The sequence below is a fragment of the Papio anubis genome, chromosome 19 (assembly GCF_008728515.1).
Source record: "Papio anubis isolate 15944 chromosome 19, Panubis1.0, whole genome shotgun sequence".
NCBI classification, from domain to species: Eukaryota; Metazoa; Chordata; class Mammalia; order Primates; family Cercopithecidae; genus Papio; species Papio anubis.
This window is the reverse complement of record NC_044994.1, coordinates 54,549,878-55,126,593: the sequence shown is the minus strand read 5'-3', so window position 1 is coordinate 55,126,593 and position 576,716 is coordinate 54,549,878. Positions and strand designations below refer to the sequence as shown.

Below are 576,716 nucleotides of genomic sequence, written 5' to 3'. Positions count from 1 at the left end.
CAGCACACTTCTAGGGCCTGCGAGGACCTTCTTCTTGTGTCCAACTCCCGAGTGGGTCTTGCTGCACTGCCGGTGTGTGCACCTCTGGAACCAAGAAGGCCAGCAGGTAGCTGTTTGTCGGGATCATGAACAGAACTTGATCTGGTTACCTAGAATGTCGGTAACCCTGCATGGCAGTGATCCCATTGGGGAAGGAGGAGAGGAACACTGCTTCTATTTCTTTTAGCCATAGGGTTCTGGAAAAGAGAGCCAGAGGAAGGCAGAGCCACCCCCTGGTACAGTCCCTGAACTCTAGCGATTGGGGCATGGCTCATGAAATACATTAGAGGCAAAGATCAATCGCTCTGCTCCAATTAACTGCATGCAATTGTGACATCAAACAAAACGTCAGATGCCATTCCAAAGATTAAATTGTATAAATCTGAAATAAAGCAAGATATGCTTCATTATTTCACTCTTTAAACCATGAGCTGTTTGTCCCTCTCTGCAAAGAAAGGCCATTGATTTTGGCAGCCACCACCCAACAGTTCAAAGTACAGGATATCTGACCAGGAAGCCACAGGGGAGAGAAACGGTGTCTTGTTTCAAGTGCCGTCAGGTATAGGGGTGTCCTGGTGTGAGCAACAACCCCATTCTCTGAGGATAAAGTGAATCGAGACCTGAGCTGTTATGGGACGGGAGGAAATAGGATATAGCAGGTAGCTGGCCTTAGGGTGCCATTTAGAAGACATTTCTGGATGTTTAATATTAGTAATGGAATTACTTATCAATCACCAAGTGTTGAATATTTTCAAGTTTTGAGCATTTCTTTTTCTATTCCAGTCTAATTTCTATGTCAAAGCAAACTTTTGGAATTACCATCTTAGGTATTTCCTTAGGCGCTGCCTAGTTACGCTTCCAGAAGGATTTGAAGCAGCTTCTCTCTCTCTAAGGTTAATGTCTTTGGTCCCTAAAACTCTTCCAAATGCATTTGGTTTTCTACTAGTTAGCCAAAATTTCTCTTGGGAAATTGTCGGAGAAATAACTGAGCAGAGCGAGGCATAGCCACACTAGGGCTCTTGTGTTTGTGTGCCCTGAAAACATATTTCTGCCGGTAGCTGTGCTGGGGGAAAGGGCAAACACTTTAAATATATATATTTATATTTTATTATATATTATTATATATAATTATATATATTATATATTGCATAATATAGTATTATATTATAAATATATACTTTTTTTTTTTTTTTTTTTTAATTTGAGACAGGGTCTCACTCTGTCACCCAGGCTGGAGTACAGTGGTGTGATCTCAGCTCACTTCAGCCTTGACCTCCCAGGCTCAAGCAATCCTACCTCCACCTCCCAAGTAGCTGGGACTACAAGAGGTGTGCACCACTACGCCGGCTAATTTTCGAAACATTTAAAAAGTCATTTATAAGGGATCGTTTTGGAGAACGGGGCCTGCCACACAGAGATTCTTGAGAAGTAGAGCCGAATCTCCTGAGCAGTGTGCCTCAGGCCTGTGACAGGCTAGGAGTGGCTGCTGTCCTCTGGCAGGGTGCTGGCTTCTGAGACAAATATTATTTGCTGTGCAAGCTGTGTTGGAAATCACCACGTGCATCTCCAGCCCCATCTCCAGTTCTCACTCTGGACCTTCCCATGAGCTCCTTGAGGGCAGGACAGACAGCCCATTTGTATTTATGTCCTTAGACCAACTCATCATGCCTCACATCTGGTAGGTGCTGAATAAACGTTGAGCATAATTTACAAGCATGCTTTTTATAGCTTCCTCCAAGTCATCTGTTAGAATGTTGAGCAATAAAAGATCAAGGACGGAACTATTGATCCTCCAGGTGCCAGGCTGACAATAATTTATTAATTCATATTGGAGGTATGTTAAGTCTAAAAAGGAAGAAGTCTTTGGAGGGACATGACAGTGTTTTCAAACACTTGGAAGCTTGTCCCAGGGGCAAGCTAAGAACCAATGGGTGAAAAATACAGAAAAGATACAGTTCTCCCAAGAACAATATCATGGGTGAGGGCTTGGGGTAAGGGGCATTCTCATTATCGAAAATGCAATATATCGCCAAATTTGGTTCCACAAAAATAAAAATTCTGTTCTATTTTTCTGGAATGGAATTTGGCAATATGTACAAAAAACCTTAAATATATGCAGAAATTTTGACCCAGGAATTCCACTTCTAGATTTTGGTTATAGAAGTTTGATCAGCTGCACAAAGATATATGTACAAGGATGTTCAACACAGTACTGGTTATGATAGTGTAACCAGTAGAGCCATGTAAACTGACAAGAATGGCTTAAATAAATCATGATATATTCATTGAATGGAATGCCATACACTATTAAAATGGTGATTTGGAACTATGTTTATTTGAATGACAATATATTTGTACTCTGGGGAAATAGAAACAAGTAGGATATAAATGGTTCCATTTTATACACACACACGGAGATAGAGGGAGAGAGACGGAGAGACAGACATAGAGAAAGTCTTGAAGCTTATATATCAAAATGCTATTGTTATTGGTGATTATCTTTCTGGGTGTTGGGAATACAACAGATTTCACATTTTTAATTTGTATCCATTATTTCTAAATTTTCAACTATAGATATGTGATATTATTATGTAATAATCATCATCATCCTCATAAAGAATTAGGACTGATGAATATGTACCCCACTGAAATGGTGAGCTTTCTTCTACCCAATGTGCTCAGCCAGGGGCCAGATGGTTACTTGGTTGGATGTTGTAGAGGAAAGTTTGAAGAGAGGAATTTAAAGCCACTTCCAACTATAGATGCTATGATCCATGAAGGAAGAAGGTGACACTGGAAAATGTGCCGCAGATCCTCACACAGTTTGTCTGGCAGATAAGGTAATTATTTGCAAGGCTTTTTTGTTGTTGATGAAGATGTCTTTTGTATTATAATTTTTTGAGACAGGGTCTCGCTCTGAATCCCAGGCTGGAGTGCAGCGACATGTTCTTAGTTCACTGTAGCCTTGAGCCTCCTCCTGGGCTCAAGTGATCCTTCCACCTCAGCCTTCCGAGTAGATGGAACAACAGCTGCCACGATGCCTGGCTAACTTTTTTATTTTTTATAGAGATGAGGGTCTTGCTGTGTTGCCCAGGCTGGTCTTGAACTCCTGGTCTTATACAATCCTCCCACCTCGGCCTCTCAAAGTGCTGGGATCACACGTGTGCCTGGCCTGAGAACGTCTTTAAAAATTGGAAATTAGGTTCTTAATATTGGCCTCTTTCTATGACTTCTTAGTGAGGAATAACGTAGGAATTGGAATATCCTCATGCTGTTCCCTGGCCTTACAAACTGAAATATTTGCCTCTCACCCCACTGGGCACAACGTGAGCTCCCCACAGCCAGGCATTTTTGCTTCTTTTGTTCTAGATCCCAGAAGAGTGGTTGGCACACAGCAGGCACTCAATAAATATTTTTTGAATGAATAAATTAATGTTGGCAGAGTAAAATAAGCAACTTGGAAGACAGCTGCTATGCAAATAAATGCTTTTGCTGTGTTCATGCTAATTACTTCAAAAACATGAGTTTGGAAACAGAATTCCAAAACTAAAACTCATTTTGTCATGTAATTAATTTTTTCAAATTATTAACATTCTTTAAAAATCAAGTATGATGTTTGTATGGCCATACAGTTTAAAAATGAGAACTCCGCATTGTGTTCTAGATAACCACCGGTCAACAGCGCTTTCTCTAACAATAGAAATATTCTACATCTGCACTGTCTGATACGATAGCCATTAGCCACATGAGGCTACTGAGCAGCTGAAATGTGGCTGGTGAGAATGAGGAGCTGGTTTCTACATTTTATTTAATTTTAATTAATTTAAATTTAAACTTGAATATGCAGCTAGTGGCTACTGTATCCGTGCAGTTTTAGATCAAACTTCTCTTGGTTTATATGAAAAGGTAGATAGCATATGCTTACCAAGATACTGTATGTAAGCATGAAACCATGGGTACAATCTAGACTGAATCTTGTACTGAGAGAAAGAGATGGAAATAAGTCCAAGACTTTTATATGCTTCGGATGCATGGCAGCAGAGTGATGTCATAGATTAAAACAATTTCTTTACCACACAGCCTTCCTAATCTCCAGTAGTCCTGCTAAACTCTCGACATTCCACAGACTTATTTGTATCCAAAAATAAGGTTTATAAAAGTTGCAAATCCAAAGCAATTATCTGTAGTGCATGCTGTCAGCATCAGAATGAAAAGTGCAATTTGCATGAAAAGTATTATTGTTATTCTAGGGTGCCCTTTTTATTAGTTGACTATTGTACAATACTGCCCTTATAATGTTAGTTATAAATAAAAGTTTTTGTTTGTTTTTGCTTAAACATCACCTTGATGTTGTTATCTCTAAAGCAGATAACAGCATTGAGGAATTAAGTGAATGCAAAACTAAGCCAACCATTCAGAAGAGCCACCCTGCTACCTTCTTCAAAAACCTTCAGAGGCCGGGCATGGTGGCTCATGCCTATCAGCAATTTAAGAGGCCAAGGCAGGAGGATCACTTGAGCCAGGAGTTTGAGACCAGCACGGGCAACAAAGTGAGACCCCATCTCTACAAAAACTCCAAAACTTAACTGAGCATGGTGGCACGCACCTGTGATCCCAACCACATGGGGGACTGAGGTAGGAGGATTTCTTGACCGTGGGGGTCAAGGCTGCAGTGAGCTGCATTTATGCCACTGCACTCCAGTCTGGACAACAGAATGAGACCTTGTCTCAAAAATAAATAAGTAAAAATAAAATAAAATATAAATAACTGTATAAACATGTAATGTGTTCTCCTTGAAATTAACTGAGGATTTATCTTAATTCTTCATCTTATTGATGTACAGTAATCCCCCCCTTACCCTTGGGTGATACGTTCCAAAACCCCCAGTGGATGCCTGAAACCATAGCTAGTATCAAATCCTAGATATGTTTTTTCCTATGCCTACATACCTATGATAAAATTTAATTTACAAATTAGGCACAGTGAGAGATTAACAATAACCAATAATAGAACGAGTATAACAACACACTGTAATAAAGGTTACGTGAATGTGGTTTCTCTCTCTAAGTATTTTACTGTACCAGTCCTCATGCTTCTTTTTGGAATGATGGGAGATGAGAAAATGCCTATGTAATGAGATGAACTGAGGTGAATGGCACAGGCATTGTGACCTAGGGTGAGACTACCATTGACCTGCGGACGACACTTCAGGAGGATCATCTGCATTGGGTGATCCTGGATCATGCAGCCATGACAATATGGGTGGTGTTCAGTCACGACATCCAGGCAGGAGCAGACAGTAGTGCTGATGACTAGCCAGCGAACCGGCAGGTAGCAAAGATAGTGCAGATACACCAGCAGGAGCAATTCATGTCCTGGGCGGGACGGAGTAGGATGAGATTTCATCCTGCTACTCAGAACGGTGTACAATTTAAAACTCATGAAGTGTTTCTCTGAAAATGGAATATTTTCAGATTGCGGCTGACTGGGGATAAGGACGACCTCAGAAAGTGAGACCACAGGTAAGCGTGGAATACCGTATAACTGTCCTATGCCATTTGTAGTGACTTAGATGCTGCCACAGGTGAAAGAACACACTGCAATTAAGGAGAAAGGCAAAAATGGAGGCAAATGCAGTTAAAATGAATATATTTTTGTTTTTAAATGTATTAAGCATTATAACGATGAGGTGGGGGCGGGGAGACCAAAATCACTTCCAAGAACAGCAGGCCGGCCAAAGAAGGAACTCCCGGTGCTGGTGGGGACAGGGCACAGCCGTGCACCCAGTGGGTGGGCACCTACAGACGTGCTGTCTCCAGGGCGTGCTGCATGGAGGCACCCATGGGGGCTGATGTAGGAGGAGGCTCTTCCGCTGTTCCCGGAAGGGCCAGGATCTCTGAGTCTCTGGCCCACTGTCACCACAGTTCATAAATGTCTCGAACGCCCCACCTTGGGTGACGGGGATGTGCCCTAAGGTCGCAATGCCCTACTCCCTGCTCTGGACGCCGGGAACACAGTGATACACACAGACAAGTGCCCAGTCAACACGGAGAGTGTGTGAATGGTGCTTGACTTTTCACACACATGAACAGGAAGCTGGGGCACAGACGACACAAAACACTGTCCATCAAATATCACCACCACCTGCTTCTCCATCCCCTTGTGTGATCTCTGACGCTATTCGCCTTCATCCGTTTACCTTCTTGTTTCTCACATGTTTTCCCTGTATTCTGTTGAAAGAGTGTGATCCAGGTGCTGGGGCATGGGGTGGGGGTCATGTTGCCAACTTGAGATTAAACAGATCATCAGCTCAATAAATAAATAAATAAATAAATAAATAAATAAATAAATAAATAAATAAAAAGAACTATAACCTGTTGTTAGAAAGGTGCAATCACAGCCGGGGGTGGTGGCACGGGCCTGCAGTCCTATCTACTTGGGAGGCTGAGGCGGACCCGATCGGCCGCAGTGGAGCCATGATCAGGCCATCAAAAAATCTGCTTAAGAAAAAAAAAAGAGAGTGAATCCTGTCCAAAGAAAGAAAGAGAAAGAGAAAGAAAAGAAAAGAAGAAAGAAAGAAAAAGAGAGAGAGAAAGAGAAAGAAAGAAAGAAAGAAAGAAAGAAAGAAAGAAAAGAAAGAAAGAAAGAAAGAAAGAAAGAAAGAAAGAAAGAAAGAAAGAGAAAGAAAGGGAAAGAAAAGAAAAGAAAAGAAAAGAAAAGAAAAAAAGAAAAGTGAGATCAGGAAATGGTTTGGCTATTTTCCCATCACTACCTTCAAACATGTGTTGTCAGATCTCCCTTCTGGGAATCTGAATGCCTCGGAGGTCACCTCTGAGCATTTTGGATGTTTTATTTCAGTTTGCAAACTGTCACTAATTCCTGTATTTCGGGTTTAATTCTTCATCTCCAATCTCACTGCTACCTCCAGAATTGAGGACTTTGATTTTGGATTATAGATATTCTGTCTTGGAAGCTCAAACATCTGCCAGCATTTCTGCTACAGGGGAATGTTCCTGAAACAACGCTTTGCTCATTTGCTCCACAATAAGCAGATGTGGAGTGCATGTCACCCTTCTGGCCCAGGGACCATCATGGCTTCCATTGCTCATTGCAACAGGCCCCAGTTTGATCTGCACACTGTGAGGTCAGAACAAATGGAAGGTTGTCTTTCTTGTGAATCAAGGGTGTACTGCAAACTGACCTGTTCACTGAGGCAAGTCACCTGCTTCCCAGGCCTCAGTTTGCTCATCTCTAAAATATGAGATGAGACTGAATTGTTTTTTAAGTTCTCTTCCAGCTTTGATTTTAAAATTATTTTCAGGGCAATGACCTAATTTTTAAGGTCTTTGTTTCATCCTGTTCTCTCTAATCAGAAGTATCTCCCATTTCTCCTCAGTATATAGATTTTCAGACCTGTCTTTGCTTCCTTTTCTCATCCTAGCTGAAATCACAGCTCCTTTGCCACTCCTGCTCATGGTGATTCTCCCTGTGTAATTGTCTCTGTTCCCAACTTACAGTAAACACCTTGATAACAGATATCGTATTTTATTATTTGGCCATATGGTTTTACAGTTTCTAGCCCAATTTTTATTACTGGGAAGAGCTGCCCAGTGAATACTTGATGGCTGATTGTTAATTACAGTGTATACTAGTCAGGGTTCTCCAGAGGGAGTTTATTAGGGAGAATTGGCTCACATGATTACAAGGCAAAGTCCCACAACAGGCCATCTGCAAGCTGGGGAAAGAGAGAAGCTGGTAGTGGCTCAATCCAAGTTTGAAAGTTTAAGAACCAGGGAAGTCAACAGTGCAGCCTTCAGTCTGTGGCTGAAGGCCCGAGAGCCCCTGGGATGCCACTAGTGCAAGTACCAGAATCCAAAGGCGGAAGAACCTTGAGTCTAATGTCCAAGGGCAGGAGGAGTGGAAGCAAGGGTCTGGTACAGAAAGAAAGAGAGCCAGAAGATGCAGCAAGCAAATGTATCCCCCGCTTCCTCCCCCTGCTTTGTTCTAGCTGTGCTGGCAGCTAATTGGATGGCATCCACCCTCTTTGAGGGTGGGCCCTCCTCTCCTAGTCCATCCACCGTAATGTCAATCTCCTCTGGCAACACTCTCACAGACATACCCAGAAACAATACTAGCCATCTAGGCATCCCTCAATCCACTCAAATTGACACCTAATATTAACCATCACATAATGTATAAAAGCTAGCATGACATTCATTTTTTTACACAATAAAAGTCTATTGAAAACCAATTATGAGCCAGGCATTGTCATAGGCATAAGGGGACATTTGTGAACAAGACACACCATCTCTCCTGCCCATCTGAAGCCCACATTCAGGGTCACTTTTTCCTGTCCTTTTGAGGCCAGAAATGTATATTGTAATGTATAATGTAAATGTATATTGTTTATATTGTTCCCAGGTTATGCAATGTCTTTAGAATCTACATGCCGTGCTGCTATTGTAAAGCTGTGTGGATGCCTCTGAACAGGCCCATGCACAAGGTCCCCAGTGATGGAGGTCCACTGCAGTGGGCAGCCGTGTCCTGCTGGCAGCCTGGCAGATGCCTTTAGTGAATTAAAATTTTTTTGTAATTTCAGTTAATCATTTGCTGTTATTTCTCCACATGCTATAGTGTGCCTTATCAGTGGAAATTGTATCTTTACAACAGTAGTTCTCATACTTTTTGGCCTCAGGACCTCTCTGTAATACTCTTAAAAATTATTATTGGAAATCCAAAGAGGTTTGGTTTGTGTGAATTATAGCTGTAGAGTTACCTTATCCAAAACTTTTGAAAGTGTTGATTAAATCATTTCAAAGCAATGCTAAATCATGCGTGAACATGAGTAAAAGACCCATCCATTTATGTATGTTAACGTAAATTACATATTTTTATGAAAAATGGCTTTTTCATTTCTTGTTCTGCTTTCCAAAACAAAACACATTTGGTGAGAAAACTGGCATTATTTTACATTTTTATAGGTCTCTTTAATATGAGGCTTAGCATCTATTTGACAGCTGGATTCTCACATATTCTGTGTTGGATTTGTTATCATGTGTTGTTTTAATTTTTTTTTTTTTAAATGGAGACAGAGTCTCACTCTGTCACTCAGGCTGGAGTGCAGTGGTGTGATCTTGGCTCAGTCGTAACCTCTGCCTCCCAGGTTCAAGCAATTCTCCTACCTCAGCCTCCCAAGTAGCTGGGTTTTAGTTTAATTATGTGAAAAACAAATCTGACCTTGTAAAGACATGAGTTTGGAAAAGAGGGGAGAATTGTCATAGCCTTTCTTATAGTTGTAGATATTCTTTGAAACCTCACCAAAAGTAGACTAGTAGTAGTTTCTTAAGTTTAGTTGCAATGTGGAATCTAAAACTGTATGAGTGAAATTTCCCCAATTAGTTACGTTAATCCATGTATTTTGCAATTTGAAAGGTTCTTTTATTCATGTTCATGCATTATTTTATAACATCATGCATGGACTGTTTGGAAAATATTCATTCACTGAGTTGTGGAGATCTTCTAAATATCGATTCATTTTATTATACAATATCAAACCACATTCATTCATATCACCACTGATCTCATCTGCAAAATCTTCAAGTATTGGGAAGCTCTCAAACTCATGATACCTGATACAAAACTTTCAAAAATCTAATTTTTGCTTAAAATCTTAAAAGAAGCAAATCCTATCAGTTGTTTTTCCTTAGAGTGACAAACTTACTTGGCTCATTTCCAGAAAATGTCTACCAAACAGCCAAGTCTGAATAACCCTAGTTGCCAGTCATTCTTTCAAGTAAAAAGCATGTTCCCTATAGAAAGCAGTAGTTCACCTTGCAAGTCAAACTACGAGTGCTCTTCCTTGAGATTAACCATGGTAGTTGGATACCCAGCTGAAGTACTGTATGTGTGCTTCCTGTTTAATCACACAGAACACTCAAGGACATGTGCTGAAAGGTCAAGACTTAATAAAATTAATAGCTTGGCCAGGCGCAGTGGCTCATACCTGTAATCCCAGCACTTTGGGAGGCTGAGGAGGGCGGATCACCTGAGGTCAGGAGTTTGAGACCAGCCTGACGAACATGGCAAAACCCTGTCTCTATTAAAAATACAAAAATTAGCTGGTTGTGGTGGTGCATGCCTGTAATCCTAGGTACCTGGGAAACTGAGACAGGAAAATTGCTTGAACCCAGGAGGCAGAGGCTGTAGTGAGCTGAGATCGCTCCACTGCACTCCAGTCTGGGCAGCAGAGCAAGACTCCATCTCAAAAAAAAAAAAAAAAGGCTGGGCGCAGTGGCTCATGCTTGTAATCCCAGCACTTTGGGATGCTGAGGCCGGTGGATCACAAGGTCAGGAGATCAAGACCATCCTGGCTAACACAGTGAAACCCCATCTCTACTAAAAATACAAAAAATTAGCCTGGTGTGGTGGTGGGCGCCTGTAGTCCCAGCTACTCGGGAGGCTGAGGCAGAAGAATGGCGTGAACCCGGGAGGCAGAGCTTTCAGTGAGCCCAGATCGTGCCACTGCACTCCAGCCTGGGCAACAGAGCGAGACTCCCTCTCCAAAAAAAAAAAGCTTATATTTCTTTACCGAGGACATTTTAATGTAAAACTTGCTTAGGACAAAACCCATCATGGATGGCAGCGAAGAATACCATGACTACTGGTAACCATCGGACACTGCTGTCCCGATTCAAGCTAAGGCAGCTGCAGTTGTATCCCCCATTGCTATGGAAACATCAGTACAAATGGCAACAGCGAAAAAGGCAAATAACATCTTAGTATTTTTGTGATCATAATCTTGACTTTGCAGACCCTCTGAAAGGGCCTTGGAGACCCCCAGGGGTCCACAGCATCACACTTTGAGAACTACTGCTTTAGAATCTGTTAGGGGCTGAATTATGTCCCCCCTAAATTTATATCTTGAAGCTCTAGCCTTCAATAATACCCAGAACATGACTGTGGTTGGAGGTAGGTCCTTTAAAGAGCTGATTAAATTAAAATGAGGCCATTAGGGCAGGCACCAGTCCAATTTGACTGGTGTCCTTATAAGGAAAAGAGATTAGGACACCAAGAGAGGCACTAGGGATGCCTGTGCACAGAGGAAGGACCATGGGCAGAGGCTGCAAGAGGGAGGCCAGCTGGGACCCAAGGAGAGAGGCTTAAGGGAAACTACGCTGCCAGCACCGTGATCATGGACTTCCAGCCTCCAGCATTGTGAGAAAACAAGTGTGCTGTTTAAGCTGACCTGTGCTATTTTGTTATGGCAGCCCTGGTAAATGAATATAGAGTCTTTCTCATACCTACCCCCCATGCCAGATGGCCTCTGCACCTATTGTCTTGAATAGACATTTCCTCTCCTCTACCTGGCAGATCAGCTCCAACACTGGTGTACCTGCGTCCCACCCTCCCTCAGACAGAGCCAGCCAGCCCTGTGTGGTGCTGATTTTGCCTTTGTTCCACCTTTTCATTATGGCTCTAGCCCAGGCATTTATCTACACACCAACCTGCTTCTTTGCTTAGCTGTGAAATTTTTGAATTTGAGGACCAATTCATTTGCCTCTTCATGTCCTCAGTGCCCAATGCAAGGCTCAGTGCATGGATAAATGCGTGGATGTTAAATGTGTGGATAAATTTGTGTGGCATAGCGGTTGCCATCTATCTTTTCCTTGTGTTCGGCAGCTCTGAGGCAAAGCACACTCTGCTCTGATAGATTTGTGTCCAGGACCTCCTGGCCCGTGGCCACAGCTTGCTATGTAATATTAGTTTGGATGCTGTTTTAACAACTTAAAACATTATCACATTATAAAAGTACATTAACCCTCCTAAAGTATATATCAAATATTGAGTCACAGTTACACTTGCCTTGGGTGTCGTTTGAAAGAAAACTAAAAACTTCATTTCCCATTAAGACTTCAGTTTTATTCTTTCTTAAAAAAAATTATGGGCAGGTGTGGTGGCTCACACCTGTAATCCCAGTACTTTGGGAGCCTGAGGTGGGAGGATTGCTTGAGGCCAGGAATTCAACACCAGCCTGGGCAACATAGTGAGCCTTAGTCTCTATAAAAATTACAAAAATTAGCCAGGTGTGGTGCTGCATGCTTGCAGTCCCAGCCACTCAGGAAGCTGAAGCAGGAGGATTACTTGAGCCCAAGAGGTCAGGAACCATGACAGTGCCACTGCATTCCAGCCTGGGCAGCAAAGCAAGACCCTGTCTCAAAAAAAAAATTAAAAATTACCTGGGCATAAAAGTAAGTCCTTGGCATCTACTTAACATTGTACCAAAATGTTATCTTTGCCAATAACAAGCTTACTGCTAAAGATTCAAGAAGAGAATTTCAGAACACATAATCAAGAGACAAAAGATATACCCTTGAATTTTATACCAAAGTAGTTTGAGAAGTCACAATTCATTCACTAGACAGTAAGTTCCATGATGACACCATTTTGGTTAGTTCATTGCTATATCCCTAGCAACTAAAATTGTTTTTAACACAGAGAATATCTATAACATTAATAAATGAATTTATAAAAGACAAAAAGTGAAAATATTACCGTTGATTCACAAAATCACAAATTTCCCTGGGGAACAAAGAGTATCTTTGGGAGGAAAAGTGGGAGGAACACAGCAGAATCTTTTTTTGTTTTGTTTTTTTAAGATAGGGTTTCGCTCTGTCATCCAGGATGGAATGCAGTGGTGCCATTATGGCTCACTGCAGCCTCCTGAGCTTAAGGGATCCTTAAGGGACTACAGGCATGCACTACCGTGTCCAGCTAATTTTTGAATTTTTACTTATTTTAGAGACAAGCTCTCGCTATGTTGCCCAGGCTGATCTCAAACTCCTGACCTCAAGCAATCCTCTTGCCTTGGCCTCCCAAAGTGGTGGAATTATAGGCTGGGGTTTCACTTCAGTTACTACAATAGCATTATGTACGTTGGCCCCAAGGGACAGAGCGCTTGCTGTGTTGACTCACCTTTGCCTCTGACACTACCTTTAAAAAAGCAGTTAAGCTTCTTGGCTCTTTTCCCAGAGGTGAGTTGCTAGTCCGCCTGAAATACCCAGTCAGTGCAAGGAATCCTTCTCAAGACGCACCCCCCTCAGGTGTGGTGGGTGGGTCATCTTGTTAGTTCAGTCAAGGGGTGACCCCCAAGGGTGGGTCATTTTGTTAGTTCAGCCAAGGCCTTAAATGTTTTCCAGAACATTCTTTCTAATACTGTTTTCATTCAGTTCATTAATAAGCAGTTAATTACTCCTCTTATAAAACACATGCTTCCTTTTTCAAGATAAAAAGAGATTTTATGTTCTCTGATCTTTCTCAGGTAATATACTTCTCTATTTCCTCGCTCCTCTCCATCCCCCAGCCCTCAGCAAACCTCTTCAAAATGTTTGCTTTTTGTTCTAAGACATTTGTGTTAGCCCCCTGATGGTCTTAGGGTCCTAATAGGAGGGGACGATGTTTAGAGTGGATCCGACTTGTTTCCAAAAGCATGTTTTCTTAAACACGCTTCACCTTGACAGTGAGGCTGACATTGAACAACGTCAGAGCGTGCCTCTGCTATTCTCTTGAAAGACGTGTTAATAAAACTTGTCTAGTCTTCCAGGCTTTCTCTTTCTGGCTGGAGGGGGAGGTTTTCCTCTCATTCATTCTGACTCATTTTGTTGTCTCTTCCTGCTAAGAGCCTGCGGCATATCTGCCTGGACCATGGTGTGTGACTCAACTGCATATTTTATCCCAGCACTTGGCGGCACCTGCAAGGTTTTGTAAGCCAGCAAGAGGCTGCGTTTCTACTCACTGCAAATCTTTCTTTTTACCCGATTTCTATATCCCACACAGATCCAACAGACAGAATAAAGGTTATATTTACCTGTGAGACCCCCAAATATAGATAGAGTGTTATAAAAAATGAAAAACACACACCTTAAAAACATAGAGAATTTAAAGGAATATGAAATAGTAAAATAAGAAAAAATTCACCATCAAATACTAGAAAATCATATGTGAGAGAAGAAAAAATAAAGATGCTATAGTTTGTGAATCATTCCTCCTCCACACCACCGAACTCTTCACTTGTGAACTCTTGTTTCATTGTATTTTAGGTATTTCTTTACGTGATTTGTTCTCCTTTGGGTTTTGGTTGCTGTAGGGTAAAAACCGGGTTTTGTTTGCCTCCAAATCTCCAGTATCCAGCACAGTGCTTTGAAAACCATGTTGCTGGTTTGGGGCTCAACTGTGTTGCTGTGTTGGTGCTCAATAAAGGTTTTTAATGGTAAGAAAAGAAAAATAAACTGTTTCCTAGAGAAGAGAGAAAGCCTATTGAGAGAGAAGATTGGAGTCTAACACGTTAACCAAAAACAGCACAAAGCTTCCCTGGACCACAAGAAAAGGCGATTTTATGTGGCCCTAATGTCATGTCTTGCCTCGAGCTTATTGGAAAGATACCGAGGATTACATACAGAATTGAGAGGGGAGAAGTGACGGAGTGGGGAATAGGGTAAGACTCATTGCAGATGGTGAATTCTAGAGTGGTGTTTTTCACACCCATGCTGTCCTATAGGCTGTAAGACTGCAAGCAAATTAAATTAATCACCAAGTGTGAAATGCCTATGAATTCACCAGGAATGATTTGGGGATATTTTAAGAATTAAAGATGAGCAAAAGAATAATGGTCTAATGAGAGTTGGAAGAAAAGAGCTTTTACCATCATTGCCATCCTCTTCCCCCTCAACACCATCATCAAATAAGCAGAAATCATAGTGTCAGTGTCAACACATCTACACAGGGAAACATTCGCTTGATGAGATGCCTTCTAGAGAGAGATGACCCTTTTATCAGCAGGTGCAGGAGGTCAATGAGGTAGGCAGGGCAGGCAATGAACTGCAGCTTGGTGCTTGTTTTTCCCTGTGATTTTACTATAGTCATTGAGTGCCTCCACTGATATAAGGTTCTGTTATATCAGAACCTTACACAGGGTTAGTATTCTGTTAACGTGGAATAAGATGGAATCAGGATTTTTATATCTTCTGAAACAGATGGTTATAATTTAAACTTTATGAAATACAGGAAAGAAGAAACGCAATCAAAAACCTGAAAGTCCTAGTTTCTTGTTTTCCAGGCCAAAGCCTGCAGGATAATTGTATAAATAGTTCTGAGACTCCCTTCTATTTTTCTTCCTTCCTGAAGATAATCCACAAAGTGTCTGTCTGGACATATCTAATGGTTAGCCAGATGGCATTCCAAGAATCGCTTTTCTGAAAGTCTGAGATCTCATCAGATACACTGGAATGATCTTGAGCTGGTAGATGGGAAACAGCGCCAAGGAGAGAAGCTGTGGAATGGAAGGAAGGGAAGAATAGAAAAGGGGAAAATATTTAATTTAAAACATGGAAGGAACAGTTGAGAGTGAGAAGAGAACAGCCTTATAGGTATTGCATTTCTCACCATCCTTATGTTGCAGTGTTGCCCTGAGCTAGTCCCAACACTACCACCATGAGTAAATGCCATATTCGGGCTTATAAATGTCACAATCAGGATTGTTAACTGCAACACTTTCCTAGCTGAATTCAAACAGGTTTGAAAGCAAATTAGAATGGCTTTAAGCAAAGCCCACGAACCTTCCCTTCAGGAGCAACCAGAGCTATTCCAGGAGACCCCAGTCTCACATCAGATCCATGGGCTGATGCTAGAAATTTACCCAGAACTTCAGTACCCTAAGTCTACTTCTTGTGAGAAGGCACCTTCCCTATATACCATTTTTTTTCATTAGCACTCCCCCAGAGATAATAGTCAAAGAAAGCTGTATATTGGTCATTCAGGGGTTAATGAATGAGCTTCAATTTTGGTCCTGAGTATAAGGTTTTTAGGCATACAAATGTTTCTATTACATTCATAGAGTTGTGCAACCATAACTCTTTTAATGGCTGAATAATATTCCATTGTATGGATGTCACATTTTGTTGATTATTTCATGTGTTCATGGACACTTGTGTTTTTTCTACCTTTTGGCTACAGTGAATAGTGCTATAATGAACAATGGCACACACATTTCTGTTTGAGTCCTTGTTTTCAATTATTTTAAGTCTATAACCAGAAGTCAGATTGTAATTCTATGTTTAGCTCTTGAGGAACCTCCAATTGTTTCCAACTACTATAAATAGTACTGCAATGAATATTTGTGTATAAATATTTGTTTGAATACCTGTTTTCAATTGTTTTATGTATATACCTAGGAGTGGACTGGCTGGATGATATGGTAATTCTAAGTTTATCTTTTTGATGAACTGCCAAACTGTTTTCCACAGGGCTGCACTAGTTTTCGTTCCTTTCCACCAGCATTGTACAAGGGTTCCAATTTCTCCACATCCTCACCAATACTTGTTATTTTCCATTTTTAAAAATAGCCATTCTAGTGGGCATGAAGTGTTATCTCATTATGGTTTTGATTTGCATTTCCATAATGACTAATGATGTTGAACATCTTTTCATGTGCTTGTTGACAATTTGTGTATTTTCTTTGGAGAAATGTCTATTCAAGTCTTTTGCCCATTTTAAAATTGAGTTGTCTTTTAGTTGCTAAGTTGTGAGAGTTCTTTATATATTCTGAATGCTAGACCCTTTCAAACATATAATTTACAAATACTGTCTCTTATTCTATGGATTGTATTTTCACTTTCTTGATAGTATTATTTAGAGCACAGAAGTTTTAAATTTTGATGAAGCCTAATTGTTGTTTGTGGCTTGGGTGCCATTTCTAAGAATTCATGGACAAATGTAAGGTCATGAAGATTTACCTATATGTTTTCTTCTAAGAGTGTTATAGTTTTAGCTCTTAATTTAGACTTCTGATCAATGTTAAGTAATTTTTGTCTATGATGTGAGGTAGAATCCAATTTTATTAATATTATTTTGTGTGTGAATATCTAGTTGTCCCCGCACCATTTGTTGAAGACTATTCTTTTCCTACCAAGTGGTCTTGGCATCCTAGTAAAAAATCAGTTGACCACAGATGTATGGGTTTGTATTATTCATTCTGTTTTATTAGTCTGTGTGTCTACCCTTAAACAAAAATAATGAAGTATAACAAATCAAAAATACATTCATACACTAAAATAATACCTACATAGTTATCTTTACCATTGTTCTTTCTTTTTATTATTATTGCTCTTTATTTTTTCATATAGCTTTGAGGTACTGTCTAGGTACTGAAATGACTTTCGTTATAGTTTGAAGGACTCTTGAGCTTTTCTTGTAGGGCAGGTCTATAGGCAGAAAACTCCCTCAACTTTTTTGTTTATCTAGGAATGTCTCTTCTCTGTTCCTACTTTTAAGATTTTTTTTTTCTTCCTGCTTTCAAGATTTTCTTCATCTTTGTCTTTTGACAGTTTGATTATGTGTCTGGAGTTCTTAGAGCTTCTTTAAAATCAAATTTGGGGAGTTTGAGGCTACTCTTTCTTCAAATATTATTTCCATCCCTTTCTTTCTCTGGGACTTTCATAATGCATATGTTAGTATACCCCAAATTATCCCACAGTTCTTTATGCTCTGTTCACATGTCTTCATTTTTTTTTCTTTCTGTTCCTCAAACTGGATAATTTCAATGAGCTCATCAAGTTTACTGATTCTTTCTTCTGCCTGCATAAATCTGCTGTTGAAGCTCTAGTAAAATTTTCATTTCAGTTATTGTATTTTTCAGCTCCAGAATTCCTATTTGCTTCCTTCATATAATTCAATTTCCTTATTGATATTTTTGTGGCATTATTTGTCTGGTTTCTTTTAATTCTTTGTCCATGATTGCCTTTATCTATTTGAGCATATTTAAGGCAGTTGATTTAAAGCTTTGCCTAGTAAGACAATGTCTGTGCTTCCTCAGGGATAATTTGTGTTCATTTGGCTTTTTTTTTTTCCTGCAAATGGACCATACTTTCTTGTATCTTTGTGTACCACATGATTTTTTGGTTAAAAACTGGGCATTTTATATTTTTAAATGTGGTAACTCTGGATATAAGATTCTTCACCTTCCTCAAGGTTTGTTGTTGTTGTTTGCTGTGGGTGGTCTCTGAATTTTGTTGTTTCTTTAGCTTTTGGTCAGCTAGTGGTTTCACAGATATTTTCTTAAAAGAAAAAAAAATAATAGTCTCCTGGTCTTTGCAGATTGGCTCTGTGTTAGAGATACTCCTTCCACACTTAGCCAGGCCATCTACAGCTCTGCCTTAGCCTTCACTTCCTGCTCACACTGAGCCTAAAAGTCAGCCAGAAGTGAGAGCTAAGGGTCTTTTCAGGTCTTTTCTGGGTATGCACCCTGCCCTGGGCATGCACTTGACTTCTAGATTTCCTGTTATGTGCAGGAGATTACCAAATCCCTATTCCCCAGAGTAACTTTTTCTCTGGCTTTTTCTCCAAGGTTGTAGCATGTTTATTGTTTGACCCAACTGTAATCCTTTACCCAAGGCAGCAACAGCTCTTTCATTTGCCTATCAGTGTTTTCAAGGAACCCCTCTGCTTAGCAACTTTTCTGCACTGAGTTTTAAGTTAGATAAAACCAAAGCAAGCACCCTGTGTCAGTCCTTCAAGGAATCCCCAGACAAACACAATTCCTTAGGAATTAGGTCTGCTCTGCTCCCTCTGGAACTAGGCACCCGCATCAGGAATACGGGTGGCATCTTAAAACTGCTAGCATGCTAGGACAGGGAGAGGAGTAGGACAAAGCTAAGTTAAAACACCACAAAGCTATTCTACCATGTTTAAGTCATCTTTTTCTTCATTCAACGTTCACTTGGTTTTTGGAGACCAGCACTGTAGACTAATGCTGTTGACTATTTTCCAGACTTCTGACAAAGTTGATTGTGACAGTTTTTGCTTGTTTATTTGATGTTTCTTTGGAGGGATGGGCCCTTGGAATTCCTTACCCTCCCATTTTTGCTGACATCACTCTGTCATACATTCTTTTATATTTGAAACATTTTATAATCTAAAAGAGGAAATGAGAAGTGTTATCTAGCTTTGCATTATGTCTTCTGCAATATTTCTAGCCAGACACCAAGGTGAAGGCATCTAATGTAAGAATGTGTGAGGGGTGGCCAAGGAGCCCATAGATACTAAAAAGAAAGTGTCATAAAGATGCAACTTACAAACCTGAGACTGGAGTTTCATTAGGTGTGCCTCTAGAGAACCTCAGTGACTAAATGTCACAGACTTATAGATCTCAGACATTTTCTTCTTCATATGATGCAATAAGAAATACACAGTGCACAATCCTACTTGTGAAGCATTCTTATCAAGTATTTAAATCAAATCTATTTAAGCGCCTATTTAAATTTTTGACTAGAATGCTTCACAAGTGGGATTGTGCATTGTGCATTTCCTATTGCATTATATAAAGGAACACAGGAGCATATTAAGTGATACCACAAGGATACAATCAGCAAATTCTGGAGTATGAGAAATGCTACAGGACAAACAGTTCAGTTCCTCCAGCAAATAAATGACAAGGAAAGGAAAATGGGTGGGCATGGGGAGGAATAGGGGAACTCATAGACTAAAAGCAATTTAAGAGATACAACAACCAAATGCAATATAGACATCTTAGTTTTTATCTCAATTTAAATCATTATGGGGCAGGTGAGGACATTTTAACAATGACTGGATATTTGATTATCTTAAAAATTAACTTTTTAGCTGTGATAATGGTATTTTGGTTAACTTTAAAAAATAAGTCCTTATATTTTAGAGTTACATAGCAAAGTGTTTATGGATGAAATAATATGATATTTGGGATTTGATACCAAATACTCCATTGGAGACAGTAGGACAGTAGAGATTAAACAAGACTGGACATGTGCTCAAAATTGTTGGAGCTGAGTGATGAATGTGGAGGGATTTTATATTATGTTGTTTAATATGTTTGATATTTTCCATAAAAATACTTTTGAAAAATAGTAACTGAGATACTTATTTCTACAGCACCTAGTAGATCTTTGATATACTATATTGATGAACTTCAAGTATTAATGTGCTATATTGATTAACTAAAATCCTTGATATGCTGTGTTGATTAACTTCAATAACTTGGGTACTAAAGTTATTTCACTAAGCATCAAACTTAATAAATTCTTCCAAAAAAGCAAAGGCTTGAAAAACTTTAAAAGGCAAAAACTTTTTGTAACAATAAACTTTTTCTAAAATTAAATGCTGAATTTAGTATGTCCAAATTACCTATATTACTTTTGTCTGTCTATTTAGCATTTGAAAAATAATCATCTTGTATAGAGCAATGTGTTTTAAGATATAAAGACAACCTTACTTATCTTTGTATTATCTCTGGGAAAATATCCTTTTTCTACTTCTTAAGCAAAGCTTTCTGAGATTAAATAATTTATTGTCAAAGCAATTAATTTTAGTTTGATTTATTTTAACTAAAATGTTTACTCTGTTTTTAGTCAGGAAAAATTCAAAGCTAAGATTTACATAGAGAACAAATTATAAGCTGGGCTAATAAGTTTAATCAGCTAATAGTATCCTCAAAGAGAATATTTAGCAGAAAAACTTACTTTGGTTCAAGTTAACCCATTTATGCCTGAGGATACAATTTTTTGAATTTTTGCAATCAGACCTTGGTGATAACTGAGCAGTAGGATATAAATAACTCCCACATATTTGTGTTCCAATAATAGAACACTAGGCATAAATGGATTTTGATAGAGAATGAGACCAGAGCATTTGCCATGAAATATGTTTACTCCAGATTTCCATATTCCCACTATTGCAGCTTAAAAAATTATCAACTTATGGTCAAGCCTACTTTACCTACACCGCTAGCAATTTATTATCCAGTACAGATAAAATTTTTGAGAATTATAGAAGGAAAAAGGAATCTTAATGGAAGATGTCTTAGTTTGTTTGTGCTGCTATAACAAAATACCATAGACTGGGTTATTTATAAACACTTGAAATTCATTTCTCACAGTTCTGGAGGCTGGGAAGTCCAAGATGAAGGTGCCAATAGGTTGCATATCTGGAGAGGCTGCCCTCTGCTTCCAAGATAGTGCCTTGTTGCTTCAGCCTCTGGAAGGAAGGAATGCTCTGTCCTCACATGACTGAAGAGCAGAAGGGAATGAACTCACCTTTCCAAGCCCTTCTGTAAGGGTCCGACCCCATTCCTTATGGCTCCTCCTCATGATTTAATCACATCTTCAAGGCCTCACCTCTTAATACTATCACTTTGGTGATTGTTTCAACATATGATTGGGGGGACATATTCAGACCACAGCAGAAGCAAAACAAACAAACCAACAAACAAAAACATTGAATTGAGAGAAAACAAAAACATGGCAACTCAAAACTTATGAGATGTAGTTAAAGATGTGCTTAGAAAATAATTGTAGCCCTAAATATATTGGAGAGGAAGAAGACGATGAAAATTTGCTAACCTAACTAACTATCTTCAGAAGTTCAAAAAGAAGAGCAAATTAAATCCTAAGACAGAAGGAAAAAAAAAAAGATCATTTATGAATTAATTAATAAAGCACAAAAATATAAAACAGAGAGAGACAATAAAGCCAAAAGTTTGTTCTTTGGTAAGACTAATAATCAAATAAATCCTTAGCAAGACTGAAAAAGAAAAAAAGAGGCACAAGCTGCTAATATCAGGACTATAAAGGGACATTGCTAAAGATCTAAGACTTGAAAAAGGTAATAACAAGGGTGTCATCAGTACCTCTGCACCAATAAATTTGAACATTTAGATTAAATGTACAAATTTCTATATAAACACAACTTATGAAAACTGATGCAAGATGAAATAGGACCCTTATAAAAGGGTCCTTGAGAGGGTGGTTCGTTACCTTCTGCTCTCCAGCCATGTGAGGACACAGCATTCCTCCCCTCCAGAGGCTGCAGTAACAAGGCACTACCTTGGAAGCAGAGAGCAGCCCTCTCCAGACACGCAACCTATTGACAACTTGAGCTTGGACTTCCCAGTCTCCAGAACTGTGAGAAATGAATTTCATCTAAATTGAATATCTATTAAGGAAACTGAATTTATGACTTTCATTCAAAAAAAACTAGGATTCCACTACTAGAAATCCTAGTGGGGACGGCCCTACTGATGAAGTCTTCCATATCTCTAAGAAAAAATAATACCAATCTTACACAAATTATTCCCAAAAATGGAAAAAAGAGGAAGCATTTCCCAACTTATTTTATGAAGACAGCATAATCTTGATACCAACAAAGGGAGCATAAGAAAGGAATATTACAGATTAATCTTTTTCAAAAACATAAATGCAAAAATCCTTTAAAAATAGGGAATTAAATCCCACATAGAAAGTATAATACATCATAACCAAGTTGGGCTTATTCTAGGAATGCAATATTGACTTGACATTTGAAAACCAATTAATATAATTCAGCACATCAACAGAATAAAGAAGAGAAAATCATATGATGGATGACTGATAAATGGAGAGAAAAAAATTGATAAGATGCAGCTCCCATTTATTTAAACTTCTTAGCAAACTAGGAATGGAAGGCAGTTTTCTTAAAGATAATATAGTGGATTGAATTGTGGCTCCCCAAAGGATATGTCCAAATCATAACTCCCAGAACTGTGAATGTGATGGCATTTTGAAAAAAAAAGAGTTGATGGAGCAACATGGCTGAATAAAAGCCTCCACCGATCATCCCCCTTGCAAGAACACCAAATTTTAACAACTACACACACAAGAAAACACCATTATAAGAACCAAAAATCAGGTGAGAAATCACAGTACCTGGTTTTGCCATTTTATTGCTGAAAGAGGCACTGAAGAGGGTAGGAAAAACAGGCTTGAATCATCTACATCACCCTCCCTCTTGTCCTAGCATCTCTTGCCTAGATCTCTAAGAGAGAATCTGTGCATCTGAGGGAGGGAGAGCACCGTGACTAGAAGACTTGGCATTGAACTCCATGCTTTCCTGTCACAGCAGACAGCAAAGCCATGCTGGTTCAGCCAGCACCTACCCATGGACAGAGCATTGACACCTTAGCCAGAGGGGAATTGCCCATCCCAGCAGTTGGAACTTGAATTTCTTGGCAAGACTCACCACTGCAGACTAACGTGCTCTGAGGTAAACTTGAAAGGCAGTCTAGGACACAAGGACTGCAATTCCTAGGAGAGTCCTAGTGCTGGGTGGGGGTTAAAGCCAGTGAACTAGGGTGGCATGTGACCTAGTGAGACACCAGCTGGAATGGCTAAAGGATTTCTCGTGCCACCCCTTCCCCAACGCCAGGCAGCACAGCTTGCAGCAAAGAAAGTGACTCTTTCCTTCTGCTTGAGGAGAGAAAGCAAAGAGTAAAAAGGACTTTGTCTTGCATCTTGGATACCAGCTTAGCCACAATAGAATAGGGCACTGGGGCTGGGCGTGGTGGCTCATACCTGTAATCCCAGCACTTTGGGAGGCCAAGGCACATGAATCAGTTGAATTCAGGAGTTTGAGACCAGCCTGGCCAACACAGTGAAACCCCATCTCTACTAAAAATTTTTTAAAAAAATTAGCTGGGTGTGGTGGCTGTGCCTGTAGTCCCAGCTACTCAGGAAGCTGAAGCAGGAGAATCGCTTGAACCTGGGAAGCAGAGGTTGCAGTGAGCTGAGATCATGCCACTGCACTCCAGCCTGGGTGACAGAGTGAGACTGTCTCAAAAAAAAATAGGGCAGTGAGCAGAGTTGTGAAGCCCCCTTCCCAGGCCTTAGCTCCCAAATGACATTTCTAGACATGCCCTGGGCCAGAAGGGAACCTGTTGCCTTGAAGGAAAGAACCCAGGAATGGAAGGATTACCTGCTAACTAAAGAGCCCTTGGGCCCTGAATAACCAGTAGCAATACCCAGATTGTACACTGTGGGCCTTGGGCTCTGAGCTGTGCTGACTTCAGGTGAGACCCAGGACATTACAAGCTGTGATGCTATGGTGAAAGACTCCTTCTGCTTGAGAAAAGCAGAGGGAAAAGTAAAGGGGATTTTGTCTTGCACCCTAGGTACCAACCAGCTTGGCCACAGTGGGGCAGAGCACCAGGTAGACTCTTGAGGTTACTGAATCCAGGTATAGGCTCTTGGACAGCACTTCTGGACCTGCCCTGGGCCAGAGGGGAGCCCATTATCCTGAAAGGTGAGTGTCAAGCTGGGCAGCATTCACCACAAGCTGACTGAAGAGACCTTGGGCTTTAAGTGAACATTGGTGGTGACCTGGCAGAACTCCCTGTGGGCTAGTGGTGGTGGTGGCCACTGGGAGAGGCTCATCTGCCTGTGTAAAGAGGAGGGAAGAGCTGGAAGGACTTTGTCTTGTGATCTGAGGACCAGCTTAGCTGCAGTACAATAGAATACCAGGTAGACTTTTAATATTTTTTGACTATAATTCCTGGCTCCCAGATAACATCTTTGAACCTGCCTAGAGCCTGGTGGATCTCGCCACCCTGAAGGGAAGGACACAAACCTGGCTGGCTTCTCCACCTGCTGGTTGCAGAACCCTAGGACCTTGAGTGAATATAGGTGATAGCCAGGTAGTGGTTATGGTGGGCCCTGGGCAAGACCTAGTGCTGTGCTGGCTTCAAGTCTAATGTAGCACAGTCCTAGTGGTGGTGGCCACAGGAGTGCTTGCACCATCCCACTCCCAGCTTCAGGCAGCTCATCACAGAGAGAAAGAGACTCCATTTGTGTGGGAGAAAGTAAGGAAAGAGAACAAGCATCTCTGCCTCATAATCAAGGGATCTTTTTCCTGATCTTATTCAAGACCACCAAAGTGGTACCTCTACAAGTTAGCAAGAACCACAATTATTGCACTTGGGGCCCAATCGCTTTGAATGCTTAAAGTCTTCCCAAGAAAGAGGGGCACAAACAAGCCCAGACTTCAAAGACTACAAAAAAACACCTAACCCAGACACTGAAGAACATTCACAAGCATCAAGACCATCCAGAAAAACATGACCTTACCAAATGAACTAAATTGGGCACCAGGGACCAATTGTGGAGAAATAGAGATATGTGACCCTTCAGACAGAGAATTCAAAATAGCTGTTCTGAGGAAACTCAAAGAAATTTAAGATAACACAGAGAAGAAATTCAGAGTTCTATCAGATAAATTTAACAAATAGATTGAAATAATTAAAAAGAATCAAGCAGAATTTCCAGAGCTGAAAAATGCAACTGACATCATAAAGAATGCATGAGTCTCTTAACAGAATTGATCACGTAGAAGAAAGAATTAGTGAACTTGAAGATAGGCTATTTGAAAATACACAGTCGGAGGAGACAAAAGAAGAGAATAAAAAAGAATGGCGCATGCCCACAAGACCTAGAAAATATCCTCAAAAGGTCAAATCACAGAGTTATTGGCCTTATAGGGGAGGTAGAGAAAAAGATAATGGTAAAAACTTTATTCAAAGGGATAATAGAGAAATTCCCAAACCTAAAGAAAGATATCAACATTCAAGTACAAGAAGGTTATAGAACACCAAACGGATTTAACCCAAAGATGACTACATTAAGGCATTTAATAATCAAACTCCCAAAGGTCAAGAGTAAAGAAAGGATCCTAAAAGCACCAAGAGAAAAGAAACAAATAACATACAATGGAGCTTCAATACATCTGTCAGCAGACTTTTCAGTGGAAACTTTACAGGCCAGGAGAGAGTGGCATGACATTATTTAAAGTGCTGAAGGAAAAAAACAAAAACAAAACTTTACCCTAGAATAGTATATCTAACCAAAATGTCCTTCAAACATAAAGGATATGTATGGATTAACAAGCAAGACCCAGAGATCTATTGCAAATGATTTTTCTTCTTTATTCTTTTGATATGCTAACTTGTATTAATTGTTTTTCAATGTCAAGGATATAGTGAATGCAATGGGATAAACTCTTCAATCAAAAGACATAGAATAGCTGAATGGATTAAAAAGCAAGACCCAATGATCTGTTGCCTAGAAGAAACACATTTCACCTATAAAGATATATAGACTGAATATAAGAGATGGAAAAAGATATTCCATGCAAATAGAAACCAAAAAAGAGCAGGAGTAGCTATACCTATATCATACAAAATAGATTTCAAGATAAAATCTGTAAGAAGAGATGAAAGTCATTATGTAGTAATAAAGGGGTCAATTTAGCAAGAGGATATTAACAATTGTAAATATATATGAACCCAATGCTGGAGCACCCAGATACATAATGCAAATATTATTAGAGCTAAAGAGAGAGACAGATAGGCCCCAATACAATAATAGCTGGAGACTTTAACACCCCACTTCCAGCATTGGACAGATCGTCCAGACAGAAAATCAACAGAGAAACATTGGACTTAATCTGCACTGTAGAACAAATGGACCTAACAGATATTTACAAAACATTTCATCCAATGGCTGCAAAATACACATTCTTTCCCTCAGCACATTATTTTTAAGGATAGACCACATATTAGGTGACAAAACAATCTTAAAACATAAAAAAAAAACCCCGAAATAATATCATCCATGTTCTCTGACCACAGTGGAATAAAACTAGAAATTAATAACAAGAGGTATTTTGTAAACCATACAAACACATGGAAGTTAAACAATATGCTCCTGAATGACCAGTGGGTCAACATGAAGAAATTAAGAAGGAAACTGAAAAATGTCTTGAAACAAATTATAATGGAAACACAACATACCCAAACCTATGGGATATAGCAAAAGCAGTACTAAGAGGGAAATTTATAGCCAGGCATGGTGATGGGCACCTGTAATCCTAGCTACTCAGGAGGCTGAAGTGGGAGAATCACTTGAACCCAGGAGGCGGAGGTTGCAGTGAACTGAGATGGCGCCACTGCACTCCAGCCTGGGGGTGACAAAGCATGACTGTCTTTCCAAATAAAATAAAATAATAAAATAAAATGTGGATGATGATAGCAGGTTATGAGAGTTACATGAGTAAACACACACACAGGACTTCCAAGTTTCTTCCCTCACATGACCAAGGCTATGCACTGTTGGAGTAGATGTTCGAATGACAAAATTTCTAAAAATTCAGTCAATAATGGAGTTGCAAGGTGTTTTAAGGGCAACCATTGTCTCATTGAAAGACCTATCCTACAATCAACAATAAAGAATTTAGCAATTGGCATAAGGCTTTGGCCTTCCCACTAGGACTCACATTGCTTATAATCAGAGTTTCATTTGGGATTCACTCTAAACATGCCATTGTTAGATAGTTGCACTGAGGATTGTGAGGCTTTGTTTCTGCCCCCTGACAAGAGATCACACCATTGCACTCCAGCCTGGATGATAAGGAGAGACTCTGTCTCAAAAAAGGAAAATTAAATTGTGATAAAATTGTTTTCAGGTAATGTGATTCTGTACATTTATAAAATCTGAAAGAATGTATAGACAGGCTGGCTGCAGTGGCTCGCACCTGTAATCCTAACACTTTGGGAGGCTGAGGCAGGAGGATTGCTTGAGCCCAGGAGTTCAAGACCAGCCTGGTCAACAAGTGAAACCCCATAGCTATAAAATTTAAAAGATAAAAATAAATAATGTCCAGGTAAATTCTTAGATCTGTCTCTCGGTCATGTGAGGACACAGTAAGAAGGGCGTCATCTAAAGGTGGGAAAAAGACCTCACCAGATTCTAAATCTACTGGCACCATGTTCATGAACTTTCCAGCCTCCAGAACTATGAGAAACACATTTCTGGTGTTTAAGCCACCAAGTCTTGGTATTTTGTTATAGCAGCCTGAGCTTATTCTTTTAGGTTTTAAACATTTTCAGTTTTAAAAATTAAACTTTTTAGAAAAAATAACAATTTTAACCTGTTTTATTTTTCCTTTCTGGTGTAATGGAACGTAATAAAATAATGAGGTTCTTTTTACTTTTTCCTCAATTGTTGATTAAAGTTGCCAGTTAAGTGTGAAGTTTAGATAAACAACAAATTTAGGAGACACAATAAAAAGTTCATTGTTTATCTGAAATTATTATTATCATTTTTTTGAGATGGAGTCTCACTCTGTTGCCTAGACTGGAGTGTAATGGCGTGATCTCAGCTCACTGCAACCTCTGCTTCCCAGGTTCAAGCGATTTTCCTATCTCAGTCTCCTGAGTAGCTGGAATTACAGGTGCACGTCACCACACCCTGCTAATTTTTGTATTTTTAGTAGAGACGGTGCTTCACCATGTTGGCCAGGCTGGTCTCAGACTCCTGACCTCAAATGATCTGCCCTCCTTTACCTACCAAAGTGCTGGGATTACAGGCATGAGCCACTGCGCCTGGCCTGAAATTCAGTTTAATCGAGCATCTTGTATTTTTATTTGCTAAACTTTGATGGATCTTTTTTCTGTGGGTCACCATTTTCACAAAAAAGAGATTGATTAACTCTTGCTAAATAGGAAATTGGCAGGCAGGAAATGTGAAGAAGGTCCAGCTTTAGACAGAATTATTCTGTAGGTGTATCTAACGAGTCTTTCTTGTTTTTTTTAACAACCATAACTTACTATAAGTAATAAGCAATGACAGAAACTTCCATAGAGAAGAGCACAGGCTTTAGAGTTAGTTATACCTAAGCTCAAATCCTAGCATCATCTTTTATTAGCTTTGTGACCTTGGGCAAGTAACTCAATCTTCATCTGTGAAATAGTAATACTATTATTAAAAGCCTTCCACATTGCCATAAACCTTAAATAAAACAATATATGTAATAACTTAGCACGACAGCTGCCATAAATTAAAGTTCTCAACAAATAGCAGTTCACTTTTTTTCTTTATTTGAGACAAGGTCTCACTCTGTTGCTGAGGCTGGAGTGCAGTGGCACGATCTCAGCTCATTGAAGTCTTGACCTCCCCAGGCTCAAGTGATCCTCCCACCTCAGCCTCCTGAGTAGCTGGGACTACAGGTGCATACCATTATGCCCAGCTAATTGTTTTGTAGAGATGGGGCTTTGCCATGTTGGCCAAGCTGGTCTCAAACTCCCGGGCTCAAGTGATCCTCCCACCTTGGCCTCCGAAAGTGCTGGGATTACAGGTGTGAGCCACCGCACTTGGCCCAAATGGCAGTTCTTCTTATTGTTACTATCAATACATGGTCCCTTTCTTTTATACCATTAAGGAAAGGACATAAAATAAATGCACAATGACTATAATACGAGGCATACAATGATGTTGGTGGAAATAGGGAAGGTATTATATTATAGAACTTCAGAGGAGAAGTCATCTACCCTTTGATTCTTGCAATCAGGTGTTCACTCAACACATAGTAATCGAACTAGAACCATGCACAGACACACTATGGGCTACATTTGATGTGCAATTTAGAGTAATGCCATAGACTGCTTATGTCCCTCCAAAATTCATATGTTGAAACCAAATCCCAAAGGTGTTGGAATTTAGAGGTGAGAACTTTGGGAGGTGATTAGGTCCTGAGGATGAAGTCCTCTTGAATGGAGTTAGTGCCCTTACGAAAGAGGCTCCAGAGAACTCTCATGCCTCTTCTGCCATATTAAGTCACAGTAAGAAGATGGCCATCTGTGAGCCAGGAAGTGGACCCTCACCAGACACCAAATCTGCCAGTGCCTTGATCTTGGACTTCCTCTCCTCCAGAACTATGAGAAATTTCTGTTGTTCACAAACCACCCAAACTATGGTATTTTTGTTATAGCAGCCCAAGTGGACTAAGACAACTAAGGGCATTCTAAGTGGCAAAAACAGCTTGAAGACTTTTCTCCATGATGGGAAAAATAGGGAATACATATAGGGAATAGCACATGACCTTGTTTGAAGGTGAGAAAGAGGCAGGAGGAGAGTCAGGAGATGGCGTGACTCTAAGTGCTGGGTCTAAGGATCTGGGCTTGATTTCACATCCATGGGGGTGCTATTAAAGGTATTTTAGCAGGGCCATGAAAGATGAGGATGTACAAAAGAGTATTCTGCAGCAATGCCCAGAAAGGAATGAGATGGAGATTTCCTAGTGGCTTGGGGAGGGAGGACACTGAGTTCAGGATCTGTTGCCATAATGCTGATTTCATTACTCTCCTGCTTAAGACTCTTTAATGGCTTCCAGCTACCCAGAGGATCAGGTCCAGAGTGCTTTAGCTGGTCTAAAAGACCTGCATGTTTTGGCTCCCGCCTACTCCTCCCACTTGATGTTTCTGGGCTCTGGTCACAAGGCCTTTCTTCAGCCCCTTGGGCTGTTGGGACTCTCCCATATCTTGGCCTTCATGTTCGCTCTTCCCTCTCCCTGGCATGTTCTCCTCCTACCATGTGGCCCTGGTAAACCCTACTCATCATTCAGATGTTAGCTTAACTGACCCTCTAAGGGAAGTTTTCCTGGAGTCTCTAATTGGATGAGGTTTTCCCGTTACTCCCAGAGCATCCTAGGGTTCTCCTATGCGCACTTGTTACTATTTGCATATTTGTAATCATTTTCTTACTGCCTATAACTCTAGGAGGGCAGGAACTCAGCATACACCACTTTTTTTTTTTTTTCTTTTTGAGACAGAATCTGGCTGTGCGCCCAGGCTGGAGTGCAATGGCGGGATCTTGGTTCACTGCAACCTCCATGTCCTGCATTCAAGCGATTTTCCTGCCTCAGCCTCCTGAGTAGCTGGGACTACAGGCGCGCGCCACCACCACACCCAGCTAATTTTTAGTAGAGATGGGGTTTCACCATTTTGGCCAGGATAGTTTCGATCTCTTGACCTCATGATCTGCCCACCTCGGCCTCCCAAAGTGCTGGGATTACAGGCATGAGCCACCACACCCGGCCAGCATACACCACTCTTTGGGTACTAAGTAGTTGGCTGTCAATAAATACTTATTGACTGATGGACATGGTGGACAGTGACGGGATCCTTCGATTAGGATGATGGCAATGGAAATAACAAGGAGGGGATGGAGGAATAAGAATCTGAAAGTCCATGCTTGCCTCTCTCCAAATGGAATGGTCTAGAATAGGGGTCAGCAAACTGTGAGTGGGTCCAAATCTGGCCAGCTGCCTGTTTTTGTAAATGCAGTTTTATTGGAACAGAGCCACATTCATTCATTTATGTGTTGTTTATGGCTGCCCTCACTCTGCAATGACAGAGTTGAGGAGTTGCAATGGTGAGAGAGAGGGGGGCCTGCAAAACCTGAAATATTTACTATCTGGCCCTATACAGACAAGGTTTGCAAAGCCCTGCCCTAAAAGAAAGACTGCATGGAGGTTCACCGTAATAATTACAGTGGTTATCTTTGTGTGGCAGGATAAGAGATGGGCTCTATATTCTTCTTAATTTTCTGCATTATTCATATTTTCTATGAAGAACATTATTTTTATAATCAGTAAAACAATAAAGGTTATTTAAAAACAGATTGAGTGCCCCACTAATTCTTTTTAGTTTTGAACTTCTAAGTGTTTTACACTTTTTAAAGGGAAAATCCTGTGAATCAGAGCTCTTTGCTTTGCTGGCTTTGGAGGGCATAGCGAGACAACTCTAAGAGCAACAGAGGAAATTCCCCCATTTCCTGCCCCAGTGGGACTGTGCTTTTCTGCTAGTTGGAGTCTGGCTTCCAATTCTAGGTTCACAGAATCAAGCTGAGTGTTTCTATAAAACTTGGATTGCATTATATGTGCAGCTGTCACATAATATACATGTCCATAATCAGCAGCTTTATGGAACACTTAACATCTAGCAGTATTCTGACTGGAACCTATTTTCTAGAGTTTATTAACAATTATTAACTAAAGCTGCAAAGTGTAGACACACAACTTTCACAGTGATTGCAGATTTTTTTAAAGAGTGGTAGCAAATGACTTTAATTAAAACAGAAAATGAATTTGCCAGATTTTCATTCATGGCTGTGTCCCCAGCATAAGGAGTACAGAATGCGTGCTTAACAAATATTGGTTAAATTAATAAATGAATTACTATAAAAGAAACAGGAGGCCAGGCGTGGCAGCTCCAGCCTGTAATCCCAACACTTTGGGAGGCTGAGGTGGGCGGATCTCCTGAGGTCAGAAGTTCAAGACCAGCCTGGCCAACATGGTGAAACCCCGTCTCTCATAAAAATACAAAAATTAGATGGGCGTGGTGGTGCACGCCTATAATCCCAACTGCTTGGGAGGCTGAGGCAGGAGAATCACTTGAACCCAGGAGACGGAGGTTGCAGTGAGCTGAGATCGTGCCACTGCACTCCACCCTAGCAACAGAGCAAGACTCCATCTCAGAAAAAAATAAAAAAATTTAAAAAAGGAAAAAAGCAATACTCAGGGAAACTTATCTTTTACAAAATATTCTATTAAGAACAATGTGTACTCTTAGAAACACTGAAAATTAGGAAAAAGAGAAAAAAATCAAATCCATTATCTCAAATTTAAACCTATGAGTCTGGACACACTCTGGGAGACTGAGGTAGGAGGATCCCTTGAGCCCAGAAAGTTCAAGACCAGTCTGGGCAACATAGGGAGACCCCCATCTCTACCAAAAAAAAAAAAAAGAAAAAATTTCGCTGGGTATAGTGGCAGGTACTTGTAGTCCCAGCTACTCGGGAGACTGAGGTGGGAGGACTGCTTGAGCTTGGGAAGTCAAAACTGCAGTGAGCTACAGTCCAGCCTCAATGACAGAGCAAGACCCTGTCTAAAATGAAAGTAAAAATAAAGCTATCATCATCATTATTCTGTTGCACTGCTTTCATTCTTTTTCCATATGCCTAGCTTTTGAAATGTAATGTTAACTATGTACATTTACAATTTTGTCTTCCTCTTAAAATTAATCTTATAGTATAAAAATTTTCCATGTAATTTCAAGGTCGTTGTAGACATTAATTTTAATGATTATATAATAAACTAAGTGGAATTCCATTATTTACCTAATTTCCACAGTAGTTTCTTTTTTTTTTTTTCCTTTTTGCCCAATCTGGTAGACAAAAGTATAGTTTCTTTTCTTTTGTAATTATAAATAATACTACAAATGCCTTTGTGCATTTAGCCATTTTTCAAATAGAGCACTTGACAGGTGGCATATCGGCCCAGAGCGTCTAGGTAATGCTACAGTAACAAACCCTCAAATCTCCGTGCTATGACAACAATGGTTTATTTCTTGTTCATGCTATATGTCCACTGCAAAAACAGAATAATGGAATAAAGTCCTATAAAAATTCAGTTCCCTGCAATTCGATTCAACAAATATGTGTCAAGGGCCTGTTATTAACAAGGCCCACTGCTAGCTCTGAATGCAGTTGAAAAGATTTTCTGATGAGTCACAGATAAAATGAAAACTGGGAACTTCATTTTTATAACATGCTGTATGACAGCAGAACAAAAATCAATAAGGCAAAAGATCATTTTTCTAGTGTAGTCATTTGTATGCCATGTCTGTATCATTTCAGATATGACTCTCTTTTTCTGTCTGCCTCTAAAAAGCACTCCTTTATGCTTCAAGGCCAGCCTGGTGTGTCTCTAGACCAGTGACAAAGCTTGATAAACTCAATGCCAGGCCCTGGGATCCCCAGCCTTGGTTTTGCAACTCACAAGTGTTCCGTGTGATCGCAAATGCTGTTGTGAAACTTTCCAAACAAAACACATTTCAATTCATGAAAAACAAATACAAGAAAAAATATCCATTAGACCAATAATCTTCATCCTATGAATTTTTCTAAGGAAATATTCCAACAAAGGAAAAAAACATATACACATGAAAATCCTTGTTGTAGATATTTGTAATAGCAAAGGATTGTAGGTAAATTGTAGTATGTTTACTAGATGGAATACAATGAATCAGTAAACATTGATAAAAGTATGAAATGTATGTAGAAACACAAATGTTTGTGATTTAAATAAAATGGAAAATAAAATTTCATCTATGTTGTGCAATTATATAACACGAATACCTTTTTTAAAAACTAGTAGGAAACATAAAATGGTTGATTTGTTACAGGACAGAACTTCTGCATTGTTTTTAAAGATTTGTATTTCTTCTATTTTTAACATTCAAAGCAATAAAACCTTTTTAAAAAATACAATAAAATGCATTCCTGGGAGGAACTCTATGCTCAACCAATGTTTTTAAAAGTTGGAAGTAAAGACTTAGGTAGATTGCTAACACTGTGTTGGGATGTTGGTTTGGTAGCTCTTCTGGAAACATCTGATCAGCTCCCCCTTTGTCTGGTAGGCCCTTCTTCCTCATCACCCGTGGACTGAATCATTGAGATAAAATGTTTTGAAATAGAGCTGTTTGGAGAAAAGAATATCCGTTGCTATCTCTTGATATCAGTTTCCAAAACTCAGAAAATGAACAGTTTTGAATGCCAAGGCATGCTTCTGTATGAAATCTGAGGATCTAGGTGACAGAAGACATTTTTCAGAACTGACTCTAATCAAGTCTTTCATTTTGCATTGAGTGGGCACACAGCAGACACCCAATAAATTGTTGATGGAATGAAAAGGAGGTGAGGCTGTCTGTGCCCTCCAGATCAGCAGACATTCAACATGGGAGGCAGGAAGGACCACGGGACGCGGCCCAGCAGCCCCTGCAGGGAGCACTCTCTCCACCGCCCCAGCCCCACAGAGATCCTGGAGGAGGTATGAGCAAGAGCAGCCCCAACGTTGGTGGGTTGATGGTTCTGGGGCATTCTAACCAATTTTCACACCCTGTCAACTAAAGTGGAAAAAGGGACGGCTGAAAACTACCAAGGAGCTGCTGGGTTCCTGAACCTCGTGTCAGCCAATTGCATTCTTTACTGGAAGCTCTCTTGGACTCTGATGCTGTAAGAACAGACTCTTGGAACCAACATTTATCCTTGAATCAAAAACTCGTTGGAAACATTACTGTGCTCTGCCATTTGAATCCGTAATACGCCACCAAGGCCAGAGACTTTTCTTTTTCCTTAGTAGCTTTAACAACTCTTTTTGTTGATGACATTAGTTTTGGTGTTTTGGTTTTGCCTGGAGCAGATCCCAATTTCTCCTTCATAAGCTTGGTGACTGGCACAGCACTGCAGGAACCTTCTAAATAGCTCGAATGACATCAATCTCAGCAGCCAGTGGCCATGTGCCACCTCGTCACCTTGGCTGGGGTCCTACAGACAGCACGGTGGCTGGTGACAGTGGCATCTGTTTTGGCTGCTTTTCTGGGCTGTGCCCGAGCAGTGAAGAGACCAGTGTGGGTTTACCAGTGACCAGGAAGTCCTTGTTGAAGGAAAGATGGGAACAAGTCTTAAAGAGATAATTAGCATATTCCCGGGGAAATGATGCTTGACTGTTAGACATGGGCACTTGCAGTGAGCAGCTGCAGTGTCACTGTTCAGGCCACCCTGCTAAGGGATCCCACAGGATCAGGGGCCCAGCCAGTCTGGGGAGCCCCCGGGGCTTTGTCTCTGTGTCTTCTTTTGCCCTACTTTGTTGCATATTTAGCTAAAATATGTTTATCCCTTGGGTCATTGTGCAGTTTCAATTCCCTTTGCAAAATATTTCTCTAGGAGAAACTGGAGAGTAATTGTTAAAATATGAGTAATGAATTAGACTCCAGCCACTCCCTACTCCCTAGAAGTAAGGAATAGGCAGGTGATTTTTTCTCTTTTCACACCGCAAAGAGATCCTAGAACGCTGACATCTGCAGGATGCCAGCCTCACCTGCATGCCTGATTGTTGGTTTGCTTCTTTAATGAAGAAGCTTAGCGGGGGGAAAAAGCTTATTTAAATGATCTGATGTTTCCTTTACCAAAGATTTAAAAGATGCACAGAGTTCAGAATACTATGGGAAACGAACCTTCCACTGCCAAGTTTCAGGATGAAGAGAACGCTCTTTCTGAGTGGTTTTCAATTGTCTGCTATAATAAATGATTAATTTTCCCATTATATTACATTAGAGGGATTAAAAATGATTCTGCCTTCCTTTTATACCCGGTTTTATGAGTCACTTGTATGAGGGTGTGTCAGTAGTAATAAAGATAGACCAGACAGTTTGAATAAACTGTGCTCCAGCAGAAGGCTCCTGGGCGATGTGAGATTCTCTTAACCCTTTCTCTCGAATGGGGGTTTACATGGAATCAGAGTCTGGGGTGGTGGGGCTGCAGGCAGCTGGGAGCCAGTTCCAAAGGCTGGCTCAAACTGGGTGGGATTTGATGAACCACCCCTCACCAGCGTCTCCTGCAGGCTCACTGTGTTAGTTTCCTACAGCTACTGTAACGGAATGACAAACTGGGTGGCTTAGAGCAACAGAAATGAATGATCACGCAGCTCTGGAAGCCATAGTCTAAGATGAAGATGCTGGCAGGGCCCTGCTGTCTCCGAAGGCACCAGGGAAAGATGGGTTGGAGGCTCTCAGCTAGGTTCTGGAGTTCCTGGGCTTGTGGCAGCGAAATTCCAGTCTTCACATGGTGCTCTCCCTGTGTGTGTATGTCTCCAAATTTCCAGTTTTGATAACAACATCAATCATATTGGATGCGGGGCCCATAATACTCCAGTATAACCTCGTCTTAACTAGTTGTATCTGCAACAACGCTGTCTCCAAATAAAGTCACATTCTAAGGTACTGGAGATTAGGATGTCAACACAGGAATGATGGGGAGACAAACTTCAACCCAGACTGCTCACCCTGGTGAATCTTGAAGCTTCACCCTCCATTCAGAAGCTGCAGGTAAGTGGCTATATCTGCCTCGCTTTCCAACTGAAACCTTGAGACTGCTTCTCATCCCTGCTGCTTACTCCTGGAAGAGGAGAAAAGCCAGCCTGCAGGGAGGCCCATGCTTAGGTGAGGCACCCACACTTAGATTGCATTTTCCTTACAGTTCTATTGTTTCTGTTCCTCCTTCCTCACATTACAGATGCTCCAATTCACTCTCTATCTAAATCATTATTCCTTTTTTTTTTTTTTTTTGAGACGGACTCTCACTCTGTCGCCCAGGCTGGAGTGCAGTGGCATAATCTCGGCTCACCGCAACCTCCGTCTCCCAGGTTCCAGTAATTCTCCTGCCTCAGCCTCTTGAGTAGCTGGGATTACAGGCATGTGCAAATGTGCGACCACACCTGGTTAATTGTTGTATTTTTAGTAGAGACAAGGTTTTGCCATGTTGGCCAGGCTGGTCTTGAACTCCTGACATCAATTGATCCGCCCGCCTCAGCCTCCCAAAGTGCTGGGACTACAGGTGTGAGTCACTGTGCCCATCCCAAATCAGTTTTCAAGAAATGATTTGGAATTTATTCACATTAAAAGAAAGAAGCATACCATAGAATCTTAACAAGCATTCTCAGAGGTCACCTAGTCTAAATCCTTTCCACAATGTCCTAGATTATTCCCAGGTACCAAAGCTTCAATGAATGAGTGTCCCCGGTGGAATTCTGGGCCCTGGTGATTAAGTAGGATGGTTTTCTGGGAAAGTGATGGGAAGGAAGGGTTGATTAGCAGAGTTCTAAAGTCACAACCATGAAGCCACCTGTTTCTACCCTGAAAAGTGTGCCTGGGTTTTCATACCTTGGATCCAAATAGCATCTTCCTTGGAGGCCAAGGTTCTGAAGAAGAGTGGGAGGGTGGGTGGGTGAGGGCACCCCCTTTTTGAGGGGGTGAGGCTCCACAATCACCTGAGAGCTGACATGGGGTGACCCCTGTCACATACACACACAGGTTCAACACATTCTGCCCCTGAGGTTATCACAGCATCCGCTGAGTAAGTTTCATCCCTCAGGTATGTCGGAAGGGTAAGTACACTGAGATCCTGCTCTGGGAAGCTCAGAGTCCTTTTCTTTTAATAACTTCCCCCTGTTTTCTTAAAAAGGAATATATATTCAATATATGACACTTTGGAAAAATCATTAGAGTGTGTATTTTTTAATTGCTGTAATCCCTTTACCCAGAAATCCCTACTGCTAATGTTTCTGTATATGTCATTCCTGTTTTCCTTCTATATATCTGTGTAGATTGATAGATGGTAGAGAAATGTACAGAATAGGGCTGATATTGTAGATTACACTTTCATATCCTGTTTCTTCCAAGTGCTACTAGGAATATTTCTACATGTCATTTAAAATGCTTATACATGTCATATTCAATGGCTACATAATGGTATGTTGTTTGGCTATTTTATACTTTTATTAGCTATCCCATTGTTTGAGAACTTTAGGTTTGTTTTGCAGTTTGGGAGATATAAATATTTGATAATATTTGATTATTACCTTTGGTTAGTGCCTTAAAAGTGGAAGTGCTGGGTTAAAAGGCGTGAGCATTTGGAGGGATCTTGATAAATACTGCTAATTTATTACTGTCTCCCTTCCACATCCTAGTGAAGTCTTTCTCTTGTATTACAGCTGCCCAACCTCTGGGCAGACAGTTCTTCATGGAGTGAGAGGTCAACAACCAATGTCCTGGTATGAAGACGATATAGAACTAACTTTCCCAATATTTCTATGTCACTGAGCTGACAATAGCTGCATGCCCTTTTATTCAAATGTCTTGGGGGGGAGGGTTTCTTTTCCTACTTCTACTAGAGAAGGTTAGTGAGTACGTGGTCAAGAACCCAGAGAGAAGAAAGCATTGCCAGAAATCAGTTACCTATTTTTTTCCCTAAATAAACCCATAACAGGAAGGAGATGAGAAAGGAAGAGATGAAATGAACCAAGCTGATTGTTAACTGCTCACATTTCCTTGCAACAAATCATGCCATATAAGCTGCAGGAGGCAGATATTTAGTATCAACAATATCATTATTTCATGAACAAGGAAATTTCCACCAGCAATGCTGGTGGAAATGTTGGCCAAATCAGCGCCGCAATTGATCTCAAGGCCACTTTTGGAAAAAAAAAAAAAAACAGTGCATGAAAGACCGACAGGCGCCCCTAAGTGACCTGGGAAACCTCTCTGGCTGACCCCTCTTTCCTAATCCCTTTGTTTCATTAATTTTTTACTACAAAATATTTAAATATGTGAAAAGGTGTACCCACAACCCAGCTTGTTAAATAAAACCTTACAAATAAAGTGAGGCTTTGTGCCCGTTTCTTATTACATTTCACCTTCACACCCCTGTTCCCAGAAATACTAATTATTCATAGTTTAGTGCTCACCATTGACATGTATTTCTTTATACTTTGGAACAGATGCATGCATTCCTGGGTACAATGTAGCATTGCTTCCCCTGATTTTTAACTTTTGTAAGGATATAGTATACATCCTTCTGCAGACTACTTTTTTGTCCCACATGATATCTATGAAACTTATGTTGAACATGTAGCTCAGGTTCACTCATTCTTGCTGCTGCATAATATTCCTTTGTATGTACACTTTATTTATTGAGACAGAGTCTCACTTTGTCTCACAGCTAGAGTGCAGAGGCATGACTGAGGCTCACTGCAGCCTCGACTTCCCAGGCTTCAGCAATCTTCCCTCCTCAACCTCCTGAGTAGCTGGGAACTGCAGGCACAAGCCACCACACCTGGCTGATTTTTATATTTTTTAATTGAGATGGGGTCTCACTATGCTGCCCAGGCTGGTCTTGAACTCCTAGGCTCAAGGGTTCAGCCTCCCAAAGTGCTGGGATTATAGGTGTGAGCCACCGCACCCACTCGGCTTCTTAAGTTTTTGAATGAACACATCCGGACAGAATGAACATGATAGTCAACCCTAAAAGGGAGAAAGCTGTCACTAAGGGCAGCATCAGGAGGAGAAGCTGATTGGTCTGGATGGTGGTGATAGACCATTCTTCAACCATTGACAAATGGAACCACAGCACTTCCCCGACTCCTGGTGGTGAAGGGCCCAGGGAAATCTCCCAAATTGTCTAGTTTAGAAATGACTCCATGTACAGAACCAAGTCAGTTGGTTTCCCCAATTTATTAGTTCAGCACTCTTTACTACAAGCCTCAGAAAGCAACTCTAGTTCATTTACACCAAAATAGAACTTATTGAAAGGGTGCCAGTGACACAGAAGCTTGAAGAACCAGGTTTGGACAAGAGTTCTTGAGACAGGAAAAATGACCCAAGGCATTTTGCAGAACTGACCTGGTGGAGACACCACTGGCCACAGATGCTGCGGCCTTCCTCAACCCAGACACTGGACATCACCATCAACATCAACATTGGCACTGGTGGTTTCACTGTTGTGCGAACAAAACCCTGTTTGAGAGGGTTTCAGAGAGAACGGGAGGAAAGGAGGTGGCAACAGAGAAGTCCCTGTAAAGGGAAGCTGAGAAATGGGTCTGTACCTAGAGGAAGGCCTGAGGTCAAGAGTTTTGGGTTTTGTTTTGTGACAGAGTCTCGCTCTGTCACCCAGGCTGGAGTGCAGTGGTGCGATCTCAGCTCATTGCAACCTCTGCATCCCAGGTTCAAGCAATTCTCCTGGCTCAGCCTCCCAAGTAGCTGCGATTACAGGAACCCGCCACCATGCTTGGCTAATTTTTGTACTTTTAGTGGAGACAGGGTTTCGCCATATTGGCCAGGCTGGTCTCGAACTTCTGACCTCAAGTGATCCACCTGCCTCAGCCTCCCGAAGTGTGCTAGGATTACAGGTGTGAGCTACTGTGCCTGGCCTAGAGGGTTTTTTAAGATGAGAACACTGACAGCACGTTTGTGTACCCATGGGAATAATCTAGTGCAGAAAAAAGAGCAGATTAGATTTTCACAGGAGCAACATTTTTGATAAGTGGGAAGGGATGCGCCATTTGTACATGGAGGAGGAACAGTTCACTAGAGTAATGGAGTAAACACAGTATTTTGGGACAGACACAGGAGGATAGTAAATGGGGAGGTGGGACAGGCAAGTTCTTTTAGGATGCCATCTATTTTCTTGGTGAAAGAAGAAGCAAGGTCAACTGCAGATTATTAAGAAGGCAGTCAGGCGAGGTAGGTAACACCTATAATCCTAGCACTTTGGGAGGCAGATGGATCACTTGAGCTCAAGAGTTAGAGATCAGCGTGGGCAACATGGTGAAACCTCAGGTCTACAAAAAATTAAAATATTAGCTGGGCATGGGGACATGTGCCTGTAGGTCCAGCTACTTAAGGGGCTGAGGCAGGAGGATCACTTGAACCTGGGAGGTCAAGGCTGTAGTGAGCCAAGATCATCATACCACTGTACTCCAGCCTGGGTGATGAAGTGAGGCCCTGTATCTCTCTCTGTATATATATATATGTTTTATATATATATATATATGTTATATATATGATAATTAAGAAGGTCAAAAGGGCATCAAAACACTTGAGAACAAGAAAGAAACAGAAATAACAATCAAATTTCAAAGGTTTTAATTTTTTATTTCTGATTTTGTAATATCCTATGATAAAAATCAAATGAAAAAGAAATCTCTTAAAATGTCCAAAACAAATAAAAGTGGGATATAAACGATGTGTATTGTTTTATCTTGGGGCATCAACTGTTCGGCTACAAAACCAGTTTTTCTACTAAAGAGCTCAGCCAGTCCTGGAGATTCTACGAACCCCTATCTGTTTCCCTTTCTCCAGAAACGAAAGTGACAGAACAGTTAGCATCTACTTGTCCTGAGTTAAAAGTCCAACTTGTGATATTGATTCTGACTAAACTTCAGAGAGTGAGAAAGGAATCTGTGAAAGCAGGGGGAAAACTTTAACCAGTGAGAATATACTGTGGCAAGTGCTGCATTTGAGAGACAAAGAGACAAAGTCCAAGCAGCCAGTTTTTGCTCTTACAGAGCATGCGATGCTCTTCTGATAGCCGGAGAAGATCCACCCTCCACGGATGTGTAAACAGCACTGGTTATCCTGCCAGCCACGGGATCTGTGATCTAGGCACCGTGGGCGTTTCAAAATAAATGTTTTGAAATTTACCGCCCACACCTGCCACCTCCTTGCACCCACTGAATTTCAACACTGGTCTGGTGGTGCAATATTGATATTCCCCTGGCAAAAACTCCTTACTGGAGGCTATGGGATGGGGTAGGCTTCTTGTTAGCAGTTTCCCTCAACTGCATAATCACCTCCCTGCACTGATTAGATAGTGTATGGCCAACCTGTCAATACATTTGATTAAAAAATTTATTCTCTGGCTGAGCACAGTGGCTCATGTCTGTAATCCCAGCACTTTGGGAGGCCGAGGTGGAAGGATTGCTTGAGACCAGGAATTCAAGACTGGCCTGGGTAATATAACAAGACCCCATCTCTACACAAAATTTAAAAATTAAGAAAAAAGTTAGCCAGGCATGGTGGTATGTATCTGTGGTCCCAGCTCCTCGGGAGACTGAGGCAGAAGGATTGGTTGAACCCAGGAGGTTGAGGTAACAGTGAACTCTGTCTGATTGTGCCACTGCACTCCAGCCTGGGTAAGAGAGTGAGACACTGTCTCGAAAAAGGAAAAAAAAAAAGAAAAGAAAACAAAAGAAAAAAGAGAAAAAAAAGAAAAAGAAAATTTCCAAAAATAGAAAAAAAAATGAAATTTAAAAAATATTTTCTCCACAAAAAATTTTGCAAGGCCATATATTTTTCTCTTTGGCTCTTTTCCCGAAGCCATCCCTCTGATACGACTTGCTGGAAGCCTCAACAGGAGCACAAATTTGTCAACAATTTGCTCAGTTTCATTTAAAATGATGATTGACCTTCCCACCCCTAGCCCGATTTCTTTCGGAGCGATCTAATTTCTTTAGAGACCTGTGCCTGTGGACTCATGTTAATTTGTTGATTGAGTTAGACTGCTGCCAGAACATCACAAGCCTTCACTGGAGCTCTATCCTGTGTCAAACAGTGAAACGCTGGATGTAATGAACCTATATTGGTTGAAAAAATGGGAGAGCTGATGAATTATCGCCCAAATGTGACACTGATGACAGTAAATCCTTTGGAGGCGGATGGCATGTCGGCCTCAGAAGTGCAGAGCTCACGGACCAGGCTGGCAGTGGGAAGGCTGGTGACTTCTAAGCAGTGTCACCTTCTGGAAGCTCTGACACTCAGCAAGTCAATGCCAGGCTGAGAGACATGACTCAGCGCCCTGGCTCACCCCTCATAGACATTCTCCATGCCCCAGGTTTGCAGTTTCAGTGCTATTCCCTGTGACTCAGCTGTCACGACCTCTTTGGGCAAGTTCCATCGCATATTTTGTGGGCCAGGGCTCTTAATCTGAGTGCAAAGGCCTTATCAGCCAAGCAGATGGACCAGCAGCTGCCGCTTCCCAGGGAAGCCAGGAGTTCCCCCTGGGTCAGCGGGAAAGGGTTTCCTGCGAGGATACCACGTGTAAAGTCCTTTAGGATGAAAGGCATTCTAAGGATGTGAGTTATCACAGCGGAGCTCACCAAGGCTTCTCCAATTTGATATAAATAACTCTGCACTGGCAGCAGATGGGAGGAGAGCCAAATAGTAATGAATACTAGGACAAACAAACAGGCCTCCGGGATGCCGGCCCAGCCTCTCCAAACCACAGTTGGCAACAGGCTTGGAGGTGGTGGTGGGCGAAGCTGTATCGGCAACATTGCATTAATCACTTGTGAGTGAAGGGAAGAAGCGCTCCAGAATAATGGAAGCGCAAATAATTAGTAAAGGCCACACCACATAGGACTAGAAAGGGCATAACTGGGAAGCATGTTAATTTGCCTGACTTGATGTTTAGCTATTAACCAGCAAATCAGTAGTTACATAAAGGACCCTTCCTACTTACTAAGCTCTGCGTTTCAGAGATAACAGAGAGGGATGACACAGTGGTAGCACCACCCCACCCCCAACACAGAGCAACAACTCGATGGAAACAGAGGGAAAGCAAGTCTAGCGGTGCTGCATACAATAGCTAACTCCTGGGTAAAACAGACTCCTTGTTGCATTGTTGGGGTGATATTAAGTATGGGAGGAAAAAGTGAGATGATTCCAAAATGGGAACACTGGGGATGTGAAAGTTGTCAGTAGCAAAATGGAGTCACTAAGGCTAAGAAAACTCTGAAAAACAGATCCAAGGAAGGCCATGAAGAGAGGATTCTCACACTTGTATGCCTGACCATGAAAGACTGCAGAAACCACAACTTTGTACCAAGACGGTCACAGCCTTATACAACAAATGCTTCTGTAAGGACATCTGCCCAGCAACTGCCTCTCCAACCTTGGACGGGTGTCACCTTGTTATGGATCTTTTAGCCAGGGATAAGTATTTCAAAACAATTATGTAATCCTTTTCATTTTTTCCTTTAAAAATCTTTCTCTTCCTTTACCTCCCTGAATATGCACATGGTTTACGTGTGGCACATGTATTCGCATTTCAATGCTCTGTTCCCAAATAAACATCTTTTCTTTTAGAGAGGCTCTCTTTGTTTGTTATTTAGATTGGTGGGGAACAAGCAAATATAAAAGACAGAGTTGCCTAGAGCTGGGATGCCAGGATTAGCTGTGCATTGATTAGGCTAAGCCATAGGCTGCAGTGAAATGGAGTGGGGAAAAGAAAGGGAAACTCTCGTTCTGCTGGGACAGTGCCCCCGGCTCTCAGGAGAAGCAAACCCAAGTCCTCCTTGGATAAAAACATCCCCACCTTGGTCTTCAGGGCTCCCATACATTAAGATCAACAAAATGAGTTCAGAATCAAATAACATGAAAAACACAAGCAAACAGGTTACCATGAGTGAGAATCAGCAAAAACAATGAACAACAGAATTAAACCCCCTTCCTTTGGGTAATGAAATTATCAAACTCAAAATACAAAATAACAATGGATAGAATGTTTAAAAGCTGAAAAAAAAAAAATCTCAAAAATAATCAAGCAATATGAGATAACAATAATTACCTAGATTTTGAAAAAGACAAAATTGAAATTTGAAAATAGAATTGGCTGAGCGTCATGGCTCACGCCTGTAATCCCAGCACTTTGGGAGGCTGAGGTGGGTGGATCATCTGAGGTCAGGCGTTCAAGACCAGCCTGGCCAACATGACAAAACCCCATCTCTACTAAAAATACAAAAATTAGCTGGGCGTGGTGTTGGGTGCCTGTAATCCCCGTTACTTGGGAGGCTGAGGCAGGGAGAATCATTTAACCAGGGCGGTGGAGGTTGTAGTGAGCTGAGATCATGTCACTGCACTCCTGCCTGGGTGACAGAGTGAGACTCTGTCCCAAAAAAAAAAAAAAAAAAAAAAAAATAGAATTGCAAAAATTAAAAAACAAAACAAGTCAATGGGTGGGTAAACAGCAAATTAGGTGAGGTGGGGGTGGTCTTAGAGGTGATGGAGGGCAGGTCCTAGGGTCTTTGCAGGGCCATAGAGGATGGTGCTAGGAAGCAAGCACACTTTGAGTACACTCGAGAGTTCCATAAAAGCCCATTAAATTATGCAGAAAAGGGCTACATGATGACGGTTTGCAATAAGATTCTTTTGGTGCTGTTACGAGATTTGGTTTGTCTTTCATTTAGCCACACTGCTGAATGTGCGATCAATATTTAGTAATTATGTACAAATAGTCCCCGTTATAAATCAGAGTTGTTATTGCTGCCTTAAGCTTTGGCTTTGGTAACAAGCCTCTTCTTGGATACCGTGCTGTTTTCCTGGTGTCAGCTGCCTCAGTCAGAGCTCGGCACCATTCTCATACAAATCTGCATGTTGCAGTTAGTCGGAAACATCTTGTTAAGAAGGGCAGACACTACCTCCCAACATGGCTAAGGTCGAGCTTCAGCACCTTTCTTCCCAGTGGGAAAATAAGGCCTCCGTCCCTAAATGCAGAATTCTAGCCAGAGGCTGTGAGATTTTGTCCAGGCCCTCATGACTTATTGCACAAAACTCTCCTAGGAACTTTGGGGGCTACAGTCACTCAACTCAAAGAAAATTCTGCTTCCTTCAAGATCAAGGTGCATTAGTCCGGGTTCTCTTCAGGTACAGAGGATAGATGCATATTTGAAAGGGAGTTTACCAAGGAGAATTGACTCGCACTATCAAAAGGTAAAATCCCGTGCTAGGCTGTCTGCAAGCTGAGGAGCCAGGAAGCCAGCGGTGGATCAGTCCAAGTCCCAAAACCTCCAAAGTAGGGAAGCTGACAGTGCAGCCTCCAGTCTGCGGCCAAAGGCCCGAGAGCCCCTGGCAAATCACTGGTGTAAGACCAAGAGTCCAAAAGCCGAAGAACTTGGAGTCTGATGTTTGAGGGGAGGAAGCATCCAGCACTGGAGAAAGATGAAGCCCGGAAGACTCCGCAAGTCTGCTCTTCTATCTTCTCCTGCCTGCACTGGAGGCTGATTAGATGGTGCCCACCCAGATTGAGGGTGCATCTGCCTCTCCCAGTCCACTAACTCAAATGTTAATCTGTTTTGGTGACACCCTCACAGACACACCTAGGAACAATACTTTGCATCCTTCCATCCAATCAAGCTGACATTCAATATTAACCATCACAAAGGGCATCACAAGTAAACCCAGAGCTGAAGTCAGAGTGCCTGCCCCAAGTAATAATACCTGCAGCCCCTCCTGCGGGCTGGCACAGACTCTAACCCTCAGTAGTCTAATCCCTGACTCACATCATCAGGTGTGGCCCTTCTGCTTCCCCAGGTGTGGGCCTGGGGTCATGTTCATCAGAATCACCTGTGTGCTTAATAAAACTGCAGCCTCCAAAGCCTCGCTCAGTCCCACTCGTTCCTCTTGTGGGTGGAGTCAAGGAATCTTGCCTTCTGCCAAGCACCCTGTTTCTATTAGTCTGTTTTCACACGCTATAAAGAACTTCCCTGAGACTGGGTAATTTATAAAGGAAAGTTTTAATTTACTCACAGTTCTGTATGACTGAAGAGGCCTCAGGAAATTTACAATCATGGCAGAAGGGGAAGCAGGTGTGCCTTCCATGGCGGCAGGTGAGAGCGAACAGCTCAGGGAACTGCCATTTATAAAACCATCAGATCTCGTGAGAACTCACTCACTATCATGAGAACAGTACGGGGGAAACTGTCTCCATGATCCAATCACCTCCCACCAGGTCCCTCCCTCAACACATGGGGATTATAATTCGCGATGAGATTTGGATGGGGACACAGAGTCAAACTGTATCACCGTCCTAGGTCAGTTTCCTGGAACCAGAGCTCAGATGGGAATTCTTGCGAACCTTATTGATTGGGGGAGCGTTGCCCTGTGAAGGACAGTGAGAGAACAGGATAGCGCAAGGGAAGCAAGTTAAGCAAGGGTGTGGTCCGCAATGGAGACTGGCTCCAGCCTAGTCCCATGGGGCGTTCCAGAACACAGACTGCACCTCATAGTTGTCCCATCTTGACACAAGGGGAGTGGCCTTTTGTGCCCTGTCATTGTACCCAAACAAAAGTTATCCTCTGCTCACAAATTGCTACCTGCAGGAGCAGGCTGTTAATGTGTGTCAGGAGTAGCCCCCCAGGCAAGATAATCCCCCTATGCCAGGACAGTTCAGTGGAGCGGCTCTAAGCCCCTAGCAGCCAACATTCACAGCAGACCCTCAGCAATCAATTCACACCCCCAGGAGATTCAAGCTAGAGCAAGATGGCTTGGCCAATAAAGCTGAAGGAAGTTCCAAATCGACATACTTTTCCTTCTTCTCCCATGAGGAGCTAGACTAACTTAGCAGCCAACCAAGACAAAAGGGTTCTTTATGGAGTGATGTCCTCATAATCACCTTTGTTTCTTGCCAAGGCAATCTCAGCTGCCTAAACCTGTACAACACAGGCAAGAGAATCCAGATGTTGTCATGAGCCAAGAGAGACCCATGATAGGAAAGCCTATACAAGGGGCGAGCGCCCTGGAAATACCCCATCCCTTATGTTATCTAGTTAGAGAGAACTATTGCCTGGCACAGTGGTTCATGCCTATAATCCCAACATTTTGGGAGGATGAGGTGGGAGGATCTCTTGAATCCAGGGGTTTGAGACCAGCCTTGGCAACATAGCAAGACCCCCTCTCTACAAAAAATAACAAATTAGTTAGGCATGGTGGTGCACACCTGTGGTCCCAGCTAGCTGGGAGGCTGAGGTGGGAGGATCATCTGGGCCTGGGGGACGAGGCTGCAGTGAGTCATGATCGTGCCACTGCACTCAGCATGGGCAACAGAGCAAGACCCTGTCCACCCCCGAAAAAAGATAAATATCTTCTAAAAAGAAAGTTAAAAAAAAGAGAGAGAGAGAGAAAACTGTCATCATTGGGCAAGCAGACCATGAAATTGATACCAGCCACACACATGAGGCTTCGATTTGACTTCTTAGAATCAATAGGGAAAATATCGCTCACCTCTCAATTTTATCTCAGGATTTTATCTCCTAATACTGTCCTCAAAGCCTTTGCTTCTGACCCAGCACACATTAGAAGAGGGCTTACTAGCTGCTGCTTTTAAGGATAAATCAGTGTGTCCAAAGCCCTATTGCCTGCCTCCCTACTTCTTCCAAGTAACACTAATGTACCTCTGTTTCCTCCTGCACAAACCCCACTGGACACATGCCAAATTCTTGCATAGATCATGATGAGAAACCCACATACCCCACTTCATTCTTGCCTTTGGTTCAAAATAAATTAAAAACTGAAGACAAAGAATCTAAAGGGAAATGAAAACAAAAACCTAATTTACCAAAAGAGCTAGTCATTTACCCCCTGGAGGGATGAATGGCTCACGCTTGCCCTGAATCAGGGCACTGAATAAGAAAGGCATGTGGTAAATATATATTTCACCTTTACCTCAGACAGATGACTAAATGGTGTTGTGCTGTGTTTTGTTTTGTTTTTTGTTAAACCCACAGAGATAATTATTTACTCAATAAAATTTAAACTGTTATCATAGCATAATTGGAAGTCGAGGGTAGTCATTTTCTCTCCCCGCCCCCTCCCAGCTGTAGGTGACATGGTCGTATATTAGACAACATGATTGTTAGTTTGCTTCTATAGTTTTGTGAAAAATTAAGAGGGGAACTCCACAGGGCCTCATCTTCAGCAGCCTCCCTGTAGGTGCTTCTAAGCCCTCTCCCAACCTGAATGTCTATCCCTTATTTCTAACTGATCCATGTTCACTATCCCCAGGAAAAGGGGCTGGTTTACAGGCTTGCTACTTAGGCGAGAAGAAGCTGAGCATCTGTAAGTTATCTTCTTTTTAATTTACCAGCTTTTAAGGGCTAGGAACAGTCTGAACCATCCAAGTGAACCACTGGGCATCTGCCCAATAGTCAGAGGGTAACAGGATCAGGGAACATTAGGAATAGATGAGACCTGGGTGATCACAGAACACAGCCCGCCCATCACGGGGGTGAGCTAATCAGCTGAGAGCTGGTCCACAGGAGGGCTGGATCTGTTAGTGGTGACAGAGTTACCCCGTTACTGGCAGTGTATCCATACGGGTCTGTAGCTACTTCAGTCCTTGCCTCCTCAGAAGAAGTAATTAAATGGAGGGCCATAAAGCAGAAAGAGAGACAGAGGCAAGTTTCAGAGCAGGAGTGGAAGTTTATTAAAAAGGCTTTAGAACAGAAAAGAAAGGAAAGAACCCTTGGAAGAGACCCAAGTGAGCGCCTGAAGGTCAAAGGGAGAAAAAGAGCCCCTTTAACCTTGATCCTGGGACTTCACAGACTTGCCTCTTTCCCATGATTCTTTCCCTAGGGCGCGCTTTCCACATGCGCAGTGCTTTCCTTACCCTTTGGAATTGAGCACGTGCAGTGTGTTCAGGGAGTTACATGCCTGCCCATCTGAGGCTTTTTCCTTTTTCTGGTGGCGTGTGTCCCCCAACATCATAGCCATTTTGTCACTTAACGTGCATGCAGAAGAAGCTGCTTCCGCCTGAGGTCTGCATTCAATTAACACTTTTTTTTTTGAGACGGAGTCTCGCTCTGTCGCCAGGCTGGAGTGCATCGGTGCGATCTCAGCTCACTGCAACCTCCATCTCCCGGTTCAAGCGATTCTCCTGCCTCAGCCTCCTGAGTAGCTGGGATTACAGGCACATGCCACCATGCCCATCTAATTTTTGTATTTTTAGCAGACACGGGGTTTCATCATGTTGGCCACGATGGTCTTGATCTCTTGGCCTTGTGATGTGCCCACCTCAGGAGAGCGTTAGACTGAAGATCTAAAGGTTCCTGGTTCCATCCTGGGTTTTGGCAATTAACACTTTAAATGTTAACAGGTGTGGACCATCCAGAGCCCGTCTCTCCCTGGCTGCCCAGTTGTCATTGTTAGAGCAGCAGCGTGGCAACTGCTGAGCCATCACTTGACATTCCTAGTGGGTTGGGGGAGAGCCCTGTCCTGCCTGGCTCATCCTGTCTAACTACCTAGAACAGGCCGAGACCCAGACCGTGTAATGGGCACCTCCCCGGGGGCTCCTGCACAGTGTCCTACCCTGCATATGGCCCTTTCCCAGGCAGCTTCATGGGTCTCTTCTGATTTAGGAATGGACCATCCTTCTGGGGCGACTGAATTTCCACAGAGCATCCTGGGAAATGTGGCACCCAGGGAACAAGTTAACCTCTATTTCGAATATATTCCATAAATCACTGTAGTTGATCAAAATATGGTTCTGGAATCATGAAAATAAAGTATAAGTGTGGTGCATGTCATGGGAATACAAAATGGTACTTCTTAGAACCCGTTTTATTTTATTATTTTATTTTAATTTATTGTTTTAAGGTGTGCACTTTTATTCAGCTGGTCTCAAGTCAGTGTACAGGTAAACCCTGGCTGCCTCCACCCACTCCCAGGGAGACTAAAAACCTTCATACATATCAAGTTGGGGGATAAAAAAGGGGCACCATGAAGGCTGATCATTCAAAATAAAACAAAATTAAAAAGTATGAAGGCGAATACTAAAAAATTTTTGCATTACATAATTTACATGAAGCAATGCTATCACCTCCCACGTAGACTTGGGAGAGGACTGGGCCATTCTCCTTAAAAAGAAGCAGGGTGGCTTTTAGGAGGGCAAGGGACTTCCTGTAACAATGCATCTCACGATATTTGGAATGATTATTTAAAAAAAAAAAAAAAAAAAGAACAATGTACAATCAAAGGCTTGGCCACATTGTAGAACTTTGGGAGATGCTCACTCCAACCGACTGCTGTCACCTTCACCGTTCCAGTTTTTAAATCCTGAGTCAAGCCAAAAAAAAAAAAAAGAAAAACCACACACACACACACACACACACACACACACACACAGATTCAACACACAAAATGAAACAAATAAAGCCATGCCAATTTCATCTTGTTTTCTGGTCAAGTTAGGTTTTGTCAAGAGGGTGTAATGCAACTAAGTAACAGTCTGCCTAGAAGCATTTGCAGTAGACAATGGAGGGGCTAGACTTGTCATACTCCTGCTTGCGGATCCACATCTGCTGGGAGGTGACAGCGAGGCCAGGGTGGAGCTGCCAAACCACATGGGGTAAATGCGCTGGGAAGGAGCAATGATCTTGATCTTCATCGTGCTTGGAGCCAGGCCAGTGATCTCCTTCTGCATCCTGTCGGTGATGCCAGGGTACATGGTGGTGCCACCAGACAGCACTGTGTTGATGTACTGGTCTTTGCAGACGCCCATGTCATACTTCCTGATGGAGTTGAAGGTAGTTTTGTGGATGCCACAGGATTCCATGCCCAGGAAGGAAAGCTGGAAGAGCCCCTCAGGGCAGTGGAACTGCTCGTTGCAGATGATCTGGCCACCGGCCAGCTCCTAGCTCTTCTCCAGGGAGAAGTTGGAGGCCCCCATGGCCATCTCTTGCTCAAAATCCAGGGCGATATAGCACAGCTTCTTCTTGATGTCACACATGATTTCTCACTTGGCCATGGTGGTGAAGCTGTAGCTGCTCTCGGTGAGGATCTTCATGAGGTGGTCAGTCAGGTCTGGGCCAGCCAGGTCCAGAGGCAGGATGGTGTGGGGGAGGGCATACCCCTCGTAGATGGACACAGTGTAGGTGACCCCATCACCAGAGTCCATCATGATGCCAGTGGTACGGCCAGAGGCGTACAGGGACAGCAAGGCCTGGATGGCCATGTACATGGCTGGGGTGTTGAGGGTCTCAAACATGATCTGGTTCACCTTCTTGTGGTTGGCCTTGGGGTTCAGGGAGGCCTCGGTCAGCAGCAGGGGGTGCTCCTCAGGAGCCACATGCAGCTCATTGTACAAGGGGTGGTGCCAAATCTTCTCCATGTCCTCCCAGTTGGTGACGATGCCATGCTCGATGGGGTACTTCAGGGTCAGAATGCCTCTCTTGCTCTGGGCCCTCGTTGCCCACGTAGGAGTCCTTCTGACCCATGCCCACCATCACGCCCTGGTGGCTGGGGCACCCCATGATGGAGAGGAAGACGGCCTGGAGAGCATCGTCGCCTGTGAAGCCAGCCTTGCACATGCCAGAGCCATTATCGATGATGAGGGCAATGGTATCATCATCCATGGTGAGCTGGCAGCAGGTGTGGATGGGCAGCGGAGTGGCAAGGGGCAAGGCTCTGTGCTCGCCGGGCAGACGCGGTCTCGGCGATATAGAACCCATTTTAGCTGGTAGCAACAATTCAGCCAGGTTCTGTGCCTCTGTTTAGCACCTTCTGTTTATGAGATAGGTAGTAGAGCCTACCAGGCAGTCACAAGACTTCAATCTACCCGGGTCAGCAGACCCTTTTTGTGACATGGTATGAAGTATTAATATACTGCCTTTCTTCAAAACCTGCATCTGGAGGACTCAGTGCCCTCTCTTCCAACTCAGAGACCACCTTCCTCTATGTGCGTTTTATCCTCTGCAAGTTGAATGACTCCCATGGCATCCTGTGCAGAGATTCCTCAGCTCAGCAGTGCCTCTGAGTGGTTCTTAGAGAGGACTAGGAACCAAGAGGCAAATGCACAAGGCACAAGTGGGCTTTGTCCCAGAGAAGGTGGAGAGAACGGGCCGCTGGTGTCAGACGCTGGGATCAGATGCTCTGCCTGGCCACCTTCTCAGCCTGCTCCTGTGGATCACACCATTCCCCATCTTCCCAAATGCCAGCCCTGCCAGCTGGGAAGCCCAGGGGACCAGGTGATTGCTGTGCCTCGAATCTATCAGTCCTCTGAAAATGGCTTCTTCCCTGGCCACCAAAGGGGAGTGAACAATGCCATGGAGATTGAAATCATCATCAACAAGGACACCGGTTAATTGGGAAAGGTATTTTCCTTTTTTTTTCCTTTTTCACTTTTTAGAGATGGAGTTTCACTCTTGTTGCTCAGGCTGGAGTGCACTGGCGTGATCTCCACTCACTGCAACCTCTGCCTCCTAGGTTCAAGTGATTCTCCTGCCTCAGCCTCCCAAGTAGCTGGGATTATAGGCATCTGCCACCATGCCCGGCTAATTTTGTATTTTTAGTAGAGATGGGGTTTCACCATGTTGGCCAGGCTGCTTTCGAACTCCTGACCTCAGGTGATCCACCCGCCTTGGCCTCCCAAAGTGCTGGGATTATAGGCGTGAGCCACTGCGCCCAGCTGGGAAAGGTATTTTTCTTTACCAAGAGGGTAAAGAACTATTGATTAGTAATTTAAGTCTGTGTAAACATACAACATGGGTTGCTAATGCTTTATTTATTTATTTATTTATTTATTTGAGACAGATTCTTGCTCTGTCTCCAGGCTAGAGTGCAGTGGCACAATCTTGGCTCACTGCAACCTCCGCCTTCTATGTTTAAGCAATTCTCCTGCCTCAGCCTCCCAAGTAGCTGAGATTATAGGCACGCACCACCATGCCTAGCTAATTTTTGTATTTTTAGTAGAGATGGTGTTTCACCATGTTGGCCAGGATGTTCTCGATCTCTCGACCTTGTGATCCGCCCGCCTTGGCCTCCCAAAGTGCTAGGATTATAGGCATGAGCCACCTCACCCGGCTGGGTTGCTGATGCTTTTCTGTTATTTTCAGTAATAATTATAAACTAAGGAAAAGGCAAGAAGATTTGAGGACATTTATTCCTGAAGATGAAATATGGGTTGTATTCAGAAGCTCTCAAAAAATAGTAAGAAATATTATGTTGAAAAATATGTCAAACGATGGGAAAAAGTCCCTTCCTGCTTTTTTTCCTACCTATTAATTGTTAAAGCAAGTTTCTCAGGCAAAAGGCCCTGATTACCTGAATCTTCCCAACCAATGACCACGCATGTAACAAAGTACCTGGTGACTAAGCCTGTTGAAGGTCTGCTTCCCCAAGGTGTAAAGAAAGAGATGAGTTCCCCACCCCCTACTGCCTCATGAGCTTTCTCATGGCAACCATTGCTTACAAAAAGGGTCCGATAATTTTATGTTTTACTGACTCCATTTCCAGCACCAAGTAGCCCGTGGTTGCCCCCATTTTTCTCGGGTCATTTGCTTGGCTGCTGAGCTGACAAAGCTGCTGTGGGCCTTCAGTTTACATTCAGAATCACTGATGTGCCACAGCAGACCGCATAGAGAATAGGCTCAACCTCATTTGAGCCACAACGTAGCTGCTGGGTGCTTGGGTCCCACAGCTGCTTTGTGAGTGAAGCCGTGACTCAGTTTCCTCATCTGTAATAGGAGGGTATTTATACCTACTGTCTTAGTTTGGGTTTCCTCTCTCCCAGGAGCAGAACCTGAGTGAAGACTTGGGAGCAGGCATATTATTTGGAAAATGTGTCCGTTTGCTAACGCTGCCGGAACCGATGACCACAAACTGGGCGGCTTGAAATAACAGAAATGTGTGTCTCAGAGTCCTGGAGGTCAGACGTCCAACATCAAAGTGTTGGCAGAGCCACACTCTTTCTGAAGGTCCCGGGGGAGAATCGTCCCCTGCCTCTTCCTTGGCGCGCCTGGGCTTGGAGTGGCATCCCTCCGGTCTCTGCCTCCATCGCCACATGGCCTTCTCCATGTCTCCGTGCGTCCCTTTCCGTCTCTTAGGAGGACACTCTCATTGGATTGAGGGCCTACCCTAATCCAGCGTGATCTCATCGCCACTGTTAATTACATCTGCAGAGACCCTGTTTCCAAATGAGGCTGTATTCTGAGGTTCTGGGTGGACGTGGAGTTTTGGGAGAATGCAATTCCGCCCAGCACAGGGCTCGTGGCTCCTTTCAGGTCCTAATCCTGGACTTACCCCATGTTGACCTTTAAGACAGACTCACTTAATGGGTGTGGGATGTGAACGTCCTAGGAGGGATCAAGTGTGTGGCTGGCGCTCAGGGTTCCTCCCTCACCACTTACCCTGGCCGAAATGTCCCCGTGAATCATTTCCAAGCGACTTGACTCCACCTTCAAACTCGGTCCTCCCAGAAATAGGAAAGATCTTCAAGACAGCTGCAGTTCTCAAGGCGATGAGGCACACGAGGATCTCTGGCTGGGGGAGGGGGCTTTACAAAGAACACCTGCCCAGGAATCCTGGGAAGGATCCAGGAAGGAGTGCTTTAGCAGTGAAATAATTACCACTGTCAACTGCGGTCACTTCTGCCGAGGTTTTACAGACCTCAGGTGCATAACTTCTGTTTCAAGCCGTGCTTAGCACTTCCTAGCAGCTTGTTGCCCCTAGCCCTTGTTTGTGGGGTGGGGTGGGGGCGTGAATGGAAAGAAGAGTAAAGTTACCAGGCTGCAGCTCCCTGAAAGGGCAGACAACCTGAATTTCCCATTTCCTGGAATAAGCAGCCTGAAATGTATGGCAGGGACAGCAAATCGAATTTGGCTCACTAGCTGAAATCCCCTGTCAGATACGTGTCTGGGCAGAGTGCTAGATTAGGGAAGATTCCGAGGCTCATCTGGGCTAAGTGGGCAGAGCTGTGAGAGAGTCGCAACGTGCCACAGACATCCCCAGGGACTCCTCAGGGCATGTGCCACAAATGTGTCATCCCTGGTGAATAGCTTTTTTTTTTTTTTTTTTAGGACAGCTTCCTAAATGTGTTGTTGCCAGACATAGGTGACAAATTAAAAACACACAAATAAACAAAGTCATAGAAACGAGCTGTTTCTATGCTATTACTCCTCTGCCATATTTCTAAAGACATCTGGTTACTCAGTGTAAAACCTTGTGATTTTTGAATCATAAATTCTCAGCAGCAAGGCACTGGGTCTATTTATACTCGCTAGCTGAGTACATGCCCGATAACAGTTGTGTAACCAGGATTACTGGACCTGGGCCCAGCCTGAGCTAAGCTAGCTGGAGCTGGGGTGGGTGAGTGAGTAAGAAGTGGGGGTGAGGGTGTTCTAGTACCAGTTCTGCCCCAAAGGGCTGCTGTGTCACCTTGGGTTGTTCATTCCAAGCTTTGGCATCTCCGCTTCCCCATCTCTAAAATGGGAATAATGATTCTGCCCCATCCTGCGCCACAGGTTGGAGTGAGATTGTGTGAGGGGGCGTATGGAACGGAAGCATGGCCCCGGGCCGAGCCAGGGTTGTCCTTTAGAACTCATTCCCGCACATTCTGAAGGCAGTGCCATAACAAATAAGAATGTTTGCATGAGGCGGGCACTGCCCAGGAAATCCGGCTCTGATTGTTAAAAAAGACATCTGGAAGTCTCCGGGGCCTAATGGTTCTGAGGATGCCAAACAAGGAAACATGACCAGCTAAAAAGTCAGCAGTGGCCCCGGGATGGAGACAAGGAACAGCCTGTGGCCACGCCTCAGCCAGGGAGCAGCGGTTTCAGGATCTGAACTTTCACTTCCTTGACACCATCTTCAGCAGCCCAGATGGCCCAGCCAAGGCCATCTGACCTCCCAGCCAAGCCCTGAAGGGGCATGAGAAATCACTCAGTTAAATGTTTGCCCATTTGCTTGTTTACTTGTTTTCGTTTGTTTGTTTTTGAGATGGAGTGCAGTGGCTCAATTTTGGCTCACTGCAACCTCCGCCTCCTGGGTTCAAGTGATTCTCCTGCCTTAGCCTCCCAAGTAGCTGGGATTACAGGCCCCTGCCACCACGCCCGGCTAATTTTTTGTATTTTTAGTAGAGATGGGGTTTCACCATGTTGGCCAGGCTAGTCTCGAACTCCTGACCTCAGGTGATCCACCCACCTCAGCCTCCCGAAGTGCTGAAAATTACAGGCGTGAGCCACCACGCCCAGCCTTGTTTCGTTTTTAATGAGGAAGCAGAAGGAAAAGTCATATTTGCCAGGATCCCAAAGCTAATTAGTAGCTGAAAGGGGACAAGGACTCCGCTTCCCAGACACCAGGGATAAAAGAGTACACAGGGAGCCAGAGGGAGGCCCCAGAAAGAACCATCTTCTTCCCCAGCAAGAGCGGGCTTGAGAGATGACAGGGATGTGTTATTGGTGGGTTCCTTCCCAGCTAAAGGGGCTGTCGCTTGAGCAGGAGAAAAAAAAACCTGTGAGATTTCTGTTTTTAAATCTATTTAATCCAGTCAATAATGAAATAAGTAAGAATTCTAATGATAGTCAGAAGGGTTGGATGTTCCTGAGATCTAAGCTGTGCACAGCAGGCCAGTGAATTATCTGGTTAAAAGCTGCAGTAGATTAAGATCTATGGTATAGCAAGGGAAGGCAGTGGGCAGTCTGCCCTGGTGCAGGCCATGACGGAGGACATTGTCTGCAGAGAATTTAACAACACTAATAAAACCATTTAAGCACTGCTCCGCGTGTTGGCAATTCTACATCGTGTTAGGGACACAGTACTCCTCCTCCAATCATCTTTTGTTGGTCTAAGTTCTAAACAATTGTGGTTACTGTTGAGTTTAATAGTATACGCTTCAGCTTAAATTAGCACATTTTTACTGTTTATCCTTCAGTAAACATTGTAGTCCGCACGGAAGCTAATTTGGCTGTCAATTCACAAGGACTCGGCTACACGTGTCTGTTCCAAACAGTGGATGAGAAGTAGACAATGGGAGTGATTGTAGACAGAGACAAGGAACTTGAGTGACTTCAATTCTGTCATTCTCTGCAACCTCTGCAACCAGGCAAAAATATTTTCAGATGGTCAGAATGCACCTTGAACAGGTACACCAAGCTTTTTAAAATTGTTCCTTGCAGATCAGCACAAAGAAATGTGGAGAGGGGGCTGTTACCTCCACCAGAAGAAAAGGTGATTGTCGGGAGAAAATGGACAGTTACATAGAAAAGAGAATCAATAGTCAAAGAAGCAGCGTTGGGAGAAATGACCCAAGGTGCCAGTCTTAAATTGCCAGAAGTTTCAGAGGCAGTGTTTGGACAGTTCAGTCAATTTTGCCAGGAGCTGGACAGAATGCAATGGTTTAAGTAAGTCCCTGCTTGCTGTCATTCAGCTGCTTTCTCTGATTTTTGCAGAAAACTTGAAAACCAAATATAAGAGAAACTTATAATACATTTCCCAGTGATGGTTTTCTTAGTGAAAAATGTTCAACTGTGGAGACATTTGAAAGCTGCTGGAAGAATCCATCCCAAAGAAACAAAGACATGAAGTGTATTGCCATTTCTGGAATTTGTTGTGCAATGGAATCTGCAAATTTATCCTTACGTTTACGACTTTTCTGAACTTCTTGTATGCTTTTGGCGATGGGGGAAAGAAAACTTTAGAAGTTAAAAGGAGTGAAAAGTATCCTCTGCCAATAATGAGTGAAGATAGACTAATAAACCTGGCTACATTGCATATTAAATATGGCTCTGCAAGGAAAATCAACTTCGATGAAATCATTGACAAATTTGCAGAAGTCTCAGAACCAAAAACTATAATGTCCCATGCATTAGCAATATGTAGGTAAAAGTTCTTCCCCTCTTCTCAGAAAAAGACCAGAATTTAAAAGTATTTACTTTTTGTCCTTTGTTGGCAATGTAGTATTTGTTTATCTCCCATGATTATATATGTGAAGTTTAATAAAAGAAAAACTGGGGCCGGGCGTAGTGGCTCACACCTGTAATCTCAGCACTGGAACGCCAAGGCAGGAGGATTGCTTGAGGCCAGGATTTTGATACCAGCCTGAGCAACATAGTGAGACCCCATCTCCATCAAAAATGGAAAAAAAAAAAAAAAGGCAGGCATGGTGGCAAAAAATTTTTTTTGAGACAGGGTCTTGCTCTGTTGCCCAGGCTGGAGCGCAGTGGCACGACCTTGGCTCACTGCAACCTCTGCTTCCCAGGCTTAAGCGATTCTCCTGACTCCTGAGTAGCTGGGACTACAGGCACATGCCACCATGCCTGGTTAATATTTTTTTGTATTTTTAGTAGAGATGGGGTTTCACCACGTAGGCCAGGCTGTTCTCGAACTCCTGACCTCAAATGATCCATATGCCTCGGCCTCCCAAAGTGCTGTAATTACAAGCGTGGACCACTGTGCCTGGCCAAAAAAAAATATGTATTTAATTTAAAAAAGAAAAGAAAAACATTTCATTGTCTGCATGTCTTTCCCTGCCATTATCATTATTTGTTTAATTTTGTGATTATCATTAAAACTAATTTTGTCATATGGGAGAGGCATTGTTAAAGACCATCTACCGCAGGTGTCAAATATGCCGGGTCCACTGCTAGAGCAGGGCCAGCGTTCCAGGGGGATCTGCCAGTTAAAGACGACACTCACGTCTACCAAGAGAGGAAGAAGATATAATTTTGTATTAAAACCAGCACCAACATCGGTACCTACATTCCTACGGTTACCTTTATCACGTGGCAGATATTTGCCGCCTGCTTCTCTTCTTGGCTGACAAAAGGGAGTTTGCTGAATCCCATCGGACACAAGTACCTTGATTCTTGTGGAAAGGTCAGCTTCTACTTTGATGTTCTTTTGTTTTCACCCAAGTCCAGCCCTAGGCAGGACTGTGGAATCTGGGCAATTTATCTTTGCAGGCTCCCTACGGGCCTCTTCTCTCTGAGAAGAAGGAACTTAGAATTCCTGCTGCCTCCCAGACTGTCTTCCCCTGGCTCCATATCAAATCTTCACCCTTAGCGGTGTGTGATACAGTGGAGAAAACAAGGCTCTTGGGGGTGCAATGCACCTAGTTTTGTTCATCCTGGCTCTGTCACTTACTGGCTGTATGATCTAAGGCAATTCATTCTGAACTTCAATGTTTCCATCTGTAAAATGTGGTTTATAGGCCAGGTGTAGTGGCTGATGCCTGTAATCCCTGCACTCTAGGAGGTTGAGGTGGTCAGATGACTTGAGGTCAGGAGTTTGAGACCAGCCTAGCCAACATGGTGAAACCCTGTCTCTGCTAAAAATACAAAAAAAATTAGCCAGGTATGGTGATGGGCACCTGTAATCCTAGCTACTCAGGAGGTTGAAGTGGGAGAATCACTTGAACCCGGGAGGCGGAGGTTGCAGTGAACTGAGATGGCGCCACTGCACTCCAGCTTGGGTGACAGAGCAAGACTGTCTTTCCAAATAAAATAAAATAAAATAAAATAAAATAATAAAATGTGGATGATAGCAGGTTATGAGAGTTACATGAGTAAACACATGTACAGGACTTCCAAGTTTCTTCCCTACAAGGACCAAGGCTATGCACTGTTGGAGTAGATGTTCTGATGACAAAATTTCTGGTGCCAGTCAGTAATGGAGTTGCAAGGTATTTTAAGGGCAACCAGTTGTCTCATTGGAAAGACCTATCCTACACCGTCAAAGAATTTAGCAATTGGCATAAGGCTTCCCACTAGGGACTCACATTAAGCTATAATCAGAGTTTCATTTTGGTGCCCACTCTAAACATGCCATTGTTAGATAGTTGCACTGAGGATTGTGAGGCTTTGTTTCTGCCCCCTGAGAAGAAGGGCTTAGATCGATTGGCAAAGCTTGTTATGAAGAGGGGATCAGGGAAGGCTGTCAGTGGAGCTCTGGGTTTGCTCTCCCTGTTTTGGCCTCTCAGCTGTCAAAGTCAAACCTGTGTCCTATAGCCTAAGGCCACCCTTTCCTTGCGTGCTCGACACAGGTGGAGAATAAAATCTGGTTATTTAAGCAAACATATACAGTTGGCTAGTTTGGATCCAGACAATGTTTTCCTTGAGCCAGGGTCATAATTTGAGAGGTAGGGCATAGGCCAAACCTTAGAGAGCTGTTTGGCAACTCGAACAATTGGCAAGGGGGAAAGAAACTGGTAAACAATGTTTTAAAAAAATATGTGAAATGCCAAGCATTCTGTATTTAATTCCTAACATTTATTTGCGGGTATTTGCTGCCATTTTTCAGGAATTCCAATAGCAAGTACCCAGTTGTTCCAAACCTCCACCCTGGTGCTCTGGAAACAAGATTCAGGCTTCCAGCAGCCTCCAGGAGAATGGGGTAAACCAGGGCAGGACTTGCCCAGGAAGCCTCATACATAAGGACTGAGAGTTGATGACCAGACCCCTGCTGCAGCTGACCCCAGAGGGGAGCACCTTCTGTCCGGGCCCAGAGCCCTGCATCCATGGCACTTCCCTCAGCTGCCCCAACCCCCACGATCTCTTACATCTTTTAATGACCAGCTAAGGACCTGTTACTTTTAATTGCAGTTTAACATTTCTTGAGCTTCTTTATCTGTTTGAATTCCTACCACATCCTAGAATTTTTAAAAAATAGTAATCAATGGACTCATTTTAATGCAAGAGGACTCACTCTTATTTGCCCCAAACTATATTCTTTGTACTCTCAGAGATTACTCTCTGCATCTGATAGCCTGAAATTTGGTAAAAACAAACAAACAGTCCTTGATTTTCAAAATTCATCATAATTTCACGGATTTGCAAACTTCAAGTATAAGCCTTTCAAGTCTTCACCTCTGAAAGCGCTCCTACGAAATTCCTCTATCTCTGATCATTTCAGTGCCCCGCTCCTGCTTTTCCTTGCTTTGCTCTAACTTTCTAGAGGTGTAGAGGACAGAAGTGAAAACTCCCTGAGCTGCGGATACCTGTATGCCATGGGATGAAGCTTCTTCTCGGAGTAAGTAAAAGTACCAAGGACACAGAAGGTTAAACACCGTTGTTAGTTCTCTTCCTCTTCCACCATTCTTGCAAGAAAGTAAGTCCAGCTTCCCTTGGTCTGGAGAAACATCTAAATCCGGCCTCTTTTACCCACAATGGAGAGACTGTTCTGTCCTCTGGGTTAGAGAAAATGGAGGGACTCATATTGGAAGATTGTGACAAAATCAATTGTTTCTATAGATTGGGATTCCTTTTGAATTTTCCTGAAAGCACTCAGGAAGCTCTAAGAGTATAGTCCTAACTCCTGGGGCTTTGCTAGGGCAACCGTAGAAAGTGTTTGTACCCTGGATTAGAAGCATCAATCTTGGGTGGATTTTAGGACATGGCAGACTAGACTTCAAGCCTCAAGGCCAGAGGAAGAACAAAATCACGATTAGGTTGAGGTAAATCTAGGTTTGCAAATGGGATTATTCAGGAATGGTGTCTTTCTTATGGGGAAGGCGTGTCCCCTAAAAGCTGGTCAGAGCTAAGCTGTGAATTTTCTGCAGTTATTCGATACTGGGCAATGGTCACCAAAGAGGATATAGACCAGAAACTTAAAAAAACCATAAGACCTGGCTCTTATAAAAGAAGTCAACAATATATGCTGTGTGTGACTCAACTTGGACATGAATATCATTAGAATCTTTAGTGCTTATATTTCTCTAGCTTGAGTTTTCTTCATTCCATATCCTTCCTTTATTCTTTTTATTTTATTTTATTTTATTTTTTATTCTTGTTTTTGAGACAGAGTTTTGCTCTTTACTCCAGGCTGGAGTGCAGTGGTGCGATTTCGGCTTAGCGCAAACTCCACCTTACGATTTCAAGCGATTCTCCTGCCTCAGCCTCCCAAATGGCTGGGATTATAGGCACCCGCCACTGCGCTCGGCTAATTTTTGTATTTTTGGTAGAGACAGGGTTTCACCATGTTGGCCAGGCTGGTCTCAAACTCCTGGCCTCGTGACCTGCCCGCCTCGGCCTCCCAAAGTGTTGAGATTACAGGTGTGAGTCACCGTGCCTGGCCCCTTCCTTTGTTCTTTTAGCAACTGTCCTAGGGTTTCACAGTCCAATACGTAGCTACTAGCTATATATGACTATTTCAATCTAAATTAATTTAAATAAAATACAATTAAAAACTCATTTCCTTAGTTGTACCAGCCACCTTTAAAGTGCTCAAGGTATGGGTTTCTTTGAATTTATCCTACTTGGAGCTTTTAGAGATTTTCAAATCTGTAGCTTAATGTTTCTTCATTTTTGAAAAATTTCAGGCCGGGCGCGGTGGCTCAAACCTGTAATCCCAGCACTTTGGGAGGCCGAGACGGGCGGATCACGAGGTCAGGAGTTCGAGACCATCCTGGCTAACACGGTGAAACCCCGTCTCTACTAAAAAATACGAAAAACTAGCCGGGCGAAGTGGCAGGCGCCTGTAGTCCCGGCTACTCGGGAGGCTGAGGCAGGAGAATGGCGTAAAAACCCGGGAGGCGGAGCTTGCAGTGAGCTGAGATCCGGCCACTGCACTCCAGCCTGGGCGCCAGAGCGAGACTCCGTCTCAAAAAAAAAAAAAAAAAAAAAAAAAGAAAAATTTCAGACAGTAACTCATCAAATATTTCATGTGCTCCCTTTTCTCTTTTCTGTCTCTCTGGGACTTCCATGATATGTATTAAACCTTTTCACCATGTCCCATGTGTCAAGTATACTCTTTTCTGTGTTTTTTAAATCCTTTTAATCCTGTGCTTCAGAATTGATACTTTTCTCCTGACCTATTTTCCACTACACTAACTATCTTCTGCCGTTTCTGTTGTTTTATAAACTTCTTGCATTAAATTTTTAATTTCAGTTGTTTCAGTTTTTAGTTCTGAGATTTCACTTCATGCTTTTTAAAAACATAGATTCCAGTTTTCTGATGAACGTTTCCATTTGAAAATCTATTTTCTTGAATATATAGAAAATCTATATCAAGAAAATAGATTTTCAAATGGAAACTTTAAAGTCCATGTATGATAACTTCAGTAACTCCTGTAGGTCTGTTTCTTTTGTCTGCTTTTTTCTCTTGGCTTTTGGTTATTTGGTTTTGTGATCTGACAGACCTGATAAATTTGGATTAAAAACTATCTACACATGGTACGTAAATTGAAGAGGTTTAGGGTGTTTTTATTATCTCCCAGAAAGCATTGAATTTTCTTCTGGCAGGAAGCTAAAGTATAGGCAGATCACATCAATCCCATCAGGGACTGAGAAGGATTATTGACAGACTGGCTTGGTTAATTGGGTTACATAAGTCTCAACCCATCCTGAAAAAGTACTGTTTATCTTTTATACCAATATAAAATTCTGACTCTGCTCAGCAGGAATAGTTATCTTAGGCTGAGTTTCCATAAACTGAGCCTGAGCCTGAATATGGTTTTTGAGGAGCGTCTTAGTTCATTCGGTCTGCAATAACAAAGTACCATAAACTGGGTAGCTTATAAGCAACAAAAATTTATTTCTCATCATTCTAGAGGCTGAGAGTCCAAGATCAAGGTGCTGGCAGATTTGGCGTCTGGTGGGGGCCCACTTTCTTGTTCATAGATGGCATCTTTGAGCTGTGTTCTCACATGATAGAAGAGATGAACACGTTCCCCTGGGCCTATTTTATAAGGACGTTAATCCCATGAGTGCAGAGCCCTCATGAGCTCTGCACCTCCCAAGAGGCCTCACCTCATAATACCATGGCTTTTGGGGCTAGGATTTCAACATATCGATTTTGACAAGGACACAAACATTCAGACTATAGCAAGGTGTACAGAAAAAGCCAAGAAAACATGAGAAAAAGGGAGTAAGTAAGAAAAGGAGTGAGTAAAGATTCAAGAGAGTGTGTTACTAAGATGGGCACCACTTTGTACCAAGGGCATTGATTGCTTAAGGTTAGTGTGATGTCTTCCAAAAGGCTACATGAGTGACAGTGTCTTAGGATCATCCATTTGGGGGGAATGAAGAGCGGAGAAGTATTTAGCTGCTGATTTTGTTGTCAATTGGTCAAAAGTTTGCCTCACGGGTCTTAACTCCCTGACACTATGCTTTGCATATATACAGGTGCCAAGCACATTCCATGCCATCCCAGCAGTAACAAGGAAGCCCCAGGACTTAAAAGAAAAGGCATGGGAATGAGGCAAAACAGAGTCATTGTGTATATGTGAGGTGACAGTCTCTGCAACAGAAGCCAAACTCATAGCCTCAGATACATGGGTCTCGGATACATGGGTAACCAAGAGAATATGAGCTGGTACCTGAGAGGTGACAAATCAAGGGTATTATTTTAGGACTCTTCAACTACATGTCTCTGCTTCTTGAGACTGTATATATGAACTTGCATCTCAACTAACACGGATGGTCATTATAACTCCATAATTCTGGAGAGTCACTCTTTGGAATGAACTTCATAATCACGATGTTGAAAGACCAATCAGAATGTCTTTGTCCTAAGACTCTGGGATGTACAAGGTACAAGTCAGTTAACAGTGGTCCTCAACGCTTCCTACCCACATATCTCTCCTGGAGGCAGAATCTTGGAAGCCTCGTTGATTATAGACACTCCTCAGCTTATAATGGGGTTATGTCCTGATAGCTCCCTGGTAATTCAGTCAAAAATATTGTAAGTAAAAAATATCATAAATTGAAAATGCATTTAACACTCCAATAAATCTATGGTAAAGTCGAAAAATTATGTCGGACCATCATAATGGGGGACCGTCTGTACTTTGTCTCCACCACAGTGGTATTTTTGAATTCACTGAATCACTTTTAAGGCCTTCTCAGACGACAGTGCTCCAGGGTAGGGGGACTTCCTGAGTGGGATCCATGGTTCCGAGAAAATCAATCATCTCAGCTGTTAGGGTAGATAAAGTGAAGGGCAGAGTTGTCCTCTGGGGTGATTTCAGGGGCAAAGAAGATCACTGCCTTTCTAAACACTTCTGCCATCTTCTTGGTAATGAATAATTGAGGAAGAATCATGTATATATCGAGAGAAAGGTACACCAACATCCCGTACCTTAAAGTTACTGATAATCAATTTTTATTTTCCTGAGATCAAGTTTTAATAGGAAAAAAGGAAAAAAAATGGTGGCCTGCAACTTAGATGAGAGAAGAAAGAAGGAGACACAGATAAGGAGATTGAAAACACTCAATATCAGACTCATCTATTTCACAATTCCATTTGGATGGCTCAGAAATTGCTCCCCCGCTTTGAGGCTAAAGGGCCCAGGTTATTTTGGGGAAGTTAGCACACTTGGCTTGTTTTTTTGTGTCCTTTCCCAAAGCCACTCAATAGGCAAATCAGAGGGCAACAGGAGGTCCCATGTTCCCTTTCCCACTGTTCCTGAGTCAATCATCAACTTTTTCTTCTAAGAGACAGGGTCTCGCTGTGTCACCCACGCTGGAGTGCAGTGACGCAATCATAACTCATTGTAGACTCAAACTCCTGGGCTCAAGCGATCCTCCCACCTCAGCCTTTTGAGTAGCTGGGACCATCAGTATGTGCCACCACTCCCAGCTAACTTTTTTTTATGTTTGTAGAGATGGGATCTCACTATGTTGCCCAGGCTGGTCTCAAACTCGGCCTTAAGCACTCCTCCTGCTTTGGCCTCCCAAAGCGTTGGGATTACAGGCATGAGCCACTATGTCTTGCCTGTAATCAACTTTGAAGATGGTGAAATGGTGATGACAGCACTTGCTGTAGTTGTGCCTATGGCATAAATCTAACCAAAGTATTTGGCAAGTGTGCTTTGGTGATTTGTGTGTAATAATTACAGCAATATCTTAGAGGAAGTCCTCCAAACTTCCTAGAATAGCAGCAAGAAGTGGAGACAGAGTCCTTTACTGAGAATCTACTATGTGCCACGCCTTTTGCTAGGAAGTTTCACATTTTATTTTCAAGCCTCACCATAGCACCACAAGGAAAGAACTATATTTTTCCAATTTACAGTTGACGAAAATGAGAATCAGGAGGATGGCATGAAGCTGGTGTTTAACAGAAACTTCGTCACTTACAAGAAGTAAAGTCTTCTATAGACAATACAAACTGGAAGTCTCTTTTAAGGCATAAAGCAAGGGCAGCCTGAGAGCACCTCTCAGAGTTTTATTACCATTGAGGCCCCTATGGTTTTGCCCCCATGTTTAAACATAGTGATTTTGATGGGAAAAGTTGGTTGAGGTTTTCTCTTCTTTCTTCTGTCCTGAGTATTTCAACTGGAAATGCACTGGATCCCGTCATGGTGTCAAAACCATCCTGTCCTTCTCAGCTGGACACTCTCTGAGGCTGTTAACTGGCACAGACTGCCCAGCCAGTGCCAGGCGGCATCCATGGATGAGGGGCTGCAATGCCTTCTCTGCCCACCCCATCACTGGCTGTGTCAAGGACCAGACTAGCTTCGATTGACAGTTACCTCCTATATTCAGCCTCAAAGTCCTGAGAGCCTCCAAATAAGCATTTTCTCACCTGTTGCCATCCACTTTTACAATTTGGTCATGTGTTTTTTGCCAGCTCTTTTTGTACCTTGAGGGAGGGAGGTAGAAGGAATTTGATCGTGGATGATCTTATTAATGAGGGAAGCAGTAGGAAGTTCTGTCTAATCTGAAAATTAAGTCAAATGTGAAGGGTAAGTATCATTGTCTGTCTTCTAAATCTGCCTTCTTGAGCTTCTTGCTCATTCTGGGATTTTGTTTCTGTAATACCTGGATACTAAGAGGAAAGTGGAAGAACCTTTGGCCAGTTCTTAAGTGGAGCTCCATCTAGTGGGATCATTCTTAACTACAAGCAGTATGCTGCCAAGGGAGTCCCTTTTGCGTAAGTGGCCTGGCATCTGCCTCTTATTTTAGGCGCTGAGTCAACAGGATGATGGAGCATTTCCTAAATCCGAATAAGCCGAGGTAACACACCACGGATTTAAACAGGACGCACGTGAATTGAGCTAGGATATTTCAAAGCCCAATAACTTGAATTTCGTTTACTCTTGACTGGAGACAAGAGAGTGGACACCGAGGTGGAGTTCCTGGCAGCTGGGAAAATAGCAGGGAAGGAGGGGAGAGAGGAAGGCACGTGTCCTGGAAGTTTCTGTAAAAAGAAAAAAACAGACATTGGCAGATTACATGAATGTCCTCTCCCTGAAGACAGAAGCAGGCTTCAGAAACTGGCTCTCAGCCCTGGAGAGAGGAAAATCCTGTTTCTTCCCACCCAAGTGGGACCAGCATTGCAGAGATCCTAAATGTTTTCATTTTTTCCTCTTCACCTGTTACTCAGTGTGGCCTGAACACAGATGATGTCAGTTCCCTCATCCCTCTAGTGTAGAGGCAGCCTGATATAATTTTATACGGTGAGAATTTCAGGAAATTAAACACTGCTGAGATCAACATTCACCCTGCCAGGCACGCTGTAACTTCTCTCTGCTGGGAAGAGTGGATTCTTTTCCTAGACTGACATAGCAAAGCACCACAAACTGGGTGGCTTGAAACAATAGAAATGTATTCTCTCATAGCTCCGGAGGGACCAGAAGTCTGAAATCAAGGTGTCAGCAGAGCTATGTTCTTTAGGGAGAATCAATCAATCTTTCTTTCTTTCTTTCTCTCTCTCTTTCTCTTTCTCTCTTTCTCTCTTTCTTTTTTTCTTTCTTTCCTTCCTTCCTTCCTTCCTTCCTTCCTTCCTTCCTTCTTTTTTAATGTTTTAGAGATGGAATCTTGCTCTGTCGCCTAGGCTGGAGTGCAGTGGTGCGATCTCAGCTCACTGCAAACTTCGCCTCCCGGGTTCAAGTGATTCTCCTGCCTCAGCCTCCCGAGTAGCTGGGATTACAGGCATGCACCACCAAGCCTGGCTAATTTTTCTATTTTTGGTAGAGACGGGGTTTCACCATGTTGGCCAGGCTAGTCTTGAACTCCTGACCTCAGGTGATCCGCCTGCCTCAGCTTCCCAAAGTGCTGGGATTACAGGCGTGAGCCACTGTGCCCAACCTAGAAATTTATTCTCTCATACTTCCGAGGGGCTAGAAGTCTGAAATCAAGGTGTCAGTAGGGCCATGTTCTTTGGGGAGAATCTGTTCCTGGACTTTCTCCTAGTTTCTGTGTTGTGGGCTGTCCTTGGCTTGTAGATGCCTCCGTCATCACGCGGTGTTCTCTGTCTTCATATCATCTTCCCTCTGTGCATGTCTGTCTTCACATGGCACTCTTGTCTCTACTCTTATTACAGAACACCAGTCATATTGGGTCGGGGCCCAGCCTACTTCAGATGATCTCATCTTAATTTACATCTTGATTCCACCTGCAAAGATCCTACTTCCAAAGAAGGTCACATTCATAGGCGCTAGGACAGGTACTAGGGATTCAGACTGCAACATACCTTTTGGAGGGATGCATTCAACCCACAAGAAATAGGAATGGACAACAGCAGGCAAGAAAAAAAAATCAACTACAATCTCACCCCAGTTACATGGTGTGGGAGAGGAGATTGCAGCAGGGAATCCGCAGTCCTGCAGTTTGCCATTTCCCTGAATTCCTGCCTCCCATTGACCCGAATCTCCATTATATGAAGCTACGTGGGCAACACCACACGAGACCATGATTATCTTGTACTGAATATTATCTGAATGGGATTACAAAAATATATTAAAGATGTGACTTTTCCTTAGAAAGGCAGTAAAGGTCCATTATTTATTTGGAACACCTTCCAGTTTATATTTGTCATGATCTCACTGCCTTTTATTTGTAGTGGACATAGAGGAAATAACGATGACCTGCTTGCCACTATCTATGCATTTCCATTGAAATGGAAGGTCAATATGAAATATATAGGGACTTTCCTCTGAGTTGTTTTATCCAGGGCATCTCCTTGTTTACAACACATTATTTATTCAACAGGTAATAAAATAAATGCTATTGCACTAAAGCATATACTAAATACTCTAATTCCATATGCTTTTGAATGCATGTTGCCCCTGTGCTGATAACACATGCATGTATGCATCAAGTAAGTTCCAACCTTAGAGAAAATACTCTGTACCTTTTTTTCAAACAGACGTAATAATACCTATCACGTATTGCCTGCCCCCATGCGCCAGACACTGTGCTAGCTTATATGCGTTATTTTATTTAATCCCTAAAATAAACTTATGCTGTATTATTGTTATTCCTATTACAGGTGAAGAAGCTAAGACTTCAATATCTAAGCATCTTGTTCCAAATCACATAGCTTTTTAGTGGTAGAGCTGGAATTTAAATCCAAGTTTATGATTCCAAAGCTCACATTAGACCACTTTCATAGAATGTTTTCCACCGGCGGATTTTCTCTGACCAATCTAGTCCTTTTTTCTCTTGCCAAGCTTTGACTCACAAGAAAAGCAGTCCAGATTTAGGTGCATAAACCAGCAATTAAGGGTCCAAGCCCATTTCCATGGCCCCACATTTTGCTATTGACCACTAGGTGGAGATATGCCTACTTTCTCTCCAAACGATCTTGAACTCTTTACCGAATGTATTAGTGAACTAATCTGCCCTCTTTGGGTCCCCCAAAGTCCAAATGGATATAGAAGCAGAACCAGATTAATAATGGGTCAAAACACACAGAACTGGGTATATGGACTAACCTGTTTATCTTAGTGTTTCTCTAGGCTTTATCAAAAAAATTTTTTAAATCCAGTGATTCTAGATGATAGTTGAATGAACAATCCACTTATATACAATAGCACTATAGGCTTGGAAACTACATGAATGTGTTTTTTGAACCATAAAGAGCTACCCCAATGTAATGATCACCATAATAAAAATTCTATGCCTAATAAAGGTGAAGATGCGATGGGCATCTTTCAAATGGACGTAGTGGCTATTATAAGATTATCTAATTGTACAGACTATGTTCCTGGACTAAATGGTAGACAGCATATACTCTGTGTGTGTGCATGTGTGTGTGCGTGCGTGTGTGTGTGTGTAATTGACTTTATTGGACCTTCAGTCCTTCACTGACTTATCTAACAAGTATTTATTAAGGGCCTCCAATGTCAGGCCTTTTGGTAGGTATGGTATGTACACTGGTGAACCAAATGCCACAGGCCCCAGTTCATATCCTGGCTTGTGCAGTAATGGGTGCATTGCAAACAAAATATAACTTTCCTGGGTAGATACATCTGTGTGTGTGTGTACAGTCAATCCTCATCATTTGCAGATTTTGAATTTGTGAATTTGCCTACTCACCAAAATCTATTTGTAACCCCAAAATTAATACTTGTGGTACTTTTGTGGTCATCTGCAACACACAGAGTGGCCCAGAAAATTGAGTCACCCAAAATGCACGTTCCCAGCGGAGGTCACACAAGGCAAGACCCTCTGCCTTCTTGTCTCAGCTCTCGTACTATAAACAAGTGTCTCTCTCCTGGCCTAGGAAGTACCACATTTTTCACATTTTTATGCTTTTTGTTGGTGATTTTTCTGTTTAAAATGGCCCGCACACATACTGCTGAAGTGCTATCTAGAGTTTCTAAGTGTAAGAAAGCTGTGATATGCTTATGGAGAAAATACACGTGTTAGCAAAGCTTCATTCAGGCATGAGTTATGGTGCTGTTGGCTGTGAGTTCAATGTTAATCAACAATATATATTAAATAAGCATTCTTTAAACAGAAAACACATAAAACAAGGTTATGTATTGACCAGTTGATGAAAGAAATGTGACCGAAAGCTCACAGGAACCTAAGCCTGTATTTTCCCTAGGAGCAATGGTTCAGTATTGGCCAATTAAGTCTTCAGGGTGACTTTGTGGACCATAGCCACTGTGAACAGCAAAAATTGACTCGTGTGTGTGTGTGCATGTGTGTGTGTGTGCATGTGTTGGAGTGTTAATAGGATTCCAAATGATCCTGGTGAGAGCTGGCATTGGTAAATATCAGCATGGCTGCTCAGTGACCTCTCAAACGAGTCAAAGGCATGCAAGATGGGAGGAGGGACCTAGTGAGTAAAGTAACTACAGTAGGTGAAGAAAGAAGGTATGGGATCTGGAGGGGATTTCTGATTTGTAGGCCAAGTACTCTACTATTTAAATTTTTCATCTAAGCCAGAAAGGCATAGGTAAGAAGAAGGAGAGGGGAGATAGGAAAACTCATGAATGACCCTACAAACAAACATGGAGCTACCCAGATTGAAAGAACTGACTTTGCAATTCATCTTATAGATGTGAAAGCTTTCTTGTCATTTTCCATTATTTGTAATCCCCTGTTTGTTTGTTTTCTTGCCCTGACCAGCACAAAATTGCCTTGATGACCTCCAAAGTATTTCCAGCCTTATTAAGGGTTGGAGTGGAGGAAGAGAGATGGACAGCTGGGTCCCTTCCTGCAGTGCCCATGCAGGCGAGGAAAGTCTGGGGGAAAGTGGGTGGTGGTGGCTCAGAAGGAGAGCAGCTAGCCAATCCCTGGAAACCCTGAAGAAAGAATCCTTCGCCACCCAGAAATTATTCCAAGACAGTTCCTACAGGTAAATGGTCCTGTAGCCAGCCATCCAAAGACATCCCCAAAGAAGGGCCTGGACCTTTAAGAACCACGGGAGGAAGTTCCAAACACTATAGAGATCAGGGCTTGGGACAAATGCTGGGGCCAACCCAGAGGGCTTTATTAATCTATCAGAGCCAGGGAACAAGGAAGATAACTCGTAGACCTGGGGGAGACTGTAGTGTAAATATCTGCCAAGAAGAATGCAGAACTACTCAGAACTGCTCAATAACGCTTTTGTTTCTGTATCACGGAAAATGATCTTTCTACCAGGAAGCGTAAAATAAAAATAAGCTTAGAGAGCTATGAAACCCAGAGAGGGAGGAGCCTACAGCTTTAACATCCTGAGTGCGTGAGATAGAGCAGACAGACCTTCGAGCTCAGATGAGTCATATTCCAGGGGGCTGGGAGCTGTTGTAGGGTGATGGCTGAAGAATTAGGGCAATGAGAGAGAAATGACAAACACCCAAAGGATCTGATGTAAAGTTTTTTTTTTAAAAAAAGAGGGAAACGTAGAGTCTAAGAATTATGAACAAGTTAGTGTTACTTCCTGGTTAAATATTAGTACCTGTCATTCAGCAGTCAGTTTTTCAGCTTTAGTCATGAATAGCATTTAGAATAGGTGATGCCAAACTAACCACGTTTTTTCTTTTTCTGGATTACCGCTAGATTAGCAGATCAGGGTATTCATGGAGTTCATGTGTGTGGATGTTAGCAAAGGCTCTCTCATGGTGCCACATAAATAAGATGGAGAAATGTGAATTGGATATCACACCACAACCACAGGCTGGATGATCAACTGACCGAGAACATGGGCCAGCCAACAGCAGAGGCCCCTCCCAGTTCCAAAGTGCAGGAAAACTGATTGGTTGCCACTTTTGAGCAAGAAGCTGATGACTCAGTAAATTTCTACTATTGTGCTTGTTAGAGGAATACAATGATGCATTCCTTCCCTGAGTTAGCCTGTTCAACCCAGCAGTTCCACTAAGCATCCGCTCAAATGATTCTACATGGATGTTCACGGCAGCATTATTCCTAATAGCCAAAAAGTAAAAATACTCCAGTGGTTCATCAAGAGATGAATGGATAACAAAATGTGGCATAGCCATGCTTCACTGTGTGCATTTCACTGTATATAAGTGTCATCTAATAACAGAACAGTGTATTCGTCTGTTTTCACATTGCTATAAACAACTACCTGAGACTGGGTAATTTCTGAAGAAAAGAGGTTTCATTGACTCACAGTTCCGCAGGCTTAATAGGAAGCAAGACTGGGAGGCCTCAGGAAATTTATATTCATGATGGAAAGCAAAGGGGAAGCAAGGGCATCTTACTATGGTGGAGCAGGGAAGAGAAAGAGAGCAAAGGTGGAAGTGTCACACGCATTTATTTATTTATTTGTTTATTTGTATTATACTTTAAGTTCTAGGGTACATGTGCACAACATGCAGGTTTGTTACATAGGTATACATGTGCCATGTTGGTTTGCTGTGCCCATTAACTCGTCATTTATGTTAGGTATTTCTCCTAATGCTATCCCTCTCTGCCCCCCACCCCATGACAGGCCCTGTTGTATGATGTTCCCCACTCTGTGTCCAGGCGATCTTATTGTTCAATTCTCACCTATGAGTGAGAACATGAAGTGTTTGGTTTTCTGTCCTTGTGACAGTTTGCTCAGAATGATGGTTTCCAGCTGCATCCATGTCCCTGCAAAGGACATGAACTCATCCTTTTTTATGGCTGCATAGTATTCCATGGTGTATATGTGCCACATTTTCTTAATCCAGTCTATCACTGATGGACATTTGGGTTGTTTCCAAGTCTTTGCTATTGTGAATAGTGCCGCAATATGTCACACACTTTTAAACCATCAGATCTTGTGGCAACTCACTCACTGTCATGAGAACGGCACGGGGGAACTCTGCCCCCATGATCCAGTCACCTCCCACCAGGCCTGTCCTCCAATTCAACATGAGATTTGTGTGGGTACAAAAATCCAAACCATACCAAACAGTAAACAACATAAAACATAGTATATCCACAATGGACTATGATTTGTCAAGGAAAAGGAATTAAATAGTGATATATATTACAACATTGACGAACCTCAAAAACATTATGAAAGAGGATAGTCACCAAGACTATATATTGTATGATTTCATTTTCATTTCATTGTATGAAATATCCCAGATAGGTAAATCTAGGGAGAATGCAAAGATTAGTGGTTGCCCAGGGCTGGGGGTCGGGGGGGTGGGTGTGGGGGGAGGGCACATTGGAAGAAATAGTGAGTGACTGTTAGTGGATGCAAGGTTTCTTTTGGGGGGTGATGAAATGTTCTAAAATTGAATGTGGTGGTGGTTGCACAACTCTGAATATACACACAAAAAACCCATTGAATTGTGCACTTTAAAGAGATGAATTATGTGGCATGTGAATTTTATTCTTTGTATTTCTTTATACATACCAGTCATCTTCTGTTTGGGTGTTAGTTCTCAATTAGCATATAAAAGAATTCAGCGGTGATGGAGTTTCCCACAAAGGGGTGATGGGCCAAGGAGGTCATGGTCAGAAGGGCAGAGTGCATCCTTCGCTGGCCTCTCTTGGGTGTTACTTGCAGAGTTGCTCACAGTTGCACTCTTTGTAAGAAAGAACATAGAGGAAAAGCTGTAAGCTGCCAGTCATAGAAACCCCTGCAATGCTCCCTTCCTTCATGTGAGGTACTTGTTCTAATGCGGTTAGTAACTTCTTTGAATGCTCCAACCCAACCACGCATTTCAGGGCAAAACCCCACATCAATAGCCAGCTTGGCAGCTCCCCAAGTTAGGCATCCATGACTTTCCTCTCTTTCACTGGTGTGACTGACACCATCTTGGAGTCCTGGTTGTCCACCACTGGTCATGTGAATTACCGGTGGTAACAGTTCAATAAAGCTGTCATTTAAAAAGAAGAGTGAACTTTTCTAGTAGAGATACATGTCAATAATCACAACACACCTTGGTTGGTCCCATGTCATAGGTTCTACTAATTTACATGTTTACTTTGCAGCTCCTCTACCAAGGAACCACAAAGTAGACATCTTTGCATCCCCAGGACCCATGAAAGTTCATCCCTAAATGTTGAATGGTCCATAGATTGGTAGGCTGCTACCTGGCAACTTGGGAAAATTAAACGCAAGAGAATTGAAACTTCAGTGAGTGCTCCTTTGTAAACATGGGATATTGAAATTTGTGTAAGGCAAGTCCGCACATAAAAAACTCACTTTATAGTGTGAAAATGCCAACGTTGATTTAAAAATAAAATAGAAGAAAGGACAAATATATGCTTTTGCAAGCATTTATGCAGTGTTGAAATTCAAACAGCTCACATAAATGCTATGCTACAAGCATTTCTTTGGGGGGTACTTGGGCATGGGTAGGGTGAAATGAAGTTTTTTAAAGTGAAAGTTCCATAAAGTTTTGACTGAAGGTGTCATGTTTTTCCCCAGTTAATCTTGCGGGGTTAAGCATTGCTTTTCTTTGTTGTACCAAGAACCTCCAACTTCTAAGTTAGGTTTAATCTTCTCAAAAATTATACTCTGAGTATTTGGTGGGTATGAATGTCTCCAAAGGTATCCAATGGAATATGCTGTTACAAAGAGCCCTTTGAGGCTTCTAGTTCTATGAATTTCAACTATTCCATTTTCATAACTCCCCATGCTTGAGCAACTCCAGCCCCTCTGCAAGAAAAACTTCTTTATTCAACACATAATGTAGCCAGGGAAGATTTTTCTTTTTTGACAATTCCAATGGCGTTACTGTCCAAAAGGAGTCTTGCTCTCTTAGAATGATGTTGTTAAAATATAGGTTACAGAAAAAAAAGAAAATTGAAACCTCACTGAGATACTATTTCTCATTTCTCGGACGGCCAAAAAATCCTAAAGAAGGACAGCATACTCATTTCTGCTGGCGATACTAAGTGGTACAATCTTTATAGAAGAGGGTTTGACAATAGCTAGCAACATTATATGCATTTGCCTTTTGACTCATCAATCCCACTTCTAGGAATCTATTCCGAAGATGCTCTCAAAATAGGAAATTCATATACACAAGGCTTTTCGTGATAACACTGCTAGTAAGAGCAAAAAACTGGGACTAGCCCAAATGTCCATCAACAGAGAAATGGTTGAATAAAGTACTTTCACATGTTAGAGTACTATGCAGCTGAAAAAAAGAACAAAGTTTTCTGTGTATTGGTAACAAGTGAGAATAATTTTTAAGTGCAATCCAGATGCAGAAAATGTGTATAATGGGTTACCTCTTCTCTGTGAGGGAAAAAAACAACAAATATTTACTATATTTATTTGCTTACATAAAAAACAATTGAAGGACAAATCAAAACTAAAAAATATTACTGTGGGAGAGGGAGGCAACAGAGGAGGGTACAGGTATGACAGCAAGACTTTCTGTTTATTTGATGGTATCTAGGAATTATTATTAACATTTTTAGATGTGATAATGATACTGCAGTATGTTTAAAAATTGCTTTAACTGGCCAGGTGCGGTGGCTCCCAGCACTCTGGGAGGCCGAAGCGGGCGGATCACGAGGTCAGAAGATCGAGACCATCCTGGCTAACACGGTGAAACCCCGTCTCTACTAAAAAATACAAAAAACTAGCCGCGCCAGGTGGCGGGCGCCTGTAGTCCCAGCTACTCGGGAGGTTGAGGCAGGAGAATGGCGGGAACCCGGGAGGCGGAGCTTGCAGTGAGCCGAGATCGCGCCACTGCACTCCAGCCTGGGCGACAGAGCCAGACTCCGTCTCAAAAAAAAAAAATTGCCTTATTTTTAGTGATATAAACTGAAGGCTTTTTAAAAGATAAAATTATGTGATATCTGGTACTTTTTAAAACTTTTAATTGCATTTATTTATTTATTTATTTTGAGACGGAGTCTCGCTCTGTCTCCCAGGCTGGAGTGCAGTGGCGCGATCTCGGCTCACTGCAAGCTCCGCCTCCCGGGTTTACGCCATTCTCCTGCCTCAGCCTCCCGAGTAGCTGGGATTACAGGTGCCCGCCACCACACCCGGCTAATTTTTTGTATTTTTAGTAGAGACGGGGTTTCACTGTGGTCTTGATCTCCTGACCTCGTGATCCGCCCGCCTCGGCCTCCCAAAGTGCTGGGATTACAAGCATGAGCCACCGCGCCTGGCCAATTGCGTTTATTTATTTACTGTCTTGAGACAGAATCTTGCTCTGTCACTCCGGCTGGAGTGCAGTGGTGCGATCTCGGCTCGCTGCAACCTCCGCCTCCCAGGTTCAAGCGATTCTCCTGCCTCAGCTTCCTGAGTAGCTGAGATGACAGGCACGCACCACCACATCCGACTAATTTTTGTATTTTTAACAGAGAAGGGGTTTCACCATGTTGGCCAGGCTGGTCTCAAACTCCTGAATTCAGGTGATCCGCCCACCTCGGCCTCCCAAAGTGTTGGGATTACAGGCATGAAACACCGCGCCCGGCCTTAACTGCATTTATTTTAATGCTGAATTTATTCCCATGCCATAAGGTTTTGTTTCTTCAGTTTCTTCTGGGATATCTTTTTCTTCTGGGCAAACTCTTCTTTTGGTTTAGGAACAATTTGTTTCTTTTCAGTCAGGATCATCTCGATGTGGCAGGGACAGCTCAAGTATGGCTCAACCTAACCATGAGCTCTGTAGGTCGGGCAGCACATCTTAGATGCTTTGTTCCACTTGGATTTGCTCAATGACCAGAGAATCTACATCTAAACCCTTAAGTTCAGCATCGCTCTCTGCATTTTTAAACACGTGCAGCAAAAATCCAGCAGTCTTGTTGGGTCACCGACCTTGTGTCCAGCCCCACTGCTTGGCCTGGGCACCCCTACCATCTCCACCATGGTAAGGTTGGAATGGTACACACCGTTTCTGCAAAGTGATCTCTTTCAGATACTTCGTGACTTTTTGTATATGCATACCCCTGATGGCATGGGCAGTCTCACGAGTGTACTTAAAGAGAACACGAAAATTTGAACCTCTTGATTTGTATGATTTTGTGGGGTTCTAAGGGTCAAGTGAATAGCAAACCATTTTCACAGGTTACCTCAGGTTGTACCACTTAGTATCGCCAGCTGAAACACTTAGGGGAAGAGCTGGGACTTTCTTTAAAATAATTCACTGGGGATGGAAGGGAAAGTAGGTTGAAGTACAGAAGAAACAAGAATGGCCAGGTGTGGATAATTGTTGAACTTGTTAGCTACATAAGCATTCACCTTATTATTTTTACTTCTTTTTAATGTTTGAAGATTCCCTAAGTAAATTAATATGTGTCATGAACTCTAGCTTTCCTCGTTCTTGATTTCTGATAATTTACCTAGAATATTATTTAATGCTTCTGAATCTATGCTTGTCCCATGAGGCTGTAATATGTAATGAGCTAATGATCATGCCATCTTTCTTTGCTAGTTCTACTAAACTGTTTTCCATGCGCTGAAAGGAAATATTTTCATTACAACAATGACCAACCAGGAGGCAAAATAATTGGTTGATTGTGACTGACTTCCGTCAGCTATTTTCTTTGTGACTGAAAAATTACGTTCGCAGCTTAATAGAACCACTGGAACTGGAGGTTCCTTCATGTCCATCCATGCCTGACTTTCGTTGCCAGGTGCAAAATAAGCCCTTTTGCTGTCTGAGGAGCTTGTCAGTCTAACTCCTAGAGATGTCAGGGTGGACCTTGCTCCAGTCCCTCAGCATGGAGTTCGGAAATGTTCTTTGGACCACATTGTGCTAGCCTGGAGTCTAGGATGCAGAGGCAGCATTTCATTCATGTCTGGGTGTACTGGTAGTATACCCCATATCCCTGCAGGTCCCATATACAGTGTCCTGTATAACTCTAAGATGGAAAATGTGAACCTGGTATAGGTAAGATGATCTCTGACATATATAGAGATTAGGCTATGTACAAGCCCGCCTCAGCAATAGATAGTTAGGTTTCCAGGAGGGGTAATGGGACCCTTATATTCTCAGACTTTGTACCCAATGTGTACACCTCTCTCCCGTGAGGATTTTATGACCTAGATCTGGGCTTTTCTTTAAAAGAATGCATTGGGGATAGAAGGGGAAAAGTGGACTGAGGTATAGAAAAAAGAAGATAATTTAAAATTAATTAAAGTTGAAAAGGTATTTGCTCAGTGGCACTAGCCACATTTCAAGCACTCAGCAGCCATGTGGCCAGTGGTTACCATCTGGTCAACACGGAAACTTCTGTAGGGCAGCTGTGATCTGGAAGCTTGCACTGATCATCTTGCTGATTTTTCCCTTGTACTCTAGCTGAATTGACTTCCTTCTTTAACCTTTCGAAATTAAATCCTGTTGATGTCATACAAGCCATCTCTGTATCTGGTCTTGTCAGGGGTTTGAGCCTATTGTTAACATTGGCCAACACAGTGTGGAATATAGCGCTTCATTTCTTAAATGGTTGCTCTTCTGACTTACTGTGGAGATTTTATATTTTATGCATTATATTTCCTTTTCTCAGTCATAGTGATGAATGAAAAATTGTCAAAGTGTGAAGAAAAATGTACAAAAATGAGAGAGCTGTAAATGAGGTGCATTTGCTTGAAGTGTGGGTGCTGACTGAGCTGCCTTCTGCTGGCTGGTCATTAGGCACACATGGATTTGAGTTTCGTTGTTAATGAGGGTGCCATTTATGATAAGAGTGTTGTAGGATAACAAACTGTCATTATATACCACAGTTGACTTGACACACCCTAATTGCTACAGCCAAAGTAATTAATTTCAATGTCTTTATAGCTTGATATTCAAATACATTGGTAGTTAATGAAGTCTTGCCCATTTAAGGGTTTAGTCTAGAGTCAAAAATCCTAATTCCTAGTAGGTGATCATGGTAGGGTTTTTTTTTTTTCCCTCCATTTCTACCTGAGCTGGCAGTTCCTTAACAAAGCATCTCAGACTATAGATAGTACCTTCTTGATGTGGTTTCCAGAGGGGGTGACATTGCTCTCCTAAAGCACTACTTTTTAACTATTTTATTAAATCCTCCTTAAAAATATGTTTTGGTTACACAAATAGAGGCATAGTTACTAACTAGGCAACTCCCTAAGGAGCCCCACTAAGGCTATTTCTGGGAATTTTTTCCTTCAAGAAGGAATTGTTTCAAAAGTTTTGCTCAGGGACCTAGAATTTCCCTGAAAGATCACAGATTATTCCTGGCATAGGTTTGACATTACAGCACATGCTAGCCTAGCTAACTAATAGTTATTACACATATCTTACACAGGAAGGTGCTAGCATGTTTTATGAATTCCAATGAATATTTGGAAATCTGACTGGTGTGGTAATGAAAAGATTTTGGCAGAAGCAATTGTGGAGCCCTTGACAATTACAGTTGAGAAATTATCCTGAGATGGCTGGAACATCAATTATGAAATAACCTTCCAGCTTGACATTTTAGTTATTTCATATTTTCCAGCATTCTAAAAGAGAAGACAGATGGCTAGTAGTTAAGCTTATTTCTCAGTATATTGAAAATCCAAAATCAGGGCAAAAATGTGGTATGAACTAGACACAGGAGAGGGGCTACAGATGGGATTGCTGGTTGAGCTCTGCAGTAAAGGCAGTCTTCATTGCCAAAGTCTCCTGTCTTTTACAAGGTATGAGATGATAGGAAGGCAAAGACATTGGATGCATTTCATGCATGCATTTATTCATCCAATTATTATATATTCAGTTGATTACGGTTTGTGGGAGGATAGGATTTTCTATCCTTCTTACAGCCTTCTTGTCTTTTCCTCCTATCCCAGTGAGGAGAGGGTCTTAGAAAGACAGCCAAGGGGCCAGGTGCAGTGGCTCACACCTATAATCCCAATACTTTGGGAGGCCGAGGTGGGCAGATCACGAGGTCAAGAGATCGAGACCATCCTGGCTAACACGGTGAAACCCCGTCTCTATTAAAAATACAAAAATTAGCCAGGCGTGGTGGCGGGTGCCTGTATTACTAGCTACTCAGGAGGCTGAAGCAGGAGAATGGCATGAATCTGGGAGGTGGAGCTTGCAGTGAGCCGAGATCGCGCCACTGCACTCCAGCCTAGGCGAAAGAGCAAGACTCTGTCTCAAAAAGCGAAAACAAAAACAAACAAAAAACAAAATAAAAAAGACAGCCAAGCTAGGAAGATCACTTAAATGGTAATACATGTTAATGGCCAATGGTCAATATTAGCAAGAAGGACTTGTCTTGTTCGCGTCCTGCTTAGGAGCCTGAAAATCTTACGACTCGTGCTAAGCAGGGGAACAGAGAGGAACCTTGCTCCAGCTTCCTGGATAGTGTAGGAGGAATGCTCCCCATGACTCTCTGGGCTGCCACCAGGATCCTGAGGAAGGGCTGGGGATGAGAGGAGAAAAGGGAGAGGGCAGAGAAAGCAGAGACCCTCGCCAGGAGGAGGACTCTGTATGAGGGAATGCAAGTAAGGACGTGTCTGGCCCCATCTTCTGGAAGCCATGTGTGTTTCTGATTGCCTAGGAATGACTGTTTTCTTTCTGGCAATAGACTAGTCAGCCAACCGTCAGACCCTAGAAGAGGGAGGTGGAGGCTGGTCAAGGGCTTATTCATCCACAGGCCCCACAGGCCCTTTGTAGGGAGCCTTAGAAACTTCACAATGGGGTCATCTCCAGAAGCTGCTTCTAAGGACTGGGAAGGGAAGGCTCATGAGTGAGCAAATGTACAAGGACAGCTGGAACTTAAGGGAAACCAATGAGAGAAAGAAGCAAGCATTTACTCAGGGTTGTGCCAGGCACCTGCAGATAGCACGAGACTCCCTTGAGAAGTTTCCATGAACAGATGTTTATAGCTGGGTTTTAAAACATCATAGTAAATTTGCTTGCTGTGGTGGGCAGAATAATGACCCCACAAAACTGTCCATGTCCTAATCCCTGGCACCTGTGAATATGTCAGTTCACCTGGAAAAAAGAACTTTGCAGATGTGATTAAGAATCTAGAGATGGGAGGCCAGGCGTGGTGGCTCACGCCTCTAATCCCAGCACTTTGGGAGGCCAAGGTGGGTGGATTACTTGGGGTCAGGAGTTCAAGACCAGCCTGGCCAACATGGTGAAACCCCGTCTCTACTAAAAACACAAAAAAGTTAGCCGGGTGTCATGGCAGGAGCCTATAATCCCAGCTACTCTGTAGGCTGAGGCAGGAGAATTGCTTGAACCCATGAGGCGGAGGTTGCAGTGAGCAGAGATGGCGCCATTGCACTCCAGCCTGGGTGACAAGAGTGAGATTCCATCTAAAAAAAAAGAATCTAGAGATGGGAGACTATCCTGGATTATCTGAGCTCTGCAAGTAAGAGAGAAGCAGGAGAGGCAGACTCAGAGCATGAGGCAGTAGAAGCAGATGTTGGAGTGATGAGATTGCTGGTTTTAAAGATAGAGGAAGGGGTTTGGAGTCAAGGAACCTGGGCAGCCTCTAGAAGCTGCAAATGGGAAAGACAGATTCTCCCTGAGCCTCCAGAAGGAATGTGGCCCTCCTGACTTCTTGATCTTTGCCCAGTGTATTAGTCCATTCTCACGCTGCTAATAAAGACATACCTGAGACTGGGTAATTTATAAAGGAAAGAGGTTTAATTGACTCACAGTTCAGCATGGCTGGGGAGGCCTCACAATCATGTCAGAAGGCAAAGGAAGAACAAAGGCACGTCTTACATGGTGGCAGGCAAGAGAGCTTGTGCAGGGGAACTCCCATTTATAAAACCATCAGAACTTGTGAGACTTATTCACTATCCCAAGAATAGCCTGGGAAAGAACTGCCCCCATGATTCAATTACCCCCCACTTGGTCCCTCCCATGACATCTGGGAATTATGGGAGCTACAATTCAAGATGAGATTTGGGTAGGGACACAGCCAAACCATATCACCCTGTGAGTTTCAGACTTTCGACCTCCAGAGCTACAAGATCATAAATTTGTGTTATTTTAAGCCATGAGGCCTTTGTGGTCATTTGTTATGACAGCAGTAGGAAATTGATATACAGCAGTCTGTCTATATCTGTGGGTTCTGGGCTCTGCATCTGTGGATTCAACCAACCAGGAATCAAAAATATTTGGAAAAAAACCAAATGGATGGTGTGTCTGCGTTGAACATGTATAGACTTTATTTCTTGTTATTATTCCCTAAATGATACAGTATGACAACTACGTATGTAGCATTTGGATTGTACTGGGCATGCTAAGTAATCTAGAGATTATTTAAAGCATACGGGAGGATGTGTGTAGGTTATATGCAAATACCATATTATTTTCTGCAAGGGACTTGAGCATCCGTGGAGTCTGGTGTCCTGGAACCAATCCCTCATGGATACCAAGGGACAATTGTTCTTGTCTAACTGGATGATTGCTTAGTGTTTTTATGAGAAAACTAAAGAACATAGACTCTTTCCATACCCCTTAGGAATACAAAATATCTTGGGAAGGCAAAATAAAGCATGATTAACATAGAGGTTATGGAATATAGATTTTCCCCCAAATAAGTGGAATTCTTACCTACCAATGTCCTACTTTTTGCAGCCTGACAGTATGGAAGGAGAGCCCTGTCCTGCCCATGCACAGCCCGAAGGCACACCCCGTGTGGATAGAACACCATGCTGCACGTCCTCCCTGCAGAACGCCTCAGGACCACACTGCTCCTACCCATGCTCAGTCCCACTTTGCCCAGCCACAGTGTTGGGCTCATTTTCCTCTGCTGGGTGAGTCTCGATGAGCCCTGCCTCCACTCAGACAAGTGTTTGTAGAAGGTCAGCAGATCTCCTCTTCATGAAAAATGGGTCCGCAGGCTTTCTACTAGTGAAGGTGACTGAGGGGCCCTGGTCAAGGATGGGGTTTTCAAGCATTGGTGACAGACCTGTGTGACCCCAAGCTTTATAGGCCAGTGCTGCATCTCTCTAGTCTCAGTAGGTTTCCAGGAGTCCCTGATGACTAAGACTTCAAATGTTCCTGAGGGGCAGGATATCGTGATTGAGAAATCAACCATGTCTTACCTCCTGCCATGAGCTCATCGTGAAAGAAATAAAGGTATTTTCCCTTCTCCACTCTAAGACGGCAGCCCAGTCTTTGGGTCCTAGAGGGCTGAATTTTCTCACCTTATCAACACTTTGATTTGCTAAAAAATAAAAAAAAAAAAAAAAAAGATCTAGGCCCAAGAGCTCAGTTGTCCAGGGAGTAAAGGAGCCGTGTTAATTTCTTGGTGCCATTATATCTAATCACCACAAACATGGTGCTTGACACGACACAACTCTATCATCTTCCAGTTCTGGAGGCTGGAAGTTTGAAGGGGCAGGGCTGGTTCCTGCTGGAAGCTCTAGGGTAGAATCTGTTTCCTCACCTTTTCTAACTTCTAGAAGCCTCCTGCCTTCCTTTGCCTGTGGCTCCTTCCTCTGTCCTCAAAGTGCATCCTCCAGTCTCTGCTTCCTTCATCACACGGCCTTCTCCTCTTCCAAAGTCAGATCTCTCTCTGCCTCCCTCTTCTGAGGATACGTATGATTATATTTAGGACACACCTGGATAATCCAGTATAATCTCCCCATTTTAAGATTATTAATTTAATTGCATCTGCAAAGTCCCTTTTGCCATAGAAGGTATACTTCCAGGTTTCAGGGCCAAGGACATGGGCATTTCAGGAGACCATGACTGAGCAGGGGCCTGGGGCTTTAGGAAGTGAGCAGTGGTGTGACTTCAAAGAGAGCAGTTAGATTTCCCAAGCCCAAGTGGGGTGGATTTCTCTTCCCATCATGTTCCATTGCAGCACCCTGTCAATAACAGGATTCTCATGGGATACCCAGAGGCCAAGCCCTAAGCAATGAGGCTAATGGTCTTTGCATCCAAGCTTTGCTCAGAAAGGACATGGCAGTCCACCTTCAAAGGAACCCCATGACCTGAGACAATGTGTGAGGATTCATATATCATCCAGGATGGACTGAATGTCAAAAAGACCTTTCCCTAAAATTTCTGGACAGACTCTTACAGTACTTGAGGGAAGCAGAGTGGCACCCCAAAACCAGACGAAGTGAATTCACACTACCTTTGTCAAGTGGAGTCTCAGAACTTTGTTTGATTTGCTTTAGAAAAAGTATAGTAATAGAACATATTTCTTAAATACTGACAGGTAAATTCATACATGTCTGGAGATAGGGCACGGTTGGCTTCTTAAGCAAATATAGTCACATGCCACGTAACAATGTTCAGGTCAACAATGGACTGCAGATACAACCGTGGTCTCATGAGGTTATAACGAAGCTGGAAAAGTCCTATCACCTAGTGACGTCATCATTGTCATAATACCGTCTCAGTGCAAGGCATTCCTCATGTGTTTGTGGTGATACTGCTCTGCCAGTGGTTTAAAAAGTAAAAATAAAAAAATAAGAAATTTTAAGGCTGGGCGTGGTGGTACACGCCTGTAATCCAGCATTTTGGGAGGCCAAGGTGGGTGGATCACCTGAAGTCCGGAGTTTGAGACCAGCCTGACCAACATGGAGAAACTCCGTCTCTACTAAAAATACAAAATTAGCCAGGCGTGATGGCACCTGCCTGTAATCCCAGCTACTCAGGAGGCTGAGGCAGGAAAATCATTTGAACCTGGGAGGCAGAGGTTGAGGTGAGCTGAGATTGCGCCATTGTACTCCAGCCTGGGCAACAAGAGAGAAACTCTGTCTCAAAAATAAATAAATAAATAAAAGAGTTTTTTAAAAAAGGAAAAAAGCGTATAGAACAATAATATGAAGAAATCTTTTTTTTACAGTTGTACAATGTGTTTGTGTTTTAAGCTAAGTGTTATTACAAGAGTCAAAATGTTAAAAAATTACAAAGCTTACTAAGTAAAAAAATTACAGTAAACAAAGATGAATTGATCATTGAAGAAAGGAAACTATTGTGGAAGAGTTAGTGCAGTGCAAGTATAGTGCATTTCTAAAGTCCACAGCAGTGTACAGTGACGTCCCAGGCCTCCAATTCACTCCTCACTCACTGGCCCATCCAGAGCAACTTCCAGTCCTGCAAGCTCCAAGACCAGTGTGTCATTTTCCATCTTTCATACTGTAATTTGACTGTGTCTATTCTATTCTTAGACACAAAAATGCTTCCCATCATGTCACAGTGGCCTACAGTATTCAGCAGAGCAGCATGTTGTACAGTTAGTAGCTTAGCAGCAATGCGGTGTGCCATCTAACCTAGGTGTGTGGTAGGCTGCACCATCTAGGTTTGTGTGAGAACACTCTATGATGTTCTCACAATGATAAAGTCGCCTAACGCGGCATCTCTCAGAAGTAGCCCTGTGGTTAAGCCACGCAGGACTGTGTCTAGGTGTCAGCATTTGCATCACATCCTGATTATCTGCTCCAAGAGGCCTGCTTTAGAGAAAATGAAGTTTCTTATCACCAAGGCTTCAGGTCCCTTTCTTTTCTGGTTAATGGGGGGAAAATCCAGGCAGACAAGCCTCAGGTGATGCGGCCACTTTCATCTCAGTCAATATCAATTGGGTCCTATCAGAGCTCCCAGGCTCCTGGAATGGAATCGCTCTGTCCTTCCCCCAGTTTTAATTTCCTTCCTCAGAAAAAGGGACACGGTCTGCATTCGTGTGCAGGATGTGAGGATTTCACACCTGGCCAGTTCTGAGCTCTACAGGCTGCATTCACCAGGCAAGGATGAGGAGAGAGCTGGAAGTGCAGTGGCAGTGTGGGCAAGGGCGGTGCCAGTGTCCTGCCAGGGAGGACCTTGGGACAGTGGGTGCTGATCACACGGGGGAGCAGGCTGGCATTGCTCATAGGTGAAAGTGGAAATTCTCCTATTTTATTTTATTATTTATTTATTTTTGGAGACAGTCTCACTCGGTCGCCCAGGCTGGAGTGCAGTGGTGCGATCTCGGCTGACTGCAACCTACGCCTCCTGGGTTCAAGTAATTCTCCTGCCTTAGCCTTCCAAGTCGCTGGGACTACAGGCGCACGCCGCCATGCCTGGCTAATTTTTTGTATTTTAGTAGAGACAGGGTTTCACCATGTTGCCTAGGCTGGTCTCGAACTCCTGAGCTCAGGCAATCTGCCCGCCTCGGCCTCCCAAAGTGCTGGGATTACAGGCGTGAGCCACTGCGCCCAGCCAATTCTCTTATTTTAAAAACCTGAAGTGACTATCGCAGCTTCTCTGCTTGAAGGGCAGTGCATCATTCATTTCTCTGGGAAAATAAATTCCAACTGCTCAGGTCCAACTAGAAAGAAGGGGGAGGGAGAGAGGATAGAAGTGTCGCAGCCCCGCCTGCTTGGTCACCTGGGGTGGATAGCCAGTGCGCAGGGAGCACTCAGCACTCTGGTGCCTTTGGCCAGGAGCTGAGCAGGGGCTGGTGGGAGCTGCACGGCTGCGACTGGTGAAATCACAGAACTGAGTCACACGGAAAGGGTGAAGGAGGCCAGAAAACCGAAGAGTGTGGCCTCAGGATGAAGTGACTGGGGGATGGGAGAGGACATGGCCGTGACAAAATATCAGAGGCCATGGAGAAATCCACCCTGTGAGAAATCCCAGCACTGGAGGCCCAGATAATATTAATGTATGTCATTTGTATTTCTGCAGGGCCGTAATGCAAATATTCGCCAGGCATGATGGCACATGCCTGTAAGTTTCTCTCTTGTTGCCCAGGCTGGAGTACAATGGCGCAATCTCAGCTCACCTCAACCTCTGCCTCCCAGGTTCAAATGATTTTCCTGCCTCAGCCTCCTGAGTAGCTGGGATTACAGGCATTTATCTCATTTATTCCTCACAATGGCCATTTTGAAAGGGGTTCTATTCATGTTCCACCCCCAACTCTGGCCACCCATGGGGATTCTGCTACCACCATGGAAAACACCTGAGCCGTCCTGCTGGAGAGGCCCCGTGGAAGTGCACTGAGGCTCCCTGGCCTAGAGCCGAGCAAGGGAAGCACGGAAGAGGTAAGCAACTTGCCCAAGATGGCAAAGCCTTTAAGCTATGGGGCCTGAACCCAGGGTCTGCCATCTTGAGGACCAAACCACTACTGTCACGAGCCCGTGGTAAGAGCTGCCATGCACACATCTGCCTTTGGGGAGGTTTCACGGGGGCTGAAGGGTAATGGAAGCCCACTGGGCTCCATGCCTGGGGTGGCACAGCAGGGAGATGAAAACAGCACTGAGAGGCAGCCAGGGAGGCAGGAAGAGGGCCTTAAAGATCTCAAAGGCCTGCAAGATTTCTTGGCGCTGGGGATTAATGGGCCTCCTGGATGGGTCCCCAGGACCTCGCTTGCAGCTTGAGCTGCAGTGTTTCCTCGAACCCCGAGCTGCTCGATGGAACACACACATTCACCTTTGCATCCCTCCTGCCCATCACTCAGTGCAGTACACGGTAAGAGCCCAGTAAGGTACAGCTTCAGTGAACGAGGGAGGCAAGTCCAGACCAAGGGCCATGTCTCGGTCGTTGCTCAATAACAAACCACCCCAAAACTAGTGGCACAGAGTGGCCTCTGTTATTTACTTACAAGTCTGGGCTCAGCTGGGAAGTCTTAGGTAGGGTTACTCATGAGGCTGCAGTCTCACCTGGAGGCTCACATAGGGCTGCATGGTCTAAGGTAGGGTCTGCAATCCCTGGGTCATGGACTGGTACCAGTGGCCTGTTAGGAACCAGGCCGCACAGCAGCAGGTGAGCAGCGGGTGAGCATGTATTACCACCTGAGCTCCACCTCTTGTCAGATCAGCAGATCAGGGCCATAGGAGCGTGAACCCTACGGTGAACTGTGTCTGCGAGGGATTGAGGTTGTGGCTTCTTATGAGAATGGAATGTCTGATGATCTGAGGTGGAAAGGTTTCTTCCCAAAACCTTTCCCCAGCCCATCTGTGAAAAAATTGTCTCCCATGAAACCGATCTGTGGTACCAAAAATGTTGGGGACCACAGGTCTAAGGTCTCATTCACAGTCTGGGGCTATAGGCCAAGGAGCCTCAGTGCTGTTCCATGGGGCCTCACCAGCAGGATGGCTCAGGTGTTTTCCATGGTGGCAGCAGAATCCACAAAGATCAGGCCCCCATGCACAAGTACTTATCAGGCCTCTCCTTGGGTCACCTGTGCTGGTACCCACTGGCCAAAGCAAGTCACATGGCCAAGCCCAGCATCAATCCGGGAAGGGACTCCTGTAGGCCATAAATACTGGAAGGTGTGATTCATGAGAGGGCATGAAAGGTGTGACACCCACCTCAGGCATATTAACCCAGGGGTAGCCCTTAGGCCTGAATTCTGGAAGAATTCTTTTTCCTTCTTGCTCTACTAATAAACTTGGAATAGAGGTGAATTCACATTTGTATCAGTTACAAAATCAAGAACAAGTCATCTGGGCATGATGGCTCACATCTGTAATCCTGTGGCACTTTGGTAGGCCAAGGCAGGTGGATCACCTGAGCTCAGGAGTTTGAGACCAGCCTAGGCAACACTGCAAAACCCCATCTCTGCTAAAAGTACAAAAATTAGCCATGCGTGGTGGCACACACCTGTAGTCACAGCTACTTGGGAGGCTGAGGCAGGAGGATCGCTTAAACCTGGGAGATCAAGGCTCCAAGTGAGCCAAGATGGTGCCACTGTACTCCAGCCTGGGTGACAACGTGAGGCCCTGTCTCAAAAAAAAAAAAAAAAAAGAAAAAAAGAAAAGAAAAAGGATAAGTCAAGGTCAGGACAGAACAACCAGAGGGTTAATTATGTAACAAGTTCAGTTAATTCCTCCACAGGCTTCTAGGTCCTTTGGAGCAGTAGAGCCCACAGGAGAAAGACAAGAGACAGGAGCCCCCTGGACCCCGCCCTCCCCACCTTCCTGTGAGTGGCGTTAGGCTGGACGTTGCCTCAATTCTTCACATCCTCAGAGACATCATGAAATTGGTTGGCATAGAGCAAAGGAGCTTTTGGCCAGGGATTTTCTGCTGGCTGTTTCTATTTACTGGGGGCAAACTAATAGGAAATTATGTTCTTATCCTGGCAACTATAAAGTATTTTCCTTCTGATTCCCTAATCCCTGTAGATGGTGCTTAGGTTCACCTGCTGCTACCAAATGCTGACATTCGCTCGGACTGAAACATTATCCCAGAGGTGTGTTGTGGTAAAGTGGTTCTCAAACATCTTGGGAGGTGTAAACCTCTTCACACGGGCTCAAGACATCTCCAGACCAATGTCCTTCACCCTCCAAAATCATAAATAGAGGCCATTACAAATCTCATCCCCTGAATGGATGGGGAGAACAGCACAGATGGGTGAGCCACAGTGAGAGACGCTATAAGGAAGTTACTAACCAAAACCCATTCGGACAGTGTCCTGTTGACTTCTGAATGTGTCCGGGTCCAGGCAGGAAACAGACGACCCACACAAATTGGGTCATTTGAGAATTTAATAAAAGAACTTGCATCTCCTGCCCTTGTTTCTGACTCTGATCCTCTGTGCTCCACCTTTGACTCCAGCCGTAGGTGGAGTGAAGTTTGGGGCCCCACCTGCTTGGTGCTCACATCCCTCACCCCAGGCTGACTTTGCCTTCATCTTTACCCTGGGACTTCCCTGACACTGCAGAGACTTGGAGGCCACGGGAGCTCACACTAAACAGATGACACAGGCACAGCCAGAAACCTGCAGGGAGTTGGCCGGGCGCGGTGGCTCATGCCTATAATTCCAGCACTTTGGGAGGCCGAGGTGGGCAGATCACGAGGTCAGGAGATCGAGACCATCCTGGCTAACACGGCGAGATCCCGTCTCTACTAAAAATACAAAAAATTAGCCGGGTGTGGTGGTGGGCACCTGTAGTCCCACCTACTCGGGAGGCTGAGGCAGGAGAATGGCAGGAACCTGGGAGGCGGAGCTTGCAGTGAGCTGAGATTGCGCCACTGCACTCCAGCCTGGGTGACAGAGCGAGACTCTATCTCACAAATTAAAAAAAAAAAAAAGAAACCTGCAGGGAGTTAATTCCCTACTGGGCAGCCTCTACCGATGGGACACGGAAATCCACCTATCTTGTGGGTGGACAGTTCTGATGCAGAATCTTCGTGCTTCTGCGGAAGGTCCTGGGGGATCAAATGCTCGATGCTCTGCTGTCGCACTGGCGTTCCCTCTGCCCTGATTTCACACTCCCTGGTCCTCCACTCCACTTGCCAAGAAAACTCCTGCCCATAAGACCTTGTCTCCGTCTTAACTGAGGTGTGAGCAGAGTGTCATAGAATGAATTGTGTCCTCCCAAAATTCATATGTTGAACTCCTACCCTCCATTGTCATTGAATTTGAAGATAGGGCTTTAGGGAGGTAATTTACTTTAAATGAGGCCATATGGGTGGGGTCTTAGTCCAATAGGTCTGGTGTCTTCATAAGCAGAGGAGGAGACACAGGAGGAGTGTATGCACACAGAGACAAGGCCATGTGAGGACACGGCGAGAAGGTGGCCGCCTGCAGGCCAGGAAGATGGCCCGCACCAGAAATGGATCCTGACAGCATCTTGATCTTGGTATTTTGTTATGGTAGCCCGAGAAGACTAATACACAAGGTTTAGGCAAATCATGAAGAATAGTGTGGTACACTAGGGGACCCTGGGGTCAGTGGGGACATTACCATCCTTCATGCTAGAAGCCAGGATGGGAGAGGCAAGTGGAACCTGGACACAGAGAGGGTGGGAGAAGCGAGATGAGAGCTGTGATCTTTAGCCACAGCTGACCTGCGGGAGGGAGCTGGCAGAATCTAGGCCCTGGCCTCCCTCTCTCCCTCTTGTCTCCTGCTACGGCCTCCTAGTGGCACAACCAGAAACCAGAGTGCAGAGGGTCCTGTTGGTGTGGTCCATTGTACGTCAGCTTCGGCCCAGAACAGGGCAGACAGAGAAGGACGCAGTGTGGATTTAGAGGGCAAACCTGAGACTTGCAGAACAAACACAGGACCACAGCAGAAACCCCACTGTCCTAGTGGTATCCTCTTTTGTCTGAATCTTTTTAAATTCTGGAGGGAGTAGCAGATCTTTGCAGTCAGAGCTGGGTACCCAAATGTATTAGTTTTTTAGGGCTGCTGTAACAAGCTAAAAAAAACTGGGTTTCTCACAGTTTAGGAGGCTCAAAGTCCAAAATCAAGGTGTTGGCATGGCCATGCTCTCTTTGAAGGCTCTAGGGAGCATCCTCCCATGCCTGTTCCAAGCTGCTGGTGGATGCCGGCCACCCTTGGCCCTACTTGGTATGTGACTACATCAATCTCGTTTCTGCCTCTGTGTTCACATAGCTGTCGTCCCTCTGTGTGTCTTCCTCTCCTTATGAGGGCATCATTCAATTTAGGGCCCATACTAATCCAGTATGACCTCATCTTAACTTGACTATACCTACAAACATTCTATTTCAAAATAAGGTCACGTTCACAGGTGCCAGGGCTAGGACTTCAACCTATTTTTTTGGGAGGGGACACAATTTAACCACAATACCCTTGGCCTGGTGCGGTGGCTCACACCTGTATTCCCAGCACTTTGGAAAGTCCAGGTGGGCAGATTACTTGAGGCCAGAAGTTCGAGAGCAGCCTGGCCAACATGGCAAAACCCCGCCTCTCCTAAAAATATAAAAATTAGCTGGGCATGGTGGCGGGTGCCTGTAATCCCAGCTACTTGGGAGGCTGAAGCAGGAGAATCGCTAGAACCCGGTAGGAGGTTGCAGTGAGCTGGGATCATGCCACTGCACTCCAATCTGGGCAACAGAGGGAGACCCTTTCTCCAAAACAAACAAACAAACCAACAAACAAAAAAAACCAACACGACCCCCAGACACCCATGGTAGGCTATATGTCTGGGAAAAGCTTTTCTTCAGCAGGGATTGAGGAGAGGGACTTGGAGTCCTATCTAAGACTGGATCCTGAAATCCTTGAAATCCTGGGAATTGGGGAAAAGTCACCCCAAATTCCAAAGCTTCAGTGGTTCTCTGCTGTGCTGATTTTCAGCTAGAAACTAGAATTCACCTTTGGGAGCAGACCATTCTTTTGCTTTGAGAAAAATATATGATTGCCCTTTTGTTTATGCAAAGTGAAGCAACTATTCTGTTCTGAATGATGGTGGCTCAAAGGGACCTGTGTGATAATCTCAAAGTTGATCTTCATGAGTGGCAGGTTTGCATCTTGCAGACTGTTTCAGGGGAAGGAGTTGGGCCTCGTTTCCAAGTAGGGTAAACATGGTTTCAAGTACATTCCCATTGCTTGTGGTGGAGATGGGAGAAGTGGGCGATGGACGGAAGTTACAGGCCCTGAAATTTGGAGCCGAGCTGAAGGCTAAGGAGAGATCTACCCTGAAACTCACAGTAGTATGCTGAAACGAGCTGTGTGGACTTGTAAGAGCCGATTGTAAAATTTTCAGGAATTTTCAAGCTGGTTGATAAACATGGCCATCATTTAAAACTAAATTATAGGCTGGGTGTGGCGACTCACGCCTATAATCCCAGAACTTTGGGAGGCCGAGGCAGGAGGATTGCTTGAGGCCAGGAGTTCAAGACCAGCCTGGGTGAGAGAGCAAGTCCCTGTTTCTACAAAAAATTCAAAAAGAATGACTGATGGTGGGCTCAGGGCCATGATTGCCTCACTGCACCCCAACTTGGGTGACAGAGTGAGACCTTGTCTCTAAAAAAAAAAAATTAAAATTAAATTATATAAGTTTACAATTAAATACATTATATTAAAAACAGAGGTCATACATACTCAGAGCTCATTGCTTGATAATTATTTTACTACATTTTCTCTCATCAGTGCTCTTGAAGTCTATTGCACCAGTGGGAGGAAAATACAATATAAACATGTGCTATTGTGCATCTCTTCCCAACTCCATTCAATAACATCACAGCCTGGAGCTTGAAATCTACCCTGGTGGGAGCGTTTACATCACAGGAATTGCAAACGCTAGGGCTCAGCCCCTCCAGCAGGTGGCTAAATGTTTACCGGCACCCCACGGCCAGACAGAGATGCTGCTGACTCTAGAGTTGTGGGCTGTCCAGTGCTGTTTGCCTTTTTTGTGCTGGGGAAGGGTAAACAGGAAGTGGGGTGTGAATCAGCATGGAAGAGCACAGTAGCCTGGAGAAGCAGGTGACAAGGTGGCAAGGGTGAAGTAGGGAAGGTGGAGCGCAGCCCAGCCTGGGATTTACAGGATTAACACTGCTGATGATTTACAGACCACAGAGGCTCTGTGATGGCAACTGAGCACTTTTGACTCAACTCTGTACCAAGGGCCCCAGAATAAAAAAAGAACCTGTAAACACGGCTTGAAGAGTCTAAGAAACAGCCTGAGAATGGGACCCAAGTCGGCACTGGGTTTTTCGTCCTCCCACAGGAAGGGGGCTCCACCTGTTGTCTCCAGGGAGATTGATAAGGTCTAAGGTCTGGAGAATCAACAGTCTCTTCTCTAGGCTTTCTCTAATACCAGAGTATGCCCAGGGGATATTCTCCAAGGGGAGTGCCATTCATAGCCTCTCGTAGTTACGTGTCCACAAAATAAATAGCTCATGAACTGGGGCTCCACAAAACACACTTTGGAAAGTTCTGCATTAGACACCTGGGCATCACGCAAATCTACCCAGCCAGCCCAGCACTTTCCAGCCCTATTCCAGTGCAGTGATCCATAAAGAAGGAAGTGCCTGTTATTTTCTCACACATGGCTATGCTCAAATGGACCCCTCCCTTCGAACACTTCCTCATCACTCCACCATCCCCCAAAATGGGAAGAACTCTTTTTTGAATGATTTAATAATGAAGAGCAAACTTCAGAACATTGACATCACCATCATGTGGCCAGAAAGCATCAATGAGGGCTAGGCTGCTAGATTTAGCATATAAAACTACAGGATGCCCAGTGAAGTTCAAATTTAGGATAAGCGAAGGATAACTGTTAGCATATATGTAGGTCCTGTGCAATATTTGAGACATATAAATACAGAGAAAGTACTTGCTCTTTATCTGAGAATTTAACTGAGCATCTTGGATTTTCTTGGCAACGCTGGTGAGGGTAGGATTTTTAAGGAATGCTGTCAGGTCTTTGGGGAGGCTATTCTGGGGTAGTGGGAAGAGAACAAGCTTTGGAGTCAGGGCTGGAGGGACTTTGAGTTTGGCCACTACAATAGCAACATGAACAAGTTGCTTAACCTCTCTGACCTCCAGTTTCCGCAGCTATAAGTAATTGTGGGAGATCATATCTCCTCCATAAGATGGCTGATAGGATTAAATTTGAAAACACATGAAACAGACTCTAGTGCAATGATCAGCACGTAGTAGTTAAGTTTAACTATTGTTAGTCCCATTCTCTCCTCACACTGTTCTCTTTTATTTGGGGTCAGTCATTGAGGACACAAATAATTTCGCTGGAATCCTAAAGGCTATAGTGAATAGTACTGCCTCCTGCAAAGTTTTCATCCTTTACCTTTCTGTTTCCATGGGGCTTCAGTAGCTCCCAATCAAGGACCTAAATTACAGCTTCTCATTCTTCCCTGCACAGCCCTCAGGCTTGAGGACCTCAAGAGAGACATCTAGAAGTCATTCTAGGGAAACTAAGCCCACAGCCCCTGGTCTACCTGATAATTCAAACATTCAACAATGCTACTAAGGACAGTTAGCAAAAGCCTGCACAGAAGGCTCTGTGTTTTGTTTGTAAAGTGCTGAGTTTACAAATCGTGTTGACTTGGCTTGTGAACCGCTGCTGGACAACAGGCCAAAGAGGGCAGAGGAGTCCTGCCCCAAGTGGCTGTCCTCCTCTGTGTCTTCCGTTGTCACACTGTTGCTGAACACATTTTATTTTCAGTTTCCTAGGCTAATGAAAAACTGTAAAACTGAAGCTCCGAACACGAACACGGTGAACTCCTCAAGCTGTGAGTATTAGTCTTTATATTGGCTTACGTAATTATTTTTGTAACAGTGTTACTTCTCTGATTGTGTTCCATTTGGACCAAAGCTAATTGTTTAAAATTAGTTTGTAGCATGTTTGGACTAAGTAGAAAACAAAATCATTTGGCTTGGGCAGTGAAGGGAGTTATAGGGAAATTTGGGGCAACTCAGTATTCTAAATCGGTTGTGCGTCATTCTGAAAGTTGATAATCCATATGCATCATGTAGACCAATAACTTTTAAACAACCATTTCCTGGAAAAGAAATGAGAACAGTGCAAGGCTGCCATTGTTCCAATTACGGCTTTGCTTTTTCCCAGAGTACAGGAATCTTTACATTCATTTCAAAACAGCATTAAGGAAGTGGAAAGCTTTCTTTTAATGACAATGCAACCTCATTTGAATGTTTAAAAACACTTCTTGAACACAGAACCAATTGCTATCCTACCTACTGCTTTGGTATCAAGGATGTTGACTGTAAAATCTTAATTAAATAATAAGACAGAAAAAGTCATCATGTAAGAGTGCAATTACCCAGAAGAATAGAAGAATACTTTATCTCATTATTACCTTCTTTGGATGGATCTAAAACCTATAGAAGCTGTGCTTTTAGGAAAACAAACAAATAAAACAAACTTCTTATCATTAGCAACTATTTTAAACTGCTTTGAGAGTCAGTCTGTGGCCAGCATCAAAAGCCGGGGGGGATGCGGAGCCATTGGTTCTTCCATGCATTGCTGTGTTATAAACACATATGCTGTGGTCTGAATGTCCGTGTCTTCCCAAATTCATATGTTGAAACCTAATCACCAAGAAGATGGTATTAGGAGGTGGGGCCGTGAGGTGGGAGGAGCCCTCATGAATGGAATTAGTGTCCTCATAAAAAAGGCCCAGAGAGCCATCGTGCCCTTCTGCCATGTGAGGGTACAGCAGGACTTTGCCAGTCTGCAACCCAGGAGAGGGCTCTCACCACAACTTGGCTAGGCTGGCACCCTGATTTTGAACTTAGCCTCCAGAATTGTGGGAAATACATTTCTACTGTTTATAAGCCACCTAGCCTATGGTATTTTGTTATAGCAGCTGGAACAGACTAAGACACACAGTCCAGCAGTCCCACTCCTATGTACTCACCCAAGAGAAATGAAAACTCATGTCCACAAAGCTCTGTCACTACAGAAACCCACAGTGAGTATTGACAGCAGTTTTATTCATAATTTCTCAAAACCAGAAATAATCTAACTGTCACTCAATTGGTGAATGGATAAACAAATTCTAATACAACAAGGCAAAAAAACCAAAAAACAACCCAAAACAAAACAAAAACACAAACACTATTCAACAATAAAAAGGAACAAGCAAGTGACACATGCAAAAACATGCCATTATGCTAAGTGAAAGAAGCCAGACCCAGACAACCACATACTGTGTGATTTCATTTATGTGACATTCTGGGAAAGGCAAAGCTGTAGGGATAGAGAACAGATGAGTTGTTGCCAGGGGGCTCAGGTGGGGAAGACAATTGACTACAAAGGAGCGGGAAGGAACATTTTACAGTGATGGAGATGGTCTATGTCATGATTGTCTTGGTGGTTGCATGACTATGTGCATTTGTCAGAATTCACAGAACTGTAGATGTAAAAAGGTGAACCTTCCTGCATGTAAATGATACTGACTCAATAAAGTGATGCATTTTAAAATGAGTCATTTTGTGACTCTCTGAGTATGCTGCTGTTGAATAACCTTTCATTAAAACTCTTAATGGAAATGAGCATGGGGAAGGTGGCCAAGTGGAGCAAAGGTGGAGTGACTCCTTTGCTCTTTAATAACTAGCCCAGGTGCTACGCTGTAGCTGCTTTTCTCTGTCTGAGCAGGAAACAGAAGTGGCTTGGGTGACAGGGCCTATGACTGACTGTAGTGTTCTTGAAGAACAGTGGCCACCATCTGTCCCTCTTGGTGAATGTCCTCTAGTCCATGGTCGCCTGCTCATTGTCCACACCATCCATGGATGCTCAGACATGGTGTGTCTGAGTTTGTATTTGTATTCGTTTGCTCAGCTTTAAAGATCTCTCAGCCATATCATGATGGTGATTTCATTATTTATGATGAACATATGGTCATGAACACAGATCCACAGGGCCCTGCAGCGTACACCCAATAGGATGCAATAATGGACAAACGCCCATCAGCTATTTTGGGCTGCCCATCCTTCTGACATTGCACACGTATCTGCACTTGCTCTAGGTGCTAAAAAAGGATAACCAGTGTCATCTTATCACAGAAAAAAATCTTTTTGGGGGCATAGTGCCAACAAATTACAATCTAAGGATGTAATGTTAGAGTTCTGCAGAGAAACAGAACCATAGAGAGAAAGACAGAGAGAGAGAGAGGTAGATATATAGATAGATGTGTGTATATATACACACACACATATATAAATATATGTATATATAGAAATATACATATATAGATATATTTTATATGTATTATATATGTATCTATATGTATATGTGTAATATATAATATATTGTATTAGTCAGGTTTCTATAGAGGGACAGAACTAATAGGATAGACATATATAAAAAAGGAGTTTATTAAGTATTAACTCACCAGATCACAAGGTCCTATAACAGGCCATCTGCAAGCTGAGGAGCAAGGAGAGCCAGTCCGAGTCCCAAAACTGAAGAACTTGGAGTCCGATGTTCAAGGGCAGGAAGCATCCAGCACGGGAGAAAGATGTAGGCTGGGAGGCTAGGCCAGTCTAGTCTTTTCATGTTTTTCTGCCTGCTTTATATTCTAGCTGTGCTGGCAGCTGATTAGATGGTGCCCACCCAGATAAAGGCTGGGTCTGCCTTTCCCAGCCCACTGACTCAAATGTTAATCTCCTTTGGCAACACCCTCACAGACACACCCAGGACCAATACTTTGTCTCCTTCAACCCAATCAAGTTGACACTCAGTATTAACCATCACATATACAGAGAGATTGATTGAGTTATTAATTATAAGGAATTGGTTCATGCAATTATGGAGGCCAAGAAGTCCTATGATCTATTGTAAGTTGGAGATCTGTTGTCTGGAAAGCTGTTGGTGTAGTTCAAAGGCTTCAGAACCAGAGGGCTGATGGTATAAACTTCAGTCCAAGTCTGAAGTCCTGAGAACAAGGTGCACTGAGGGTAAGACAGGATCCATGGATGCCCCAGCTCAAGCTGTTGGGCAGAGAGGAAAATTCAACCTTCCTCTGTCTTTTTATTTTATTTGGCCCTCAACCAACTGGATGATGCCTGCACACTGGTGAGGGTGGGTCTTCTTTACTCTGTCTACTGATTCAAATGTGTGTCTCTTCATAGAGGCAGAAATAATGTTTAACCAGATATCTGGACATCCTGTGGCTTAGTCATATTTATACATAAAGTTAACCTTCATAGATATAAAGTTTTCAATGCAAAGTTCTAGGATTTACTATTTAATTGGGGACTAAATTTGATTTTAATGAAAATATTTGTGGTATGTAGAGAGTATTTCCATCATTGACTCTGCTTATCCAAATCAGTTTAACTCTAGTGTATAGCATTTTGTTACAGCTGAAAGCAGAATGCCTTGGAGGAAGCAAAAATTACTAGATATAAACATGACCACCTATCCACAAAGTCATCCTAACCATGGGCAGGTCTTGAACTCCTGACCTCAAGCCATCTGCCCACCTCTGCCTCCCAAAGTGTTGGAATTACAGGTATAAGCCACCGCACCCAGCCAGTTTCATTTTCCTTGACTGCCTAAGGCATTGTCAGAGGTTCTTATTTTTCCTGCTCCCTTTGGGAACCCAGATATGAGCACGAGTTCTTGATCTTGTAGCTCATGATTTTGCTTTTCTTGAAGGAATTTCTAAAAAAACTCATATTTCAATCTACCATGGGCTGTTGCTTCTTCACAGGGTATTGCCTTGGGCTCACCTGTATGAAATCGCTTCTTCAGTGTTGTTTCCCTTAGCTTGCCTTATCAATTCTGCTCTGAAATCTCTCCTTTAGACATAGTGGCCTTGTCTGGACTTTGGTCAGTGTGTGAAAATGCAGTAAGGAAGTTGGGATGATAAAAAGGCAATGAGGTTTAAGGGTGTTCCTGAGGCTTCAGGGCCTATCACTCGCATTCATTCATTCAGCACATGTTTCTTGAGCATCCACATATGCCAGGCATCATGCTACCTGCTGGATACTGTGGTGTGTGTGTGTGTGTGTGTGGTGGTGGTGGTGAGACAGCTACTATTCAAATTCTAAAATAAATTTATCATTACAAGCTGGAATAATGCCACAAAGGATAAGTTCCAGCATCTCTAAGCACCCCTAACAAGGGGACCAGTCTGGTCTCAGGAAGAAAGGGCAGTTGGGAAATGCTGCCTTGAGGAAGTGCTGCTTGAACTGAGATGTGAATTGGATTTAACCCAGGGAAAAACCAGGAAGAATGCTGCAGTCAGAGAAAACCACATGTGCAAAGCACCCAGGGCAGGCAGTGTGTGCACTGGAGAGACCAGTGCAGTTGGAGGTGGGGAGAGTAGCCTGAGATGAGGCTGGAGGGTGGGGAGCCATGAGGACCATCTGAAAGCCTTTGGTTTCTATTCCACGAACAATGGAGAGCCGTGAAGTTTTAAGTGAAGTCTGATGAAATTCGATTGGAGTTTTATATTTTCAAGAGTACCTGCTCTTGGGAGGGCTGGTGGGGGTAAGGTTCATAATGCCCTGATTCCTTTTTTCTCAACATTTGCCCGTCTCTGGCATAGTTGGCTTCACTAGCTGCAAGTATAAACACAGTCACAGTTCATCATTTTTCCAATTAATATTAATAGCTGCTTCCATATTAATATTAATATTAATAGGAGCTCCCATATGTCTAACTGCTCACATTTGAAGCCTCCTCCACTGGTCATCCATGAACCCCAAGGTCTTACTTGGTCCAAAGCAGACACATTCTTTTTTCAAATGCCCCAGAGAGGGTGAGGAAGGCTAGTGACTTCAGTAGGTAGGTTCCTGTCTCCCGCCTCAGTCATGGCCTCTGCTCACGATTGGGCACTGGTCCCACGCATACAAATACTCCCCTTGGTGGTAGACAAGTATTTGTCTATCCCCACTGACGGGAGGCTTGGGCTTCAGGGTTAAAATCAGACTTCCCTCACTCACATACTCTGCCTTTGTCTTCAGAGCTGAGTCAGAGGCAGCTGGATGTGCAGGAGCATCCGCCTGTCCAGCCCCAAATCTCCCCCACAAAACTTCCACGTCAGGCCATCAGCCCAGGTGCACCTTTAGCACCCTGGGTGTCCTTCCCTGCTGGGGAATCCAATCCTTCAGAGAAGTTCCCAGTTGTTGACCCTCTTGGGGCCTTTCTTGTCATCCAGCACAGGCTCTGTGGACTAAGGGACAACTGCAGAGGCATGTTCATTGTGCTCTGGTCACAACAGATATTTACCATATGATATTTACCAGACCAACACAAACCAACTGGACTTACATTGATGTGATTAAACAACCTTCCCCATGCCAACAAAATCTGTCCCGGGGATGCTTGCTCTCTCCCCCTTGTCAGACATAGAGGATGATGGCATTTGCCCTCTGTTTTTATTTTGTCCCTCACCCAGCACTCATTATAATATTCTCCTTAATATATAAAATAATCAGAAAATACCAACAGAGACATTTCACGGGCTGGGTGCGGTGGCTCACGCTTGTAATCCCAGCACTTTGGGAGGCCGAGGTGGTGAATCACAAGGTCAGGAGATCGAGACCATCCTGGCCAACAGGGTGAAACCCCGTCTCTACTAAAAATACAAAACTTAGCTGGGTGTGGTGGCACGTGCCTGTAGTCCCAGCTACTCGGGAGACTGAGGCAGGAGAATCGCTTGAACATGGGAGGCAGAGGTTGCAGTGAGTTGAGATCGCACCACTGTACTCTAGCCTGGTGACAGGGCAAGACTCTGTCTCAAAAGAAAAAGAAAGAAAGAAAGCTATTTTACAGTTTCCCAACCAATAAAACACATTTATATCAGCATGTGTGTTAAGAAAACTCAGTTTCCATGGGAGAATGGGCCCCTAGGAGGGTGACTGCTGCATTCCATAAGGATACAGGACAATTTTAGGATATGCCAGCTCAGAACTGGGCCCTGACATTGGGAGTCCCACTGTGTAAATGTGGAACCATTTAATCTGAATAAACACTACTGGTGTACATCTCCTGAAACATAATTTTTTTAAAAAATGAAAAATTATGTCTTCATTTTTTGCTAATCATAACAAATACTTACAGAAATGCTCTAAAAGCTTTAAACACGCATATTCCAGTTTCCAGAATAAATAAAGAACTTTCAAAACTCACTAAGAAAACAATTGAAAACAAACAATCCCAGTGCTTTGGAGGCCAGAGTGGGAGGATTGCTTGAGGTCAGGAGTTTGAAACCAGCCTGGATAACATAGCAAGACCCTCTCACTACAGAAAAATTAAAAAGTTAGCTGGGTATGGTGGCACATGTCTAGGCCAAGCTATCCAGGAGTCTGAGGTAGGAGAATCATTCGAGCCTGGGAAATCGAGGCTGCAGTGAGTTGTGATCACACCACTGCACTCCAGCCGTGGTGACAGAGTGAGACCCTGTCTCACAAAAAGAAAGAAAAACATGAGCAAAAGATTTGAACATACTTTACCAAATAAGATATAAAGATAGCCAAATAAGCACATAAGAAGGTAGTCACAGATTTCAAATGAAAGCCACAGTGAGATGCTATACACCTATAAGAATGGCAAACATTAAAGCAAACCAGCAAATAACTGATGATACAAAATGCTGGTGAGGATGTGGAGCAACTAGAACTCTCATGCATTGCTGATGGGAATGCAAAATGGTACAGACACTTTAGAAAACAGTTTTGCAGTTTCTTACAAACTGGTATTTACCATACAATCCCATAATCCCACTCCTAGATATTCACCCAAGAGAAGTGAAAGCACACGTCCACACGAGTTTTTATAGCAGCTTTATTTGTAATCTCCCCAAACAGGAAAGAACCCACATGTTGGTGAATAAACTGCAGTACATCCAGACAGTGGACTACTATTCAGAAATAAAAAGGAACTACTGGTGTACCCACCGATGGATCTCAAGGACGTTATGTGGAAAGAAGCCAGACTCAAATGGCTGTGTGCTGTGTAACTCTGTTTACATGACAAATTGGAAAAGGTGAAACTATGGGAAGCAAGAACAGATAATGGTTGCCAGGGGTTAGGGGTGGTGGGGAAGGGATTAACTAAAAAGGGAAATGGGAACTTTGGCATGTTGAAATATTCTATATCTTGACTGTGATGGTGGTGGTTACACAACTATGTATTTTTGTTAAAACTCATAAAACTATATATCTAAAAAGGGTGAATTTTACTGTATACAACAAACTCAATAGACCTGATGTAAAACATGTTTATTTTTCCACTGACAGAGTAAATATTTAGAGAAAGCTCTTCTAAGAACTTTAAACATTTATTTTAATGGTTTCTTTGCCATTGAAGGAGAGAGGCTATAAAAGCCAGTAAAAATGAATTTGCTTCTTCATTTTAGTGTAAGATGTTTTACTGCCGCTGCTTAAATGGAGATCGTCTGTAAGAGCCTCATCATAAGAATGTCATTTTTCTCACGACTTAAAGTCTGTGCAGCCTTTGTTTCCTGGGCTACCCCTGCCCATGAGAGCCTGGGCAAGAGTGAAAGCTTTCACTGGACTCCAGTGCCCTCCTGAAGGCGCCTGGACCTATAATGCCATCTCCTCTGAGCTGGTGGTCGATTTGTTATTCTTCCTAAACGGGGAGAGGCACCAGGAACACCAAGAGAAATCAGCCCACATAGCCCTTCAGCCTTCACATCTGGCTATTCTTCATGCCCTACATATTGGGCTACAAGGGAAAGGCCCACTGATGCCCATTTTAATCACAGTCATTTAAGACAGTATAACGTGAAGTTATATTGGGTAAGTCTACTTCCCTCAGTGTGTCATGTCAGAAGATGACAACTTTTGGGTCAACCATCGCAGTCCTGCCAACTGTCTATGGAGAAGGTGCGTCCCTCCGACCTAGTTGCAAAGAGTGGGAAGGTGTTCCAGGTGGGCAGCAGAGCTTGGTTACAGTTATGTGGTCCGACGTGATGACTGAGATGGCTCCTGTGCCCAGGAATGAACAAGTGTCAGAGACAGGGAGGGAAAGTGGTGTAGGACGGTCAGATCCCTACTCCTGGAATCTTCTAGGAACTGCCAGTGAGTCCTTGGTTGTCTCTCATCCCACGTCATCCTCACACCAGCACAAAAGACTAATATTAGTACCTTCTGTTTACACATGTTGAAAACAAGGCTAAGAAGTGATGTAGCTGCACAAGGTAAGTCCGCAAGTCGCAGCGCTGAGTCATGAACCAGGTCTGTCTGCAAAACGTCTGCATTTTCTATCACACAGGGAAGAGGGTAGTGTCACCAGCTCCTTGGTTAGTACGAAGATCTGGTCACAGGCCTGTAATTTTGTCATTTTAACTTTTATACTATTGGTAATCTTAAAGATTTTTTTTAAAGCATTCCTGTATGCCAGTTTTACGAATGGGATCAAGGAAAGAGATGTTAGCCTAGCACGAGTTTCAATCCCACCCTGGGGTCAGGATAACTGGGGTAAGAGGGAGGTAGGAAGAGAGAAAACTGGACTCACAGCTGTGCAGAGCCATGCGGGTGTGTGAGGAGGAGCAGCAAGTCTTGTGGGGGTGCCTGCCCACTGGGACATTTATTCAATCCTCCTCTTTGTTGAAACCTTGGGGGACATAGGGTTGTTTTGCTGCAGTAGGCAGTTCTGCAGTGGGGCAGCCATGGGGGTGTCGGTCCAGGGTGGCTCCCCCTGCACCACTCAGCTTGGCTTCAGTGATGCCACCTAGACCCCACCTGTGCTCACAGCTGGCACCGCCACTCCCCAATGTCAGGTCCCGCCTCTTCTCTGGCAAAGCTTTAGTGGTTGTAAGACTTCACCGGCAGGGAGAAGGGGTGAGGAATTCCACAGACGGCCCCTTTCCAGAAGCCTCCTCTGGTGCTTGGAGCAGAGCATTGTCTCCTCTTCTCTGCTCCGAACCCTCCAGCACTCCTCATCTCCTTTCCCAGGTGCTCAGAGCCCTGCCACTAAAAGCACACTCAATAAACATGATGACTTATCAACAGAGTGTTTAGGGCTTTGAATGCTTTGTCTCCTCTTCCAAAGCGGGTTATGCAACTTGTGCCCAGCACGCCCCAAAGCAGATGCACAAGACTCACATGCCATCAGACACTGTCAAAGAGCAAACAACTCAAAACTACGTTTCTTCCACCAAAGACAGCACCTTTGCTCAAGCTCACCCTTGTATAATCATAACAAGATTCTGTTTGTTGAGCTGGGGTCAAGGGTGAACACTAGATCTTTTATCTGTTTATATGCAGGTTCCTCTACCCCAAGGTATCTCACCAGTTTTCTTGATTTTAGAAGTTGTCACTTTTCAATTTTCTGTGCCAAAGGAATGCGGAAGTAGTACAGTGGGCTGAGTTCCCAAATCACCTATATTTGGCTCTGGAAGGAATTTTGACACAGCACTGAAATATGGATGTGGGTGTCCCTCCAATTGTGGGAATCTACAGTGCTGTGCATTAAGGGAATTCAATCACCAGAGAAGGAACTACTCACTGGTTAGGGGCTGGGCCATGTTCCTCTTTTGTTCCCAGATGCACTCTTCTCTGCAGCACTTTACTCCACGCAGTGCCCTGTGGTGGACAGACGGCAATGGCGCCATCTTCCCCTCCGCGTGTCCACCCCCTACCCTGTCATTCTGCAACGCTTCCCGTGGGGGGATGGGCTGTTCCCCCATCCCTTGGATCTGGGCTGCCTTTGTGACCTGCTTTGGCCCACAGAATGTGGCAGAAGTGACAGTGTCCCAGTACAAGCCCAGGCCTCAAGAAGACTGACAGGTTTCTGCTTGTTCTCAGGCTCAACACCACCATGAGAGCATGCCCAGCTGGGCGGCTGGAAGCATGGGGGACAGGTAGAGAGCACACAGCCTGGCCCAGCCAACCAGCTGGGTCCTTGTAAACGGGTAAGCAAACCAGGCCGGGTGGGACCAGGCCTGAAGAACCACCCAAGCTGATCCAACCCATAGAATTGGGAGCTAAATAAGTGGTGGTTTTTGTTTTTGTTTTGTTTTTCCACTGGAGTGCACTGGCCCAATCAAAGCTCACAGTAGCCTTGAACCCCTGGGTCCAAGCATCCTCCTGCCTCAGCCTCCTGAGTAGCCGGGACTGCGGGTGCACACCACCATGCCCAGATAAGTTTTGTATTTTTTGTAGAGATGAGGTCTCACTCTGTTGCCCAGTTTGATCTCTAACTACTGTCCTTCAAGGGATCCTCCTGCCTTGGCCTCCCAAAGTACTGGGAGGCATGAACCACTGTGCCTGGCCAATGGTGACTACTTTAAGCCACTAAGTCTTGGGGTGGTTACACTGAAAGAATCCCATTTTCCCCACCACATGAAGGTTCTGATCTATCACATTCAAACTGATCTTGAGAAATTCATTCTTCTGGCAGCTGGGTAAAATATGAGTAGGAAACACGATACTCCATTTCTGTTTCAGCTCTTTCACTGGGTATCCAGGCTGTATTTTAAGAAATTTTTGTGAAATCAACAGCATATATATTATCAAAACAAGTATTTTCTATCCCTTGTCTATGGTCCAGGGAACCTGCAATAAGATACAAATGAACGGTTGACACCATACCATAAAGATTAGGAATAAGCATATCATAAAGATTAGCAATAAGCTGGATCATGATTTTACAGTGAGTCCGGTTTGAGCAAGCCATAAAAAGGATTTTATGGTCAAATATAAGTTTAATATAATCTCTTTATCATGTTTCCCCAATAACTGTTCATTATTGCTTCATTTTGTTTATACTTGTCACATATATCTCTATAGTACACAGACACAGACTTATATTTTCTATACATTTCTTAGCATATAGTTGCCTTTGGATCAATACAGAATTAGCAGGGATCAGTGCAGGAAAGAATATTACCTTTTTCTGAAAGTTGAGTCTTACATATTTATATAGCACCTTTGATTTAAGGAACTCAAGGTACTTTAACATTCACTGTAGCATCCTTCTGATATCTCTGGGTAGGGGAACTATTATAAATTATCATTATTGCCTTTTTATAGAAGGAACAAATAAAAGCAAAGAAAGGCGAAGTGCTCAGTGAGATGACAGTCACAGCAGAAACTCGGGTTTTCACCTCAGAGGTCTACTTTGTGAACTGTAACTCTGTACTATATTCCATATCAAAAGGTATAATGGTTTCCTCCATTTGTATAACATCTCCCTGTGGATGATGTTAAGTAAAAGGGCAGGAATGACAGTAAATTCCCACCAACAGGTCCTCCTGGCTGTGCAGTTATTTCCTGCAGTTCTTTATGTTGGCTAAGGAGTCCCATAAATTACAGAACTGTCCTGTGCTTCTCCATTGAAAATCCTAACTGACCGCTACCACCCCAGTATTTCCAGCAGGAGGGAAAAACCAGTGATCCACAGTCATGCTCTTCAGCTGGGCATTTGTGGCCAATAAAGTCTGGGCAGTGCTTTCTTTTATAACCTACCAGATGTACAAAATTAATTTTAACTTGCTTGCGTATTTTTGCTTTTCTCCAGTATTTGCAGGGAACCAGTGCTCACTGAGTAACAAAAGATAAAACCACCCAGGGAATTTCCTTCCATCTGGACCATCCTCTAGGTTTCTTACAAGGGGGATGATGCCAAGAGAAATACACCTTTAGGATAAGAAGTTTTCTTAAATTCACAACATGCGGTTTGGCTTTAAATTTAAATGCATTGGAAAATGGAATGTTTTCCACTTCTACAAGGCCAACCTACAGATGCACGATTATGTACGAATAAAAGAGGATCCATTTATGCTATTCTTATCTAGACAAAGAAAATGCAAATTAAAATTTCAACTTTATTCTTCCTTGAACTTCCCTGGCCCTTTCTTTCCAGGAGCCCCATGTCGTGTTCGTTTTCTCCATCTTTTCCAGAGAGACCTCTAGAATAAGAATGCCAAGCCGCAGTAACTTGGAGTTTTAGAAATTTGGTTACCAAGTACCTGAGTGCCTCTGCCAGCGTGGAAAAATTAACCACCTAGGGGGTAAGGTCACATACTGAGCTTAGTTCTGCTTAAGGACCGACACAAACTTAAAAACATTCAGGAGAAAAAAATAGGGTTTCCTTTTTTCTTTCTTTTAGAAAAATGAGAATACAGAACATTTTTCAGAATATGGAAGTCCCACCACATGTTCCCAGCAACTATATCCGGGCCTCACATGTTTAGCCTTTTCCCTAAAGTGCTTACAATGAACACATACAGGGAAAGTCATCTCCAAAACACTGTGAGAAGGGGCACAAAAGAAAATATGTAAAGCAGGCCAGCGTGCGGGCTCACGCCTGTAATCCCAGTACTTTGGGAGGCCGAGGCTGGAGGACTGCTTTCGCTGGGGAGTTTGAGACCAGCCTGGGTAACGTGGTGGGACCCTGTCTCGGTGCGGGGGAGGGGGAGAATCTGGGCATGGCATGCAGCTGTGATCCCAGCTACTCCGGAAGTTGAGGTGGGAGGATCACTTGGATTGCTTGAGCCCAGGAGTTAGAGGCTGCACTGGGCTATGATCGCACCACTGCACTCCAACCTGGGCCAGAGCCAGGTTGCCAAAACAAAAACAAAAACACAAAACACAAAAAAAAACGCAAAAGAAAAGAAAGAGACCCTCACCTTTAGCATAATTTCTTTGTGGAGAAAAACCTTTTAAATTAAAAAAGAGGGGGAAAAGATATCAAGTTATGAAAAGGAATACAAATATGGGGGGAAAACACAGACCCCACAGAACAGGATAGTCATAAAAATAGCTGTCATAGTGCCACAAATTACTGCTGCGAGTTTGAGGGGCGGCAGGGGAGGCATCTGCCCCAGTGCAGGGGAGCTGCTGAGCATCCGTGGGCCTGGGGAGAGTCCTCATCAATTCACTTGCTGAAAAGCCCATTTCCTGGAGGGCAAGGTGGGCGGAGAATGCCCGGTGGTCTTCTTCGACTGTACCGATCGATCCCTGGGTGGTCGGCGCTGGTCGGCGCTGGGGCCACGGGGGGCGCTCAAGCCTTGGCCCCGCCCTCCTCCTGCACCGGCCGCGAGGCCTTCTCCGGCTCCCGCAGCCCCTCGGGGCCGCCGCAAGGGTCCGGGAAGCGCGGGCTGTTCCCCGCGAAGGAGTCGCGGCGCGCCAGGGTCTCCTCCTGCACCGGGCGGCCCACGGGCTCCGCCGCCGCCGCAGCGCCCTCCTGCGAGGTCTGGCTGACGTAGACCACAATGATGTCGCCCTTGAAGTTCATCACCTGCCCGCTGGAGATGAACGTGGAGTTACTGTTTCCAGTCACATTTCCTGCCGGGAGAGGAAGGGAGAACACGGGGAGGGTGAGTCAGCGCCCGGAGGACGGGTCTCCCGAGAGGAGTGGAGGGCGGCTTCCCGGCTTCCCACAGCCCCGGGCCACAGGGAACCACGCTGTCACCCTCCAGGCCCACTGAGGTGGAGGAGGGCGGGGCAGAGAAGAGAGGAGGAGAAGAGAAAAGAGAAAAAAGACAAAAGAAGTAAAGAGAAGAGGCGGGAGAGGAAAAGAGGAGGAAAAGGAGTGGAAGAGGTAGGGGGGAAGGGGGAAGAGAGGGCGAGGAAGAGGAGAGGGCGAGGAAGAAGAGGAGGAGAGGAAGAAAGGGTAGAGGAAGAGGAAGGAGAGAGGAAGGGGGAGGAGAAGGAGGGGAGAAAGAGGAGGAGGAGAGGAAGAGGAGGAGGAGAAGAGGAACAGGAAAGGAGGGGAGAAGAAGAGATGAGAAATGAGCAAGCCTAGGGGCAGCCTCATGCTTTACCATTTGCCTGTGATGTGGGACTCTGGGATACTGGCAAGAGAGCACACCAGGATTACAGAATCACAGACGAGATTCAAATGTTACAAAAGAGAGAGAGAGAGAGAGAGTGTGTGTGTGTGTGTGTGTGTGTGTGTGTTTTCAACACAGAACAAGCACAGCTAAGGGAGGAGACCTCAGTCTGCTCTCCTCTCTGGACTCACATCTGAAGCCCTGTCACCCTGCGTGCCTTGGTTCCTCCTGGTCCCTAACGGCTCAGCCCTGGAGGATCATGGGGCCATGTGGGCTCAACTTTCAGTAGTGATTAATCAATTTCCTTAACATTCAAAAAAATTACTTCCGGAAACAAAGGAGATTCACAAAACTAAAATGGAAAAAAAAAAAAGTCCTATAAATCACTTTTCCCCTCTGAACTCTGAAGGGTGTTTTGTCCCTAGGGGGTTCTATCATCATTTCTTTGTGGGTGACTAGATGTGGCCAGTCTTTAAGCAGCGGACGTTTTGAAAAACAAACAGAAAGCCCAACAAATGTTAGGAAATCTCCTAGCTCTTATGATTCTTCCATTTTAAAGACAGAAATTTCCTAGTCGTTGGTCTAGGAAAGTACCACAAACCAAGCAGATCTAGAAACGCCCCAACACTCAGCATCACAAACAGAATCCTTCCATTTGATCAGGGGCCAGGAATGTCAGAATGGCTCCTCATGATTCACTACCTTTTTCTTCTCCATTGTGACTCAGCTTAGTAATAATTCATACGAATAAAATGAAGTTTTTGTTACCACTCCATATGAGATTTTCCTCAAATTTGGAAGGCATGTTTTGGATGGCCTAAAATACCGATAGGCAGGTAGGAAATTCCTTTGCGGAGCCTTCCCCTGACCCACTGGGTACCTCTAGAGAAGCCAAGACCAAAACACAAGGAAAAGCCCATGAAAACACAAGGATTTCAAGTATGAGCAACAAATCCAAAGTCCTGGAAGGAGGTCTGTGCCTTATGCTGTTTCTCCCATAGGCAGTTGTGTGGGATGTCCTCCAAGACGGGCAGTGGCAGGACTTGTCTAAGAACCCCCAATGGGGGAGGCCCGCTGCCATTCCTGTTTACCACCTACCCAGCACATTCTCCACCCCCTCTCCACACACTGCCAGACACACAGCGAACTCCAGTGAGGGTCTACTCACCACTGTATCTATGCCCTTCTGCTCCCACCACTTACCAAGTTCCTTCTCAAGTCTGTTGTCACCAGATAAACTCGTCAGGAAATTTAATTAAATATTGGGCAAAGCAGTGAAATATTAGTGAGAAAAAATGGGAAATGTTTCTATAAAAACTACAGTGAATGCTTTGCAAGGACCCAAATAAAAGTGAATTACTGAAAAACACACGCGCGCGCACACACACACACATACACAAACAAAATGAAACCACCACCACAAACTGTTCAACTGGTGTGGTGGTGTAGGCAAGGAAACTATGAAAAAAGAAAAAGGAAGGACTTCTGGTTTCAAAATGGCGGCGCAGAAGCAAGCTGGTTCCACTCACCCCACAGAAAACCAAAACAAAATATACAGCACCGACATTATCACTCAAAATATTCGAGAACACAAATATGACAATGAGACGGTTCCCAGGGCTACAGAGAAGTGAGAAAGGAAGAAAAAGAACAGGAAAAAGAAATAGTAAAAGTCCGGAAGGATTTTGCTCTCAAATACTTGTAACTTCTCATTTCACACTGAAGAAATAGAAACTGGAAATTAGGTGGTATGGTTAATGTAAAAAGGGCTCAGGAGGCCGGGCATGGTGGCTCACCCCTGTAATCCTAGCAGTTTGGGAGACCGAGGCAGGTAGATCACCTGAGGTCAGGAGTTCAAGACCAGCCTGGCCAACACAGCGAAACCCCATGGCTACTAAAAATACAACCCCAGCTACTCAAGAGGCTGAGGTAGGAGAATTGCTTGAATCCGAGAGGCAGAGGTTGCAGTGAGCCAAGATCATGCCACTGCACTCCAGCCTGGGCGACAAGAGCAAGATTCCGTCTCAAAAAAAAAAAAAAAAAAAAAAAAAAAAAAAAAAAAAAAAAACAGGTGGGGGGCTCAGGAAACTATAATCAGCCAGTACATACAGGCTTATACTAAAACATAATTGGTGTGTAAATATAAGGTATATGTTTTAGGTAAAAAAGAAGTTTAAGATATGAACTTATAAGATGACATTTTTAAGTAACACAGCAACTGCTGACCAAGTGCTAATAAAAAGGCTGCTACCGTAGCAGCAACAGACAAGTAGACATAGCAACACAGTTAAGTCTTCCTATTTGAGAAATCACTACTTCATTAATAGAAAAAGTGAAAGTGAAAAATAAAAAGTACATGGAATGGGACATTCCATTTTAAAAAATGTACATACAATGAAAATTCTATTCTGATTAAAAACATACCATGTTTATTTAATAACATAAGCAATTTAAAGTTGCTTAGACGTACGATTACTCTTGACCTAGTTCCTCTAGTTTTAATATACACCATGACACAAACAGATACATCTATGAAGAGGATAAAGAAGAGATGAGATTAAATGCAAAACCATCCATCATGAGGTGTTCTCACTACATCATCATTGCCTGCTGGTTCCGTTGTTCTTCAGTATCATGTGAAACTACACAGAGGACGTCTCCAGCCACTGCATGATTGATTTATGGTTTTGAATTTGCTCTCATCTCTTCTTTATCTTCCTCACTGATCTATCTGCTTATGTCATGGTATATATTATTTCTCTACCATTTTAAATTTTATTTTTCAACAAATCAACATGAATCCATTGTTGTTTACTTTTTTCTTGTGAGAACCTTTGATGAGTCTGAACCCAGGTAAAACCTATGGTTTGTGTAAAGTCTTTCATCTTGAGAATTTCATTCCATGCCATTGCTCCATGGCAAACAGTATCTTTGATACTGATAACCTAAATATTCTGTAGCACCTATATTCATTTTTGTTTTCTTTTTTCAGATGGACCTCAAACCCTTTTGCGTAAGTAAAATATCTAAACATTTCAGAATCCTTTGTTTCATGGACTGAACCAAGAATATTATTGTTGGGGGACTGAGTGCAGTGGCTCACACCTGTAAACCTGGCACTTTGGGAGGCCAAAGTGGGCGAATGCTTAAGCCCAGCAGTTGGAGACCAGATGGGCAACATGGTAAAACCCTGTCTCTATGAAAAATGCAAAAACATTAGTTAGGTGTGGTGGCACACGCCTGTAGTCACAGCTACTTGGGAGGCAGAGGCAAGAGAATGGCATGAATCCAGGAGGCGGGGCTTGCAGTGAGCCGAGATCAGGCCGCTGCACTCCGGCCTGGGCGACAGAGCGAGACTCTGTCTTGAAAAAAAAAAAGAAAGAAAAAATTCCTGACCATTAAGATGTAAAGGACAGTTACCTAGAAAGATTAAGGAGATTCTCAAACAAGTTTATTCTTCAAGTGTTTCTTTAATGAAGCTACAATTAATGACAAAAACAACCTTCGGTCAAGTCCATGCATGGTGACTCTTGAGAGATATGCTAAACTTTTTTACAAAAGTTATACTGATCTGCCAATCACAATACGCGGCAATTCTTAAGTGGCAGCAGAGTGGTCTCCATGGGCCTGTGCAGCTGCACAAGGCCTTATGCTCTGCAGAGCTCCACGCTGGGTTAAATGCTTTATTGTCATCATGAAATTCTTATTAATTTTTGCAAAAGGGGGAAATTTTTCATTTTCACTGGGCTATGCCAGTTATGTCACCAGTCCTGAAGACATGGGCAGCTCTTAGGAGCCCTACTCTGGGAACTTTCCCCATTGAGGCTATAATCTAGCACTACCATTTTCGGAAGTAACATCTTATGAGTTGGACATTTTTCAATATTCCAGAAGTGTTTGCTAATCAGATTTTCTCTACTAATTTTCTCTATTACAACTCAGTAGAACTGAGCTGTAGAAGTCATCCACTTATGCTTCTGAAATCCCAATCCTGTGACATGTTTTCCTATATTCAAGCCACCCACCACTCGCTGCGAAACACCGACTTTCTGATGGAAAACTGGGGCCTGTCCTTTGCGGATGGGTCTACTGATTGTACCAACTGGATCTTGAATGCTTTACCTACAATTTCGAGTTTCGGGTTCTTTAACATGGAATGAGAACCAAAAGTCACTTGCCAAAAAGCAGTCTCTTCTAGAGTTTTCTTCCTTCCACCTTTCACAGTTGTCTCATTCACCTCAACTTCAATACCACAAAGGTTTTAGCAATTCATTCCCCGAATCATCCCAATATTCAATAGTTTTCACAGAAATAATCATGATTATCAAACCCATTTTTTTTCTTGACAGTTAACATAATAGTTAACGTTTTAAATGACAAGATCAGCTCACACTCACAGAATTGGGAGCACCCATGGACTTTAGATAACATGGCCATTCAGCAGGTAGGAGCAGAAGGGTCTGGGTATTCTAGAGTGACTCACGAGTTGTGAATAACCAGTGTGCTATGGGCTTCAGTCAGCTTCCTGGGTGGGTGTGGGTTAATCTGTGGGTTGAGTGGAGACAGTTTGAGTACCTACTGCAATAATAACAGTAACAGAAGCAACACTCTCCATGCAGAATTGACTAAGCACTCTCTCCAGGCCAGGTTGGCTGCATCACAAACACCAGCTTGCAGGTGCTCTGCATGTGAGCACGCCAGGTTTCTCTGGTTGGGATTTTCCCCCTCTACTGACTGACACTGTTTCAAGAATGAAAACTGCTGAACAGCTTTCTTTTCCCATGGTGTGTCATAATCCAGATTCACCGGAAAGCAAACTAATGACATCAATGTCATCGTGGTGTTTCAGTCTCTGAAGAGCAGAGGTGAATAAGTGGTGACTAGAGGGATGGAGGTCTTAATGGCTGCCTGAATTCAGGAGGGGCAGAAATGTGGGGCAGAGGAGAGAACAGGGGTCTAGAAGCTCTTGGGTCTTGTCCTGAGACTTGGCCCTCACTAGTGGTGAGAGTTTGGGACAAACCACCTAGCTCTCCCGATCTGAATCAAGCTGTGCTGGCCTGGCGGTGTGCAACTGCGTGGAGCAAGCACATGTTAATAATATGCATTTGTTAAATAAATGAACAAATGAGCACATGAATATCCAGTAGGACAGCATAAGGGTCAAACAAGACGATAGATTTGAAACTGCTAGGAAAGAAGCAGTCACAGGTGCAAAGGTGGCATTCCTCCTCCCAGAAAGTAATATCAGTGCTCACGGAACTCCCAAGGACACAGAGATTCATGAAATACACTGAATAGTACTATTATCTTTCCATCCCTGTCTTGCTAGAGGATCTCAATGTGTCTTGAAGACTGAAAGGGCACTTTCTCTGGAAATCTAACCAACTTCTGTTTGCTCTGCTGAAGTCCTCAATCATGATGCTTGTCTTCGGTTAGAACACTCATCTGTATAATTCTACGCTAAACCCCACAGTCTCATTTCTCATCACGCAAGTCTGCTGTGAGTTGAATGTAGCACCAGAGTAGATCAAGGCTTAGAATTAGTTGGTAATATCCTTATCTAATAAGATACCTCAGTCCTGAACTGTCCTTGCTAAAAGTAAGAATTCCTTACCATTTGCTTTCTGTATTGCAGAACAGATTAGTTGTTCACATCAGAGAGTTCACATCTGATCTGCGATGGTGACATCCATAGGTCACCGTGTTGGCAGCTGTATAATCAGGTGGGTGCTGTGGGTCTCCTTTTCAACGTGGTTGCTATGGTTTCTGCAGTTGATGTGTATCCCAGGAGGGGAACTCTTCCCACTGAATGCCGAGAAACTCAACGGGGACCTCTGCAGTTAGCAGGGAACTCTCCCTTGCTGGTGGCTAGTAAGGGAGTATGAAAAGGGGAGGGATGGTTCAGATGAGGATTACCCAAGATGGCCTAAAAAGATCTGAGGCTTAAGAGAATGAAGAAACAAGCCACAGACTGGAAGAAAATGTTTGCAAAAGCCATATCTGATACAGGACTATTTCCCAAAATAAATAAGGAACTCTTAAAATTCAACAATAAGAAAACAAACAACCCGATAAAAATGGACCCAAGGCCTTAACAGACACCTCACCGAAGATATCCAGATGGCAAACAGGCATATGAAAAGATGCTCCACGTCATATGTCATCAAGGAAGTGAGAATTAAAGCAACAGTGAGACACCACTACACACCTATTAGAACGGCTCGGATCCAGAACCCTGACACCACCAAATGCTGGTGAGCATGGGGGCGGGTGGCAGGAACTCGTTTCCTTGGCTGCTGGGAATGCAAAAGAGTACAGTTGCTTTGGAAGACAGTTTGGTGACTTCTTACAAAACTAAACATACGCTTCACATATGATCCAGCAATCATACTCTTTGGGATTTACCCAAAGGAATTGAAAACTTATGTCCACACAAAAATCTGCACACACATGTTTACAGCAGCTGTAGTCATAATTGCCAAAACTTGGAAGCAGCCAAGAGTCCTTCAGTAAATGAATGGATAAACAAATCCCCCATGTCTGTCCACACAATGGAATATTATTCAGTGTTAAAAAGAAAAGAGCTATCAAGCCATGAAAAGATATGGAGGAAACTTAGATTCATAATGCTGAGTAAACAAAGCCAATCTGAAAAGGCTATAGAATGTGTGATTCCAACTCTATGGCATTCTGGACGAGGCAAAACTATGGAGGCAGGAGAAAGATCAGGAGTTGCCAGGAGTTCGGAGAAAGGGAGGGGTGAGTAAGTCGAGCACGGAGGATTTGCAGGGCAGTGAGACTACTCTGTATGAGACTATCACGGTGGATGCATGCCAGGATACATTAGTCCAAACCCACAGAACATACAACACAAAGAGTGGACCCCAACGTGTCAATGTGGACTCATCGACTGCAGCAAATGTACCATTCTAGTGGGGGAGGCTGTGCATGTGTGGGAGGCAGGAGGAATACAGGAAATCTCTGTGCCTGCCCCTCAATTTTCCTATGAAGTTAAAACTGCTGTAAAAAATAGTTTACATTAAAATCATGAAGACCAGAGGTTTTTTGGTAGGCATTGTTAGTCCATTAAGCCAAATCAGGCCCTGTTACTCCCCTCTTGCCTCCTCTCCTCGGGATCCCTTTCTGACAGTGTTCCCCTTCGAGGCTGCCTCTGACCTTTATCTGACATTTATTTTGCTTGCCAAAAAAAAAAAAAGATAAAGTTTGAAGCACGTGGAAGAAAAGGCTTTCCCCACAAAGGAAAGTGATAGCAAAAATGGTAACATCCTGAGACAACTGGCAGAAGAGAGGGGTCTCACCATAACCAGGGGACCATCACACACTGTGCATCCTGCTGTCCCTCCTGTGGAACCCTCTGGGCCAGGCCAGGCCTAGCTACTGCCTCTCCCTCAGCCAGAGCAGCCAATGATGCCAAGACTGTGCCTGTCCCTATTCTGTGACACACTGAGGATTCTCCAAGGCACAGTAAATAAATGAAATCACTTGCACTGACTTAAGAGAAGACAGTGCGGTGGTTTAAGGTTGCACTGCAGCCCTGATCTCCTGGGCTCAGGTGATCATCCTACCTCAGCCTCCCCGAGTGACTGGGACTGCAGGTACACGCTACCATATCTAATTTTTAAAAATTTTTGTAGAGAAGAGGTCCCACTGTTGCCAAGACTGGTCCTGAACTCCTGGGTTTGAGAGATCCTCCCACCTTGGTCTCCCGAAGTACTGGGGTTGCAGGTGGGAGCCACGGTGCCCTGGCCTGCAATCAGATACCTGAAGCATGGCTTTGTTGCTTACTAGCTGCATGATCCTGGGCCAGGAACTTGTCCCATAGAATTTCGGTGAGGAATAAGAAGATGATACGCACAAAACACTTAGCACCTGGTGACTAACGTCTATAATACCACTGATAAAACTGTAACCTTCAGGCTATCGCACCAATCTTACAGGTCTCTGAACACCATATGACTGACGGAATTTGAAGGCTACCCTAAAGTATGGTTTGAAAGCCAGAATGACGTGGGAAGTTTTAGTAAATATGGGAATTTGGAAGTGTTTCTAACAGTTAAGATGGATTAGTTGGCAGGGTGTGGAGGATCACCCCTGTAATCCCAGACAGTGCAGTGGGTTAGGGTACAAGCTTCACAATCAGACATTTGTTTTGTTTTTTTTGAGAAAGGGTCTTGCTTAATCACCCAGGCTGGAGTGCAGTGGCGTGAACACAGTTCACTGCAGTCCTGACCTCCTAGGCTTGGTTGTCCTCCCACCTCAGCCTCCTGAGTGGCTGGGACTACACACCTTGGGAGGCCTAGGTGTATGGATCCGTTTGAGCTCAGGAGTTCGAGACCAGCCTGGGCATCATGACGAAACCCAGTCTCTAAAAAATAAAAATAAAAAAAAACCCACAAAAATTATCAGGCTGTGGTGGTACAGGCCTGTTGTCCCAGCTACAAGGGAGGCTGAGATGGGAGGATGGCTTGAGCCTGGGGGTGGAGGCTGCAGTGAGCCAAGATCATGCCACTGCTCTCCAGCCTGGGTAATAGAGCCAAACCCTGTCTAAAAGAAAGCGTAAAAAAAAAATGGATTAGTTGACTTAACATTAATATTTAATGTGACTTAACCAGAAAAATGTTTAGGTAACTTGAGAGTGTTAAAAATAGCAAGTAAGTCAACAGAAACAATGAATCAATAATGTCTCCCATCATAATCAGAACGATGCTTCTACTTGGTCCATGCTTGACAGAGCAGGCTCCGTGGAATTTGTATTTCTCAGGCAGAAAGAACAAACTTAGTTCTAAGAACACAATCCCTGACAGAATTTACATTTTTAAGCAAGATAATGCACACTTTTCTTCTCAAAAGCTTATTATGCTGTTTAAAATGCCTAACATATGAATATTAAATCACAAGAACTATGCCAAATAATACCACCAAATTGTCATGTAGATTTTCTTCCAAGGAAGAGAACTAAAAATATACACAAATACACTCAAACTACCCAGGCTACATTGGGTTCTTTTGGAATTTTTTAAAAAACTTATTTTATATTTAACCCATATGCTTCTCATGTGATTTTCCTTTTTATGGAAATGTAAGTTCTGTTTCAGGCATTTAGAAGAAACTGGGTATGTGATGATAAGGGAAGGGAAACAGTATTTAATACTTCCATTCTGAATCATGCTTGACAATTACTTAGAAAGTCTTACAGACCAAAGCCTTCCAAAATGAGCCCTATCAGTGCAGAAAGAAGGAAGGCAGGACGAAATGAAGCAGAGTATATACAGTGACCACATTTTTCGTATCTTTTGAAATAGTGCATTGACGTTTTACAGCAATGAAAGCTGAATATTATCACCAAATAACCTAATTATGAAATATCTATTTTAACTTCAAGATTCAGGGCCAATGAACCATATCTGCCTTTATGAGATTTAGCTGAAAGTGATATGCAAGGTGGTAAATGGCATTCTAACAAGAGTGTGAAGAAAGCGAGAAGGCTGTCCTCTGCTGGAGGGGAAGAAAGGAGAGGAGGTAAGTTTGGATAGGAAAATCTTTTTCTATACTCTCAGAATGGAAATGGATGGTCAACAACAGTCATTTCAGGAGATAGTGGGACCAGGGATGGAGATGGAGGACAGGGGAGGATGAGGGGTCAGGTAGGTCTTCACTGTCCCGTGTTCCTGGCTCCCAGGTGATGGCCTTGGAGAGTCTATGCTGCTAGGATGAACCAGGTCACCTGTGCTCTGTCATTTCTGCCTCTTCTGCCCAGGACACTGGGTGAGCCCAGGGCAGTCAGTGCCAGCCCTTCCATGCCCCTCCTTCTTCAGCTCCCTAGAGCAGACCAAAGAACTGGGAGGCTGAGAGTGACTTCGGGGAACAAACAAGATACAGTGGTCTCATGTTCATCTATTTATTCCTCAATGGATGAATGAATGAATGTATAAGCATCCATTCACTTAACATTTTGAGATACTAGAAAGATTAGGCTATGAGAATTCACCGCCCCCCCACTTTTTTTTTTTTTTTTTTTTGATACAGAGTCTTGCTCTGTTGCCCAGGCTGGAGTGCATTGGCAAGATCTCAGATCACCTCCGCCTCCCAGGCTCAAGCAATTCTCCTGCCTCAGCTTCCCAAGTAGCTGGGATTACAGGCGCGTGCCACCAGGCCCAGCTAATTTTTTTTGTATTTTTAGTAGAGATGGGGCTTCCCCATGTTGGTCAGGATGGTCTTGAACTCCTGACCTCAAGTGATCCACCCACCTCAGCCTCCCAAAGTGCTGGGATTACAGGCGTGAGCCACTGCACCCAGCCAGAATTCCTACTAACTGGTTGTGGCTGCCTAGAGCTGGGGTGTTGATAGGGTGTGAGAGTATCCAGGCAGGGGAAAAAGTCCCCAAGATTCATTACAAACAACAGGCTGCAGGTCAGAGAGAGGGGGCAGGCTGTGGAAGGCCTGGATTTCTCAAATGATTGATTCCTTTTCACATGGTCCACACCCTGGCATTAATCCCTACTTGTTTTTCAGGCTTTTTCAAGTCTCTGTGGTTCCGTGGACCTTCAATAAAGGTTTAATTGAAAAACAAATAGGTATTCAGTGTTCATCAAGAATTGTTTGCAGCCATAGAAAAAGAAGGAAATCATGTCCTCTGCAGCAACATGGATGCAGTTGGAGGCCATTATCCTATGCAAATTAATACAGAAACAGAAAACCAAACACTGCATGTTCTCACTTATAAGTGGAAGCTAAAAGTGGGTATTCATGGACATAAAGATGGCAACAATAGACACTAGGGACTCCTAACTAGGCAGGGGAGAGAGGGAGAGAAACAAGGACTGAAGATACCGTGCTCACTGCCTGGGTGACGGGATCAATCAAACCCCAAACCTCAGCATCATACAATATACCGGGTACAAACCTGCACGTGTAACCTGAATCTATGATAAAAGTTGAAATAATTAAAAAGCAAAATCATTTTTAAAGGATAAAAAAAAAAAAAAAAAAAAAGACCACCCTAACTTTCTCCAGCTCAGAAGTGACTGAAACTAACCAGTGGCTTCGGGAGCCAAAACCAAGCCACCAGCCACCAACAGACATATTAATCACAAGCAGTTATGGTTTCTTTCACATGAAATAACTCTCTAGGGGCACAGTGAGAATGAGCCAGTCTCCAGGTGAGAGGGCTTGTAACCAAGGCAACCGTGACGTCATCAGGATTAGGCGTAACTTCAGACCTAAATTAAGGCACGGTTATTTGAGACATAACCAGAAGTATGCTTCCCTCTTCACTGATCTTTGCTAATCATTCTCCTTGCTTCTTAGGACTTATCATATGGCTAAAATAGCCTTAACAGCACTGGGTATTATATTTTTTAAAGTTGTCTGCACTTGTGGAGCTGTCTGAAAAGTCATCATTCTCCTCACAAAGATGCTGGGACAGCAGATACCCTTCCCTAAAGAAAAAGTCCCCAGTCACTGTCATTTCTACAGAAACAGTTTGATGTGATTGTAAGCAAAAACAAACAAAAAATACGCTCATATAAAAATCCAAAAAACCCTTAAAAAATGCCACATCAGCAAGAGTCCTGAGAGCACAGGGGCGCTGAGGGGACCCCAGGATAAGGCCTCTGTGGGATGGCTCACCTAAGCTCCATCCTCTTTCACGCATTTTATAGAATGTGAATTGTGACTTTTTTAAAAACTACAAAAACAAGAATGAGAAAGTACTATTCTGACCAGAAGCCATAAGGCCTGTTCATGGAGAAGTAATTGTGGAGAGAATAGCACAGCCTCCAAAATCAATCTGGCTGCTGCCTCTCCTCAGGCGAAAATGAATTTGGACCGCTTGCTGGCGTCGGCCACGGGCAGACTCTCTACGGATGTTTTGCATGGCTAAGCACCAGACGAAGACAGAAAAAGCAGTGTAAACTTTTTGCAAATTAACACCACTTAGTTGATGACACACTTTTTATTCCTTTTCTCCATCCCTAGATGGTTTAGTGCTAGAGAAAGAAAAGATGATGAAAAACAGACTAGGCTACTGTTTTGACTCTTACAGGAGAGCAAAGATCGGGCTTTTTGTTTTATGGCATTAAAAGATCCATGTATCTCTCTCTCTCTTTAAATCTGGCCAACGCTGTTCTTCCAAGAACTGCTGCTGATTTTCACACAGTGGCAACGTCATCTTCCTGGTGTCACCCACTGAAAAACCGGTCTGCCCTGACAGTGCGGTCAGGACCTGGCTGCCGCCAGAGACAGAACGTCAGCTTTCTCGCTCCCCACAGCCCAGGGAACTGTCTGTCTCCACAACCAGGGGGAAGACAATAAACGGAGAGAAAAGAAATAGACCGGGCCAGGCGCAGTGGCTCACGCCTGCAATCCCAGCACTTTGGGAGGCTAAGGCAAGTGGATCACCTGAGGTCAGGAGTTTGAGACCAGCCTGGCCAACATGGAAAAAACCCATCTTTACTGAAAATATAGAAATTAGCTGGGTGTGGTGGCATGCGCTTATAGTCCCAGCTACTCTGGAGGCTGAGGCAGGAGAACTGCTTGAACCCAGGAGGTGGAGGTTGCAATGAGCCGAGATCGTGCCATTGTACTCCAGCCTGGGCGACAGAGTGAGATTTGGTCTCTAAATCAATCAACTAATCAATCAATCAATCAATCAATGCAAACGAACAGCAAAGCCCAGTCATGGAGATTCCTTACAATCTTAAAATAATAATAATAATTCTGAGATCTTCTGAGAAGAAAACATACCAGTTCTTTGAAAAATATCCCCAAACATATCTCCTCCTTTCTGTTTGACTGAGAATTACTATTACTGAATTTATACATCGGTAAATCTATGTAGCTGCAGCAAAACCACAAGCTTGAGGAACAGATTAAAGCCAGGAACTATCATTACCACGAGGCAAAACACTATCTGTGTTTAAGGCACAGATCTAGCTACCTCAGGGTTATAAAACAATTCAAAGACCGGCTGCTAGCACCACTTGCAGTCTAAATAAAGAAGCAGAGAAGAAAAAACATCTCTGGAGAAGGGCGGCCTATGAATGGGCCTTTTGAAAATCATGAGTTGGAGGATTCTGTGAAGCCCCTTAAATAGTATATATCCATATATTCGTTTTTCTGGAGGGAGTGTCTATAGCTTTCGAAAGATTCTCAGAGAGAGCACTGACCCTTCAAATGACAGATAATTCTCAGAGCCAGAGCCCTCACTATCAGCTGCAAAGTCCTTTGTAACTACACAATAAAACAGATGGTGTTCTACCCTCATGGAAAAAAGTTACAATATTATAATTGGTAGGTTGTTCATGCTCAGGCAGTGTTGCAGTGATACATCTTTATAATGATGTTAAATTGTTAAAATTATCTGCCTGGTTCCATAAATATATGATACATTGTGGTTATAAAAGGGGCCTTTCTCATGAAACTTTTAAAAAGAGTTTTACTGTATCATTAATTTGGTATAGAATCAACACATTATTCACAATAAATATTAATTAATTAAGGATTAACTAAACAATTTTGTGTGTCCCCGTAAAATTTATAAGAGCTTTCTTGGGGGAGATTTAAGAGGCCTAAGGTGCTTTGAAAACAAAAACCAAAAAGCAGAAATCTGAGGGAATGCCTTGGCTCAGCCAGTCCTGAGGCCGATGTTGAGTTTGTCTTTTGGGGGTCAGTGCTGGGGCTTGAGGTCTTATCCTATCATGAAAAGCCTGAATGCAAAAGGGTATGGGACATGCATGGATGCAGAAACTGCCCCAGTGGTAGACGATGAAGCCACACAGTGCTGCGTGCAATGTATAACCAAACGCGTGAACTGAATCCAAAGCCATCCTGTAAAAATGCCTATTAAAAGAAAAAGCGCAAGCTGAGGTTTTCCCATTAGCTTCCTCCTTCCTAAATGGTCTGTAATACCTGCCCCCAAACCCTGTACCAAGAACTGGCCCTTCTGCTCAGAAGGGAGAGGCCGGGAAGTCACTTACCAGATGCAGGGGCCTGGCCACCAGGGGAGCTTCCAGACCCGGCGCCTGCCCTTGCCGAGCTTGGGAGCCTCCCATCAGTCCCGTTCTCGGGCTGGTCTCTGGCCTCTGTCCTGCCGGCTGCTTCTTCATGGGGAAGGCCCATGCCATAGGCACACTGGGGCAAGGGTCCACGTTTCGGGGAACCCACGAGGGGTTCACAGTCCTCCCCAGGGGGGTTCCGGCAGCCTGTGCAGACATCTGCCCAGTTAGGGCTGGGACTGGCTGCCCAGTGCGGGCAATGGCCACCGTCCACCTCTTTTTGTAAGTAGTTTTCAGAGGACGTGGGAATCCAATCAGTCCCGCACAGGGGCTCAGCGCAGCTGCAGCTTTCTGAACCCACTGTGCTCTGTGTCCCTGTGAAGCACTGGCTTAAACTGTCATTCTCCCCTACCTCCAGGGGTTCAGAGAAAGGAGGTGTGGATTTGCTTCCAGGCTCAGTGAGGAACAGTAAACGGTCTGCGGGCTGGGAGGGCCTGTCCGTGTATTCATCTTCCATGGGCATCTGTCTGAAGCGGTCTTCCTCCGTCTCGGTCTCGCTGACCAATGAGAGTATCCTGGCATCTTCGCCTTGTGCATAGGGACCACCTCCTACACACGTGCCCTGACAGACACCACCTTGATCTGGGTAGCACGTATCTTCTGGAAATGTCTTCTCCTCCAGAGTCAGCAGTAAGACACCTTCACACACTCCCTGCTGACCAAAGGCTGCCGTGTGTGGACTGACACAACTGTCGCCTGAGGACTCCTGCCGATTTACATTCAGAAGGCAGAGGCATTAACACCCAGAGTTATTAGGATGAGTTTAGCTACACATTGCTGAAAACGGTGTTTACACTGATTACTTCCACCATAACAAGTACAGATGGTATACTGACCATGGCACTTCGTGTTATGAAAAATTACTGAGTGCAGGAGAACTCTAGAATGGAATACAACTAGAAACAAACGAATCTAGCTGCATCTCAGATGAAAAGCATGTTCACACCTGAGCAAGGAGAGGAGCTAACCCAAATGACTTTTGAGCACAGTATTCTGATGACATATTCTCAATCTAAATACAAAACCCAAAAACAACTGTAAACAAATATTGAACTCGAGTTAGCAACTCTGTGTATCACTGTGGTATGCTCTAGTAATTCTGAAACTACTTTCTGTGTATTCTAGAATTGAGCAAATGAGAAAATATATTGAGAATAATAGGAGCCAGGTTTCATACAGCTGGGGAAAGAAAGATTCAAATATGGGAAAGGGAAAGACCAGAATGAATACTGTTGCGTTGGCCTGGAATTGAAGAAATCAGTTTGAGCTTATGCTTTCAAATGTATACATTTTATATCAAAGAAAGTAGATCTAACCGGGCACAATGGCTCATGCCTGTAATCCCAACATTTTGGGAGGCCAAGGTGGGTGGATCACCTGAGTTCAGGAGTTCAAGACCAGCCTGGGCAACACAGTGAAACACCATCTCTACTAAAAATACAAAAATTAGTTGGGCATGGTGGCGCGCGCCTGTAATCCCAGCTACTCAGGAGGCTGAGGTAGAAGAATCGCTTGAACCTGGGAGGTGGAGGTTGCAGTGAGCCGAGATTGCGCCATTGCACTCAAGCCTAGATGAGAGAGTAAGACTCGGTCTCAGAAAAAAAAAAAAGAAAGAAAGATCTAAAGGACATAATGAAATGATTAATGAAAATGTAATATCAAATGTGGGTTGAATAATAGTAGTATACTACTGTTAAATGTCCTGATACATATACTGTGGTTATATATGAGAATGTCCTTGTTCTCTCTCTTTTTTTTTTTTATTATACTTTAAGTTCTAGGGTACATGTGCACAACGTGCAGGTTTGTTACATATGTATACATGTGCCATGTTGGTGTGCTGCACCCATTAACTCGTCATTTACATTAGGTATATCTCCTAATGCTATCCCTCCCCCCTACCCCCTCCCCACAATAGGCCCCGGTGTGTGATGCTCCCCTTCCTGTGTCCAAGTGTTCTCATTGTTCAATTCCCACCTATGAGTGAGAACATGCGGTATTTGGTTTTCTGTTCTTGTGATAGTTTGCTGAGAATGATGGTTTCCAGCTGCATCCATGTCCCTACAAAGGACACAAACTCATCCTTTTTTATGGCTGTATACACACTGAAATATTTAAGGATATGGGACACACGGTCTGCCATTCACTCTAAAATGGTTGGAGAAGAAAACATAACTGTGTTCATATACACACATACAGAGAGTAAGCAAATCACAAAGCAATGAGAGAAAATAGAAACAACTGGTGGGCCTATGTGTAGGGTATATGGAAGGTCTTTGTCCTTTTCTACTACTTTCCTACAATTTTGAATTGTGTCAACATAAAATGTTACCAGAATAACTAGAGAGTCAAGGAAAGTTGCAATTCATCCTTCTCAGGAATCTGTACCAGACAATCAAGATTAGTACTAAAAAAAAATAACATGAACACAGAGATGAGAGAAGTGGAAACAAAGACAAAGAAAACAGGCATCTAGAATGAGCCTGGACTTGGGCTTTGGGCTGCTCTGCAGAGATCTATCCTGGAATTTGAGGTTTGATCACTGCACCTGAAAATGCCCCTTAAGCAAAGAGGCTCAGGCCAGGTGCGGTGGCTCACACTTATAATCCTAGCACTTTGGGAGGCCGAGGCAGGTAGATCACTTGAGGCCAGGAGTTTGAGACCAGCGTGGCCAACACGGTGAAACCCTGTCTCTATTAAAAAACACAAAAAAATTAGCCAGGCGTGGTAGTGGGCACCTGTAATCCCAGCTGCTCGGGAGGCTGAGGCAGGAGAATCACTTGAACCTGGGAGGCGGAGGTTGCAGTGAGCTGAGATTGCACTCCTACACTCCAGCCTGGGGCACAGAGTAAGACTCTGTCTCAAAAAAAAGGGGGATGGGCAGCTCAGTATTTGACTAAGATGGCTCTACCAGCCTGTTGAATGTACTTAACAGAGGCACCAACAACTGTTCACTCTACCTTATCTCCACTTAGGCGGCCACAAGCCTCATTGATCCAGTGCCACAAATTAGCTAGAAAACACAAAGCAAGGATAAGGACTTCAAGTTATTATTTCCCACTTTTCTTTTAAATAAAGGTTATTATGTATATTTAAGGTATACAACATGTTACAGGACAAATATAGATAGTAAAATGGTTACTATAGTGAAGCAAATTAACATACCCATCATCTCACTTAGCTACCCATTTTTATGTGTGTGTGGCAAGATCCGCTAAAATCTACAAATTTAGCAAAAATCTTGAATATGATACAACATGATTAACTACAGTCCCCATCGGTACATTAGATTCCTGGACAACTTTCTTCATCCTGCATATCTGCTACTTTGTTTCCTTTGACCCACATCTCCCCATTTTCTTTCCCCCTGCCCCTGGTAACCATTGTTTTATTCTATATCTCTTCATATTTGACTTTTGGGGAATACTGCACATGTAAGTGCAATCATTCTAGATTTTTCTTTCTGTATCAGGCTCAGTATTATGACCACTAGGTCAGTTCAATATTATCTTTCAACAGAGTCCACTGCAAGTCTTTCAGTGAGCGCTCCTGGAAGTGAAAGCATTTAAAAGTAAATCAACTGATTTAAAGGCTATGAAGGGCCAGGCGCAGTGGCTCACACCTGTAATGCCAGCACTTTGGGAGGCCAAGGCGGGTGGATCACTTGAGGTCAGGAGTTCATGACTAGCCTGGCCAACATGGTGAAACCACATCTCTACTAAAAATACAAAAATTAGCCGGTCATGGTGGCACTCGCCTGTAATCCCAGCTACTCAGGAGGCTGAAGCAGGAGAATTGCTTGAACCTGGGAGGCGGAGGCTGCAGTGAGCTGAGATTGTGCCACTGCACTCCAACCTTGGCGACAGAGCGAAACTCGGTCTCAAAAAAAACAAAAAATAAAAAAATAAAGGCTATGAAGCCATCTTACTCCTGTCAAAAACAGAACTTCCTGTTCTATGCAAAGCAAAACATGATCCACTAATGTTTCAGTGACTACCTCTGGGCACATTTGGGGGCTGTCAGAGCTGCTGCTATGACTATAGACATTCTCATTCCCTTAACAAGTTTTCTTTGGCTATGAGGGACTAAGTTAGACATCATAGAAGAACCAAAGAAAACATGTCTAGGAGACTGATTTTTCCAGTAAACTAGCTTGAATGTACTATAAAAGTGAGGCAAGCACAGCAAGCTAGGTGCCAGACCCACTGAGACCAGCAGGCCCCAAGACCTTTTCCACTATATCTGGCTGCTTCTCAGAAGAAAGAAGAATATGTTCAAAAACTACATCTCCACTCACTCTTACAGAAGTGATGAAACCTAAAAGGTTAAATTTTATGAATTTTAAGAAATCTATGAATTTATATTATGCAAAGATACAATTTTATCCTACTTCTAATGAACATTTAATGTTGGGCTCACTATAAAGACTAAAGTTAGGACTGGACCCGGTGGCTCACACCTGTAATCCCAGCACTTTGGGAGGCTGAGGTGGGCGGACTGCTTCAGCTCAGAAGTTTGAGACCAGCTTGGGCAACATGGTGAAACCCCATCTCTATAAAAAATACAAAAATTAGCTGGGCGTGGTGGTGCGTGCCTGTGGTCCCAGCTAATTGAGGGGCTGAGGTGGGAGGATTGTTTGAGCCCAGGAGGGAGCTGGAGGCTGCAGAGAGCTGCACTCGTGCCACTGCAGTCCTGCCTGGGTGACAAAGTGAGACCCTGTCTCAAAAAGCAACAACAACAACAACAACAAAAAACTGACTAAAGTTAGGAGTTGTCAAATTCTCCATGGGAAGATCATCACAGTTCAGTATAATAGCTAATGAGCACTTAAGCATGCCAGGGATGGTGCCAAGCAGTCTCATCATAAAATAGGGGAAATAATAGTGCCCACCTCATGGTGCTGTTGTGAAGATGTACTTAGTACATGCAAAATATATGTAGTCATGTTGGCACATATTATTTAATATATGTCAGCTATTGCTATCATCATCATTATTCTTGCTTCTTGTCTATCACTTTGAAATTATATATCAAGGTAAACTTACCTGCCCTCCCCCGACACCCCGCCAAAAAAAAAAAAAAAAAGAGACAATTGCAGCTGTTTCCTTGGAGAAATCAGTCTAGACAATCACAAATGGCACTAAAAATAAATACCTGTCCATGGAGCTGGTAAACATGCAGACCTGCCATGATCACCTCTGCTCTGGACAACTGCAAACAGCTTCCTAACTGGTGTGCCTGCATCTATGCACACTGTACCACACATTTGTTTGGTACTCTAAAGCCAGAGGGCCGCCCTCGGTCCCTTTTGCTAAGGACAAGGAGCAAACTCCTTCAGCAGCCCTGCAGGGCTACATGGTCTGGCCGTGCCCTCCTCTCCAGCCTCATCTTCCACTTGGTCCCTGACTTTGTGCTACAGTGCCACTAGCTCCCTCCAGCCCGCTAATGCACCATGCTCCCCTCATCATGCAGCTCTCAGGATAGAATGCCTGTGTTTCTCCTGATGTCCCTTGGCTAGCGAATTCTGACTTGTCTTTCAGATCTTAACTCACACATTTCCTCCTCTGGGAGGCCCTGGCTGGCCTCAGGGATGGGCTGACCTTCTGTCGTCTGCTACCTGGTGCTCAGCACCTTCCCTTGCACACTCGGCTTCCCTCCGTGGGCTTAACGCCTACCCTGCCCACTAAGATGCTTCCTCCAGGAGGGCACTGGCTGTGTCTGCGTTGCTTGATATTGAGACCCCAGTGCCAGTCCAGTCCCTGATGATCAGTAAACACGTAAGGATGAATGGATGAAGAGAGAGCTAACAGTCATGACATCCAATCCAGTAAACGGTAGGCCCATATGGCAGTAAAATAGTATCAAAAAGAAAAACCTAAAGAACCAAACATCAGGAAGTCTGTTTATCTCACATAAACATGACTACAAGTGATCTTCATCATCTGAACATGTGTTATCCAAATCCCCAGTAATGATGTTGTTAAGGAGGTGAAGTTGCACTAAATAAAAGCATTCAACAATGAACAGACTCTTTAAAAAATGGTCACCACTCGGCTGGGTGTGGTGGCTCATGCCTGTAATCCCAGCACTTTGGGAGGCCGAGGCGGATGGATCACGAGGTCAGGAGTTTGAGACTAGCCTGACCAACATGGTGGAACCCCATCTCTACTAAAAATACAAAAATTAGCCAGGCGTGGTTGCAAATGCCTGTAATCCCAGGTACTCAGGAGGCTGAGGCACGAGAATCGCTTCATCCCGGGAGGCGGAGGTTGCAGTGAGCCGAGATCACACCACTGCACTCTAGCCTGGGTGACAGAGGAAGACTCTGTCTCAAAAAAAAAAAAAAAAAAAAAGTTCACCACTCAAACATTGCTCACTGCTTACCACTGGCATCAGAAATCTCCAACTTTCCTCTTTAATTAGTCTTCTGATTGTCTAGTGTTTCATTTGGCAATGTAATGGTTAGAGAAGCAGCTAGATAGGCAGGGTCTCATGAAGTCCAAGGGTGTGATGTGGGAGAACTGATCAAATCACAGCAAGGCAAAGTGGGCCATATAAATAAGCAATCAACTGGGCCAGGCATTGTGGCTCATGCCTGTAATCCCAGCACTTTGGGAGGCTGAGGCGAGTGGACCACCTGAGGTTGGCAGTTCTAGACCAGCCTGGCCAACATGGTCAAACCCCATCTCTACCAAAACTACAAAAATTAGCTGGGCATGGTGGCAAATGCCTGTAATCCCAGCTCAGGAGGCTGAGGCACGAGAATCACTTGAACCTAGGAGGCGGAGGCTGCAGTGAGTCAAGATCGTGCCATCATACTCCAGCCTAGGCAACACAGCAAGACTCTGTCTAAACAATAAACAAGTAAATAAATAAATAAATAAATAAATAAATGAATAAGAGAGCAACTGAAAATGGAAAAGGATCGTGAAACATCATGTTTTTAATATTCAAGTCAAAAGAGAATGACTTGAATATTACAGGATTAAGAGATATTCTTAGGAAATCTAATGAAGTCTTGAATCCTTTCATAAAAATTACACATTTTTAGCTTTGTAGTCTAAAAGTTAAACATGACATGATGTTTAAAGACACTAACAAATTTGTATGGGAAAATTATTCCCAAGAAACAGGATAAGACTTGGCTGTCTATTCTAAGAATAAGCACCTAAATTTTATTCAATATAACTTATTTTCATAATCTGAGGTTCTTTTATTTATTTATTTATTTTTTGAGATGAAGTTCCACTCTTGTCCAGGCTGGAGTGCAATGGCATGATCTTGGCTCATTGCAACCTCTGCCTCCTGGGTTCAAGCGATCTTCCTACCTCAGCCTCTCAAGTAGCTAGGATTACAGGCATGTGCCACCATGTCTGGTTAATTTTGCATTTTTAGTAGAGATGGGGTTTCACCATGTTGGCCAGGCTGGTCTCGAACTCCTGACTTCAGGTAATCCACCTGCCTTGGCCTCTCAAAGTGCTGGGATTACAGGTGTGAGCCACCGCACCTGGTGGAGGTTCTTATTTCAAAGTAACACTCCAGTCAGGAATTCCCCCTACTGATCATCTAAATATTTTATGTATATCTTAAATGTACGCATTAAAAATTGATGTATTCTAGGATAAATGCAAGCTGCTGTATATGTGATGCTGTACAGTCTATACAACTTAAACATGGAGCTTACAAGTCATCAGTTTCCTGAACACCAGAGTATTCTTGTTCCCTTATATATAACTAGGAAGAATATTGGCTTTTTCACGTTTTTGGAGTTCTATTTCTTTTTGTCAGAGAATGATAAAACATGATCTAGAAATCTATCTCTTTTAAGATTAATTTGCAAAAAGCGCCATAGACACAATACCTGTGAGTGCTTTCCCTTTTTTCCTATAGCAAACGCCAAAGATGATGGCAGCCACTAGGGCCACAGACGTGAAAAGAAGCAGAATTATTAAACCGGGCAAGTAAACCTGGGGTTCTGTATTGAAAGAAAATGAGAAATATGGTATTAAAGATTCTTTAATTTTACGCAGTTGAAAAACAAATCCTGGTAAATCAAACCTCAGAATGAAAAATGTTGGTTTGGGATAGCAGAAGTGAGAGTCCCCACCCCTGGCTGCCCTTTGTCCACGAGTGCTCACATTCTGAAGGGTGAGATCCACAATCTTAGCCAGCCTGGCTCAGTCCGGTTTCACTCCACGGGAGAGCAGCCCAGGGCCACTGCGGTGTTTCTACCTTAGAACATCTCTAATCATGCTCACCACACCACCCAGTCTCATTCTGGCTAACCTCCAGAACCCTTCAGTATCCCCAGATGAATGGCCTCCGCAGACAAAAGGAGTTTCTTCTATCTCTTTCCTAAGAGCAACAGGGCACCAGGGCTTTGCCGGTCATGAGAACAGAACCACAGCTATCCTGTGAAATATTTCTGGAATTTTCATCGCCAACATCATGTGGACCCAACCGTCTTCTTCATCCCTCCCTGATCAATTCATTGCTAGAATCCTTGTTAAAAACTCTTGATTTACTTGACCTGGTTTCCCGGACTCCTACTTTTCCTCTCCTTCTCTTTTTTAAAATAACTTTTTATTCCTTCAGTTATACTTAATGTTATCTGCAAAATGGTCTTTAAAAAGTTTGTTCTGATTGTGTAACTCCACATCCAGAATGCTTTAATGTCTTCCTGTTTCCCAAAATGTCAAGGCCACACCCCTGATTTCTTGGTCAAAGCCTGTTAACCTGGTTATTCTGTGGCCTATTGTTCTCTTTCCTCATCCGAAAGGTCTCCTTGCCACTTAAGCCATCTCTTCCGATATCTGGACCCGCATCTCCACACTGTCCTGTTCACCAAGTAACCAGCCTCCACCATCAACTTTCTGCCAATCTGAAACTCTACTTAAGACTAATTTAATGTGGCCATGTGCAGCAGCTCACTCCTGTAATCCTAGCACTTTGGGAGGCCAAGGCGGGCGGATTACCTGAGGCCAGGAGTTTGAGACCAGCCTGGCCAACATTGTGAAACCCCGTCTCTACTAAAAATACAAAAATTAGCTGGGCATGGTGGTGTGTGTCTGTAATCCCAGCTACTCAGGAGGCTGAGGCAGGAGAATCGCTTGAACTCATGAGTTGGAGGTTGCAGTGAGCCGTTATCATGCCACTGCACTCCAGCCTGGGCGACAGAGCAAGACTCCGTCTCAAAATAATAATAATAATAATAATTTAATCTGCAACATGTTCCATAGATGATGGCAAGATCCTAACAATTTTAGGAGATGACCAAAATCTCCTCATAGACACTTGTGACCACCATCATCCCACCATGTCTGAGCATTTTATGTTTGCAGCTCTATTTTCTTTTTATGCATATTAAAACATGATTAGTTACCCCCAATCCAGTGTAGAAAATTGTCAAGGAAACAACATACCTGGAGTTAAACTACTGATTAAAATGAAACATTGAGCTGACCGTGCACAGGATGAAACAACAGGGGAGAGGATGCCTGCAGATCCATGTGCCATCTGGGAAGATCTAAACGATCTAACTACCCCGGGGCACATCTATCAACCGACAGGCTCGTTTTAAACATACCATTTGGTGGTTTTCTAGATGGCAGAGAAGAACTGCAAACCACATCGGATTTCTCCGTCCCATGATGTTCTACCGTCTTTCCAAGGGAGGTACAGCTGTGGCGGGGCGGGGTGGGGGGATGGAAGGCAGTTCAGTGCTTTGGTTTTATATGCTTGTTTTTTGAAAAATGAACAAATGCAAGGCTCTCCCAGATGGCCAGCTCCTTCAGGAGAGGAACCCATGCCTTCCTGGACATTTGATCCTCCGTGCCTTCTACAGGGAGGAGAACATCACAAGGTGGGACAAAGAAATAAGCAAAAGCAAACGCTGCCTGTGTTCTCTGACAGCTACTCTGAGAGTGTGGTCAGCAAAGCAGCAGAGCATAGTCTTCAGGAAAGAATATTCTGGCCGTGCCCGGTGGCTCAGGCCTATCATCCTAGCACTTTGGAAGGCTGAAGCAAGAAGATTGCTTGAGCCCAGGAATAAGAGACTAGCCTGGGCAACACAGTGAAACCCTGTCTGTACAAAAAATTTAAAAATTAGCTGGGTGTGATGTACGTGCCTGGGGTCTCAGCTACTGGGGAGGCAAAGGCAGGAGGACTGCTTGAGCCCAGGAGGTTGAAGCTGCAGGAAGCCATGTTTGTACCACTGCACTTCAGCCTGGGCAACAGAGCAAGATCATGTCTCAAGAAAAAAAAAAGTATATTCCAATAGCTTCAATTACATGGTTAAGTGATACACTTTTGCTGATTGTTTTTTTTGAAAAACACAGAAAATCCTCTTGAACATAAAATTGGGATAAGTGAATCAGAAAATAAACATTTATTTATGTATTTTAATTTAATTTTCGTTGTTTAAAAATGTGAGATAGGGTCTTGGTATGTTGCCCAGGCTGTTCTCAAATTCCTGGGCTCAAGCAATCCTCCTGCCTCAGCCTCCTGAGTAGCTGGGATTACAGGCATGCGCCACCACGCCTGGCAGAAAATAAATATTTCATAAGGAATATACAGGGAACTGAAAGAATCATTACATTGATTATTAGTATTCAACAACAAGCATGAGATGAAAGCACCCATGAATTCCACTATAGATACACTCACATACGTGAGAAATCATACATAGATGAGATTCTTCATCACAAAATTATGTATTACTGTAAAAGACTGGGAACAACCTAAGTGACTATCAATAAAGAACTTATTACATAACTTACACTTCATCTCTACAATGAAATACTATGCAGCTGTGAAAAGCCACGAAAATCATGAACTGGTGAACTAATATAGAAAAAGCTTCAGGATATAATATGTGAAAAAAAAAAAAACCCAAGATGTTTACAGCGTGCAAACATTTATATAAACAGGAGGCTTCTATATGTGTGTACACACACACACATACACACACACAAATATCTGGATGAATAAATCAGTGATGTTGGGAAGTTGGGAGAAGTAGGCATGACCACTGAATAAATGTTATAAATCATTTTCAACCAAACAAGGTTAGAAAAAGCTGCAACCATAAGTCACAGATTACCAAATCTAAAAAGTCACACGAAGTTCCTGTCACACACAGGGCTGAAGAATTAGTTTGACTGGTTTATTTCCCCCATGTTGAACTGACAGACTTTTTCCATTTTGAATGTGGCTTCAAGAGGAAGCCTAACCCAATAGAATCCGTCCGTTTTCAACCCAGACGAGACAGTGGAGGTTGAGTTGTTTAAAAACCAACCATCTCTTCTGACTCCTTTGTTGTTACTTACTTGGTCCAGGGTCTGCATTTGTCCGTGGAGGAGAAGGCGTCTGAGAAGTAGCCTGCAAGGCAAGGTTTGCACACCGTGTCCTTGTTGAGCTGCACTGTGAAAAAAAAAACAAAAAAGAAAAACCCAGACAGAACAAACACAGAACAAACGAGGTCACTTAGAGATCATCCAGGCTGAGACCCCAGAGGACTGGAGGTGAGGCGCTGCCCCTGTCTGCTCTCACCTCCCACCCCTGTGCCTACCCCGTGTCTGATTCCTTCAGCTCCCACAGGCTTGGGCCCACAAAGCAGTTCTGACCCCAGCAGTGAGTTACAGAACCACGCTTGGAAAGGTAACTGGCTCGATGTCGGACCACTAACACTCATCTGTGATGTCCAGGTCAGGCTAGCTCTGGTCCGGACCACTAACACTCTTCTGTGATGTCCAGGTCAGGCCAGCTCTGGTCCTGACCTTTTGTGGTTCAGAGTCACTTCCCTGGTCACCAACACTTTGTTTCCTAGTCTGGGAGCCGGTGTTGACTGCTCCTGCTATCTGCCTCTTGTTTTTCCCTACGCACCTATGTACCTACGTACCTGTTCAAATCAAACATTAATTTGAACAGCTTTTTTTTCCTTCTTTTCTTTTGAGACAGAGTCTCGCTCTGTCGCCCAGGCTGGAGTGCAGTGGCGCGATCTCAGCTCACTGCAAGCTCCGCCTCCCGGGTTCACCCCATTCTCCTGCCTCAGCCTCCTGAGTAGCTGGGACCACAGGTGCTAGCCCAGCCTTTGTCTGCAAGGAATGGCAGACCCATTACTACTTTGAAGGGAAACTCACTGTCCCGACCTCTTCTGATGAGCTTAATCTCCTCAGTCCAAGTATCAGAGTCTCAGTTAAAAAAAGAAGACAAGGAAGAACCCTACAGGTCTCTTTCCCTGCCACCAAGGGTTGGTATCAAACATTTTCTATAAAGGGTCATACAGTAACTATCTTAGGCTTTGTAGGCCTGTGGTCTCTGCTGCAGCTACTCATAGCATGAAAGCAGTCCAACAATACACTAAAAACAATGGATAAGGGTGTGTTCCAATAAAACTTTACTGATAAACACAGTGGCACAATGGATGTTAGACTCCTTCCTTAATGGACAGCATTGAAAGCAGGAGTTGATCCTGGTTAGTAAACTGACTTGACTCTCATATTCCTCATGAACTACACTGTCAAAATAAATGTCTCAGGTTTCCTATGCCTATTCCCTTTACTGCAATCCACGCATGATGATTCTTCGGTAAGTCCCAGGAAGAACACTGGCTGCGATGTGATATCATAATCAGGCAACTGGCTGGTGCCCAAGCCACAAATGACTCCTGAAATTAGTAGCACTTCTGTGATTTTCTTTCACGAATAAAACACTAAAAAAAGGAATTAAATTTTCTTTGTCCAAAGTCAAGTACAAAGTATATTCTTGATTTCTGCAATTTGGCTGGCTAAGTAGGGTACCTGCTCCTGCATCTAGCAATTTGATTTGCCTAGCAATTTGATTTGTGAGAAATCTAATAACTCACATGAATTTGAACAGGTTTTTTTTTTTTTTTTGAAGACATAGTCTCGCTCTGTCACCCAGGCTGGAGTGCAGTGGCGCAATCTCCGCTCACTGTCAGTTCTGCCTCCCAGGTTCACACCATTCTCCTGCCTCAGCCTCCTGAGTAGCTGGGACTACAGGCGCCCGCCACCGCGCCCGGCTAATGTTTTGTATTTTTTTAGTAGAGACGGGGTTTCACCATGTTAGCCAGGATGGTCTTGATCTCCTGACCTCGTGATCCGCCCGCCTCGGCCTCCCAAAGTGCTGGGATTACAGACATAAGCCACCGCGCCCGGCCAATTTGAACAGCTTTTTAAAAGAGAAGCACAATCTAGAGTTGTGAGAAGCTCTCAAAATCTAAGACGTGGGGGCTAACAGGCATGCAAAGGGTTAAGGGTGCTACTTTCCATAGCTTGACTTCCATATGACTCTTAGTAACACTGACCTGCCAGAAGCATCCTGCAGGCTCCTTTCCTTGCTCCCTTTCCTAATCACACTTTTCCCACTTTACAAAAGGCACACTTCTTACCCACCCCAGAGTTTGCTGCTATGCTGCCAAACCTCTGAGATGTCGAACTAAGTGACAAGTGGAAACACTGGTGATGGCAGAGCTCCCGCGCCCCCCGGCACACCTCCCACCTTTCCCGCTCTATCAAGGGCAAAAGCAGGATGACAGAAATGGGGCAGCTGCGATCAGGCTGAGTTGTTCTGAACTGAAATTAAGCAGGGTGGGGCAGGAGTGAAATTTCCATTCATCTACCCCTTCCCCTCTATCCTCCACCTATTTTGTCCCAAAATGAACCCATTTCCAAAGGTACAAGGCACAGAGAACGTCTAATAGAACCCCTGATGTGACATGCTGGCGAAAACCTGGAGGAAAGGCTCTGGGCTGCTTCTATTTTAGAATCAGAATTCAGAGGGAGTTGGCTGTGATAGGGAGATCTATTTTAACAATTAAAAAATCAAGTTAGACTTTTTGTAACAGAAAGCACATCTGGTTTAGTCAATGCATTTGATAATAAAGACCGAGTGTGTCAGTTAGACTCTGTGATGGACATTATCCTTGATATGAATTGAAATGGATAGTATTTGAATTCTCCCAACCCTGTCCAAGTATTTTGGGTTAAAACCAGGTGCCTCTAAGGGAATGGTTAATAGGCATAAATAATCATTTTTTAAGTCTTGGAAAAAACTGCTTTTGTTATACTTCCTAGAACTCAGGAAAGCAAATGACTCTAAGAAATACTTTTTCAACTCAAAAGAATTTCTATTTCTTTACTTTCAACAAAATTGGAGGACACAATTGAATTATCAACTGATAGATCATTAAAAATAACTTCTGATATCACATCAGTAGGTGAGCTTGGACACATAAATCAGAAGGTACTGAAAAAAATTGAGGGACACGCCTATAACCAAAGTGTTTCCTTTGCCATTCAGTTATTTATGTGAACAAATTTCTCAGCACTTACATACATAAAAAAAAGTAGAAACAAAATTGATGTTGAATGCTGTTGCATTTTAGCAATAAGTAATATTCAGCCATAAATATATGAATTGGAAAAAAAAATCCCACTCATTATGGAGGTCGGAGGTTTTTACTTTTACGATTATAATACAGCAAAATAGGATATATTCATTTTTGACCAATTGTGTAATAATAAAGGTAGTGACAACTTGGTCCAGAAGAAATGCTTTTAGTCCCAGGTCAAAGTAAGTATTTAAAAATTAAGATTTCAGCCGAGTGTGGTGGCTCACGCCTATAATCCCAGCACTTTCGAAGGCTGAGGCAGGCAGATCACCTGAGGTCGGGAGTTTGAGTCCAGCCTTACCAACATGGAGAAATCTCGCCTCTACTAAAAATACAAAATTAGCCAGACATGGTGGAGCATGACTGTAATCCCAGTTATTCAGGAGGCTGAGGCAGGAGAATTGCTTGAACCTGGGAGGCAGAGGTTGCAGTGAGCTGAGATCGCGCCATTGCACTCCAGCCTGGGCAACAAGAGTGAAACTCCATTTCAAAAAAAAAGATAGGTGCATATTTTTCAATAGGTGCATATTTCAATATGAAAACGTGATTAGTAAAACCCCTCCAAGGATAAAAAATATATCAGGATACAATTCTGTGGAGATGGCGGAATGGATAGGAAACAAAAGGAGAGAAAGGAATCATGTAAACTGTCAAATAGTTAAATATGATTAGTGCATTTAAAAATGAATCATAGTGGGCATCAAATGGCCATGGTGTTTACATTCCACTGGATTCGTTTCTTCAGTGTTATCGCAGTTACAATTCCCTGGTACCTAAGTCCTTATCAGTTCTTTAAACTTGTAACAAAAATTTTTAGATGTCAACTTAAAAACGTGCTGGGGTGGGGGATGCATGGTTTTGCCAAAATTCTAATGGGCGCACACTTTAAAAATGTCCAACCGCCCCTGCACTATCCTGCTGTCTCCTAAGTAGGGATCCTAGGTTTCCACAGATGGAGGAGCCCCAGCGCCCCCTGGCCACGGCCAGAGCATGTGGGCAAATTGCCCGCAGTCCCTTTGAAGAACCTAAGCGGAGGATTCATTCTCAGGTCTTGCCTGGGCCTGCATCTCGTGGAAAATCAGCCCCCACCTTTCCCCACCCCTCGGGTTCCTCCAATGCTGCCTAGCACCCTGGAGCTTTCTTGCTGCTATTATCAAGACTGTCTCAAAGCTGGCTTTGCATGGCTCAGCAAGAGCCGACAGACGCACACATCCAACCCGTACACGGGTGCTGGGCGCCCAGGCCCGGCGCGCACTCGGTGTTGCGGCGGCAGCACTCGCAGTCCTGGCTCCAGTGGTACCCAGCCGTGCAGGCGCAGCGCCGGGGGGCCGTGCTGTTGCCGGCGTCCACGGCCACCAGGGCCTTGCCTGTGGGAGACAAGAGACAGGTCATTAGACAGGGAGGGGCAGCCAGCCCAGACACACCGCCCACGACTGCACTATCCAACATCCAGCCCAGAATAGGCCAGACCAGCAGCCCGCCTGGCGGGCCTGCAGAGTGAATCACCAGGGCACTGCTCGAGAAGTCCCAAGTTCCTGCTCGCACTTCCTGCACTGGCACGAAAACGTCACGGGGGGTTCTTCTCGCTCTCATAATTAAGAGTTTTGTGGGCTTTTTTTAAAAGTCAATTTTCATGTTAGTAGGAAGATAAGGACTTGGGAATTGATGATCATTGAATGTTCTGGCAAATGCAGAAGGGTCACAGAGCTGAGCTTCCTCATTTTTCTAAGTTCAAATACCACATACATAAGACTAACGCGAGTTTGGACCTTAGAGAATAAGGCTTCTGGAGGTTTAGGATTCATCTTAGGATCCTGAGGCATCCCAGGATGAAAACGGGCTGTTGTGGAGTTACATGAGTGGAGAGGGCACAGAGGCAGGCCCAGTGACGTGCTTAGAGGCAACCTCTCCTCAAGCACTCAGGATAACATGTTTGTCTCTGTTTTCACAACACATGGCCTTCTGGTTCCAAATCTCCTGGCCCCTTCCAGTTTTTCTGGAATGCAGGTATGTATGGTTTTTCCAAAACCATGGGAATTGATCTGTTGTAAACACTACACATACACACACACACACACACACGTATCTGTTATAAACTACATACACACACACGTATCTGTTATAAACTACATACACACACAAATAGGAATCAAAGTATGGATCAATCAACAGTCAGTCCTCATTATCTGCAGATTCATATTTGTGAATTCACCTACTCAATGAAATTTACTTGCAACCCAAAATCAATCCTCTTGGTAATCCTGCAGTCCTTCAGGGACAGAACCGTGTACATTTCGAGTTGCTCCACACTCAGGTTTCTGGCTGAGGTTGGGCCAGGCGATGCTCTGCCTTCTTGTTTCAGCTCAGAGAAGGTAAACAAGCGTTTTGTTGGTGATTTCCCTGCTTATAACAGCCCCCAACTGTCGTGCTGAAGAGCTGTCTAGTGTTCTAAGTGCAAGAAGGCTGTGGTGTGCCTTACGGAGAAAATAACTGTGTTAGAGAAGCTTCGCTCAGGCATGAATGACAGTGCTGTTGGTCATGAGTGCAATGTTAATGAATCAACAACATGTATCAAATAAGGTGTCTTTAAACAGAAACACACATGAAACAAGGTTATGTGGTGATCAGTCCGTGACGGTGTGACTGGAGGCTTGCAGGAACCTCACCCCGTAATCCACTAGGACTAATGGCTCAGGATTTGCTAATTCAGCGTTCCTGGTGACTTTATAGAACACAGCTACTGTGCATAACCAGAGTCAACTGCACATATGTGCATGACCCCACCCCCCAACATGATACAAACCGATAACATGATTTAAAACAGACCTTGTACCCTTCTAGGGCTCCTTCTCACCTGGATTGTCCAAACAGCCCCTGCACCTTATATTCCTGAATACTTACAGGAATTCCAAGGGAAAAACAAGCAAACAAACCAGAAACGCTCTGTCTCTTATTGTCTCAAGTTATAGCCCGTAGGGAGGGGACATTTCCTATTTCCAATCTTTATAGACCCAAGCTTAGTGACCCTGGAGAAGTCCCCCCATCTCCTGCAGTGCCCACTCTTCCAAGGCCCCAGTCAGCTCTGCAACATCAAGGTCAATACTCAGAAACACGTCCACAATGCATGGGAACGTCCACAGACACATGCCACTTCTCTGGAAAATTCCAGCTACTCCTAGGATCCCATCTGAATGTAAGCCTGGGTTGTGATGAATAATTTTGACATAATTTAAAGTATTGTATGTAATGTACCAGATTTTTGGCTTTAATCAACTTTGGCAGTAGACAGAATGAATCTTTATTTCCAAGAGACAGCAATGAGTCAAGGTCATTACTAAGCAGTAGGAAATTAAAAAGGCTTGATCAGATGCTTCTGCTCAGTGGAGTTTCCATGTTACCTTCCCCAGCCAAAATCTGCCAGCTGTCTCCAGCATATTAGAAAAATTGTGGTGTTCAAAGAAACACTTATTCTCTAATTCTGTCCACTGGGGAAAAAACTTCTATACACAAGGATCAATCCAGTAGTGAGTCTTCTCTAGAATCCAGACTGAGGTCACTAAATACAATGTTCCTCTAAAAACAATCAGGAATCCTTAGAGAAACATCTGATTATAGTTTAAGACAAGAATTATGCAAGCTAAGCATGGAAGCAATAGATGCCTGGGCTGTATCAAAACACTTGGGGCCACCTCATCGAAGTGTGACAATCTAAGCACCATTACAACCAGTTACTGCAGGCAGGGGACCGTGGCTCACACCTGTAATCCCAGCACTTTGGGAGGTCTAAGCAGAGGGATCACTTGAGGTCAGGAGTTCAGGAAGAGCCTGGCCACATGGTGAAATGCCCTCTCTACTAAAAAATACAAATGTTATCAGGGCATGGTGCCACATGCCTGTCATCCCAGCTACTTGGGAGGCCAAGGCAGGAGAATCGTTTGAACCTGGGAGGCCAAGGTTGCCGTGGGCCAAAATTGTGCCACTGCACTCCAGCCTGGGCGACAGAGCAAGACTCAAAAACAAACAAACAAACAATAACTGCAATAGACTGAAACTGAAACACCTCAAATACCTCCATAATATAAGTCCTTGGGAGAATGCTGGATGATTAAGATACTGTTTTGCAAAGTGATAAATAAGGTTAAAAGCATTTATTCTATCTTTTCTGTATGTGCTGCACTGCAGGATAAATGCTTGTAACTTTATCAATAAATAGTTGATGAGGGAAGTTTATCTTCATAAAGTATGCCAGCTAATAAATGAAAAAGAAATGAGAGAATCAGAACATCACCTTTCTGCAGCCCCTAATGGAAACAAATCTAAACCATGACCATCAGCAGCTGCTAATGTTAGAAAGAGGAAGGCTCAGCTATTACATGGTTCCAGTATTCTATGTATGAACTATATTATATATGAAGTTTGCCACAAACAAAACAAAAAACAAAGCAGAATCTGACCGGCCTTCTAGATCTAACAACCAACTTATAAGACATTGATCTAACAACCAATTTATAAGAAGGGGTCAGGCCTGTAATCCCAGCACTTTGGGAAGCCGAGGTGGATGCATCACTTGAGGTCAGGAGTTTGAGACCAGCCTGGCCAACACAGCAAAACCTCATCTCTACTAAAAATACAAAAATTAGCCAGGCATGGTGGCACATGCCTGTAATCCCAGCTACTGGGGAGGCTGAGGCGGGAGAATAGCTTAAATCCGGGAGAGGATGGTTGTAGTGAGCCGAGATTGTGCCACTGCACTCCAGCCTGGGTGACAGGGAAAGACTCTATCTCAAAAAAAAAAAAAAAAAAAAAAAAAGAAAAGAAGAGAAGTATAAGGGACAGAAGAATACATTAAATGATACCAAGGGAATGCAACCAACAAAATCTGGCCCGTGGAATCTCCACAGGATTAACATCATGGCTTCTTCAACAAATGAGCTCAATGGAAAAAGGAAAGAAGAGAGAGAAAGGAACCTGTGTCTCTTAAGAGAATTAAGAGACATGTTTTGCTCCTGATTCCTTCAAATAAACTATACTTTAAAAAACATTCCAGGCAAAAAACTTAAGGCAGTCTGGTAAGGAGATGAAACTGTGTTAATAAAATATTTATAGTTTAGGAAAAAGGTCAAGAGTAGACCTGGTTTTGAGTCCTGCCTCACATGTGTTAACCTTGGAGAAGTTATTCAACCTCTCTGAATCTGTTTCTCAATCTTTAAAGGGGATAGGCCGGGCGCGGTGGCTCACGCCTGTAATCCCAGCACTTTGGGAGGCCGAGGCGGGCTCATCATGAGGTCAGGATATTGAGACCATCCTGGCTAACACAGTGAGGCTCCCGTCTCTACTAAGCACAAAAAATTAGCGGGCATGGTGGGAGGCCTATGAACCCAGCTTCTCAGGAGGCTGGGGCAGGAGAATAGCGTGGTCTGGGAGGTGGAGCTTGCAGTGAGCTGAGATTAGCCACTGCATTCCAGCCTGGGCAACAGAGCAAGATTCTGTCTAGGCAAATAAATAAATAAATAAAATAAAATAAAATAAAGGATAAGTATGGCTACCTACAGGGTTTGGAGGAGGATTAAACCACACAAAATAGGTGGGAACATTATGGAAACATTATGTCAAGTCTATGATGTGTCCCATGATTAAATGGCAACATAAATATATTCCAGAACAAATGTTCTAAAAGAAGAATTTTAACACCGGCCTTGGGGATTTAAAATGCATCTTTCTTGGGATCTGTAGTCACAACTTCCTTCCATGTTCCTGAAATGAAACATTATCAGTTGCCTCTAAAAATGTTTCTAAAGAAAAAGAGGTCTGAGGTTTCTACACTTCACACTGACACGACAGGCTCACCTGTATCACAAACTTTATGCAGCAAGCATTTATCTTCCTCATTCCAGGTATCCAAGTATTCATCCGGGTCACAGGGCAGACATACACTGTCAGAGGTAGTAGTGCATTTAGAAGACATGTACTTTCCTTTAAAAAATAAAGGGGAAAAATACAACCATCAAAAACCCAAACCATAACAGCAACAGAAAGCAAAACAGCAACAAAAATCGCACCCATCTATGGGACCAGTAACCATTGGTGCCCATGATCCCAGGACACCCCCCAAAGACGACATGACACAGGAGAAGAGGCCACAGTGCGCAGTGACTGCAGCACCCTGGGCTCCTTGGGCCACACAGCTGGCTGAAATAACCCCACCTGGGTCTGCTGAGCCTGTAGTCACAGCAGTTTCTTAATTCTTCTTAAGTAAAAAGTCAACCACCCTCTGCACCCAGAAAGTCTGCTAAGGAACAGAATGATGGGCCAGGCACGGTGGCTCACACCTGTAATCCCAGCACTTCGGGAGGCGGATCACCTGAGGCCAGAAATTTGAGACTAGCCTGGCCAACATGGTGAAATCTCGTCTCTACTGAAAATACAAAAATCAGCTGGGCGTGGTGGCAGGTGACTGTAGTCCCAGCTACTTGGGAGGCTGAGGCAGGAGAACTGCTGCTGCCTCAACCTCTGGGAGACGGAGGTTGCAGTGAGCTGAAATCACGCCACTGCACTCCAGCCTGGGCAACAGAGCAAGACACCGTCTCAAAAAGAAAAAGGGGGGGAAAAAAAAAAGAATAGAATGATGATTTTAAACTGGGCCGCAGAACTTGAAAGATTCCCCGGAGCCCACTCAGGGAATAAGGGGGGTAGGCAAGAGAAACTGCATCACCCATCCCCTCTACCCTCTGCCTTCCATCTGGATAGGCAACTTTTTATTAACTTCTTTTTGTTAACTTCTTCTACACTTACTACCGGCTCATGGTTAGCTTCGTTTGACCAAGTGTCACGCTGCGCCCCACCCACCTACCCAACACACACTTGACAATCACTGGATCTTGGTTCTGCACATCCAAGAAATAACTGTAGCTGGAATATCCAAAATATCTTGTTATAAGGTAACCCACCTTCCCCTCCCCGCATGACGAGAGCGCGGGCCCCGTGGACTGTGGCTTTCACTGGGGCTGCAGACACTCAGCCACACCTTCTGGCAGAGCGACTTGGGGTAGGTGGTAGCCAGTCCACCTTCTGCTCCTCAACAGGTGTACGGAAGAAGGTACGACAAGGGTTTAGGCAATTTTTAGCAGCCACAATTCCAGTATAGTTATTCCAAAATAAAATTTCCGTGAAAACAATTTTAAGTAAGAGCTGCATTTCACATTTTGAGAGTTTGACTCATAAAGTGCTAAAATATTAGTTTTAAAAAACTTCTTGCCATCTCAAGAAATAGGGTTTTAGAAAATTGTGTTTCAGCCCAAATTAAGCAACAGCTTTTAAAGTTGTTTGTTTTTTTTTCAAAAGGGATTTTAAAATCCCTTCAAATCTCTATTGAGAGAAAGATTTTTGTCTTCAGAGTGACAGACATTACCACCTGCCACTACCATAATGCGTCTATCCAATTTCTTGTTTCATCTGGCAGTAAGAAAAAATAACAACGAAAGCCTCACCCACTTTTGAGGGGCAATGCAAGGTGGCTCAGAAGCAGCTGTACCTGGTTCACATTTGTTACAGCACCGTCCCAGATGCTCATAATGCCGCTCACTGGTACATGGAGGAGCGATCTGCAGAGCCACCTGAAAAGAACACTGAGGTCAGGCAGAGAGTCCACACAGCCCTTTCTGGATAAAACTAGGTAAAACAAAAAGTGAATCACCAAATTACTTTTTTTGTTATTGTAGAGATGGAGTTTTGCTCTTGTTGCCCAGGCTGGAGTGCAATGGCGTGATCTCAGTTCACCACAACCTCTACCTCCCGGGTTCAAGTCATTCTCCTACTTTTGCCTCCTAAGTAGCTGAGAGTTGAGATTACAGGGGTTTTTTTTGTTTGTTTTTTGTTTTGTTTTGTTGTGTTTTTTGTTTTAGACAGAGTCTTGCTCTATTGCCCAGGCTGGAGTGCAATGGCACAACCTCACCGCACTGCAACCTCTGCTTCCCAGGTTCAGGCAATTCTCCTGCCTCAGCCTCCCAAGTAGCTGGGACCATAGCCATGCACCAGCTAATCTTTGTATTTTTAGTAGAGATGGGGTTTCACCATGTCGGCCCCTTGAACTCCTGACCTCAGGTGATACACCTACCTCAGCCTCCCAAAGTGCTGGGATTACACTTACCTTTTAACATGTTAAACACTCAGATAATTTTTAAAAGCCGAGAAAGTAAGGTGTTGTAGGGGCTTCCTAGGCTCTGCCCTCACTACCTGTTGCCTGAAGCACTGCGGGAGCTGTTTAAGCTTCCTCAGCCTCTGGTTCCCTTCTGGTTCAAAAGGGTATGATTCTAAGACAAATACCAATTTCTGAATCCGCCCATCTGAGTAAAACAAAAGAAAACAAAGCAGCCCAGGCGCCTGTAATCACCCAGATTCTTATCAGTTTGCCACAGAAAAGCTCTTTTCCTGATCAGCATTCTTGGTGTGAGCAAAAAACAAACACTCCTGTTGAGAAGCAGTCATGTCAGAAACCGAAGAGTTGGGCTTAGCTGAACAGACATCTACGTATGCACGCCACACTTGAAATTCATGCAAGTTCCCTGCTTCATCCTCGAATACAGGGTCACAGACCTTCCCCTCAAGGGTCTTAGAATGGAATGAAACACATACCAGATGGGCCCTACCTCAGCAGTGGTGGGAAGGAAGCAGAAGCGGCCAGGAAGGCTTCCTAAGGGAGGTGGTAAGTAATCAGTCTTCCAAGATAAATAGAAATCAGCCAGACCAGGAAACAGAAACTGGCAGGTGGAGGTAGCGGGAGGAAGTAGGAAGACTTTGGACAATATGAACAGTTCGAACAGGGGCAATGAGGCCTGAAACAGCTCTTGGTTGGCAATAGGAGACCTTCAGTCCAGCTGGAGCCCAGTGTCACAAAGGCAGTCAGGGGAGGGCTTCATCTGCATATTAAAGTGCTCGGATGGAGGGCACAGAGATAGCATGGCTTGGAAGAAGCCATGCGTCCTCAAAATAGCTCCATTACAGAAGGCAGCTTTATGAAGAAAGCACCAAACCCAGGAAAGCCCAGTGAGTGTGAGGCACACAGCTATCATGGACCTTTCTGACCTCACCCTTGCCAGCAAAGGGCTTATGAGGAGTCTGAGGTCGATGAGAAGGTCCCAGTGTGTTATTGGGGTGATGTATGCCAGGAAGGCTGTACTTGGACTTGCTTCCTGGGCCCTGCTAACACTCCCCATGGACACCGGATAACACAATCGGATGCTCCCCATGTATTCACTGGGTGACAGAGTCTTAGGGAAGCTGCATTGAGCCCAGCGGACCGAGGAAGAATTGCTTAAAAGAAACCACCATACCTCTCCCTTCTGAGGTGTTTTTCGAGGTGTTTTTCTCTGTTTTAGATGCCACCCTTCTCTGTCTCCCTCTGTGTGCAATGTATGTGCAAAGAAAGAGGCAAAGTGGTAAAACTGATGCGGCCACGCAAACTGGGTCAAAAAGGAGGATTCATCCGAGCCTAAGGATTCGTGAACATTGTTGCAATGCTGATGACAAGGGCAAACAGGATAAATACGAAGTTGGACTATATTTCAGATGACAAAGGGTATTAATTGCTTCTGATCCCTTAAGGGGGCAGCCACAGACTCAGTAAAATGAGCACATACTTTGTGTTATAGACACAGAAAGGTACTTTTTAGGGGAATTTGGTAAATGGGATATCCCTGAAGTAGCTGCTTAGGGGCACTGTCAAGATGTCACAGGCTGTGTCCCGGGCTCCAAGCCCTGGTGCCTGTTGAGTATATCTGACCTGAACATGTAGACAATTCACTCCATGTTTAGGAGTATGGCTGTGATTCATTCAACCCACCGATCCTCCAACCCAGGAGCTTTGCACCTCTTCAAAGAAACAAGGAAGTCACTGCTTCCACAAATGACCAGCTGTCCTAACTTTTAATTGATTTTCAAAGATATAAAATCCATTTCTCTCTCCTAAGCTTCTACCTCACTATGACTTTTCACCTGAATGTGACTCTCCCCCCCACCCGCCAAAAAAAAATTGAGGTATAATTCACGGACCATAAAATTAAACCTTTTAAAGTATACTTACTGTTTAGTGGTTTTTAGCACTTTGGCAAGGTTGGACAACCATCACAGCTATCTAATTCTTGAAGATTTTCATCACCTCAAAACTGACATGTCTACTTGACAGAGCTATAGGATTACAGATCTTTGAAGCAGCAGCAGAAATTTTGCTGCTGGGAAAATTGCTATGGTAAGGCAGAAAGATATGCTTTTAATTTCATTTAGGGTCCAGCTTAAGCAGAAACCTACTTTGTTCTCTAGTTACATGATATACTTCGAAGTATACCTTCAAACCTTCAATATGGCAATATACATACACCTTAAAAGGCAGCATAAGTACACATATTTAAGGGAATGTGGTTTGCAGGTAAAGAAATCTGGAAAACTAGATTGTTGGTTCATGCCGAAGACAAAGCATGCCTTTATTGTCCCTTTTCCTCTTCCTTTCTGGCTCTCTGCTTCCAACGTTCTTTCCCTCCACTTGCGGACCCTTTTCCTCCCCATACAGCCTGTAAAGCGTGCCCTGTGCTGGTCTCATTCTAATCTCATGCCCCAGTTCCAGCAACAAACCGCCTGGTGAGCACTGTGCACTGCAGCCCCGTGCTTGTAACTCTTAGGAAATCCAGTGCTTCTTTCACTCCAGCCTGTCTTGCGCTGCCAGGCACCTGAGGACTGACTGACTTGTCCCTCGATGCTGCAGGCCAGACTCCTGACACCCAGACTCTATCTTGAGTCCCACATGCTTGGGCTCAGTTTCCCATGAGACTGCCCTGGATCTGTTTCCTTATAGCAGTCTCCCTCTTCCTGGATGGCCTGTCAGGTTCATCCTCTGGGTGTCATTTGTGTGTGTGTGTGAATGAACAGGTGTCCCTGCCCCTCCCAGTCTGACCTCTCATTTTGCCTACAGTATTCTGGTTCTGATGTCTACCATTTCACCACTAACTGCCCTGCCAGCCAGCAGCTGGCAAGAGCCTGAAGATGGCTCCAGATCCTCTTGGCGGTGGCCCCTCTGGGCTTCTGCCTCTCCCTTCCATCTGCCCAGAACTTCAGCCAGACTTTATCCTCCAAGACCAAGCTCCCCACGGTTGCAAAGTGGTAGCTATTATTATTGGTAGCAGCCCTAGTAAAGCAATCATTTGATAAAAACATGTTCCTGCTTAAGTGTTCTTAAGGAGTCTCCTAGGGAATGGCGGAATTTGGGCATAAGGCCTCAGATCTTCAGTTAATAGAGTGATTTTGTCAGCCACTTACAGTTGCCTCTTTTTCCCCAAGATGCAGCAAGGAAAAGCCTTTGATGACTGAGTTGAGATGTACAGGCTTTTATTTACTGAGATTTTTCTAGTTCACCTTTAAGACTGATAAAGTCAAAGCTTCGGAATCGCAGTTGTCTTCATGAAGCAAATAAAGCATAAATACTTCAACATTTTTATTTATTGCATAGGGAATATAGTCCCATGATACAAAATTTAAAACGAGCAACAGCTTGTTTAGGAAATTCTGTCCCACTCTCTCCCAGTCACTCTTCTCCATAGGTAACCCATGTTACCAGCCATTTTTTTGGGTGCATCCTTCTGGAGGTGAAAGGAGAATGAACTTGTGATCTAATCCAGGGCCTATTCTACATCACAGCAGCCTTGGGGGCTGGCTGGGATCAGGTTGCTCTCGTGTTTTGCAGAATATAATTTGACTTCTTAGAAGTCTTGTTTAGAAAAGCAGCCATGTATTGATACAGTATAGTGCTTAATCAATAAGCTACAAATATTCTCTTTGGTCCACAGAATCTATATCAACTAACCTATATTCTGACAGAACTCACCAGAATTAATAAGGAACATTAGAGTTTGTTTATAGCAAATATTCTCTGCACATACAAATTCCCCCTACAAATTCTTTGCTAAATCTAAAAGAAGGAGTTAAAACAGCAAGATGATTTGACTTCTCTTGCTTCGCTCTCTTGTGTCTTTTTGTGTCTTCTACGCATTTGTTTCAGGACATACAGGCTGGTGTTTATCTTAACGGCTGATGGACTCTTCTAGAATAACCATGTCCACAGTCTGTGCAAGGCTTTGGGAGGGCGGAGGGAGATAATAAATTTGAAATTAAAAAATCCCTTTATAAAGCAATGTGGATTTATTTCCCAATGCAAAGCCATGTTGAGTCTAATTCTGAAAAACCATAAGCTGAAGAAACATAACATTTCTGCCAGTGGAGCCACAGAGACGAGCGGATCTGTATTTAGAATCCTGCAGGGAAGGTTGACTTAAATATTTATTTTCCATGCTGTTAACCCAATTGTCGTGCAAGTCATTATGGATACTAAAATTACTTTCTTGCTCCACTGAAAATTCATGCTGACATCGAACAATGCAGAAAGAGGCTTGGCCCCTCTTGTCAAATCGAGATGAAAAGAACGTAACCTAGAAGAACAAATGAGGGATTTTCCATAGATTTTGTTTTATAAAATATCATCCATGACTATATTTCAGAATTTGGCTATAATTTCAGTAAGGATGGTATCAAATTTCTGAACGTTACAGTAGAGTCGAAAGATGTGGTTTTTCTTAAGAGAGAAACGATTAAATGTAAAAATAACACTTCACTTAACAGCCCTGCTGTCCCGGAAAAAAATATCCTTAAAGAAAGTCACTATTGAAACTGATCCTACCCAGAATAGAATAGAATACAAATAAATTACTAGCGACCTGTGTGCCCAAAACACTAAAAGAGCTTCTTTAAATAAGACAGTCTTACCCTAAGGAATTATTTCTCTTTGAAGAACTTTGTTTTAGAAGTAAATAAACAACAAACATACAAAAGGTAATATTAATACATCAGAGTAACCTACAAACAGATGCTGTTGGTTCTTGTCCATTTCTTTGAATGTCTTTTTTTCTCAGCCAGCTGGGCTAACGGGCGAGCGAGAAGGTCTCAGTTTTTCTCCCGGTCACAAGTGTTTCCATTAATGAGTCAAAATATAGACCCTTTGAATTCAGATGTTCTGGGCGATCCCTCCTGGTCTGCCCCTTCTTTAGCTGCTTTCTCCAGCTAACTTTATCTCTATTTTATCCAGCTCTCTATTCTGGATCATGGCACAGTCCTGTGCCTGTGAATATAAGGAAAACGTCCCATCATGGAGATTCTCAGCAAAACATTCATAACCAGGAGTGGAAATGATGCAGGAATCACCTGAGGCCCAGAGACCAGATGGGGCGGATTCCTATTTAAAGAGTTAAATGACAAAGAAAAGAAAGTCTGATATGACAGAATATAGGATTTTTTTTTTTTTTTTAGACAGTCTTGCTCTGTCACCCAGGCTAGAGAGCAGTGGCATGATCATAGCTCACTGCAGCCTTGACCTCCCAGGCTCAAGAGATTCTACCGCCTCAGCCGCCCGAGTAGCTGGGACCACAGGTGCCCACCACCACGCTGGGCTAATTTTTGTATTTTTTGGTAGACACGGGGTTTCATCATGTTGCCCAGGCTGGTCTTGAACCCCTTAGCTCAAGAGATTTGCCCACCTCAACCTCTCAAAGTGCTGGGATTACAGGCGTGAGACAGCACACCCAATCTGCATATGGGAATTTTCGCAAAGCAGAGGTAAGGGCCGGGAGAACTCAGGTTGGAGGAGGAGACAAGGTACCTCGAGCACTGGTGACAAGAGTAAGAAGTAGCCTGGCCAGGCAGCCCCCAAGAGCTGAGTGGGCTTCAGGGCAGGAGTTTTCTACCCAAGGCAGCCCTCGAAACTGGGCTTCCAGTTTGACCCGGAGAGAAGAATGCCTGATATTTCTTTAGTAAAACTGACTACGTTTCTAAAATCTCAGGACAAAAAAAAAAAAGCCATTCTCAGCCGGAGTCTCCTCACCTGTACAATAGCACTAGTAACTGTGCCCATCCTGCAACACTGAGAGGCAGATGCGAGAATTTCTAAACATGATGTGGCACTGGCAAGTGGCCATATTGCACAAACACAAAGCTTCTGCCTCCTCAATTCAAAGCTGAAGACTTTTATAGTAGGCTGCTGGGAGAAGGGAGATGTAATCGCATCACACCCCAGTGCAGTGGTCTGCATCCAGTAGAGGAGGGGTATTCATGGGCACAGCTGAATGGAATTAGTAGAAGTATACATAACTTGCATCCAGTCATTCCCCGAGGGGAGAGAAGGAAAAGGGTGTCACTAGAAAGGGGGGAAATGATGGAAAAGATAAACTGGGTACCCAGAGACAAATTCTCAAGGCCTGACAATCTTCCCGCAGAAACCATCCTTGTGCACTTTGAACCTCATTATGACAAACCAAAGCTGCACAGCAGAGTATTTTAGCAGGACAACTAGGGAAAAATGCATGCTTTAAAAAAGCATGTTTGATTTCACAAAAAGAAGTCCTTTATCATGGGATTGGAAACTTGAGGCATCAATGCGAAATTGGCGATGAGTGGTCCGAGTCATTTCAGTGCCTTGCTGTCTGGGGGTTCAGTCAGCTTTTCGAGCCACACTTGGGTGAAGGCAGACACAGTTTACTCAGTCCGTCTGCTGATAAAGCTTCTGCCAGATTATATCTGTGATTTCTGTTAACTAGGACATAAATGAATTATGATTGAATGCCCTTCTAGACATTCTCATTTTAAATAAGCTCGGCAGATAGAATTTCAATCTTACAGATTCACAGAGAAAATACCAGGCATGTTTCTTTTGTACAAACCGGAACTTCACATTTCAAGCTTCAGAACAACATTGCATAGGCACCTACCAAGATGGTATGTTATAAAGAGACCACGAGGATAAAGGGGCAGTGTTTTAGGATCCCCTGCTCACCCTGCTGGATCACCTGGCACAGCCCATGGGTGTGTTCACCCTACCTGGGAGACCTGTCAATCACGGAACACATTAAAAACTTGGAGGTCCTAAGTTACATCAGTCAGGTACATGGCCTAAGTCATAACAGAGGTAGATACAGAGAATCACAGGGTTTAACAGAAAATGCCCTGAGTGTTTAAAATATAATTCATGTCTAAGAAATATATTTTACACGTAGCTCTTGAAATAAAAATTCTGCTGCCAAAAGTTAGGCTCATATATTTTATGATTTGTACAATATGAAAATATGTGTCTAGTTCATTGGAGAAGATCACGAAGAAATTATGACTGTCACAAACAATATTATAATTGATTTAAAAAAAAAAGTTTGGCACAGTGGCTCATGGCTGTAATCCCAGCATTTTGGGAGGCAGAAGTGGGAGGACTGCTTGAGCTCAGGAGTTTGAGACCCTGTCTCTATAAAACTTTAAAAATTATCCAGGTGTGGTGGCGTGTGCCTGTGGTCCCAGCTATTCAGGAGGCTGAGGCAGGAGGATTGCTTGAGCCTAGGAGGTTGAGGCTGCAGTGAGCAGTGATTGCAACACTGCACTCCAGCCTGGGTGACAGAGCGAGACCCTGTTTCCAAAAACCCAAAACAATTGATAAAGGATTTGGGGACTTTTTTTCTGAGACAGATTCTCATTCTATCACCTAGGTTAGAGTGCAGTGGTGTGATCACCGCTCACTGTAGCCTTGACCTCCTGGGTTCAAGCAATCTTCCCATACTCAAGTGATCCTCCTGGGCTCATGCCATCTTCCCATACCAGCCCCCTGAGTAGCTGGGACTACAGGGCCTAGGGATTTGGGACATTCTAAAGTGCATTTTATGAATGTATATCTAGTGATAAAAAGTATTCAAAACTCCAACTGAAAGGGACTAATCACAGCTGGTCAGCTCCTACTGGTCTCACTGAAAATTACAAATAGGAATCAGTCCTCTCCCCACACACATACTGTTCCCCACAAAAGGGGCTGAGTTCATATAATCACCGGGTAAGAGCGAGGCCAGTCATTCCTTTGCCTGAGTCATTCACCTTTATCTCAAAAAACAATTATTCTCCACAAGATATAGTTTGATGTAGTCAGAGTTTAACAGGCGGAAGTATCATTCTCTTTACGAAGTTCTGCTGTCATCACATCGTCAAAGGCATCTTCGCTGAGCTCTCTCCCATACCTGCATGAGGTCCTGGCTTGCCGCAGGACTGAAGGCAGGACCTGTCTCTGCCCTCTCACTGCTTTTAGTAACGGGGGACACAGCCACATATAGAGAGGAAGGAAAACTGACCAGTCAGAGCCCCACACAGCAGTACCAGAACTGAAGCACTGGAAAGATCCTCCCTGATTGTGGACGAGGAAGGAGAAACGCAACCCTGGACTCCGACTGGTGTCCACGTCTTCCTTGGCTTTGGATGGGCAGGGAAACAGGAGGAGATAGGGAAGGACTTCCAAGAGGAAGTGTACAAGCTGGGGAGGGTGAGGTTATGGGGCAGAGACAGAAGGATTTGAGAGGAGGGAGAGGACAGAGCAAATAGGAGACTCGGGCAGGTGCAGGCGGAGAGCCTGGGGGACTGGGCAGGTATGTTCTGACAGTAGAAGGAAAAGGTGGGGGCTGCTTCAGGGCTTCCAGGAAAGGGCAGCTAGTCAGTGAGTTGCAGAAGGAAGGGAGGGTCTTTTTTTAGCAGCACCATGAAACATATTGTAAAGACTGTTGGGATGAGAAAGCGCAAGAAGGTGCAAACTCGTTTTAGACAAGAACAGAGCCTGGGCTAGGATCTCATGGAGGAAACAGAGATGGAGACGAAAAGCACAGGCAGGAGCAGACAGCAAAGTGGCAACTCTGGATGGCAAAATCTGCAGGAGGCCAGGAATGCAGCTCATTTCGGGAGGCAAGAAAGGGCTGTCTCCCACTGCCAAACACTGAATTTGGCTCTTTTTATGCCTGTCCTTTGAATGCCTTTTTAAAAAACTTTGGGGCAATTTAACATTTTTTATTGTGGAAAATAGATATAAAATTTGCCATTTTAATCATTTTAAAGTATGATTCAGTGGCATTAAGTAGCAACAATTGCCACTATTTCCAGAACATTCTCATCACCCCAAATAGAATCTCTGTAACCGTTAACTAGTAACTCTCCATTCCCCCTCCCTCAAGCCCCTGGAAATCACCTTTCTACTGTCTGTCTCTGGGTCTGACCACTCTCTTTACCTCATATAAGTGGAACCACACAGTATTTTTCTCTTTGTGTCTGGTTAATTTCGCTTAGCATAATGTCTTAGCAAAACGCCATTCCTTTTTATGGCTGGATAATATTTCACCACATGTATAGACCACATCTTGTTTATCCATTCATCCATTGATGGACACTTAGATTGTTTCTACCTTTTGGCTACAGTGAATTATCCTGCAGTGAACACTGGCACACAAGTATCTGAGTCCCTGTTTTCAGTTCTTTTTGGTCTATACCTGGGAATCCTATGGTAATTCTACGTTTAGCTTTTCGAGGCACCCACCTCTCAACTGTTTCCTGCAGAGGCAGCAGCATTGTACATTCCCACCAGCACTGCATGAGGGTTCCAGCTTCTCCACTTCTTCAACAACACATGTTATTTTCTGGTTTTGTTTGGTTTTTGGTTTTTAAAATAATAGCCATCCTGGTGTGTGTGAAGCAGTATCTCTTCGTGGTTCTAGTTTGCATTTTCCTGTTGACTAACGATGTGGAGCATCTTTTCTTGTGCTTCTCGGCCACCTGTGTATCTTCCCTGGAGAAATGTCTATTCAAGTCCTTTGCCCGTTTTTATAGAGTAATTTTGCCTAGTTCTGTTCACAGAATTTGATTTAGCTGCTGACAACACTGATTGAGTTCACAACCTAAAAGTCAACCAATTAGATATACATTCATTTATTCCTCAATTATGTGAACACATACTATGCGCCAGGGACAATTTCAGATCCTCTGGATACAGGGGATAGATACTCAACCGAGAGAGTCCTGGCTTATAGTCCAGGGGAGAACAACAACTATAAGTAAACAGATAAGGAAATCTGGTTGCAACAATTGTCATGAAAAAAATGAAACAATCTATGTAAGGTGATGGTATGATTATAGGAAGCCTCTTTGAGAAGATGACATTTGAGTGGAGTCCTGCTTAAAGCCAGGGGACAAGCCAAATTTACAGCACATGCCAGGAGGAGGATTACAGGTGGACATATTTGCCAAGGCCCTTGGAGGGAGTGTGCATGGCTTGATGGAGAAACAGCAAGATAGCCCATGTGATTAAGCGCAGTGCAAGGTGGGTAGGGTATAAGGTCACATAACTGATTACTAATTTATACACATTGTGAGTTTATATATAGCCATACTGGCAGGATTGTGTGGTATTGATCATATTGGACATTGCCATTACTCCATAAAGGTTTAAATACTAGGCACTTCATGCTATTTTCATTAGCAGTCAGGAATTACCACATTTGCCACTAGATTTTTAAAACATATTATTAACTGTGATAAAATACACATAACATAAAAATTTGCCATCTTAACCATTTTGTCACAAGTTCTTTTTTTTGGAATATATAGTATGCACAGAAAAAAAAATCTAACTTAGGTCAGGTTTGATTAAAAAACAAAAAAACCTTAAAAATATAGGGTAACTGTGATTAGAAGTCCTGATATATTCACCATTCTGATTTAGCAAACTTTGCACAATTGACTTTATATACCATCTTGAAAGTTGCTTGTTATTGGACCCATCAGCATTTCCCCCCCAACCACCTTGATTCCAGATGTGCTTCTTAAAGGAAACAAAGCGCACAGCACTGACTCAGGCGCCCATCAAAGGTCTGTTGATTTTTACTCAGCCCTCTGCCTTACTCCCCTCACAATGCATTTATTATCTCTGCTCCTTGAAAAGAAAACATACGGCCCAAGGGAAAATGAAGAAACAAGCTTGCATTTCAAAACTTTAATTGCAAGTTTCTTTGTCTTCCAGAGAGATAAGAGTGAAGAGTCTGCAGCCCTGGGCTACCTGGAATCCGAGGGCTAGGCCGGTTCTTTCCTCAATACAGTAATTAGGATGGCTTTGACTTGTCCTTATGTTCCCATGCACCCCTATTTCCACAGGCTCCAGTGAATGCCCCTTTATTCTCCCAGTGTGAAAGCCTTTTTAAATTGTCATTCTTGTTTTTAACTTTGTATTCATTTCAGATAAGAACTGCTTTCTCTTCTTTACTGTAGTAGAAGCCAGCAAGCCCTGTGTCACTTCCGAGAGTGCAGCCGGCTAGAAACCATGTCCCTCTAGGCTCTGCCTCCATGCTGGGGGTGCACGAACTGCTCAGGCCAGGAGTCCCCAAAGTGACTGAAGGAGGAAGTATTCCCCTTACCTGCTGCCCTCCCTTCCTTCACTGCCCAGCCTTCCGGGTGAAATCCAGTGCTTCTCCAATGTGCACAGAATAACCTGAAAATTTTATTAAAATGCAGGTTCTGATTCACTGGGTCTGGAACAGAGCCTGAGACTGTATTCCTAACAAGCTCCCAGGCAATGTCAGTGCTGGTCTCTGAGGACCAAGGCTAGAGATTTTATTGAAAACCAAAAGCCAGGACTTTCTCCTATTCCCAAACACTGCACAGTCATATTTGACTATACAATAGACATTGAGAACCACCTCTTCCATCCCTGGATACCTTTTATCTATTTATCTATTGATGAATGGGGGCAGAGGAAGAACTGGCCCTAGTGAAATACCTACTATGTGCCAGGCACTGTGCTTGGAAACCTGACTTCCCTTCTCTTCCTGCATCCTCCCAAGAGAGATTAATCAACTTGCTGAGATGGCTGGTGATAAGGAGATTGGAACAGTGCTAGGCATGTAGCAAATATTTAAATACTTGATAAATTAATGAATAAATTTTCCCAAAAGACCACTGTAACCTCAAAACTTCCCTTTACAGAAGACTGTAACAATTTCCTTCTAGCACTGAATCAAATTCACACTCTCAAGCACGCACTCGGAAAGACTCCACTAATTTGGGACAAAATCCGAGACACCCTGGGGGAAGGGGGTCGCAAAATCAAGATTAGCAATCTTTCTGGGCTGGAACTCTCCTTTCTAATAAGGACTGAACACGGGGCTGCCTAACAGGAGACACAGCTGCTTCAGCCTCTTTGTGCCCGTCACTTATGCCAGGAAATGGAGAGCCTCCCACGAGGCCTCTTCTGTGTGACCTCACCCCTTGGGTGCAGAGGAGTGGGTACCCACCGCCTTGAGTCCCCTTACCTATAAGGACTGCCCCACACAGTTAAGATGATTGGTTATGCATTCTGATGCTTTGGTTATTTGCAATTTTACATAGAAATCGGACCCCAGACCAGGCGCGGTGGCTCACGCCTGTAATCCTAGCACTTTGGGAGGCCAAGGCAGGTGGATCACCTGAGGTTAGGAGTTTGAGACCTGACTGGCCAATATGGTAAAACCCTGTCTGTACTAAAAATACAAAAAAAAATTTAGCCAAATGTGGTGGTAGGCGCCTCTAATCCCAGCTACTTCGGAGGCTGAGGCAGGAGAATTGCTTGAACCCGAGAAGCGAGGCTGCAGTGAGCTGAGATCGCGCCACTGTGCTCCAGCCTGGGTGACAAAAAAAAAAAAAAGAAAGAAGAAAAAAAAAATCCGACCCCAGTGGCCTGGTCACAGGGACCCCCAACTGGACACAACTGGAGCACAGAAACTGCAGCCTATTAGAAAGGGGCGATTTTTCACTTTTAAACCTTGCGACCCACAGAAATTAATAGGTTAAGGCTTAAGACAGAGGTTCCAGCTGTGTTTTCACTGAATTTAACTGCCCCCTCGATCTCACAGTCCATCGTCACAGGTTTTGGGGTCTGCTGTTAGATTTCTGGCCATCGTGCATTAGTAACACCATGTTGTCATTCTCCCCCTAAACCCTGCTAGTGTCTCCTGATCTCACTCCAAGTAAAAGCTTGAGACTGACCGTGACCCAGAGGCCATGTGTGTTCTGACCCTCTTTCTTATTTGAGCTTTTCTCTTACTACTTAGAAAGTGGCTTTTAAGGGATCAAAAAATGTTAGTAATAGAAAATGATTTTGATTGGTTCCACAGTAGAGATATGTCAAAAGAGGAGCCCAGGTTATTCTCACCAAGGGAAGAGTCCCCAGATTAGCTATAATTATAGTAAGACAAAGACATAAAGGACCTTTAAAAGTATCTACCTACTTCCAAAAGCTTATGAGGGTAAAGGTTTCACCTACCACTGTCTGCTGCCCTGAGGCTCCGAGGCCATCCTTCTCCCTCCTCCCACCCTACACGGGCCTGGCAGGTGGCAGGAGTGGGATGAACACGCATGGAGAGATGCGGCCCTCTGAGCCGGTGCACCCAGGGCTACAGCACAGTGGTACAGTACAGTCTCCCTCTGGGGTGTGGGGCACAGACGAGCCAGTGCTGCCTTGGCTTCAGGAAGTGGTGGTGATTCAAGACATACACTTCTTTTCCTCCTGAGTCAGGGATCAACTGGCACATGAACCCTGTGCCAAGGGTGCCCGGAGTGCCTGTCTTTTATCTGGATTAGCCTTAAAGACACAGCATTGCCATTTCTGCTTAAGAATAGTTCTAGAGGCCAGGCGCGGTGGCTCACGCCTGTAATCCCAGCACTGTGGGAGGCCGAGATGGGTGGATCACCTGAGGTCAGGAGTTCGAGACTAGCCTGACCAACATGTCAAAAACTCATCTCTACTAAAAATACAAAAATCAGCCTGGCATGGTGATGGGCACCTGTAATCCCAGCTACTCAGGAGGCTGAGGCAGGGAGAATTGCTTGAGCGTGGGAGGTGGAGGTTGCAGTGAGCCAAGATGGCACCACTGCATTCCAGCCTGGGCAACAGAGCAAGACTCCTTCTAAAAAAAAAAAAAAAAAGAAAGAAATAGTTCTAGAAAGCCCTCAGTGAGTACCTACTTGAGCAGACAAGACAGACCTCCACAAATGCAGACTGGGCACGCATTTGCAAAGGTCTCCCCAAATACCAAAAAGCTTTCTGTCCCAGCATTCTGGAAGGTCCCTTTCTCTACTCCCTACCCCATCATAGAGTTGACTATACAAGCAGTTCACCTGAGGAGTTAAGACCAGTCACTGGAGCACTGCCTGATAGGAGCTCCAGCTGTGCCATTCACTAGCTGTGCAAACTCAGGCAAGTTAATCAGCCTCTCTGTGCCTCAGTTTTCTCAACTTACTAGCAAGGTGGAATAAGCATTAGACATAATCCATGTGAAGCACATGCCTGGCACACAGGAGGGGTTCAACAAATGGCTGGTACTTGTAATACATTAATCTTCTAATATTGTCAGAGCTGAGTGCAAACCTTTTCATGGAATCCCGGGGTCTCTAGCAGCTGTTCTCAAACTTGAGCATGTGTCAGAATCAGCTAAGAGGTTGTGAAGCCACACACTGCTGGCCCTCCACCCCCAGAGTTTCTGATTCAGTAGGTGGGGGGCGTAAGAATGTGCATTTCTAACAAGTTCCCAGGTGAGACTGATGCTGGGCCCAGACACTACAGTTGGAGAACTCCTGACTTCAGGGCAGAGTCCCAGTTCTGGAGGCTTATTCGCAAGTCCTTTGTGACCCAGACCCCCATGACTTTCCCAGCTGGCTTTATCCTTCCCTGGTCCCTGTCATCGGCCCTGGGCTCCATACATTGGGGCGGGATATGATTTTCTCATGCCTGTCACCACCTCTGCCCTTCTCCCTCCAGCTCTGTTTTCCTCTCAGAATCACACCCATCCTTCCAGGACCAGATCGAACACCCCCTGCCTGATTCTCCACTCGGAACTCATCCTTCCCATGCCTGCGTGCTAGAGGCATCTCACATGCTCCTCCTGTGGGGCTACGTGGGAACGAACAATGGGACATGGGACATCCGACCTTCCCCTTCAGATCTCAGGCTCTCTGAGGTCAGAGGCAGCAACGTCCTAAGTCTGATGTTCCCAAAATACCTGCTGGGTTTTTGTTTGGTTTGGGGTTCTTGGCTTTGCCAGTAAATCCAAAACAGTATCGTTGAATTGAAAAGAAAAAAAAAAAAGCTTACAAAGAGGTTAAAGGAACTGTAATGAAAACCCTGGGGAAGGGGAAGTTGTGGGCTAACAATCTTCAACAATAGAAATATTAAAATAAAGAAGACATTGACCAACCGGTCTTTACCCCATTAAAGAACAAATTTGAGGAAATGGGGTCAAATTGTGACATGTTAGATTTAGGTCTGTTAGAGGGAAGTTCCTGACATTAGGAATTATTCAGCAAGGAAACGGGTTAGCAAGGGGGGAAGTGAATAATCTCTACTAAGCTTTAAAAATGGAATCGATTCTCAGTTACTATGAAAGTGTTAGATGTGATCCTGCTTGTATATCTGACTATGAAGTTGAGAGAAGATAGGGGCCTTTAAAAGTCTCTTTTACTGGCTATGAATTTGCCAGCTGTTTGTGCTGGCAAATACGTGATACACTATTAAGTTAGGTGCTAACTACATTAGGTAAGGAGTACATATTTTTAAAAAGTCAATACTTTAGGGAGGTGGTTCATTTCCCATCTGTGGGATGTGATGCGAACCCCAAACCAGCCAACACAGTGGTGCCAGTAAGATTTTCGGCAATGCTGCACCACCTTTCCCCATTGCCCAGCTTAGCCGTCACATTCACCAAGAGCTAAACAGAGTTTTTCTTCCTCATTTTTCATGGAAAGTCTTCAAATTTCTGATAGCTTGAGGAAGTGGCTCTTGTACTCTCAACACTCTTAGCAGGAAATGCAGTAAGTTATTATTACTTTGATGAACTAAAAGGGTGGTTTTTGCAGTCAGGTCTTCCTGACACTTGGAAATCTGGCAGCTCTGTCCCTCTGCTGGTGCCAGACGGGGCCTCTGTGTCACCTGCTGGGTTAGGATTTTTTTGGGGGTGTGGGGAAGTCTAAGAGGCACTGGACACAGAGGAAGGGAAACACTCATCTTAGGCAGCGGCAGTGTGCCAGGAAAATGTGTATCATGCAAGCAGTTTTTGCACAGCTATGGGTCCAACATAAACACTGCTTCTTTTGGGGTTAGGTGACATATTTGAGGCCAGTGTGGGAAGACCACAGGTCAGGTCGCACCTGCCTTTGCTCTGATGTGACTCTCTGGGGATCACTGGCTGTTTATCTCTCTTCAGTGTGTGTTAAGAGCTCTGTCTCTACGCTGAACTTCTCATTCTAAGACATCTCTAGGTCTGGAAATGGCTCTCTAGATTCCAGAGCCTGCAAGTTTCCTGGAGCGCACAATGCCATGGGGCTTTTAGCATGTTTGCCTCTACAGGGTCTAAGGAACTTTGTCTCTGCCTCCCAATAAGAGAACCCAAAAAAGGTGGGATTCAAGAGCCTAAACATAATCCTTCTTTTTGGTTTGGGAAAAACACCACCACTTCTTCACTTGAACCAGAACAACATTTTGATTTGGACTAAGACAGTAATTTCCTTAAAAAAGTGAAAAATATAATCCAAACAGCCAGCTATTTTGTCCTGACATCTGCCATGTCTTTTTTATTGTTTATTTATTTATTTTGAGATGGAGTCTCGCTCTGTCACCCAGGCTGGCGTGCAGTGGCACCATCTCGGCTCACTGTAACCTCCACCTCCTGGGTACAAGTGATTCTCCTGCCTCAGCCTCCTGAGCAGCTGGGATTACAGGCGCGCCGGGCTACTATTTTTGTTTTTAGTAGAGATAGGGTTTCACCATGTTGGTCGGGCTGGTCTCAAACTCCTGACCTCATGATCCGCCACCTTGGCCTCCCAAAGTGCTGGGATTGCAGGCATGAGCCACCATACCTGGCCTTATTTTATTTTTTTACTAGTTAAGTGAAGCAGTGGGAGTGGAGGAGGAGCAAAGAAATCTGTTAACTGGTTGTGATCAATTAGTTGTAAACACCGCTGCACTCAGACCAGCCTGTCATGTCTTTTTTTTCTAATAACCAGCCACATCCGTCCTTTGCCCCTGCGCCTTCGGCCCCTGCACAGCCCCATTGGCTCTGAAATCGCCCCTGGATCAGCTTCTTCTTCTCTCGCCACTGCCCTGACCTGATTCAGGCCCTTTCCCAAACCAAAGCAGTGAGCTCCTTACTGGCCCCCCGGCCCACCCAGACACTCTTCCCCTAACACACAAAACTGGTCATGGTCCTCTCCAGCTCACAGCTCAAGATTAAATCTGAAGTATTTACTTGTACCTCAAGGCTTTGAGTGCTGGCTTTTGCCTTCCTCTCTCCTCACACCCCTGAGTCCAGAAGTCCTGTCTTTCCTTCAGTTCCCTGCAAACACTCCACTCTGATACGAATCCCTGCCGTTCTCCCCGCCAGACAAAGCACTGTCATTCTGGAACCCCCAGCCTAAGTGCTGCTCTCTCATGCTGTCTGCAGTGCTTTAGACACATGTGACCACGCAGGAAGGATGGGAAGTCCTCTGATGCTTGCAGGTGAAGGCCCTCTGTCCTGTGTGCCCACAAGTTGAAAACCCTCCCCAGAACACCGGATCCTGCTGTCTGTTAGTGGTCCGCACACGCCTGGACTGCAAATCTCCTGAAGACAGGGGCTGCGGACTTTGGTCTCTTGTTTGCTTAGCCCATTGCAGAGTGTGCTACGGTTGTGGGCACTCCATTTGTTGCAGTCACTGAACGCGTTGAACACAAATTCAGGTCTATTTTCTCATTATTGAATGCTGTGGCCTGCATGCGGTGACCCAAAGCACTCAAAGGCTGAAAGTCGAGGGTGGCTCACAAAACGAATACACATATAAAGTTATCATCACACGGCCCTAAAGAATGTACTTCCCACTGCTGCCTGGGGCTGCTCTGGGCTTCTTGGTGTGAGAGCGCACTGTGACTGGAACGCGACGCAGTAAGAACAGCAGCACCAGTCAGCCCTCTGACAAGGAGCTTCTGGTGACCGAGGCAGACAGGCAGCCTGCCCGGGGAGCGCTGCCAGGTCAGTCTCACTGGCAGGAAATAGAGCGTCTCTCAGAATCAGGACAGAGATATGGGGCTGTGCGTAATCTTGCTCCACGCCCACTCAGTTTTAAACCTCAAAAGTTCACTAAGAACTTCAGAGGGATCAAGGCCATTTTGCCAAAACCCACGGCTCCTTCTTGGTTCTTTCATGCTACGTGTTTTGGGGCAGAAAGGGTGAGCTGAACTTAAACTGTGTTTCCAGCAGTGGACACCATAGGAAGCCCACACACTGCAACTAGAGGGAAATACACAGAAAGGCCTTCCCACAATCTGGGTAGAGAATGAAAGGGTGCTCAGAGGAAAAATCACCTGCTGGGCAGACTCCTACCCACGCCAGTTCTGGGGTGCACTTAGCTGGAGTCAGCAGCCCGCGTGCTCAGAGGCAGGTGTGCTTCCCTGCGGACTAAGGCCAGGACACTGTGAGGAGACAGCAGACAGGCCACGGGCCACCTGGCCAGGGAGCAGATGCCCCGGGGAGTGAACCACCCGGACAGCTGCGCACCATCAGGATGGGCTGCAGACTCACATCAGCCAAAAAACCAAAAAACAAACCAAAAAATGGCCTAGACAACATTCCTAGAGACCACTGGATGCAGTGTGTGGGAAAAACACTTTTTTTTTTTTTTCCATGAACTTCAAAAATAGGAAAATACAATGGGGGAAATTTTAATACTGACATGGCAGATGGAGTCCATACTACCCCTTCTTAAAACAACACTCTTTGCAGAGGAGGCCCTAGTTTGGAACTCCCCTTTTCATGTCCTCATAAAACACTGATTTATTGACTTCCAAAGGCACATTTTTATTGTTTCAGTTTTCCTGGTGTAAGAAGTTCTGGTAGATAACTGAAAAAGCAAGCTATTTCCTTATCAACACACAGAGTATGTTCTTATTACAGGTTTGCCATTTTAGGGGGAAGTGGTAGAAAGGAAATAACAGGGGAGGCATTTGAAATATTTATCAGCAAAATGAACTGCAAGCCCACAGATCTGTGTCTGTGCTCTCCAAACAAGGCATTACTGCTCATATCCATGTCTCCCCTCTCAGATGGGATGGGGGGCAGGAGGAACGGTGGCACAGAGCACCCACCCACCCTACGACCCAGAGCCGCACCCTGGGGGATTTCTTCGGAGGGGTCTCCCCATGGACGCTCTAGGGCCCTGTGGCCTGTATCTGATTAGTCGACTTTACCACCTCAGTAAGGGCCATCCAAGAGTTATCTCAAAACTATAAAAGTTCAATGCCCAATTTGTTTGGTGGGGGTTTCCTGAAGTAGGTGATTTGTGCTATCTGTAAGGTCGTAAAAATATATGGTTTTTTTTTTTTTCCTCCTGTAAAGATTCTTTTAGGTCTAAACCACTCACACCATCCTCCCAACATAGGGAGCTTTCTTCCCACCTCCTAGAATCATTTCTTCGCTGACCTCTGGTTTCCCACACATCTTTCCAAGACCACTTGGGAAACCTCTTCATCCCGAACTCCTTAGGGATTCCTCCAGCGGTCCTCCCTCTCTCCCTCCCTCTCTCCTTCCCTCTGCCACCCTCTGTACTTTTCTTATATGCTGCCCTCTTATCATCACAGCTTTTCCCATCTGGCGCTTTCCACTAGACTGTGACCCATGCGCCTTCCCCTTGTTCCTCATTAGCACAGTGTTTTACACCACCAATGTCTGTTGCCCTGCATATGCACACACCTGCTCTTGCATCTTATAACCCCAGATAAACATGACCGTGTACAATCCATTACCTTAATGAAAACAATGTGCATCTATATTTTGTTGCTTGGAATAAACAGCAGGAGTAGCTACACAAAAATTCAAAATGTTTTTATCTGTAGGCAAATAGTTTTATTCTATCTGAAAACAAATTCCCTCACAAATACAAGCAAGCAGAGATATAATCATATAAATGTTTTAAAGAGCAAAACTTGTAGCCTTTCAGGTAAGTCTGAACCTATTTAATATAATATAAATGAAACTAAATACAATCCCTACAGATAAGGCATTTTCTGGAAGCCATTTCTGCCAACTATTTTGCAAAACCAATTTCCCCACTAAGCAGTTCCTGCAGCTTTGCCTGGTGTTTGATCATTAACATCCTCAATGAACTGTCAATGTCATTCTTAAATTTTGAGCTAATAGAATAGGCTGGTCAACGAAGCAGTCATTGAATACAGAGAGTGCTTTTTCCTAGATAACCACAGTATCTCTAGGAAATATTATTTTAAGGCTGCATCTAGTCTCATCTTTGAAAGAAAATGCATTTCTACTGGGAAGGTTGAGCACCAAGTAAAATAAGCAGAAAAGCATTCCAATGTCACTTGATTGTGAAGGAGTTCAGGAAATGCCACCCCAAAATATGCCACTATGGTGTGCTGATTATTTTGAACTGAGGGCAGATGGTAGTGCCCACAGGCAGAGGTTTCTCTGAACTCTGGTCAAACAAAGATCCTCCAAAACGAACTCAAATGTCTCGAAACTCCGCCGTGGGAATCTTCTCACCCAAAGAAGATTCTCACCCAGAGAAAATTAACTCAGATTACAGGAGAGGAGAGCGAAGGCTGAAACCAGCCCACACAGACTCTCACCTATTCTCCCAAGGGACTGGTCAGAGACCATTTTTATTGCCTGAGAATCTTCTATGTGCCTGACAAGATGTCCTTTACTCACCGTATACTTCCTCCCCAAACCCTCCCAAAACCTGTTTTGCAGCACCCTGCAGAAGCCCCTATGGATGCTATAATGAGCTTCAATCATCTGACCATTCCTCAAACCTCTTATTTTGTAGGAGTCCTGAGCCTATGTATGTAATTAAGCACAGTTTTTCTCCTGTTAATCTGTCTTATGTCAATTGAATTCGTAGCCCAGCCAAGGAATTCATAAGGTTCCTAGAAGGTTCGCTCCCCTAGAATTGGAACTGACCAATGCAAAAGTTTAGATACATTTCTAAACATGCATAATGAAAAGGGTTTTAAAGGGAAAAAGAGAGGAAACAGCACTTGTTGAAAGGTCTCCCTGAAAAATAAACTTATTTTGATAGCATTTGTTGTTCATATTAGAACGGAACGCCTTTTATGCGCATATGAATGTATGTCATTTTGCAACAGCAGTGAGAGATAACTTTGCAACTGCGTGGTCAGGCAGGTTTTTCTTACGTGGCTAGCTGTTCGCTGAAACCCTGGTCCTTTGGTTCAAATAAGGTAGCACCCCGTTTAACCTGTTGAACACTTAATTAAGCAACACCTGAAGTACTTAAAATGAAAAAATCCTTTAGATTTTTCCGCCTCCGTTTCCCTCAACCATACTGAGAGACCCATACAATCGAGACTGAATCTTCCTTAGAATCTTTTGCTTCAGCCTTCACTGCGCCCCCATTATTTCTGTCAAGGCTTTCCCCCTCTCTTCTCACCCAAACACGGTTCTCCACGCGCCCGTCCCCACTCCTCTCCGGGTTCCGCGCACGGCTGCGGAGGGACGGCAGCAGCCTAAGCTAGTGTTAACAGAGGGGAAATCTGACCCTGCCGAAACCAAGAAAACCACCACTCGCCCTTCCCTGTGAGAGCTTTCAAGTTCGTATCAACGATTTTTAAAGTGTTTGTTGTGCTGGGTGTGCTTCCCTCTGCGGCCCTCCTCTGGGAGGCAGAAAGTCCGTGCCTGGCTGCATTCGCTTACTAACTTGTACTGAGAAATCTGTTCCCAGAGCACCGGGAAGCTACTCGGGTCTGCGAGGGGCAAGTCCAGCATCCCCCGAGCGCGCGCGCAGCCTCTCCCCGCCGTGTGGAGACTCCAGGCGAGCGGACAGGGGTGTCACCAAAGGGGCTCAGGGGAGGCCAAGGCAAGCCCGCAGTTCAGGGACGGAGGGAATCAGGTCTCTTTCCAGGTGGAAATATGGGACGGCGGCCACCTAGGAGGAATCGTGTCGGGAACGGTTATCTCCCGCGGGTGCGGTCCCCACGCCGCTGTCTTCCGCAGCACCGCCCGGCGCAGGCGCTTAGTAGGTGCTCAAGAAGTGTTTGGAGAAAACGACAGCATCAAAGGCTGCGACTAAAAGGGGCTTTTGGAAGAGCCCGTTTCAGGTGTTGGGGTCCCGCCAACCTGCTCCTTCTGCGCCCCAGTTTCCCTCCACTTGCCCTTTCCCGCCCTCCGCCGTCCAACTCTGGAAGCGCCTCCCCAGCATCCCATGGCCTCCGCTCCCCAAAACTCCGGCTCCTCTCGGAATGCGGAGGAGCCAGGATGCCGCCGGTCCCGGCCCTTCCCGGGTCCCGAGGAGGCGTCGGGTCGCGGGGCCCGGCAGGCGCCGGCGCTCCTTACCTGCAGCCGGGCGAGCAGCGCGCAGAGCAGCAGCAGCGCGGACAGCGGGCGGCGCCGCTGGGCGCGCAGGGCCATGGCGCGGGGCAGGCTGGCGGGCGCCGCGGCCTCAGCGGCCTCTGTGGCCCAGCGGGCGCGGCTGCTGTAGGCCTGGGTGGTCCCGCCCCCGTGCCCCGCCCCGCACCTGTCCCCGCGCCGCCCTCCTGCGCCCCCCTCCGGCCGGGCCGGGCCGTGCCAGCCAGGTGGTGCCGGAGCTGCCTTGGCACGCCGTGGGACGCGGGGCCCAGGTGGGAGAGGGTCCCCGGATGTGTTCGCCGCACCCGGTGCCTCCTTGGTCCGGTCCCCGTCCCGGCCCCGGGTGCTCCGGCTGCCCACAGGTTGGCGGGAGACCGGCTCTGCGTTGCCCTTCACGGCACTGGCTCCTGCCTTGCCGCACCCCAGGCCTATGGGCCCCGCCTGCCGGGAAGGAATGGGGGCATCGGGGTGGCCCTGCTCCGACCCCGTGCGCCCACACTTCCAGGCCCGGCCTTCCAAAAGTGGATGCGCCACCATCGAGAATGAACGGGAGGAGGATCCTTCCTGGAGATTTCATCGACTGCAGTTAAGGCATCAGCACAATACACCATCCGCCAAGCTTCGTAAAATACTGCTGTTCTTTGCTTCAAAATTTTGGGGCCAGCATCCACTATCTCTTATTCTCCTCCAGATCCTCTGCCTCCGCCCCTCACCCGCCCTGCACCCACCAAATTCCAGAATGGCACCAGGCTCCACCAGCCTTGAGGCGTCCCCCAGCCCCCATCACCACAGGGGCCCTTTCGGATATAGACTGGCCAGATGTCTGGCGCACAGTGTTACCTAAAGACTGAGGTCCGTTGTTCTGGTGCAGTAAGGCCACGCCATCCGCACCAAGGTTTGCAGTGAGAGAAAAGAGGGCGCTTATCGGCAGAGCGCCAAGCAAGGAGAACGGGGCAGCTCATGCTTAAATCCTGACCTTCGGTTGTCTTTCAAGTAAGGATTTTTAAACGCAGGGTTAATTTCAAGAAAGCGGAAGTTACAGGGAAAATCATAATACATGGAGGTTGCACATTGGTTTGGTCTAACAAGCTGGGATATCTTGAAAATCTTTAAAGTGAGGGTGCTTATAGGTTATACATTCAAAGATTTTCTGACTTGCCATCAGTGAAGGAAGAGAAGCTTTGTTAAATATTTGGGGTCAGCAAAAAAGAATGTTAGCTCTGGCTCCTGGGTGTGACTTCCTCCTGGCCCTTCAGGAAAAAATTTAGGAGAAAGAATGGTGGTCGGTTCAGTCCTCATTTCCCCCTTGTCTGAGGTCTGCATGCGGGTGGATCTGTTTTGGTGGGGGTCTGGGTTTCTCAGAAACAACTCAGGGACATATGTTAACATGTTATCTTTAGTTTCTATAGGGAATCTAACTTCCTTGGTTATTGTTTTAAGCTACAATTACCTTCTTGCTTATCAAGTTTCTTATTTACTTCTTAGAGCTAGCTAGGTACCTGGAATTTCCCTTGAAGGAACTCAAGATTTTCCTTTATTTCCATGCTTAGGGGTGCTCCACAGGCCCCTAAGATGGGTTCCTGCTCCATCTCCATAGCATCCTATTGCTTTTGTCATTACTTGCTTAGGATTGTGTTTTTGCTCACATTCTGGGTTGATGTTGGATCCATACGTATAATTCCTCCTTTGTATCGTGTATTAGTCTGTTTTCATGCTGCTGATAAAGACATACCCAAGACTGGGCAATTTACAAAAGAAAGAGGTTTAATGGACTTACAGTTCCACGTGGCTGGGGAGGCCTCACAATCATGGTGAAAGGCAAGGAGGAGCAAGTCACATCTTACATGGATAGCAGCAGGCAAAGAGAGAGCTTGTGCAAGGAAACTCCGGTTTTTAAAACCGTCAGATCTCATGATACTTACTCACTTCACAAGAACAGCACGGGAAAGACCTGCAACCATGATTCAATTACCTCCCACCAGGTCCCTCCCACAACGCATGGGAATTCAAGATGAGATTTGGGGTGGGGACAGAGCCAAACCATATCATAAGGTAACTGTTTATATGAAGATACTTGTCCCATGCCAATAGAATATAACCTGTTTTGAATTCCTGGATTGCCAGAACTATTCACTTGCCTTACTTTTAGCCCAGCACATGGTATATCTTGGTCAAAATTCCATGTGCACTTGAAAAAGCTGTGTATTTTGCTGTTGTCAGTAAAGAATTTTATGAGTGTCAATTAGGTCAAATAGATTGAAATACCTATACTGATTTTCTGTTACTTGTTCTGAGAAAAAGTGTGGAAATTTCCAACAATAACTGGATTTGTCTATTTTTCCTTTTATTTCTGTCAGTTTTTTCATATTCTTGAAGCTCTACTTAGAGGTATAAACATTTAGAATTATTATGTCTTCCTGATGAATTGAGACTTTTATCGTTGTTATGTGTCTTCCTTGATTGGTGGTAAAATCAAATTCTCATGTCCATTTTTATATTAATTATATAGCCATTTCACCTTTCTTATGAATAGCATTTATATGATATATCTCTTTCTATCTTTTTACTTTTAATTTATCTATATCATTTAAAGTGACAGCATACAATTGGCTTTTTTCACCTTTTACCCATTTTGACAATCTCTGCCTTTTGATTGGAGTGTTTAGATTGTTCACATTTAATGCGATTATAGATATGGTGACGTTTAAGTCTACCATTGTGCTATTTTTCTATTTTTTTCATCCATTTTTCTATTTGTTCCTTTTTCCCCCTCTTTTCCTACTTTCTTTCAGTTTGAGCATTTTTAGGATTCTGTTTTCTCTTCATGTTAGTTTATTTTATATGCATCCTTGTTTTATTATTTTGGTGGCAGCTCTGGGTTTACAATGCACATCCATAATTTATCACAGTCTACCTTCAGATAAAATTCTGCCACTTTCTCCCTCCCTCCCTTTGTGCTATTGTAGTCATACTACTTGGCTGACTTTTAAATTCCCTACTGTACAGCGTAATTGGTGCACTGCTCAGTTGCTTTTGTGCTTTTCAGAAAGTGATCTGGCAGTGTTGATTTTAAAAATTAAAAATTGCAAATATCATTTGATGAAGCAATTCTGTATCTGGGAATCAAACATATCAATACATAAAGAAAGAGACAAAAGAATGTTTAGTATAGCATTTTTGAAAAACCACAAAAAGAAAAAGAAAAAAATGTGAATATCTGTTAATATACAAATGGTGGAAAGTATTATTGCCCATCACAGTTTTGAATATAATGCAGCTACTTAAGAACATTATGTAGTTTTGGAAAGATGTTCATGATTATTAAGTAAAAGAAGTAAGTTACAGAGCAATATCATCCCATGTATATAAAGAACCGTAAACATGATTTTACCTATATAAGCAAAGAAAGTTTCTAGAAAGGATAATAGGAAACACTAAGAGCATATTCACACTTAAAAATCTACTTAATCCTCACAACAGACATGTGAAGTATACTATTATTACTCCCATTTTACAAATGAGCATACTGAAGCACAGTGAAAATAAAAACTTACCTGGAGTCACTTGCCAATAAGTGGCAGAGCTGTGATTCCAGTCCTGGTTCTCTGACTCGGGAGTGGGAGTCTTGCCTCACTAAGCACCACATTTTTAACATCAGGTGAGTGGCAGAAGGAAAAGGAGAAACTCACACTTTTATTTTGGATGTGTCTAAACTATTTACATTGAGGAAAATGCACTTTTGCATTTTTAACTGGCAGTTGTGTAAACTTGGTAAATAGATGTTAAAACTCTAAATTAGGTAAGTACAGGAAAGGTCCCAAGCACAGACAAAATAATACTGAATAATCTAGCATGTCGCCATCTTCAATGAGGAGACAGGTTTTCTGGAAGAAGCATGGTTAGGAAAGCTAGATGAGATTATGATTTTGCTAAAAGGAACTGACTTGTGGGAGAAGGTACTTTCACTGTGGCACTTCATGAAAAATACCAAGCCTTACTCCTGGCGCGCTTCCAACATGACCCCCTTCTATTTTCTAAGAAGAGTAGGGGATTGAAAACTTCTGCTTGGAAAGCCCCAGAGGTGAGTGTGCTGATTTTGGAAGAGCTTTTGAACAGCAGAATGCCCTATGCTAACACATGAAATCTACTAAGAATGTAAAACCTTTTGAAATTAAATTACTCTTAAAGATATCTCGACAGAACTATCACTCAAAGAATTCCAATATTTTATAAATATTAATGTCTAATACAATCTGATAATAAAATCCAATAAAATAGGCTTGAGGATGTTATCTTTCCTATACATAGAGCATTATTATGAGAAACACGGAAGTAATTGATCTCAAATACTGTTTTTCTATATTCACTGAAGAATAAACACATTATAGCTAAGGTGATTGTTCTCATTTGCAAAAACTAGTTTCAATGTTGTTTGTGATTTTAAAAAACAACATTTGGCCAGGTGTGGTGGCCCACGCCTGTGACCCCAGGACTTGGGAGGCCAAGGTGGGTGGATCACTTGAGGTCAGGAGTTGGAGACCAGCCTGGCCAACATGGTGCAACCCCGTCTCTACTAAAAATACAAAGATTAGCCAGACGTGGTAGTGCATGCCTGTAATCCCAGCTACTCGGAAGACTGAGGCACAAAAATTGCCTGCACCCAGCAGGCGGAGGTTGCAGTGAGCTGAGATTGTGCCACTGCACTCCAGCCTGGGCAACAGAACGAGACTGTGTCTCAACACACACACACACACACACACACACACACAGTTATAAGCACATATACAATTAAATTTTGGTTATGTGTAACAAATATAAAAATATGTTTTAAACAATAGATGCTTTAATATTTATTAAAGCTAAATGTTTTCCATTTCCATTCAGCTGACAATGAACTTTCTGATTTGTCTCTGGGGAAAAAAGAGCACATTATACCTATTCAGGAATCATAGATTGATATGAAAACTCTTCTACATGGATAGTGTGCACCTCATGCTGGAAATCCCCACTTCTCAATTCTGCACGAACTCTTTGGTTTTCAGAATTAAAAAAGTAAAATAAAAATGTAGCCATAATTTGTGTGTCTAGTGGATGGCTTGCAAGGATTATCTTACATTTTAACAGGTCTTCATTTAAGCACCAGAAAACATAGGCACAATCTTGTTAATGAAATGCTTATCAATCTCAGCCAGAATAAGAATTAATCAGTTTACGTACCTTTTTTCATGTGATGCTATATAAATAGTTGCTGTTACTGTATGTAGAGCTAGAGAGAATGCATAAAAGACGTAATTACGCAAATGTAAGACTTTACGAATCTTTCATATAGTGAAAACTTATTAATGAATAAACATGTTTTTATTACCTACCTGTAATTTTTTTTCTTTTTTTTTTGGATGGAGTCTCGCTTTTGTCTCCAAGGCTGGAGTGCAGTGGCGTGATATTGGCACACTGCAACTTCCACCTCCTGCGTTCAAGCGATTCTCCTGCCTCAGCCTCCCATGTAGCTGGGACTACAGGCACAAACCACCATACCCAGCTAATGTTTTGTATTTTTAGTAGAGACGGGGTTTCACGATGTTGGCCAGGATGGTCTTGATCTCTTAACCTAGTGACCTGCCTGCCTCCACCTCCCAAAGTGATGGGATTACAGGCGTGAGCCACTGCACCCGGCCTTTTTTTTTTTTTTTTTTTGAGATGCAGTCTCGCTCTTATCTCCCAGGCTGGAGTGCAATGGTGCGATCTCAGCTCACTGCAACCTCACCTCCTGGATTCAAGTGATTATCCTGCCTCAGCCTCTGAGTAGCTGGGATTACAGGTGTGCGCCACCATGCCCAGCTAATTTTTATATTTTTAGTAGAGATGGGGTTTTACCATGTTGGCCAGGCTGGTCTCAAATTCCTGACCTCCGGTGATCTGCCTGCCTTGGCCTCCCAAAGTGCTGGGATTACAAGCTTGATTACTACACCCAGCAACCACCCTGTAATGTTTTGTTCTTCCTCTCATATCTCCTGGTAGTAAGAAATATATATATATATATTTTTTTACAAAGGTAAACCAATGATAAATTAGTGTTGACTCAGAGATTAGTCAAGGTGCAATACTATCCCCTAATAATACCCAAACATAACATGAAAACTTTTAAACTGTACACATGACACCTGTCTTGCCTCACTTTGGTAGACAATAATTTCTTTAGTTGTGCAGATTTGGTATTCAAAATACATGAATTTCTAAACTGTATGACTAATATTAGTAGTTATCACATACTTTTTGGGTTTTTTGTTACAGATAAAGTAGTATCGAGAGGAAACAGGGACATAATTTGCATCTCCTTTGTTTCCTTTTTTTTTTTTTTTTTAACTCTATCTTATGCCACATTTGGAGGACATGGCTGTACACACCTTATCCATGAACAGAAGCACAGGCGTTATCCTATAGGCTGACGGCAAAGTTCTACCTTCAGACTGGTCAGGTTCAGACTGTCCTTAATAGGCAACTGATGCTGCTATCTAGGTTGAGATAGAATTGTTTTTTAAAATAATTTTTTTTTTATTGGAAGTATAACACACAAAGTGTAAAGCTTGCTGAATCATCAGAAAATGAAAACATACATATAGCCAGCCAAAGTAGAACATGACCAGCACCCTCAAAACCCATTTATGCTCACTTGAGTCAGTATCCTTCATCCTTGTAGATTAAGTTATAATATCATGAATTAGTTTTGTCTGCTTTTGAACTTCATAAAGTCTATACTGTAGTATGTAGTATTGTGCATATGGCTTTTATTTAATATTTTATGAGATTCATTCCTGTTACTACTGGATAGTGTTGCACTGGATGAATGTATCACAATGTATTCTTCATTTTGCTGATGAAGGATATTAAGATTATTTACAGTTTTGGGCTCTCATGAATAATGCTATGAGCATTTATGGGTGTTTTTTGGTGAATGTATGTAGGCATTTCTGTGGAAATGCATGTTTTGCTAGGTCATATGGAGGCTTAGTTCAATTTTAGTAGGTACTGCCAATTTTCCAATGTGGTTGTACAAATTCCACTCCCACTAGAAATGTCTGAAGAGTTGTACCTGCTCCACATTCTGGTCAACATCTGATATTATCAGACTTTTAAAGTTTGGCTTCTCTAAGTAGGTGTAGAATATTATTATTTCATTTTAATGATACATCATTATAAATGATGCATCATTGTAATAATGTAACATTACATCTAATGATGTATCATTAGTATCATTTTATTTCCTGTGTCTTTTCATATATTTATTGGCCATTGGGTTATCCTCTTCTGTGAAGTGTTGATTCAAGTCTTTTGCCCATTTTTTGTTCGGTTCTTGTCCTCCTTATGAATTTGTGGGAATTCTTTGTATAATAAGGATATGATTTCTTTGTTGGTTGTATGTATTACAAATATATTCTCCTGCTCTGTGGATTTTCTTTTTAATCTTTTTTTTTTTTTTCTTTTTAGAGACAGGGTCTCATTCAATTGCCCAGGCTGGAGTGCAGTGGTGCGATCATGGCTCACTGCGACCTCAAACATCTGAGGATCAAATGATCCTTCCACACCAGCCTCCTAACTGGGACCATAGGTGTGTGCTACCACACCTGACTAATTTTAAAATTTTTTGGAGACAGAAGTCTTACAATGTTGCCCAGGCTGGTCTCAAACTCCTGGGCCCAAGCAATCCTCCCACCTTGGCCTCCCGAAGTGCTGGCATTATAGGCGTGAGCCACCATGCCTAGCATTTTTCTGTAGATTCTAAAAAGATACTTTTGTGTACACAATTGTGTTGTGTGTAAATAACAACAGTCTTATTTCTCCTTTTCCAGTTCCTGTAGCTTTTATTTCTTTTGCTTGCCTTGTTGCACTGAACAAGGTCTCTAGGACAAAGTTGAATAAAAGTGGTGACAGCAAGTATCCTTGACTCATTCCTAATTCTGTATTTTACTCTGAAGTATGATGTTTGCTACAGGTAGTTTTTTGTAGCTAATAATCCTTATATCAAAGTAAGGAAGTTTCTATTGTTAGTTTGCTGAGGTTTTTTTTTATAAATAGATTTTGAATTTTATCAAGTGTTTTTACTGCATTTATTGAGATGATCATATTTGTTCAGTTAATATGGTGATTTTTGAATGTTAAATCAACCTTGAATATCTTGAATAAATTCAACATAGTAAAGTTGTTTTATTCTTTTCGGACATTGTTGGATTCAGATTGCTAATATTTAGTTTAGGAGTTTTTATATCTGTGTTCATGAGATTGGCCTGTTACTTTCCTTCTGAATTGGATCTTGTCGGGTTTTGAAGTGAGGGATTTGCTAGCCAGGACTGTGGAATATATGGAATGCTTTGAAAGTGTGTACAAGAATGGTACTATTTTTTTCCTTAAATACTTGGTAGAATTCACTAATGAAGCTATCTGAGCATTATTTCTTCTTTGTGGCATGGTTTAAAATTACAAATTCAATTTCTTTACTAGATATAGAACTACTCAGATTTTACATTTTTCGTTGTGTTAGTTCTGGTAAGCAGTTTTCCTTTTTTGTAAAAGTAGGAATATTTTCAAAATATAATATCCATTCCATCTAAACTTTCAAATGTATAAAGTTATTCATAATATCTTTGTATTGTATTTTGAATATATTGGGGTTTGTAGATTTTTTTTTCATCTGTCATATTGGTAATTTATGCCTTTTCTTTTTCTTGCTAAGTCTTGGTAGGCTTAATTAATTTTATTAGTTTAGCTAGAATAGAATTCTTAGCTTTGTTGATCTGTACTGTGTGTTTGAGTTTTTTATTTCACTAATATCTAATCTGTACTGCTTCTTTATTTCAGCTTACTTTGCTGTTTTCAAATTTCTTGAAATGAACGTTAGATAATTGATCTTTTTGTATTTTTTTATTTTTTGAGACGGAGTCTAGCTCTCTCGCCAAGCTGGAGTTCAGTGGTGCGGTCTTGGCTCACTGCAACCTCCACCTCCCGGGTTCAAGCGATTCTCCTGGCTCAGCCTCCCGAGTAGTTGGGATTACAGGCATGTGCCACCACATCTGGCTATTTTTTGGTATTTTTAGTAGAGATGGGGTTTCACAATGTTGGTCAGGCTTTGAACTCCTGATCTCAGGTGATCCAACCACCTCAGCCTCCCAAAATGCGGGATTATAATTGATCTTAAGCCTTTCTTCTTTTTGCATCTATATATTTAAAGCTGTATGTACATTTCTCTCTAAGCATGGCTTTAGCTCAGTATCGTCTCACAAGTTTGATATTTTTATTATTTAATAAATAAGTTTTCTAGTTTCCATTGTCATTTCTTCCTTAACCTGTGGTTTATTTTAGAAGTACATTGCTTATATTTCCAACATTTGGTATTTTCTAGTAGCTTTTTTGTTATTGATTTGTAACTTAATTCCACTGTGGTCACAGAACATATTCAGTAGGCTTATGAGATGACTGGAAGCTCCACACAGATTTTCATCCTCCCCTCAAATCAGCAACCGACCCCAGGGGAAATATTGAGTTCATGTCTCTGGCCTCCCTTTAACTACAGGGTCTTAGACCTACAAGTCCTTCCTTCCTGGAGAGCTCTTCAGCACCTTTTAACCTATTTTTCATATTTTGTCCAGATTTTCTCGTTGTGCTCAGCAGGAAGGTTAACTTGAAAGAAACAGATTTGCCACAGTTGAAAGTGAAATTTGGATATAAAATAATATCAAATAATCTATAAAGGAAAATTATCAGGCCAGGCCTGGGGGCTCATGCCTATAATCCCAGAACTTTGAGAGGCTGAAGCTGGAGGATCACTTGAGGCCAGGAGTTTGAGACCAGCCTGGGCAATATAGTGAGATCGTCTCTACAAAAAATTAGCTGAGCATGGCAGTGCATGCCTGTAGTCCCAGCTACTCAGGAGGCTGACTTGGGAAGATCACTTGAGCCTAGGAGTTTCAGACTGCAGTGAGCTATGATTGCACTACTGCACTCCAGCCTGGGCAACAGAGTGAGATGCTGTCTCTTAAAGAAAAAAAAAAAGAGAGTAGAGAAAGAAAAGGAAGATCATATTTTTTGGTTCAGAGGGCTTCCTATTGAGCTGTTGCTTTTTGAAAAAAATGATTGTGATAGGTGACCAGTAACACTTACTTTCAAACCTTTCAGGCTAAAATTAGTGCCTTAATGTACTGGAGCAGTACTGGAGCGGGGGTGAGCAAACTATAGCCCGTGGGCTAAATCTGGCCCATTGCCTGTTTCTGTAAATCAAGTTTTATTGGAACATAGCTATGCCCATTATGGTTTACTTACCATATCTGGTTGTTTCTGCACTACAGTGACAGAGCTGAATCATTTTATAGCCAACAAAGCTCAAAATATTTACCATCTGGCACTTTATGGAAATAGTTTTTCTACCCAACCGTTCTATAGCATGCATACAATTTTGAAGCTGAAATGGTCATTTGTCATTATGGTGGAACAAACACACAGTTTGTCTGGCGGCAAATATGGTTCTACCCATTGTTTTGGCCTCCTTCTTCATGCAGTGATTGGGGGTGCAAGTAAAAATATTGATTTGGAATAAGGATTCTATCCTATTTCTCTTGGGAAAGCATCTCAGCTCTATTTACATCCTAAGGCAGGCTACCTAACATTAGTTTCCTCACTGAAAAATAATACTTATCTAGTAGAGTTAGTACAAGGATTAAAGATAATGTATAAATATGTCAAGTACCCAACAACCATACGCTCAGTAACGCTACATGTTACTAATGCAATAAATAGTAAATATTGCTCCCTTAGGTTCTCTTTAAGTGTACTTCTATACAGTGGGTGGTGGCATTCTTTTCAAATTAGATTGAATATCATGACTAGGTTCCTAAAGGTTCAAAAGAAAATGTCAACCTCCTCAAAAAATAGAGAAGTGCCTTTAGATTTCAATACACACAGAACATCTGTATTCTTCGTTTCTTGACAAATAATATATTCTTAAACTGTATCATCCAACTCCTTTTAAGAATTTGGTTGTAGGAAATAACATTCATTAAAAAAAGTCCCATCTGATCAGTGTCTCCCAGTGTACACCTAGAAAACTTCTTTGTTGAAATATGAGTGAAGGAGACATTAAAAAAGAAGTTCTTTGGTAAAATACAGAAAGGCTATATTAAAGTTAAATACTTTTTTTTTTTTTTTTTTTTTTTTTTGCTGAGAAGAAATTCTCACAATCTTGAATGTGCTGATGTGCATTTTAGAAAAGAAAGGGCTAGGCCAGGAATGGTGGCTTTTGCCTGTAATCTCAGTAGTTTGGGGGGCTGAAGCAGGTGATCACTTGAGGCCAGGAGTTCAAGACTAGCCTGATCTACATGGCAAAACCCCATCTTTACTAAAAATACAAAAAATTAGCCAGGCATTGTGGCACTTGCCTGTAGTCCCAGCTACTAGGAAGGCTGAGGCACGAGAAAGCTTCCACCTGGGAGACGGAGGTTGCAGTGAACCAAGATCGCCCCGCTGAACTCCAGCCTGGGCAACAGAGCAAGACTCTATCTCAAAAAAAAAAAAAAAAAAAAAAAAACAACAAGAAAGAAAGAGATAGAAAAGAAAGAAAGAAGGAAAGAGAGAGAAAGAAAGAAAGAAAGAAAGAAAGAAAGAAAGAAAGAAAGAAAGAAAGAAAGAAAGAAAAAGAAAAGAAAAGAAAAGAAAGAGCAAGTGGGCCAGAGCATGAAGCATTCCCCAAACTTATTTGACTATGAGATACACATCTACATTTTGGCTTCAATCAAATGATCAGAGAGCAATGTCCTTGGGCTATTGGTCTTGATCACTTCTGAATTTCCTTTCCTGAATTCAGCTTTGGTATTCTTCATTTATAATGAGGGACACTGTAGGAAATGATCGTTTAAAGCTCACTATAGAAATTATACAGCTATTGTTGAGGAAGAAGCCCATTACATTTCATGAGGACTCATGGGAGAGATTTCTCTTGGGCTTCAGTACCAGGGAAGCTTGCCAGAAGATAAGCCCTACTCACTGTCAAGAACTGTGAACGGTCTGAGATTTTACCCTAACTTGCAAGCTAACAAGTTGGCCTGTTTCATGGATGTTGGCAGACAACACAAGTCTCCTGGGTCAGAGACAAAAGACAGTTTGTTACTTATAGCAATCATAGTAACCAGACTAGTTAGCATTTTCTTCAGCTTCCTGAACTCTAGTCCTACAGGGCAATGCAAAGAGGGGCATGTGATGCCTGAACATGCATTATAGGAGAGGAACTATGAGCTTAGGGAACCTGAGTCTTTAATAATAGGCAGTAAGCTTGCCTGACCTTTGCCCCAGGAGACATTATTAAACTGTATAGAAAACAAATTTGTTCTTGGCTCTGGAGTAAGATGCGATCTCTGTCTTCTAAGGCTGTTTGCTATACAAGCATCCTTAAAGAGATAGTCTACACTAAGATAGTTAATGCTTCTGCATGTAAGACCTGCAAAAACTAGACATCTATGGAGAATATTCTCCCAATATCTCATACAGAAAGATCCCAATTAGCTTATTTCACTTTTTTTTTTTTGTTTTTTGGAGACACGTTCTCACTCTGTTGCTGCAGTAGTGTGATCATGGCTCAATGCAGCCTTGACCTTTGGGGCTCATGCAATCCTCCTGCTTCAGCTTCCCGACTACCTGGGACTACAGGCACGTGCCACCATGCCTGGCTAATTTTTGTATTTTTTGTAGAGATGGGGTTTTGTCATTTTGCCCAGGCTGGTCTTAAACTCCTGAGCGCAAGTAATCTGCCAGTCTTGGCCTCCCAAAGTGTTAGGATTACAGGCATAAGCTACTGTGCTCAGCCTTATTTCACCTTTAAACATGAATGAATAACCAAAAGTGACCAGATGTTTGAGGAAATGTCCATTACAAAAGAGAAAGTGATGAATAAATAGAACAATAACACTGAAGGAAACAGATAAGTAATAAGCTAGAAAATAAAAAATAATCTTAATTAATATCCTCAAGGAGATTAAAGCAGTTTTTGCATCCTTGAAACAAAAACAGATTACTAAGAGAGTATCAGAGAACACAGTAGAGCTCTTGGAATAAACATAAATGCCAAAAGAAAGAAAAAAGGAAACAACACAATACAAGAGTTGAAAGATAAAGCCTAGGAAGTATTCCAGAAAGTAGAACAACTGAGAGAAGTAGAAAATATGGAAGAAAAGGCCAGGTGTGGTGGCTCACGCCTATAATCCCAGCACTTTGGGAGGCCAAGAAGGGAGGATCACCTGAGGTCAGGAGTTCCAGACCAGCCTGGCCAACATGGTGAAACCCCCATCTCTATTAAATACAAAAAATTAGCAGGGCGTGGTGGTGCGTGCCTGTAATCCCAGCTACTTGGGAGGCTGAGGCAGGAGAATTGCTTGAGCCCAGGAGGCAGAGGTTGCAGTGAGCAGAGATTACACTGCAATCCAGCCTGGGCAACAAGAGTGAAACTCCGTCTCAAAAAAAAGAAAGTATGGAAGAAAAAAGAGTTCTCAAAAATGTCTTTATCTTAGGGCCTATAGGTAGAATAGCTTTATTTGCTTTTCATTTTTACTTCCAAAAGAAGTATCCTTCCAGTTCACTTTACTTGCATATTCTCACTAGAACATGTTTTTTGGCTTTATTGAGACCCACTCATCATAATTTTTCCCTTAACATTTACCCCAATATCTCATTTTCCCCATACTGGTTTAGATTCTATGGCCAATCACTATAATCTTTCCTTCGCAAACACCTTTAATGCCTGTGTCCTTGCTCTTCATCTTACACACCTGGAAAACCCCAGCCCTGATTATACTTTATTCTCTGCATCTGCTCCAGAATGGCTGATCCTGGCTCAAGAAAAGTAAAAACAATTGTACCAACTGGCTTCTCATTAAATTCGTAATTACTGTTTTCAAATGGGCTCTCAAAATTCCTCAGCAATCCTATAGTTCCTTCTATAATCTACTTGGTCATTCTTGAAGACAACCATTACTACCTTCCTTCTTCTCAAACCTCCAATACTTCCCATATACAGCCACGCTAATGTCTTTGCTTCATACGTCACTGAGAAAATGGAAGGAATCAGATGGAAACCCCCTAATCTTCCCACCACTAAATCTACCAATCACCTGCAAGTCTATCTATTCTCCGCTTTCTCTCATTACATTGGAAGCCAGTCCTCCACTTGTGCTCCGAAGCTCACCCCACTTGCCTTCTCAAGGATTCCACTGTTATTGCCCATTGCTGCTGCCGCATCACCATGCTCTCCTACTTTACCAGCTTATTCTCATCAGTGCACGAACAACATTTAATTGCCCCCATTACAGAACAAAACTAAGCAAACCCTCTCTTGACCCTTCTAGCTACCAGTACTTCTGCTCCTCTTCAAGGCAAAGAATTTTTTTTTTTTTTTTTTGAGATGGAGTCTTGCTCTGTCACCAAGGCTGGAGTGCAGTGGCACGATCTTGGCTCACTGCAACCTCTGCCTCCCGGGTTCAAGCGATTCTCATGCCTCAGCCTCCCAAGTAGCTGGGACTACAGGCACCCTCCACGAAGCCTGGCCAATTTTTGTATAGTTAGTAGAGACGGGGTTTCACCCTGAGACAGGCTGGTCTCAAACTCCTGACCTCAGGTGATCCTCCCACCTTGGCCTCCCAAAGTGCTGGGATTACAGGTGTGAGCCACCATGCCTGGCCCAATGCAAAATTTCTTGAAAGAGCTGTTATCTCTACTCTTTTTCCTTAACTCATTCCAATCAGACTATTTCCACCAATCCACTGAAACGAGTACTGAAGTCATCAGTGACTTTCATCTTCCAATGGGTCTCAGATCCTTCCCATCTTGACTGATAGTGGCAACTGATAGAGCTAATTGGCCCCTTTGCTGTAATGCTCCCCTCTTTGCTTCCATGATGCCACTCTCTCCTGGTTTCCCTCCTACCTGATTGTTTACTCCTTCCGACTCCTTCAGTAGTTCCCCTTGCTCTGCTTAATCCCCGAGTATGTGAGTGTCTCAGAGTTGATTTGAATCCTCTTCTCCACTGTTACTCTCTCCCCAGGCCATCTCACCTAGTTCCATGGGTTTATCAAAATACTGATGACTCCATAATCTTCAGTCCTGACCTCTCTTGAGATCTAGATTTGGCTAACTTCTTACTTGACATTTCCACAGGCAACTCCCAGACATCTTAAAGTTAATACATCTAAGACAAAATTGTTCTTTACTTCACTTTGTAACTACTGTCATCACCTATTATGTATTGTTATTCATGCCAAAAATCTAGGTGACATCCTTGGTTTTTCCTTTTCCTTCACTCTTCATATCCAATCTATCATGCCAATTCTACTTTCACAGTATATCTCAAATCTGCCCTATTCCTTCCACTTTCGTGTAAGCCATCATCTCTTGCCTGGACTACTGTATTCGCTTCTGCCTTCAGCCTCTACTCTTGACCTTCTGCAACACATTCTTATATAGCATAAGTATATCTAGCCATGATATGAACTGGATCAATCATTTCACTACTTGAACTATTCAAAGGCTTCCCTTTCTAACTTCTAACCATAGTGTACAAGGTGCTATATGATCCAGCTACATGCCTCTCTCCAATCTCATGTTCTGACACTGTCTCACTCTAGCCATATTGTTTTTTTCCTCCAATTCCTTGAACATAGCACATTTTTTCACCTTGTAGTCTATGCACACACTGCTTTCCCCCCCCTTCTTAATTTCACATGGTTAAAGCTTATTCTTCCTAGTTATCAAGTAAAATGTCACCTCAGCAAAGCCTTCCAACGTAAACCATAATCACCTTAGAGTGAATCCTCCTTAGTCCTTCTCTCTCAACCTATTTGTTTTCTTGACTGCTTGCAAGCTCTGTAAGTAGGCTCTGTGTTGGTCTTATTCCCTCTATCCCTATGCCTCGCATAAAATAGGTACTCCATAAATATATGGTGAATGATGAATTACTTGACCATCTTTTGAAAAAAAAAATGGCTTCTCTGCATTTACAAATCCCTTGGTAAACTTGGTGAGGCTTGTTGATCAGGGGTACTGCCAGAGAGCCAGATATGAATATAAGCTCAGCCTAGCTTTTCAGGCCACACATAGATGGTACACTCTTTATCTGCGCTCTTATTTAGCCCACATTTTCTACCTCAGATATAAACAAGGACATTATGAGAAAGTCAAATACTTGCCGAGGTCAAGATGCACAATACTACACCAGCCTCCTGACCAATAATAGCTCTGTCGAAAGAACATTGGATTAGTTTGACATGTGGTCTTAGCAAACTCAAGTATGAGTTTGGGGGACTTTGGAGGATGTCTAATTATGCTCACAAACCATCCTTTTAACCTAGTTGACAATTTTGCATGGAATTGGTATCAAGTTCAATAATTCATTAATTCAAAGTTTGTTGAGCACCTAGCATATAAAAGGCATTCTTTAAGTACTGAAAAGACACTGGTTGAAATGAATAGACATCATTTCCTCTCACAGAGATGAGACTAGTGAGAAAAAGAGACCAAAACAAAACAAGAAAATGAGTACTGGTAAGAGTAATCATAAAAAAGAAAATCCAAGGTGATATGAGGGAATTACAGGGGGTTACTTTAGATTGAGTGGTCAGAAGAGGCCCACCTGAAGAACTTATTTAGGTTGAAAATCAAATGGTAATCCATATTTCGTAAAATCTATTGGCTTCTCATTTTTGAAAATCACATTTGCCCACCTCTAGTCTTCAGTCACCTCTCCATGATTTCTTGAGGATAATAATAAAAATGCCGTAAGGGTTTGAGTAGTATAGCAAAGAAAACAAAATGGTCTCCACATTTGATATGTAGCATTTATCCCCTAAGATCTGAACACATTTATAGCTTTAGCAAGAAACCTAGATTATAACTTTTTTCATTATTGGTCAATGGTTAACTGTAGAGGTTCTTTTTAAAGATAACACTAGGAGCTATTTATTTTCAAGAAATGTCAATTCTGATTTTCCTCACTAGTATGAAAAGTTTAGTTGCAAGATTAAAGGAACGAGCCAACAAACTCAAATTACATATCAAAGGAAGCCAGTTTCTGTGAGAATCAAATGTATATGAACAGACATGAGTGAAGTTATAAAGGGTAAAATATTTTTCAGAAACCTAAATAAATTATGTAATGGAAAATTTTAAGTTGACTACTCATTTTTATCACAAGTTTTGGTAAATAAAAAAAAATAACCTTGCTAGTCTTTACTAGGTTAGAAACTCTAAAAGAGAGGTTAAAGTAGGCAAAAGAAACAAAGTGATTTCTGCCTTCTACTGCAATTTTTCATCAATTATGCCTGGCGTGGTAACCTATTTACTTACTGGAACATGAGATCTAACAAAAATATGGAGAAGAGGGTTATCAATGTTTATTCATGCTTTAGTTATTCAGTGACTTAAACATTTTAACTCCACCCTGAATTTTTCATAATACTTTTGTCAAGTGAAGAATCATGAGGTTCATAAACTTGGAAACAAGAACTTCCTTTCTCATAAAGGGCGGCAGCCTCCAGGCTGGTCATCCCGCAGGTTGGGAAGCATAGCCTCTGGCAGAAGCCAGGAGCAAGCACTTTGAGGGAGGGGTAAAGGGAACAGGAATTGATGTTGACTGGCTTGGCCATATACAACTTCAACAAGCTGTAGGAGGAGTCATGAATATTAATGAAAGGAGAAACATGCACATATAAGCTTCATGTCTCTTCATGGACAGCATGTTAAAAAAAAATGGCAACATTAACATGACCTGAGGGTGGCATTTTTGGCCCTCTGACATCAAAAGGTGAAGCAGAGGACACAAAACCCTCACTGCACATCGTCCTCAAGTGGGCCAAAACTTGTCTGGAGATGGTGGTCAGTTTCCAGAAAGGGATGCATTGTGAAATTAGTGAGCGGTCACATTGAAACTGCAAAGAGGTGGCTGCAAAGAGGAAGGGGGCGTCCAGTAGCAGCCTCAGACTATTCGCTAAAGGCAATAAAGGAATAAGTTGTTGGTTTCTTGTTTTCCAGAGCTGGTTTCTGCATCCTCCTTAGGAAAGAATTCTGGTTAAAGGTTAATAAGGAAGAGGCATACTGAGGTGTGTCTGACCTCCCATCCTGTCATGCTGGTACCTTAGTTTTGAAGGTTTCTCTGGGGTCCCCTTGGCCAAGAGGAGTCTGTTCAGTCAGCTGTGGGGCTTAGGATTTTACTTTTATTTCCTACTTTCCTACTCCTTCAAGTGCTAAAGCACTTCCAGGTTTATTATTCTGTAATTTCCATAAATAAAGTCCTGTGAGGAATAGAGAACACATTTTCATGCTCTTTGGGGGTAAGAAAATAATTTGACAGAAAGGTGACCATATTTAGAAAATCCATATGAAAAATAAATCAGAAAATGATTTACATTATGAAAATATTCACCTTTAAGGTTCATTATTTAATACATGATGGGAAGGCTTATGAACAGAGAAAGCTAAGAATTTAAAGAATTGTCAAGTAATGATCAGAAATGAAGACAAACCATGTATGAAATCATAAAGTCAATGAGAAATTATTAGATTTATATTACTCAGCAATGTATATTTTATAAAGAGATGATCTGTAACATTTCCAGCTTTGTTGAAGATGCATATCCTGAAAATATCTAAGGTTTAAAATGCCAACAATTCAAGAAAGGGTTACTTTCCAGGAGGGAAGCAGTTTGTTAAAATTATAAAAAGCATATTACTATCAACAAATGACACCCTAAAAACATCACTGACAAAGAATTTAATATACATAACACACAACACAAAATGCCAGCTTATAAACTACATATATTTTACTGCATTAAAGTCCCTCCAGAAATCTATTCATGCAATGGTCTAACTGAAATAAATATGATGGATTAGTCTGTAATGGAATAAAAAGAATTAGAATAGTAATATAGTTCTCTGTGTAGATACACGGGGGACAGAATTTCCCAGATAATTGAAGCCTCTGGAGAAAAGCAAATAGTTCATATTCCTCATGACACTGAACTGAAGATATTATTTATATACTATCAAAATAAAATATATTTGTTTTTGATGCAGTGTTAAGTTTATATTAACTGTTATGTACTTTACGATTGGTGTGGTCTTACAGAGAACAGGATGTTTTAAGATTTTTTTCTTAAACATGCTAAGTAAACCACAAAAGACAATCAAAACAGTTTCCTGTTCTTGGTCCCAAAGAAAAAATATGAGTGATGAGATGTGCCACTTAGAGACTGTGATTATAGTGTAGGCTCACACACAAAATGCCTACAGAACACATTCTTACGTAGTATGAAGAACGTCTAAAATCCAATTATTTTACCAATATGCAGAAACTTACCTGATACATTATTTTTGATTAGTACTTTGTATTTTTTTTTTCTTTTTTTTAGAGATGGAGTCTCACTCTGTTGCTCGGGCTACAGTGCAGTGGCACGATCTCAGCTCGCTGCAACCTCCACTTCCTGGGTTCAACCGATTCTCCTGCCTCAGACTCCAGAGTAGCTGGGATTACAGGTGCATGCCACCATACCCAGCTAATTTTGTACTTTTAGTAGAGACAGGGTTTCACCATGTTGGTCAGGCTGGTCTCGAACTCCTGGCCTCAAGTGATCTTCCCGCCTCAGCCTCCCCAACAAAACAGGATTACAGGCGTGAGCCACCACGCCCGGACAGTCTCTATTTCTTTTTAACGTACTGAAAAAAATAGTATCAAAACCAAGCACACTGTAAAGTTACAGTAGAACTTTGAAATAGATGTCTACTCACACAAAAGGCTAAATTTATTTCGTAGTTTTCTTACAAGAGAATTAACATCCAACCTTGAAGTTTGAATTTTGTTACCTGGCTAATCAGGAGTATTTCATGAATTAGAATTGCTAATTACAAAGCTTTTCTTTTTTTTTTCTTTTGAGATGGAGTCTTGCTCTGTGGACCAGGCTAGAGTGCAGTGGCACCATATCGGCTCACTGCAATCTCCACTTCCCAGGTTCAAATGATTCTCCTGTCTCAGCCTCCCCAGGAGCTGGGATTACAGGCCTGTGTCACCATGCTTCGCTAATTTTTGTATTTTTAGAGGCAGGGTTTCACCACGTCGGCCAAGCTGGTCTTGAACTCCTGACCTCAGGTGATTCGCCACCTTGGCCTCCGAAAGTGCTGGGATTACAGACGTGAGCCACGGTGTACAGCCCAAAGCTCTTTAAGTGTAACATTGAAGAGCTAAAGTGTAACTTTCTTTAATGTACTGAAAAAATTAGTACATTCTTTACATAGAGAATAGTTAAGAAAGTATAACCAGCACAGAATGTTAGCTGTAGTTAGCTACTGCAGTTCAAAGATCAGCAGGGTAGTAACTAGAGAAAGTTATATCCTTGGAGTTCAAATAATGGTCCAAAATAGGTTGTCTTGAAAAATGGGATGATGAAAAGACAGTTCAACACATACTGATCTCACCTCCCTAAACTTTAACAGAGACTATTTGAACCAACTTTTTAAAAATAAGAATGTGATGGCACCTTGACTTGAGACCCCCATTAGTATTATAGTGTATAGTAGTTGACATATCCTAAAAGCCATGGATAATGAGGACGGCATGACTTAAATTACTCACAATTTCATTCAGGTTGAAAATCAATTTGATGTTTAACAAAATAATCTCTCTAAAGGGGTGAATAATGCAAACCAATGAAGGTCATAGACACCTATGTATAGAGATAGATACTGCCATCATTCAAGCACTGTTCCTGGAAGAATTCAGCTAAATTAGTAATTATGGCACTTCTGGATTTCTGAAAAAATTTAATCTCTGGATTAATCTGGAAACATAGATATAATTTTAAATTAGCTTTTCATTACTTTGCAAACTTAGTTTTTCATTAAGTTGAACACTTACAAACTTGTACCATAAGTTTACTTCTGTTTAAAAGGAATGAGTATGGGAGTTTTATGCCCTATTTTGGACTCAGTCCAAATCTCAGTCTCAGGGATTACTGTCTGTCTTGTCTGTAAAGACAATACGTATTTTACTAAAAACAAACAAACAAAAAACAAAAACCACAACGTGAAATCTTAATGATATTAAAATATTTAAGAAAAGAGACTCTCACTTGAAATACACTGTGAATCTTGCCTACTGTTGCCTTTTAAAAAAACATTAGAACTTAAATAAATATATTCACTAATTAATAAAAACGTTCACAATAAAAATACATTCTATCCATTCACCTGATAACAAACATACACATATTCTACTATGGTTGGAAGCAAATCAGAGTTTAAACATTATTCTTCCAGTTACTTCTGAAATGTATTACTTTTATAGCAACATCGTCCCTTTTTAGTAAAAGTAAACCAAAATAGGTAATTTATATAAATTATAAAATATTGGTATATTTTCATGAATATAGGCTTTTCTCATTTTTTTGCTTAATAGAAAGTATAGTGTTTCAAAACGAAAGTAAAACACATAGCCCAAACCAAAACAAAAACATATGCAAAACCATTTTATTTATAACAGATCAACATTTTTGACATGAAAGGTAGCCACTTTCAATTTCTCAGGAATGCCTAGAACCCAACAGTTTTCAGAAAGACTACTTGGTTCACAATTATTTCACTGTAGGTAAATGAAATAATTTCAGAATGAACTTTTTAAATGGCTTTGCCTATGGCAAATTGTTTTATAAACTTGAATGTATGGTAAGCTAGCTTTCCCAGGAAATGAATGTAATCCAACTATGTTCCAAATGTATTAAACCAGTTTATACAACAAATATGAGAATCACCTATATGCATCAACTGTGCTAAAACAAGAATTCTTTTTATCAAAATATTCATTTTTCAAAAAGGCCTCACATTAACCCCTCAAACCAATCAACCCCTTCCTATGTCCAGCACTCTTTTCTACTTCAAGTTGCGTGACTGTATAGACAACTGTCGAATTCCAGTGGAACTGTACACCGACTTAAGACTCTATGTAATATACATCAAACACAGGAAGTCACTGACTTTAAGGGACAAGGTGATAACTAACTAGTTATAATTTAGCCAATGTCTTTTTTTATTTTAGAGGGAAAAAAAGTAGCCCCCAAGTGTCCTTAACTTTTCAGTACTTCTCTGTAACACACAGAATGAAAAGGTACTCTCTAAAATTAAAATCATTAGAAAATATCTTAAATAAAATGTTTTACATAAATAAGTGTTAAATTTCAGATTCAAACTATATTTTCTTCTGTATCTCAATTTGGGAAAAATCTCACAATTATTAACTCTTCTCAATTACATTTATTTTTGAGCATTTAAATCTATTACACACCAGTTTGTAAAATTCACCTTGGTTACCTCTCCCCATGCCTATGTGCTGTCTTTCCTCAGGTAAGTCCATTATATGCATCTAAGTGCTGGGGAGGTTTAAATAGCACTTAAAAAATATTCATGAGAGTTCTGAAATGAAGGTTTCATCTTTAGCTATTTACTGTAGGATTTGTAATTCAAATCATCACAGCATCCTAAAGAAATACTGTGTGAATGGAATGCACACAATTCCTACAGAACACACAAACTGATGTCCAAAAGGCACAGAGTAATGCTGGTGGCTCTTTCTAGTCAGTTAAGAAACAATAAAAAGTCTGCATTATTCTTTCATAATTTAAATACTTAAGTAATCTCCACTTTATTATTTTATAACAATGACTTCAAATTTACATTATTTTAAGTACCATTGTAATAGCTTAGTGTATAATACAGATATTTGCGAATATCCCATCCAAAAATTAAAAAAAACTTCTTCACTATATATATATTTATATAAAAATTATTCTGAAAGACAAGAACATAGACAAGGGACTTGGTACAGACCATCAACTCAATTTTGTATCACCACAGTTGTAACTCCAAAATCAACAAATATACAGCAGTAATTAAAAGCAGTGCAAATATCTTTGGAGGTTAGGATAAAATTATAATGCAAGAACATAAAACTGAGGAAATAAAAAAGGCAAGTACTTCAAGTACAAGGAACCAGTCGGCTTGAGGTCCATCTTAGTGTTTACTGGGGGCTTCCTTCCTGCTTCTACTTCTTTCTCTGAAACACATTGGCCAACATGGCACCTGATGTTGTCAACTGGCCCATTTTGTTCAAAAACTTGGTCTTTGTATCTTCACTCACTAAGCTTGCAGCAATTGACATTGAGCTAGGAAAGAAAATTTAAAATTCATGTAAAGCAACATAAAAAAATAACAATTTTTCATTTCTTTAGCAGCATATCATTAACGAACACACTCTGAATTGGCGTCACAAAAGGGAAACTAATATTTATGGAGGGTAGTTTGTATACGCCATCCTAGGTTAGCAGCTTTCACGTTTGTTATCTATAGTAGAGGAAGCAGTACGTGTAGTGGTTAGGAACAAGTCTGGGACTGGACTGAATCTTGGCTCTGTTCACCAGCTTGGGTAAATTATTTAATCTTATCTGTAAAACGAGGAGGATTCTAGTATCTGCCTCCTAGGGTTATTATGATTATATTAATACAACTGTAAAGTGCTCAGTATAGTGCTAGGCACATAATAGCATGATGTAATTGTTAGTAGTTATTCTTTATCACTTCATTTAATTCTTACAGCAATCCTGGAAGATAAATATTATCAGTATTTTCACAAATGAGTAAATTAAATTGCAATGAGGTTTTGTGCTGTGCTGATGATAATCCAGTGTTATATTCCTTTTTGGGGAGATATTCCTTTTTTGGGGGAGTGTCCTGAATTGCCAGTTGCATTGATTTCAATCAACAGTTTCAAATCCATTTCTTCTTTTTCACCAACCTACTGTGTAGGGAATAAACACAATCTTTTTTTTTTTTTTTTTTTGAGACAGAGTCTGCTCTGTCGCCCAGGCTGGAGTGCAGTGGCCGGATCTCAACTCACTGCAAGCTCTGCCTCCCGGGTTTACGCCATTCTCCTGCCTCAGCCTCCCGAGTAGCTGGGACTACAGGCGCCCACCACCTCGCCCGGCTACTTTTTTGTATTTTTTTAGTAGAGACGGGGTTTCACCGTGTTTGCCAGGATGGTCTCGATCTCCTGACCTCGTGATCCACCCGTCTCGGCCTCCCAAAGTGCTGGGATTACAGGCTTGAGCCACCGCGCCCGGCGGATATAAACACAATCTAAATGACCACTAAAGATTGCTAATTTATCATAGTACTGAACAGAAACAGAATAATGATAAAGCACAATTTTTCAATGATCTGACAACTGTCCTGTAATAGACTTGGAATCCAGTTTATTGCCTTGTGGCTTTGGCCAAGATGGTTTAGATCTCTCTGACTCAGTTTCCTCATCTGTAAAACACAGCTTGTGATTTCTGTTGTAAAGAATTCTGAGGATTAAGTAAGATAATGTGTTTGAACATGTCAAAGACAACATGTGGCAAGCTGAAGGTGCTCAACATGTCTGTTGAATCTACTGCATGAGGTGTGTCCTGCCACGGAGGGCACCTGGGTCTATGTAGTCTATAAGGGTGTACACTGTGAATTACTCAAGTTAAAAACCAAACCACAACTCCCACCTTGAAAATATTCTTCACATTGCTCTTCTGACAGTACACCAATGGGTTCTCTTTCCTGCTGCTTCTCTTCCCACAAAGTAATCTTCCCTAAGGTTTGGTATTTGGCTCTTGATTCTTCAATTAAAAAACTTACTCTCAAAGTTTCAAATTGAATTGCATCCCTTTTCCTGACGGTCAGTCCCACATTACTATTATTGGCTAGATAAAGCCAACATCTCAAGCTTTTGTTCACACCCTAACTTTAGAAATAACTCCCCATCTTAATTCCCCCCCACTTTTGCCAGTGGTTCTACTATTTTCCTCTGTTCTAACAGTGAATTTAATAGCTCCTTCTACTTCTATTTCAAACCAAACACAAGTCCTGTGACCTTATTCTTTGAAGCATCTCCTCTACTGTTTCTTTTTACTTCCATGGCTAATACTTCACAACTCAGTGAATTCCAACAGTCTTCTATCTTTAATAATCAGATTAACTTCTATAAGTCACTTCTTGATATCACATCTTAGCTCAAAAATCTTTAATGCTTACATACCACCTACAAGATGGAATGTGCTTCGCATTCAAGAAATGTAGCAATCTATTTCTTGTTTTTCCATACCCCTGTCACTGACTATCTCTTTGACCCCCTGCAGTCAGGTTTGTCCAGCCTATTGTTCAATCACTCTCAAATCTTTCTATCCATTGCCTACCCATCTTTCAAAGCCCAGCTGAAGTCCTATGGTGCCTTTCCTTAACATTCTAGCTTTTCAGTGCTCTTCCTTTCTTTAGAAAACTCAGTGTAAGTCAAAAGATAAGTATGATTTAAATTTACATCTAGAAAAAGGGGATGTATGGTCAGACCATAGTTGAGATATCAAGTTTTAATGATATTCTAAGAGGAGGCCAACCATGATGTTAAGGAGTCTGGAAACTTTAAGAGGTAAAAATGAAAGGAATGAAGAATATTTGGTCTGGAGAAGATTTAGGTGACTTAACTGATATCTGCGTATATCATACGTGAAAAATTGGATATAAATGTATATCTGCAGGGGTGTATATATCTACATAGGTCTACTGATACACATCACAGTCACCTGGAAAACTTTTGAAAATGCAGATGCCTAGGCCTAATCCAGTACTTCTGATTCTTTCCATCTGAGGTAGGAGGCCCAGGTCTATATTACAAAGCTTTTCAGTTAAAAAAAAAAAATCATTGCATTACAGCAATTCCGCCCCCACCCCAAGACAGAGTGTAAATTTTTATCAGTTTTATAAAGGGGTTTGTAACACTCTCCCACCCTCCTACCAGATGATAAAGACTTGTTTTAGAGGGCATAGGAATTTTGGAAAGGGAGATTTTAATCCAGGAAGAAACATTTTAAAAAAGAGTTATTAAAATGAAATGGGATGCCTTGTAATGTGTATCTTCACTGCAAGTTTTCAAGCAAATCTCAGATCTTTTCTTTGCAACTAATATCCCTATCTTCTTTAAAACTATTTATGGCCTATATTATTTCTCTCTTTTCTTCTCTTTAAAATCTCCACTTGGGCCAGGCTCGGCGGCTCACACCTGTAATTCCAGCACTTTGGGAGGTCAAGACGGGTAGATCACCTGAGGTCAGGAGTTTGAGACCAGACTGGCCAACATGGTGAAACCCCCTCTCTAGTAAAATACAATAATTAGCCGGGCATGATGGTGCATGCCTGTAATCCCAGCTACTCGGAAGGCTGAGGCAAGAGAACTGCTTGAACCTGGGAGGCGGAGGTTGCAGTGAGCTGAGATGGTGACACTGCACTCCAGCCTGGGAGACACAGTGAGACTCTATCTTGAAAAAAACAAAAAAACAAAACAACCCCCCCCACAAAACAAAAACAAAAATAAAATCTCCACTTGATTTCTAACACCATTCTGGTTTGCCTTCTATTTTTCAGTTAAGTTCTTCCATATGCATCTGAAATGTTGGCCTCTAATTCCATGACTGTTCACCTTCTCCCTATCAGAGCCCCCTTTTCAAATGATATCATTTATCTACCACTGCTCCAACCGTAAGCCTTTAATAACCACCCATGTGCTGCTAATGGTTCTTAGATCTCAGTGAACTGCCTGTAAAACATTCTACCTGTGCCTCAGATTTTAAATATTCCTCTTCAGAATAGTTCTTCCTATAGTTCCATTTTGTTATATTTTATCATCATCCGTTTAAATGTTCAGATCAGAAATGTAGGAATATTTTGATTCTGTTCTCCTTCACTCTTAATCAGCTGCCAAGTTAAACTGAGTTCCCATCTGAAATATGGGTCTCAAATCCATCTTCTCATATTCACTGCCATACACTGGCATTATAACATGGTGGTTAAAATTGCAGTCTCAAGGACAGCAATGCCTGGGTTCTGGTTCCTCCACTTAGTAGCTAGGTGGCCTCTGAGCAACTTATCTACCTCTCTGCCATCTGTAAAATGAGAATAGTAAAAGTATCTACTTTGTAGGATTAGTATGACTATTATTAGCAAATATATGAAAAATGCTTAGAATGGTATCTGGTTCATAAGCATTACTTATTGTTACCTTCCCATCCAAGGCCACACTTCATCTCATCATGGGTTCCTATAACAGCTTTCTAATCTGTTCCACCCACTTCTCTATTCCCTAGAGTCTGGTTCCTAAAGCAGTGATTCTCAAGGTGTGGTTCCAAGACCTGCAGCATTAGCACCACCTGGGAACTTGTTATCAATATAAATTCTCAGACTCCACTCAGATCTTCTGAATCAAAAACTCTGGGGATGGTACCCAGCAATTTCCAGTTGATTCTGATGGACACTGACTTGATAACCAAAGGTCCTAAGTGTTGGCTACAGGTAGCAGGCCAAATCCAGCCTGCTGTTTTTATAAATAAAGTTTTACTGAAACCCAGCCATGCACATTTATTTACATATTGCCAAAGGCTGCTTTCCTGCTACAATAGCAGAGTCCAGCTCAGTAGCTGTGAGAGAGATTGTATGGTCTCCAAAGTTTAAAATAGTATTTACTATCTCTACAAAAAATTTGCCACCACCTGACCTATAACACAAAGTCCAAATCTCCCAGTGTGGAACACAGAATTCTTTACTGTTTGGTGCCTCCTACCTTTATATACTTATCTCTACCATTCTCCCACATATACTCAGCGCTCTAGCTTTTTTTTTTTTTTTTTTTTTTTTTGAGACGGAATCTCGCGCTGTTGCCCCGGCTGGAGTGCAGTGGCCGGATCTCAGCTCACTGCAAGCTCCGCCTCCCGGGTTTACGCCATTCTCCTGCCTCAGCCTCCCGAGTAGCTGGGATTACAGGCGCCCGCCAACTCACCCGGCTAGTTTTTTGTATTTTTTTAGCAGAGACGGGGTTTCACCGTGTTTGCCAGGATGGTCTCGATCTCCTGACCTCGTGATCCACCCGTCTCGGCCTCCCAAAGTGCTGGGATTACAGGCTTGAGCCACCGCGCCCGGCCGCGCTCTAGCTTTACTTACAGTTCCCAAACAGGCTTTTCTGTAACTTTGGTCATTTTGCACAGCGCTGATTTTTCCTCATGTAATCCTCTTTTGCTCTTTCTTTTTTCCTCCCTAGTCAGTCATTCATATCTGAAGACTCCTGTATTCCTTTTTCCGTGGAACCATTTGCAGGCATTGTTCTAGTGCTTATCTTTATTTTTAACTGCTTCTTTTTCCCACTGTCAGCTGTGAATACCCCGAGGGAAGAGATTGTGACTTTCTGAAGCTCATCTTTGTGAACAGCCCATGGTAAGCGCTCTGGATTTACTTACTGCTGAATGAATATGAGAAGGGTACCAAAATAGTTATGCATACATTTTCTGCCTGCAGATCAGTGCTTTTCAAACTTTTCTGACACAGATCCGTAGTAAGTGCCACATTTTATGTGATGACTTGTAGTACTTACACAGGTAACTGATGTTTCATAAGAAAGACTCACCCTTACCACTTGGGATGTACTCTCTATTTGATTCTATTTCTTGGGATGAAATATCTATCACAACCAATTGAATTAATTAAGCAATGTACTAACGTCATGATCTGCAGGTTGAAAAATACTGCTTTTAACCACAGGCTCTTTGGAGGTGAAATCCATGTATGCATCATCTTTGTATTCCCCACAGCAAAAGGCAGCGCTCTTCACGGATACAGATATCTTTATCTGCACTCACTCTCGCTTTTCCTTCCATCTGAGAAGCAATTCCTTTTAGTGCTTCAAGTAAAAGGCTTTCCCCTTGTGCTTTTGATCTATGATAGACTTCAGAGGAAGGGTGGGGCCAAGGAAGGCTTCCCTGAAGAGGCAACATCTAAGCTCTTTCCTGAAGGATGAATAGGAACTAGCCAGGCAGAGTAAGAATACTCCTGGCAGACGGAATCATATGTGTAAAAACCTGAGGAGAACAGAAGCTTGCCCTGAATCCGATTAAGTCTCTAGATCTAGACCCAGCTATCAAATATACAAGAAATAGAGAAGAACATGTTAAAAGACAGAAGAGAAATGCAATCAGCAAAATTCAGAGTGTGGGAAACTTTATAGGACAAATGACTCAGTGTCTTCAATAAGTAAATTGTATGGAGAAAAAAGGAATAGAAAGGTAACATTCTGTCTATGGATTGAAGGAGACTTAACATAGCAACCAACTGCAATGTACAGAACTCATTTGGATCCTGACTCAAAGAAACAAACTGTAAGGAAAGACAAACAACAAATCACTGACATTTATAAAACAAGGAGAAATTTGAACAAAGGCGGATAGTTGATGATATTAAGTTGTTATTGTTATGTTGGTGTGATAATGATATTGTGTTTATGTTTTTTAAAATAATACTTATGTTTAAAAGACACATATCAGAGAATGGGAGGGAGAAGTAGGTGGGGTATGGAAGAAACTGAAGCTGGGTTACAGTTATAATATGTATAGAAATTCATTATATTTTCAGTTTATTTTTGTGTTTGTTAGAAAAACTTGTAAAAAACCTCTATAAAAACCCGCCAATAATATAGAAGATGTGAATGTGTCTATTGTTTTAATCCTCCGTAGCTAAAATGGTTATATATGGAGAAGACTGCTTCCATTCTAAGAGTCTTTATAAAGTAAGGGTTCTAACACATCAAAGACGTATGTGTGTTGCGCATGGGGAATAGGGAGGAGCGCATGCGCGAGTGTGTGTGTGTGTTTCTAGACCCATAGGATGAAACACTTATTCCCGGTAGTTAGCCTTAAAGAAAATACTTTTCAGCTTTTTATGTCTAACAGAGTCTACTTAAGATGCTCAAGGTTACCTCAGTAAGAGTACATACAGTCCATTTGTAAATAACTCCCACTCCTGAAACTCCAGTGTTATACTCTTTCACACCTATGCTTATATTTTAATTTTACTGAATCCTTGGATTCCAATTAGTTTGATTAGAAGCATGTGACTAGAACATTCCCAAGCTTATAATCCTTTTGCAGTATGTTGTTTATCTTACAACTCCTGTCACAAGTTTCTAGACATTATTTTGACCAGTGAGTGAACAACCCAGCTACATATCAGAATTTTGTTGGAAGCTTTTAAATGTCCCTAGGCTGACTGAGAATATTGAGAGAAGGCACAGGGCATGGGATGGAGACCTGAATTTTAAATTCCCCAGATAATTCTGATGAGATTGTTTATGGACCAGGATTTGAGAACCAGTGACTTAAATCATTTTCTTGTCTTCCAAACGAATGACTATAACATAACACAAAATGACACATTATACTGATTGATAGCAAATTTAGATAGAAAAATTAAGGTTAACATGTAGCCTTAAAAAAAGAATTAATGTCTTACCCTTGAGGCTCTTGGACGGTCTTGTTTTCAACTTTTTGTTCACATTCTTTTATCATGGAACTTAAAATAACCTGATTAAAAAAATTTACTTTAGTGAAATACAGTTTACATAGTAAAATACTATGGTTTAATCTAATGCTTTAATTTTTAATATTCCCATAAGCTAATATGTTAATTAAAAATTTAGTTTTGGCAGTCACTTTGCATATTAGATTGCTAGACTAGGTACAGAAGTAGCTTTAAAAAATCTCAATCATATAACAATAATTTATTTTGATTTTCACTAGTCTTCTTTCTAAATGTTTTCTATTCTCCCTTAGCTTACCCACCATCTTCTAATGTTAAAAGTAAAATTTATATACATCTATATATTTAACATACACACACACTACGGTCACACACATATTTTCCCAGTAAAAGCTGTCCTGTTCTACGCCCCTTTGCTTTCTCCAGGTTGCAAAAAGCAAGATCCCTTATTTTAATGTCTAGAGCTGAGACTAGGTACAGCTCCATGGCTACTAAAATATAATGAGGGATATGCTGGGTGTGTAAAAGTTAACACCATTCCTGCAGGGAAACTGAGTGAGTGATAGAAAGGTTAGAGAGATCTAAACTGCTGCTCTGATATCTGGCAACCACACCAGAAAATGAATGGCTCTTCTGAATATTCTTGGCCCATGTTTGGGCACGGAGGTCACTACAAAAATATTTATTGTCTGTCTACTACGGGCTAGGCACCTTTTTAGACAGGGGGGATAGAGCAAATAAAACAGACAATATTCCCTACTCGTGGAGCTTATGTTCTAGTAAGAGAAATAGATATACAAAAAGCAGGTAAATTATGTAGTATATTAGAAAGTGATATGGGTTTTAAAAAAAATATTGAGTAAGATAAGGGGTATTAGGAAGGCCAAAGCAGAGAATGGTACAATTCTCATGGAAGTGTTCAGGGTAGGCTTCAAGGAGATGTTAATGTTTAAGTAAAAATATGAAGGAGATGGAGGAATAAGTGCTGCAGACACTAGGAAGAGGCTGCTCAAAGGCTGTGAGGTGGGAGAAGACCTGCCATATCCTAAGGAAAGAGGCCAGAGTTGGTGCAGGGTGAGCAAGGGAGAGAGGATAGAAGATGAAGTCTTAGATGTACTAGAAGAGAGGGCTGGATCCTATAGTGCCTTGAGATTATGATAAGGACTTTGGGGATTATTCTGAGAGAATGAAACTTTTATCATGCATCATGTGGGAAATTCTAGATTACCCTTTTTTGAATGTATTCTCTGCTTCCCCACTCTCTTGTCTCACAGGTTATAGCATTTGTTTGCTTGGCTAGTTTTTTGCTTTTTGGTTTTTAAGGGGAAATTTTTGTATTTTTCTTTATCCTCCTCGCATTGTCTGTTTCCTCCAGTACCCTCCTTCTTTCTTCTATATTTTCATCTCTATCTTTGGTATTCTAGGCTTTTCTAAATGATTGGTAATCTTGGGATGTCTACTAATGACTGGCGCACCAAAATGTGGATTAGTATCTCTTTATGCATGGGTAAACTTCACTTTAAGTTAAATTGGGCACCAACCTAACTTTCTGTTGATTTGTTTTCCCCTGTAGGCATAAACCTGACAGCCAGAATTTGAAGGGTAATGAGGTGTCCCATCATTAACTAGCTGTCACTTATTTTCCCTCTTTTCAGTATGGTTTTCAGCTATGCCCGATATCTCAAGTCTACAGAGCAAAGCTCCAGTCTCCTTTCAAGATTGGCAAGGGAATCTGGGAATCTGATCCTTTTAAAGTCTTTAAATTATTCCTCTTATTCAGTCCCACCATACCCTAATGGAGGTAGGGCAATTTGTGGTGAAACAGGCTTGCTTCTTATTTGTTCTGTCCTATAGACTTAGATTTAGCATTTATCTTGGAAGCAAGGATCCTCAACAAAATACTAGCAAACTTAATCCAGCTAATATAAAAGGAATTATACAACATAACCAAGTGGGATTTATCCCAGGAATGCAAGGTTGGTTTAGTACTGAGATAAATTAATGTAACACACTGTATCAATAGAAGAAAAAACAACCTCATGATCATCTCAATTGATGCAGAAAAAAATACTTGATAATATCTAACATCCCTTCATTATAAAAACATTCAAAAACTAGGAATAGAAGGAAACTTCCCCAACCTGATAAAGGGCATCTAAGAAACACACAAAGCAAAACTGAAAAGAACTAAAAGGGGAAGTAGACAAGTAGACAATTCCCAATTATAACTTTTTTTTTTTTTTGAGATGGAGTTCGCTCTTGTTGCCCAGGCTGGAGTGCAATGGCGCGATCATGGCTCACTGCAACTTCTGCCTCCTGGGTTCAAACGATTCTTCTGCCTCAGCCTCCCAAGTAGCTGGAATTACAGGCATGCACCACCATGCTAATTTTGTATTTTTAGTAGAGATGGGGTTTCTCTATGTTGGTCAGACTGGTCGTGAACTCCTGACCTCAGGTGATCTGCCTGCCTCGGCCTCCCAAAGTGCTGGAATTACAGGCATGGGCCACCACGCCTGGCTGCCAGTCTTAACTTTTAACATGTCTTTCAACAGCTGATGAAACAAGCAGGTCACAAAAAAACTGATACGAAGATAGAATTGAACCATAAAATTAACTAACCTTATTTTATTGAAATATATAAAACAGTATACCTAATAAAGACAGAATGTATATTCTTTTCAAATGCCACACTGATCATATTCTGGGTCATTAGGATAACTTTAACAAATTTCAAAGGACTGAAATCACACTGTTTTCTTACTGTAGTTAAGTTAGAAATCAGTAACAAAAATATCACTAGATAATTCCCATTGCCCCCCAATTAAACAAACCCCATGGGTCAGTAATGAAATACTGGAAATAAAACTGTAATTTGAACTAAATGATAATAAAGATAAAATATAGCAAATGCAAGGGATACAGCTAAAACAATACTTAAAACCTTAAATTCATAGCCGAGCATGGTGGTTCAAGCCTGTAATCCCAGCACTGTGGGAGGCCAAGGTGGGTGGATTGCTTGAACCCAGGAGTTTGAGACCAGCCTGGACAGCATGGCAAAACCCTATCTCTACTAAAAATACAAAAAATTAGCTGGGCATGGTGGTGCATTCCTGTAGTCCCAGCTACTCGGGAGGCTGAGGCGGGGGGATCACTGGGAGGTAGAGGTTGCAGTGAGCCAAGACAGCACCCTGCACTCCAGCAAGGGTGACAGTGAGACCTTGTCTCAAAAAAACAAACAAAAACCCAAAATCCTTAAATTAATATATCAGAAAAGAAGAAAAGTTTAAAAATAACCTAAACTTCCTCCTCAAGAAGTTAGAAAAATAGAAAAACAAACCTAAACAAAATAAAAGGAAATAAAGATGAAAACAGATATAAGTAAAATAGAAAAAAAGCAGTAGGAAAAATCAACACAGCTAAAAGTGCAATATTTGAGATTAATGAAACTGATAAATCCCTATTCAAAACTAACGTTAAAATAAATAAAGAAAAACAAAACAAAACAAAAAAACCAGGCTGGGGATGGTGGCTCATGCCTGTAGTCCCAGCGTGTTGAAAGGAGATCTAAATAAATATAAGATATAGCATGTTCTATATAGCAAGACTCAATCATAGAGAAGACTCCCCAAATTAATTTACAGAGTCAATTCAATTTCAATCAGAATCTACATAAGATCCTTCTTGGAACCTGTCAATATAATACTAAACTTTACACGAGGAAGGTAAGGGTCATGAACAGTCAAAACATTTCTAAAAAAGGACAAGATGCTGGACTTGTCCTACTGGAATTCTGGACTTTTAAACAAGACAAATGTAATGAAGACAGCATATCGCTTTTATAATAATTGACAAAGAAACCAGTGAGAAAGAATGTTCCCCAATAACAGGCACGTACATACATTGGAACTTCATATATGACAGAGGCAGCATTGCCAATCAGTGCAAAAAGGATGAACTGTTCAATAAATAATACTGAAATAACAGATTGTCCATATAGGGAAAAAAATATAATTGGAAGGCTAGCTCACATCATACATAAAAACCAATTCTAGTAAAATTAATGATTTCATTATATAAAGTCAATTAAAAAAATTTCAGAAGTATAGGAAATAATGTCTTTTAGAAATGATCAATAGGCCGGGCGCAGTGGCTCAAGCCTGTAATCCCAGCACTTTGGGAGGCCGAGGCGGGTGGATCACAAGGTCAGGAGATCGAGACTATCCTGGCTAACATGGTGAAACCCCGTCTCTACTAAAAATACAAAAAACTAGCCGGGCGCGGTAGCGGGCGCCTGTAGTCCCAGCTACTTGGGAGGCTGAGGCGGGAGAATGGCGTGAACCCGGGGGGCGGAGCTTGCAGTGAGCCCAGATCGCGCCACTGCACTCCAGCCTGGGAGATACAGTGAGACTCCATCTCAAAAAAAAAAAAAAAAAAAAAAAGAAATGATCAATAAATCTGACTATTAAAAAATTAAGAATCAGTGTTCGAAGATGCCAAAGATATGAAAAGACATATAAATTGGAAACAGATATTCATAAAACATAAAATTGACCAAGTATTGGTATATTCCAGATACATAATGAACTTCTAAAAAATAATGGTTAAAAAGACAGCCTAAATGAAAAATAGGCAAAAAACCTAAATAGACTTTAATAGAAGAACACAACTCATCAATAAGCATACCAAAGAATGCCCAAACTTGACAGTAATTAGAGAAATGCAAATCAGAAACATAATGGTAATTTTATATCCACCAAATTAGAAAGTTTAACAATCCCAAGTGTTGGCAAACATGAGAACTAAGAGGGTACTCCCATACACTGCCTATAGGGGTATAAATTGTTAGCATTTCGGAAAACAATTTAGCATTAGCAGGCAAAACTGAAAATGTGTACACTGTACAACTTGTTGATTCTATTCCTAGTTTGTATCTCACAGACAAACTTTTGCACATGTGCATCATAAGATGCTTGTAATTCTGTTTATAATAACAAAATACTGAAAATATCACCTATTTTCCTAGAGAGAAGAATGGATAAACTATGGCATAATCATACAAAGGAATACTATTCAGTAAGGACAATAAGATAACTACTTTTGCAAATATCAATAAGAATGAAACTTATAAACAAAATGAGTGAAAAAAGCAAATCATATAAGAATACATACAGGAGATTCCATATATACAGGATAGGAGAAATATGCAAAATTAAATACTATGTTGTTTAGGGATAAATAAATATGTGGTAAAACAATAAGAAAAAGTATGATAAATATAAAATTCTGGGCAAGTGCTAAACTTGGAGGAGCACAGGAGAGGGACATGATTACAGAGGGGCATATATGGAACTTTTAAGATACTGGTAATTTTCTATTAAGCTAGGTAGTAATTACATGGGTGTTAGTTTAATTATTATTATTTAAAAAATTTTTCCTTTTTTTTCCCTCATCAACTTTGTGACAGTATAATTGTTTTTTAAACAAGACTGATAGTTAGTCATAGTCTTCTGTGTCAACTTGGCTAGGATATAATACCCAGTTATTTAATCAAACAGTGACCCAGGCATTGCTATGAAAGTATTTTGTAGATGTGCTGAACATCTACAATAAATTAATTTTAAGTAAAGGAGATTATTCCCCTAAAAAATATGGGTAGGTCTCATCCAAGCAGTTGAAGGCTTTATGAGCAAAAAGTGAGGTTTCCTGAAGAAGGCATCTGCCTCAAATACTGCTTATCAGCCTGCCCTCCATATTTTGGACTGAAGCCTGTAACATCAATTCCTGCCTGAGTGTTCTGCCTTATGGTCTCTCCTACATATTTTGGACTTGCCAGCCCCCTCAACTGCATAAGCCAATTCCTTAAAATACATCTCTTAATATATCATTTTGGTTTTGCTTCTCTGGAGAACCTTGACTAATACAAACACATATGTAATATAGCCTTTGAATGTACATCCTACACTTTACATTATGCGATGGTATTCTTCTGACAGAAGGAAGAGAACAGGCAAAGGCATGGAAGCAAAAGACAATGTATGTGGTGGAGATGAATTAGTTTGGCATGGCTGGGGCAGAGTGTGTGATGGAGGAGAAAGGGAGAGGGATGAAACTATCAAGATGAACAGGTGTCAGATGATAAAAGGCCTTGTATGTAAGAAACTTGTAAAAGGTTTTTAACAGGAGAATAAGATGAAGAGATTTATACTTTAGAAAAAGTACTTTGGCTGTAGTGAGAAACAATAGTAGAGAGCTAAGATTGGAGAAAAATTAGGATATTCTACAATGGTTTCAATGAGGTAACAATAAAGGATTCAACTAACAGGGTGGCACAGGTATAAAGAAAGGGAAGAGATTAGAAAGACATTATGAAATTAAAGAACTAATTGGACATATTCCATGTTAACTATCAGGTATATGATTTGGGGAGAAAGCCGTGTGGCATCAGCCAAAGTGGGAGACGGAGAGTAATTCTGGTTGAGGGGATTGGCCATGCTGAATTTTACAAGATGCCTGTAGGACATGCAGGTGAAATAGACAGGTAGCAGTGAGCCAGGAAGTTCTATGGCTCCAGCATGGGGTTAGAGCAGAAGATGAAATTTGTCTGATAGTAACATATAGTAGAGGCAAGTTAGATGATGAGTATGGATGAACTTGTTCATGAAGAGTAATTCTAATGAATGAAAAGGTGAGGTAAGAAAGGAGAGGAGATTGGGAAGAACTGACTAGAGAAGTAAAAAAAAAAACAGGAATAGAATGGAGTCCCAGGAGCCACAGGAGTTTTGAATCAGAAAATGCTGCAGAGAGACCTGAAGTTATAACAACAAAAAGAAAGTCCTGTCAGGGTGGCAGCTTGGTCACGAGTGATCTTAAAGATGGCAGTTTCAATGGATTAGTGTGATGCAGGGAATATGATGTACCAATAGACACTGTAAAAGTTGAGAGAGTAAATGTGGATGATCAGGAAGAATACGAGACTTGGAGAGGGATGAAAGGAAGTTTTTGCTATTTAGGAGTTCAGAGTCAAACATCGTAAAAGGAAAAGCTGATGGAAAAATAGGTTGAAGATACAGAATAGAAAATAAATGATAAACAGGGATTTGGAGGAAACGAGGGGAAACAGGAGACAAATAGAATGAAATAAAATAGTTATGAGGAAATGAAGACAGAAAATAGAAACTGCATCTAAGAAAGTTGATGGTCAGAGATAACCAACATTTTATAGTTAAAAATTTTCACATACATTATCTTATTAAAGTCTCATATTAAGTGAAGGAGAGTGTATTATCCCTACCTTAGACAATTAAAGAGAGGCTCAAAGATGTGAAAGGAGTTGTTGAAGATATCACAGCTAGTAAATAAGTTGATAAAATGACATTGAGCTAGATTAAAAAAAATTAAGTATAGCATATGATAAGCCTCACATCGAGAAGAATGCAAGTCTGTATATGAGGTATTAAAATATGAATATGGTACTGCTAATCACAGTGGCTCACCTCATGCTCTGGAGAGAGATGTTCCATGTCAGTCCGTAAACATCTGAGACCAGGTAAAAAGTGATTAACCATTAAATCCTCTGAAATGACTTGGGACAAGGGAGTTAAGGGAATTAAACGAAACCAAACTGGTATGTCCAACAGAACAACCAAGTTAGTACCATATAAAAGAGAAGCCTTCTTAGATGATGCCTATTGCATGGTGATCACTGAGGGTAAACAGGCTCCCCTCAAGCATGAATCCTCACGTGCAGAGTAAGTTATTTATCAGGAGTCAATTGTGTTTATTCACACAAATCTATTTATGTCAGTGGTATTCATCATTTAAATTACAGAATGTCATGGAAATGTATAAAATGAGCATAACAATTAAATCATGTAACCCAATCAGATGTTTCAATGAATATGAAAAAAGTATAAAAAGTAAGTTTTCCGGCCGGGCGTGGTGGCTCATGCCTGTAATCCCAGCACTTTGGGAGGCTGAGGCGGGTGGATCACGAGGTCAGGAGATCAAGACCATCCTGGCTAACACGGTGAAACTCCATCTCTACCGAAAATACAAAAATTGCCATGTGTGGTGGTGGCCTGTAGTCCCAGCCACTGGAATGAGGCAGGAGAATGGTGTGAACCCGGGAGTTTGCAGTGAGCCGAGACCGTGCTGCCTGCCACTGCACTCCAGCCTGGGCTGCACAGAGCCAGACTCTGTCTCAAAAACAAACAAGGCCGGGCGGTGGCTCACGCCTGTAATCCCAGCATCTTGGGAGGCCGAGAAGGGCGGATCACAGCAGTCAGGAGATCGAGACCACGGTGAAACCCCGCCTCAAAAATACAAAAAATTAGCCAAGGCTAGGCCTGTGTCCCAGCTACTCAAAGGAGGCTGAGGCAGGAGAATGGCGTGAACCCGGAGGCTGGAGCTTGCAGTGAGCCGAGATCGCCACTGCACTCCAGCCCACAGAGCTGCAGACTCTAATCCCAAAACAAAACAAAACAAAACAAAAACAAAACAAAACAAACCAAAAAAACAAAAAGTAAGTTTTCCATGACAACTAAGTTGAAAGTTTTGGGAAAAACTGATAAATGCAAATTGCTTAAAACATTGCTGTTTAACTATTAGGTATAAGACAATTGTAAAAGATTGAGAAAAATATAAAAATCTAGAAAAACTCTATAGTGCATAACAGGATATTATATTTCTGGATCCTCTTTAAAGAACTTTAACCTGAAAATCATAGACAATTGCATTACAGATATGATTTACCTCAGAAAGAAGATGTTTAACTATAATTCACAAAAAAGAGATGACTACATCAAAAGACTGGTAAAAGAAAATAACATATATACATTTTAAGTTAAAGTAAGTTAAGGTAGATACCATTTTTCTGATTTCTTGCTTTAGCCATCCTGTTAAACTGACCTACTATGGGTCCTGATTGAGTTGGGTAACAGAGCTTTTGTGGTAATAAGAGCATTTGTTAAGTTTAGGATTACTTGTAGTTCTTAGTCATCTTTGAGTTGTAGTTGATTATCTTGACATTAAAAGGTATCAGGAAAGCAGATGCATTTCTCCAGAAAACAATTCATCTTGTTCATTCACGTCAATTCTGATACATTCTCCCTTTATTCTAGTTGTTAGCCTGTAAAACTAGCTCCTATTTAATATCACACCACAAAAATGCCAGTAAATGAGTTCTCTTATAAAGATAATTTATTATTATTATTTTTTGAGACAGAGTTTTTTGCTCTTGTCACCCAGGCTGGAGTGTAGCGGCATGATCTAGGCTCACTGCAACCTCTGCCTCCTGGATTCAAGCGATTCTCCTGCCTCAGCCTCCCGAGTAGCTGGGATTACAGGTGCGCGGCACCACACCCGGCTAATTTTTTGTAGTTTTAGTAGAGACCGGGTTTCACCATGATGGGCAGGCTGGTCTTGAACTCCTGACCTCAGATGATCTGCCCACCTTGGCCTCCCAAAGTGCTGGGATTACAGGCGCGAGCCACCAGGCCCGGCCATAAAGATGATTAAAATAGATGATTTAATTGAAAAAGTTATAAAGATGACTTAGTTGAAAAAATGAATTTCACTGAGAAAAAAATCAGTGTAACTACTCCTTTGAAAATACAGTTATAAATAAAAATTGTTCACAAACAAGGCTCCTATAATGAGTGATTTATAAATTTAATAGGTATGAAAAATATAAACATCATCTGGTAAACCAAATCCCTATAGACATATAGAGGGCTGCAACCTAATTATTATGTAGTCTTGCTTTCAAGATATGGGGAAAGTGGCACCAAAATATAACTGTGAATGACCTTTGAATGAGTAGTTTAAGAGTCTGATCTGGAGAAACATGGGCATGGATTGAGAAGCTGAAGATGGCCCTACTTAGAGAGAAGAGGGAAGTCACTTCTCTTTTCCTCTTTCTACTCACTATTGGGGCCTACCTTTTCCCTATGGACCAATCTTTCTCAAGGATTCGAAACTTAAAGGTAATTAGTTCCATCAGATATTAGGAGTCACCTTTACCTCATTGGCGAATGATGGTTAGCCTCTGACTGCTAACAATGAAAGAAGATTCTTAGTTTATTAAGGGAGATCACTGCATTTTAGATAGCTCAATTAGGAAGTTGTTCTTAGAAACGAAATCAGCCTCTGTTATCTCTGCTTGTTAGTGTTAGCTCTGTACCTTAGTTGCACAGTGTGCCTAATCATCCTTCTACCTAAACACCTTTAAAATATCTTTTCATCCCCAAGCCATCTCTTCTCCAGGTTAAACATTCCTAAATTCCTTCAAACTTTCCTTAAACATGACTTCTTGACTTATTATCATGCCAAAATGTTACACACTATAGTTTTTCTAATGTCTGTATTAAAACATGATGGTAGGCTAAAAGGAACACTCTTCTGATCAGCTTAGAATATAATGGAGCAGAACAGATTAGAACAATGTGATTTTATTAGGGGCCACAACACTGTTGACTCAAGTACAAGTTCTGACTCATGTAGAACTAACACTTTTAGTACTTGAACAGGGCCTATTGTTAAGATGGTTCTTCCCCTTACCGTATTGGTATGTAGACTTTTTACTGTATTTACTCTAGTGATATCCTATGCATATCTAAACACACAATAATTCCTTCTGTATAGATTTCTATGCTCTTTGGAAACCACTGCCTTCCTTATTTGGAAACTTTGGTTTTACAGAGCCAAACATTTGAATCTTTTGACTTTCCCATTTTCCTTGAGGCATATTCCTTTAGAAACTCTCTGCTACATAATGTTTTGTGTAAGTTTTAAATATTACTTTCACAAAGTCCAATTAAACATACCAATGTTTTCTTTCTTTGAGATACAAACTCTGCGATGCGCCACTGTTGCTTTCTTGCAAGGGTCCTATCACTTCTCCAATACTAAAGAATTCTTACTTGCTAATTCAGAATATCAGTTCCTCTTTTTGCTTCCTCTATTTTCCCTAAGTTGAAAATGCCAACAAGAAATCAAGAATGATAAGTTCTGCTTTTAGTGGAACTAAACTTATAGAAGATGTGAATAGTTGAGGTTACAAAATTATTATTAAAACATGGTGCCATCTGTATTATAAAAAACATGGCTCATATCTTCCTCATGATTAGGTCATTTGTAACAGATTTCCAACATAAACTGCTCTCAACCATGCATCCAACTTTCAGTTTTAGTATTTCCAAAGACATATAGCTACTTAACAGATAGCTCTACTTTTCTACTTTCTCTATTTGATTTATTCTGAACAAAAATAACCTCTTCTTGGTACATTCTAGTCAAGAATCCAGTGTCAATGACTGTCAGTAATATTTTATGGCATATTTATCTCATTTAAAATTACCTGTTCATGTTGCTTATTACATCAAACTGGTATATAACAATGTGAACCATATATAAAAATCCTGAAGCTCTTCCTTCGTTCTCTGGTTTTTGTTGAGCATGTACTTTAGTATTTAGCCTTTCACTCTTTTTTCAATCTCTCATTTCCCCTTTCTTCAACCCTTCTGCCTTTTAAATAAAAGAGCCTAAAAGTTGGGAGTTCACTTTGCCCATCGTTATCTTTACTTCCTTCTTAGTTTTATTTTATAGGCATATGATAGTAAAGAGAATATTTAACAGAATGGCTAAAGTTCTTTGTTCCAGTCACAGTTTTGCTTTTAACTATAAAAAACAGAAGCCACTCATGTCTTTAAGCCTTAGTTTAATCATTTACAGTCGCTGACATGGACCTACATGATCTCTAAGTTTTCTCCCAGTTCTGTAATCACTGGAGATCATTAGCTTTGTTGGCCCTGTACTTTTCCAATGTGTGATATCTCTCTAAGAGATATTCATAATATTCCACTGGATACTGAGAGTTAAACATTCACTGAAAAACCTAAATGCCAAGTCATATATACAAGGCTTCCTTTTGATTAACAGAAGTCTCAGCTGCAATTCTTTCTGCTCTTCATTTCTTGCTTGGCTATGTAGCTAATATAAATAAAAACTTCAGGTTAAGAACTTAATCAAAATTCTCAAAACTATAGAGCATAACAGCACAGAGGACTTAAAATTATCTTTTAAAATTATGAGATGGCTAGAAGATGGAGTGGAGTGAGACAAATCAAATCTTCAATTTTCTACAATTCTTATGTAAGTTGAAGAAAAGAAGTTCTACTTTTCAATCTTTAACAACCAAGTTCCACTCTAAGATGGTTATATAAATGTAGATACACTGTAATAAAGCAAGGATACAACAACAGGAAAGTGCACTGTAGGCTTCAAAAAGATGCGTAGCAATATCCAGTCTTTTAGAATCCACAATCTGTAAGTTGTTCACCAAGGCTAACTTATGCAAATGTGGTATAACAACTAAAACAGAAAAAAGAAAGGGTTAAATTTTTATCCAAAACGTGCATACAAAACCCTGACACACTTTAACAATAATTTATCACTTTAATTTATGAAATTTCATTTTAATTCTGAATGACTTCAAAAGGTTACTCACATCTTATACTTGCTTTTTTTTAACTAGGGAAGAAAGTAGTTTTTCAAAACAAAAAGTGATCTGGCATTTGGGAGAAACAAATTGTAGCACTGTCACTATTACCTAATTATGAAGATGTATATAGATTATTTGGCCTCACTGTAATTCAGTTTCCCAGTTTGAAAAATGAAGCCCAAATAATTATAAGCAACCTACCTCTTGTATTATTTATACTTGCAGATAAGTTTCTTCGTAAAAATATTACCATTGCTATTAAATAAATATAGAGTATATTCTTTTTCAACAACCTATTATTTCACCACTTCAGAATAATATTATTAGCTTTAGTCTCTCAAATTCTTAGCAAAGACCAATGTCAAATAGCACCTGACATTGGTGGCTGAGTTTTCAAGTTATTCAATGAGTTTAATACCCTCAAAGAGTAACATAAAATTTCAACCTACTGCTAAATAAAAGCAATGGTCCAAGAAACAAAAACCAAATCAGTAGCAATGAGCACCTCTAGAGCCTAAGATTGTATTTTCTGGATACCATTTCCCACTAAAACCAGGGCTCTTTGAAGAAATGGCTTCAGGGTCAGTGATTGTTAAATTGTTAATCAAAAGACCAATCACACAACCCCTTTCTAGTCTTGCTTGGTTGAGGATCACAAAACATCACTCATAAGCATCAACTGCTGACCAACTGTAGTGACCCCTTTCTTGTTTGCACTGAGTTTGCGTATATAAAAGTCATAATCTTCTCCTGGAAAAACTCCTGCTTCCTAAATAAGCTGGGGCAATAATCACAACTTTCATGCTTAGCTTAGTAAAACCCCACAAAAACTTAGAAAAACAATGATCATTTTTAGGGAACCTTTTGACTCGTCAAAATTAATAACAGTATATTTATGAGGAGCTCTAGAACAAATTAGGAGACAAAAACTCCAAACATTGAGTTGAAAGCTTCATTAATTGGCATGCTGAGACCTCAACAAAATAGTGACTCTAAGTCTCCCTCGAAGACTCACTAGTTCATTTCTGCCCAAACCTTCAGAAACTTATCATCTTGCACTTGATCTATTCATACATGGTTCCTTTATTCCATCTTCTCCCGAGTCTCTGACCTTTTTACAGTGTTTTTCTCAGAAATACAACAATCACACTGCATAATATCCCCTTAAAATTGCTTGACTAGAAGACAAATCTATAGAAGTTCATTTAAACTCTAGTCTCAAGGAAGTTAAAGGCTCTAATTAAGGATCTTCCTAATTCTCGGGAAGACAGACAGAACTTTACTATAGAATTCAGATTTCACTACACACATATTGTCCTGGGCTACCACATATGTATTAATTAATTCACTTAATTGTTAACCCCTCAGATATAGACAGACAGTTAAAAGCAGTAGGAGATGAAGGACCAGGAGATGATTTAATAATAACCCAGATGGATATCATTCTTTCTTTTTTATTAAGAGATGGGGTCTTGCTTTGTTGCCTGGGCTGGAATGCAAGGACTATTCACAGGTGCAATCATAGTACACCACATTCGAACACTTGGACTCAAATGATCTTCCTGCCTTGGCCTCTTGAGTAGATTGACTACAGATGTGTGCCATCATGCCTAGCTAATTTTTAAAAATCTTTTGTAGGGACTTGGTCTTGCTATGTTGCTCAGGCTGGTGTTGAACTCCTGGCCTCAAGTGATCCTCCCACCTCAGCTTCCTGAGTAGCTGGGACTATAGACACGTGGTACCATGCCTGACTTAGACGGGCTAATTCTAAAACTGACCTTCAGTGGGAAAGAAAAAGAGGAAATACATAACATAAGGTCACTGCAGAAGCCTTTTTCTTTAGGGCAGATTGAACAAAGATTTAAAATTATAAATGAAAAAAGGATAATAGGAGATTTTATAAAACTGTATTTCACAAAAAATTAGCCGGATGTGGTGGTGCGTGCTTGTAATCCCAGCTACTTGGGAGGCTGACGTAGGAGAATCACTTGAACCAGGGAGGTGCAGGTTGCAGCGAGCCGAGATGGCGCCACTGCACTCCAGCCTGGGTGATAGAGCGAGACTCTGCCTCAAAGACAACAAACAAACAAAAACTGTATTTCAGAAAACGTTCGAAAAATATTCTGGGGTAGATCCAATAGTCATAAAGGGAATCTTGTCCTGTTTTTGTTTGTTTGAATAAATGGGCCCAGACCTCAAACAATAAACTTAGGGGAAAAAATCAGAAATGGAAAATTGCCACTTTAGAAAATCTCCAATGTACGACTGAACATTTTCAGAGAGCCTTACTAAGTAAAATAGCTGAAAACAAAAAACAACTCTATGGTGTTGCAGATAAAACAACTGGTTCTTAAAAATGAAAACAAGACCAAAGGTCCTGTGATAACTAATAATTGGGAAAGAACAATGGCCACTGAAAGAACTAATGTCTGCTATTAACCAAGAAATAGAGGGGCAAATACCTAAATACCCAAAATGCCACTCCAAGGGAGACATTACTACCCAGAAATTCTCTGTCCATCCTCCAAACTCCCAAAGCCAATCATCTAGAAATACATATGAATAACACTACAGCATTCTTCATACAGGTTCTACTTCAATATTTACCTTATTAATATAGAGTACTAAATTCCTCAGAGTAAGTTCTAAAGCAAAAGAGTAGCCACTTGACTGAGAAGTAAGTACAAAAGTGGGAAAAAGGCTACTTTTTATCTTTAAAAAAAAATCTGGTTGTACCAAAATGTGAAAGAAGACTGTATAAGACAAACTTGTGGGTACACAGTAAGTTGCAGGAGGCTTCAAGGATAATGGTTTACTAGAACTATTCAAGCAGTGGGAATTTCTCACCTCAATCTGCTCCTAAAACAACCTTTAATTGTTATTTTGGGGCCATTACGAGAAGAAAATTCATTTTTTTCCTCTTGTACAACTCCTACAAATTTGATAGGTGGGTATCTACTCTACAATTAAAACTGTCAAATAAAATGGAAGGGTTATTTTTAGATGTTCTTGAAAATTCTAGAAAGAGACATTAAGATATTGACACTATGTTTAATTTGAGAAATAACTCTAGTCCCAGAATTACTGAAAAAAGATTCCAAAGAATCAACAAAATAACTGGAGCAGATCCTATAAGAATCCAGATGGATTCTTCCCAGATTATCATGAGTCTTTCTTTTGAATGTACATAGAAAGGTCAGATCACGCTCTAGAAAAGTTTTAGCAATACGACACGGCACACAGCAAGGACCCATTTAATGCAACAACATTGCACATACCGAAGACCCGTTTAACATGACAACATACCAAATACCCATTTAACTTGACAACATGGCACACACCAAAGACCCATTGTGTGTTGAGCCTATCCCTTAATCCAGGAGCCAAGAGTTATTCTCCTTGCCTCAGAGCAACTACAGCCTCAAAAAGTCAAAGCACCTTCAGAGTTCCTACCTAGAATCACCTGTAAATTTGACGCTGCAACATGTGGAACTATCCCTAGTGCTAACTAAAATATCAACTTTCTTCTGTTAGTTGGCTAATTATGAAGACACTTACCCAGTGAAAAAAATGTCATGACTGTGTTTCTATAGCATGATCAGTGTGCATGGCCTCAACCGAGTTTTTTGACACTGCAGTCCAAATCCTGACTTAGTATTTTTTGTTGATGACTCTTATTTTACAGAGTCATATGCTAGCCTGGATATATAACAGTCCGCCAGAGAATAAAATAATGTACTAGAAACCAAACTGATTTAAATGACCCAACTTGTGGCCCTCTCTAGAGCATGTCAAATTGCTAAAAATAAAAGCACTATGATAACTGATATACTTCTGCAGTCATAATTTCTTGATGCTTTGATGCTATCCAAAGAAATTGTGGCCATAAATGTTGAGGCCCACAATAAAAGAGACTCTGTAAAATTTAGAGAAAAAAGGCCGATAACTGTGGAAGATCATGTAGCAGATCAACAAGCTATGAATTAAAACAAAGTTATGTATCATGCTGAATGGCATGCTAAGTGGGAGAAATGTCTATTTTTCATAAGAACATGTCCAGAAACACACAAAAATTTCCTTAAAAGTAAAAAAATAAACTCTAAGGCAGCACAGTATTTAGCAATTAGCAGTTATTAAGAAATATTTCTAAAATAACTTGAAATTAAGTTTGAGTTAATGTCTTACAGCAATCAGTATACAGTATAAGACCATCCATTAGGCTGGGCGCGGTGGCTCACGCCTGTAATCCCAACGCTTTGGGAGGCCGAGGCAGGCAGATCACCTGAGGTCGGGAGTTCGAGACCAGCCTGACCAACATGGCAAAACCTTGTCTCTACTAAAAATACAAAAATTAGCTGGGCGTGGTGGTGGGCACCTGTAATCCCAACTACTCGGGAGGCTGAGGCAGAAGAATCACTTGTACCCAGGTGGCAGAGGATGCAGTGAGCTGAGATCATGCCATTGCGCTCTAGCCTGGGTGACAGAGCGAGACTCTGTCTCAAAACAAAACAAAACAAAACCATCCACTAATATCAATACTGATTAATTCACAATAACTAACTTGTTTCATGTTCAGCTTTCAGTACACAGAAGTATACAAGGCTTTAACACATGACAAATGCACCAAGATTTTAATACATGACAAGGCCTCAGAGGAGTGTCTAGCTTTGATCTTACATTACAATTCAGGAAAAAGGTAGAAAAATGCAAACTTACACTCATCTCGGAACCTGGGTTCTGCGTTAGGGCCAACTCTACCAAATGTTTTTATGATCTCTGTATGCAAAGAATGTTGGTCTTGATACTGAGGATCTTCCAGGAAAGAAGCCAACTGCATTTTCACCCTTTCCAGCAACTTAAAATTGGATATCGTACAGTCATTTTATAGAGTATTGAAAACTGAGTAGTGTTGTTAAAGTGAAAGACACATGTTAAACATGACTTACAGCAGTGGATTAAAGCAACCTATATTCCAAAGACAGTAGAAATTTGGAATTAAATAAGTAGTTATTTAATCTTTTGGCTCAGAGAAGGTTTCCTCCTTTGCTTATGCTTATAAATTCTTAATTAAAAAATACAAATATTCCTAACAAATCATAACAAAAGAAAAAAAATCCCACTGTATTTAGGGAAAAGTAGGTAAATTTATGATTATTTTGTATCTAAATTATAATTCTTAAAACAAATCACACTGTAAGTTACCCAATTATTCACCTTCTGAAAGCAATGAGTCATTAATGACTTATATCTTACTCACATTTCCCTAAAAGACATTTTTATTTTAGGATTTGAGAACATGTTGAAATTCTGCTAAGACTGCAAGCTTTGCAGAATGATGTGCTTTTCCTCTGTGGCTTCACCAGTGAAATATATAAGTGAAAAAATGGAAAACATTCTTTCTGTAACTAACAAAACTTCAGTTTTTGTTATAAAAAATCTATATGATGAAGGAGTTTTATTAAAACTTTTCTCTTTTGGGTAATATGTCCACAAATAATTTATGTCCTAATCTACAAGGTTTTTTTTTCATTTGTATAAGGACATATCCAATATAATAACAAAGAATAAAAATCTGATACCAGTTTTGAGAAGTGTCTTACAGTTAGTGTTGCAAATAGAATCTAAAAAACTTGAAATCAGTTTCAGAATCAAAATACACCTTAAGAAGGAAGACCTTGGTGGTCTCCTGAAACAGGCATGACAGAGGGTCTGCCCAGACGATGATCTACTCTGCAACAAGAGGATACTAGTCTACTAAATGACTTTTACGGCTTCATATCAATGACACAGTTATCAGAATACAAGTGCCCTCTTGCCTTCATTGATAACTGAGATACATTTGTGTTCCTGATGTTATCTGGGAAAACAGTCCTGCAATCTCTGCAACACTGGCAATCAAGAATTTATGTAGATTGGCCAGAAGCCTACTGGATAACAGAAGGCTTTGGAACTAGACCTGATTTGAAGGATTATTCAAAACTGCAATATCCAGCTCGGCTTACAACAGAACATCTAGCAAGCTTGTCCAACACACCTTACTTTGTTGTTGATCTGTTTTGTTTTGTTTAAGGCTTTTAGCAGCCTGAAGCTGTGGTTTTTAGTTTCTGTCTCTAGTGATAAGTAGAAAAGAGGGATGAGGAAGGGGCTTTACTGGCCCAATCAGAAAGAGAAACTAAGAACTCATGACTATATTCTCTCCCTTGGACATCCCTGAAAGATTGGCCTATACTTAATGTTCTGATTGAGAGGAAAGACTAGAGATTTCCTTAGGATATGGAAATATACCTTGGTTAGGCTACCATGTTTTCACATAGAGAGATCCTCCTCTGGCCTATAACTAACTAGGGCACAAAATAAAAGGTAAGATGCTCCCTGCTGTCTACCACCAGATACATGTATCGTGATCACCTCAATATTACACAGACATCAATAAATTTCAATTATTTCCTACCTCTCTTTGAATTACTGTTTCCATAATAGTGCCAAAGGCTGGAATTGTGGCAATCCTGACAGAGCTGTTAGAATTAAAAAAGAAAGAAACTGAAGCTTTGAGATGAACAATGAGTATTACTAAAATGTATATTAAAGTAAGTACAAGGTAAATATACTGTATTAGTCTCTAGCAATGACAAATTAAATAAATTTAAAAAAAGCAGACCAAGAAGAATGCTCAAAAAGACAGACAGGATAACTTAAGGTCGCAGTCTGTGAAACTCACAATTCAGGATCACTGGACAAGGTAACAAGGGCCGGAGCAACCCGCTTGTCAACTAACGCTTCACTCATGCCTCGAAGAGTCAGCTGTAAACCAGTCAACATGCAATAAAAAATGGTTTGGTAAACTGGAATAAGAACTGGGTTAGCTGTGACTGAGGATGGGCAGGCAGACTCATTGGCCTTTCTTGGTTTAGTCATCCACACGAGACATTAAAATGTTAGGCCTTTGGTTCATGCTACTACACTTACTGGTAACAACCTGTTAGTGACATTAGGAGAGCATCCCTTCTTGGCTTGAAAGAAACAGTCCATCAGCATACTTATGGAAGTATTTATTGAGCACTAATATACTAATATATTTTTTCAATACATGGCCTCCAAATTACATTTACAGTGAGGGTTGATTTAAAAAGAACCATGATATATAAATAATAATATGATAAAGTTGAAAATCAAATAAGTATAATCCAATATTATTAATTTAAAGAGATTCTTCAATAAATTTAAGAGCTGATGGTTATTTCTTGGCAGGCACATTTTGAAAGGGATGCTGAATATAAAAGGCAGGGATGACACTTACATTTCAGGGTCACTGGAGAGAGTAATGAGAGCAGGAACAACCCTCTGAGCTACCAGAGTTTCATTCACCCCCTTCACCAACAGCTGATTGGTCAGCACAGGGGGTATTCACAGGTGATGCACGGAAAGAGCAAACACAGTGCGCCACGGGAAGAAGGAAGGAACAACCAAGAGAAAGAGAGAAAACACAAAAGCAAAACCAAAATTAGAAGCTAAGCAAATACTGCTTCTAGAGTGCTTTACAAAGGCAGAGAATGCTTAGGAGGAAAATAAAGCTTAAGTAGCCTAGCGTCCACGAAAACAGATTTTGTCACCAGTTCAACAGCAGTTTGTACTTTTGGTCAAAGAGTCTAAGCAATTTCAATGTCCATCAAAATGCAACTTAAAAGAATACTTTTTTAGCTTCTTTGACATATACTGTGTTCTACGGTTAAAATTCTAGAAGTAAGGGTGGTATGCTTTTATTATGACCAACAGGGTACAAACTGGGCTATTTTTAAACCAAACTCACATAAGTAGCAGCCACCACTAAACCACTTATTATTGTGCTATAGCAAGTGTATTTTAAAACCACATAGGAAAATTCCTAACCTTTTAAATAATATAGCTTTTTCTTTTGAGGTACAGAGATACAATGCTGTCTATTGGAAAGTATTACACTTGGGAATCAGATCTGGGTTCAGACGCCAGTTCTCCACTTATGAGCCATGTGGTCTTAGATATATAGTATTTTCCATCATCTCTTGAAACGCAAGTTTTCTCATCTGAAAATGGTGATATTATTATCTACCTCAAAGGGCTGTTGTGCTATGAATTTGCAAATAACATACCTAAATACTGTGCCTGACAAACAGGCATTCAAGAAAGAGTTTAATTATTTCTATTACTGCAAGAATATATGATCTGTAATATGTTTGGAAGAAATGATCTAATTTAAACAACTTTTTGATAGTTAATATCTAAATATGACTTTGTTTTAGATTTCTTATAAATCAAACAAAATTAAAAATAAAAAAGATGAGTAGAACTAGATCTCTATAGTCTAATCACAAAACAATTCATTTAGCAACCAATGCTAAATTGTAATACAAGAGAACGATACTGAGCCATATACATTTTGTTTGATAAATATTACTGAAGTTTATGAGTTCAACCGAGAAGCGCAATCCCCTTCTCAATTTCAGAATGTAAGCACATATTAATCCTAAATGCTTACCAATCTGTTTACCTAGTAACTAGTACTTAGTCCTCACAGAAGATCAAAGATGTCACAGAATTTTTAGTAACAAAAATCTACCATTGTGTGCATATGTGAAGGTATTCCTCCTATATAACACATCAGAGAAAGTAACTCACTTTATGTGAAGATTCTTAATTTTGCAATGATTTTTCACCATTTACCAATTGATTCATTTTAGAATCTACTTCAATATTCTGAAATAATTTTTATCAAAAAACACAGATAATTAACCAGGAATAAAATGACAAAGAACTTTTAATATCTTAAACATTACAGATATTGGATAGAAAGAAATAGGACAAGGAAGTTCAAATATTGTTAAATACAACCTTCTTCTCTGTATCATTTTGTAAGTAAGATTGCTTAGATTTGAATCAGTATCTTGAAATTTCTGTTATTTTGAGTCTGTCAAAAGCATTAAAAAAGAGGATAATGTAGGGGACAAATTAATTTTTCATTGGTGTAGGGTTTTTAAGTTCAATTTCTTTATTAAGCTAGAAAATCACAAAGTACATTTAAGAGCTATCAATTGTTATACACTTTAACACAATATATCATTTGATCTTTTCACTTGATGAAGTAAGTACAAATATCATCAATATTTTAACAGATGAAGAAACTGAGGCTTAGGTAAGTAACTTGTCCAGGGTTTTAGAGTCTAAGTCATAGGGTCTGCAAAGGAACTCTGTCCCATCTGACTTAAAATCCATGACTTCTTTGAGTTGTGTTCTAATGTGACATGCTCAATTTCCTTATTATTAAAATATATATGAAGTTCTTTCCTGCATCTTTTGGGAAATTTATTATAACACATGATAAATTCCTCTTATAAAATAATTTTATTAATTCGCTACTTCAAAAAGTAATTTATATTCTCTTATTTAAAACAATGGGAATAATATGATTGATTGGGTTCCCTGTTTTTGTCCTGCTGTCTAAAAACTAACCTAAATTTATTAGTGAATTTCAGTGACCATATCCTATTAGGTTCTTGGTATAAGCATTTCTCATTTTCTTCTCAACAGTTTCTGGTCTCACCTTTTAAAAAAAGAATTTTTTTAATGTTTTTATTTTGAATTAAATACATTTTAGGATAAGCAGGCATAATTCTAAATTATAAAGCATTGGTATCAAAATAAATCTTATGACCCTTTATTCTTTTAATACAATTTAATACAATTTTGTTCAAATAAGAATCACTGACAAAAAAGGAACTTTAATTTCTCTTACTGATAACTTTTTCTGACATGCTCATTGAAATGTATCATTAATGAATTTGAAAAACATTGAAACAGTCTCTCAAACAAGATCCAGAAGTTCATCAACGACCTGAGAGGACACTGAAAACTGCTTAAGCATAGATAGATATAGTTTCCAGACCAGCACTGACAGCAAACAGAGAAACCAAAACCAGACATAAGCCACATACAAGAAGGCAGAAAACCAAACAAAACAAGCAAAAAACCTCAAAGCAAATGAACAGGGAGGATTCATTTTATTTACTTATTTTCATTTATATGGTATGATTCACCAGTGCACACTCACATTTCAGAGAGGAAAGATATAAGAAAAAGAAATGGCTTTTATGAGCTTAGAATAAAATCATAGGAAGAGAGTGTATGAAAGAAATAGCTCTTCATTCAAAAAGATACTTTTTTCTTTTTGGGGAGAGGAGATTCTGATGAATGACTTTTCTTTCATGGTCATGCCCCCTTTTCAGCATATTGAATAATCAAAACACTTTACATCCAGAAGGAACTTGTACTACACATAAAACCAAATAGTGACTTTGGCATTCATCTTCACAAAAAACCTCTGATTATGGCTTTTTAAAAATTGCTTCTGTATGATAACTGAGGGAATAACATGGATGGAGAATTTTCAGCTTCCTAACAATGGAGTCTTCTTGAATTCACAAATCTAACTTACATATTTCAAAATTTTAGAAAGCATATATTTTAAACATATCACTACCCCATCTCCAATTGCAATTTATTTTCAATTGTGGAGAAATTCTGATATTCAGCAAGATTTGAATTATCCAATTCTTTTTATAGAAATAAATGTTTAGATATTTTAAGAATCACATGAATATTGGGGCAATTTTAGTTTGGATAAGTATATGTTCCCTATTACCATCATATATTTTGTGAAGTAATAGCATGGATGAAAAAATAATGATAATGACAGTAAACATATAAACATTTATTATGGGCTTATATAAAACATATAAGCACTTATTATGTTCCAGAGACTGTTTTAAGGGCTTTAAAAGCATTAATTAGTTTAATATTAACAAAAATCCTTTCAGACTGATACTTTGAGACAGATACTTTTTGTTATCAACTTTCTTTTGTGGATGAGGAAGCTAAGGTACAGAGAGGTGCAACCTTGTCCAAGTAATCTACAAAGTCGCTAGGTATCAGAGATGGAAACTGAACCCAGGCAGCCTAGGTTTATTGCAAGACTGAAGATCAACAAGAAACAGTAGACCAATTTTAGTGCTCAAATAAAGTTCTAAACCTCAACCTTACTGCTCCCTGCCTACACACATACTAGGGCTATGACATAATTTGCTATATGATGGGTACAAAAGATAGTTCTTTCAATTTCATACTTCACTTGGGTAGGTAGTAATTTAATACAATTTAGGTAAATTATCTGCTCTCCTCTCTTTTATAACTCTATGGGCAGTTAATGTATTGGGATGCTATTCTACATATGAAATGTTAGGGAATAGTGAAGTAGGAGTAATCAATAAAATAAACATTTCCGTAATTGCAATAATTCATTTTCTAATGCTACTGATAAATTCAACTGTATTTTACAATTTGAAAGATATCCTATGCTTTTTCAGTTTATTTTAGTAGTCATTTACCTCAGTAAATAGAAAAGTATAGTCAGAGTTATGTAAGTTAGAAATTAAAATAAGATTTAAAAGATAGTTGGAGAAATAAAAGTGATAACTGAATAACATTCAAGGAACCAGTAAGGTGAAAAACCATTTTTAAATATGTTAAAGCTAAATTTCTGCCCCATCACACAGTACACAACTAGACACTGTTAAAAGCCATAAAATATATATTAACATAACATGATATGCGAAGCTTTTTTTTTTTTTTTTTTTTAAAAAAAAAATCCCCTTTTTTTTCCAAAAAAAAAAAAAAAAAATCATTACAATTGAAACCAACAGAGGCATCTGTTGACATACCTCAAACATTCTAGCAGCAGTACACCTGACGAGTGCTGAAGTATGGACAACACCATACCACAAAACAGTTAATAGTAACTCATGGTAGGCTGGATTTGCACTAGAAGGAAAAAAAGAACAGTGTTAAAATTGAGAGCCACAGTCCCTTACTGGTATACTGAAAAACACAATATTTATAAGGAATATTAATGATAACAATATTTGCAGAACATATGGAATTACTTTGTTTGGTTATATAGGTTGCAACTAAGATTCTCGGCCAGGCGCGGTGGCTCACACCTATCATCCCAGCACTTTGAGAGGATGAGGTGGGCAGATCACGAGGTCAAGAGATCGAGACCATCCTGGCCAACATGGTGAAACCCCGTCTCTACTAAAAATACAAAAATTAGCTGGGAGTGGTGGTGCACACCTGTAGTCCCCGCTACTCAGGAGGCTGAGGCAGGAGAATTGCTTGAACGCAGGAGGCAGATGTTGCAGTGAGCCGAGATCGCACCACTGCACTCTAGCCTGGTGACAAAGCAAGACTCCGTCTCAAAAAACATACATACAAACAGACAAACAAACAAGATTCTCTAAAAAAGGATGTCACCTTCCTTATACAACCACAATCTTTTAGCATATTCAGAAATCACACTTTTAACTTCTCTAAGAATTTGCAATTGTGACAGATAATTCCACTCTTTTTAATAGCACACAAGTTAAAATTATGAAGAAACAAATTTCTCCATGAGGAAAAAGGAAAGACCACTGGACTGAGTCAGGTGGGTAAGTTACAACTTCTGTGGGTCTTGGTTTCTGCATCTATAAAAATTGGGGAAGCAGTACATGTCCTATGTATGTCACATGGATGTTGTAGAATCAAATAAAATCAACTCAAAACATCTATATGGAAGGGTATGTTGGCTGTGAAGCCTATGCAAATGAAAGGTGGTATTATTAACAAATGCATGAGTCTGTTTTCAGTAAAGACAGATAAAATTATTTTAGCAGCCAGATGATGTGATGACGAGCAGGACTAAGCAAATCAAACAGAGTGAAAATAGGAGCCAAAGAAGCTGGCTTTCACTTGGGGCTCCTTTTTCAGTTCTGGGAAACTAAATTTTCTTCAAATCTGTACTTGATTTCATTTCTCCAACTGCTTCAAAGAAAACATATGTCTGCACCCTTCTCCCTACTTTTTAAATTACGATGTATTGATTACAAAATACTAAGAATGAACAAATAAGCAAAGCCAAAAAACAAACTAAAATACACAAAAAAAACCCCCTTAAGTTTCAAAACCAAGAGAATTGGTGTGCATGTCAACTCTTTGAGACTTAAAATATGTACTCTATACATCCAATCTAAAAACTTTATGTGCCTTTTAGCAAACTATAAGCTGTTATTTCTTACCCCAATTCCACAAAAGAAGCCTTCAGGCTATCAAGAGGAGCATGAGATAATGAAAGCAGCGTCATTACATCTTCTAAGAATCCAACTAACAGTTTTCGGTCTTCTTCCTACAGAGGAAAAATACTGATAATGAATATCCAAACAATCAAGTAGAACTAAATACCATATTTACCTATCTATAATAAGAAAATGTTACCAAATAAGGGGAAAATATCCAAATTTTGAAGCTATTTTAATTAAAAGATATTTATTAAGCATATCTATCATCAGAATGGTATGAAGACAAAGACTATCCTGATACTTTAATTTAGACCTGTGGTCTAATATAGTAGTAGCCACTAGCCACATGTGGCTACTTATATTTAAATTTAAATGAGAAATTATGTAAAGTGAAAGATTCAGTTCCTTGGTCGAACTGGGTACAGTGCAAAGGCTTAATGACACATGTGGCAAGTGCCTATCTGATTGGACAACTCAGCTACAGATTATTTCCATCACTGTAAAAAGTTTGGATGGTTGGTCCTGATTTACAACATTAAAAGGTATAATCTTTTATTAAAATTTACCTTACCAATTTCAGTTCCCATGAATTTTGGCTCTACATAATACAAACTACTAGAACAGTTACCCCCTTGTAGCAAAAATAGTAGAAAATTGATTTCTAAGAAATTATCTTTGCAATATCCTAGTGATGAAAACTGCATGCTTGGTAAAATATAGACTACTGTGTTCTTTTAAGAAACAGATGCACACCTTGATTAAAAAATACCTTGTATTTTTCAAACTTTCTTCAACGAACTATTATTACTTTCATAATCAGAAAATATGTTAGAAAAAGAAAACCTGCTAAATTAAGAGAGTAAAAAAAAAAATAACTTTGTATGTTAAATTAACCTGAATGTACATGGGAAGGGAATCTGATAGTCTTTCAGAAAATAAATACATAATAAAGTCAAGTTGACATTAGGGACATAGGATGTCAACAGTAAAGAGCTTCTGAATGTATCAATAGATCCATGAGGAAGACTGGATCACCACCTACCCTTTTTTTTTTTCCTACATAATCAGGTTAGTTTAGAATGAAGTAGAGATAAGGACTGACAAAAGTAATGGTTAACATGAAAAAAGGATGAATACAACAGTTTCAGGACACGCAGTTTAACTGACAAATCAGCATCAGGGCATCTCTGGAATGGGGATTTCACCCATTTTTAGTTACCTACTATTTCAAATATAAAATAGACATAACTTTGGAAAACAAGCTGGAAATCTGAGAAAAACCTAAATGTGAAATAAGAGCTATAAAATAAGACTTCTAAATAAGTATGAATTCTTTTGATTTTTAAAAATTTACTAAAATCTTATTTATCATTTTTGGAATCTCAAAACAAGTAATACTGCTTATATATTTGTTCAAGATAATTTTTGTTTACTATAATTTACCCTAACAAAAAGTTTTGTTTAGTAAGATAAACATTAACTGCTGGTATGTGCTTCCTAAAATAAGAAACACTGGCAATCTGTGATTGCTACCTCAATATACTATTTATTTTGTAATAAGCTGAAAAGTTCTTATCTTTTTACAGATATGAATAACATATTTAGACTTCATAATGTCTCAAAAGAAATGCCCCTTATTCATTTATTCAACAGATCCATTCTGAGGGCCTACTATGAGCCAAACCTTGTTTTTGGCATTTAATTACTATGATTTAAAATGTTATTTATGGTTAAAATAAAAATATTAACAAAACTTCAAGAGGATGAAAAAGAGAGAGAATAAAATACTGACATCACACAAGGACACTTTCCAAAGTTAAAGAGGAGAATGATAGGCATACTGTTGTGTCTGGCACTGTTAGGACTTAGTATCTTTGATCTCCAAAAATTTACCGAACAATAGAGACAATTTATTAACATACATGACTTAAAATATTTAACAAACAGAAAAGTATCCATATCAGGGTAGTATCAGAAACTAGTGTAGAAAAGAAAAATTTAAAAGAATACTGTGCCACTTTAACAGAGCTGTAACTTCTATTGCAAGGTAATATGTGATACTGTAACTGTATTTTAATACTATAGGATGATTTAAATTTGTCTTGAAAGAAGAGTACAATAACTGGTACCAAAACAGATATATAGACCAATGGAACAGAACAGAGGCCTCAGAAAAAACACCACACATCTACAACCATCTGATCTTTGACAAACCTGACAAAAACAAGAAATGGGGAAAGGATTCCCTATTTAATAAATGGTGCTGGAAAAACTGGCTAGCCATATGTAGAAAGCAGACACTGGATCCCTTCCTTATACCTTATACAAAAATTAAGTCAAGATGCATTAAACACTTAACTGTTAGACCTAAAACCATAAAAACCCTAGAAGAAAATCTACACCATACCATTCAGGATATAGGCATGGGCAAGGACTTCGTGACGAAAACACCAAAAGCAGTGATAACAAAGGCCAAAATAGACAAATGGGATCTAATTAAACTAAAGAGCTTCTGCACAGCAAAAGAAACTACCATCAGAGTGAATAGAATGGGAGAAAATTTTTCTAATTTACCCATCTGACAAAGGGCTAAAATCCAGAATCTACAACAACTTAAACAAATTTACAAGAAAAAAACGGCCCCATCAAATTGGGCAAAGGATATGAACAGAACTTCTCAAAAGAAGACATTTATGCAGCCAACAGACACATGAAAAAATGCTCATCATCACTGGTCATCAGAGAAATGCAAATCAAAACCACAATGAGATACCATCTCACGCCATTAAAAAGTCAGGAAACAACAGATGCTGGAGAGGATGTAGAGAAATAGGAATGCTTTTACACTGTTGGTGGGAGTGTAAACTAGTCTAACCATTGTGGAAGACAGTGTGGTGATTCCTCAAGGATCTAGAACTAGAAATATCATTAGCAAAGACTTGGAACCAACCCATATGTCCATCAGTGACAGACTGGATTAAGAAAATGTGGCACATATACACCATGGGATACTATGCAGCCATAAAAAACGATGAGTTCGTGTCCTTTGCAGGGATATGGATGCAGCTAGAAACCATCATTCTCAGCAAACTATCACAAGGACAGAAAACCAAACACCCATGTTCTCACTCATAGGTGGGAATCGAACAATGAGATCACTTGCACACAGGGTGGGGAACATCACACCCTGGGGCCTGTCATGGGGTGGGGGGCAGGGGGAGGAATAGCGTTAGGAGAAATACCTAACGTAAATGACGAGTTAATACGTACAGCAAACCAACATGGCACATGTATACTGATGTAACAAACTTGCACACTGTGCACATGTACCCTAGAACTTAAAATGCAATAATAAAAATTAAAAAGAAAGAAGAGTACAATAAATATGAATTGCTGTACTTTGAATTTAAAGAGCAAAATTAGTAAGTTAGTAGTGGGTAAAAGTTCAGGAAACCATTGGAAAAGGTATTCTTTCTTCATTCTTACATTCTAACTTCTAAAAGTGCTTTATCCCGAGTCAGTATTTCCACCTTACTGGTGGGACTGCCTCATACTTAAAAATTACTACTATGCTTTGAGACACATCATATGTTATTTACTGAAAACAATGTTAAGTAGAGTATGGCAGCCTGTTACATGGTGGCCACCACTGAACCACACCTCCTGGTTCACACCCTGGCTTACTTCCCTTCTTTTGCTTGAATCTGGGCTGGGCCTGTGACTTATTTAGCAAGGGACTGCAGTAGAAACCATGTTGTGCTAATTCCAGGCCTAAGCCTTAGCCTAGCAGATTCTGCCTTTTCATTCTTGGGAGGCATTAGCTACCATGTGGTAAGTCTGGCTCTGCTGCTTCAGAAGCCATGTGGAGAGAGAGAGGTCCTGAGACTTACGTAGAGACCCCATCAGCTAACACACTTACTGCAGCAACAGAAGTGACTGCCGGCAAGAACAGCAGAAGAGGACAAAGCTGAGTGAGGCCCAGATTACAGAATCATGAGCAAATGAAACAGTTATAATAGACCATTATGTTTTGGGGTAATTTCTTATGTAGTAACAATTAAGAAAAATAAAGTACAGCTTAAGCATCCCTAATCTGAAAATCCAGAATGCTCTAAAATTTGAAACTTTGTGAGTACCAAACTGATACTGTGTGTGAAAGCCGGTCATCATTTGCTGTGGCTGTTTTTTAGCAGCTGATACAGGTATTCTGTGCTTTGCTACCCTGAGCACATTATTTTTTTTTTGCTGTATTGATGATATGTCATATTTTCTTATTGTTAAGTACATATGTGTGAAAAAGTATAAGAAAATGATTGCTTATTGGTAGCATATAAATGCAAAGTCAGGAATGATGGTGATGCCAACCAACCAGATTGTCCACATGGTGGCTGAGACAGCAATTCCTTTGCTTTCTCATGGTTCAATGTACACAAACTGTTTCATGCACAAAATTATTTAAAATATTGTATAAAATTACCTTCAGGCTATGTGTATAATGTATATATGAAACACATTTTGTGTTTAGACTTGGGTCCCATCCCCAAGATATCTCATTATGTATATGCAAATACTCCTTTATCTGAAAAAAAAAAAAATCCAAAATCTGAAAACACTTTCATCCTAAGCATTTGAGATAAGGGATACACTCAACCCGCATTATTAAAAAGTACTTAGCTAAAAATGATGATAAGGTATAGTGTTCTACAGTGCTCTGTAGCTTAGTTCACCTAACGTATGTGCTCTGCTTGTCATTTATTTATGAAAAACTTATGGAACACAGAGAAACTCTGCTAAGTCAGTATAATCTAACACTTCTAACAAAATATCAAAAAGCTCATAATCTCTAAATTTATTTGTTCAAGTGAGGTTTTACTCAGGCCCTTATTATTCAAATATGCTATCCATTATAAATTATTTATTGAATAAAATAAGTAAATTGTTTTCCTTTGTTGGTAGCAATGTCACTTACATTAAGAAGGCACAATACTAGATATTTTTCTAAATGTAAAGACTTTTACTAGAGAGTAAGAATTTTTCCCTTACCTGAATATAACACGTAAGGACTCCTGTTGCATAAATAGGGACTGTAGCTTTAGTGAGGACCCCATTTCCTGCTGAGGAATCTAAAATTATTAAAATAATTTTAAAAAAGTAAGTATATTTTAAGTGTAAAGAAAAAAATTGTAATGTGATTATATTTAAAATTACAACTGTTTACTAGGTTACAAGGAAATATTATCATTACTTTGAAAAACATGTTTTTTGGTGGTTGTAAAATACAACTTAGTGTTTCTTGAAGAGCCATTAGCATAAACATTTCTGATAAATGGGAAAGAACTTTAATAACCCAAACGAGATGTTATACTCTTGATTTCCATAATTGGAAATCAGAACTTTCTTCTTGAAAGTCTTCTAAGTGTCCATATAGGCAGGTTGTCCAAAATTTTTATGCTTTCAATTTGCAGTTTAGTAAAATGTAAACGCACTCACCTAAAAGCACATAGATATATGTTATTTGATCTATTTCTATATATGAGGTAGTTTTCAGTACTAGCCTGATTTCCTGAGCCCCTCCTGCATCCTCAATACAGTTTTCAGCCAGACAAAGCCCTGATTATTTTCATGGAGGGGGAAGGAATCATGCTAAGTAAAGCAGAGAAAAAGGGGAAAGCATGCAACCATAGTTATGTGCCCTGTAACTACTTTACAAGAGATTTTCTTATACAGCCTCTATGGACAATTTCAAAAGAAAAGTTGTGAGAGGACAATTATTATTCACAGCACCAAGAGCTCTTATTTACTGATCATGAGGCACTGTTTCAAGTGCTTTATGTTTGCTGTTATATTCCCAAGAATAGTTTTTTAACTATACTTATTTTGTATATGGCTTCAAATTATTTTCTGAGGGTACTACATAAAGAAATTGAGTTGAAAAGATTTATTTAACTAACTGCCCTGAAGAAATTTTGCAAAAAAGACAGTTCCATTTTCACATTAATTAGTTTTTGAGATTTGTTTATTCTCTTGGTAAGAGTACCTTTTTTGGGGAGGGAGTGTTGATGTTAATGTTAGAACATAAGCTTAAAGTATATTCATAGATATGGACTATATATACAGGGGCTAATAATCACTTCCTATTTCAACAGCTAAACATTCGTGGCTAATAATTCCAAAAGTTGTCAGTTTTTAAAATATTTACCTTTTCTCTTCACTAATTTATCACAAGAATAATAAACATATAATACCAACAATTTAGGCATTACAAATATCAATCCTTTAAAAAGACATTCAAAATAAACTTTGGGAGTTATTTGTCCCCCTCCCCTGCCCCAAATGTCTTCAATGTCTTCAGGCTTGAAAGAATTAATGTATTCATTCTCTGACTACCTCTGAGGACTGCCAAAAATGGTGTTTTCTAAACCATTCAACTCAAACCACTAAGGTATACACACACACACACACACACACACACACACACACACACCCCTCGGATAGATATATATATATTCTCTCTATATAGATATATATATTCAAAATCAACCAAGTTAGAAATGGGGGTGGGGGGTGCTACACATGTTCCACAGTTTATTCCTAGAAGCTAGAAAAATACATAGGGACACAAGATCCATACATAAACAAGTCCTTAGGCCAATGGTGCCATAAGTAGACTTCTTAAAGTAGATGAGTGAAAACTATCAACGAAATAGCTGGAGCTACCCATTCAAGCCTGTAGTTTCTCTCATGTTTCATTTGGAAAACATATATGCTCATATACCATTCTTTTCTGCTATGTCTAATTTTTAAAAGTATACAGAACCAATTAAGAATTAGATGCAGCTTATTTTATAACTGTCAGTCTCTTGAATATACTACTTCAGACCTCTAAAGGTTGAGTACCCAGGCTGTAAAGTTCAGCCTTATATTAAAATGGTTACAATGAAGGTATCTATTTACAATCAGACTGACAGCGATTAATCTCACTGTCACCTCATGGGAAGGATATTAGATGTGACATAGTTACAAAACCAAGAACTCCATAATATAAATTTTCCTTTTCAATTGTAGTTGCTAGTTCATTTATACAATCTACATATATGGAGAATACAGCATTTTTCCTGCATAAAGAAATGCAATTGTTTTTAAAAGTAATAATGAACAAACTCACCAATGTTTTCTTCAGATAGTCTCAAAATCTCCTGGAACTGAGGTTTTACCTAAGCAACCCAAAGAAAAGATTCAACAAGTCTCAGGTTCAATGGGCAAATTGATTAAATGAAATGTTTACTACTGTTGCTACTACTATTTATTTATTTATTTATTTATTTAGCTTTATAGATGACTAAGTCAAGTGGTCAGAAATGTAATTAATTCTTAATCATGAGGCTTAGGATAAAAGAGTCAAATTAATGAAAATGAAAACTTTAAGGATAAATTTTTGAAAAAATCAACTCAAGTCAATGGCCTCTGGTTTCTTTTATTAAATTAAAATAATTTCCAATATGATTTTAAGTGGTTGAAATTACTGCTTTCTAAAACTGAACTTGGTTATAGAAGGACTATTTAGGTAGATATTATACGGTTAGAATTATCGAAAAAAGCATTGGCTGTATTTTTAAAAAATGAAAAGGAATTCCAGTCACTTCAGGTGTTCACAAAGTAACATATTCATCATGTGATATTAATTATTACAACTTTTCAAAATGAAATGTGAAATACACAATTTAACTTTAATATGTTAAGTTAGAACAAAGGCTTGCTTAAATTTTTTATTATTAAAGTTATCAAAGATTTCAGGCCACTGAAGACAACCACTTACTGTTAAGTACATAAGTAGATTCCTACTTGCTTTTCGAAAAAAAAAATAGCTACTTGTTTTGGAGATATCAAACAATTTTTGCCAATATTGATAACAGGAAAATCAAATTATATCTGTTTAACAACTGAATGCTAGTGAAAAATATAAAATAATTTTGTTTTTCCTACAATAACATTAAGGTCTGGTTTTTGCCTTCCTCTCTGTAGGTGAGGCACATTAATTCGTATCTTTAGCTTAAACTGAGAGACAGACCAGTGTTAAAAGGTTCGTGTACTGAATCATACTTACAGAATTAAAAGACATGGAAGCAAATTCTTCATTTTACACATGAAAAGACTAAGCCCAGATAATTTAACTTAAATATTAAAGATCATAAACATTAGTCAACAGATAATAGGACCATAACCCAAGTCTTCTGAATTTTGTCCAGTTCCTTATACCATACTATTTACTTCAAATGTTTCAACTACAGATTTAATAGTAAAGAGCTATACTAAATTAAATTCAATAATTAAAATGCTTACCTTCTAAATGTGTTGATTAACATTTGATTATAGAAACTACACCTTTTTACGTCTCTTATTAGCTCTCTAAAGAACTGGTTTAACAAAATGTTATGAAGACAAATGGATTATAGGATTAATGAATAAATTAGGATCTAATGACATTCCAATGTTAATATTTGAAACTACAAAATAACCTGGATAGGCAAATGTGACAAATGATACTTTTGGTAATGACTGAAATATGCAGAATTTATCTCCAGTGTCCATGCTATTCTAAGAGGTGGTATCTTCGCAGCAAGTTTTATATATAAGTTGCTGTGGTTCCACAATCGCTTGAGGTTTTTACCAAAGTGTGCTGAGCAAACAGCTGCTTCCTGAACCTGTGATAGACAGTAAGTACCAGCAGCACATTCAAAGGATTGTGGCTGAGTTCCCTAGCTGACACTTCCTATAATACTGAAAATATTTGAGGCTATCCACAATGAGTAAAGCTTATATCCAAGTCTGGATATGAACGAAGCGTAGGCTAAATCATCTTCTGAAAATCAGTAAAGATAAGAATATTACCAACTAGAACATTTTTTACTATCATAGTATTCTAAGATATTAAAGAAGCAAATTAGATAAAAGAATGGTTCATGCTTTTATTTACTCTGTTACAGTGTTTACACATTACATTTCTATGTCTTTTTCATATAAGAAAACATGGAATACAAGTTTTTACCTTAGTGTTTGTAAAAATTTTGCCAAATGTCCGGCAAAGGCGCCAGAAAAATCTGGAGAATTCATGGACACAGGCAGTTGAAGTAACATTAATTTTGCCAACTATTTCTATAAGTTGTGGCAACCTGAATGTGAAAGGAAAGAAAAATAGGCAGGGGATACATATAAATTACTGTTTCCTTGCCAATTTCTGAAACAATGCAAATCTAATAACCTCTTCTATTTCATTCTTTGAAAGGAATGGCATTGTTTGGGACCCTCTGAAAAGGTCGTAAGATTACATTATACTGTATACACTTTAAAAAGTAAATTTTAACTGTTTGCCAGAAAATATATGAAATCCTTAATGGTAGAATTCTGAGTACATAGTTAATGTGACTCAAATCTATGGATATGATGCTTCACACAAGAGCGTGGCTTTAGATGGCATCATTTTAGCCTGAAAAATGAGAAGTCTAGATGTAGTTTAAAATCCATCGCCACGATTGGACAAATGAGATGGTAGATAGATCATTTGGATAAAATACAGCAACACCTTCTTCTCAGATAAATTACATATCCAGTGGTGTGAATCCTCTGTGCCCTAAAGGTGTTTACCATAAATGATGCCAAGTTACATTCTAAAAGTTTTGTTATATTTTGTCCTCAGGGCCAAGGCTAAATATAAGAGTTATCATCCATTCAAATTAATATGGAGGTGGTAACTTACAATTGATTGACAACCCACAGTAAACTCTCCCAGCCTGTTGTACCCTCCTGTTCCAGCTGGTAGTCATAAAGTTGTAGTAGCACTGCCAATTGCTCACGACTTCCGATAATAGTGGACACATCTTGAAGAGGCGACATAGGCCGAGGAAACCTAGTCACTACACATAACAGAAGCAAAATAAATCATATGGAAATTGGCATTTTGGGAACTTAGATATTCTGTTGAAAGGAAAATAAGGTCCTTCCTCCTCATATTTAATTACTTTCTTATTGTATAGTATAAAATTGAAATATACTAATGAAGTCATTTTTTAGGAAAATCAAGAAATTCTTGTGATATGAGAACAAATCCAACAAATCTCAAACGATTTTATTCCCACAGCAGAATGTAAGCACTATGAGCAGAAATTTTTATCTATTTTATTCATGATTGTGTCCTAAGTGTCTAAAACAATGCCTGACATAAATATTTGTTCATGTTGTGTAGTAAATTGGTGATAAAAATATTTGTGTGGGTTACCATTTTTATGAGAAAACAAATCTTCATTCATAACAAATTACAACCCAAATTATATGTGTGTGTATATATAAATGGACATATAGACATATGGATATATCCTAAATGAGGATATAATAAATCCTCATTTATAATAAATACATTATAACCTAAATGAAGGTATAGTAACATTAACATTTATAGCTACTGTTAAAAGTCAGAAAGTTAAAGTAAGTCAACAAGAACCAAAAATAAAGGACAATCACAAGAAAAGGTCACATAAATGTTAGAAGGAATCCCATGAGTATTAGAAGGAATATGTTCAGGATGGTACTGTTCTATCTAATCTGTAGCATATGGTTGGCAATAGATGACATTTGAGAATCATTTGTGAAATAAATGAGAGAATAACAAGTATTATGAGTAGAACTGCCCCCTGCCCAAATTTTTATGTTTAAGTCCTAATCTCCAGTATCTCAGAATGGGATCTTATTTGGAAACAGGGTTGCTGTAGATGTAGTGAGACAAGATGAAATCATACTGAAGTAGTCCCTTAACCAACACGATTGATGTCCTTATAAAAAGGGGAAATCTGGACACAGAAACAAGCACACAGAGAGTGTGCCACGTGAAGATAAAGGCAAAGTTTGGGGTGATGCATCTAAAAGCCAAGAAACACTAAAGATTGCCAGCAAACCACCAGAAGCCAGGGGAGAGCCCAGAACAGCCTTTACCTCGCAGTTTTCCTAAGGAGCCTACCCTGCCATCACCTTGATCTCAGACTTCTAACATTCAGAAGTGTGAGATAATAAATTTCTGTTGTTTAAGCCACTCAGTTGGTGGTACTTTGTTAAGGCAGCCATAATAAACGACTACAGAAAATTAAAAAGAAAAAGGGAATCAGAAAGACAGGAAAATCCCTAGGCAGATGAAATGCCTAAATGAGTAAGAGTAAAGGGGCAGAACCTGAAGTGGCCAGCTGGGAGAGCTTTATGAAGTCTTATCTAAAGTCTGAATTTTCATTCTCCTCAATAATATCATTTAAAAATGTTAAATTAACTCCACACCATTCATTCTCAATTTTCCAAATAAAACTGACATTCAAATAGTATACACTATTTTTATCATGTGGCTTCGTGTATCTTTGGACACACTGCATCATACTCCAAATACATACTCCATGTAGCCTACAGTTTACATGAAAAATGAAATTGAAAAAGATTAAGTGTCTGTTGATGTTCTCAATGTTGTAATTCTTTGTCCATTAGAAACCAGTAAGAGACATGGATAATTTCACAACTTTGAAAAGGCTGCAAAGGTGCCTGACACATAGCAATAGCTTGTCTATAGCCATTTGTCCTGGACGTTAAGATGCAACAAGGTTATCAATTGCCTGCCAACTTGCAAAGGTCATTTACTAGCTACCTGGAGAGTAAGATAAGAAAATACTGGCCTCTGCTGTCAATTTTACATACTTCTGAAAGTAAGTCACATTTCTTCTTTGGAAAAACACAAATTCTGCCACAGATGCTTGTATTTCTTTCTAACAAGGACATAGTAGAAAAAAGTAATTATATTTACCTTCCCCTATTAAAAATAAGATTATAAAGTTGGGGAAGAAAATATAAAGAAAACAGAAATGACAAGCTTCATATACTGGCACTAGTAACTATTAAACGAATCTTTTGTTGACTCAGATCTGTTAACTGAAGGAAATACTTATTTCAGCCTCCCCAGAAAGGCTATAAAAAGGCTATAGATTAAGAGCAAAAAGAAAGTATAAATATTATAAAAAAAGACAACAGGGCTTATTCATAAAAGATGAAGCCGTATTGTTTACCATAGGTATAATCTGATGACCACAAGATTCTACACACATAATACATTTTAATAATTATGCTGTCATATAAAGTGATTTTTAGACTTTTAATGAAAAACAATTCTTTGGGAAGCTAAGCTCATATTCTACATTTTTCTTCCAGAATTCAAGTTCAGTACCTTCTATCTGTGGCACTTCACCATGAAGCTTGGCTTTGCTGGAGAAAGGTGCATTCTGTAGCACTAATGCAAAGAGAGATGGGATCAACGACTGCAAGGCAGAAAGATACATGTGGAGCTTGTGTTCATCCAGCCCATGTTCTCCTTCCTGAAACATAAGGAGGTGGAAGCTAATTTTAGTCTTTTGAAGCTACATTGCTAATTGGATTTATGTATGATGTTCTTCCTTTTTGTGGCAAATCAAAGATTTAAGGATCTGTACGTTGGACTCAAGCGGTAAGGCACTATAGAGTGGTAGAATCTTTTACATGGAAAACTATAGGGTAAACATCAGTCATTTCCATTTGTAGGGAATAGTTTTTATAACTTTACTTTTTCATTAGAGAAGCTCTTATTTTCTGAAATTTTATAAGACATGGTAAAGAAATTAAAGTAAGGGACAGGAATCACTTTATCTTTTTTCTTGTTAGAATTGATACATAAATAATTGTACATATTATGGGGTACCATGTGATATTTTGATACAGGCATACAATGTGTAATGATCGAATCAAGGTATTGAGATATGCATCACCTCGAACATTTATCATTTCTTTGTATTATGAACATTCCAAATCTTCTAGCGATTTTTGAAATATATAATCTATTATTGTATAGTATATATTATATACATAATATATTGTATATTATCAAATATATATATTTGATAGCACACCCTACTGTGCTATCAAACACTAGAATGTATTTCTTCTATCTAACTGTATTTTTCTATTCATTACTCCCCCAGCCCCCAGTTTCTGGTCCATTCCACTCTTTACCTCCTTGAGAACAACTGTTTTAGCTCCCACATATGAGTGAGAACATTCAATATTTGTCTCTTTGTGCCTGGTTTATTTCACTTAACATAACGTCCTCTAGGCTATCTGCTGCAGCAAATGACAGGATAGCATTTTTTTTTAAATGGCTGAATAATATTCCATGGTGTATATATACCATATTTTCTTTATCCATTCATCTGTTGATGGACACTTAGATTGAATCTATATCCTGACCATTATGAATAGTACTGTAAGAAACATGTGAGTGCTTGAAACTCAACATGTGAGTCCTTGAAAGTATGTGTCTTTTCAATATACTGACTTCCTTTCTTTCAGATATATACCCAGTGGTGGGATTGGTGGATCAGAGATATTTCTGTTTTTAGCTTTGTGAGAAACCTCCACACTGTTTTCCATAGTGGCTATACTAATTTACATTCCTACCAACAGTGTACAAACGTTCCCCTTTCTCCACACCCTCACCAGCATTTTTTTTTTTTTGTCTTTTTAATAATAGTCATTTTAACTGGGGTGACAGATATTTAACTGGGGTGACAGTCATTTTGGTTTAGATTTGCATTTACCTTATGATTAGAGATGTTAAACACTTCTTCATATACCTTTTGGCCATGTCTTCTTTTGAGAAGTGTTTATTCAGATCATTTGCCCATTCCTTAATTGGATTTTTTATTTTATTTATTTATTTATTTTTTTGCTGTTGAGTTGTTTGAGTCCTTGCATATTTTGGTTATTAATCTCTTGTTGGATGGAGAGTTTGCAAATATTTTCTCCCATTCTGTAGGCTGTTTGTTCACTCAGATGATTCCTTCGCTGTGGGGAACCTTTTTACTTTAATATCCCATTTGTCTATTTTTGCTTTTGTTGCCTATGCTTTCGAGATTTTTCTTCAAAAATCTTTGCTCAGACCAATGTTCTGAAACAATGTTTTCTTCTAGTAGTTTCATGTCTTACATTTAAGTCCTTAATCCATTTTCAGTTGACTTACTGAAGAAACTGTCCTTTCCTCAATGTATGTTCTTGGTGCCTTTGTCAAAAATGAGCTGGCTGTAAATGTGTGAATTTATTTCTGGGTTCTCTACTCTATTACACTGGTCAATATGTCTATTTTATGCCAATACCAAGATGTTTGGTTATTAGAGCTTTGAAGTATGTTTTGAAGTCAGGTAGTGCACTTTTTCCAGATTTGTTCTTTTTGCTCAGGCTTGCTTTGGTTAGCCATAGTGGTTCCACATGAATTTTCAGATTGCTTTTACTATATCTTGAAGAATGTCCTCGGTATTTTGATAGGGATTGCAATGAATCTGTAGATCACTTTGGGTAGTATACACATTTTTAACAATTTTTCTATGAACAATTGAATATCGATATCTTTATTTTTTTTAACATTTCCTCTTCAATTTCTTTCATCAATGTTTTATAGTTTTCATGGCAGAGATTCTTCATCTCTTTGGTTATATATATTTCTAGGCATTTTTTTTTAAGCTACTGTAAATGGGATTGCTTTCTTGATTTTTTTCAGCTTATTCACTGTTGGCATATAGAAATGCTCAAATGCTAACCCAGCAGCAGTTCATGCTATAATACTTCCCCTCTCCTACTTCCTATCTCTTTTTATAGATTTGGCACATAGTATGCACTACACAAATAATAGTTTCTCTTCTAGTCTCTAAAAGAAACTTTTAGTACAAAAACTGGATCAAGAAGTTTATATCGTTTCATCAACGTTTCTTTAATTCTTGTATGTGGGAAAAATTAAAAGTTCATTTTAAAAATGAGAAATGAACTACTGGAGTGGAACAACCGCAGTTAAAGCAATTTTGACACTATGTAAGAAAGCTTTAGAGACTCATTTTCTCTGCATTCTGGAACTAGAGTTAATGCTTTGTGTAAAATACTTAACTACTCAGAAGGGTCAAGAAAGAGCTAGCTTTCTGAATAACACAGGAGTTACTTCCATGAAGGTGCATTTCAGCTAACCAGTGCACATCATGCCCTTTCTCCTCCTCCAGCTTCAGCAAAGCAAAACTTCCTCAAATCTCTTTCTTGGCCCCAGTCCAACAGTATCTTTAACTGGTAATGTATTAGCATGTTAAGCTAAGGGGCACTTTCTGTCTCTGTTCCCTAACATTCTTCCAAGATGGCTTAGGATAGACCTTTTAAATTTCTATAAACTATATAAACAAAGGAAGAACTCACCCTGAGAAGTTTTTCAATCTTGTTCAGTAGTGTAAGTATAAGATGAGACTGTAAATTTCCAAGTTCTGTAGTCCACGCAGCGTAAGCTGGTAAAAATACTTGATGTGTAGCACTAACTACTCTTTCTGAGGGATCACCTAAAGCTGACAGCAACAATTCAAAACCCTGCCAATGAGAAAAAGGAAAATGTAGATTTTTAAAGGGATAAACTTAAAATAAAACACTTATTAAAAGGTAATAAAAATTTCAATAAATTAAGAAAATATTTTTAAGCAAGAAAGAAGGCCATCCATAATCCTAGCCTTGCCATGTATCCACTGACGAGCAAACCAAAGAGAGGGAGTGGTAAACAGAATACATCCTGCCAATTTCCTGCCAGAAAGCTGTGGCAGATACTTTAACTGAACTGTAGCATTCTTTCCTCTGAGCTGCAAAATTGAAACCAGGCAGCCATCCTCAAATCACACCTGCCATCCTTATGATATATTATGAAGTATCCAAATCAGAGATTTGGAATATTATAATACTTGGAATTTTGTAATTGAGTAAAAGGAGGTCATTCTGAAAAACATACCTGATGATATTTGTCTGGATCATCAATGTATCCCATTATGATACCAAGGCTTTTGATAACAGCTTCTCTTACCAAATCTGCCTTATCTTCCATTAACATTTGTTGCAACATTGAAAGAACCAAGGAGCTACGGATTTCTTTCTGAAAATAAACACGTTTTTACTATTTATTTACATCTAAGCACAGAAGTATAGAAAATAATATGACAAACATCAGTGTAGTCAAAATCCAGATTAAACAGGTATTAACATTTTTATTAAAAATGCTAACTGCTACTGTACGGGGATTTTGCTTCAGACCTTTGTTTTTTGAAGACATAAAACATTACAGATATAGCAAAAATATGACTCAGCCCCAAATCCCTTCTGCTGTAGAGGCAATAACATCTACTCTGAATTTGGCATTTATTAATCATCTCTCAGCCTGTTTTTTTATATCTTTACTAAATATTTAAAAATCTCTCAAATCCTTGCAGTTCACACTAGAAGGCACTTTTGACAAATCAACAAAGTCTACTACAAACTCTACTACAAATGGACAATGACTCTCCTGTCACTGTTCGTTCCACTCAGAGAAGCGCACTGAGAGTTGTAACAGGAGGAATTATAAAAATCTCTCTGGCAATTAGAAAATTTGTCTGGGATATGGTGAGGAAACATTATAAAATCCTGGCATTCCTATTTCTTTGAAGAAGTGGGAAAAAAAATTCAAACAGGATAATAAAATATGAGAGTGAACTTTAAAAGTACTTAAAAATCGCATTGCTCTTTTTTATGCTAATATTTAATATAATGCACACCTACTGCTGTGGCTTGATTTCACACAGAATATTTTCCAGTTATGATAAAGAATGTTTTAGTTTAATGGCTGAGGTTAGGATTAAGAGCTACCAATATACAAATTCATGCTCCTCTTATCCTACTTGTACTAATATTGCAATTTAATCAATTTATAAAATTCTTAAAACATAAACTTGTTTAAGTGCTTTTCCCATATAATAACTAGGATAAAATAAAAATAAAGGCGGAGGACATGGCTATTTTCATAAATTTACAACATGATTTGGTATATAGAGCAAGGCTTGAAAGATATTTTTAAAAAGTCTGGTTTTCACTTTTTAGAAACAAAAATACATGCAATTTTAGCATATCTTAAAACACATTTAGGTTGGTGAATATATGCCATCTTTTGGTACAGCCCGATTTATTTACTGTTTAGGCTAAAAATTGCCCTGAAACACTTTAAACTATCTAAAAGGACTTGTTGGTTGGTATCCGCACAAGGCAATATGACAGAGGTAAATAAACTTTAAGTAGGCATTTGTTTTATACTGATTTGGGCAAGGGTCAACTATGGCAATTAGTTTTAGTATGCCACAGGGACCGCACCAGAGCATCGGTCAGGAGGCATTACTCTATTTGAGTCATAAACACACTGAGGAACTGCCGCTGTACAGAGATTTCACCGCTATCAGTGACAGTGGAGTACACAGAAGGCAAGTATAGATCCACTGAGGAAACATTGTATCTACTATTAATACTGCTTAGTATTCTAGGAGTAGAGTAGAACAGTCTATTTATCCTTTGAGAGCAAGGGATGTTCATCTGTCTTGGAATAATAAATAAGAGGCTCAAACCCATTTGCATCAATCTATCTATATGATTTATCACAACAGTAAGGCATTTTCTTCCATTAGAAAAACACTTAAAAAATTTCACCATGCCTAGCTCCTGGTGAAGGTATGGGAAAATAAAAACTCCAAGGTACTGTTAGTAGGAGTATAAATACATGCTACTCCAATTTTATCACTGGCAATGAATGCTGTCTACTTGGTTTCCTTGAAGTGACATTCTCACTCCATCCAGTTTCATGAAAATGTCTGCCACATACCCAAGTCTGAATAATCAGTTTGGCTGTAAGTGTTTCTGTGAAGTAAAATTGGTGTCCCCTAAAAAAAAGCAGCTAGTTGAGCTCATAACTCAAACAACTGCCTAAGTGCTTTTCCTGCAAATGGCTATGATTTTTCAGTATGCAGCAAAGATTTTTTATATGAGTACTTTCTATTTTGTCTCACAGAATATTAAGAAGATGCATGCTTCACGGGTCAAAATTTAGTAAAATTAACAATTTTACTGATTCAGCAAACTCCTTTTTAGGTGAAATTGGCTTTTTCTGCAAAAGCATGGCAGTAAAGAATACAATCATTACTATAATAGGACATTTGGGTGCCACTGCCCTGATTAGTGCTAATGCAGCAGCATTTTTGCCCATCCCTGCTTTTGTACCAACAATACAAATTTCAACACAGTGAAAAAGACAAAAAGTGTCTTATTATTATGAAAACAGTTTTCTCCTCATGGACCTTTTTGGAAGGATCTCAAGGAAACCCCCAGGGTCCTCAGACCACACTATAAGAACTGCTCATATAGTTTAATATATTTATACTCATTCAAAATCAGTGGTAATGTACCTATGTGTTTGCAATGCCATACTGTACTAATGTGAATCTCTTCTTTTTTGGATCATCTCTTTTCTTTATTAAGACAGCATGTCTAGGAGATATTTGGATTAAAATCTATGAGACACTCAAAAAAAGGTTTTTCAATTATTAGAAAAATAGTTTTAAGAAAAAAAAAAGACAATTCTTACCGGAAGGTAAGGTGCCAATGCGCCACAGGATTCTGCCACAAGCAGTCGTCTTTCTGGGTATTTGTGATTAATCTAGAGCAAAATAAATACATAAATCAAGTATAACAGCATACCCTCCCTTCTTCTAAAAAAGAATTACATTTCGCCACAAATTCTGTTAAGAATGCAATAAAGCTTCTTCCTTTTCCACTTCTGGGAATCCCTGTGTGACTATACCTGGATCAGGAATGAGGGAGTGAGGGAGAACCTAAACATGAGGTTACAGGGGTCATCTGTTAAAGAAAAAAGGGAAAATCAAAGATGAAAATGTGGTAAGGTATCTAGAGATCATGGGCTTGCCTAAAACTAGGCTTTCCTTAGAGTATCAGGAGAAACCAGGACCTTTCCCTAGCAACAGTAGAATATTTTTAAATTTGGAAAACTCAGCTTCTGGATCTTATAGACACGGTCTATAATATGTGCCAGTCTTCTTTCTTCAACCTAAGGGATGAGGAAGTAAGTTAATCAATGATATGACCAGAGCCCTTACTAGAAATATGCTTTTATTTTTCAGGTAAGCAGGACTTCAATCCATTCCTCTGTTTGCAAATGCAAAATGATGGGGTTTTGCTATTGTGATGACTACACTGAACCATAACCAAAAATAACAAAAAAAAATGACACATACTGGGTTTTGTTCCCATATGTCTTCTTCATAGAATATAAATCTTTCTTTGACTGGAAAAGAAGTATATCTGTTCTCATATTCCCATATGAAAAGGTGACATAATTCATTAATGTATTGGATGCCTAAAATTAAGAAAAAAAATTATACAGTAATCTACTGGGAAACAAACTGGAGGTAGGCGGCTAGATAGATCCCCGATACCAAGTTTACTCAGGTTACAGAAGAGGTGGCAGCAGAGATGTTTATAACTGACATCTTTGAATTAAATTTAATCCAGATGTAGTTACCTCAAAAGTAGAATGGTTTGAATGTCAAAGTATGGCTGTGCATAAACTTTCGTTTGCTTTTCTTTAGCTCAGTAAGTCTCAAAATTGAATGTAAATGCAAAAATCAATTGTATGTCTATATATTAGCAATGAACAAACTAAAAATAAAATTAAGAAAACAGTCTATTTACAATAGCATCCAAAAGAATGAAATACTTACAAATAAATAAAACAAAAAGGCAAAACGTGTACCACTCGGAAAACTACAAATCACTGTTGAAAGCAATTTTAAAAGACCTAATGCATGGAAAGATATCCTAAATTCATAGAATGAAAGACAATATATAAAATTAGGATGGCAATACTCTCTAGATAAATCTATAGATTCAATGCATTGTTTATGAAAATCCCAGCTGGCTTCTTTGCAAAAATTGAAAAATGATCCTAAAATTCATAAGAAAATTCAAGGGACCTGGAATAGTCAAAATAATCTCGAAAGAGGAGAACCAAATTCAAGCAGTTAGGGTTTGTCTTTGAGGTGGCAAAAATGTTTAAAAATTGATTGTAGTGAAGCTTGCACAACACTGAATCATTAAATTGTACACTTGAAAGGAAAAAGACAAAAGAAAATGAAAAAACTATAAAAAATTAAATGTGCACAATTAACTGTATAGAATTGTAAACTGAAAGTTGTATGGATATATTGTAGCCAAGTTATTTTGACATCAAGTGATTAGAACCTCACCCTAAATTAGTATGCACTGTAATTTATAGATGGTATAAGGGATTGTGAGAGGTGGTTATTACTACATGTAATGTTTACTTTGTCTACTGAATCTGGGGATTCTACATTATTTTGGTGGAAAAAATGAATGCCCAAAGAACTTGGGAATAGGACTATAAATGACTATATACTTCAGTGATATTCTGGAGACTAATATTTTTCTTAAGAATAAGTGACCGTGCTATTGTAAATAAAGCCATGTAATTTGTCTCCATAAGCAGGAAACCCATCTTTTTAAGGTGGAAAAATGAGGTGCTGAATGATCTAAACATTAAGTCTAGAAAGTCAATGATTCTGAGTTCTACAGAGGACTGGAAATTTTAAATTCAATATAAAAGCAAAAGCATTGTTAGTAAAATAAGTTCAAGTATAAATACAAAAACCTCCCACATCAAAGATTTACACTTTGTATATGTGTAATATATACAAGTATACAAGATATATTTCTATTTACACACACACACACACACACACACACACACACACACACACGTCTTCTTGCTGTTTCTTGAACGCATCAAGTATACTCCCACCTCAGGGCCTTTGTTCTTGTTCCATCTTATTTCATGCAGATTCTTTCTTAAACATCATTGCCTCAGAGATTCTTTCTCTAACCACCCTTCCTAGGAGAGCATTCCCCATCACTCTCTCGCCCTTATCCTGCTTTATTTTTCTTCATATTATAAATTACTGCAAAATAGCAGACCATTTCTTTGTTTCCTCTTATTTCACCATTAGGATGTCTTTGTCTTTTGTTCACCACTGTATCCCTAGTGACTACATCAGTACCTGGCACTGAAATTAGTGTTTCATAAGTATTTGTTGACTGAATGAATAAAGGAAAGCACCCCAGAGCATTCGTAAGTACTAATAAACCACTGTGCTGAGCTACAGAAACATCAGCATAATTTATATCCCACATATTTCTTAAACGCCTTTAAAAAGGAAACTATGTATCTTTTTAAGAAATCAGGCTATAATAGCTAGGTGAAAACTCAATACAGTTATTTACCTGTTCCCAACACTGTGGTAAAAGTTCAGCTTCTACACGTGTTGGTCCAACATGACGTGCAAATGCCACACAACCTGTCAGTATCATTTGCCTGAAAAATAATACAAAAAAAAAAACAAAACAAAACACAAAACAGCTTATATTTGCATTAGAAAGCATAACTAGGACTAAGGGTTAAAAAGTCTCATCTCTATAAATTCACATAGAGAACAAGATTTTTGTATAATCAAATTAGACTTTTTTTTTTTTTTTTTGAGATAGAGTCTGGCTGTCACCCAGACTGGGGTACAGTGGCACGATCTTGGTTTACTGCAACCTCCACCTCCCAGGCTCAAGCCATCCTCCCACCTCAGCCTCTCGAGTAGCTGGGACTATAAGTGCTCACCACCATGCCCAGATAGTTTCTGTACTTTTTGTAGAGATGGTGTTTCACCATGTTGCACAATCTGGTTTTGAAAAATTAGACCTTTTGGCCGGGCACAGTAGTTCACGCCTATAATCCCAGCACTTTGGGAGGCTGAGGCGGGCGGATCACGAGGTCAGGAGATTGAGACCACCCTGGCCAACATGGTGAAACCCCATCTCTACTAAAATTAAAAAAAAAAAAAAAAAAATTAGCCGGGCATGGTGGCACCTGTCCATAGTCCCAGCTACTCGGGAGGCTGAGGCAGGGAAATCACTTGAACCCGGGAGGTGGAGGTTGCACTGCGCCGAGATCGCATCACTGTGCTCCAGTCTGGCAACAGAGTGACACTCCGTCTCAAGAAAAAAAAGAAAAATTATACCTTTCTAACAATGGCCTAAGCCGCCACCAAGAGCCTAAGTTCCTTAAGATTAGCCACTCGAGCAGGGACAACACCACCTGTGACAGACGTTGTGAAGGGATTTCTGTATAGGTATGAGGCTGAATCTCATAACTTTCCAAATTACCTTCCCACACATACATTCTGAGATTATATATGCCCAATCCTTCAGTTTCTACACAACTTCACTTTCTAGACACTAAAACAACCAGTGATTCTTCTCCCAATGTTTCTATAATTAAAAACTACACCTATCATATCAGTAAAGGGGTATTTTAAGAATCAGATATTTGGTATTACACCTAAGATAACTGTGGTAGGTAGTTTCTGACATGACTCTCAATGATCCTATCTCTTTGAGTGCACACTGGACCTAGTGACTTGTCTCTAATGAACAGAATATGACCAAAGTGGTAAGAGGTCAATTTTGAGATTAGGTGCCAAAAGTCTGTGATGTCCATCTTTCTGGACTCTACTGCCTTCTCTGCAGGCATGCTTAGATAAACCAAGCTGCCATGTTGAAAAGACTCATATGGGAAGGAATTAAAGGTGGTTCCTGGCCACCAGTTAGTGAGGAGATGAAGCCCTCAGTCTAACAATCCTTGAGGAACTGATTCTTGACAATGACCAACTGTGTGATTAAGATTAAAAGCAAACCCTTCTCCAGCTAAACCCTGAGATGACTATAGCCCCAGCCGACCTTTGACTACAGCCTTGTAAGAGACCCTGAAGCAGAGGACCCAGATTCCTGACCCACAGAAACTGTAAGATAAAAGATGTTTTAAATCACTTTCTTTTGAGGTACTTTGTTACAAAACAACAGTTAACCAATAACTAATACATTATCTTCATTTGAATTGATAGATTTATAACTAAAAAAACTATAAAATTCTAAGTAAGATTTTGCATTCTGTAAGGTGAAAGTAGATTTAAGTGTGGACTTGAGTGTTGATCCCTGATGCACCTTGACCTAAAGTAAAGCTAATAAGTACTTTTGGCCACCAGGTGGCAGCTGTTAGCTTTACATGCAAGGTTTATGAAAATAGACTCTAAGATCAGGTTTTTGCATTGAAAATCTAAAAATGAAAATGTAATAATAACTGTATTTAATTATTAACTAAATTACCAAGATAGGAAATGGTATTTTTAAAGGAAAAAATAAAATACTAATTTTCCTATAGTACCACCAAGTTGTCCTTGGGAAATTTTTACTTTGCAATGAATGGTACTAATACAGTGATTTAATTTCCCTTATTCCTAGTTGACTTGCATGTTAGGGCTGCCGGTATAAATTAACCTTAGCTGGATACTGAAAAGAGCAAGGTTCTCTACTTGGTCAGGTATATTTTGATAATCGCAGAAAATAAGTTTCAGTAATAGCATTTCAAAGTCTATAGAAGTGTTTGTATTCTCCTAGTTGAGGGGTTCTCTGTATTTTAAAATATAAGCTTGATATATTTTATAGTTCATTCTTATTTATGATTTTTCAGTATTCTCAGAAGAGGCAAAATTATATCAGTCAGAAAAACAAGTACTGAAATTACATAAAGCTATAAAATCATAAAGTACAATTCTATTATTTTGCAAAGTATAAGCAAAAATCATTTTTTCATTAAGATAAAAATTATAACATAGAAAACCATTCAACTGCTTTATTTTATCCAACTGGTGCTTAATCCATCTATCCACCCATCCAGGATGCTTTGTTCAAGTCCATACTTGTACAGCTTCACTTAATACTTAAATGTTTTATGATTGGAGGTAGATAGCGATCATCGTTGCTTGATCAAAACCCATTCTGCTTTCTTCTCATGTGTCACCCTGATCTGTGGCCCTCCTCATCACTCTGAGTAGATGCTCAACTCAGGCATCTTTATTTGTGGGTATCAGACTCAGGACTAGCCAAAATAACATGCTGTATCCCTTTAGCCACACAGCAATGGTTTACTGATAACCCAGTGATGCACACATTCATATATTAAGTACTTTATTTTTCTATAAAGCATAACCATTAACAGGTCATAATGTATCTAGTTCATCTGTGGGAAAATGGGGAATGTTTAGGACAAATCAAGCATGACATATAAAGGCAGAGCAATATGTGAATTAGAAATCCAAAGGTAGGGCCGGGCGCGGTGGTTCAAGCCTGTAATCCCAGCACTTTGGGAGGCCGAGACGGGCGGATCACGAGGTCAGGAGATCGAGACCATCCTGGCTAACACGGTGAAACCCCGTCTCTACTAAAAAATACAAAAAACTAGCCGGGCGAGGTGGCAGGCGCCTGTAGTGCCAGCTACTCGGGAGGCTGAGGCAGGAAAATGGCGTGAACCCGGGAGGCGGAGCTTGCAGTGAGCTGAGATCCGGCCACTGCACTCCAGCCTGGGTGACAGAGCGAGATTCCGTCTCAAAAAAAAAAAAAAAAAAAAAAAAAGTCCAAAGGTAACTAAAACCAATGAGTAATTGGAATAATAAGAATGAAAATATTGCAGAACATTGGAGTGGGGCCAGTATTCCCTCTGCTTATTATAAAAATTTGGGTAACGTTTCCTCTATTAATTATATATAACTTCAAACTTCAAAGACTTTCATAATTAAAGAGAAACTGGGATTTAACTGTTGAGGGAGTTTACTGGAGCCAACTTTCTGAGGATTATTAACAAACTTGGTCATTTTAAAACAAAATGACTGGAATAAAATGTGTTGCTAAGTTCATCACAATGCCTTCATAAGGAAAAAGTTTAAAGGGTTGCAGCAAAGTTTATGGAGGAAACTTTATACATGCATTTTTATAAGCATGTATATAGAGCTTTATACATGCATTTTTGTGAACTTACATTGAGTGAAGCAGTAATTAATGCCAAAATGCTATTAAGGCTGTCAATCTGTTGAGTAACACTATTCATACCATGCACAAAGGTACTGGCAGTTTTCCAAAACATTTTACAGAAAAGTCAAGACCTGATATTGTAGGAACATATACATTTACATTTTGTCCATCAGGATACATTATGAGCTATGGTTGAAGAGTTTCTGGAAATTATTGAGACCACGAAAGTTTGGGCAAACAATCCTTCAATTCTGCAAATGGCCAGTGAATACCGTGCTTTATTGAGATTTGAAATTTATCAGCTGGGCACATGGCTCATGCTTGTAATCCCAGCACCTTGCAAAGTCGAGGCAGGCAGATCACTTGAGTCCAGGAGTTCAAGGCCAGCCTGGGCAACATGGCAAAACCCTGTCTCTACAAAAAACGCAACCATTAGTTGGGCATGGTGATGCATGCCTGTGGTCCCAGCTACTTGGCTACCTGGGAGGTGGGAGAATCACCTGAGCCTGGGAAGGACGAGGTTGCAGTGAGCCATGATTGTGCCTCTGCACTCCAGCCTGGGAGACAGACTGAGACCCAGTCTCAGAAAAAAAAAAAAAATCACTTATAACAAACATGGATTCAATTTTCAATAGTCTCAAATCTATTACTTTGTATTCAACATAAATTTGAAAACAGTGCATTTTTTTTTTTTTTCATTCTGCTAGCTCTCCTTATTCCAGACAATCTTTTTCCTCTAAGCCTACATTTCTTTTGGCTCCCTTCTCTTGTTTATAATAGCCAGGAATTCTTGCCTGTTTTTTAGGCCATTAAATAATGTTTCAAAATGTTTCTCTGGTTCTTGTAATACATCATTTTCTAAGACATGCCTTTATTCTGAATTTAGCGTAATTGCTGTTTTCACTGTTAAGTGCAATTTTTATGGGGTTCATGTGGATTTTGCTTTCTATAGGCTAATCTTTAATAAGGAGAAGTTGATCCAGCTCCAGTTCATTTTGAGAGAAAGGGAGGAGCCACAGTTAACAGCTTCACTCCCAGAGACATTTCAGATATATTAAAGAGATAATAATTTAATGTTGTTCTGCTGAATCCAGGTGTGCTTTTCTCCTTTTCTCAATGCACAGTTCTCTTGAGAATGATGATAATTTATACTATACAGGATTTGAAGTAGGCTGGAGTTTAATTCAGCCAAATATCATATATAAAAAAACTAACTCTCACTGTGTACTTCTAGGGCTATTTCTGGTCTTCATCTGGCTTTGTTTGTGGTAAAACCACATACTCAAGGATAAAAGATACCATTTGCCCATCTCCCTCTATTTCTTATTTACTGGGAATAACAATCTCTGAATGGATGAAGAAAGAGAAACACTGACAGCAGACTGAATGAGGACAGAAATAACTGACAGCCTTAGATAAAAATAATGTCTGTCTGACTTAGTGCATTCTACTTACTTGTTAGCCAACTGAAACATACTTTTCTCAAAGTGAAAACTACAAGGGTCTTCCTCATCCAGCTTCATTAAATGAAATTAGAGTAACAGAAAATTTTCTCAGGCCCTTCAAATGGCTGACTGTTAACTTGTTTTTCACAAATGTTAGTTTTTTTTACTTGTTAAATGTCTTTATAGCAAATTCCAATTTGGGAAGGAAATAAGAAGAAATGTCAACCTATCACTACCTTAAACTAGAACTTCTCTCTCTCAACAACCAAGATTGAAAAAAAATAAATTCCACTTACTTTCAGTTGGGAGAATCTCATTGTAAGGTAAACATTAAGAAGTAGCTCAGAATCTAACAAAATAGAATATATATACACATATTTCTAAGACGAGACACTTATTGAGATTACATGAATATCAAAACTCATTATTAGGCAATAAGCCATACGAACAGAATTCTTAAGAAGATAGAAAGTTTTGTGTATAAAAACTGCACCTCAATGTTTTAAGATAAATGGTTTCATGCAAAATCTGCATTTTGAGCTTTTATAGGTCTCAGGATTCATAAAAAATATCACTGAGAACATATGTAGACAGATGAAGTTGGGCTTTTCTAAAAAATCTGCTTTACTGAAGGTTAGTTAGGTTTCTATTTGAGAACATTAGAATGCCTGAGGAGGTCATCAGGTATGTACAATTTTCTGCTATGCTACCTACCTGGAACTTGTTGCGCTTGGAGAACAGAGGAGAAGAGTTGTTTTCTAGCCAACATATGATTTGGTTAGAATATGTTCACTCCCTCCCCCTTCCACTAGAGGGTTGGGGCATAATCTAATCAATTAGTAGTAGATGCTTCTCTACTAGAAAGCAGAAAAGTGTATTAATGGCAGATTATTTTTTCAGACAAAAGTAACTATCTTGCAATTTTCAGAGAACATTTACATTTTTGCAAGAAATTGAATTAGTCCTTCAAAAATACAAGATAATTTAGATAATGGCCTTCAGTACCTATATCTGTCTAGTCACCTTGAGAAACTTAACTTTTTTTTTTTTTTGAGACAGAGGTTCACTCTTGTCTCCCAGGCTGGAGTGCAATGGTGCATTCTCGGCTCATTTGCAACCTCTACCTCTTGGGTTCAAGCGATTCTCCTGCCTCAGCCTCCTGAGTAGCTGGGATTACAGGCACCCACCACCATGCCCAGCTAATTTTTTTGTATTTTCAGAAGAGATGAGGTTTCACCATGTAGGCCAGGCTGGTCATGAATTCCCGACCTCAGGTGATCCGCCTGCCTTGGCCTCCCAAAGTGTTGGGATTACAGGCATGAGCCACGGTGCCTGGCTGAAACTTAACATTTTGAGAAGGTATAGAATTCCTTTTCAAAGATTTAAACAATGAGACTTGTCAGTAATTATAGCAGGTGATCTATAGTAGTCTGATCTTAGTAGGATTTATACATATTTTAGAAAGCTATTTTTGTTTTAGGTTTTATTTATTATGCATGTGCTAAATTTCTTAAGAGTGGTTTCCCTATTATCTATTTCTTTGTTGCAGTAAATTCCAGGTCTCTTTAAAAAGAGAAGGTGAGGAGGAAAGGGAACCTGATGATGACATTATAGTCTGAAAAGCATTTTCATAGGTTTTGAAACCATGAAGGAGTGAATCCATGATGGTGGAATGCTCCAGCGCTGCTAAAATAGATACTGGAAGGAAAGAAAGCATTTTACATTAAAATGCTAATCTTGATGCCTAATTAGTGAAATCAGTAAGTCATATTGTAATTCTTTTTCAAATATGTAATCATACCCACCTTTGCTCATCATCTGGCCTCTTGATCAAATTGAAAAGTATGTGGAGAAGCTGATCTCGCTCTTTAGGTTCAGGATGTAGACATGCTGTACACAATATGAGGGGGATCAACTCCTAAAGAAATATGAGGGTGGAAAATTTCAAATAAAAACACATTGCAGAATATTCTTTTTTTTTCTCCAGAATATTCTTAAATGGACATTTAAAGTGAAATAAACGTCAACATACAAAAGGGTAAATTTTAATTTTGTAAGGTTGGTAATTCAAGAGATGTTTACACTAAAACGTTTATGTGTTGGTTGTGGAGGAAATGTAAATAACAACATAACAAAAATTGCTTAAGATTCAACTAGCCTTGGTTTTTAATCTAGCACTTCCCAAGGGCCCACTAGCTTTTACACTAAATAACATTCCATTATGTGACATACTGACACTGTAATTTTAATTCTGAAAGTGTTTTTAAACAAAAGTTGCAGAAGTCCACTATAATTTAAAACTTAAAAAGATAATAAAAAGACCACTCTTCCCACTTCTATAAGGACAATATAATGTCCTTATGATTAGATCTAATAATTTTGTACCCTTAGCACTTGACTCAGTGCCTAATTAAAAAGACCACTTTCATAGATGTTGAATCACCTCAGTACCATTACAAAGTATCAGTAGAAATATTTGATGTTGAAATATAAATTTTTAACAATATTTTGTTTTCTTCACATTCAATATGCAGAGGTAAATTCAGCATTTTGTAGGAAAGTAAGAACTAAAAGTTTATTTCTAAGAAATACTTGAAATTGGTTACGTTGTTTTACATTTTAATTAAGATGAAATTCTTTATACTAAAGTACATTCAAAATATATTAATGTTTTTCATTTGAGTGGATTTTCAAATCTAAGAAGAACAATGGTCCAAAAGTAATACAATATTTTTGTGAGAAATCCTCTAAGTTGTAAAAACAATATTTTGTAAATATAGTAAAGAAATCACTATGATGTAATTAAGAAGGGAAGAATGACTACACCCATTTCTTTCCCACCTGCCTTGATACTCACCGAAAACTGTTAAGAGATTTAAAATAGAAATTGATCACTATGTAATAATGTACAATTATTATTGTCTGTAATAATATAACCTAAAAAAAAAATAATGTAACCTGAAGAAAAGCATGATAAAAAGTCTACACTGTTGAAGTGTTTTCACACTTTGAAGATGCTTCCTAAGAAAGAGATGATTTTTCGAAGAGTTGAAACTGAAGCTTAAATGTATGACTAGAAGTCTCTCTCTATTATTTCTAAAGTCTTTATATATTATAAATCTTAAATTTGAAGTTACAAAGGTATAGGTAAGACGAGCTAAAATGTATCTGAGAAAAAAAGAATGTGAAACATTTATTCTGCCATTTTCAGTCTTCCTGTTTGGGCACCTCTCTAGGTTTTACCTTAGTGAATAATTCAAAAGGAATAAAAAATTAGGAAAAAAAATTTTGCACTGGGAATGAGAGACAGAGCATATGTATAGATCCTATATGTTTTCCTTAGAGGTTTAATGTAATGCTTGATGGATTAGTCCTGATTCTGTAGAAGAAAATGAACAACCTTTTACAAAATAGTAAATATTCTGTCTGGCTGGAAATTTAACAATATTAGGGTAGGAGATCATTAATAGCAAGGAGTGCCCTAATCCTTAGTTGATTCCATATGGGCTGCTGAGAGGCAATGATACTAATGAGAGGACTAAGACATTGCATCATCAGGGTATACTACTGAGAGTAGAACCATAAGGATGAAAAGTAGTTATTCTGGAAGCATTAAAAAAGTGAGAAGCTATTCTAATGCCTGAAAACCAAGAAAGGCCCTAAAAATTTTATTTGTACTTTGTCTTCATGTCAGATCTTGTTTCCTCCTAATCCCCCTTCCTGCTTTCCCATCATCTCTACATGTATACTTCTCATACTGTTTAAAGTTATGAAATGAAGGTAAGATAGCAGCTATAACTGCTAACACACACACACACACACTTAAAATGTAGAGTATAATCTTTTACTTCATCTCAAAAACAAGCATACAAAAACAACTGTGTTGCTCTTCATCCTTTATGTCTTATATTTTATTTTCTTTTTCTTTTTTATCATGAGGCTTAGTGATCCTTAATCAAGGAGGAAGTTTAAGTCATACATTAATATGGACAATATTTTAACTGAAATATGGCTACAGATGTGCCAAACTGAGAACTCTGGCCCAGGAGCTGAAAGAGTTCTTACCTTGGTTTACTCCTTAGTACCAAAGAAACTAAAGAAAAGCACAAATTCCTCTTTCAGTTTCTTAAAGTGAAACATGTAGGAATTCAGATTAATGCACAAATGGAAAACACTTCACAGACATTCTGCAATTTATCTATTGCTGATAATTTTTCCTTCTGAAAGCAAAGATGGCCTAAAAAAGCCTGTTCAACACAGCAGTCGCTACGAATCAATTCAAACTGACATATTAGAAGGAAAGTATTTGTGAGTCCTTGAACCTTAAATTTCTGTGGATTTAGGACTTTGAAAAAAATACTTTTCACTTTTCTTAATCACAGTAATAATTGATATTGCCATCAGCTTTTATTTCTTGCCGGCAAATTAACAACATATGGGAAGTCACTGCCAATAATTTTTGGTTGCTATTCCATGCCAACAAGAGTAGTCCACCTTGGCATATTACGGCTATGGCAGTTACAACTCAGAGTGTAAAGGATGCCGGATGGCTTCTTCCTCTTACAGCAACACAGAGCTGAGAAGAGGTCCAGTAAGTGAGGAAGAAACATGCAGAAAGAGTGGTCTGTTTCTGACAGAGCCAGCAAGGACACGATGAGGATAATTGCTAGATTGAGACTGGCCCCAAATCTGCTAATTTCTCCATTATCCATTTATTTATAACTTTTATTTGTATTGCTATTAAAATAAAATAATAGATTCCATAAGTATATGTCTGTTATGTCACTTATTCCCATTTATTGTAAATTCATCTTTCAAGCCTTTGAAACACTAATAAATCCACACCAGAATTTACTAAGTTTGTATTTACCATTTTCAGACTATTCATAAGTTAATAGACTTGAATCAATAGTCTCCCTTTGGCATCACCTCTCACACTGAAAAAGTACAGTCTTAAAACTTTCTTTATAATTCTGAATACAGCATTTAAAAAATGGTGATTAAATTTCCATCAGAAGACAAGGTGTTCTAAAAATATCTTTGAAAGACTAAATGTAAATGAGAATAATAGAGCAGTAAAAAATCCTTAGGCATATTAGATTTAATATCTCATATAATATTAAAATAATAACCATGGTAAGAAAATACCTATGACTTGGGTAATATCAGATCCAAGAGGTAATTTTTCTGCTTCACATAATAAACTTATGTGTCCGCATTTCCTTCTTTTTATTAAGAGACTGGGTCTTGTTATATTGCCCAGGCTTGAAGGCAGTTGGCTATTCACAGGCGTGATCGTAGCACACTACTGCCCCAAACTCCTGGGCTCAGGAGATCTGTTGAGGGCAGTGACTATCGGGGGCTGATGTTGCTCTGAGCAGTAAAAATAATTTGCCAAGACAGTTGTGGGTAAAGAAAGGCAGATTTATTAGACAAAGTAGGAAAATACATTGCAAGAAAGGAAAGGGCAGACAGGAGCTAACTGCAAGGAGACAAAAAGTTGCTGGTGCTCATGCTGTGTGCTGAAGAGGGCTTTGTGCAGTACTGATAAAGCCAAGGTGGCAGTGAGCTAACTTGCATTTTTCTATTGGCTGAGGTGTCTGGTGATAGCTTTGTGCAGGAAAACCGTGAGTTATTTGTATAGGAGGGCTACGTGTCCTGGACCATAGGAAGAAAGAAACAGAGACCCCAGGCAGCTTATCCACTTTCTTTTGAGGCGGAGTCTTGCTCTGTCGCCCAGAGCTGGAGTGCAGTGGCGGATCTCAGCTCACTGCCAGCTCCGCCTTCAGGTCATGCTTCTCTCCTGCCTCAGCCTCCCGAGTAGCTGGGACTACGAGCCATACACCTACATCCCGGCTAGTTTTTTTTTTTGTATTTTTTAGTAGGAGCGGGGTTTCACCGTGTTAGCCAAGATGGTCTGGATCTCCTGACCTGTGATCCACCAAATCTCGGCCTCCTAAAGTTCACAAGTTACAGGCTTGAGCCACCGTGCCCGGCCAGCTTATCCACTTTCTTTTTTTGCTTTCCCTCAGTCTCGCCAGGCCAACTCCCACTCCTTATTTAGAACTCCACAAGATCCTCCTGCCTCAGCCTCCTGAGTAGCTGGAACTATGTGTCACTGTGCCCAGCTAATATATCCATACTTTCAGCAATAGGAATCTTTAATATTTTAAAACATGATTTGGCAACATAGAGAGTACTCAGTAATGTGTATTGAAGTGAAATATTTAAGAGTGTCTATGATCATTAAAGAGAAAATCAGTATAGTAATCCTACTGCAGAATTTCTAGGATTTTTAGATTTCATTAATAGAAGAGGACTGGAATTCGAAACTAGCCTGGGCAAGATGGCAAAACCCCACCTCTACCAAAAATACAAAAATTAGCTGGGTGTGGTGCTGTGCACCTGTAGTCACAGTTACTTGGGAGGCTGAGGTAGGAGGATCTATTGAGGCCAGAAGGTCAAGGCTGCAGTGAGCTGTGATCGCGCCACTGCACTCCAGCCTGGGTGACAGAGTGAGACCCTGTGATCCAAAAAAATAAAAAAGAAAATGGTTTTCTTTGAGTCAATGGTAATCTTTTGAAATTTAAATTTCAATATTTAATATCTATATTTAAACAAATCGAGATAATTCTTTTGCACAATCCAAAGGAAAGAATCTATGCTGAAAACAATTGGGGGTGGAGTAGAAATGACTGAAGAAGGAAGGAAAGACAATAAGTAATATAGAAATATCTGTTTCAAAGCAGCTAAGATATCCTTGGCTTATCAGTACTCTAATTGTCAAGATTATATACAAATATAATGTGATATCATATTTACTTATTATTTTATTTGGATTTTTATTTTGATTATATCCAAATATAATGAGACATTATTTTACTTTTAGTGTCAAGATACAAGTGTATAAAATTTAATACATAGCACAGAAGGCATGGAGGAATCCAAACAAAAGGTTTATCAGTACCAGACAAGGAGGGTCAAGAAGGTAATGTAAACATGTAAAATAAAGGGTATAAGGAAAACAATAATGCAAACATGATGATAAACAGTACTAACATGGGGTTTTAGTGACTAGGGGCTAAAAAGTAGGGCAGCAACTGTGGCTAACTAGAGATCCCATGTCCCACCTACCGGGGACAGGAACTGTGCTCCAATTGAAAAAATCGTTTGGAAATGTAAGTCTAGTGCTCTTAGACTGGAGGAAAACTTCAGACTAGGAGTTTTCAAAAAAAGCCCAAATTTTGTATTTTTAGGTAAAATATCAGTTTTTAAAAGTCTGATAACTAGCACATCACTTTTAACATTACTGAGTAGGCCAAACAAAACCTATCTGTGAGCCTTTGTTGGTCTGTAGATAGCGTACAACCTCTGATTTAAGTTTTCAGTTGAAACTTTTCAGTATGTTCCTGTTCATATAAAAAGGAAACCCAATAAAGACAGACATTACAAAGACTCACATAAGAAAAAAAAAAAAAAGATTACTCACCTCTGTAAAAGTTTTACAATTCAAGGGCTGCTAAAAATACCTATTCTTAGAATTATTAATATTAAATATCTATAATTTCAGGGGCTCAATCTTTAGGAAACCTAAGTACTTAAATAACCTTACCTCAAGTCTCACTATTGCTAAAGAAATGTGATTTACTCACAAAATTAAGTATGCACACATGCCAACATCACATAGGTATAAAGAAGATAGTCAAAACTTCCTATCTACTTTATTACACTTATCCACTATACTACTGTATAAATCTCATAGAGTTATGATCCTCTGAGGTGATCATTACTCGTAAGTTTTCCATGAAGGAAACATGAATGACAATGCAAAAGATCAAAGTCTAGTTTCTCATAAGACGGGAGGACTGTAGAGGTACCAACTACTTTAAAAACTTTTAGGGAATTGGTTCTTTCCCTTGACTTTTTTGTTACAGTTTTACTGAGATAAGTGGTTTTCTCTTTTGCCTTTTCAATGACAGTTTTATTGAGATATGCTTCATCTTTCATAAAGTTCATCCATTTCAAGTGTATATTCAGTGGTTTTTAGCATATTCAGAGTTGTACAGTCATCATCACAATATAATTTTGGAAGACTTCCAATATCTCAAAAGCTGGTCTCTATTAAATCTCTCCTCTTTTCCACTCCCATCTCAGCCCCAGATTTCTCCTTTGATTTTCCAGCTTAGCTAGCTGATAGAATATATTTCCTTGGCACAGAATGAAACTGAAAGTTAAATTTTGATATATGATTACCAAAAATGCTACTTGAAGTAATCTTTCATAAAATTTTATTTTTTAATTATAGAATTTCCTCTTCAAATGTGGTTAAAGCAGAAATTGTGAAAAACCAACAATTTTAGCTTATTTACTATATACATTTATCAAATGATAAATATATTTATTCTATAATTTGGCTCAAAAGATTCAAGTTTCCTCAACCAATCCATTAAAATGAACTGCTGTGTAAGCCACATATAAAAAATCAGTCCATCTTTTATTTTTGTCTCCCAAAATCAACAGGCAAGGAACTACAGAAAGATCAACTAAACCCATGGCCAGCAGAAGGAAATAATAAAGATTACAGTAGAGATAAATATTTGACTTTAAAATATAAGTTAGTAAAAAGAGACTACCATTATTTCAAAGAACCTAAGAGGTATATATTTTTGTTAAACTTTAGTATCTTTGAAATATGGGTATATCTTACGATAGACAGCATGCCATAATTCAATTGGGATTCTTTTTCTTTCTTAAAGAAACATAACTGTTACAACCAATTGCATCTTAGATTTAAAATAAGATACACTGAATTAAAAAATATTATAATTGTAACCTGACGATTGAGTAAAGTTGTTACTTTTTTCTTTTTCCTGTTTTAAAGAAAAACAAATAATGCTAATACCTATATTCATCGTGCTTTCTATTTAAAAAAGTTTAATTTATTGGACAGCTTTGATTAAATCTTTATCCTATACTACCTTTAAAACAGTGGGTCACAAAATCAGTTGAATGGGTCATGAACAGCATGTTTTTCTTTTTAAATTGCTTATTTAAGGATTTTCTTCTTTACTTTTCCAAAATATTTATAAAATTGTGTTTGCTATTGCTTGTCTTTACTATGTTTTATAAAACTTTTAGTTTTATATATGTAAGTACGTACTGATACATGACATAAAACATCTTTTTTACTGAAGGTGTAGTCAAAGTTTGAAAACACTAATAGTAAGTTCTTTATATCATGATATAAAAAGTAAAATCTAATGTTAAGTATAAAAACAGCAAAGTAGAGAATAGTACATAGAATATGGTATCATTTGTTTAAATCATGGGGAAAAGATCACATATTTGAATTTATACATGCACAAAGTATCTCTGAAAGAATATAAGACAGTTCTACAATAATAGTTGGAGTCTTCAATACTCTACTTTCATACTGCACAGAAATTCTAGACAGAAGGTCAATAAGGAAATAGAGAACCCAAACTTTATAAAACAACTAAATCTAATAAAATTATACAGAACACTTCACTCAACATCAGCAGAATATATATTCTTCTCAAATGCACACAGAACATTCTCCAGGACAGACCATAAGTTAGGCAAAGGTAATTCTTAGTAAGTTTAAAAGATCAAAAACATATAAAGTATTTCTCTGACTATAATTGAATGAAATTAAGAATCAGTAACATAAGAAAAATGGAACATCCACGAATATGTGGCTATTAAACAACATGCTCTTAAATAAGCAATAGGTCAAGGAAGAAATCATGAAGTAAACGAGAAAACATTGAGATGAATGAAAATGAAAACAATATACCAAAACTAATGGGATATAGCAAAAGCAGTACTCAGAGGGAAATTTATAGCTATAAATACCTGTATTTAAAAAGATCTCAAGTCAGTAATTCAATGTCTTATGGAACTACAGAAAGATCAAACTAAACCCAAGGCCAGCAGAAGGAAAGAAATAATAAAGATTAGAGCAGAGATAAATGAAACATCGACTAGAAAAACAATAAAGAGAATTAACAAAATCAAAAGTTGGTTCTCGAAAAGAGAAATAAAATTGACAAACGTTTAGCTAGACTGACTGAAAAAAAGAGAAGATGCAAATAACTAGGATCAGAAATGAAAGCAGGGATGTTAGTACCGACGTTACAGAAATTAAAAGAAATAAGTTAATACTATGAACAACTGCTCATCAACAAATCAGATAATCAAGATGAAATGAACTAATTCCTAGAATCACAGAAATCACCAAACTGATTCCAGTAAGTAGAATATCCCAGTAAATTATATCCCAACAGGCATATAACAAGGAAACAGACTGAAGAGTTCCTATACCCATCAAGCCAGCTTTAGCCCAATACCAAAACCAATACCAAATACCAAAACACAAGATAAGAAAACAACCACAGAACAGTATCCCTTATTAATATAGAGACAAAAATACTCAACAAAATACTAACAACAGATCCAAAAGCACATTAGAAGGTTTATAAACCAACACCAAATGGGATGTATCTCATGAATGCGAGGGGTGGATTAACATAAAATTAGGCAATGTATTAATAACGCAGGCATATCACAGTAGAACGAAGGGGGAAAAATCACATTATCATCTTAACAGGTGCAGAAAAAGCATGGGGCAAATTCAATGCCATTTTATGATAAGAACATTTAGCAAACTAGGGATAAAAGGAAACTTCCTTAATACGACAAAAGGCATTTATAAAAATTCTATAGCAAACATCATAGTCAATGGTGAAAGATTGAAGCTTTCCTGTAAGATCAGAAACAAGGCAAGGGTATCTGCTTTCTCAAAACATTACCATCCAAATTGTACTGGAAGTCCTAGCTAGAGCAACTAAGCAACAGGAAAAAATAAAAGCCATCTAAATGGTAAAGAAGAAGCAAAACTATCTCTCTACGTGCAGATGACACGATTCTATATATGTAGAAAATATCATAGAACCATAAAAAATGATTAGAGTTAATAAGCAAATGCAGCAAAGTTGCAAGATTTAAGATCAACACACAATGACCAGTGTTGTTTTGATAAATCAGGATAAATCTTTCCTTTTTTGAAAAGAAAATTAAAAGAACAATTCCATTTACAATGTCATCCAAGAGAACAAAATACCTAGGAATAAATTTAGCCAAAGAAGTGAAAGAACTGTACACTGAAAACTACAAAATATTACTGAAAGAAATTAAAGATCTAAAATCAAAAAGACATTCCACGCCCGTGAACTGGACAACTTAATGTTGTTAGGATGACAATACTCCCAAAGAGATCTATAAATTTAATGTAATCTCTATAAAGATTTCAGTGACCTGTTCTGCAGAAGTGAAAAGCTGAGCATCAAATTCATATGGAACTGCAAGGGACCCTGAGCAGACAATAGTGAAGTGCAGTTAGAGGACTCATATGTCCCAATTTCAAAACTGACTACAAACAACAGTTATCAAAACAGTGTGGTAGTGGCATATGGCTAGACATACAGACCAATGGAACAGAACTGAAAGTCCAGAAATAAACCCGAAGAATCTAGGCCCAACTGATTTTTGACAAAAGTAGCAAGACTGTTCAAAAGAGGAAATTTTTTATCTTGAACAAATGTTTCTGGATAACTGGATAGCCATATGAAAAGAATAAAGTTAGACCCTGTTTCACTCCATATATAAAAATTAACTCAAAATGAATCATTGACCTAAATATATATACAAAATGTTTTCTTGTAATTGTTTTATAGCTTTAGCTCTTATATATATTCATATACATATATATATCTTCTATAACACTGATTGATTTGGCAATAGTTTCTTAAAATTGATACTTAAGGCACAAACAACACGAGAAAAAAATGGATAAATCAGATTTCATAAAAATGGAAAACATTTGCCCATCAAAGGATATGGTCAAGAGTGTAAAAAGAAAACCTACAGGATGAAAGAAAATATTTGCGAATCATATATATGATAAGGGTTTACTACCCAGAATATATAAAAAACCCCGAACTCAAAAACATGAAGAAAAACAATCAAATTCAAAAATGGTCAAACGACTTGACCATTTGCTAGAAGCTAGCAAAATTGACTGCATATGGGACAGAAGCTCAAGGACAGGAAAAAAGGAATTTTCATTGTACATTTTTTTACATTAAAAAAAGTTAAACCATGTAAACATATTAATCAAAACATTAAACCCTGTTTCTAATGCTTTATTTAATCAGCCAAGATATTACTATGTTCAGTTTACTAAAGAACATTTAAATTTTATTTAAATACCAACAAAAAGGCTTTTGCTGACAGGAGTATACCAAATATGAGAAATAAGAAGTCAAAATATTAATCCTTCAATCACAGGAGTTTTATAAAAATGTAGATTTAATGTTTAAGACCCGGAGTTTGAGGCTATAGTGAACCATGACTGTGCCACTGTACTCCAGCCTGAGTGACAGCGCGAGAGCCTGCCTCAAATAAAAAAACCCCAAAAAACAAAAAAAAAAAAAAGAAAAAACAACAACTCTGTCTCCCCATAGAGAGAGATATTTAGATTTATAAAAAGAAATGGGGTGAAATATTAAAAAGTAATTCAATATCAAGAGATGTAACGAAAAAATGTTTTGTTCTTTTATGCCTAGGGATTGATTTTAAATACTCTAAGACATATTTCATTATTTATCAATTTAATTTTGAGGAAATACAATTTCATTTTATTATAAATGGCAACTTTTCTGATAAAACATACAAATAATTAAATGAACAAAGATAGATGATCAGTTTTTCATGAAATTATATATTTTTAATTATAAAAAATTTAAAATCAGCCAGAAAAGTAAACATCATACCACAAATTAGTTCTATGTGTGCATATATGTATATAATCTGTATGTATAACATATCTGATTACTGATGATGCAAATTTATAAATATTTCATGCAGTACAATCAGATTTTAGTGGTAGTCTTTTATGATAATATGACAAATTAAAATAAAAAAGCTAAAACTGAATTTCATAATAATTAGATTTCTGTAATACACTAAAGATGATATTAAGGAAATACAGTAAAAGGGATGCAAACGTTAACACATTACATGGATTATGTTACAAGCTAAAAAAGGAAAAGAAGCTCAAACACCATTCTGCCAGGCAGAACTGCAAAACAATCTGAAATTGGACACTGATCCTTCAAGACATATAAGACTTTCCATACTTATAAATATCTTATGACTATTTTAAAATAATTAGGTAAAAATAAAGCCATCAGTAGGAAAATAATCTTTTTAATTGTTTTTATTAAAAATACCTATGGGGATAAAAAATTTTAAAGCTCTACATGTTTTCTTGAGGATCAGTACTAATTTCTTGTGCTAAATGGATAATTGAAAATAAGCTTTAAATGGGTTTTGCCAATGCATTATGTACCTATATGTACTGTAGGTCCCAGAAACTATGAGTAAAATCAGTGGTAAATATTAAGAAAATGACAATAGAAAGTTACATGATACACTCTAAAATATTCTTCATCTATTCTTTATAAAATTTTTTTGATCAAAAATTTTATCTCAAAAACAGAATTCAATAAAATAATTTAAATTATCTGCAAATAAATCATCCACTGTCATTTAAATGAGATTATAGATAACTTCCCATTAATCTTTTATTGACTAAATATAACTATATTTAATAATAATTTATAAATACAACCATAAAGATAACTTCCTATAGTGTTTATGGATCATAACATAGGCTATGTGGACTCAAATATATTTGCAAATGTATTTTGGATACTTAAAGCATCTGTCAATAACTGGTTAACTGTAAGAAAAATAAAAAAGGAACTTTAAAAAGTTGTTGTAGTCAATATGACAACTATCCTATCATAAGAGAAATGTGATTTATTGCCAAATGAGCATAATAACACATTTATAATCAGCAACTGTAAGTACATTTATGACTAGTGTTATATTATTCATCCCTGTTAATTTTCAATACAAAGAGTGTCCATTTCTGTAGACAAATAAAGCATATCATACCAAGAGCACAGATAATTAGTTAACTGGTAATGTAAAAACCAGACAGTGTTCATGGCACATAAATGGACCTACAGTAATAGTTAGTGCTGCAGAAGCTAACAATGCTTTAAGCAAAATTGGAAAACATGAATACCATGCAGTTTTACTGAACTCACCTGACAGAGGTGTAAAACCATTCTCTAGGAGCAGAGATGCATGCACAAAAGTAAGAATATGATTGCAAGTAATAGACTTTAAGAAAATAAAAATATAACACTCAACTTCAAAATGACAAAAAATGGACAACATGATGGGATTACTGGGACGAAAATACTTTTATGTGTCTTACCTCCCTCTTTGCCAATAGCACATTGGGAACAATGTGTGGCAGGCAGCGTCCCAGCATTAACATAACGCTTTTTTCACTATCTGCAATACGAGACACCTAGAAAACCAAATAATAAACAATGATAGTGGAGAACTTCTGTGCACAATAATATAGCAAAGTTCATTTGTTAGGTCCTGACACCTCTGCTCTAAACACACATTCCAATATTTTAACTTATAATAACAACAACAACAGCAACAGTGCTCCAATCAACATCAATATTTCTTTGGGCTAGAAACAGATTTAAAATACCATTAAAATCAAGGGTGAAGCCAAGAAGACCTAATGGGCTTCATTTCTGGGAAGAAGTAGGGGGGATAGCACAGGAGTAGGGCAGCCTCAATGTTTCTTTTTGTCCATGAAGAGATGCTCACAAAGCTACAACCAGTAGCGATAGTGATAATCTGTACAAAGAACTTGGAAATACAAGGCGTAGGCTACGGAAGGTGATCCAGTCTTACAATGAGGATTGCCAGAGTGCATCCAAACCATCCTCTAACTAGCTCTGTGATATTCTCAATAGCATTGTGGAACACAAGCCCATGGGAAATCAAGTGAAATGAAACACAAAACAGCTAGAAAAGGAGGAGTGAGTACAGAGGTAAGAAAAAACAATAATAATAAAATACCCCCTCAAGACCAATCTGCAAAAATAAATACAAAATAGTTGAGAAAAACTAATATGCAAGCTAATAAACTCAACTATTGGACATAACCACTCCTAATGAAATGAAAATAATGGAGTAATTTAAATAGACAATTAATATATAAACAGTGTACACTTAAGTTGGTTTTCTGAATTATATCTAAGAGATGCTGTCATTAGACATACTACTAAAAACAGAGTTTATAAAAGGTCCCTTCAATGTTAATACAAAAAACAGAAATAATCAACTACTTTACTTAAAAGTTAAAAATGTTAGGAACTATATCTTACAGCATTCTTTTAAATAATGGATTTGCATTTGAAATATAGCCTTATCACAGATGCTTCTGTAGAAGAGAAACTAAAAAGAAGAAAAACAGTAGAATGTTTTTAAAAAGTTGTGGAAATAGGTGGTATAATTTACCTCGTATCCTAAACGACTATCTGCTGACATTCGACAAAAAGAGAGTAGTGCTTGATGGAATGCAGGAGACAATTTCCTAGAAGAAAATGTTGTATGAAAAAGAGACAATATCAAATAATTACCATTGACATTTAAGGAGAAATTTAAGTTACATATTATAACTTCCATTCCAGCATTAATCCTACCCCACAAATGCTAATCAGATTTCTGAGCCATCAGTGACTTGAAGAACACTTCACTGGAGAAACTTACTTATATAGGTCACTTAGAAGAAAAAAAATCAATAGTAACTGGTGTTCTTGCAGTAATTTGATGTTATGTGAAAAAATGGCAGTTACAGTTAGTGGATCAAACCTAAAGTGGTATAGTAGATCAATGACTATAGAACTGATTTGAAAATCTGAAATAAGGACTTTCTCCAACCCCAATTCTCTATGGTCCCAAAAAGATAAACAGAAAGGTAAAGTGGATACAAAGGTTGACCTGGTATATTGCTGAGAGGAATTAAAATTTTGCAGATATATATAGCTAATGATAAATCTGAGTATTAGAAAACCACATACAATAAGTCTAAAGATAAATGGAGGCGCAGCTCATTCAATATTCATGATACATTTTAAAGAAAGTTTCTGTTTGCAGTTGAAAATATTAGCCTATTTATGTTTAATAAAGGAGGTTAAAACATTATATTTCTAAAACACTACCAGTCTCTATGTAGTATTATTCATGAAATTATGACTATGAGTTGTACTTTATGTGTTAAATCTGCAAAGAAAAGGCTAACATCAACAATTAGATAATAAAGCTTATTTAGTATACACCACAAAGTGGCGCTCAGTAATTTCTATGATTATAGAGTACTGTACCAAAGCTTGAGCCTTTTGCTGTTTTATGCTCCTCTCATATTCCCTCAGAGGGGGACCATAATCCTTCCACTTGCCCAAGTCAGAAACCTCAAATCAGGCTTGATCCTTTTTTTTGAGACGGGGTCTTGCTGTATTGCCCATGCTGTCTAGAACTCCTGGGCTCAAGCGATTCTTCCATCTCAGCCTCCTAAGTAGCTGGGATTAGAGGCAAATGCCATCGTCCCTGGCTTCCTTCCCTTTATTTTTACCCCAAATCCATTCAGTCTTTCAACTTCTAATAATCTTGCAGATTCTAATAATCTTGCAGATCCATATACTTCTTTCCCTTCCCATTACCAATGTTTCAATATAGAACAGGCCTCCATCATTTCTTACTTGGGTTCTTCCAACATACACCCGTATAGTTTCCTTGCTCCCAGTCTTGCTACCTTCCAATTACCTCTAGCTCAGAGGACCCTTTCTAAAGCTTAGATACCATCATGTCCCAACCTCTACAATGAATTAATGCAAGCTTACATGACTTCTTAGACTTTGCTTATTTCTCCAACTTTGTCTTCTATCCTTCCTTTCACTAGCATTATTTGCTTAAGCCTTACTAAGTCCTTCTTTGTTCCCCTAAAGCACTGTTTTGTTTGTGCACATGGGAACCCTCTTTCTTTTACCTCTTTGCTTGTTAACTCTTACATAGTTTTCAAATCTTGGATGACACTTCTATGAAACCTTCCTGCTCTGAAGACTAGGTTAGTGCCTTGATTACATGTTCCCAAAGCAAGCTGAACTTATTTTGTTATACTGCTTTTCATACCTTACTGTTATCGCTTGTCTGTCTCTCTCATACTATAAGGTTTGAGGTTTGGGCCATGTCTGTTTCAATTCTGTGACCAACACAGACAGACAGACAGACACACATGCACACACACACACCCCTACTATACACAGAAAAAGTTGTGGTTCATGAGTGAAAAGCTTTACTTAAATAAAAATCCAATACTGCTTAGTAATAATGAGGACCTATAAGTTTGAAGCAAATTAGTTGTGCTTTTCTATTACACGCTCATAGTAGGCATAACATCTCTCTATTTAATAGGAAATGAAGTATGACCTTGTGGCTGAAAATGCACCATAAGACTTAAATGAGTTAATATACATAAAGCATTGAGAATTCTGTGTGACATATAAAAAGAGCTCAGTAATATTCCTTTCTTAAAAATATTTTTTAATTATAATCTAAGAGTTTTAAAATTATATTTTGTCCCCTCCACTAAGAAACATAATCACAAAGTACAGGGACCATGGTTTTTGTCATCTGTGAATTCTGTAACCCAATATAAATTAAACATATGAATTAAAAGAATACTAATGATGTAATATTTGTAATGGAGGCAGACACAGACAAAAAAAAAAAAAACAACAAAAAAAAAACTAGGAGCAAAAATTATTCCTTCTTTAACATAGGCAACTATGCAGCACCAAAATATTCCTCTGAGTCTGAAAATGACTAAAGGATACAGAAAAAAGCACTGGGTGTTTGTAGCACACAGTAATAACATATTAGTTACGGGTTTAAGTACTTAGCTAAGATAGAACCTAGCCCATTGATGGGTAATTCCTTTTTGATTTAATTTAATTTAGTAACTAATAATTTTGTGACTTTTTTTGTGACAACTACTCTGCTATGTGTTAAGTTCATGTTAAATAGAAAAATTCATATATTTGATCTACAAAAAGCAGTTTAAATAAAAACAGTAGCTCTTCCCATTTGACACACACTAAATAGCTGAAAGATGCATTTCAAAATATAGGAGGCATACTAACCTATTGGGTTTATCAAAATGAACTGTGTTTTTACTTGATGGAGAAGAAGGTGGCATTCCTTCTCTTTCTCTCCTGGGGAATGAATTTGGGGAATTCTGTTTAGGAATAGTGGAATCAGTTTCATCTGATATTGAAAGATGGATGTCTGTGTTTTTCTCCTTGTCTGAACTATTTACATCTGGATGCTGTCCACTGTCCTCAGAGTCTTTGTGGGGCAACTGATCCAAAGAAGGCTGAACAGAGTCACAAACTGCTGGGATGGCAAAGTGTTCATTTTTGAGGAAGTCCATTTCACTGTAGAAAGAGAAATTAAGAGAAATCACCAGAGGACAACTGTATTTTTGAAAACTAGCATAAATCTCATAATGGGTTTAATGTTTTAAAAGTATATTTAAAAGTATTAGTAGCAAATGGTTGGCAAATGATAAATCTTTTTTATGCAATATTCACTGATGCTTCATATACCTAAAAATGTAGCTATAAACTTAAGAATGAAGCATAAAAATGGCCTTAAAAACCCTGATTTTGATTGGCACTTAAATTTCTTTTATTCATTTGCAAACTGGGAATAACTCCCTCAAACCCACAGAATTATTATAAGAACTAAACGGAATAATGAATGGGAAATACGTACAACTAATGGAGGAGAAATCAAAATATCTTATTTCTTAGTGTCAAGACACAATTGATTGTAAGATCACCATATTGATTTAGTAACTTGTTTTGGGAAAAAATACCTATTACTATTTTAAATATATTAAACAATTATAAAACTTTCTTTCAGAAGTATTAAAATGTGAAGCCATTATGCCTTACAACTGGAATATTGTTTCCTATATTTGCATAACTTGCCAATACCTTTAAACACCTTAAGAGGATTTTTAGGAATGATGATCAAGTACTCACCTTTTAAGTCTTCTGATTTGCTCCATCAATGACCACTTCTCACTATTTAACAAACTAATTTTATCTTCTAATTTCTGTACTAACATGGAGTTCTAAAATCAAAACAGGAGAAAAACAGAAACTCAAGATCTCACTGTATGCTTTTACATAGTTTAAATACTTTTTGTGGACTTGACTAATTAGTTGCTATCTCTCACCTCTGCAGGCTGGGGAGTTTCAAGAGTTGGAGGAAGGTTGCTTATAATTGGTGTAAGGGCCTCTAATTCATCTTCTTCTACTCCACTGGCCACATCTACAAGATCTTTTCCAGTCACTTGATGATTTCCAAAATCTCGGTAGAGTTGCAATAAGTCTGGAGGTTTTGGAATGTTTAATCCTACATCATCCCATAATTCAAAATCCTAAAAGATAAAAAATGATAACATAAAAAAATCTTCGAGGAAATTTTATCTTGCATTTTTGAAATTCATATTATTATTGCTAATACCTTGTTTTTGTTTTTGTTTTGTTTTTAGACAGGGTCCTGCTGTGTTATGCAGGCTGGAGTACAGTGGCACAATCATAGACAGCTCACTGTAGCCTCAAACTCCTGGGCTCAAGTGAGCCTCCCACCTCAGCCTTCCAAGTAGCTGAAACTACAAACACCCGCCACCATGCCGAACCAATTAAGAAACATTTTTTTTTGTAGAGATGGGGTCTTGCTTTGTTGCCCAGGATGGTCTCAAACACCTTGCTTTAAGCAATCCTCCCACCTTGGCCTCCCAAAGTGTTGAGATTACAGGTGTGAGCCACCACAGTCAGCCTCTGTGAATATACTGAAAACCCAATATAATCATAATTTTGTTATAATATCAAAGTGTATGTTCCAAGTTAGTAAATGACATTCTTAAATTTATTTTATACTTTCCACTATCCAATATTATTCTTGTAAGTTTCCTCAGCTTCTAGATAAATAGGTTTAATTGTCTTAGGTATCAAAATGTTACACAATTTTTTATTATATCTCTTAAAAATATAAACTCCTTTTACTTTGTTTTATATTAACTTTAAGGTTATAAAACATGCTCAAATATTTGCATGACATCATAAAACATGTCTAGATTAAGGAAGTCTCAGTACATAAATTGTACCTATTATTTATAGGTTATAAGTAAACTCAAAGAAATCAATTTTGTTCTTCCTTTATTACTCCAACTTAATACATTAGTGTAATCTCTAGTGGGCAAGGAAACAATTTAATCTGCATGTCTTCTTGCTATAAATGTTTGAATATAATTCATATTATTAAAAATGCTTCTGGCAATTTTCAGAATCCAAATAGCTACTCTTCAATTTGTTGTGTATTAAAACATGTTCAACAGTTTTATTGACTCTAACACAGTTTTATTAAAAGTAGAAAAAAGCATAGCAACTTAAGCATTCTATAGGCAAAGATCTTCAGAAGAGCTTTATAAAGTTGCTGAGTAATCAACTGCATGTAAATACATTCTCTCACCATTCTGTCTTCCTCCACTATCTCAGAATTTAGTACTAATTTGATATATTATAACCTATGAGAACCTCCATGAGAAATTGACATACTAATTTGAACATTCTAAATGTGATATTCTTATTCCTTTGATGGTTTATTTGAATAATGAGATAGCTATTATTGAGGACTAAACCTGAGGCAGATATGAGTATTACAAGTGGGGGGCTTTAGAGAAAACCACATGAAGTATGGAATTTGTATCTTTCTCCACTATCACTGTTACAAATTAATTTGAAGGAGGCTTAAACTGGTCATCTGTAAAATGGGTAAAATATTTATTACCTCTTAGCATTTTTGTAAGGATAAATTAAATGTATATAAAAGCCTTAACACAGTGCTTGGCCCACAACAAGAACTAAACAACTTTTAGCTTAAAAAAAAGAAAAAACTTATTAAATGAACATCACACATAATTCAAATGCCCATTTATCTATCATTCATCCAAAATTTAAGACGTATCTACCTTGAGCTTAGAACTAGAAATAATTTCTAGTGGCTCCATTATCCTTGCCAAAACTTCATACAGTCTTAGCTAAACATTCCAATTAATGTGTTGTGGTATCTCAGTGTGATTGAATTTGCATTTCTCTAATGAATACAAATGTTGAGAATCTTTTTCACGTGCTTATTTTCCACCTATATAACTTCCTTGGTGAAGCACCTGTTTAAATTTTTTGTCCATTCTTTTAAAAAATGGATTAATTTTCTATTATTAAGTTTAGAGAGTACTTTATAAATTTTGGATATAACTCCTTTATCAGATATGTTACTTGCAATATTTTCACCCTCTTGGTCTTCTCATTCACTTAAAAGTGGCTTCCAAAGAGCAGAAGTTATTAATTTTGATGAGAGCAAATCTGACAGAGAACATCATGCTTTTTGTGTCATATCTAATAAATCTTTTACCTATCTTCCAAGCCTGCAGTGATTTTTTCCCCTGTTTTCCTCTAGAAGCCTTACAGCTTTTTAGGATCTATATTTAAGTATATGCTCCATTTTGAGTTAATTTTTATATATGGTATGGTTTGATGTTTATTTTTTTTGGGCAGATGGTTCCATTACCATTTGTTAAAAAAAAGACTACCCTTTCCGCATGGAAGGTATTTTGCATTTTGTCAGAATTCAAGAGATCATCTATGTGTAAGTCCATCTCTGGACTCTATTCTGTTTCATCAATTTATTTGTCTACATACCAGTATGACACTGTCTTTACTATAATATCTTTTAAGACTTGAAGCCAGGTAGTTTAGGTCTTCCAAATTTGTTTTTCTTTATTAAAGTTGTTTCGCTGTTTCCTTTTCATATGAATTTTAGAAAAAATTCATTACTTTCCACAAAAATGCCAGTGAAAAGTGAGATTCAGATTTCACTGAAAATACAAATCAAAATCGTTACCTTGACAATGTTGGGTTTTCTGGTCCATGAGCACAATATCTCTTCATTTAAGTCTCTTTAATTTATCTTAGCATGTTAAGTAGTTTTCAGTGTAGAAGCTGTCTGTCAGATTTATTCCTAAGTTATTTCCTATTTTTTAATACTATTGAACATGATATTTTAAAAAATTTGATTTCCAATTGGTTGTTGCTAACATAACATCCGATAGGTTTTTGTATACTTACCTTGTTTCCTACAACCTTGCTAAAATCACTTAGTTTTTGTACCTTTTTTGGAGAGTCTATAGGATTTTCTATACACACGATTATGTCATTGGTGAATAAGGACTGTTATTTCTTCCTTTCCAAAATGTGTGCTTGAATTACTTTTTCTTGCCTTATTGCACTAGCTAGAATCTTCAGTATGACGCTGAATAGAAGTAGTGAGAATAAATGTTCTTGTTTTGTCTTCATCTTTCATCATTAAGAATGATGTTAGTGTGGGATACTATGCAGTCAAAAAAAGGATGAGTTCATGTCCTTTGCAGGGACATGGATAAAGCTGGAAATCATCATTCTCAGCAAACTATCACAAGCACAGAAAATCAAGCACCACATGTTTTCATTCATAGGTGGGAACTGAACAATGAGATCACTTGGACACGTGGCAGGGAATATCACACACTAGGGCCTGTCGGGGCATGAGGAGCTGAGGGAGGGATAGCGTTGGGAGAAATGCCTAATGTAAATGACGAGGTGATGGGTGCAGCAAACCAATATGGCACATGTTTACCTATGTATCAAACCTGCACGTTGTGCACATCTACCCTAGAACTTTAAGTATAATAATTCAAGAAAAAAGAAAAAAAAAGAATGATGTTAGTGATAGGCTTTCTATAAACGTCCTCTATCAGTTGGGGAAATGTCCCTCTATTTCTAATTTCTTTAAAGTTTTAAAAGAGAATGGATATTGGATTGAGTCAAACGCCTTTTCTGCATCTTCTCAGATGATTATATTATTTTCTTTTTAATATGATGAATTATGATGACTGATTTTTGGATATTAACTCAACCTTATATTCCTGGGATAAACCTCATTTGGTCATAATGAATTGTCCTTTTAACATTTTGTTTAATTTGATTTGCTAAAATGTTATGTATAATTTCTATATCTATATTCATAAAGGAAATGAGTCTGTAATTTTATTTGTTTGCAGGGTCTTTCTCTGGTTTTGATATCAGAAGTATGCTGGTCTCATTGAATGAGTCAGGAGATATTCCCTTACCTTTAATTTCTAGAAGAGTTTGTATTACTTCTTCCTTCAATGTTTGGTCAAATTCGCAAGTGAAGCCATCCAGACCTGGAGTTTTCTTTGTAGGATTATTTTTAACTACAGATTTTATTTCTTTAATAAATATAAAGCCCTTCAAATAATCTATTTCTTCTTGAGTGTGTTTTGGCAGTTGTCTTCTTACAAGAAAAGTTGTTCATAACATTCTTTTATTATTCTTTTAATATAAGTGAAATCTGTAGTGATGTAACCTTGCTCATTGTTGATTTTGGTAATTTGTATCTTCTCTTTTTTTCTTAATCAGTTAGGCAAGAGGTTTATCAATTTTATTGATCTTCTCAAAGGACTACTTGTTTGTTATTTAATTTTTCTCTATTGTTTTCTGCTGCCTGTATCGACTTGTGCTATCATCTTTATTATTTCCTTTCTTCTACTTACTTTGGGTTTCACTTGGTTTTCTTTTTTTAGTTTCTTAAGGCAGAACTTGATTTCACTGATTTGAAATGTTTTCTTTTCTTGTATAGACATTTAGTGCTATGAATTTCCCTCTAAGTGCTATTTTAGTTATATCCCACAAATTTTGATATGTTTTGTTTTCATCTTCACTCAGTTCAAAATACTTTATGATTTCCCTTTAAATTTCTTTTTTAACTCACGCATTATTTGGAAATAACTTTGTTACTAATTGCTAGTTTAATTTCACCATCTTAAGACTTGTTTTATAACCCATAATATGGTCTACCTTTGTAAGTGAACCATTTGAATTTAAAAAGAGTATGTATTCACTGTTGAAGGATGAAGTATTTTATAAATTGTAATTATGCCCAATTGGTTGATAATGTAGCACAAGTCTTCTACATCCTAAATGATTTTCTGTTGACTCGTTCTATTAATTATTGAGAGAGCATTGTTGACATCTCTAATTTCTGATTTTTATTCGAGAAGGACTAATCATTTACATTTACAGTGAATACTGATAGAGCTAGGTTTTAATCTAACCATTTTATTATCTATTTTCTATGTATTCCATCTATTTTTTGCTCCTCTTTTCCTCCTTTTCTGTGTTCTTTTTGACCTCTCAATGTTTCTCACATATTCAAAATCTTTCCTATTCGCTGTTTAGTCGATCATTTAAAAAACACGATTATCCCAAACTATAACCATAGTATAGCATTGCATAATACTCATGTTAGTTAAATATTAGTTTAATGTCTCTTACATAGCACATGTTCAGTGATGCTACCGTTGAATAAAAAATAACTAGATACTTATTGCATTTAATTTTGCCAAATATATTCTAATAACTGAGGAGAGAACTGAACTATCTTACTAAGAAAATTTCTATTTTTGCTAAAGGATCTATAGGAGATTTTACGAACCAACAGAATAATCTTGATTTAAAATCATGGCCTTCAGATTCCTACATAATAAATTTGCTGGCATTTACTTTTTTAAAGTACAAGATTCAAACCGATCCATTAGCACTAAGAAGTCAAAATATTCCATTTGAGAGATGACACTAAAATAAGACATCTTTTTTGCTTAAAACATTTTATCAGGAAAATAATAATAATAATAATAAAGTTCTAAAATTGGCCCCTATTCAGAGAGACACAGCTGATTTTCTCACTCTCATTTACCATACACTCTCTTAAATACTGTCATATATTTATCTAATATCTTAATTGTTACAGTGCAATTGAGGAGGTTTATAGTTAAACTGGATTTATAAGTATACAATAACCTATACTATCAAGTATATGTCTTTAAAAAGCATACTTTATGAATATATGCAAAAATGAGTGGACCATATAGTCCCTGAGGAGTGGTAAAAAGGAATCTAGAAAGAATGAAAAGTCTTTATGTAGAAAGCAACAGGGAAAGAATAAAATCTGTAAGCTAATAGAATTAATAGACTAGGTAGGCAAGAGACTGCTGTTTCTGGTAACTAGCCTTGTAGAATTTTACTATATAATAACTTACAAGAAAAAAAAAAAAAAAAAAGAAACTATGTACAAGAGAAAGTGAATTATAAGTGTAAAAAAAAATTATTGTAAAAATAAAAAGTAACTTTACCTGATCATCGTTTTCATCTGAAAAGGTTATTGATGTAAGCTTGTAGTTATTCTTCAATAAAAATTCATTGACTAAGAAGTTTAGAGCTCTCTTTTCAAGAGGTTTGATTGGCTCCTGGAAGCAAAATAAGAGGCAAACAGGAAATCATAAGTTTTCCTCCTTCAATATTTATGTTACCATTTTATGTGGAAGATAATTTTACATTTGTCTTCCATCACTCACCTGAATTTCAGGACTTGATTTGTAATTTTTGCGTTCCTGTAAAGGAACTTCATGTTCTGGTGGAAAAAAACATAAATACGATTTTACTATTTTACATTGTAAAATATCTCTGCTACTTCTACATTGTCAAAGTTGAAAAGTCTCAAAAAAGTTTTATGTACACCACCTGCGGCCTTTGTCAGGTTGGCTCGGAGGGCCTGAATGGTCTCCTTGGCTTTCCGTAGTTCAAACTCCAGGACTGGACAGGGATTTGGAATAAACACACAAAGGCATCCAACCAAGAAAAGGGAAACAAAAATTAAAAAATAAAAAGCAAGGATGGGTGTGAAAAAAAAATACAATTTGTATTGAAAACAGAAAGCATGCAATCTTTGTGAAACTTGTGAACGCATGCAGCAGAGTTGATTTGCAAGCAAACTGGTGAATGTTTTCCATAGTTTTAGTAGAATTCAGGGGGTTATTATCCAATGTTCTAGCTGTCTGACAAGGAATAGTTCTATTTAAAAATAAAATCTATGGCATACTCTCGTTTAAATAAATAAAAATATTAATAATCTGGGTACTTCTGCTTTATTCAGTCTAGGTAAGAAATGTAATGGATGTGTTCAGGTGACATAATTTTAGGAGATAAGGTAAAAATTAGATGAAGCCCAAGCAAATATTCTTAAAAAGAGAAAACTTAGGATTTTTTTTTTTTTTTTTACAAAACTTAATTTAAAATGCATTGTCTAGAATAATGTTATAAATCAACATACAGAAACGTTAGTGAATAGATTCCTTTGTTAGGATGTTGAAGGAATATGGTTTAAATATTTAACAAATGTCATGATGCCTATATATTTTTCTACAAACAAGAGTATGTTTTCTAAAAACAAACATAGATATGTCAAACACATATCAAAAAAGTAATAAAAACCCAAAACCCAAAGGGTTTTATTTTTCATTTAGAGCCACAGGAAAGAAATAGTTTCACTTTTAATTTCTAATTAAGATAATTCTATAGCAAATGAATGTGTACATTTCTAAAAGTATAGTTTTCTAAGGATACTGAGTAGGACTAAGTAGAATATCAAAGTTTCTGATAACTCTTCTAATAAATTTGTTCATGTTAAGAGGTACTAGTGAAACTCATAATTTCTCCTATTATCACATAGTGACTATGTCATAAATATGAATATTGAGAAACATTTTAATAAGCTCTTTAAAATGTTTCATCACGAGTGAGATTTAACTATGTGTGTCTCAACTGGGGATTTTTCTTAAAATGTGTAATTACTGTGCTGAAGAAAAAGCCAAGGTTAGACGAGAAAAAAATATATTTCCAAGAAGTAAAGCTCTGGGAAAATTAAGTGATCTTTGCCACAAATGAATATTAAGAAATTATAGTAGTTAAATCATTCTGCATAAAAACTGGAACTTAAGGTTTCATCTTAAAGATGCAATTTTTTCCTAACTGACTAATACACAGAAAAAAGATGCCAAATGAGATGTTATCAGAACCACGGCTATAAAAATATATGGAAAAATTAGGATTCACTCAGTTTGCACATTTTCAATAAAAACAAGATGTAATTGAATCACATCTAGTACACAAAGGCCAATTATTTTGATGCACAGAATTTAACTGCAGCAACATGGAAGCACCACTAAAAATCAGATGACGTTGTATGTTACTATATGTTTTTTGGTAGTCAGCAATGCTGATCTGCAAATACTTCTGTGCAACAAAGTTAAACATTTTTCTTAACATTTACACTTCCGGAAACTCTTAGAGTTGCATTGAAGTAAGACTGGACACATTCAGTGTGTAAGGTAAGTACAGAATAGGTTTACACACAGCATGTTGGTTTACTTTTTTTTTTAACATTTTAAAACTCTAGGCAATTGATTTTGATTTAAAAATACCTAACTGTATCTTAAATAAAATAAATACATATATCATGCTTTTGATATCACTTAAAATTTTCTAAGACATTACAGAACAATTGCAGATCAGAAGTGCCCTACGCCAGAATGATAGAAATATGGAAAAAAAAGAAAAAGAAAAAGAAAAAAAAACTGGTTAAAACACAACTGGGAAAAAACTCAAAATGCAACTGGTGAAAGTTTAGGTGACCAAGAGTAAAACACTGAATGATTAAGGCACAGAAAGCCAGAAAAACCCATGTCAGACGGCAAGAATTTATATTTTTATGCACATCTACATATATATTGCCAAATGTCATTAGAAGTTACCAATGCTTTGAAAAGATAGTACTTATCAATATGAATTCACTCTGCTGCATGTTTCTTAATATACAATATAGACTTTAAAAGACAAAGGCATATGTTTGAATCTATAGCATATTTCTATAAAGGCATAATATGATCAAGTAATTGCAGTTACATGAGAAAGTTTCAAAAGAAAGGTTAATAGCAGTGTTATATATACAGATACATGAATGTATCTTCTTTATTAACATTAAAGCTAAAAATTAATTATCCTGTAAAGAGAGACATTGTGCCAAACAACCTTGCAAATACTTTTAAAATATTGTAATTCTTCCTAAAAATGTTTGAGGATATGTATGTTTATTAAAAATGCTGCAGGAATGAACAACCAAGAGGCTCATTCTACTAGTCCAACTCTGCTGAATATGATTTTACTAGAACTAAAGTAATAACTGCAAAGATGTAGATGTATATTAACATCACATATCATAATCTTACCAAAACAGTTAACACTTAAAAGTCAGTATAAGCAACTCTAGATTAGTTGAAACAGTTATTTCTCAAGCTGCAATGGATAATACTGTAGTATATTAGAGGCACTTGAGTGCTTAAAGGTTACGCTTTCATGACTTATGAGATGTACAACTATGTGGAGACACCAAAGGTGAAATGTGAAATTTCAAAGTAGAAATGAAATATCAATACTTTGTTGTCCAACTCAATTCATCACTAATATTATCTTGAAATGCTTGCTAGACTTAGTTCTTTTTGGCTCACATTCAAAATATTGCTGTATTTTAAAAGATCTTTTCCATAACACTGGTCTGAAGAAGTAGTTTCTCATTCCCATTCTAGTTCATTATTGATGAGTTCCAATCAATAGGTCTGAGTCATCCACTTTGCTATGTAAAGTTGTCTTCTTTCAAGTCAGAATGTTCTGGAATTTTTTCCTGACTATAAGGTGATTTGAAATAACACTTCCCCAGTTTTAATACTTATTTTAGTATCCAAGAACAGTTGTAGGAAAAGAAAAAATTCTCTTTTCAGTTTTTGTAAGAATGTGAGTTAGAATAAAATCCCATCCCTAAAATAATACAGAAGTCCTAAGGCAGTACTATCATCACCTCTACTAGGTTTAGAAAATTCTTCCTGCCAATTATAGACTTGAGAAACTTAGTACTGTTAGGCATGACTTAGCAATAAATAAGTGAAAGCAAGATGCAATCCCCATAGTTTGTAGATATTTGTTTTTCTATATTCAACTTGGTGGGAACAAAGCATCCTCTTTCCCACAGCATTAAAATAAAATTCTTCCCATTATTGTTCTTTCTGCTTGAGTTCCTCTATCACTCATCTCAAAGTTGGTGTTTATCAATGTATCATCCTTAGCCATTTTCTTAATTTACACACTCCACTGGAATGACTTTCACTCTTGTGGTTTTAAGTTTCACAAGTACTCTGAAGACTCCAAAATTTAAAAAATATTTTCACAAGACAAAGACCTACCCGGTTATCTCCTGGGCATGCCCACTTGAATGTCTCATAAATTACTAGTTCAATCTTATCTAAATGGATCTCATCATCTTCCTTTCAAACCTGGTTCTCCTGCAGTCTCTCCAATAATGGCACCATTATTTACCCAGTTGGCCAAATGGGAAACCTGCAGATGACTATTCACTTATTCCTTGCCCTTACTCTCACACCAATTAAATGTCTAAGCCACACTGATTCCAACCTTTAATAACTCCCTAAATAACCATTCATCTAAACTCTCTGCAATTGTCATAGTTCAGACCTTTATGACTTAATATATAAATTACTACAATAACCTAAAACCCTAAAGACCCTGACAAATTATGCAGAAAACCATGATTTTCTAAACTTATATGACCACAAAATTCTGTTTCTTTTTTCCCACTTTTGTTTTTCCCCTATGAAACGAACATTCTCGTGAAATACACTTTCGGAAATGTTAATCTAAAGTAAAGATAAAACCCTCCTTCTCCAGCCCACAAAAATTTAATGAACATATAATCACTAGTATTTTTAGATTAAATATAACCACCCACCACAATGATGTATTCTTTTTTTCTCTCTGAGCCTATTTTAATTTCATGGTGACGAATAACAAGAAATCTATTTTCAAAACGCTATTTATCTTCTTTACAGCCTTGTTGGAGCACCTATCCTATTTTAAATCCAACAAAATTATGAAGTAAGATTTAGGTATGGTTTAAATCAAGAAAATAAAAATGTACTGCTAATAGGAAGGAAAAGATTTATCTGTACCTAGGGAGAAACATCAAATTAGAAGCCAAATAGGCTTATTTAATCCTGATAAGGCTGGATATGGATGCTGCCAGGCCATTACCTAAGAAATGAGAAGGCTACTTCTAATCCAGGAGACAGGGACAGATGATCTCAGAGCAAAAATCTAAAGACCATTTTAGAATGTCTACTAGATTATGTAAGCTTCCTAAAGGCTTCATGTCTGTACTGTTGACTGATGTTCCTAGAGCAGCATAATGCTTGAACTATAGAGAAGGCACTCAGCAAATACTTGCTGAGTACAAATGGACATTCCAATACTTGTCTGAAACATTAACTGATCTTACCAGCATTCAGGAGTGTCGTTGCCTACAAATCAGAAAGCATAGTTCTAGTTCTCCAGATCTCAAAACAGAGTTAAGGTGTTAACTAGGGAAGTAATTCAGTAATAGAGATGTGAGAACAAATAAAGTCAGGGACTCTGATGCTAAAAGATAGATCTTGTGAACCTGAAACAGGAATATAGGGGGGGTTCTAAAATCAACAAGGTCTCTATTACCATTTCCAATGTACTGAACTTATATCTGTATGACAGATATAGACATATTTCAGACAAATTTCTGAAGAGCAGAAACGTTATCTATCTTGTATGTCTACATAGAAACCTAACACATAGTACCTAAGACATAGCAGATGCTCGAAATGCCTAAAATAAGTTAAATAATGGCTATCTCGATATTTAGAACACAGATGTCTCTTGTTACCTTTAAGAAAACTAGAAAATTGAAGAGGTACATTGTATATGTGCTAAGTACAGTAGTTTTGTTTAATAACATAGAGAAAGGCTTTTACCTAAAATGAAAAATCACCTATATTAAACTCATTTTGGTTCAATGTCTGCTACTACTTAAATCATTTTATATAAAAATGTATACTTCACACAGAAAATAAATTGAGAAATGGAAAATAGCTAAAATAAAAAGTTTTTAAAATTTTACTTCTTTTCTAAGAAAATAGCTCTGTGAAATAGTTTCATATAAGAAAGACAAGAATATTCTATCCACATGAATATACAGATGGGTCAGAGCTACAGACTGGTACTAAAAGATCTATTGTGGGCTCTGGAATAAAACCTCTATATGATACATCCTGATCATGCCCCTTACTATATGTAAGCTACTGGGTAAATTTCTCAACCTTGGTATAAGCATTAGTTTTCTAGGCTTATAGAAACTATAAACCTAAAAATGACCTATTTTGCAGCATTCCTAACAAGATTAAATAAAATATTTTATATAAAGCACCTAGCATAGTACCTGACATGCAGTAGGTACTTAATAAACATTTGTTCCTTTAGAGATCCCTTCCTCTTTGAAGGAATATGTGTGCAGATGTCAAAAAATAACCAGACTTTTTAATCTACAAGAAAGGTGGTAAGAATGATGCTGAAAACAAATCTAGTATCTGTCTCATAAATTAACACCTGATTAAGGGTTAGAGGAGACCCTTCATTTGCCAGGTGGGTAAACAGACTCATTAGTGTGTTATCCACAAGCTCCTTCTACCCAGCATTGGTATAGGAAAAGAATACAGATGTTTGTTCTTAGATGTCTCTTCATTCTTCTTCTTTCCCCCTCATATCATAGTAACAGACACAGTTTATTCTGTTATCCTACAGAAGCTTATTTCAGAGCTTCTGCCAACTTGGGTAGATTTGAAATGAGATATTCTAACACTTTAAGTCATAGAAGCTTCAAAATTAAATCATTGGGAGATGGATTTACAATTAAAATAGTGGAAAGATTTGAAAAATTTGCAGCCTGTCCATGTAAAGATTGAAAAGGTATGTTCAGAGAACAAACTAAGGGTGTGGTAAGTGGCCATTTTCTAAGGATATGAGTAGAAGGAAGCCAGGTAAGACATCAAGACAATGGGAGAAAGACCTTGAAGGCATCGCAGAGCTCTTTCAGGCTGTCCCTCCTATGACAGTCCCAGAGTTCTAGGCGGGTAGAGTAGTTCTGGGAGGCAGGACCAGGGTGCCCTCTGTGGTTTTACTGCTCAAAGCCACCTCAAAACTCTGCTCCCTGCATTCTGGTGCAGTACTCCTTGGCCACTCCATCTATGACTCCAGCAGGTCCAAGTGAGGCTTGTGGTGCAGCTCCAGAGGGTACAAGCAGTAAGCTTTGGCAACTTCCTTGTGGTGTTGACTCTGTAGACATGTAGACTGTATGAGCTGTGGGGCCATGGCAGCCTCCATCTAGAATTCAAAAAACATATTGCGAAGCCTGGGGGCCCAGGCACAAACCTACTGCAGGGTCACAGTTGCCACAGAATCTCCATCAGAGCAATGCCAAGAAGAGCTGTGGGAGTAGGGCCACTTCTGAGACCCAGAACTGTAGAGCTACCAGCTTGCAGGAGTAGCCTGGGAGAGCTACAGGCACAAGACTCCAACCCATGAGGAGTTAGTGAGGTTTACATGCGATTCAGTGGCAGATGAGAGGACAATTATCTTTTCCCGATTACTGGCCTTTTGACAGGCTTTTCAAGTAAAAGCAAAGAGTCACAATCTTTTTGTGAATAGGAATTATGATTAATTGAAACTTTTAAAAAAAGTTTCATCCACACACTCACACATTTGGTTCAGTAACAAGCCATGGTACATGAGCACTAAAAGACTGAAAGATATTTTCTTGGGATTATATACGCTCTTCTTCCTCCTTTTCCTACTGAACATGAATCACAGCATTTATTTATATATGAGCACAGTATAGTAATAAAAAGTTATTTTATTTCTTCAAACAAGATAAATAGTATATTCTATAGGTTAAAAATGTAAGGTCTGCTGTCTTAAGATAGTCTCAAATTAAAAAAAAAAGGCCAAAATTATCACATATTTAATACATTTCAATCCTAGTTGTGCAAATCTGGGGTTATCAGGTTAAGCTGCCCTTGCTCACTACCTGTCTCTCAAAAGCATTTTAGGTCAGAGAGAGTATCAACCTTTTATTCTGCCTTCTAATAAAAAGTTACACAGTGAAAGAAAATGTTATGTACACAGTGAAATTTGGTCAGAGGAACTTCTACTTTCTTCTTCTCTTCTACCTATATTGACATAGAGATTATACCAAACAATTAATGATCATATATATATATATATATATATATATATATATATATATCTAACACTTTTGGGAGGCGGAGTCTCACTCTGTCCTGCCCAGGCTGGAGTGCAGTGGTGTAATCTTGGCTCACTGCAACCTCTGCCTCCTGAATTCAAGCAATTCTCCTGTCTCAGCCTCCTGAGTAGCTGGGACTACTGGCACATGCTACCACGCCTGGCTAATTTTTGTATTTTTAGTAGAGCGGGTTTCACCATGTTGGTCAGGCTGGTCTCGAGCTCCTGATCTCAGCTGATCCACCCGCCTCCGCCTCCCAAAGTGCTGGGATTACAGGTGTGAGCCACAGTGCCCAGCCTAATGATCATAAATTTAAGCTAAACATTTTGCATTTATGTCAGCTTCCCCCTACTTAGAAGTACTAAAATATCTAAATCAGGAAAATAATAATAAACCTCTTTAATTTTATCCAATCTAAAATATAAGTTTTAATAAGGAAATTAAAGGAAAAAACATAATTATATAGATAACTTCTGGGTAGGAATTATTTTTTAATATGTAACAATTTGTACAATAAAACTATACAAAACTACATATGGTCTCTAAATAAACTAAAATACCATATATTTTATAATATAAATAGCTAATACATATAACAAGTGCTATTTAATGAGTGATATAATTACGATAAATTCATCCTAAAATTTGAACTGTTAATTTTTAGATATTACCAATGTGATTTGCCATTTTGATACAGTTGTTAATAAATGATGCTCATAACTCAACCATGATTTGACATGGAGAGCCACATTAAACTATTCTAGTGACTTCCCCATTACATGGATATTCTGCTATTATTTATATTGCTGAATCCTCTCTCAGAAAAACAATTACATTTTTTTTCTAACTCATATAACACTGTCTGATATTTTAAAATATTCAATATCTCTAGTCTGGAGCAAGGAATGAAAATCATTTATTGGAATGACATTTTTAATTAGACCAAACCTAATCTTTTATGCCAAGAGGTAGCAAATAATAGTCAATCGTAGACTGTTCCTGGGCTATGTAGATTTGAATCCTAGCTCTGCTACTGAGTCTTATATAATTTCTCTCAGAGCCTCAATATCCTGGGGACAGGAACAAGATAACAATTCTATAACTCAGTGAGTTAATATAAATTTAGAACAGTGTTTAGAATGGAACAAATGCTATATAAGAATCAGCACTCATTTTTATTCATAATGACCACAAGGGTTAAGCATTTGGTATATTTTAAAAAACTCATCCCAGTAAATGGAAGAAATATTCAACAGAGTTGGTCAAGAGAGAAATCACGTTATAGATATTCCCCAACCCCATATTTCTTTCACAGGCCCTGTGTGTCCCATGCGGCATCCCTTTTGTTCCAGAAGTACCTACCATTTTGATGGAGCTCAAAATACCCAACTGATGTCTGTCTGCTTTCCCCATCTCTCTCAAAGCCTAAGTCTTATGAAAACTACAATTCCTGCAAGGCACTCAAGAATGACTTCAATGGCAGACAGACACAGACTTGAGGCACCAGAAAGGTAGCAGATATTTACACCCAAGGAGCCAAGGCTGCTACAGGGTGAATTCCAAAGTGGACCCCTAGCAAATTCCAATAGGGCTTATCTGGTGTAGGCAGAACACAGGGTACAAACTGATCCGCTGAAGTTCCTACAGATTCAGTGGTGGTGCCTGGAAGGCAAGACTGGTATGGGAGAGAGGATGGGGGGATGGGCAGGGAGGAAGATTGAAATGAGCAACCAAGCAATTAAAAAGGATGTTGTCCTTCTTACTGGGATGGGCAGCGTCCTGGAAGCCCTCACTGTATCAGTCATTAACCCTCTTTTACTGGATCATAGCAAAGTCAGAAGTTTCTGAAGACATGCTGTGACAGCTGGGGAGCACTCAGGGAACTCAAGGCAAAGTTTTAGCAACAAGCACAGAAGTATTTCAACCTTTTTTTTTTTTAAATTTAAGAGATTAGGTGTCATTATGTTGCCCAAGCTGGTCTCAAATTCCTGGCCTAAAGCAATCCTCCTACCTCAGCTTCCCAAATAACAAATAGCTGGGATTATAGGTGCAAACCACCATGCCTGGCTCAAAACCAATTTTTAATAATCAATAGAGTTGTGTTGGTACACATATGTGACTATCAGCCCTGGTGTGGAGGATCAAAGGAATGAGGCTAAGGTCCAGCTTTGTCTTGGACCTGTCATACATGAGTTTTACAACTGTGTGGTTGTAAACTGCAGGCTCCAAGTATAACTTATCAAATTACAGGGATACATAACCAGAAACTCAGTACCAGAAGAAGAAAAAGTTGGAGAACCCCCAAACTTGCAGTAAATTAGTAATTAGTAACATAACTTTGTATAATAACTGTATATGTTATAGTCACGTACCAAATTGTAGAAGGAAAAAAAATTCCTCAAGCCATTTCATTATTTCTGGAATGTCAAAGAATCCAAATCTGTCCTTACAATTTTACTCACCTGCCACTTTTTCATCTGTTTCCCTGTTACCATCATCTGAATATCTTGCAAAGTCTAAAGAATCAAGGGTACTAATGCTCCCAGCTCGATCTATAATAAAGAGAAATATAAAAAAATTAAATGTGCATTTTAATTTAATTGTTAAAATAAGGAACAGGAATTCAAATACTTATAATTATTTCTAGTTAATAAACCAGTAATTCTAAGATCTAGGAGTTCTTTTTTTTTTTTTTTTTGAAAGGGGGTCCCCCTCTGTCCCCCGGGCGGGGGGGCAGGGCCGGGATCTAACCCCACTGAAGCCCCCCTCCCGGGTTCACGGCATTCTCCCGCCTCAGCCTCCCGAGTAGCTGGGACTACAGGCGCAGCCACCTCGCCCGGCTAGTTTTTTGTATTTTTTAGTAGAGACGGGGTTTCACCGTGTTAGCCAGGATGGTCTCGATCTCCTGACCTCGTGATCCACCCGTCTCGGCCTCCCAAAGTGCTGGGATTACAGGCTTGAGCCACCACGCCCGGCCTAGGAGTTCTTTTAAAACAACAACAACAAAACAAAGTAAAAATGCCAACAGCAATCAACTTTAAAAAAACCAAGTTTCCCTGCCCAAATCTCTGGCCAACTCCCAAACAATGCACACACAGGCAATATTGCAAGCAGCCCAGCTAAGGACAAAACAAACAAACAAAACAGAAATTTGAGCTGCCACCTAAGAGTTTACGATTGAACAAGTGCCTACTGAAAGAACAGAATCCAGTCTTCATAGCCTAACACATACATCATCCATCGCACAGTCAAAAATTACTTGATACACAAAAACCAGTAAAATGTGATCCACTCCAAGAAATAAAACAATCAACAGGGACCAACTCCTAGATGATACCAGGAGATAATGGTAAAATCAGTAGACTAACATTTTATAATAGCTAGTATGCCATGTGAAGTAAAGGAATATATGTATACAATAAATGAAAGGAGTTAATATCTTAGCAAAAACTATGGAATGTAAAAAAATGCTAATAGAAATTCTAGAACTGAAATACAAGCATCTGAAATAAAACATGCCTTGTATAGCCTAATCACAGAATGGAGATGAGAGAGGAAAGGGTCAGAAATCTCAAAGATAGATTAATGGAAAGTATTCAATCTGCAGAATACAGACAAAAAAGACTGAAAAGAAAATTGACAGGGACAAGTGGAACAATAACAAAGGTCTAACATATGCAGAATTGGAGTCCACAACCAATGAGGCAAGAGATGGGACAGGTACAGGTCCAAGGTCAGAGAACATCAAGGAGGATAAATAAAGAGAAGAGAAACTTAGGCACCTATTAATCAAATTGCAAAAAACCAAAAATTTAGAAAAATATTAAAAGCGGACAGAGAAAAACAATGTTCTCATAGAGGGAAACAATGATTTGAATGACTGCTTATTCCTCATAAAAAACCATGAAACCAAAAACATCCAGTATGGAAAAGAACAAGCAAAACTATTACTATTCACAGATGACATGATGTTATATCTAAGAAACTCTCAGGAATCCACTAAAAAACAATTAGACCTAACAAATGAGTTTTTCAAGGTTTCAGAACATGGGACCAATGCACAAAAATCAGTCAGATTTTTATACATTAGCAATGACAATCCAAAATTAAAACGAAGACAAGTTTCATTTCCAAACACATCAAAAAAAACTTAAGAATACATTTAACAAAAACATGCAAAACTTACACAGTAAAAACTACAAAACACTATCCAAAGAAATTAAAGATGATCTAAATCAACAGAAAGACAGACCAGGCTTACAGATCAGAAGATCCATATCAGGATAGCAATATTCCACAATTAATCTTCGGATTCAATGCAATTCCTATCAAAATTCCAGCTGGCTTTCTTTTTTTTCTTTCTTTCTTTTTTTTTTTGCAGAAATTGAGAACTTGATGCTAAAACTCACATGGAAACAAAAAAGTCTCAGAATAGCCGAACAATCTTGAAAAGGAATAAAGATGGAGGACGGATGCTTCCTGATTTCAAACTTAAGAGTAATCAAGGCAGCACAGTTCTGGCAAACAGATATAGAACAATGCAATAGAATTGAGAGTCCAGAAATAAGCCCTTACATTTATGGTCAAGTGGTTTTTGATAATAGTACCAAGACACTTCACTGGAGAAAAGAAGTTTTTTCAACAAATTGTGTTGGGACAACCGTATATCTACATGTAAAAACAAGGAAACTGGACCACTACTTCACATTACAAGCGAAAATGGATCATAGATCCAATGTAACAGTGAAAACTGCAAAACTTTTATTAGGAAATGCAGAAGCAAATCATCATGGCCTTGGGTTAGGCAATAATTTCTTAGACATAACACAAAGCATAAGCAATGTGGTAAGCAGAAAAATGGCTCCTCCCAGATGTCCACATCCTAATCCTTAGAATGTGTGAATATGTTACTTTACATGGCAAAGTTGAAGTGAGGTTGCAGATGTTATTAAGATTGCTTATCAGCTGACCTTAAACTAGAGACATTATCCTGGGTTATTCAGATGGACCTAATGTAATCACAAAGATCTTTAAAAGTGGAGGAGGGCCATGAGCCAAGGAATTCTGGCATCCTCCAGGACCTGGAAAAGGCTTTCCCTAGAGCCTAAAATTTCCAGAACTGCCAATACCTTGATTTTAGACCATTCTGCTCAACGTAAGACCCACTGTGAGATTTATACTATGCTGCCATAAAAAAGAACAAGATCATGTCTTCTGTGGGAACAGCTGGAGGCCATTATCCTTAGCAAACTAACGTAGGAACAGAAAACCAAATACCACATGTTCTCATTTATAAGTGGGAGCTAAATGAAGAGAACACATGGACACAAAGAAGGGAACAACAGACGCTGGGGCCAACTTGAAGGTAGAGGTGGAAGGAGGGAGAGGAGCAGAAAAAAAAATTACTGGATATTAGGCTTAGTACCTGAGTGACAAATTAATCTGTACAACAAATCCCCGTGACACGACTTTACCTGTATAACAAACCTGCGCATGTACCCTCAAAAGTAAAATAAAAATTAGAAAAAAAAAAAAAAGAACCATCAGGTAATAAATTTGTGTTCTTTTGAGCTACAACGTTTTTGTCAACTTTTTAAAGTAGCCATAGGAAACTAATTAAAGGAATGAATTGATAAACTAGATTTCATCAGAATTAATTGTTTTTTTTTTTTTTTTTGCTTTAAAAGTCACCATGAAGAAAGTGAAAACACAATCTACACAATGGAAGAAATATGTGCAAATCAAGTACCTGTTAAGGGCCATATCTACACGATATAAAGAATTCTTATAACTCAATTAAAAAGACAGCACAATTTAAAAATGGACAAAGGGTTCTCCAAAGAAGATGTAGAAATGGCCAATGAATGAAGGAGAGATGCTCAAAAGGGAAATGATATTCATTAGGGAAATGAAAATTAAACCACAATGAGGTACATTTCAAATCAACTAGGTGGTTATAATAAAAGAGACGGTAAGTTGCAGAAGATGTGGAGAAATTGAAACCCTCATACATCACTCGTCTTACTGTAAAGTGGTACAGCTGCTTTGGAAGTTTGGCAGTTCCTCCTTGAAAACATTATACTAAATAAAATAAGCCAGATACATAAGGCTACATGGCTATATACTGTATGATCATTCATATAAAATGTCCAAAGTTGGCAAATCCATAGAAACACAAAGTTGATTTTAGCTGGCATCATAGGAGAATGGGTAGTGACTGCTAATAGGTATAGGGTTTTTTTTTGGGGTGATAAAAATGTTCTGGAATTAGAGTAGTGATAGTTGTACAGTTTTGTAAATGCACAGAGAACCACCAAATTGTACACTTTAAAACAGAGAATTGATGGTATATGAATTATTTTTCACTTTAATAAAAAGACAAGACAATAGTGTTGGTGACAATGTGGAGAAATTGGAATCCTTATATCTACCTGGTGGGAATGGTATGGACATTTTGGAAAACAGTTCAGCAGTTTCTTAAAAGGCTACAGAGTTATCTATCATAGTACAGTAATTCTACTTCCACCTAAAGAGAAAGGACAATATATGTACACACAAAATCTTGTACATAATTATTCATAGCAGCATTATTCACAATGGCAAACAAAGTGGAAACAACTAAATATCTGTCCATTGATAAATGAAGAAATAAAATGTGTTATATATCCGTACAATAGAATGTTATTCAGCAATAAAAAGGATGGAACTTTTGAAACATGCTACAACAATGGATGAACTCTGAAAACATTACGCTGACAGAAGACAGTTACAAAAGAACCACATATTGTATGATTTCTATCTATATAAATTGCACAGAATAGGTAAATATATAGTGATAGAAAGTCTGTCTCTATAGACACAGAGATTAGTGATTGGAGTTTGAGGGGAAAAATGGAGTGTATGCCAATGGATAAGAGATTTGTTTCGGGGATTATGAACAGGCTGCAAAAGCAAATTAGGTAATGGTTGTACAATTCTGTAAATATACTAAAAATGAATGGAAATATACTAAAAACCAATGAATTGTACACTTTAAATGAGGCTGAGGTGGGAGGATCACTTGAACCCACGAGTTCAAGACCAGCCTGGTAGGCAACATAGCAAGACCCTGTCTCTACAAAAAAGTAAAGGCAGAAGGAAAGAACAAACAAGTGTATTGAGTTTTCAAAGTGTGGACAAGTTGTGTATGAATAGCACTTACAATGTACAGAAGCTGCAGAGCTGGGGAGTGGTTGGGGGGAGGTGGCAGGCAAGTCATGACAGCTGAGGCTAGGTAGGTTGTAAAGTAGTAGGAAAGACATTTTAACAGCTTCTCTATTAAATTTTACACACAGGGAACTTTTTTTTTTTTTTTTAATCCAGCTAATGTTTAAAAAGGGACAAATAAGAGGCTATTGTCAACCCTTTGTGAAATCATGTTACTTGCACAGTACTTAAAGTATACATATTGATCTAAAGGAATGGATTATTTGTGTTTAGAAAGCACAATCTCGACAAATGAATGGAAGTTATAGGAATACAGATTTAGACGCTCCCTTGGGCTCTCCCGTCACCTTTTAAAACAGTACATCACAATAATCAAGATGGTTGAATCTTCAAATAGGGCTATGTCATTATCATTATCAATGTACCACTTCCCTTTAAATCCCTATTAAGAGAACTAAATGAAATTCTACATATGTCATTCTTCTTAAACACTGTTTCTGTCTGGAGAAACATTTAATTTCCCTGCAGTTTAATTATACATGATAAGTAATAGCTTGCAGGCTGTCCTTTACCAGTCTGGCCAACATGGTGAAACCCCATTTCTACTAAAAACACAAAAACTAGCCGGATATGGTAGCAGGTACCTACAATCCCAGTTACTCTGGAGGCAGAGGTTGCAGTGACCTGAGATTGTGTCACTGCCCTCCAGCCTGGGTGACAGAATGAGTCTCTGTCTCAAAAAACAAACAAACAAACAAACAAAAAGCTTGCTATCTATCAACTTAAGTTTTTGTTTGTTTGTTTTGGATATAGGGTCTTGCTCTGTTGCCCAGGCTGGAATGCAGTGATACAATCATGGCTTACTGCAGCCTCGATTTTCTGGGCTCACATGATCCTCCCACCTCAGCCTCCTAGTTAGCTAGGACAATGAGCCACCAGGCCTGACTAATTTAAAAAAATTTATAGGGACAGGGTCTCGCCATGTTGCCCTGGCTCGTCTCAAACTCCTAGGTTTGAGCAATCCTCCTGCCTTGGCCTCCTAAAGTGCTGGGATTATAGGCGAGAACCACCACACCCAGTCCAATTTAAGTTTTAAGACAACATAAACAAAAATAATAATGATAGAAAGCCAAATATTACAGTACTCCTCATTATAACATAGTTTCTTTCAGCACAAGCTAAGAAATACCAAATGCAGTAACCACAGGCATCTCAAAAAGTTAGTATTAAAAATGTGCTGAACTCAGGACTACTATTGAGCAATTTAAAAATAAAGTAAAAAACTGACATATGCAATAATATGAGTGAATCTCAAATGCTTTATGCTGAAAGAAGCCTTATAGGAGTACCTACAATATTTCATTTATATAAAGTTTTTAGAACAGGCAATAGTAATTTATGGTAGGAAAAAATTAATAGTGGTTCTTGTGGTAAAGGGCTAGAAGGGGTAGGAACTGACTGGAAAGGGCCTTGAGGGAACTTTCCAGGGTAATGGTAATATTGTATATATAATAGGAGTTTGGGTTACTACAGGTGCATCCTTTGTTCAAACTTATCAAATGGTACACTTAATATTTATATATTTTACTGTCTTAAAATATTACCTCAAAACCTCCACAATTTTAAAATATTGAGCTCTAATTAATGATATGCACGCTAAAGCATTAAGTGTACTGATATGTGCAACTTAATTTGAAATTCATGAAAAATAAGATGGACTGTTGATGGAGAAATGGCTGAAAAGATGTATTGATAAGAGATAAACCAAGTATGGTTAAATGGGATTAGGTGGTGGATGTACGGGTATAAAATTCTTTCAACTTGTCTGTACGCTTTGAACTTTTCATAATAAAAAGTTAAAGAAATAAAACATGGATGTATGGGGGTAAAATGAGCTAACACTGATCAGGATCCATTAATCATCAAGGTTCAATCCTGGAAAACAGCTATTCTTATTGTCTTAAATAAACAAACAAAAAATTTGTGTTTTTCTCTCTCTGTTTGAAATTGAACCAAAGCTAGACCATGAATCACTAAAAGAAAGGAAACAAATTTCAAAATATTGTGGATAAACTTTATAAGGCTTTTTACTAATAGACCTTTCAAATAACCGAAAATATACAATGCAAACTGGAATAAACCATTGAGTTATAAGTATATCTGCCTTGGTAAATAACTAATATGACATACTATAAAATGGAGGGCTGAGTGTGGTGGCTCATACCTATAATCTGAGCACTTTGGGAGGCTGAGGTAGGGGACTGTTTGAGGGGTTTGAGACCAGCCTGGGAAACGTAGTGAGACATTGTCTCTACAAAAAATCGAAAAATTAGTTGGGCATGGTGGCACATTCCTGTAGACCCCACTAGGAGGCTGAGGTGGGAGGACTGCTTGAGCTGAGAAGGGTGAGGCTGTAATGAGTCATGAGTGAGACACGGCACTCCAGCCTGGGTGACAGAGGGAGACTGTGTCTCAAAAAATAAATGCATAAATAAATAAAATAAAATGAAGTTCCTGGATTACTATGCAATACCTAAAATTTCCAGTTCTTTAAAACAAAATTAACCTAACTACTTTTCTCCAATATTTTTATTACACTATAAATGATTATTCCTTCCAATTATTAAAAAAAGTATTATAAATAATTATAAAATAAAAGTACATAGAAGACTAGATAAATCATCCTAACACCACTAATACTGGGGATAAGGGCAGTAGATCATCATTTTTTTTCCCTGAATTTCTAAATATTCTTTTTTGAACTTTCCCCCATATATAAGTATGTAAAGATATTTGTGTAAAAAATAGAATAAATTTATATATACAATTTTATATCTTGTTTTTTTGTTTTTTTTTTGAGACAGGCTCTTACTCTGTCACTGAGGCTGGAGTGCAGTGGCATGATCATAGCTCACTGTGACCCAAAACTCCTGGGCTCATGTGATCCTCCCACCTCAGCCTTCCAAGTAGCTAGGACTAGAGATGTGCCACCACTGCTGACTGACTTTTTAAATTTTTTTGTAGAGATGGGTCTCATTATGTTGCCCAGGCTGGTGTCAAATTCCTGGCCTCAAGCAGTCCTCCTGCCTTGGCTTCCCGAAGTGCTGGGATCACATATGTATCACTTTTTACAAATGAAGCTTATATAATGAGAAAGTACAATATTATTAAGGCTATTGATACATACTGCTTTCCAAAATAAGTGTACATAGCAATTTGAATTCCACCAATAGTATGTAATAGCATTTGTCAAAGTTCAGTATTATTATTTTTAATCTTCACCAATTTAACATACTATAAAATTATATTTTGTTTAATTATGTATCTCTTTGATTTCTAGTGAACTTGGACATTCTTTTTTTTTGTTTTGTTTTAATGAGACAGAGTTTCACTCTGTCACCAGGCTGGAGTGCAGTGGCGCAATCTCGGCTCACTGCAACCTCCGCCTCCCAGGTTCAAGCAATTCTCCTGCCTCAGCCTCCCGAATAGCTGGGGCTATAGGCGCCCGCCACCACGCCCAGCTAATTTTTTGTATTTTTAGTAGAGATGGGGTTTCACCATGTTGGCCAGGATGGCCTCGATCTCTTGACCTCGTGATCTGCCCGCCTCGGCCTCCCAAAGTGCTGATATTACAGGTGTGAGTCTCCACGTCCCGCCACTTTCTTTCAAAAATATATTGACCATCTATTTTTGGGGTTCATGTGTGAATTATCTATTCATGTCTTTTGATCTTGCATTTAATACCTAGATATTCCTGATATATTAATTGATTTGGCCATTGCTGCCCTAAGCAGAAACTCCACTTGAGTACTATCTTCTCTTTTCTTAGGCCCATGTCGCGGCGCCTTATTACCTACTCTGAAGTCTCTAACCTGCGTAGGAAAACATGTACACCCAATGGTGAACTTTTATCAACCAATATTCTGGTGCTATGATACCAGGCTTCACTGTTTTATTCCTCACTTTAATAGAATGTTAGGTATGGTGTTGGCTGTTAATTTCAGATAAATATTTCTTATTAAATATCCATCTATTATTAGTTTACTAAGTCTTTTTCATCTTCCTTCTAATATTTTAAATCATATATACAAGCTTAGATTAGAGCTACTTTGGTCATGAGACATTGTTCTTCAATAATACTATTATTATTTCTCTAAAGGTTTTAAAAAACTCATTTATTCAACAGGGAGACTCTTTGGGGAAAGCAAACATACACTTTAATCTTCAACTTGGCATTATTATGGCCATTGAAAAATATATTTTCTAATTTTTTATAGTTCCAAGCCAACAACTTCATATTCTCCAAGAAAAAAAAGCTCTGATGTCTTTTAATATAATAAATATGATGTCACAAAAGAAAAACAATCTCTCAATTCATTAAAATCTACTCCATCTTGTCAGAAAGAAAAATTATTTATGGAAGAAAGTAATTCTAACCCTATATGGACTTTGGATTTTAAGACTAATAACAGGTTATATTAAAGCTTCAAGGTAAATGTGCTTCTTTAGATTAAGCCACAATTCTTTTCCAGGAGAAGCAAATGCCTTTTGTGTTCCAAATGTCCTAATGTACAAGAAGAGTTTGGAAAAATTAGCCTCTTTTATTAAGAATCTACCATATTTCAATATGAAGTATTTTAACTACAGAGCATTTCTTCAAATACCAGGATGCCTATTGTGTAACTTCTTAACAATCCACTTTATAACTCAGAAACAAATAATCAGGTACTTTCATCACAGTTGGTAAACTGGTAAAACCTGTTCATAAGTTTTATCAAGTATGAGAACTAAACCTATTATACACAGTCGTGCAGATGGATTTTTTAAATCACATACAAAAGTAGTTTTATTTATATTTACATTTACTATTTTAGTACTGCTGAAAAAATAGGTTTTTACTATAATTTAAAAACTTAGTCTCAGATCCTTGAAAATTACATGGCACTTTAAGAACCAAATGCATCAGAAAATGGACCAGCTGTCGACTAATAAGAGTATTAGGTAATTTAAATATTTATTGAACAACTACTGTGTACTAGGTCACTGACAGGAATAGCAAAATATTAAAGTATAATTTTTTTAAAGGACATGGATATATAAGTTTAAGTATTTATGTTTATATATGCTTACATCTGCATTGTTTTTATAAACATGCACAATCCATTATTAATAATAACTGACTCTGAGGAGCAGAATGTACATTTTTCACTACATATTTCTCTTTGTATTATCTGAACTTTTTGTTTTTATTTTTGGTATTTTCCCCCATAGTCACACTTAATATGTACTTCAATAGGGGGACTTTATAATTTAAAAATCATGAAAGTATCCAATTCACAATTAAATGGAAAAAAATCAAGCAATTCGCTTTATATTACAATTCTTTCAGTAAAGATGATTTATTGAACCATGCTTAAAAAAATCTGTCATGAGAAAGAAATACATAATTATAAATTAAATAAATATAAAGATACTGCTAATGAAAGACTTACTTTAAAAGTAATTCTATTTAAACCTGAGGTTGTGTGTAAACATTTTAAAATGTTATTCATAGGCCGGGCGCGGTAGCTCACGCCTGTAATCCCAGCACTTTGGGAGGCTGAGATGGGCGGATCACGAGTTCAGGAGATCGAGATCATCCTGGCTGAAATGGTGAAACTCTGTCTCTACTAAAAATACAAAAAATTAGCTGGGCATGGTGGCACGCGCCTGTAGTCCCAGCTACTTGGGAGGCTGAGGCAGGAGAATCACTGGAACCCGGGAGGCAGAGGTTGCAGTAAGCTGAGATCTGCACTCCAGCCTGGGCAACAGAGCATGTCTCTGCCTCAAGAAAAGAAAGAAAAAAAGAAAAAAAAAGTTATTCACTTAAGGAGGGATCTCAGAGATGTATGTCAAAGAAAGAGCCTATAAGCCTACTTCTAAAATATGAAAGTTAAAAAAATATAAGACTATAAATTTTCTACTTTGGAAATAATGTAAAATTCATTCAATACTAATGAAAACTTTCTTTTATGTGGGCATTGTATTTATAAACACCAGAGTAAAACCACAAAGGTACTCTGCCTCCTCCCACTCAAGGTCACTTCTGAAATTATCTGGAAGGCCTAGGTATACTAGTAACCTTGGTGATAAAGAAAAGAAAGATGTGAAACACTTTACAATACACGTGATACACCAGAAGAGAAAGGCTAATTTCTGGATAGACCAGGATCTTGGTCTATCTTTTCTTTAAAAAAAAAAAAGTTGGGGACAGCCTTTTACTTTTAGCAACTGCAGCACTCACATTTATATTTTCCTGATCCTCAATTCTTCTCCAATGATGGGGTTAATTTTTCACTGACCCCTATGTCCAAAATATTTGAGAGTTAAAAGGAATTTTTAAGATAGTACAATCCCCTCACTTTAACAGATGAGAGAACTGAAGTTATGTACTTACGCAGTATTTACTAAGCTATAGTGAGGAGTACAAAGATAAAACTTCGGTAAAACTTTGTCCTTGTCTTAAGGAAGCTTATAAATCATTGGAATTAAGTCATATACATGGATAACAATAATACAATTGGCTTACTTTATCCTAAAGGTTAAAAAATTAATCTGTGAGCAAGCCAGAAGAAGAATTCAAGCCTCCCAGTTTGCAGCCCATTGTCTTTTTCTCTCTGTCACAAGGTTTCAGAAAGAGGGGAACTTCAAAGTCAAGATTTAAACTTGGGAAGAAACTTACATGCTAAAACTTTACTGACAAGCTATTCACTTAAAATTTCTATAATACAGGATGACTTTATCATATGAAAAGCTATTAGTAAAGAGAATGATTACTGTTAATGCTGACAACAATAGTAATTATTATTAACATTCTTTTTGACCACTTATTCTGTGCCAGATACTTTACACAGATAACTTTTCATAACAACCCCATGCTAAAGGAGTCATTACCATCTGCATTTTACAGTAAAGGAAACAAAGACTATCCAGAGTCATGCAATGAGGGAGTGGCAGAATACAAATATGAACTCAAGCTCTCCAACAGCAAAGCCTGAGCTCTAAACCATCGGTTCTCTTGAACAATATGTAAGAGTATCCAGGTTCTGATCGCCTAGATTCCAGGTAAGTTGGGTTTGATACTGTGAATGGCCTCAGAAACACAGCCTTGATGGAATCTTGCTCAGACAGAGTTGAGGAAATCGGATATAAAGTAAAAGGTTAATTTTCACAAGAAAATATTCCCTACTTATAAATGTATAGGAAACTACTACCTAAAGATCAATTCTTTAACATAACTTCAATATTTACTGAAAGCTTGTATCCCAGGCACAATATTAAGTACTGGTGATACATAGATAAATTTTCTATAAACTGTCTACCTTAGGCATTTGTGCTAGGCATGAAAGAGGACAATATAAGACCTACAAGCTAACATCTTAAAAAAAATCTAGTCAGCTAAAACATCTACACACAAACATTTCAATAATATTATTAAGAGTTAATTAGGAACACATGTTCACAGGTCTGTATATAATTAATTTCCATAAGTGGAACAGACAAAAAAAACCCTCCAGTTCAGAAGATTTAGAGATCACTATGGGCTGGAGAAGCTTTTGGGAAAGGAAGGAATATAAACAGGACCTTCCTTTAAGGATGCACAGAATTTAGAAAAAATATGGAACAGAGGACAAGTATTCCACGAGAAGAAAAAATAATGTGGACAAGGGCGCCAGGCAAGAAAACATAATATTAATATAAATATAATAAATACAAATATTCAAGAAAATATAAGGCATGTTTCAAGGGAAAAATGAAGAAACAATGTGAGTAGAATAAAGGTTTTGCATATGGACAACATGGTTGAAAGGGCAGGAAGAAGCAAAACTAAAGGGATCACTTTATTATACATAGCCACAATAAAATATTTTAAAGCCACTTTTATACTTTAACAAATACACCATACAAAAATAGAAGAAATTTAAAAATTCCTAGTGAGGTTTATACATTTTTTTTCTGTCATATATATTTTTTATTACTAAAAAAGGTTTGAAAAAGTTGTTTTGGACAGGAGGAAGCAATTTTATTTAAAAGACTTTAGCTAGAATGACAAGAATGAATAACTCTTTAAAATCAAGTCAGAGTAAGAATGGAGGAAGAGATTAAAGCTATAGGATAAGGCTAAAACTGATGGTATAAATGTGAGCTAAAGTCTGAACTAAGGGAGCACACAAGCACACACTCATAGGTGGTTAGAAGGAACAGAAACGTCAACGATACTATCTTGAGCAATCTTACCCACCCACAACAGGACTAGCTGGTTTCAAAAACAAATGAACATTATTTCTGACGGCTGAGGATTTTTGACTTCATAGGTGAGAAAATCTGGAAGGCTACACCCATGATTGCAACTGTGTTCTACTCCTCCTTAAGGTTTTGTCATGCTCCGTGACTACATCAGAAACTTACAAGTAGCCATGCAGCAAACCCTGAAGATTAAAAAAAAAGAGAGCACAAGCTAATTTGGCCTTGTTAGTTTATTTCACGCAGAGGGACAGTTGATGACTATATCTGGCTGCCAGCTGAGGTTTAGTTGATCCTGGGCTTTGCCCAGATATCCTACAATCACATGTAGGATGTGAATATCCTAAATTTGATTAAGTTTAATGCTACACAGTGTGGGTGCCTTGATGAAATGAAGTGATGCTTCAGGCGGATTATTCATCTGTGACTTAGTGTGGTGCTATGGTTTGTCACTCTAATTATTTTTAAATGATCAATTTTGTACTACCTGGCTTGCCTTCTGCATTAAGAAGTGATTTACCCCAGGTGAAAGAGCTAGTAAGTGGCAGAGACAGAATTGAAGATCAGACATTGGTACAAGTCCAGTGGTCTTCAAACAATAGGCTGAATTCAAAATTATAGTTGGTGGCCGGGCGCGGTGGCTCAAGCCTGTAATCCCAGCACTTTGGGAGGCCGAGACGGGTGGATCACGAGGTCAGGAGATAGAGACCATCCTGGCTAAAGTGGTGAAACCCCGTCTCTACTAAAAAAATACAAGAAGTGTAGCCGGGCGAGGTGGCGGGCGCCTGTAGTCCCAGCTACTCGGGAGGCTGAGGCAGGAGAATGGCGTGAACCCGGGAGGCGGAGCTTGCAGTGAGCCGAGATCGCGACAGTGCACTCCAGCCTGGGTGACAGAGCGAGACTCTGTCTAAAATTAGACACATAAAAAAAAAAAAAAATATATATATATATATATATATATATATATATAGTTGGTATAGTCTGGCACAGACCTACTGTTGTTTTATCAGTCACAAATGTTTCCACAGCTACTCTGATGAAGCCCTTATTTCTCTATTTGTTCACACCAATATGAGATGTCTGTCCTGTATCCTACTATAATCTAAACATATTACCTCTAGGGCATTCTTCTTGATCCCGCTATCTTTCGCTGAATCTTGGTAAATACCATTGCTATATCCAATTGTAACGAGTATTCAATTCTCAGAAATCTATGAGGAATCTATTCTTAAAGAAAATTAATCAGTTTACAGTCAACTTGTTCAGGTTTTCCTATATAGATTTCCTTAGTTTGTAGAAACTAAGTATACCGTAGATGTGAAGTTTTTCAACTGATATTTGTAATTCAGATATAAGTACTGTGTATTTTTAGACAAGGCTGGGAGGCTGGGAGCTGCAGGACAGGGTGGAACAGCACAGTTAAAAGCTAAATTAAAAACAAATACACAAAATTTAATTTTTGACTGAAAAATGCCAAACCACCAATCTAGGTTTTTAATAAACATTTTGAAGTTCCAGCTCTAACTTGCTTGTTTGAAAAGTAGGAAGTAAAATTTTAATTTTTCACAGAAATAAGGTTGGTTTTCCCAGATTAGTACCCTTATCTTGCTTCCTTTTAGAGTACCACAAGAGGCTAAAATGTCATATTATATTTTTGCAACTACTCCAGTGGAATCACCCTATTATATGGTAAGCAGATGATGGTAAGCAGGGAGTTCCCAGATGATGTTTTAAACATTAAAAATACAAGACCTATTATCTTTCCTTCACCTGTACTTCCTTTTCCTTTTCTTACTCAGGATAGAGTCTAAATATAGTCAAATAATAAAGTTACTATTTATTCAAAATTTTAACCATCCTTGAGGGTCACACTTAACTTTTACTTTCTCCACAGGCCCATTTCATTTCCACAATCAACAAGGTTTTTCTACATCAGAATGTTTACATTCTGTAAACATTTTCTTTGCCATAGGAGACTATTCTCAAATTATTTCAGGTGTTAGTCTTACCTCTCCATCAAGAACATAAGCTCAAAGATATGCATTAAACTTTTAGATCACTGCAATCCTTAACTTATCACAATGTTTAATAAATATATCGATGTAAAAATACCGAATACCAACTATATTCAGGCCACCATGCCAAGCAGGGATGATATCTAACTAAATTTCCACAGAAATAAATTTGAAACAATTGGAAAGACATAGGAAAGAAAAATGACAGTTACACAGTAGATATATTTAGGAATGTCTATGGCCCAGAGAATAGTGGAAAGTCTAATTCAGGTAAAAGCAGTGAAGTTAATAAATTTTAGAAATGTTGTGATGGGGCCGTGCGCAGTGGCTCACGCCTGTAATCCCAGCACTTTGGGAGGCCGAGGCAGGTGGATCACTTGAGGCCAGGAATTCAAGACATGCCTGGCCAACATGGCAAAATCTAATCTCTACCAAAAACACAAAAATTAGCCAGGCATGGTGGTAGGGGCTTGTAATCCCAGCTACTGAGGAGGCTGAGGCACCAGAGTCACTTGTACCCAGGAGGCAGAGGTTGCAGCCAGCCGAGATTGCGCCACTGCACTCCAGTCTGGCCGACAGAGGGAGACTACGTCTCAAAAAAAAAAAAAAAAAAAGAAAAGAAAAAAAAAAGGAAAAAAAAAATATTGCGCTGGTGTTTTCTCTCTCAGAAAGCAGAGAAAACACTAAATCCAATCCCAACTTAACAGAGGGGAACTACTTTATAAAGTAGAAGGGATGAAAACTTTGTAAGAAAGCAATCGTGACATCTTACATCTTAGTGTTGGCGATACTAGGAAAGGAACACTGGGCATAGTTGGATATATGCTCTCAGAGTTCTGAGAAACGATAGGTCAGATCATGAAAGGAAGATTTTAGGTCGGGCACGGTGGCTCACGCTTGTAATCCCAGCACTTTGGGAGGCCGAGGTTGGCGGATCACATGAGGTCAGAAGTTTGAGACCAGCCTGGCCAACGTGGTGAAACCCGGTCTCTACTGAAAATACAAAAATTAGCTGAGTGAGGTGGCGCACGCCTGTAGTCCTAGGTATTCGGGAGGCTGAGGTAGGAGAACTGCTTGAAACGGGGAGGTGGAGGTTGCAGTGAGCCAAGATTGCACCACTGCACTCCAGCCTGGCCACAGAAGGAGACTCCGTCTTTAAAAAAAAAAAAAAATAGGAAGATGATTTTGGAAGGCTGCAAGCTCACAAGTGAAATGATTACATTCAAACATAAATGCCTACCTCCTGATTAGCTGCCTTATAAAAATTTGAAGGCATAGTAAAAGAAATCTATCACCAAAAGGCATGTTAGTTGCCCTCTCCACTTGATCGCATTACATCTCTATTGTGCAAAGAACTGGGTTAATCTTAAGAAATTACAGTCTAATTTTGATTAGAGCCCTAATGCTTCAAACAGAAAATGCGTTACTCTTGCTAAGTTACTATAACCTGCTCAGTGTTAATCAATGTCATTACCACAATTTTTATCTTGCATTGTAACTAGAAAACGAAGTAATTACTGAATAGAAGCTATCTTGGCTCACCTGGCAGAAATACAGGGTACACACATGCACACACACAGAGTGTGTGTATATTCCAGCAAATAATATTACATATAAAAGATCTAATTGGTTCATCGTGTAAATTTAGTAGGAACATTACAATGATGCTACAAGAATTTATCCAAAACTGAGGTTTCCTTAGAATATCTGTTAAAAGTAATTTTATTCAGTTAATAGAAATTCTATTGAAAACATCAAACTTATAAAGCTATATATCCTGTTCATATTTGAATGTTTTATAAATATGGATTATTCTTATAATCAAGAAAAAAAATTAAACAGTATGAAGACTTCTTAAAGTATGTTTAAAAGCACAACTGTATTACAGTATTAACTTAAGTCAACAGTTTTAGGGAAATAATTCACTAAATCTAAAATTATAAAGGTTAATAATAAGATTATATTGTTCTTAAACATCATTAAATAAAGAAAATCACTTTTTATTATACATTTATTGTTCTGAAGTATTCTGAATTTTCAGATCAGACACATATCAAAAACACATATACAAAAACAAATCAAAATAATGTTTTAGATAATCTATACTACCAATCTTTAAACCGTTTACAATCAGCCAACAAGTGCTTATTATTATAAAATCACACCCAAGTAGTATCAATCGACATGCTAAAATTGAATATATAGAGGACCTCTAAAAATAGGCAGTAGCCCTGTCCTAGACAATATAATTTGTATGATCAGGAGCTTTGTTGAAATCTTCCGAATACAGTACTGAGCACAGTTTTATACAAGTATTTTAAAACTGTACTAAAGTTTGTACTATAAATGTCTGCATGTTTATAGGAGGAATATTTAAGAAATATTTCTTTTCTCCTTTATGATACCTTCATTAAAATACAGTTCCTGCCATCATAGACCTAATTGTAAAAGTCGAAACTATAAAACTTGTAAGAGAAAATCTTTGCAACTCTGGGGTAGGCAAATATTTCTTAAAAGGAGATACAGAACATAAATTATTAAAGAAAAAAACAGTCAATTGGATTTGACGAAATCAAAAGCTTTTGTTCACAAGACACACTGGTTTTTGGGTTTTTTTTTTTTTTTGATACAGGATCTCGTTCTTTCACCCAGGCAGTGCAGTGGTATCATCATGGCTCACTGCAGCCTCGGCCACCTGGGCTCAAGCGATCCTCCTATCTGAGCCTCTCAAGTAGCTGGGATCACAGGCATAGGCCACCACGCACGGCTAATTTTTGTATTTTTTTTTTTGTAGTGATGGAGTTTTGTCATGTTGCCCAGGCTGGTCTCAAACTCCTGGGCTCAAACCATCTGCTCACTTCATCCTCCCAAAGTGCTGGGATTACAGGTGTGAGCCACTGCGCCTGGTCTGAGACACATCATTAAGAAAATACAAAAGCAAATCAGACTGGAAGAAAATATTTGCAAAATTCACATTTGATAATGGACATATAGAGAACTCTTACAACTCAATAATGAAACAAAACCAACATGTAAACAACCTAATTTAAAAAAGGGCAAAATAATATCCCTGATGAACATCAATGCAAAAATCCTCAATAAAATACTGGCAAATCGAATGCAGCAGCACGTCAAAAAGTTTATTCACTACAATCAAGTTGGTTTCATCCCTGAGTTGCAAGATTGGTTCAACATACACAAATCAGTAATGTAATTCATCACATAAACAGAACTAAAGACAAAAACTACATGATTATCTTAACAGATGCAGAAAAGGCCTTTGATAAAATTCAACATTCCTTTATGTTAAAAACTCTCAATACACGAGGTATTGAAAGAACACACCTCAAAATAATAAGAGCCATATATGACAAACCCACAGCCAATATCATACTGAATGGGCAAAAGCTGGAAGCAATCCCCTTGAAAACCAGCACAAGACAAGGATACCCTCTCACTACTCCTATTCAACATGGTATTGGAAGTTCTGGCCAGGGATCAGGCAAGAGAAAGAAATGAAGGGTATTCAAATAGGAGGCGAGGAAGTTAAATTGTCTTTGTTTGCAGATGACATAATCCTGTATCTAGAAAACCCCATTGTCTCAGCCCCAAAACTTCTTAAGCTGATAGGCAACTACAGCAAAGTCTCAGGAAACAAAATCAACGTGCAAATATCACAGGGATTCCTACACACCAACAACAGACAACCAGAGAGCCAAATCATGAATGAACTCCCATTCATAATTGCTACAAAGAGAATAAAAGACCTAGGAATGCAGCTAACGAAGTGAAGGACCTCTAACTACAAACTACTGCTAAAGGAAATCAGAGACAACACAATAAATGGATGCTCATGGATAGGAAGAATCAATATCATGAAAATGGCTACACTGCCCAAAGTAATTTATAGATTCAATGCTATTCCCATTTAACTACGATCGACATTCTTCATAGAATTAGAAAAAACTTTTAAAATTCCTATGGAACCAAAAAAGAACCCATATAGCCAAGACAATCCTCAGCAAAAAGAACAAAGCTGGAAGCATCACGCTACCTGACTTCAGACTATATTACAAGGTTACAGTAATCAAAACAGCATGGTACTGGTACAAAAACAGACCCAGACCAACGGAACAGAAGAGAGCACTCAGAAATAAGACTGGATACTTTGACATCTGATCTTTGACATCTGATCTTTAACCATCTGATCTTTGACAAACTTGACATAAACAAGCAAAGGGAAAAGAATTCTCTATTTAATAGAATGCTGGGAGAACTGGCTAGCTATATGCAGAAAATTGACACTGGACTCCTTCCTTACAACTTACACAGAAATTAACTCAAGATGGATTAAAGACTTAAATGTAAAACCCAAAATTATGAAAACCCTTGAAGAAAATCTAGGCAATACCATTCAGGACATAGGCATGGGCAAAGATTTCATGCCAAAAATGCCAAAAGCAATTGCAACAAAAGTAGAAATTGGCAAATGGGATCTAATTAAACCTAAGAGCTTCTGCACAGCAAAATAAACTATCAGAGAGAACAGACAACCTACAGAATGGGAGAAAATGTTTGCAATCTATCCATCTGATAAAGATCTAACATCCATAGTCTACAAGGAATTTAAACAAATTTACAAGAAAAAACAAATAATCCCATTAAAAAGTGGGCAAAGGACATGAACGAACATTTCTCAAAAGAAGACATTCACGCGGCCAACAAGCATATGAAAAAAAGCTCAACACCACTGATCATTAGAGAAATGCAAATCAAAACCACAATGAAATGCCATCTTAGGCCAGTCAGAATGGTGATTATTACAGTCAAGAAACAACAGACACTGGAGAGGTTGCAGAGAAATAGGAACGCTTTTACACTGTTGGTGGGACTGTAAATTAGTTAAACCATTGTGGAAGACAGTGTGGCAATTCCTCTAAGACCTAGAACCAGAAATACCATTTGACCCAGCAATCTCATTACTACTGGGTATATGCCCAAAGGAATGTAAATCATTCTATTATACAGATACACACACGTGTATCTTCATTGCAGCACTATTCACAATAGGAAAGACATGGGAATCAACCCAAATGCCCATCAATGATAGACTGGATAAAGAAAATGTGATACATGTACACCATGGAATACTATGCGGCCAGCCATAAAAAGCAACAGGATCATGTTCTTTGTAGGCACATAGATGGAGCTGGGAGCCATTAGCCTCAGCAAACTAACACAGGAACAGAAAACCAAACACCGCATGTTCTCATTTATAAGTAGGAGCTGAACGATGAGAACACATGGACATGGGGGATGATGGGGAGAGCATCAGGAAAAATAGCTAATGTGTGCTGGGCGTAATATCTAGGTGATGGGTTAATCTGTGCAGCAAACCACTATGACGCATGTCTACCTATGTAACCAACCTGTACACCCTGCACATGTACCCTGGAAGTTGAAGGGGAAAAAAAGAGAGCAAAAGATTGAATAGGCATTTCATAAAAAATAGGCATTTCATAAAAAACTAAAGGCATAGGAAAAGGACCTAAAAATCATTAGTCATCAGGGAAATAGGAATTAAAGCCACGATAAGATACTGCTAAAATTCTTACTAAAATGACAGATTAAAAAGCCTGAAAATACCAAGTGTTTAGGAGATGTACAGAAACTGGAACTCTTATACATTGGTGGTGGAAATTTTAAATGGTCCATTTTGGAAAACAATTTGGCAGTTTCTTATAAAGACGTAAATGGGAGCTTTCTTTATAATAACACAAAACTGGAAAAAACACAAATGTCTGAAAAAACACAAATGTTTTTATCCCCCCCTTTCAGGGATAAAACCAAAAAGGAATGATCTAGAAATACACACAAAGACACAGATGACTTTTAAAAACATTCTGAGCAAAAGAAGGCAGACACACAAAAAAATACGTTCTATGATTCTATTTACATGGAATTTTAGAACTGGCAAAACTTATCTACAGAAGTAGTTCTCAACTGGGGAAATTATGCCCTCCCCTTCCCTGGCCAATGCTGGAGACATTTTTGGTTGTCATAACTGGGGTGGCATAGGTATGGGGGTGGTTGCTACAGGGATCTGGTGGGTAGAGGTCAGGGATGCTGTTAAACATTCTATAATACACAGGCCAGCAGCCACGGCAAAGCATTACCAGGCCCAAAATGTTGAGAGTGCCCAGGCCCAGGTTGAGAAATTCTGTTCTAAGTGATCAGTGGTGGTTTAGATGGAAGTAAGGATATTGAATGAAGGAATTCTGGGGATAATAAAAATGCCCTACATTTTATTTTATTTTTATTTATTTATTTATTTATTTTTGAGATGGAGTCTCGCTCTGTTGCCCAGGCTGGAGTGCAGTGGCACGATCTCGGCTTACTGCAACCTCCGCTGCCTAGGTTCAAGCAATTCTCCTGCCTCAGCCTCCCATGTAGCTGGGATTACAGGTGCCCACCACCACGCCTGGCTAATTTTAGTAATTTTAGTAGAGAAGGTATTTCACCATGTTGGCCAGGCTGGCCTCGAACTCCTGACCTTGTGATCTGCCTGCCTAGGCCTCCCAAAGGGTTGGGATTACAGGCGTGAGCCACCACACCCTGCCGATGTTCTGTATTTTAATTGTGGTAGTGACTGACTTGTCAAAACTCACCAAATTGCATACACTTAAAAAGTGTAAATTTTACTGTATGCAAATTTTACATCCAAGTTGATGCTAAAAACTATAATGCCTGTATAAAACTATGTTAAACAGTTTAATCCATTTTTTGTTTTTTAAAATACATGCACAGAAAAGACTGGTAAGGCAACTACCATTAAAGACAGGAAAAACCAATACCATTTGTGGGATTATGGATAATTTTGAATTTTTTGCCCTGTTGTTCATTTGCTTAGTATTAACTAAAAATTTAATAACCTTTATGTGTACACACACACAGAGAGACAGACACACACACATATATATCCAGTACCTAAAACAGGTACAGATAAATAAGGATCTTAGAAAAGCACAGGTGCACATGAATATTTAATTGTGATATTTGATCATAAGACTCTAGTTATTTCAAGAAACCATAAAAATGTGTAATGCAAAGGCACTTAGAAGTAAAGTTTTACTCTAAAACACTGCTAAACTATTTACTGAGCTCAATTATAATTCTTTCAATACAAAAGTCAGCAAGGATGAATTTTCACTAGAAACAATGCTATGATAACCCTAATAAGACAGGGTGAAAAGGTCAAGAAATTCTTTAAAATTAAATGAATAAAGTTATCAAGTAAGGAATAATCCATTTCACCGTATTAATACGGTTGAAAACATAGCAGATACAATTCAGTTATGTTCATCAACAGGCCAGGGACTGAGCAAAGCGTGAGGAATTTACTATAAAAATGTCCGTGAAGAACTGACCAATGGAGAAAAATGGCATTGCCAACAAATCACACACAAACGGGCTAAAGGCTATGATGGAGGTTTGAAGGTGGTACAATGAAAGAAGTCAAGCAACCACCTGGAGGAAGCATTTACAAAGGTGACATCTTAGCTAGACCTTGTCTGGTGAAAAATCATGAGATAATTTAGAAATCTTAGAAATAACACAAAAACCAATAAATAAATAAATAAATAAAAATAAATAAAAACAAACACCACCACCACACATAACAATTTTGTTACACTGCTGTCTGATTTTTAGTCTTAAAGGTCAGCAATGAGAAAATCTTTTCCCGAAAAAGAAGATTATCCTACATATTGAGTAAGGAAATTATATCCCATATCCAAGGGGGAAATATATTTAAGATTCACCTTGATAGAAAATGCACTCCCTAAGCTTCCACCACGTCTACGTTTGGCAATTTAAGTCTCTGGCACTATTCAAAAGCATAGTGATTAAAAAAAAAACCAATTAGGCTGCAGTTTAAAAATACTATATGAACACTTGTTAATATAGAATTAATATACGGCCTCATACTAAAACATCACAATACATTAGTAAGTGAATATTTTAAGATACCTCCCAAAAGGGAGACACTGGGAATCCTACATACAGTACAGTACATCTTTGACAATAAGTTTTCAAGCCATAAGAGATGCTTACAAATATGTGGGGTAAACGATTACTCTATGTTGCTAAAAATGATTCCAACCAGGTAAAAAGGTCAACTCCTATCTAATGCAGAGAGAAAAGCCTGCAAGGTGGTGGGATGGTGAGAAAGACTCCTGGTAGAACCTGTCTGCCTTGCTCCTTGGATTTCCTGTAATTTTGAACATTACTGAAATTAAAGCATTGAAACTGAATTACATCAACTTTATTTCAGCAGAACAAATTTTGTGCAGCAGAAAACCCAGTTTTGGCGGTGAAAAAGTCGTCCCAAAGACAAAGGGTCTTAAGTACATCTGACTTTTCAGAGACAGCAGCAATGTGTCCTATTCTTTCTCTCCTGGCTCAGACTCAAAGAACTACTGCAGGCAATTCAGGTAACACTATTTCCTGGTAGTGTGATTCAGGTAACTGGAGAAAAGGAAAAAATGCTTAAAGCAATAAACTAGTATAAAAGGGAACCTTCTGGAGTCCCGTAATAGCCAGTGAACTAGAAACTCTTGATATTTTATAGATATTGACACCAATAGGGGAGCCAGGAGCCAAGTGCAACACCAGCCAAGGGTTGGAGGCAGGAAGAGAGAACAGTCACTGCCTGATCCTTTGGCTTCCACCGCAAAAGAGCGCCCCCACCCCAATACTCTCGTTCCTTAAAATGCCCCTATCCTCGGGACCCACGCAGAAATACCCCACTCCCCTACAGTAACTCCTTACAATCCCAACAACCCTGCCGGAGTGTGACAGGCTGCGTCCACTTACTGAGCTGTCCCCCGCCCGACGTTGTACTCGGTTCCCGACCTCCAGCGCCCCCAACGCCGGCTGCTCCTGGGACCCCTGGCGCCCCCATCCCCGGCGGGGTTCCACTTTGCCTCTCGAAGTTGCCTGGATTGGAGAAGTAGTCGCGCAGCCGAGGCAACTCCCGGCCGCTCTCTAACAGCTCGGTATGCAGCTCCAGGGCGGTCAGCAAGTACTGATCGCGCAACAGCTGAGCAGCGATCGCATCAATTGACAATCGGGCCGGGGTCTCCCCGGTGCCCCCCAGGGCCACTGCAGCCGCCGATGCCTCCCCAGGGAGCCCTGGCCGCGCACTGCTTCCTAAGGCCACGGGATCCTGTGGCGACAGCGAGCCCGCAGAGCCAGGATCTAGGCCACTTCCGGCACCCAGCCGAAGTACTGCCCGCCGTTCCTCTGTTGCCGCTACCTCGTCATCGTCCTCATCCGAATCGCTGAGAAATGGATTCACGCCGCCACCACTGCCACTACCTCCAGGCGCCATCGCCGCCATCTTATCCTGTCAGGAGTGTGGGCGCCTCCCTGACTGGCTCCGACAGGCCGCAGCCCGAATCTTCTAGGCCTCAGGGGACACAGCGCACCTCCACAGCCCTGGCCTGACCACCTCCTGCCTCCCGACTTGAAGACAAGGAGTAGGCTCCAAGGCAGGAGATCCGGATGCAGCTGCACCTGATGCCTCAGCCTCTGCTGCACCAGCAGCCCGGCTCTGCAGGCGTCTTCCTGGTCTCCAGTATCGCGAGAACTGGAGCGTGCCCTGCCCCTCTCCCCAATCTAGCCCCGCCCCAGCCCCGCCCCAGCCCACTTCAGCTCCGCCCATCCCAGGCGCCAAATAGCAAAGATTGAAGGCCCCGCTCTCCGCTCAAAAGCAAAACTCCACCCACCATTCCTCCATGATTGGTCAGAGAAGGAAGGCGTGGATAGGACTGACGGGTTACTGGCCCGAGAATTATCGTGAGAGCAGCAGCGGCCGGGCAGGTGTTTGGGGCGTTCCGGGATTGAGGGGTGGTTGTGGTGGTGGTTTAGGGATACCCTACTGGCTATCGCTTCAGTGGGTAGAGGGGACCCCTGCCCGAGAGCTTTAATGGAGCTGGGTCCTGCTTTCGCGCTGAGGAGCCCTCGTTTTCGAGATCAGGCCTGACCGGGATAAGCTCCAGGTAAAGTTCAGGGACCAGGGCGCGGAGGGTGTCGGCGCCCAAACTGCGGTGTCGCGCCGGCGGACGCCCTGTTTCCCTAGTGCGCTGCACTTTTTCTCGCTATTTGCTGCCACTGGTGACATTTTGTCGCCACGGATAGCAAGTGCCCAGGCCTGTAGTCAGAATGTGACTTCCCTTCTTTTCCCTTCTCTGCCACATGCTTACACACTTGGGAGGCCTAGCGACAGCACGACTTCTCCGCCCCGGAATTGGTCCTGCCTGTGGGTGGGGACGGGGGCTGGAGAGAATAAACGGAAAAGGGGACGCTGAGATTGGCCTTTGCCTGGATCTGGGAACGTCCTCGAGTTGGAAAACAAATTTTTAGGTGCTCAATAAACCCTTAGGATTTAATACACGATTTACACGACAGGGACCCTTCAGAATATCAGATGCTTTCTCACCAGTAGACAGATAAGTAAACTTAAGCCAAGAGTAGTGGATATAAAATCAACTCCACGCCGGGCGCGGTGGCTCACGCCTGTAATCCCAGCACTTTGGGAGGCTCGAGCCGGGCGGATCACGAGGTCAGGAGTTCGAGACCAGCCTGACCAACATGGTGAAACCCCGGTCTCTACTAATAATACAAAAATTAGCTGGGCGTGGTGCGCACGCCTGTAATCCCAGCTACTCAGGAGGCTGAGGCAGGAGAATCGCTTGAACCCGGGAGGCGGAGATTGCGGTGAGCCGATGTCGCGCCACTGTACTCCAGCCTGGGCGACAGAGCGAGACTCCGTCTCAAAAAAAAAAAAAAAAATCAATTCCACTAATAAGGAGTCAAAGGAATTAACATCATTTTTCTTATATCCCAAACGATTCGTTATCCACTGTCTCCTGCAACATTTGTGACTTGTTCATTCAGCTGGAATCAAGGTTTTGGAACTTAGAATAAAAGTTGAATGCTTCAGAGAGTTTTGATTTTTTTAATGAAACGTTAGCATATAAAGTACATATCTTAAGTTGAGAAGATCAACTTTTATCTTTTATGTTATTCCTTGATTATGATCTGAAAAGGTAAAGGATTTTCCAGTCAATACAATTAGACTGCTATTTCTTATGGCTCCTATTTTTTTCGCACACAAACGACCACTTTCGCAGGTTTTAGATTTCCTTTCTTAGTGTACAGCTTCCAGTAAATGCCGAAATGCATAGGCAGTAGTAATTAGTGCTATCAGGTAAGTGACATACTACATTCAGTGTGCAGTAAACATTCCACAGTAAAGTATCTCCCGTTACCTCCATGGAAAAATTAAAATAGAGGATTCTTACATAACCTTAGGTCAGGTTATTGGTTTACATGTAAAAGTATGCCAACAGTTAAGAGTAGGCTTTAATTTCAATTTACCCAGTCTCAGTAAACTGAAATTTTCATTTGAATGGGAATTTGCGTTTTTTAAGTTTTATTTTTGCTAGAAGTTTTTTGAAAAATAGTACCAAGAATTTAAAGTATTTTTATAAGACATTAGTTCCCAATGTTTTAATGATAAGTAGCTTTTTGTGCCATGTATTAAAAGTAAAACATGGGGAAAAAAATCCCCCCAAATGGAATCGAAATGGCAAATACTGTATCCTGTTAGAGATTTCTTAGCAAAAGGGATTGCTGATCCGTATTTTAGTTGGGTTTTCCAGAGAGATTAAAATGGAACCAATTTCTGGAATGCAGGAATGGAGGATTAGTGAATGGCATGCGAAGGGCATGATTAGAAATGGATTGTTTATGTACAATATTTCCATCTCCCTGATTGGGAAATTGAGACATCTCCTGCATTTAAGATTCCTGAAGAGGATTATGCTTGTAAGATAGAAAAGCTTAAGTTCAGGTCCCAATTCTACTCATTATTTATTGTGAGACCTTGAAAAAGTTACCTAACTTCTCAGCCTCACTTGCATTCATCTATCAAAGGGGATAAGGAAAGTACACAGAATTGAGAATGTTCTTGTCCCAGTGCCTGGTACGTGCTACACAATAACTGTTACTGTGGTCACTTATTAATTAATGAAATATTAGTATATGTTGAGAACATTTGACAAGTTTTTAAAAATAAAACTAATACCAATTGTTTTGGCAGTGCATTGAAAAAGCAATTAAGTCAGTAGGGCTGAAGGGAGTATCTTTAATTTGGAGTCTAAGTTCTAAAACACAAGTTGAAAATAGATTTAAAATGTTTCCTTAGAGACTTGTAAGAACTTGCATGTACAGAAGTTCTTCCTATACAAATCTGTAGTTTTCTGCTTTTGTTTCTGCTTCCTGTCCTATAACCTTGAACTTGTGATCTTGTAAGCCCATAACAAATCAACTGCCCAGTCTTCCCAGTAGGTACTTTTCTTTTCCACAATACGCAGAGGTTTGGTTATTCATGAATAATGTATAAGTAACACACACTGGAATATTAATAATTACTGATTACTACTTATAATAATTTATTATTAATAGTGTTGGGAAATTTCCTTTCTACTTAGTAAGATTTTCATTAATATAGGCCCTTACAACTAGTGTTTCATCTGACTAATGATAGTTATTAAAGCTTGTGCCTTAGCAATGAAGATGTAAAAGATGGCTTTTTTCAAAGCACGTCAATCATTTTAGTATTTAAAAAATATTTTAGGCTTTAATAGTCTTAAAAGAACCACAAGTAATGTTCTGAATAGAAGTTTTGGTTGACTTGAGGTTTTAGTAATAACTCATGTTTTATTGTTTCTCAGAGTGTGGTAAACATCCACAGATATAAACTAGATAACTTGTATTGGTACATGAATATATCTTTTTAAAATTTTAATAGTTATGTGTTTGTTTTGGAGGTATTTCTTTTGCAATAAATCTGAATAAATTGTGATTTTCTTTAAAGAGAACTATTAAGTAATATTGTTTAGTATTAAGCAATTAAACTAATTAAGATAAGTAGTTTGTGAATGCTGATGTTTTGCAATCACTGCAATTTTATTTACATTAATAGTAAATAATTTATCATAAAAGGTTTAGTTTTTTTTTTTTTTAAGTATTGTCAATCTTCACATCTTGTTCCGGAGGAACAAAAACAGAAGCAGGGCATCCTCTAGTGGCTACAGTGCATATTGCATTTACCCTTGAAATGGTCATTCTAAGTAATTAATTCAGCAAACATTTGAGTCCTTACTAAGTGCATAGGACTCTGATGGGTGTTGGAGATGCCCCATCCTGCTGTTATGGAATTGTGGTGAAGTGACAGAGCAGACATTAATTCAAATAGTAATAGACAGAGCTATGTAATTACAAACTGAAGTAAAAGTTTTCGTTTCTGACTTAACCTGTGTAGTCCCTGAGAAAGTGATGCTTGAAATGGAATGTTAGGAGAGAGTGGAAGATAGGTTGCAAGTGCATTCTGCAGAGAGGAATTGAGCCTATGAAAGTCTTATAGCAGTGGGCTACTTGAATAAAAGAAGGGGCCAGGAACGTGAGATGTTACAAAGTAAAGGGGAGTGCTATGAGACAGGGTTAGGAAAGAAGGCAGAGGCTAGTCTATGAAAGACCTTATTAGTCACATTAAGGATTTTAGTCTTGATTAGTATGTGAAAAGGCACTGGAGAGTTTTATGCAAGGGGTAAGATGTTCAGATTTTCTTTTGAAAAAAGAAAAGCAAGTAATACTCTGGCTACATGGCAAGAAGCGGATCAGAGAAGGGTCAGAGTGTATAGGGGTGACCTATTCCTGCATTGCAGTAGTTCGCATAAGATATGGTGTACATCTTAAATTACAGAGGTGTCAGTGGCGATGAAGACAAATGAACAGATTCAAGAAACACAAAGTGGACAATTGTTGGATTAAATAAAGGGGAAGAATAGGGTGTAAAGAATGATGCCTATTTCTCAGACTTACATACTTGGTGGGAAGGTGGTGCCACCTCCTGAGATTGTGAACACTAAGGATTTAGTAGGTAGTAGACAAGGCTCATGGGAAATATTATGAATTTGGTTTTAAACCTACTCAGTTTGATTGTCTTTGAAATGTCCATGTAGATTTATAAAGGTTGGAGTTACGTATGTGGATTTGGAGCTATAATTTGTTGAGACTTTTGCATAAGTGATAACTGAAGCCACGGATATGATGAAACATGCCAGGATAAAAAGTATAGAGTGAGAAGAAAAGATAGCTGAGGATGAAGTTTTGAGTAACTCCAAAATTCAATGACCGGATAGAGACTGTTCAACATTGGCCAGAGGTGTAGGTGAAAAATGGAAGCAGTAATGTTCTCAGAAGCCAAGTGATAAGAGCCTATTAAAAAGGAGAAGGCAGCCAGGCATAGTGGCTCACGCCTGTAATCCCACCACTTTGGGAGGATGAGGCAGGTGGATCACCTGAGGTCAGGAGTTTGAGACCAGCCTGGCCAACATGGTGAAACCCCATCTCTACTAAAAATACAAAATTAACTGGGCATGGTGGTACGTGCCTGTAATCCCAGCTACTTGGGAGGCTGAGGCAGGAGAATTGCTTGAACCCGGGAGGTGGAGGTTGTAGTGAGCCGAGATCGTGCCACTGCACTCCATCTTGGGCGATAGATAGGGCGAGACTCCATCTAAAAAGAAATAAAAATAAAAAGGAGACGGCTACTGGGCCTGGCGACTCATACCTGTAATCCCAGCACTTTAGGAGGCTGAGGTGAGTAGATGACTTGAGCCCAGGAGTTCAAGACCAGCCTGGGCAACATGGCAAGACCCCCCTCTCTACAAAAAATGCAAAAATTAGCTGAATGTGGTGAACATGCAGCTGTGGTCCCAGCTACTTGGGAAGCTGAGGTGGGAGGATCACTTGAGCCCAGGAAGCTTAGGTTGCTTAGAAAATGAAGACTAAAAAATAGCTATTAGATTTTGTACTGTTAACTGTCTTTACTTTCTTATGAAGTAATGAAAATAAGGTTTAAGTTGTTTGAAATTTAGGTGGTCAGGAAATAAAAGAGGTCACATTCAGTCTTTTCAAGAAGTTTGACTGTGTGGGGGAGAAAAGGGCAATAGATGTTTAACCTTTTTTTTTTTTAATTAATACTGATATTTGTGAGATGTATCCTTTTCAGAAATATAGTATTTTATTATGAATAAACAATTTATCTGTTCCCTATGGTTAGATATTGTTTCCAATTTTTTATTATTACAAATAGCAAAAGCCAAGATTTGAATGTAAAGGTTTTTAAAACCTGTTTCTTTCTGATGTGTAATTTTATCTTAGTAAATTCTACACTAGTAGCAGTACTAACACTTGTGAGGTGGTTAAAAACATAAGCTGATGTCTACCTCACACCATATACAAATAATTATTTTCGTCTCAGAGGACACAAACCGACACAAATAAATTTTAAATAATGAAAGGTAAAAAGCAAAAATCTAAAACTATTAAAAGAATATATGTGACATAAGAACCAGGGAAGTTTTCTTCTATAGTACAAGACACAAAAGACTTACACCAGATAGGATAAATATTTGATGAATTTTACTGTATTAAAGTTGAAAATTTCATTTTAACAAAAGGCCCTATGAACAGAATTTATATATAAATGTGTGTATCTAGCTATGTATAAACATACATATACTATATAAACATACACACACATATAATTTTAAAGTACAAGTCAAAGAAAAGGTCAATAACCCTAACCCTATCTGATCAAAGGATGTGAATAGGCAATTGAAAGGAAGAGAGACCCAATTGGCCAATAAAAACATGAAAAAAAGTTCATACTCACTAGTAATCAGGCAAATACATAGTCAAATAACAAGATGCCAATTTGGCCTGTTCAAATTGTCTTAAGGTAAATATGACAGTATCAAACTATTGTGGGGATTTAGAGATATAGAAGCTTTCGTACATTGCTGGAGGGTATCTAAATTAGTATGGACACTTTGCCAGTCACTTGTAATGTTGAAAATTTTGTTTATTAGAGCAATTCCCCTTATAGAGGTGGCTTTCAATCTTATTTGTCTGTAGAATAATTTGGAATAAAACTTTCAGTACAGGTTATATACATTTAAGAATATAGATGTTTGGATACACAGGAAAAAAACACACTTTTTCAAAATCATGTACCACTTCTGAAGTACTTCATGATGTACTTTATTCTCTATTTTATCCTATTCTATTGTACTGTATTCTATTTCATTTTTTTTAAAAAAAGGAAAGAAGGCTAAGTGCAGTCCATTAAATTATTTTGTTATGGGTTACTACTCTACAGTTTGTAAACATTCTAAAAATCTCCAACTTTACCATAAGAGAGCAGCTTAATTGCCATATTATTTGTAATTATGACAATTGCGAGCAATGTTGATCAGCAGGATAATGTTCAAATAAATTGTAATAGAGTCATATAATAGAATATATGTCTTGAATGTTTGAGATCATTTATAAGGCTTTTTTGTTAGTACCAATTAGAATAAGCTTATAAAAGAAATAATGGCTTTGCATCTATACTGGTAAAAATTAATTTTGAGTAAGATGGGGAAAGCAGGAGTGGAAATGGTGATGATTATAATATTAATGTAATCTTGTAGAATGACAGATGGCTTTTATTTATGTATTTATTTATTTTGAGACAAGGTCTCACTTTGTCACTCAGGCTGGAGTGCAGTGGCGCGATCTCGGCTCACCAGCAACCTTGATCTTTGGAGTTCAAGCAATCCTCCTGCCTCAGCCCCACAAGTAGCTGGGACTATAGGCATGTGCTACCATGCCCAACTAATTTTTGTGCATTTTTTGTAGAGATGGAGTTTCACCACGTTGCCCAGGCTGTTCTCAAATTCCTGAGATCAAGTGATCCACCTGCCTCGGCCTCATAAAATGCTAGGATTGCAGGTGTGAGCCATCAGGCCTGGCTGATGGCTTTTAATTACACAATTGACTAGGTTTAACATATATACTTTTCATATAGAAAAAACATCAATTTATGTAGATGCCTCGTGTTCTCAGGAGGTGGAGTGTAACTCCTCACTCTTTAAGTGTTGGCTGCATGTAGTGACTTCCTACCAAAAAGTGTAGTTTGAAATGGGGGAACATTTACATGGAGAAACTTTACAGTGGAGAAACTGGACAAACTGCCTCAGCCAAGTGGTCAAGTTTTATATTAACAGTTTAGTAAGTCATGTTGACAGTACCCTTAATATGATGTGAAGAAATGGTACTTTATGTATGTACGTTTGCTCTCCCGAACCCATAACCCCAGACTTACCATGAGAAAAACATCAGATAAATCCCAAGAGCAAGACATTATACAAAATCTCTGACCAGTACTCCTCACAACTCACAAGGTCATCAAAACAAGCAAAGTCTGAGAAATTATCACAGCCAAGAGAAGCCTAAGGAGACATGGTGACTGGCTGCCCTGTGGTATCCTGGTAGTTTCTGGAATAGAAAAAGGATATGAGATATAGATAAAAGATTTTGAACTCAAGTGGGCATGAATTATCTAAAGAACTAATAATTTCTATTCTACTTGCCATGAGAAAATTTGAAAATTAGTTCTTACATGGGATTTTGTAAAGTCACATAGAATTTACAATTTAAAATGACATAAATCATGATGGAAAAATATATACCCCAGAATAATAAGCAAATGAACTAGTGCTAATTATATGGCTTAATAGTTTATCTGATAATCTTGTGTGCAGGCTCCAAGTACTATCTTTCTTCTTCTTCTTCTTCTTCTTCTTCTTCTTCTTCTTCTTCTTCTTCCTCTTCCTCTTCCTCTTCCTCTTCCTCTTCCTCTTCTTCTTTTTTCTTCTTTTTTTTGTGGGTCTTGCTATGTTCCCAGGCTAGCCTTGAATTCCTAGGCTCGAGCAATCCTCCCGCCTCACCCTCCTAAGAAGCTGGGACTACCAGCTCTGTCTTACAGTTTTGGCTGGTTTTACTTCACATCGCAGGTTTGTGTATTTTTAGTAAATGTTGAAGTGGTGAAGAACACAATCTCTAGGTGACATTACAGAAAATGGCAGAGTATGGTGGTTTATTTTAAGGGTTAGTTCCTCCACTGAAACAAGCATAAGAGAGCGGAGTGACAGGATCAGGTCTTTTGGCATTCTAAAATCTGGTCTGACATTTACAGCAACTAGGAGACTGAATAATGAAGAAGAGGGCAGCTGAATTTCAGAGTGCTGTGGCATGTAATCCACTGGATCACCATCCTCTTTCACCACTGTGGCAATGGCAGCAGCTCTGGAGACTATGGCCCACATTCCTGGTGTGACTTGCTTGTATTTAGTATGGACTTTGTTCTTAAAATACTGTGGTTGTGCATTTTGACCTGAATAGTGGTTTCCTGAGTGACCGATGTAGAGGCTGAATTTTGTCCCATCCTTATCGCCCGCAAAAATTACATGTAATGCATGCCCAGAAAGATCCTGAGAGGTCCCTAGGCTTCTACCTTTGGGAGATCTGTGAGCGCTAGACAAGCAGAAGGTGAAGGCTAAGGCAGAAGTGTAGGTGGCCAAGCTTAGTGTGAGAGTAGTTCAGCTGAGAGCTAGACTATAAAAACTTGGGAGAGTACTATTGGTTTTTGTTTTAGGCATTTAAGGAAATCTAAATCTGCCATTGACTGATCAGTAAGATAACAAAACAGAGACTTTAATGACCATAAACAAAAGGAATAAAGTATTTGCAAAAATAGTTTGGAAAAGTTACTAAATGAAAGGCTGAACCCCTCAAAAATCAAAAGAAAATGCCAGAATTCTGGAATCTGATTTCTAGAATTACTACATTATAATATTCAAAATATAAATTTCAATGGAAAGTTACAAAAAAGCATACAAAGTCTCAGGAAAGGATGGCATATTCACAGAAAAAAAATAAATAAATTGATGGAAGCCACCCTTGAGGAAGTCCTGACATTGGACTTAGACAAAGACATTAATCATCTGTCTTAAATATGTCAAAATGCTGTGGGAAACCACAGACAAAGAACTAAAGGAAGTCAGGAAAGTGATGTATGAACAAGGTAAGAGCATCAAAAGAGATAGAAATTATTAAAATGAACCAAATAGAAATACTGGAGCTTAACAGTACAATAATTGAAACAAACCATTCACAAGAGGGATTCAGCAGCAAATTTGAACAGGTGGAAGAAAGAATCAGTGAACTTGAAGATGGGGCAATTGCAATTATAGAAGCAGAAAGAAAAAGGAATGAAGAAAAGTGAACAAAGCCATAAGGACCTATGGGACACCATCTTTAATTCATAAGCTTTTTAGTATGGTTTATGCCAATGTGAACATTAAATCACTGATAGTCTATAAGTTTAGCAAGTAATGTTTGACAAGAACAAAGATTACCTGAAATCAGAGCTATCCATAAAACTTTTGGTGGTTTATAATTATAACAGTGTATCTTTTGAGTAAGATTCAAGCTCCGATTTTTTTTTTTTTTACTTTTTATTTAAAAATAATTTTTAGATCTGTTGAAAAGTTTCAAAAACAGTACAGAGTTCCAGTACACTCTTTACTCAACTTCACCTAATGTGAACATCTTACATAAACATCGTATAATTATCAAGACCAGTATACTAGTATTTGTATAATACTGTTTACTACAGATCTTACTTGAACTTAACTAGTTTTTCCACTATTGTCTATTTTCTCATCCAGTTTCCCTTGCTGTGTTTAGGTAAGTCTCTTGAACCTCCTTAATTCTTTTACAGAGTACTTGTGCGTTATTTTGTAGACTGTCTCAATTTGGGTCTGTCTGATGTATTACCATTATTAGATTGAGATTATGCATTTTTAACAAGAATACCATATGTTCTTTTGCCGAGACTACCATGTTTTGCCTTTCTCAGTGCATCTGGTCAGGGTTACATGATGTTAGTATGTTTTACTATTGGTTATGTTAACCATGACCACTTGGTTAAATGGTGTCTGACTATTTTCTGCATTGTTAGTATTTTTCCCTGTACAAGGAGTAAATATTTGGAGAAGTTTCTTTAACACTGCAAATATTGGCTGGGCGTGGTGGCTTATGCCTGTAATCCCAGCACTCTGGGAGGCGGAGGCGGGCGGATCACCAGGTCAGGAGATCAAGACCATCCTGGCTAACACAGTGAAACCCCGTCTCTACTAAAAAATACAAAAAATTAGCCGGACGTAGTGGCGGGCGCCTGTAGTCCCAGCTACTCCGGAGGCTGAGGCAGGAGAATGGTGTGAACCTGGGAGGCAGAGCTTGCAGTGAGCCGAGATCGCGCCACTGCACTCCAGCCTGCGCAACAAAGCGAGACTCTGTCTCAAAAAAAAAAAAAAAAAAAAAAGACTTCAAATATCCTGTTTCCCTGACACTTTGATCTGTTGATTTTAGCATTTATCATGGATCTTGGTGGCAGTAATTACTGTGGTGTTTGCCTAGTTGTAATTTTATATCTCCCTCATTCCTGCTACCTGAATTAATTGAAATTATTCTGTAAAAAAGAGATACCGGATTCTAAACTCATTAATATTTCATCGTATTCTGGTAGGGATAAGGATAATAAGTCATTACTTGATAAAGCAATTCTCTCTAACATAATGTGAAAGAAAAATATCAATTATATTCTCACTTGATTTTCCTTTCTGGAATTTTAGATACTCTTTTATAGCCTAGTTATGTATCTCTTTAAATAAGTTATTTAAAAATAAAAATTGCCTGAAACTTCTTGTTGACTTCTTACCTTTTCTTTATCTGAAATTTGAGACAGTAGAGCCTGTACTTCCTAATTGGAAAGATTAATTAGCTAATAATAGTTCCTAAGATACCTAGGGGGAATTTTTTTTTTTTTTTTTGAGACGGTGTCTGGCTCTATAGTCCAGGCTGGAGTGCGGTGGTGCGATCTCGGCTCACTGCAAGCTCCACCTCCCAGGTTCACGCCATTCTCCTGCCTCAGCCTCCCGAGTAGATGAGACTACAGGCACCCGCCACTGCACCCAGCTAATATTATTTTTTTTTTTTTGAGACGGAGTCTGGCTCTGTTGCCCAGGCTGGAGTGCAGTGGCCAGATCTCAGCTCACTGCAAGCTCCGCCTCCCGGGTTTACGCCATTCTCCTGCCTCAGCCTCCGGAGTAGCTGGGACTACAGGCGCCCGCCACCTCGCCCGGCCAGTTTTTTGTATTTTTTTAGTAGAGACAGGGTTTCACCGTGTTAGCCAGCATGGTCTCGATCTCCTGACCTCGTGATCCGCCCGCCTCAGCCTCCCAAAGTGCTGGGATTACAGGCTGTGAGCCACCGCGCCCGGCCCCTAGGGGGAATTTTACAAGCTTTCAAGGACTTTTTATTAGCTCTCTCTTCCTGCCGTCTTCCCCAAAGTAGGTAAAATTTCTCTTTGACTTGATGCTGCATTAACTATACTTTTAGTGAACTGGGGGAAAATAAATAAATAAAGTTCAAATATACACTCGTTCCACCAATGAATCATAAAGTGACTGCACTGTGCCATTAGGTGGTGAGCATGAGTGAACAGAAACACAGTAATTGCCTTCATTCTAGCTTATATTCTAGTCTGAGGATACATATTAGAAACATACATTTGGCCAGGTGTGGTGGCTTACACATGTAATCCCAGCACTTTGGGAGCCCAAGGTGGGAGGTGATAGGATGCCATAATGAGGTGAGAGGTATGCAGGGCCATGGAGATAGTGGAAGAACATAGGATATTACTCTTGGAACAATGGAAAGCCACTCACAGATTTTAAGAAGGGAAAAGATATAATCTAATTTACATTGAAAGGGAAGAAAGTGGAAATTTTATGGGGAATGGGTAAAAGAGTTTTAACCTTTAATCTGAGTTTTGGGGTCAGTACCTGTGTATAAAATTCCTGAAGGACAATTAGAATGAAGTATAGTGAACAAATGAAATGTACTAAAATTTGTAAAGTAAAATATGTAATTACTTATGTGTAGTTTTCTGCAGTTTGGTAGGGAAACCATTTGTAAGTTGTTGAAGAGGTCCAGATGAAAAATAGTGGACTTACCTGATGGCAGTGAATGTGGAAAAGTGAAAACACGAGTTCTTTTGAAAACAAAACTCAACTGGACACTGAGAAATATTAAATATATAATGTTTATGTCATTCGTGTTTAGTAGTGAACACTGCGAGTCTGTCATCAAGAAAATATATTAATTTGATTAGGGAAGTTGTCTTCAGATCCTCTTAAAAGTTTTTTTGAGGGGGAGGGGATTGAATTGCATGACAGTTTAAAAATGGTCTCATTGTCTCATAGCCATGATTTTTATAGGAACTAAGTAATTATATAGGACATTCGTTTTTCTGTTCAGCTAGTTGCTATATATGTTTTTTAAAATATTGTGAATACTTACCTAAAACACTTTTAAAAATAATGCATTAGCATTAATTTAACTGATTTAATTAATAATATTGGGAATTTAATAGGATCAGAGAAAATATGAATAATATAAGCTTCTATTGCATAATGCAATCATTACAAGTAAATGTGTCTATGATGGTAGTTAAGTCTTTATAATTGTTTATTCGTTCATCTCCCCTAATTAGATTTTTACTGCTGCATATTAAATAACAGTATGAGCTGAGACCTCACTTCATGTCTCTGGCCTTGAGCTTGTTCTTTTGTGAAATCAAAGTTTGACTCAATTGCCTTTGTTTTCTAATATGCCATTTCTTCATATAGGCAGTAAACATTTACTAAGGAGCTATTAATGAGTCAGTCACAGGTGGAAGAATGTTGTGAATATAGAAGCAACTGGGAGTGTATCTAAAAGATCATATAATTTAGTATGTAAACTTGAAGAAGTAAATAATTACAGCAGTGAACTAGGAGCTGCTGTGGAAGTGTTTCTAAAGTAGATGATGAGATGAGAAATGATCAGGGTTTTTTTTTTTTTTTGAGATAGAGTCTTGCTCTGTTGCCTAGGCTGGAGTGCAGTGGCATGATCTCGGTTCACTGTAAACTCCGCCTCCCAGATTCAAGCGATTTTCCTGCCGCAACCTCCTGAGTAGCTGGGATTACAGGTGCCCGCCACCACGCCCAGCTAATTTTTGTATTTTTAGTAAAGATGGGGTTTCACCACACTGGTCTTGAACTCCTGACCTCGTGATCTGCCCGCCTCGGCCTCCCAAAGTGCTGGGATTACAGGCATGAGCCACTGTGCCCGGCCGAGAAATGATCAGTTTTAATAGTGAAAGTATGGAAGGCTTTTTAGCTTTTGCCCCCTATTTGTTGCTCTTCCTTGTGTTCCAGTTGGAAAGGATGAAGGGAGAGAATTTATTAGGTGGTTGAATTGGCAGAATTTAGTGACCATATGACTATTCTTGTTTCATAATATTTAGTTTATCTTTGTGAAGCAGAACTGAAGTGTTATCATTTACTGAGTGCCAAGTGTTGGGCTAGGTACTTGACATACATTTATTTTAATCCTCACTACCATTTTTATAGTTCATTGGTATTATCTGCATTTTACAAGGTGAGAAATACAAAGTTTGGGTAATTTTAGTAATGTACGTAATGGCTTACACATGTAATACCAGCACTTTTTGGGAGGCTGAGGTGAGAGGATTGCTTCAGCCCAGGAGTTCAAGACCAGCCTGGGTGACACTGTGAGACCCAGTCCCTACAAAAAGTAAAATAAAATTAGCCAGGTGTAGTGGCACACCCTGTGGTCCCAGCTACTTGGGAGGCTGAGGTGGAAGGATTGTCTGAGCCTCGGAAGTTGTACTGCTGCGCTCCAGCCTGGGTGGCAGAGTGAGACCACTATCTCAAAAATAAATAAACAAAATAGACACCAAGTTGCCTTTTAAAATTTTGTAGACCATAACCTAATAAATGGCTGAATGGGGTTATTGTCAAAATCCTTGTTATTTACAGAGTTGATTTGCATGATTTGGATCACCAATAAGAAGTTCCAATGTTAATTACCAGTTTGGCAGGAAAATATATCTTTGTCTCTTCTATTGTTTCTTCAGCATAATGTAAATCAACTATTTACAGTTTGATTTTAAAAATGTGAGTTGGGTTGCTTCACAATCTAGTTATTTTTAGTATTGCTAATATTTTATGTTTGTATGGTGTCATTGTGGAGTCTGCTTATTTCCCACAATACTTCTGTAATGGAGTAGGGCTGATGGTGTCTTTTTTATGGATAAGGAAACAGTAACAGTGACTTTACTAGAATCCACTCTTATTACATAACAGAGCTAGATTTTTATGTTGACTATTATAACTTTAAGATGGTCAAAGTTCTCAAATAAAATGTTTTGTTACTTCAGTAAACCTTGGAAAATTTATATTATCTTTTAACACATAAACTTTGATACTTACCTTAGCAAAGCAGTGCAGTGGCAAATGGGATAAGAAAGAACATGAGCCCAGGGAGTTATTTGTAAATGCAAATATATATTTGTCATTGATAAATTAGCATTTATCAATGGATCTTGGTGGCAATAATTACTGTGGTGTTTGCCTAAATGCAAATATACATTTGCATTTACAAATACATCATAATGTACTTAACTTGTAAGTACATTAAGAAGAGTACTAAGGCTTATTTCCATGATAAAGAGGAGATGTTTAAATCAAAGTGAACATCTGTAAATCTAAATATGCCATATATACTTTGACTCTGGATAGAATTTAAGATCTAACTGAAAGGAATTAAGTACTTGAAAAATGACTTATTTTGAGTAAATAAATGGGATACTTGGCCTTAGACTGGATCCTGTACTGCAGGACATGAAAAAGGGATAATAGGTAAATATTATGGACAATTTTAGTCAATAAATTTGACAATGTAGATGAAATGGACAAATGGATAAATTCCTTGAAAACTACAAAAGCTTACTTAAGAAGTAATATATAATCTGAATATCTATGTGTGTTTATATCTATATATATGAAGACATTGGATTTATGGTTAAAAACCTTGTCACAAAGAAAACCCCAAGCCAGTGGTTTCGTTGGTGAATTTTGTTACTCAATAAAGGAAGAAATAATACAAATTTTACACAAACTCTTCCAAAAAGTACAAGAAGGAACAGCATTTCCCAACTCATTGTCTGATACCAAAACCACAGAAAGATATAAGAAAAGAAAATTACAGTCTCATATCTTTCATAAACTTTGCTGCAAAAAATGATAAAATTTTAACTAAAACCAACAATATATAGAAAGGATAATACTTAATGACTAAGTGGGATTTATTCTGGGAATGTAAGATGCGTTTAACATTTGAAATTTGATCAATATTAATTCACCACATTAACAGGCCAAAGTAGAAAAATCAGATGATCGTAATTATCTCAGTAGATGCAACAAAAAGCATTTGACAAAATCCAACATCCATTCATGATTTGAAGCTGTCAGCATATTAGGAGTAAAAGGAAACTTCCTCAGCCTAATAGAGGGAATCTACAAAAACTTGGAAAACTGACAGCATTCATCCTAATACTGGAAACAAGGCAAGGATTTCTGCTGTAACCACTTCTATTCCACATCATACTGGAGGTTCTAGATAATACAAAAAGCATAAGATATAAATACATAAAAATTGACAAAGAAGAAGTACAATTGTCTTTATTCATAGATAACCTGATTATCTCCAGAAAGTTAAAAAGCATATACACAAAAGCCACCATAACAGTTGATCAGTGTTGCAAGGTACAGGGTCATTATATAAAAATCAATGTTGATTTAAGAATTAACAAGGAGAAATTGAAATAAAAAATAACAGTACAATAGTACCAAAAATATGAAAATTGTAAAGATGGGATTTAAAAATGATGTACATGACCTATACATTTGAAACTACAGAACATTGCTGAGGGAAATTGAAGAAGACCTGAATAAATGGAGAGTTATACTGTATTCCTGGACAGAGAGACTAAATATTGTTATCAATTCTTCCTCAGTTGGTCTATGGATTTAACTCCATTCCAAACAGAATGTCATCATGCTTTTTATAGATACTGACTTTGCTTCTGCAGCTTCCTTACCTCTCTCAGCCTTCATAGATTGAAGAGAGTTAGGGTCTTACTCTGAATTAGGCTTTGGCTTGAGGAAATGTTGTGACTGGTTTGATCTTCTATCCAGACCACTCAAATTTTCCTCATATCAGCAATAAGACTGTTTCACTTTATTATCATTCATGTATTCACTGGAGTAACACTTTTAATTTTCTTCAAGAGCTTTTCCTTTGCATCTATAAACTGGGTAACTGTTTAAAACCAGAGGCCTAACTTTCAGCCTATCGTGGCTTTCAAAATGCCTTCTTCACCAAGCTTAATCATCTCTAACTTCTGAGTTAAAATGGGAGACACATGAGTATTCCTTTCACTTGAACACTTAGGAGGCCATTGTAGGGTTATTAATTGCCCTAATTTCAATTTAGTTGTGTTTTGGAATAGCAAGGCCCAAGGAGAGGGAGAGAGATGGAGGATGGCCAGTTGGTGGAACAGTCAGAACACACACAACATTTATTAAGTTTGCTGTCTTATATGTAATTGTCTCAAAACAGTTACAATCATAACATCAAAGATCACTGATCACAGATCAACATAACTGACAATAGTAATGAAAATGTTTGAAATAATTGCAAGAATTACAAAATATGACACAGAGACATGAAGTGAGCACATATTGTTGGAAAAATAGCACCAATATACTTGCTCAATGCTGGGTCGCCTCAAACTGTCAATTTGCAAAAATAAATCTGCAAAGAGCAATCAAGTAAAGCACAATAAGATGTAATATGCCTGCATCTAGAATACATTAAGAACCATTATGATTCTGTAACAAGAAGACAATCTAATTAAAAAATTAAATCCATACAAATGGTAGATCAGTAAGCCTATGGAAAGATACTCAATAACATTAGTCATTAGGGAAATTATATTAAAATCACAACAAGCTACCAGTACACACCCACTTCAGATGAAGTTTAAAAGATTGACAATGCCAGGTGTTGCTGAGGATTAGCGCCACTGAAACTCTCATATATTGCTGGTGGGAATGTAAAGTTGTACAACAATTTTGGAAAACAACTAGTTTGTCAGTTTCTGAAAAAGTTAAACATGGCTTTTTAACTTGCAGCCTGGGCAACAGAGCAAGACTTTGTCTCAAGGAAAAAAAAAAGTTAAACATGTATTTACAATTTGACCTAGCCATTTTATTCCCAAGTGTTCACTGAAGAGAAGTGAAAGCAGTGACTCATGCCTGTCTCCTCAGCACTTTGGGAGGCCAAGGCAGGAGGATTGCTTGAGCCCAGGAGTTTCGGAAAAAAAAAAAAAAAAAAAAAAAAAAGAAGAAATGAAAGCACATGCCCACACATAAGCTGTTACATGATTCTTCATAGCAGCTTTATTTGAAATAGCCAAAAGCTTTTAGAAACAACACAAGTGTCTGTTAACATGAGCGTGAGTAAACAAATTGTGCTGTATCCATGCGATGGAATAATGCTCAATAATAAAAAGGAACAAATATGTATGATTCTAAAAGTATTTATGCTCAGTGGAAGAATTCAGATGAAAGAGAGTACATGATGCAGAAACAGATTTTTATAAAGTTCAAAAATGTAAACAAATCTATAGTGGTAGAAAATACATTAGTGGGCTGGGCACGGTACACCTATAATTCCAGCACTTTGGGAGGCCAAGGTGGGCAGATCACTTGAAGTCAGGAGTTCCAAGACCAGCCTGGCCAACATGGCAAAATCCTATCTGTACTAAAAATACAAAAATTAGCTGAGCCTGGTGGTACATGCCTGTAGTCCCAGCTACTCAGGTGGCTAAGGCATGAGAATTGCTTGAACCTGGGAGGTGGAGGTTGCAGTGAGCTGAGATCATGCCACTGCACTCCAGCCTGGGTAGCAAAGTGAGACCCTGTCTCAAAAACAAGCAAAAAAAAATTTAGTGGTTGTCTAGGAAATGGGGTGATGTTGGATTACAAAGACTCATAAGAAAACTTTTAGGGTTGATGAGTTTGTTCCTTATGATAGTGATTATTACACTTTATGTACAGTTTTTTGGTCAATTATGCCTCAGTAAAGCTATAAAAATGCCATAAAGAACATTATTGGATCACTTCACACAATTGGAATATGGATGGTAGATTAAATATTACATTGATGCTGAATTTACTGAATTGATACCTATAACGTAGGTATATAAGAGAGTATCATTATTCCTACAGAGTAATTTCTAGGTATTTGACGTATTTAGGAATAAAGAGTCCTGGTGTATATAACTTATCCTAAAATGGTTCAGAAACAATGTTATGTGATCAGATATATACAGAGAAAAAGGATAAAGCACAGAGGCAAGGCTGGAATAGAGCAAAGCAGAGAAGGAGTGGGAAAAAAAGAACGACTCGGGAAAATGTTAACATTAGGTGAATATGCTAAGGGGTATGCAGGTGTTTGTACCATTCTTGTAACTTTAAGTTTGAAATTATTTTCAAATAATATTTATTAAAGATATTAAAAATGTGTAATAAAGAAAGCGTGGTTACTTACAATGATTCCATAGTTGGGACATAAAATGTAATAACCAGAAAGAAAAGTTGGTATATTGAACTTAATCAGATTTTTTTCTTTTTTTTTTGAGACGGAGTTTCGCTCTTGTTGTCCAGACTGGAGTGCAATGGTGCAATCTTGGCTCACCACAACCTCTGCCTCCCGGGTTCAAGCAATTCTCCTGCCTCAGACTCCCAAGTGGTTGGGATTACAGGCATGTGCTACCACGCCCTAATTTTGTATTTTTAGTAGAGTTGGGGTTTCTCCATTTTTGGTCAGGCTGGTCTTAAACTCCTGACCTCAGGTGATCCACCCACCTTGGCCTCCCAGAGTGCTGGGATTACAAGTGTGAGCCACTGCACCTGGCTGAACTTAATCAGAATTTAAAAGTACTGTTTTTTTATAGACACCGTTAAAAAAATGAGAAGGGATAAAAAGATGAGATTAAAAAATGTCCATTAAACATGTGAAAAGTTGCTCATCATCATTGATCAGGGAAGTGTAAATTTCACAATATATTATCTACAATAAGTTATCACTACACTTCTATTGTGTGTGTGTATATATATATGTATATATATATATAGAGAGAGAGAGAGTGTGTGTGTGTTACGGAGACTTTGTTTTTTTTTTTTTTTTGAGACAGATTTTTACTCTGCTGACCAGGCTGGAGTGCAGTGGTGCGATCTTGGCTCACTGCAGCCTCTGCCTCCCAGGTTCAAGCGATTCTCCTGCCTCAGCCTCCCGAGTAGCTGAGACCACAGGTGTGTACCACCATACCTGGCTAATATTTGTATTTTTAGTAGAGGTGGGGTTTCACCACATTGGCTAGGCTGGTTTTGAACTCCTGACCTCAAGAAATCCACCCACCTCGGCCTCCCAAAGTGCTGGGATTACAGGCATGAGCCACCATGCCTGGCCAACTTTGAATATATATATATATACACACACACACACACACATCTATATCTATATATAGATAGATAGATATATCTATATATGTGTGTGTCTATATAGAGAGAATATATCTCTATCTATCTATCTATCTATCTATCTATCTATCTATCTATCTATCTATCTGTCTATCTAGAGAGTGCTCCTGCTCTCTGTCAATAACAAGGCGTACAGGAGAGAAAAAGGTATCAATCTGTGTTCTTAAGGAGCTTACATTCTAGTGGAGGAGATACACTAAATAAATATTTATTTTATTTTAGTTTTTACTTTAAGTTCTGAGATACATGTGCAGAATGTGCAGGTTTGTTACATAGGTATACATGTGCCATGGTGGTTTACTGCACCTATCAACCTGTCATCTAGGTTTTAAGCCCCGCATGCATTAGGTATTTGCCCTAATGCTGTTCCTTCTTTTGTTCCCCACCCTGCCGAGAGGCCCTGGTGTTTGTTGTTCCCTTCTCTGTGTCCATGTGTTCTCATTGTTTAACTCTCATGAGTGAGAACACGTGGTATTTGGTTTTGTGTTCCTGTGTTATTTTGCTGAGAATGATGGCTTCTTGTTTCATCTATGTCCCTGCAAACGACATGATCTCATTCTTTTTTATGGCTGCATAATATTCCACAGTGTATATGTGCCACATTTTCTTTATCCAGTCTATCATTAATGGGTGTTTGGGTTGGTTCAAGTCTTTGCTGTTGTAAATGGTGCTGCAGTAAACATATGTGTGCATGTGTCTTTATATAGAATGATTTATAATCCTTTGGGCATATACCCAGTAATGGGATTGCTGGGTCAAATGGCATTTCTGGTTCTAGATCCTTGAGGAATTGCCACATTGTTTGCCACAATGGTTGAACTAATTTACACTCCCACCAACAGTGTAAAAGTGTTCCTATTTCTCTACAGGCTTACCACTAAATAAATATTAACAATAGCTACAGAATGTGTGATTGTTTGGATCAAAGAAGATGGAGGAGGGGCCTACTTCAGAGTAATCAGAGGAACCTTTAGTTGATGACATTTGAGAAGGTGCGTGAAAGACGAGAAGAAGCCTGCTGCAGGGTAGAGCCAACCAGAGCCCAATAATAGTTTGCCTGCAACCAATACGTTTCCCTGGCTGCTAGACTTTCAGTGCTAAATGCAAGAAGGTCCTGCGCAAACTCAGAGTAGCCCAGCTCCTCCACTTGTGCTCTCCATTCCATCCCCTCTTGCTATCCTGAGAATTTAACTCCAGCTTTCTGCTGCATCATTCATATCGTTCTATATTCTAGATTATTCCTTGGTGCACAAATCTTCTAGTCTCTAATAGCTTAGGAAAACCCTTTACTGACCCTACATCAATTGTTATTTTTCTTCTTTTCTTCAAAGTTAGTATTCTCCCAAAGAGTTGCGCTCATTCCACTCTTACTCCCTCACCTCCCATTTACTTTTCAAACAACCACTTTAATGGGACTCAGCCCACACGACTGTTTAAACTTCTCAGTAAAGTTAACAAGAACTCCAAGCTCCCAGATTACTCATTACTGTCCTTACTCCAGCCTTTAAGCGGATCTGACAGTTAACCACACCCTTCACACTTGAATCACTGTTCTTTTAACTTCAAGGGTCCCTCTCCTGGTTTTCCTTCTACTTCACTGGCTAATTTTTTTCTGTCTCTAGTAGTGGCTTTCTCTAGGTCATTCTTGTAGTTAGGAACTCCTCTCTTGAGTTTCACAGCAACTCTCTGCCTTTTTATTATGACATCTCGAGCTTAAATTTAATATATCAAAAAGGAAATGCTCAATACTTTCTCCCTCAGCTTTACGTCCCGCCATGTCCTGTAAGGAAATATTTTCCTTCTGCAAGTTAAAGACCATTCACATGCCCAAACCAGAAATCTGGAAGTCATTTTTTACCTCTTTACCCATATTCTTTTATTGAAGCCGCAGGTCTTTGTTTTGTGTTGCTATAACAGAATACCTGAAACTGGGTAATATATAAAGAAAAGAGGTTTATTTAGTTCACAGTTCTACAGGCAAGGAAGTTAAAGGGCATGGACCAGGCTTCTAGTGAGGGCTTCTGTGCTTTGTTATAACATTGCAGAGAAGAACAAAGGGGATGTGAACATGTGTGAAGAGGGACTGAGCAGGAGGAGGAACCTCACTTTACAACAACCCACTTGTGAGAACGTGAGTTAATCCATTCCCGGAGAACTAATCCCTCGGCTCCAGAGTGAGAACTCAGTGCTGTGAGAATAGCACCAGCCCATTCATGTGGGATCCAACCGTGTGACCTAAACACCTCTCACTAGGCCCCACCGCCGATCACAGCCACAATGGGGTCAAATTTCAACATGCCTTTTGGTGGGGAAAAGCGCAAACCATAGCAGCCTTCCTTCCTCATCTCCCTCCAAAGTATAACTCAGTCATCAACTTCCTTCTGTTAACTTCCACTGCACTAATTTATACTAATCAACAATAATCTCTTTCTTGACCTATTTTACATACTAACTAGCTTTCTAACAGTCTCCTTGATTCATTTCTTTACCTACTACAATCTGCTCTCTACATTCAGCCAGTGTAATTAATATATATATTAACATATACATAATAATGATTATATGTGATAATAGTCAACATTATGTATTACTGTGTGATATGGTTTGGCTCTGCGTCCCCACCCAAATCCCATCTCGAATTGTAATCGCCACGCGTTGGGGGAGGGACCTGGTGGGAAGCGATTGAATCATGGAGTGGATTTCCCCCTTGCTGTTCTCCTGATAGTGAGTGAGTTCTCATGAGATCTGGGTGTTTGAAAGTCTGTGGCACTTCCCACTTTGCTCACTTTCTCTTTTGCTCTGCCATGGTAAGGTGTGCTTGCTTCTCCTTTGTCTTCTGCCATGACTGTAAGTTTCCTGAGGCCTTGAAGTCATGCTTCCTGTTAAGCCTGTGGAACTGTGAGTCAGTTAAACTTTAAATTGCCCAGTTTCAGGTGGTTCTTCATAGCAATGTGAAAATGGACTAATACATTATGTTATATATTATAGTATGAAATATGTGTAAAAATATGTCTGCAGCAGAGACAGTGATATTTACCATATATTTCCTCAGTTTTCCATATTTTCCAGCTTCTTGTAATTAAGTAATCTACATGATTGCCTCTGGTCAATATCCAATGTTTATTTTAAACAAAACTGATTGTGTACCCATGTTCATAGTATCATTCACAGTCACCAAAAGGTGTGGGCAACTCCAATGTCTATGAATAAGTGACTAGATAACCAAAATGTGGTATATACATGCAATGGTCTGATTTCAGTTTTAAAAAGGAAAGCAATTCTGATATGCTACAAGATGGATAAAACTTGAGGACATTATGCTAAGTAAAATAAGCTAATCAAAAAAGAACAAATACTGTATAATTTCACTTGTATGAAGTAGCAAGAATAATTATACTCATAGAAATAGAAAGTAGAACAGTGGTTCCCCAGCATTAGGGCAGCAGGGAATGGAGAGTTGTTTAATGGGTATAAAGTTGCAGTTTTGAAAGATGAAAAGTTCTGGAGGTTGGTTGTACAACACTCTGAATATATTTAACACTACAGAACTCTGTGCTTTAAAATGTCTAAAATGGTAAATGTTATATGAATTTTTAAACAATTTTTAAAAATGTTTTATGTTCTAGAAACAGTATTATGTCTCAGTCTTGGGCAAAGTGAGGTGAGTTATAGCCTTTGGAGACCTATAATTTTGAACATAGATGTTCCTTAGAAGCTAAATCTTTTTAAACAGAGGATGATAAACCTGGAGGGTAAATTTAGATATAGATACTTTTACATTTCTTCTTCGTATTCTCTGAGGGAATTTTAAGTAGTTGGCTCAACAAAATGCTCTTGAAACAAAATTGAAAACAAAAAATACCATGTGCCACAAAGGTAACTAATCTAGATTTCTTCGGGGACCAGAACACCCTGCAAATATTAGCTTTGAAAATAACGTAATAAAGTTTATCTCCAACAGGAAAATACAACTGGGTCAGGTTTATTATTAGGTGTACCATAGTCCTTTTTTCACTGGGACCTCTGTGTTGTCTCTAGAGTAGAAAAGGTCTAATGTCTAAAAGAGCTCTACTATAATAATCAAAACAAAAGAGCAAGCCATGAAAAACTGTAACTAGGAAATCAGTACACACCCTTACTGGCTAGCAGGCAAGCAAATAAAAACGGATATAAATTTAAAGTACCATAATATGACTGACACACTAAAAAGATTACTGTCAATGTTCAGAACTTTCAGATTTGGGTAAACATTTATTTACACGTTTTTAATGGAATTTTAAATTGGTTTGGAAATTTGAAGAATTTTTCACAATCATTGAATCTTTAATTCTACATTGAGAATATATTTAAGAAAATAAGACAAAGATATTCAGAATTATTTTACATTCACATTGATAGTTTAGCATTTAATAATATTCATTAGGTTGTTTAGTAAAAATACATAAAGTTTACTTTTTAAAAAAATTAAGTACAGTGATTATTATTCTAAACTGCCTCAGAAAATAGAACGTTGATTTGTAGTAGCACCAAAGAGGGGAGGGAATATGCTATACAACACGTGAAGCTTCTCTTTGTCGGTTAGCTATGAGATGCAAAATAGCATCTACTCACTAAGGAACTTTTGTACTTCGTAGAATATCTTTGATATTTAGTTGACCCTTGGTTCTCAGAAAATAAGTGGCTTGTAATTTGACCTTTTGCTCTATCATATTTTCTTTTTTATAATCTGCTTGACTTTGATGAGTGTTTTTCCAATGTTTCATTTGTTTTTGCAAGGTATTTTGCCATCCTTTCCTTCCATGATGTGATTCTTCAGGCCAAGAAGAAAAAGATGTGTCTGTAGTTAAAATTACCTCATCCTTGGTGTTTTTCAGTCTAGGATCACTATATGTAACTAATGCCATTACATTACAAGTAAGACAAATTCCAATACTTTTTTTTTTTTATCTCCTTAACCTGCAGAGATTCACCAACAATAGCAAATTACAGACTGGCTTGGAAAACACTCCCATGTTCCATTGGTATCTTCTTTTACAGTATTATTTAAATGTTTCATATTGCTTTGTTTTTCTTCCTTAAGTATTTGTAAGTTCATCAGCTCTGTGATGAACTTACAGAGAACTGGATATTCTCTATGGTACCCCAGCATCCAATTATGCATGTGATGTATGCACAAAACATTTTTATTGAGTGGACAAAATGTAACCTTTTTGATTGATTCAGGGAACTAAAATAAAATGATTCTTTAATAAGTACAGATTTTCTGAAGCACAGATGAAATTTAACTTCATATGATTCTGTCAAATGTGATAGAATGCACGTTTCCTGCTCAATGTGGTAATAGTCAAGAGAGCCAGAATACCCCTGAGCTGATTACCAAAGTAAGAAGAAAAAATCACAAATATTTGAATAATTTAAATCAATGCACAAACATCTAAATAATTATAACTGATTTAAATAATTAAAAATCCCTTATTGGTAATGATTGTCATATGGACAACCAAGAGTTGCACAAGTTATATTTTCTTTTTGTACGATTTGACTTGGCTGAACGCTAACTCTTTTTAGGACTGATTTAATTATTTATTTGTTCTTTGGTTCTGTGTTAATTTTTATGAGCTTATTATGGACTTAAATTCATTAGAATTTATTTGTCCCAATTACTTATTATACTTGAACTTTTTCTTTTTGCTTGGATGTACTTTATTATGTATTTGATTTCAGTATTATGTCACATTATTAAATAGTGCTTATTGTTACCACCACAAATGAAAGTAAAGTTGTGAGTTATATAATAATTAAAAATATATGTTTAATCTACTTGTAATCATCAAAATATGTGAAAATACATATGATTGCATTAAGATTTACCCCAATTTAATTTTGTTCCCTCTTTCAGCTGTCCTTGAAGACTAATTAGTTACACTGGATATGCTGCTGTTCTTTACTTTGGGATTGCTTATACATTTTGTGTTCTTCGCCTCCATCTTTGACATTTATTTTACATCTCCTTTGGTTCATGGAATGACTCCTCAGTTTACACCATTGCCCCCTCCAGCGAGAAGATTAGTGTTGTTTGTTGCTGATGGCCTTCGAGCAGACACACTTTACGAATTAGATGAAAATGGGACCTCTAGAGCACCGTTTATTAGGTAAGCATGTACACTCATAAGAGACATCTCTTAGGTAAGCATGTACACTCATAAGAGACATCTCTTAAAATGTTATTCAGAGTTAAGTCAACTGCAAAATATCTTGCTGTTTATCATATACTGGGCACAGGGGTGATGATGAGAAAGAGAATAGGGCACTTGTACATTTGCCTTTGTCTTATGGATCAGCACTAGATGCCACTTTATTTCCTCCTAGGTGTTATTTCTGGTATTGTTGAAGCTGATAACGGCGAATTGAAATGGATAGGCTTAGCTGCTTAAGCTAACTTGTCCTAATTTCCCAAATGTGGCGCAGGACTCACTATATTATTTTTTTCTTAAAAAATAAATCTGCTGGCCGGGCATGGTGGCTCACGCCTATAATCCCAGCACTTTGGGAGGCCAAGGCGCGTGGATCACCTGAGGTCGGGGGTTTGAGACCAGCCTGACCAACATGGAGAAACCCCGTTGCTACTAAAAATACAAAAAATTAGCTGGGCGTGGTTGCGCATGCCTGTAATCCTAGCTATTCGGGAGGCTGAGGCAGGAGAACCTAGGAGGCAGAGGTTGCAGTGAACCGAGATGGCGCCATTGCACTCCAGCTTGGGCAACAAGAGCCAAACTCCATCTCAAACAAACAAACAAAAAACCAAAAAAGAAAAAAATCTGCTGATTTTACAAAATAAAGACAAGCATAAATATTAATGAATTACTAATTTCAACGATGTTTAGGTAGAAAATGTAGACTTCACATTAAAAACACAACCTTCCGTAAAAGAATATAGAGCCCTTTCATGTTTATATCACTGTTTAATGTAACTTTGGCTTCTATTAAGTCACTTTAAAAAGAAATATTTAATTTCTTGGACTTACAAAGGGCCTACAAACAATTGCTCTTTTTCTGATTAGTGGCAACTCCTGAAAGACCTTCTAATGCTGTTGTGGAGAGATTAAAATCAAATTCGAGAGGAAATTTCTCTAACATGTTGTGTCTTCCCCCCATCCTCATCTGTCATCATTACCTACTGTCACTTTACTCTGTTTTCTTTCTCTTTTTTTTTGAGACAGAGTCTCGCTCTGTCAGCCAGGCTGGAGTGCAGTGGCGCAATCTCAGCTCACTGCCAGCTCAACCTCCCAGGTTCACGCCATTCTCCTGCCTCAGCCTCCGGAGTAGCTGGGACTACAGGTGCCTGCCACCACACCCAGCTAGTGTTTTGTATTTTTAGTAGAGACCGGGTTTCACAGTGTTAGCCAGGATGGTCTCGATCTCCTGACCTCATGATCCGCCCGCCTCAGCCTCTCAAAGTGCTGGAATTACAGGTGTGAGCCACCACGCCTGCCCTGTTTTATTTTTCTTTATAGTACTTACAATCATGAAAGTTCCATGAGATTGGGAACTTATCCACTACTTTATCTCCAGTTCCTATAACATAATGGGCAATTAACAAATATTTGTTGACAGCTAGAAGAATGGATAAACTCGAATGCTGTGTTGAATTTTCAGAACTAAATTTATGATAGCTCAAAGAGATGCATGACATATTGAGGGATAAAAATAAATAAAAGAGTGACTCAAGTCAATAGAGGAATATTGTGGGAAAATAAGATCAAACCAAGGTTAAGTACAGTACACAAAAATGTGTAACAAATTTCAGAAATAATTGAAGTATTTGGGTGAATTTCTTAATTGCCAAAGGAGAGAGAGAAATATGCTTCATTTCAAAATTAAGATGATGAAAATATACTGGTAAAATATAGTCAACTTTTTCTGGTGGCACTTGTTTCTCCTTTGGATCTTATGGAAACTCTGTGGGCTCAAACAGTTGATGTTTTGTGTTGTGTGCCATTGTATATTTACAATGTCAGGAATCTTCTAGCTTCTTCTAAGCCTGTTTTTGAAAGGTTTTTTTTGTTGTTGTTGTTGTTTGTTTTGAGACGGAGTCTCACTCTGTCACCCAGGCTGGAGTACAATGGTGCGATCTTGGCTCACTGCAACCTCTGCCTCACAGGTTCAAGCAATTCTCCTGCCTCAGCCTCCTGAATAGCTGGGATTACAGGCCCATACCACCACGCCTGGCTAATATTTGTATCTTTAGTAGAGATGAGGTTTCACCATGTTGGCCAGGCTGGTTTTGAACTCCTGACCTCCACCTGCCTCGGCTTCCCAAAGTGCTGGGATTAAAGGTGTGAGCCACTGAGCCTGGCTCAAAATTTGTTTTTTAAAAATGTGATCTAAACTAATGTTTTTAAATACAGTATCTAAACTAATGCTTTTAAATAGAGTATCCACATTTCTTTATACCTCCCCTTTCTATTTAAGTCCAGTTTTCATTATATAACTCAAGAAGTTAAAGAATATTTCTCTGTTAATATTTGGTCCAGTGGTTTTGAAACTGTTTACTTATTATGTATGTATTTCACCAAAACTGCTTTTATTATTAGGTAAGTCAGTAGTAAAAGAACTGACACTAGTAGTTATAAATATTTTACTTTAGAATGTATTGAGAGGCAGATATTTATATTGAAAAATGTTAGTGATGAGTTTACTATTTTATAACTTATTGCTCTGCTGGCCTTTCACCTGTAATAGCATCACTTGTAGTTTTGTTTTCTTCCCCAAATTTTGCAAATCACTGTGATACAACTTAAATAATGTTGACATCTTTTAGCAAAATAATCTTTCTGCCTGTTTTAGTCTCAAATTTGGGGATATAATTTAACTCCTAATTAGGAGTGTAGCCATTTTCCCTCCTCTTAGTTTTTATTTTAAGAATTTTTCAACTAAACAAAAGTTGAAAGGATTATGTGATGAACATCTGTATACCCTTTACCTGATATGACAATTTTAACCTTTTTTCATAATTGCGTTCACCCTCTCCTGGCCCCTCTGCCACCCCCACCACAGCGGTGCCCATGTATATGTACCTAGTTTTAATTATTTTTTCCTTAACAATTTGAAAGCAAGAAACTTTACCCCAAACACTTCAGCCTATATCTCTTAAATAACCACAATACTATTATCACACCTAATGCAATTTAACATTGATATCATAATATATGTTTTATCTCTATATAACAAGCCATCTCTATTTTGTGGCTTAAACCAACAATCATGTATTTTGTTTCATGATTCTGTGCCGTGGTTGAGTGGTTCTTCGTTTGGTCTTACATCAGCAAATTCATGCTGCTTCATTCAGCTGGTAGATGCTTGGAATGGGCTCAGCTGGAATTTGAAAGATTCCTTTCCTTCTTAAGTTTTGACTTACTTTTTTGCTTTTGATTCCTTCTCTAATAATCTTATGTTTCTAAAGCTTTATATGAGAGTATCTAATCATAGTCTGTGTTAACTATTTGTCTTTAATATCTTTTAGGAATATCATAATGCATGAAGGCAGCTGGGGCATATCTCATACACGTGTGCCAACAGAATCTCGGCCAGGTCATGTAGCTCTGATAGCTGGGTTTTATGAAGATGTCAGCGCAGTTGCCAAAGGTATTGTGTATTTGGACAATCTTATTAAATGAAACATCTGTCAAATAAATATTAGTCCTTTACCACTTAATCATGTCACAAAGTGAAGGTATGTTTTGAGATACTTTGGACAAATGTTTTAGCATGCCTTACTGACATGAACACCCACTGGTATTGACTCCAGAATGATGCTTTAGTATTTCATTATCCTGTGTTATTGAAAGAATTTGGGTTGGATGGAAGCATAATTTTCCTAGATATTATTCTTGAAAGTTCAAAAATAATTTTATATTTCATTAAGAAGTAAATTATCTATTGTTAGTTTTTTTAAAATAGTCGTGTAATATACATAATATAAAATCTACTATTAGTTTTGCATTTTTCACTGACTAATTGTTATTATTTGAAGAATAGTTCTTTAGGGGCTTATTGTACCATGTATATATTACTATTACTGCTTGCTTGCTTTCTGAAGGATGGAAGGAAAACCCTGTAGAATTTGATTCTCTTTTTAATGAAAGTAAATACACATGGAGCTGGGGAAGCCCAGATATCCTGCCTATGTTTGCCAAAGGTAAGAGTTGCTGATTATGTTTCCTCCGATAGTAAATAGGGAATAAGTCAATATGGTAGTTTTCTGTTTTTATATACATACTGTATTTGTTAATTTTTACACATATTTTTACATGTTTAACATTTCTGAAATAGGGATATTTAATTACAGTGATAGATGTGTCTGTTTAATTGGCATTGTTTTTTTCCTTCTTAGTTATACTTGAAATATTGGTACATCATACAGTTAGATAGTATTTTGGATTCAATTAAATGGTATATGGCTCTATCACTTAACAGCTATATAATCTTGAGCAATTTATATAATCTCTCTGAGGTTCAATTTCCTTTTTATAAAATGTGATAATATTAGTTTCCGTCTCATAGATTTATTTTTAGAATTAAATTATGTAATTCATGTGAAATATTTAGCATAGCACTTTTCACATAACTTCATTATAAATGGTGATGTTGAGGCGTGGTTCATTATACTTTGGCAAATCATTTTAAAAGTTAGTGGATATTCATATGAAGATTTAAACATTGGCCGGGCACAGTGGCTCACACCTGTAATCTCAGCACTTTGGGAGGCTAAGGCAGGTGGATCACTTGAGCTCCAGAAGTTGGAGACCAGTCTGGGCAACAAGGTGAGACCCACATCTCTACAACAAACAAAAAGTTGGCTAAGTGTGGTGGCATGTGCCTGTAGTCCCAACTACTCAGGTGCCTGAGGTGGGAAGAGCACTTGAGAGCCTGGGATGTTGAGGCTGCAGTGAGCCATGATTATGCCACTGCACTGGCAACAGAGCAACACCATGTCTCAAAAAAAAAACAAAAGATTTAAGTGTTAAAATGTATAGTTATAATTCCTATTTTAATATATTGAATATGCCATATATTTTGGCATTTAATATAGATGGCATTTAACATATAATTTATTTAAATTGATATTTAATATATTGAATATAGCATTTAGATTTGTTGTTTATATGCATGATTCTGCAAACATTGGGACATCTCTTAATTAGAAAATTCATTTATATTATTTTCTAAAATCAGTTGGATGAATTTCATGTCATTAAATGCTTTTAAGTGGAAACAGAATGATTGATCATTTCACTTATCAGAAAGGATTTGTAACATACTTAGTCATGAGTATAATTAAAATAATGGGAACTATTGAAGATTATTACGTGTCCAGGAAGCAAAATATATATTGAGAATTTTACAGATGATAGTCATAGAACATTATTATACTGGGTGGACCAAAGAGCCCCAAACTGTTTGCCATTTATATATTGCCTTCTTTGGAAAGCAGTTTAGTTTTTTTGGGAGTTGGTGGTGGTAAGGGTAGATTAAGTTGCTATGGCTTATCAAACTAACATTCTTGTTTCTGGCTACAATGGATGAGACAGGACCAATAATTGAATTAGAGATAGTCTAATAGGAATGTTCCATATCTTATGGTAAACAACAAACCCAGTCAGACCTTTTTATTTGGGATGTGGGAAGTAGAATGGCTGAGCTGTGGAATAGGGTCATTAGAGCTGAACTGGTGCTTTAAAGATTGTATTAGTTTATTGTATCTCTTTCTTTTTGTTTTTGTTTTTGTTTTTCTTTTTTTGAGACGGAGTTTTGCCCTTGTTGCCGAGGCTGGAGCACAGTGGAAAAATCTCAGCTCACTGCAACCTCCGCCTCCTCGGTTCAAGTGATTCTCCTGCCTCAGCCCCCTGAGTAGCTGGGATTACAGGCCCACATACACCACACACCACATCTATTTTTAATAGAGATGGGGTTTCATCATGTTGGCCAGGCTGGTTTTGAACTCCCGACCTCAGGTGATCCACCTGCCTCGGCCTCCCAAGATACAGGAATTACAGGTGTGAGCCATCACGCTAGTCATATCTCTTTCTTATCACCTGCAAGAGCCTATCAAACTCAGAAATTCACTAAACTGATTAGATTCTTAATACAGTCTTGCAAATGTATGAGATTATTATATCTGTTGACCCCTTCAAACTCTTTGGCAATAAGCAATATTTATTCTCTTATAAGTTGAGAAAAATACGCATAGTTTATGAATAAGAGAAGTGAAATATTTGAATTTTCTTCTTATGTTAAGAAGGTTTGTACACCACACATCTTCATCTATTTTAGATTGTAGCATTCTAAGGGGCACACATGTTTTGAATGGTTTAATCCTTAAAGGGAGACAACTATTGTGCTTATTTTTGTTATATTGCTTATTAGAGTTGTGATTTTGGTGTGTTAATTAACATATAGTGAATCTGTGAAATTAAAATATGTTATTTTTGAGGACAAAAAGCAATAGTATACATTAAAGTATGTAGCATGGTCCATAGGACATAATATACATAAATGTTAATTATTCCTCCCATTTTTCTCTTCCCCATCATAATGAACAATGCTTTGTGAAAATTCTGGTTACTCACAAAAATCTGTGAATGACTATCTCATACTTTATGATAGTTTAAAAGATTTTGTAAAAAAATTGTTTTTTCCAAATTTCCTTTTCAGGTGCTAGTGGAGACCACGTTTATACATACAGTTATGATGCTAAAAGAGAGGATTTTGGTGCTCAAGATGCAACAAAACTGGATACGTGGGTTTTTGATAATGTTAAGGTTTGTGCTATTGAGTGGTTAATATACAAAAAACATATTTTTATCTGAAGTATTGGAGACTGTATTTCAAGTTTTTTCTGTTTGCATGAGCTTTAAAAGTTTTATATTGTAGCATACTGTTCTGAATTCTAAGATTTAATTATAAAAAATTACACATTCTAAATAAACAAGAGAAGTTTTAAACTTCTTTGTTTCTATTAGTAAAATGAGCCCTAGATTAGGATTTAGGAAACCTGTTTTTCATTTCTAGTTTGTGATTCATCCTGGGTAAATTTTGATCTTTCATTGACCTTGGAATCATTCTCTTGTAGTAATGGACCATGTGAGATATATGAAAGCCTTTGGGAAAATGCTGTTCAAATAGAATACATTTATAATAACAAAGTGTATGATTTAAAAAAAATTATACTTTAAAGAAAAATTAGATAAGCAGATTATATAAGCAAAAACAAATTAGCAAATTGATCATAATAAAAATCTATGGTTTCTTTAAGTACTAGAGTTTTTTGAACATTTTATAGTGACAATTATCATAGTTTCATGAGGAATACAATATAATTTATATTCTCAAAAATTGTGTGAAAATCTCAATTGTGGACATTGTCTCTCTTCTTTTACCAGTGCATTATTCCTCATCTCCAAATAACAACTCATAATTCATCCATTATAAGAGGCTTTGATTGACACTTCTTTTTTCTAATAGTGTCTTTTGAACTGACTTTGTGGACTTCTCCATGATATAGCCATTTTTGTTTGTGAATGTACTCCTCAGTATATATCTGCCTTTTTCTTTGTATTTGCTTAGCAGAAATTGAGTGCTCTAAAATCCATGGCTAAACCCTATTTTTTTCCAAGGATCTTTTCCCTTGAAATTTTCTTTTTACTTTTAATGTATACTTTTGTCAACAGGGAAAACTTTCATCTTAAATAAAATCTCTTTGAGAAAATGATTAGCAAATTATTTCGCTAATCATCACTTCTTAACATAATGTACTAATATTAATATCTGCATGAAAGCCTTTGGCTTCTAATTTCGTGTGTGTAGCTAAAATCCCTCCAAAATCATGGAATTGATTCCTTGCGAATGTACATACTTAGCTGGTAGCTGGCCTGGTTTCATGTCTTTCTTCCTTTCTTTATTTCAACACTACTAGTCTTGACATGGTAGTGGACAGAAAAAAAGATTTGCACATGACTTCTTCATAAAATATGGTAGATATATATTAATCAAGTTATAATGAAAATATGAAGTCATCAGCATTGGTAAGTGATGTGAAGGAAAAATACAGACCAAGAATGTATCTTCAGAAAATTCTAATCTGGACTGTTAGGGGAAGCCTAAGAGGTTTGAGATAATCTCAGAACAGGTATAGGAGACAAAGAAATGGGTAGGGATGGATTGGTATGGAAAGGTATTTCAGGCCAGCAGCATTATGTAAATCTTGGTCAAGAGTCAGCATAATGGATTTGAGGAAGTGAAAGAAGGGAGGTTAGTGTGGCAGGAGGACTGCCTGGGAGCCAGGTCTCAGAAGAGGCTAGAGAGTGAGTTAAGGGTTTTACTTCATATCCTGGCTAGAGACTCATGCTTAATTCAAACCAAACAGTTTCCAGATCCATGCAGTTTTCTACTCACCTGTTTTTTGTAATTGTGGTAAAAAAAAAATACATATGCAAAATACAGAATTTACTATCTTAAGCATTTTAAGTGTTTGCAGACAGTCCCCAGCTTAACAGTGGTTTAACTTTCGATTCTTTTGACTTTCCACCAGTGCAAAAGCCATACGTATTTAGTATAAACCATACATTGAGTACCCATACAACCATTTTGGTTTTTACTTTCAGTATAGTATTCAAAAATTACATGAAATAGTAATTATTATCTCACTTATCTCACATTATCAACACTTTATTAAAAAATGGGCTTTCTGTTAGATGATTTTGCCCAACCGTAGGCTAATGTAAATGTTTTGAGCATGTTGAAGGTAGTGTAAACCAAAAATAAAATTCTAAGCACCACCCCCGCAAGCATCTCAATGAACTTTCTCAGCCAGGGCGCTTTTAAAAGCTTTAAAAATGTAGCCTGAGAGGCTGATTCACGTCATGAGGGGAGGTGGGTGTCGGACATGCCTCATTATACCTCTCTGGCATTAACCTCAACACAGACCTTAAAGTCTAATAAGAAACATTTTACAACCTGTTCTCTCTGAAACCTACTATCTGAAGGGTCCCTCTGCAAATAAGAACTTTGGATTCCACAATCTCTTATCTTAACCCAGACATTCCTTTGTTTTGATCCCAAGTCTTTAGAGAAACTCAACCAATTGCCAACCAGAAATTTTTAAATTTCCCCCCAATCCCCACTTTGAGTTGTCCCACCTTTCTGAACCAAACCAATGTATTTCTTAAATATATTTGGTTGAAGTCTCATGTCTCCCCAAAATGTATAAAACCAAGCTACACCCCAACCACCTTGAGCACATATTCTCAGGATCTCCTGAGTGCTGTGTCATGGGCCATGGTCACTCATATTTGGCTCAGAATAAATCTCTTCAAATATTTTATAGAGTTTGACTCTTCGTGGACAGTAGGCCAGACTAAGCTATGATGTTTGGTAGGTTAGGTATGTTACTGGCGGAAGGTATCTGAATTACTGGCAACAAATCCGTAAGGATCTGCAGCAACCTCAATTCTTACCTCCCCAGAAGCAAAACTTTGACTAGGGCCATAAGGCAGAAGAAGAGACCAAGGCAGGAGTGGAATTTTATTTACAAAAGCTTTAGAACAGGAAAGAATGGGAAGTATGCCTAGAAGTGAGCACCGAGGTCAAGTGCAGTGTTTAATCTTGATCCTAGGACTTTATAGGCTGGCCCCTTTCCATGATTCTTCCCGTAGGGTGGGGCGCCCGCATGCGAAGTGCCCTCCTTAACGTTGGAAGGTGAGCATGCAGTGTGTTTAGAAAGTTGTACGCACACCCATCCGAGGCTTTCTTTCCTTTTCTGGTGGAGTGCCCCCTGACGGGCATACTTCACCATTTGGTCTCTTAATGCACATGCCCAGGAATGCATCTCTCTGGTGCTTGCATTCAGTTAACACTTTAGTGCAGCAAGTGTGGACCATCAGGAAATGGCCTGTCCCTGGTGCCAGCTGCCAATCTACTACTTTTAGAGAGGCAGTGTGATAATTGCTGAATCATCACCTGACATTCCTGATGGGTTAGGGAAGACCCCTCTCTTGTCCCACTCATGCCTGTCTCACTACCTGTAACAGGTATATTACATGCATTTTTGACTTACAATAGTTTCAATTTAGGATGGGTTTATTGGGATATAACCCCATTGTAAGTGAGGAGCATCTGTAATTTAGTAATGTTAAGTATATTCATGTTGTTGTGCAACTAATCTCTAGACTATTTCATCTTGCAAAACAAACTCTGTACCCATTAAACAATAATTCTGGCTGGGCGCAGTGGCTCACGCCTGTAATCCCAGCACTTTGGGAGGCTGAGGTGGGTGAATCACGAGGTCAAGAGATTGAGACCATCCTGGCCAACATGGTAAAACTCCTTCTCTACTAAAAATACAAAAATTAGCCGGGCGTGGTGGCACATGCCTGTAGTCCCAGCTACTCGGGAGGCTGAGGCAGGAGAACCGCTTGAACCCGGGAGGCGGAGGTTGCAGTGAGCCGAGATCGTGCCACTGCACTCCAGCCTGGCGACAGAGTGAGACTCCGTCTCAAAACAAACAAACAAACAAACAAACAAACAAACAAACTATTCATTTCCCCCTCCCCCAACCCCTGGCAACCACTATTCTACTTTCTATTTCTATGCATTTGACTACTCTAGGTACTTTATATCATAAGTGGTATCATACAGTCTATGTCTTTTTGTGATTGGCTTATTTCACTTAGTATAATGGCCTCAAAGGTTCACCTGGGTTGAATCTATTCACTTTAAAAATCTCAGTTCGTGCATCATCTTCTCTATTATGTCTTCTGTGACTTCTCTTTGCTTTACCCTATTTCCACTTTGACTTAGATAACCCTCCTCTATATTCCCTTAATACTTTATTGTGCTATACTATAACTGTTCATACATTGACATATTCCCCTTCAATATACATCTTGTTGGCAGAGATACTGACTTTTTCACACTGTTAACTTTAAACCCCTATCAGAGGCTGGGTGCAGTGGCTCACGCCTGTAATCCCCAGCACTTCGGGAGGCCAAGGTGGATGGATCACTTGAGGCCAGGAGTTTGAGACCAGCCTAGCCAACATGGTGATACCCTGTCTCTACTAAAAATACAAAAAAATTAACCGAGCATGGTGGTGCATGCCTGTAATCCCAGCTACTCGGGAGACTGAGGCACAAGAATTGCTTGAACCCAGGAGGTAGAGGTTGCAGTGAGCCAAGATTGTGCCGCTGCACTCCAGCCTGGGCTGGGCGATAGAGACTTTGTCTCAAACAACAACAACAACAAAACAACAATAACAACAACAACAATAATTCCTCTATCAGGGAATTGTTTGATACATGAATAAGTATACTAACTTAGATTAGATCATACCTGTGTAATAGGGAAGAAAATAAAAGTTTACTTCTATCTTACGTAAAGATAATGCCAGCAGTAGGCAGCTGAGCATTGATGCAGTCCAGGGTGCTATATTGGCTCCACAATGTCATTGACACTCAGTCTCCTGAAGTCTTCCTCTAACCTCAGAGCGTGAGTTTTATCTTCAAGGTTATGTCATGACTCAAGATACCCTTGGAGTTCCTGCCCTTATGTTAGTGTTTTAGGTCAACAATATGAAGAAGAAAAAAGGATCTTTCCTACTGAATTATATTTATTTCAAAGAGCCTTAGATCCACATAGCTTTAAGACTGAAATATTTGACTTAAATCTTATTGGCCAAAACCACAAAGGCACATCTAGCTGCAAGAAAGGATAGGATGAGCACATCTAGCTCCAAGAAAGGATTACGTAGCTGAATATATTGTACCAGCCATAGAACAAATTATAGATATAATTCAAGTCATTTGCTCAGTTTTTTTGTTTTTGTCAGCTTTCAATTATGTGTTTAACTTTTAATTCTTTTCTCTTAAAGAACTTATCATTTTTATCTAGTTTTTAAATTTTCTTAGGAGTTAATTAGAATGTATATGAAAGTTAGGGGGCAATTTTATACTTTTGAGACAGATGATAGCAGGTTACATATTATATTAATTTATTTCTATTCTTGAATAGCTAGTTCTCTAATTGCACCATTTGTATTTTTTAACATAGTAATGAAGAATTATTTGAAAAAAATACTTAAATACTTCAGACTTTTGTTGAAACATTAAACATCTCTTGTTAAAAGTTAACATCTTCTACACTTAAAGGCATTTATGTGAACAACAAAGATGTATCTTAGATAGCCTGTTAACTTATTTTAAAATAATTTAAAAGTAGTCTTCATAGTTTTGAACCCATGTTCATGCATATATGAATACAGGATGAATCATTTGCCTTAGAAGGGTTTATGAATCTAGTTTATCATTATTAAATTAGCATAATAATCTTCAAATTTTATTTTTATTAATTATTCCCAGCCTCACCCTGCCAAGTGGCATTTTATGAATTTGATGCTTTTCTGTTACATGATTTGAAGAACACATTCTAGTTGGGGCAAAGGAAGTAATGAGGAGGCTATTTGCAATGTTCTAAATTGGAGATTACGATTGGACTAGGTTGGTAGTACACAGGACAATGAGAAGTGGTCCAGTTCTGAAATATTTAAAAATAATAAATGATTCTTAAACTGATAACACTATTACTATTTTATTTTTGGCTCTTGCCAAAATATGTCTTCAATCTGCTGTATTTTATTAAGTTAGATGTGAGATTAACATTATGAGATCTCTATGAAATTATGATCCCCTTTCTAACACCTTTTTTTGGCCTTCTTATAACAAACAGCTAATTCATTGAACATAGATGTCTGAGCTGATAGCAAAGACGTGTTGGTAGGTCACAGATTTAAATAACGTGAGATAATTTAATTTTGTACTTATGCATAAATTTAAATGTTTTCATCAGTATTACTTTTAAAATAAAACAAATGAACTAAATATTTTTAACTCATTTGTTATATGTAGGACTTCTTTCGTCATGCCAGGAACAACCAGTCTTTGTTTTCTAAAATAAATGAAGAGAAAATAGTTTTTTTCTTACATTTATTAGGAATAGATACAAATGGACATGCTCATCGACCATCCTCGAGGTAATTTAATGCATGCTATGTTTAATTGTATTTTTTAGGGGAAACATCTATTCTATTGAACTTTTAAATTATTATAATGTTTTCTTTGGAATTATAACAACAGAGCTAATATTTTAAATAACTACTGTAATGTATATTAAGTTCTTGATTATATGAGATTTCTGATGTAGTGGTTTAAATCATATGTGCTGTATCCAGATGACACATTAATATAAGTAAAATATATCCTGTACATATTCCATACTCTTCATTTACTGAAGCAGAGAAAAAAATGATCTAAAATATCTATATATTTTAGAAATATTTTCAGTGAATCTTGAAAATAAAAGCATTCTATGGTATTAACTTTTATATCACCAAAAGATGTAATTATCTATTCCTTGTGTATTCCGTTTAATTAGTATTGTATCTAGCATATAAGTTGTATAAATTTTTGTATACCATAATTCAGTAACACTCCTTATATATAACAGCAAAGATTTTTCTCACTTTTGAAGACCACAAGTAAAAGGAAGATACCATGTTATACTCTTATTTCTTATTTTGCATTTGGTTTAGATTAGCCTAACAGTAGCCGTAAAGCCTATTGGGTTAGCTACCAGTAATGAATACCTCACAATCCCCTTCTTAAACTTGAGGCACTGTTGTAATTGCTGGAATATTCGTATCGAAAGAACCTTGTTCAGTTGTATGGCAATCTCAAATATAATGTGTTCAGAGTGTGCTATTATATTTTATATCACAAGCACTTTAGGGAATGAAAATATTCTATACTTGAAATGATACTTTTAGTGTGGCCAGAAGAGTATAGTTTATGTAGTGAGAGTGAGAGACATGAAAGTCATCTATCTCATTTAGGACCTAAAAGTTTATTAAAATATATTTGTTAATCAGTCCCCTTTTAAATCATTTTTGAAAACTATTTTGGGTTATTTTGCTTCATTAAAAGGAGAAAAAAAATTATTTCAACAATCTAGAGTGCTCTGATTTTAAAATATTAAAGATGAAATCTAAAAGCATTTCAGAAGTTACTGATTTTGAATGTAATAAATCCACACTGAATACATTTGATTTCTCCAAATTAATTTAATTTGTTCCTCTGTTTCTTTATACATAGAGACTACAAGGATAATATTAAAAAAGTTGATGATGGAGTTAAAGAAATCGTGTCTATGTTTAACCATTTCTATGGAAATGATGGGAAAACAACATTTATCTTTACCTCTGACCATGGAATGACAGACTGGGGTTAGTGTGTCTTTAATTGATATGTACCTTACAATTAAAGTAGTGATAAATGTAGCCGGCAAATATTTTATGATGTTGAGAGGATTAGATGTCTTGGTATATACAAAGTGTCTAGCACATAATTTTGTGCTTAAAATGTTAGCCTAAAAAACAACTGATCTTATATAAAAAATATTTTCTCTAACTAAAAAACGAATATATTCTCATTTACAAATGAGAAACTAGAGGAAAGTGGAGAAGAAAATAAAAAGTAACTATTATTTATCTACAGAGAATTAAGTGTATATGTTGGCAGAGGGAGTGGTGTTAAGATGGTATTACTGAGGGACTGATGGCTGCTGAAATTCTGTCCCGGATAAGCCTGTGCACCCATAAGATTCCCAAGGCAAATGCAATGTGTGCACAGAGAACAAAATAAAGCAAAGATGAAATTTGTCCCTAAATCACAATATGAATTTCTAGTGATTTGAATTCCACTTTATAAAGGACTTATTTTGGCTCTACCTGCCAGAGTGGCCTGGAAGAAAAAGATCAAGAGACCTTACCATCTTCTCCAGAACAGACCAAGTCTCTACTGCTTGCCCCAAGCTTGGGTGGTTACTGCCCAAGGGAGCTCTCTGTTCTTCCTGTCTGCAGTGCTACTCTGGCAGCAGCAACACTTCTTCCATGTCTTATTGTTATTATTTCTATTCTTTCAAACATAGTTACTCAGCAGACATTCTGGTTTTTTGTTTTAGTTTTTGCCTGTTTGTTGTTGTTTCTCTAACTCGCTTTATAGGAATATTGCCAAACTAATTGTCATAAAAGGTTGTAACCATTTGGCAATGTAGTCACTATAATTAACTATATATGGATCAACTCTTCAAAACAAACTATTTAAAAAATATTTAGTTGTAAGTTAGTTGTTCGATATTTGTCTTATTATTCTTGGTATCTTATTTGTAGGTTCCCATGGGGCTGGTCATCCTTCAGAGACTTTAACTCCTTTAGTCACTTGGGGAGCTGGAATCAATTATCCCCAAAGAGTATCAGCTCAGCAGTTTGATGATTCATTTTTGAAAGGTACAAGCATTTCTTTACTGTGTTTATAAACACAGCCTCTTAAAATAAAAACAAAGTTTAATTTTTTAAGAAATCACTTTTCAAATTTTAGTTGTAAATCCCTCATTTTGACATTTGTGCCATTACTGTTTCTATGCAAACACTACAAGGGATTGTTGGTTTTTCTCTTCTCAAAGAGCCATTTGTTGAACCCTTCCCAGCACACCACTGCTAATAACTAGACCTTTCTGAATGTCTCAACTGATAAACTGAACTTTCGATGTTCTTTTATTAATTTATTAATTAATTTGAATGTGAGGTAGAGTAAATAAAAATTAAATAAGAGGAAATTTAAGGTTTCATAGAGGTAAATTATCAGTTTGATTGAGATTTTTCAACTCAAGCAAAGTACATACTATCAGTTATAAAATCATACAACCTGCAAAATATCTCTATTAGATAAAAAGCAAGAGGTAGTACTGAGCTATTTCAACCCTAGGCCCTAATGAAGACAGAAGAGCACAGTGAATAATGCACTCAATAGCATGTCTTCAGTAAGTAATGGTGCATTTTTCAGAGGGCGATTTCTTATATGTTTGTAAGTGCTGATGGAGAGCATCATGCCAAATCACAGGTCCACAGAGGAGATATTGACAAGGGGCCACAACAGTGCAACCAGTACACTCTCATTATCATTTCCAGATTTATTTAGGTATGAAAGAAAAAGAAGCTAGAGGACTCTTTTTTTCATCTACTGTATATCTTTGAGATAGCCCCTGCTTTCTCAGAACTTAGCATTCTAGTAGGAGAATTAAAGCAATTATAAACAAAATTTACACATTATGATAATTTTATGAAGAAAATCAGGGTGATATGATAAAAGAGGAGGTAGGACCAGGCTCCTTTCTCCACCCTGTCCCCCATAGTTTCTTTAGAGACAGATTCTTGCTGTGTCTCTAAAGGAATGGAACGGGCTGGAATGTAGTAACTATTAACAGGTTCACAGGCCAATCGTAGCTCACTACAGACTGGAACTCCTGGGCTCAAGCAGTCTTCCTGCCCCAGCCTCCCAAGTAGCTGGAACCACAGGTGTGTACCATGCCTGACTCAGTCTCCCATGTTTTTATTAAGATATTTAGCAAAGGAGGCAAAATGCATTAGTTTTAAATGTATAGCTTTATGAATTTTACCTGCATATATATGTACCATGTAATCTCCACCCAGATTCGCCATACATTTGCAATACCCTAGAAGTTTCCCTTATGGAGCAGGATACATTTTATAGAGTGGGCTAATAGTACGTCTCTTCACAGTTAGGATAAGAGGGAGCCATTCATATGAAGGTTAGGGCAGGAATGTTTCAGGCAGAGGGAATAGCAAATGAAGAGGCAAAAAATACAAAGAACTTAGCTTGTTCGAGGAACAGAATTGGAAGGCTGATGTGGCTGAGCACTGTCAGCTAGGAGCAGAGTATAATGAGTTGAGAGGTTGGAGAGGTAAACAAGAGGTAGATCATTTGATGCACCAAAGCCTGGGTAAGGAGAGCATGAAGTATGTCCTGAGTGCAGTGCTCTATCGTTAAAACCTGTTAGAGCATTGCCAACATTCCATTTTGCCATAGGAGCTACCTTTCTGACTGCTCTGTGATAAATGGATTAGATTGGATCAAAATAGAAAGTAGGGTAAATAGTATGTTTGTATTTATGAGATTTAACTTTATTTTGGCATTTGATTTCTCACTGAATTGATGTTTTAGAATCACATGATTTCAAGAATTGTCACAAAATAAATGCATTTTTTCTCATGAATATTAAATATACATTTTAGAGAGAAGGAATGTGCACTTTTTCATCAACTGATTATTGTGAATTTTTGGCAGTTGACTAGTAGAGTCAGAAACATATTTTTAAACTTTAATTAGCTTATTGAATGAAATTTTATTATACAATATCTTATAACTCTTTTGGCAGTATATCCTAAAGCCATTAAATCAAAACTTGGTCTCTCATAATCACTTGTTTCGATTTCTGTTAGATGCAATTTCTGAATTTATGTGTAGCAAAATGAAAGAATGAGCCTATCTTTGAAGGCAATTTTAATAATAACTCAATATACTATGTTAACATTTGTGATTAGTGACTACAGGAATATCACAACTACAGTTTTAAGTGTTTTGGGAGCAACTGCCATCACAGAAAAAAAGAGAAGCTTGAATTAATTAACTTCCTATCAATTGCCTTAATAACTCTCTCGAACAGGATTGTAATGAGTTTTCAATGCTGACAGTTGTTACCATTGTGCTTTTTCACTTCCATCTTTCCTTCCTCAGCCTCTGATATTTTGAAACAATTATCTCCCAAAGAGCATTTAAGAAGCTTAATGCTTCCATCACAGGAAACACCAAATATTTACTTTTTAAAAAATTATTTAAAAAAATATACCTTTGCCTTTAAGCATGATTTTTATTCATAGTTGGCTTAAAATAGACATTTCTAATACCTATGTTTTCCATAAGTATTGGGCACTCCTAAAAATCAAATGATTTATTCTTTTTTAAATCTTAACATCAGATCTTGTGTCTGATTTTATCTTTCAGAGTGGAGATTGGAGAACTGGAAGAGGCTAGATGTCAATCAGGTATCCATTTTGATTTTATTACATTCAAATTTAATTTTATCTTCTATAAGGAGGTTAGTCAAAAACTATAAAAAATAGATAATATTGACAAATTCTTTTTCAAAACATTTCAGTTACTAAGGGGAATTCTTTTAGTGCAAATATTTTAGCTCAACTAATCTGTTGTGGCAAAACAAACAAAACTTCAAGTGAAAATAAAAGACTTTTTCCAAATAACACTGGATAATTATTTGTTATGTAAATTGAAGTTCGCATGCCTGTTAAATTTCTGTGATTGCTTTTCATGATTGTATTGCTTAATTTAAGCACAGATCTATTAAAATTCCTGTTATGGGTTCCTTTCCTATAGTATATCAGTTACATTTTCTTTTTGTTAACACATATTTTACCTTTACTTCTAACCAGCAACCTTACAAATGCAATGGGAAAAAAGTGATGAGATTATAAATTACTCAGCTAGAAACCTTCTGTTAGAGGAAAATGTATAGCCAGTCTGATAAAGTTAGACTAGTAGCATTGTCTGTAAATATGAAGCACATAGTTGTCATTGTTAAAAACATGCTACTTTAATAGCCATTTTCGCTATTTATAGAAGGTATAGCATCATTGGGATATGGCTTCCAAAGTGGCAGGAGTATCTTGCCTTCCAGGTCACCACACAAGCTGAGATTACTTACTGTGGTGGACAAATCAAGGTCCAGGGTCTCACTTTCAGACCTGTGGTTGTAGAAACTTGTTTCTTCCCAGCATAATAAGAATAGTCTTCTCCCAGGATAGATGCATACTACCCAAGTAAATGAACATGAACATATTAAGTCAGAATAGCAATTTATTAATTTGCAATTAAAAATCACTGTCAAAAAGACAGGAATGACTTGAAGATCACAAAACAAGAACATCTCGTATTCATAGCCAGACCAGATCATAATCAGCAATTTAACATAGATTCAGTTACTGCTCTCTGAATTGTCAGTCTGTTGGCGAACATTCCTGCTTCAGATCTCCATCAAATGAGAATCTCTTCTTCTATTCATTCCTTCTACTAACACTGTGATGTGTCTGTGGTGTGTTTCAACTTTGTACTAAGTGTAAGTATTTAGTGGTGAGTAAAGGCAGACTTAATCCCTGTCCTGGGAAATTTATACCTTAGGGGTAAGAACAGATACTCATCAGTCTGTTGTACAAATACATGTAAACTTGAAGCTGTGGTAACTACTACAAAAGAGATTTGTGCAGCAGTGAGACTGTAGAGTGGATGTATGTGATAGACTGTGGTCAGCAAAGTCTTCCTGAGAAGTCGAGGATTGAGCTAAGATTCATGAATAAGCAGGAATTAGTAGGCCAAGGCAGTAGGAGGAGGGCTTTTCAGGCAGAGGAAATGCATACACTAAGTTCTGGTGAGAGGTTACATGGTGTATTAAAGGGTCTTGAAGAAACCTGTTATACCGCAATAGAAGCCATGGGGTGGTGTGAGGCAGAAGGGAGGCACGGACCCTTCAAGGTCTCATGGGCCTTCTGAACTTAATTCTGAAAGTTCAAAGAATCCTTGAAGAGTTTGAAGGCTAGAGAGTGACACGATGTGGTTTTTTGTGTGTGGAAGAATCCCCCTGGCTGCAGCGTGGAGAAGAGATTAGAGGTGGCTGACAGTGGATTCTGAGGGAAAAGGAAAAGGCGACTAGAAAGACTTTGGAGATTTCCAGTTTTCTGCAGGATGGCACCTGGAGGACAGTCTAAATAGTAGCAAGTGAGAAAGATTGAGAGCCTGGGAACAAACTTGATGAATTCCAACTTTAAGTGAGGGAGTAGTGAAGGTATCTGAAAAGGAGGAGCCAGTGAGAGAGAAGAAACTCAGCTGTGTGATGTTGAGGCCAAGAAAGGAGTGGCCTATGCCATACTGCTGAAAGGTCTAGTAATGCCAGCAACACTTGTAGCTGTCATTGTCACAGGCTTATTATGTGCCAAGTACTTTATAAGTTTTATCTCATTTAATCCTGTCATACCTCTTTAAGGAAAAAACTTGTATTTATTTTTTTAACTGATAAAGAAATCGAGCAATTAGAGGGTTAAAAAACCTGCCTGAAAATTTGAAGCTGGGCGTTCTCAATTCTGAGTACTTCATTGCCTGAAAAATTATAAGGACTTATATAAACGTAGTCAATTAGATTTAGAAAATGGGTGGTTAGCTCTCTTAGAGAGAGCAGTCTATGGAATGATAAAAGGTCAGAGTGAGCCACAGTGGGCAGAAGAGTGATGGGAAGGTGAGGAAGTGAAGATAGAAAAAAGATGAACAAGTCTTCCGAGAAAATGACCTTGAAGAGGAGATATCCAAAATGGTATTTGGGATCTTTTGACTAAAGAGCCTCTTCTCTGGTTTATGTCTTTTCTGAACATCACTGGCTGGTCAAAGTATCCTTCTGATACTTTGTTTTTCTAGTTAATATATGCATTTCTCCAGTTAAAGTCTACTCCTGATATTCATTTTATGTCTAAATAAGGCATCCTTGTATAATACTGAAAAACTGTTACATAAAATGGTCAAATTCTTAGCTAATAGGATAAGTAATTTTTTTGTTTTAGTATGTTTTACATTTAGGGCTTTTACTGGTTTCTTTTCAAATTTTTTTTTATAGATTCATATACGTCTAGCAAATGACACTTTTAGAGATTAATATCTTTTTGTATTAAATACATGTTTGAAGTAACTGATTATAACAAATATCATGGTTATATTCCAAAATATGGTTGTATTACATTATTTAATTTCTTTGTTGATGTCCATAGACTTCTTAGAATTGAGCTTTTTTATTTGTAGGCTGATATTGCACCATTGATGACTTCTCTTATTGGAGTTCCCTTTCCTCTTAACTCAGTGGTAAGGAATAAAATTTTATTATCAACTCTCAGTATAAAAAAAAACTATTGCACAGTAAAATTTACTCTTTTTTATGTGTTTCTGAATAATCTGGGAGTCTTTTTTTTCTTTTTTTTTTTTAGACAGGGTCTTGCTGTGTTGCCCAGGCTGGTCTTGAACTTCTGGGCTCAAGCAGTCCTCCCATCTCAGCCTCCCAAGTGTCTGGGATTACAGGCATGCACCACTGCTTCCAGCTTATATGATCTTTGATTACATTTATAACTATATATTCCTGTGTATTTATTTCAAAATATGCAGTACCTCATAATTGCTTGTGTATTATATACTGTAACATGGAACATGAGCCAAATAGCTTTCCTTTAAATACTTTAATTTTCTAAAATGTGTATGATTTATATCTTTGTATTCTGGTTATAAGTGATAGAAATGTGTAAGTAATTTTTTTATTACAAGCAGCAAAAACTGACTTCGTTTAAAGGGTAGTTATTGAAAAGGTATTGGTGATTTGCTGAAACAAAGTGGTGCTTGAAAACCAGGCTTGGAATAACCTGGAACCAGGATATCTGGAGACTTGGAAGAATGAACCACAGCCATGATCCCATGGCAGAGCTGTTCTCAGGGCACTGACATGAGGGTAGAGTAGCATTATACCTTAGTTTCTATCCCTTGACTATCAGGAGTCAAATTCCAGATGATCTAGCCTGGGTTGTAATCAGCAGGTCCCTAGATTATAAACCTAACATGCTGTATCTAATGGGCAAGATTTCTCAACAGAAAATAGTAATGCTGTTAAGAATGGGCCCTGGATACCGAAATGCCGAAAATAACTATTTCAACCAGCCACTCTTATTAGCTCTTCAAAAATCAAATGTACTCTTAAAAAATAATGTTATTTAACCCAGAATGCTGAGTAATATGACCCCAACAGTCATAGTGTTTGTGTATGTGTATAACAAAACAAAAGTTTACCAGAATAGTCCTTACTCTTATTATGTACGGTACACTCTGATATGTCTGAAGTCTTTCATTTTAAGTATGCTGGCTGTGGCCTACCATAGTAATTGTTTTTTGTGTGTGAAGCACTCAGTTCACTGCCTAGAACATAGTTATCTCTCAGCCAATGCCAGGTGTTAGTGAATTTAATTCATCTCTTGCTTTGCTTATCTTAATACATCTACTTTATGAGAAAAATAATAGAACATTTTTCAGTTATAGTTTTAAAAAGATTTTTCATTTAACTATTTCAATTATTTATTTGTCCATATGCCTTATCTTTATTGCTTTTCAGTCTGTTTTGTTTTATAAGAATAGCCTGAGCTGTCTGAATACTATCAATAAGCTGGTGTTTGTTATTTGCAGGGAATCCTTCCTGTGGATTATCTTAACAACACTGATCTCTTCAAAGCAGAGAGCATGTTTACAAATGCAGTACAGATTCTTGAACAGTTCAAGGTAAAAAAAAAAAAATTAAAAAGGCACGCACAAAAATGGACAGTACTACAATTTAAATATTGAATATATTAAGGGAAAATACTTGATTTTGTTTTTTAACTATTTCCCTGTAATTTACCCTTAAATTTTACGTATTTGACTTGTTTCACATTTCTGAAGTGTAGGTCCTATGGCTCAGTCTGAGGGCATCAAATTATCTTTGAGGGGAATGACTGAATGTAAGATTACCACATACGCTTACAACGACTGCAAGTCAATTCTTTAACTATTAGAATTTGCCCCATAGAAGTCTTATTAGAGATTGCAACATTTCTTGTCATTCCATGTACGTTATGAGATTCGTTAAGAGTTTAAAGAGGTGACTCTTTGACTAAAACCTTCTGTTATTCTTAACACTTTTAAGAATAAGCAGTTTGGCTTGTTTTATTTTCAGAGTTAAGGAAGTACAATTTTAATTACAGTATGTTATTTTGCAAGATTGATATGTTTAATTCTCAGCTTATTGAGATAGTAAGAAAATGTTAAATTTTTCTTTAAATATTTATGAAACAATATAGTAACATAAAATTCCATTTATTTTCAAAGTGGTTAACCATCCCTAAAGAATCATTTTAATGGATGTTTATATTTCAAAATGAAATTCATTTTTTTCTCATTTGTAATATTTTCATACTTGGTTCCCAGGTGAAAATGACTCAGAAAAAAGAAGTTACTTTACCATTTTTGTTTACACCATTTAAGTAAGTCCCTTACATTTTTTTATTAACTTGAAGGAAAGAATTTTCCACTGAGTTTGCAGTTTTTCACTGAGTGATAGGATTAGTTTACTTATACAGTTTGCCATATTATATACATTAGCGTAAACTCCAAATTGAAATCCTCTTCTATTACTGTTTTTTTTTTTTTTTTTTTTTTGAGACGGAGTCTCGCTCTGCCGCCCAGGCTGGAGTGCAGTGGCCGGATCTCAGCTCACTGCAAGCTCCGCCTCCCGGGTTCACGCCATTCTCCTGCCTCAGCCTCCGGAGTAGCTGGGACTACAGGCGCCCACCACCTCGCCCGGCTAGTTTTTTCTGTATTTTTTTAGTAGAGACGGGGTTTCACCGTGTCGGCCAGGATGGTCTCGATCTCCTGACCTCGTGATCCGCCCGTCTCGGCCTCCCAAAGTGCTGGGATTACAGGCTTGAGCCACCGCGCCCGGCCTACTGTTGTTAAATAATGAGCCAGGTGCTAGATAACTTTGAATGGCTGGAAGAGGGATGGGGGAATGGAGAGATACATGAGAAATATTAAGGAGATGAACTCCACAGGGCTTGACTGGTTGGCTAGGAAGGTGTGGGGGCAGGAAAGAGTGTTACTTCCTGGCACTTGGCTTGGTTGATTAGGAAGATGCTGGTTCCATATGGCTTATTGAAAGAAGAACTAGTTCAAGAGACAAAGATGAATGTTACTAAGTTCAACTTACATTTGAAGATATCAGTTAATTAATTAGAAAGAGGGGCTTGGATCTCAGAAGATGTATGTTGCTTGTGAAGATTTTGAAGCCATAAGAATAAAGATAGGCTGGGCGCAGTGGCTCATGCCTGTAGTCCCAGCACTTTGGGAGGCTGAGGTGGGCAGATTTCTGGAGCTCAGGAGATCGAGACCAGCCTGGGCAACATGGTGAAACCCCGTGTCTACTAAAAATACAAAAATTAGCCGCGCATAGTGGCGCATGCCTGTAGTCCCAGCTACTTGGGTTGCTGAGCCTGGAGAACTGCTACACATATAGTAGGCTCTAGAATTCTAGGAGACATCAAATCCTACTGGGTGAGTGTATTAGGGTTCTCTAGAGGGACAGAACTAATAGGATAGATGTATATGTGAAGGGGAGTTTATTAAGGGGTATCGACTCACATAATCACAAGGTGACATCCAGAATAGGCCGTCTGCAATATGAGGAGCAAGGAAGCCAGTCTGAGTCCCAAAACCTCAAAAGTAGGGAAGCTGACAGTGTAGCCTTCAGTCTGTGGCCAAAGGCCAGAGAGCCCCTAGCAAACCACTGGTGTAAGTCCAAGAGTCCAAAAGCTGAAGAATTCCGAGTCTAATGTTCAAGGGCAGGCAGCATCCAGCACAGGAGAAATATGAGGCTGGAAAACTCAGCAAGTCTGCTCGTTCCACATTCTTCTGCCTGCTTTATTCTAGCTGTGCTGGCAGCTGATTAGATGATGCCTACCCAGATTGAGGGTGGGTCTGCTTCTCCCACTCCACTGACTCAGAAGGTTAATCTCCTTTGGCAACAATGTCACAGACACACCCAAGAACAATACTTTACAACCTTCAGTCAAGTTGACACTCAATATTAACCGTTACAGTAGGCAAAGAAGAGAGTCGACTTTGGTGAGCAGCAGATTGTTGCTATCCCAGGTCCAGAAAGATGTGTTTTCCTTGAATCAGGAAAGGGAAGATCTAGATCACAGACCTGGCTCTGCACTACTGACTGTGTTGGGCTTGCATCTTTGAGGTTCACATTCAATTAGCAAGGATTTTGCTGTTGACCAATTAAATAGAAATTGTTTTATCTATGAATCTTAAGGATGTGATTGAATGACTTCATTGGAATTATTTTTGACAACTTCTGTTGCACTAGTGTGATATTCATAAATTAGAAAAGCGGCCGGGCGCGGTGGCTCACACCTATAATCCCAGCACTTTGGGAGGCCGAGGCAGGCGGATCACAAGGCCAGGAGTTTGAGACCAGCCTGGCCAACATGGTGATACCCTGTCTCTACTGAAAATGCAAAAATTTGCTGGGCGTGGTGGCGCATGCCTGTAATCCCAGCTACTCCAGAGGCTGGGGCAGGAGAATCACTTGAACCCAGGAGGCGGAGGTTGCAGTGAGCTGAGATCATGCCACTGTACTCCAGCCTGGGCAATAGAGCGAGCCTCCATCTCAAAAACAAAAAAGAAAGGCATAAATATTGTATTACCCTCTGAATAATGTGGTTGTATACTTGACTTTGTTTGTGTGTATATATGTGTGTATAGGACAGTAAAAATAAAATGAAATTAGCATTTTGCAAGTTACAATCATATAAAATTGATTACCCTAAATATATCGTTAGGATATTATGTTATTTACATCTCTTATGCTAATTCTAATTTTCTTTTATTGTAGTATAGAATTGAGATTTGTTAGTGGAATTGGTTCTGAGGAATATGTAAGTGTTCATACCTTTTTCAAGAAATATTGATTGACTGGTATGTGTTTTGTGGATATAGCAGTGAACAGGATAGACAAAGGCTTTGCATTCATAGAATTTATTTGTACAGTAGTGTCACAGGCAAACTATAACCAAATGAAGAAGTGAATAAGAAATACATTATCAATTCCTTTTATGAAGAAAATACAAGGGCTGTTGAGAGTGAGAATAAGTGAGGGTTACTTTAGACCAACCACTTTAGAAAGACTGGTTAGTAGCCTGGCCAATGTGGTGAAACCCTGCGTCTACCAAAAAATATAAAAATGAGCCAGGCATGGTGACGCCTGCCTGTAATCCCAGTTACTCGGGAGGCTGAGGCATGAGAATCACTTGAACCCGGGAGGCGGAGGTTGCAGCAGTGAGCTAAGACCACCACTACACTCCAGCCTGGGCAACAGAGTGAGACCCTGTCTGAAAAACAAAAAAAAAAAAAAAAAGAAAGAAAAGAAAAGAAAGAAAGGCTGGTTAGGGAAGGACTCTTCAACAAGGGTTCAGGTGTATACTGCTCCCCCTTTTTCCATGTGGCATGGTAACTGATCATAGACTTCCCCTACTTTGATGTTCAGTGTCTGCCTACACATACATATTTAGAGCCACTACTACCTTTGTGTCCTCTGGGGGCCTGGCAAGATGGCTGATTCCCATGTACTGGCTCACCCACCCTGGAGTGTAGTGACCAGCCCTGCCTGTAGACCTGTCTGGCTAAAAATCACCACTTGCTAAAAGCCTGCAATATGACCAAAAAGATCTAAGATAACATGAGAAATAGACTCTTGAGGTCATATGAAATTCAAGGAACAGAACCAAACCTAAAAACATTAAAATTCTCAGAAATATTTAAGAAACTATTGCATCCATAAAACAAAAGCAGCATTAACTTTGCAAAATGTAGATAGGTACTAGATGCATTAAAAATAACTCTTACATTTAATAAAATAAATATTTCATAAGAAGAATGCAACAAAAAACTTAAAGAAAGATAAATTGTATAAGAATGGTCCAAATGAGAGGCAGATCCTCCAAATTAGAATAGGAAGTGTGTAGACCTCAAACTAAATGAAATGAATTTTAAGTAATAGATAGATTGAGTAAGAAGCTGAAAGAAATTAAGGACATGATGTATACATAGAAAGCATACATTTCTTCATCTGCGCCACCCCCCCACCAAAAACAAAACAATGACAATCAGAAAAGGGAGAAAGAAACATTTCAAACTTTATAAGAAAGCATGCTTCAAATATAAAGCACCCTCAGATGTGGCATGATTTTAGACAGTTGCTAGGACTGTGAGAAAGGGAATTCCTTTGAACATTGTCGTGTGGGTCAAGGCTTTAAAGAAATAGATGAGAAAATCTAATTGTAGCATAAAACTTTGTTTTTCAGTGGATAGTATTTAAATAGTCATGATGATATAAATATTGGTTTTCAGCTTTTAGAGTCAATCCTTGGACAAAACAGGGAAGAATGAATTATGATTACCGAATATGATGCAAGTGTTAGCAGCCTTGAAAATGTACAAGTACAGTTAACAGGTTGGAAGGCAAAGAGGGAAGGAAATGTACATGGAATAGTGGCGGTGCTATTGTCTTCATGAAATAGAATATGGAGAATTTTATCTTTAGTTTAATTAGTCAGAGGTTTAGGTATTAGTTTTTGTTTTGTTTTGTTTTGTTTTGTTTTGTTTTGTTTTGAGACTGAGTCTTGTCCTGTTGCCCAGGCTGGAGTGCAGTAGCTCAATCTCGGCTTACTGAAACCTCAGCCTCCCAGGTTCAAGCGATTCTCCTTCCTCAGCCTCCTGAGTAGCTGGGATTACAAGCGCGTGCCACCACACCCAGCAAATTTTTGTATTTTTAGTAGAGACGGGGTTTCACCGTGTTGGCTAGGCTGGTCTCGAACTCCTGACCTTGTGATCCGCCCTCCTCGGCCTCCCAAAGTACGGGGATTATAGGCATGAGCCACCACGCCCAGCCTTGGGTATTAGATTATGAAAGTAACCAAGGTCACCAAAAAAGGAGGTAAAAATGTGATATAGCCAAATTGAGTGGCGAGGAAAGCCAGAGACAACAGGGAGTCAACAAAAAGTACCCCCAGTCATCAAGTCAAGAAAAAGTAAGAAGAACATGTTTTTTAAAAATGTAGGCAACTACTGGAATAACTAAAAACAAACACATGTAAAAGTTTTTGGTCTGGGTTGGTGAACTGAGAAATGAAAAAGAATTATTATGCCCTTGTGTACTGTTTGATTTTTTTCAAAATATGTGCATATATTGCTTTGATAAAATGTATTTTTAAAAGTATATTTATCAAAATAAATAGATATTCTAATCATTGGCACAAATTCAGTAGAATATGTAATTGGAAAAGGATTCATAATAGAAATAAAATACTCAGCAATAAAATGATGAGAAATGTACATTGTAAAGAAAACTATCAAATTTTATTAAGGACATAACAGACAATATAAATAAACAAATGTTGGATAGTACTGTTCAATATTGTAAAAATGTCAGTCCTCTCCAAATTACTTACTGAATATGGTATTATAACTAAAGGATTTTTGTATAATTCAAAAACATAATTTTAAAATTTATAACAAAAATAAGTTCTCAAGAATAGCTTAATTAGTTTTGAGAAAGAAGAACAAGAGATTTGCTCTCCTAGATAACAAAATACATTCTAAAGCTATTATAACTCTAAAAAATGTGATATTGATGCAGACTAAACATACAGGTTTAGTGGGACTGATTCGTGAGTACATAAAAGACAAGATTCACTTGTCTACAACATGCACCTTGACTTATGATGGGGTTACATCCCTAAGTTGAAAATATTGTAAGTGCAAAATGGATTTAATACACCTAACCTACTGAATATCATAGCTTAGTCTAGCCTACCTTAAATGTGCTGAGAACACTTATATTAGCCTACAGTTGGTCAGAATCATCTAAGATAAAGCCGATTGTATAATAAAGTATTGAATATCTCATGTAATTTATTGAATACTATATTGAAAGTGAAAAACGAAATGATTGTATGGGTACTCAAAGTATGCTTTCTACTGAATGAATATCACTTCCGTGCTAGCTGCAAAATCCTAAGTCAAACTCTCATAAGTTTGGGACTATCTTAAGTATATGGGATTTGGTTTTGACTAAAGGTGGTGTTTCAAATCAGTAGGAGAAAGATTTGTACTAAGAAAATTAACTATTTGGAAAAAATAAGGCTAGCTCTCATAACCTCATTTCATTCACAAAACTAAATTCTACTTTGATTAAAGAACTAAATATTTAAAAATAATTAAAAGTGTGAGGTCTATAAAACATAAAATTTAACAGTCATATGGAAAACATATTAGCTAGCATCATAATCAGAATTTTATTTTATCATTATTATTACTTTTTATAGAGATGGGATCTCCCTATGTTGCCCAAGCTTATCTTGAACTCCTGGGCTCAAGTGATCCACCTGCCTTGGCCTCCCAAAGTGCTGGGATTGCAGGCCTGAGCTACTGTGCCTGACTGTAATCAGAATTTATTAATTATATTAGTTATATAAAATTGGAAAATATACCAGAACCAGGTGGAATACTAAATTGAAAATTATTTTTTAATCATTTAGGGAGATGTGAACCACAGAAATTATGTGTTAAATTATTTTTAAGGGTATTTACTTTTACCCATTAAAAAATTTCATTCCTCCTTTGAGGTATTTTGAAATAGATATATTTGAGGGCATTGACTAATTTTTAGCTCTGCATTACAAGTCTTTAATGTTTGATGTTATCAGAAAAAACAGTTATCACCATTTATTGAGTACCATAGGCCCTTTATTTCTTTAGTCCAGTGGGTTTTTTTCACATTAACATCATATGTTTCTTTTTAATCATTTTTATATATGCACATAATGTCAGCATGTCTTCTTAGAAACTATATCAAGTAAATGTTGGCCTATAAACGTAAAAGATCAAAGAATACTGTTGTCACACATGCTTTTAGCAAAAAAGGTAACCCAGGTTCTTTTCACAAACTATTGTGTAATAAAGTCTTTCTTTTTGTATAAGTATCTTTTTTTTGTTCTTAGAAGTATATTGTTCACTTGTCTGTTCTTAATTTGAGAAAATTCATCTAGGACATTGGCATCTGAAAATTCATAGTATCGAAATTTTCCTGACATGATTAATTTCACCAGCATTATTAGAGTTTATAGTATCTTCACCATTTTTCCATTGTCTTGTTCAGTCTTTTCTAGCATAGTTATGAGTAATTGGTGAATAATAAAATAATTCCTAGGATAATGAAATAATAGCAAATGTTTCAGAACATAGGAAAAATAAAATTGCCAAGATTCTTAGGCTTATGAAAGGGTCTAAAAGGGCCATGTGGTAATTGCATATCCTATTTTTTGCAAAAATAAGTAAATTTTCTCTTTGATATTTTAAAGACCTCTAAAAAGAATAAAAGTAATAAAACATCCATTCTGAGAAATAGAATTGCTAAAAAAAAAAAAAACTAAAAAAAACCCTAAAGCTAAAATTGGGTCCAGTAGACCCTGGTGATGGTATGCTGAAGGATGACCAGCAGGTGGAGCTACATGACCAGGAGAAGCATATAAGGCTCGCCCATCTGCAAAAAGTGGAAAAACACTTTATGTTTAAAATTGTGTATTGTAGAGGCTGGAGTATGACAAGAAATAATTAAAAAAAAAAAATGCCACAGAATAAGAAGAAAGGAGAAAAGATCTCTTAAGAGGTATCTTAGGGGGAAAAATATAGAGTTGGGAAGGCGATATATACCTTGCCAATAGAAGCAAAAGTATTTGTTACTTTTTTATTTGAAAATTATTATACAAATTTGGACAACTTAAAGAATAAAATTGTATTTTCTACTAAAATGACAACAAATACTTGGTTTCTCTAATAAAATTTGTTTCTTTTAGCTGATAAAGGCCCTTGTCTTAGACAAAATTTAAATACTAGCTTGTATGTGAACCTTTCTACCAGTTTACCTATCTGATTTACTCATTATTTATAAGAAATGTAATTTTATGCTTCAAAACTGAAATTTATTTTTTAAAAAACTTCTGTGCATCACATACCTCCATAGAAAAATATTATTCATTCACTTATGACATGAAGGGTGATATGATTCTATATCATTGGTCATGCTAAAGGAATGAAAATTATTCTAGAAATAAATTTTTATCCTGCTTTCTCTGTCTTTATACTCTTAAAAGTATTTTTTGCTTTAAATAGACATTCTAAAAAGTAGACAAGTATCACTAAAATAGTAGGTCATGTGTAGATGAAAGCAAAAAAACTTTTGTAACAAAAATCATAGTAAGTAAAGGGCAGCATTTTAGGAGATCTTGTCTTCTAAACACTAGTTGACTCTGAATAATTGATAAAATTCTTGATAATCCTAAAATGTGGTTTACTTTATTCTATAGTATTCAAGAAACCATGAAGAAATGAATAGTAACAATTACAGCAAAGTAATGTGCACAGATTAAGACAACTCATTTCTCTCTTTTTTTAACTTAACATGTTTATAGATTCTTTAAAACTTGATATTTTCAATAAAGATGATTTAGTCAATAAAGAAAATTTTTCCTCACAAATTTCTATGTAGAATGTCATATTTCAAACATGTTGCTTTTTAAGTTAATACTTTGTTAGTTTATTCATATCTGTAACTATACATCGATTAAGGGAAAAATGAACAATAGATGGTAAAACCATCACTTTTCCTTGTGGGCAATCTGAATTTGGGCAGTTGATAGGAAGATATATTAGTTTTCTAGGTAGTTTGCCATAACAAACTACCACAACCTACATGGCTTAGCGTAACAGAAATATATTCTTTCACAGTTCTAGAGACTAAAGTCCAAAATTAAGGCCAGAAGTCCAAAATCAAGTGTCACCAAAACCATGCTCCCTCCAAAGGCTCTAGAGAAGAATCTTCCCTTGCCTTTACCTAGCTTCTGGGGACTGCAAGCAATCCTCGGTTTCCTTGGCTTGTAGCTTCATCATTCCACTGTCTATCTCTGTCATCAGTGGTCTTCTTCCTTGTGTCTCTGTCTCCAGATCTCCCTCTCAAGGACACCAGTCACTAGATTTAAGGTTCACCCTAATTTAGTATTAATGTGCTTTAGCTTGATGATGTCTACAACGACACTATTTCAAAATCAGGTCACATTCCCAGATACCAGGGGTTAGGATATTTTTGGGGGACACAATTTAACTCTCAACAGAAATTAATAGTTTACATTTGTCATCATTTCAGCCATTGCAGAGTAATTATCTTACAATGCTTCATTGATTCACTTAACCAATATTTATTGTTTTCCTACTGTGTTCCAGGCACTATATTGGGTGTTGGAAAAGATAGACGTAGTGCTGCCTGCCCTTGTTGGACTCTAAGTCTGATAGGAACATATAGACAGTATAGCAAATGATACAGTGTGATAAGGGATAGCTCAATGTATTATGAGTGACTGTTTTTGTCAGAACAGTTGAGGAGCACCAAACCCACAGATGAGGGATGCAAATTTATAGGAAGTAGGGAAGTTAAACAAGACAACTTCAGTGAAGGCAGTGTTGGGAAGAGGACTTTTGATTTGTTGATACCTCAGAGAGCAGCTGAGATGGAGACGCAAGAAGTCTCAGAAGCTCATCACACTTCTGAGGTAATAACAGCCAATATACCAGCTTTCATTAACTGACACTAATTGCTATAGGCTGCAGTCGTCTGAGACAGCTAAGAACGTGGACTTAAAGTGGGAAAGTATGGCAGTGATGTGCTAGCAAGAGGCTCAGCTCTCTGAGAGAGGGAAAGACTACCATTAATAGTCTTTGCCAATTTCATTGGTATAAATACGCTCACTATGATCAATTTCAAGCTACCAAGGATGATGCGACTAGAGAAAGGGAAGAGTTGTACACTATCTGCCCTTGGGAGCTGGTGTGCGCAGCACTCAGCACACCACTGAGGGAGGGAGACATCTTTGTATGCTTATATTTTCATATTTTTTTATGATGACTCTTATTTTAAAGCCAAATAGAAGAAATTTAATAGGGTTTTTTTTTGCCTTATATTTTTCATGTTAAATATATTAAAGAAAATGTATTTTAGCTAAGGGACAGTAGATGCAAATGCAATATTAAAATATGATAGCCCTCTAGAAATAATGGGCTTATAGAATTTAATGAATATTTTAAACATTTTATTAAAATATTTTAATGACTCAAAACCCACTTTGGTAATGTGAAAACAAAGGAGAATTTTTTCCTTATATCAACCTAAATGAACTCTTCTACCTTTCTTTTCTTTTTGTCTTGTTCTCTGTGGCTGCATGTAAGTATTCAGCTGTGCCCTGAACTAACACTGTTATCTATGCAGTGATTCTGGAGTTGGGTACTTTTTCCTCCTGATCTCTTATGGACCCCATCTGTTCGAAAGTTCCTTGTTTAAATGTAAAATACCTTCTGTGGCCTAGTGGTTTTAATTATGTTACTAGCTCTGTGGTCTGATCATTTAGGAGTTTCTTTGGCATTCCTCCTGGCTGGCCTCCAGCCATTTTTTTGTTTATACTTTTTACCACAAGCAAATCTCATCATCTCCAAAGATGATTTCTCTGAAAGCCCTCAGTTTGCCACACCAGTCACAAGTGTCTGAAAGGAGGGGGAGAAAATAATCAAATCTTTTTCCCCAAGTTTGAAATTCAGGAATCTTATATATATATTTTTGTAATGTCATGAATAGTATAGTGATTTTTTTATGTATAGTTGTTTTATATATGATATTTTTAAATTTAGGAATAATTCTTGTGGGAATAATAGGATGTTTTTGACATTATAAAAGTGGGAATAAAAAATAATTTAGAAGGTAAATATCCTAAATCAAGAGTTAGAACATTTCATAGGGATTTTTTTTTTATAAGTTTATTGGTATGTTTTCCATGTGTAGTTTCCCATGCATTTTCTTGTTGGGAAAATAGCGCCATGTATTTTTAATTGCCATTTCCATCATCAGTCCTATCTTCTCCTTCCACCATTATGTATGTTTGTTAGGGCCTGGATAATTGGAGTAAGCAAAATGCCACAGAATATAGGTCCCAGCTACTTAGGAGGCTGATGTGGGAGGATCACTTGAGCCAAGGAGGTCAAGGCTCCAGTGAACCTCAGTCATGCCACTGCATGAGTCTGGGTCTGCATGAGTCTGGGTCTGCATGAGTCTGGGTCTGCATGAGTCTGGGTGAACAAGCAATGCCTTGTCTCAAAAAAACCCAGACAACAACAACAACAACAAACCCAGACTGTTGCAGTTGTTCAAGCAAATGATGAGGTCTTGCACCATTACTTTCCTCAGTGACTACCCGCTCACAGTTATTATGTACTTAGTGTATGCAAGGCACTGTTTTAAATAATGTATCAGTGTTCGCTCACTTTATTCTTAAAACAGCGGGATATGGTGGGTACTGTTATTACAGATACTTCGGCTACAGTGGTTTGACTTAGGATTTTTCAACTTTATGATGGTGTGAAAGCTATACACATTCAATAGAAACCGTACTTCAGCAACAGTATTCAGTAAATTACATGAGATATTCAACACTTTATTATAAAACAGGCTTTGTGTTAGATAATTTTGTCAAACTGTAGCCTAATGTAGATATTCTGAGTACATTTAAGATAGGCTAGGTTAAGCTATGATGTTCGGTAGGTTAGGTGTAAATGGACATTGACTTAAGATATTTTCAACTTATGATGGGTTTATTGGGATGTAGCCTCAGCTTAAGTTGAGGAGCACCTGTATCTCATTTTCACATGAGGAAATTGAATCAGAAAGATACTTCCCCCAAATAACAGAATTAGTAAACATTGAAGCTGGGATGGAACCCAGGCAGTCTGGCACAGAATCTCTCACTAACCAGAGTGAGATTTATCCTTCCCAGTGTCCTCCTTGAGAAATACTGCTTTAGGATTGACAAGATAGGAATGGAAGGAAGTTAGGGATTTAAGGTATAATGGAAGTTGAATCATTAAGCCCTAGGCAATGGCCAGGTGTAAGGGAAAGGGGAAGCGTTGAAGTGTGAAACTTCCTGTTTTGGGAGATGTTGGACATACATTATGATTTACTAAACTGCTGCTCATAGGAGGAGGGCCAAGTTCAGTTGTGGATCTGCTGAGTTCGAGCTGTCTGTAGAACAGCATCATGGTGTGACTGTATAGACAGTTGGAAATCTGAGTCTAAGGCTCAGGAGCAGGAATCAGGCTCTCAATATAGCTTTTGGAAATTATCCATACACTAGTATTAATTGACGCTGTGAGGCTGGGTGAAATCCCTCGGTCAAGGATACTAGAGACTGGAATACTGGGCAAGGACAGGGAGAAAGCATAAGAAGTGCTAGTATTGTTTTTCCCTATTTTTACATTTCATAAAATGGATTTTCAATGCATGATGAAACTGGGATGCAGAGACTTTAAAAAGCTCACATGACTCTTTTAAGGACATGTAAGCATTTCATTACAATGATTTTTATGTTCCTTAATCATAGTTTACACTAGTTCTTTTGTTCCAGCCTAATAAATCACTCAGCACCTGTAATATAAAATGATATTTTCTGTGGTAAAATTTTAGAAAAATGACATAAACTTGTCAGTTTGCAAACACTATAGTGTTTACCATGAATTTGTGGCATCAATATTTAGTTTATCTGGAAGAATGTAGAAAAATGTATTGATCACTAGAAAGTATGATAAATTAATTATTATTTAAATGTTATATATGTTGAAAGAATCTTAGGACAAACAGGTGAAGTCTTATGGGATTTTGTGATATATATAATAATATTTTTGAAACTGCTTTTGTTTGTTAATAAAAATAGAAATTGCATGGACAAAAAACAAATACAGTGACTGATCCAGATATTCTTGTTTTCAGATTTTTTTCTCATGCTGTTTTAGTTGTAAACTGTTATAAAATTGGGTTACTAAAACCCTTGGTGGGTTCTAGTAATCACCAACTAGTAAGTCATAAAACTTTTATAACTTTATTGTATTTCAGAATTGTTATTCAGATTTTCCAAATTATTCTTTGTGAGTTATGTATGATGTCGTGAAAACACTGATTTTCATGTTTTTCATTCATATTTTAAAATATTTAAAGATAGTTTAGTTTTATAGCTTTATTTAGCATCCCATTTTAAAGCAAGACTTAAGGAAGTATTTTTGTAATAGAATATATACCAAATACAACCATAGTATTTATCAAAGGAAAACAAATTCAAGTTAGAAATACTTTTTTCATTTTTGATATTAGCAAAAATGATTTTTATATGATTATGTCGCTAAATGGACACAAATTGCTGTTGTAGTATACATGTATATAATCACTCTTTTGGAGAGTGAAATTCCACTCTATCAAGAACCTTAAAGTATTTAAAATCTTTAACCAAGTAATTCCATTGTGTGATACAGAACTTCAGGAAGTGAATGTGAAAAACTATTTGCCCCAAGGTATTCATCCTAGGATTGCTTATAATCAAAAAGATGGAAAACCACATAATTGAACAATAATAACATGTCTACTAGATGGACTATGCGACTATTAAATGTTCTGTTTTCAGGTTCTAATATGTCTTAGAATAATGTTTTAATATAATCATCAACAAAATGCAGCTTACAAAGTTACACATTCGGTATGATTACAACTACATTAAAAATTCGTGTGTGTGTATGTATATAATATAGTATATATAATAATGTAATATATATATAATTATATATATATATATATAAAAAGGGAATTTAACCAAAAATGCTGACATTAGTAAGATATGTGCTCTGGCAGTGATTTTTTTTTTTACTCATTCTTTTTTGTATTTAACTATTAAAAATAATTACATGTTTTTTGATGAGAAAAATATTTTTATAAGAGAAGTATTTCTGTAGTTTATAGTTTTCTGAAATAGGTTTACATAAAGGCGCATAAAGAGACATAAAGATTTTTAGCAAAGAAAAATAGGCAAAATGCAAAATAAATTTTGCCTGTTTTCCCATGCACACACATTGAAAGGAAACACCACAAAAATTTCAAAGCATGTTGGAGAAAGCCCTAAGGCATATGATGTCTGGTATTTGAAGAAGTGCAAGAAAGAGCAAAAGAGGAATGGGCAGGGACCGTATCTCTCCTCACAGGCAGGTTTTGCATTTGTACTTTGTCCTCAAAGTAGTGTGGATTTTAAGGCATGGTTAGATTTGCATTTTACACATGTCATTCACTGGTACCTGTGAGTTGTGGGAAGCAGGTTTTCCTCCACTTTATAGATAAAAAACCTGAAACTCCCAAGTCCTTCGTTAGTGAGATTCGCTAGTGAGATTTACAGCTGAAACTTGAATCTGGACCGTCTCTCTCCTAATCCGGTGTCTTTTTTTGCCATTCCTTCTGCCTCAAATGCTATGTAATTTAGTACCTTTATGTTTTTAAAGGGAATGCCATCAGATCTTTTGGTAAATTCGTAAATTTAATGAAATTGGTAAGTATTCTTTTAAGCAGGTTTAGATCACGTGTATAGTTCAGTAATATAGTAAATAATGGTATTTGTGTGGAATGCTTGGTCTACTAATGTTGCTATGGTTTATTTAATCATTTTTCTCAAAGTCGGATCTTACTGGCAGCTCATTATATAGACATAGTAAGTTTTTATTCTTAAGAAGTTATTCCATTTCTGAATAAGGAGTTGTCAGGGAGGTAAGCCAAGTTTCATGTCATAACACCTTTGTGAAAATTTGAGTGTTTCAGTCTCTCTATGTGATGCTTCCTTCATGCATTAGGGTTCATAATTAGTTCATAAAAATAGAACTTTAAGAAACCTTTTCTATACAGTTTTATCTCACTTTTTTTTTTCATTTTTATAGTCACAAAAGATATAATGAGCTATAGCATGCAACGGAATTAGTGGATCTCCTTTTTCTCTGACCTTCTAAGTTTCCCATTGTCTGCATTCAAGTATCCTTTCCTATCTGAAATCTCACTATGCCAACGAATTTTCCTCACATAGGAACCAAACATTCAGTTAGTATTTTAGATGCCCCTTACTATTCAAACTCTCCCTTTTATCTAAAATTCAAAAACTGAGTAGATTTGGATAATACCATATTTTCTTGTTAAACTAACTTGCTCTCAGACTCTCATTATCTTAATTCAAAAGCTGAAATGAATTGGATATTCATGGTACAACTACTTTCTAATATCTTTCAGTTTCCTCACTCTTATTTTCATCCTGATTTTAGGAAGTCCATTTGGTCTATGGAATAAATGATAATATTCTTTGAAAGTTCTTATCAGCAATTTAATGTCATGATAAGTTTTTTCCAGCCATTTAGTTCTTAACGTGCCTTCTTTTTCACTCGACGTACTTTGGTTTTTCTCATCAGTAGAACAGTGGGTCCCTCCTTTTTATGTTTTTATTATCCTCATTTTCCACCATCTTGTAGGCATTTAAGTGCAGATTTGATCACTTATGTAACTTTTCAGCTATTATTAAGGCTTTAAGGATTTTTTTCTATTATAGTCTTTAATTTTTTAAAATTTCATTTTTAGAAAGAGGGTCTCACTCTGTTGCCCAGGCTGCAGTATAGTGGCCCAGTCATGGCTCACTGGAGCCTTAGCTGTCCTCCTGCCTCAGCCTCCTGAGCAGGTAGGACTACAGGTGAGCAACACCATGCTTGGCTAATGTTGCCGAGACTAGTCTCGAGCTCCTGGCCTCAAGCAATCCTCCTGTCTTGGCCTCCCAAAGTACTAAGTGCCTGAGTCACTGCACCCAGCCTCTATTATGGTCATTTATGTTAATCAAAAATTTACATTCCATTGCTGGCTTATTCTTTATAAGAGCATGAGAGTTAATTAACATTGCAAATATCCCAGAGACTTTATAGATGAATAATTTATCTTTATTATACTATATTATATCTAAAACTTGTATTATTTTAGGAAAAGAAGAAAGATAGGTCTAGAGGGAACTGGAAAGAATCTAAACTCTTTCGTGTCAATGTTTAAACTTCTTTCTTGAAAAGAAAACCTGTTCTCTGAACAAAGATTCTTGTACCAAGTAAATCAATTTACTTTTCACAAGTAAGAATAACTAATCAGGGTCTTTTTTATTAGCATCTGAGAACATATTTTCGTTCCAGAAGTCTTCTCTTCACCATATTAAATTATGTAGTTTCTTCAGCCTTCCCTTAGGGAAAGTTAATTTTCAACCCTGTATTTGATCTTGCTGCTATTCTGAATCCATTCCAGATGTCCTTGTCACTGTTTGTGCTATCAACCTAGAAGCAAGGAAGTGCTAGGCATATGCATTCATTAAGAGGGGACTGATAAAAATGTGCTATTGGATTCTGAATATTATAAAAGAAATATTAATCAAAATAAAAATAAAATAAGGAAGTTAAGTAGAAATTTAGTTTATATGAGTAATCTAGGAATTTTAGTTTGAAAAGTTTCTTTGTAAAATTGATACATTATGTACATATTTTAGGGATACATGATACATTCATATAATCAAATCAGGGAAATTTGGATGTCCATTACCTTAAATAGTTATCTTTTCTGTACACCAGGAACTTTTTAATTATTCTGTTTCAGCTATTTTGAAATGTTTAATAGATTAATGCTAACCATAGTCATCCTACTGCTCTATTGAACACCAGGTCTTATTTCTTCTATCAAACTGTATTATTTATACCCATTAATCCACCCTCTTCATTGCCTTCTCCCCATACTCTTCTAGCCTCTGGTAACCACCAGTCTACTCTCTACTCCTTGTATACTATTGGTGGGAATGTAAATTAGTACAACCACCATGGAAGACAGTATGGAGGTTCCTCAAAAAACTAAATATAGAACTACCATATGATCTAACAATTCCACTACTAGGTATATATATCTAAAAGAAAGAAAATCAATATATTGAAGAGATAATCTGCACTCCCATGTTTATTGCAGTACTACTCACAGTAGCTAAAATATGGAATCAATCTAAGTGCCCATCAGTGGATTAAGGGATAAAGAAAATATGGTATATATACATGATGCAGTATTGTTCATTCATTAAAAAAGAATGAAATCCTGTCATTGGCAGCAACATGGATGGAACTGGAGATCATTATGTTAAGTGAAATAAGAGCAACACAGAAAGACAAATTTTACATGTTCCCACTCATATGTGGGAGCTAAAAAAATAGATAGGAAATGTTCTTACCATCCATTCAGATAAACAGAATTCCCTGCAAAAGGTTTTGCCCTTCAGAAGTAGAAACTTTTCTGTATCATGGAATAAATAATTTATGTGTTAATTCATGTATAACAATACAATATTTAATATTTATTGAATAACATTCAATAAATTATCAGCTTTTAGTGATAAAAATGTGTAAAGTGCTTGGATTTATTGCCTGAATAAGGTTTAGAATGGGAATTTTTTACTTCTGTGGTTTGATGGGTGAATTCTGAGGTCTGGGCACAGGAAGTGTGGTGCGAACTCTCTATGTGACTTACTAGAACAACTTTTCCTAAGACTAAAATGACACTGCTGGCTGCTGTTGTAGCCTTTTCTTCTTCAGAAATATCCTTGGCTTTCTATTGTGCCTTGCATCTCTCAGCATTACCTTAGTCTTTGCATTCTAGTGTGTCATTGGCAAATGCCCTTGCCAATGCCCTAACCCTACCTTAAGACTTTTGCCTTAAAGTCAGTGCCTTGACTTATATTAGTATAACGACAACAGCATTGTTTGTATTTGTGTGTTATGTCTTTTCTTATATCCTTTCACATTTAACATTTTGATGTTCTAACATTTAAGATATGGCTTCCTTAAGTAGCCCATAATTGACTTTGTAGTTTTTGTTTTTTTTATCCAGTATTCTACTTTTTTTCTTTTAGTTGGTGTTTTCTGACCATTTATACTTACTATAATAACTGACATATTTGCGTTTGTTTTCCATTTATCCCATCTGTTTTATGTTCCTTTTTCTGTTTCATTTTGTTTTCTGCAGATTAATTAACTATTTTAAATTATTTTAATTTTCCAGCCCTCCCCTGCCCACATATTGGCTTGTTATTTATACATCCTTTTAATGGTTATGTTAAAGATTATAACAAGCATTTTGGGCTCATTGTTAGTTTAATATAAATTAAATTAATGTAAATTAGTACTCTGCCCCTTCCCAGTCATTGCTAGGACTTTAGAATACTTTAAATAACTTTCTTTCATACCTTTGATGTTATTGTTATTATATATTTTAATTATAAGTATATTGCTACATTTCAACTTATTATTGCCTCGTATTATCAACATTTATTTAGATTTACTCATATATTCACTGTGCCTTTTGCTCTTCATTCCTTTCCACGTTTCTGTATTTCTTATCTGTGACATGACATTTCTTTTCAAGGGCATTTGCCAATGAAAGATATTTTTCTGTTGTTATTTGTCTGAAGATTCATTATTTTACCTTTACTTTTGAAACATCTTTTCAAGTGGAATTCTAGATTGTCAGTTATTTTCTTTCAGCAACTTAAGGATGTCATTCCATCATTCCTGTTCAGTGACCAACTGTTTTATTGTCATTTGTGTGAAGGCAATTTGTCCTCTTCCCCCAGCTGCTTTTAAGGTTTCTCTTTGACTGGTTTTCAGCAGTGTTACTGCCCTGTCCATATACAAGGTTTTCTTTGTAGTTATTTTGCTTGGAGTTTGTAGATGTTCTTAAATCTGTGGATTAGTATCTTTCATTAGTTTTGTAAAATTGTTGGCCTTTATCTTATCAGATATTGCTTCTGCCATATTCCATCTCTCCCTCTCTGGGATTCCAATTATATTCGTATTAGACCTGTTTCATCATGAATCGCATTCTATTTGTATAATCTTTTTCAGTATTCTTCTGTCTTTTTGCTCTTCAAGCTTCAGGCAAGATATTTTCTTTTCTTTTCTTTTTTTTTTTTTTTTTGAGGTCTCACTTTGTTGCCCAGGCTGGAGTGCAGTGGCATGATCTTATCTCACTGCAACCTGTGCCTCTCAGGTTCAAGCGATTCTCCTGCCTCAACCTCCTGAGTAGCTGGGTTTAAAGGCATGCACCACCACACCCGGCTAATTTTTGTACTTTTAGTAGGAACTGGGTTTCACCATGTTGGCCAAGCTGGTCTCAAACTCCTGACCTCAAGTGATCCATCCACCTTGGCTTCCCAAAGTGTTGGGATTACAGGTGTGAGCTACCGTGCCCAGCCCAGGCAAGATATTTTCTACTGATTCTGTCATCAGTTACATCAGATTTCTCTTCTGCTGTGTCTAGATTGCTGTTATTGAATTCTTAATTTAGGTTGTTACATGTTTTTAAATTCTAGAACTTCCATTTTGATTATTAAAAAAAAAATAGGTTCTGTTCTTTGGTACAATTTTCTGTCTTGTCTTCTTGACATAGTAACCATAATTATTTTAGCATCTGTACCTGATAATGCCAATAACTAAATCATTTGTGAGTTTGTTTCTATTCTTTTTTTTCAGTTGGTCTTGTTTATTAAGTCTGGTAGTTTTTAAATGAATGCTTATCTTTATATATTAAAAGTTTTAGAATCTCTGGATTATTTCATTTTTCTCCAGAGAAATTTTACTTTATTCTCTGATGGCCACAAAGAGTAGTGGCTGACTCAAGGCTGTGCTGCAATTTTAAGCCTCCTTTGATCTCTGGTTTATCTCTGTTCTTAGAGTGTAGTATCTCAGGGATCCCAATACAGACCTTGTATTATCTAGAACCTTTCTTCTCTGGTGGTCACTGAATACCAATTTTTGTCTCTTGTACATCTTGAGACTACCAAAACTTCTGTCTGCTTTTCAGGAGCATTCTTCTTAGCTTCTTGTCCTCTTGTTCTACACAAATAAGTGTCAGACTTACCTTTTTTTTCACCTCTTTTCTCACCAAGACTTGGCCTTTCTTTCTTTACCTGAGTTCTCCAAATAATATAGTATAACACAGTATTTCTTTCTTATAAAAGCTCTTTCTCTCACTCTTCTTAAGATTTCACCTCAGAATATGTGTTAGTTTAAAATTCCAGATGCATTTTTAAAATGTCTTTTTTTAAAAATCCACAATGAAAATGTACATTATTTTCTTATTTTTCTTCCTTTTTAGGTCCTCAAGTTCTGGCTGCATTGGCAGCTAAAAACTTTAATTTTTATCTCTCTGGTCCTCCAAGATTGCCAAAGACTCTTGGATTCTCTACTTCCTGGCAGCAACTATATCCCCTAATTCTCAGCCTTTTGCTTTGTGCCAAGAATAAAAATGGTAGATTCCCTCAGTGTTACACTTGGAGAATTTTGGATTACTTCCCTGTGGTTTCCTTCTCTCTAGGATCTTAGCCTTTCATTACTTGATTGTTTTGGTACCTTCAGATTTATTTTATTGGGCTTTCTAGTTGTTCTTGGTGGGAACATTGCTATGCCCAAAGCTTCTCTGGCATAACCAGAAGCTGTGGTTAAATCTTAGTGTTTTAGTCATTTTATTTTAAAGTATTGATGAACAAGTAATGCATGAACACAATAAAATTTATACAAACAATAATAAAAAGTCACTTTTCCTCCTGTGTTCCAGTCTTATAGTCTTTTCCTTTGGAGGCAAAATTGCAGTTTATTATGTATCTATATATATATCACGTATACATATGTACAAGAATACAGTCTGAATAATATCCAATAATATCCAAAAGAAAGGAAATCAATATATTGAAAAGATAATCTGCGCTTCCATGTTTATTGCAGTACTACTTTACAGTAGCTAAAATATGGAATCGATCCAAGTGCCCATCAGTGGATTAAGGGATAAAGAAAATATGGTATATATACATGATGCAATATTATTCATTCATAAAAAAGAATGAAATCCTGTCATTGCAGCAACATGGGTGGAACTGGAGATCATTATGTTAAGTGAAATAAGAGCGGCACAGAAGACAAATTTTACATGTTCTCACTCATATGTGGGAGCTAAAAAAAATAGCTTTGATGAAGTAGATAAGAATTGATAGAATATAATTGATGAAGTACATAAGAATACATAAGTATACATGATATATGTATATCCTTCTTGTTATATTTCAAGTTTTATTTATAAAATATTTCAAACATGCTGAAAAGAATAGAGGATATAATAAAAATTTTTCTACCCACAACTCAGGTTTAAGAAAATGTTAACATTTTACCATATTTAGATTCTTTTTTTTGGGGGGGTGGGGGAATAAAATGGTGTAATACGCTTGAATCCCTATTTTAAAAATCTATTTTATTTAACAATTCTTTTTTCTATTTAGTTTGGTTTTCAGGATTTATCCATGTTTATATGTGTAGATCTCCCTTGTTCATTTTAGTTCATATATGGCATTCTTTTAATTACTCCCCTGCCAACCCCCATTAATTTTGTTGTTATTTGGTTTTGCTTACGTAAATCGGAACGTATTTTACTCTATATTCTAGACTTTATATTTCTTACAAAACCTCTTTATGTTTAAAGTATGTGATACCAAGAAAATTTACTTTATATACCCTCTCAATTTGATGGAAAACTAAACAGAAAACATATTTGGGGACAAGTGTATGAGAGTCTTTGATGTCATGGTGATACAGTGAGGCTTGTGTAGAACATTTTGGTGAATTCCAGATATATTGCAAACCTTTGGCATGTCCCAAGGTTTATAAATAGTGCATTTAGGAAAAATTACAAATTACCCTGACTCCTGTTTCTTTACCTTAGTATTTCCAATATAATATAACATAGCATAATATGTAATGTAAATATTTCTCCTTAAGATTTTTTTTCTCTCATTCTTCATAAGACTTCACTTAACAGAATATCTGTTAAATTAGCTTAAATAATTTAACTTCAAACAAGCTTTTTTTCTTCCTTTTTATTTAAAATTTTAGGTACATTACATATGGCAATGTATGTTAGTCTCTTATTTTTCTTCCTTTTTTAGGTCTGCAATATTTTGATAGCATTGTAATCAAGATTTATTGATTCATTTTATGTGCTTTAGCACTTTGCTAAGTATTATTGTGGATATTAATGGAATATAAGACATTACCTTGGCCCACGTGGAGGTTAAAATTTAATTGAAGAGAAATAAACTGATCATTAGATCACTAACTGAAGTGCTAATGATGTGAAGTGAGATTTGGAGTGGACCATAAAGGATGGTGAATATTTGATTTTGGAAAGCAAAGAGGGGAAGATCTTTACGATTCCAGATAAGTGAAGCTTGAAGAGTTTCACCATTATGCAGCTGAGGGTACACATTTGCAATAATGGGAAATTAAGTGAAGTAGCAGCAGAGGGTCATCAGTAGTCCAGGAAGATTAGAATTGATGAAGTAGACCGTGAGATGCCCAGGAAGATTAGAATTGATGAAGTAGACCGTGAGATGCCCATATCAATTGTAAGTGAGAGGATGCAATCAGTATTTTAGGAAGCTGAGTGGATCAGAGCAAGAAGAAGGAGGTCAACTAGAAAGCTTTTATGGAAATTTGGGAAACTCAACTTAGATATAGCCTTCCAAAAAATGCCTGTGCACTTTGGCACAGTAATTGCTATACTAAGGCTTCTGGGAAAACACTTCAAGATGTATGGTGTCTGAAGGGACAGAGAACTGGATCAAAGCAACATTTTAAAGTAACTTGGTTTTTTTTTTTCATGTGTTTTTGCCTCCTGGCACCTTTTCCCTCCAAATCCCAGTGAGTCCAGTGGTGGGGAATTTTTCTGCAGTCTGCAACATGAGAACCCAGGGTGGTTGGGTTCCCATGACTTGGAATATCTGGGAGCTCTTAGAGTAGGCACAGATCCTTTTTTTATTTTTTGTAGAAATGAGGTCTTGCTTTGTTGCCCAAGCTGGTCTCGAACGCCTGACCTCTAGTGATCCTCCTACCTCGGTCCCCCAAAGTGCTGGGACTACAAGCGTGAGCCACTGTCCCAAGCGAAAGCACAGATGCTTAATCAGAGTATCCCATGGAACTCTGAGGGAGTTCATAGATAAGCTTCTGGGTTTATGAATTTTCTGAAATTATATTTTAAATTTTGGATTATGTACATTTTCTAGACAAGAGTTTCAGATTCTGAAAGAAGTGTCTGACCTTCCCCCTCCCAAATTAATAATTACTGCTTAAAAGATTTACTTTGTACAAGTCTCAGTCCTATCTCTTCAGAGACTGCTTGAGCCAAGTAGAAAGAAGATAAGTGATTATATTATGTTGACCCGTGTGCAATTGCCAATATTTAATTTAGTAGTTTTTGGCCTATGAAACATCAATGTCATGTGATCCAACCTAATATAGCCTTAAATAACTTTGCATGCATTTTTAAAATGTAAAGGCATTCATTTTAGACATGTAGGTTTTAGTTAAGCAGCATATATTCAAATTTGAATTTAAATGTATTGATTTATTTCATTAAGGCAATTAAATTCTGGTTATATTTCCTCAATTTCTACATTCCATAAACTTAATGACTTTTGTTTTATATAGTTTCGGGTTATGCAGTATTTTTTAGGAGTATTTCTCTTGTGTATTTAACGTTTCTACTGTGGTAAAACAGGACAGGGAAATGGTGGAAAGAGAAATGAAAGAGGAACGAAAAAGGTATACGATATAGTATAAAAATAGCAAATGGGTTCAAATTATTCGTTAACTTCCAATGATGGTTAGGCTCTGCCTGGAGCTCTTTGATAATGAGAATTCTCAGGCCGTGTTTGGCTCAGGGATAAAAAGTACATTGATGGATCTGTCCTCAATCATGTGAAGTCTGTCGTGAGCACAGGACAACTGAGTGGCAGAGCTCATGCCATACATTTGGTGTTCTGTTAATTACTTCCATTTAATCAGAATTTCTTTGTTAGCCAGAGTATTACATTTCTTCAGAATGATGGATTATTTGACTTTCATAAATGTAGTTTGGCATTTGAAACTTTGAGTCAAGAAAACCAAATTTAACTATAAGCTATTTCTAGAAGACTTCAGAGAACCTACAGCAATACAATTCGGGTTTTTTTCTTTGATTTTTGTTTTGTTTTGTTTGTTGTTTTGTAATTTTCACTGTCTTTTTTAATTAAGGGAAAGAAAAGAAATATATACTTGGAATGAGGAAACCCTTTAAACCTATTCTTTTTTTTTTTTTTAATAGACTGCTTTCTGATTCCAAACAGTTCAATATTTTAAGAAAAGCAAGATCTTATATAAAGCACAGAAAATTTGATGAAGTGGTAAGTATACTGGCCTTACAGACATAAATAGCTGATTATCATTTTGGGGATGGGGAGGAGAAAAATATGGCAATGGAGAGCAAAGTAGACAGGCCAGGGAGCTTTCTTGAGCCCTCAAGGAAGGATTGCATTTCCTGAGTAGCTGCTTTAGCAATGGACATCTCTCTCTTTTTTCAGCTAATATTATGGGTAAAAAAAATTTTTTTTGAGATGGAGTTACTGTCGCCCAGGCTGGAGTGCAGTGGCACAGTCTCGGCTCACTGCAAGCTCCGCCTCCCAGGTTCAAGCAATCCTCCTACCTCAGCCTCCTGAGTAGCTGGGATTATAGGCATGCGCTACGACGCCCAACTAGTTTTTGTATATTTAGTAGAGATGGGGTTTTGTCATGTTGGCCAGGCTGGTCTCAAACTTCTGACATCAGGTGATCCATCTGCCTTGGCTTCCCAAAGTGCTGGGATTACAGACGTGAGCCACTGCACCCAGCCCACATTTTTTTAGGTTAGCATTAGAAATGAACTATTACCATTTTTTAAAATGAGAAAATAGATGCCAAGTTTTTGTCACCCTACTTATGTGTAATATTTTAGAACACTATATGTTTGCCACTCAGAATTATCTATACATTATTAAAAGTCTAATGATTCATACTGAAACTTGGACTCTTCCAAACTCCTATCTCACTATGTTTTTCATTAATTTTTCTTTGTTAAATGGTCATTTAATTTTAAAGTAGAAAAGAATTCTGTTTTCATTTCTAAAATTGCCTAAATAATTGCCAATTCATGCATTTCTAATGCTTTTTTTTTGATGGTTTTAAAATGATAAGCTATTCTTCTCCTGTAAAATATTAAGCTACTTAATGATGTTTTATAACTGATTTGAGTATTCTCATATGAGAAAGTAAAAATTATAAATATGGCCATCATCATTGTTTGGGACCTACATTAGAGAGCCTTCATTTCTTTTATGAGTTATCTGAAGATCATTTCCACAAACACACATATACAACACAAATAGTTTACATTTAAAATGCCCTTTCTTACTAAGATTAAAAAGTTCATTTTATTCCGAATTTTTCTCATACTTTAAAAGAAGATCCTCGAACAATTAAAATCTATTCTTAATCCATCATCTACAGTTATTCACTAATTTTAATACAATGGTTTGGCTGTTAGGAATTTAAAAGTTTCCTTTCTTTAAAATGTAGATTTTCTTATTCTTTCTGTTAGCAAGTTATATATGTTTTTTCTCCATAGGTCTCCCTTTGCAAGGAGCTAATTCATCTAGCGTTGAAAGGATTGTCCTATTATCACACATATGACAGATTCTTTTTGGGCATCAATGTTGTTATTGGTTTTGTGGGATGGATATCTTATGCTTCTTTGTTGATCATCAAGTCTCATTCCAACCTTATAAAAGGTGTTAGTAAAGAAGTTAAGGTACGTTTAGAAAATGTGAAGATTCAGATGATGATATAAAATCACTAGTACTGAATCCAGTGTAATGAGTTTATAGGATGTGCAAGTCCTTGTTCTAAGATAACTCTTGTTTATCTTTCATTTGCTTTTATTGTATTGGATTTTTCCTCAGTTATCTCTGTTTCTTCAGTTGAGAAAAAGATATATTGATAATAATGATCCTATAACTTAAGAAGGCTATAAAGATAGAGGTGTAAGTAATTTAAGTGCTCCTATGTTATTAATGGTGTTGATCTTCTGTTTTATTTTATAACTAGCATTTTGTAAGTATTCCATATCTTTCTAGTACAAGTGGTCAGAAAACTACTTCAAAACTGTATTTAATTTTATCTGATATTAAATGTTTAGGAGCTAAAAAGCAATAAAATTATTTGCTCATAGTGTTTCTTCTTAAAAGATGTATACATTTTTAAATTACTCTTACCTTCTTTTAACTTTCTGAAGTTTCTCAAAATGCAGATTTCTAGACCTTTCCATGTATTCTTATTTTAAGAATTTGTTCCTACTTTATGCTTTCAGTGAAAAAATAAAAATTAAAAAAATCTCTTTAATGATACTTCATATTGCTGAGACAATGTAACAGTACATATATGGTTTTGCTACATTAAAACACTTTACTCTTTTAAAATATATTTCTAACTATCATTTACCAGGGAGAATATGCCTCTTTCATTTCCTTTGCTTCATTCTCTTTAATGATTATTACCATGTTCAAGTTCTCTAAAAAGTAATATATCCTGGTGGTGTATTTTTAATAATAGTCTGCAGATATTTCCAGTGGTAACTTTTCCAATTTTATATTTTATTATTCTGTAATGGAAGTAAGGCCATTAGTGTTTATTATAATTTTGTATAATGCTTTAATGTATCTTAAATAATTTCCCCCAAGTAATTTTAATTATTTGAGTGTATGTGAAATTGGCTGGAATGGGAATTATATCTAGGCATTCTTAGAACTCATAACAGTGCTAGTAGTAGATATAATTTATGTTTACAAAAAAGGAAGCTGAAGCTGAGGAGGATTAAGTTACTTATTAAAGGCGACTCAGCTAGCATGTGAGGGACTGAGACTTCAATCCAGAGCAGTCTTGGACCAGAGATTGCCTTTTCATGTTTATCCTGATATTCAGTTTATTGAGAAAAAATATGTTTTTATATTGATATGTTAACAAGATTTCATAGCTGATAGTTCTTTATTCTTTAATCTGATAATACAGCCAATATTTAATTGAGTGTATGGTACAATGCGAGATGCTGGCAAGGGTGTCCAATCTTTTGACTACCCTAAGCCACATTGGAAAAAGAATTGTCCTGGGCCACACATAAAATACACTAGTAATAGCTGATGAGCTTAAAAAAAATTTACAAAATACCTCATAATGTTCTAAGAAAGCTTATGAATTTGTGTTGGCACCACATTCAAAGCTGTCCTGGGCTACACATGGCCTGTGGGCTGCAGACTGGACAAGCTTGCTGTATAGGCTATAAAAGAAATATAAGATTCAGAATCTGCCATCAAGGAGTTTAGAATTTAATAAAGTAGGTAAGAGATGTACACATATGACCACCTTACCAGGCATAGGTCACTGTATCTATACTTGACTACAAAAGAAAACTTGATGATGTGTTAAGTGTTTGGGATAATAAAAAGACTGTCACATTTTAAATATGAGAGCTGACTTTAGGGTGTCAATAACAGGAAAAAGTAAGTCTTGGTGGGAGTTTAACAGTCAGAATCTAGGGAGAGGTTGAGAATTAAAGCAAATTGAATGATATGAACAGAGGCAGATTTGGGAAGATGTACTATTATGCTGGGATAATAGTAATATGTATTGAGCCCCACTGTTCCGGGACTGCCCTGGGTGCTTTACATAAGTTATTTAGTTAGGCTTAACACTACCCTAAATATTGGTGGTTATGATTCTCATAATACAGATGGAAGGATTTAGGCTCAGAAAGATTACATGTTTTTCACAAGGACACATGGGTTTTAAATGACAGAACCCACATTTTCTGATACTTGAATTATTTCTCTTTCTACGCCATGCTTCCTTCAAAATAAATAGTTCACTTTGTGTAGAATGTGGGAGGTTTGTTCGAGGGACTGATAAGAAATAATACAATATAGATTAGGCTGAAGTAATCAAAGGCTTCAAATGCTGGACTATAGCATTTATACTTTATTTAGTGACGAGTTGGTACGTCAATTAATAAAAACCAGAGAAATAGAACCAGGAGGCAATATATATTAAGAGATGTAGTATAAGAAATTGGCTTATGTGATTGTGGGGCCTAGTTAGGCAAGTCCTAAGTTCACAGGTCAGGCTGTCAGGAAAGGCAGACTGAACTCGCCAGCAGGAGCTGAAGCTGCACTCAACAGGTAAAATTTCTCCTTTAGGGAACCTGTAGTTTTGCTCTTAAAGCCTTTCAACGGATTGAATCAGGCCCACCTAGATTATCTAGGATAATCTCCTGTACTTAAAGTCCCTGACCCTTACACCATGGAGACTATCACTAGTGAATTACGTTGATGAATTCTCTTTTTTGGCAGATGATTGGGAATAGTGCATATGAGTGAATGAAGTTTCTATTCGGTGGGCAATAGAGAGAGAAGCTTAGGTAGCATGTCACGTTGGAGCTTGAATAGATAGGACATTGTTCCAAATGAAAATTAAGTCCCATACCTTATTACGGATTAAATAGGCTTTTGCAAGTTATCCAAAGAACTCAATCAACATTTACAAAATTATTCCTAAAAGGAAACATGTTCAGAATTCTGAACAAGTTACTTGCAAACAAACTTTAAGGCCATAGTCACTTTTAAGTTGAGAATTGCTTAATTGCAACAATTCCAGGTTATCTAGGTTTTTCCTTTCTAATATGCTCCTTAAATAACATATTTTTCCTTGTCTTAATGCAGCTCTTTGATTAATTATCTAGTTGTATAACCATTGAAAGAAAGTCATAGGTTTTCTTCACTTTATAAAATCTCTTTTAAAACCTATCAATTACCATTGGTTTGGAAGTATTTCAATGTTTTGTTTGATTTTTCAGAAACCAAGCCATCTCCTGCCATGCAGTTTTGTAGCTATTGGCATTTTAGTAGCATTTTTTCTGCTGATTCAAGCCTGTCCCTGGACATATTACGTATATGGTTTGTTGCCAGTGCCAATATGGTATGCGGTTCTAAGAGAGTAAGTAATGCATCTTGCTGCCTTATTTTTTCACTTCATTGACAGTTAAATCTGTATTTAAAATGCATTAGATTTCTATACTGTAAGTCATCAAAGATATTTATAATACTGTACTTTCAAATCTCCAATCCTTCTCACTTCATTTATAACTGATAAATGTTGGATAGGATATAAACATTATTTTAGTTATACCTTTCCCTTTTGACTTCATCTTTATTTTTCTGAAGTGGCAGTGTTCACTTATTTGTGTATCTTTTATAGAAAAAATGGAATAGAAGTAACGATTAATATTGATCATACTATGCCTAGACTAACTTGCATTTTGAACTTGTGTCATCATCTCAGATTCCAATATATCTTCATATTTGACAAAGATATTAGCATGTTTTATTTCCATACATTTTGACTCCTCCTTTCCTAGCGATCTTATAGATATAGATAAATTAAACTTTGTAGTTAAACCTAATATGGTAATATTTACACACAGAAATTAGTCTATATTTTTCACATGTGCTGTGGTTTTACCTATAAGTACTTCCTCACAGGTTGTACTTAAAATAGAATGTATTGTTAACATTGTAGAAAAATTAGAAGTAAGGCTCTTTGGCCAGTTTCAAATACTTTTAATAAAACCACTAGAAGGGATACTAGTTCATGCTCACTGGCAGCCAGAGTCACACTGCAGATCTTATTGGTTTCTGTTTTTACACCAGTAATCTATAATTTAAACTTAGTCGTGGATATAAACGTATTTTCTGAGCAAACCAGACCCCTAAAGTCAATGAAAGAATGAGAGCCTGTTATATAATAAGGGTATCCCCCAGGTTGGCCTAACACGTGCATCTTGACACTATGCATACTTTTATTTTAATTTTTCTTAACTTTAACTTTGACTACTTCTTCCATCTTTTAAAACATGACATATTAAAAATATTTCAGAATTGGCTGGATGCGGGGGCTCACGCCTGTAATCCCAGCACTTTGGGAGGCTGAAGCAGGCAGATCACTTGAGGTCAGGAGTTCAAGACCAGCCTGACCAACATGGCAAAATGTTTCTACTAAAAATACAAAAATTAGCTGGGCTTGGTGGTATGCACCTGTAATTCCTTCTCAGGAGGCTGAGGCATGAGAATTGCTTGAATCCAGCACGTAGAGGTTGTAGTGAGCCAAGATTGCACCATTGCACTCCAGCCCGAGTGACAGAGTGAGACTCTGTCTCCAATAATAATAATAATAATAACTTAAAAATATCAAAAATTAATATTAATATTAAAATGCTTAAAATGTTAACTATAAGACAAAAAGGCATTGATCAAATAACATACTGCTACCTCTCCATTTGAAAGGATTAGGATTGTTGCATATGCATATTTACTTCAAATTTTTAAAAATGTCATTTAGTCTGGTTTTTAAACTTTTAGAACAAAATGTTTTGTCCTTGCAGAAAATCGTATCTAGTACAGAACCTCTCCTGAATTATTAAATGTCCTATATGAAGAAAACATATATATTTAAATTTTAAGGGAAAACATGATTTTGAAAGTATGTTGTGTCCTATCTTTATCTTTTTGATAGATTATGTAGGAAAAAGACATAAAAATTCATGATCTTCTAAATGATTTTACAAAATTATCTCTTGATTCTCTGTGCTTATTCATTGTTAAGAAGAACAGAAAAATTCCCTTTTGACTGGTGTTAGCTTTTCTTTCCTACATGGCACCTTCATTGTTTTGATGAAATTCTGTAGCCATTGCTTTCAATCAGAGAAAGATCATAAACCAAATGATACTGACCTTCTAAAATTACTTACTTAATAATGCACTACAAATGTTAACTTTTTTTTCCTAGTGATAAAATATAAAAAGTACTCAAGTATGTAATACATTTTTGATGGTGATGAGTTCACCTAATTGTAATTAGTGTACAATTAGTGACATCTTAAATTGGGTTTAGAAAAGGGTATTTAGCTCAGTTAAAAAATGTAATTAAGATTTTTCCCTAACTGGATTAGGAAACCCTACCTTTATTTCATTAAGATTTAAATATAGGATTACTTGGGTGAATTTTTAAAAATTTTTCAGTTTATATGCATTTGGATTCATTGTGTTTTATATCTGATGTTGCATCTGTAATTGTATGAACCCATATTTAAACTAAGATCAAACAAGATTCATTTATTGTCATTAATGCTTATAAAAACCAAGCAAACTTTTGTGATAATTTTCTTTTTTCTTTTCTTTTCTTTCTTTTTTTTTTTTTTTTGAGACAGAGTTTCGTTCTTGTTGCCCAGGGTGGAGTGCAATGGTACCATCTCAGCTCACTGCAACCTCCACCTCCCAGGTTCAAGCGATTCTCCTGTCTCAGCCTCCCGAGTAGCTGGGATTACAGGCATGTGCCATCAAGCCTGGCTAATTTTGTATTTTTAGTAGAGATGGGGTTTTACCATGTTGGCCAGGCTGGTCTCAAACTCCTGACCTCAGGTGATCCGCCCTCTTTAGTCTCCCAAAGTGTTGGGATTACAGGCGTGAGCCACTGCGCCTGGCCGATCATTTTCAAATTAATTCAGAAATTATATTTTCCCTAAAATACTTCTAGATTTAAAAAAAAATTAGGTAAGTAAAGCCGTTGAAACAAATCCGTTAGAGTTTATTTTAGTTTTTAAATCATCTATAAATGGAAAATTCTCTAGTTTTTTAGCTTTGTGCGAAGTTTGTATTTTTATACTATGTATGACCTGACTTTAAAATTCAATCAGTCTTTTTATTTGAAACAGATTTCAAGTTGTTCAGGACCTTGTCACATCACTGTTGACCTATCCTCTGAGCCATTTTGTTGGGTACCTGTTAGTTTTTACCTTGGGCATTGAAGTATTAGTAAGTAACTTATCAGATTAAAACATTTGCAAATTTCTTTTATATATTTGTAACTAGTACTAAATGACCTTATTTTTCATTCCTTCTTTGGAATGCATTACTAGGTTCTCAGTTTTTTCTACCGCTGTATGCTTACCGCTGGACTTACTGCCTTTGCGGTTTGGCCATTTCTCACTCGGCTGTGGACTCGAGCAAAGGTATGAGTACTCATTTTGACATAGGACAGATTAGTAACTACTTTGTTTTGACACATATGTAACTTAAGGAACTGTTTATTTTTAAAGAAAAGGGTAGAATGTGTTCTTACATAAAAGAGCCTAGTCATATTGATAGGATGACTGACATTACCTGTAAGGTTTCAGTAATTCACTTAGACTTTCACATCAAAATGGGCCAGTTATGTGGTAATTGAGGTGCTATATAAGTTGTACTGATATGTCCATCTTTGAAGCACTTCCTGGATTTGTTTAGCTTCAAATATCTTGATAATGGACCAGGAGAGGAGTAGCCCAGCACAGCCCAGTGGCTTAGGGGTCTGCACTCTGAACTTGAGTCACAGGAGACATCTCCCTCCTTACTCTGAAACACTCAGTTTTTGTTTTTTGTTTTTTTTTTTTCTGGAGAAGTGTGTATTTATTATAGATATATAATTATTAAATTATTAAAATATTTTGAGTCTTGATTTTCTTCCTTCAGCTAGGTAGGGAATTACAATGTGCTTCTACAAAGAATGCTCTCCTATTTCCACTTTCATACTTTTTGATAGAGGTAGCAGGAAGATATCTTCTTTCTACTCTGAGAATTTATAAAAAAAAACTTCAAAGAATGGGATTATTGATCTTTTAATTTGTGAGGGATCTTAATCTAATTACAAAAGTAGTTTTACTTATTTTCCTTCTGGGCTCAATTGTTTGATGATTATTGTAGGCCCCTTTTTTGTAGATGTCTTCATCAGTAGATGGTCTAACATAAATTGAGTGAAGCACTTTATGCAGGTTTAAATCCTGGTTATTTTATTTACTTGTCATGGACCTGGTACTACTTATATTTTAACTTATCTGGGCTCTGTTTCATCATCTGATGCATTGGGAAGAATAGTATCTGCCTCTGGAGGTTATTGTGAGAATTAAATGAGGAAATGCTCATATTACACCTAATACTATACTTGCTATGCAACAGGTCCTTCACAAATAGTAACTATTACTTTTTAAAGTAGTTAGCTGTTGATTCTGCTAGAAAGTATTTGAAAAATAAAATAATAAATAGCTGTAAGACTTTGCATTTTCCTTTTACCTTCACAGTCATATAGCCTGTGAAACACTGATGATAGTTTTCTATACCCTGTTTGTCTAAAGATAACTTTCTTCTTGATTTTAGGTGACCTCACTGAGTTGGGCTTTCTTCTCTGTGCTCCTGGCGGTGTTCCCACTGATGCCGGTTGTAGGTCGAAAGCCAGACATCTCTCTAGTGTATGAATAATACTGTATTTTCTTTTCTTTTCAATAGTTTCTCTTTTTCCTCAAGTAACACTGTAAAATTTGAACCTAATCTTAGTCAAGAATTTAAAATCATGTGAACTAATGGGAATTTAAAATACCAATATCAAACCATTAGTCATGAGTTTAGCCTAAGTTCTAAGAGTCATTAAACCTCCTAGTAGATGCTTCCGGGCTTTCATAATGAAATTGTGCCACTGATAACTTAAAATGCTCCCCATTTTTTTTTGTTTGTTTGTTTAAGTCTAGAAGGTTTTCTTTCTTTTATACTTGGAGGAATCAGTGAAAGTTTTAGTTTCATATGAAAAAAAAGTTCTGTTGCTGAAACAGAAAGGTCTCAAAGATACTGTGTTAGCCCTCTTTGCTTCAATCATGTCAACACTAAAATGTCATGTAAAAATTAAATTTTCTGCTATTCTAAATTGAATGTAAAGATCTATGTGGGAGGAAACTCTATTTACCTTGCCAGCTTTCCCATATTTAACCACTCAAATTGTTTGAAAATTCTTCTGCATATCTTACCTAAATTCCCTACTATGCTGCTATATTTATTTGTCTTCAATAGACCTAAATAAATCTATAAAATAACTGGTTACCTTTGCTTTTAACTGCACTTTATTGTCAAGTAAATTATGGGCTGTTTGAGTGTGTGTGTGATCATTATTTCATTTAACATTTCCTCTCTTATTTTCTAATCATGGGAATTAGAAATTAAATCATCTTTGTTACTTTCTTCAGAACGCTATAAGCGTTTTTAAAAACATTTTTAAATCAAGGAAGATTAGCTAAATAATATTTTGTAAAAATATGTGCTGATTTATGAGATTCTATACATTTTCTCCTATTTATATGAGACTACCAATATGGAATAGATCAGGAATTATCCCAGGAAGTCAATTTATTAGCAGAGCTCAAAATAATTGTATTGAATTCTAACACCATACTATCTAAGCCATACTTCATTAGAGTGTTACTAAGTCAAAATATTTTGCAACTTTCGTAACCTACAAGTAGTACGTGAGAAAATGAATTCAAATATTTTCATTTATTTCTTGCTTCAGATTGCTCTGTAAGCTCTTGTAACGTTTCTCTAAAGCCCCTTTCCTTCCCTTCATCAGTCTCTGCCTATCAGTCCTGCTCAAGCAGTATTGGCATAGTTGAGCAGAATTTAACATATGCTCAAAGGGAAGGAAATTGTATAAATTTGCCACTTGCATATTCTATTAAGGATGAATGTGGGAAGCAAATAAACTTGTTAAAATATGAGAAATCTAATTTATATTTTAGAAAATTATATTGTTTCCCTCTAAATTTAAATTGCTCAGTGATTTTAAGTTTATCCTACTAGCTATATTTGCAACTTATTTATTTTGATTCCTGGTTCATGGGGAAACTTCTACTCTCCTTTTCATCTGTCACAGCATCTCCCTTCTTCAGAAAATTACAAAGATGTCATTTTATGAAACATTTAAGGATACAATTAAAGGAAAAAGCAAACATGTGTACAACATAGTTGTAATGTCTGGTACTCCAGTGTTCTAAAGTAAAAACATATATGCCAATAAATTTAAATACCAAAGTATTTTAAAACTTAAGAAAGAGAAAAAGAAAAAGCAAAGAATCTTGGTCATATGTGACTATTTTTTCCTAAATTTTAATGATAACCCATGTTGAATATATGATTACCTTTCTCCTTAGGATTCTCAAAGATTGTATTTGAAGCATCAGCAACAACCATCAAGCATTTTTCTGGGGATTCCCGCTTTGCATTCTTCTTAGGTGTCCAGCTCTGCTTTTTGCTCTTTCTTTTTTTCTCTTCAACCAATTCCTTTTCTCTTAGTTCTATTTGGGTTCCGGATTTCATCCTCAGCATCATTTTGGCTGTACTATGTTATTCAGATGTTAAGGAGGTGAGACAGAGCTCAACAGTAGGGCACCATTTCCCTGGGATCAGTCACCTTTGACTTTAGGAAACATACTATACCTGGTGTTCTTGAAAGGTGTAATTTGTTGTTTCATTACTGTACAAATACCTCACCTGCATGCCACCCATGTGACCACTGCCTACCTCTTCCCTCAGCCAGGAGCAGCTGAGGAAAATACCAAGGTCTGTCACAGAAGGGAGCTGTTTTTCCTGCTAGAAATAATATGGGTTATATATGTAGATACTTTTTGCATGAGTAAGTTTCATAATCACAAAATACATGTTGTAGATACTGATAATATACTTGTTTAGTTATGCTTTATATTGTAAATTTTTGTGAATTTGCCCAATTCAGGCTACATATTATAGTATTTGATATGCCTAAAATTTTTAAAAATTAAATTATAGAAGTAAGGTAGACATACTTAAAAAATTGTGGGGAGAAGTTGCAAATAACCACATCCAGCAGTATCTTTATCCTAAGATTTTAAGTTTTCTTAAAATCTTAAACTTAAAAGTGTTCTTAAAAATCTTAAAATGTACCCTTTTGCTACTTCCTCTTAATTAAGCCAAATGACCGAGAGGTTCTGTATTAGAGTTAGATGTCTCATAGTTCCATCTGTTACGTATTCAGTAAATATCTGAAGAAAATTTAAAATTGTGAATTGTATTTCAAAACAGGATGGGTGCAGGCTTGCTGGTTCTTCTGCTATCCCTGTGTGTTGTAACATCTCTCATGAAAAGAAAAGATAGCTTTAGAAAGGAAGAGCTGTTGGTACATCTATTACAGGTCTGTTACAGATTTTCAATACTATGTTATACTAATGATATACCAAAAATGTATCCTATGGTTATATTTAATTATGTTCATAAAATGCCATTACCTTTATGCTACTTAGTATCTGCCAGCTGAGAAGAAAGCTTTCCGTTTAAGATGCTACATGGAAATGTGTTCTTTAAGAGGTATGAAATAGCAAAAGGTCCATAAGAGGCAGCCCAGTGATGCCTGAAGAGCAGAGGTTGCCGAAACTGAAGGGACACCTGTATTGATAAAAAGTTGAACTGAAAAGGGCTTCCTCTGGACTGAGATTCTACCTTGTCCTCATTTGGGTCAGGGAAGGTCACTTCTTTGAAGTGAAAGCAGCCTGGGGTATGTTTATATTAAGAATAGCCAGTTTAAGACTTCAGTTAATGTCCCAGGTGAAAATAAACTTCAGCATGGTTAGTGGCTTTTGTGTGGTGAAAATAACTTTTAACTTGATGTTTCAAAATTGAGTCAGTTCCCAGTTACGCTGCATACTAGATGGGTACTTTTTAGTAATTTGATTTCTCTCTGTGTGTGTGTGTGTGTTTATTGAGATGGAGTCTTGCTCTTGTCACCCAGGCTGGAGTGCAGTAGTGCAATCTCAGCTCACTGTAACCTCTGCCTTCTGGGTTCAAGCGATTCTCCTGCCTCAGCTTCCTGAGTAGCTGGGATTACAGGCGTGAGCCACTACGCCTGGCTAATGTTGTATATTTAGTAGACTCGGGGTTTCACCATGTTGGCCAGGCTGGTCTTGAACTCCTGACCTCAGGTGATCTACCGGCCCCGGCCTCCCAAAGTCCTGGGATTACAGGCATGAGCCACCACACCCAGCCACTTCAGTTTGTTTTTAATCTGTAGAGATAATATCTAATAGGGTTGTGACGAACATCGTATCATGTGATAGTCTATAAAATGACAACTTTTTCCATAGATAAGGATGGAAAACATCTGTTTTTCTTTTTAACCGAATAAATAAATAAATAAATAAATAACCATGTTTAGATCACAGACAACAAGCAAAACTCATATGAGTCTTCTAAAAAATTTCCTCAAGAATAGAGCTGGGATAGTAGATGGTATTTCCAAGAACACTCTGAAATAAAAATACACAACATTTGAAAGATTACATCACAAGTTAAATTCATTCTTGGAGAGCGACAGGGAACTTATAAAAAGAGAAGAAATTTTTTGTCAAAAATCCTGTCAAGCCATTGAAACATATGTTTCTTTTTAAATGGTACTCTGACTGGCTTTACACTTAAGCCGTAGTAGCTTTGACAGAATGTATCCAGAATAATGAGTGCTTCCACAGAAGTGAATGTTTCTGGATCTCTCTCTAGGGTAGCCAAGAATATCATGCTAACATTCTTATGTGCTTTGTTAGACATACCCCTGAGTATTAGGTAACTCTGTTACAAAATTCATTTTTGCATTAGGTTTATTAACTTGCATCACCTACTGTCCACTGTATTTCATTGATTCCAAGATACACATTTTTTCCAGATTTTAACATCTCAGAAATAAGACTGTCTTATGTTCTTGCTAGTTATAGTCTTTCACTACCTTCCCTTTTTTTAACTTATTTCATCTTTGTCTTTAGGTGCTGAGCACAGTGCTCTCCATGTATGTTGTGTATAGCACCCAGAGTAGTCTACTTAGGAAGCAAGGACTGCCTCTTATGAATCAAATTATTAGCTGGGCAACATTAGGTAAGAGGCCACTCAAACCAAGTGAGGTAATTTGATATCAACTTAGTTATTTTTAAATGATCTGTTTATGTCTGTATCATTGTTATTGAAAGAAATAATTTTGTTGCAGGAAAATAATAATAACGAGCTATTATTTCTAACTCTTGCTGGAATTTAACAAAGAGAATTCTCATGTGCATGCATGTGTTACTAAGATAATTGGATAGAATATTTATGACCTGATAATAAAGCTATGTATTTATTAACGTCTTATAAGATTTGACTAAGTGATTCCAAAAGAGAAAAGGGTGAAGAGGATCTTATGCTTCATTTTCATGCCAATTCATAAATTCTCTGTTCTTACACAGGGACTGGGAAATGTTTAAATTTTATCTGTTTCCCTTCCTGAAAATAACATCGACTAGTATACCTTACATATTTTTTAAAGCTAGTTAGACATTTGAAAGCATATTTTTCTATGTAGTCCTCTTAATTGAGAATGTTGAAATATATGTGTGAAGCAAACATGTAATTTTAGGACTTAGGTTTTCCCTTCCAGTTGGAAGACAAGAGCAAGTTTTGAGCCCAAGTTTTTTGTTCAGAGAAGACACTTTGTAATGCCAGTGAATAATTTGACATACGCTTTTTTACATCTTTTGATGATTTTTGTTGTTTGGGTCATGGGGGCCCACCCCTCATGAATGGCTGTGCTAACTTACATTCCCACCAACAATGTACAAAGTTTCCCCCGTCTCCACATCATTGCCAGCATCTGCTATTTTTTGTCTTTTTGATAATAGCAGTTCTAACTGGGGCGAGATGATATCTCATTGTGGTTTTGATTTGCATTTCTTTGAAGATTAGCGATAGTGAATATTTTTTCATATACCTGTTGGCCATTTGTACGTCTTCTTTTGAGAAATGTCTACTCAGATCATTTGCCCATTTTTTAGTTGAATTAATAGGTTTTTTGCTGTTCAATTGTTTATACTTTTTATATATTTTGTTTATTAATTCCTTGTCAGATGGGTAGTTTGCAAATATTTTCTCTCATTCTGTAGGTTGTCTCTTCACTCTGTTGATGGTTTCCTTTGCTATGCAGAAGCTTTTAATCTTGATATAATCCCATTTGTCTACTTTTGCTTTTGTTACCTGTGCTTTTGAGGTCTTACCCAAAACATCTTTGTCAGACTACTGTCCTGAAGTGTTTTCCCAATGTTTTCTTCTAGTAGTTTCATAGTTTCAGGTCTTACATTTAAGTCTTTAATCCATTTTGAGTTCATTTCTTTTTTATGTGGTAAGAGATAAGGGTCTTGTTTTATTGTTTTGAATATGGATATTCCATTTTCCTAGCACTATTTATTGGAGAGACGGTCCTTTCCTCAATGTATGTTCTTGGTGCCTTTGTCTAAATGAGTTGGCTATAAATGTGTGGATTTATTTCTGGGTTCTCTATTCTGTTCCATTCACCTATGTGTCTGTTTCTATGCCAGTACCATGTTGTTTGGGTTACTATAGCTTTGTAGTATACTTTGAAATCATGCCTTCAGCATGACTTCATGATGCCTCCAGCTTTGCTCTCTTTTTAAAAGCTCAGGATTGCTTTAGCTATTCAGAGTCTTTTGTGGTTCCATATGAATTTTAGGATTTTATTTTCTATTTCTGTGAAGGATGTCATAATTTTGTTTTAGGTTATGTTGTTTGCAGCAAAATATTCATAACTATTACATTATCATTGTGGAATGTCACTTTTAACATCATAAAGTGTTCTTCTTTTCCTTATTGATTGTTTTTGGTCTAAAGTATACTTTGGTATCAGGATTGCAACTCTAGATTTTGTACTGTTTCCATTAGCCTTTATTTTTAGCCTTTTAGAATCACTGTGTTTTAAGTTTAGTTCCTGTGTTCTGCCTAGAGTTAGGTTTTGCTTTATGTGCCAATTCCACAATTTTTTTTCTTTTAAATAAAAAGGTGAGTTGAGCTCATTCATGTTTACTAACATGACTCTTAGGCTTGTTCTCAAGAAGCATATAAAACACTGCATAATGTGTGAGTGTGCTCTACTACAACAAATTGAAGATTCTGTCAATAAGATTCTGTCAAATCTTCTTATGTTGTAGTAGAGCACACTTATACATTATGCAGTGTTTTATATGCTTCTTTCTCTATTTGGAGTATCCTGTATGGTTTTTTTTTAATTGTCCTTGTTTATTTGATTATTGTTTTGGAATGGTGAGGAGGAGATTTAGAATCAGTTTATTGCTGTTGTTCTCCAAACATGAAAGTTTCTCTGGGCATGTATTTTAAACAAGATCTTTCCTTCTTGGTATTGGTAGAGCTAGCTTCTAGAGGATACCTACAAAATGATGTAAGACATGAAATAAAGTTAACTCATAGGTAAGTCATCAGTATCTCCAAAGATCTCTTTTAGGCACAGATACACCATGGTCTAGCTTTAATGAACATTTTTGCTTAATATGCTATGATCTCCAAATGGACGGTATGTTTTGAAATTGGTTCTACTTATGTCATTTAGAATAGAGACTCTTATTTCCCCTTTAGTACCTTATCAAGCATTTAGACAAAAGTAGAACAAGGACAGAAAATGTGTACAGTTTTACGGAAGAGGTCTCATTTGAACTGACTTTTATTATTTACTTTTTATTTATTTTTTATTTTTTAACAACCATCATTTGTCCAACAGATTAACTGACTTTTAAAATCAGAGATATTGAAATGTTATTTCTTCCAGTTAAAATATGTATCAGTTGATTATGATCGGAACTACACATCTGGAAAAAAGTCAGAAGCTACTCATGTAAGGGTATTAAAAATATAACTTCATAGTCTTAAATCTTGCAGTGACTTGACTTTAGATGAAATTGACGTTACACGTAAATTAATTTAGAAGATGTTGACTAATAATAATAACCACAGTTAACAGTTACTAAGCACTATGTGCTAGGCACTATGCTCAGCGAACATTGTATAGGTGAAATTGTATTTAATCTTCACAACTTTTTAATGTCATCTCTATTTGATAGGTGGGTAAATTTCTGCTTAGATCAGTTAATGAACTTGCCCTATAGTTTGAGCAATTAGTAAGTGATTCAGCCGGGATTTCATCCCAACTTGTCTATCTTCAAACTCTAGAGCACTAGGGGGATTAGGAAGTTACGCACATTTCCTTCCCAGAATAGGGATGGAGGAGTTTACATTTTGCCACCCCACCCACTTCATCTGCCCTTCCTCCGCTTGGGTAGTTCCTTTTATTATCCTGGGGGAGAGTTAATACAACTCTCATGCATGGTGAACTCATTCCTGTTCTCTTTTCCAAGGGGCATACTGCAGCTGTCAGTGCATACTTTACAGTGGGAAAACTTGGAGAAGGAAGGGGTTAGGAAAAAATCAGTTTCTGAGGAGTAAGTTGTCTTTGAACTAAGATATAAATGCCTAATTAAGCAAAGGGTGCTAAATCTTGAGTAATACTTTTATTTCATTAGAAAATAATTCATTTTTGAGTTAATATTATTACAGTGATCTGAGCTGAATATAAATTGAGAAAATCTGAGCATAGTTAAAACAATGAAATGTAATATTAATTAAAAATGTGAGGCTTGACTATAATTAGGGGAAATGTAGCCTCATGTTCAAGGTCACAAAGCAATAAATGCCGTAAATACTAGATTATTCAGGGCTTCTACAGTAACTTTTTTTGTTTTTGTTTTTGAGATGGAGTTTCACTCTTGTCACCTAGGCTGGAGTGCAATGGTGCAATCTCTGCTCACTGCAACCTCCGCCTCCCGAGTTCAAGCAATTCTCCTACCTCAGCCTCCTAAGTAGCTGGGATTACAGGCGCCTGCCACCACACCCGGCTAATTTTTGTATTTTTGGTAAAGATGGGAGTTTTACCATGTTGGCAAGGCTGGTCTCGAACTCCTGACATCAGGTGATCCACCTGCCTCAGCCTCCCAAAGTGCTGAGATTACAGGTGTGAGCCACCATGCCTGGCTCTACACTAACATTTTTTTGTGTCTCTTGTACTGACAAATGACCTGTTTTGTTTCATTGCAGCCTCTTCCTTGTTTGTGCCACTACTGAGTTCTCCAGCTGTCTTTCAGCGATTGTTCAGCATACTTCTTTCATTGATGTCAACCTACCTACTTCTAAGCACAGGGTATAAACTTTTTAACAATTTAATTTTATAGCAGCAAGTTTTAAATGATATATTGGTATTTTCTCTATTAGTGTTTAACTTCTGGAAATGAAAAATGTTTTCTAAATCTTGAGGGATACATTATAAATATTTACTTCTCAGTGAGAACTATATCTGACTTGATCTGTAATCTTCTGTTTCCTTTTTTTTTAATCAATTTCATAGTATTGCTTGCTGTCTTTGTGTTTCTCTTTTCTGAAGTTGCTAAAATATCACTTAACTATAATGTTAGAAAATTCTGATTGATTATGGAAGAATTTTAAGTCTCATTGACTTTTATTTTTTATTGCATTCCTTGTATCCATCTTAAATTATGCTTTGATTTGGCCATTCTTCTTTGAATATAGTACTTTTTAAATCTTACACATCTCACAATTCAAATATTCATTTGATTCAGAGAACCTTCAGAATATTTTCCCAAAACTTTTAAAGATTTTTGTTTAAGATTGAAATTTGCTTACCAAAACAAAACAAAAGAAAACAAAAAATCAGCAGCTTGACTTGGGGTGAATCCCAAAGCATTTTCTAGAACTCAGTGAAGACAGGGATGTACTCTGTCCGTTATCTTTGAAGAATTCTTTTCTTGTTTTTGAATTTTGTCCTTACTTAAATCTTTATGAGGATAAGAAATGTGCACATTATAACAAACTATGACTAGAAAAAACAGTGAATAAACACCACTCATAAACAGTTTGAATTTTAGCCCAAATACAGAATCTTGATTGAAGTTAGACTAAACCTAGGGATTCACCATTATGCTATGAGATTATTCACAGTTCAAATGATTTTGTAAAGCCATTTGGGGTCTAAGGCTCAGGTTCTCCCTTTTGGAAACTTAGTTGTCATAATTCAAAATTAGAGGTGTTCTCAAAGTCTTCCCACAGTAGACCCTAACACCCTAAGTGACCTAGACCTCAGGAGTTCTTGTAGTCTCATATAAGAGATGATCCAGTGGGGCCCTAAACCTTTTTTTCACCAAAGCTGTCTATCTCCTTTTGTTTCCCTTCCCCCTGCCTAACCAGATGTGGGCCACAGCTCTGAAGATGTGATACAAATGTCATGGAACTTTTTACCAGCTACCTAACAAGATTTTAGGAGAGGCTTTCTTTGAGATTTAGACCTTTGAAATAGAACTTTAAAATAAAACTGGAAATTTATGAGCATCTGTTATTCAAGAGTGATGAACATGAGAGCTTAAAATCTTTTACAGTTTCCCCCTTTATTAGTGAAATTTCAGGATAAATAATTTTATTAAATTAGAATCTATGAGAGTAAAAATGAATTTGGCTATGCACAAGTTTTTGATCTATATAAGAAAGCAGAAGTTAAAATAACTTCTATTCTAACCTACCGTTTCAGGGAGACTCATGAATTTTATTAAGAGATTACACCCAGAGGTTGATTTAAGGAAATAAATGTTTGAAAGTATCCAGAAATATGTACTAACTTCTGTACAGTCTCTTAATCAATAGGCCTTTCTCTTTTTTGAACTTTCAAATTCTAAAACAATAAACAGATTTAAAGGGATGTGTAGTTGATTAAAAAATGTAAACAAGTATAAAAATAGATCTGATTTGCTGGATTAGAAAAGGAGATCAAGAAACAAAGATAACTGAAGTTTAATTTTGAGTAAAAAAACTATTTCATAAGGTAGCATGATTAATCATGTAACTTACATAGTATTTTAAATTATCAATTTAATAGTCATAGGAGATGCCAAAACAAATTATCATAATAAGCATAATCAGAATCATAACTTAAGAAAATCTAAAAAGGGAAAATCTATACCTAAAATCAGAATAAGGCACTATATGACCTTATTAATGAATTCATTAAGAGATATATTATTCAACATCAGAAAGTGTATCTAGCTTTGCCAAAAAAAATTGAAAAGAGTATCTTGAAATAGCACAATTCAGTCATTTCAATCAGTACATTTTCTCAGTGTCAAATCAGTTTTGCAAAACATAGTCCACCTGTTATGATTCAGCCTTACCCATTTTGGATGACCTGGAGGGTTCTCTGTGTAAATTATTGAATATTCAGAATTACAGAATATTTAAAAGAAATATAGTTATATTATAATATAGAAATACAACAATAGTAATCCTACATTCTTACAATGCATTCTTGATTTAATGAATAAAGAAGATTCATTTTTAATCAGCACTTAATTATTTTATGCAAATGGAGCTATTGTAATACTTGAAAATAGCTTGTTCTCTTGGTTAGTGCTGGTTAAACATTTCCCTTTGAAATTTTCTTTGCATTATTCCTTTGCTTAGCAAACTATAATACAAAGCTGAATGCCTTGTCAGCCCTATTCAATTTGCACAGAGACCAAACCAGCAGATCCTAATTTAGTAAGTTTTCATTATGTTCTCCCTGAGCCTGTGATGACATTTCATTGATATTTCAGTTTATTAATGCAGATATACAGACTTTATACAAAATATTGATTGTCTTAAGAGATAAAGTCCCATAGGAAGATTATCTTTATCTGGTTTATTCATCTACATTTTACAAAAGAAAATGATCATAATGTATAGTTTTTTAAAAGGAAATAAATAAATTCTACTATTTGTAGAACTATGACATTTATGTTTTTAAATATTAGGAAACAATAACTTCATATATAACTGCAAATCTTTAAAAAAATTATGGTCCCCTTTTGTTCAGAGTATGTACCTTGATTCAATTAATCAACAGTTGTTTTTTCTTTCGTATATCCAGTGTCCAGAGTGCTCTGCAGACACACAGAGAGAACAGTTAGTGTAATACTGGTATACAATAGAGTTATAAGCTCCTATAAAATAAGAGCTGTATTTTACAGTGTTAGGCAATTACAAAATCAAACAATGAAGTTACTGTGAGTTAATGAAGTTGTGTGTTGTATGAAACGAAGACTGACTAGAGAAAGAGCTTGAATAGAAAAGCTGAGTTAGTGCCATCAAGGACATTGAACTGAACTTTAAAGAAAGGCCAGGGATACAAGCATTCTAAATATTTGTTTTTCAATTTTTAAAAAATCACTAGACATATAGAGTCATCACATTATGGAAAGTAGGGATAAGGGATAAAATCATGTATTAACTCTACTCTTATTAATGTTCTGGTATATTTCTTTCTGGTGTTACCCCCCCCATATTTGTCTTTTTAACATAAAATTAATTGCAGTACATGTTCTATTTTGGATCTTTTTTTCTAATTCACATTATTTCAGAAGCATTTTCTAGGTGGCTTATAGGCTTCCTAGCCACCATTTTAATAGATATTTAATATTTCATGATATGGATTTTATTTCAACTTTTTATTATTACACATAATATTTTGAGTTATGTTTTTATGCATAAGCTTTTTCATAGTCTGGATTATTTCCTTTGTTCACTTCTCATATAGTGTATGTGGGCCATTGGGTATGAACTTTCTTTTTTTAACTTGTAATTGTCTTAAGAACAGTGCCAATGTATAGTATCTACAACAAACTATATATGAGGAGTACTATTTCATCGTATCTGTAACAAATATGTAACAGTATTTGGTATTTCCATTTTTAAATAAGAATATCAAACGTTATATTAAGAGGTCAGATATGGCACTGCTTTGTACAGTTTTCTGTACTTGTTTTACTCATGCTATTTTCTCATGTGTGTAGTATCTGTTCATATCCCTGGGCCTTCTAAGTCTTATATATCAAGTGATTTGTGTATGTTTTCTGAAACCTGAATCTTTTCTTCTGCCCAGTTTTCAGTGTTATAATTTTATAATTTGTAATAGTGTTTAAAGTGTTTGGAATTTTTTTACTTTCTCGTCTTTAGGAAATAATGCCATATGCTGTAGAGTTTGGTAGTTGAAAGACTCAAAAAGGAAATAAGTCTTTGTTTTGTTTTGTAACTTCTGATTAGATAAATAACTCACTCAGCAAATATTTGTGAGCTGGGCCAGCAGTGGTGATGAGACAGACACAGACTTGGTTTTCAAAGATTTTATAAAGTAATAATAGATGCATACAGGTAAACATGTGATTAAGACGGTGTAAGTACTATAATAGAACATTTAGGGATTATGAAGGTGGAACATTTACCCCAGACAAAGCGGAAACTGTTTAGAAAAGGCTTCTATCACTGTGTTGTCTCATGAGCACTTCTCCTTTGTTTTTGTGTCCATTTTTACACTCCAGCCTGTAGGTGTACCACGCATTTAATCATTCCCCTGTGGACATGTAGGTTGTTTTCTGTTTCCCCCTTCTGTAACCAGTGTTACAATAGATATCTTTATAATGGAAATTGTAGCACATGTCTGATTATTTTCTCAGGGTAAACTTTTAGAAATGGCCTTATTGCATTATAGTATATGAATATTTTTGAGATTCTAATACATAGTATCAGATGGTCTTCCAGAAAGTGTATATTCCCATAGAGAGCATATGAGAGTTCCTTTTTCATTGCCCTCTTGTCAACACTGTTTTGTTTTTGAGACAGAATCTTCTCAAAGACGATTCTCCTGCCTCAGTCTCCTGAGTAGCTGGGATTACAGGCGCACACAACCACACCCGGCTAATTTTTTGTATTTTTAGTAGAGACAGGGTTTCACTATGCTGGCCAGACTGGTCTCGAACTCCTGACCTCGTGTTCTGCCTGCCCTGGCCTGCCAAAGTGCTGGGATTACAGGCATGAGCCACCATGCCCGGCCAACACTGTTGTTTTAATATTGGCAAATATGATATATCACCATTGTTTTAATTTCCATATGTTATCAATAAGGTCAATTTTCATGTTTGTGTTCTTGTTGTACCCATTTTTTTGAAAATTTAGAGTGTTCCTCTTCCTCTTCTATGTATGTTAATAATTTTACCTCAAGAATTATCTTTTTACCTTTGTCTTCATGCCTTCTTTCTCTTTTATGTGTATCTGTCATTTGCTTTATGAATGGCTTTTATATATTTCTATTATTTTAAACACATAATTATCTCAAGATTTCATGTCACTCAAAAAAGATGATGTTGGGGTTAAAATTTAAATATTGGTTTCCTACTTTCTTCTTCTGGAAAGCCTAGAAAATTTAAGTTTTGTAATATTGTGACTTAGAAGTATTATCAAATTATTTTAATTTTGAGAAAGACCTCAGTGTAAATTTGCATTTTTACTTATTTTACTGTTTTTTCTTTTTCATTTCTACCTTTCCCCACCTGTTAGGTATGAAGCTGTCTTTCCACTAGTATTGTCTTGTTTGATGTTTGTCTGGATAAACATAGAACAAGAAACTCTACAACAATCTGGTGTTTGCTGTAAACAAAAGGTAACTGGTGAAAGTCATTGTTGTTTTTATTTGAGACTATTAGTCTCTATCCTATAAGGAAGTTGCAATGTTATTTCAAAAATTCTTTCTCCTTAAAATTTTAGTGTTAAAAAGTTTTGGTTGTTTGGCATTAATTAAGTTAATAATTGGTAAGGAAGATTTTTTACTTATCACAGAAAAGCACAATTTTGTTGTTGTGTAGGTTGGGCTTTTCTTAGTGATTACTTGAGAATCATTGATTTTAAAAAATGTCAATATAAGTGAAGGAATAGAGAAAAGAATGCTTTTTACTTTTTTTTCATATTTCACATCCAATTTTTCCTTCCGTCAATTTATCTTAGAAGAATTTTTATGTTGTCACAAGTCAGTTTATGAATTTGATTATAAGGTGACATTTAAGTTTCTGTTGTTTTTCTCTTTCTGGTCATCTTAATCCAGATTGCTTATTCTGCTGCCGTAATGATTGTGGCCTCAGTCCAAATCTTAGATTGTTTATGCAACACATAATACTTTGAGTTGGCTAAAATCCAACCAATTTTTAAGGATACCTTTATCATGGTGGGCTATAGAATTAAATTGATGTTTCTTGTCTATATTTAGAGCTGATGGTAATTCTGAGAAATTGGTGATAGATTATTTACAATTTTACTAAGGTCACATAAAATGAATATTACAGAAAATACCTTCATAGTTGATCCATCCTTATCTGGCTCCAGTTGAGTTTGTAGATTGTTATTGATAATTCAGAATGATTAATTTCAATAAAGAAGAAACTTTGTTGAGGCATATTTAATAATTACTGGTTTTAAACTTTTAGTCCTTGAATATTAAGGTAATACACGAAAAGCAGTTTTGAGCAGATTCATGTAAATACTCAGAGATTACCCTTAATATTAAATATTTCATCAGGCTGAGGATTATTGTGTTACTTTTTAAATTATATGTTTTTAACTGAAAGCAAATGTATCTCTTTCTAGAAAAGAGTATTAAAACATCCCAAGAACTTACTAGAAAATTACATGGGAAGTAGGAGTGGGGAAAGTCTACCTTTAAATTCACCCATTAGTGTTCTATTTGTGGAAGGTGTTTAAGCAAGAGTGCACTCACCTTGTTGGATTGAGTGGCTTTCTGTTCTACCAAAGACGGGAATATGTTGCTTTTTTACAGAAAGAAAATTTCTCTGCAAATAGAATTAATAGAGGGACAAATAAACAAACGTTTAATTTTACCATGCCTTTTAATATGATACCATATCTAGGTTTAAGATGATCAGGACACTCTGAGAAATTAGTCTTTGAAAAGGGAAGAATTTATATAGTAATTTTAAAATGATGCATTTATATAAGATAAGAAAAAGCTCAATTCTCACTTTTATTACACATATAGCAACACTACAGCTGTATTCTATATATTATTTTACCTTTTGACAGATTTTATTAAGGTGTAATTAAACCCTAGGGAAAGATTTATTGTTTTTTATTTTTTTGTCAACACAGGGCATGTTTCTAGCCATTGTAACTTAGCCATTGTAAGTTTGCCTTCAAATATAGAAATAAGTCAACTGTTATTGTGCATTAATATTTTTCTTATTATCTCACAGCTTACCAGTATCCAGTTCTCTTATAATACTGATATAACTCAGTTTCGACAGCTGTATCTGGATGACATCCGTAGGGCCTTTTTCCTTGTATCCTTTGTTGAGACTTTGGTTTAAAGAGCTGCAACTCCCACTTAATGGAGTAAGAAGACATGGAAGGTGTTTCTGCCCATCACTTAATAGTGGTATTAAGTAGTTTAACCTCCCTGAACTATAGTTTTCTCATGTAATTCACATAAAAACATTTTTTGAACTATAGAAAAGTATAAAGAATGATACGTATGTATATATGTTCCTACTATTCAAGATATTAGCCATTAGTATTTTGTCACATATGTTTTTTTAAAAATGTGTTTTTAAGAAATTAAAACATTAGAGCTAAAGCTAAAGTCTTTCAACTCCCAACTTCAATCTAATTTCTCTCATCCTGGAAGAAAGCACAATTATGAGTTCATATCTTTTTATGTGCATTTTATTCTAAACTCATATTACATAACATCTGTCTCACAAAGGTTTTTGGATCACCTCAGAGGCAATGTTGTGAAAGTTGTTAATAGTAGAAGTTTGGAAGACAGTATGGCAGAGGAAAGTCTTAGTTTGGAAAGGCTCACTGACTAGCTGCAAGAAATCATAGGGATGTATTTCCTTTATTTTATTTTATTCAGCTTTATTGAAGTATAATTGACAAAAATTGTATATATTTAAAGTGTATATTTTGATGTTTTGATATATGTATACATTGTAAAATGATCACCACAATCAAGCTAATCATCATATCTATTGCCTCACATACTGTTTTTTCTTTCTGTTTTTGCAGTGAGAACACTTAAGATCAACTCTCTTAGCGTATTTCAAGTATACAGTACAATATTGCTGACTATAGTCACCATGCTGTACTTTTCATCTCTAGACCTTATTCATCTTGCACAACTGAAACTTCATACCCTTTCACCAACATTTCCCCTTTCCCCTTTCCTCTCAGCCCTCTCGGCAACCATCATTCTACTCTCTTTTTCTAAGTGTGACTATTTTACTTTTGCTAGCTGTAGGAGTTCCTTGTATGTTTTGGATACTAGCCCCTTATCAGATACATGGCTTGTAAGTATTGGAGGCATTTCCTTTGAGTTGTCCATGGTGCAGAGTCTAGACCTCTCAGATACAGAAAATACATATTCCATCCTCTCTGTCTCTCGCTTTCACTCTGTTTTGCTTTCTTTCTCTCTTTACAGGTTCTTTCCAATCAGCTAATACTAATAAAGCACTTTACCCATTGATCCTTGCATTTCCCTAAATTATAATTTCATCTTGTCCTTTCTGTTTAATTTTTTGAAAGAAAAATTTATAGTTGCTGCCATTATTTTCTCTCCATGTATATACCGTGTCCACAGACCTCTAACAATGCCTGACACATAGTAGTGCTCTATCAGTATTTGTCAGATGTCTCTGCCGAAGTTGTACTGTCAGTGGTCTGCAGGGGCTTCCTGATCCCTCAAATCTCTTCAGTTTACCTGACCACACTTTAACATTCAAGTCTATGTTTTCTCTTTCTTTTCCCTTCACATCCAGGACACACTACAAGTTTTCTTCTAAGATTTTTATATCATTTCTGTTCTTCTCTATAACTGCTTCCTTTGCCTGATCTTCAGTCATATTTTTTTCTCCATGCTCCACCATTAACCTTCTCTTACTGTGCCTGGTTTATGCCATATTTTCCTGTAACTTTGGTGGACACTTCTTTGCAAACAACTCTAAGATCTGTTTTTCCAAACTTGACCTCTCTCGTGACCTGAAGGACCACACGTCTAACATTCTGCTGGGCATCACCAAATATGTGTCCCAAACTGATTAACAACTGCCACTCCTCTTCAAAGTCACTCTCTCTGGCAGGCCTTATCTCATTTAATGGCATCACCATGCTCCCTGTCCGCAAGACGTCCAACTTGTTGTCATATTTAACTGCTCCTTGTCCACTTCTAAAGTCCCTGTGGCTCCCTTCACTCTTGATCTTCATTCCCACTGCATCAGTTCACACTTCCTTATCTCTGATATGGACTACCGAAATTGCTCCCTACTTGAATTTTCTGCCTCCAATTATTTGTCTCCCTTATCTGAATATCACACAGTTACTGGTGTTTCTTGATTATAACACCAGCCTAAAAGATTTTCTACTCTTCACTGTATCCACAATGAAGTTCAGGCTTTCTTTAAAAACAACAACAACAACAACAAAAAACGAAGTCTCACCCTGTCGCCAGGTTGGAGTGCAATGGCATGATCTCGGCTCACTGCAACCTCCGCCTCCCAGGTTCAAGTGATTCTCCTGCCTCAGCCTCCTGAGTAGCTGGGACTATAGGCATGCGCCACCATGCCCGGCTAATTTTTGTATTTTTAGTAGAGATGGGGTTTCACCATGTTGGCCAGGATGGTCTCAATCTCTTGACCTCGTGATCCACCTGCCTTGGCCTCCCTAAGTGCTGGGATTACAGGACAGGCGTGAGCCACCACTCCCAGCCAAGTTCAGGCTTTTTATTAACATGCCACTAATCTATATTTCTTGCTTCATCTTTCACCATATCCTTCAATAAAGTCTAAGTTCCTATCTATCAAACCTTTTTACTCTTTCTTGGCGGTGTCATTTTTTTCTCACTGTTCTTTACCTTAAAATGTCTCTCCTCTATTTCTGTCATCATATCTTAGTCACCATTGGAGTATTTTGAGACTATTTTGTTTATGTTTATATTCTTAGTGCCTATCTCTATCTCTGACATATACTAGACAATAAACATTGGTTGGTTAGATGATTGGTTGAATCACTGAATCCATGAATACATTTAAAGCTCAACTCACCAACTCAAATGCCTCTTTTTCACTGAAGATTGTCATGATTCATACTTCCTCTTCAGTGTTGCTTCACCATTTTTTGTGGGTATCTATAGTAATAAAAGAGCTAACACTTACCAAGCCCTTTCAGTGGGCTAGGCACCATTTTAAGTGCTTTGCTAGAAGTAAGTTCTTGGACACTAAGGTTGATATCAATGTTTATTGCTTTACTAATACAAATATAAGTTTAAGAAATGTCAAAAAGATGTTCAGTGTTTTTTCATGTGTCATTCTCTATTGAATTATTTTAAAACATGATATCTTGTTTCTTCCTGAGCCTTTCAAGCAGTCTAGCATGTGTTTAACATGTGGTGGGTTTACAGCAAGCATATATAGACTATAACCGTGTCTTTCAGCTGAAAATGTCTATGTTATACCCTAGATCCATGTTTTCCTTTTGAAAAAAATCACTAGCAGCCAACTACAGATATGGTCCACCTTGCTCATGTTAGGGAAGAGGAAAATAACCTTCCTAAGGTTACTAGGGACTGAGTGAGGATGACCTCTCAGGCCTCATTATTCTCAGTACACTCCCTCTTCAGTCTGGCTGTTTTAAAATGCATTGACAAGGAGATATAATGGAATGTTCACTGAAAACAATTCATGGTCAATATGCAAGTAAAAAAGCAAATTACTCTCAAGGTAAAATTAGCATATCTTTTCCAAATGAAAAGGAAATTTGTATGAAATCTGAGTTGTTTTGCCATTTCCTTGACTTCCTTTAGGTTTTCTTCTTAGTGACAGCATTTTTTGGAACTGGAAATATAGCTTCTATTAACAGGTAATTTTAAATGAAAATGGCATATGTATAACCAAAAAATAATGCAACCTGGGACTTCTATACCTTTTGTTCTGTACCTTACCTTTTTTTTTTTTTTTTTTTTTTTTTGAGACAAAGTCTCACTCTGTTGCCCAGACTGGAGTGCAGTGGTGTGATCTCGGCTCACTGCAGCCTCCGCCTCCCGGGTTCAAGCAATTCTTATGCCTCAGCCTCCCGAATAGCTAGGATTATAGGCGCCCACCACCATGCCTGGCTAATTTTTGTATTTTTAGTGGAGATGGGATTTCATCATGTTGGTCAGGCTGGTCTCAAACTGCTGACCTCAGGTGATCCACCCACCTCGGCCTCCCAAAGTGCTGAGATTACAGGCATGAGCCACGGCACCCAGCCTGTACCTTTCTTTTTATACTGAATGATATATTTTGGAGTTTGGTATGTATTGGCACATTCAGATCTACTGCGCTCATTTTAGTGGCTTCATAATATGATGTTTGCTTATGTTTTAGTAAGTAGATTTCAGAGAATTAGTTTAAACATCTTTTTAGAAGAACATTCTTTTAAACTTACAGAGTGAATTCTAAATCCTTTTTCCTTGTTATAATTCCCTAGCTTTGATCTTGCCTCTGTCTATTGCTTTCTGACTGTGTTCAGTCCTTTCATGATGGGAGCCCTGATGATGTGGAAGGTTAGTTTTCTTATTTTGTTATTTGTATTAAGCTTTTGATTAATTAAGATTATAAAGTCATTTCGACAGAGCTAAGTAGCAATGGAAAGAAGATATCCTTTCATAGTTGGCACTGCTAAATTGGAGGTGAGACCCTCTATCCCTTACTCCAAACCACAGTTAATCTTTTTGCTTTACTCATAAGTGCATTGGACTTCAAAAGAGTAGGGATTCAACTGTTAATTTGAGAGGATCTTATCAGATGTGATTAAAGCCTGTGGGAAGCTATGGATCAAACTGCCGTGCTGCTAAAGAGTATAAGGTTCCCTGAACCCATGTTCTCTACCTATGAGATTGCCAACATAATCTTTTCTCATAATCCATGTACCTAGAATTGATCGAGTCATTCAACAAATGTCATTTTCTGCTATATTCAGTGATGTGCTAGATACTAGCTGGGTGCTGACAATACAAAGATAATGACAATTTTCAGCTTTCCAGGGGTTCAGATTCTTCATTATAATGTAATTCTTGTTCTTCTTCTCTAAGGTAATTATGCTTGTTTTATTCCCTTTACCATAATGCCTGACACATTTTATTTAGTATATATTTGTTTAAATAAACTAAGCTGATACTTGCCTAAAATCCGATTACCTAATGTTCAGATTTATAAATAAAAATGATTAAAGGTGTCATCTTAATAGGATTAATGTCTACTTTTTGTTACTACACTAATACAAATGGAAGTTTAAGAAATGTTAAAAAGATGTTCATTTTCTCATGTCCTGTTTTCTACTGAGTTATTTTAAAACATGTTGCTATTTCCTTAATTTTCATTCACATTTTTAAAATGGTGACTTTTTTCCCGAATTTATTAAAGACCATGGACCTTTAATTAAAAACAAGAAAGGAAGGAAGGAAGGAAGGAAGAAAAGAAGGAAGGAAGGAAGGAAGGAAGGAAGGAAGGAAGGAAGGAAGGAAGGAAGGGAGGGAGAGAAAAACAAAGCTCATATTAAAATGCTGGGTTCTTAGTCTCTAGCACAAAGCAGTAAGCTTTAATGACATAATACACTTGATGACTTTTGTTGACTGATGTGTCTAGAAGTGAGGGCCCTGCTGAATTCTATTTTATCCATATGTCCTTCACTTGAAAAATAACTTTATGCAGTCTTGAACATCATTTATTTTCCATATCTCCCCCTTTTTTGAAACATCAAGTTATATATTTTTTCAAAATTGATAATTGGAAAGCAATACCTCAAGATATTAACAGTATTCGCTCTGGATTATGGATTTTCAACCAGCATAAATTTTGCTATGGCTTTATTTCAAATGTTTTATAATTTTTTTTCAAATTTGTTATAATGAGTGTGAATTTTATAATCATAAATAAATGTATTTTTTTAAAAAAACAAAAAGCAATGATTGAGAAGCTGAATCATGTTTATGATGTTATAGTTTTAAATAACCAGATGGGTTTAAGGATCTGTGAATCAAATTATCAGGTTATATAATTTATTTGATTTGGGCATTCTGTGTTTTTCACACCCTCTTGGAATCTTTTGAACCTTGTTGTTAATTATTAGAATACACTAAATGGAACAAAATTTGTAATAGGCTTTTATTTGGAATATGTATTGATGTTTGCTGTCTTTTACATTGTATAGCTTATTAATGTAGGTTTTTAAGTCAGTTTCATCACTGTTCTATGTGCCATTGGTATCATGCTTTTATTTCAGTGTTTGCTTTTCACTAGTATATATAAAAGTTACTTGAGAAATTGAAAATATTTCTGTAAGCAGAAATAGTAGTTTTTTCAAAAAGTGTCTCAAATGCTTCAGTTATTCATGGCATCATTTATTGTTCTTTTATAGATTTTAATCCCCTTTGTTCTTGTTATGTGTGCTTTCGAAGCGGTTCAGTTGACTACTCAGTTATCGTCAAAAAGGTAAGATGAATTCGTTTAAGAAACATTTGATTTGCCTATTTTTAGGAGATGAGAGTAAACATTTGAAGACATTTCATGTGATTGCTATTAAGACACTGTAACGTAGATTGTTTATTACACAAATGAGAAAATGTTCACCTGTTTAGTCAGTGTTGCAACTCATTAGAGGAAATTAGTTGATTAGGGCCTCTAGCAGACAAGCTTGCTTTCTCAGCAATAAAATGTTATTAGAATATTATTCAAGCTAGTGAAGAACCTCCCTAGAAAACAGTAAAACATAAATGTTAAATTATTGTAGTTAATTACTTATTGTAACTGTGCCTACAAAAAGCAAAAGATACTCTAACTTATTTTGGTTTATTTCTTAAATATGTTATTAGATAAATGTGTGAACATTATTTCATTTTCCATGACTTAAAATTAACTTTTCTAAGTGTCAAAAATATACTTAGTTTCTCAGTTATGATTTCTACACATCTGACAAATGGAGTGGGAAGTATTCTTTCTGAGTTTTGAGGAATTTCTGGAGCAGTCCGTCTTAAGCAATCAAGACTGTGGAAGAAAAGCTGTCAACTCAACTATTTGCTTTTTTTAACCAATAAAATTGCCTTATCAGCACAGGGACTCTGGAAAATACTTGATATAAATATGAAGCTTAGCAGTTTTGTTATTCTTGAATCAAACTAGCATACTCAATGCTGAAAGAAATAACTAATATTAGCATAAATTTGCATGTTTTTCTTGATGAGTATAAGCTAGAACTGGGTTTAGCATAGTATTATGCATATGCCATAAAGAAAAAAGTTTTTCTTCCACTGCTTAAGAATACTAGAAATCTCATTTCTAGTTTTAGTATATTTTTGCAGGATATTTACATGAATTTAATATTGAGAGTATTTATGCCTTGTCAATATCACATAAGAGATATTTACTTAGATGCAATAAAAACTGGTGAATGACATGTACTTTCCTGCATCTTTGTTGGTGGATAAGATTTTTAGAAGGGATTTTAATTAAGGTTTAAATAAGAAGAGCTGGGGACATGTGGAATAAGAAATAGAAGGCACACCAAAGCGTATGTGCGTATGTATTCTTATATTTGTACGTGTGTATAGTAATGCTATCTAGAAACTAGTACAATGAAAAACAAAACACAGCAGGAGAGAACTGAGGCAAAGGTGGCTCAAAAAGGTCTCTTTTGACCTTCAAACTCAGAAGTCACTGACATTTCTTCCTGGATATCACACTGACTCATCAAATTTAATGTCACACATTGATCCCAGCGATGCCTTTTCTTCCTATTGAAAATTAGCTTCTCATCCTGTTTTCTTTATTTAATCCATCACACAAGCTGAAGTCCAGCCACCCTCACTGCCGTAGCACTTACCAAATAATCACTGATAACATCTCTCCTTTCTGTTGACCTTTTTACAGTCTTTTTATTTATGTTGCTAATCATTTTCTTACAACTGTTGGAAGCCTACGGTTAAGATGGGGGTGGAGATATATACTAATGACTTATTTATTTATTATATCTATAATGCCAAGGACAAGTTCAATATAACAAACCAGTGAAATGATTCTTCTTCTCTTCAGACTCACTCCTTAAAATGTGTATGGAACAAAAGTGAAGTAGAAAAGTTGTATTAACATTTTTTTGCATGACTTAAAATTTACTTTTCTAATTATTAATAATTTATCTAGTGTCTCAGTCTTAATAATTGGGTTCATCAACAAAACCTTGTAAATTTTGGGTAGAGACCACAAAAAGGTAGTAGCTGTGCATGAAGATTACCTGATAGCTTATCCATTAAGAATGCTTATGGATGTAAGCAATGAAAATCTAACAGTAGCTAAGAGAAATAGAGATTTATGTCCTCATATCACATGGAGTCTGGAGCTTGGCAGCCCACAACTCTGTGATGCCATCAGCAACCCTGCTTTTCTGTATTCCTAAGAATGGAAGATTCTTAGATTGTTGCTTTTACCCTCGTGTTTTTCTCATCATGCCTCCATCTGCCATCATATCTCATCTGCCATCCAGACAGGAACAAGGGAAAAGGACTAATGAGGAAAAAGGCAAGGAGATAGGTCAGCTGATTCTCCTTTTCTGTCAGGGTAGCAGTGTCTTTCCCAAAGGCCCCATGTAGCAGATTTCTGACTGTGTCTCTATGACCAGAACTCTGTCTGGCCCACATTCATTGTAAACTGGAAGGGGGTTAGGGAAAAGGGAGGTGTGGGGGTGTGAAACAACCTGCCAAAAGTGTCACAGTTGTGGCCAGTTCATTTCACAGTTTGAGATGACATGGACCACGAAGACCTTTGTCACCTTCAGAATGCAGCAAAGCATGAGAGAAATTAGAAGCCCACTGAGAAAGAGAAACAAGTTTTAGTATTACAGAAGTATTCAACAACCAACCATATAAGATCTGAAAGGGATGATTTTTCAGTTCTGTGTTTGATTAAATACTCAACTGTACAAGAGCCATGGCTACCCGGGAGGGATTGGGGGAAAAAAAAACAACTTGGAAATAGCAGTTGTCAACAATGTGATCTAGCAGCCAAAAAGCTAGTTTTCTCATGCCCTGTATTAATTGAAGTGAAAATAATTTTACTCCAATTTTGAATATATCATTTTGTTCTAATGGGTGTTTTTATCTCCAAAATGTTATGCTCGCATATTTAGGAATCTAGATTTGAATCAGAATTATTATAATATTGAATAACTTTTATTGGGAAAGTGTTTTCCTATGGGCACTCTATTAAATCAGCTTAATTTTTAAATCAATATGAAGTAGAAGTAAATTACTTTTAAGTATTTCTATTTTGATTTTTAATTTATTAAAATTATTTTTATTAATTTTCAGAAAAATTTTGGGTTGTTTTTGTTTATTTTAAAGTCTATGGATTTCAGCTCCTCCCAGTGTTTTTTTTTTTTTCCTTCTATAGTTATCATATCTATCAGGTCTCATTCACCTAGATTAGATATTACAGATCTGATTATTGTTAAGATTTGCTTCTTCCATCATTATTTTGTTAGTTACAGATTTTATTCTGTGTGGTTTTAGCCTTCTACAATGTTATTTGGTGTTGTTTCTACCAGGTCTAATTTTTCCTGGATCAGATTTTTTGTGTTCTATGAAATCAAAAGGAAAAGGTTCTTAAGTCAGTCTTAAATCTAAAGCAAATTTCACAATGTGTAGCATTAGCCATTTTCAGTTTTAGTTTATGCTAATTACTCCTACTATTCATTCAGCATATAGGATTTGAGTTTGTATAATATACCGGGCACTGTACTAGCCGCTGGTGTTACATTTGGTGAACAGAGCTTACTGTCTACCTGGGGAGACAAAGAAAATAAAATGCTTGTCATAACAAAATTTTAAGTAGTGTTAAATGTCAGGGGAAAAAATGAAGTGGTCCAGGGAGACCTCTCTAAGGAGAAGCAATTTATGCAAAAACCTGAACATAGTCTTTACTCACATAGTTTCATGGTTCACTCAGGTGGAAGGAGTGAAACGTACAAAGGGCATGAGTTGAAGACATGCTTGGTGTATTTAGAGAACAGCAAGAAAGGTAGCCTTAAGCAGACTGCGCTAGCAGAAGAATTGTAGGAAATAAAGTTGAAGAGGTTGGCAGGGGCAGAACATAAGGGGCCACTTAGGCCACAGATAGGACTTCAGTATTATTCAGTTGTGGCAAGAAGCCTGTGGTAGGTTTTGAAGGCTGTTCTGTCTGTTGCATGGATAATAACTTTAGGAGGACAAGAATAAGAGCAGGGAGATCAGTTAAGGGTCTTGCAAGTGAACAATCACAGTGGCTCGATGGGGACGATAAGTAATATTTATTATCAATTGGATAAAAACTCAATAGCAGGTATTTATTTCTTGAATAAAAATGTGTTTATGAGGAAACTCATAGGATCTAGGTACACAGTAGCTTCAAAACATCTTGGAGATCAAATAATACCATATAACTAACCTGCCTTTAATAAAATTATTGTATTCACAGCAAGGGAATGATAACCCTATCCTTCTTAAAATTAGATCACCTTGAATATTGAATAGTGTGTTACATTTATGCCTTCGCATTTGGGCAGCATATGAATAAACAAGGGAACCGGGGACACATTCACAGGAACGTGATGAAGATGCTGAAGGCCTCTGAGAGTCAGTGGAGCCATGGGGAGGCAGTGTGCGTAATGGTTTGGAGCACGGGCTCTGCGGCCAGACTTGCTTTATAAGTCTATGACTTACCGTTACTAGCTGTGTGACCCTGAGCGGGCTCACTTCTGGGTTCTTCAGTTTCCACAAAATGGTTCAAGAATATGAAGATTGGCTCTGGAAAATCTTTTTCCTTCTTTTTAATTAAGACTTAGTTCAGGGATCTTATTCTCTGTTAAACTTTTTTTACCCAACTGCTCCACTCTCCAGAATCCTTCCACCCTCAAATTTCTGGCTCAGTTAGGTAACTCAGACTGTGGCTGATAAAATTGTTTCTTTCTTTTGTGTTTCACACCCAGTTAGAGGCTGATTTGTGTCCCCTAAAATTCTTATGTTGAAGTCCTGACCCCCAAGTACCTCAGAATATGACTGAATTTGGAGACAGGGCCTTTCAATAGATAACTAGGGTAAAATGAGGTGATATGAGTGGGTCCTAGTCCAATATGACTGATGTCTTTATAAGAGGAAAAGATTAAGACACAGTCAAACACAGAAGAGATGACATGTGAACCTAAGGGAGAATATGGCCATTTACAAGCTAAGGAAAGAGACCTCAAATAAAACCGACCCTGCTCACACACTGATCGTGGACTTCCAGCCTCCAGAACTATGAGGAAATTTATATTGTTTAAGCCACTCAATTTGTGGTACTTTGTTATGGCAACTCTAGCTAATACACACCTTGTGAACTCCATAAGGGGAGAGATTATATCTTTAATTTCATTTAAAGCTTTTGTTTAAGGAATGAGAATGAAACCAATATTTACTAGGCAAATACCATATGTCAGGCACTGTATTAGGTACTTTCCACATATTACCTGACTTAATTTTTCCAATGATACTAGGAAATATAGATATTATTACGACCATTTTATAGATAAGGAAACTGAGGCTGAGAAGACAATAAATAACTTAATCAGATGTGTCTTAATTTCACAAGTATCCCAGAACATCATCTGTGTCACACAGTAATATAATTTTCTTTAGAAAAATAAAAATAATATTTCTAAAAAATCAAAACTTTTTGAAAAAGGTATGTAAAGGTTTTTTAAAGGTCTTTTTGTTCATTTGTTTGTTTGTTTTGTTTTCTTGGGGTTTTATTTTGAGGCAGAGTCTCACTGTGTCACCCAGGCTGGAATGCAGTGGTGTGACCTCATTGCAACCTCCACCTCCCAGATTCAATCGATTCTCGTGCCTCAACCTCTGTAGTAGCTAGGCTTACAGGCATGTGCCACCATGCCTGGCTAGTTTTTCTATTTTTAGTAGAGCCGGGGTTTCACCATGTTGGCCAGACTGGTCTTGAACTCCTGGCCTCAAGCGATCCTCCCACCTCAGCCTCCCAAAGTGCTGGGATTACAGGCGTGAGCCACCACACTTATTCTAAAGGTCTTTTGAATTGTATTTATTATTTTTCTATTCCAGAAGAACTGGGTCCATAGGGTAGAATTATTGTTGTGCTTTGAATCACAGAAGAAAGAACTCTGCAGTAATTGGAGCTGTGAAAATGGAGTGGATTCTGTTGCTGCAACCACTAAAACTAGTGCTAGACAATGCCTTTATTGGGATTGATACTTTGGGAATTCATGCTTTAAGTAGAAGGTTGTACTGGATGACCATTGCATTCTCTACAAACTCTTAATCAGATTAACACACTTTATTATGTGTCTGAATGAAATTATACTTCAGTAAGATATCATCGGTCTGACTTGTGGTATATATCTGCATATGTGAACTATTGAGTTACATGTCTTTATTTCAAACCAATGGTTAGAAAAACAATTATTTCTTAAAAACAAGTCACAAATCTCTACCAAAACCTCACACTTTATTCAAAAATTAACTCAAAGTGGACCACAGATTTAAACTTCTAGGAAAAAAATAGAGCAAATCCTTGGGATTTGGGTTAGGCAAAGAGTTAGGCTTGACATCAAAATTGTAACCCATAAAAGGAAAAAGTGATAAACTGGACTTCTTCAGAATTATAAGTTTTTGCTCTGTGAAAGACCCTGCTAAGAGTGTGAGAACATAGGCTACATACTGGGAGAAAATATTTACAAACCAGGTATCTGAAAAAAGACTAGTATCTAGAATATATAAAGAATGCACAAAACTAAACAGTAAAAAAAATTTAATTAGAAAGTGAGCAAAACACCTGAAGAAGATATACAGATGGCAAATAAGCCAATGAAAAGTTGTTCAGCATGATTAGCCATTAAAGGAATGCATATAAAAACCACAGTGGGTCGGGCATGGTGGCTCACGCCTGTAATCCCAGCACTTTAGGAGGCCGAGGCGGGTGGATACGAGGTCAGGAGTACGAGACCAGCCTGACCAATATGGTGTAACCCCATCTCTACTAAAAATACAAAAATTATCCGGGCGTGGTGGCGTGTGCCTGTAGTCCCAGGTACTCGGGAGCCTGAGGCAGGAAAATCGCTTGAACCCGGGAGGCGGAGGTTGCAGTGAGCCGAGATTACACCACTGCACTCCAGCCTGGGCAACAGAGCAAGACTCCATCTCAAAAAAGAATTAAAAAAAAAAAAAGAAATATCATTATACACATATCAGAACAGTTTATCAGAACAGTTAAAAACAAATAGTGGCATCACCAAATGCTGTTGAGGATGTAAGGAAATTGCTCTCATGCATTGCTAGTGGAAATGTAACATGGTACAAACCGCTCTGAAAAGAGTTTTACAGTTTCTTATGAAACTAAACATACTACTGTTGTATGACCTAGCAATTGCACTCTTGATGTATTTTCCTAGAAAAATGAAAGGTTTACACAAAAAATTAGACACAAATGTTTTTAACAGCTTTATTTGTAAGAGCCGCAAACTGTAACAATAGCCACAAGTAGAGATAAGCCTTGATGTCCTTTGGTGCTTGAATGGTTAAGTAAACCATTGTATATCCATATGATGGAGTACTATTCAGCCATAAAAGTAAATGACCCATTGATACACACAGCACCTTGGATGATTCTTGAGAAAATTATGCTGAGTGGGAAAAGCCAATCCCCGAAGGTTACAAAAGGTAAGAGAGTGTTATATAAATTGTTTAACTTGTTATGTATGTTATTCTACTCATAAAACACTCTTAAAATGACAAAATTATAGAAATGGAGAACAGATTAGTGGCTCTCAGAAGTGAGGGATTAGGCAGAGGGATGGTGAGGGGAGGACACATGTGGCTCTAAAAGGGCATCATGAGAGATCTTTGTGATGATGGGAACACTCCTTATCTGGACAGTATCAGTGTCAATGTCCTGCTTGGGATATTATAGCATGGTTTTACAAGATCTTCCCACTGGGGGAAACTGGGTAAAGGGTACAGAGGATCCCTCTGTATTATTTCTTGAAATTGCATATTAGTTAACAATTATCTCAAAAGTTTAGTTTTGAAAATCATAATGTATGTCCCTTTCATTTTACTGAAATAAATATTCAGAGCACTTAATAACACATTTTACAGTCCAGCTCATCTCTATGGGGTGGTCACCTGTGATAATATGAAAAGAACCTTTGAAAGTTGTATCTTCAGAAGCAAAAGTACCAACAATATTAGGTTATTTGCCTAGTCTCACTTGGATTTTAATGAGCTTGAAAAATACACCTGTTGTACTATATGTAATTTTTCCTTCTTTTTTTTTCCAGCCTTTTTCTCATTGTTCTCGTCATATCAGACATTATGGCTTTGGTAAGGCATTACTGGGTAGTCCATATAAATTAGATTAAGAGTCCTGGGTTAATTTAATAAAGAGAAATATGAATGCATTTCGGTACATGAAATCTTTAGATATTGAGTTGTAAGTGCTGGAATAATTTACACATATAAATTATGTTGTTTTATATTAGTTATTATACAGGATGTGTGCTCTTCTTCAGGTGTCAAAAGTCTTACTACTTGATTTATTCGAATCTGTCATACCTTGTCTTCCATGTTGCTTTGTATCTGAAATGAAACTTCCAAAGGAAATTAACAGAAAAACCTAACTTTAAATTTAGATAATACATCATTTTTCTATTGAAATGTTGATTTTTAACCCTTCTCTCAGATTAAAAATGAAAGGAAAAGGGAGAGGGAAGGAAGGAAGGAAAAAGGAAATGCAGCTTTTCTATTGGGAAGGTGTTAATCAAGATGTGGCTGCAATAAATGAGTTCTGATGCAGGTAGGTAGGCCTCTCTTATTAACAAAAAGAGGAACCTATTTTATGTCTACAAGTCTAGGGAGTTCCCAAGACCACCCTCAGCTTTAGTAATTCACTAGAATTCACAGAACTCACTGAATGCTGTTATATTCAGTTACAGTTTATTCCAGGCCACAGGGCAGAGTCCAGGACACCAGATTCTGAGTTTCTGTTTCTCCCTGTGGAATCAGGACAGCATTAGCTTCCCGCTATTGATGTGTGACAGTACACATGGAGTATTGCCAGCGAGGCTTACCTAAGCTTTGTTGTCCAGACTTTTTAGTGGGGTTTGATCACATACTGCCTACCTGGCTGATCTTTAATCCCTTCTGGGGATACAGCTGGTAATATGGCCCAAAGCCCTCATCATACATCACATTGTTAGACTGTCCAGCGGCCAAGACCTCAGGCAGATCCTTCTATAAGGCATGACATTCCATGACATTCCAAGGGCCTAGAAATCGCCACCCAGTAGCTGAGAACAAACACCAGCGATCTTTTTGGGTAAGATTAATTCATCACCGTATAACATCCCATGCCAGAAGTAACTAGGAATACCAATAAGGGTAGCTTCTCAAATCAGATTCCTAGACACTCGGTTTAGATGAGGGTATTTTTGTGTGGTATTGAACTGTTTATTCATTGTATTTCTGAAACTGATCACACATTATGTGAAAACAAATCAGTTTTCAGTTTTGTGCAAAGTGACAGACATGTTAATAGAAGAGGGTTGAAATTCTGATTAATTTTATATAAAAAAGATTGCCTAAATTAACTTGAATAGTCATTTGTGATATAGCTTCTGCCCATTTGATTGGCATCTTCTCTTACCTCTCCATCCTTGTTGTCTCTACACCATCCTCACTTTGACACTACCAAGCTCTCTATGGACCCTTGATGTGTATACAGGCTATTCCCTCTGCCAGAAACTTCTTTCTCTCCAAACCTCCTTTCATCTGACTCCTACTTTTTACTTAGATTTCACCTTCCATTGGGAAGCCTTCCCTTCCATCCTAATCAGGGTATGAACCCCTTCCTCTGTTTCTATAATTGCCTGTATTTTCCAACACTCCCTCTGTCCCCCGCTTACACACACACTCACACATACACGCGCGCGCACACACACACACACACCCGATAATTTGACTGAATTCTTTAGTAGAGCTTATGCCTTGTAAGGAGGAGTTTACCTCCAGCACCTAAGACAGTGATTGGCACACAGTAGGTAGTCAGTACAGTAAATATTTGTTGATAGATGGATGACATGACATCTTTCCACTGACATCTTTAGTATTATCTAGTTTTTTTTTTTTTAATTGATGTTGGCTTGTTCTTTATTTCTAGTTATTCAGAAATGTCACTTTTGTGTTCATTTGATTGATAATTCTATTTCTGGATTTTAGACTACTACTAATTCTAATACAAGCAAAAGTTTCAGTAAATGAGATATTCTTGTTGACTACAGTCAGCTAGTGATTGTTAGAGTCAGAAATCTGAAACATACAGTCCTAAAATAACTTTGTTTTTAGACTGAATCTAAATAGGTTTGTTTTTAATTGAGCCTTTTTTTTTCTTACAGCATTTTTTCTTCTTGGTCAAGGATTATGGCAGCTGGCTTGATATTGGGACAAGGTATAGTATATATGGTCATGCATTGCTTAACAACAGGGATAAGTTCTGAGAAATGCAATTTCTTCTCTGTGCAAACATCACAGAGTATATTCACATAAACCTAGATGGTGTAGCCTACTCCACACCTAGGATATGGTATAGCCTATTGCTCCTAGACTATAAACCTGTACAGCATGTTATTATACTGAATACTGTAGGCAATTGTAACCCAATGGTAAGTATTTATGTGTCTACACATAGAAAAGGTATAGTAAAAAATTCAGTGTAGAACATTTTTTACTGGTACAGCTATCTAGGACACTTACCATGAATGGAGCTTGCAGGACTGGAAGTTGTTCTGGGTGAGTCAGTGAGTTATTACCGTAACCTTTTTTACTTTATAAGGTTTTTAACTTTTTGACTTTATAATAACACTTAGCTTAAACACACAAACACATTATATAGCTATACAAAAACCTTTTCTTTCTTTATATCCTCATTCTCTAAGCTCTTTTCTATTTTAACATTAATATTTTAATTTAATATTTTAAAATTACTTTTTGTTTTTACTTTTTAAACTTTTTTGTTAAAAACTAAGATACACACACACATTCACCTAGACCTACAGAGGGTCAGGATTTTTATCTCCACATCTTGTCCCACTGGAAGGTGTTCACAGGCAATAACATGCATGGAACTGTCATCTCTGATAACAGTGCTTTCTAGAATACCTCCTGAAGGACCTGCCTGAGGCTCTTTTACAGTTAAATTTATATATATATATGGAAAAGGAGTACAGTCTAAAAAGCCATGAAAAATATGGTATAGTAAATGTAGATACTAGTAACAGTTGTTTATTGTCATTATCAGATATTATGTGCTGTACATAATTGTATGTGCTAGACTTTTATAGGACTGGCAGTGCAGTAGGTTTGTTTACACTGGCATCACCACAAACAAGTAAGAGTAATGCTTTGTGCTGCAAAGACACCGCGCTATTACGAGGTCTGTTATAATCTTATGGGAACACTGTGTACATGCAGGCTATTGTTGACTAAAACATCGTTATGTGGCGCATGACTACACTAACGTAGAAGTTCTTAATAATGTAGTGAAAAAAATTAAAACTTAGTATCTTAATATAGAAGGTGCCAATATGATTTTGAGGTAAGTGCAGCAAGTAGCCATTATTTTAAGCCTCTGGAAATGAGACGTCTCTCCAATTCTTGGCATTAGCACATCAGCAAATGTTTACATGGAGTGCTGTGGGGAGGATGATAGATGTTAAGTCTAGAGAGAACTAAAGGGCAACAGAAGATGCAAGATAAACTGCTTGAATCCATGGTTTCAAAGCTGATCATTCCAGTGTCCTTGTGTGTTTCCTTAATCTCTCATCTCTGTTTAGAAAAATGAGGCTGTTCTAGTTGCAGTATGAATTTTATATGGTAGTTTAAATTTCATGTGATCATTATCTGTCTCCTAGAATCTTTAATATGGTAACCTTTTAATATGTGATAACTATTTAAAGTGTAAATAGTATAAAGTATAAAGGCCAGGGACAATGGCCCACACTTGTAATCCCAGCACTTTGGGAGGCCGAGGTGGGAGGATTGCTTGAGCCCAGGAGTTTGAGACCAGCTTGGGAAAACATAGTGAGACCGTGTTTCTACAAAAAGCAAAAAAAAAAAAAAAAAAAAAAAAAATGACCCAGGTGCAGTGGCCCATGCCTGTAGTCTCAGCTACTCAGGAGGCTAAGGCAGAAAAAGTGCTTGAGCCTGGGAGGTCAGGGCTACGGTGAGCCATGACTGGGCCACTGCACTCCAGCCTGGGCCACAGAGTAAGATCCATCTCAAAAAAAAAAAAATTAATTAGTTAATTAAAAATAAAGTATAATCTGAACAAAAAGTCAGTTTCCTTTTTATTGTGATTTAAATTTCAATGATTGCCATAATCTGTTAAATTTCTTTTCTTTGAGAGGAAGAAAGCAAAATTGATTCTTTTGTCTTTTCTTCTCCAAATGCATTCTGAGACAGAATACATTTTTGTATACTGATTTTATTTCATTTAGTCAATATTCATTCATCACTTTGTGTTGCCAAAAATTGTATGGGTTTGCGGGAGACACCATGTGTTAAACATCCTCTTCCCTCTGTTGATACCTCTTAGGCAGCTCCTGGCATGTACTGCCTGGTTATTTATATACATATCTGCCTCTCCCAATAGACTGTGGATTCCCTCGGATCCAGAATTGGATTCGAATCTCTTACATGCCATACGTGCTTGGCATGTAAAAGGTACTCCATAGATAATTGATTTTGTTTTCATTTGTCTCTTAAACTTGAAAGTTAGGGAAAGTTTAGAGATCCCCTTCCGCTTCCCTCCCCAGCCCTCTCAACCCAAAGTGCCCAGGCAGATAGTGGCCAGAGCATGGGCTTTAGACCAGAGCGCCTGGGTTTGAATCTCATTTCTGCCACTTTTGAGCTGTGAAACCTTTGCTAAGTGACTTAATCTCCCTAAGCCCCCCATTTCTCTTGTAGCCATTTTGAATGAATTAATTTATATAAAGCATTTAAGTATTTAGCGTAGTGCCTGGCATCTAGTAAACTTCAGTGAATGTCAGCAATTGTTATTGTTGTCATTCTGTAATTCTGCTTTTTTGTCCTTTACAGTGCTTCTTACATTTGGCATACCTCTCTTTACTCTACCATTTGATTATTTTCATTTTAGAAATAGGTCAGAATTTTGCTTCAAAAATATTCTGGTAAAATACAGTATTTTGTGTATGAGACTTTTTCTTTTATTTTTAACTGTGGTAAACTACGCATAATGAAATTTACCATCATAACAGCTTTTCAGTGTACAGTTCAATGGTATTAAGTATGCATTCACATGGTTGTGCAACTATTACCACACACCGTCTGTCTCCAGAACTCTTTCCATCTTGAAAAGCAAACTCTGAATGCATTAATCAGTCACATCCCATTCTCCCTCTCATCAGCCCCTGGCGACCACCGTTCTACCTTTCTTTCTATGAATTTGATGACTCTGGGTACCTCATGTAAATGACTTCATACAGTATTTGTCTTTCTTGCAACTGACTTATTTCACTTGGTGTAATATCATTAAAGTTCATTTATATTGTAGCACGTGTCAGAATTTCTTTCCTTTTAAAGGCCGAATGCTATTTCATTGTATGTGTATATGCATATGCCATATTGTTCACCTGTTCATCTGTCAATGGATACTAGAGTTCTTTCCACCTTTGGTTATTGTAAATAATGCTGCTGTGAACTTGGGTGTGAGACTGTTTTGATCAGAGACGTCTAAATTGGTTTGACTCTAAAGAGGTGCCAAGGAATGAAGAAGATGCGATTTTCATAGGAAGATGTGCATCATTAGTTTATGAACAGGCATTCATTTGTATTGCACTAAGAATTTTAGATTTTCTTTAATTAGCTTGAGATTTATCTTTACCTGGCATGTTTTTTCTTCAAAGTAAAAAGTTTTTACTCTGATTACCAGTAATAACATGTATAAAACACAAAGCACCTTTTCATATCCATGATCTCAATTCAATCCAGCAAATATTTATTGAGTACCAGCTGTATGCTAGGAGAGTTGCTGGGGATGAGAAACTCACAGTTCTGGGCTCTCAGGAAGCATAAGGCTGGAGGAGGAAGCAGATCCGTGAGCAGGCCATATGGTGCAGTGTGAGAAATTCTACAGTAGGCTCTCTTGTACTGTGGGGACACTTAGGGTATCTGTCTGAGTCTTGTAGCTTAAGGCAGGTTTGTCAGGACAGGAGCTGTCTGACACTGCAAGTGTGGCGCTTACAAGAGTACGTTGGGTCACAAGAACTAGGGAGAATGCGTAGAGTGAGAGAAGGTGAAGAGCAGAGAACAAGAAGTATAGAAACGGGGCTGAAAGAAGTGGCCAGAAGGCAGGAGAAAACCGAGAGAGAGCCATGTTGTGAAAATCATGTGAGCATTTCAGGCAGGAGAGAGGTCATGCAGTCTCAGATGTGACAGAGTGTAAGTGAAAACATAAAGGCGTGCCTTGGTTTAAGTGGCAGTGGGCATTGTTGAGCGTGGCTGGAGAAGTTTCAGGGGTAGGATCTGGTGCTAGATTGCTGCACTGAATCAGATCCACCAGTTTCCAGGTGAGGACTGCAGACCAAAGATAAACATTTTTCTTTTTTCTACCAAGACCCCAATAAAAATAAACACACTTAGCAAAATGAAAAGAATGGGAGAAGGACTATCAGCAAATTTGAGTTCAATAAATTTCTAGAAGATACGTAACCAGAGGGAGGAAGCAGCAGCCCAGAAGCTACAGACCGGTATGACCAAAGGGAAGGGAGTTGCAGGGGCTTTAGACTCAGTCAGACAGTAATGTGGAAGGAGGAGTGAGGAAGGGAAGCAGGAGATTAATTGGATATCTGCCTACCAAATGATGGTATCAACAGACTCTCCGTAGCCTGTCTCCTCCTTCCTTCATCCGCATGGAGAAAGTGCTACAGGCGTTTTACTCCCAGTGGAAAACCAGAAGACGCCTCTAAAGAGACAAAAAAAAAAAAAAAAAAAAAGAAAAGACCTGGGAGGAATTTCACTGCTATGATATATGTGCCTCCACTTTAGTGAGGCTGTCCTCCATTCTAGCATGTGTAGCCTCCTCCTAACAAAGGACAGAGACAGGCATCCCTCCTACTCATCCTGCAACATGACACAGCAATTCCTATCACATGCCTAGAACTTACTGGTGGCCATCCTATTTGTGAGTTAGACCTAGAGGGAAAAGAGACGTTCTTAAAAAGTGAAATACACACTACCCTTGCCCCAGCAATTCCAGGTACCCAAGAGAAGGCAAAACATATGTATGCTGAAAGACTTGTACAGGAATTTTCATAGCAGCTATATTAATAAGAACCAAAATCTTGAAACAATCCAAATGTTCACCAGCACATGAATGGACAAACAAATTGTGCGGTAGCCATACAATGGGATATTACTTATCTAAAAAGGAAGTGAGTAAGTGATGAGCTCAACTACATGGATAACTATCAGAAACTTTATAGAGTTAAAGAAACTAGATATCTAAGACTATATAGTGTACTCCATTTATATAAAATTCTAGAGCAGGCAAGACTGTAGTCACAGAAAGTTGATCACCGGTTGTTTGGGGCTGTCAGTTGGGGTATGATTGACCACAAAAGGGTATGTAGGAACTTTTAGGGTAACAGAAATGTTCTATATTTTGAAGGTGTTTTTAGTTACACGAGTGTACCATTTGTCAATACTCAGTTAACGGGACATTTAAAATGGTTCCATTTTCTCACATGTAAATTATACCTCAAAGTTGATTCATAAGGAAAAATAGAAAAATTAAAAGTTGAAATGAGTGGAGCATAGTATACATAGATTAAATTCTGGTTAGTAGGAGGGACTTTGTTTTAAATGGATGCATCCATAAACAACAACATAAAGGTAATAAGTCATATTAGGGGGGTAACCACCAGAAGATCTAAAAAGAAAAGTAGAGTGGTTGCTCTGAAAAGTGAATAAGAAGGAATGAGAGATTGTTGCTTTTCATTATAAGTCTTTCTCCATTATTTTGCTTTTCTAGTACTTGCATATATGACCGATAAAAAAGAGAAAAATCCATAAGTAGAATTGGAGGTCAGGAAGTAGAGTTCTAAGTACAGACTACTCTTTCAAGTTTAATTAGAAAGGGGAGAAGAAACAGAGTAGTAGTATTGCATGGGAATACCCTCACACCTCCCTTTGAGGGAGATTTTATTTTCATTTATTTTACTAATGAGCATGAGGAATATTATAATTAGAAGGAGTGAATGTCCCTAGTTAAATTAAAGTGTAATTACTCTCTGTCAAAGAAGGATTTTGAAGGCATTATGTGGGGCCCAAATGGAGTGAGCTCATTCCCAGAGCAGAGCAGAGGCAGAGAGCCTCCCACAAGGTCACAGCAAGGCTGTGCATTGCTACAGAGTCCACATACCCATCAGTTGTTTATCTGAGATTGGAGTCATGAAAGACGTGATAAAGGCTGTTCAGAAACCACAGAGTCCTTTCTATTAGACAAAAGGCAAAGTAAGATAGAAGCTCAAACTTGAGTAGGAAGCCCAGGATGTCAGTCAAAGGGTTGCCCCTGGTCGCATTTCTACCAAAAAGAACCAACACTTCTGTGCTACTTTATTTACATTACTTTCTACATTATTTCATGTGATTTTCCTCATAACACTGTAGATATTATCTTTCACAGTAGATACATTTGCCATCTCCATTTTACAGATGAGGACACTGTGGCCCTAAGGAGATTGTGACTTGCTCATGTCACAGAGTCAGTCAATGGTTGAGCTGATCTTAAAGGAAGCACTTGTGAATGGTGAAGCTGCCATGAGGTGTGCAGGCTGCTCAGTCACTGTCTGTTTTGTGCATGCTGCCAAACTGCACAGTTGGCAAAGTGATTTGTTATTTATGTCAGAAGATGGAAACAAGTAGTAAATGTCACATTGGTAATTAAGAGGAAAACCTTGTGACATGAAGACTATTGTTAGCAAGTTAAAAGCTATGGTTAAAGAAAGCCTGTGGGGGTATTATGTTGCCAAAACTAAAGCTTTGAGTAAGGCCCAAAAGGGCTTTTGCTAGGGCTACAGAGAATGGGGCAAAATCAGAGAAGCAGTGATGAAACGAGATACCCAGAAGCAAGCCCCTGAACAGAAATTTTCCTTGGCTGCAGCATCCCCTTTGCTTACCTTGATTACCTTTATGCCTGGGACTGAGATAGAGGAGATTTCAGCCTTGGAATCCTGAATTCATTATCTTTTTCCTACTTACTAACATATTTAGTCTTTCATGCTTTATTCAACAACTACTTACTGAGCAATAACACAAGTCTGTCTTTTTTTAAATATTTATTTATTTATTTATTAAGACAGAGTCTCGCTCTGTCGCCCAGGCTGGAGTGATGTCAGCTCACTGCAAGCTCCGCCTCCTGGGTTCCTGCCATTCTCCTGCCTCCGCCTCCCGAGTAGCTGGGACTACAGGCGCCTGCCACTGCGCCCGGCTAATTTTTTGTATTTTTAGTAGAAACGGGGTTTCATCGTGTTAGCCAGGATGGTCTCGATCTCCTGAGTCGTGATCCACCTGCCTCGGCCTCCCAAAGTGCTGAGATTACAGGCATGAGCCATCGCGCCCGGTGAAGCCTGTTTTTTAAATTATGTTCATTCTGCCCCTTATTCAGTTTTTCTCAACTGAATAATCCATTCTCTTGTTAGTTCATGACGGGTTCCATTCTGTTCAGCACTCTTTTCCCTGTTTCGTTTCTGTTTTCAGAAACGAAGGGTTTCATCACTTTTAGTCTTTCATCTAAAAGTTGATTGGCAGAGTATTCCCAGAACAACTTCTCTTTCCTTTCTCTACCTCTCTAATAATGCACTGTTTTATAAAAAAGGAAAAAAAATAAAAAGGAGGGGAGAAAGGAAAGAGAGAAAGGAAGGAAGGAAGGCATGCAAAGGAAAGAAGGAAGGAAGAAAGGAGGACAAAGGGAGGAAAAGAGAGAGAAAGAAAAAGAAAACACCTTTTAGCCGTTTATTGTCCCCCTTCCTGCCTCAGTATCAGCCTTTGGTCTATTCTGGAAGTCCTGTGTTTGTCTTTGTCCAGGAGGCTTTCTTTTATCCCTTCCGCAGTCTTTAATGTTGCTTGTTTAACGACTCACCATTTTTCTCTTGAAAATTCTGGGAAGCTTTTTTTTTTTTTTTTATAGAAGTGTCAAGTTCAGCTGTTTTAACTAATTTAATACAACCATGTTTCTCTCCTCTCCCTCTGGGATCACCAGAAACTAATTGGGAGATTGTATTGTTTTGCCACAGAAAAACTTCTACCCAAACCTGGGAAAAGCAGGTTAAGTTAAACAATGATTGGGAAAAGTTAAGGATTATTGAGAAAGGTATTAAATTGATGATAATGATATTACTAGTAGAGTATCATTTATTGTATGCAGTGTATTAGGAATTGTACTTATGTTATCTCGCGGATTCTCATGAAATGATGTGGAGAAAATATTAACAATTTCTATTTTACAGAGTAGAAACTGGTTCTGAAAGACTGATTGCACAATAATGTGGCATAGCTAGGTTTATTTTTTGCATTGTGTATGTGTTTAATATATCGATCACTTTTCAGAAAAAAAATACATATTGAACACTCACCATACGTAGAGCATTCCCAGACATTGTCAAGTACCAGAGATGAATGGGACTTAAGACTTGATGATGCTCCATCTCTGGAGATAGATAGCTGCTTCATCAAGAATGTAAACATAAGGATTTATAACTGGTATGGAACATTCCAGTCCTGGAAGTGTATGACTCTTAATGGATCACTGCTTTCAGGGAGGTTATGGCCTAATGTAGGTTTAAAGACATAATGATCATGATTATAGTATAAGGCAACATGTGGTTAAGGGCGATAAGAATACAGAAGGGAGGCTGCTTCACTTAAGCCTTCAGTGACAGAAAACATTATGCCAAGTCTGGCATTTGAACTTGGCCTTGAACAAAAGGTGTAATTTCTTTTTTTTTTTTTTAATTATACTTTTAAGTTCTAGGGTACATGTGCACAATGTGCAGGTTTGTTACATATGTATACATGTGCTATGTTGGTGTGCTGCACCTATTAACTTGTCATTTACATTAGATATATCTCCTAATGCTATCCCTCCCTGCTCCCCCTACCCCATGACAGGCCGCGGTGTGTGATGTTCCCCACCCTGTGTCCAGGTGTTCTCATTGTTCAATTCCCATCTATGAGTGAGAACATGCAGTGTTGGTTTTCTGTCCTTGCAATAGTTTGCTCAGAATTATGGTTTCCAGCTTCATCCATGTCCCTACAAAGGAAACGAACTCATCCTTTTTTATGACTGCATAGTATTCCATGGTGTATATGTGCCACATTTTCATCTGTCTGTCTAAAATAGTCTTCCCAAACCTGTAAGTCCCCTAATTAAAATTACGACAAAAGGTGTACAGCCTTGTTTCTCTCATCTCCCTCTGGGATCACCAGAAACTATTGTTTTGCCACAGAAAAACTTCTACCCAAAAGGTATAATTTCAGTTAGGGCACTTACAGGTTTGGGAAGACTATTTTAGACAGGCAGATGGACATGAGCAAAGTCATAGAAGTAAAAAGCCCAATGCATATGTGCATGATATGTGATAAATAATTTGGATTTCAGAATCTATAGATTTTGGATAAAGTCTATAAAACCATAGATTTTGGATAAAGAAATTTCTAGAAAATAGCCTTTGGGAGGCTTAAGTTTTTTATTTTGATATAGTCCATTTTATTTTACATTTATTACCTGTGTTTGCTTGATATGTTTTTATTATTTTTGTTTTCCCTTCTTCTCATGGGTGTTGATGCTTGGTACATTTTAAAAGAGCTAGCGCAAGCTTGCATTTAACGTCTATCATGACGTTCCTCTTGATATTTGTGTGGTACCTCCACCCTTATTCTTAATATTCCTTTACATAGCCATCATGGAATAAACAGCACAAAACGGCAAGAAAAAAACAATACAAAAGCATAAAACAAACAATGAGCATCATTCAAACCAAGGGAAACAGAATGACACATCAGCACTTATAGGCGGAGAATGCATTTATAACCACCACCACCCCGTATAGCCATGAGAAAAGGGTGTTAATTTTATGTTTCAGCGCTTTAAATAATTTATGTATACATATTAAAATACTATTAATGCTATTCAGGGTAAAAATATGCTATAGAAATATTTTGTGATAATATTTTTTATAGTGGGAGCTGCCCTGAATATACAGTGAGCCTGTGCCCTGATTTCCCGGAGACATTCCTGATTTATGCCTGTTGTCCTGCTATAACCGTCACACCCCCGTCTATACAACATTAAAGATCCAAAGTGGATAAGAAGATGATAAAGGCACAGCCGGTGAATAAGTTATGTTAAACCTTAGTTTACCTCTTTCTCAGTGTTTCATCATTGGGGATCAAACCCCCGTAGGTTAAACGGGGCGCTTGCTCTGAGAAACTTCTCAAAGGCAAGTATAAGAAACTTCAGATCTCTGTTCATCAGGCTGATGGCACTGAACAAATCTACATAAATTTCCCACACATTCTGTTGGTCATTCCTGATGAAATATCTCCTTGCTCTGTCTCCTTTGTCTCTTATCATACTGTCTAAAAGATGCCCTCTTTAAGAGAAGAAGTTGATTGCAGGGTCACGGGACTAGGGTCAGGATGGAGAGACAAAAATGAAATCTGAGTTGGTGAAGTTAGGCTTTCTAAATGGAATTGCCCCTGATTGATGCTGCAATGTGGTATTTTTGTTGTTGCTAAGTTAGAATTCTAAGGTCTTTCCTTTGTATCCTGTGTAGCAGTAATGGCATATAGTGCCTCTATGAACCATGTGGTGCTGGTCTGATGGGCAGGATGGGTTCATGCATCTTCATAAACATCTAGTTTATTGCGAGGAAAAGGCTTGGATAATGGTGGGGAAGTAGGGGGAAATGTACGTCAAGATTCAGAACTAAAGCACCGTACGATAGGGTTCACATGTCAAAACATTATTGTACTTTTTTCTGCTTCCTGTTTGTGAGAATGTTGCATTTAAGTTTTGAGTTTCCAGTTACTCTTATGTGAAGTATATTTGAAAAGCTGTGGTGTTTCTTGTCATTTTGCTGATATTACGAACTGTCCGGCAGAGCTCCCTTTCTCGGGTGCCAGGGTTATTGGAATTGTGCTCCTACACTGGTTCCCCTTCATGACGAATTTTATTCCTAAACTCCTTTGTGTTAATAGTATAATTAGCAATTTCAGCCATTCCATGCTTTTTATTCACGGGAGTGGAATGTTGCCCTTTTGTCCTCACTATTTTATTGCTTTGTGAATCCTGAAGTGATGGGAATCTGTCCCAGAATTTGAGAGAGGAGTGGGAGCTGACTGCCCCGTGAATGTAGTCTGGTGTATATCTGTAATGCTTATAGTGTTGTGGTGACTGCCGTGGGTTTTTAGAATACTTTTGAGAGATTTGTCACCTATTATTAATAGTTTCAGGTTAATAAGTATAGCTTCTTAAACAATAAAGACTATTGTTAGGGCATTAGATAGTGTATCTGTTTATAGCCATAGTACTCTCTGTTTCAAATATTATCTTCAGAGCAGATTTTACCAAACTGAAACTGAGACTCAGGAAGGATGCACTGCAGTCAGTGTATTCAGCTGAAACTACTGGTGTGAGTTCAGTGTTTCTCTTTTTTTTTTTTTTTTTTTGAGGCGGAGTCTCGCTCTGTCGCCCAGGCTGGAGTGCAGTGGCGCGATCTCGGCTCACTGCAAGCTCCGCCTCCCGGGTTTACGCCATTCTCCTGCCTCAGCCTCCCGAGTAGCTGGGACTACAGGCGCCGCCACCACGCCCGGCTAATTTTTTGTATTTTTAGTAGAGACGGGGTTTCACTGTGTTAGCCAGGATGGTCTCGATCTCCTGACCTCGTGATCCGCCCGTCTCGGCCTCCCAAAGTGCTGGGATTACAGGCTTGAGCCACCGCGCCCGGCCAAGTTCAGTGTTTCTCTTGAGAACCTGTGGCATCAGGTATGCTTTTTAACAGCCATGTGAAAGATACCCTGCCCAGGCCATAAAACTGTTCAGCTGACAGAGCTAATTTAGTATTTTCTTCTTTTGATCTTTACACTTTATCTTCGTTTATAGCAGGTCATAAACTTTATAGAGTATTGCCTTTTATATGGCATACTGAAAATGCATTTTTAAAACTAGAGAAAAAAATTCATTTGAGGTAATTTTCATAACTATAAAAACATATATTCAGATTTATGTTCTAAATCCATGTGTAGTGAGGTGGGTAGAGTAGTCAGGATCATCAGTTTGATTGAGCTGCAGTTTGATTTGATGGCACTATTCATTTGGACTTTAATTTTTTCCCGCATGCACCATTGTTATACCTTATTGAAATACAAATGACAACCAACGTGTTTATCATTTCTCTTTCGATATAATGAGAACTCAAAAAAAAAGAGAGAACTCATGATTCTATTCAATAGTGTTTGTATATCCTAAATGTAATTAATGTGTCATAAAACATCTGTACTCTTACAACGAATACCAAACTTTATTAAAATCAATGACTCTCAGACTTTTTCTGCCCCAGTACCTCGAACAGGTATGACCTGCTTCTACTGCTCATCACCCTGATAGAGGAGAAATACGATCAACATTTTGTCACCTTGTGCAGGTTGAAAAGGCCTGCTTGGCAATTCCATGTGCCTCCACACATACACTCTTCCCCTCGACCATCACACATGTACATCTTGAGAATTGCTGATTTAAATGATGGCACAATAGTCATGGGAGGGGAGTGGGAACAGCTGAACTCATTTCAAGTTGAAATTTGATGTTCCTTTAACTCTGCTATGTTGAGATGACACCAAGACTTGATTGATGCAAGATATCACAAGTTGGATGCCTTATGGCTCAATTGCATGAAGATGATGAGCTTCACAACGGTTTCCTGCCAATTATGTTAGCTTACATGAGCTGAGAGTAATTTCAGGCCACTGTAAGGAGATGAGTGATCTGTGGAATGCCTTTTATAGACAGACTTTAGATTAAATTTGAGGATGGGTCACCTGGTTTTACAAGCCATTTTTGTTAGACATCAAGTCAGATTTAATATTTTAACCTAAAAGTGATGGCAAAATTCAACAACAAAAATCTGCTAGCATGTAATATTTTCTTTCTTTGTTTTTATTCTTAACAGCTTAATTGAGATAATTCATACCATAAAATTTATCTATTTTAGTTTTTTAATGATTTAATAAATGTTTTAAGTCATTTTGATGATTTTTAGCAAATGAATGGAGTTGGGCAACCATCACCACAATCTATGTTTTAAACATTTCCATCACACAGAAAATACCCGCTACCTGTTCACAATCTGTTCCCATTACCATTCCAAGCCCAGGCAACCACAAATCTGCTTTCTGTCTCTATAGATTTGCCTATTGTGGACATTTCATATAAACAGAAAAATACAAAATGTAATTTTTTTCACCTAACTTCTTCCAGTTAGTGTAACTTTTTATTTTATTTTTATTTTTTTGCCATTCATCTATATTGTAGCATGTAAAAGTACTTTATTCATTGCTGAATAATGCTGCATTGTTTGGATATACCACATTCTATAATCCTTTCTATAATGCTTATAAAAGATTAATCTTTTATGGTCCTTGTTGCTTTTAATCTATCTAGCTCCCCACCTCCTTGCCTAGTTTCCCCCATGGAACCAAGGTCAGATTGAGCTTTTCTGGATTTGACCTCCAGGCTCTATGCTGAAGAGTTTGTACTCCTTCACTCATCTCATCTCTGACTACAGACTTCAGTCCCTGAAGAAGTTGGGATGATTATATCCAGTGTTTTTGTTTTTGTTTTTGTTTTTTTGAGACAGGGTCTTGTCTTTTACCCAGGCTGCAACACAGTGAGGTGATCACCACTGCAGCTTCCACCTTGTAGCCTGAAGTGATCTTCCCAACTCAGTCTCCTGAGTAGTGAGGACCACAGGTGTCTGCCACCACACCCGGGTAATTTTTTTAATTTTTATTTTTTAGAGACAGGGTCTCACTCTGTTGCCCAGGCTGGTCTCAAATTCCTAAGCTCACGAGATCCTTCTGCCTTGGCCTCCCAAAGTGCTGGGATTACAAGCATGATGAGCCACTACACCTGGCCTGGATTGAGGATTTTAATCTCAGGAACTGGTACCAATTTTGGAGTGTCCTCTGAGGCCTCAGGAACAGAATAGAGTTGAAGATTTCTGTGGTAATTATGAAGTCAGCCTTAGAGTTCTGTGGCTAAAACTAGCATAATTTGTAAACATCACATAAATAGCAATATATTACAAATATATTAAAGAAAATACTGAAAGCATTAAGAAAAAATAAGTCATTCATAATTCAGTGTCTCAGTTTGTAGTATTCAGGGAGAACTACTATTCCACATATTGATGTATGTCCTTTTAGCTTTAATTTATGTGCAGACATATACAGTTTTTTTTAAAAGATGGTTTTCTGTAATAACCGTTTCCCTATGTGAGTAAATACTTTTGAAAATATGAAAGTCTTATGAGCAGTGCAAGGTCAGAGATAACCAGGTTCATTCGTGTTTGTGTCTTTCCACAGTGTCGGACTTTTGTCGATGCTATTTCAATAGCAAAGGCCACGAACTGCATGGAGTTTTCTAGGAGGCAGTGCTCCTTAGAACTTCCCGGTCACTTGGTAGTCACAGCTACACTGCCACAAGCCACTCCACAAGTCAGTCAGTATTGTAAACTATATGTAATATTATACCTAATTAATATCTAAATGTTGCAGATTAAACATTCCACAACAAACAAAGTAACATTTAACATCAAGAGGAGAGAGAGAGGAGAAAGGGTTAAGGAAATAGTCCAGGGAAAGTGAGGAAGACAAAAAGAACCTCCCAGTCTGTGCCAGGGCCCATCTGTTTTACAAGAAAGAGTCTTTGATGTGTGCACAGACTTCAGTGGCAGATGCTGGGTGCTTATCAGGAGTGACAGCAAGACAGTGTCAGTAAAGACAGCCATTTTGAGCTGTGAAGTCCTGCTCTTTTTGTGGCTGCAGAGTCCTCCAGTGAGGACTGATAGTGCAAGAGTGTGCCTGTTTATGTCCTTATCTCGTTGGATGCAGTCTTTATATATTAATTTATTAGTCAAAATATCTTGTCCCTGTTGGCAAAGTGTCCTATGAAATGTAAGATGGAGTCTTTTTTCTGAGATGGAGTTACTTGTGTCAAGGGTGCCCTGTATAGTTAGTGTAGCTAGAATGGTGTGAGGGAAAACATGGTGGGGAGAGAATTCAGGGAATAGATATTTGCTGTCACTTATGACCTTTGAAAGTCATTGTAAAGAACTGGGAGTTTATTCCAAGTGTAAGTTGAAGCATTAGTTTATTGAGCAGGAAGTTATTTTTTTTGCTTCACATTTTTGACATAACACTGGCCACAGTGTAAAGAACCTATTGGAGGGATCGAGAGAGGGAGCAGGAAGATTGAGGAAGAGGCTTTCGTGGTATTGTAAGCTAGAGATGATGGCAGTTTAGGCTAGGGTAGCAATTCAAAATGGCAACAAGTGGTTGGACTTAGAAAATATTTTCAGAGAGGTTGATAGGATTTCAGAGAGGTAGATTAATATACTGGGAGAAAAAAAGAATCAAGAGCGACTCCTAGTTTTGTTTTTTAATCTTGAGTAACTGAGTGACTAGGAAAGCCATTGCAGAGATCTGGAGAAAGCTCTAAGAGGAGTGAGTTTGGTGAAGGAAGGTGTGGGAGATTAAGATCTGGGTTTTGCATATATAAAATTTAAATTAGGATAGTGCTGGAGGGAGCTATGGGATCTTGGGAGAGTTAGAATGAGAGAAATTACACATTAGTATGGTGAAGGATATGCTTATCTAGAGAAGGAGAAATGGGTGATATCTAAGAGGAAAGGGATAGTTGGAAAAATATAGTCCTTTTGTACAGTGGTCCCCAGTCATTTTGACACCAGCGACCGGTTTCGTGGAAGACAGTTTTTCCACAGATGGGGCGAGGGGTGCAGGGGCTGGCGGGGGTGATATCAGGATGAAACTGTTCTACCTCAGATCATCAGGCATTCATTATATTTTCATAACGGGCACACAACCTAGATCCCTTGCACGCGCAATTCACAATAGAGTTCGTGCTCCTCTGAGAATCTGGTGCCGCCACTCATTTGACAGGAGGTGGAGCTCAGGCAGTAATGCCAGCGATGCAGAGCAGCTGCAAATACAGACAAAGCTTCGCTCATTTCCTGCCGCTCACCTCCTGCTGTGTGGCCCAGTTCCTAACAGGCCATGAACTAGTACTGGTCCAAGGCCTGGGGATTGGAGACCCCAGCTTTAGTGGGAGAGTTGGGATGGGATCCAAAGTAGAAGTGGAGGGGTTTGTTTTAGACAAGAAAGGTACAGGAGGCAATATGGGCACAGATATGAGTGGGTTAGAAAGTTCGGGGTGAGAAGAGGCACTTCTCTTGTGATCACTTTATCAGTGTTTTCTCAATTAAAAAAAAGCAGAGTCATCTGCTGAGATGGGAGGAAGGTGACAGAACTTTGAGGAGAGAAGGACACAATTTGGTTTGACTCAGAGAAGAATAATTCACAAGTGTGCAATCAGGATTGAGACACTGGTGAGAACCAAATCTCATTTGTGCTTATAAGTTTAAAGTGAGTCCAGCGAGGACAGTTGTGAGTTACTGGTGATGATTCCTTGATCTTGGGTGACAGGATGATCTGTTCTCTTCCGTCGTCCTGTTGATTCTAATGCCCATGTTACATTTAACTTTATATTTTAATATTTTGTAGGGCTAGTTTTACTTTATTTTTGTAGAAACTTTTTGTTTCTTTTGGCATTTTGATTTTGCTTTTTAGCTTTTGGTATTGATTATGCTTATTCTATTTTGGGGGAGTCTGATTTTATTAGGTTGGTGCAAAAGTAATTGCAGTTTTTGCCATTTAAAAAAAAAAAAAAAAAAGGCAAAAACCGCAATTACTTTTGCACCAACCTAAATAAGTTCAGATTAAATTTGCTGGGGTAACATAAAACAAAAGAAAATTTTATCATTTCTTCTAATTACAAATTATCTTTAATATTTCATTTAACAAATATTGATTAAATGCCTATAAGACCTTGCATGAGACGTTAGAGGTGCAATGGGAAAAGAGAAAAAAATTATAGTCCCTGCTTCCACAGAGCTTACAGGCCAGCGTAGAGGCTAGCAACCTATGCCCATTAGCCAAATGCAGCCCACCTCTTGTTTTTGTACAGTCTGTGAACTAAAAAAAGTTTTTAATTCAACATTTCATTTTAACATTATTATAGATTCACATGAGGTTGTAAGAAAGAATACAGAGAGATCTCCTATACCCTCTACCTGACTTCCCCCCAGAGGTAACTTTGTGCAGAACTAGAGTATAACATATAGTATAACCAGGATGTTGACATCGAAACTGTCAAAAGACAGAACATTTCTACCAGCACAAAGATCCTTCATGTTGCCCTTTATAGCCCAGGCACTTTGCTCCCACCCAGAAACCCTCCTTAACCCCTGGAACATTTACTGTTTTCCATTTCTGTAGTTGTTACTTCATAAATGTGATATAAAGTAAATCATATAGTATGTAACTTTTTGGAGTTAGCTTTTTTTTTTTCCACTCTCAGAGTAATTCTCTGGTGATTCGTTGTTGCATATTTCAGTCGTTCATTACTTTTTATTGCTGAGTAAATCCATGGTATGGATGTGCCACAGTTTGTTTAATCATTCACCTGTTGAAAGACATCAAGGTTATTTCAAAGTTTTGGCTATTATGAACAAAGATCCTATAAACATTCTTGTGAACATTTTTCTCCCCCTGGCGTGCATGCTCAGAATCATATTTGCGGAGTCTTGTGGTAGTTGCATGCTGAGTTTTAAAAGAAACTGCCACCAGAGTGGTTGTACCAGAGACTGTCAGTCCAGTTTCTCTGCATCCCTGCCAGCATTTGGTGTTGTCACTATTTTTTATTTTAGCTGTTCAAGTGGGTGTGTAGTGATATCTCATTTTGGCTTCAACTTGTATAATGGTTAATGATGTTGAACATTTTTTCATCTGTTTATTTACTATCTGTATATCCTCTTTGATGAAACGTCTGTTCATGTCTTTTGATCATTTTCTAATTGAATTGTTTGTGGAGTCTTTTTACTGTTGAGTTTTGAGAATTTATTCTATATCCTATTCTAGGAAATAGTCCTTTGTGGCTGAATGCAGTGGCTCATGCCTGTAATCCTAACACTTTGAGAGGCCAAAGTGGCAGAATGTTTAAGCCCAAGAGTTCAAGACCAGCCCGGGTAACATGGCAAGACCCTATCTCTACAGAAAATACAAAAATTAGCTGGCTGTGGTGGTGCATGCCTGTGGTCTCTGCTACTCAGGAGGCTGAGGTGGGAGGATCACCTGAACCCAGGGAGGTCACAGCTGCAGTGAGCTGTGATCATACCACTGCACTCCAGCCTAGGTGACAGAGCAAGACCCTGCCTAAAAAAAGAAAAGAAAAGAAGAAGTATTTTGTCGAATGTATGGCTTGCAAGTATTTTATCCCAGTCTGTGGCTTGTCTTTTTACCCTCTTAACAGGGCCTTTCACAGAGCATAAGGTTTTTTGTTTGTTTGTTTGTTTTGAAGCCCAATTTATCAGATTTACTTTTTTAGATTGTGCTTTTTGTATTAAGACTAAGAGCTCTTTGGCTAGCTCCAGATCCCAAAGATTTTTTTTCTAAAATGTTGATATTTTTACATTTTACTTTTAAGTCCATGATCCATTTTAGTTACTTTTTGTAGATGGTGTGAGACTCACACTGATAGGCTGTGGTGATACCAGGTGTATGGTTTACACTTTTTTGGGGGCAGGGGGTGCAGATTTGCATGGGTCTGCTTCCCTGTCTGTGCTTGCTTTAGCTGTGTCCCATCAACTGTGATGTGTTGGTTTTTTATTTTCATTACATTCAATCTGTTTTTTTATTTCTCTTGAAACTTCATCTTTGACCCATGGATTATTATACAGTTGTGTTTTTTAGTTTCTGAGTGTTTGGTAATGTATCTGTTATCTATTGTTGATTTCTAGTTGGATTCCATTGTGGTCAGAGAAATCACGCTCTGTGTGATTTCAGTTCTTTTAAACTTGCTGAGGTTTGTTTTATGGCCCAGAATATGGTCTATCTTGGTGTGTATGGGCACTTGAAAAGAGCATATACTGTGCTCTTGTTGGGTGGAGTGTTTTATCACTGTGAGTTAAATCCTGTTGTTTGATAGTGTTGAGTTCTTCTGTATCCTTGCTGATTTTCAGTGTTGTTTTTCTATCAGTTTTTGAGAAAGGGTATCTTTGCTCTGAAGTCTGTTTCCTCTGAAGTCTATTTTATCTGATATTAATATAGCCACTCCTGCTTTTTTAGAATAAATGTTTGCATGATGTTTCCTCCATACTTGAAGTATCTTTTAGACAGCATGTGGTTTGGTCATTGGTCATGTTTTTTATTCTCTTCTACCAATCTCTGTTTTTTAGTTGGTGTATTTAGACTATTCACATTTAATGTAGTTATTGATATGTTAGGGCTTAAGTCTGTCATTTTATTTTTTTATTTTCTGTTTGTTCTCAGTGTTTGGTGTTTCCTGCTATCCAGTATATTACTTGAACATTTTATAGAATTATTTTTTACTTTTCTGTAGTGTTATTAGTGTATCTCTTTGTATGGCTTTTTTTTTTTTTTTTTTTGGAGACGGAGTCTCGCTCTGTCGCCCAGGCTGGAGTGCACTGTCGTGATCTCAGCTCACTGCAGTATCAGCCTCCCGGGTTCATGCCATTCTCCTGCCTCAGACTCCTGAGTAGCTGGGACTACAGGCACCTGCCCCCATGCCTGGCTAATTTTGTTTTTGTATTTTTAGTAGAGACAGAGTTTCACCATGTTAGCCAGGATGGTCTTGATCTCCTGACCTTGTGATCCGCCCGCCTCAGCCTCCCAAAGTGCTGGGATTACAGGTGTGAGCCACCATGCCCAGCCTACATGGCTTTTTAAATGGTTGCTCTAGGTATTATATATACGTAGCTAATCCCAGTCTACTGGTGATGTCATTTTACCAGTTTAAGTAATGTATAGAAACCCTACCTCCTTCTACATCCCGTTGCCTTCCCCTGCTTACAATATAATTGTCTTAAATATTTCCTCTACACACATTTGAAACCACATCAGACAGTATTAGAATTTTTGCATCAGCTATCAAATATAATTTTAAAAACTTAAGAGGACAAGGAAAACTCTTTACCCAGATTTTTACTTACTGAGTTCTTCTTCCTTCATGATTTTAGCAGATTACTTCTTTTATTGTTTTATTTCTGTTTAGAAAACTTCCTTCAGACATTCTTTTAGATTAGGTCTTCAGGCAATAAATTCATTTAGGTTTTTTTTTTTTCATCTGTGAATTCTGATTTCTCCTTTATTTCCGTGGGATAGTTTTACTGGATTCTGGGTTGACAGTTATTTTTCTTTCAACACTTGAAAAATGTTGCACCATTTTCTGGTGATTTCCGAGAAATCTGCTATTCAAATTGTTTTTCCCCTATAGGCAAGGTGTCATTTCTCACTGCTTTCCAATTCTTTTTTTTTTTTTTTGGTTTTTAGTAATTTGATGTGTCTTTGTGTAGACTGCTTTGAGTTTACCTTATTTGAGGTTTGCTTAGCTTCTGTAAGATTTATGTCTTTTGCCACATTTGGAAGCTTTTCAGCCACTATTCCTGTGAGTACTCTTTTAGCCTCTTTTTCTTTTCCTTCTAGAACTCCAGTGACACAAATGTTAGATCTTTTGTCACGGTCCACAGGTCCCTGAGACTCTATTTTGTTTTATTTTTTTTAAGTCTATTTTTGTTTTTCAGGCTGGGTAAATTCTGTTGTTTTATCCTCAGGTTCACGGATCCTTTCCTGTGTCCCCTCAGTTCTGCTGTTGAGCACTTCCACAGAAGTTTTTATTTTGGTTATTGCATTTTTAGTTCTAGACTTTTTTATTTGCTTCTTGTTTACATCTTCTGTTTCTTTGCTGAGAATTTCTGTTTCTTAGCTCAGATTTTCTGTTTTTTGTTTGTTTGTTTGTTTCTAGTATGTATGTAATTGCTCATTAAAGTATTTTTATAATGACCACTTTAAAATGTTTGCCAGATAATTCTAATAGCTCTGTTATTTAGGTTTTGATATCTATTGATTGTCTTTTTTCATTCTGCTTGAGGTCTTCCTGGTTCTTGATGTGGTGAATGATTTTCTCTTGAAACCTAGACATTTTGAATATTTGCTTATGAGATTCTCAGTCTTATTTAAACCTTCTGTTTTAACTGGCTTCTGACACTACTGTGGCAGGGGAAGAGGAAACACTGCCTCATTTCTGCCTGATGAGGTTAGAAATCCAGGTCCCCATGCAGCCTCCATTGGCACCCGAGAGGGAGCTGCTTACTGCTGCCTGCCAGGGACCAGCATTACAGCTCCCTGCGAGGCCTCCACTACTGCCTTCATGGCTGGGAAGGATAGAGGTCCTCGTTGCCTCCCATGCGACCTCCACTAATAACATGGTCAGGAGAAGAATGGCCTTTCTGCCTCTGAGTGGAGATGGAATTCCTGGCTCTCCACTAGGCCTGACATGACCCCATTGAAGAGGGGGAGGGACCTCATTACTGCTTCATGGAGGTGGAAGTCTAGGCTTCCCACGTGATGTCCACTGACATCCGCCAGGTATGGATGAAAGTACCAGTTTCCCTCCTCAGCCTTCCTTGACACCATGACAGTGGAGGGGAGGGCACAGGTGGGGAATTAGAGTGCCCCATTATAGCCTGGTGAGGATGGAAGTCTGGGCTCCCCACTCAGCCTGTGCTGGAATAGGTAGGGGTGGAGCCACGTTTCTTCTGTGGTGTTTGGCTGAAGTAGATCAGTTACTATCTAAACATTTTCTGTCTTTCAGGACTGCTCCTTTCCTTGTCTGTTCCTTAGCTAGAGAGAATAGGCTCTTGTGGTGGTGGTATTATTGTTTTTGGGGATTTTTGGGGGGTCTATGCCCAGTGGCATTTCTAGGTTGCTGGTGTCTTCCTGCAAAAGAAAATTCAGGGAATTCTTTGGGACCCAAGATCACTGACCAGTCTGCCCTCTTTCCACCGCCTGGAGTTGTCCAATGTTTGTTTATAGTGTCCGACATTTTAGTTGTGTAGTCATCCCTCTGTATCCTTGGCTTCCACATCATGGCTTCAGCCAGCTATGGACTGAAAATATTTTTTAAATTGCATCTGTACTGAACATGTACAGACTTTCTATTCTTGCCATTATTCTCTAAGCAATACAGTGTAACAATTACATACATGGCATTTACATTGTGTTAGGTTTTGTAGGTAATCTAGAGATGATCTAAAGAAGCAGTCCCCAACCTTTTTGGCACCAGGGAATGGTTTCATGGAAGACAGTTTTTCCACACGCCGCTGTGTATGCAGGGGTGAGGGATGATTTCAGGATGAAACTGTTTCACCTCAGATTATCAGGCACTCATTGGATTCTCGTAAGGAGTGCACAGCCTAGATCCCTTGCAAGCACAGTTCACAATAGGGTTCGTGCTCCTCTGAGAATCTAATGCTGCCGCTGATTGGACAGGAGGCAGAGCTCAGGCAGTAATGCTCACTGGTCCAGCACTCACCTCCTGCTTTGCAGCCAGTTCCTCACAGGCCACAGACTGGTACCAGTCCACTGCCTGAGGGTTGGGGACCCCTGGTCTAAAGTATACAGGAGGATGTGCATAGCTTATTTGCAAATACAACACCATTTTATGTCAGGGATTTGAGCATTCGAAGATCTGTGTATTCATGGAAGGTCCTGGAACCAGTCCACGGACAGCTGTACTTGAAGGTCCTGGAACCAGAAACCAATGGACAGCTGTACTTAGCAGGAGAAATAGGGGAAGGAACACCTACTCCAGTTCCTGAAAGAGGAGATTTTCGTCTGTCCATTTAAAACCATTCAGAGGAGTCTCATGCTTTTCCTCACCTGTGTTCTCTCTGCCTATAACATCTTCTTCTCCTTTTGCAGCATCAGCCACTATGTGATTGTCATGTCCATGACCATCTTTTTGGTGTTCCTCAATGGCCTGGCCCAGCTGCTTACAACAAAGAAACTCAGACTATGTGGCAAACCCAAAAGTCACTTCATGTGAAGTTGCTGAAGCACCATTCAGCATCTGGATCCTGATTCTCCTTTTAAACTAAAATCTCATCAAGGACTCAATAAGAAGATGGATATGGATATATAGTATATTCTACTCCTGTAGGGAAAATGGTATTTGGAATTCTGAATTGACAGGTTATCTGGAACAAAGGAGCTTCTTTTCTTTTTTTCCTAGATTTTGCAGGCATGAAATAGTGATTATATCTGTGGAAAAGCATAGGAAAGCATTCTCCATTTTCATTTTTCTCCTTTGGCTGGCAGCTCTTCCCAGTGATGTTGAGAACACCTGCAGTAATCTGGTCCCCAACCGCACAGCTTCCCGCATACCCAGAGGAGAGCACATGCCCCCTGTGGGGGCAGTGCTGATGGCATCCAGAATCATTGCCGTGGCTGAGCTGGAAGGAAATCACCAGGTGCCACCGTCAATATTTATCAGCTTTCAGCACTGGTTTTGTTGGACAATCAGGGTGTATTATTTCAAAAGCTTCAATAGAAAAAGTGTTCGCAGGTATTTGTCATATTTCTTTAGTATGCAATAATACTGTCTTATCCTTTTTAGTGCTATTTCTCGGGTTTTCACAGTCAACCAGCTAGATGCATGTCTATCCTTCACTTTTTGTTTTTTTTTTTCATTTCTGGATTTTCGTGGAATTTCTGACAATACAAAAGTAGAAAGTGCTTGGTATTTCTGTCTTATACATAGGAAAACATTTAAAATAAATAGTTTTTAATTGTAGGCTCAACATTTGTTACCCCATAGCTTTTTCATGTATTATTTCTTTCCCTTTGAATTTATTTTTACTGTCATCTATTATTTTAACAGGAGTTTAAAATTCAATGGTTTAACTTTCTGACAATATCATAAGAATTCATATTAGAGGTGTTATTCTTTCTGGTTGTGAGATTCTAGCCCAAAGACCTAAAATCATCAAATTAGATTTCCGTTTGTAAACAAATTCTAATGGGCAAAATATCTTGAGAGCAGTTTTTATATGGATTGTCCATAAAATGACCTTTACGTATCCCTGTGGAGTTGGCCTTTTGCCTGTGGTATGCCAGTAGCTTTTGGCTGATGCTAAGCTTTCCTGGTATGTGCACTATTTTTAAGAAGTAATTGCTTTTGAATTAAGTTATAGCATTACTAATTCACGTTAATGACTAGGAAGCCCTCTGTAATTTACTAGATTTTTCAAATTGGCGGGGAGTGAATAAATACAATTTAAAAGAGTCAGAAATCAGTTTGGCGAAGTGTACTTTCCTAATTTCGATTTATGATGAAATATAGTTATAATTTATTTGTAATACTACTTTATGGTATACCAGTGAAAGAATTACAGTATAAAAAAGAGGTATTAATGTTTTATGAAATCTCATGCATCAGCTCATAGCATAAAATCTAGCTGGACAGCTAAGAAGCTATGGTAGCAAACAGTGATGTTGATGGAATGAGAACCATGAACTTTCGTATTACCTCAAAGGATTTTTTTATCAGTTTTTTTCCACACATCAGAGAAAACTGTATAAACACTTATCATTGACCTCTTTCTATGTGTAGTTTTGCCTTTTATCTTTTCCCAAATTTTTATACAGAGAAATTAATAAGTATTTTATTACAACATTGTAAAAGGTGCTCAGGATTTTTTATCTTTCTTTATTTTGCTCTTCGAGGCATGTCTTTTTCTTAATTTTGTCCTTTCAGGTCAGTGTGAGTCTGTAGAATAGGTTAACTTCCTTCTGACAGTATCACAGAGTTTGTGTTGTGCGCCTGCAGCCACAGGCTCACCCTGCCGCACCGTAACTGGCCCCTTCAGACTCACATGGGAATAGGCCTTTTCTGTTGCAGTTTCTCAGATATCTTTAAATGTTTTGAAATGTATATTTTTATATCGAAAAACAGAGAAAAAAGAAACAAGAGTTAGGGAAAAAGTATTTCTGTTTAAGGTATTAATTTTTTCGTTCTACCTATGCCATAGATTTCTGAATCAAAACTTAGGACATTTGCTGATTAACAATGTTTAAATTAGGAATTGTTATAAGAATTAAAATGGGCAGAACAAGTTGTGAATATATTGAACCAAAAAAGGCCATGCTATAATCTTAGAGGGCCCATGAATAAATCTTAGAGGGAATCCTAAGGCTTTAGGAAACCATGGCAGCTTGTCTGTCATTTCCCAATATGTTAATTATTATACTTAGTGTACAGTATTTAGAATACAAAATGCTTTTTTGTTTTTTAAGAAAATAATGTTATAAATGGTTGTATATGTTCATAGTATTGTCTTTAAAATTATTTGTTAATGATAGAGCTGAATTAGAAAACCTCTTCATCTGTTATAATATGGTTTCTTATGAAAAACTTATTACAAATTTCAGCCAACTCAGATATTAAGAACATCAGTGTCAACCCTCCTCCCCTCCTGCCACCTTTATACACTTGTTTTGGTGGACTAGGGGCTCCTTTTCTCCTTTTTGACATATAACTGTACCGTTAAAAACATGATTTCTGATGAAGCTGGCCTGGAGGGAGTGAAGGCGATTGCATGGGCATGGTCTCTAGGACAGGCGTAGCTGTTGCAGGGCCCCCCTGTCCTTGAGAGAACCTGGTGAGCTCCCATATTCACACTAGATGCCAGCATGTCAGGGGGCTGAAGAGAATGGAGCGAAATCAACTCTGTCATTTGGAGAAGACTCCCTTCAGACCAGTTCTGAGAACTCCTTCTTTTAAGAGACCAGAGATAACTTGACCATTTCTCTCCTTTTCATAGTTGTTCTTTTTTATGTTGACATTCCCCTTACTGTTTTTAAAATGCTTCAAAGCATTAATGATTGTTATGCTGTGTGCTTTCAATACTATGGCAATATCTTTGTAGCATTTTCCCATTTCTGTATCAGCATGGTGTTTTGTTTTGTTTTTTCGTTTTTGTTTTGAGACAGGGTCTCATTCTTGCTCAGGCTAGAATGCAGTGGCACCATCTCGGCTCACTGCAACCTCTGCCTCCTGGGCTCAAGTGATCCTGCCACCTCAGCCTCCTGAGTAGCTGAGACCACAGGCACACGCCCCCACACCTAGCTAATTTTTAAATATTTGTGTGATGGAGACAGGGTTTCACTATGTTTTCCAGGCAGCAGCGTTTTTTTTTGTTTTTTGTTTTTTTTTAAGACTGAGATTTCTTTTTAATGCTTTGTTATTTTAAAAAAAGAAAAGGAAACATTAATAATCAAAATTATCTTTAATTGGCCTCACAGGGCTAAAATCTAGAATTATTATTACTCTTGGGTAAACTCATGAAAAGTACTTAATATTCATTCTATAAAGAAACAAAAAGAAACTTTGAGATGTGTCTCTTATTCATTTCCTTGGGTACACTTAAAATGGATTACAGTTATTGCTCAACTTTCTACCTTCAGAATTGCAGCATTTATTTGCCACTCAGCAGCATTTCTCAGAGTTTGTCCCTTAGAACATTGGTTCCTTGTAATACAAATAAATGTCATAATAAAAATAGTTTCTTTTTTCTTTTCTTTTTTTTGAGACAGACTCTGGCTCTATCACCAAGGCTGGAATGCAATGGTGCAATGTTGGCTCCCTGCAACCTCCGCCTCCCTGGTTCAAGCGATTCTCCTGCCTCAGCCTCCTGAGTAGCTGGGATTACAGGTGCCCGCCACCACGTCTGGCTAATTTTCATATTTTTAATAGTGACAAGGTTTCACCGTGTTGGTCAGGCTCGTCTTGAGCTCCCGACCTCAAGCAGTTCACCCGCCTTGGCCTCCCAAAGTGCTGGGATTATAGGCATGAGCCACCTCACCCAGCGAAAAGAGTTTCTCAATTAAATATATTTGAGAAACATCTAGTCAAACTACCTTAAATAGGTGTATTTACGTTAGTTCTAAGGGAATTTAACTTGTGATGTACATTGTGAAGGGAGGAAGATGGCATTATGCCAAAAGTTTCCACTTGCTTAACAGCAGACCCTGTCTCAGAGTTTTCCTCCTGATTGGCAAGCGTAAGAAATGTTGCCAAAGCTGGGCTCAGTGGCTCACCCCTGAAATTCCAGCATTTTGGGAGGCCGAGGTGGGTGGATCACTTGAGGTCAGGAGTTCGAGACCAGTCTGGCCAAGATGGCAAAACCCCATCTCTACTAAAAATACACACACACACACACACACACACACACACACACACACACAGTCTGGCCAAGATGGCAAAACCCCATCTCTACTAAACACACATACACACACACACACACACACAGAGTCTGGCCAAGATGGCAAAACCCTATCTCTGCTAACACACACACACACACACACACACACAGAGTCTGGCCAAGATGGCAAAACCCCATCTCTACTAAATACACACATACACACACACACCCACCCCAGCAGGGTGGCAGATCTCCTGTAATCTTTGCTACTCGGGAGCCTGAGGCACGAGAATTACTTGAACCTGGGAGGTGGCATGAGCTGAAATCGTGCCACTGCCTGGGTGACAAAGTGAGACTCTGCCTCAAAAAGAAATATCTCCATATAATTTTGCACTGAAAGCTCAATTTGTCATAGTTTTGAAAATAGGGTGTTGTATGCTTGATTGATTTTTTTTTTCCTGAGAACTGAAATACCATTTTTACTTTAATCCTTAATGTGGGAAAACTTTACAATTTCCTGCAATTTTTCCTGCCTTTGTATATATTACACCTGTCATCATTTAGTCTTTCATGTGGGAAAGGCCAGTGGTACCAGATAGCATTTGGTTCATCACGGCTCATTGTCCAGCCCTGTTGGAGTTTAGACTAAACCTTCATACCTTATGTTTTACATCTTTTACCTGAAAAATAAATTTGCACCAACTTTCAACTTGTTTTCTTATGATTTGACATTGTAGAAGGTGATTAGTAGTTAAATTTTTATAATGCTTTGTTATTTTAAAAAACCATGAAAAGAAAACATCAATTATCAAGATTTCCTTTAATTGGCCTCAAAGGACTAAAATCTAAAATTATTATTACTCTTGGGTAAACTCATGAAAAGATACATTCTTTTTACACAAGAATTTAATTAGCTTGGTATCAAATACCAATTGCATCAAACATCAGTGATTCTGTGAATTTTTTAAAGTTGTTTTTACTTTAAGTAGATAATGTTCAGTGAATTTGAATATGATTAATGAAGGGACCAACAAAGGTAATTGTCAATCTTACAGACATCAACTTTTACTTCGAATATCTCAATATTACTCGAACTTCTAGGAGTCGTCAGTCAACATTTTAAAAGCTCCTTTCCTTGCTGATGAGAAGTAATATTCTTAAAGTTAGAAACCATACAATTAAATCCTGATTTGCCTGATTACATGTTTGCTTGTCATGTCCTATCTCTCATGTTATTGTGATTGGTTTTATTTTATAAAAAACTACTCATAGCACAGCCAGGTGATCTATGTGAACATCAGCAGTGATAAGTTGACAGTGTGTACCCTGGATACATGATGAGAAAGGCACTTTACCTACACGGACTTCCTCCCCAGTGCTCACAAACCCAGTCTAATTATGAGAAGAACAGACAAATCTCTCAATATAGGAACATTTGGCAAAATACCCAGTGAGTACTCTTCAAAACTACCAAGGTCGTCAAAAACAAGGAAAGGCTGAGAAACTGTCAAAGAAGCCTATAGAGACATGACCACTGCATGGGATGCGGCACCCTGGATGGGGCCCTAAACATGGGATGCGGCGCCCTGGATGGGGCCCTAAACATGGGATAAGCCCTGGATGGGGCTAAACATGAGATGCGGCAGCCCTGGATGAGACTAAACATGAGATGCGAAGCAGCCCCTGAATGGGAACCCCTAAACATGTAAAGATGCTGGCGCCCTGGATGGGGCCCTAAACATAGGTGTGGCGCCCTATGGGTGGGGCCTCGGCATGAAATTCACGGCGCCCTGGATGGGGAGCCCTAACATGGGAGATGCTGGCAGCCCTGGATGACCCTGAAGTGAAAAGGACGATGGGTAAAAACTAAAGAAATCTGAATAAAGTATGGACTGTAGTTAATAAAATGTCAATATTGGTTCATTAATTATGAAAACTGTGCCTTAGTTGTTATTAGTAATTAGTAATCATTAGGTGTTAATAATAAGAGAAACTGGGTGAGGGAGTGTGTGGGAACCCTCTGTATAAATTTTGCAAATTTTCTATAAAACTATTGTAAAATAACAAGATTATTTAAAATTGTAATTGTAATTTTATATTTTAAAAATTTCTACTCTATACACATAATTTTACATAAATGCATTAGAAGTATAATAACAGAGAAGCAGGGGATTGAAGGGGTGGTACACTGGTTTTTTTCTGTTTTTGTTATTTCTCCCTAGTTTTCTCTCTGCTATTTTACTCCTGTTACTCCCCTCTGAGCCATGTTAGAGCCCAATGTGTATAAAATTTTTCTTCCTGAATAACTTTCCATCAATTATTGTAAAGATTATTATGTTTTTGTTTGTTTGTTTGAGACAGGGTCTCACTCTGTCACACAGGCTGGAGTGCAGTGGCACAATGATGGCTCACTGCTGCCTTGACTTCCTGGGTTCAAACAACCCTCTTATCTCAGCCTCCTGAATAGCAGGAACCACAGGCTAATTTTTAAATATTTTGTTTTTGTAGAGACAGGGTCCTGCCATGTTGCCCAGGATGGTCTTGAATTCCTGGACTCATGCAGTCTGGCCCTTGGTCTCCCAAAGTATTGGGATCAGAGGCACGAGCCACTGTGCCCGGCCAATTATTATGTTCAACATAAATCTCCCATGAGTGTGTAGTGGTCAGCTGTGCCTTTGCTCAGCATTTCCTCTTGAGATAACTGTGCCTCCACTGCGAACCTTCTGTTTCTGGCAGGAGCTAAAATTTTTTTATGACCCTTCTCCCCACATTTGACTAGTTTAGGGGTGTACATCTGACCCACACCAGACCAATCTAAGTGCTTTGCAAGATTTTCAAGCTGGAACTGAGAGAAAGTTTCTAAGATGCAAAGGTTCAGAGCTGTTTTTGGCCAAGTTTAATTAAGTGAAATATTCTAGTAACCTTCCAATAAGTAATCTCTTCAAAAAAAAAAAAAAAAAAAAAAAAAAAGGCAGGGGGATTGAATTCACTCATATCTCTAAGAACACAGTGGATTATGAGAAATCCAAAGCTCCACTTAAAATGTTTATTTTTGTTCCTGGTTTTTACCTTCTGCTAAGTTGGAATTGAGGGGGCAGAATAGTTCCATGAAAACTGGTTCAGACTTTATCCCTCCGATTCACAGTGCTACTTTCATGCCTAATACTACAAAATGTTTACGTGCCCTGTTTTGGTATTATGTAGTAAAAACAGGAGTTAAAAATCTTAGCTTTGCATAGCCTCTATCTCCAGGAAATGCAAAGAGCTCTCACATGTTCATTCCTCCAAAACAAAATACAAATTTTCTCATAGGTGCTACTGGAGAAACAATAGCATAAATAATCCCTATGGAGAGCCTGCCGTATGCCAAGCCCTCTGGCAGGGGCTTTACATTCATGATCTCACATAATTGAGTTATTGCAACCCCTTGTGCTAGGCCAGACCTCAGTGAGCCTGGTCTGGGTTCCAGGCTGTCAAGAAGGATGTCTTGGGCTCTACTCAAGTTTGGTTTTTCAGCAAAAGCAACAAACACTGGAAAGATAGTAATGAGAGAAAAATATATAGGTGGTTTTGCCCTCCCCGCAAAGGTTTCTCCAGCTCACCTTACCTCCACCAAAGATTGGGGCTCTTAGAAGCCCAGGGAGAACGATATGCCCAGTAGAGCATAGGAACACAGAGCATGGGCCTGCTGCCCTCGGTGCTCACAGCCACGGCAGCATTCCCAAACAACTTACATCACCGTAAGAGGCAGTGCTTGTGCTGCTCAGGAGGGCCAGCTTCACTAGGCCTTTACGTCCCTGCTTTGTCTGCATGATGGGGCCCTGGGCTGTTCCACCCATGCCCACTGAGGGGCTTTCATATGGACAGGCCCGGCCATGGCCCATACAACACCAACCAAGGTAGATGTCAGCTTTATTTTCCAGATAAGAAAACTGAAGTTCCAAGAGACTAAATGAATGTTCCAGAGTCCTGCATTTGGCAAGTTGATTTGCTAGTCAACTCAGAGCTAATTCAGTCTAAGTCTAAAGTTAAAACTTTTAATCACCAGACTCCCTTAGGGGTATACAACTGCTTCCTTGGGGATGCCAGAAAAATAGTCCACACAGAGGATAGCACTTGGAAACAGAATACATTTATCCTTTGCTTAGGTCACATGAGTGGAATTATGTAGATGATGACAGCAGTAGCCGTAATGTGTAGGTCAGTGGCGTGAGTTAAAGTAACCCATTGCATTAATCAGCAGATAATTCAATATCCTCTCCTAGTGAAGCAGAGTGGGGATACAAAGTATAAGACATTAGCCCTGCCCTTGTGTTGGAATTGAGGAGATAATAATAATGATACTGGCAGATCATATTTACTGAGTGCTTCCTTTGCACCAGCTGGTTCACCTCAAATCCCTCACATGTCCCAGATCAAGGAAGACCAGCAATGAAAGATATGGGCAGTTAAATGCTGAGTGGCCAGACACAGACAAAAAGCACTTTCGATGACAAGTTAACATACCAGTTAGCATCTGCTAAGATAAGGATTCTTTCAGGGCCTACGGCAATAATATACTCCTCCTGAAATGCAATGTCCTAACTAGCAGTTGACAAAAAAGAAGGGCATGATATAGCCACTGAGAATGAGTAGAATGAAACCAGCCCTGTGGGCAGCTTTGTGGCCCCTAGTTTAGGATCTCCCCATCATTTCCTTGCTCCATAAATGATTTGTTATGTAGGAAATTCAAGTACTGAAATATCCAGAGGGAAAACAACATAATCCATGGTTCACATGTGTTTTACTTGCGGCAAGCATTTCTAGTTGCCTACCCAGTATCTACTCTCTTTTTTTTTTTTTTTTTTTTACCATCAGAACCTTGATTTGTTTATCAGAAATATTCCCAGAGCCAGGCAGGGTGGCATACACCTACAGTCCCAGCTACTCAGGAGGCTGAGGCAAGAGGTTTGCATCAGCCCAAGAGTTCAAAGACAGCCTGGGCAACATAGTGAGGGCACGTCTCTACAGAAATCTTAAAAGAAAAAAAAAAGAAGTATACTGGGATTTAAAAACAACAACAACAATTTAAAAAAATAAAGAAAAAAAACTCCCTTGCAATGAGGCATGCCAATGCAATGCAGCTCTTGCCAATTATGTACACACAGAAGTCTCTAGGTAGAGCTTCTGGAAAACTCAATGCAGCTGATGTTCCTTCTTGCCTGTTGCCTTTTCCTCCTCCTGTATCTGAAATGTAGGCATGCCACTGGAGGTGGAGCAGTTTTGCAACCTAGGAATAATGCGTTTGAAAATGAAACTACCTGGAAAGGAAGGCTTAGCTGGAAGATGGAAGATGACTGAGTCCGTGGTCAAATCCCTTAGCCACTCACCATACCACCCTAGAACAGCTCACCTCCAGCTTCTGGATACATGAGAAAAGTAAAGCCTTTTTTGGTTAAACACTCTAAATCTGGTGATCTTTATGTTCCTGACATACTTGGTGAAATTAGAAATGTAAGTACTTGTTAAAAATAAGTTAGGTTTCTTAAATAAGGCCTTCTGAAGAAGCATGATTGAACTGTCTGGTTTCCCAGGGGAACTCCACAGCTGTGGGAATTTAAATATTACGATATTGAGTTACGTTTATTTTGTTCAGAGATGGCCATAATCAAGGCATTGGTTCAAGGTCTTAGTTGAACTTTATACATAACTATACAAAAATCAGTAGATTAATTTGCTATTGCTTATCTTTGGGGTGCATTTTTGTATCAGTTCATTCTCATTCTGCTGATAAAGACATACCCGAGACTGGGTAATTTACAAAAGGAAAGAGATTTAATGGACTTACAGTTCCACATGGCTGGGGAGGCCTCACAATCATGGTAGAAGGCGAATGAGGAGCAAAGTCATGTCTTACATGGTGGCAGGCAAAAAAAGCATGTGCAGGAGAGCTCCCCTTGATAAAACCATCAGATCTCATGAGATTTATTCACTATCATGAGAACAGCACAGGAACCACCCCCCACCCCACACCATGGTTTAATTACCTCGCACAAGGTCCCTCCCATGACACGGGATTATTATATTCAAGGTGAGGTTTGGGTGGGGGCACAGAGCCAAACCATATCATTCCATCCCTGGCCCCTCCCAAATCTTATGTCCTCATATTTCAAAACCAATCATGCCTTTCCAACAGTCCCCCAAAGTCTTAACTCATTTCAGCATTGACTCAAAAGTCCACAGTCCAAAGTCTCATCTGAGACAAGGCAAGTCCCTTCTGCCTTTGAGCCTGTAAAATCAAAAGCAAGTTAGATACTTCCTAGATACAATAGGTGTACAGATATTGGGTAAATACACCTATTTCAAATGGGAGAAGTTGGCCAAAACGAAGGAGCTACAGGCCCCATGCAAGTCTAAAATCCATAGAGGTAGCAATTAAATTTTAAAGCTTCACAATAATCTCCTTTGACTCCATGTCTCACATCCAGGTCACACTGATGCAAGAGTTAGGCTCCCATGGCCTTGGGCAGTTCTGCCCCTGTGGTTTTGCAGGGTATGGTCCCAGTCCTGGCTGCTTTCATGGGCTGGCATTGAATGTCTGCGACTTTTTCAGGTGCACGGTGCAAGTTGTTGGTGGATCTACCATTCTGGGGTCTGGAGGACAGTGGCCCTCTTACAGCTCCACTAGGCAGTACACCAGTGGGGACTCTGTGTGGGAGCTCCAACCCCACATTTCTCTTCCGCACTTCCCTATCAGAGTTTCTCTATAAGGGCTTTGCCCCTGCAGCAAACTTCTGCCTAGACATCCAGTTGTTTCCATAAATCCTCCAAAATCTAGGTGGAGGTTCCCAAACTTCTATCATTGACTTCTGTGCACCTGCAGGCTCACCACCATGTGAAAATTGCCAAGGCTTGGGGCTTCTACCCTCTGAAGCCACAGCCCAACCTGTACATTGGCCCTTTTAAGCCACAGCTGGAGTGGCAGAGATGCAGGACACCAAGTCTCTAGGCTGTACACAGCAAGGGGACCCTGGGCTTGGCTCAGGAAATCATTTTTCCCCCTAGGCCTCCAGGCCTGTGATGGGAGGGGCTGCCATGAAGGTATCTGGCATGCCCTGGATACATTTTCCCCATTGCCTTGGTGATTAACATTCAGCTCCTTGTTATTTATGCAAATTTCTGCAGCTGGCTTGAATTTCTCCCTAGAAAATGGGTTTTTGTTTTCTGTTGCATCATTAGTCTGCGCATTTGCCAAAGTTTTGTGCTGTGCTTCCTCTTGAATGCTTCGCTGCTTAGAAATTTCTTCCCTCAGATACTCTAAATCATCTCTCTCTAGTTCAAAGTCCCACAGATCTCTAGGACAGGGGCAAAATGCTACCAGTCTCTTTGCATAGCAAGAGTGACTTTACTCCAGTTCCCAAAAAGTTCCTCCTCTCCGTCTGAGATGAGCAGCATTTTGTCAAAGCCATTCAACAAGTCTCTAGGAAGTTCCAAACTTTCCCACATTTTTCTATATTCTTCTGAACTTTCTTTAAAACTGTTCCAACCTCTGTTACCCAGTTCCAAAGTCACTTCCACCATTTTTGGGTATCTTTACAGAAGCACCCCACTACCTGGTACCAATTTACTGTGTTAGTCCGTTCTCATCCTGCTAATAAAGACATACCTGAGACTGGTAATTTATGAAGGAAAGAGGTTTAATGAACTCACAGTTCCACATGACTGGGGAGACCTCACAATCATGGTGGAAGGCAAGTGAGGAGCAAAGTCACATCTTACATGGTGGCAGGCAAGAGAGAGCATATGCGGGAGAACTACTCTTTACAAAACCACCAAATCTTGTGAGACTTATTCACTATAATGAGAACAGCATGGGAAAAACCCACCCCCATGATTCAATTACCTCCCACAAGGTCCCTACACAACACGTGGGGATTATTACAACTCAAGGTGAGATTTGGGTAGGGATACAGAGCCAAACCATATCAATTTTCTTTTCAGATTATATATTTATGCATAACATATAACAATATATGCAGTTCTGTTAACTTCATTGCTTAACTTTATTGAAAATTCAAACAACTTAGCATGGATTTTCTTTTCTACCCTGTATTGACCATTTTGTTGACTGACTGGTTAGTTAATTACAAACAATTGAACAGATTTTAAGTATAGAGCAAACTTTAATGTAGACATTTATACTCATACGGGCAAAAACTTACTAGATTCAGAAAACAAAGCAAAACAAGAACACATGGGCTTTCTACCCATTCACCAGTGGGTTGTGTGGTTTTAAAATGTTTGCCATTTTATCCATTGGTCCTCAAAGCTAGAGCCCTGCCTCTTTCAAGACTTTACCAGGTAATAAGGGAGACATGAAGGCATATGCAACCTAATTCTTGCCCTCAAGAAATTGATAATGCAATTTAGGAGGCAGAATTTATGCGCTCTAGAATCTCACAGACCCATCTGGGCTCTGCTTCTTATTAGTTGTGTGACCTTAGGCCAACCCTTCTGAGTCTCAACTGACTCATCTGTAATACTGTGATAATACTGCCTGCCCCATGACATGTTTTTTGGTCTTATTGCACTTATGACTTAAATTAGATTGAAACATTAAATTGTATTAAATTTGTTTACAGGCTTCACCTCTGAATAAGAACATTAGCTTCTCAGTGCACTGCATACTTAAAGTGTGGGTATAGATGATACAGCTGGTGAATAAAGGCAGCATGTGATATTTGCCTTATGAGCAATACATGCAACAAGTACTCAGAGACTCTGAGAGAGAAAGCTCAGGAAAACTGATGTGCCAGAGAAGGCCAGCAATTGAGAAGGGGCTTGAGGGAAGAGTTCAAATAAGCATAGTTCTACAATGAAATACAGAACTCAATTTATATTCAGAAGTAAAATATTTAATTCCATTGATCACACGTTTGTAGGTGTTCATGCTTAAGAGCCATCAGCTTGTGTAAGGCACTGAACTAAACACTTTAGAAGAATTAGCAGATATAATCTACTATCAGTCAAATTTATCAAAGAAAACTAAGATTTAGGTTAACTCACCCAAGTCAAACAGCCAGGAAGTGGTACAGTTTTTTTATTTCATACAGTTTAGTATGAGGGAGCCTCTTATCAGTATGCTTTCATCTCAATCCGACTTTACAAATCCAGTGATTTTATGTAGACAAGCCATACTGTGGAGGTATTATTTTGATTGTCAGCGTTCTACCTTATTATTTGTGTGGATCTCTATTAAAGGGGTCTTGGGGAAATGCAGTGCTCTGCCTCCCACTATAGAAGATGAAGGTGGCCCCACACAGTGGTTCTTGGCAGCCCAGCTAGGGCAGACACTAGCTATGGCATCCAAGGAACCTGCAATGATGTTCTTTGCAGGTCCCCTTGGCTGTGTCCTCTGTGGCTCAGCTTCCCTTGGTCCCAACCATTTGTTAAGCCTGCCCAGTTACTCTATAAACCATTTGTATCCTAAAAACTTTTGCCTGCATCAAACTTTTGTGTGCATCTCTTGGTAGTAGACCAAGACCTTTAATTGATATGCATACATTGAATGTGTTTGTATCTCTTCAGCATTTAGCGTGATTTCTCATGGCTTTTAACAAAATTTTCATAAACACTTATGTAGTCCTTACAATGTGCTAGGTACTGTTTTAAATGCTTTACAAATACTAACCTATTTAATTCTTATAAGAACCCTGTGAGGTGGGTATTGTTATACTATTTTACAGATGGGAAAACTGAAACACTGGATAATTATAAATAACTTGCCCAAGATCTCACAGCTAGTAAACAATGAGACTTTTTAAAAAACATTTTAAATGGATCATTTTCCCAAAGATTTTGTCTTGTCATCAGCATAAGAGCATCTGTAGATTTTTGCTTCTGAAAATGCAATCACTGCAGCTAACCAGGTGGTGTGGAAGCTAGACTTTTCCCATTGCATATAGATAATCAAGTATGAACAGTATACTTAGGAAAACATGCTCTTGAAGTTGACTACGTGTGTGCATTTGGCTTGGGGCACACTTGCACCAGATTCTTGACATTCACCTATGAGGCATATGCCAGCTGTGTTCCAGATGGCATGTGAAGCAGAAAGATGAAGAGCTTTCCTCATTTTTCTTTTAATTGGTATTAAAGGATGGAAGTAAATATTGGTTGTCTATTTTTAAGCAACTGAAGTTTGTAAAGACGTGGAAGTCCACAGTATACTTAATGTAGTGGTGTGAATTATGGGCACCCCAAAAGATCTTTCCCCATCCTAGCCCCCAGAATCTGTGAATGTGACCTTATTAGGAAAAAATGAGTCACTGCAGATACAATGAAGGATGCTAAGATGAGCTCATCCTGATTATCCAGGTGTGCCTTAAATCCAATGGCAAATGTCCTTAAAAGGAACAGAAGAGAAGTCACAAGAAGGATTAGGCATGTGAAGCTGGAAGCTGAGAGTGATGCAGCCACATGCAAAGGAACGCCTGGAGCCACCAGAAGCTGGAAGAGGCGAGGAAGGATCACCCTAAGAGCCTTAAGAGGGAACAGCACTCTACTGGTACCCAGATATAGGACTTTGGAACTGTGAGAGAATAAATTTCCATTGGTCAAGTGACTCCATTTGTGATAATTTGCTATGGCAGCCACAGGGAATGAGTACATTTGGGGAGGTAAATTTTTCACTTTTCTGATTGATTAGTACTTTGACATATATCACTCAAATTCTCGCAATAAGAGGTTATAGAAACATGAAAACAGAAAAGAAAAAAATGGTCCCAAAGAAATCATTTACCCTGTTTCTTTTGAATATTCATTTTTGAGGCAAAATCTGGGCTGTGCCTGCATGTTTGGGGAGGATGGTCCTTGACCCCTTGGCTGCATCTGGGGATAGTCAGTGTAGATGTTAGAAAAGCTGTGCTTCTTCCTTGGGGCAGAGCATCACTCAACTTTTCATTTCCCTTCAAAGAAATTTCCATCTACTGAAATCCATTTCAGTGGACTCAGAAGGTTCATCCCTACTTTTTATTCCAAGGGTTCCCATAAATAGTTTCAAACAAATTTGTTCCATGATGTTTCCTCGGTCTTGCTTATGAGATATGCATAAAATATGCATATTAGTCTGTTCTCATGCTGCTAATAAAGACATACCCAAGACTGGGTAATTTATAAAGGAAAGCACTTTAACTGACTCACAGTTCCACATGGCTGGGGAGGCCTCACAATCATGGTGGAAGGCGAAGAGGAGCAGCCATGTCTTGCATGGCAGCAGGCAAGAGAGCTTGTGCAGGGAAACTGCCATTTATAAAATAATCAGACCTTGTGAGACTTATTCATTCCCATGAGAACAGCAGGGGGGAAACCACCCCTATGATTCAGTTATCTCCACCTGGCCCTGCCCTTGACACATGGGGATTATTACAATTCAAAGTGAGATTTGGGTGAAGACACAGCAAAACCATACCAATATGTGTCCACTTTTTAAGAGTTATATATTTTATTTAATTTAGAGACAGGGTCTCACTGTGTTCCCCAGGCTGTACTCAAGCTCCTGGGCTCAAGCCATCCTCCACCTCAGTCTCAAGTAGCTGGGACCATCCTCAAGCCATCCTCCCACCTCAGCACTTGGGTAGGTGCATGACACTGTACCCCGCAAGAGTTCTATATAAGCTAGTACTTAGAAATCCCCAAAGGCACATGCAGTGCCACACAGTGATGAAAAGATCATGATCTTTTTTCCCTCATTTTGAAAGTGCAGATAATAGCACAAGCAATTTACTGGGCCACAAGTTTGAGTATCAGAGTTCACCACGAAATGTGAATATAAAAATATCAGCACAATGTGAAGATAAAAATATCAGCACATAAACCTAAAGGTAGAGTTCTTTAATGTCAAAATTGCTAATGGTTTGGCTTTTCTGGAACATTCCTGCCATATTTTTCTGGACATGTATAGAGCTCTGTGACTTTCCTTTTCCCTTTGATTTTTTTTTGTATTTATGTGTCTGGATCCAATTGAAACCAGGAAGATGAAAGCTTATGATAAACCCGGTTGTCCTTTTAACTGTTGCCCTCAGGGGCTTACTTGAGAAGTGCCTCATTCTCAGTAATTCTGTGGCATCCATGACCTGATCCAGGATGCAGAAGAGAATTTCTCCCCAGGCTCTCTGCACGCAAGTCCTCTGAGTCCTGATCCAGATTTGGTGTAAGAGATCCACCACAGGCCTCTGCAACAGGGCCTGACACCATCACAAGAACATTCTGTGCATCTCAGAGTGAAGCCTTCGAGTGGCATTTCGCTTGTTAAGCCCCTGAGTCTTATGTAATGCTAACTGACATTCTGGCTTATAAGATCGTATCTCATGTCAGTCTGATGGCTGGAGCTGCTGTTGTAAATGCTTCCAGGGTCTCGGAGGCTGACCAAACTCACTGGAGTCTGAGAGGGGAGAATAATGAGAGGACGACCTGTTATCCATCCCCTGGGTCTTCTCTGTATTTGAGAGCTTGTGTGGCAAGAGGCTCACTCAAGGGTCCTCTTAGTTTATCTGGTAGACCTGCTCCTTCAGGATGCTACTAATATGGAAACAAAGTTGATGAGTCCTGGATCTGCTTTTATGAGTTTGACCCAATGCAATGAATGCTTTGATGTGAGCTGCAGATGCATGTCACTCCTGCTGAGGAATTAGATGAAGTTTAATGAAAGGCCAGTATCTTCTCCTGCTAAGAGTTCTGTTCTGCTCTCTCTGGTTCTATTCCTAGTCTCCCTTCTCCCCTCCACCTCCCCACTTTTGTTGTTGCTTTTCTGAGGGGCCATTGGAAGTTCTGGCCTTACATCTGAATATATCCTGGGGCATAGAGGTCACCAGTACTAAATACCCTCTTCCCCTCCTCGTTAAATTTTCAGATTGAGCCAGTTTAACTGGCTGTTGACAATGCAAATATATCTCCAAGAAAGAAGTTTAATGTCCTTTCATGCACCCATCTACCCAACCATCCTTCCATCCCCTTTCTATCTTTATCTACCTGAGCCCTTGTGTCTCAGCTGTGAGGTTGGATTAGGAAAGCTGAAATGGTTAGAGGCCCTACATTGACCTTACAGTCATATGCTTCTCAGGCTTTGCAGGTGGTGAGAAAGGCTGGTGGGAATAAGAGAAAAAAGAAGAGAGAGGGGAAGATCCAAACGGTTCTCTTGATCAGTTTATCCAAAAGACAGAGAAAAATGAAAAGTGGTTTAAAGTCATCAAAAGATGAACAGTCCTTCTTCTTCATCCAAAGCATCTTCCTCCCACTCCTTCCTGTCCCTTCAAAACTGTATGGCTGCACAGGACTCCATGGGAGGAAGACAAAGAGGTGGAAGGCACATGGAAGTGACTCACCAGGCCCCACTGGCCTCCATGTTCTCAGTCCAGTGGGTTGTCCCTATCTGTATTGTGCTAGAACTCTCCATGGCCTTTGACTCTTGGGACCATTTTACATAATAGCTGTACAACATCTGTGCTGTTTTTCATATGGAGAGTTAACAGCACTGATCTACTGCTCCAAAGAACAATCACGTTGAATTGCTTTTTAGGAATTGTAGTAGTGTTGCTATCAGTGAAAACTGTTCCCCTTTCTTCCTCTGATGATAACTTCCTTACTTGGGAAGCAAACCCAAAACCTTATCCTTGTTAGCTCCATATTCTAAGAAGCTAAGAAAACAGAACTAGGCAGCTGCTATCAAAAGAAAAATGCCATCTCTTATTCGGGAAAGCTCCTGCGACTTGGATCTACATGAAAATGTAGATCATTTTAAAACGGCATCTTGCTCAGAACTGTAATTTTTTACAGCACAATGCTTTTCAATTTAAGTAATTAGAATCATAATAAAGACACAAAGGACTAGCAGCTTGCTTCTAAAAATTTTAAACAGAAAATGTCTGAAGCTTTGTCAAGAAGATGATTCTTGCCTGCTACTGCCATACCAAATAATGGCATTTCTTTCAACTAAAATATTTTTAATGCCTTCTTGTTTCAATTTCTTCTATTTCCTTTTAGAGCAGGTGGTCTAAATGACCAAAGCCTATGCCTAGAGGGTTTGATTCATTCTTTCGGAGGAGCTGACACCTTGGAAGTGTAAACAGCTGGATGGCTCAGGAGAGTCAAGTCAGCCGAATTGCTCTGCTCTATCAGTGCTGTTGCAGATTTTTGTTGTCACAACCGGCAGACAGACTTTCCCAGGAGGCTCAGGTATATAAAGGCGTGAAGCACCTGAAAACTGTCAGCCATTTTTATCATCTCCACCGTCATTGTCGTGAGGAGCGAGGGGAAAGAGCTGGAAGTGGATTTGCCCTCCATTTGGCAGGGTATTCCATGTATTGTGGAACCCGGTGCTTGTGGAACCCGGTGCTTGCAGCAGCCTTGCCGCAGGGGAGCACAGTGTAAGTGGTGATATTGGAATGTACTGTATGCTGATGGAGAAAAGGCACATTTACATAGAAATAAGGATTGGTCACCTTATTGCCCTTTTTCTTTTATCCTTTTTTTTTTTTTTTTTTTTTTTTTTTGAGACAAGGTCTCATTCTATCACTCAGGCTGAAGTGCAGTGGCGTGATCATGGCTCACTGCTGCCTTGACCTCCCAGGCTCAAGCAATCCTCCCACCTCAGCCTTCCTAGTAGCTGGGATAACAAGTGTGTGCCACCACACCTAGCTAAAGTTCTCACTATTGTGAAAGGAAAATAAATCTTGGGGACCCAAAATTACTAAGCTAAATGTCAAACTAGGAACTGTTCAGGGCAAACCTGCCTCCCATTCTATTCAAAGTCACCCCTTTGCTTACTGAGATAAATGTGTATCTGGTTGCCTGCTTTGGAGAGGCTCATCAGAAACTCAGCAGAATGCAACCATGTCTGTTATCTACCTACAACCTGGACGCCCCCTCCCTGCTTCGAGTTGTCCGACTTCTGCTTCGCGTTGTCCCGCCTTTCTGGACTGAACCAATGTTCATCTTACATATCTTGATTGGTGTCTCATGTCTCCCTAAAATGTCTAAAACCAAACTGTTTTTGACCACCTTGGGCATGTGCTGTCAGGACCTCCTGAGGCTGTGTCATGGGCATGTATTCTCAACCTCGACAAAATACACTTTCTAAGTTAACTGACACCTGTCTCAGATATTTGGGGCTCACACTATGTTGCCCAGGTTGGTCTTGAACTCCTGGGCTCAAGTGGTCTTCTCCCCTCGGCCTCCTTTATTTATTTATTAATTTGAAATGGAGTCTCACTCTGTCATCCAGGCTGGAGTGCAGCGACATGATCTTGGCTCACTGCAACCTCTGCCTCTCGGGTTCAAGTGATTCTCCTGCCTCAGCCTCCTGAGTAGCTGGGGTTACAGGTGCATGCCACCACACTCAGCTAATTTTTTTTTTTTTTTTTTTTTTAGTAGAGAGGGGGTTGCACCATGTTGGCCAGGCTGGTCTCAAACTCCTGCTCTCAGGTGATCCACCTGCCTCGGCCTCTCAAAGTGCTGGAATTACAGGCGTAAGCCACTGTGCCTTGGCCCCCCGTGAGCCTCCTTTAAAAGTTTGTCCCTCAGAGGAAACATCCTTCTCAGGCCTCACTGATTTGCACATTTGCAGTAGTCATGGCTCCACATTGTTCTGTGATGACTAAGGTGTCGCCTCCTTCCTACTTTCCTGGCAACTTCTGATATGTCTGTCAAGTTCCCAAGACAAATTCATTCTGGAATGTCTTTTGACAAGAGTGGCAGTAGCAGAGGCACAGTTAGGAAGGCTGTTGGGGTTCTCCATGTGAGGAAAGTACAGTGGGTACATTTTGAAGTAATAACGGACATCAAACTTTATAAAACTGTTACCCCAGACAGTTTTTAAGTAGATTACTCTCTAACTTGAAAGGTTTGTTTTTTTTCAGAGATGCCTGTAGGCTGCTATTTATCTTTGTTCTTGTGCCAGTATCAGTATAATTTGTCATTGGTTGGTTCTTGGGGATGCAGAGTTGGTGGTAATCAAATACAGAATGAAATTTTCACCTGTTCTTGAAATTCAAGGTGGGCTAAGATTGCTTAAATGTATGTCACTCTTTAGAATTCATAATACTGAGTCTTGTTCAAATTGGTTGCTCTGGTATTTTTTTTTCTGCCAACTTTCAGATTATCTGTTGAAAACGGACATAATGGCATTAACTGTATCTTTTTGTTTAAACATCAAAATTCACATTTCAAGAAGCCAGAATGCTTCCTTAGTCTCTAAGCATTCTGTATAATTCTTTTTGTTTTTCCTTTAACAGAGATAAATTGCTGAGTTCTTATGGCGTGCCACTCATACTGCAATGAATGAAAGGGATTTATAAACGAATAACTGAGCTATCACAATGTGAGTGATATAACAAATATATATGTCCCAAGTGCTATGGGGACTCAGGAGGGACACCCATAACTTCTGACAAGGTGCAGGGATTGGGTAGATTTCACAGCTGTGATATTGGATGTAGGTCTTGTTGTGACAGTTATTATTAACGTGGAGGAATTTAGGACCAGACGCATGGGTAGCAGCAATCTAAGTAAAAGACGAATGGAACTTGAATTAAGACGGGGCAGTGGCAGGAGGTATATTTGAAACTTTCTGGAGGCTTGTTGAATTGACTGGATGTAGGGGCTGAGGGGGATGGGGAAGTCACAGGTGGTGGATATTCCTGCTTGGACACTGAGTGAATATGGGTACATTGGCTTAGGTAGGAAACCCAGGAGGAAAGGACATTTAGGGCATGATAATGAATTTTATTCTAGACATGGTCAATGTGAGGTGTCCAAATGCAACCTTGAGGGAATGTCCAATGGAGGTTTGCATAAGCAAGACTTAGAAACAAGCTCTGTGCTGAACAGACACATATGGGAGTGCTAAGCATGGCATGTAACATCTTTTGTGAAATAGTCCCTGGCTGTGCTTCCAGCTTTATCTCTTGCTTTTGCCTCTCCATTATGTTTGCTAAGCTTATTCAACCACATGCAGTTGTATCCTCTCTCACTGCTGGTCTTTACATATACCCTTAATCTTAATTGTGCCTGAAACACCTATTTTCTCTAAATGGGGAAAAAAAGACCAAAAACAAGAGGAAACAAAATAACTGTCTCAGTGAAGAACTAACAAATATGCTGACTTTTCATTTAGAACACAAAAACCTAATGTTGGCTGAAAACAAACCAAGTTGAACTGCCTATGTACAGCATGATACCATTTTTATGGTATCAAATACCATACAGGTGTAGCAAATACACATATGAGTAAAAGAACTGACAACTTTGAACATGATGAACATGATGTGTCTCCATTTATTCAGGCCTATTTTTATAGCCTTCAACAGAGATATAACATTTTTGCCTAGAAATTTTGTGCAATTTTATTACCATCCATTCCCAATCTTTCTCTTGTTCATCCATCATAGACACAGACCAATGTTTCTTCCTCTGCTAGGGTTTCTCCTACTTGTACCCATAAGAGTGATTGAGATTTCCTTCTTCATGTTTCAATGGCCTCTTTGAGAATAGGGACAATGTCTTATTGGTGACATTTCCAACTCTTCACCAGGGTCTAGCACATATATGATCATAATCAATATTTGTTTTTATTTTGTTTTGTTTTTATAGAGAAACCAGGTCTTGCTATGTTGTCCGGGTTGGTCTTGAACTCCTGGGTTCAAACGATCCTCCCATTTTTGCCTCCTAGAATGCTTACAGATTACATATTACAGGTGTGAGCCACTGCACCCAGTCAGTAGTATTTGAAGACAAGTGATAGTTGAGCCACGGGAGCTAATGAGTTCTTCTAAGGGATGCATATAAAAGTAGCAAGAAACAAGGGGGGCCCTGACAAGAACCAAAATGTGGGGCTAAGGTTGGAGTTATAGAGCAAAAGAAAATTTTGAAAAGGACTGAGGACTATAGAGAGGAGAAAAAAGAGGAGAGCCAGGGTTAAGGGGGAGAGAATTTCTAGAAGATTGTATAACGGGTATCAGATATCCCAGAGCAGCCAAATGAGATGTGGTCTGGAGTTTCTACTGCTAGAGGAAGTCAGTGAAGCCCACATGAGGACAGGTAAGGGGCTGGGGGAGGAGCTTGACTGTGCACCGTGTCTCTTTCCAATGTCTCCCAGCAGCTATGGAAACTGAGATGTTTTCTTCTTTGTGAGAGAACTTGACTTCTTTGTTTAACCTCAATCTTTCTCTGCCACCTTCATGAGTATTTCCATGGTGGGCTTAAATGCTTTTGATTTACTTGTTTGGTTTCAAAAATCCAATGTATATCCAAAAGAAAGGAATTGATTAATATGCATCAGCCTATTCAAGTGGTTTCTAGTTACCCAGATGCCAAACTCTTTGTATCCCAATTTCTTAGACAAAACCTACTTTTAGCTGCCCTCTGTATTCCAGAGGAAAATAGTGCATCCTCGCTTCCCACAGTTCTGATATGCATGAATTTCAGCTGCTATGCTTTAAATAATACCTTCCCCCAACAGCATCATTCAAATTACCATGGTATATTAGCTCTAAGTAACTGCATACAATACACAATTCACTGCTAACTCTTCAGTCCACAAATCACTGTGCAAATGACAGATGCATATCATGATCAGTGACCAATCATACAACTTTCAAAGTCTATCAGTGACTGGTCACTGTGTATCTGTTACTCAGTTCATGCACAGACAGCAGAGTGTGCAGTTGTGTTGCTTTCTTGTCTCTCCTGTGATGTTTCATCACAATGGATAATCAAAAGAGGGAAATGACCAACACAGATGAAATTGCAGCAAAAAAGTCCAAAAGTGATGATGCTGTAAATGAAACTTGAATCAAATATAAATGGAGTTACAGAAGAAATAGTTCATGGTGGAACTATTGATACAGCCACCATTGAGAGACTTCAGATAAGCAGCCACAAAAACTTAGTGAAGGTGAATTTATTGACAGAAATGAGGACAGTGATTGTGACCCAAATGTCCATTGAATGGATGAGCAAAATGTGGTATACCCATGCAATGGAATTTTATTCACTGATAGAAAGGACTGAAGTGCTAGTACATGCTACCACATGGTTGACCTTGAAAACATTATGCTAAGTGAAAGAAGCAATCACAAAAGACCACATAGATTGTATGATTTTACAAAATGTCCGGAATTGGCAAATCCACAGAGTCAGAAAGTAGATGAATGGTTGCCTGGGGCTTTGGGAGTGGGGAATAACGAGTGACTGCTAATGGGTATGAGATTTCATTTAGGGGTGATAAAAATATTCTGAAATTCGATCATGGTGATGGTTGTACAACTCCGTGACTATATAGTCAATCCTTCATATCCATAGGTTCCACATCTGTGGATTCAACCAATAGTGGATCAAAAATATTCAGAAAAAAAAATTGTATCTTTTCCGAACATGCACAGACAACTTTTCTTGTCATTATTCCCTAAACAATACAGCATAACATCTGTTTACATAGCATTTACGTTGTATTAGGCATTATAGGTAATTTAGAAATGATTTAAAGTATATGGGAGGATATGCATAGGTTATTTGCAAAGACTATGCCATTTTATATCAAGGACTTGAGCATCTGCAGATTCTGGTATCCACAGAGAGTCTTGAAACAAATTCCCCACAGATACCAAGGTATGACTGTACTAAAAACTAATGAATTATGTACTTTAGGTTTTTATGATATGTGAATTATATATCAATAAAGCTGTTATTAATGAAATACAAGGTACTAAATACTAGTTTCATTATTTTTTCATTTTCCTATACTCTTAAAACCAACAGTCAGAGATATTTTAATATTCTTACAAGAAATTTTAAAGGTCACAGAGCAATCATAATTTTTCCCCTTGACTATTAAGAGTATTTAATACAGTTTCAGCTTGCAGTTATTTTTATAGTCCTGCACTACCATGCAATGGAGGATTGCCTAGAATTTCTAGAGCAGCTTAACAGAAAATTCTCTAGCAATTCAGGGCTAAACCTTATTGGCCAGTTCCTTTAATTATAGGTGTGGCTTGACAAAAAATGGCTTTTACTAGTATTGTCTGTGAGAGTATAGTGAAAATTCATGCTTTCAGTTTGAATCCTTATCTGTTTATTAACTAAGGTTAAAACAAATCCAATCAGTGAAGCAAATATTCAAGCTTAATTATGTCTTCCAAGTTACCTCTCTTTGACAGGCAGGATCATTAGATGGCCCCCATATTCTTGCCCCATGCTGTAAAGACTGTGTATGATCCCCCCACCTTGAGTGTGGTTAGTACCAGTGAATATTATAGGCTACTCTCTCCCTTAGGCGATGTTATCTAAGATGCCATCATAGCAGACTGGAAGGGGGATCTTCTGCTGCCTTTGAAGAAGTGAACTGCTATGTTGTGGAAGGGCCACATGGCCAGGGCCTGAGGGCAGCCTCAAGGACTAAGAGCTAATAGTTTAATAATCATAATAATAATAGCTACTACTAATAATAATGGCTAATAGCCAGCAAGAAAGTGGGACTCAATCCTGTAGCCACAGGAACTAAATCTGCCAACACCTCAAATGAACTTGGAAGAGAACCTAAAGCTCCAGATAAGAATGCAGCTCAGCTGAAACCCTGATTTCAGCTTTGTGAGACCCCAAATAGTCCCACTTGCCATGCCCAGACTTCTGACCTATAGAAACTGTGAGATAATAACCGGGTGTTGTTTTACATGGCTGAATCTGTGATCATTTATTATGCCGCGACAGGAAAGTTATACACTTGACAACCAGAGCCAGTAAAACGTTGACTTAGCTTTCTTCTCGGAAATCCTGGTGAGGGCACCTCTCTCCAGAGAGGAGTAGCGGCATGTTTGCCAGCAGCCCCTGTGTAAAGTCAGGGTTTCTGATTCTCAAGGTTTCCTCTCCTATAATGTACCCACTGCATGTGCAGCAACACTTGGCCCTTTTCGTGTTACCCAGTGGGATTGCAGCTCAGAGAAATGATGCAATGATGTTTCTCTGGCTACTGCTATTGCTGTGAGTAATGAACTGTCTTTTGTCTCTGACCCAGAAAGCCTGTGTCTTCTGGCTGTATCTATAAAACTGTGACAAGATACCTTGTTGCCTTGCTAGCAGAATAAAATCTCAAATCCTTTCACACACAGCTCCTGGCTTGACATACACAACAATTTGTGTATCTATCCATCTGGTAATGGGCATTTGGGTTGTTCTCTGTTTGGAGTTTTTTATAAGTAAAGCTGCTTAAACATCATGCATAAGTCTTTGTATGAACATGTATTTCCCTTTCTCTTGGGTAAATACCTAGGAGTGAAATGCCTGGATCATTTAGTAGGTGTATGTTTATTTTTAAAAAGAAATTTCCAAACCGTATTCCAAAGTGGTGGTACCATTTTTTATTCACCCCAAAACAATATGAGAGTCCCAGTTCCTCCACATCCCTGTCAGCCCTGGATATGCTCAGTCTTTAAAAATTTTAACCATTCTAATGGGTAGATAGGGGTATCTCATTGTAGTTTTAATTTGTATTTTCCTAATTACTAATCTGCTAATATGCAAATGTCTATATATCTTGTTTGGTGAAGAGTCTATTCAAATCTTTAGCCTATTTAAAAAAAAATAAAAACTTTTAAAGCCTTTATCTGCTAGTCCCATCATCTCTGTCATTTCAAGGTCTTTCTGTTGACTACTTTTCTCCTGGTTCCAGATCATATCTTGCTGCTGCTTCACATGTCTAGAGGTTATGTATTGTATGCTATAAATTATGAATGCTACGGAGTTGAATGTCTATATTTGTTATGTTCTATACTAGAGTGTTGGATTTTGTTCTGCCTGCCAGTTCGTTTCCTTACAGATCATCTTGGTATTTCCCAGGGTTGGTTTCAAGCCCTGTTAGGGTAGATCTAGGGCAGCCTTTCTGGGATTTCTCCACTCTGGCTGATCAGTACTTGAGCATCTCCAGACCTGTTCGGGCTCTGGTAGTTCAACTCTCAGCTCCTTAGTGTTCTTTGTTCAGTTGCATGGAGTCTTTCTTGTCCTACAAAAGAGTAGCTTGGTATTTAGCCACAGCCTCCAGGACACCCCATGCAGATATCTGGAACTCCTCCTCTGCAAGCGCTCTCTCGATGGGACTGTGCTTTGCACATTCTGACTGTCTCCCTAATCCAGAATCCCAATTTCTGTCTCCTCAGTTCAGCAGCAACGCTGTGCTATGCTGGGCTTCCTCCCTGTGCCACAGTCTGGAAAGTGCCTAAAGTCAGAAAGTGTTGTCAAGGGACTCGCAGGGACCGCAGTCTTGTGCCTCCTTTTACCCAATGTCTGAAAACTGTAATTTCATATATTTTGTCCAGTGTTATTCTTGCTTACTGTGGGAGGGCTAGGCTTGTACCAGTTAGTTTGTTGTGGCTGGAAGCAGAATCCTAAGTGTGCTATATTGAGAAATTTCATTTAGACAGGTGGTCAGGGAAGGCTTCTCCAAGGAACAGATAATGATTGAAATGAAAAGCCATGGAGAAGTGGCTCACCTGGCCTCCTGAAATGTCCACCTTTTGCATCCTGACTAGTTCCTCTGAGATTTTTAGGTAAAAGAGGTTATTAAGGTGGATTTAAAGAGGTTTTGTCTTATTTCTGGTTTTCAGCTAACTAGCAAAACTAAAATGTGTCTAGAGCTAGTCCCAGGTAATTTCCCCTAACTCTTTACAAGTTAATCATAGATTCAGGAAGTGAATTTTTTAAAGCTATTTGTATTGTTAGTCTAAGAAGTAAAAATGTTAATGTGACTAATGAAATGTCTTGAAGAAACATTAAAGTTTGAAAATAATGTCCATCTCTGGCAAACAGTGGAACTTAGCCCTCCCCAAATACTACAGGCATCACTTACGAAGGCTTCAAGTTTGTGTCAAAGAGGTGGAATGAAGGGACGTGGGAGACTGGGTTTAAATTTTTGCTTTGGTTTTTTTTGTTTGTTTGTTTGGAGTGCAGTGGTATAATCATAGCTCACTGCAGCCTGAAACTCCTAGACTCGAGGGATTCTCCTATCTCAGCCTCCTGAGTGTCTGGGACTACAGGCATGTTCCAGCTCACCTGGCTAAGGTTTTTAGTTTTTAGCAGAGCTGGGGTCTCACTATGTTGGTCTCAAACTCCTGACCTCAAATGATCCTCCAGCTCTGGCCTCCCAAAGTACTGAGATTACAGGTGTGAGCCACTGTGCCCAGCCTCCAATGCTTTTTCTAACTGCCAACTTTGGGCAGGTCCTTTGACATCTCTGGGCTGTGTATGTCTGTGTGTGTGTGTGTGTGTGTGTGTGTGTGTGTGTGTGTGTGTTCTTCCGTAGATGAGGAAGTGAGGTTAGCTCTTTTCTGGCTTTAAGGCAGCAAGTAGAGGCCTTTTGTTACATGCATGTGGTTTCAGAATCAGACCTGTACTTGAACCTTGGGCTTGCCACCCACAGTCTGGGAGACCTTGGAAAAAGTACTGCTTCCTCTGGAGCCCTGGGTTTCTCTTTAAAACTGGAATAACTAATGTTAAGGTTATCATGAGGATAAATGATGTAACAAACCATGTGCTCAGCTCAGAGCCCAGCGCAAGGTAAAGATATGTAACAGGCCACCAAAAAAATGAACCTCCTAAAGTAATGGGTGGTAAGTTAGCACAGTATGCCTATCTGTACTGCATCTGATGGGCTTCTGCAAGTCCTGGCTGCTAAGCATGTGTTACCCTAGTGAATGTGAATCTTAATAAGAAAAGAATAATTCCAAGCATTTAGAAAGTGAAGGAGGCAACGATTTTTACATGTGTACGGATCAAACGGAATCGTTCCGCTGAATGTGCATGAGCCATCGCCTCAGGGCTGGTGAAGGCAGCCAACAGCTGTTTCTATTTAATTCTTCAACTCCATCTCGCCCATTCCCAGCCTCCCAGCTCTACCAGAGCAGCTGGAAGTCCTCACAGATTCTTTTGTGAAGCTTCCCTTCGCAGGGCAGGCTGGAGCCAATGCTGCTTTCCCTGTATGTTTGCTATGATTCCTCTGGTTTTGACTTGACCTCCTATGCCTGTTAGTTCCCATGCAGTTCTGAACTGGTCTTTTGAGATTTTAGCTATTACCAAAGCCTCTGACTGTTCTCTCAAGGTGGGAAGGAATGAATATGGGAATAAGGGGAAACAGAATAAGCTTTTGTGGTGCACACTGTTCGCTGCCAACTCAAATTCATAGTCCCTGTCTCTCTTGCTAGTGGAATCTCGGTTTTGTTCAGGGTGGTAATATGCCCGATAAAATGTTGACTTCAACCCTCGCAGCTAGGCGTGGCCAAGTGGAGTAGTCTGGCTGACAAGATGGAAGAGGAAGTTGCCGAATGGGGCTGTTGGGAAAGCTCTTTATAAAGGAGCTATCTCAAAGGCTCATGCTTTTTTTTTTTTTTTTTTTTTCCCCTCCACTTCACCAGGCGTTTCACCGGGCCTGACTGCCGAAGCACTGCCTGGAGGTGTAAGAGACATCTTACAAAAATGGAGCTGAAGGCCATGGTCTCAGATGAAAAAGGACAGAGCTCAAAATAAGGTGAGTTACCCAAGGTGCCATGGAGCTGCCAAACCAACCTTGGATAACCTAACTCTGGACTCCTTTTTGACATGAAAAGAATGGAACTCCTGTTTTATTTAAGGTAATGTTTAGTTGTTTCTTCTGTTATTTGTGGTATAATGCAAACCTAGGTGATACTACTTTTCGTGTGAAAATAAGATAAGTATTTGTCTCTGTCCATGGGAGAAGTAATAAACTCACCAGCATAGAAGGAATTTAAGCAAAGGTTAGATAGACATCACTCAGGGGTGTTTAAAGGTATTCTTGCATTAAGTGGAAAGTTGAACTTGGCAGAAAAGCAGAATGTTTATTAAAGAGAAACCATTTGGGATAAAAGTGGCTTATGGCACCTCAAAGTTAAATTTCAATTACTGTAAAATAAAATTTATTATTTTAGAACTGAAGGAAGCTGCAATTCTGTGTGTATAACATATTTCTGTTTCCCACATTTTTTTCAAATCTATGAGGATTAAAAAAAAATTTTTAAATCTGCAGGATTTTAGGAAACAGCAGAATTTTCATTCAGTGAATCAAGTTCACTTTAGTTAAAAAGTTGATTTTAAAAATCCTATAATTTATGACAGCCTGGATGAACCTGGAGGACACTATGCTAAGTGAAAAAGCCAAGCACAGAAAGACAAATACTGTATGATCTCACTCATATGTGGAATCTTAAATGTGGAACTCATAGAAGCAGAGAGTAGAATGGTGGTTACCAGGGTTTGGGGTGAGGAAAGGAGAATGGGAAGATGTTGGTAAAAGGATACAAAACTTCAGTTAGGAGGAATATGTTCAGCAGGTCTATTGTACAACGTGGTGATTATAGTTAATAACAATGTATTGTATACTTGAAAGTTGCTAAGAATAGATTTTAAATGTTCTCAACACACATACACACAAAGAGATAAGTATGTGAGATAATGGATATGTTAATTTGCTCGATTTAGTTATTTCACAATGTATACATACAGCAAAACATGTTGTATACTATAAATATATACAATTTTTATTTGTCAGTTAAGAAACTAATAATTTAAAAAGTCAAACAAACTTTATCAAGTATAAAAAAGATTGTTTCATGTGTAGCCTTCTGGGACTCCTAATTAAGCATGGTAGCTTGAACACATGCGTATCTTGGTTCCTTATTAAAACCTTATTAAAATTAAAGATATGAAAAATGGATAAGCCCAAGGAAACAAAGAGAATGTAAGAGATAAGAAGAACAGACAAGAACATTTAAGAAATTTACAGAAGATAGAGAATGGATGGGAGAATAGTAGAAAAATTAGTAGGGAAGACAAAGGTAAAAATGAGTGTCTACAACCTACAACCAGCATCAAATTTAGTAGTGAAATATTGTAAGCTTCCTGCCTGTGATTGGAAATAAGACAAGAATGCCTGCTATTGATATCTCCACTTCTACTCAACATTATAGTGAATTTACAATAAAACATGAAATAACACCTTTTACAAAAGCAGCTTAAAACATCAATGTCTAGGGACAAATCTAGTAAAAGATTTTAAAGACTGCCATACAAAAAAACTATATTGTGTCATTAAAATAAAGAATATCTTTTTTTTTTTTTTTTTTTTTTTGAGACGGAGTCTCGCTCTGTCACCCAGGCTGGAGTGCAGTGGCCGGATCTCAGCTCACTGCAAGCTCCGCCTCCCGGGTTCACGCCATTCTCCTGCCTCAGCCTCCCGAGTAGCTGGGACTAATGGAAGGATTTACCATGTTCGTGGATTGGAAGAGCTAATATTGTAAGAGATAATATTGTAAAATTGCAGTTCTTCCCAAATTAATTTGTTGGTTCAATGCAATTCTGATCAAAATCCTGGTAGATTATTTTGTGGAAATTGGTAAACTGATTCTAAACTTTATTTGAAAATGCAAAGACTCAACAATAGGGAAGACAACCTGAAGAAGAACAAAGCTTGTAAACTTATTCTTAAACCACAATTATTGTGATGGTTTTGTTGTTATTGTTGTTGTTTTGAGATGCAGTCTTGCTCTGTCACCTAGGCTGGAGTGCAATGGCATGATCTCGGCTCACTGAAACCTCTGCCTCCTGGGTTCAAGTGATTTTCCTGCCTCAGCTTCCCGAGTAGCTGGGAATACAGGCGTGTGCCAGCATGCCCAGTTAATTTTTGTATTTTTAGTAGAGACAGGGTTTCACCGTGCTGGCTAGGCTGGTCTTGAACTCCTGACTTCAAGTGATCTGCCTGCCTTGGCCTCCCAAAGTGCTGGGATTACAGATGTGAGCTACCATGCCCCGCCTGTGATGGTTTATCTTGTACTAACATCACAATTTACTTGGAATTTAGTTTTTGATATGGTATAAGGTTGCATGTTTCTAGAAGATAACATAGGTACAAAATACACCAGTTGTATAGGAAAATATTGATGTGTTCTTACATTAGAATAAAAAACTGCATTCATCAAAAGACCCATTAAGATAGTAAAATGGTGAGCTGAAAAGTAAGATAAGATATTCACAACACATATAATTAGCAAAGGGGCTTTTATCAAGAATATACAAATAATTCTGTCAAATCCATAAGAAAAAGACTACAATTGAATGAGAGACTCACTGATATTAAGTAACTTTTTTCAAATATACAACAACATAACAATAATTAAAACCAGAGGCTCTAGAATCAGGTCATCTGAGTTCAAATCCTAGCTCTGCCTTTTACTAGCCTTGTTGTCTGCTATGAATTTCTTAATGTCTCTCTGTTCCTGTTTCCTAGTAGTGATAGTACCTATATATTATGGTTATTGCAAGGCTGGAGTGAGCTAATATAAGCAAAGCTCTGAGAATAATGCCTAGCCCTTTGTTTTGACTACATACATTTTTATTTTTATTATTAAGAATTGGGAAAACAAATCTTTGCTTGTTTTCATCAAAAACTCATGCTTTTGACTATTACACTATATGGCCTTCAGGAAATTTTTGCTCTTCAGTTCTCAATTCACTAAAACCTTGAATAATTTGCTGTTGAACCTCAACTCTACCAACCTTTATATAAGTTGTATTATAGGATCAGTGCTTTATTATAAATCCACTCACTCATTTTTAAAGAAGCCTTGCAGTAAGATAAAGATAATAATGCCAGCTGGGTGTGGTGGCTCATGCCTGTAATCCCAGGACTTTGGGAGGCTGAGGCAGGTGGATCATGAGGTCAGGAGTTCAACAGCAGCCTGGCCAAGATGGTGAAACCACGTCTCTACTAAAAATACAAAAATTAGCCTAGCGTGGTGGCGGGCGCCTGTAATCCCCGCTACTCAGGAGGCTGAGGCAGAGAATTGCTTGAACCCTAGAGGCAGAGGTTGCAGTGAACAGAGATTACGCCACTGCACTCCAGCCTGGGTGACAGAGCGAGACTCTATCTCAAAATAAATAAATAAATAAATAATACACACACACACACACACACACACACACACACATATAATAATGCTAATAATCTTTATTTACTACTTACTACATGCCAGACACTGGTCTACACAATTTACATGCCATTTCTCCTTTAACCACCACATCAACTCTTTAAAGTAGGTATGTTATTATCCCCATGTTAAATAAAAGGAAACTGAGGTGCAGAAGATTTAAGAAACTTGACCAAGGTCATAGAGCTGCTAAGGGGTAGAATGTAGGTCAGTACTCAGCTCTGTTGCTCTCAGAATCGGCCATAACTTTTCTGTAGGAGTAGTCAGATAACAGTTCACTGATTTTTTTTTTAATATAAGAATTTACATAGTGAAGCATAGCACTGTTCTTTAGGACTCTCAGGGACACAGTGTAACTCACAAAAATAATTGAAATTATTTATAATAGTAAACAATTCATATTATGTGTATATAAATTAACCTCAATAACATATTCCATATAGGCAGAAATACACTAAAATAATAACAGCAATTATTTCTGTTTAGTGGGATTAAAGGTAGTTTCATTTTCTTTTGTAAACTTTTTTGTTTTTCAATTTTTCTATAATAATTTTACTAAAAGAATGTTACTGTTACAAGAAAAAAAAATCAGAGAAAAATTGTGTATTGCCACAATTTCCAAATGCGAATTGAAAACTGTACTTTAGGCAGACAGCAACAGTCAGCTGTTTTCAGTCCTGCTGAGTCTTTGTGACCCATCCAGTGGCTCATTGTACCTCAAAGACAAATTATCGGGTGAAAATTCTGTTTCTGGATGTTAGGGTCATCTCTATATTTAACCTCAGACTCACGTTAGGATTGACTTCGTAGACTGGGTCCTCAATCTTCTGGAATGTGAAGTAGCGAAGCCACTTCTCGTTGTCCTTCCAGGGAACCAAAGGCCAACAGGGAGAGAGCCATGCAAGGAAAGGGGAAAGCACTTTGTTTGGGTGGCAAGCAAGAATGTCATAGAGATAGGTACTTGGAAATCAATGTCATCTTTCAGTCTGCAGGCAAGAGACTTCCTCCGTGAGTTTGAGATTTATGAATGATGACTAGAGACACTGGGGAGTAGGGATGGGAAATCAGTTCCTTACAAGAAGGTGAGCTCTAGAGAAATGACCTGAGATGGAAGAGAGATGCTGGGCACTTGGTTTCTGAGGTAAGCAGAGGAGTTTGAATGTACTCAAGGGAAGCATGATTATCCCTGGGTGCTCCATAAGGACCTGGAAGTATTTGGTAAGGTCCTATCCCAAAGAAATTAATTCTCAGTCAGAGCCTGGCAGGGAATGGGGAAAGAGACAATCTTGGCTGCAACATTTCAAACGAACGCAGCCATAACCGGTGTGGATGCCAGTTGAAGGTGGAATAAAGAAGAAAGTTGCAATAAGATCATGATGTGAGCTGTGGTTATGGACAGAGCAGGGAATCTTGGTTCCCTGAGATTTTTCCCTTCCCCTGCCAGTGTGATTTGGAAGAGGCTGGCAGTGAGATGATCTTGCCAAAAAACCCCAAAACTAACAAACAAAAAATCCCAAACTGAGGTTATATCCATGCACACACCAGCTCAACCTTCTCCATACTAGGACCTGATACTCCCACCATCCAAAGCAAAGCTCACCACTCTTCCTTCACTCCTTCCTCTTTAGGCTCTGGTTGTTTTTGAGACTTGGCTTATCCTTCTTAGAGTCTTAGGCTTCTCATTCTTAGAGTCTGTCTAGATGTTTTAACCACATTTTTTTATTTCTTTGGAAGAACCCTGGCTTCGAAAAAGTACAGGGAGAGAGGTGGGAGAGAGTTGAAAAATGTGACAGGAAAACAGTGAGAAATTGACAAAAGCCAGGACTTGGTGAGAGACAGGTGAGCCTAAATGACCTAGAGGTTTCTATGTGAGAAGCTGGACCCTTGTACCAGGACTCTGGATCAAGTACCAGGGCCCATGGTAGCTCCCTCTTGTCATAAATGGCTTTGTTCTCAGCACATTCTGACCTTAGTCAGGAGCATACAGAGTTCATCCATAGTTACAAGAAAGGAGAGCCAGTCTATGGGCACAAATACCAGCAGATGACCACAGGGATTTTAGCTTTCTGTAGAGAAAAGCTCAGCACCAGATGGATGAATTCATTCTATGAAAAACTGAAAATGTCTCAGTATTTATAGGTGGTAATATTTTAGGAGGTAAATGGTAAAACTAAAATTTATACAGCTTGAGGACATTCATTTCCAAAAGGCATAATATAAAGGACACAAGTTGCCTGGTATGGGGTCTCAGTGTCCTGCCACGTTGTCCTATTTGCATTGATTGAGCAAACTCTTCACAAAGCATCTCGTAAGATCTGCTTCAACTAAAACTAACTAAGAAACAATGGTCTTTTTGATAATTGTGCAAAATGGGAGGGACATGGATGCTATAAGAATGAGCTTCCTCAGTAATTGGCCACAAGATATTAAATTTATGATTCAATAATTACAATAGCCATATCGATGAGCCTGGTTTCTTCTCTGTGTCAATAATGTGTTCCCCATCCTCTTTCAGCCATCTGCTGCTGTGGCCAAACCTTAGACTTTGTTATAACCATTAACTACGCCATCTCCACAATCTAGAGTAGAAGTGAACTCATTGGTCACCTTCCAGCACCCTCTTCCTGCAAGCCTAGTAATCTCGTAGCTTATCACATCTCTTGGTCTTATTGCCTTTTTACTGTCCCTTATCACTTCACGTTTTCACACCCTCCATTATCCAGCTTAGAGTCCATGACCCAGAATTACAAGCACTCTCATCTCCTTTGCCTCTGTCTCCAACCGGCCTAGAAAAACTTCAACTTTGGCTAGCCACTTCTCCACCTATTCACTCCTACAACCCACAGCTGACCGTGGCTGAAGAACAACACCCAACCATGCTGGTTGGCCTCACTCTAAATTCATAACTGACGGCTTCATGTGGGTCCCGAGAGCTGCGTGGAAATCCTGATACATTTCGCTAGTCAATTCACTATCTGGCTCTCCTAGACACCTGTTATCACTTTCCTCAAGCCTCCCACACCTCCTTCTCTACAATCTCAGGTGAAGACATTATTTAACTTTCTTCTGCTCTCACTCCCAAATCTACCACCTACTCACCTCCATCTGGCCTCTCTCCTGTTGTTGGGGATGAACCTTAAATGTTCCTATCTCAGGTCAACCCTTCCACTTGTCCGTAGGTTCTGTCTGCTGTCACTTAATCAGGAGTAAATATCTAGCCATTCTCCCCTCTGTACATCTCTCTATAGGATCATTCCCTTCAGCATACAAATATATTACTTTCCCTATCTTCCAATAAACAGATCTTTAACTCCACACTTCTGTCTAGCAATCACTTCATTACTTTGTCATCCATTTCAGCAAAACTCCGTGAAAAAATGTGCTGTACATTTGGCCTTCCATACCCCAGGGTTCTGCATTTGCAGATTCAACCGAGAACCAAAAATATTTGAAAAGAAAAGAAAACAAAACAAAAAACAAAAACCAGGTTGGGCACAGTGGCTCACACCTGTAATCCCAACATTTTGGGAGGCCAAGATGGGAGGATCACTTGAGTGCAGGAGTTTGAGGCTGCAGTAAGCTATGATTTTACCACTGCGTTCCAGCCTGGATGACAGAGCAAGAACCTGAGTCTAAAAATTTTTTAATACAACAATAAAAAACAGAATGAATAAAAAAAATAGTATAACAAGTATTTACTAGCATTCACATTGTATGAGGTATTACAAATAATCTAGAGATTATTTAAAGTGTATCAGTGATATATGTAGGTTGTTTGTAGATACTACACCATTTTACATCAGGGCCTTGAGTATCCACAGATTTGGCATCTGAAGAGGGTCCTAGAACCAATCCTCCATGGATACTGAGGGATGTCTCTGCTTCTCTCCAATCTCTCTCCTCCTACAATTTCTATACAAAGTCACTCTGATTAGGCTTTTGTTCTTAATACTCCACCTTTACTACTTTTGTGATGGTCTCTAATAATCTCCAAATAGCCAGATCCAAAAGTCTTCATCTTCCTGACCCATCAACAGAGGCGAAGGAGTTGATAGTACTTATAATCCTGGATCATGGACTCTAAGCTGGACAGTGGGAAATGTGAAGACACGAGGTAGGCAAAGGACAATGAAAAGGCAGTGAGACCAGCAGATCTGATGAGTCGCAGGATCTTAAAACACATCATCACTCTCTTTTTCAAACACACTCTCTTCTTATCTTCCAGGAAACCACAATCTCTCGTTTTCTTTCTTCCTCACTATAGAGATGGATTTATCTTGAAGCCAAAGAAGCTTAAGTGTCAGGGCCCCTCACTGTTATGGGCCCTTTCTAAGGCCCATCTAGGAATATGTTTACATGCTCATATCTTTTTGGAGTATTTGCAATGTAAGATATTTTAGCATAATCGGTCACACTTCCCCTCATATGCAGATGATCTGGAAGCTCCACTCTGACCCTTCTGATCTCTCATTACTGTTTTGTGACCCACCTGCTCCAGACATACACAGGGCTGCTAATGCTGGACAGTGCCCACCTCTGCAGAAATTCTTGAGCAATCACTGAAAAATACAGGCATGCTAAAACCTAGATCCCTTGCCTTGAGTCAGTGCAGTTCTGAAGTATAACCTACATGGCCAAGTTTCCCTGTGGGTTGGAAAGAAACTGCCCTCTGGGATTTTGCCTGAGATCATGCTCTTGCTGGGTTTCCTCTCCTGCCTGTTCTGCTTCCTGCACCACCTTCCTGGTCTCCCGAGGTGCTACGTGGTCACCTCCACAGTGATCCTTGTCTCTGGGTCTATTTTGGGGATGTCAACCTAAGGCCACATTGATCATCAACATCCTCTAACATCAAACAGAGATACAGCCAGACAGTAAGTGCACCTGACCTTGCCAAAAATGTCAAACCAGAATCTTATCAAGCTTCTAAATGCAATGACCAATTTAGAGGAAATTCAGCAGGCAGAGAACACAAAAAACACATGACGCACAGAGATTTGATTAGAAAAATACAGACTGTGGGAAACTACAGAGAAAACAAGCTGATTCCTTAAACAAATTAGTTACAAAAAAGCAATGAGAAATCTATGGATTTTTAAAAAACTGGAGACATATCAATTAATCACAACTTTAAATTCTGATTCAAACAAACCACAAAAATAAATGTATGGCATCTCATGAGATCATTAGAGATTTGGATACAATATCTGAGAATATTAGGACATTATTATTCATGTTTGCTGAAGTATGTTTAGGGCATTGTTACTATTTTAAAATAATTCCATTTTAGAAATACATATGGAAATATTGATAGACAAAATACGGTAACATCTAGAAATTGCTGTAAAGCTGCAGAGGGAAGGAGAAAGTGGATGGAGTACAGTGGAAACAAGACTGGCCATGAATCCATCATTGTTGAAACTGGTGCAGGGGTTCCTGGGAATTTACTATACTATTCTGTCTACTTTTGTATAATTTGAAAGTTTCCATATTAGAAATTTAATAACTTGCCCTTGTGTGAGCTGGTATTGGAATATTGGAATGATTGTAAGTATTTTGGAGACTGAGTTAAGTTGAGTTGGAGATATGTTTAGTTTGGGTTTAGTGGGATGTATTTATGTGGTTTGTAGTTTCTCCTGTGGGTGGCTGAGATTTTTCTATCCCTCTGGAGTAGGAGTGCTTAGACGAATTTTCCTACTGCCCAGGGTACTGGCTTAACTGGAATTGAGGCAAAGGTGGTAGGGCAGAAATGAAAACCTATTATCAATGTGGCATATAGTATGCAGCACTGGAAGTGTGTGAGAGTGAAAGGGAAACAAGGTTTGAAAAGTAGTTGTAGACAATTCTTCTCAGCATCAGATATGTAAAATTATAAGCTCTTTTTGTAAAATTCAATTATTTGATGCTTCATCCGAATGGAAGTTATCTCTTATCAGGAGTACAAAGGAATACAATTAAATATGTACTATCTCCCTCTGTCTATTTTAAAAATTGTGGTGAAACACACATAACATAAAATTTACCATCTTAACCATTTTTAGGTGTATAGTTTAGTGGTATTAAATATATTCAGGGGCCAGGTGCAGTGGCTCATGCCTATAATCCCAGCACTTTGGGAGGCTGAGGTGGCAGAATCACTTGAGTCCAGGAGTTCAAGACCAGCCTGGGGAACATAGTGAGACCCTCGTCTCTACAAAAAGAATTTTAAAAATCTTTTAAAAAAGAATTAAAGGATGGGCGTGGCGGCTCACGCCTGTAATCCCAGCACTTTGAGAGGCTGAGGTGGGCAGATCGCCTGAGGTCAGGAGTTTGAGACCATTCTGGCCAATGTGGTGAAACCCTGTCTCTACTAAAAATGCAAAAAATTAGCTGGGCATGTTGGTGGGTAACCCTAGCTTATTGGGAGGCTGAGGTAGAAGAATTGCTTGAACCCAGGAGATGGAGGTCGAGCCGAGATGGTGCCACTGCACTCCATCCTGGGCGACAGAGCGAGACTCCGTCTCAAAAAAATAAATAAATAAAATAAAGAATTAAAAATAAATAAGTAAATTCATAAGGTTGTGCAACCATCACCACCATAACTCCTTCATCTTAACTCCATAACTCTTTCGTCTTGTAAAATGGAAACTCCGTACCCATTAAACAATAACTCCCCATTCTACCCTCCCCCAAACCCCTGGCAATCACTGTTCTACTTTTTGTCTCTATGATTTTGATGACTCTAAGTACCTCATATAAGTGGAATCATTCAGTATTTGTCTTTCTGGGACTGGCTTATTTCACTTAGCATAATGTCCCCAAGTTTCATCCACATAGCATATGTCAGAATGTCCTTTCTATTAAAGATTGAATAATATTCTATTGTATGCATACATCACATTTTGCTTATCTTGCTTCCACATTTTAGCTGTTATAAAGAACATGGGTGTGCAAATATCTCCTTGAGATCCTGCTTTCAGTTCCTTGGGGTATATACCCTGAAGTAGAATTGCTGGATCATATGGTAATTCTATTTTTAATTTTTTGAGGAACTGCCGTACTGTTTTTCACGTTGGCTATTCCATTTTACATTTTCATCAACAATGCACAAGAGTTTCAATTTCTTACGTCCTTGCCAAAACTTGTTATTTTCTGATTTTTAAAAAATTTACTAGCCACCCCAATGGGGGTGAATGGTATCTCATTGTGGTTTTGATTTGCATTTCCCTAATGATTAGTAATGGTGAGCATCTTCTTATATGCATACTGGTTATTTGTATATCTTCTTTGGAAACATGTCTTGATATGGTTATGGTTTGGCTGTGTCCCCATCCAAATCTCAATCTGAATTGTTTCTCCCAGAATTCCCCCTTGTTGTGGGAGGGACCCGGGGGACGTAATTGAATCATGCGGGCTGGTCTTTCCTGTGCTATTCTCATGATAGTGAATAAGTGTCATGAGATCTGATGGGTTTATTAGGGGTTTCTGCTTTTGTGTCTTCCTCATTTTCTCTTGCCGCCACCATGTAAGAAGTGCCTTTTGCCTCCCAGCCCAGCCATGTGGAACTATAATTCCAATTAAACCTCTTTTTCTTCCCAGTTTTGGGTATGTCTTTATCAGCAGCGTGAAAATGAACTAATACATTAGATTGGTACCAGTAGAGTGGGGAGTTACTGAAAAGACACCTGAAAATGTGGAAGCAACTTTGGAACTGGGTAACAGGGAGAGGTTGAAACAATTTGGAGGGTTCAGAAGAAGTCAGGAAAATGTGGAAAAGTGTGGAACCTCCTAGAGACTTGTTGAATGGCTTTGATCAAAATGCTGATAGTGATATGTACAATAAAATCCAGCTAAAGGGGTCTCAGATGGAGATGAGGAACTTTTTGGAAACTGGAGCAAAGGTGGCTCTTGTTATGCTTTAGCAGAGACTGGCAGCATTTTGCCTCTGCCCTAGAGATATGTGGAACTTTGAACTTGAGAGAGATGATTTAGGGTATCTGATGGAATAAATGTATAAGCAGCAAAGCATTCAAGAGGTGACTTGGGTGCTGTTAAAGGTATTCTGTTTTATAAGGGAAGAAGAGCATAAAAGTTTGGGAAATTTGCATCCTGACTATGCGATATAAAAGAAAAACCCATTTTCTGGGGAGAAACTCAAGCCAGCTGCAAAAATTTGCATAAGTAGCAGGGAGCCTAATGTTAATCCCTAAGATCATGGGGAAAATGTCTCCACACCATGTCAGAGAACTTCATGGCAGCCCCTCCCATCACAGGACTGGAGGCCCAGGAGGAAAAAGTGGTTTTGTGGGCCAGGCCCCGGGTCCCTGTGCTGTGTGCAGCCTAGGGACTTGGTACACTGTTTCCCAGCCGCTCCAGCCATGGCTGAAAGGGACCAATTTACAGCTCAGGCTGTGTGGCTTCAGAGGGTGGAAACCCCAAGCCTTGGCAGGTTTCCATGTGATGTTGAGCCTGCAGGTGCACAGAAGTCAGGAAGTGAGGTTTGGGAACCTCTGTCTAGATTTCAGATGTATGGAAACGCCTGGATGCCCAGGCAAAAGTTTGCTGCAAGAGTGGAGGCCTCATGGAGCACCTCTGCTAGGGTAGTGTGGAAGGGAAATGTGGGGTCAAAGCCCCCACAGAGAGTCCCCTACCGGGACTACATCTTTGCGGATGTGACTAACGATATTCAGATGAGGGGATGATCCTGGATCATCATGGTTTTGAAATGTGAGGACATGAGATTTGGAGGGGCTGGGGTGGAATGATGTGATTTGGCTATGTCCCCACCCAAATCTCAATTTGAATTGTATCTCCCAGAATTTCCCCATGTTGTGGTAAGGACCCAGGAGGAGGTAATTGAATCATGGGGGCCAGTCTTTCCCACACTGTTCTCATGATAGTGAATAAGTCTCACAAGACCTGATGGGTTTATCAGGGCTTCTGCTTTTGCTTCTTCCCCGTTTTCTTTGGCCATCACCATGTAAGAAGTGCCTTTTGCCTCCTGTCATGATTCTGAAGCCTCCCCAGCCATGTGGAACTGTGAGTCCAATTAAACCTCTTTTTTTTCTTCCCAGTTTTGGGTATGTATTTATCAGCAGCATGAAAATGGACTAATATATGTCTATTTAAGTCCTTTGCTTATTTTTGAATCAGGTTGTTTTAATTAAGGATTGTTTAAACTCTATCAGGACCATAGACACCAAGGAAGTTTGTGTGTAAAGACACTGATTTTATGCATTTTATGCATACAAGCTAAGAATAATTTAAAAACTGTGCTCAATCATGCCAGAAGGAGAAGTGATTATTTTTCTACTTTCCCTATAGAAAGTAACAGTAAAAAACAACTGTAATATAAAGAGATATTTTAAAAGTATGCACCTCAAAATGTAAAGATAGAAATGTAGGAGTGTATCAGGCAGTTAAATAATTAAAAATATTGTGGAATTTATGAATGTTACCTTAAATAACTATTTTCAAAGTGGGGAGGAGTTTTGCAGATGTGATTAAAATAAGGATCTTGACATGAGGAGATTGTCCTGGATTATCCAGGTGGGACCTAAAGGACCTTCACATTATCTGTTGTATATGTCAGCTTTTAAAAACTGCAATTTGATGTGATTTTTCCCATTCTAAATGTATATTCATATTGGTAATTAATTTTAATTTTATATACTTTTTCTTTAAGATGGATGCCAAAATTGTGTAAGCTTCAGGCTCTTCTGCCCGCTGATCATTCCTGCTTAGTTTCCTTCCTCGATTCTTCCTTTTCTCTCTCATTTCCAAACTTTGGGGTGTCCCAGGATTCAGTTCTTGGACTTGTCGCCATCTAGATTCGCTCCATAGGTACAGGTAGTCAGAGTTTAATCAGGGAAGCAGAATCACGATGAGTATTACTGAATGGGACTTGTTATTGGAGTAAGAACTCATACAATTGTGGAAGAAGCTGGGGAAGGAAGAGTCTGAAAGGGAGTTGAAGAGATGAGAGAAAAGCCACTACCAGCCCTCCTGAAGCACTGGGGTGGGTGGATGAGTTTGTGCTTCCAAAGGCACATCTGGCTGCAAAAGTGGGACTGGGAAGGAGAGACATAGACCTCCAGGGAAGGCTGTTGCCACCAAGCTGGCTGGTGGGCCTGGGGCTGCTGTTGTCACAGCAGGAGCTGGATGCAGTGTGGGGAAAACTGAGAGGCTGGAGTCCCCCTGCCCCTCTCTGTCTGTCTCCCTCAGTATCTAATCAGACACCCTTCAAAGAATAATGGCAGCTGTTTCACTTCTACCTTCCAGTCTCATGCACAGTTCTTTCTTGGTCAATGCTAATCTATAACCATACAAGGAAAGAAATTCTGGACATGTAATTACAGTTTAGCCAAGTTAACACAATTTCAAACTGCCACACTGTGTAGCCTCACTTTGTCTCATGGCTTTACATTCTACCTGTATACCAATGATTCACAACTATATAGGCCCTCTCTGACCTTCTCTGAAATCCAGACTTAAGTCTGACTCCCTACTAAAGCACGATTTGTATATTTTATAGGGTTTTCACATTTAACATATCCAAAACTGAGTTCATCTTCTTATCTGAACCTATTTTTCCAGAATCTTCCTCTGAGAAATAGTGCAAAGACCAAAAGCTTTGGGGTCACCTTACTTCTTTCTCTCCCACTCAAAAAGTAATCTATCAGAAAATCCTACAGGTTATTTCTTTAAAAAATTCATTTTCTGATCCCTTCTATAATAAGCTGAAAAAATGCTCTCCAAAAGACATTCATATCCTAATCTCTGGAATCTGTAAATATTATTTTATATAGCTATTTAAAAGGGAGGGGGGAATGTCTTTGCAGATATGATTAAGGATATTGAGATGAGGGGATGATCCTGGATTATCCAGGTGAGACCTAAATACAATGACATGTATCCTTATAAAAGGGAGGTGGAGGGAGACTTAATAGATACAGTGGAGAAGGGGAGGATGGAGCAGAGAGAAAGAGGCAAGAGAGAGAAAAGAGATGAGAAGATGCTGGCCTTGAAGACTGGAGTGATGCAACCACAAGCCAACATCCACCAGAGGCTGCAAGAGCCAAAGAAAAGATTCCCCCCTAAGCTTCTGAAGGGCATGCACCTTGCTGACACCTAAATATTGGCTCAACAATACTGATTTGGGACTTCTGCCCTCCAGAACTGTAAGAGAATAAATGTCTGTTGCTTTATATCACCAAGTTTGCAGTACTTTGTTATAAGAAATGAATATACCTTATTACCATTTTCTCTTGATAACCCTGTTTCAGAGCACCCTCATCTCTTGTGTGGAGTATCGCCTAGCCTCCAGTCTAATGGGTCTCTCTGTATTTGTCCTTGTCCCACCCCCTACAGTCTAGTTCAACACAGCAATCAGAGTGAACATTTGAAAATAGAAGTCAGATCATGTCACTCCTTATTCAAAAACCATTAGTTATCTCCTGTCTCATGTAGAGTAAAATCTCAATTTCTCAGATAGTAATAGTCTACACAGGCCTATGGGATTGGCTTGCTTCTGACCATCTCACTTTATCTCTGATGCTTCACGTTAGCAGCATCAGCTTCCTTGGTGCTCCTCAAGTGTACTACATGTGTTCCTGCCTCAGAACTTTGGCACTCGCTTCTTCATCTGTGTAGAGTGCTCTCCCTGTCTGATATGGTTTAGATGTTTGTCCCCTCCAAGTCTCATGTTGAAATGTGATGCCCAGTGTTGGAGGTGGGGTCTGGTCGGCGGTCATGGGGGAGAATCCCTCGTGAGTGGCTTAGCACCATTCCCTTGGGTGATGAGTGAATTCTTGCTCAGTTAGTTCATGCAAGATCTGATTGTTTAAAAGAGTCTGGGACCTCCCCCTTCTCTCTCTTGCTCCTGCTCTAGCCACATGATGTTCTTGGTTCCACTTTGTCTTCCACCATGATTGTAAGCTTTCTGAAGCTCTCACTAGAAGCCTAGCAGATGTTGATGCCATGCTTGTACAGCCTGCAAAATCATGAGCCAATTACACCTCTTTTCTTTTTAAATTATCTGGTCTCTGATATTCCTTTATAGTAACACAAGGATGCACTAATACAGAAAATTGGTACTGAGGTGTGGGACATTGATATAAAGATACCTGAAAATGTGGTAGTGGCTTTGGAGCTGGGTATCAGGCAGAGGGTGGAAGAGTTTGAGGGGCTCAAAAGAAGACAGGAAGACAAAGGAAAGTTTGGAACTTCTTAGAGGCTGGTTAGGTGGTTGTGACCAAAATGGGGATAGAGATATGGACAGTGAAGTCCACAGTGATGAAGTCTCAGATGGAAATGAGGAAGTTACTGGGAACTGGAGCAAAGGTCACCCATTTTATGTTTTAGCAAAGAACTTAGCTGCATTGTGTCCATGTCCTAGGGCTCTGGAAGTCTGAACTTAACAGTGATGACTTAGGGTATCTGGTGGAAGAAATTTCTAAATAGTAAAGTATTCAAGATGTGGCCTGGCTCTTTCCAATAGCCAGGATCAGATATAGGAACAAAAGAATGATTTAAAGTTGGAACCTATATTTAAAAGGGAAGCAGAGTGTAAAACTTTGGAAAAGTCACAACCTGGCCATGTGATAGAGGAAAAAAGAGCATTTTCAGGAGAGGAATTCAAGTGGGCTGTGGAGCAACCACTTGCTAGATTAGTATGACTAAAAGGAAGTGAAGTGCTAATATCCAAGACAATGGAAAAAATCCTAGGAGGCATTTCAGAGATTTCTGAGGCAGCCCCTTCCATCATGGGCCCAGAGACCTACAATAAAAGAGTGGTTTCAGGGGTCAGGTCCAGGGCTTTGCTTCCCTATGCAGCCTCAGGACACTGCTTCCTGCATTCCAGCTGCTCCAGCTCCAGCTGCAGCTGCAGCTCAAAGGAGTCCAGGTAGAGCCTGAGCCACAGCTCTTGAGGGTGCAAGCCACAAGCCTTGGCAGTTTCCACATGGTGTTAAGTGTGAAGGAGGCTTGGAGGATTCCAACGGGATTTCAGAGGGTGTGTGGAAAAGCCTGGGTGCCCAGGCAGAAGCCTGTTGCAGAGGTGGAGCCCCCACCAAAGAAACTCTACTAGGGTGGTGCAAAGGAGAAACGTGGGATTGGAGACTTCATGCAGGGTGCCTACCAAGGGATGGCCTAGTGGAGTGGTGGGAAGGAGGCCACCATCCTCCAGACCTGAGAATGGTTGATTCACTGGCAGCTTGCATCCTCTGTCTGGAAAAGCCGCAAGCACTCAACCCCAACCCGTGAGAACGGCCACATGGGCTGCACCCCGCAAAGCCACAGAGACAGAGCTGCCCAAGGCTTTGGGAGCCCACCTCTTTCACAATTGTGCCCAGGATGTGGGATATAGAGTCAAAGATTATTTTAGAATTTTAAGATTAAATGACTGCCCAACTGGGTTTCAGACTTCTCTGGGGCCTATTGCCCCTTTCTTTTGGCTGATTTCTCCCTTTTGGGATGGGACTGTATCCTCAATGCCTATGCCACCATTGTATCTTGAAAGTAAATAATTTGCTTTTGATATCACAGCCTCATAGGTGGAAGGAACCCATCTCTAGATAAGACTTTGGACTTTGGGACTTTTGAGTTAAGGCTGGAACAAGTTAACACTCTGGGGGACTATTGCAAAAGCACGATTGTATTTTGAAATGTGAGAAGGACATGAAATTGGGAGGGCCAAGGATGGAATGATATGGTTTGGATGTATGTCCCTCCAAATCTCTTATTGAAATGTGATTCCCAATGTTGAAGGTGGGTCCTAGTGGGAGGTGATTGGATCATGGGGGCAGATCCCTCATGAACAATGTATTAGTCCATTTTCATGCTGCTGATAAAGGCATACATGACACTGGGCAATTTACAATAGAAAGTGGTTTAATGGGCTTACATTTCCACATACCTGGAGAGGCCTCACAATCTCAGTGGAAGGCAAAGAGGAGCAAGTCACGTTTTACATGGATGGCAGTAGGCAAAGAGAGGAGCTTGTGCAGTGGTACTCCTCTTTTTAAAACCATCAGATCTTGTGAGACTTATTCACTATCATGAGAACAGCATGGGAAAGACCTGCCCCATGATTCAGTTACCTCCCAGTGAGTCCTTCCCACAATATGTGGGAATTCAAGATGAGATTTGGGTGGGGACACAGCCAAACCATATCAAATGGCTTAGCACCATCTGTTTGGTGATGAGTGAGTTTTCACTGAGTTCACACAAGATCTGGTTGTTTAAGAGTCTGAAACCTCTGCCTTCTCTCTCTTGCTCCTGCTCTTGCCATGTGATATGCCTGCTCCTGCTTCATCTTCTGCCATGACTGTAAGCTTCCTGAGGCCTGAACTAGAAGCTGACCAGATGTTGGTGCCATGCTTGTATAGCCTGCAAAACCATGAACCAATTAAACCCCTTTTCTTTATAAATTACCTAGTCTCAGATATTCCTTTATAATAATGCAGAAATGGCCTAACACATTGTCCCTTCCATGGCCATGTGGTTTACCTCTTTACCTGATAGATAAGACCTTTTTCTGACCATCCTTTTCAAAATAACAACTCCCCAACCTCACCCCCCTGCATTTCTTAGTCTTTTTCCCTTCTTTTTCCTTTATAGTACATATATATCTATATCTATATCTATATCTATATCTGTATCTATATCTATATCTATATCTATCTACTCTTGCTTGGTTGTTTGTCCTCTCCCTTTAGAATATAAGCTCTGTGAGGGCAGGGATATTTCTCTGTTTTTTTCATTTTTGAATCCTATGCCTAGAAAGGGCTATGACACATAATGGATGCTGAATAATATTTGTTGAATGAATAAATTATCCAAGAATGTCAGGCTAGTTTTATATTACAAACATTTTGCTCCATTAAAAGGTCATGTGTTGAGTTGTAATAGGCAGCAGAAAATATCAGCCAACTCATTCCATGATTTTATTAATATTCCTTGGAGACAGGATGCTTGCACTTTTCAAAACATCGCTCTGGTCAGCAACTGAACCTTATGCTGCTATTCAGTTGTAAGGTATATAATGGGACTGTCATGCATTCCAGAAATGGAGATAAGATCATGTTTTTCCTAGCCCTCTGCTTTAAGCTAGAAGGAAAGGATCAAGTGGGAATTTGATATTCCTTTAAAGGGTTTTGCAGTCTAACAGTCTTTGATCCCATCTGTGGGTTGAATAAACAACATACCATTTCATTCATCCCTCTCAGCTCTGAGGTCCCTCTCTTCTAATTCTTCCTCTCCCTAGTCACTTCCTGTCACAGCAATGGTTTCAAAATTAAACTCCAATTCTAAAACAAATGAAGCAAAGGCAGGAAGGGGGAAATGAATCACAAGCATATGGGAACAGTTTTGTTTGAAAGCATGATCAGCATTCTTTGCAAACAAGCTGTGGCCGTATGTGGCGGGGTGGGTATAGAAGGAGTTTTTAAAATATGAGTGATAAACTGTGATAAAACAGAAAACAGTTATAAAGAGAAAGCTCACTAATGATTGGTTTGATGGTGAGATAAAGTCTTTTTCTAAGGAGACAGGTATTTTTGCATTTTTTTTTTTTAATTAAATGACTCCTAATAGATAGCCTGAGGTGAATGAAACATCTTGCCTGAATTAGGAAAAGAATCTGTGGACAATTTGTTGGGACTTGTTTCTTGGCTAAAGCCTGGGTCACTTGAATTCAAATGTATTGATATATCAACAGAAAGTTAATTGTTGAGCCAGATTTATTGCATCTGGGTTCTCATCCCTACAGGAAGAGAGGAAGAGATGTAAGAGATGTGTGTGTGTGTGTTTCATTCATTGATTGATTAATTCAATAAATATTTATTTAGTTCTGAACAAATGTCAGGTACAATGCCAAACTCTGAGTGTTAAATGGTGAGCAAAAATCAGGGGTGTTGGGTGGTAAGCAAAATTGTGATGATTGCTGCCTTCATGGAGCACAAACAAATGAAAAATAGAAACTGTAGTTTCTGCAACCAAAGAGAGCACTAGGTGATTCTATGAGAGACTGTGATGGGACATGGGACACCCGACCTAGTCTGGGGAGTCAATAAAGGCTTCCCTAAGGCAATGCTTCACTTGCAGGTGGGACATGAGTCATTTAAATGGTAGGAGTGGTTGCATAGTTGGTGTTCAGGGCAGATGGGCTATTTGTGCAGTGACTCAGGGGCAGGTGGGCTTTCAGGTTCAGGAACCGAAAGAAGGACAATGGAAGGCAATGCATCTGGAGCACAGAGCATGACGGCTGGTGTCAAGAGATGGGGAAAAAAGAATAGAAAGAGCTGTGTTTTATTCATGAGGAGAAACCCTCAGAAAGTGGGGCAGGGCACCTGATCAAGAGCATGCTTTCTCCTATACTCTCTCCATTCTGAGTCACAGAGAACATGCTGTAAGGAGGTAGAAGTGATAAAAACTGGTGACATTAAATCAGTCTTTCACCTGGCAAATGTGAAGAGTGCCTAATATGTGGCAGGCATTGTTCTAGGTCCTAGGATGTAAGAGATGAACCAGAAATGTCCTGATTTCCCCTCATAAGTCTAACAGTCTAGGTAGGATATGACACATCATAATCATCGTCATATGAATAAACAATACATTGCAATTGACACAATGCTACAAAAGAACAGTGTAGGATGCTCTGAGATCCTAACAGGGGTCCTAACTTTGGGTGGGTTTGGCAGGAGGCTCAAGGATGGTTCCCACTGAAGACTAGGTTGACTAAGAGTTATTGGTATAATTATTAGTTACTGGGAACTTCAATTATCTCTCCTATTTCTACTCCCAATCTTTATTTCATTAGGTGACCTTGACCTTCATGCTTTCTCCTTCTTATTAAATAAAAACTATTCGAGGCCACTGTTTTGGACTAAGCTCCTGCACTAGGTTCCAATAGACCAGACTAAAAATCAAGATGGAGTCACCCATGCTCACCAAACCGACACTGAGTTGTTACCTGGCCTTCCAAGAAATCAGAAGAGAGAGAGAACCCAATTTCCCAAAGAGACCAGTTTCAATCAGCATGAAAATGATGTTTCCTCTGTTTTAATCCTTACAACAGACTGACCCGAAGTAACCTGCTATTAACCAATCAGATTGTTCTGTCTCTCTGTCCCTGCCTTGCAAGGAAATTAACTTTGAAATGACCAATTCATTTTTGTTCTTTGTTTCTCCTTTCTTCATGCCCTTTTCTATATATAAAGCCAACCTCCTCCTTCAGTTCACTGGAACACTTATTTTATTTTATGGAATGAAGTGTTGCCCTATTCTAGGATCACAATAAAGCCAATTGAGATATTTAAGCTAAATTTGTTGTAATTGTGTTTTTTGACACTCTGTATGTAAATGGCAGCAATTAAATAGCAAGGTGACACTGTTTCTGGTAGAGATGCAAAAACCTACATACTCTGAGTCATGTTTGTGAGCTGGATGTGGTGGTAAATGAAATAATAAACTATCAGATCATTGGGGAGCTCTGATTTTGTTCTGTTTATACTATATATTAATCTACCAGGAGGGCAGCAATATTGCTATTTCTAAATTAACACCTTTTTTCTTACTAAACCAATTACTTCTAACATGTTACAGTTCATCACCTCAAACTAGTTTATTTTCCAATCAGTTGAAGACAGAAAATCCATAAGCAGTTTATCAGTGTGTGATGCTGTTTACATTTCAGTGCAGCCACCAATTTGGTTTTTCATCATTCTTGGTACACCCGGCTCAATCTCTTCACAAATTGATATATTTATCTAAAAACAAGCAGCAACTTGTGCTTATGTATGTAGCCTAGAAGCCAGCCAGAGCTGACGTCTGAGGAACTTTGGGTGTGGTAGTTTGTTCCCAAAGATAAAGTCTAATATCAGGAATTGTTCTGATATTAGAACAATTGCCATAGTCCTTTAATTTAATTTAATTGACATAGTCCTTTACCAAAAGCACACAAACTCTACGCCTACAGTGGAACTGTAAGTGGTAACCCCAAATGACTATTGTAATGTGGATTTTAATTCCATCATGTTCACTTAATAGTGTATATCTTGGGCAAGTTTCTTAAGTTCTCTAAGTTTCCCCACCTCCTCTCCCCCAGCTTTCATTTAGTAAAGTTGTAATAATTATATCTACTCTGCCCTTCTCATTTAGTTGTCCAAATTCAATGAGAAAACACTTGTGAATATACTCTGTCAACTCTAAATCAATATTTATGTGGAGGATACCATCATTGCCATACAGGGTAGAATTGCATCATTGACCCCAATTCTTTGCTCCTTCCTGTAACTATGCCCTTTGCCATGTGACTTTGCAAGTCCTCCTCTGAAGAGGCAGGATGTATTTCCCTGCTTCTTGACTTGAGTTTGGTTATGTTACTTGCTTCCGCCAATAGAATGTGGCCAAAGTGACAGTGCACAGCTGTGAGCCTAGCCTCAGTCTTATGAAGACTGGTACGTTTCTGCTTGCTCCTCTACGCTCTGCCAATTACCATAAGAACACGTCCAGGTCAGGTCTCTGTTCCCAGGAAGATGAAAGGCATGTGAAGCAGAGTGACTTCAGCCTAGATGCCTTAGCTTAGTCCCATCTAGACCAGCAGCCTCCCGGCTGACCCGTATATATACGTGGTTGAGTCCAGCCAAGATCAGCAGAGGACCCAGCCAAACCATGTGAAGTAAATAAATGTGAATCGTTGTATGGCACTGAGGTTTTGTCGTTGTTGGTTATATAGCACTATTGTAGTAATAGTTAATCACATCATCCATCCAAACCTCCACCCATCTAGCCAATCAAACATCCATTGGTCCACTAAGCCCATGGTGTTTTCCAGGGACAAAAAGAAGAGATTTCAGTTTTGAATTGACTTTTCCTTCTCTCTTTTTGCTCCTGTATGCTCTTCCATGCTTGCCCCAATTTTTATTAAAAATAAATTGTTCAAGAGTTGCAAATAGGGAATATTCTGTATAGCACTTCAAGTTATCTGAATAAAAAGCACAAGAGAAAACTAACAAATTTTTTAAATGTTTACTTCTGATATATAGATGAGGAGTGTGTTAGGATTCCATGCTTTCTTTTTTATAGTCTAATTTATAGATGGGACTTGTCTATAAGTGAATGCAAAAGACAGAAACAGATTAAGGGCCTTAATGTCACCAAGTTTTGAAAGTCTTTTGGGGCAGTTCTAAGCTAATAATTCAACATAATACACATATTGAACATATACCACATGTAAGGCATAGTATAAGGTCCTGAGGAAATGGAAATAAATGAGGCTCTCAAAGATGTAGTAGGGGAAATGAAATGCAAACTACTCATCATGTTTCTCATCAATTCTGTAACATATTTTGCACTTTTTTACATTTTAAATTCAAGATGATATGCTGTAGTTTAGTTGGTAGTTAATGTTTCCTCTTTCTTTGTTGTATATAAAATAACGATACAGATTATAATTGATAGCATCTTAGAACCAACAAAACGGGAAGGCAGATTGCTATGAGAACAGCATATATACCATAATATAGGATCAAAAAGCAAGGAAAGATTACTTCTTGATAATATAGGGGAAGACTTCATGGAAAAAGAAGAATTTATTTGAGATGCCAAAAAACATAAAGAATTTTAATTTAAAAATTGAGGCTAGAATAAGGACCACAGTAGGTCAATTGGTTCCTAAACTTTCTATTACCAAGGGGCAATTTTTGAATTATCTATTCCCTCCTCCACCCCATGTTGCTGTTTAAAAGATTTGTCGTTATAAGTAAATTTGCATTTATCAAGAGGTACTTCACTTTTCAATTTGATAGAAAAACCCATGCATTACTGTTAATCAGAGTTTCTAATCAGATGAGATAATCCGTATTTCACACTGAGTTAGCATTTTTGGCCAAAAGTCAAGAAACTTCATATTTTAGTTAGTCTATGAGATTATTATTCTAGGTGACTGTTTAATTCCTATTAGAATTTTTGAAATATTAACAAGAATTAATTCTAGGTGGGAACCACCATTCTACATGAGAAGGGCATCCTAAGAAAATATGTAGACAGGAGACTCACAAGTTGTGATTGTGAATACACTTGCCCAGCGCTTTCAGCAAATGAGGAAAAATGAGGGGGATGGTAGGAAATATGAGGGCCAGCTCGTGGAGGGCATTGAATGTCGCACTTAAGAATTTAAACTTTCACTGTAACTGTGACTATAGAATTCATTACTGAATATAGAACTAATAGTATGAATTTGGTAAGCAGGAGAGGAGAAGGAGAACTACCCTGTATAACATAGCCAAAAGTAAAAACTGAATGACTAAATTTCCACCAAAAGAACAACAGATGTGCCACAGCTTGCATGCTTATCTATTGTGAAGTGGCTGCCAACAAACTAAATTTGGGAGGAACCAGTAAGCTTCACCATCAATTCTAGATTTCTACATGAAAGTTCCAGGGAAGATATTGTATTGCATAATAGCAAGAGGTTGAATTCTGAATTCAGGCCACCTGGGTTCATGTTCTGGCTTGACTGCATGTTAGCTCTGTGGCTTTAGGAGAGTAACTGATCTTTGACCTTAACTTTTATCTATAAATGGGAAAAATAATATTATCAATATTAGAGGACATTTGTAAGGATGACATGAAATAATTTTTGGAAGTTGTCTTGTACATGGTTAGCAGGATTTAATTACTTAATTCACTTCTTTGAGGTTTGCTTGGAAACCCAAATGTCAAGAGATTTTGTGGTGGCATAGAAAAATAAATTTAGTCTTTTCTCTTAACGTCATCTCATAAGATGCCAAACTGACTGGTAATCAAGACCCCAAGGAGAAAACGTACGCTCCAGACACCAGCTTCATCTTGGCAGTGGTCTCAGTTGGACTTGAGAGTAAATAGGAGATGACAGCTGAATCTGGTGTGGAAATTCAGGAAGGTGGTTTTCCTGGAAGATGTTAACTGGAAATTCACCGATTGCAAATAATGATCCTTGTTGTAAATACATGAGGGTAGGGGAGAGAGGAAGCATCTTGGAGAATAAAGTTCTGAAATTCCTGGACAGGATTGAAATGAGAATTCAGAAGTACTAGAGCTTAATATCCTGTTAAGGAGATCATGGCTGCCTCATTGCTACTGTTCTGCAAATTTCTTTAGCAATTCCTCTTAAGCAGTCACATTTGAAATTGTCATTGCAGAAAATGTTTTCCCAATGAACATGCTTCAGTATATGCTGACTAACAATAGTGAAACCTTATCTTTGGTATGTACTTTTGGACTGTTCAAAGTGCTTTCACATTTATAATTGCATTTGCTTTTCAGAATGACCTTTAGAGGAAAGTGGGGTATTATTATTCCCTTGTTTAAAATGAGGAATCTGAAACCACAAATTGCATAAGGAACTTACCTAATGTTCATGGTTAATAAATGGAAAAGAAAATTTAGATTTTTCTAGTTGCCTCTGTTTTTGGGAGATTATTTTGTTTTCTCATTTTATATTTTCTCCCTCAACAGTTTTGTGTCTGCCCACGCTGTTTCTGGGATCACAGGAGACAAATATTTACCTTTTTCTCATCCTGCATATTTTTTGGAGGTTGCTACAGAAAATTGACAATATTCTTTATCCGTTTGATCTAAGGCTTGCCGAAGGTTGAGACTTGAACTCTTCTGTCTAAAGGAGTTGAGGTTGGAATGATTGAACCCGTGGTCAGGACCAGATACCCCCTTTCTTCCCCATACCTTAAGTCTATTCACCTTCTAATTGTTACAGACTAAGATGTCAATTCAGTCCCTTCCTTTTTCTTTTTCAGGGGCTCTTGACTATGATAAAATCCACTGTCCTTCATAACAAACAACACTTTCTTTCTCTGGTTCAGAGCATTTCACATTCCTTCCATATTACTCAGCCTTCTGCAGTCATTTTGAGGCACAGACCTGTATGTGCCTTCTCCCCTCCCCATTTTCCTTCTTGTTTTAAACAGGAAATCACCCCTCAGAAACCCTTGGGTGAAGAAAAACAATGTGATGAATAATATGTAGGACATCTTATGAAAGTGCCAACAACTTTTTGCAAAAGCCTCAGCGTTCTTATCCTTTTACTGTTTTATTTGTGTGTTTTAGCATTTTATTAGTAATTCAAGTTGATGATTGGTCCAATCGTCTCTCTAATGTTTCAAAAAGACTGTTTGGATTATTTCCAGTTTGTAACAAATCATCTAGAAATTTAGTGGCTTAAAACTACAGCCATGTATTTGCTTGTGATTTTGCAGTGTGAGTAGCTCTGAAAGTCATCTTTCTGTAGTCTCCCATGCAGCTGGAGTGGCCTGGGGGCTCGAATGGGACAGGAACATTGAAGATAGCATCTGAACTAGGTTAGATAACGTCTCCCCAAAGTTTATGTTTATGCAGAACCTCAGAATCTGACCTCAGAGGTTTAATTTTCCAAATAAAACTCCTTTTATTTGGAAAGAGGGTCTTTGCAGATGTAATGAGTTAAGATGAGGTCATGCTGGATTAGAGTGTTCACGTGTCTAGCTTCCTAGCAGGGATGGCTGGAGGATCTGGAGCCTGACCTTTCAGACTTCTAGAATCTCTCTTCATGTGGTCTCTCTACCAGGCTACCTGGACCTCTTGATGTAAAGGCTCGAGGTTCCAAAAGAGTGAAACCTGAAGCTTCTAGGCCCCTTATGGGTTCAGCTCACAGCTATCACTAGGTTACTTCTGCCATGTTCTGTTGGTTAAGGCGAATTACAGGGCCAGCTCCAATCAGGAGGAGGAAATCGAGTCCACCTCCTGATGGAGGAACAAAAGGCATCCACAGGGTCGAGAGGAATTGTTGGTGTTCATCTTTGGAGTCAGCCTCCAACAAGGATCATGGAGACCTGAGTTTGAAAGAGCATTTTACTGCTTTATAGAGCCTCTCAGTGTGAGTCGCCATACAGACTTCTTTCACTGACAGTCTTCTGGACTTTCAGGTCATGTCTTTGAGTGTCAGCCAGCCCACTCCTCCACGTCAGCCTTCCCAGCTGGCCACGTGGTGGTTCAGAAGGCAGCCCACGCTGAGCTTCCAGGATCTAGGATTTGGCATGGGAGTGGGTACAGTTGCCCATAGGGAAGATACTGTGGCATTCCTTGTGGAAAGAATTATTGTTCATGTGAAGTCAGTGCTGACCACAGTATATACCATTCTTCAAACTCAAGTTAGCAGGATGATGGTGCCTTTCTGAGAAAGATAACAAAGGTAACTGTTGATACAATCAAGGCAATGCACATGAACAAGTGAAATGAGGGAAGAAGTAGAAGTAGCTATAATAATACAGATTAGTAGCTGAGACTAGACTCGAGAGATTTAGAGGTCACAGGAACTGAACTTGAGTTGACTTGATTCTAAATTTTTGCTTTTCCCACTATAACCTGCATAGTATTTTTTGAAGCATTGAAATATTTGTGGAAGAACTTGGAAGATGGGTAAAAAAGGAAGATATAACTTAAGGTTGTTGAGGAAATGAAATAATATTGCAGGATAATACAATGGTTTCTCTTGCTCAGGTCATTTAGTTTTCTTTCCTTAAAAATGTTGTACATTAATAATATTTATTGTACATTTCAGAATTGCCAAGGAAGTAAATTTCAAATTTTCTCACTTTAAAAATTTACATATTTGAGGTGATAGGTATATTAACAAGCTTGATTTAATTATTCCACATTGTATTCATTAATCATAATATCACTTTGTCCTCATTTTGTACATATATACAACTATAAATTATCAATTTATAGTAAAAATCAAAATTAAAAATATTTTTATGTAACATGTGATGAATATAAAATAATACATATTATATATAAAATTGTGACATATATAGTAATATACATTCCTGTGAACCCACTACCTAAGAGCTAGAATATTAATATCATTGCATCAACCTTCTTGCCTTTTCTATCTCTATCTGGAAGATTTCTATCTGATCTTTTCTAACCACGATTCTGAACTTGGTCTGTGGCATTTTGTTACTTATTTGACATCTAGATCTTCAGATCTGAATCAAAAGGGAAAATCTAGCTTGACTCCTAGCTAATGCTAAAGGGATTTTCTGGTTAATTGTTAGCATATTAACGCACCTGCTTTCTGTATATTCTGTAAAAGTATTACACTTGTGTGATGAGCAGCCTCTAGAAGCCACACTGTCTTCTTGAGTGCTGCTGGGTTTGTATGACAATGTCTCATTGTTTGTTTGATTTTTTGAGACAGGGTCTCGCTCTGTTGCCCAGGCTGCAGTACAGTGGCAAATTCACAACTCACTGCAGCCTCGACCTCCTGGGCTCAAGTAATCCTCTTACTTCAGTCTCCCTAGTCATTGTGGACAACAGGAGTGTGCCACCACACCCACAGAACTTTTTTAAAAAAAGTTATTGTAAAGACAGAGTCTAGGTTGCCCAGGCTGGTCTTAAACTCCCAGGCTCAAGCGATCCTCCTGCCTCAGCCTCCCAAAGTGCTGGGATTACAGGTGTGAATCACTGACTGTGCCTGGCCAATGCCTTATAGTTAATCATAGCTAATATGGTGGTTTTCTTCTTATGATCTTATATAGGCACTATGAACCCAAAGGACTTAAAAAACCCTTTCTTCTTCTTCTCCCATTCTTAATGTGCACCTTTTTAACTTTTTTTGCTTGGGTGTGTGGGTCAACTGTACTGGGACCAAAATCTGTGGTTTCTGGAAGTCTGGAGAGACTAAGTCCTTTTGAGCAAAAAATGTGGAAATTGCAGAGTTGTTCCACAATTGTTTCTACTTTGTATAATATGTTTCCAAGGGACATAGCAGAAGTATGGAGAAGCTTTTTCAGGGTTATGTAAAATTTCAAAGGTGAAGATTCCACCTGGGGAATATTTGCGGTTGAATTACTTGAGCAGCATGTAAATCACACAAATTATGTAATGATCACTTTCGTCACAGAAAATACATTTTTCCTGCCTGGAGAATGTTTAATTTCATTTCCCTTTTACCGTAGTAAAATTACACACGCACGGATTTTGTTGTTGTTATGCAGAAGATTTCACAATAAAGCGTGACAGTCCTTCCACTCCACATCCAGGCCAATTTCCTAGAGACAAACACTTTTAACAGTTCTTATTTTTAGTTCTTCTGGTGGCTCCTTGAATGTGTTTAAATAATATACTACTTCTTGATGCATCAATAATATTGCTTATTTACTTATCTCTATCCCATTTTGATGTTATTTTAGTTTTTCTAATGGCTACAAGTACACCTTAGGAAACGAATATGACTTTCATTGCTGATTGCTTCTCAACTTTCTGACCTCTGGATATTGACATGCCCAGGGACTCAGTTCTCAGGCCTTTTCTCTTTTAATTCTATACTTACTGCATAGGTGACCTCCTACAGTTCCACAGCTTTAAATATCACCTGTAGATTGATGCCTGCCAAGTTAATATTGCCAGCCTGTCTCTCCCCTCAATTTCAGACTCAATTATCCTATGACCTACCTGCCATCTCTACTTGGATTTATAATAAACATCTCAAACTTAACATATCCTAACCTGAGATCCTGACATTGCCCCAAACTGGCTCTTCCCTCAGTCTACTTCATCTCAGATCATGGAAACTCCATCCTTACTGTTACTTAGGCCAAAAATCTTGTCATTATCCTTGACTATCTGGAAGCAAGCCCTTTTGGGGCTACCTTTATATCCAGCATTTGACTTCTTGCCATTTCTCACCTCTACCCGTGGGTCCCAGCCACCATCATCTCTCCCTCTGATCACTGCAAGGGCCTCCTAAATAGGTTTTTGCTTCAGTTGCCTTCAGTTATCACCTTGATTACTTTCAATATCTTCTCAATGAGAAGCCAGAATGACCTGCTAACATCTGAGTTACATCAAGTCCTTCCTTTTCCCAGATACTTCTAGTGGTTCATCATCTTTCTCTGAATAATGGCCAAAATCTTTATTATGCCCTACAAGGTCCTACATGACCTGATTTCTTGTTGCCTCTCTGCAGGAGTTTAGATAATTCTACAGTTAGAGGAAGCCCAGGCTGTATAAATACAGTCTCAGTCTGACACCAAATTGCAAATTTGGAAACTTTCCAAAACCACCCCCAGTTTGGATAATTCACTAGAAGGACTCATGAAACTCACTGCAAACTGATACATTCAGAGTTACAGTTTATTAAAGGAAAGGATACAGATTAAAATCAGCCAAAGGAAGACAGACATAGGGCAGAAATCCTGGAGGGTCCCAAACGCGGAGCTTCCAGTTGTCCTCTCCTTTCCCATTCTCTTTGCTTTACACTCCTTTCCCATTCTCTTTGCTCCTATGGATTTGCTCCCATGTGATTGGGATCTCCAATGTAGTGGGAAGTGGGGTAGAAAGGGTCAGAGTGAGGGATGGTGAGCAAATACCAGTGCTCAGTCCCCCATCTGGAACTAGATGCCCCAACACATTTTTTTTGGAAAATTTATTTTAAATTTAGAATCTGGAACAACAACAACAAAATATTAAGGGAATAAACTAATGTTTATTGAGTGGCTTACAGTGTGCCAGACACTCCCAGCACTTCCCAAATATCAGCTAGCTGAATCCTCTTAGAGTCCCATCAGATGTAAATGCATCATATATGAATACATTGATTTCTAATTTGTAGATGATGAAACTGAGGCTTATAGACAAGTTAAGAAACTCACTAAGGTCACAGTCTAAAATACTAAAAGTCTAGCAAAGTAACAAGAGGAGGATTTTAGATGCTTGGAACATTTCCTTTGCACCACTCATATCATACATGGATCTTCCACCACTTTCTCACAAGAGTGACTCGGGACAGAAGACAAATAAATATAGGTTTTGGACATTTAAGGCATATGGACTCCTGGAGGCAAGGCCTTGGATTTTGCTTAGAGCCTTCTGGATTATTCATCAGCTCATGGGCAAGCAGTAGGTTTGCATCTCTCAGTGTTGCAACCCCAAACAGAGAATATATATATCCTTGCATTTACTGTCTTGAAGAGATATTTATATTTTGTTTTTTAGGGGTAGAAAAAAGTAAATGATGATAGTACCATTTCACCATTTAAAAGAGAATACAAATTGGTAGGTGTATTAGTTTCATTCTCATGCTGCTATGAAGAAATAATCGAAACTGGGTAATTTATAAAGGAAAGAGGTTTACTTGACTTATAGTTCCGCAAGGCTGGGGAGGTCTCAGGAAACTTACAATCATGTTGGAAAGGGAGGCAAACACGTCCTTCTTCACCAGGCCAGCACTCCCCGGTTGCTGCCACTAATTGGTGGCAGCAAGGAGAAGTGCAGAGTGAAGTCGGGGGAAGGCTCCTTATAAAACCATCAGATCACATGAGAACTCACTTACTATCACAAGAATACCATGGAGGTAACCACCCCCATGATTCAATTATCTCCCATAGGGTGCTTTCCACGACACATTGGGATTATGGGAACTACAATTCAAGATGAGATTTGGGTGGGGACACAACCAAACCGTGTCAGTAGGGTATACCCATATACTTTCAAACCCAGATATTTTCTGAAATAATTGTATTAAATGATTAATTTATGGGTCTCTGAAATAAGCCTGGGGATAACTACTGATATGTGCATGGTTTAGAGTTCACTGGATTAAACTGTTGTTCAAACTGTTGTCATAAAATAGGTTTAAAATGTTTTAAAATCCCTAAAACTAAGGCCAGGCTCCATCATTCCTAATGATATTTTAAAAGCTCCTGAAGGTCACTGTGATGAACATGGGTGCATGAGGAAATATTTCCTCAGATGCCTGACTCTTTCCATCATGAACAGGAAGAATGGGAAAGTTTTTGCCTAAGACACATCTGGAACTGTAGGAACAAAAACTGGTGGATTTTAGAAAGTCCTTCAGGCAACTGCAGAATTATACTTTGTAGCAAACACATTAAAGTAGCTTCCAATCCATGTGTTATGGGGAAAATGAATTGCCAGTGTGCTGTCTTCAGAAATTCAAATTAAGCCCTTTTGGAAAGGGAAAAGAAGTTACATAAATGCTAAGGTTGACTACTTCCCAGTAAGCTCTATTCCCAAGTAGACAAGTGTATTGGAATTACTTTAGGAAGGCTGGTTGTCAGCTTTTCCTTGTTTTTCTTCCAAGTGAACTCCTCATATAAAAATGTTCCTGATTTAGACCTCGGCAGTCCCCAGTTTACAGACGGATAGAGTTCTGCAAATTGAATTCCAAACTAGTTGTTTGGACATAAGAATATATTTTTCCAATGAAACAGAGTTGATGGTTAGAGTCCCAGGCCAGCACACAAAACTCTTCTTAACTCTCAGTGTTCTAAAAAGAATATCATAGACCAGTGTTTTTTAAATGAAAGCAACTACTGATAAGTGGACCACTGCTATAGACTGAATGTTTATGTCCCCCCAAAATTCATATGTTAAAACCTACAAGCCAGTGTGATGGTATTTGGAGGTGGGGCCTTTGGGAGATTATTAGGTCATGAGTGGGGTTAGGGGCTGATATGGTTTGGCTCTGTGTTCCCACCCAAATCTCATCTCGAGTTGTAATCCCCACGTGTTAGGGAGGGACCTGGTGGGTGGTGATTAGATCATGGGGGCGGTTTCCCCCGTGATGTTCTGGTGATAGTGAGGGAGTTCTCACAAGATCTGATGGTTTAAAAGTGTGGCACTTCCTCCTCCCCCACCTCCTGCTGCCATGTAGGATGTATTTTGCTTCCCCTTCACCTTCTACCATGATTGTATGTTTCCTGAGGTCTCCTCAGCTATGCGGAACTGTAAGTCAATTAAACTTCTTTCCTTTATAAATTACCCAGTCTCAGGTATTTCTTTATAGCAGTGTGAAAACAGATGAATACAGGGGCTTATAAAAGAGATCCTAGAGAGCTCCCTCGCCCCTTTCGCCATGTGAGGATGTGACTAGAAGATGCCATCTATGAACCAGGAGCTCCGTCGCCCCTTTCGCCATGTGAGGATGTGACTAGAAGATGCCGTCTATGAACCAGGAAGCAGGTCCTTACCAGACACCAAATCTTTCAGCGCCCTGTTCATTGACTCCCAGTCTTCAGAACTTTGAGAAATAAGTTTGTTTCTTATAAAGCCAGGATGCCCCTTAGGTTTTCCCTCTTTGAACATTTAGGGTTCAAAAGAGTGAATACTGTTTTAAGGAACTTCTGTTTCAGATATGAGTGTATGTGAGAAATATTGCAATAGGCCAAGACTGTTTCCACCAAGTAAAACGTCCCCTTGCAGGACTCTTCCAGAATCACAGATATAGGTGTCAGGATTACATTTCTGCAGATCCTTTGAGTTTCAAGTGATTTGAACAAAATCCTATGAAGCATAATGTGCTTGGTAGCACGTATATGCATGTGCATTGTGTGTGTGTGTGTGTGTGTGTATGTATCTTGAGTGGAAAGCTGAAAGATGGGTTGACTGGGAAGGAGATAAAAGCTAGCCACAGTGTGTGATGGAGACTGAGAGGTAGTGGCCAGGATTCTGTGGTGAGAGTTAGCAAACTTTTTTACAACCTGTGAGCTAAATTTTTTTTCCTCACTTTTAAAAAGTTGTTAAAAAAAAAAAAGAGGAATATATGTCCGGGACTGTATATGGACTACAAAGCCTAAAATATTTACTATCTAGCTCTTTAGAGAAAAAGTTTGCAGAACCCCCTTTCTAGGGGAAGAAGGAGCAGGTAATTACTAGGACGCTAAATTAAAGCAGGGATAATTCAGAGTGCATTCTCAACACCAAGCTGTAAGCTAATGATAAATCCTCACCCAGTGAGACTATAGAGGATCAAGAATAAGGGAAATCTTAAAAATGTTCAGTGAGAGAAGACTGAGTACCTGCTATGGTTCGGTTTGTTTGCACCAAAACTCATGTTGGAGTTTGCTCTCCAGTGTGTCAGTGTTGGGAGGTGGGTCCTGGTGGGAAGTGTTTCAGTCATGGGGGCGGATCCTTCATGAATGACTTGGTGCTGTACTTGCAGTAGACAGTGAGTGTTCACTCTGGCAAGACTGGGTTAGTTGTCAGGGAAATGGCTTAGTTCCCTGGAGAGTAAGTTGTTATAAAGCCAGGATGCCTGTGGGGTTTTCTCTCTTCAAACGTGTCTGCTTCCCCCTTTAACCTTCGCCACTTTATGACAGCATGAAATTATAACCAGAAGCCAGAGCCCTTGAACTTCCCAGCCTACATAACTATGAGCTAAATAAACATCTTTTCTTTATAAATTACCTAGTCTCAGGTATTCTTCTAAAGCAACACAAAATGAACTAAGATTGTGTCTAAGAGGAAATGACTCTCAGGCTGACAGCTGACTTCTCATTAGCCACAATAGAACCCAGAAGCAAAGTGTTGAGGAAAAATACTTGCAACTAGAAATTTTATGCCATATCAATTATCTACTAAGAGTAAGGGTCAAATAAAGACATTTTCTGACATAAAAGTTTATAACTTCCTACATTTAATTTCTCAATAAAATAACTATTAAAATAAGTACTCAGCAAGAGGAAATGGGAACTCCCAGGGAAATCAGGGATGAAGGAAATAATGAGGAGAAGGACGGTTCCCAGAGGCTGGGAAGGGTATGGGGCTAGGGGGAGGTGAGGATGGTTAATGGGTACAAGAAAGTACTTAGGAAGAACGAATAAGACCTACGATTTGATAGCACAATGGGATGACTATAGTCAACAACAACTTTTTTTTTTTTTTGATACAGGGTCTTGTTCTGTCACCCAGACTGAAGTGCGGTGGCATGATCGTGGCTCACTGCAAGCTCTGCCTCCCAGTTTGAGTGATTCTCCTGCCTCAGCCTCCTGAGTAGCGGAGATTACAGGTGCCCGCCACCATGCCTAGCTAATTTTTGTATTTTCAGTAGAGACAGGGTTTCACCATGTTGACCAGGTTGGTCTCGAACTGCTGACCTCAAGTGATTAGCCCACCTTGGCCTCCCAAAGTGTTGAGATTACAGGCGTGAGCCACTGTGCCTGGCCAATAATAACTTAATTGTACATTTTTAAATAACTAAAAGAGTATAATTAGATTGTTTGTAACATAAAGGACAAATAACTGCTTGAGGGGGTGGATGCCCCATTCTCCACGATGTGATTATTCAGCATTGCATGCCCGTATCAGCACATCTCATGCACCCCATAAACATATACACCTGCTATGTACCCCCCCAAATTCAAACATTTAAGAAAAGGAAATAATGGGAAGTCTGGAAATGGTTAAAATGTATCATCAAATTTAACTCTTGTTTAAAATTAACTTAAAATATTTTTTAAAAAGCAAAATTGTAAAGCTAGTAAACAAGTACATAATGAGTAAGGGTGTTCAATTACAAAGTGTGCTAAAGTTCTTGTACTTGGGAGGGTGATGAAAACATTGATTATCTTTTAGCTATGTTAGAAAATTGTGTGGGAGGCCAGGCACAGTGGCTCACTCCTGTAATCCCAGCACTTTGGGAAGCTGAGGCAGGTGGATCGCTTGAGCTTAGAAGTTAGAGTACAGCCTGGACAACATGATGAAACCCCATCTCTACCAAAAACACAAAATATTAGCCAGACATAGTGGTGTGCATCTGTGGTCCCAGCTACTCCAGAGGCTGAGCGGGGAGGATCACTTGAGCCTGGGAGGCAGAGGTGGCAGTGAGCCAAGATTGCACCACTGCAATCCAGCCTGGGTGACAGAGCAAGACTCTGTCTCAAAAAAGAAAAAAAAAGAAAAGGAAAAGAAAAAGAAAATTGTATGGGAAAAAATGCGTGTTAGAAAAAATTGTATGTTTAGAATATTGTTAATGTTAATGTTTACAATGTTTAAAAAAATTGTATGTTAGCGAATTGTATAGAAAAAACTCAGGTCCAAGAACACTGGGGCAGGGTTTAAAGATGAAGGTCAAGCTGATCAATTCTATGTTCTATCACAGCAGTTTTATAGGAAGAAAATAGTTTCAGGATATGCCTCAATGAATGTGGCTTCCCCAGTCTTTCTGTTTTTCCCTAACAGAGAAGCACTGAGAGTGATGAAGATGGTATGCAGTCCTCAGGAGGTGCAGAATTTATCAGGTTTTAGAAGCTTTGGCTGAGTAAATGCCAGGTTTTATTTATTTGTTTATTTTCTTCTGCAGGTAGGCCCTGATGCTGCTGTTCAGCAACCACATCAGTCAGGTTTGATGGAAAGATTCGGAAACTGAAATCTTGCTGAGTTGTACTTATGCAATTGCTCTCTCTCTCTCTCTCTCTCTCTCTCTCTCTCTCTCTCTCTCTCTCTTTCTTCTTGAATCTACACCACAGATTTTGCAAGTTACTGTATCAGTCCCTGTGAGGCAGGACCTAGTTCATTCCCATGCATGTCAGTTTCGGGGTTTTCTATGATCAGGCCTATGCATGGCTTTCTGTGTAAGGAAACAAAATCTGACAAAAGGTGGGAAAGAACAGAAAACAAAGCAGGGAAACCTGTTAGTAAGCAGAAAACTTAAAGAAACTGAAGACAGCAGGAGAGTGTTAAAAGCAGCTGGGGTGGTGGGGTTGGGGAAAAAAACTACAAATTAGCTTCAAAGATGCAAAGTAAAACAAGAGATTTCTCAGCAGAAATAACCAAAGCCAGAAGATAATGAAATATCTTCCATGTGTTGAAAGAAAATAATCTCCAAACTAGTATTCTATACACAGGAAAAATATCCTTTAGCAATGAAGGTGATAAAGACATTTTCAGGCAAACACAAACTGAGTGAATTTGTTAGCAATGAAACCACACTAATGCAAGTATTAAAAAGTGTTTTTTAAAGATAGGAATATTTAAGCGCGGTGGCTCACACCTGTAATCCCAGCACTTTGGGAGGCTGAGGTGGGCGGATCACAAGGTCATGAGATCGAGACAATCCTGGCTAACACGGTGAAACTCTGTCTCTACTAGAAATACAAAAAATTAGCTGGGCGTGGTGGCACACGCCTGTAGTCCCAGCTACTTGGAAGGCTGAGGCAGGATAATCTCTTGAACCCGGGAGGCAGAGGTTGCAGTGAGCCGAGATTGCGCCACTGCATTCCAGCCTGGGTGACAGAGTAAGACTCCATCTCAAAAAGTAAATGAATGAATGAATGAATGAATGAATGAATATGATCCCAGATCACAGCTCAGAGATGCAGGGCTGAATAAAGAGCAATAAAAAGGCAAATATATAGGTAAAGCTAAATGAGTGTTGACTGTATATAATAATGATGATGCCATTTAAAAGGTTTCAAATATACATAGAATTAAAATGCAAAACAATAGGCCTAGGAAGCAAACATGGTTAAGTGTAGTTAAAGTGTCGTAAAGTCTTTGCATTGTCCAGGAATAAAATATGAGAACCAGTTAACATTCTATTTTTGATAGATTAAGGTTGCATGCCCCATTATCCTTAGCGAACTAATGCAGGAACAGAAAACCAAATACCCCGTGTTCTCACTTATGAGTGTGAGCTAAGTGATGAAAACACATAGACACTTAGAGGGGAACAACACGCACTGGGGCCTACAGGAGTGTGGAGGGTGGGAGGGGGAAGAAGATCAGGAAAAATAACTAATGGCTGCTATACTTAATTCCTGGGTAACGAAATAGTCTATATAACAATCCCTGTGACACAAGTTTACCTATATAACAAACCTGCCCATATACCCCTGAACTTAAGATAAAAGTTAAAAAATACACGCTGCAATGTATGATACTTTCAATAGATTAGTAAGAGAGTATATAGTTTCCAAAATAGAAAAAAAGTGAAATAAAAAATAATCAGTGGGCTCATAGTTTCTGTTTGGGATTATAAGAAAGTTCTGGAAATAGATCATGGTGATGGTTGGGCAACATTGTGCATGTACTTAATGCCACTGAAATGTGCACTTAAAAATAGTGAATATGATACATTTTATGTGAAATACATTTTACCATAATAAATTTTTTTTAAATCAATTAAGAAAGCAAGAAAGGGTAAAATAGAAATGTAGGAGATGCAGAATCAGTCATAGCCCATAATTTTATAGTTTAAAGTTTTATATCTGTAATCAATACATAGACTGGACTAAATGCTTTCACTAAGAGATAAAGTTTAGCAAATGGGGTCTATAAAAGAAAACCCAACTATTAGCTGCTTTCAAGAGACCCAAAAGAATACAGATGGAAAATAAACCATACAAATGCTGAATTTTCAATCCTGGCATAACTATGTTCATATCATACAAAGTAAATTTTAAAGCAAAAAATAATACTGGAGAAATAAAGAGGGATGCTTCATAATGATAATAGTTTAATACACCTCAAGGATGTGATCATTCTAAATTTGTGTATGAGTGTTAATATGGTATCAATATACAAAGTAAAATTTGACAAAACTAAAAAATAATAGACAAATCTGTAATTGTAGTGGTTGCTTTAAATTTACATTTTTCAGGAACTGATAGAATAAGCAGAGCAAAAATAAAACCCAAATCACAATCAGTAAGTATGATGACTAAATATGTAGAATATTTAAAATGCATTATTAAGTTTAATCTAATGAACATATATAGTAAATTTCTCCTAACAACTATACAACGTACACTCTTTTCAAGGATATAGAACATTTGTAAAAACAAACACATATTCAACCAAAAAGCAGGGCTCAAGATTAAATCTTACAAAATATGTTCTCTAACAATAAGATTAATCAAAAGGTTACTAGAACATTCCCACATATTTAGAAATAAGGCAATATACTTCTAAATAAACCATGGGTCAGAAGATCAGTGTGATAATGAAAATATGACACATCAAAACTTGCAGGATGCAGCTGAAGATCTAAATACTTACAATGAAATTCATAACATTAAAAGCATGGATGAGAAGAGAAGACAGGCTGAAATTGAAGAGCTAATCATCCATCTCAAGAAGTTAGAAAACCCAAGGAAAGTAGAAAGTAGAAAATAATCAAAATAAAAGCAATAAAGCAGAAATCAATGAAATAGAAAACAAATATGTAATAAAAGAGATCAGCAAAGCCAAGTGTTGATGCTTTGAAAAGGCTCATAAAATTGAAATCCCCTAGTGCTAGAAATCTCTTTTAAAAAGAGAGAAGGAACACATAAATGTCCTTTGGAATGAAAAAAGGTCACCATTACCTATGAAGTAAGCATTCAAATGGTAAGACAAAATTAGGAACAATTATATATAATAAACTTGAAAGTTTAGATCAAGTGGAGAAATTCCAGGAAATATACAACTTACAGAAACTGACATGATGATATAGAGAGCCTGAAAATTTCTGAATATTGAGGAAATTGAATTAGTTATGAAAATCTTACCATGAAGAAAACCTCAGTAGATTTACTTGAGATTTCTATCAACTATTAAGTAAGAAATAATAATAATCTTAAGTTTTTCTAGAAAATAGAAAAAATCAGAACACCCCTCATATTTTATGAGGCAAGTATATCCTTGATATTAAAATTTTACAGAGAATGAGAAAGGAAAATTAGACCAATTTCACTTATGAACATAAAATCAAACATCACAAATAAAATATTAGCTAACCAAGTCTAGCAACATATAAAAGAGTAATACATCATGACCACGTAGGGGTTATTCCATGATTGCATGGTTTATCAAACGAAAACTAACAATGCAATTTGTCCATGAACACAATAAAGGAGAAAAAAATACATGATAATCTAGATAGATGCAGGAATGGTGTTTGGTAAAACATTCTTTCATGATAAAAATTATTAGCAAATTTGGACTAGAAGGGAACTTCCTTGATCTGATAAAGTATGCCTTTCCATAAACCTACAGCAAACATCACGTTTAATAGTAAAAATTGGAAGCATTCCCATTAAAATAAAAGAAAGGGTTATATCATTGTTCCTATTCAATGTTTAGCCAATGGAATAAACTAAGAAAAATAAATCAGAATGTAAGTTTCAGAAAGGAAGAGATGGTCATTATCTTCAGATGTGATTGTTTCTACAGTAAATCAAATATCTAAAGCTAAAGCTGAAGAAGTAAAAACAGAATTCATCAAGACATCTAAATAATACATCTATATATAAAAATCATTAGTAATAATCAAACAGAAAATGCCAGAAAACTCTATTCACAGTAGCCACAAATATATAAGGTACTTATGGGTAAACCCAACAAATGATGTATAGGACCTTTGATGTAAACATTGAAAAACTTGTCTGAAGGATTTAAAATAAGACACAAATAGACTGATATTCTTGTTATTGAAGGAAAGAACCAATATTATAAAGCTAGCAATTTTTCCTAAATTAATCCATAAACTTCTAAAATAAAATACAGGGGAGTATATTTATGACCTCAATATGGCAAAGAATTTCTTAATCAAGACATAAAAAATACAAACTTAAGAAAAACACATTAATGAGACTTACAATGCTAAAACTAAAAACTTTTGTTTAATAAAAGACATCATCACAAAGTTAAAGAAGAAGTGCAAAGTAGGGGAAGATATTTATAAAAGATAAGCAACTGGAATTTATAGAGTGATCCCAAATATCGACAAGAGAATGATCCTCCAATAGAAAAATGGGCAAAGCTTAACAACCTGGCAATACAGAAAGAAGGAAATCAGAATGGCTGAGGATCATGAAAAGGTGCTTCCCCTGACCTGCTACTGGGAAAATGAAAATGAAGGCAACCTTGTGACCTCACTTCATGCACATCAAAAAGGCAAACATTTTTAAAGTCTGACGATGCTAAGTACAGTCCCGTGTTACATAAGGACATTTTGGTCAACGACAGGTCATTTGTATGATGGTGGTCCCATAAGAAGATAATAGTGTATTTTTATGGTACCTGTTCTATGTTTGGATATGTTTAGATACACAGATACTTAGCATTGTGTTACATACAGTTGCCTGCAGTATTCAGTACAGTGACGTGCTGTACAGGTTTGTAGCCTAGGAGAAATAGACCGTCCATTTAGCCGAGGTGTGTAGTAGCGACACCATCTAGGTTTGTGTAAGTGTACTCTGTGATGTTCACACAATAGCGAAATCACCTAACAATGCATTTCTCAGAACAGATCCCTGCATCCCTGCTGTTAACCAAAGCATGACTGTGTTAGTGAGGGGGTGGAGCAATATGGACTCTCATGTACTGCTGGTAGGAGCATAAATTGTTACAGCTACTACCGAGAGCAATTTGGGACTGGCTAATAAAGTTGGAGATGTGTGCAGGGACACAAGAACTAGAACGTTCACAGCAACATCATGTGTAAAGAGATGTCTAGAGTTATATGAATAAGATGACATATGAGGAACCCCTGCAGAGGCACAGTTTTACTGATGTTATTGTTCAAAGGAACAACCACCCACTAGAAAAGGGGGAGGCTCTGTCACTGCAGAATTCAAGGAGACAGTGATCTAGGATAAATACATTCAGAGCCACAACCAGGTCCAAGAAAAACTGTTCATCCTGGTGGCTAGAGGTTTCTGTCAACTCATCATGAAGAGACATTTTGTAATTAAATGAGAATTCATGGATGTAAAACATGCTGATATTATGGATGATATTTGCACATATTGTAAATACTTGATAAATCTGTATGTCACCTATAATATTCATTTTCAGTTACTTCCCTTAATTCCAAAGCTTGGAGTTAGGGTGTGGTTAGAATCCCATTTAGTCATGATTGGAAGCCCCTGAACTGAATTGGATCATTGGAGTATGATTTTGTTGCTTCTGTAGGCCTGCCTTGCCAACTAAACAGTCTCTATAAAGATACTGATCACGGATGTTAACATTGATGGACTTCTCCCCAAAAAAGGTCTCTATCCAGTTATTCATTCCCATTCATTCATTCACTCGCCCATTCAACCCATGATCACTGAATATTTATGACATGATAAAGATGACAACGGAGTATATTTGGGCCCTAATTTTGAGAAACTCAGAGCCATGTGAGTGGGAAAGAAAAGCACGTGGATGAATCATTGCAACACAAGACGTTAACTGCTATGAGAACTCTGGCAGCAAAGTGCTTTGACAGCCATAGAAGGTCCTCCAGAGTTCAAAATAACTGAGTGGGTTCTTACAGAATGAGCAAAAATCGTGTGGTGGGACCCAGAGTGTTACCATATTTGCATGTGAAAAGCTGTTTCAATACTTTGACTTACAATTTCTCAGCCTTGGCACTATTGCCATTAGGGGCCAACTATGTCTTTGTTGAGGGGGACTGTCCTGTGCATTGTCCCATGATGAGCAGCAGCCCTGGCCTTACCCACTAGATGCCAGTAGCACCCCCGCTTTCCCTCGTGAGTTGTGACAACTGAAAATGTCTCTAAGCATTGCCCAGTGTCCCCATGGGGTAGTCCAGATTTTCTCCCCCCACCCTTGTTAAGAACCACTTTTTTAGCTGATGCTGTTGTTGTTTCTGCTGTTCTTCTTTACTTATTTTTTCCCCAGGTATTTGTGCATTATCCAATTGGAGAAATGATTTTTTAAAAATTCACAATGCATTGTATCTCAGTTTTCTTTTATTTCACTTTCCATTGGATTGGTTCCTGCCTTGTACTGCTCGTGTCACTCCTTTAATTTGTCTTTCTGTGTTCCAGGGATAAGTTTGGGCTTTGTGGTTCCCTAAGGGACTGGACCCTGGACTCTTGACCACAAGTTCAAATGCACGATTACAGCTCCTCTCTGTTTTCATCTTCCCATCTTTAGGAATATCTTCTCTCTTCTTTTCTAGTTTCTTTTTTCTTTTGTTTTGTCTCCTGTTTTGTTCTCCAGGCTGGCAGAGGCTATTTATTCTGCTTCTATTGCTGTAGGCAGAAAGCGATAGCTTATAGCCAAAGTGCTGCCATAAAAACTTCCCCGCTGGGAACAAGAAGCCCCTTTCTCTGGCCCAGGGTATGTCTCTCCAAACTTCTGTTTCCTTCACACTGCTGGGCCAGGGACAAAATGGCCGTATTTAATATGCAAACGCTGCAGGTCACCCCTCTAATGGCAGCTGTCCCAGCAGAAAAGCCCTTCTTAGCTCCATTAAGTGGCTTGGCTTCTTCCCTTCTCACTGTGTGTGGATGACTTTTACACTTCCAAAAATCCTTATGAAAACACTCTTAATCATGGCAACAAAAAAGTCAACCCAATTGATCATCTTGGCAGGTTCTATAGGCATACTTTTAAAGTCCAAATACTCAAAGAGGTTTAAATGTTAAAAAAGAATGCACTCAAAAAGAAATGGGAACCTCCACGAACGTGACCTGCATGTTCTTATTTAATGAATATTGACAGAACTGGGGTGGGACAGAACACAGAGGAAGTAGGTGACTGCATGCTTTTGTTTCTTCCCACTAACATACATGTTACTGAACCCAGTCCTTCAGAACTCCTGTATCAAAGCAAGGACAATCTACTCATTTTTAGGTCAGCAGTTCTCAAACTTTAGGGCGTGTCAGAATTGCCTGAAGCACAGTTTTAACTGGTGCACCCCCCTCAGCGTCCCTGATTTGGCAGGTGCTATGGACCGAATGCGACCCCCAGAATTCATATGTTGTAGCTCTTCCCACCCAATATGATGCTATCTGGAGGCAGAGTCTGTAGGGAGGTGATTAAGGTCAGATGAGGCTGTAAGGGGAAGCCCTAATCCAATAGGATTCCTGTCCTTATAAAAAGAAGAAGAGAAACCACAGAGCTCTCTCTTTTCAAGTGCATGCAGAACAAAGGCCATGTGAGGCCACAATGAGAAGGCAGCTGTCTACAAGCCCAGAAGACAGCCCTTACCAGAATCCAACCCTGATGTCAGCTTGATCTCGGACTTCTCGCCTCCATAACTGTGAGAAAATGAATTCTGTTGTTTCAGAAAACCAGTGTGTGATATTCTGTTGTGTCAGCCTGAGCCGAGGAATACAGTGGCCTGGGCTGTAGTGTGAGAGTCTGCATTGGTAACAGGTTCCCAGGTGAGGTTGCTGCTTACATGGCTGCTCCAGGGACCACACTTTGAGAACCATTGCTTCACTTCTTGCTGGTCATCAGCCAGGTGATAGACTGGAGTTGTAATTTAGATGCCTTTCTTTAAGACCTCTTGTATTTTATCCCTTTGGAATTTAAATGCTTATCTTGGGCTTAAGAACCAACAGACCCTGTTGTTTGCTCCTCATGCTGTGTCCTTTGAAAAGACGTCCTTCTGTCTCTTGCCTCCTTCTCCCGGGGTGCTGGAAGAGGAGCCCGTAGAATTTTGGTGTCTGCTTGTTAAGATACAGAGTAACCAATGAAAGCAACAGAGATTGCCGCTGTATCTTTTCTTCTGATCTGCAGTAGAAGATTTGGGCTTCTCATTTGGACATGCACCCAGCGGTAATTTTTATATTACATAAACTTATGTGCATGCGTGCGCGCGCGCACACACACACACACACATTCTGACAATGGAAAAGAAAAGTGTTGCTCAGGGCTGGAGTGGAGTTCCAGGAAAGTAGATCATAATTCATAGCTGATTTTCTGTCTGGTTTCATTCTGACTTGTATTTTGGATTTTATTCCATCAAGTGGAGGCTCCTGTTTGAACACTGTTACCTCTGGTACCCATCTTTATTTGGTGACCTGTTTCACCCTCACCTTGCTTTTATTATATATATTATATTATAATATTATAATATATACAATATAATAATATATAATATAAATATATAATATACAAATATATAATGTATATTATATAAATATATAATATATATTATAATATATATAATAAAAGCAAGGTGAGGGTGAAACTAGTCACCAAATAAAGATGGGTACCACAGGTAACAGTGTTCAAACACTATACTATTATAATATTATATTATAATAAATTGTATATTGTAATATTATTATATATTTTATATATTATTATATATTTGAGACGGAGTTTTGCTCTATTTTCATAGACTGGAGTGCAATGGCGTGATCTCGGCTCACTGCAACCTCTGCCTCCCAGGTTAAGTGATTCTCCTGCTTCAGCCTCCCAAGTAGCTGGGATTACAGGTGGCCACCACCATACCCAGATAATTTTTGTATTTTTAATAGAGACGGGGTTTCACCATGTTGACCAGGCTGGTCTTGAACTCCTGACCTCAGGTGATGTGCTTGCTTTGGCCTCCCAAAGTGCTGGGATTACAGGCATGAGGCATCACACCCAACCTTTTTCAATAGTGATTATGAACACATGCAGGTCACATTCACAGGATCTCTCATTTCTTTATGAGTGGACTCTTTTTTAAGAGTTAAAAGTCTTTTTTTTTTTTTTTTTTTTTTTTTTTTTTGAGGCAGTCACCAAGCTCTGTCGCCCAGGCTGGAGTGCAGTGGCGGATCTCAGCTCACTGCAAGCTCCGCCTCGGGTTCACACCATTCTCCTGCCTCAGCCTCCCGGTAGCTGGGACTACAGAGCCATACCTTGCCCGGCTAGTTTTTTGTATTTTAGTAGAGGCGGGGTTTCACCATGTTAGCCAGGATGGTCGATCACAAGTGACCTCGTGATCCGCCGCCTTGGCCTCCTAAAAGTGCTGGGATTTTAGTAGGCCACTGCAAAGTCTTTTTAACCTTATAAAAGTTAAAATGCTTTTATAAAGTCTTTTGTTCACCTTTCCCTTTTTAAAAAGATGAATTAGAGCTTTCCTCCCTATGGCAGGAATAGGTGGGAATTAGTCTCCCTCTAAAGGAACAATTCTCTAACAGGGAAACCTCCAGGAAAATAGATGTGTTAGCGGTGGAAGGTATCTGAGTTACCAGGGGCCTATCCGTGCAGGTCTGCAGCAACTTCAGTTCTTGCCTCCTCAGAAAAAAGAATTTGACTGAGGGACATAAAGCAGAAGAGATTGAGGCGAGCTTCAGGGCAGGAATGGAAGTTTATTTAAAAAGGTTTTAGAGCAGGAAAGAGGAAAAAGGTCAAGTGCCGCGTTTAACCTTGATCCTAGGACTGTATAGGCTTGCCTCTTTCCCAGGATTCTTCCCCGAAGAGTGCAGGGGCGCCATCTGGGCTCACCGAAACCTCCGCCTCCTGGGCTCAAGCCATTCTCCTGCCTCCGCCTCCCGAGTAGCTGGGATTACAAGCGCCCGCCACCACGCCCAGCTAATTTTGTGTTTTTAGTAGAGACGGGTTTCTCCATGTTGGCGAGGTTGGTCTCGAACCCCGACTTCAGGTGATCCGCCCGCCTTGGCCTCCCAAAGTGCTGAGCCACCGTGCCCGACCCCCATCTGAAGCTTTCTTCCCCGTTCCGGTGGCGTGCCCCCAGAAGGCCATACTTTGCCATTTTGTTTCTTACTGCACAGGCCCGGGAAGTTGGTTCCCCTGATGCCTGCATTCAGTGAACACGTTAACATTCACAGCTGTGGATCCTCAGGAGATTGTCTCTCCCCGGCACCCTGGCACTGGCTGCATTACCACTTTTAGAGAGGCAGTGTGACAACTGTCGATCCATCACCTGACATGCCTAGTGTGTCCGGGAGAGGAGTCCTCTCCTGCCCAGCTCATGCCTATCTAACTACCCTAACAGACACCAATGATTTCTTCCATATTGATTATTGAAATCCTTTCCTGAAGTTCAGTTCTCCTTCTCAAAGACTGCCTTAGCAAATACCACGTGATCTCACTTAATGTGGACTCTAAAGAAGTTGAAGTCATAGAAGTAGAGGGTAGAATGGAGGTTACCAGGGCTGGGGTGACAGGCTGGGGAAAGGTGAGATGTTGTCCAAAGGGTACAAAGTTTCAGTTTGACAGGAAGCGTAAGTTTTAACCAGCATGGAGAGTACAGTTCACAGTGATGTATTGTTTATTTCGAAATTGCTAAAAGAGTAGATTTTAAATGTTCTCAATACAAAAAAAAAAAAAAGATAAATATGTAGGGTGAAAGATATGTTAACTAGTTCATTATCCCACAATGTATATATGTATCATAACATCACATTGTACACCATGAATATATATGTCAATTAAAAACAAAATAAAAATTTTAAAATAAACAAGACAGTCTTGGGATTCAATGGATTTAAACTGATGTTCTTTTGTAAAAACGTCTGGGCTAGGCCAGGCATAGTGGCTCATGCCTGTAATTCCAGCACTTTGGGAGGCCAAGACAGGCAGATCACTGGTGGTCAGGAGTTCGAGACTAGCCTGGCCAACATGACAAAACCCCGTCTCTATTAAAAATACACAAATTTGCTGGGTGTGGTGGCGCACACCTGTAATCCCAGCTACTCGGGAGGCTGAGGCAGGAGAATTGCTTGAACCTGGGAGGCAGAGGATGCACAGTGAGCTGAGCTTGTACCACTGCACTTCAGCCTGGGTGACAGCAAGATTCTGTCTCAAAAAAAAAAAAAAAAAAAAGTCTGGGCTAATAATGCTTAGAGAAACCTAGGGAGAAAAATGTCCCAATACCTGCTTGAAAACACTAAACTTTGGAGTAATGTTCTCCTGAAGGCGGCAGAAGCAACAGCATAGCTGAGCTTTCAACCGGCATTCTAAAGCCCGTTGAGGAAACGTCCTGTGGGTCCTCTACACAGAACGATCTTACAGAAAACCCCTCTCCTTTGTCTGTTTCCTGTGCCTCCTGCTCCACGTGGGTGTTCCTGCTCGTGGCTCTTCATGCCATCCCTTCTGTCTTTGTTCTTCTTTCCCAGACTCCTCTCCTCCTCCTTATCTTCTGACCCACAACCCTCTCTTCTTTTCTCAGCCCTCCAGAAACCCCCCGGAGATAAGCTAAAAACAGCATGTTTCTTCTAAATGGAAGGATATACATTCAAGAAAGAAAAAGAGAAAGTTTAGGGCATGAGGGGCAGAGACAGAAATTAAAAGAGGGGGGCATACAATAGCCCCAAAGTGGAAACAGCCCAAACTTCCAACATCAGATAAATGGATAAATGAAATACGGCATGTACATACAACAGAATATTACTCAGCCACAAAAAGGAATGAAGTTCATCTATATATGTCATAATATAGATGAACCCCAAAAGCATTATGCTAAATGAAAGAAACCAGACACAGAATGCCACATATTTTATGATTCCATTTGTAATAAATGTCCAGAATAGATGTATCCATAAAGAAACAAGGCAACTTGGGGTTGCCGGGGATGGGGCGTGGAGGTTGGGGTGGGAGGAGATAGGGTATGGGTATGGGTTTTACTTTGGAGTATTAGAAATGGGTATACCTGCTTAATGGATATGGGTTTTACTTTGGAGTGTTAGAAATGTTGTGGGACTAGATAGAGATGGTGGTTGTACAGCATTGTAGCGGCATTAAATGTTATGAAATTGTTGGCTCTAAAACGGTGAATTTTATGTTATATAAATTTCATCTCAATAAACTTAAAAAAATTTATAAAGGGGAGAAAGATGTGTCAAAATTTCCAATTTCATTTCTCTTAGATTTCATAACCTTCACATCGGCCTTTCTCCTAAATTGTGTCTCAGAGAAAGTTTCACATTTAATTTAGATACTAAGCCCCACGGAATGGTCCTGGGTTGACCTCCAAATCTTGTTAAGTATTGTATCAGTCTTCAATAAAACAGCCCTAATAACAATGGGAAGAATAAAGTCATCCTGTGAGTCAGTGAGAGGACTGGGAATGGATCCCAAGAAGCATTACCTTGCAGTCTCTTCTAAATTCTGTTGATATCTCTCCATGTCCCTGAAACTCCTGACATAATGGAAGATGACTTGTCAAATGATGTCATCCACCCAACCAGGAGGAAAAGCACAGAGGAGCCTCGAACATAGGTTACAGATGGCCACGTCCTCTGGAGGCTGTTGCCTTCAGATTCGATCCTGCTATTGGCAGAATTATGAAGTAACATAAAATTTGTCTGGGCTGCTCTTAGCTTACTCTTTTCTGTATCCTTTGACCCTCTCTGGGACCCTGGCTTCTAGGCTTCAGGCACCTGGACAGAGCTTCTACCCCTCTACCTCTCCTTTAATTCTTCCATCTGTACCAGTATTTAGAAAGGTGACATCATTTCTCCCTGAGAGTGAATTTTACGTAAGCATCTCCTACTAACGTTGTTGGCGATATCTCCACTTTGTCGTGGGCCGCAGATATTTTCACAGGGTTGCTGAGCATTGTCAGGACCTTCAGTCCATCTGGTGATCTGCCTGGTGTCTTTCAGGAAGACACACTGGAGTAATTCACTAGTGCAGATCATTGTCAAATGTGAAGTCCAGGTACCACGGAGAAATAGTAGTAGCCAGGGTACCCTAGCTGGGAAACTGACTAAATAGATTGAACTGTAGAAAAATACAGATCTACAAAAGTGATTAAGGTTCTAGCTTTAATTTTGCCCGGAGGCAAATTGCTGGGTTTCTATGCCTAAAAAGGATCAAAGGACCAGTTGACTCAATGGTCCAATTTGCATTAGGTCCATTTAACTCAAAACACATTTTACCTTCAAGGAGTTTATGAGTCATTTCTATATTATCTTTCCAACATCTATACCTTCCTGTAATATGCACTCATATTATCCCTCCTTATTGAGATCACAAGAGGGGCCACCAGGTGATGGAGAGCTAAACTATAATCAGAAAAACGTGTCTCTGTACTTGCAGGTAATACAGATTTAGCACCTCACTTGGCTGGCCAACCTCTTTTTGCAACTTCAAAAGCATTCAATACTCTCCATTTTCAAGGAAGTGGGGAACATTTCCAAGTTGTTTGTTATTACCATGTACCTATGGGAGTCCCCACTTTCTAGGAACACAAGGTGTTATCAGTGTCAGATGATCCAATTCACAAGTGGTTGTTAACTGCTGGTTAGCTGAAGATGTCATCGATGCTCTGTCCCTTCTTGGGCGCCTCTCAGGGACTTCAACTTGCACTGCCCATTCAAGTACCAACCATGCACTGTAGAATGAGAAGCTGGAGGAAAAATACTTAGGCCTACACTTTGCTCCTAATTTTCTTGTGTTTTAAATGCAAACTAATGGAATCTGCAAGAAATGTCAGCAAAGTAAGTGTGCAAATATTTTGCCAGAGGCCTTTTCAGGATCCTTACCCTTTCAATGAGACTTAGAACACGCCTCTGTCATTTCCTAACATTTTGGTTTGCTGGGTTTTTATTAACTACTTGGCATGGATTTTTAGAAATCTTCTTTGAGGGTAGGGACTACATTTTTCCCCTTATTATTTTCAATATTTATTTTTCCATTCTGAAGCTTAATCTTAGGGGGAAGTTCCTTGGTCAGTGTTTGGGAAAATTACTTTTGGGGCTGTTGCCAGAGCTCTGGGTGACTTTGAAGTCCAGACAGCACCAAACTAAACATGGTCATAGCCCTTTTGCTGCTATTTGTGTTAAGTGTTTGTTGCATTCAGTGCCTCTGGGCAGGCCCAGGGAATCTTTGGAAATTAGATTGATTCCAGTGAATAAATTAACTCAACAATATTGCACAGATAAAATCAACCGGATTTTGATGACTCTGGAATGGATGAACATTTGTAAATATGCTTTTACATTTCCAAAATAACATGGGCTAAACAGGTGAAACAAGTTATTATTTTTAAAACTTGTATCAACATCATTTTAGGAGGTTAGGAGTCAAACTGAGGGATAATAGTTTGGATGGATAACTTTTGTGGAGTTTTTTGTAAGGCTGAATACCTGATATTGACCTGATATCAGTGGGGCTGATACTTGAGGGTGACTTATTAGGGGAAGGTCAGCTCCTTTTCCAGGTGGCTAAGACATTACTTTGACAACTCGTTGAGGAAATTAACTCACGACATTGGTAACAGAGGAAAGATCGAATGCACCACCCTTTTTTCATCTGCTTAACCAGGCCCTCTATTTGTCTTATATTTGTTTCTACCCATCTGCACTCTGTCATGTAGATTGGTACTGCTACTGTCCCTCACACTCCAAATCTTTGACACTGTTAAATCCTGAGAGGATAAAATAACTCTCAGACTCCGTGGAGGGCAATGACAGAATTGGTATGGTTACTTCCAGGTATTCAGGGAAAGTTCATATGTATAAAGATTTCTCCGTGTTTCTGAGCTGTGATCACCATGATTTTGTATTTAGTAATAGACCTAGTATAGTATTTATCTTTTGCTGCATAACAAATTGTCCCCAAACTTAGCAGCTGCAAACAATAGCAAGCATCCATTGTGTCACAGTTTTTGAGAGTCAGGAGTGAGGTGGTTCTGGTTCAGGTTCTCTTGTGATGTTGGCCAGGGCTACAGGCATCTGAAGGCTTGAGTGAGGTTGGAAGATCCACTTCTTTTTTTTTTTTTTTTTTCCCAACATGGAGTCTTGCTCTGTTGCCCAGGCTGGAGTGCAGTGGTGCGAGCTTGGCTCACTGCAACCTCCCCCCACAAGGTTCAAGTAGTTCTCTTGCCTCAGCCTCCCGAGTAGCTGGGATTACAGGTGCTGGCCATGATGCCCAGCTAATTTTTGTATTTTTTTGTTTGTTTGTTTTGAGACAGAGTCTTGCTCTGTCGCCCAGGCTGGAGTGCAGTGACGCTATCTCGGCTCACTGCAAGCTCCGCCTCCGGATTCCCGCCATTCTCCTGCCTCAGCCTCCCGAGTAGCTGGGACTACAGGCGCCGCCACCACGCCTCGCTAATTTTTTGTATTTTTAGTAGAGACGGCGTTTCACTACGTTGGTCAGGCTGGTCTCAAACTCCGGGCCTCAAGTGATCCGCCCACCTTGGCATCCCAAAGTGCTGGGATTACAGGCGTGAGCCACAGCGCCTGGCCCGTGGAATAAGAAAGCTCACTCACAGGGTTGGTAAACTGATGCTGCTTTTTGGCAGAAAGCCTCACTTCCTCACCTTGCAGAATTCTCCACGGGGTACTTGAGTGTCTTTGTGACGTGGCAACTGGGTTCTCCCACAGTGAGTGATGGAAGAGAAACAGAAGACACAATGTCTTTTACGAGCATGGGTGCCACTGACCATCAATTCTGCACATCCTCTTGTTCTGCAGGCCAGCCCTATTCAATGTGGGAGAGGAGGACATGCCAGGAGAAAGAATCATTGAGTGCCGTCTTGGAGACTGCCTACCACACCTAGAATTACCCCACCACGATACCTTGGACCAGGTGGAGTCTTGGGGAGCTAGGAAAGCATCTGTTTTGTGTGGCTTCTTTGTGGGCTACAATCTTGCCTCCTTAGTGAGGTCTGCCTGGCTGGCTGCCTGCTTTATTTCTAAGCCTTTAGAAATTTCTCCCATGGGCTGGGCATGGTGACTCACGCCTGCAGTCCCAGCACTGTGGGAGGCCAAGGTAGGTGGATCACCCGAGGTCGAGAGTTTGAGACCAGCCTGGCCAACATGGTGAAACCCCATCTCTACTAAAACTACAAAAATTAGCTGGATGTGGTGGCACAGACCAGTTATCCTAGCCACTCGGGAGGCTGAGGTGGGAGAATCGCTTGAACCCAGGAGGCGGAGGTTGCAGTGAGCTGAGATTGTGACACTGCACTCCAGCCTGGGTGACAGAGCGACACTCCATTTAAAAAAAAAGAAAAGGAAAGGAAAGAAAAAAGAAATTTCTCCTATGGCTGGACTTCAACCTTAAATCTCCCCGGAATCAGCACATTGCAGAGATAGAAAGGTCAACAGTGGTCTGATTCCCTTCTTTTATTATAAGGAATTATCATTATTTACAAGGTCAATCTAAGATAGTTCTTAGACAGATCACCTGTAATAACCTATAACCTGTGGCTCAAAAGTGAGGGGTCTGGAAATTTCCCTTAGTGATTTGGGCTACTAAGATCCAGAGGGTTGAGAGTTGAAGAGTTACCTTTACACTCTTTCTCTCTTTATTTTAATACTGCATACTCCCCTGTACACCTGGACCCTTGTCATTGTATGAAGGAATGAACAGATAATTGATTTTCAATAAGGATATGGGAAAATTGCTGAAGGCCTTTGATGCCAGGAGTGTGGAGAAGGGAAGTACTGAAGAGAGGTTTGTCCCAGTATATGCTCCTCCCACTAATTTGGCAGGGATGTGAGTTACGCCAGAGACTGGAGGAATAAGTGGACCGAACCTCTCATACTCAAATCCTCCCTTCCTTGGGCTTCACTGTCAAATTTCCAAACCAACCATCTTTTCCAGAAAGGGTCCATAGACTGGGCATGGTGGCTCACACCTGTTATCCCAGCACTGTGGGAGGCTGAGGCAGGAGGATATCTTGAGCCCAGGAGTTTGAGACCAGCCTGGGCAACATAGGAAGACCCCATCTCTACAAAAATAAAAAAAAAATTAGCCGAGTGTGGTGATGTGCACCTAGAGTCCTGGCTGCTCGGGAGGCTGAGATGGGAGGATCACTTGAGCCAGGGAAGTCAAGGCTGCAGTGAGCCGTAATTGTACCACTTCACTCCGGCCTGGGTGACAAAGTAAGACTCTGTCTCAAAATAAATAAATAAAAGAAAAAGCGTCCATAGGATTCGCTGTTCCTTAGTCCTCATGGCTGTCCACGTGTGCATAACTTCAGGCAAGGTCAACTGAACCGAAACAGAAGTCATTTCCTTAGGCTTGAAGCAATAAGGCATGGAAAACTAAAAGGTAAACAACTGTATTTTTTGAGGGAATGGGACTCTAGCAAAGTATTGGAATTAAGGCAGGCCTTTGAGGTTTTCTTTCTTTAAAATGATGCTTGATTGATTTCCACCCCTTTCTTCTCAGTCTATACTTTGTGAACACCGTGTCCAGTGCAGACAACCTTGCTCACTTCATAGAAAAAAACCACAGCTCTTCTCATTGTGGCTCTAGCCTACGGAGTAATGATTCTCTTTATGTACGTTCTATCTGGGCCAATCCCAGAGAAGTTTAAGACACTGTTATTCCAGGGGAAGAGTGATAAAATAGCTAGCGTGGATGATTTATACCTAGAACTCATTAAACTTGTTCCCTCTTCTACATCTAAGCTAGCCACGTATTTTTTGCCATGTTTTGCTGGCATTTTCCCATCCATCTGGACACATGCCAGAGATAACCCCTCTCATAAAGAACTTTGGAACTATGACTTGAAATAGTGCAGACTTGCATCATTTTTAGCTGTTTGGCAAAGTGGCTTGAAAAATGTGAGCACTTGAAGATTTCAAACTGTTGGCAATAATAGGATCTTCTGTTTCCAGGAACGCTCTCAGGCCTTAGGTCCTGTTGTTCTGCTTAAATTATACCAGGTACTAGCCATATTTCTAAGAGTATTTCCTGACGTGGGGTCTAAGAATTCTGGGTCGTGTGTGTGTGTGTGTGTGTGTGTGTGTGTGTGTGTGTATGAAAGAGAGGAAGATGCAGAGACAGAAAGAGGCAGAAAGATGGAGAGAAAGAGAGAGACAAAAAGACAGAGAGGCAGAGATAGAGTCCTCACTCTTGACTGCAGCTCCTGAAGGAATTCTTAGAAGCAGCTAACATTATTGTCGGAGCATCAAAAATTGGAGTGGGAGAATTAGGTGAAGGCTGAATGAAATGTCAGAGAAGGTTATAAGGACAGAAAGCAGTCATTCACCTTAAGATGTGAAGGAATATTGTCATAGAATAAAGGGAAGGAAAGATAATTTAAAAAAAAACAATAGAGGTCTTAGACAATCTGCTTGATGATCAAGAGTTTCTGACAGCAAGAAATAGGAGAATGTACACTTCTCAGAAAAGAGACCATTGGATTAGCATAGAAGGAACCTCCCAAGTTCTTCTGAAGGATGTGGTCCCTGCCCAGCCAATTGGAAGAGAACAGACAAAATGTTTCTTTGTAGTAGAGGGGGCAATGTGCTCTCAAGAAACACCTGGTAGCTTCTCTCTAACTCAGGAGAACACAAGGAATCCCTGAGAAACCTAGAATAGCTGATTAAGCTGAGTCACAGCAGGACGCAGTGGCTCACACCTGTAATTCCAGCACTTTGGGAGGCCAAGGCAGGAGGATTGCTTCAGCTGGAGAGTTTGAGACCAGCCTGGGCAACATAGGGAGACCCCATCTCTATAAAAACAAAACAAAAACAAATATTGATTATAATCATATATGTGTGTGGTAGTGCATGCCTGTGGTCCCAGCTACTCAGGAGGCTGAAGTGAGAGGATTGCTGGAGCCCAGGAAGTCAAGGCTGCTGTGAACCAGGATTGTGCCACTGCACTCCAGCCTGAGCAACAGAGAGAGACCACGTTTCAAAACGAGAAAAAAAAAAAAAAAAAGGAAAGGAAAAAGTTGAGTCACATTTATGACAGGCTGGAGGAATGAACAAAGAGAAGCTAAGCAAAGGGAAAAGATCCAGGGATGTCTGACGGAATCATCCACGTAAGCCGACGGGTGTCGTCAGTGCTTGCAAAGACAATACCTGCCTCATCTCAGATGAAAAAATATGGCGCACGAAGACATAAGTGTTTGTGTTATTACGTAACTAGTACATGAGCATCATTATTGTCTTCCCATAGGGTTTGGAGGACTTCACAGTGGTCAGCATTGTCACAAACAGACCAGAGTTGGTGAGCGCCGCATCCATAACCCGTCTAGATCACAGGCCTCGTCCCCTACCCCCTTCCCTCCACAGCCTCCAGAAACATGAACAGCTCTCTCTGCTGCTCACACCCATTGGTGCTCCTGGGGTAGCGGGTGACTAGATAATGGAAATATTTTGTAGATCCTGTGATTTCAAGAGTAGAAAAAGCAGATTTTTGAAGAGAAGAAATCACTTAGAGGAAGTCATCAGGGCTGGTTGGCTTTTTATGGTGTTTCCTTTGCCCCCAGAACCTCTGCCCCTGGTGTGGCCTACATGTGTCAGTTTATGAAAAATCACAACGGCAGGGATTGTTTGGGATAAGATGTGTCTTCTAGGGGCAGGATGTGGTGGGCTATTAGTCATTCATCATCAGCATGGATCGCCTGGCGCAGACTGCGTTTCCTCTATGAGAGCTGATAGTGGTTGTACCGAGGCAACGGACGTTTGATTTGACAGCAACTGAGGAGCAACTGGGTGATTGTGGAGCATGGAGCATTTTGAAGGGGTGAGAAGGGGTGGGATGCTTCAGTGGGAGCAAGAGAGCAGCTTCCCAACCCTGGAGACTAAGAATCGAGGGAGCATGCCAAAAACAACAGCCCGAGAAACTTCTCCAGGCCCTAATGTAATGAGACGACAGAAATCACAGAGCAGATGGCCAGAGTGAGGCATCAGGAGACAGTGCCCCGGGCCCTTCAGCGACCTCTACAGGTGGCTCCTGGTGCTGCTCTGGGGTGGGCTGTGGGTGCATCCTCCAGAGGAGGTGGAAACAGCTGGTACCTCCAGGGTTCCTACGTGCAGCTCTGAGGGCATACACAGTCCAGGACCTGCTACAGTGCTACAGTGCTGGCAGCACAAGCACCAGCTATGGGAACTCCAACAGCTTCTGCCTGGCCCCCCTCCATGATGTCCAAGGTCGAAGAGGCTAAGAACTGGTGGGACACGGGGTGGTGGAGAACCACTTGAGGAATAAAAATGTGCTGGGAACTGGAAGTGGTTCTACAAGTGTCCATGCTGTGCAGCAAGTAGCTGAAAGGTGAAGCAGGAGATTCTGACCTGGTCTGCATTCCCACTTCCTTCCAGGCCTGTCAGCTTCTTTCCTGTCATAAGGAAAGATACAAAGAACCTTGGGGATCAGTGGCACAAGGGAATCCCAGTGTCCTTCGTCCCAGTGAGCTGAGCTATGAGCCAGAAGTTTAGGGGTGTGGTTGAATTCCAAATGGCTGTCAACAAGGCAGGTCCAGTGGTGACAGATAATGGGAATTTTATCTTGGACTGGAAGTTTGACCAGGTACATAAATGGGGTGAAGTGAACAGAGCTGCCAGAATGGTCCCACGTGTGGTGGGCACAGGCCTGTTCACCCACATGACTGAGAGAGTCTACTTCAGGATGCAGGATGGCTCAGTGAACAGGAGGGAACAGCCTTTCTGTTGACCTTGCAAGGAGTAGAGGGTCTTCACCCTCGAACCACAGGTCACAGCCAAGGGGGACGTTTCTTTCCAGGGGCCTTCACCTTCATGTGTCTGTGCCAGGGTGGACAACTGGCAGGAGGGAGAAGGCAGGGCAGTTAAATCCAGTCTTCTGAAGTATTGTTATTAAATATCTTTTTTTTTTTTTTTTTTGAGACAGGGTCCTGCTCTGTTGCCCAGGCTAGAGTGCAGCGGCATGATCTTGGCTCACTGGAGCCTCCGTTTCCTGGATTCAAGCAATTCTCGTGCCTCAGCCTTCCAAATAGCTGGGATTACAGGTGCCCGCCACCATTCCCAGCTAATTTTTGTATTTTTAGTAGAGACAGAGTTTTGCCTTGTTGGCCAGGCTGGTCTTGAACTCCTGACCCCAAGTGATCTGCCTGCCTTAGGCCTTCCAAAGTGCTGGGATTACAGGTGTGAGCCACTGTGCCTGGCCTGTTATTAAATATCTTTTAAAGGAGAGAAATATAAACATATATTTTTACTATTAAAGCATTCAGGGTTTTTTAATAAAGATAAAAAAAGGGAAATCATAGTGAGGTCTGAGGATGGGTTTCCTGAGTTGTGCACCTGGAATAGTAGCAGGAGTTAGGGTAAAAGAGTTCACTTTGGGAAATCAGGATTTAGTGTTTCTTTGCTGCAGGACTCCGCTGAGACTTTAACATGCTAACGAGCATCATATATACCCAAAAAAGACGACAATATAAAGTGTGTAACAAGTTTATTTTTGCAAACATTTGAAGGGCATCTCAGGGGATTAGTGGTCAACAGGATACATTTTGGGGGAATAAATGTCTTATTTATTTGAAACATCAACATCTAAAATCTTGGGCAGTATTTTCACCTCCAAAACTCCGGTGAAAAGAAGGTGTTAGTTGGGCCATCTGTTTTCTTTCTAATTCTGGAATCTATACCCATAAGAAATGCAAGCAGGTACCATCTGAGTGAGGCAGCGAAGGCAAAAGTCAGCATTATGAAATCCTCCCAATGCCAAGTGACTCTAAAAAACAGGAGGGGGATGCATTTCCTCCTGCGCTCCTCATTCCACAGCTGCGGGACCCACAGCTCGGAGTGCCCCATGCTCCAGTTACTAACTTTTCCTCTCCACTGACAATGCTCAGACCTGCCCAGCATGTCTCCATTAAGTCCTACCACTTTTATCTCCTAAATGACTCTTGTATTAGCCTGTTCTCACATTGCTATAAAGAAATACCTGCCGGGCGCGGTGGCTCAAGCCTGTAATCCCAGCACTTTGGGAGGCCGAGGCGGGCGGATCACAAGGTCAGGAGATTGAGACCATCCTGGCTAACACGGTGAAACCCCGTCTCTACTAAAAATACAAAAAAAAAAAAACTAGCCGGGCGAGGTGGCGGGCGCCTGTAGTCCCAGCTACTCGGGAGGCTGAGGCAGGAGAATGGTGTAAACCCAGGAGGCGGAGCTTGCAGTGAGCCGAGATCGCGCCACTGCACTCCAGACTGGGCGACAGAGCAAGACTCAGTCTCAAAAAAAAAAAAAAAAAAAAAAAAAAGAAATACCTGAGACCGGGTAATTTATACAGAAAAGAGGTTTAATTGGCTCACGGTTCCGCAGGCTGTACAGGAAGCATGATGCTGGCAACTGCTTGGCCTCTGAGGAGGCCTCAGGAAACTTACAGTCATGGCAGAAGGCAAAAGGGGAAGTGAGACATTTCGCATGGCCAGAGCAGGAGGAAAAATGTGGTGGAGATGCTACCCACTTTTAAACAACCAGATCTCATGAGAACTCACTCACTATCATGAGAACAGTATTAGGCAAATGGAGCTAAACCATTAGAAACTACACCCATGGTACATTCACCTCCCACCAGGCCCCACCTCCAACACTGAGGGTTACAACTGAGCATGAGATTTGGGTGGGGGGGATCCAAACTGTATCAGCTCTCGAATAAACTACTATGTGATCTAGCAACACCACTGCTGGGTATGTATCCAAGCGAAAAGACATCCATACATTTAAGAAATATCTGCATCCCCATGTCTGTTGCAGCACTACTCACATTAGCCAAGATATGGAATCAGCTTAAGTGTCCATCAGTGGATGAATGGATAAAGAAAATGTGGTACATATACATAATGGAATATTATTCAGCCTTAAAAAGAATGAAATCCTGTCATTTGCAACAACAAGGATGAAACTGGAGGACATCATGTTAAGTGAAATAAGCCAGGCACAGAAAGACAAATACTGCGTCTTCTCACTCATATGTGAGAGCTAAAAAACATTGAACTCATGGAGATAGAGAGCAGAATGCTGGTTAGCAGAGGCTGGAAAGGGAAGTATGGAGCAGGGGCTAGAGAAAGGATGGTTAGTAGATACAAAAATACAGTTAGATAGAAGGAATAAGACCTAGTGTTCAGTTGCACAATAGGGCAACTATAGTTAACAATAATTTATTAGGTGTTTTAAAATAACTGAAAAAGTGGAATTGGAATGTTCCTAACACAAAGAAGTGATAAATGCTTGAGGTGATAGATACCACACTTACCCACATTTGATCGTTATACCTTGTATGCTTGTAGCAAAATATCACATGCAGCCCATGAATATGTACAACTACTATGTAGCCATAGTAATGAACAATTTAAAAATATTTAGAAATAGCTCTCAAATCTTTCCCTTCCCTCCGACTCTAACAGTTCTCTAATCTCACACCTGGTCTCCCCACGTAGGGCCCCAAGGGCTCTCCCATGTCTGCTGCAGCCCCATCTAGCTCATCCTCTGTACTGCAGTCCAGCCTCAAACACAAATCAAATCAGGTCAGCACGCCCACCCACCCGCCTCTAGTTGAAAGTCCTCTCATTTTTTCTCACAGCGTGGAGAATCCTTTACTGAGGCTCAGAAGGACCTGTGTGGCTGCCCCTCTCACACCTCTCCTGCCTCTGCTCATCCACACTGTCCCTTGCTCCCTGCACCCCAGCCACATGGGCCCCCTCCCTGCAGATTCCCTGGTGCCATCTGCCACAGGACCTTGGCACATGCAGCCCTCTCTGCTTTTGCCACCCTCCCTCTTTCAGCTGAATCACATTTTCTCAGGGCATGCTTTTCTGGTGTCCCTGGCTGGTTCAGATCCTCCTGTAAGTCCTCATGGTACCATGCACCTCTCCTGTTTACTTCCTGCAGCTACACTTGTGTTGATGTCTATGACTGTGGGATTAGTGTCTGCCTTTTGCATTGGGACGGCCAGTTGTATGTTCCATGAGGACAGGCAGTCTTTGTCCATTGTTGCAACTCAACTGCTTAGCATGGTGCCTCATAAATATGAGAACGTCAGTCTGGTAATACTATTTTATTTCATGGCTTGAGTGATTGGTTGGACCTAAATCCCTTGACAGCAGAGGTTTCTGCCCGAGATCCATGGAGTATATATATACCCTTCTAGAAAATGTATACAAATATTTGTGCAGTTACGTTTTTTCTGAGCGAACGTATGCACAGAGGGCTCTATGAACTGCTCCCCTTCCTGTCAAAAAGTTACCCATGGTGGTCCTATAATGATTTGGATTTTCAAAAGAATTACCTCTTACCCAAATGGATCTTAAATAACTAACATGTGTCGGGCACAGGAGTGGTTAAGGCCAAGTTCTGACTGATTGGACAGTAGAAGTACAATGAGACACTCTCAGTGTGTTGCTTAGGGAGAAAGGAAAGACCCACCAAAGTGTCAGTTCCCCACGGTCCTTTTCCCACACGTGAAAGAGCAGGACACCAAGGCAGAAGGAACCATGACTGCAGCTTGAGTTGGGAGGAACCCTGTTGCTGAGAGCCCAGTCTTAGACGGCAGCTAAGCAGATTCATCATCTGCAGTTTTTTTTTTTTTTTTTCTTTCCAAGAGGGCAAGGAAGGAAACCTCATTCTTATTCACAGCCTGGGAGATGATGAGAAATAACCCTCTTTTTTTTTTTTTTTTAAATTATACTTTAAGTTCTAGGGTACATGTGCACAACGTGCAGGTTTGTTACATATGTATACATGTGCCATGTTGGTGTGCTGCACCCATCAACTCGTCAGCACCCATCAACTCGTCATTTACATCAGGTATAACTCCTAATGCCATCCCTCCCCGCTCCCCCTTCCCCCCTCCCCACAATAGGCCCCGGGTTGCGATATTCCCCTAACAGCCTCCCAGAAGAGACAGGCAGGGAAGGGGAGAGGGCCTTCCAGGGAGGGCCGTAAGGTGTTCTGCGGGTTCAGAGGAGCTGCGGCTCCAGTCTCCCCTGCCTGCAGGGCTTATGTGGACACGTGCAGGGTGTTCCCGGCACCAGGGGGAGCAGCTTCTTAACAACAGGTTGACCACAGAGCGTGAATATTTCTAGGCAGAGTTAGAGAGGATCATGTGGGCCCATCCAGTCATTCAGTGTGCAGGCAGACTATTTCTCACTGCTGCTTCTCTCCTGGTTCCAACTGCCGGAAACTCTTCCTGCTTTTCATTCCTCTAATCACTTACAGTCTCCAAAACCTCAAACGCTTATTTATCTTTTTGTCCCCTAATGGTTCTCACAACAGCAGCAGTGGACCAGAGCTGTCTAGTTGTAAGAATAAAAATTTTCCGGATCAGTCCATTATTAAGGGGCTATGGTGTCCATTCCACCCTCCGCCTCCTTCCACTCCCTCCCTCCCTCCCTCCCTCCCTCCCTCCCTCCCTCCCTCCTTCCTTCCCTTCCTTCTTCCTTCCTTCCTTCCTTCCTTCCTTCCTTCCTTCCTTCCTTCCCTTCCCTTCCTTCCCTTCCTTCCTTCCTTCCTTCCCTTCCTTCCCTTTGCCAGAGTCTCTGTCTCCCCGAACTGGAGTGCAGTGGCGTGATCTCAGCTCACTGCCGGCCTCCTCCGGGTTCAAGCAATTCTCCTGCCTCAGCCTTCCAAGTAGCTGGGATTACAGGCACCTGCTACCACGCCCGGCTAAGTTTTGTATTTTTAGTAGAGATGGGGTTTTGTTATGTTGGCCAGGTTGATCTCAAACGCCTGACCTCGGGTAATCCACCCACCTCAGTCTCCCAAAGTGCTGGGATTACAGGCCTGAGCCCCCTAGCTCAGCCACATTCTGCATTTCTAACAATTGCTTGAAAATGCACTGTTTAGAAGTGGAGAATTGTCTGTATTTAAGAGACAGCCTCAGGTAGTGGAAAGCCCGTTTTGCTGCTGAGAATGTGTGGTGGTGATGATTCATGGATCTGTGGATAAAATGCTGTCTGCTCCCTGTCCCAGTGAGGCTTGCAGAGACTCGCTCAAGCTCCCCGAAGGAGGTGAGGGAAAATCCCGGGAGATGCAAATTGAGTTCTCTTACAGTGGAAGGACGCAGCCCCTGGTGATAAGCAGCCCACACTCTGGTTTTAATAAGCTTGAGGGTTGGTACTTCTTAGTAATGAGCAGACTTTAAAGGAAATGAAACCAACTCAAAAGTTTTAGCTCATTTGTTGTATAGCAGAAAGCACCAATTAGCGATTGGAATAGCGATAGGTAATGTCTTGCAACCCAGTGACAAGGTAGAAAAAGGATTTGGGATTTCTCCAGCCTACCTTATGGCTGATAGAATTTTGGTCTCTCTCTCACAAAATAATGTGTAGGCCCTTATCTAGTTAGGAAATAAGGTGATTGGCTGTCCAAGGCAATGTCATCCCTGAGTAGCGTTAGTAAGATCCTCCTAAATCCAGGAACTGTTGCATGTTTAAAGCCGTTGATAACGTTAGCATCAACAATGCTGGAAGGGTTTTTTTCTCACCCCGAGAGAATGCTTTCGGGAAAACTCAGCGACATCCTGAAGTTGAAATAAATGCCCATGTCTCTCACATTTAACCATACAGAAGAAACTAAACAGCATGAATCCTTGCATTTTCCTGGGTAATAGGTAAGTGGCAAGAAGAATTGGCTTTTGACATTGAAGGAGACCCTAAAACTCAGACCTACTGAGTGTTTTGCTGACAGCAGCATAACCACATTGGGGGAGTGCCAGAGATGGGGTCAATCACCGTGGAAAACCCTGAACCAACTAGCTGGGCGTGGTGGCGGCCTCCTGTAATCCCAGCTACTCTGGAGGCTGAGGCAGGAGAATCGCTCGAATCCGGGAGGCAGAAGCTTCAATGAGCCAAGATGGCGCCACTGCACTCTAGGCTGGGAGACAGAGCAAGACTCTGTCTCCAAAAAAAGAAATGTAGAATGCATCACCACGGTCCTCCCTAATAATTCCAGCCCTGGACCCAGAAAATGTTTATTCTTATAACCAGACAGTTCTGGTCCACTGCTGGTGTTATGAGAACATTTAGGGGCCAAAAAGATATATAAGCGTTTGAGGTTTTGGAGACTGTAAGCCATTAGAGGAATGAAAAGCAGGGAGAGTTACCGACAGTTGAAACCCTGAAGCATTCTAGGGTTTTCTCTTCAGAAACCTCGAGGGCCACGTGAAGGAACCCCGGGCTTTCTGTGGGATCACCGCTCCCCTGGCATCCATGGAGTCACAGTGAATGGCGTTCCCAACAATGTTTTGGGTGACTGAGGGGAAGGCAGTGGTCACGGAACCAAAGGATTTGGAAAAACTTGCAAACGAAGACACAAATTGGAAACGCAAGGCTTGAGTTCTTAAAGGCTTTCTCAGACATGACCTTGATTTGTGCTTTTTTGCCTCCGAAATGGGAGTATAATTCTGCTCTTCCAAAGGTACCATAAGGGCTGATGAATTAAACAACATAAATTATTTTTGCAAATATAAAACCATAATACAAATAAAGAATTCATAGTGAATATAAACCCTCCATAGCCTATAAACAGAATTAATGTGGATGCAGAAAGCTATTCTCTTTAAATGGTTAAAAAATGAGTAGCAGTTCCTTTCTGTTTGGATTTTAATTTCAACCTAGGGATTTATGTGAGGAAACACCTGACTGGGCATGGACAAGGACAATTATTTGGAGAGAAAAATATGATTTTGAAATTCACACCCAGTGCCAGGGCTCTGAAGGTGCGTGCCAGGTTTCAGGGAACATTGTCTGGTCTCAGGGGAGTACACATGCAGAAATGTACCTTGCTTCTGATTTATATAGTATGAGGCAAAAATAAAACACGGGTGACTGTTTCCCTCAGATCTCGGGCATGTTATAAGGGATGCTGTTAATAGAAGGAAACGAATGGAAAAAATTCCTCTGCTCCCATTTAAAAATGTCACCACACTGAAGAGGAAACCTGTAATAGTGCTTATCTCTCAATACAGTTTTGCATCTGAGCTTTGCCAAAGATGTCTCCAAGTTTCTCCCTGTTTTGCTTAAGCATCCCAATTCCAATGCCTACTAAACTGATAGCATCCTAGTATTGTTATGCACACCCAGAGTGAAACCTAATAACTGAAAGCCCATATCAAATCAGAGAGCTGCCCTCACGGGTGAGAGAGACGGGGAGAAGCACGGGCTATGGGGCTGCCCAGGGATGAGCTGGGAGAGCCGAGGTCAGACTCCCGTCATGATTTGGCACAAGAGTTTTGCAATCCAGTTTCAATTCAGGTTCCAGCACGTATAGTGACTCATAAACAGGGCACAAGTGAGCATGGATGTTGTGATTAACCAAGAAAAAGGAATTGAATAGAGCAGACAGCAAAGTGGGTGGGGCAGGTTCCCGGGGTCGCTGCAGAGTCAGAAGCAGGGAGTGACTGCAGGTCAGACCGCATCAGGCTGGGGACGTGTATTTCCAAAGGGGAATGGTGAGGGGGACCGAGGTGGTAGGGAAATGCCAGAACACATCCGTCTCATCTTGACAGCAATCTCACTGCAGTATTTTGGTCAAAAGGAGGGAAAAACACAGACTGGATGAGCTGGGTGAGCACAGAGAAAAGTGGGCGCCCTGGCTGTGTCCCAGAATTTCCATACGGGGGAACCATGGGCCAGATGAGCAGTGGGACCGCCACCACTCGTGAGGGACAACAAGCAGCACTGAGCAATATTGGGCCTATTCAGGCAGGGGAGGACTGAGGGTAGGCCAGGAAGTGGGGATCCGCCACCTGCCTTTAATGAGTGGTCTTAGAAATCCCAACCTTAGGGCTAATTTTTAGAATCAAGGCATAACTTATATACAGTCAAGCTTGAGGAATGTTTGCATATGCATATACCCATGTAAACAACTGTATCTGTTGCCCCAGACTCCTTCATTCCCCTTCCCGATCAAGAACATCATTCAGAGGCAACCACTTCCTGATTTCTATCATCACAGATTCATTTCACCTGTCCTTAGGCTTCATCTACATGGAATCGTAATAACATATACTCATTGTGTCTGCCCTTTTCACTCAGCAAGATTTATTTGAGATGTGTCCTTGTTTTGGGATGCATCGGTGGGTAGCAATGTGAAGGGCACACTTTTTTCTTCTTTGGGTCCTACTTTCACTTTTACTGAGTTTGATGTTAAGTGTTAAGAAGATAGATGTCATACTACATAAATTCTAAACTAAAAGAGAAGTCCCATATAAAAACATATCTGACAGCATGCTACCAGGGACATCACAATCCCATGTTCTGCCGTAGCAACTCAGCAAACATGTTTTTGTTGCACGGTTTTTACTGTGTGTGCTTCTCTGCCTTCCACTGCAGGGTAAGCCCTTCCCCAGGCTTGTGAAGGTGGCCTTTTGTTTTCCAAGAGCCACAGAACGGCTACTGGCTAAATCACAGGGTGGTTAAGGCTGTGATTGAAATTTAGGAGATAGCACTCAATGTCACCTTTGATGATCTAAAATTGCACACAAGGTAAACCGGATCTCCCCATCATAGACGGCACACAGAGGCTCAGTTTCAGATTGTGTTCTCACAGAGTCTCGCTGCCGTTGACTGATGTTAAACTTTAAGGACCTCTCTGGGAAGGAGGTTTGCTCTGAATAGCAGTGTTCTCAGGGAGATTGTGACCTGGTGACCTCACCCAATTGAATCTCTTTCATTTTATAGAGAATCTGAAGCTCCTCATTATGAAGCTGACCAAGAATAGCAGTGCGCCTTTTTCCTTTTCTGCTTTAGCGCATTCCAGGGGACCAGGGGTTGAGCTTCCTGAATATAACCAGGACATGAGCTTATGGAAATGGAACGAGACCAAGGATGTACAGAGTGACGTTCACACGTGCTACACAATGAGCAATGTCCCTAAGCAAGTGGCACCAAGGGTCCACTTTGGTAACTGTGACATAAACAGATCTCCTTTTTATAGTTCGGTCTCTGCAGAACAGCAGCCCCAAAGAGCTAATTGGTCCTCAGCTGCGGTGACAGTATCTATGCGCTCCCTTGACAGTGAACACTCGGGCCTGTGACTTTGAAGCCCCTGGGGAGGGAGAAGGAGGGCAGCCAGGGTGGTCCCTTTTTCCTGGCAGGACATTGCCAGATGGGCTTGTGTGAAGAATGTCCTGAAAGAGTGAGTAACTCTGCCCTATGCGAGTGTCTGGTTAATACTGAAGTGTGGCGATTTTCTGCACAGAAAATAACAGACAAAAGCATTTAGAAAGAAGAAACAAGGAAAAGTTAACTTACTAAGACGTGAAGGGAGTCAGATTTCAAAAGGACTGATCCTCCTTAGAAAGAACCAAATAAAGGAAGATAATCACAGCCTTACAAGGTGGTCAAATTTATATTACTTCGTTTTGGTGGAAAACGGTAACTTTTTCACGTGATCATCATACTCACACATATTGGCATTGTGAAAGTCAGGGATAAAGCCATTTTTTGGTTTGTTTGTTTTTTTGGTTTAGAGAGTCAGGCAGGGTTGTTGGAATTGTTCAAGTTTTTATTATCTGGGGGACCAGATGTCAACAGAGCGACCCTATTATTTTTGGCTTATCTCAGAGTGCAAACTCTTTCCCCTTTTTTCCTCATTCTACTATGTCATATTCTTAATCACAGTGAAGCAGAGCAAAGGATCAGTTTTGCCACAGGAGATCCCTCTTTTGTTCAAATTCCCCATCCCTAAGGTGCAGTTTGGTCACATAAGATGCTTAGTGATTTTCCAATTCAGTATCATTAATTTGATGTTTTGTTTTATTTGATGACTTTTATTTTCATGGGAGCAATGAGTGTTACACATTACACGAGGACCCCCTTTTTTTTTCACTTTTAATAAAGCTAGAGCAACATGATATTAAGACTTAAAAGTTAGCGCTGGAGACCTTGTTAAATTCCTAAGGTTATAATTTACCTTTATATTTCAAAAGTATTTTATTTTCCTTGTCAGTTGGTCCACTGAGATCAGGAACCAAGAACCATCCAATTCACATCTACTAGCCTTTGCCCAGCCTTTGCCTAAAGTGCCTCTAACTTTCAAAAGCATCAGAGTCTCATCTTTCCCTGATATCTTTTTGTTGTCAATATCCCCTGCCTGCCTTTGAGACAGGGGTTCCATAAGGCATGGAGCAGACTGTAGATCAATTTCATGGGAGGACCTCGAGGGCCTTACTCCTCACAGGTGGAGGCATAGTCCCTGGGCTTGTCTTACCTAATTAGAGGAGGTTTCTGGCATGATCGTGGTTGTAGATTTGATTTATCCAATTGTACCCTGGCTGGAAAAGGAACATATTCTTGTTGAACTTATGCAAATAATTTACAGTTACAGAGAGTAGAGGAATTTAGTGAAGGCACTTTGCATAATTTTAAATCATTGTTATTATTGTTCTATCTCATTATTTTTTTATAAAATCATTATTCTTATATTAATTTATAGTCTATATTATCTTCCGCAAGACAAAAAAGATTTTTTCCCTGAATTCTGAGGACTCGGTTGGAATAAGATACCATTTAGAGAAGATTTCACACCAATTTGAACAAGCATAATCTGTCAAATTGAGGGTCAGTGCTAGATTAAGAAGAAAAGAGGTTTCTTGCCATGCCTATTTAAAATAGAATCCTGACCACAATTGAATGACTGCATTTCGTTTGTCTAGTCCTAGGGAATCAATTTGTATTTTGTTGATCTTAGACTAAACAGTCTGTTTCCATGAAGTCATTTGCTTCTGAAGGGGAAACGCTCCAGGATCCTGATTCCGCCTCTTGGTACAGTCTTGCAGTCTGGGTTGAAGATATTGGCTCATAATGAGAAGCCTGTACCTATGAGTCTATTCCCTGTAGGTTCAACTGTCTGAGGATCTGGTTCAGTACTTAGGCTCCTTTGATATTTCTTCCAGCGTCAATTTCTGATTTGTTTTTGTATTTCAGTGAGTGTGGGGGAAAAGCAGAAAATGCTTATGAATGATAAGATTCAAAGGCTTTGCTTAATTTATTAAAATAATCCTAATATCAGAATGTAGACAAAAATTCTCTCTTGAGATACAATAAGCAATCCGTTTGTAAGGATTTCACTGATGCTCGTTCCGAGGTTAAGAACACATAAACAGTGAGGACGTTGTGAAATCTTCAGAGTCTCTAATTTATCCCTATGTATTCTGATTGTCATCAATTGACAAGAGTATTTATGTAGAAAACCAAGATGTCTCTTTTTAAAATTAATCTGTTTATTTGCAGTTACCATGCCAACCTTTGAACATTAACGTGTGTATTTCTGATACACAATTTCATAAGTACTGAAATATTTACATTAATTACATTTTACTTATATATAATTAATACAGAGATGTTTAGCTTCTATTTTTAATTGCTGGTTTTTCATATTGTGGACATAAGAGTGTTGAATATTTTAAAACTAGAGAATGCCAGATTATTTCAATTATCTCTTTTTTTACTCTCCATATTATCTGTTTTCTTATAAGGCAAGAGATAAAAATCTTTGTCATGTCCAATGGACAACTAAAACTCCAAAGATAATTGAGGTATAATAGATATCTTTACAGCATTGGTGTTCTGACTTTGGTCCTGAATTTGGGAAAGTTAATATCAAAAAGACTTGTCAGAGGAAACACGCCATGAGTCTTAGTTACAGATGCATGAAGACAGGAAATAGTTTTAGGTAATATTTTAAATAAACACAGCAATAGGTAAAAATGATTATTAGGAATGGTAGCTTTTCAAAACTGAAGACCTGTTAAAATGGATTCAAAAATATAACCAAAAACAATGAGTTACACAGTGTTTTAGTAATAAAGGGAACCACTGATACCTGGACATGTTAAACTATGTAACACTTATCTTTTTCATTCTTTAAATTTTTCATTTTAACAGAAGGAAACCCAAATTCTAATTTTATGATTTGTGATTACCATTGATATAGTGATCTGCAGTAAATGACACATAAGCCCTTTGCACCCTATGGATAAACTAATTATCACTGGGCCAATTTTTAAAAAATGTTGACATATTTCTTGGCTTCTTTCAAACTCACTATATTCAGGCTAGTAAATTTACATTTTGTTCCTTTCTGCACTTGTGGTATAACCCCTCAAATTGTCCTCTGTTGTTGTCTTGTTTTTGCACAAGCAGAGGATTTTATTTAAAACAAAACACATAAAATGCATCCATCATATATATATATACACACACACACATATATATATATCACACATACACACACATGCACACAGTGCAATACAGCTTTAACAATTCTTAAAGGGACAAGTTTACACTGCATTTTTAATCTGCTAACTGATGACAAGAGTATAGTAAAGCTAGTGTTTTTAGGAATACAAGATAGGTACTAATAGTTTGATTTTCTGTTAGTTTGAAGTTTTAAAGTTAATTAATGATTCTGAAAATATAATTTGAACTAATGTATTGTGGAGAAACAAAGGCTTGTCAGACAACCATTTAGTGAGAGAAATTCTTTCTTTAAAAAATATGGAGGTAGAGGCTGGGTGCAGTGGCTCATGCCTGTAATCCCAGCCCTTTGGGAAGCTGAGTCAGGTGGATGGCTTGAGTCCAGGAGTTTGAGACCAGCCTGGGCAACACAGTGAAACCCTGTCTCTACAAAATTTAGCCAGATGTGGCAGCACATGCTTATAGTTCCAGCTACTTGGGAGGCTGAAGTGGGAGAATCACTTGAGCCTGGGAGGTGGAGGCTGCTGTGAGCCGAGATCATGAGTGAGACTGCTGCACTCCAACCTGGGTGATAGAGTGAGACCCTGCCTCAAAAAAACCCAAACCAAACCAAAGCCAAAACCAAAACAATGAAACAAATGGACATGGGACAACTGGATATCTCCATATAAAAGAATTAAGTTGGACTCTTACCTCACACCATATACAAAACTGAACTCAAAATTGATCAACAACCTAAATATAAAAGCTAAAACTGTAAAACTCTTAACAGAAAACATAGGAGTAAATCTTTAGGATTCTGAATTTAGTAATGGATTCTTAGATATGACACCAAAAGCACAGCAACAAAAGAAAAAACACATTGCACTTCACCAAAATTAAAAACTTTTGAATGTCAAAGGATATTATCAAGAAAGTGAAAAGATAACCTATAGAATAGGAGAAAATATTTGCAACCATATATCTGTTAAGGGCCTAGTATCCAGAATAAAGAACTTTTACAACTCAACAGCAAAAAGACAAACAATCCAATTTTTAAATGGGCAAAGAACATGAAATAGACTTCTCCAAATATATGCAAATGGCCAAAATGCAGATGAAAAATGCTCAACAACATTAGTTATTAGTAAAATGCAAATCAAAACCACAATGAGATATGACCTTACAGTCACTACAATAGCTAAGTAAAAGAAAAAAACAAACACATAAAATAATAAATATTGGCAAGGATGCAGAGAAATTGGAATCCTTGCATGCTGCTGGTGAGAATGTAAAATGGTGCAGCCATTGTGGAAAACAATGTGCTGGTTTCTGAAAAAGTTAAACATAAAATTACTATATGACCCAGCAATTCTACTCCTGGGTATATACTAAAAAGAACTGAACAGAAGTACTCAAACAAATACTTGTACATGATTGTTCATAGCAGCACTATTCATAATAGCCAAAAGGTAGAAACGACCCAAATGTTCATCAATGGATGAATGAATAAACAAAATATGGTCTAACCAGATGGGGTGGCAGGTGCCAATAATTCCAGCAGTTCAGGAGGCTGAGGCAGGAGGATTGCATGAGGTCAGGAATTTGAGACCAGCCTGGGCTACATAGTGAGAACCTGCCTCATAAAATTAAGAAAAATTAAAAAAGAAAATAAAAAAGGAAAAGGAAACAAAAATAAAATGTGGTGTATACAATATTATTCAGTCATAAAAATGAGTGAAATACTGAAATATGCTACAGCATGGATGAACCTCAAAAACATTATGTTAAGTAAAGGAAACCAGACACAAAAGGCCACATATTGTATGATTCCATTTATATGAAATACCCAGAATGGAAAAGTCCATAGAGACGGATGATTGGTGGTTGCCAGTGGCTGGGCGTAGGGAGGATTAGGGAGTGGCTATTTATTGTATACGAGGTTTTCTGGGGTGATGAAAACCACATCTAGTTTTGAAACTAGATAGAGTTGATAGTTGTACAACATTGTGAATGTATTAAATACCATTGAATTATGTACTTTAAAACGATTACTCTTATGGAAATTTCAATTAAAAAGCAGAGATTTTCTATGTTTCTATGTATATATACAGACATATATATGATATTTAGAATTAAAAATTTTGACAAGAATAAATCCTTTTGAGGAACATAAGTATAAAGTATGTAGTTGGACAAATAATTTTACATTTTTGTAACAACTATAACTTTCTTGACTCATAAAACTTTAAAGCATTCAGATTACTTAGGCTTTCCATGAGAAAATAAATCTAAGTTTTATATAAGCTAGAGTATTATTTTTTGTATTGTGATTTAAAAGCAAGTAGAATATAATCATTTTGAATGAAAATTTTTACCTGGCATACAACTATATTGTAAACTTTTAGATAGATTTATACTTTGTACACCTCTAGATTTACAAATCAAATATTAAAAACTCTTTAAATTGTGTTTAAGACCCTTCTCATTCCTTTGTTTTTATCTTGTAACCTATAACCAAAGCCACTAATTTATCTCAGAGTTAAACTTTCTTGTTCCTCTGAAGTATAGATTTAGTAAGCTTTTGAAGTTTTTTTCTTAAAGAACCTTCATATTGAAAGCATTAAATTTGATTTTCCACATTCTTTCTGCAATTACTTTTACATTTATTTTAAACCTTTAAAATTATTATTTGAAATTGCTATTTGTTTCTTTGGTTCTCTATGCCAATCGAGACAAGTCTTCTGCTAAACATAAGCAACTTTATCATGTAAGTAGCTCATTTTCTCCTCTTTGATGTTAGATCTGACTGAACCAGTTAGCCATAGACCACACACAAAATAAAAGAGCTTTATAACCCACTAATCACTGAAAGGTTTTTTGAAAGATGAGGAGAGAGAAAAAGAAAAGGAGAGATAGGAGAAGAGAAGGGAGGGGTAGCCACAAATACAAAATGTAGTAAACAAACTATATTAAGGGAGGTTAATCACTTTCATTTTGCCAGAAGAGAAAACAATTCTTTTTTTCACACAGGAAAAGAACCAGTAGCTTCATGAATTTTCTACCTTCGGCTGGAAGTAAAAAATAAACACAGAATATAAAACTCATGGGTCCAGCCGTTCCAGATCTCAAAAGGCTGTTTGCCTTTTCAGTAGGCACAGGAAAGTTTCTTGAGTGATAGAAGCTCATGGAAGAAAAGTTTGCTTTGCTGGTAACTAGCCATTAGCACGGCTTCCAGAGAATCGAGAGGGAGAAGATAGCCAAGGCTTTTGCCCCAGTTAATTTCAACTAGAGCTCATGAAGATTGGTTTACTGCAAATTAGGTACATACTTGTACATGACCTGATGGTTCTTCCCATATCAAATCTTATTGGCAGCTTAGACCATTTCTAAAACATGTCTCTTCATTTTATAGAATATTTGTACTAACATTTCAACAACAAAAGATGTCAGACTCCCCAAGCCAAAGAAACAGACAAACAAAAAAGACGGGTAAACCCCTTCTGTTACTTGCCCCATTGCCCCTGCTAATATCTTTCAGCTATTAATAGGGAATTAATTACTGCCCTTCCTCAAACCAGAAGCGGAACCAGACTTGATCCAGAAATGCAAATAGAAACAATGCCGGAAAACTACAGTTACGAAAGGAAAAAAAGAAAGAAAGAAAGAAAAAGACAGTGATGGTAAAGCTCTATTCATGCATGGGATTCATTTTAGAAACCAAAAGGCTTGTCCTGGTTTAACAGCACATGTGGTAAATGCGGCTGTTTGGTAAAGTAGTTTAGTCGAGTCAGCTCAAGCAGTTAATGGTGAGGGTAAAACAAACAAAAAAATATTTTAAACAAAACTAAGGACCTGCTCAAGTTTTCTTGAGGGTCATAACTAGGCAGAAGGACTGTGTTATTTTGGGTTTATCTGAAGGTGCAGCTGGTCTTCTTTTTTTCCTATTTTATGTCATGTATTTAACTAAGATGGCAGCAGGAGACTTAGTTTTGGGGATATGATAATATGAAATGTTTTTGGGAGACTTTGGGGTCTCTAATCACACCTTGCAAGTTCTCTGAAGAACGAACTAGTCTGGTATGGTTTGGATGCTTGTCTCCTCCAAATTTCATGTTGAAACATGACCTCCAATGTTGGAAGTGGGCCCAGTGGGAGGTGTTTGGGTCATGGGGTGGGACCCTCATGAATGACTTGTTGCTGTCCTCCCAGTAATGAGTGAATTCTCACTCCACTAGTTCACATGAGAGCTGCTTATGTAAAAGAATGTGGCACCCCTTCCTCTCTCTCTCTCACCACATGACACACTGCTCCCCCTTTGCCTTCCCACCATGAGTGACAGCTTCCCGAGGCTTCACCAGAAGCCTAGCAGATGCTGGCACCATGCTCGTACAGCCTGCAAAACCATGAGCCAAATAAAGCTGTTTTCTTTATAAATTACCCAGTCTCAGGTATTCCTTTTATAGCAATGCAAAACGGACTGACACAAGGTCCTTGCAAGAGAAGGGTGCCAAACTGGATTTAAAAAAATGAACAAGTGCTGAAAATGATGGCGTGGTGGCAGCCGACTGTTGTGACCTACAGCTGGGTCCCACCTCATGGGGCAGGGCATCCCAATCCTGGGTATACATTAGAAACATCCAGGGAGCTTTTAAAACAATAACAGTCCTCATGTCTCACCCTTAGAGATCTGATTTAGTTCTCCTGGGGTGAGGCCTGGATATTGGTTTGCTTTTCTAAAGCTCGCCAGGTGATTTTATATGCAACCAGAGTTGAGAACCAACGTCTACAGCTCCCAGTTTTCCAGAAGCTGCTTGAATCTACCTAAAGAGAGTCTACCTAAGCTTCTGAGCCTTCTTGTATGCTTTTAAAGCTGCATCAACATATTTTCCAAATCCTGCTGGAGAAACAGGAAACCAAGCTTGTGTTCCAATTTGTAAACCTAAAGTAGGGCACCCTAAGGGCAGGAGACAGAGTCTGGTCCTAGGAGCTGGGAAAAATAGTTTGGTTACAAGTATTTGAACTGGGAAGAAAACATTTTAAAAAGTCCATCAAACATCAAGTTTTAGTCTTTGAAATGAATTTATACTCTTCTGTGGGACCTTAGTGTTTGATCATTCAGATCAACAAACATATTTATTATCCACTCCATTCCACGCTTGTTTGAAGCCTGCTGTCTCCCTCGTAGAAGAGGATATGGAGGTGAATGAGCCTTGAGAAAGCTCTAGAACAATATTTCTCAAGTATGCACGGTGACATAAATGTTTGTGGAAAAAAGAAATTTGCATTTAGCTAACTCTGGGAGACACTGCATATTGTTTCCCTCCTCGTGATTCATAATGCACATTAACATTTTAAGGGATCTAAGAAATTCTACACTAATTAAATGAGCAGTTTCCAGACTTCAGTGACTAGGAATTCTCTCCCTTTCTTTTATTTTCTCCTTCAGGTAACAGCCATTATCATCCTGCAGAATTAGTGGTCCATGAAATATACTTTGGGCAATGCTTTATTACAGGATTTTATCCCCCCCCCTTTTTTTTTTGGTGGATGGGGGAGGTAGTGGGAAATAAATCTTCAGTTTGTGTGAGAAATAAATGCTTCATACTAAAGCATTTTTAAAGCCTCCAGCTTGATTTAGGGGGTTTGGCCGGAGCCATGGCAGGAGGTGCTGTCAATGCAGGTGATTATCCAAGGCCTTCATTTTGGTGTGTGTTCTGTGGCACTGTGATGTGTTTGTGGCCATCTCTGCCACTAGCCTGTGAGATACTGAAGGGGGTAATGTGTACCTGTGTTGAATGAATGATTCATTCACTCTGCATTTATTGAGTGCCTCCTGAGAGCCAAGCCTTACACTAGAAGATAACACGGTGCTTCTGCTGTAGTGAGCGCCCGAGCGGTGTCATGTTCCTATCCACCATCCTAAATTTCTAGGCCCAGAAATTGAATGCATCTCACTTGTTCGAACAGATTAATACGTAGCAAGGGGCCTGGTTGAAGTGGAGTAATTCTTTGCTGGAGACTAGCCCTAACCCAGTCTCCCCAGAGAATCTGAGAAAGAGAGGCCAGGCGGGACCCTGTCCTGCTTGTGCCCCAGTTAATCTTCCACTGGGACCTCCCCAAATTGGCTCATTATAACTTAAGTATTTCCTTGTACAGGGCCTGATGGTACTTCTTTCTATATCAAATCTTGTTACCAGCTTTGAATGTTTCTGAAACATGTCTCTCCTCATTTTACAGGATGTTTGTATTAACATTTCTACAATATACATTTTCAACATATTACTGAAATTACTTTTATTTTCCACATTGTTTCAGTAACAAATGATTTCCAAGATGATAAATTTCATAAAGTAGTAATGTGAAGACAACAGCAACCTTATGCAAAATTTGTAAGTGTTGCCTGGAAGAAGTTAGTCAGTAGCGACCAGAACTTAAAGAAATGCTATTATGAGTATTATCATTACGATAGGTAATCATTATTAAATGACCATCTGAATACTTTGATGTTGGCCACAATAATTAATTGCTGTGAGTTGACTAGTCACTATGCATTTGTTGAGTGCCTCCTGAGAACCAAGCCCTACACTAGAAGATAAAATAATAAGCAAAACGATTCCTGCCCTTGCAGTGTTTCTAATCTAGTTAACAAGATGACCTTGAACAGAAGCAATAAATGTATGCACAAGCAACTCGAAACTAACTGATTGAGGCTAAATGACACATTTGTACTTAAAGTCTGGAGACCAAAGTAGAGGTCAAGAGGGGATGAGTTAATCAGAAAACATGGAGAAAATGAGTTTTAAAGGAGAAATGGTGATGGTGGCATTTACAGGTAAGGAAATTAAACCTCTAATATATCTATTTAGTGAATTATTTAGAACAGCACTTATACACCAAATAAACAAAAAATGTTATTTTTCAAAGATTTGCTTATGCTTTAATTTTTGAAGTGGAAATGTAAGTGAGAGGGGATTAAGGTCTTAGGAATGTAACACCTACTGCTGTCATCACTGATGTCCAATCTGGAATGAAAAACGCTTAAGTGGAAGGGTTAAAACCATTTAAGATCATAGTTCCTGTCTTATTGACTAAAAGGAAGAAATAAAGCACTGGCCCCAAAACAGCAATATGTAGCCCAAGCCTGCATTTCTTTCTGAAACTAGCATTGGAGGCAAACATTTTTCTCCAGGCCCAGGATTCAACGCACCAGAACTAGGAAGCAGTTTAAAGACTATAATGAGGAAATGGAATCTGAGCACTCCCTAACCCTTTCAAGATTTTGATCTCTTTCTAAATTTAGTCTGCAGAAGGTGAAATTCTCAGAGCAGAGAGCAGTGCTCACTCTGCCCTGTGGCCGCTGAGATGTTTATAGTCCATATGTTCAGGTGGAAATTTGATGTTGGAGTTAAAATTAGTGGCAAACACCATGAGGGGGCCAGATATGAGAGCTAAGGGGAAGAAAAATTAGGAGAAAAGAAGATAAATTAGGAGATATAAAGAATTGCATCTTCACAATCTGTTCCATGCAGAAGAAATCCAAAAGGCAAATTCAGGAAAGGCTTGCACGCTCTGAGTATGTCGGTTTTCCTAAGTCATTTTAGATACCGTGAGATACTAAACAAATTCTATACAATCCTCCATAAAAAAAAAAAGTGTTGGATTCAGAAAAAGAAAATAATTATTGGCTACCCCTTGATCATTGTTGGGGAGGAGATTGGAAAGAACATATTATTCATATTTCCTAGCCTTTCTCCTTGACGATGCTCTCAAAAGTCACAGATGACAGGACAAAGTGATACTTAAAGAATTGGTTTGTAAATCGTTCCAAGACTCTTAGTGTCCAGGCTACTAAATCCTTTGTCAAGGCTAAGGTTAATTCAAATCTTGGGACCACCTTAATCCCTTTCCCTGAGCTCTCTCTTTGAACAGCCTCAATGCTGGCAAATCTTCATCCTTTGAAGGGTTATTCTGAGGATTAAAGGGGATAATATTTCTAAAGCGCTTCACGCAATTCCTAGCCCTATATAAGTGGAAGGCATTGTGGGTTTTTTACTTTGGCTCTTATTAATATTAGATTTAAGTTTTTGCAAGCAGTGAAAAGCCATTTAGGGGAAAGTCGGATGAATAAGGAGAAGTGGGGGTGTGGTCAGGCCAAGATATGGCATTTGGAATCCAAAAGGCAGGCAAAAATGGTGCGATGATTTTCTGTGGTCCATAAGCTGAAAGTGAAAAGTTAGGTTTCGCTAAAGGCTACTAGAAAAGAGAAAGTTTCGCAAAGATCTTGGAGCAGGTCTCTGCATGCTCAAGGTATCAGGGTTCATTTGTATGTATACTTCCTGGTGTGCTTTCTGCAAGGCAGCATTTGGTCTTTAAGGGGAATTTGAAAACCGGGAACAAAGAAGACTTCAGGGAAGTCTCTGTTCCTGAGGCTGCTGTTGCAACAAGCCCAATGGTTCACGTTGCTCCTATCTCTTGCCTTCTGGGAATAAAGAAGATGTAATTTTCTCTTACCAACGAGCCCAGAGGAACAGCCTCCAGAGGTGGCCTCCCTTTTGACTTTGTGAGGCAAGGAGTTTGGGTGGTCAGCCATACCTGGATTTGAATTCTGGCTCCACCATTTCCTAGCAGTTGGGCAGATTATGTAGTCATTCTGAGTTCACCTATCTTTTCTAAAACATTGGGGCAGGTAACACAATCTTCAAAGAAGTTTCTGATTATGTTTTTATTTTTTGTTATGAAAATTTTCAGAAATCTAAAATATTCATCAGAATAGTATATATAATAAGCACCTGCGTGTTCATGACCCAGCTTTAACACCTGTTACTTTCAGCCAATCTTATCTTTTCTCCACTTCAACTCATCTCCCAACCCCAGATGATTGCAAGGTGAGTTACAGGTATTGTGTCATTTAATTAATAAATATTTTAGTTGGAACCTCTAAAAGATAAGGTCTGTTTTTAAAAACTGTAACCACAGTGCCTTTGTCACACCTAAAAAAAAAGATCAGTAATCCATAATATCAAATATAAGCTATCAAGTCAGTGTTCAAATTTCCCCAGCAGTCCCATAATAGTTATAATAGTTGGTTCAAATCAGCGGTAAAATCAGGTCGCTACATTGCAATTGGCCAATATGTTTCTTACTGTGACAGAGACAGGGTCTTGCTCTGTCACCCAGGCTGGAGTGCAGGTGGTACAATCACAGCGCACTGTAGGCTTGACCTTCTGGGCTCAAGTAATCCTCTCACCTCAGCCTCCCAAGTAGTTGGGACCACAGATGCGTGCAACCATGCCTGGCTAATTTTTAAAAAATTATTTGTAGAGACAAAGTCTCACTATGTTGCCCAGGCTGGTCTTGAACTGGACTCAAGCGATCCTCCCACCTCTGCCTCCCAAAGTGTTGGGATTATATGGTTGGGTGAGACACCGTGCCCGGCTTTGTATGTCTCTTTTAATCAGAGATTCTCCCTCCCTCTCATTCTGTCACCTTGCTATTTCATCCTTTATATTGAGGTAAATTCCCTTGCAATTTGTTGTTTGTCTTGTAGAGCTTCCCACAGTCAGTCAAGAGTTGCTTAAGATCTCTAGGAACTGGGTAGTCCTGAGACAGGCAGTCCTCCTTGGTCAGTAAGAGCCCAGGGGTTTTAAAATGTAGGTGATATTATTATTCAGGGATGGTTAGGCAACAGATCAGGAGAGGACGGCTACTGAAGATAGCCTGTTACTCACAGTTCCTAGAGGAAGGGGCCACACAATGGCACTGAGGGGCTTATAGGGAAGTGTCAGGCTCAGTCAGAAGGCAGACAGTGTGAAGAAAATGGGGCAAGAGTTTTTATTGTGGTTTCCATGGGAAAGGCAAGATAGGGTAAACAAATTTAGAACAGATAATTTGGATAATTTCACCAGGTCCTGAGGTATAAGGACTGTCTTCGGTGGTCTAATATCTGGACTTGGAGTTGTTAGGGCAGGAGACTATTGGCCTGGAGTGTAAAAGCTCAACAGAGGTTGTGGGTGTGTTGTGGGAGGAGGTAGGTATGGCTTTCGATTGTTGGTTTGCATATGAAATGCATGATCACGCTTGAAAACAGGTGGTTTATTATCTCTAGGAACTGGGTGGCCCTGGAACAGGCAGTCTCTCTTGGTCAGTAAGGCCCCAGGTATCAAAACATCAGAATAAAAAAATACATACCTAATACACAAGATGTGGCCTACTGCATCCCTATGATGTCATTTTGTATCTTCCTCTGTCCCTATATCTGCTATAAATTGTTAATAAAATATAGAGGCTTGTGTGGATTCAAGTTCTGTTTTTTGTGACTTCCACCACAAGAAGGTAATATTCAATTATCTTCTTTTTTGTTATGCTAGTAGCATTTGATGAACAATAGCTACATTTACTATTTAATTAGGGATTGCAAAAAAATGGCATTCTAATTCTACCATTCATTCTTCATTTTTTAGCTTGATAATTTTTTCTGTAAAGAGAAATATCTCCTCATCTACTATTTGATATCTCAGAGAGAGAGTCTGTACAGGAAAGGTATGCTAAATACTTAATTCTTTACTTTTGTTTACCTGTTTTCAAAACTAATGTGTTGGTGTTAGCATTCTCTGAAAGTGACCAGTGGGTTCATTTCATAGGTTTAAAGATATGCCATTTGTTTCAATCCATTGTAGTTATTTTTCTTATTGATATTGAAATTGTTCTATTTTTGGCCACTGGGAGTTTCTGCAAGCTGCCTCTTGACTCCTTTTGACATAACACCTGTGGTCTTTGATAACTGCCTGTCTTTTGAAATGTGAAGAGTTTCAGGCTGATGTTAAACACTTCCCATCCCACACTTGGAATCAGCTGTATCGCCAATGATCCACGCGCCTATTGATGGAAGGTGTATGTAGAGGCTTTCATTACATTGTTTTCTGGTGCTCACTGCTTTGCAGTTGGTTCTTGTTTCAACGGCTTTCTCAATAGACAAAGCAAGAAAGTCCCCATACAGATAATTGGCTCACATGTTTATTACTTCTCTTTTGACCGTAGGTTTCCCCTCTCCTTTTTTTTAAACTTAGGAATATTCTCCTTTCAATTTGGTTAATTTTATACTGATACTTCCAACACAAATTCAGGTTCTCAGGATTTTCAAAACTTTTCCAATAATACCTCTGCATCACCTTTTTTGTTGCATACAATTCTGGCACCCATCTCAAACCAACATATTTACTCATTTGCTTTATCTAAAAATATACAGAAAACAGTAGGGGAATAATGATTGCGACATTAACACCAACAATGTGATAACTGAAAATGGTTTAACTTTGTAATAGTTCTTCTTGTGTTTAGGTTATATTTTGTAAGGATGTCCATTTGGATTTTGTGTTTTGAACTCATTGAAGTCATCCCTTTCTGTATGGGCACGCTGCTGGCTTGATTCTCCCGATGAGCCCATTCACTTTCTGTACTTTGCTTTAGATTTTTAAGCGTTGCATGTTTTTTAAAATTAAAGTGTGGAGTGTAGTCAAGGTGTATTCAGAAAAAGCCAGCTTTAATCTCAGCCTTCTCCACACTGTTCCCTCTGCTCCCATTGTTTTAGTTTTGGTTTATCTTTCCTTTTTATTTTTTCAGTATATAAAAAATTTTAAAATATAAGTAAATATTTATTTCTCCTCCTCTTCTAAGATATGATCCATACTTTTCTCCACCTTGCTGCTTTTCACTTAATACATGCTGAGAAATACTTCATAGGAATATTTTAAGTACTAAATAAAACAAAAGTCCACAGTCCCTTATCCACAGTTTCAATATCCTCAAAGCTTTGAAAACCCAGAATTTCATTATAAGCTTGCAGCAAATTCATTCGGGAAAAAAAAAAATCAAAACTAAACACACATAAAGTTGTTCATTGTCTTATTTTTTATGCTTATGTGCACATTGACACATTTTTGGTGCTGAGGTATTTAATAGATTTGATTATGGGTCCAGCCTCATACTTCAATGGAGGTGTTAGGTAGTAATGGTATGTGCATTGTATTACCTTTCAGAAATCTGCAAGTTATGAGTTCTGAAATTTATCTGGCTCCAAGGAGTTCAGATAAGGCATTCTGAACCTGTAATATATAAATCATTTTTCAGGAACTTTTAATCACCTTTCTTTCCACAGCATTTTTTTAAAGGATCATGACCTTAATGCTCAGCCTCCTATGTTATAGTAGTATAACCAGGTAAATATGATTCTCACTATACAATTCAAGTGAGAACCAGAAACCCATGGGTTTTCCTGGTCCAAGCCAATATTGCCTATGGTTTTAAGACTTCCTTCTAGCTAGGGTGTTTCTGGTTAGAGAATTAAAAGAGTTATAATGTTAGTATTTTGAAATTTTAAGATAATTATGAAGCAGATACATGTTAAAGAAAAACCTGGCTAGAATATGTTCACAGAATTCTCAGACTTTGCTGCCCCTTTTTGTGTTATAGTATCATAGGATTTTGAGGTAGAAGGCATATCGGTCATTGCTGGTAGGCATCTTCCAGAAAATCTAGATTGACCATGACTTGAACGAGAAGGCTTTTCTAACTCTGTCTGTTGCTTTTATGAGGGAACACTGAATTTATGGTGCTTATAGCTGGCAGGTATGGACTATAATTATAATAATACTGCTCTACTTCACTGCCAAATAGTTTTTGGAATTATTACATTACAGGCTTTATATAAGAAGTAGCATAAGCCAAACTTTTTTCACAAGTGGGAAAACGGAGTTCTCTTGTGATAGGTTGTATAATATTCCCAGTAGTTGCTACCTATCCTTGTGAGAGGATGATGTGCCCCGTGGACAGGGCCATTGGACTTGCTCTGGCCAACAGACTGAGTGCAATGACGTGGGGCTCTTCTGGAAAGAAGCTTGAAGGGTCAGCATGTTATTTTCTATGTGTTCTCTTCCCTCTGTCACACAACTAGGCAGGTCCAGGACAGAAACTTCTCCAACAGCCTGGGTCTGAGAGTAAGGATGATGGGGAGCAAAGGCACTGCCACCCTGTGACAGACATGTGGCATGAGTGAAAAATAACCGGTTGTAGTTATAGACCACTGAGGTCTGGGAGTATTTCATTACCACAGCATAGCCTAACTTATACTGACTGATACCCTTGCTAGGGTCATGCAGCCAACAGCTAGATGTCATAGGGAGCCCCAGTGTCCAGACAAAACTCTTGAGTTTTTACTAGGAGGTAGCAGTTGACTGCTTGATTTTCTAAAGCTCACTTTCCTTACCTATTCTAATTTTTGAAATAGCTTGAAGCCCCTGATTAATATTCATGAAGTTCTTTGTGATCCTATGCATACGGCAAATATTAAGTACTAAAACACCAGTATCTTTAGATATAGCAAATGTTAACTATTATAAATGGTCCCACCATCAGATGGGGAGTGAAAACAAGGTGACTGAGTGATGAGTAATCTGGGAAGGAGAAGAAAGATGAAAAAGAGACAAGAGGCATATCATGATGGATGAATTTGTTTGGTATTTTAATTTTCCTTGCTCTGAACTGACAGGAAGAACTTTTGAAAGAAAGGTGCTTTCATCAATCTTCTCATTTCTTCACCGGAATAAGGAGATGGGAAGGATTCATTTCATGAAAAAATGACCACTCCCAGGATGGAATTTTTAAAAGTTTAGTTTGTGCACCTCATCTTTTTGTTCTTACATGCTCATATGAATATGCTGGCTTTGGGGGTTAAAGGGCCCCCCTCCCCTCTTTTTTCTCCTCCTCCTTTTTCTTTGATTTTATTAAAAGAAAACCCTGGCCGGGCGCAGTGGCTCATGCCTGTAATCCCAGCACTTTGGGAGGCCGAGGGAGGTAGATCACGAGGTCAGGAGATAGACACCATCCTGGCTAACACAGTGAAACCCTGTCTCTACTAAAAATACAAAAAAATTAGCTGGGTGTGGTGGCATGTGCCTGTAGTCCCAGTTACTCGGGAGGCTGAGGCAGGAGAGTCGTTTGCGCCCAGGTGGCGGAGGTTGCAGTGAGCCGAGATCATGCCACTTCACTCCAGCCTGGGCAACAGAGTGAGACTCTGTCACAAAAAAAAAAAGAAAGAAAGGAAGGAAGGAAGGAAGGAAGGAAGGAAACCCCTAGGGCCAACCTGTCACACTAGTACCAAGTCTGCATCAGAAGATGTAATTGTAAAGGCCTTCATAGCTCTGGGAGTAACAAATCTTAGATAGATTATGGAATTGTATATCCTCATTGATCAAATAACTGTAAGCTCCGACATGTTTATTGCATGATCTATGGATATTTGAAGATATCAACTAAGACTGGGAGAAGATGTGTTAATCAGGAAGCTGGGAGAACTCTGCTCCTTCTAGAAATTCTGTTTAGTGTCCCCTGTTATCAAAGAGATCTCGAGTCCATGTGTCACATGCCATCTTGCTTCTATTTATACTGAAAATAAAAATTGCCTCAATAAAAAAGCCATGCATATGTACTGGGGTTCTGTACACACTTATTCAATGCCTACTGTGTGCCAGACTTTCTAATACTCATCCCCAAAATAATTTGGAATAATTTTGGGATTGGCACAAGATTCTGAATTGTCTTGGACCCAACTTGTAATTACAGAACAATGGAAGAGATGGGAATAAACTCTTGAAAAGCATCAATTTGGCTTGACTTATAAAATCTCAATTAAAATGTGAATTGAGAAGGCAAGAAAGACCCACAGATAAGCATCCAAATGGAAGAGGATCAAACTGGGCGCTGGTGTAGGGGAGTGTGTGGAGTTTTGTAAGCAGTCAGATGATTTATCAACCTTTGGGCAGTTGAATGGCCAGGATCAGAGGTGGAGATTCACCAGCTGAAATGCTCATGGACTCACTGACTCACTCTGATAATGTGTATTACCAGGTAAAATATTGTATTTCTTTTGAAGGATGATTGCAGTACAATGACTATGATGGGCCACATTCTAATTTATGTGGAAGTTCCAAATAATGCAGAAAAAAAATTAAGAACATGGAGCATATATATTTACATTGACTACCAGCGTTTTACACTCTAGTTCTGACATAACTGTAGGATAAAATATCCTTAATTCCATCCTGGTGTCAGCACGAATTCAATTCTTTAGTCACCTATAATCTGAAGACAGCAAAGTAACCTTTCCCTTCCATCAGCTTTTTTGCTGCTCATAGATGTTTGAACAGGTATGAGAGAAATAAGTTCTGGCAAGCAATAACTTGCAACTGCAGCTGTTTCCATTGTTTGTGGATAAAAGAAGACAATGCAAGTTCAGTCCACCACACGGAGAAGCCTATTGGCTGTTGTCAGTAAAGCAAGATCACAGACCAAAAGATAACTCTTCACTGAGCCCTAATTTACTGTTTATTAACTTCCCCACAGCAGTCTGGAAGGCACAGGAACCCATGTGTTATGTCAGAAATACTTCTCTGCTGAAACACTAATTGGCCAGAGTCAATGGGATTGGCTGGGGCTGTTCCTGACTGTTTTGCTCAAAAGCCACCAAAGACAGAAAGGCATTCTCTTATGGGGCCAAATCAGGTAGGTTTCACATGTTGTTGTTACAGGATCATTTGGGAAAGGGGCTGGGAAAAGAAAGCTAGAGCAGATAATTCATGAAAACATAACCAGATAAAGCTCTGCCCTGACATCTGATGCCTCTGCCTCCCATTCCAAGCAAGAGAGTTCTTCTGGACCTCTTAGGGAAAGGTGGCAGAGCCATCCATTGATAGAATTTAAGTCCTGGTTGCACAGCTATAAGGCTTAGATGGCATTTACCTTGCTGAGCTTTGTGGTGGGGTGAGCTGGTAATACCATATGCAATTAAAGAAATGGTAATGGAAAAGTTGTCAATAGACAACTTAGAATTTCATTAAGGACTAGAGGAAAACAGGTTTGGGATCAAAGAATCACAAGAAAGAATTCTTCCATGTTGAGGTAAAAAGCTGATAATTTTGATGATCTCACAAGGCCAATTGGCCATGCATGCTTTTTTTTTCTTTTTTTGTTTTTTTGAGAGTCTCACACTATCACCTGGGCTGGAGTGCAGTGGCGCGATCTCCTACAGCCTTCACCTCCCGGGTTCATGCCATTCTCCTGCCTCAGCCTCCCAAGTAGCTGAGATTACAGGCACTCACTGCCATGCCCAACTTATTCTTTATATTTTTAGTAGAAATGGGGTTTCACTGTGTTGGCCAGGCTGGTCTCAAACTCCTGATCTCGTGATCTGGTCGCCTCGGCCTCCCAGGCGAGGCTTGACTGGGACGGGAGGACCTGCCTTCATGGTACCTGACTCACACTGCTCTTGGCTGAAGCCCTCAGGTTCTTGCCATGTGGGCTTCTCCACGGGGCTGCTGTAGTGTCTCACAACATGGCAGCCAGCTTTCCTGAAAAAGAGTGATTCAAGAGAGTGAGTGAGAAGGAAGCCACAGTGCCTTTTACGACCTCTCAGGAATCTTACATGCTGACTTGTGTTGAAGGACAACTATGCTCAAGTGGAGGGAAATTCAGCTCCACTTTTTGAAGGCAGGATTAGCAAAGAACTTGTGGGCATATTTTAAAATGACTACAGTAACGAATCAAAGTAAAAATTCTATCACTGTGTAGCAAAAAGCTATCTTTGATTATTTAACATGAACAAGTGTTCATTTATTCTCCCTCATTTAACCTTAGATTGATCTCCCTTTGCTTATGTAATAGGGTATTGATATGGTTTGGATCTGTGACGTCACCCAAATCTCATGTCGAATTGTAATCCCCAGTGTTGGAGGTGGGGCCTGGCGGGAGGTGGTTGGATCATGGGGGCAGTTTCTCATGAATGACTTAGCACCATCTCCGTGGTACTATTCTTGTGATAGTGAGTTAGTGAGTCATCACTAGATCTGGTTGTTTAAAAGTGTGTGGCACCTCCCCAACCTTCCTCCGGCTCCAGCCATGTGAAGTGCTTGTTCCCCCTTTGCCTTCCGCCATGATTGTAAGTTTCCTGAGGCCTCCCCAGAAGCTGAGCGATGCCAGCATCATGCTTCCTGTACAGCCTACAGAGCCATGGGCCAGTTAAACCTTTTTAAAAATATATTACCCAATTTCAGGTATTCCTTTATTGCAATGTTAGAACAGACTGATAAAGGTACTAAAGAAGAACCTCCTTTTAGGTGATAGATGACTAGGAAAGAGTGAATGTTTCTAGCTTGTTTAAAAAAAAAAAGGAATTTCCCAATTGACTTATCTGCGCATGGTTCTAGCAAAAGCCACTCAGGAGTCCAGGTAGAGAAGCCGCATCAGAACCACACCATGCCCACTCAGTTTGATTAAATTCTGTTGGCCACTTGGTGGTGGAACCTGATTGTGTTTGCTTCTATCTTTGATCAATAATGGTGTCTGTTCTGTATTGTGTATGTACCTTCTGGGACCAGGAAATTTGGGAACTGGGAAGGCATGGTCAGACATGGAGTGTCATGTTCAGTGCTGAGGAAAAAAACAGTAACAAAACAAACAAAGCCAAGCCCATCTGATGGATGGGGATGGAGGAGACCTGTGGCTGTGCCATATGCAGATTCCCCAAAAGACCCCAGGGCACATGGAGAATGTGCTGCCCATGTCCCCTCGGACCTTACCTCTGCAGTGCAGGCTGGCTGATTTCCAGCGGTCACCTCTGCCTGTCTTTGTTTGAGGGCTTTTTCTAGAAGCTGGAGCTCGATCTGCCAGTTTATATTAATGCTTCTCAAGAGCAGCCCTCAACTAATACCTAATGAGAGTTGGTGCATAAATCCCCAGCTCCTTTGTCCCTCAGGTGGGATGACTCAGAGGCATGCATTTTACGCTGGCTCCTCAGCACTTCCCAGAGGGATGGAGCTCCAGTTTCCCGCAGCGGTAACTGGCTTGACCATGCACACTTCATCAGCTGCCTTCTCTTTTCTCTCCATGCCCTCCTTCTTTTACTATGTTTCCTAGAACCACCTATCATATAAACTGCTTGCATTTGAACAGATCCTTGAGACAGAGTCTGCTTTTTAGGGAACCCAAATTAAGACAGCGAATGACATGACCACTGTCTTCAAATGTTTGGATGCCTGTTTTGTGGAAGAGTGATTAGATCTATCAGTCAAAGAGGAGACTTAAGACCACCAGATAATATTAATAGTTATTAGAAGGTGGGTTTAGTTTAGCATGAGGATATACTATTATTATTATATCTTTATTTAGCATATACTATTACTATTTGCTGTTTAGCATATGCTATTATTCCGTAGTAACTCAATATGTCTACAGATGGACTGGGTTGCATTGGAAGGTAACATACTCAGTGTCACAGAGGCCGGTTAGCCACCAGAGATCTGTGATTGATATGGAGCCCAAACCGAAGAACTTCTAAGGTCAGAGGGAGGTTTCCTGTCAAGCAAATGAAATGGAAACTTCCACCTCCCACTTGTGCAAAGGATCCTTGTAAGTCCCTAGCAACGTGTTTATATGGGCAACCAATTCTGTAAATTTGCACATCTTTGAATCACAATTTATGAAGACCACTGTCTGTTTCTACTTCAACTTAGTTTTATTCCGTGACTCTTTTGAAACAAAATTGATCAGAATTCTGGGGCTTGTAGGTAACATGTGTGCAGCGTTGCTGGAAATGGATACAACCTTTTGTGAAGTTGCATGTTCTTATGCATTTCAACATATCAGATTGAATTTTAGTGTATCTGACACAGCTTGTCCTGACGAAGCATAGTGGTTCCAGATGAAACAGCATGCAAAATTGCCACGAACACAGCAAAATAGCCCGAAAAAACAAGTGACAATATCAAAACAGAAGTTTCAGTGACAAAACTCATGCACTAAGAGTGATTTGATGACACAATTATGTCACTCTATACAATGTAACAGCAATTACAAAAGTAGTTTAATTTAGTGCATTCTTTAATTTTAGACTGTTAATAGTCTTTTCATACTTATGAACCAATCAAAATTTTAAAATGACAGGAAGGAAGTATCTTAGTGGAAATTCAAAATGTAACCTGAAAGAAAATGGCTGTAGTATTCCTCAGCTTTTGAACATTTATAATCTGTTGAGATCTCTCTTCTCTTTAGAAATAAATATTCAGTTTTCTACCTAATTTTTCATTCATAATTTTGCATGCATGATGTTTCTTCTCTGTTTCTTTTATTTACAGGGGCTCACATGTAACTGGAGCCACCTGTATCTGAGGTATGTTTTGATTCTGAGATTCTGAGTCATGAGTCTTGATTCCAGGAGCTGCATGGTAACCATGCTCTTGATGTGTCTGATTAGGATTATTTTGTGGGGTGGAATAATGAGATGTGTGACCTTCTAGCTCAAAATGCAGAGAAGATTCCCAGTCATCTTTACATACAATCTTAGAACACGATGCCAAGGCCGAAGAGACCCTCTGCTATCTCTCTCTGTCTTTATTCTCTTGTCCTCCTGGTGGGTTGCGAGGGGGATCATTTTGGATGCCTACCCACATTCTCCACAAATAATTTTCTAAACTAAAGAGACACTGTAAGCGTATTAATAATAATGAAATTACATGGTAAAACTATTCTTTTGAATGCATTCAAATTTATATAATACTGCCCCAGGGATGCAAGGCATTTGATGATAATATGAATACATATGATAATTTATTAATCTGAATATTAATCAGCATGAGGAGAAAACTGAACAGTAAGATGAAATTAAAATTGACCAGTTACAAAAATGCATTATACATTCTCTGATTGCAAAGGGCTAAGGTTATGTTGGTCTAGAGAGGGAGTCAGCAATCTATAGGGTTAAATCTGCCCCTGCCTTGTTTTATATATGAAGTTTTATTAAAACACAGCCATGCTTATTTATTTATGTATTGTCAACGGCTGCTTTCATACTGCAACTACAGAGTTGGTGTGACACAGACTGCATGGCTGGCAAGGCCTAAAATATTTACCCTTTGACTTTTTACAGAAAAAATTGGCCAATCCCTAGTTTAGAGGTAAAGTTTGGGCTGGGTAGGTCTCTGTGGAAGTTTGTAATAAGTATATATGAAAAGAGAAAATCCTTTTTATATTAAAAAAATTCATGAGAATCTTAATTCGATGTGGAACTCAATGAAACTACTATTGCTCCAGTTAGAGGAATTCTAAAAATTTTTAAAAATGTTTTTGGCAGTGAAAGTCATGAAGCTTCTCTATGTTCAGGTCAGGCTATTAGTGATGCCTGCAGGAGTGGAGAAAGAACTGTGGTTTAAAAATAAGGCATTTATATTCTTTGTACACCTCTTTATTGAGACTGCAGTTAAGATAGAATGAACTTACCCTCCTCACCCAGGGCTGGGGGGCTGTTGAAAGTGCAGAACTACCTTCTGTATGGGGGCTCCAGGGCCACCCTCATAAGCTGCTTCTCCACAAGCTTAGGTCCTGCCTGCATGCCTTTTTGGTAAACACTTGAGCTCAGCTCATCCATCTACCTTTCCAGTGTCAGCAACAAACACTCCTCCCTACAACCCCATGAGAGAGTGCACATCTGTGCATGTCTGTGTGTGTGCGCGTACACACACACACATACAGAAACACACACACACACATATGCATGCATGCACTGGACTGGCTGCATGAACTTCATAGCTCTCTGATGCTATTATATGTGAACATCACGTTATTAGCTTCCTAGAGCTGCTGTAACAAATATCCCATGAACTTTCATGTCTTCTGTGTCTTTATTTTTGCTACTTTTGTGCCTCTTATGCCTATTGAAACTCCACTCGTTTGCCCCAAAAATCTGGTTGTGGAGATCATTAAGCCACATTTATTTTATCTTCCTTGGAGCATGTTTGAGAAATGCACTCTTCTGTTTGAGTCTGCTGTTTCTGAGCTTGCTTTCTGCATGCCTTTGAGTGAGTGAGAAGAAATTCAAAGCCTTCAATTAGTGGGCTCTGGCACCTGGGCCTTCTAAACTACATTTTTAATACTTAGAGAAAAATTCTAAATTCTAAATCAAAGGGCTAGAGTCTGCAACTACAGGGAAGTTTTCTGACTCATTTGCAGGCAAGAAGTAATGTCTTTTTAACTTCTTCGACTATAACTTCACTGTAAGCTGTATCAGGGCAAGGTTACTGTTTTAATCTTTGAGTGGCCACTGAAGCCTCCAGGGGAGTGCTTGCACAGGAAGGCATGTTACATGTATTTATTGTAAGAAAGAATGAATGAACATGAAGGATGGATACAAAGGGATACTTGGTAGGAAGGTGAGCTATTATATTTAGATTGTGGTATGGCTTCAATGCTTGTCCCCTCTGAAACTCATGCTCAAACTTAATCCCCAATGTGGCAGTGTTGAGGGGTGGGGCCTTTAAGAGGTGATTAGGTGGTGAGAGCTCTGCCCTCATGAATGGATTAATCCAGTCGTGGAGTAATGGATTGTTGGATTATCATGGGAGTGGGACTGGTGGCTCTACAAGAAGAGGAACAGAGGTCTGAACTAGTACCTGAGCATGCTCAGCCCTCCCCACATGATGTTCTGACCCAACTTGGGACTCTACACAGAGTCCCCACCAGCCAAAGACTCTCACCAGATGCACCCCCTTTACCCTGGACTTCCCAGCCTCCAAAACTGTAAGAAATAAATTTGATTCCTTTATAAAATTACATAGGAGAAGGCCAGGTGCGGTGACTCATGCCTGTAATCCCAGCACTTTGGGAGGCTGAGATGGGTGGATCACAACGTCAGGAATTTAAGACTAGCCTGACCAAGATGCTGAAACTCCATCTCTACTAAAAATACAAACATTAGCCAAGCATGGTGGCAGATGCCTGTAATCCCAGCCAGTTGGGAGGCTGAGGCAGCAGAATTGCTTGAACTCAGGCAGCAGAGGTTGCAATGAGCCGAGATCGAGCCACTGCACTCCAGCCTGGGTGACAGAGCAAGACTCCATCTCAAAAAAAAAAAAAAAAAAATTTTATGTAGGAGACTCCAAACAGATAAAATGTGGGCATTCTATTATAAGCAACAGAAAACAGACTAATACAGATTGCTGCCTGGCATTTTAGTGGCATATTAAATGACTGTGACATGTCTGACAATTTCTCTTAGCTTGTTTGTCATCATTGCATTCTCATCAGCCATTACAGGGCTGCTATCTTGCACAATCAGGTACATTCTGTGCACAGGCTGACCTGCCTTGTGCAGCTGGCCTGAGCTAGTGCTAAGTGCATAGGTTGCAGGGTACACTTTCCCAGATTGGATTCCCAGCTTCATCATGTGCTAGTTTATTGGTACTATGAAAGTTTCTTGAAGTTCTTCAGACCTCTATTTCTTCATCTTGAAAACCAGGAGAATTAGACATCATTGTGTTGTTATGAGGATTGAATGAGGTAAGGTATGACACCCAAGGCAATGACAAATGTTTAACAAACCTGCTTTTCATGGCATGTGCTTGTGGTTAGCTGTGACTCTTCACTAGGGACATTTGCCACTGTAAAGGATCTTAGAACAGAAAGGGTTTGGATACTATTGCATGTGAATGTCACTGTATTAGCTTCCTAGAACTGCTGTCACAAATTACCACAGACTAGGGGCTTAAACCAGCAGTCCTCAACCTTTTTGGCATCAGGGACTGGTTTCATGGAAGACAATTTTTCCATGGGTGGTTGAGGGGGGATGGTTTCGGGATGATTCAAGTGCATTCTGTTTACTGTGCACTTCATTTCTATTATGATTACATTGTAATATATAATGAAATAATTATACAACTCGCCATAATGTAGAAACAGTGGGGGCCCCAAGCTTGTTTTCCTGCAACTAGATGGTCCCATTTGGGGGTGATGGAGACAGTGCCAGATCATCAGGCATTAGATTCTCATAAGGAGCCACAACCTAGACCCCTCACATGGGCAGTTCACAGTAGGGTTCGTGGTCCTGTGAGACTCTAACGCCTCCACTCATCTGGCAGGAGGTGGAGCTCAGGCTGTAGTGCGAGTGATGGGGAGTTGCTGTAAATACAGATGAAGCTTTGCTTGCTCACCCGCTGCTCACCTTCTGCTGTGCAACCCTCCTGCTGTGTGGTCCATTGTGTCCGTGGCCCCGGGGTTGGGGACCCCTGCTCTAGAGGAGGATCCTCTTGTGCCTGTTTCAGCATCTGATGGTTGCCAGCAATGCTTGACTCGTAGCTGAGTCACTCTAATCTCTGCCTCTGTCACCACACAGCCTTCTTTCCTCTGTATATCTGTGTCTAAACTTCCCTTCCGTTACAAAAACGTCAGTTATTCTATTAGGGACTGTCCTGCAGTATGACCTTATCTTAACTTGATTTAGTTCCCTGTTCCAAATAAGGTCACAGTCATAGATACCAAAGGTTAGAACTTGAACATATCTTTGTGGGGGACACAATTTAGCCCACAGCAGTCAGTGATCATGAATATGGTGTAGGGAGGTGGCAGGGAGGAAAAGATTCTCCCCAAGGACTTGCACTATGACCTTAGACGCATCCTTCAAACAGCTTTAGCCCTCAGTTTCCTCATCTGTACCAGCTGTGAAATGCCCGCTAATTGGATAATGTGCTTGCCCGGATCCCTCCACTTTAACACGTGGGATTCCATGAATGATCTCAAATTCCGTATATGCTGAACCTGAATTCATGAGGTTTCTCTGTAATCGGAGCCCGACTACTGAAGAAAGCACTGCGCCTGGCGTGCAGAGGCAGGATCAGCCAGGGTGCGTTCACTTGCTGTGCTCGCCTGCCCGGTATCCCGGGAACAGTACCCTGACAGCAGCCTGACAACAGTGGAGGCCCTTCTCACACCGAAACATGTTCTCTATTTCTTTCTTTCATTCCTCAACCACTGAAATTAAAACATATTTTATTTTTACAAAACCTGCCTCCATTTTAGCAGATTACTATAGGGTCCAGCTTTGTTTCAATCATGACTATTGGCAACCTTTTTTTTTTTTTGACACAGGGTCTCATTCTGTTGCTCAGGTTGGAGTGCAGTGGTGCAATCATAGCTCACTGCAGGCTTGACCTCCCCAGTTCAAGCCATCCTCCAACCTCAGCCTCCAGAGTAGCTGGAACTACAGGTGCACACCACCATGCCTGGCTATTTTTTTTTTTTTTTTTTTTAGTAAAGACAAGGTCTTGCTATGTTTCCCAGTCTGGTCTGAAACTCCTAAGCTCCAGTGATCCCCCTGCCTCAGTCTCCCAAGGTGCTGGGACTACAGGCCTGAGCCACTGTGCCCAGCCTATTGGCAACTTTTGAATGCTATTAAGAGCCAGGATAAAACACACAGCTTAAAAAACAAAACAAGACAGAAAAGCTCACACAGGAACTTCAGATGTGTTGTATTCATTCTAAGTCTTTTGAAGCCCAACTCTTCGGGGGGTAACACTGATGTCCATGTGGTTCACTGGCTAAAAATGGACTCAGAGATTCATATCTCATGTGAACTGAAATAAGGGGAAAAAATCCTTTAGTCTAGCAAATACTCCATAAAGAAAAATATTTGTTTCAAACTTATAAGGCAACTGAATGTATTTTATAGCCTGGAAGAACCCTTAGGGTCTCCCTAGAGCTTTATTGTGAAATAACTTTTAAATTCCAATGCTACTGAAGTCTTAGAAGTTACAGTTTTTATTATGAATGATGTTATTACCTGGGAAATAACCACCAGAATCACATTCTTTGTAAGAATTATATTGAATACAACACAAAGTGTAGATTTTTCTGTATACAGACATTAAACAACATAAACTTATAACAAATTGATTATGCAATTTTTTTAAATAACCAAATCACAAGGCTTTGCTGTATAAATATATTTCTAGTAACTATATACTGTATTACACACAGTAAGAACTCTATTTTGCCTTTCTATTAAGTTTTACAAGTGTGGCTTAATATAATCCTAGTCAAAATAGAAATGTAGAATTTTAATCGAGAATGATAAAATGCTCTGGAATCAAATAATGAGTAAATCTCACAACGGTGTAATTAATTTCTTGATTTATGAGGAAAGGGTTTGGAAAGGTAAAATTCAGCATGGTTCCTATTAATTTAACACTGATTATGAACTGGGGCATCTGAATTCATGAGGTTTAATTTTGAGTGAAACTTTATTTTTGAAAAAATTTGTTTTGATTATATTAATTTTTGTGGTTGCATTCAGGATGTCTCCCCTAACTGAAAATGCTCACTCATAGTAATCGAAGAAATTACCCCAAGGATCATAATATCAGGGGCACAGTTTTTAAAGACATGCCCGACTCTTATATGATTTGTGATTCTTGTGGATTACTTTAATCTCGAGTTTGCAGTTTGTTCCAGAGCAGTCCACTCACTCCCGATAGCTGGGCGGTAGAGCGGTGCAGCCTAAAGAACTTGCACCCAGGTCAAACAGACCTGACTCCAAGTGCTCTTTCCATGGCTTCCTAGGACATAACCTTGGCCTTCCTTAACCTTGCAAAGGCTTGTGTTTCTTATCTGTAAAATGTGTCCGACTTCATAGGATAGTTAACAGGATTAAATGAGATAAATCCGGGAAGCACTCTTTAGTGCCCCGTATAAATGTTAGCCAGTGAGACAGGCCAGCACCAGCTCTTGCTCTTCTATCCCTGGCAGTGTCTAGCACTCATAATTGGCTTAGAAAATGTTTATTGAACAAAACTGAGTTGCCATTATATAGGCTGGAGGACTCATGGAGGTAAAGGGAGATGGGATAGTTGGTTTGGATGAGATGATCTCACAGAGCCCCTTTAGGTTTAATGCTAGAGGAGACTGTGTGGTATAAGAAGCAATGGAAATTTGGTCTTTGCTCTGGGTTCCTGGAACAGAGCTCTTAAAACTCTTGGGATCTACCGAGTGACACTGGTGATAGGAAACTCTGTGTTATTCATAAGGAGCCTCTTTCAACCATACCTGAGTTTATGTTGATGACATAATTCATGGTGGCCCTTAGATGGGAATTGGCTACCAGAAAGTTCAAGCCTGGATTAGAAGGTTGGAACTTTCAGCCCCATTCCACAGCCTCCAAGGGGATGGTGCATTCTGACTCCACGGGGACAGAGGCTCCCCAACTAGGGACCCTTTCAGACCTCACCCTGTGTAGCTGTTCATCTGGCTGTTCATTTTTATCCTTAGAAGAAACTGTATTGGTAAGGTTAGCATTTTCCTAAGTTCTGTGAGTCATTCTCACACATTATGGAAACTGAAAGCAGGGGCCACCTAAGAACTCTGCAAATTTGTAGCAAAGCCAGACAGAACTGTAGCAAAGCCACAACATTCCATTTGTGATTGGTATTTGAGGTGAGGACAGTCTTTTGAGACTGAATCCTTAAGCCTGTGGAGTCTGATGCTGACTCTGGGTGGTTTGTGTCAGAATTGAATATGACTGTTGGACACCCACTTGGTTTTGAAAAGTCAGAGAATCTGACAGCCTCTGAGGTTCATTTCTGCTAAGTTTTGTAACCCATCACATCTCGGCTGGGACCGGGGGAGGTGTGTGTATTTCTTCTTGGGGTCTCCACAGTGTGTGTGCAGTTGCATTGATGGGGGGTTGTGTTTCTCTTCTGGACTGCTGCTATCAGATGGGCGTTTCAGGGTGACAGATTAGTGGCCTAGATGAGCAACGATAGAGCTAACAGTCAAGAAAATAGGGAGGTTGGCTCCCATTGCCACGGTCACCCTTGAACTGCAAACATGAAGCTGCACATAAACCATCTCCCATGACCATAGGTGCAAAACACTGCCCAATCCAGACGGAAAATATGCCCCTCAGCCGCTAGGATTTTCTCATTCACTGTGAATCTTTTTTGGTAATGGACAAGGTGCAGTAAATATACGAATAAACACACAAATAAATAGGTCTCCTCTTCATGTTAATGTCACTAGGATGAGTCTTGTTCTAAGGAGTTTCCATGTCCCCAGAAATCACGTCTCACCTCATGATTCATATTTTCCATTTCGAAATGCTTTCCCACAAGCCATTTTCTTTCAGGTTCTGGGCCTATGAAGCGAAATTAATTTACTTACCTCTTTTCTGTGGTGTCAGCTCAGCCCTGTTAAGTTGGATGCTAGAGGACACGTGTTAGAACGCTCCATGAGAACTAAAAAGGTTTTCCAGCTTGTAAATTGCTTTTTGTTTATTTAATTGTGTCTTTCACGGACTATATATTCTGCATATTCCTCTGAGGTCTTCTGTAAGTTAACAATTCAAAAACCAGTGACCTATAATCATATTAAAACTCCCGTTTTGTCTCCAGTTTACCCATAATAGAATCCTCATACAGGAGCGGGGCAGAAGTCTTGTGAATAGCCAATCTTGCATCTAAAACACTAGTGCTTTGTGGAGTAACTAGCGATTGTAAATTCAAATTGCGAGCCATTTTATTATTGTAAATACTGTCATTATCATACAATTGCAAAACATTCCAAATTTTATTCATCAAGGTAGTCATCTCCTGATCAGTTTATTTATTTTCTTTCGGTCAGTCATCTCCTGATCAGTTTATTTATTTTCTTTTGGTCAGAGTTATAGACCTTTCCAACAGGTAAAAATGAAAGTAGTTCCTAGTGAAAAAAAGGGCTTCCAGGTTCTTTGCAGGTGATGAATGAATCCTAGTTCTCTCAGTGATTCAAAATCAAGAGGCCATTCTCACAATCACCTGAGGGACTGGCATACATCACTTAAGCAGCTTGTCCTCTCAAAAAGTAGTTTAAGCGTGGGGCATTTGAAGTGTTAGTCGAAATTTGTTTCCCTAGCTTAACTTTGTCCTTATTAAACTTCCAGGTTAGTCCCTTAGCCTGTTTCTGAGTAGAAAATTCAAAGTATTTGTTTAAAACAACAATGACGCTGAATGTCTGCCAGGTTTTGATTACCTAGACAAGTAATAATGTCTGTCGTGTTAATGACAGCATGATCTAAATTTCATAATTCAGTTTTATTGTGAGTTATATTATGAAAAAAAAGGAGACAAGTTTAAAGCTGCAGGTCTACATAGCCATTCATCCAGTCAGTCTCTGTGTGGTGTGGTTGTTTAGACTTTTCAACAATAATTAAGGTTGATTTTTGCACAATTATTTGGATTACTATGTGGTTAAGCCAATTCAGTCATTATGACTGCTAAGATAATAGACTATTCTGTTATATTTATATTGGCCATGTTAGGACAAATGAGGCTATATTTTAAGGAAATGTAACTGGCTAATTAAGTGGGATGATCTCAGTGGATACAAAAGGGATACAGAGTTATTTATTTTTCTCTTCATGGCTTTGTCCAATCTGTGTTCCTGACCCAGGATAGCACCTTAGGCAGGTCTCAATGCTTTTGAATGGCTCTCAGTTGTAAGAACAATCTGAGGTAGCTATGATTCACTTTCAGGAGCTATAATGTCTCCTCGAGTCTAAATCAAAACTTCAATCTCTCATTCTATCCAGAGCTTCTTCCCTCCCCACCCCTGGCCTCACCTTGGCTCAGAGACACAGCAGGAGGGGCCAGTTCCTTCTCTCTTTTTCTCCCTCTCCTTGTCCTTCCGACGTCTTCTTCAAAATGCCCTCTCTGGCCTCTGGGTAGGGGTCTCTTGGGACCTCCCACTTTGGGCTCAGGGCAGGAGGAAGAAGCTCTTGAACTGGTGCTTGATAACATTCTCTAATTGCTCTTTTCTATCACTGGCCTTTCTTACATAAGCTGGAGGTGGACTTCAGGAATTTTTCTCAATCGTTCTCAGCATTTGGGCTCTACTCAAACTATGTGATAAAAAGTGCCATTAAACATCTTTTTACAGATGCATATCTCACAGCACAGATATATGCCAGTGTAGAAACTTGTCTTTATATAATCAGAGGCTTGTCTCTTCAGAGACAAATATTAGTCCTAGAAGTTCTTTAGTAGAGTCCCTAGAAGGGACTCTAGGGAGTAGAAAAGAATAGCCAACATGGAGCTTGGGAAACTACTGCTTTTCGCTTTAGGGCCTGGACGATCTGTGTGTCTTATTAGATTGTGTCTGTCATGCGCATGGTAAGATGATGCTGGTGTCCATATTGACATGGTGGTCCCCATTTGTTGGAAATAGAATTGGGACCATCTAGTTTCTCTTGGTACCACCTCTGGGGGAGAAGGTGGGTGGTCTGAATAATGTGGAGAGAAATGTTGAGCTTTGTGCTAATTTAATTTGTTTATATTTTCATTTAGCTATTCTGTTGGAAACATTAAATCAATGTAGATGAGTTTTTGAAGAATATAGTCTAGAAAATTCAATTATTTAGTGCCTGGAAGGGTTTTGAAGATTAAAATGCTATGTAAAAATGTGTAAATATTTATTATTACAATTAAATACATGTTTGCTCCATGCAATTAAATTTTATTGTCAAAATGGTTTGCATAACTCAAAACACATTTTGCATTATTCGTGTTTCATCTTTTCCTAATGCTCCCAGGCAGAATTAGAAATTGCTTTCCTCTGTTGTTCCCATAGCTTTTTCTTTATACCTTCATTTTTGTTAGATTCAATTTCATTCGATTTCTTTTCATTTCAAATAACACTTGTTAAGTGTAAACTATGTTCTAGGTACTGTGCTAGGCCCTGAAGAACAAAACATTGCATCATACCCTCCAGCAAGCATTGTGTGTGTGTGTGTGTGTGTGTGTGTGTGTGTGTGTGTGAACTTTAATGCAATTAGTTCCATGGTAGGAACAAAATTAAGGGAGGCGGGGGGAGGGGACATTTATCATTGTTCCTGGTGCTGAAGAGTTTAAAGGTAAATAATTTTGAATGCTTTCAGCAAAACTGCATCCTTTCTTTTGTGAAAGGATTCAAATCTTTGTGGACGGATGGAGAAAGTTCTCCTCTTCTCCACTCCTAAAGAAGAGGCACAAGAGAAAACTATGGTGGCAAAATTTTCCTTTCACTAGTTTTACCCTTGAACTTGAAGAACACACTTTTGCAAACTGGAAATATTTCTGAGGTTTCCACACTGTTCAAATTTCCAGCAAGTCTTGCCAATGGTAATGGCAGACTTCTTCCTGGAGTTAGGAAGTTTTCTTCAGTTGCTCATAACTCTGGCTTGTTTACTGAGGAATTAATCCTGAATATTAAACAGTTGGTATTCTAGAGAAAATCACTGGTAAGGAACAGGACTTATGAGTATGGAGTCACTGCAAATGTCAGAATTAGAAAATCAAGATATGGGCTGGGTGCGGTGGCTCACGCCTGTAATCCCAGCACTTTGGGAGGCCGAGGCAGGTGGATCACCTGAGGTCAGGTGTTTGAGACCAGCCTGGCCAACATGGTGAAACCCCGTCTCTACTGAAAATACAATAATTAGGTGGACATGGTGGTGGGCGCCTGTACTACCAGCTACTCGGGAGGCTGAGGCAGGAAAATTGCTTGAACCTGGGAGGCAGAGGTTGCAGTGAGCCGAGATCATGCCATTGTACTCCAGCCTGGGCGACAAGACAAAACTCAGTCTCAAAAAAAAAAAAAAAAAAAGAAAGTCAAGATTTGGACATATTTCCTTAAGAGGATTAGCAGAGTTTTTAAAGGGGAAGGACCTTAAATAGACTAAACTAAGCAAAATATATATATATATAAAATATATATATATAAAAAAATATATATAAAAAATATATAAAATATATATAAATATATATAAAAATATATATATATAAAAGTTAAAATACAAAAAGGAAGGATGATAATTACAAACCATTTATCTTTGTTTAAAAAGCAAGATAGAAGTCACCCACATTAAACATATTTATTGTTGAAATGTTGGATTCTGAAGAGGATAAGAAAAACACTTTTCTGCTTAATTCTTGTCTATAAACATGTTTCATAACATATTAAAAGCTCCTTAAAAGCAAAAACCTTTTTAAACCATTTTGGTCAGGCAACAAGTTTGATGCAATATGGGGTTAACTGAGTGTAAAAGACCAATAAAATAAATAAAATGATGAAAGATAGGAACAAAAGAAAGTGAAGGGAAAAATTACAGAATAAATGAAGTAATTTTCATTTCTTACATGCCCTAAAACAAATTATAGAAGACATAAATTTTTATTCCTTGAGAATTTGGAAAAAATCTACTAGCAAAATGATCTGGTTCCAGATCCTTTTTTGATAAGTAGTTCTTTGATTATTTTTTCACTTTATTTTATTGTTACTGCTGTAGCATATTTTACTGTTTCTGGTTTCAG

At 39.3% G+C, this 576,716-nt stretch overlaps 3 protein-coding genes, 1 long non-coding RNA gene and 2 pseudogenes across 29 annotated transcripts; 3 read left to right on the top strand and 3 right to left on the bottom strand.

Moving 5' to 3' along the window:
• Positions 1 to 50,515: 50,515 nt before the first annotated feature.
• On the bottom strand, positions 50,516 to 52,387 carry LOC101024069 (annotated as a pseudogene).
• Positions 52,388 to 108,909: 56,522 nt separating this feature from the next.
• On the bottom strand, positions 108,910 to 170,540 carry TNFRSF11A (TNF receptor superfamily member 11a). The gene is made up of 10 exons (XM_003914449.5): positions 168,759 to 170,540; positions 146,054 to 146,135; positions 144,370 to 144,495; positions 139,746 to 139,889; positions 135,437 to 135,530; positions 133,696 to 133,790; positions 131,971 to 132,084; positions 127,070 to 127,122; positions 124,032 to 124,815; positions 108,910 to 109,546 (listed from the first exon to the last, which is right to left on the bottom strand). Exons 1-10 carry the CDS (start codon positions 169,305 to 169,307, stop codon positions 109,263 to 109,265), a joined length of 2,325 nt encoding a protein of 774 aa, XP_003914498.2. The 5' UTR covers positions 169,308 to 170,540; the 3' UTR covers positions 108,910 to 109,262.
• Positions 109,465 to 116,433, top strand: LOC103879782. Its single transcript, XR_002518737.2, has 3 exons — positions 109,465 to 109,578; positions 113,027 to 113,047; positions 115,670 to 116,433. It is a non-coding gene; the product is annotated as an uncharacterized LOC103879782 (long non-coding RNA).
• Positions 170,541 to 189,871: 19,331 nt separating the features above from the next.
• Positions 189,872 to 311,545, bottom strand: RELCH (RAB11 binding and LisH domain, coiled-coil and HEAT repeat containing). Of its 16 annotated transcripts, none has more exons than XR_002518736.2 (30): positions 310,762 to 311,538; positions 286,846 to 286,935; positions 276,895 to 276,966; positions 276,729 to 276,784; positions 276,507 to 276,620; positions 270,432 to 270,635; positions 270,235 to 270,326; positions 269,329 to 269,622; positions 266,648 to 266,723; positions 265,539 to 265,634; positions 252,973 to 253,085; positions 246,093 to 246,183; positions 243,364 to 243,435; positions 240,715 to 240,855; positions 240,141 to 240,305; positions 237,106 to 237,253; positions 234,613 to 234,769; positions 233,905 to 234,028; positions 232,024 to 232,072; positions 229,902 to 229,981; positions 224,859 to 224,965; positions 223,464 to 223,563; positions 219,014 to 219,096; positions 218,435 to 218,517; positions 218,168 to 218,231; positions 216,433 to 216,571; positions 211,470 to 211,586; positions 206,711 to 206,799; positions 199,191 to 199,261; positions 189,872 to 192,001 (listed from the first exon to the last, which is right to left on the bottom strand). XR_002518736.2 is itself a non-coding variant. In XM_009192846.4 (30 exons), exons 1-30 carry the CDS (start codon positions 311,285 to 311,287, stop codon positions 191,881 to 191,883), a joined length of 3,675 nt encoding a protein of 1,224 aa, XP_009191110.3. In that variant the 5' UTR covers positions 311,288 to 311,545; the 3' UTR covers positions 189,872 to 191,880. The 16 variants fall into 16 exon arrangements, 14 of the variants coding, with proteins under 14 accessions (XP_009191110.3, XP_017807313.2, XP_009191114.3 ...); XM_009192846.4 differs by lacking the exon at positions 218,435 to 218,517 and adding an exon at positions 265,366 to 265,389 and having other exon boundaries at positions 310,762 to 311,545; XM_009192847.4 differs by lacking the exon at positions 219,014 to 219,096 and adding an exon at positions 265,366 to 265,389 and having other exon boundaries at positions 190,300 to 192,001; positions 310,762 to 311,545.
• A 75-nt stretch (positions 311,546 to 311,620) lies between these two features.
• Positions 311,621 to 449,647, top strand: PIGN (phosphatidylinositol glycan anchor biosynthesis class N). 11 transcript variants are annotated; one of them, XM_021930195.2, is made up of 31 exons: positions 311,623 to 311,769; positions 332,297 to 332,419; positions 336,390 to 336,448; positions 337,327 to 337,579; positions 340,951 to 341,072; positions 341,527 to 341,625; positions 344,142 to 344,248; positions 350,387 to 350,511; positions 351,629 to 351,759; positions 352,705 to 352,821; positions 355,397 to 355,437; positions 358,250 to 358,309; positions 359,669 to 359,761; positions 360,446 to 360,501; positions 384,216 to 384,294; positions 385,551 to 385,733; positions 388,827 to 388,966; positions 391,740 to 391,839; positions 391,944 to 392,036; positions 393,217 to 393,308; positions 395,941 to 396,049; positions 397,665 to 397,773; positions 401,827 to 401,929; positions 407,164 to 407,266; positions 408,867 to 408,953; positions 412,469 to 412,524; positions 413,134 to 413,209; positions 415,063 to 415,136; positions 423,016 to 423,058; positions 425,128 to 425,180; positions 447,887 to 449,256. In XM_021930195.2, exons 4-31 carry the CDS (start codon positions 337,359 to 337,361, stop codon positions 448,008 to 448,010), a joined length of 2,796 nt encoding a protein of 931 aa, XP_021785887.2. In that variant the 5' UTR covers positions 311,623 to 311,769; positions 332,297 to 332,419; positions 336,390 to 336,448; positions 337,327 to 337,358; the 3' UTR covers positions 448,011 to 449,256. The 11 variants fall into 11 exon arrangements, with proteins under 11 accessions (XP_009191105.3, XP_021785887.2, XP_017807307.2 ...); XM_017951818.3 differs by having other exon boundaries at positions 311,623 to 311,948; XM_017951820.3 differs by lacking the exons at positions 332,297 to 332,419; positions 336,390 to 336,448 and adding an exon at positions 336,204 to 336,341.
• An 82,450-nt stretch (positions 449,648 to 532,097) lies between these two features.
• LOC110741762 lies at positions 532,098 to 533,223 on the top strand (annotated as a pseudogene).
• The last annotated feature ends 43,493 nt before the right edge of the window (positions 533,224 to 576,716 follow it).

What these genes read in the sequence shown, in the direction of transcription:
- RELCH (XM_009192846.4), bottom strand. Translation starts at nt 311,287, where the DNA reads ATGGCGGCGATGGCGCCTGGAGGTAGTGGCAGTGGTGGCGGCGTGAAT. An exon ending in ATCCAGACAAATATCATCAG is followed by an intron (nt 240,306 to 240,714) that starts GTATGTTTTTCA and finishes TCTCATTGGCAG; the next exon opens with GGTTTTGAATTGTTGCTGTC. An exon ending in CAGTGCACTTTCCTGTTGTT is followed by an intron (nt 206,800 to 211,469) that starts GTATCCTTGCTT and finishes CCTTGTCCCAAG; the next exon opens with TCATTTCAGAGGATTTAATG.
- PIGN (XM_003914445.5), top strand. Translation starts at nt 337,359, where the DNA reads ATGCTGCTGTTCTTTACTTTGGGATTGCTTATACATTTTGTGTTCTTC. An exon ending in AGATTCTTGAACAGTTCAAG is followed by an intron (nt 359,762 to 360,445) that starts GTAAAAAAAAAA and finishes CTTGGTTCCCAG; the next exon opens with GTGAAAATGACTCAGAAAAA. An exon ending in CCTTGGGCATTGAAGTATTA is followed by an intron (nt 391,840 to 391,943) that starts GTAAGTAACTTA and finishes ATGCATTACTAG; the next exon opens with GTTCTCAGTTTTTTCTACCG.
- TNFRSF11A (XM_003914449.5), bottom strand. Translation starts at nt 169,307, where the DNA reads ATGGTGGCGCATCCACTTTTGGAAGGCCGGGCCTGGAAGTGTGGGCGC. An exon ending in CGCTGCTCGCCCGGCTGCAG is followed by an intron (nt 146,136 to 168,758) that starts GTAAGGAGCGCC and finishes TGTTCTTTTCAG; the next exon opens with GTGGCTCTGCAGATCGCTCC. An exon ending in GCCGCCTAAGTGGAGATAAG is followed by an intron (nt 124,816 to 127,069) that starts GTAGAGTGAACA and finishes GTAAATCGGCAG; the next exon opens with GAGTCCTCAGGCGACAGTTG.